Source organism: Bos taurus, chromosome 1 (assembly GCF_002263795.3).
Source record: "Bos taurus isolate L1 Dominette 01449 registration number 42190680 breed Hereford chromosome 1, ARS-UCD2.0, whole genome shotgun sequence".
Taxonomy (NCBI): domain Eukaryota; kingdom Metazoa; phylum Chordata; class Mammalia; order Artiodactyla; family Bovidae; genus Bos; species Bos taurus.
Window position 1 is genome coordinate 83,632,839 of NC_037328.1, and position 471,192 is coordinate 84,104,030.

The following is a 471,192-nucleotide window of genomic DNA, read 5'->3' on the forward strand; positions in this document are numbered from 1 at the left end:
AATTCTTAAAGAGATGGGAATACCAGACTACCCAACCTGTCTCCTGAGAAATCTGTATGCAGGTCAGGAAGCAACAGTTAGAACTGGGCATGGAACAATAGACTGGTTCCAAATCGGGAAAGGAGTACGTCAAGGCTGTATATTGTCACCCTGCTTATTTAACTTATATGCAGAGTACATCATGAGAAATGCTGGGCTGGATGAAGCACAAGCTGGAATCAAAATTTCCAGGAGAAACATCAATAACCTCAGATATGCAGATGACACCACCCTTATGGCAGAAAGTGAAGAGGAACTAAAAAGCTTCTTGATGAAAGTGAAAGAGGAGAGTGAAAAAGTTGGCTTAAAGCTCAACATTCAGAAAACTAAGATCATGGCATCTGGCCCCATCACTTCATGGCAAATAGATGGGGAAATAATGGAAACAGTGACAGACTATTTTTTGGGGCTCCAAAATCACTGCAGATGGTGACTGCAGCCATGAAATTAAAAGATGCTTGCTCCTTGGAAGAAAAGCTATGACCAACCTAGATCAGATCAGCTCACTCAGTCGTGTCCGACTCTTTGAGACCCCATGAATCGCAGCACGCCAGGCCTCCCTGTCCAACACCAACTCCCGGTGTTCACTGAGACTCATGTCCATCGAGTCAGTGATGCCATCCAGCCCTTTCATCCTCTGTCGTCCCCTTCTCCTCCTGCCCCAAATCCCTCCCAGCATCAGAGTCTTTTCTAATGAGTCAACTCTTCACATGAAGTGGCCAAAGTACTGGAGTTTCAGCTTTAGCATCATTCCTTCCAAAGAAATCCCAGGGCTGATCTTCAGAATGGACTGGTTGGATCTCCTTGCAGTCCAAGAGACTCTCAAGAGTCTTCTCCAACACCACACTTCAAAAGCATCAGTTCTTCAGCGCTCAGCCTTCTTCACAGTCCAACTCTCACATCCATACATGACCACTGGAAAAACCATAGCCTTGACTAGACGAACCTTTGTTGGCAAAGTAATGTCTCTGCTTTTGAATATGCTATCTAGGTTGGTCATAACTTTCCCTCTGAGGAGTAAGCGTCTTTTAATTTCATGGCTGCAGTCACCATCTGCAGTGATTTTGGAGCCCAGAAAAATAAAGTCTGACACTGTTTCCACTGTTTCCCCATCTATTTCCAACATTACTTTGCCAATAAAGGTCCGTGTAGTCAAGGCTGTGGCTTTTCCAGTGGTCATGTATGGATGTGAAAGTTGGACTACGAAGAAAACTGAGTGCCAAAGAATTGATGCTTTTGAACTGCGGTGTTGGAGAAGACTCTTGAGAGTCCTTTGACTGCAAGGAGATCTAACCAGTCCATCCTAAAGGAAATCAGTCCTGAATATTCATTGGAAGGACTGATGCTGATGCTGAAACTCCAATGCTTTGGGCACCTGATGGGAAGAACTGACTTATTTGAAAAGACCCTAATGCTGGGAAATATTAAAGGCGGGAGGAGAAGGGGACGACAGAGGATGAGATGGTTGGATCATATCACTGACTCGATGGACATGAGCTTGAGTAAGCTTCGGGAGTTGGTGATGGACAGGGAAGGCTGGTGTGCTGCAGTCCATGGGATCGCAAAGATTTGGACATGACTGAGACTGAACTGAACTGAACTGAACTGAACTTAGCCCCTATCCAGCTAATCTCTGTGTGCTCCTTAACCCGCAGATGAGATGATGACACCCTGACACAGTTGATTTCATTCTTAATGTGGAAACTTTACATTTAAAAGCAACTTATTTTTTGTTTGTTTGTCTTTGTCATAAACAAGTGGGTTAAAACAATGTAGGTCATAGACAAGTGGGTTTGAAATCGTGTCAAATCAACATAAAACACATGAGAGGAGGAGGCTTTTGCTTTGGGTTGGGAAAGGCTGCCTGGTGACTATATTCACCTTAGAAGAGTTGGGTGTTCTTTTGTCATGAAAGAGAAGCTGAGTACTATAAAAGTTTACCTTTCCTAGATCTTCCCTTCATTACATTAACACTGTCAATGGCATTGTTATGGTTTATGCAAACAGTGGCCAAACAATTGAAGTTGCTGTAGATGGGAAGGTTTGGTTTAGAACTGCAACTACATTGAACTGAGGAGAATGACCAACTGTTCTGATTTGCCCAGAACTGTTGCATTAGCACTGAAAGTCCTGCATCTCTGGAAACCAGTACACAAATAGTCCCAGTTTTAGGCAATAAATGCTGAAGGTTGGGGGGGAAATATAAATCCTTGTGGCAGCTGCCCAAATAGCTGAAAGTTACACTATTTTTAGCATCAAATAGATATGGCATAGATGATCTGTCTTCCAGAGTTGGGGTTGCTTTCCTGCCGTTGTTGTTCTTGTATGCTGATGTTGACAGTCATGATTTGCAGTTTGCAATAATCAGTTATCTACTTGTGTATTATTCTAAGTGATGCACCCGAAGTGTACAACTTAAGTGTATTTTGAGTGTCAGTGTTAGTGGTTGTCTTTCACTTGGACTGTAGATTGACTGTTGTGCTTTGTGTTGAGATAGTACTAGTTTAATTTCAACACTATGACTATTTTGACAGTATTTGCCAAGAGTTCAGATAATGATCATGAGAACGACGACCATACCAAAGCTGGCATGATGTGAACACCACTTTAAAAGAAGGCTAGAGGATTGTGTTACTTTAAATGACAGATGGAAGGACAATTACAATTGGATTAGGAAATTTAATAACCAAAACAGACCATTCTCCACAATAGATGGAAAAGGATTTGGGATTGGGCTTTGCTATGATTTGAATGTTTGTATCTTCCCCAAATTCGTATGTTGAAGTCCTATACCAAATGTGATGGTATAGGACTAAGGACTACTAAGGACTACTAAGGACTACTAAGCTGGGGCCTTTGGGAGGTGATTAGTCCTGAGGGTGGAACCCTCATGAATGGGATTAGTGCCCTTATAGAAGGGGCCCAAGAGAGCTCTCTTTCCCCTTCTACTATGTGAGGATACAATGAGAAGTCTTCGACCAGGAATGGGGTCCTCACTTGACCATACTGGCACCCTGATCTCAGACTTCCAGCCTCCAGAACTGTGATCAATACATTTGTTTTTTTTTTTTTTTCAATATGTCTGTAGTGTTTTGTTATAGGAGTCCCAACAGATTAAGGCAGGCATATGAAGAATCAGATGTGAAATCATTTATGGATACTGGAAAAAAAACATCTGATTTCTTGAAAGTGCCTAGAAGTGAAGTATTGTGAGTAGAATTTTGACAGTAGAGGTGAAAAAGTTTCCCTTAAAAGATCCCAGAATAGACCTACATAAATATAGTCAATTATATTGATCCAATCTTTGACAAAGGTGCAAAGGAAATGCAATGGAGAAAAGACAGTCTTTTCTAAAAATGGTGCTGAAACAATTTTATATCACATGGAAAGAAATAAACCTAGACCTTATATTTTCAGAAAAATTAACTAAAAATGGATTTACAGAACTAAATATTAAACATAAAACTATAAAACACCTAGAAAATAACACAGGAAAAAATTTTGCTGACTTTGGGTTTGGTGATAACTTTTAGATACAAAACCAAAGGTAGGAAAGCTATTGACTTTGGACTTTATCCCAGGTAGAAAGGAAAGCTACTTACTAATTTAAATATTTATGAGCTCACCCTAGAGGCCAAGCAGTACGTGGATTGGATAAAGTTAAGACCGAGGGCAGGGAGACAAACTTGGAAACCATTACCAAATGATCTCCAAATTTGTTGTGCTGTGCTTAGTCACTCAGTCATGTCTTACCCTTTGTGACCTCAAGGACTGTAGCCCACCAGGCTCCTCTGTCCATGGGGATTCTCCAGGCAAGAATATTAGAGTAGGTTGCCATGCCGGCCTCCAGGGGATCTTCCCAACCTAGGGATTGAAACCAGGTCTCCCGCATTTCAGGCAGATTCTTTACTGTCTGAGCCACCAGGGAAGCCCAGATAAGAGAAGGAGGTACAAGGTAACGAGGTAAACATTACTGGAACAAGATGGTTAAGTTTGCTTTTGAACATATTGAAGTGCCAGAGTCCTCAGACTGATATCCAGGGAGAGGTCAGTCTAATACTCGGAGGAGCACACAGGAAGAATGACAAGAGGATAGCAGAGGGCCACATAAGTAGGAGGAAGTAAGTGAGAGGCAGAAGTGTCAAGAGGAAGCTATTGAATTCACAAAACTAATCAAACATGTCTTTAGCTGGAGATGATGGTTGCCTTTGATCCTGAATAAAATCCAGGATTAAATAGGGCTCTGCAGGTCTTTTGGTAAAGTCAATAATTATATCAACACAGGGCTTCCCAGGTGGCTCAGTGGTAAAGAATCTGCCTGCCAATGCAGGAGCCTTGGGTTTGGCCCCTGCATCAGGAAGATCCCCTGGAAAAAGAAATGGCAGCCCACTTCAGTATTCTTGCCTGGAGAATCCCATGGACAGAGGAGCCTGGGGAGGCTACAGTCTATGGAGGCACAAAAGAGGAGGACACAACTTAGTAACTAAACAACAACAACAAATAGCAACTCCAGGTTGTTGTTATGGGAAAAGAAATCTATTGATTAATTAGTTTATTAACAAAAACCTTGTTGTTGAGCAGTTACATGATGTGTACCAGGAAATGTCTGCCACACCAGAGGAGGGAGGAATCTTACATTTTTGCTTCTTTCTTCTTGAAGAAACAGATAATGTTTAGTAGACGGTACTGGTGAAATCTGCAATTGATCAATCTTCATCCTCCTGCCAAGCAGCAGCTAACTTGGAACTATTAAACCCTTTTATGAAAAGCCATGTTCATTGTATCCTTCGTGTATAATTTTATAACTAGAATAAAATATTACTATAGACTGCTGTTTTATCTTTTTCCTTTGAAAATATGGATTATGGCAAGAAGTACAAATCTTTAAAAAATAAGGACCAAACAACTTTAGAGAAAAAATACTTCACTGTAATTTATTGAACATTCAATAAACATTCAACTAACTGCTAATAAAATGCCTTACTGGAAAAAATGATACCAAACAAAATAAATTTAAGTATTTTCTTAAAAAATCATTTTAAAGTTAGCTCTATTCAGTTAGTGACTAATACAATAAAGGCAGACAAACTTTATAAATAGCTGCTTTTATATCTTTCAGGCCATATTATTAAATGATGGCAAATGCTCAATACAACCATGTGTAGAGAACTAGGAAATAAGAAGATAAAGCCAATGACTACCCTCACATGAAATCATGTCTGAAGTTGCTTTGTTATCAAAATCTGTATTTTTAATCTGTTGTGAGCACTGAGACAAGTTTCACATATTATCCCCAAAAGAAACACAATGCACAATGTGATTGCCTGTTCAGCAATAGCAAGCACTACATTCATAACCATTTCATTCCAGGGATTAAATTAGGTCAGCCACAGTCTTTGGCATTTCCTCCACCGTAATGTGGTAGAAAGTCTCAGTGTCATAAAGATTCTTCTTGTCTTCTTCAATGTTTATGGCCACAGCTTTCCTCCCAAATTGACTCCCGCTTCCAATTCTGAACAAAAGAAAAATTATTCACCAGAATATCAGTTATCAAGTATTACATGAAGTACAAATGATATGAATTACTTGTTAACCACCAGTGGCTCTTTCTTTGCCAAGATTATACTTGGAGGGCTTCTAATCAGAGCACTAGATGCTAATCACAAAATCTAGAGAAAAAGAAAATATTACTTTTGTGGTTGTTCAAAAAGATTCATCTGGCTGCGAGACCAGATTCTATCAGGCAGCCTGAGTGTTATTACTTATAGAGCAGACTACAGAATTGTGCTTGGGGTAGTGAAATTAAAGCCTGTGCCAAAGTGGGCCAAGAGCAGGTGTTAGCCTGGGACAGATGTAAATACCAGACAAAAGAAAAGGAACAGGTGTGCGATCCATTTGACACATTTTTGGAACTACAAATTGAAAATATAAATTCTGGAATGTTAACTATTGCTTAGGACTATTCTGTCCAAGGCAATAACCACTAGCTACATGTGGTTATTTAAATTAAAACTAAATAAAATAGAAAATGTAACCCCCAGTTGCATTAACCGTATTTCAGTAGATTCTTGTGGCCTGTCACCACTGTGTTGGGCAGCATGGATATGGAACATTTCCCTCACTACAGAAAGTTCTACTGGACAGACTTGGTTTAGGACTTAAAATTTTTCTGTGTTTGGGGAACCTCTAGAAAATGTGTATGGTAACCCATATTTATCACTGATTTCTGCTCAGGTCACCTCATACACTGTAACACTATTGACTGTACCACTGTATCACTATTACCGCCACAGCCCTCTACTAAAACAGATGATAGGCCCAGTCAAAAATGTCTTGGCTGGAACAACTTAAAATATCAAATAACCAGGACAAGAGGAAAACAAATAGGAAAACACCGACTTGCTCTTTATCCAAACAACATGCTGGTGCACTTAAGAGTCTATGTTCTAAATCGGGTCAATACCATTTCTGAGCATCACCTCATCATCTATTCTTACCAACTACTACTATATTTTTTGACAAAGTTATTTTTATATAAGTAGCATGACATAATTCAACTTATTTAAGTGATAAAGCTACTATAACTAAGCCTGGGTCAACATAAATTGCTACCAGAAAATGCCAAGAAAAATCTCAATTATTCAGGAAATCATCAAGAATGCACAAGATATGAGAAACATGACCAAAAAAAAAAGACTTGTGTGTAAGTTAAGAAAGACAACCAGATCTAACAGCATTAGTGATGTTCCCTTTGAATATAAACTATCAGTTCAGTTCAGTTCAGTCGCTCAGTCGTGCCTGACTCTTTGCAACACCTTGAATAGAAACTATATAAAGTCCAAAATCTGAACTACATTTCACATTGTTTTCCCACTGTGTTCTGATTAACCACAAATCTTTCTAAGGACAATTTAAATACCACTTTTCATCAACACATTTCCTGATTCATTTATCTGATTTTCAAAGTTGTCTGGCTGACAACATCATACTTGAAAAAACAATACATGATTTATTTTTCCAGAATAAAAGCAAATAATTCAGTGAAGATGACAAATACTCAACTGAGAATACAGCTTTCACAAGAAGTGGGCAGATCATAGTTCAAAACCATCAACATTAGTTGTACATAAAAATATGAGCCTGAGATATGATAATATATTCAAATTCTAATTCAAAAGCAACTTCTATACAATCTTTCAGGACACAAAATTGCAATGAACTTCCTATAAATCACACCGCTGTCTGTGGAGTAATCTTTATTTCCCTATATTGCTTGAGCTGACAAAGACAATGAAAAATCTTCCCCTCACAATCAACTTTTAGTAGATAAATAACATAATGAAATTAAATACCAGTAAGTCAGTATCAAAATGTAGTTTGTACCTTATCAAGGAGTTCCCTCTTGGTAATGCCTCTTTCTTTCTGTCAGCACCTGCAAAATATTAATAAGCCTTAACTCTCAGGAGTCATTTGTTGAGTCAGGGTTTAAACTGGTAAATGTGTATGAAACCATGCATCCCTGGGTGCTACAGTGGCATGGCAGACAGGACTTGAAAGGAAGCAGTCTTATTTTGAGCAGGGGGCAAAGACAATGCAGCACTTCTCAGCTACGTTGTAATTGGATCCTGCTTCAGTTTATTAAGGAAATAATGAGATATTAACAGTGTCTTAAGGAGCAATACCAGGGAAGAAAAGCTCCTGCCACATAAGAGACTGAAATCCTGACATGCGTTTTCTCAGATCCAGTCTACCCTTTGTCTTGAGTCCTTTAAAAGAACAGCCTGTGTACTGGCTGGTCCCTCATATGTCATAGACAGCATACAATTCCTTCCTTACAGTATTTCAGAGAGGAAAATGTTAATTCAGATCAGTGTCAGAATAAAAAGCCATTTGACTTCTCACTTCTAGCCCTACCATTGGAAGGAACCCATTAGAAATTCATTCTTTTAATTCTGCCAAAATACTGATATTACTGTACCAAATTTTAGAACAAAATACTCTGGAGTTAGTTACCTGTAGTTTTTCTACTATCTGGTATGGTTGTTTTTCTTCTTGTGTTTACTTTGTTAGCTTTATTACAAGCACTAAGACACTGCAGATACTAGTTACTACAATTTTAGCACAGAGCTTAAATAAGGAGGTAAAAAAAAATCCTGGCTATAATTTTTATGTACATTAATTAGAAAAACATTACTCTATTTCAAAATTATAAGATACAATAATATATACCTTTCAATGATCAGTTCTTTCTTGACTAGAATTTGAAATGGATCTCTCAGGAACTTTTTGAGGACTTCAGCATGTTGATTGGCATTAAGGCAGAAAGGGACACAACCTTAAAAAAGAGACAATGACTAATTATGATGACATATCAACTATAACAGTTTTCATAATAACACTTAGAGGAATAATGTTTGAGACCAAGCGTCCCTGTCTTACTACAGAACTGAGCTAGACAGAGATTGTAGGAAACAATTGCTTTTGGCAGGGGAAAGGGCAATATAGCACTTCACAGCTATATTGCAACAGTTATTCCAACCTGCCCTCTGCAAAAAATCACATGCACAGCTGAGTCCTTATATTTGATTTCTGGTAAAACTTGTGGATTTGACCTTTAATCCTTTGGCTCAATATTTTTTATCAGCTTCATCCAAAATAAGCATCTTGGTCCATTTGGGAAAGTGAAAAAAGTTTTACTTAAAGAGTGAGTTGTGCATAGAGACTTCCTTCCAGAGACCACAGTACAGAGGAGCGGGGAGGGAAGAAGAAGTTTACATGAAGAAATCTGACAAACTCTCTCAGCCACATGATCAAGGTCAACATCAATAGTAAAAACACTTGACAGAATGAAATGAAAATGGTATTTTACCTCTGTGGTCTTCCTCCTCAAGATCCCTAACTACAGTCTAATCTTGAGGAAAACGTCAGACAAATTCCAATACAAGTGCATCCTACTAACTATCTGACCAATGCTTCTCAAAATGGTGAAGGTCATTAAAAAAAAAATGGTGGGGAGGGAGAGGAATTTGAATAACTGTTACAGGCAAGAAGAGCTTAAGGAGACATAATTAAATGTCATGTGGTATCCTGAACAGGATCCTGGAACAGAATAAGAACACTAGGTGAAAACTAAGGAAGCCTGAATAGATTCTGGACTTTAATTAATAATGTGTCAATGTTGGTTCATTAATTTTAACAAATGTGCCAAACTAATATAAGTTGTTAACAATATAGGAACCTGGGAACGCTCATCCCAATTTCCTGTAAACTTAAAACTGTTCTAAAAAATAAAGCCTATTAAAGAAAAGTCTTAGTATCATCTCTAGATACTCATGCTTGGCAATGGCTTAAACAATTAGGATAATTATTTTCCTTCCCATAACCTAAATATCACTGGTTTAAAAATGCCCTAGGAAAAATATGCCAACACTTACAAAGATATCTTCTACATCAAATGTTCTCCCTGGAGTACCAGGGATGTTGTGTGCTGCCTCTTCCATCAGCTTACAGTTTTTGCATTTTATTTTGAACACTTGTTCCATACAATGCAGGCATGACAAGTTGCTCCCAGGTAGTATCCAAGTGCTAGAAGTATCTTTTGGATCTAAAAGTCAAAAGCTTAAATTATTATGTTCTGCAAATAAAGCCTCCATCACGTGACTTTCAAAGCACATGGCTAAATGTTAAACTGTTTATATTTAGTTTAAAATTCTGGTCTGCTAACAGTTTTTATGCAGCACAATGTAGAATCACTTCCAAGCTTACAAGGCAGACAAATCAAACTGCTTCAAGATAAAATCTTTTTAAGCATCTCATTTTTAATTTTAGATTTTTGTGTCCTTTCAAAATTGGGATCCTCAGTTTTCTACACATACCAGCTAAATAATTCAAGAACCCAAACAAACATTTTCTACATTATTCTGTTATGTATAAGACACATAAGTAGGGAAATAAGCTCTATATTTATAGAGCCACGGCAAATTGTTCTGATATGTATTCACTGATTATCATTCACTTCAAAAATAAGTATCTTTCCAATAGGAAACTTATACAGCCTTGAGTTTTTTTCCCATTGTGTTTTAATTGGCAGACTTGACGTTAATAAAGCCTATAGCTTTGTTAAGAAAAGCTTTATTTTAGAGCTAACATAGCAATAAGCTTTGAAAATAGATAGCAAGCAACACATGTATCACGAGTGACAAAGATTCCTAACTAATTACAGAGACCGCAGTTTTCATGTTGCAAAACTGCATTTAAACTTAACAACAATAACAAAAAGGGCATAGATTCTGTCTGCTATAAAAGAAAGAAAGCTTTAATTTCTTGGTCTGTTGAAAGCCCAGGTGAAGTGGACTACCATGAATTTATTTTATTACAAGTCTATCCAGTGTGCAATTTCTGTAGCCCTTTGAGGAGGCTTGCGGCAGGCACAAAGAATACAAATAGTTGGATTCACCCCTGGTTGAAGTTTTCTCTGGTGGGCAACAGCTAGTAATAATTGGTAGCATTTATAAACCTTGGGGATGGTAGTACAGGTTTTTGGTAGTTATGATTTTAGAGATAAACCAAGGTTCAGAAATGTTAAATGACTTGTTTACTATTACTTAGGTAACAGTCAATAGTTGCTAAGATTAGACCTTTAATTTTCATAATTCTACATTCTCTTCAAGGTGGTGGAAAGGTTTTTCTGGAGAAAAACTGGGAAAAGTTCCCAAGAGGCATTTTAGAGAATAGTTTGTAAGTGAACTATGTTAACACTGTAAACACTAAGGAAATAAAAAGAAACATAAAACTCCTACAAAGCTTGACATTTGGTTTTTAAAACATACTAAGTCTACCTCACCATAAACAGCCACTGACCATAAACCTATTTTTTGGCTTTATTTCTCACCCTATAGTCATTTTCTTTCCCTTGGAGAGTGCTAATGTTTCTTGCTGTTTATAACACAATGAATATTAAAGCATGTAAGATTATACATGGGGAACAATTTCTGAGACTAAAATATAAATTTTTATTATATTAGCCTGGCTTACAGATTTGTGATTTGATAAAGTTGGTATATTATGGTCTCATATATCTGCTTTAACTATTATTGAATAGTACGTTTCTTTGCAATGAAACTCATAATATTCATAATATTCTTAATTACTTGGCTTTTTTCAACTTAAAACTAAAATACTTATTATCTAATAATTTATGCCAAAAATTCACATTTACTAAAAGTTAAAGTGTAATGGTTAATCATAGATAAAATTAATAAATTTCAATGCCCCAGGCACTTGATAAGAATTTAATACAACAATCCTATGAAGTGGATACAATTATTATCATTTCTACTTTAAAGAAGAGGAGATGGAGGCCCAGAAAGATTAGGTAACTTGCCTACTGCCATCAAAGTGTGAAACTAAGTTTTGAACCCAGGTGTGTCTCATTCCAGAATACCCTTCACTGCCTTAATCATTACCTATGCAATGATGTATGGATCTCTTGCATGAATATAACCTTATCCACTGATATCAAAGTCAAATGATAGGCCATTGTGATTTAATACATATATAATATACTTTCATCATCACACACTAAGTCAATATTCCTTGACAATTTAATACAGTTTCTTCCCTTAAATATAAGGTAAATGCCACAGCAAAGAACCTAAATATAAAACAACTTTCCAGGCCCCCTGAAAGATAAATTTGCTTTTGTTAGGTTCATTCTAACAATTAAGAGAGCTCCCGGGGAATCTTTCTTTGAAATGCACACCTGAGAAGGACAGAACTGAAATGGCTTTTAAAGTGTCCTGGCCCCATTACTTCCTAGTTGCATAATCTTGGGCTTCATTAGAACACGGATTGTAATACTCCCTATATAGGCAGTGCTATGAAAGGACGCTGTAAATGGTTAGGAGGTTTTATAAATGGTATTCTTGCTTAGGATTGCCAAATAAAAAACAGGACGCCCAGTTAAGCTTCAGACAAATAACTAATACTGTTTTATATTTTTAATTTGATTTGATATCGCAGACATTATAATAAAAATTGTGTTGTTTATCTGAAATTTAAATTTTAACCAGCATCCTGTATTTTTATCGCTAAATCTGTCAACCCTATTCTTGGCCCCATAGGTAGGAGGTGCCTGGAGGATGGTAGGCCCAGTTCCATTCCCCCCACTCCCACCGCTAACGGGAGAAACTAAGGCAAAGGGCAGGTTGAAGAGTGAATCTCGAGCAGGGGAAGAAAGGGGAGGGCTGGGTGGAGGAGGACTTCTCACGGTGGGGCTGAAAGCAGAATCCGCTGACAAGCAGATTCTACCGAGCCTCCCGAACCCCCGCAACTCGCACCGCTCAGGCGGGCCAACACCCCAAGCCCCCATCCCTGGGCAGGAACACAGCCGCCTTTCCACCCACCGTTGCCTGGGCGGCAGCAGCAGCAGCAGGCTCTGGACTCGCTGCCACCGGTTCCTCTCAGTCGCCATCAGCAGCACCGACATCACAGAGGCCGCCGCCATGTCCCTGGAGCCTGGACGCTTGTTGATGTGCAACTCCTTCTCAGATGTGACCCAAATCGTCCCTCCAGACCGTATGGAACTCTCTTGTCCTCCTCTGGCCACCGTCCAGTCTGATCCAAGAAGTAGGCCAATCCGAGCGAGGCATTCAGAGGGGGCGTCACCGCTAAAACCAATCAAAGAAGAGAGCAGAGCTGCAGTGCAGGAGATGGCTGCGTGCCCGTGGGGGTCCCGGCTTTGTTCGTAGGGTAGGGCCTGCTGTTGTCAGACCTTTTAGGCTACCTGAGTGCCCCATGGATATTTCTTTCTGTGGTTTATGGGGTTCTTTTTCTCTCATGGGCTTCAGGGCGAAGAGCCCTTATATGACCCTTAATCTTACAGAATTTTCTGAGGGGAAGAAGAAAGGGGGAATGTCCTGATATAAAAGGGTGTGGGGTATGAAAAATACAACATTTTATAATGTTTCCAAAAATGTGAAAAACATGTATTTAAAACAAATCCTCCTCTTAACTGTCTCAAAATTGAAATTACAGAATTTTAAAATAAACTTGTTTATTCTGTATTATGTTTAAAAAATTGAGATATAATCGACACATAGCATTGTATAAGTTTAAGCTGTGCAACCTATTGGTTTGATACCTTTATGTATTGCAATATGATTGCCACCATAGGATTAGCCAACACCTCTTTCATGTCACATAATTATGATTTCTTTTTTGATGGGACATTTAAGATCTACTCTTCTAGCAACTTTGAAGTACATGATACAGTATTGTTGACTACAATCACTAATGCAGTGCATTAGATCTCTAGAACTTACTAGTCTTCTAGTTGCAAGTTTGTAGACTATTTTTACAGCAATAATGAGCATAAGATAGAGCTTAACTCTTCCCCCACTTAAAAAAATCAGGTTATTCTTACTATTGAGATTTAAGAGTTCTTGTATTTTAACAGTCTTTTTTTTTTTTTTAAGTTCTTTGTATGGTTTAGATAATAGTCCTTTTTTTTTAACAGAGAATTATATTTTTCATACATATTTTCTATCAACCCATAACTTCTCCTTTTATTCTTTTAATAGTATCTTTCACACAGCAGAAAAGCTTCATTTTAATGAAGTCTATCTTATCAAGTTTTTTTCATGGTACATACCTTTGGTATTGTACCTAGGAAGTCTTCACTGAATCCTAGGTTATCTAGATTTTCTCCTATGTTATGTTGTTGTTTGTTGTTGTTCATTTGCTAAGTCATGTCCGACTCTTTGCAACCCCATGGACTGCAGTACACCAGGCTTCCCTGTCCTTCACCATCTCCTGGAGTTAGCTCAAACTCATGTCCATTGAGTCGGTGATGCTATCCAACCGTCTCATCCTCTGCTGCCCGCTTCTCCTCCTGCACTCAGTCTTTCCCAGTATCAGGTCTTTTCCAAGGAGTCGGGTCTTTGAATCAGGTGGCCAAAGTATTGGAGCTCCAGTTTCAGCATCAACCTTTTCAATGAATATTCAGGGTTGAATTCCTTTCAGATTTACTAGTTTGATTTCCTTGCTGTCCGAGGGACTCTCAAGCATCTTCTCCAGCACCACAATTTGAAAGCATCAATTCTTTGGTGCTCAGCCTTCTTTATGGTCCAACTCTCATATTGGTATATGACTACTGGTATGACTACCATACATACATGTGACTATATGGACCTTAGTTGGCAAAGTGATGTCTCTGCTTTTTAATACACTGTCTAGGTTTGTCATAGCTTTCCTTCCAAGGGGCAAGCATCTTTGAATTTCATGGCTGCTGTCACCATCCACAGTAATTTGGGAACCCAAGAAAATAAAATCTGCCACTGTTTCCACTTTTCCCCCTTCTATTTGTCATGAAGTAATGGGAAGGGATGCCATGATCTTAATTTTTTGAATGTTGAGTTTTAAGCCAGCTTTCTCACTGTCCTCTTTCACCTTCATCAAGAGGCTTTTTATTTCCTCTTCAATTTCTGCCATTAGAGTGGTATCATCTGCATATCTGAGGTTGTTGATACTTCTCCTAGCAATCTTTATTCCAGCTTGTCATTCTTCCAACCTGGCATTTTGTATGATATACTCTGCATAGAAGTTAAATGAGCAGGGTGATAATATACAGCCTTGATGTACTCCTTTCCCAATTTTGAACCAGGCTGTTGTTGTTCCATGTCCAGTTCTAACTGTTGCTTCTTGACCTGCATACAGGTTTCTCAGGAAACAAGTAAGGTGGTCTGGTATTCACATCTCTTTAAGAATTTTCCACAGTTTGTTGTGATCCACATAGTCAATGAAGCAGAAGTAGATGTTTTTCTGGAATTCCCTTGCTTTCTCTATGGCCCAATGAATGTTGCCAATTTGATTTCTGGTTCCTCTGTCTTTTCTAAATCCAGCTTGTACATCTTGATTCATGTACTGTTGAAGGCTAGCTTGAAGGATTTTGAGCATTACCTTGCTAGCATGTGCAATGAGTGCAAATACACGGTAGTTTGAACATTCTTTTTCATTGCCCTTCTATGGGATCGGAATGAAAACTGTTATGGGAATTTTATTGTTTTGTGTTTTACATTTAGGTCAGTGATTCATTTTGAGTTAATTTTCTGAAGGGAAAAAATGGTTCCATACAACAATTGTTTTCATTTTGTTTTAATTATGTATATTTATGTCTGCTGTGTCATGAGGTAAAATTTATATCATGCTATGGTTTGCAGTCTAAGAAGTTTGAATAGCTTTGCTGTAGTCAGTGGTGCTCACTGTGTGGTCCCAGGACCAGCAGCATCAGTAATCCTGGGTACTTGTTAGAAATGCACATTCTCAGATCTCATCCCACACTACTGAATCAGAATCCCTGAAGGCAAGGACTAGGAGTTTGTATTTTTTAAAAATTCATCTATATTTCCAGGTGATTCTGCTAGTTTGAGAACCACTGATTTAGACTAAACCAGGTGGCCCAATGGTACCTCACCTCATTTGTGGCACCCAGGGTGGATCCTTTGTCTTTCTCTTCATTGTCAGAGGCATTGCTGACAATCCACCAAAAGAGGGGTAGAATCTACTTTGGTAGTGCTTGTAGGATGATTTGTCTTTCCAAGCTCAGGCAAATCCTTACCTGAAGGCAGAAAATGGTCTAGAGTCATATGTTTAGTGATACACACTTTGGTTCTTATACCCACAGCATCTACAAAATGAGACTAAAGCCATACAAGGTTACTGTGGTGATTAAATGATATTTGTGAAATGCCTGCCATCATACCAGGTGGTACAGAGCAGTCACTTACTATATGGTGGTGATCAGATCAGATCAGATCAGATCAGTTGCTCAGTCGTGTCCAACTCTTTGTGACCCAATGAATCGCAGCACGCCAGGCCTCCCTGTCCATCACCAACTCCTGGAGTTCACTCAGACTCACGTCGATCGAGTCAGTGATGCCATCCAGCCATCTCATTCTCTGTCATCCCCTTCTCCTCTTGCCCCCAATCTCTCCCAGCATCAGAGTCTTTTCCAATGAGTCAACTCTTCGCATGAGGTGGCCAAAGTACTGGAGTTTCAGCTTTAGCATCATTCCTTCCAAAGAAATCCCAGGGCTGATCTCCTTCAGAATGGACTGGTTGGATCTCCTTGCAGTCCAAGGGACTCTCAAGAGTCTTCTCCAACACCACAGTTCAAAAGCATCAATTCTTCGGCACTCAGCCTTCTTCACAGTCCAACTCTCACATCCATACATGACCACAGGAAAAACCATAGCCTTGACTAGACGAACCTTTGTTGGCAAAGTAATGTCTCTGTTTTTGAATATGCTATCTAGGTTAGTCATAACTTTCCTTCCAAGGAGTAAGCGTCTTTTAGTTTCATGGCTGTGGTCACCATCTGCAGTGATTTTGGAGCCCAAAAAATAAAGTCTGACACTGCTTCCATTGTTTCCTCATCTATTTCCCATGAAGTGATGGGACTGGATGCCATGATCTTCGTTTTCTGAACGTTGAGCTTTAAGCCAACTTTTTCACTCTCCACTTTCACTTTCATCAAGAGGCTTTTGAGTTCCTCTTCACTTTCTGCCATAAGGGTGGTGTCATCTGCATATCTGAGGTTATTGATATTTCTCCCAGCAATCTTGATTCCAGCTTGTGTTTCTTCCAGTCCAGCGTTTCTCATGATGTACTCTGCATATAAGTTAAATAAACAGGGTGACAATATACAGCCTTGACGTACTCCTTTTCCTATTTGGAACCAGTCTGTTGTTCCATGTCCAGTTCTAACTGTTGCTTCCTGACCTGCATACAGGTTTCTCAAGAGGCAGGTCAGGTGGTCTGGTATTCCCATCTCTTTCAGAATTTCCCACAGTCTATTGTGATCCACACAGTCAAAGGCTTTGGCATAGTCAATAAAGCAGAAATAGATGCTTTTCCGGAACTCTCTTGCTTTTTCCATGGTCCAGCGGCTGTTGGCAATTTGATCTCTGGTTCCTCTGCCTTTTCTAAAACCAGCTTGAACATCAGGAAGTTCACGGTTCACATATTGCTGAAGCCTGGCTTGGAGAATTTTGAGCATTACTTTACTAGCGTGTGAGATGAGTGCAATTTTGCAGTAGTTTGAGCATTCTTTGGCATTGCTTTTCTTTGGGATTGGAATGACAACTGACCTTTTCCAGTCCTGTGGCCACTGCTGAGTCTTCCAAATTTGCTGGCATATTGAGTGCAGCACTTTCACAGCATCATCTTTCAGGATTTGGAATAGCTCAACTGGAATTCTATCACCTCCACTAGCTTTGTTCATAGTGATGCTTCCTAAGGCCCACTTGACTTCACATTCCAGGATGTCTGGCTCTAGGTGAGTGATCATACCATCATGATTATCTGGGTCGTGAAGATCTTTTTTGTACAGTTCTTCTGTGTATTCTTGCCACCTCTTCTTAATATCTTCTGCTTCTGTTAGGTCCATACCATTTCTGTCCTTTATCGAGCCCATCTTTGCATGAAATGTTCCTTTGGTATCTCTGATTTTCTTGAAGAGATCTCTAGTTTTTCCCATTCTGTTGTTTTCCTCTATTTCTTTGCATTGATCGCTGAAGAAGGCTTTCTTATCTCTTCTTGCTATTCTTTGGAACTCTGCATTCAGATGTTTATATCTTTCCTTTTCTCCTTTGCTTTTCACCTCTCTTCTTTTCACAGCTGTTTGCAAGGCCTCCCCAGACAGCCATTTTGCTTTTTTGCATTTCTTTTCCATGGGGATGGTCTTGATCCCTGTCTCCTGTACAATATCACGAACCTCATTCCATAGTTCATCAGGCACTCTGTCTATCAGATCTAGGCCCTTAAATCTATTTCTCACTTCCACTGTATAATCATAAGGGACTTGATTTAGGTCATACCTGAATGATCTAGTGGTTTTCCCTACTTTCTTCAATTTAAGTCTGAATTTGGCAATAAGGAGTTCATGGTCTGAGCCACAGTCAGCTCCTGGTCTTGTTTTTGCTGACTGTATAGAGCTTCTCCATCTATGGCTGCAAAGAATATAATCAATCTGATTTCGGTGTTGACCATCCGGTGATATCCATGTATAGAGTCTTCTCTTGTGTTGTTGGAAGAGGGTGTTTGTTATGACCAGTGATATGGTGGTGATAGCTGCTGTAATTGACACGGCCTATCACAACTGGTAAAGAATCCGCTTGCAATGCAGGAGAGCCCAGTTCAATCCCTGGCTTGGGAATATCCCCCAGAGAAGGGATAGGCTACCTACTCCAGTATTCATGGGCTTCCCTGGTGGCTCAGATGGTAAAGATTCCGCCTGCAACGCTGGAGACCTGGGCTCGATCCCTGGGTTGGGAAGATCCCCTGGAGGAGGGCATGGCAACCCACTCCACTGTTGTTGCCTGGAGTATGCCTATGGATAGAGGAGCCTGGCGGGCTACAGTTCATGGGATTGCAAATAGTCAGATACTACTGAGCAACTAAGCACGTCGCAACCTTTGGCATATAATTGATATTCAATAGATGTGACTGATTATTAATTTGTTCAGTAGAGAGGAAGGCAGGCTATTCTGACTTGTTCCTTGATTTTGCCATACATCAGAGCAATGTAATTTGTCAGAGACAAGAGATAAATCATAATTAGGATAGATAAAAAGAGGCACAGAAGGGAGGAGGGCGGTGGAGGAGAGAAGACAGGAAGCCTGTCCATGTTCACAAGAAAAATGGAGATAATGACTGTTTTCTTGAAGGAACAAGGAGGTATGGGCTATTGAAAGCTATGCTCATTTCTGCTTAGTTATACGATTTCAGAACTGCAAAAGGGACCTTGGGGATCACAGACCTACTCCCTCATGGCCCAGGTAGAGTTGCTGAGGCCCCAGAGAGTGTGTGTGAAAGATGAGGGGACAGAACTGGTTTCTGAAGACAGACACTGCCTGTTACATCTTGCCATAAGTCAGCCAATTCATCTCCATGGAAACCCCTGAAGATTGTGAAGGTACAGATGTGGGAAGGAGAGCTGCCTTCTGAGTGTGATTTATTTCTTTCCTTTTTCTCTCATTCCTATTCATAAGCTTCTCCTTACTCTTCCCTTCTCCCTTCCCTTCCATCTGTGATTCTCACCCATAAGAACCTGACTTAATCCAAGAAGCTGAGTTCACTGAATCTGCAAATTCCAGAAAGTCCCACATTATCAGTCTCCTCAGCAATATGTTGCTTTCTAGAGACCAGTTCACAGTTGGCTCTGACTGGGCACTGGATACTACTACTACCAACAGGAAAGCCTTCATTTAGTTCCTCAAAAATACTTGTCATCCTTGAAGAGCCAGAAACTACTGTGGAAACACAACCCTAAGCTATATTACTCCTTTGGGTCTTTAAACCCTCTCTGAATTTCTTGCAAGGGGTTGCTATGAAAATGGTTGCTCTACTTGTGCAGGCAAAGTGCAAAGAGCCTAGTCATAGGAGGGAAGAACCTCTGCACAAATTTCACTTTGCAGGTGGCTTAACACCACCTCTTAACCACAGCCCACAACTGTTAGCAGAAAGCATTAAAGAACATCTCCAAACGCCTGGGTTGAGGAGCTATTACTAGAAATTTCATTCAAGGTGTTTGGGGTTTGGCTTTTTACATGAAAAAGAGGAAACCTGAGCTTTCCAGAATTGGCTCAGAACCTGTGGGTGATCCTGGCAGTCTTGCGACCAGGTCTCTCCTTTTAAGAATGGATTGGGGGGGACAACCTGGCCAGATTTGCATTTGTTCAGGCTTTTCACGTGGGCTTCTGAATTCGGTTACTCCGCCTGTCAGGTAGTATCTGGAGCCACCTAATGAAGCCCTGCGACGGCATCTACCACTGGATAGTTGCGGAGCAGACGCTCCTGCGTCTGACAGGGAGGATTCTCAAGGACGCTGTGCCAGAGCCTTTCCTGGAGGGAGCGCTGGCGCGCCTGTTGGCTGGCGCAGCGCTGGCGAGCTGTACAAAGGAAAAGGCCCACACGGTGGAGTCACTCGTACTTCGTACCCGCCTGCTGAGCCCGGCTGCTGCACAGCCCGCGCTCCCGGCTCCAAATGCGAGTGTGTCCAGTGGACTCCGATAACTGAACGAGACAACCCCTAACAGGGGGAAACAAATTCTAGCCACCCGTGGTTCCCCGGAGTCAAGAGATGGGACGGTGAATTGTACCTCATACAGCCCTTCTTCCAGAGCACCGCGGGCGGCCGCAGAACTTCCTGCCAGTCCCTTTCTTGCCTGGGCTTCTCCACAGATACCAGGCGAGGGGGCGGGGTGTAGGGTGTAGGGTGGGGGTAGGGTGGGATACCAAACTGAAGTCGCTGTCTTCTCTCCCCGACAGCTGGAGGACAGATCTTGAATCGCCCCCAGTCTTAAGGGACGATTCAAGATAGGTTCCTAGTGGCTCAGAGAGTAAGGAATCTGCCTGTAATGCAAGAGACCTGAGTTCCATCCTCCGATCAGGAAGATCCCCTGGAGAAGGAAATGGCAACCCACTCCAGTATTCTTTCCTGGAGAATGCTATGGACAGAAGAGCCTTGTGGCTTACAGTCCTTGGGGTTGCAGAGTCGGACACCAATGAGCAACTAACACTTTACGGGAGTGGGCACATCATTCCTGAATAAGGACACGCGCGTGCGCACCTCTCCGGGCGCCTCGGGCACCGCCCCCGGGCGGGGAAAGGTGCGCGCGGAGGCTGGAAGCGCTGCGACGCGCTGTGAGACGGCGTAGGCGGCGCCGAGCAAGCCTCCAGGTTGCTCAGCACCTCAGCTCCTCAGTCCTCCGCAGCCGCCGAGTCCGCGCGCCTTTTGTGGGCTGACAGAGTATACTTCATCCCGACCCTCCCAGGAGGCAGAGCCAAAGATCGGACCTCCGATCCAGAAACCTATTCACCCGCCTCGACCCAGGAAGCCAGAAGCAGGGTTACGGCGAAATTGGGGCGACGTGCTCTTCCCACCTTCGGAACTGCTACTTTCCTGTCTCCCAAAGGCTGTCGTCGCGTTGGGAAAGCTGCTCGACATAGTCTTTAAATTTACCCCCTGCGGGGCGTGGCTGGCGTCCTCTACCGTGCGGCCGTGGAGAGTTGGCCTTGACTGGGAGTGACTCTCGTTTTGTGCCTTAGGAGAGCGAGAAAGAGTGTGAGGGCCGAACATCCTTTGGAGGAGATGCCTTTAAATAGTCATCCATAGCAGCGATAAAAACAGATTTGTGTTGCTTTGTTTTGTTTATACCGAGTGGTTTTTCTGTGAAATGCTGTTTTGGTTAAAAGAAGAAATGGCCCCTCAGGAGTTCACACGGCGACTGGCCACAGTGATCACTCATGTCGGTAAATGACGCTTTTTTAAATCTTGCGTTTTATTAATGGAGGGTGGGGGCGTTGTCTGGGACCTAGTCTCCCCCACCCCTCACAGCAGCCCTGGGATGGCCTTGGGTGTGGACCTCGCTGCCTTGGGTGGTGCTCTGTAACGGGCATCCCTGGAGCGCAGCGCTCGCAGCCCTCGGGTCCGCCGCGTCTGGCGGGGCCGGGGTAGGCTGTGAGGCAGGTGTCTTCACCAGGCAATTGCCAAGTCTCTTGAACCCTACACCGAGGGCTCCCTGGAGGTTAGGATCTGTTACCCGCTGCTGACCGCGGGCAAGGGTGGCGAGTTGTGTGGTAATTGACGCGACTAGAAAGGAGAGGGAATAGGAAGAAGGGAGGCCGGTGCTTTCCAGCAGAAACTGCTGCCAAGGCACTGGGAGACGGGGTGCCGAGGTGCGGGCCACAGTGGAGGTCCTCTGCGCAGTCCTGCTCCCTGGCCTGTCCCGTGCAAGTGCTGCCTGGAGGTGTCGCCCCATCCCTGGTGAAACCCACTGAGAAACCTCTGCAAGCCCTGGGAGACTGAGCAGTTTTAATCCTCTTCCATGAGTTAAAAAAGGGGAGCAAAACATGCGTGCCTTCTTCCTGAAATAAGGGTTATGGTGGAAAGACAGGACATTGAGACAGTGGCAAGGTTAATTCTTTTTATCATTCCCCCACCCCTGCGCCTTCCCTGGACCTCCTTAAATAAAAAACACATTCAGGTTCAGATCTTTTGAATGTAGCTGACTAGAATTATCCTGATCATTTTCTCTGTTGCTCACTTCACTTTGAGGTTCTTCTGTGAATGTAAATCAGTTTTCATTGATAAAGTCAGTAGGTTTTCAATCTCATTGTTCCACCCATTTGTTAAAACTGCCTTCTTGGTATTTATATGATAAATATTGCTTCAATTAGCCATCAGTGCTCTTTGAGCACCCTAGGTCAATGTGTTTAGTACAATAATGATACATACATTATTCATACTTATGGAATGATACACATGTGGGGATAGACTTTGGAAAATGATTTATGGACACATAGGGAGGCTCAGTTTTGATGATTCAGTTTTAAAACATGTTTCTGGTGCCCAGTGTGGCCACTGAACTGGTTTTTAAGACAAAAGGTTAGTAGAATTCTACCAGGAAAGACTGAATGTGAAATACTGCTGAAGCCAGGATAAAATAAAACAGAATTTCGGGTCTGAAATATACTGAATGCTGAGATGATTGTGCTAATACCAACAGGGAAAGAACAGTGAACTGGGGGTATGACTGTCTGAATTTGAATCCTGCCCTAGAAAAGTCATGCAACTTCAGACTGGAAAATGGGAATTTTAATAATCCTTCCCACCCAGCTCAAAGTCTGCTTGTAAGATAATGTGGGTGAAAACACCATCTAACCTGTGACTGTGTTATTGGTCCTATTCTTGTATCCTCTGCCACTAAAGATATTGGGCAGATCACTGAGCCTCTTTCAGGGTGAAGCTTCCCATCAGTTAAATGAGGAGGTAGATGTGGACAATTATTCTCACCTGTTTCTCTGGATGTAGGATCGTCTTGAAGATATGGTAGGCAGTATATTCCTTGGCTGACACCAGGCTGCCGGTGGGGCCCAGACTATGGTATTTTCTTCTCCACCTTGCTCCCTCCCTCGTTCCTTAGTCAGCTCCATGTAGGATACAAACATGAATTTGTTGTAGTTTATGCCCTCAAAGAACTTCTAATGACCCCTGGCATTTGTGTGCTTTGTAGCATTCTGTCTCTTCCTGTGTAATCCCACAAACCTGTGAAGTAGGTGGGGTATACATTATCACTCCTATCTAACAGTAAAGAAATTGAGACTTAGGAGGTTCATCATTTAAGGCTTCAAGAGGTTAACCAGTGGCAGGCTTAGGACTAGAAAGTACTTTTCAGATGCTCTGTTTGAGGATCTTACTGAGGGGTTCTCTAACCCTGAAGCTGCCCTTGCCTTTATGGAGAACTGAACTGGGTAGCTAGTAAAGCTTCTCATAGACTGGATTGGCTCTGGGTTTTTTTTTTTTTCTTCTTCCATTTTTATTGATATATAATTAACATACAGCAGGCACTGTATAAGTTTGGGATGTATAATGATTTGACTTAAACACATATGAAACTATTACCACAATAAGTTTAGAAAATATCCGTCATCTCATTGAGATACAACATTGTGTGCTAAATTGCTTCAGTCATGTCTGACTCTCCAAGGCTGCAGACTGTAGCCCACCAGGCTCCTCTGTCCTTGGGATTCTCCAGGCAAGAGTACTGGAGTGGGTTGCCATGGCCTCCTTCAGAGATGCAACATTAAAGAAACAGAAAAAAAAAAAAAAGAAATAGAAAAAACTTTTTATTACTTGTCATGAGAACTCTTAGAATTTATTCTCTTAACAGCTTTCATATATAACATACCTTAATTATATTTATCATGTTATACATTATATCCCTAGTACTTATGTATCTTATAACTGGAAGTTTATACTTTTTGACTCCCTTCATCCAATTCCTGTTTCCCCCTACCCTCTTCCTCTGGTAACCACAGATCTGATCTCTTTTTCTACAAGTTTGTGTTTTGAAGTATCGGATTTGACTTCGGGCATTTCCTTGATGAGCAGCCTTTGAGGGAGTTTGATCATGAGTTGGGGAAGGATTGAGAAGTGCTTGGAGCAAGATGTAGAACATTCTCCTGGTCCTGTCCTACCCACTCAACTGGGCAATAGTGCTGTGCTTTCATACTAATTCGACCACTTCTGCCTCTCAGTCAGTTCCCCCTCCAGCTGGGGTTTCCGCTCTTTCCATAGTCCTTTAGATTTGACAGTTCAGGTCTGGGGCCTGATGATTCAGTTTCTGAAATATCTCATGAGTCTCTTTCCTCTGTCCATTCCCACTGCTACCTGCCTGTGACCTGCTTCAGAATGTCATTTCCTCCTGACTAACCCTTGTGCAAGCCTCCTGCCTTTCTTGTGTTTGCCTTTAATCTATGCCAGGAGTAAAAACAACAGCAAAGCCACACACACAGAGCACTGTGTATTCTAGAACCTTTGATGATATCCATACATAGTCATTGTCTGTAGCCTGGAGTACAAGCTCTGTACTATTTGGCACACTTCCTGTCTTATTCCCCAATACCTGATATTTCTACACCTATGGTTGCTTAACTCAGGCTCTTCTGTTCTTCAGCTTTGTTCCTCTATATTTTTCTACCCTGTTCCCACTTCTAAAATTTTGCTTCTGCTTTTCCCCCACCTTGAGTGACCCCCCTAAAATGTTTCTTCTCACACGAATGGTATACACCTTTCAGTCCTGAATCAACATTGCCTTCTCTGATCCTGATATCAGGACGTAGTGATTCCTGCTTTTGAATTTGAAGTAGGTTTTGTTCTACCCCCATGACACATACTCTCCCTTGTATTATGGTTAGTTGGTTATTCATGTGCATATCTCTGCTCCTAGACTCTTCATTACTTATCCATGTGGCCTAGACACTCACCTAACACAGGACTTCCCTCTAAGGAGGCACAGAATAAATGTTTACTGAATAAATGAGTGGCTTGTTGTGCCTTGAACTGAACTTTGAGTACTTAGTAATGCCAGGCAATTTTTACACTTTTAAGAACAGCTTGGAAGCATTTGTAAATAACTCTTTCAAACCCGATTTTTCAGGTAGACATGAAGTCCTTCAAATGTTCTTCATATGATATGGTTCTCTGTGGGATCTCTTTCTTTGGATTTTGTTAGTTTGTCAGGGAGCCTAATAAAAATATGCACTTCACATGTGAGCAGTGTCCAAGTGTGTTTTTACCTACATAGGGCACAAAAGAGGACCATCCTCTCACCTTTACTCTGGACTGTACAGTCACATTGGTTCAGTTACAGAATTTCAGAATCAGAAGTGTTGCATGATTTTCTCCATCCCATCCCTTTCAAGTCTTTAATCTCCTCTGCAACTTTTACTGTACTGCTATTTATATGCAAAGGTGCTGCCTAAGAAATCATGAACTTTCTCTTAATGCATCTCACATTGCTCTCGAACTTTGATAGACAGGGCACATATGGTTAACATAGAGCTTTTATTCAGTGGAAACCCTTAGTCATCCAGCTGATCAGTGTTGGTAATGCCTCATGCAGGTTTCACATTTCTAGTTCAGGTCATTCTCCACCTTGTCATCTCATATTAGAAGTAATTATTTTTACCTTACTTTATCATTGTTCTAAAATAATTTTATGTTTGTCCATGCCCAATTAAACTGTGAAGCAGAAGGGACTACCCTTTGAGATATCCTTATATACTTGGAGATTGGATTGGTGGCTGTTTTAGTGATAAAAGCTGTAGGATTTTGATTTGTAACCCAGGTTGCTACATTTAGGACATTACTGGCATTAGCAATAGGCAACCAGAAGAATACTAAACTAAGAAATTCAGCTCACAATTCTTTATTCTATACAATGGAATAGTGGCTGAAATGCCTCAGATTAGGTCTCAGCTAAAGTTGGTGCTGAAGGAAGAGCCTAATGAGCAGAGTATCTGCTGTTCAGATGGGATTACCTGCTGTGAGGACAACTAGACATGCTGGAGTAGTGACTTCACCTACACTAAAAGTGAATTAACTGGATCTGAGCCATTTTTCTGTTAAGCTCTCTAGACACTGTGCCTAGGGCTTATGGACTAAAACTGTTTTCCTCCTAAAAAGATAATTGACAGCTGAATTGCAAAATAAAATTTAAGAAATGTTTCAATGCTCACAAATAATATTTTCTTACATTAAAAGAAGTGCATATTTGGAATTCCACTGCTGGAATGCCAGTGTGGAGAACCCCATGGATCCATTCCCCAGTGATACATCTGTAACATCTGGTGAAAACTGTAAAATAAATAACCTTTTAAAGTCTCTGAAAGTTGTACTAAGGGCATAGAGAATATGAAAAAAAAAAAAAATAAAGGCAAGGAAATCTACTAAATCTTGGTAAAAACAGTGAGTATGTGGTACTTGAGCTGCGATCTGCTCCCTCTCAGCTCAGTGTAAAGGAAGCTCCACTCTTGATTGGGTCATGGCCAAGAAGACAGGGCTTCCTCTCCCCTCAGCTCTCAGTTAAGAGATATAGTATCTCACCAGGAGGGGCAACGTGTCAGCATTTCTTATATTCTCCAACTGTAGGTTGCAGAGGCTCAGTTCTTGGTGAGTGTTCCACCCAGTCCTCACTCATAAGATGAAATCTCTAACCCACATGTGCCTTTGATCTGCTTCATTTTGTACTCCAAGAAATGGTATGGACCTAACAGAAGCAGAAGATATTAAGAAGAGGTGGCAAGAATACACAGAAGAACTATACAAAAAAGATCTTCATGACCCAGATAACCACGATGGTGTATTCACTCACCTAGAGCCAGCCATCCTGGAATGTGACGTCAAGTGGGCCTTAGGAAGCATCACTATGAACAAAGCTAGTGGAGGTGATAGAATTCCAGTTTAGCTATTTCAAATCCTAAAAGATGATACTGTGAAAGTGCTGCACTCAGTATGCCAACAAATCTGGAAAACTCAGCAGTGGTCACAGGACTGGAAAAGGTCAGTTTTCATTCCAACCCCAAAGAAAGGGAATGCCAAAGAATGTTCAAACTACCACACAATTGCATTCATCTCACACGCTAGCAAAGTAATGCTCAAAATTCTCCCAAACCAGGCTTTAACAATACGTGAACTGGGAACTTTCAGATGTTCAAGCTGGATTTAGAAAAGGCAGAAGAACCAGAGATGAAGTTGCCAACATCTGCTGGATCATTGAAAAAGCAAGAGAGTTCCAGAAAAACATCTACTTTTGTTTTATTGACTATGCCAAAGCCTTTGACTGTGTGGATCACAACAAACTGTGGAAAATTCTTAAAGATGGGAATTCCAGACCACCTGACCTGCCTCCTGAGAAATCTGTATACAGGTCAAGAAGCAATCGTTAGAACCGTTAGAACTGGAACAGCAGTCTGGTTCCAAATTGGGAAAGGAGTACATGAAGGCTGTATATTGTCACCCTGCTATTTAACTTATATGAAGAGTACATCATACAAATGCTAGGCTGGAAGAAGCACAAGCTGGAATCAAGATTGCTGGGTGAAATATCAATAACCTCAGATATGTAGATGACACCACCCTTATGGCAGAATGTGAAGAAGAACTAAAGAGCCTCTTGATGAAAGTGAAAGAGGAGAGTGAAAAGTTGGCTTAAAGCTCAACATTCACAAAACTAAGGTCTTGGCATCCAGTCCCATCACTTCATGGCAAATAGATGGGGAAATAATGGAAATAGTAAGAGACTTTATTTTTGGGGGGTCCAAAATCATTGCAGATGGTGACTGCAGCCATGAAATTAAAAGATGCTTGCTCCTTGGAAGAAAAGCTATGACCAACCTAGACAGCATATTAAAAAGCAAAGACATTACTTTGCCAAGAAAGGTCCATCTAGTCAAAGCTATGGCTTTTCCAGTATTCATGTATGAATATGAGAGTTGGACTATAAAGAAAGCTGAGTGCCGAAGAATTGATGCTTTTGAACTGTGGTGTTGGAGAAGACTCTTGAGAGTCCCTTGGACTGCAAGGAGATCCAACCTGTCAATCCTAAAGGAAATCAGTCCTGAATATTCATTGGAAGGACTGATGCTGAAGCTGAAACTCCAATGCTTTGGCCACCTGATGAGAAGAACCGACTCATTGGAAAAGACCCTGATGCTGGGAAAGACTGAAGGTGGAAGAATAAGGGGATAACAGAGGATGATGGTTGGATGGCATGAACGTGAGTTTGAGTAAGTTCTGGGAGTTGGTGATGGACAGGGAGTCCTGGCGTGCTGAAGTCCATGGGGTTGCAAAGAGTCTGACACAACTGAGCAACTGAACTGAACTGAACTGAACACGTGTGTCAGAGTCAAAGAACACCAAACCCTGATTGATCTTGCCCTAGCTCCCTTATAGGGTGGAGTTTTGACATGAGAAGGCATACTAAGACCAGAAGCTTATGCCCTTGGCTCAGAAATTTTGCTCAAGGGAGAGACATTCCCTGAGAATAGTTGAGTACAAAGCCTTCCCCAAAGGAACTGACTTGAAACAGAGTGTGGGGGAAGCTGAAACTTAAAGACACTCTTGAAAACAATGGAGATTTTGGTAGTAGCAATTAAGAGGAGGCTAATAGCTCTTATGAGAGCAACAAGCTAAGCCATAGGCCAGCTGATTTACCAAGAGAAGCAGGGAAAGAGATATTAAGATGTGACTTCCTGAGGTCAGAACAAGCATCAAAGCCTCAAAAACTACCTCTGCCTATATTTGATTGGGTCAGATTGTGGAGCATTTGACAAACCAGTGCATTGTTGTAAACAATAGAGCAATCAGTGGGTGTCTAGTCCATTTGGGCTGCTAATAACAAAATATCACAGACTGGGTGTGGGGACCGGCCCGATAATGAACTGACCTGAGGGAGCAAGTGGTGCTGCAGAAGGATAAGGAAAAATAAGACTCAGAAATAAAGTGGGGATCAGGGGGCTGATGCCATTCGCAGGCAAAAGCCCAGATCCGAATCCTTGCATGCCTTTTATTGTTAACTTCTACTTCCTTATTCGCACTCTAGAGGTATCTGTTCTTTACAATCTCAGGTCATGGATAAAGATATACAATGCACAGTCCTCAATGTCAAACCTTCAGGCCTTTCATGACTTTGTTTAGCCTTTTGGCTAGCGAGGCCCTTTCTCAACAACTCCCTCAAGGCTCTGGTTATGGGAACAGCCACTAATGGTTTTCCATCAGTCACATCAGTACTTCAACATCTTGTTTTCAAGATGTCTTTCCACGATGTACTTTTTACTGCTTCCAGCCCTTTGCCTGGGGTTGATGAGAAAGTCATTCTTATTTTTCAAAGAAGCCCTGTTAATTATAATACAGGCCTGTGCATAGCATATTCCTTATATATCCCCCTTTTTTTTTATCTTTTGAAGCTTATTTTTGGTGATTATTGGTGATCATAGAAGCCAAAGTCATAGTCGCTAACTGCTGTTGTTGTCTGTGGACTTTCTTGGTGATTCACCACCAGACTATGTAGAAACAGAAAAAAAGACATATAAAAATTAACATAAAACCAGCCATTGATCCTCTGATAGTTTTCAAGTGAGGGATGGGATTTAACTGAGAAATCCCATTTGCTGCTGCATGCAGCAGATTAGATCCTTGCAAAAGGTGTAGTTTCTGAGAGAAAGTTTCCATAATCTCTTGTTGTAAATTATTTATATCCAAAGATAGATTACCTTGATTTAAGAGGTGTTATTTAACTTTGTCCCAATGAAATGATGATTCATTATATTTGTGAGGAGTGACACAAAAAGAAGTAATATTCCAATCACACTTAAGATGAATCTATTTTTGCAGACTATTTACTTGATCACTTAGTATTATAACAACCTGTTGTAAACCAGCCATTTGTGCAGCTAATTTTCCATCTATTTGTCTTTGGGTAGACCAAAGAACATCAGAATCTTTATGCCATTCTTGTACAAAGTGCACAGTCTGTACACTCTGATGTAATGGCACTCCTGCTATAGCTGGTGTAGTAGCTATAGCAATAATTCGTAAAATGGCAGCAATTAACAGTCCAATAAACCATTTAGTGTGTTTTAACACTTTCTTAAGGATTTCTTCTACAATATACACTATCTGCCATGGTCTATTCATTTTTACAGGAAGCCGTACTCCAGATCTGGTTTTTAGAATATATAGAGAATAGCCATCCTGAAATTGAAGAGAAGAATTAATACAAGTGTAAAAGGAACAATTTTGACAAGTAGCCCAGAAGAGGCATTATAAAAAGTAGGTCCTATAAACAATATGAAAGGTAAACAAACACACGCTTTAATCAAATGTGTTGAATTTTTATCGAAATGAAAGATCAGATACTGTTGAATTAAATTGCCCCTTCCATGCTGTTAAGGGTTGGAAGGCAGCTGATATTTTCCACAGTTCTGAGTGTAAAGGCATATAAGGTAATTGAGGTAAGGAAGGAGAGAGACTCCCTCCATGCCAATATATAGAGCTGTTAACAATGTTATTCATAAAGTCTAAAGTATTATTTAACAATATAGGCAAATCCAAATTATTATTTTTATCCAAAGGATCTCCTTTGGGACTCCAATCAATAATTTCTCCGTCAGAATATTGGCCATAATACGTCCAGTATTAGCTTTACATAATTTCCATTGTAGCCAATGTTCTAGTCCAGATTTTATAGAAATAATACAGTTAAGTAGATGGGGCAGAAACATAGTAGTATTTTCTCCTGTGATATTAAAGGAAAATGCTTCTAATAAGAAAAAATGAATTTTGTTCACCTGAGGTTCTTTAACTATAGATAGCCAACTTTGTAATCCTCTTTTAAGACAATGAGTTTCTGCCCCCATGCATATAGGGGTAAGATCTGTTCCCACAGTATAATTAACACTAACATTTAGAAGTTGTAGGCCTTCTGTTTTTAAAGGAAGGCTTGGGTCAAAAGGTCCAGGTAACCAAGAAGAGTTGTTTATGTGGAACAGAAGAATCCTCCACGTAATTGGTCTTAACAGGGGAGGATTGGGCACATATGCCCAAAAAGTATGACTGGCACTTACTGTGGTAGTTACCACAGATAACATAGCCAAGAACAAGGCAGCTGAGGTCAAAGGCTATCCTTGTTCTTTGACCAATTTTTCCCCTTCAATGGTCAATTTCTTCAATTGACCCCGAGTGGGTGGTTTGGCTTTGTTGGTCCTTGGAGCTGGTTCAGAGCGGTTGTTGACCATCAGTCTTGTTTTCCCCATCACTGGCAGCTCTCCGGGAGGATTGATGTTGAACCATGTCCTCTTCTTTCCTTTCTTTGACATGCTTTCCTGGCACCCAGTGGTGTTGTCCATCATCTGAAATGACAAGAGCATAACCTCGTCCTTTCCTAAGTCTAAGGCCCTTACACCAATTGTTCATAGCATTTTCCCACTGTACAGGAGTATTATCTGCAATCATTTGACCAAGAGTATAATTTTCACTAAGAATAGTGTTCTGAAAATGCAATGTTGCTGCTGGCTTTGTATGATCCAGTCTTAAATCCAAAAAATTTAAAATAAATAAAACTTGGGCTAATTTCTCTTTTGGTGTCATTGATATGCCATACTTTTCTCACCCTTTCTGTTTAAATAACATATTTTTTAGAGTATGATAAGTGTGTTCAACAATAGCCTGATCTTGAGAATTATGTGGAATACCTGTAGAATATGAAATATTCCAATCAGATAAAAATTTCACAAAACCATGACTCATATATGCAAGGCCATTATCAGTTTTAATATGTTTTGGTAGGCCCATGTAAGAAAAAGCTTGCAAAAAATGTGAGATAACATGAGTAGTTGTTTCTCCAGAATAAGCAGAAACATAAATCATGCCCTAATAAGTATCCACAGAAACAAGAACAACTCCCAAACATCCAAAAGAAGGGACATGAGTAACATCAGTCTGCCATATATCACTGGGATAAAGGCCTCTGGGATTAACCCCTGTAGTTGTAGGAACTTGGTGAGTAAAAGTACATGTGGGACAGGCAGGGATAATATTTCGGGCTTCTTGTCTGGATGATTGAAATTTATTCATCAAGCCACGTGTATTTATATGTGCGAATTTATAAAATTTATAAGAAGTAAGAAAAGCAATTAACAAAGAGTTGATGGAATCATTGCCCTTTGCCAATGGTCCGGGCAATTTAGAATGGGATCTGATATGTGTAGTGTAAAAAGGGGCAGAACGAAGCCTTACTATATTTGTAATTGAGATAATATTGTAATAATAGATGATTTAGAAGAAGCCTTTGGTAGAGATATGGTTTCAATAATTTGTGTTATCTGTACAGCATATTAAGAAACTGATATAATATTTAATGCTGTAGAAACATCCTGTAATAAGGTACCTGCTGCTGCTGCTGCTAAGTCGCTTCAGTCATGTCCAACTCTGTGCGACCCTATAGATGGCAGCCCACCAGGCTCCCCCATCCCTGGGATTCTCCAGGCAAGAACACTGGAGTGGGTTGCCATTTCCTTCTCCAATGCAGGAAAGTGAAAAGTGAAAGTGAAGTCGCTCAGTCATGTCTGACTCTTAACGACCCCATGGACTGCAGCCTACCAGGCTCCTTCGCCCATGGGATTTTCCAGGCAAGAGTACTGGAGTGGGGTGCCATTGCCTTCTCCCAATAAGGTAGCAATAGCCTCTAATTTGGCTTGTTGAACAGAGGTTAGGATAGATTGCTACACCTTTGTTGTGGGTCCAGTATAACTGGCTTTGAGAGTTTTATTTGCATCAGTAAAATAAACAGGGGCATTAATAACAAGAATTGTTTTAGTAATAATAGGAATTATCCATTTGTGTTTAGCAGCAGAAGCAGCTGCTACTGCTGCTGCTAAGTCACTTCAGTCGTGTCTGACTCTGTGCGACCCCAGGGACAGCAGCCCACCAGGCTCCTCTGTCCACGGGATTCTCCAGGCAAGAATACTGGAGTGGGTTGCCATTTCCTTCTCCAGTGTTTAGCAGCAGTAGTAATCAAAGGTGACTTTGGAAAATGGTTATGAACCTCACCTATGAAATCAGCAATGGCAATTTGCCCATCCATACTGGTAACAAATAATCTATGGATTTGATCATTAGTGAAAGGAAGAACAATTTCATACGGATCATAACCAGAAAGTTGTATACATCTGGATCTCATTTTTGAAACAAGAAAGGAAATAAGCATTGTGTAAGTAGTCATTATTTTCTTAGGAGTGTGGGACAAAAATCCCTGTTCAAGGATATCTTACGGTTGCCATAATATTCCTGTAGGGGAATCTAAAGTAGGAGGAATAAGTAAAGAAAGTGGCACAGTCAGATCTACTTGTTTAGGTTGTCTTTGCTGAATACCTTGATTCACAAGATCTAATTCCTATTTAGCTTGTTCTGTTAGTACCTGGGGGCTATTTAAATCAGAGTCTCCTTGTAGGATTTGAAATAGGTGTGTCAAGGAATGATTAGGAATTGCTAAAGATGGTCATAACCAATTTATATCTCCTAATAATTTTTGAAAATCATTTAAAGTTTTCAAGGAATCAGTTTGAATTTGTATTTTTTGTGGTTTAATAATATTTCTTTGCAATATATATCCTAAATAGGTATATGGTTCCTGCTCTTGTAATTTATCAACAGCAATATGTAATGCATATTCTTTTAATTTAATCTCTGTATTTCAGAAAATACACTGAAGTTCTTTAGCAGGAGAAGCTAAAAGAATATCATCCATATAATGGATAATATAAGCATGAGGGAATTGTTTTTAAGTGGTTGGGAGATGTATAATTGACATAATGTAGGACTATTAAGCATTCCTTGTGGCAATACCTTCCAGTAATATCGAGACACTGGTTTTTTATTATTAATGGACGGTACAGTAAAAGCAAAATCATCAGATTCTTGTAGAGGAATAGTGTAGAAACAATCTTTAAGATCAATGATTTTTATTTTCCAATTTTGTGGTATCATAGAGGGTGACAATGTCTGGTTGTAAAGCACCTGTAAGTTCAATTATAGCATTAATTTTTCTTAAATCAGTTAACATTCTCCATTTTCCAGATTTCTTTTTAATAACAAAGACAGGAGAATTCCAAGGACTAGTAGTTGAGGCAATATGATTAAAAGATAATTATTCCTCTACTAGCTGTTCAAGAGCCTGTAACTTTTCATGTGATAGGGGCCAAGCTCTGTCCGAATAGGCTCATCAGATTTCCATTTCAATTTAAGTGCTGCTTTTTGTTGTTCGGCAGTCGGCCCCCCCCACCAAAAAAAAAGCCTGTGTATTTTGAACAGGATTATATCCCATATTTGCCATAATTTGTTTAGCTTGAGAAGATATAGTAGGAATTGTTACATAAACTCTGCATTTCCTCAATAGATCTTGTCCCCATAAATTAATAGGAGTATCTGCAACTAAAGGTTGTAAAGTTGCAGATTGTTGTTCGGGACCTGAATAGGTCAAAATATTAGTACCTTTTAAAATATTCCAGTTAACATAATAGGAACATCTGTTAAAGGCCAAGAAGTTGGCCAGTGCTTTTTAGATATTATAGAAACATCAGCTCCAGTATCTACAAGTCCTGAAAATTGCTTATTATTAACATATACAGATAATGTGGGTCTAGAATCAGATACAAAAGTTTGCCAATATACTTATTTTCCTGTACTTCCAAATCCTCCAGTTCTTTTAATATGAGATTTACTAGTAGTGATATAAGGTAATAATAACAATTGAGCTATATGATCTCCTTTTATTATTTGATAAGGATACTCTGTTTTCATCATAATAGAAATTTCACCCTCATAATCTTCATCTATAATCACCATTAGGACTTGAACTCCCTTACTTGCTAAACTACTGTGTCCTAATAATAATCCCACACTTCCTTTAGGTATTGTACCTTTAATTCCAGTAGGGATTTTATAAATTCCCATAGCTGGCATAAGAAGTAAATTATCAGTGGCAAGGATATCTGATGCTGCGCTCCTGGATATTGCAGAAACAAGGTCAGCAACCCAGGTGTATGGCTTGGAAGGCCTGGATGAGGTTGCTGTTTGCTGGCTTGGTACACAAAAGGAACAGCATTCCAGGTTTTTTGAGAGCTCATATTGTTTGATGGGCCCTGAGCAGGGCCCTTCTTCCAGTTTCCCGACAAAGGGGATCCATTTTTATGAAATTTAAATCTATACTGATTAGCCCAATGATTGCCTTTATTACAGTGAGGGCATAATCCAGGTGTCTTTTCATTTGTGGGAGTAGGCTTATTAGGTGTATTTTTATTAGTCTTGCAATTTTTCTGCACATGTCTTCTCTTACCACTACTAAAACATTTAACCTGCTGATTTGCTTGCTGTTTCAAGCCCGTAATGGCTTGAACCAACAATGGCATCTTATAGGGTTCTGATCCAATATCATGACAAGCCTTAATATAATCCTCTAGAGGCTTTCCTTGTGCTTTAAGAGGCTGTAAAACCTTTTGACATTCTGAATTTGCATTATCATAGGCAAATATTGGTAATAACATATCCCTTAATTCAATTTGAGCAAGAATTCTCACCAGATTTTGTTTTAATCGGGTGATAAAATCAGTATAAGGTTCTCCATTAGATTGTTTTACATTAACAAAAGAAGGATGAGACTGTTCTGGGGGCTAACCTTTTCCCATGCTCTAAGACAAATCAATCAAATTTGATCATAGAATTGTAGTTGTCTTTGAATCCCTTGATAATGCCCCTGACCCCATTAATTGTTCCACAGTAAATTAAGAAGAGGATTAGCAGCTGTATTTCTTTGGGCCTGTTGAAAGGCTTAATCTTGCCACCATATTTGGAACTGTAAAAATTCTGAAGTGGATAAGCAAGTTCTAGCAATCATTTCTGAATCATATGGAATGAGTGGTTCAGACTGAGCCAAACCCTGAATAAGACCTGTGATGCAAGGAGATGTAGTTCCATGTAGTGCATGCCTGTTTAATCTCCTTAATAGTTTTAAAAGACAGAGGAATATGTTCAAATTGTACCCTCCCTTGTGGAAGTTGAGCATTAGGGGGCACCTCAGTCATGATAACAGGCAAAACCAAAGCATCAAGGTCACCTTCTTGCCTCACTGCTCATACAGCTTGTTGAAAAGATGAGAGAGCAGGTGCAGATGTCTTTGGTATTATGACTGCAGCTCTAAATACCCCATCATCCCATGTTGTATCGGGATCTAGTGGAGGGGGTTCCTGAACTACAGGGGGCTCCGGCCAAGGAGTCCGAAGGCTATGAGACTGGTGATAAAGGGAAAGCTTCAGGATGTTGCTCAGTACCATAGTTAACATGGGATTTAGGACTCAAAAACTGAGTCCCTCTCTCCCCTTCCAAAGGATTATATTTCCCTTTATCTAGATTTTCATAAATATGAGGTGGCCAGACAGGTGACTCCTGAGATGCAGGAGGAGCAGGAGTATCAGATTCTGAATCAGAAGAGTCAAACTGTTCAGATTGTAAAGGATCCAAAGTAGTATAAATAAGGTTACTGAGAGACCACACACTTATAGGAATGGGTTCCCCAGACTGATAGGCTCTACGCAAACAATGCATCACTTCTTTCCACTCATTAAGATGCAAAGTCCCTTTTTCTGGGTCCAACCAGTGAGAGTGGTTATGAATTGCCTGAAATAATTCCTGGGAAATTCTCTTCTTTCACTTTCACTCCAGAGCTATGTAGTAAGGTTTTCAGAAGCACAATATAGTCAGAATACTTAGAAGGAGATTGCCCTATTGTGTCCCTGACTGACAGATCCACAGGAATGTACTTATTAAGTACTTTGACTGTCCTCCGATCTTTTGGCTGGAATTCCCCGCATCTTCTGGCATTCTCAAAAAAGAGCCTCAAAAGCTACTTGCACTCTCAGGTCCCTGTTTGGGCACCAAATGTCGGGACCAGCCCAACAATGAACCGACCTGAGGGAGCAGTGCTGCAGAAGAATAAGGAAAAATTAGACTCAGAAATAAAGTGGGGATCAGGGGGCTGATGCCATTTGCATGCAGAAGCTCAGATCCTAATCCTTGCATGCCTTTTATTGTTAACTTCTACTTCCTTATTCATGCTCTAGAGATATCTGTGCTTTACAGTCTCAGATCAGGGATAAAGCTATACAATGCATAGTCCTCAATGTCAAACCTTCAGGCCTTTCATGACTTTGTTTAGCCTTTTGGCTAGCGAGGCCCTTTCTCAACAACTCCCTCAAGGCTCTGGTTACAGGAACAGTCACTAATGTTTTCTATCAGTCACATCAGTACTTCAACATCTTGTTTTCAAGATGTCTTTCCACGATGTACTTTTTACTGCTTCCAGCCCTTTGCCTGGGGTTGATGAGAAAGTCATTCTTATTTTTCAAAGAAGCCTCATTAATTATAGTATAGGCCTGTACATAGCATATTCCCTATACTGGTATAAACAAAAGTAATTTGTTTATATCCCCATGGTTCTGTAGCCTGGAAGTCTGGGATCAGGGTGCCAGCATGATGAGGGCTCTCTTCTGGGTCACAGATTCTGGATTATATCCTAACACAACAGAAGGGGCTAGAGATCTCTCTGGAGCCTCTTTTGTAAGGCACTAATCCCATTTATGAGGGTTCTGTCCTTATGACTTATGCACTTCCCCCAAAGCCTCCACCTACTATACTATTACATTGACCTTTAGTGGTTAGGATTTCAACATATGAATTTTGGGGGGACAGTTCAGTTCAGTTCAGTCGCTCAGTCATGTGAAACTCTTTGCGACCCCATGAATTGCAGCATGCCAGGCCTCCCTGTCTATCACCATCTCCTGAGTTCACTCAGACTCACGTCCATCGAGTCAGCGATGCCATCCAGCCATCTCATCCTCTGTCGTCCCCTTCTCCTCCTGCCCCCAATCCCTCCCAGCATCAGAGCCCTTTCGAATGAGTCAGCTCTTCACATGAGGTGGCCAAAGTACTGGAGTTTCAGCTTTAGCATCATTTCTTCCAAAAAAATCCCAGGGCAGGTCTCCTTCAGAATGGACTGGTTGCATCTCCTTGCAGTCCAAGGAACTCACGGGAGTCTTCTCCAACACCACAGTTCAAAAGATCAATTCTTCAGCATTCAGCCTTCTTCACAGTCCAACTCTCACATCCATACATGACCACAGGAAAAACTATCCACTATAGATTTGTTCTTGCCTGGAGAATCCCAGGGACGGGGGAGCCTGGTGGGCTGCCGTCTATGGGGTCGCACAGAGTCGGACATGACTGAAGCAACTTAGCAGCAGCAGCATCGATATGTTCAAAGAATGAAAGGAGACCATGATTAAAGAAGTATAATGACAATTTCTCACCAGAGACTATAAATAAATAGAAGTATTTAAAAAGTATCAAAAGGTAATTCTGGAGTTGAGAACTACAACTGAAATGAAAATTTCACTAGAGGGGCTGAATAGTGGATTTGAACTGAGAGAGGAAAGACCCAAGGAACATGAAGATAGATCGACAGATAATGAAATCTGAAGAATAGAGGGAAAAAATAATGAAGAAAAGTGAACAGAGCCTCAGAGAAATGTGGGGACACTATTAAGTATACCAAAATGCATGAAATTGAAATACCAGAAATAAGAGAGAGAAAATGGAGCAGAGATAATATTGAAAGAAATAATGACTTTTAAAAAGTCCAAAATTGATGAAAAGCATTTGTTAACACATCCAAGAAGTTCAGTTAAGTCCAAATAGAATAAAGGCAAAGAGAACCACACCTGGTCACATCATAGTAAAAATGAAAACTTTTAGAGAAAAAATGACTCACTATGTATATGGGAGCCTTAGTAAGGTTAACAGCTGATTCTCATCAGAAACAATGGGCACCAGAAAGCAGTGGGATGACATATTCAAAGTGCTAAGAGGAAAAAATTATCCATCAAGAATCTTATATACAACAAAACTATCTTTTAAAAAATAGAGATGAATTAAAGACATCCCTGGATAAGCAAAAATAGAGAATTTGTTGCTAACAGAGTCATCTTCAAGAAATACTAAAGGAAGTTCTTCAGGCTAAAAACAAGTGACCCTAGATGAACATTCAAATCCACGTGAAAAACAAATGGTACCAATAAAGGTAATTAAATGACTATAAAAGTATTATTCAGAGATAACGTGGTGCTCTAAAGACTGAATGGATGTTACTGTGTTTATTACATGAATGCCAGCTTTTGGTGAAGGATGCCAAACAGACATTGGCTTCCCAGGTGGCTCCACTAAAAATTCCTCTTGCCAGTGCAGGAGACGTGGGTTCAATCCCTGGGCTGGGAATATCTCCTGGAGGAGGAAATGGCAACCTACTCTAATATTCTTGCCAGAATAATCCCATGGACATAGGAGCCTGATGGGCTATAGTCCATGGGGTTGCAAAGAGTCAGAGATGACTGAACTACTGAGCATGCATGCCCTGACCCCTCAGCAGATATTAACTGAAATATTGTTGTGGTGATAATAATTATGTGCGTTGTAAAGAGCAGTCATTTATGAAATCAGGATTCCTTAGAATCAGTGTCTAAATAATATTGATTTAGAGGTGATCATTTTCTCTGATATGGAGAATATCAGTGGCAATTCCTACCTTTTCAGATGTGAAGCAGGCTGCACCCAGGCTTTGCCAGTAAACAGCTATGTAGCTGTTTAGCATGTCATTTTGCCTCTGAGTCTTGGTTCTCTTATATGTAAGATGAAGATAATACCCACTCCACAGGACCAGTAGAAGATGAATGTCTAAATAGTACCTTGTAAGTGCTTGGTGCTTGTTGGAGGGGAGAAGCAGAGATAGTGAGAATGGCTTTAGATGCAAGGACAGCATCCTCCCCCACTTTGTCCTTTATCCTGGTCCATTGTAGGCACCATCAGTGCTACTTCTCTTCCTCTTGCTCCTCCCCAGCTTCTGCCTGTCTACATCTGTTCTGGCAGGGTTGCAGGCCTGAATTTTCTATTTTAGAGCAGAGTGTACATTCTTGCTCCTGGGGCCACCCCTCTGCTTTTTCCATTATGGTGACCAAACAAAAACTGAGAAGTAGAACCCAACCACCTTAGTGTTGCTGACTCTCAGCATTGTGGACACCTTCAAGGCTTTCTTGGTGTGAGGGACAGTTTAGAAAAGCACAGGAAAGGGGAGTATTGCCTCCAACAAGTATTATCCTCCTGGTCTCAGAGAGGACATCCCACTGAAGTTTTCAAAGGTTTCACATTTCTAGTGTATATGCAGGTCATGGCTGAACCTATTTGCCCAGGGGCTTTGATTTGCTTTCAAGGAATCCATCCCTAAAGCTTCAGTCCTCCAGTTCACTATGCTGGTGTCCACACTAGGGTCCTACATTATCTGCCCTTGAAAAATACCTGTGGGGTTAGCAACGCAACATAACAGATTACAAGCAGAAGTTCCAAGAAGGAGCTCAAATATTAGAAATATAGCCATCAAAAAATATTGGTGGGGAGAGATCTCTGATAACTCTCTCCATTTGTTCTAAAATAGGTCTTTTCTGGGATGACATTATACATATAAACTAATATACTGACAAATGCTTAAAAGTAATGTGAAATTAGACCTTAAGCTAAGGAAGGGGAGGGTAAAGGAAGATGTAATGAGAGCAACTTCTCTATTCTATTTTTATTATTATTATTACTACCCATTTGAAAAAGAAAACTCACATTTATTGAGTGCAGTGCCCTTTCACATATGCCTTTGTATCTTTGTAGCTTGGGAAAGTAAGTGTTACTACTTTCATTTTGATAAATGGGAAAACTAAGAATAAAAGAACTAAGTTAAGTAAATTGCTTACAGCTACAGTGCTCATAAGAGGTGGAGTCAAAATTGAAACTGAAGTCTAATGTCAAAGCCTATGTTCTTTCTATTGTATCAGAGCAGACATTTTTCTTGCTACTTGAAAATAATTTTGAGGGTGGATATTATGTCAGTTTGGTACTGGGGAAAGATTTCTGCCTTACTTCCTGTGTGCTCCCTGAGGGCAGAAATGATGTCTACTTCATCTTATGCTTAGGTCTAGCTCAGTACCTGGCATTATTCATGAAAAAGCTTTTTTGTTTGTTCTATTTGAATGGTTTGGAAAAGGGCCCTGGTCTCAGTCTCTTAGCCTCCCTGGGTTCTCCCTCTGTCTCAGTCCCACTTATGGTTCTTCTCACCAGGAATGCTCTGCCTGCCTGTCTGAATCTTCCAGGGTCTGTCTCAAGCCTTCCCTCCCTCAGAAGCCTTGCACAGTTTGGGCCAGGTTGGGCCCAGCCTCTTTCCCCTTTCTGAGCACCTATAATAGTTGGTGTCCATTTCATTTGTATTTTTCTGCAGTTGCTTGCATTCTATCTTGGATTTTTCTCTTGTTCCAAATATTGGCACTTGCTTCATTTGTTGGTTGGACATGTGCTAGAGTCTTTTCTAATATAACATGACCATGCCTTACAGAAAACTAAGATCATGGCATCTGGTCCCATCATTTCATGGCAAATAGATGGGGAAACAGTGGAAACAGTGGCAGACTTTATTTTTTGGGGCTCCAAAATCACTGCAGATGGTGATTGCAGCCATGAAATTAAAAGACACTTACTCCTTGGAAGGAAAGTTATGACCAACCTAGATAGCATATTCAAAAGCAGAGACATTACTTTGCCAACAAAGGTCCATCTAGTCAAGGTTATGGTTTTTCCAGTAGTCATGTATGGATGTGAGAGTTGGACTATGAAGAAAGCTGAGCGCCAAAGAATTGATGGCTTTTGAACTGTGGTGTTGGAGAAGACTCTTGAGAGTTCCTTGGACTGCAAGGAGATCCAACCAGTCCATTCTAAAGGAGACCAGTCCTGGGTGTTCATTGGAAGGATTGATGCTGAGGTTGAAACTCCAGTACTTTGGCCACCTCATGCAAAGAGTTGACTCATTGGAAAAGACTCTGATGCTGGGAGGGATTGGGGGCAGGAAGAGAAGGGGACGACAGAGGATGAGATGGTTGGATGGCATCACTGACTTGATGGACGTGAGTTTGAGTGAACTCTGGGAGTTGGTGATGGACAGGGAGGCCTGGTGTGCTGTGATTTATGGGGTCGCAAAGAGTCGGACATGACTGAGAGACCAAACTGAACTGAACTGAACTGATGCCTTACTTCAGGACAGAAATACCAACTAATATTGCTCCATGGCCTGGTAGAATAAATTAGCCATGTAGTAGGAGATCAAGAATCACATGTTTAAATAAATGGAATTTCCTCATCTCTAAAGTAGGATAATAATTATGCTGGTCCTTCTGCTTATTTTAGAAGTGGAACCATACTGTATGCTTTAAAATGGTTAAAAATAAATAAATCCTTTGAAAGTGAAGTGAAACAGTCACTTCAGTCATGTCTGACTCTTTGCGACCCCATGGACTGTAGCCTGCCAGGCTCTCTGTCCCTGGGATTCTCCAGGCAAGAATACTGAAGTAGGTTGCCATTCCCTTCTCCAGGGGATCTTCCCGACCCAGGGATCAAAGCCAGGTTTCCTGCATTGCAGGCAGATTCTTTACTATATGAGCCATCAGGGAAGCCCTAGTGAGGACTATAGCAAAAGGGACTCTGAATATAAAATGATCCCAATTGTTGCTTTATGGACTAGCAGAAGAAGCATGGAAGGAGTGTTTTATTGTCCCTCAAATCTACTGGCATCGTAAGTTTCTTGTACTAAGTGGAAGCCACAACTTGAGCAATGTGAGAGTGCCGTGTGGGGCACAGGCTGAAAACAAGAGGCTTCAGTGCTTTCAGAAGATGGCAGAGGGGCCGACATAGGCAGAGGAAGTGAGGCAAGGGTGGCAGAGGATATGAGGACGCTGCAGAACCCCACACCTCAGCCCTGGCAGCAGCGGAAATTGTGAGTGGCTGCCTTGAGGGCCTGGGCAATAATCTCTTCTATGCTGAGAATCAACTGCTCTCCTTCCTTCTTTCTTTGCAACTATCCTCAGCAGTCCTGGGTATTGGAGAGAGAGTAATTCAAGGCCACCTCAAAACATGCCTCTAACACAGGGCTTTTGGAGATGGTGAAGCCATCTGTGCGAAGGGACTACTGTCCATAGGGAGAAATGTGCTTTACTGGGCACCTCCCCTCCTCCAGGTCGACCCTCTATGGAAGCTCTCTCTGGTCTTCCACCTAGTCCCCAGTCCAAGGAGAAGAGCTGCAGGTGGCTGTGAATGCCCCTTGCATCTTGGTTCAATCTTTCACAATTCACTGAAAACTTTTAGGTGATTTCTTCATGTTTACTTGTATGGGGTTTAAGATGGGTTATAGTTTTATAGTTTATTTGGCTTTTCTTGTTATTAGGATGAAAATGAGCCTCTTTTTAACATTCTGGGTTCCGGGGGGAAGCAGAAATGGCCTTTTACCTTGTGTATATGTATATTTCACAGAGAAAATGTGCTTCGTCCATACAGGCGTCCTTCATCACAGTGTTGTTTCAGGCAGGCTGCTGTGTTTTTTGTACTAGGACCTTTGCAAACTATTCTAGTAAGCTGGGTCTCAAGCATTTTTTCTGTGCTTTGCCAGGTATCGGGGACATTGAATATTAAATAACTGAAACTCTTAAATAATCATTTTTAAGAGAGCTAAAAAAAATGCTTCCTCCCATCTGTTACCCAGCAACCAACTAATCATAGGGATCTCTCATGTCAGGGAACCAGGGGTGCTGGGCACAGTCATTGGATGCCTGGCACCCCACCAGGGCTTCCTTTGGTCTACTATGGCCAAGGACCTATATTTGTGCTACAAAGGCTCATCTGCATTCCCTGTATTTAAAAAATGTTTTAAGTAGCCTGAAAATTCTGCTGAATTACACTTATATAGATAATTTAAAAATCTCTGCCAGAGTAGTTGAAATCCTTGAGGATCAAAATGAAAATGGTCTTGCTCATCTTGGCATTTTTCCTGAATTATGGCACAGCCAGAGAACCTCTGAGCCTAGTCTAGTACCATGGACTAACTCCTCCCAAACAAGTATAGGTTCTTTTCCTGCTTACTGTAAGAAGAGATGGGAATTGGTTGATTTGAACGAGTCTATAGAGGAAGATGATGTCATCACAGACTTACTGAATTCAAGCACTTATTTCTTACTAGCAGGCAATATTGATTATAAGCTTAAGAGATTTTGGAATTTAACACACTAATGTTATTAAAGATGTATGTAATTCACATTAGCAAAGGACAAAATAATTTGTTTTGTAGCACTCTACTAGTAGTGGCAGGGTCAGGATTTGAACCTAGTCAGATTTGGCTCCAGAGGCTGCATTTCTGATCGCTACCATCAGTATTTCTAGTCCATACTCTTGGGGTTGTGGGGTGTCTCACACACTGTCAGAGGAGGAGGCTCTACTGGGCCTCATCAGCAGAGTGCGCCGTCAGGAACAGAGGTGGCTGTTCTTGCCCTCTGTCAACTAGTCTGTGGTCTCTGCTTCCCTCTGGTGTCTGGACCACTCCATCTGCTTGTCTTTGCAGATTAACTCTGTTCATGTATCAGTGGGTATGAACCCCATGTGGCCATCCCCAGCACTGTCCCCCTCCAGATCCAGAGACTGGGTCTCTCTGTGCAACTTCACTTGCTGGAGAATCTGATCCACCCAGCTCAAAGGAAGCTTAGGCATTTCTAATCATATCAGCTGTGGGCTCAAAAATTGGCTTGGCCTTGGACTGAGGGAGGAAATCTTCAAAGAACAGGGCTTTCGGCTGCGTAGACAACTCAAAACAAATGTAGTAACTTGGAAGGCATTGGCCTTATGCATCCAACCTTTAGAATTAGTAAGGGTATGAAATACTTGGGCCGTTTTAAGGGTTTGCTCTGTGCAAAACAGAAGCTTGCCTTGTTTCCAGTGTACTTCTTCCTTCTCTGGGGTCTATTCCAAAGCCCACTATCTTTCTGTGGCCACCTATGTGCATAGATACCACAACTACATCATGATACCAACTGGTCAATAACAGATTGAAAGTGCCTCCATGAACAAAACACTGTGCCAGGCCTACAGCCCACGAGCTGTTGTGGGGAGAGTGTTGGACAGGGAACTTGCGGCCTGAGTCTAACACCAGCTAGGTAATCCACCAGCCCCTGTGGCACCCAGCTAACAGAGGACCTGAGGGATTTGGGGAGGAGGCCTGTAAGCCTCTGGACTGGAAGAGACTAGGAGGAGCAATCTGATAGTTATATCAAGAGAGTGCAAAAAAGTCCCAAGTTGGCCCCTGATTGGTTGCTAATCCAGTTAGTGCTGTGAGTTTGCAGGCTGAAGTTGTGACCCTCAATGATCCAAGAAAGCTTCACACTAGTGTGTGACTTGAGCTGGATCCTAACGGAAGGAGAGGAATCAGTGGAGAGAGGTGGGTGAGGAATGGCCACCTTGGTAACTGCATTGGTTTTCCCATGCTGATTGTCTCATTTATTCCACTCTTTGCTCAGACCTCTCTGGTCAGTGATCCTATCCCCTGGACAATTGAGAAACTTTGCCTTGAAAGAAAAAATGATCTCAAGCTGGAAGGCAGATCTGTGTCTTACCATTTTTCTTTCTTCATAGACATAGATCCTTTTCTGGGGGAAAGAAGCTGGAGAGGCTAGAGGACATGGAAGTAATATTAAAAGTTATGTTTTCATAGCTATCATTTATTTTCTGCCTCTTTAGTGTCACATGTTGTGCTGTATATATAGTGTTGATTTAATTAAATTTAATCAGCAGTATAGTCCATTTTTATGGATAGAAATTTGAGGATTAAGCAGGTTAGGAAACTTGCCCAAGGTCATACTGAATGAAAAGGTCAGGGGTCAGGGTTGGCTGTTTTCAAGGCCTATGTGTTGTCATACAGAATTCCATTGCAGAATGGAATATAAACCAGTACATGATAGACCTGTTATTAGTGAATTTTAAAAATCTTTCGAAAAACCTGATGGGAGGGAAAAGCATTAGTTCCCTGAGTGTTTAACCAGCCACTTGAAATGTTCGTTAGTAAGTAATAATTTTCTTCCAAAGGAAAGCCATCATTTAAAATGTGAGGATTTACTTCCCTTGTAGCTCAGTTGGTAAAGAGTCTGCCTTTACTAACTGAGGAGACCAATGGAGGAGACCCAGGTTCGTTTCCTCAGTCGGGAAGATCCCCTGGAGAAGGAAATGGTAACCCACTCCAGTATTCCTGCCTGGAGAATCCCATAGACAGAGGAACCTGGCAGGCTACAATCTATGGGGTCGCAGGAGTTGGACATGACTGAGTGACTAAGCACATACACCTTAAATATGCAATGTGTAACACTTAGACAAGAATAAAACTTTGTTAAGACATTTTGGGGAGTGCTGCCTATTTGGCACTTTCTTTGTGAAGCACTAGAGTGCTTTTAGTGGGAAAAAATATAATAAAGTTATAACTCCCAGTTATCACAGCAAGGTGACATCACCAATGTGCTCTTTTACTTAGTATAGAAGAATCCCTATATTTAGAGGACTTTACTATGAAGAAGATTCAAGCACAACATATATACAGGTTGAGAAACTTCAGGTGCCCAAAATGTTTGCGCACATTGGTCTTCGCTGGCTTAGAAGAGTTAATTCTGGACTACTTTGTCCAGTTATCTTATCCCAGGTCCTATCCTACCAGGCTTTAGTTTATTTATCAGTGTTTTGGTTTTTTTTTTTCCCTTAAATCTGTTATCAGATCAGTTTAAATTCGTTTTAGCCCTTTTCTTTTTGTGTATCTAAGGAAGCTAGAATTAATTCAGTCACAAAGGGGAAAGAGATCTGCCTGCCTGTTTCTCCTTATCTAACCTCCTATTTAAGGCTAACCTCATTTACTGAGGACCTCCAGAGCTGGGCACTGGGCCAGGTACTGGGGTCGGCATGTGAAGGAGAAGCCATGACCTCTGCTGGTGGCCATAGGCCCTGTGAAGGCCTACAGTCTGACAGGGAGGCAGATGGTAAGCGGTGAGCTCCAGGAGAAAATTTTAGGCAGTTAGCCATCACTCCCCAGTTCCTCCCTCATCTCATAGGCTTCTCTCCTTGTGGTCTCCCAGCCTCTCTGATTCTCTGTCCATCTGCTGCCTTGCTTATGCACCTAGGGATTCAGTTGTGAAACTCAACTCTTTCCTTAATATCTCAAAACTCATGCACATAGAAGGTTAGAAGTTTAGAGGGTTCAGGAGAGTTTTCTGAGGATGGGAGAGGAGGTGTTTATGGTCTGGAAAGACAAACACTTTGAAATGGAGCTGGAGGCATCACTGTGTTTACAATGTCCTGTGGCCACTCCAGCTCCTGGGGGGTTTTGTAGGCCCTTCCCTTCTCCATTTCACTGGCTTCTTCCCTCCCTCATGGCTTCCTTCTGTATTTTTTATTTTTCCAGTAAAAATTGTATTTATTTATTTATTTTTAAAAATTATTTATTTCTGGCTGGATGGGTCTTCATTGCTGTGCAGGCTTTTCTCTAGTTGTGGTGAGCAGGGGCTACTCTCTAGTTGCAGCGTGCAGGCTTCTCATTGCAGTGGCTTTTCCTGTTGCCGAGCATGGGCTCTAGGCACACGGGCTTCAGTGGTTGCAGTGCATAGGCTCAATAGTTGTGGCCCCTGGGCTTTAGAGCACAGCCTCAATACTTGTGTCGCAGGGGCTTAATTGCTCCATGGCATGTGGGATCTTCCCAGACCAGGGATCGAATCCCTGTCTCCTGTATTGGCAGGCGGATTCTTTACCACTGAGCCACGAGGGAGGCCCCTATTTGTTTATTTCTGACAAGTAAAAATTGTATATATGTAAGGTGTGCAATGTGATGTATGTAACATTGTGAAATGATTATAGCAAAGTAGCTAACATAACCATCACCTTCCATAGTTATTATTTTACTTGTTTAACTTTTTTTTTTTTTTGATATACAGTACTGTATTAGTTCCATTCTTTCTTTTCTTTTCTCCCCCACTATTGAGGAAGGTCTGATGCAGGACCTGGATTAGATGGATGGGCTTTATGAACACCCTCATCCACATCCCTCTGATTTTCATTTCATGTGTTTCCAACACATTTTTTCCCCCCTACAGCAACCAAAAGCAGCTTTGCTTACAAAGCAGGAAAATTTTCTCAGGCTCTGAAATGGGATTTAGACCTTGACATATGGTGCAGAGATGAGGAGGAAAATTCCACTACCTGGTTTGCCCTTCATGTGTGGTGTGAGCATATTCTCTCTCAGTATGCCTTGGGAAAACTAAACCAGGTTTTAAAGAGAAAGATCATGTTCATCATTTTATATGGCTTTGTGGTATAATCTAAAAAAGAAACAGAAGAAATGAGAGGGGAATGAACACTATGTGTTATTTCATAAAGCCTTTAATTACTCTGTTTATTAAAATAATACATGCCTGTGTTTACGGTTTGGAAAAGTCAATGTTAAAATATCAGTTGTCCCCAAATTGATCTATAAATTAAACAAAATTCCAATCATAAGTCTATCAAATATTTTGGGGTAGAAATCAGCTTATTTTAAAATTTATAATCAGCTAAAAAGTACTGTAATAGGCAAAAAAAATTTCTACAAAGCAAAGTAATCAAGACAGTGTGATGTTGGCAAAAGGATAGACATACAGATCATTGGAAGAGAAGAGAGAATCCAGAAATAGTTCCACACAATTATGGCCAATTCATTTTTGACAAAGGTGTTAAGGCAGTTCAGTGGAGAAAAGTGTAAAGGCAATCTCAACAAAAGTTGCTGGGACAATTGGGCCTCTATATTCAGAGTGAACCTTGATGTATACCTTACCCTACATATAAAAATTAACTCAAAGTGGAACATGGACCTAAATGGACTTAACCTTGATGGCACAGAGTTCTTTGGGTCCTTTTTTTTGATGAACCTGGCTAAAAACTTAACAATTTTGTCTGTCTTTTCAAAAAACCAGCTCTTGGTTTCACTGATCTTTTCTCTTTTGATCTCTATTTTATTTCTTTCCTCTCTGATTCTTAGTGTTTCCTTCCTTCTGCTGACTTTGGGCTTTATTTGTTCTTTTTTTAGAATTCCTTTAAATGATAGGTTAGGTGTGTTTTTTTGAGATTTTTCTTGTTTTTTGAGGTAGGCCTCTTTGCTACAAACTTCCCTCTTAGAACTTCTTTTGCTGTGTCCCATAGGTTTTGGAAACCTGTGTTTTTATTTTCATTTGTCTTGAGGTATTTTCTGATTTCCTCTTTGATTTCTTCATTGACTTGTTGGTTTTATAGTTGGATGTTGTTTAGTCTCCATGTATTTGTGTTTTTCCCATTTTTCTTCTTTTAATTGATTTCTAGTTTTATACCATTGTGTCAGAAAAAAATGTTTGATATAATTTCTATTTGTTGAGACTTATTTTGTGGACTAGCACGTATTCTATCTTGGAGAATATTCAATATGTACTTGAAAAGAATGTATATTCTGCTTTTAGATGGAATTTCCTATAGACATCTATGAAGTCCAAAGAGTCAGTATTGTATCCTTATTGATTTTCTGTGTGGATATGTCCATTAATGTGACTGGGGTGTTAAAATCCCCTACCATTACAGCACTATTGTTAATTTCTCCTTTTATGTATCTTAGTACTTGTTTTATGTATTTAGGTGTTCCTATATTATGTACATAAAAGTTAATAAGTGTCACATTCTCTGCTTGTATGGATCCCTTTATCATTATATAATGCACTTCTTGTCCTTTGTTAAAGACTTTGTTTTTAAAGTCTATTTTGTCTAATATGAGTATTAATACCCCAGTTTTCTTGTTTCCAGTTGTATGAAATATATTTTAAAATCCTCTCACTTTCTGTCTGTGAGTGTGTTTAGTTCTAAAGTAAGTCTCTTGGGAGCAACAGAAGCTATCTTGTTTTTCTACCCAATCAGCCACCCTACCTGTGTCTTTTGGTTGGAGCATTTAGTCCATTGACATTTAAAGTGACTATTGATAGGTATTGGAGAAGGCAATGGTACCCCACTCCAGTACTCTTGCCTGGAAAATCCTATGGGCGGAGGAGCCTGGTGGGCTGCAGTCCATGGGGTCGCTAGGAGTAGGACACGACTGAGCGACTTCACTTTCACTTTTCGCTTTCATGCACTGGAGAAGGAAATGGTAACCCACTCCAGTGTTCTTGCCTGGAGAATCCCAGGGACGGGGGAGCCTGGTGGGCTGCCGTCTATGGGGTTGCACAGAGTCGGACACGACTGAAGTGACTTAGTATAGTATAGCATTGATAGGTATGTACTTATTGCTGTTTTGCTACTTTTTTTGTTTGTTGTTGTAGTTCTTTTTTGTTCTTTTCTCCTCCTTTTAGTTTTTTTCTTTGTGGTTTGATAATTTTATTTAGTGGTTTGCATGCATTCCTCTCTCTTTAGTTTTTGTGTAACTGTTGTAGAATTTTGATTTGTGGTCACCATGGAGTTTATATATGTTGACTTATAATATTTTTATTCCTTTCCCTCATGTTTTGTGTTTTTGATGTCATATTTTGTATGTTCATGTTTACCCCTTTACCATATATTGTAGTTATATTTTTATAATTTTTTTTGTTCTAATATTTTGAACAACTTATTTAAGTTGTTGGTCTTCCCTGGTGGCTCAGTGGTAAAGAACCTGCCTGCCAGTGCAAGAGATCTGGGTTCAGTGATCACTGGGAAGGTCCCCTGGAGAAGGAAATGGCAACCCCCTCCAGTATTCTTGCCTGGGAAGTCCCACGGACAGGAACCTGGAGGGCTGCAGCCCATGGGATTGTGAAAGGGTCGGATATAACTTAGGTACTAAAACAACATTTAAGTGGCTGGTCCAAATATATATAGCCATCATTATTTATTTGTTTCACTAGTAGGAGTTTTCCTTTTCTAGAGATTCATACTTCTTGTAGCCTTTTTTCCACTTAGAGAAAATCTTTTAGCATTTCTATTAGGATTAGTTTAGTATTGATGAACTCTTAGTTTTTGCTTATCTGAGAAATTCTTTACCTCTCCTTCAATTATGAACGATAATCTTGCTGGGTAGGGTATTCTAGACTGTAGGTTTTTCCCTTTCAGCATTTAAAATATATCATATTTCCTTTTCTGCAGAAGCTTCTACAAAGCTTCTGCAGAAAAAATCTGCTGGTAGTCTTATGGGGGTTCTCTCATATGTGACTTTGTTTTTCTCCTGCTGCCTTTAGCATTCTCTCTTTAACTTTTGCTATTTTAAGTATGATCTGTCTTAATCTAGGTCTCCAATGGGTTCATCTTGTTTGAGATTCTCTGCTTCTTATACCTGGATATCTATTTTCTTCCTCAGATTTGGGAAGTTTTCAGCCATGATTTCATCAAATACATTTTTGACTCCTTTTTCTCTCTGTTCTCCTTCTGGGACCCCTAATGCAAATGTTATGCTTGATGTTATTCCTCTGGAGGTCCCTTAATTTTTCTCCTTTTTAAAATTTGTTTTAATTTTTGCCATTCTGATGGGAGTGATTTCTATTATTATATCTTCCTGATCACATATATGTTCTTCTGTATCACCTGTGTGTGTGTGTTAGCTGCTCAGTCATGTCTGACTCTTTGTGACCCCATGGACTGCAGCCCACCAGGCTCCTCTGTTCTTGGGATTCTCCAGGCAAGAATACTGAAGTGGGTTGCCATTCCCTTCTCCAGGGGATTTTCCTGATGTAGGGATTGAACCTGGGTCTCCTGCACTGGAAGGCAGATTCTTTACCATCAGAGAAGGCCTCTGTATCACCTGCTAATTGCTAAGTCACTTCAGTCGTGTCCGATTCTGTGCGACCCCATAGACGGCAGCCCACCAGGCTCCCCCATCCCTGGGATTCTCCAGGCAAGAACACTAGAGTGGGTTGCCACTTCTTTCTCCAATGCATTAAAGTGAAAAGTGAAAGTGAAGTCGCTCAGTCGTATCCGACCCTCAGCGACCCCATGGACTGCAGCCTTCCAGGCTCCTCCGTCCATGGGACTTTCCAGGCAAGAGTACTGGAGTGGGATGCCATTGCCTTCTAGTCTGCTGTTAACTCCTTCTAGTGTTTCAATTCAGTTATTGGATTCTTCAGTTCTTACTGATTCTTTTTAAATTTATAGCTCCTTTTTAATATTCCCACTGTGTCCATCTGTTCTTTTCCCTAGTTCAGATAGCATTCTTATCACTAATGCTTCGAAGTATTTATCTGATAAATTATTTATCTGTTTCATCAACTGTTTTTTCAGTTTTTTTTTTTTGTAGTTGTTGTTCTTTCATTTGAAACAAATTCTCTGTTTTCTTATTCTGCTTAACTTTTTCTGTCTTTATGAAATTAAGTGAACTAGTTCTCTATCCTGGTCTTGAAGGGGTGTCCTTGTATGGGAGCATCCATAGATAGTCTGCATGTACCCAGTGGTTTTGGTGGGAGAGCCAGATCTGACATGAGCACAGGTCATATCTTTCCTTAGGGTGTGCTGGCAGCTATCATCTTGGTAGGTGGTGGGACTGGAGACGAAGAGCCTAAAGCCAGAGCCAGATATGAGACAGGACTTCTTTGCTCAGTGGCCCTCACGACCCTATTGAGTGTGGAATTGCTGGAACAAAAGCCCTGGGGGTTGAGTCTGAGCTGGTTCTATTCTGAGTGTGTGTTCCTTCCCCCGAGCACTGTTAACTTTGCCCCCAGAGAGGAGCAGTACTAGAGCCAGAGGGACCAGAGTGTGCATCTGATGTGGGCCAGGGTATGTGCTTGGGTGGTACGAGCACATCAGTTCAGACTACTCTGGATCTGCCTCCTCCATGAGCACCAGTAATGGCTGCCCTCACCCAGTTTGGATGCTGTTTTGGGTTGGAGCCAGCGCCACTTCCCAGTCTACTCTCCCATCAGCTGTGCCAGCTCTTGCCCTAGTATGTAGCTGCATCACAGAGCAAGAATGGCCAAGAAGGCACTTAGCTTGGGCTGGAGCAGTCTCTGGGGCAGCGAAGGAAACCAGCCAGAATCCTGGGCAATTTCAATCTGCTTCGTCTACCTTGTTCCCCAGCTAGGGGACTTGTCTTCCCTGTGTTGGATCCCTGGGCTGGGGTGCCCATTATGTAGTTCAAACCACTCACTCCCCACATCAGATCTCCAAACCCACATAATCCCCTTCCTAGGGTGCAGGGGGCTTCTGCACCTGACATGATCTGATGGCTTCTGTTCCCTTCCTACCTTGCTCCATGTGGGTCTTTTGTACAGCTGTGGTTGTTATGAGAGTCTTTGTCAGTCTCCGGTCTCTTTTTAGTGAGTATTACTCCACATGTGGATGTATGTTTGATGTGTTCATGGAGGGATGTGAACTCCATGTCCTCCTACTCTGCCGCCTAGAAGTGCTAAGAAAAGCTTTTTTTTTTTTTTTTTTTAAATACCTGTAATGGTAGTTTCTTGGGGAGAAGATAGGGGAAACATTCATCTGTCATTGCCATTACTACTGAGATAATCAGCTCTTTTCTAAAGAGAGTTACCTAGTACAGTACCCAGTTATCTCAAGGTCTGATGTTAGACATAAAGAAAATACAGTCCTTTATTACTTGATCTTAGTCAAATGATAAAGGCCAGTGCACAGAATGTAGGAATTGTAAGGGCTGTGCAGTTTGTTCATATAATAGATCCAACTGTATAAAGTTTCTAAGATTATAGCCTGTTTCTCCCTAGAGTTCTGTAAGCTGCAAAAAGATATACAGACATACCTCATTTTATTGTACTTAGCTTTATTGCACTTCACAGATATTTGTATTTTTACACAAAATAAAGGTTTGTGACAACCCTGTGTTGAGCAAGTCTGTTGGCACCATTTTTTCCAACAACATTTGCTCACTTTGTGTCTCTGTGTCCCATTTTTATAATTCTCACAATATTTCAAACTTTTTATTTATATTATATTTGTTATGCTGATCTGTGATCAGTGATCTTTAATTGTTACTTTTGAGAAAGATTATGACTCACTGAAGGCTCAGATGATGGTTAATTAACATTTTTAGCAATAATAGATTTTTAAAATTAATGCATGTACATTTTTTGGACAAAATATTATTGCACACTTAATAAGCTATAATATAGTATAAAGATAACATTTATATGCACTAGAAAACTAAAAATTTCATGTGACTAGTTTTTTTGCAGCATTCATTTATTGCAGTGACCTGGACCTGAACCCTTAGTTTCTCTGAGGTATACCTATAATTAGGGTCATGGCTGAGTGTGTGCATTCCATACACACTGCCATTGTGGGTTTATGTGGTTGGCAAAGATAGCTCTGATGTTCCTAGGTGCTGTGATTCCAGCTAAACATTTGTGGTTGTTCGTTTCTGAGTGAAAGGCTGAAGAAGTTAATGCTTTGTAAGAAAAAGAACCTGCAAATGGCGAATCATTTCTATAATGCTGATGGGAATCCAAACTGGTACAACAATTTGGGGGAAACTTTGGCTGTATGTAATAATCTGTTGCTTGAAAGCTGCTGTATTTGCTGCCCTGTGTTAGATGTTCAGACTTTTCATTTGGTTGGAGTCAACATACAGTACCTAATGGTAGGAAAGAAAGAGCTTTTTTAAAGTTTTAGTGTCCCAATTTAAATTTATTTTCCTTAATTTAGGTATTTTCTTAAAGTACTTCACATACAATTAGCACTAGTAAAGAACCAGCTGTGAGGATGACTAAACAGAGCAGCCAGTAATCTTAAAATCTCCTGATAAAACCAATTTGGAAAAGGTTTAACCTTTACAAGTTAGATATACACCTCTCTTTTGACTTAGCAATCCCACTCCTAGGTTTTCATCCAAGAGAAATGCAAATATGTGTCCACACAAAGACCTTTACATGAATATTTATAGTAACTTTGTTCTTAATAGCCCAAGTTGAAAATAAACCCTGAATGCCTATCATCAGGAGAATGGAAAAACTGTGACTGTCCATAGGATGGGATACAACTCAGCAATAAAAATCAATGAACTGCTGATGCACACAACATGGATAAATCTCAGAAGCATTATCTTGAGGGAAAGAAGCTAGACACAGAAGAACACATTCTGTATGATTGCATTACATGAGGTTTCTGAACAGACAAAACTAGTCTCTATTGAAAAATCATAACAGTGGTTACCTGGGGGTTAGGAACAAAGATTGGCTAGGAAGGGACATTAATATACTTTCTATAGATGGAAATGTTCTATATCTTGAAAAGGATAAGGGTTACATGTTACATGGATGTATCCATTTGCCAGAATTCATTAAAATGTATACCTCAGATCTGAGTATTTTAATATGTGTAAACTTTGTTGTTGTTCAGTTGCCAAGTCATGTCCGATTGTTTGCAGGCCCATGGACTGAGCCCGCCAGGTTCCCCTGTCCTTCACTATCTCCTGGAGTTTGCTCAAACTCATGTTCATTGAGTTGGTGATGCCATCCAACCATCTCATCCTCTGTTGCCCTCTTCTCCTTCTACATGCAATCTTTTGCAGCATCAAGGTCTTTCCCAGTGAGTTGGCTCTTCTCATCAGATGGCCAAAATATTGGAGCATTTACTATGTCTCTAAAAGTAAACAGTATTTTTTTTTTTTTTTTGGTAAAAAATGTTTTCCTGTTTTCTCCTTGGCCAACTGTAAGTCTTACTTTGAAATATTAGTTTGAATCATACATATAAAAAGTAGAAGTTTGTGTATAGGACTTATTTATTACTTACTTATTGGATGGTTCACATTATGCCCTTTCTTTAAACCTTGGAGCTTAACAAAAATCAATAAACAAAAACATTAAGCATGAAGAACCAAAATAAAATGCATTATGAAAAAGAACCTCTTACTGAGTATAGCACTTTGAGTGGCATAGTTCTGAAAGGTGAACTCATATGTCCCCAGGTGGTAGTTAAGTGGGATCTCAGTCAGATTGCAACAGGCAAAGAACATCCCTTATTTAGAATCATGATATTGTACTTGTACCTGATTGTTAGCAGTAGTTCAACAGATACTCTACATCTGCTGCTGCTAAGTCACTTCAGTCGTGCCTGACTCTGTGTGACCCCATAGACGGCAGCCCACCAGGCTCCCCTGTCCCTGGGATTCTCCAGGCAAGAACACTGGAGTGGGTTGCCATTTCCTTCTCCAATGAATGAAAGTGAAAAGTGAAAGTGAATTCGCTCAGTTGTGTCTGACCCTCAGCGACCCCATGGACTGCAGCCCACCAGGCTCCTCCGTCCATGGGATTTTCCAGGCAAGAGTACTGGAGTGGGGTGCCATTGCCGTCTTGTCCCCAAACTCTGGGATCTAATGCCTGATGATCTGAGGTAGAGTTGAAGTAATAATAATAGAAATAAAGTATGCAAAATAAATGTAATATGCTTGAATCATCCTGAACCATCCCCCAACCCTGGCCTATAGAAAAATTATCTTCCATGAAACTGGTCCCTGGTGCCAAAAAGGTTGGGGACATCCAATTCAGTATTACCATTTAACTCTGCCAATGTATGTTGGCATACTTAGGTAATTGACTTCTATTGGTTGAAGTGTTAATTCTGTAGATTTTATTCCTTGGCAACCTGGAGAAAGGATGAGAATTGTGGCCTGGATACATTTTCTTAAGAGCATCCTTTAAAAATTTTATATTTGTCTATTATTTGTATTTATTTACTTTTTTGGCCATGCCAGGCAGCATACAGGATCTTAGTTCTCTGGACAGGGATCAAACTCGTATCCCCTGCAGTGGAAGCTTGGAGTCATAACTATTGGACCACCAGGAAAGTACCTATATTATTTTAAAATGTCCAGTGGTCTGATGTATATCTTATGAAGTGATTCCTCTAAAAAACGAAAAAACATTCTAATTCTCACTGACATTAGGATTTCCCTCTCTATCTGGCTTCCTCATCCCCCTAGTTTCCCGAGGAAGAGATTTGGTCATCTGTTGGGCCTATAATCCTGTGAACACTCTCCAATCCAAAGGATAAACTGTCAGCAATGAAATGCCCTTGAGTGAACTTCAGAGAGATTAGCCAGGAGAAAGGATAAAACATGTTTATGTAAGTGCAGTGCCGAGAGAGGAGCGAGGAGAGAGCACTGGCAGCACTTCCAGAATACAATGGCCTCTTGGTGTACGAGTTGTGGGCAGCAAGACCCTAGATACTTACCTTGCACCTCCGTGGGGATCACAGAGGCAGAGATGAGGGCTTACTACCATTTCCTTGGAAGTTGCATCAGGCTAGAACATATGGCAAAAAAAGGTACTGTGAGACCAATGATGCCTTTGTCTTATGTTTTGTTATTCATCCTTGTTCTCAACAGGATTGATAGTTTAACTAACCAACTTTATATTAAAAATTACTCTGCAATACTGTCTCAAGTTTGGTAAGGAGTTTAAAAGGGACTTTTTAAATTTAAAATATTAATCAGCTATTAACAATGTTGTGGGTGGTCATTTGGGGTTTCCCTGATGGCTCAGTGGTAAAGAATCCACCTGCCAATGCAGGAGATGTGAGATGTGGGTTTGATCCCTAGGTCAGGAAAATCCCCTGGAGAAAAGAATGGCAACCCACTTTAGTATTCTTGCTTGGGAAATCCCAAGGACAGAGGAACCTGGGGGGCTACAATCCATGGGGTCACAAAAGACCCACAACTTAACAACTGAACAACAACAAAACAACAGTGATCATTTTCTGAGAAATTCATATTAAAAAGAGATAGCCAAATATTTTTTAAAAATCAGATTATAGGATGGAATGTGTAAGTATGAACCCATTTTAAAAGCATGTATGTATATACATATATACATACTATTATATACCCATAAAATAACTAATCTGGGGTGAAGGAATGGTAAGGAATTTTGCTTTTTAGTTTTTGCTTAGTTGAAATTTTTATTCTTTGAAAAATAGCTAACACAATTGCTTTTGTAAAATTAAAATGAGAATTCAGATTATGAAATCCGTGTTCCTAAAGAAAAATATTAAGTTTGAAGAAAAGTGTTAAATCTGAAATGCTAAGACTTCATGTTAGACACATGAGCTGATAACAAACTGGTGGTTTAAGAGTTAAAAAAGAAAAACACTTCTCTCCGTGGGCTGGGTGAGAAGGAACAGATTTCTAAGCATGCCTTACATGGCTTTGGAAGCCAGTAAGACAGATGCTGTAAGAGCTGAAGCAGCTGCTTGTTTGTAAGACCATTTCTTTCATGGATGAGCTTATTCGTATATTCCTCCTCACCCCTCACCCTGGCCTTTTTCTTTTTTTTCCTTGAAATGTTTATAATACCAATACATTTATCCCCATTAGATCATAGACTAGGAAAGGTGATTAAAGCAAATGTCTTTGTTCTCATTACTCTTTATTTGTGCATAGAACCTGTTTCTTCACGGGAGGGGAATTATTGAATGGAGAAGTATGCTTTTAAAGCAGATTCTCCATTGTTGCTGTATACTTTCTAGTTGAGACATGGTTCATGGGAGGGCTACTATATATTTGCTATTTAAGAAAAGAACAACTTGTTAATCAGATTTTGCTATCCATTCTTAAAACACATAGGTGCTCACCTGAGCATGCACACAAATCCTTGTAAGGACTTGAATTCAGGTGTAAATTATTGCCCTAATTTTACTAGAGTTGAATCCTAAGAGCTTTACAGTCTTGTTGATCATGAGAGAGGAAGTAATATGAAAGATGAATATGAAGATTTCTGAATCCTAAACTTGCAGCATTACGTATACTACTGTTGCTTTTCTTTCTTTCCCCATTATAAAAGGTTGTGAAATATTTGCCTACATACTTCGGCTGTCAGTTGTTTCATCCTGTGACTCAAGACAACAGAAGTTTGAGTCTCTTAATGCAAGTTTTATGAGTATCTAAACAGCCTTTTTGACAGTAATGCAATCTTATATTCGTGGGATGCTGTCAATAGACTCCTTGGTATAATACTGATCCCTTGGGGCTAAGGAATGAAACTCAAGAGATGACACACTGATTAAAATACATGCTTATCAAGACCCATATTTTATTTAATTGTTGTGGACCAGGAAGAGCCAAAAAATTAGGGGTTTGCTTTTTTTTTTAATTAAGTCTTTATTGAATTTGTTACAATATTGCTTATGTTGTTTATGTCCTGGTTTCTTGGCCGTAGGGCATATGGGATCTTAGCTCCCCGACCAGGGAATCGAACCTGCATTGGAAGGCGAAGTGTTAACCACTGGACCAGCAGGGAAGTCCCAGGGGTTTGCTTTTTCACTGACTATTCCCCCCTCCCCTTTTTTTCTTTTTAGAAGAAAATGTACTTAAAGTGTTAGAAAATGAATGCATACCTCTAGGTTTGGTAACACCAACTGCTATTGTTGTTCTTTAGCCGCTAAGTGGTGTCTGACTCTTGCGACTCCATGGACTGTAGCCCACCAGGCTCCTCTGTCTATGGGATTCTCCTGGCAAGAATACTGGAGTGGGTTGACATTTCTTCCTCCAGGGGATCTTCCCAGACCAGGTATCAAACCCACATTCTGCATCTCCTACATTGGTAGGCGGATTCTTTACCACTGAGCCACCAGGGAAGTCACCAACTGCTATAACAGCTTCTAAATTGCATTGGATTAATACACTCCACTACAGTGTCCCTTGGAGAGGGAAATGGCAACCCACTCCAGTGCTCTTGCCCAGAAAACTCAATCGATGGAGGAGCCTGGTGAGCTACAGTCCATGGGATTGCAGAGTCGCACACGACTGAGCAACTTCACAGTGTCCCTGGCCGAGTGGCTCTTTTCCCTCAGAGTGTTTTGGGGACCCTGCCTACTTCTGTCTTGTGGTTCTGTTAGCTGCTAGCTCCGAGTTGTCACCTTGTAGCCTGCAGATAGGGAAAGAGACAGTGGTGAAGACACACCCATTTCTGAAATGCCCCAGCTCTTCATTTTTGCTCATCTCCCACTGGCATTCTCTGGCTACTTGGCAGGAACTGCAGGTGGTGGGGTGGTGAGTGGGAGATGTAGTTTCTGGCCAGACAGCTGCCTTCCAATGATAATGCCACTGTATGCAGGAGGAACTGTGAATGTTGAGTGGGGAGCTATCCATCTTTGCCTCAGTATCTCATAGCAAAAACATTCAAATATACAAGTCCCTCTATACATATATATGTAAACAACATAAGTGATTACATTTTGTACTGTATGTTGCTTTATTTTTTTTTGAAATAATATGGTTTGAACTTTTTTTCTGATTAGTACGTATAGACCTATCTGTATTTATTGGCTCTCTAGTACTCCAGTACTCTTGCCTGGAAAATCCCATGGACGGAGGAGCCTGGAAGGCTGCAGTCCATGTGGTCGCTGAGGGTCGGACACGACTGAGCGACTTCACTTTCACTTTTCGCTTTCACGCATTGGAGAAGGAAATGGCAACCCACTCCAGTGTTCTTGCCTGGAGAATCCCAGGGACAGGGGAGCCTGGTGGGCTGCTGTCTATGGGGTGGCACAGAGTTCGGACAATTGTACTGAAGCTGACTTAGCAGTATTCTGGTGCGGAGAAGGCAATGCACCCATCTCCGTACTCTGGCCTGGAAATCCCATGGACGGAGGAGCCTGGTAGGCTGCAGTCCATGGGGTCACTAAGAGTTGGACAACAACTGAGTGACTTCACTTTCACTTTGCACTGTACATGCCTTGGAGAAGGAAATGGGCAACCCACTCCAGTGTTCTTCCATGGAGAATCCCAGGGACGGGGAGCTGGTGGGCTGCCGTCTATGGGGTCGCCATAGAGTCAGACATTACTGAAGCAACTTAGCAGCAGCAGGCAGCAGCAGTAGTATTCTGTTGTCTGGCTGTTTCACCTTTTATTTAACCAGTCCCTTATTAATGGACATTTGCCCTAGAAGAATAATACCATAATAAACATCTTAGTACTTGCACTTGTGATAAGATTTCCTTAGATTAAATTCCTAGACATGGAAATTCTTTGCCAGAAGACCACATATTAAACACTTTGGCAGATATTTCTAAACTGATAAACATTTTTTTTAAAGTACCAATTATTTATGGGCTTCCCTGGTGATCCAGTGGTTAAGAATCTGTCTTGCAATGTAGTGGACCCTAGTTCAATTCCTGGTCCAGGAAGTTCCCACGTTCTGAGGGGCAAGTAAGCCCTTGAGCCACAACTATTGAGCCTGTTCTCTGGAACCCATGAGCCTCAACAGCTGAGCCCACATGCAGCAACTACTGAAGCCCATGCTTTAGAGCCTGTGCTTCGTAGCAAGAGAAGTCACTGCTATAAGAAGTCTGTGCACTGCTAATAGAGAGTAGTCGCCACTCTCCACAATTAGAGAAAGCCCACACGCAGCAACAAAGACCCAGCACAGCCCCCCAAAATTACTTATTTATACTTTCACCTATAAAGAATCTGCCTACAGTGTTACCAACTCTGTATGTTATTTATCTTTAAAAAATTGTCAATCCATCAGGCAGAAAAGACCTCATTCTGCTTTAATTTACATTTGTTAGTAGGGTTAAACATTATATATACATACATATTCATTGGTTGTATTTCTTCTGTGAGTTGTCTGTTCTCAGTCTATGCCTGAGGTATGTTTCCTGTGGTCGTTGTTACAAATCACCACAAACCTGATGGCTTAAAACAACAAAAATTTATTTTCTCATAGTTCTAGAGGCCAGAAGTCCAGAATCAAGGTACTCGCCCCATCCGACCCTCCACTCCTCTAGGGGCTCTAGAGGAAGTTCAGTTTCTGGTTTCTTCCAGTCTCTGATGGCTCCAGGGGTTTCTGTTGGTTTGTGGCTGCATCATTCCAATCTCTGTCTCCATGGTCTTCTCCTGTTCTCCCCTCTCTTATATGATTGCATTCTGGGCATGGGACAATTCACAAGAGGCTCTTCCTCTCAAGAGTGTTAATCACATCCTCAAAGACCCTTTTTCCAAACAAGGTAATGTTCACAGGTATTGAGGTTTAGGAATGGCTATATCTTTTTTCTTTTTGAAGGGAGGAGACCATCCAACCCACTCTACCTATTTCTTGTTAATTTTATTAATGTAAGAGCTCCTTATATTCTAGGGAAATAAGCCTTTTATTAGCCACATGTGCTGTAAAGTTTTCCAGTTTGTTACGTTCCTTTTGAGCTTGTTAAAGGTGTGTTTGGCTTGCCAACATTGTTTACAAATTAGCTAACACAGTCTTTTCTTTTTTTTTTTAACTCAGTCTTTTATTGAAATTTGTCACACTTTGAAAGACTGTTCCAATTCCAGGATTATAAAAATGTTCTCCCATATTTTATTTTTGTCGTTTCATTATTTAATGAATCAATAATGGTTGGAGTTTATTTTGATGCAAGAAGTGAAATTTGAATACAATTAAAAATTTTTGACAATAATAAAATAGCTTTATATAGCACCTACCATATATTAAGAATTTTTCTTTAGTTTTCTAACATTAACTCAGTTCTTACAACAACCACACTAGGTGGATGTATTATAATTTCCCCCATTTTCAGATCAGGAAATCTAAGGCACAGAGAAGTTCATTGACTTGCTTGTGATTATTCTGCTATATGTGGCAGAGCCAGGGTTTGAACACAGGCATTGTGTACTGAGGTAATTGCCTCTTTGCTTTATACCCTTTTGGCTTACAAAAGGTTTCCTAGGACTTTCAGATAGTGAGGGAATGTTTAATCTCCCTTTTGCCCCATGGGAAATGCCAATTTTTTTTCTTTTTCCATTTTTTTTTGCCACACCAGGAAGCTTGTAGGATCTTAGTTTCCTGACAAGGGATTCGAACCTGTGCCCCCTGCAGTCAGAGCTCAGAATCTTAACCACAGGACAACCAGGGAAGTCCTGGGAAATGCCACTTTTATCATATACTACATCCCTATTTATATTTCAATCTAATTCTAATTTCCTTTCTGCTCCTGAGTTCTTCCAAGTGCAAAACCAGTTCTGTCAAACTTAGTTCACAGTGAAAGAGAAAAAGGTGACATGATATCAGTGGGGAATTTACAAGCAGTATTTCAAACCAAATCACCAATGGGTGGCAGTAATGTGGATGTTCGAGAAAAATGTGTGGTGGCATCATTAAGATCATGGCTCAAAGAACTGAATCATAAACTTAATTGGCTTCTGTTTAATCTGGTATACACAAATTGATTTCACATGCTATTTTAATTAAATTAGATAATGTATGTAAAGCATCATCAATGAAAAAAATTAATAGTCAATCTAAGGAAGAAATGGAAATTTTTATTCAAGCTAACCTGGGATCTGTAACCAGGAGACAGTCTCTCAGAGAGCTTTGAGAACTGTTCTGAAGAGATAAGAGGGGATAAGGCTAGTGTATATACGATTTTGATGAAGGGGTACATGCACTCAAGCCTTCATCTTGGTAGAAGGTTACTGCTATTTGCGAGGAACAGATATCTCAGTTAATGGTTTTAGTGCTTTTCTAAGTATGAGAAAGATGAAAGAACCAGATGCATAAAATTTTCTCCTGGAAATATTTAACTATCTGAGGGCCAGTTCTTTCAGTTTTCCTAAAGCACAAAGAAGGTCCTCATCTTTGCCTTGAATTCCTTTCAGGGTGTATTGTAGGTCAGTGGCTAATGACTTGATTCTTGTAGGATTGGATGGTGGACAATATTCTTTATTTTACAATCCCTTTCCTTTCAGTCTTAATTTCAACCAAGGCTTGGAAGGCATTTCATGACCAATTTGTCCCATGACACTAAGAATGCTCATTCTTAGGTCAGGCATGGATTTTGTTGATAGGCCACTCAACGTACTATTACTGGACTAGGCACTCGTAACAACAGCTAAAATCCTCTGTACCCGCTGTCTTACTAGTCTGTTATGGTTCCCTCTTATTGCTTTATCCCATATCTAGAGTTACACTAGTACAATCATTGATCTTATAGAACTATATACTTGGTCAATGGTTTCTTTCTTTTTTTTAAAATTTTATTTTATTTAACTTTACAATATTGTATTGGTTTTGCCATATATCAAAATGAATCTGCCACAGGTGTACATGTGTTCAATGGTTTCAAGTTGCCTAATCACACATTTGGTAATACAAGAAAAGATAATCTTGTAAAATAGGCACAATAAAAGTAATATAACTAGTAACATTGAAAAAGCAAGAGAGTTCCAGAAAAACATCTATTTCTGCTTTATTGACTACACCAAAGCCTTTGACTGTGTGGATCACAACAAACTGTGGAAAATTCTTAAAGAGATGGGAATACCAGACCACCTGACCTGTCTCCAGAGAAATCTGTATGCAGGTAAAGAAGCAACAGTTAGAACTGGACATGGAACAACAGACTGGTTCCAGATAGGGAAAGGAGTACATCAAGGCTGTATATTGTGACCCTGCTTATTTAATTTATATTCAGAGTACATCATGAGAAACGCTGAGCTGGAGGAAGCAGAGGCTGGAGTCAAGATTGCTGGGAGAAATATCAATAACCTCAGATATGCAGATGACACTACCCTTATCGCAGAAAGTGAAGAAGAACTAAAGAGCCTGTTGATGAAAGTGAAAGAGGAGAGTGGAAAAAGTTGGCTTAAAGCTCAGCATTCAGAAAACTAAGATCGTGGCATCTAGTCCCATCAGTCAGTCAGTCAGTCAGTTCAGTAGCTCAGTCGTCTCCGACTCTTTGCGACCCCATGAATCGCAGCATGCCAGGCCTCCCTGTCCATCACCAACTCCCGGAGTTCACCCAAATTCATGTGCATTGAGTCAGTGATGCCATCCAGCCATCTCATCCTCTGTCGTCCCCTTCTCCTCCTGCCCCCAATCCCTCGCAGCATCAGGGTCTTTTCCAATGAGTCAACTCTTTGCATGAGGTGGCTAAAGTATTGGAGTTTCAGCCTCAGCATCAGACCTTCCAATAAACACCCAGGACTGGTCTCCTTTAGAATGGACTGGTTGGATCTCCTTGCAGTCCAAGGAACTCTCAAGAGTCTTCTCCAACACCACAGTTCAAAGCATCAATTCTTTGGCGCTCAGTCCAACTCTTGCATCTATACATGACCACTGGAAAAACCAGAGCCTTGACTAGATGGACCTTTGTTGGCAAAGTAATATCTCTGCTTTTTAATATGCTATCTAGGTTGGTCATAACTTTCCTTCCAAGGAGTGTCTTTTAATTTCATGGCTGCAATCACCATCTGCAGTGATTTTGGAGCCCCAGAAAATAAAGTCTGACAATGTTTCCACTGTTTCTCCATCTATTTCCCATGAAGTGATGGGACTGGATGCCATGATCTTAGTTTTCTGAATGTTGAGCTTTAAGCCAACTTTTTCACTCTCCTCTTTCACTTTCATCAAGAGGCTTTTGAGTTCCTCTTCACTTTCTGCCATAAGGGTGGTGTCATCTGCATATCTGAGGTTATTGATATTTCTCCTGGCAATCTTGATTCCAGCTTGTTCTTCATCCAGCCCGGCATTTTGCATGACATACTCTGCATTAAGTTAAATAAGCAGGGTGACAATATATAGCCTTGACGTACTCCTTTTCCTATTTGGAACCAGTCTGTTGTTCCATGTCCAGTTCTAACTGTTGCTTCTTTACCTGCATACAGATTTCTCTGGAGACAGGTCAGGTGGTCTGGTATTCCCATCTCTTTTAGAATTTTCCACAGTTTGTTGTGATCCACACAGTCAAAGGCTTTGGCATAGTCAACAAAGCAGAAATAGATGTTTTTCTGGAACTCTCTTGCTTTTTCAATGATCCAGCAGATGTTGGCAATTTGATATCTGTTTCCTCTGCCTTTTCTAAAACCAGCTTGAGCATCTGGAAGTTCACGGTTCACCTATTGCTGAAGCCTGGCTTGGAGAATTTTGAGCATTACTTTACTAGTGTGTGATGCTGTAAAGAGCAATATTGCATAGGAACCTGGAATGTTAGGTCCATGAATCAAGGCAAATTGGAAGTGGTCAAACAGGAGATGGCAAGACTGAATGTTGACATTCTAGGAGTCAGAGAACTAAAATGGACTGGAATGGGTGAATTTAACTCAGATGATCATTATATCTACTACTGTGGGCAGGAATCCCCTAGAAGAAATGGAGTAGCCATTATGGTCAACAAAAGAGTCTGAAATGCAGTACTTGGATGCAATCTCAAAAACGACAGAATGATCTCTGTTTGTTTCCAAGGCAAACCATTCAAATCGTCATCACGGTGATCCAAGTCTATGCCCCAACCAGTAACGCTGAAGAAGCTGAAGTTGAACGGTTCTATGAAGACCTACAAGACCTTCTAGAACTAACACCCAAAACAGATGTCCTTTTCATTATAGGGGACTGGAAGGCAAAAATAGGAAGTCAAGAAACTCCTGGAGTAACAGGCAAATTTGGCCTTGGAATACGGAATGAAGCAGGGCAAAAGCTAATAGAGTTTTGCCAAGAGAACCCACTGGTCATAGCAAACACCCTCTTCCAACAACGCAAGAGAAGCCTCTACACATGGACATAACCAGATGGTCAACACCGAAATCAGATTGATTATATTCTTTGCAGCCAAAGATGGAGAAGCTCTATACAGTCAGCAAAAATAAGACTGGGAGCTGACTGTGGCTCAGATCATGAACTCCTTATTGCCAAATTTAGACTTAAATAGAAGAAAATAGGGAAAACCACTAGACCATTCAGGCATGACCTAAATCAGATCCCTTATGATTATACAGTGGAAGTGAGAAATAGATTTAAGGGACTAGATCTGATAGACAGAGTACCTGATGAACTATGGATGGAGGTTCGCAGGTTCATGACATTGTAAAGGAAACAGGGATCAAGACCATCCCCATGGAAAAGAAATGCAAAAAAGCAAAATGGCTGTCTGAGGAAGCCTTACAAATAACTGTGAAAAGAAGAGAAGTGAAAAGCAAAGAAGAAAAGAAAAGATATTTCCGTTTGAATGCAGAGTTCCAAAGAATAACAAGGAGAGATAAGAAAAAGCCTTCCTCAGTGATCAATGCAAGGAAATAGAGGGAAACAACAGAATGAAGAAGACTAGAGATCTCTTCCAAAAAGTTAGAGATACCAAGGGAACATTTCATGCAAAGATGGGCTTGATAAAGGACAGAAATGGTATGGACCTAACAGAAGCAGAATATATTAAGAAGAGGTGGCAAGAATACACAGAAGAACTGTACAAAAAATCTTTATGACCCAGATAATCACGATGGTGTGATCACTCACCTAGAGCCAGACATCCTGGAATGTGAGGTCAAGTGGGCCTTAGGAAGCATCACTATGAACAAAGCTAGTGGAGGTGATGGAATTCCAGTTGAGCTATTTCAAATCCTGAAAGATAATGCTGTGAAAGTGCTGCATTCAGTATGCAAGCAAATTTGGAAAACTCAGCAGTGGCCACAGGACTGGAAAAGGTCAGTTTTCATTCCAGTCCCAAAGAAAGGCAATGCCAAAGAATGCTCAAACTACCTCACAGTTGCATTCATCTCACATGCTAGTAAAGTAATGCTCAAAATTCTCCAAGCCAGGCTTCAGCTATACTTGAACTGTGAACTTCCAGATGTTCAAGCTGGTTTTAGAAAAGGCAGAGGAACCAGTCCTATCACTTCATGGCAAATGGATGGGGAAACAATGGAAACAGTGACAGATTCTATTTTTTTGCTCCAAAGTCACCACAGATGGTGACTACAGCCATGAAATTAAAAGATGCTTGCTCCTTGGAAGAAAAGTGATCACCAATATGGTAGACAGCATATTAAAAAGCAGAGACATTGCTTTGCCAACAAAGGTCCGTCTAGTCAAAGCTATTTTTTTTTCCCAGTAGTCATGTATGGATGTGAGAGTTAGACTGTAAAGAAAACTGAGCGCCAAAGAATTGATGCTTTTGAACTGTAGTGTTGAGAAACTCTTCAGAGTCCCTTGGACTGCAAGGAGATCCAACCAGTCCATCCTAAAGGAAATCAGTCCTGAATATTCATTGGAAGGACTGATGTTGAAACTGAAACTCCAATACTTTGGCCACCTGATGCGAAGAACTGACTCATTGGAAAAAACCTTGATGCTGGGAAAGACTGAAGGCAGGAGGAGAAGGGGAAGACAGAGGATGAGATGGTTGGATGACATCACTGACTCGATGGACATGAGTTTGAGCAAACTTCAGGAGTTGGTGATGGACGGGGAGGCCTGGCATGCTGTGGTTCATGGGGTCACAAAGAGTCTGACATGACTGAGTGACTGAACTGAGAACTGAACTGAACATTAATAAGGTCATAAGTAAGTATTTAAGCTAAGAACTCCCATTAGTTGCATGCAGCCCACTATCTGCTCAGGTGACTAATCTGTTCTGCACCAGTTGCTGTCTTTAAAGGAAATGATATATTGACATTGAATACAGAGTTCACCAAAGATGTCTGCACAGACAAGGTTACAGGATTGAGAAAGGAATGTTATTGTCTGCTGCTGCTGCTGCTAAGTCGCTTCAGTCGTGTCCGATTCTGTGCGACCCCATAGATGGCAGCCCACCAGGCTCCCCCATCCCTGGGATTCTCCAGGCAAGAACAGTGGAGTGGGTTGCCATTTCCTTCTCCAATGCATGAAAATTGAAGAAGTGAAAAGTGAAAGTGAAGTCGCTCAGTCGTGTCTGACCCTCAGCGACCCCATGGACTGCAGCCTTCCAAGCTCCTCCATCCATGGGATTTTCTAGGCAAGAGTACTGGAGTGGGGTGCCATTGCCTTCTCCGATGTTATTGTCTAGGGAGTTGTATATCTGGTTCCATAAAAGAAAAGTTAATCTTTATGGCTGAGCAAGTTTTTCTGCTATTGGGGAGGTCTGGTTAAGGCATAAGGAATACCAGAAGGGAAAGAGGAGGCCAAAGAGCAGGGAAAAACTTTTACATTTAAATTTTTCATAAATTTTCAAAAATATGAATTTTTATTTTATCAGCATGTAGCACAGTGCTCAGTAGGTAGAAAGTACTCAATAAATGGTAATAATACTCCCAACAGCCTTCTAGAAGGAGATATTATTATTATTCATTCCCATCTTACGGAGGGAGAACCTGGAGATTGAGGAGCCGGCTAGTGACAGAGCTGGGATGCAAGTCCAGTTTTTTTCATTCTACTTTCATAGTACCTGAATGAATAAATACACTGAGAGAGGAGGGAAGGAATGTTTAGCCAGAGCCTCCAGGGCTTTTTCTTAAGCAAAAATAAAATTATTTATCCATGTATTGCTCAAATGTGTAAGGTCATACTATTTTGATTCCTTTGTGTTAAGATATTTTTCCCTCTTAAGAGCTTTAGAAAGATGTGAAACTTTGGAAGAATGTATGGAAGAATGCCATGTTGAATGAGCATTAGTCATATTTTTAGTTTTCTCATCTCATCACATTAGATCATATTTTATTATTGTGATCATATTTTATTATTGTACCCAAGACACTGCTTTTCTCTTGAATCCCAGGCTGGGAGTGGTCCTAGAATGAGGATGGTAGGTAAGCAGTAAGAGGCCCACACTGAGCAGTAGGGTGGGACTTGGTGCTTGAAGGAGACGTAAAAAAAGTGCTCATGGCAGGGTTGGCTTGTTTCCTAGGGTGCTGATCTTAAAATCAACACAGAAGGAAGTGTACGTTTATACCATGTCAATCTCAGTTTCAAAAATACTTTGAATACATATAGATGATCATTTTTATTGAATGACAGGAGAAGCACTAGTGGAAAACTCAAATTAAAAGTTGCTTTTTTTGTTTGTTTCTGAGCTGCATCTTTGTAAGCAACTGGGAAGAAACATGGATAGTCTAAAGTCAGATTTCAACATGTGCTTGCTTGTCTGTTAAAGTAGCAGCATCAAGAGAGTTTGTTAGAAATGCAGAATCCCTGGGCCCACTCCAGGCCTACTAAATCAGAATCTGCATTTTAAAATGCATGTGATTTATATATCATTGTAATTTGAGAGCATTGCTCTGGAGCAGTATTGATTAAAATACAGGTCATGTCACTTTGAAACCTAATGCTAAAACTTGACAGTCTTAAAGTAGGGAGGGATCAAGTATTTTCACAGATTTTCTTTATTTCCTGCAGGGCTTTGATTGCTTTTTATTCAATATACCACAGGCGCAGAGCTAGTTTGCCTCTCCTGGAGTTATGAAGGACTACAGAAAGAAAGTGAAAGTGAAAGTCGCTCAGTCATGTCCAACTCTATAGTCTATGTGACCCATAGACTATACAGTCCATGGAATTCTCCAGGCCAGAATACTGGAGTGGGTAGCCTTTCCTTTCTCCAGGGGATCTTCTGAACCCAGGGTTTGAATCCAGGCCTCCTGCATTGTGGCTGGGTTCTTTACCAGCTGAGCCACAAGGGAAGCCCAAGAATACTGGAGTGGGTAGCCTATCCCTCTCCAGCAGATCTTCCTGACCCAGGAATTGAACCGGGGTTTCCTGCATTGCAGGCAGATTCTTTACCAGCTGAGCTATCAGGGAAGCCCTGAGGGGAACATCATCTCCATCTGTTGTTGCTAAGGAAACTCTTTGCATAAAAACTTCCACCTTGGTGCAGTGCTTGTCTCATGCAAGGGCACAGTGTGGGATGTGTACAGTAATCAAGAATCTTAAACCTTTTTTTTTTTTTGGTAATGAAAAAAAATAAAAGAAAAGAGATTTGGATAAGCATTCAAAAACAGAAATCCTTATACCTAATAATATCTCATCACTTCTCAAAGCAATTTTAAACCACCATCTGCAGAGCCTGGGGCAAGAGCATACAAATAGAGGCCCACAAGCCACAGTTAAATAAAATGTACTGTTTTATCTTTTTCCTTGACAAACATACCCCATAAGAACAAGATTTAAAATATGCAAAGAGGTATGGATTTTATATGAGTAAAAATCTGAAAATAGCAAAGGTGAATAAATTGAATTATTGCATACATCTGAGTGTTGTGTTGATGGGCCAGTGAAATTTGGATGAATCATAAAGAGATCTCTAATCCATAAGTCATTATTTTTTCTCATCATGTCAGCAAACACACTATTGTTATAACTGAGATTTTCACATAAGTTGAGCTCCATTGAGAGCAGAGATCTAAACTAAATGTGATCTAAGTAAAATGTAATTGTGTTCAAGGAGTTTGAATTCTGAATATATTTGCATCATTAATTGGAAGGAAAAATGTGAGAATGTTGATGGTTGGTAGTGCTTGTTTCATTATGTAAGAATCTCCAGCATTCATGCCATGTTGAGAGGAAGACTTTGACAAGTTAATTAATTTGTTTTTTCTCTTACCTAAGCACTTCCGCTGCTCCAGTCCTCCCAGCACTCTGAAGCAGTGTCTGTTCCTGACATCAGCAGTGGCACAGCCCACAAGCCATCATAGCATTTGGATACAGTTCGCCTTTTCTTTTGAGGCTATAGACCAAGACATGTGGCGGTGTCTTCCCCTGGGGCCCCAGTGGTGTTGAGAGTGGCTCTTCAGGGTACAGTGTGCCCTACCAGTACTGAGCTCTGGATCATGAGGACAGAGGTACCTGTGTGACCTTTAACACATAGGTCTGTGGAGGGAGGGCTACAGGGCTTGGGACAGGGGACAAGGAAACTTCCTAGGGGGATGGAAATGTTTCTCATCTTGATCTTTTCTGTAGTTGCGTTGATGTACGTGTCAAAATTCATCAAACTGTACACTTAAGATTTGCTCATTGTACTGCATATAAATTGTGCTTCAATAAAGTCCTATTAGGCATAAAAAAGGTTACAGAGTATACTTTTCTCCATGTAAACTGAAGGGGGTAACCATAGGACCTCACACAACTCTTTTATGTATTCCTTTCTCAGATGCCTGTATCCATGTGCGCACACACATATCACATGCTTTCTTCTTTCTTTTTGAAACTGGCTTCAATCTTACCATACATATGATTTTTTTGTTCTTGAAATTATATCTTAAGTCTTTTTCTATGAACATGATATTCATAACTGCATCATGATTCTTCCATTTTTTTACTTTTATAAATAATATTCTAGTCTACATTTTTATGTGCAGAGTTTTTATTTTGTTGTTTCTCATTCTATATATTTCCAGATATAGAATGAATAGGTAAAAGATTATGAAGATTTTGATGACTGTGTATTGAGGCTCTGTATTGTAATGGTTAAGATGTTGGGCTTTGGAGTTTAGAATGAACTGGGTTCAAATTCTTATTCTCCTTGAACTTGGACCAGCAAATCTAGTTCCATATTGCTTGCTGTTAGAGTTGTTTTGAGGATTAAATAAATTTATATATATAAATAAGGGGTTTGGTATGTAATCTCTGCAATAATCACTGGGTAAAATATTGTGAAACTAGTTTCCAAAAGGACCCTACCAGCTTCACTCCTAAGGCTATGCAGAAGTACTTGTTTTCCAGCACAATTCCAGCGCTGTATGTTGCTTTAAGGTGAAATGAGATATTCTATTGCTCTTTTAATTACATTATTTGACTATTAGAAGTTGGACATTTTTTAGTGTTTTTGGTTTTTAAAATCTTCTAAATTTCTCCTTAAAAAATTCTTTCATCTGCTTTTCAAGTGCCTCTTCTTCAATGTTAACTAATGGACAAGACTTCAATACTAATTCATCTGGTTCAGGTTAAGTATTGCTATAGCACAGGACTCAATAAAAGAAGGAAAATGAGTCTGTGTTCTTTCTAACCTAGCCAGTAAGGGAAGTGAGGGACTTCCCTGGTGGTCCAGAGGTTAAGAATCCATCTTCCAGTGCGGAGGATGTGGGTTTGATCCCTGGTCAGGGCACTAAGATCCCACGTGCCACCTGCATGCTACAGCTAATGAGGACCCAGTGCAGTCAAAAAGAAAAAGAGAGAGAGACAAGTGAAACAGCATGATGTCATGGTGGCTTTTTGTAGCAACCTAGCAACTGATTCCTCAGAGCCTCTGGTCTGTAAGTATTTTCTCAGCAGTCAAGTCTGTTCTAGTTGCAGGGCTAGGAGGATGGAATGGCAAGAGGAGTTTCATTTTTGTGCTAGGTGCATTCCTCTTCTGTCATTAGTAACTAAAAAATGAGTTATCTGTAAAGTGTCTTGTGAGGGCTGGCTCAGAGCTAGTGCTCTCTTTAGTGTCATGAAGAGTGGCTGAATAGAGATCCTGGTTCCATTCCTAGTTCAGCTAACAGCGAATCCTTCCATCTTTTCTGTCTACCAGATTCTCTGGGCAAAGTAGATATGTAGCACAGTCTGTCAAACTAGGGTCTGCCTTCCTTCTTGGGTCAGATCATACTGCTGCTGCTGCTGCTAAGTCGTTTCAGTTGTGTCCGACTCTGTGCGACCCCATAGACGGCAGCCCACCAAGCTCCCCCGTCCCTGAGATTCTCCAGGCAAGAACACTGGAGTGGCTTGCCATTTCCTTCTCTGCAGATCATACATTTCCCCCTTATTAATTTTGTCGTTCAGTCACTAAGTCATGTCTGACTCTTTGCAGCTCCATGAACTGCAGCGTGCCAGGCTTCCCTGTCTTCTCTGTCTCCTGGAATTTGCTCAAACTCATGTCCATTGAGTTAGTGATGCCGTCCAGCCATCTCATCCTCTATTAACCACTTCTCCTCCTGCCCTCAGTCTTTCCCAGCATCAGCGTCTTTTCCAGTGAGTCAGTTCTTTGCATCAGGTGGCCAAAATAATGGAGTTTCAGCTTCAGCATCAGTCCTTCCAATGAATATTCAGGACTGATTTCCTTTAGGATTGACTGGTTGGATTTCCTTGCTGTCCAAGGGATTTTCAAGAATCTTCAGCAGCACCACAGTTTGAAAGCATCAATTTTTTGGTGCTCAACCTTCTTTATAGTCCAAAAAGGCTTGGGCTCACATATAGTCACATACAGTCTCACATCTGTACATGACTATTGGAAAAGACCATAGTTTTGACTATAAGGACCTTTGTTGGCAAAGTGATGTCTCTGACTTTTAATACACTCTCTAGATTTGTCATGGCTTTCCTTCCAAGGAGCAAGCATCTTTTAATTTCATGACTAGTTTATTTATTTATGTTTTGGTTCCTTTTTCCTCAGACCATACTTGAGTCTTTTAAATCCCATTGTGACCCAAGTCTCAGAACAGCAAGAACATAGGCTAAGTGTTTCATTGCCCTTTATTTCTTGCTAGTTGCAACAGTTAAACTGCATCAGGTGTTATCAGCCTGTCTCCTGCCCTCTACTCTGAGGAGGAGGTTGCAGTCAGTAGTAAGGGTCCTGCCCCAAAGTCTGTATTGCTCTCAGACAGGGGTTGGGGGTGGCTGGGGGATGGTGGACAACAAAGATGTGTTGCTTGCTGCCTATGGCTGGATTCCTATGGGATATGCTGGGGTACACTCCATCACTTCAAAGGCCTTTGTGGATACTTCCTGCATTTTTGGAACTGGGGCTCCAGGGTAGCATATAATCACACATTTGTATATATATCAGAGACTGAAATGGGATAAGTTTTTTTCCAGGCCTGTTTGTAACTTTGCGTAGGATAGAAATTGTGTCAAAATTCACTTACCACTTCCCTTTGCCTTGTGTGGGATACAAAGAGAGAAACTTTAATCTACATGTATCCAAAATAGCAAGCAGGAAACCTCCTCACAGGACCAAGGGACTTGCAGGGTTGCAGCAGGTCCACCACGTCAGTGGGTTGTCACTGGCTGTGCCTAGCTATTCCTGGAGAAGGAAAAGCCATTTTATACATGTGGACCCTGAGGTTCAGCATGTTTTTGCCATGGTTGCCCAGCAAGAAACTGGCGGAAACAGCCCTTAGTATGCAGGGCTGTGTGGATCTGAGGCAGCTTCCTTCTCACTGCAGGGGGAGGTGTTCATTTAGACCAAATAGTTCCTGCACTCCCTTCCCTGCCCCATCTCCACAGGAGTGTGTAGCAGGGCCTGCAGCAGCAAGGGCTGGTCTTACGTGCCTGTCCTGGTACAGAGCATGAGTGAGGCTGAACTGAGCACGGCCAGAAGGAGTCAGGCGTTACTAAAGCCAGTGTCTGAGGTCACTCCTTCCATGTGCTCAGTCAGCACTGAGTTTGAGAAACCTTCATGCTCTGTTGCAGCAGGCAAGGTTAGGTTATGAAGTCCCTTCACTGAGACCTGGGAAGTCTTCAAGGATAACTATGCCATTCTCAGCAAAACTGGGGCCAAAGGCAAATCAGCTCATTTCTATTCTTGGAAAAACAAATTGTCAATTTTAGTATTGTTCCTTTTGTAACCATAGGAGGCAGGTGAGAACATCTTTTTGGAGTACTGGGCAATTTCCAAGATGAGAGACACCAGTTGACATCTCAGGAGTGGCAGAAGTCAGTGCTCCTCAAGGGTGAAGGGTCTAGAAACTCTATCATGCTTGCCCTCTTAGAGTCATATAATCCAGGGCTAACTCAGGCTCCACACTGAAATTGTTGTGTGACCACAAGCAAGGTCAGAATCTCTCCATTTCTTCACTTAAAAAATGAGATGGGACAGGGGGATGGTTAGCTTAACTCACTTGTCTCTTTCAGATCTTACCTCTTTAATTTAAAATGTTTACACTAGGTGGACTTCCCTGGTGGCCCAGCGGCTAAGACTGCATGTTCCCAATGCAGGGGGCCTGGCTTTGAGCCCTGGTCAGGGAGCTAGATCCCATGTGCCACAATTAAGAGTTCACATGCCACAACTAAAAGATTCCATGTGCCACAACTAAGACCTTGGGGCAGCCAAATAAATAAACAAATGTTAAAAATCCAAATGTTTACTTTAAAGCACACCTCAAATATTGAGGTAAAATAACAATAAATTGCATCTTATGATCTTGGTTTTTCTCTGGGGTCACTTTCCCTTAAATAGACTGCCTCAGGTATGGAAAAATAACCCAGATCACTGGGAGATTGTCTGAAAAACTCTTCAATTGTATAACTCCTATTTATGCTTAAACTTTCTATGCTGTTGTCCATTTGTAATTTAAATTTTATTACGGAAACAGAAATATATGCAAAAGAATTGTATAATGAACTGCCAAGGACCCATCAACCAGCTTCAACAATTATCCACATTTTGTCAATCGGTTTCATCTCCCCTCAAACCCCACCTGCCATCTCCCACTCCTTGTAGTTTTTGGCAGAAGGGAATTCTGGAATATTTTCAAGCAGATCTCAGACTTCATATCTTTTTACTGTTAGAAGCTTTACTTTGTAAATCTAACAGAGAAGGCCCTTCCTGTTTTGTAAAATAGTGACTTTAGTGTTGTTACTGCATGCAGACTGATTGTAGGAGGCAACACCTGTGACAGTGATACAGGAGTCTTTGAATTTTTAGTGAATTTAGAGTGGAAAGTGTATTGGGTTTACCCTCCTCCCTCCAGAAAAAGTGGTAGAATTCACTGAAAAGCATCTTGGGGTTTGAATAGCACCCCCCTTATAAGACTTCCAGAAAGCAAATATAGGAAAGGCCTTTCCAGAGTGATGGACAGAGCTAGTGTTTATGTAGCACCATCACTGACTTGAAGGACGTGAGTCTGAGTGAACTCCGGGAGTTGGTGATGGACAGGGAGGCCTGGCGTGCTGCGATTCATGGGGTTGCAAAGAGTCAGACACGACTGAGCGACTGAACTGACTGACTGTCTAGGTACATCTCCATATGCCTCATCTATAACCTACACACCAAAGCTGAGAATTGAAAACCAAGGCTTTGGGAGGAGCTTCCCAAATATTACCTTCGGATTGATCAGTATTAGAAAATCACCTTACCCTGTCTCCATGCCAAAACACTTGAGATAACCTATTAGCTTCAACATATAAAGTTATTTGGTTTGTGCCTTAATCTAACTTGATGTTTACTGCTGTAAAAAAATAACTGGTTCATTTCTTGAGGTTCCTTTGGAAATAGTTAAATGAGGATAATAATGTCATAGGCAGAGAAAGCATGAAAATGAACCTCCAATTAAAATAAATAAATTTATATTAAAAAAATAAAAAAATAAAGTTCAGTATGAAATAAATCTGTAGCTAAGTCATGCTGGAATTAAAGAAATCATACATTATTTTAATGGAATCTGATCAAGCTACTTAGATGGGCTTAAGTGAATGGCTGAGGTCTATTAATGGGTATGACATTTTTTTTTTTTTCACACTACGCTAGGTGGTTTATTTGATTTGTTTAAGGACTCATCTTGCAAGCATTAAAGCAAGCATGGGCTTTGATTCTGGGAGCCCAGATTCACAGACTTAGGAAGACAAAAGCGAACTGTGCTCCACATACATGGACGCAAACTAAAGGCTCGTGGTTAATCACACCAGTTTTCAGTTCCTACAGCCTTGCAGCCGGAAGTCACAGGTCCTCCAGGTCCTTCTGGATGCCCCAGAGGGTATCTGCACTTTTCTTGAGTTGGGCAACCTCTTCATCCTTCAGCTTCTGGTTGATAATACTGGTTAACCCTCGAGCATTCAGGATACACGGAACGCTCAGGAAGACTTCATTCTCAATGCCATACATGCCCTTCACCATTGTTGACACTGGGTGAATCCTGGATAGATTTTTCAGCATGGATTCAATAAGATCAGCCACACTTAATCCAATAGCCCAGTTTGTATATCCTTTTAGCTTGATGACTTCATAGGCACTGTCAACCACCATCTTATGCACTTCCTTCCAATTTTCACTATCATTGTCTGTTCCCATTTCTGGATTCAGTTCCTGGAGAGAAACGCCTGCCACATTCACTCCACTCCACACAGCCACGCTTGAGTCGCCATGTTCCCCCAAAATCCATCCATGGCAGCTGCTGGGATAAATGCCAAGTTTTTCAGCCATAAGGTAGCGAAACCTAGCAGAATCCAGGTTACATCCACTCCCAATCACACGGTGCTTGGGTAATCCACTTAGTTTCCAGGTAACATATGTGAGAATATCCACTGGATTGGAAACCACAATGATGATGCAGTCAGGACTGTACTTGACGATCTGAGGAATGATGAACTTGAAGATGTTAACGTTCCTTTGCACCAAAATCAGGCGACTCTCCCCTTCTTGCTGGCGAACTCCTGCAGTTACCACCATGATCTTGGAATTGGCAGTGACAGAGTAATCTTTGTCTGCCACAATTTTTGATGTCTGAAGGAATAAGCTCCCGTGCTGCAGGTCCATCCTTTCTCCTTTGAGTTTATCTTCCAAAACATCCACAAGAGCAAGCTCATCAGTCAGAGACTTTCCCAGAATGCTGATGGCACATGCCATACCAACTTGTCCAACACCCACTACAGTGATCTTATTGTTTGGGATCGTTTTCTCTTCTTCTGCAACTGGTGCAATCAGTTTTTCCTTAAGAGTTGCCATTGTGCCCAGGGGAGAGATAGTTCTCCAGAGAGTGATAAGGGCTGCACGAAGACAAAGTCAGCAGCGTGCGTCTCCCGGGTATGACATTATTATGTGAAAGCCATTTCAATAATGGATTAGTGTTTTTTTTAAAAAAAAAAAGAAAGCATGAAAATGTCTTCCTCTGCCCAGGCCAGATTAAGAGATGCCACTCAGTCTTCCCTTCTCACTAGTCCCCTTTCCCTAAATGGGTAAAAGCAGTCTTAGTGATTATAAATCACTCTTTGGGGTTAGAGGACATTTGTAAGTTTGTGCTTGAAAGATTTGAATTTTTGCTTTGGAAACCTGTAACATTTGGTTCATGAGGTTCATGAGGATCATCTTTATTTAAGATCCTTAAACATGTTTGCCAGTTGGAAGAGACTCCGTGAAGTATTCTGGAAGGGAGGAAAAAAAGGAATGGAGTTGACTAAGGAGAGAGGCAGAAAGGAAGGAAGTGAGGAAAAGAATAAAAATCAAAGAGCCTTTTTAAGTCCCAGATTGGTTTCATGACCCAGTTTGAGATGAACTTTGGTTACTTTCATTGTTTGTATTTAAAATGTCCTACAGACCCAAAGGAGTGAGCAGACCCTAAGCACCTGCCTTGGTAATGAAACCATCCTAGCAGGTTTACTGTGAAGCTACTGAAGCTTGAACTCCAGGGTTTCTTCCTTGTATTGATCCCTCCCTAAACCTTGGGAGAGGCACTAGAAATTATTCCTGTGCTCATGTGTTTAAGCATCAAACCAGATCCATCCCTGCCTGTCAGGAATTGAGTTCTCAAGAGAATAATGTGCCCGTAACCATATCTCGATAACCACATCCCAAACTTCCCTAGTGGTGGAACTTCCCTTTCTTCCTTTACATTCTCTTTATAATTTGCAGGAATTTAACCTAATTTGTATTTCACTTGTACAGATGAAATTATGCAGCAGGAAATCAGGCCCTTGGTGGCAGTGGATATAATTGAACAACTTCACAGACAATTTGCCATTCTTTCAGGTAAGGTGCAAATTCACTTGCATGTCTAGATTTCGTTGGGGTTGGTGGGGTGAGTCTCACTGGGAGGGCCCAGCCTCTTGAACGTGATTAGAATTATATTAAAGTCTCAGTCATCCCCTGGCTTCCCTGGTGGTAAAGTGTCTGCCTGCAATGCAGGAGACCTGGGTTTGATCCCCAAATGGGGAAGATCCCCTAGAGAAGGAAATGGCAACCCACTCCGGTCCTCTTCCCTGGAAAATTCCATGGACCGAGGAGCCTGCTAGGCTATACAGTTCATGGGATCGCAAAGAGTCACACACGACTGAGCCACTTCACTTCTCAGTCATCTCCAAAGCCTCACCCAGGACTAGAATGAGCTGAGGATTGTCCAGCAGGAGGAGGGTGGGATCTCATAGATATTACTCCTTTTGCTGTTGGGTGAGGTTTGATCTTTCCCAAGGAATACATTTCTTTGAGGTTGTAGAGAATAGAGCTGAAAAGTTTTTGAGGAAAGAAAAAGAAATAAGTACTGACAGTAGCTGCCACCATGATGTTCTTCCAATATTCTCATTGAATGTTCTACCAAGATCCAACCTTAAGACAATCTTGGTTTTAAGAGTTCATGAATGTTGCTGAGGTAATTTGTTCTCTAAGAGATTTATCTTTTATTCTTATCTCTAATGTATCGAATTTAAATACATCAATTTTCATTAAGTATTTGATTAGGAATAAAGAAAGACTAACATTAATCAACAAAGGCAATGGCAACCCACTCCAGTACTCTTGCCTGGGAAATCCCATGGATGGAGGAGCCTGGTAGGCTGCAGTCTATGGGGTCATGAAAAGTCGGACATGACTGAGTGACTTCACTTTCACTTTTCACTTTCGTGCACTGGAGAAGGAAATGGCAACCCACTCCAGTATTCTTACCTGGATAATCCCAGGGATGGGAGCCTGGTGGGCTGCTGTCTATGGGGTCACACAGACTCAGACACAACTGACGTGACTTAGCAGTAGCAGCAACATTAATCAAAGGCTAGAAATTTCAAGAGAAGCCACCACAATTAGAAGCCCATTTATTGCAATGAAGAACCTGCTTACCACAAATAGTGAAAGCCTGTATTCAACAACAAAGACCCAAAACAACCAAAAATTAAAAAAAAATTTTTTTTAATGCTAGAAATGTTCTGAGCATAGGTATAACCCTGAAATTTTGCCATTCAGTTCAGTTCAGTTGCTCAGTCGTGTCCGACTCTTTGCGACCCCATGAATCGCAGCATGCCAGGCCTCCCTGTCCATCACCCACTCCCGGAGTTCACTCAGACTCACGTCCATCGAGTCAGTGATGCTATCCAGCCATCTCATCCTCTGTCATCCCCTTCTCCTCCTGCCCCCAATCCCTCCCAGCATTAGAGTCTTTTCCAATGAGTCAACTCTTCGCATGAGGTGGCCAAAGTACTGGAGTTTCAGCTTTAGCGTCATTCCTTCCAAAGAAATCCCAGGGCTGATCTCCTTCAGAATGGACTGGTTGGATCTCCTTGCAGTCCAAGGGACTCTCAAGAGTCTTCTCCAACAACACAGTTAAAAAGCATCAATTCTTTGGCACTCAGCCTTCTTCACAGTCCAACTCTCACATCCATGCATGACCATAGGAAAAACCATAGCCTTGACTAGACGAACCTTTGTTGGCAAAGTAATGTCTCTGCTTTTGAATATGCTATCTACGTTGGTCATAACTTTCCTTCCAAGGAGTAAGCGCCTTTTAATTTCATGGCTGCAGTCACCATCTGTAGTGATTTTGGAGCCCCCCAAAATAAAGTCTGCCACTGTTTCCACTGTTTCCCCATCTATTTCCCATGAAGTGGTGGGACCGGATGCCATGATCTTCGTTTTCTGAATGTTGAGCTTTAAGCCAAATTTTTCACTCTCCACTTTCACTTTCATCAAGAGGCTTTTGAGTTCCTCTTCACTTTCTGCCATAAGGGTGGTGTCATCTGCATATCTGAGGTTATTGATATTTCTCCTAGCAATCTTGATTCCAGTTTGTGTTTCTTCCAGTCCAGCATTTCTCATGATGTACTCTGCATATAAGTTAAATAAACAGGGTGACAATATAGCCTTGACGTACTCCTTTTCCTATTTGGAACCAGTCTGTTGTTCCATGTCCAGTTCTAACTGTTGCTTCCTGACCTGCATACAAATTTCTCAAGAGGCAGATCAGGTGGTCTGGTATTCCCATCTCTTTCAGAATACAGACCAAATCCTGAATTATATTTAAATCTTTCTTAGAAGCATGGATTAATGAGATTAGATGTCCTCAGCACATATTACAGAGAAATAAGGTGGCAAGTCACTCTCCCTTTATATCTGTTCTGAAAAAAAAAAAAAAAAGGCAACAAAATCATCGCAGAGAGAATGTGTAGTTGGCATGAATTTTATTCTACAAAATACAATGCAAAAACCATCACATTTTTCCCCTTTCTCTAAATCTTTTTTAGTTTATCCCAAACTCCTCACCGGCTTCCCAAGTGGCTCAGTGGTAAACAATCTGCTTGCCAATGCAGATCCGGGTTCGATCCCTGGGTTGGGAAGATCCTCTGGAGAAGGAAATGGCAACCTACTCCAGTATTCTTGCCTGGGAAATCCAATAGACAGAGGAGCCTGGCAGGCTACCTTCCATAGGGTTGCAAAGAATCAGACACAGTTTAGTGGCTAAACAACAACAAACTCCTATTCTCTCCTACTGAATTTGAGAGAAATTCAATTTCCAATATTAGGATATCACTCCACATTTCACAGTTGGTGTCCTAGCTGGGAGCATCTTACACAATGCAGAACATTCTAGGGAATTCTTTGCTCTTCCCCCCACATTGGTCATTGTTTAGATAGTCACTGAAAACTCCATAAATACAGGGTTCTCATTTTTAAATGAGGTAATGCGAAGAGCTGACTCATTGGAAAAGACCTTGATGCTGGGGAAGATTGAGGACCAGAGGAAAAGAAGGCAACAGAGGATGAGATGGTTGGATGGCATCACCAACTCAGTGGACATGAATTTGAGCAAGCTCCAGGAGATGGTGAAGGAGAGAGAAGCCTGGCATGCTGCAGTCCATGGGGTCGCAAAGAGTTGGACATTACTGAGCAACCAAACAACCACATTTAAAAAATTTCTTCCTGTATTGCTAATGCTTAGAACAGAGGCTAGAAAACAATATCTGTTAAGGTTGAAATGACCTAAGTCCTCCTGGTCTGTCCTGTGAGGCTGGTGGACTCCCTTCTCCCCACATCCCTAGTCTAGGTACCACTGTCTTGACTCTGGTAGCAGTGCCTGGCCAGCCTCCTGCAGGTGCAGTGTCATAACTTCCTGCAGTGAGCCTAGGATGGTGCACAACAGAAGGCAGCATGGGGACTGGCTCTGGATTTTTGGCAACTGCTGCTATGGCCCCGTGTCACAGAAGGCCCAAGGCCAACATGCATCAAGGTCTGGAATGGACGATGGGGTGGGCAGGGTAATTCCTATAGTCTTACACCAAAACTGTAATGCTTCAACTCAGTTCATAATTCTAGCATATAAAATTGCACAATGATTCATCTGGGAAAGGAATCCAGTGGCTGATTGATACACTTAAATATCCAAAGTTATTGCTTTCGAGTAACATTGAGGCATTTTTTTCTATGCTTATTTCTTAGAGGCAGTTTAGGGAAAATTGTAAACTGGTACCAGACAGCCCTAGATATGGTTAGATTCTGCTACTGACTGGCTGTATCATGTTGGGTAATTTACTTGTCTAAGCTTCACTTTCCTCACTTTGTGTAATGAATAGGGTCATCATAATTTTGAGGATTAAAGCATAATGTATGAAAAATGCTTAATATTGCAACTGCCAATTAAATGTTTGCTCTTTTCTCCTGATATGTTTTAGTCCCTCAAAAGTGTTTATTTTTATATTACCAAACATGTTTTCAGTATGACAGTGTTTTTATAAGGGACCAAAACCATACAGTGATAGAGTATATAATAGCACAATTAAGTCAGAAGTAGAGATAACTGTCACTCTTTAATGTAGAACATAGAACTGAAAACTCACACTGGCCCAAGAGGATACCTCTGCTTTAGGAGAGGCACTTTGACTGGACAATCCTTTCATTTCTGAGCTTGTCAGCTTGTTGCCTCAAGGTTGCCCTTCCTTTGAGAGAGAAGCATGGATTAGCTGTGATAGAATTTGCCACACTACAAATCAAGAAAAATATCAGCAGCCATGGAGTTCTCTGAGTCAGCAGGTTTTTTTGGAATTAGCAGGCCTGCTTTTCATCTTAACTTCCCTCTTTACCTGACAGAGGCAGCAAATGTCAGCAACGGGGCTGTTGTGGGTGCGTGGGTAGTTGTGGTTGTAAAACAGGAATCTCATCGGTTAGGTTTTTTCCATGGCAGCCCAGCCCTGGCCTCTGCTCTGAGTCACAGCACTTTTCCTGATTCAGACAAGCAGGGTGAAGATGTTCCAGCTGTGGACTTATCTATAGATTCCACTGAGATCTAGAGAGAGCCAGAGCCCCCATCAACCAAGGATGCTGTGAAAGAGAGGATGGAGCCTTTTTCTCAGTGAGGCCACAGGTGCCTGGCCTGCTGTGCTGTGTGAGTGTGCTTCTCTGGCTGGTTGAAGAGCAGGGCTCATTGCATGATGCCTCACCCAGATATGTGGCCAGATGGTTTGAAGCGTCTGGATGGTGATACCAACAGGGCCATCAGCAGGAATTGGATAGTGGACAGGGCTAGGGTATCTGGTGAATCTGACCATGGAAGACAACTTGCATGTTCCCCAGTGAACTTGGGATATTCTAAGTTCAGGCACTTAGCTAGGAATCAAGAAAATATAAACAGGTTAGTGTGATGAAGACACTAGCCTTTGAACTCAGACAATCTAGGTTCATATTCCAACACAATTAGTAGGTTGCTGTGAGCAGAGTTTCTCATCTGTTGTTTTAAGGATAGTGCTTAGCATAGTATTTGGCTACAAGAAAACGTAGACTATAGGATATGTTTGTTTTTAAACTATTGGGTTGACCAGATAGAAAAATCCAAATGAACTTTTTGGCCAACTCAATGCATAATAGGAGGTCTGGAGGTAAGTCTTAATCCTAAGATGGCTGCTACAGCTCCAGACATCAAGTCTGTATCCAAAGCAGGAAGAAGGAAAAGAAGCAATGCTGCCTTCTGTTCCTTTTGCTAAGAGAGCAATAACTTTCCTAGAGCTCTTGGTAGCCTTCTGCTTTTGTTTCATTCCAGAACTGTGTCATGTAGCCATTTACAATAAGAATTTTAATCCCTTTAAAAATAATAGCAGGAAGCTTCTGGTTCAAGAGTAGAAGGATGTGTACTCATCTCCTCCTGGGAGAGCACCAAAACTGCAATTAGCTATTGAACAACCATCAACAGGAGGACGGTGGAACAACAACAAAAAAGATGCCCCGCATCTAAAGACAAAGAAGCTGCACCGAGATGGTAGGAGGGGTGCAATCACAATAAAATCAAACCCCATACCCACCAGGTGCTGCTGCTGCTGCTAAGTCGCTTCAGTCATGTCCGACTCTGTGCGACCCCAGAGACGGCAGCCCACCTGGCTTCCCGTCCCTGGGATTCTCCAGGCAAGAACACTGGAGTGGCTTGCCATTTCCTTCTCCAATGCATGAAAGTGAAAAGTGAAAGTGAAGTCGCTCAGTCGTGTCCAACTCCAGCGACCCCATGGACTGCAGCCTACCAGGCTCCTCTGTCCATGGGATTTTCCAGGCAAGAGTACTGGAGTGGGTTGCCACTGACTTCTCCGACCCACCAGGTGAGTGACCCACAATCAGGAGAACAATAATACCAGAGAAATTCTCCCACTTTTGTGAAAGTTCTGGGCCTCATTCATGTCAGGCTTCACAGTCTATAGATCCAGCAAAGGTACTGGGAATCCCCAAGGAATATGACTTTGAAGGCCAGTGGGATTTAATTATAGAACTTCCACAGGACTAGGGGGATCAGAGACTCCAGTCTTGGAGGGCACAAACAAAATCTTCACACCAAGACCCAGGGGAAAGGAGCAGTGATCATACAGGAGACTGAACCCAAACTACCTGCTAGTGTTGGAGGGTCTTCTGTGGACGTGTGGGTCGGCAGTGGCTCGTTGTGGGGATGGGCGTTGGCAGCAGCAGTCCTGAAAGGGGTCACTTGGCATAAGACCTCTTGGAGATCACCATTAAGCCCATAGACCCCAGAACTGGGTCACCTCAGGCAGAACAACTAATAGAGAGGGAGCACAATCCCAGCCATCAGCAGGTCATTGGATTAAAGTTTTACTGAGCATGGCCCTGCCCACCAGAGTAAGACCCAGTTTTTCTCACCATCAGTCCCTCCCATCAGGAAGCTTAGACAAGCCTCTTAGCCTCATCCACCAGAGGCAGACAGAAGAAGCAAGAAGAACCACAGTCTCACAGCATGCGTGAGCGCTAAGTTGCTTCAGTCATGTCCACCTCTGCAACCCTATGGATTGTAGACTGCCAGGCTCCTCTGTCCATGAAATTCTCCAGGCAAGAATACTGGAGTGGGTTGCCATGCTGTCCTCCAGGAGATCTTCCTGACCCAGGGCTCAAAACCATGTCTCCTGCATTCAAGGCAGTCTCTTGCATTGCAGGCAGATTCTTTACCACTGAGCCATCCAGGAAGCCTCAATAGCAGCTAGAACCTAAACCACATCATGGAAAATTAACCAAGATGAGAAAGCAGAGGGTTTTGTCCCAGATAAAGGGACAAAATAAAACCCCAGAAAAATAACCATGTGGAGTGGAGATAGGCAACCTTCCAGAAAAAGAATTCAGAATAATGATAGTGAAGATGATCCAGGATCTCAGGAAAACAATGGAGAAGATGCAAGAAATATTTACCAAAGACCTGGAAGCCCTAAAGAATAAACAAACCGATGAACAAAATACTATAAGGAATAGGTAGCAGAGTAACTTAGGCAGAAGAACAGATAAATGACCTGGAAGACAGAATGGTGGAAATCACCACCACAGAACAGAATATAGAAAAAAGAATGAATAAAAGTAAGACAGCCTAAGAGATCTCTGGGACAACATTAAATGCACCAACAGGAGGCCCAGAAGGAGTAGAGAGAGAGAAAGGACCCAAGAAAATATTTGAAGAAATAATAGGGAAAACTTTCCTAACATGGGAAAGGAAATAGTCAACCAAGTCCAGGAAGCACAGAGAGTCCCATGCAGGATAAACCCAATGAGGAACACACCAAGACATATAGTAATCAAAATGATGAAAATTAAAGACAAAGATAAAATATTAAAAGCAACAAGGGAAAAATGACAACATACAAGGAAACTCCTATAAGGTTATCAGCTGATTTCTCAACAGAAACTCTACAAGCCAGAAGGGAATGGCGTGATACATTTAAAGTGATGAAAGGGAAGAACCTACAACCAAGAATACTCTACCTAGCAAGACTTTCATTCAGATTTGAGGGAGAAATAAAAAACTTTCTAGACAAGCAAAAGTTAAGAGAATTCAGTACCACAAAATCAGCTTTACAACAAATGCTAAAGGAACTTCTCTAGGGAGGAAATACAGGAGAAGGAAAAAACATACACAAAATAAACTGCAAACAATTACAAAAATGACAATAGGATCATATGTGTGTGCATTGGTGTGAGTTGCTTCAGTTGTGTCCAACTCTTTGTGACCCTATGAACTGAACCCTGCCAGGCTCCTCTGTCCATGGGGTTCTCCAGGCAAGAATACTGGAATGGGTTGCCATATCCTCCTCCAGGCGATCTTCCCAAACCAGGGATCGAACTCGGGTCTGTTATGTCTACCTGCATTGGCAAAGCAGGTTCTTTACCACTAGTGCCACCTGGGAAGCCCAGTAGGATCATGTGTGTGCTTAGTTGCTCAGTCATGTCTGACTCTTTGTGACCCCATGGACTGTGGTCCACCATGCTTCTCTATCAATGGGATTCTCCAGGCAAGAATACTGGAAGGGATTGCCATGCCCTCCTCCAGGGTATCTTCCCAACCCAGGGATAGAACCCAGGTCTCCTGCATTGCAGGTGAATTCTTTACCATCTGAGCCACTAGGGAAGCCCAGCAGGATCATATTCATCTATAATTACCTTAAATGTAAATGGATTAAATGCACCAACCAAAAGACATAGACTGGCTGGGCAGATGAGAACATGTGTGTGTATGCATTTCCACTTACCACATCACTCTAATTAACCCCTGAAATTGTATGTATTTATTTTATATTATTAGGTTAATCATGTTTCCATTATGGCCTGCGATTGTAATTATCTTTTATTTTTTGTCTGGTTATTGATTGTGAAAATTGATAAACATCTTTTACTATTGTGAAAAAAAATAATAGCAGGAGGAAACACTATTTGAAGGGCTTATACAAATAATGTGTTTCTTAGGTTAGGCCAATGTGAGTTAGAATAGATCCCCAGTCCCCTGATTCATGATTTATTTACTTATCAGTTTTTTGGGGGTGAGGGGAAGAGAAAGGGAGAATAGATACTGAGAGGCAAATAGCAGTAACCATCTCACTGTCTCTCCCACTGTTGCTCTTCACCATCTTCCTATGGGATTTCTCAATGTTCCAAATTCTCCTCTAAACCCAGACCCTGAAGGGAATGGTCTTATGTAGGCCAAGTATTGCTAGTATTTTCTGCAATAAAATTAGTCCTCTTAATGTACAGAAATGATACCAGAGGACTAAAGTTTATTTTATTAAGTCACCATCATACTTAGTTCCTAGGAGTCTGGTTTTATTTACCTTCCTTAAATGGGCTTCTTTGCTGCATTATTTCTTCCTTCTGCATTTCCACGCTTCCTCACAAGATGGCGCTGACTGCCTTGTAGCGGATGGAGGCCCAGTTTTGTTTCCTTGGTGCTTCTGCCTCTAAGACTAACAGACTAAAGGTTAATAGCATGTGGTGTCCCCAGTTAACCCCCTGACTTTCTGGTGTTTGTTCTCAGTGTTAACCATGATATGAGAAAACTCTACCCATATTTCTCTATTTAGGCATGAATACCTTTAATTTTAGTTAATGAAAAGATTAAATCATGAAAAGGTATATCCTTATGAATATTTTACAGTGTTTTGGTTCCTTGAAATGTTTTAGCCATTTTCTTGGCAGATATTGTTTATGCAATTAGTATAGTGTTATAATGCATTCTAAATTTAGCCTTACTCAATGTGTAACTTCTCTTAATTCACATTTCTCGCAAACCCCTGTGATTGTGAAACTAGAAAGAAGAATATATTTTAGTTGAAAGCTAATGGCATCCTGATCTAGCTTGTTTTCAGTCAATGTAACAAGGTAGCTCAATCTCCTTGTCAAACACCTAATCTGCAGGTTTTTTTTTTTTTTTTAATTTAAGTGTACAGGATTAATCAAGAGGCATTTCCTGGAGATGACTGGTCGTTGAGACAAATATCACAGAGTGATTGGTCTCTGAGAGCCCAAGACTCACATTAACAATACACACAAGAGACTTGTGTAGAAAAACCACAATGCTGACTTACTCTTTCCATGATAGAAACACTCACGTTTGCTAGGTAGCACGTTCTCTCCCATGAAACAAATGTACATGGGATATCAGAGTATAATCGGAAGATACCAGGTGTGGATTGAGAGCAGCAGAGTGGGTTGGATGATCTTAATGGCAGCGCCATTAGATAGACTGGCGACATCACCTGGATTCTCCACAGAGCAGGCCAGGAGTCTCTCTCCTTAGGAGAGGTGCCTGCCTTTGCTTCTCTCAGTCTCCCTTTCCTGTAATTTCTTCATTGATTCCACACCCTCAGTAATTATGCAGTCCTTGTTAAACCACACCATGCACTGATGACTCTTGTGTTAGATATACGAAATAGGTGCAGTCATTTGTAGTTGGCTTCAGTTGGGAGCTGCATTCCACTGGAAAGTAGCCTCCCTCCACGGGCACAGCATGGAAGGTGCTCCCAGCATTTCGGCTTATGTCCCTCTGCCTGGGGCACAAGTGCTCCAAGTTCCTTAGTCCTTAGTGCCTTAGCAGCTCAGTCAGTTTTTCACAGTCCTTTGTGGCCAAAAGCAATACCTGACAGGTTAAACAACTTAAGTCTATATGTCCTGACAAGTTAGTAGCTGTTTTAGAAAAATAGATACACAGTTGAAAGAAAAAGTCAGATTTAACTTTCAGTTTTAGAGAACCACAGTGATCTCAAACCTTGGAATCAATCTGGATATCACCACTTGAATTTCCTATTTCACACTGATTTTCATATTACACTTGCTTTTAACACCAGCAGCCACCAAATCCTCAGTTCTCCAAAGATGTAATGCCATTCAAAAAAATACTGCACAATTTATTGTTGAAATTTCAAACTACCGCAAGCTAGTAGCAAGCATGGCATCTGACAGATGCCAACTTATGCTGTTTTCCCCCTAAATTTCAAATACTCATAGCACTTTTGTGAGTTCACTGTGCATCCCTGTTTGGGAACCATGGGGCTGGAACATAGTCTTGTGGGTACATCTAGCTGCAAAGAGATTGGGAAATAGAATCTATTTAATCTAGTGGCATCTGCTTTAATGAATAAAATATTTAAATACTTATTTATGCTTTTGTTCTCACAGGGATGTCTTATATCTGTTTATGAGTTATTCAAGAGCAGCTGCCTTGCAAGAATGTGCTTAACAATGGGTGCTTAGTCACTCAGTCCTGTCCAACTCTTTGTGACCTCATGGACTGTAGCCTACCAGGCTCCTCTGTCCATGGGGATTTTCCAGGCAAGAATACTGGAGTGGGTTGCCATTCCCTTCTTCAGTGGATCTTCCCAACCCAGGCATTGAACCCTGGTCTCCTGAATTGCTGGCAGATTTTTTACCATCTGAGCCACCAGGGAAGCCTTGCCTTGCAAGAATATAACCATAATAAAGGTTACCATTTATGGAGCACTTATATATAATAAATAGTCTGCTAAAGTGCTTTTCATATATGTTCTCACTTAATCCTTACAATACCTTTTGAGGAAGGTATAGGTAATATTCCTATTACATAGATACATATTTGCATATAAAAGGAAACTTCTGTTTAAGTATCTTGCATAAAATCACATAGAAATTAAGTGGTAAAGCAGAACTTGAATAGTTGTCTGATTTTAAAGCCAACTTTCTCTTTCTTTCTCTTTTTTGATCACACTGCACAACATATAGGATCTTAGTTCCCTGAACAGGGATCAAACCTGTGCCCCCCTGCAGTAGAAGCATGAAATCCTAACCATTGGACTGCCAGGGAAGTCTCTAGAGCCAACTCTTTTAACCACCATACACTTTTACATTTGATATTTGCTGAAGGAAAGTTATGGCCAATGTAGACAGCATATTAAAAAGGTCAACAAAGGTCCGACTAGTCAAGGCTATGGTTTTTCCAGTAGTCATGTATGGATGTGAGAGTTGGACTATAAAAGCTGAGCACCGAAGAATTGATGCTTTTGAACTGTGGTATTGGAGAAGACTTTGAGAGTCCCTTGGACTGCAAGGAGATCCAACCAGTCCATCCTAAAGAAGATCAGTCCTGGGTGTTCATTGGAAGGACTGATGTTGAAGCTGAAACTCCAATACTTTGGCCACCTCGTGTGAAGAGTTGACTCATTTGAAAAGACCCTGATGCTGGGAAAGATTGAAGGTGGGAGGGGAAGGGGACAACAGAGGATGAGATGATTGGATGGCATCAGCGACTCAATGGACATGAGTTTGGGTAAATTGTGGGAGTTGGTGATGGACAGGGAAGCCTGGTGTGTTGCGGTTCATGGAGTCGCAAAGAGTTGGACACAACTGAGCGACTGAACTGAACTGAACTACATAAATGAAGAGCAATATTATGTATTTGTATTGGCATTATTTACTATTCCACCTATACTAAAATAAATCAGTGTTGTCTTTTGTATAGTAACTATCTTCAAAGGATTAAAAAAATTGAATTCTCACAACACCCCTGAACAAGCTTGAAGAAGAGAGGCTTGTTCGAAATAATTCAGTGTCAACTTTCCCGCCTCCTGCTCTAAAATAATACGACAAAAAAGGGGGAGACCGATGCACATCTCAAGTTGATATTAGCCTGAGTCCTTTACCTGCAGAGGTGTGACGTGAAAACATTTTGTTAACATCTTGGCTACCCATTTTTGTTGCAGGAGGCCGAGGGAAAGATGGTGCCCCCATCATCACTTTTCCAGAGTTTGTGGGGTTCAAGCACATCCCAGATGAAGACTTCCTGAATGTCATGACCTACCTAACTAGTGTCCCCAGGTGAGCTGAACACAGTACACTGCTGCCTTCCTTGTCACTGTGTTTATCCTGAATTTCCCATGTGGTAGTACTGGATTGGGATGGGATCTTCCATGAGCCCAGCTCACACTGCTGTGTTATGTCCAATTTCACTTATCCATCAGTCAAAACAAAGGATGTGGAAAGAGACTAGAAAACAAAGTTACATGAGCATCAGTTTTATTATGGTGTGCACATATGAAGTACTTAATAAACATTGGTAAGTGAATGAAAAATTGATTGACTAGCTAATGTTGATTTTGTTCCTTCAGGTTCATTGCTGTAGATTAAGGTGATCCTGGTTTCCTGGGGCCTGTTGTCTAAGACACCTGGGTGCTGCTCAGGAGGCTCAAGCCAAGTTAGGAGTCACTTCATTTATTTCCCCTAAATAAGGAATTTAAGGGTAGATGTTATAACTATCATTGTCAGATGGAGAAAGTAAGTCACAGAGCAAGGAAACTGAAAGTCCAGAAATTAAAACTATGCCTATAGCTGAGATCGAAACAGAGATATTTTGGGGCATCTGCTACTTCAACACTCTTGGGCCCAGGTCTCACATATTTATGCCACTAAGTCAATAAATAGCCAGGTCTTCTAGGGATGGAATGTGGGACAGAGTTCATATTTGTGACAAATATTTCACAGACAGAGGTGGAGCTGACTGTGGAGTCCAAACTCCCTGGGGCGCAGACTTAGCCCATAAAGGCCCGACCCTCCATGGGTGTGTGTCGCTTATGGTACTGTCTGTTACTTAAATGCTTTGTGGTTAGGAGTTTACACAACATCCAGGGGTGTGCTGTTTTGCTTGCTTTCCATCTGCCTCATATGATTTAGAGGTAAACTCTGTGATTGAAAGTCCACCTGGAGCCTGATCCCACCTGCAGAGATGAGGAAGTTAATTAGTTTGCTTTAACCAAACCCACTCTAAGATACTTTTTGTTTTGGTTTTTTTACCCTTCTTTCTTCTTCAGAGAAAGCTATGGATTTATTTTTAGTGCATTTCTTCAAAGGTCAGTGCTTAAATTATATTTTACCTTATTCTTTATCTCTGATGCAAGAGTATTGTAGACATTATATAGACAGGAGAGGATTTGGACTTTGTTGGTTTGAGAGAAGGATGCTGTACATCTCTGGGCTTTGCTTACATGGTTCTCTCTGCAGGAACACTTATGCCACCCTTCTGGGCCTGGCTGACTCTTGCAAAATCATCAGCCCTCAGTCTGAGCTCATTTCTTCAAGGAAACTTGCCTTGACCCCAATTCTGCTCTCACAGACTCTTTATTTCCACAGACTCTATTTCCACAGTACCCCTTGCATAACACATGGTATATGGAAATTATTTCTGCTTCTCCTATTAGACTGTGAACTACTCAAGAATAGGGGCCAATGCTTCTTTTCTTTTTTTTCCTTCTAGCCCAGCACATGGTAGGTTCTCAAGAAGTAATGTTGGTGAAATTTCCTGTTCTGATCTGGTTCATTTCAATCAAAGGGTGTTTGTTATATGGGGAGAAGCAGAACACTGAGAGAGAGAGGGGAACCCCACTTCTCACTCCTGCCTTTTCCTCCCAAAGTTATAGGGAGTTGAACTTGGTCTCCCTCTTTGGCTCAGTTGCCTTCCAGAACATTGACCTATCAGTTTAGCAACTTCTGTGAGGAGCAGCATGCGAGAGGGTGAGCAGGGAGGTGGGTAACAGATAGAAGTGCCTCTTCCCCATTATCATTATATTGCTTTAAACTTACAATCTAATTGTACCGACTCAGTGGATGGAGTCATATGCTAAATTAAATGGGTCATTTTCATATTGTATTTGCAGCCTTTCCTGAGCCGCCACTCTGAGGACCAGACATTGAGTGCCACATGACCCAGTGTGGAGGGAAAGCATTAAGGGGTAGAAACCCTATCTCACAGGCAAAAAAAAGAAAAGAAAAGAAAAGAAAAATCAAGAGGCTACTGTTTAGGCCTAATTTACCTTTTCTGCTCTGTGCTCTTGTATAATTTCTTGTAAACTTGGTATTTTCCTTTCCTAGAATGCAGTTTGTCTCTTGAGAAAGAGTAGCTGACCAGTTATTCCCCTTTTCTTCTTCCTGGCATTTGGTCATACTAGCTACCGCCCCACCCCATGTTCCTTTCGACATAAAACAGAGACAATGAGTAAGGAGGCCTGAAAGGAGAATTTGACCTGAACTTTGTTTCCCAGTTGCCATTTCAGGTTCCAAAGAATGAAACCACTCTTGTTCCTTTTTATGATTCCTGTTATCACAGTTTGCATCTTCCTAAATGTTACAATGGTTACCAGACACTAGAACTTTTCCCAGGTTGCACAATGGTTTATAGGCAGGTGGCCTGACATACAACAAGGAGTGTATGCACAGTTGATGCACTAGAAGAGGAGAAAGACAGGATGCTCAGGGCAGGAAAAGGAGAGCTCTGTGCCTGAAATTCATAAGGATCTCTCATTGTGGTCAGGTTGGGTGAGTGCTGAAAGGCTTCCCACAGCTCATTTTTTATCAGATCTTTGCTGAGTGCCATCAGTGTGTAGAGAAGTATGTTAGGTACCATAAAGGACCACAAGACCATACAACAATATCTTGAATCTCACATGACTCTGTTATGGTATTTTGTGAAATATGTGAAGAAAATGCTATAAGAGCTCAGAAAAGAAAAGAAGCACTTCAGACAGGAAAAAACAAGGAAAGCTTCAGGAGTGAAGTCACCTTGAAGGATGGATGAGATTTCCACATATAAATCAGAGGGACATTTCAGAGAGAGAGAACAAGATGGTGTTTAAGAACTTTGGACACAGCTCAAACCTGGATTGAAATCCAGATTCTATGATCGCTAGCTGTGTGATCTGGGGCAAGTGACTTGGCTTCTATTTTCAACCCCCCTGGATTTTGAAGTTTTAAATAGAGCTTGTTTAGGGAATTACAGACTATCGAGGTTATCCATAACAGGGTGAGGATCCTTTTCAGATAGTAGTGAGAAATGAGATCTGGATAGACAGTTAGGAACAGACTGGGCAAGGTGTTTTCCACCAAGTTAAGAAGTTTAGGCACAGTGAGCAAGACGGGGCCATTGGACATTCTGAGCAAGAAAAAATGGCAACCAGATGAACGTGGTGGTGGTGTGCAGGATGGGCCAGGAATGGAGGGAGGGAGGAAGGGAGACCAGTTAGGGGATTCTGCCCTGTTGTTGTTCATGTCTGATTCTTTGTGACCCCATGGACTGCAGCACGCTGGGCTTCTCTGTCCTTCACTGTCTCCTGGAGTTTGCTCAAACTCATGGTTATTGAGTTGGTAATGCCATCCAACCATCTCATCCTCTGTCACCCCCTTTTCCTCCTGCCTTCAATCTTTCCCAGCATCAGGGGCTTTTCTAATGAGTTGGCTGTTTGCATCAGGTGACCAAAGTATTGGAGCTTCAGCTTCACCATTAGTCCTTCCAATGAATATTCAGGGTTGATTTCCTTTAGGACTGTCTGGTTTGACCATTTTGCTGTTCGAGGGACTCTCAAGAATCTTCTCTAGCACCACAGCTCAAAAGCATCAATTCTTTGGCACTCAGCCTTCTTTGTGGTCTAGCTCTCACACCCATACATGACTACTGGACTAGGTGTAAAATGAAGAGGGGGTGAGCTGCCTGAGGGCAAGAGGACTAGACAGAAGGGGATGGATGGAAGGAACAGGCACTGGGGACTGGTGGAGGGGGGAAGGAGAGTGAGGAACCAGCCGTGATCTTAGCTTTAGGAATTCTAGTTCACAATCAGATCCTTATGCTTTTACATGTCTAGGCACATGGAATTGAGGTCTCATTTTAAACATGCCTTTAGTGGCTACAGATTGTAGCTAAGTGGTTTGAAAAGGCATTAGTAAAATATTCTGAGGCACAGAAATGGCCAACTTTTTAAAAATTCCAAGTGTTTTTCTAAAAATCATATTTGTATAACTAAGCATACATTTTTATTACCCTGTTCCTCTATTTGGTTTTTCTGCTTTACTCAGTTATGTGCTCATTACTTGAGAGGGATTGGAGAAGTTACTTTTATTAGATAGAAACAAGAGCCATATTTCATAACTGTGAATTTTATGATTATTTACTATTTCTAAAGGTCTTTTTCTATAATGAATCTGTTGAGAAGCCTATTTAAGTTTGAAAAATTCTTCCATGTCCATTTTCCTCCCATAGAGTCTGATTAATAGTCTTTGAGAAGACTCATATCCTCTTTTATGATATGCTGTCTCATAGAATGCTATCTGACATTTCTACTTTGGGAGGAGGGGAGGAGGACAGCATTATTATTTGGCCTGTGAATTCTAAAGAGACTTGCTCCTTTGTATCGAAAGACTGAACGGGATTATAACAATCTCTCAGCTTTAAAAACCAGCCTTATCAGAAAAGTGAGTTTGATCTGGGCTTCTTACTATTATGAAGGCAGTGGAAAAAGCCCCTGATTTTAAGTAGTTTTAAATACTATAACTAGGAAAAGTGCTGCTTTGATTGAGTAGCTAAGGCAAGACGTGTTGTTTCCTGGTCTGGCTGTGGAATTGCTCCCCCAAATCAGGAAAATGGAATCATTCATTTGACTTCTAGGATAGAGCTTCAGAGTGGGGAGTCTTATTGGGTTGTTGTCTTGTACAAGATGGATGAATTTGCTTCAGAACCCTCTGGAAGGATACCTTGAGAGGCCAGACCTTAAGCACACAAGTGAGGCTCAAAATTAGAGCACATCCCATAGACTTATTATGAATAAATGTTTGCTATTGACAAGTAAGTCTTATATGCTAGGAGTATTTGAATGCATTATATTAGAGGATAGGAAAAAAATTTAATATGCCAGATTCCTGTTCTTCTCTATGTAAGAACCAGGGAGTCCGACATTTCTCCCTAGTAGAATGACTTAGTGTGTATAAGACATTTGTTCTTTTGTTTAAGTGATTGTTTTAGAATACTGTGGTATGTTCTGCCTTTTGGTCATCCTGTGAGATAGGGGCTCAATTTCTCTTTCCTGATATTCAGGTTTTTTTAGACATTCAAAACACAGCCTCTTTCTTGAATTTATAGGTTCTAATGGAGAAGGAAATGGCAACCCACTCCAGTACTCTTGCCTAGAAAATTCCATGGATGGAGGAGCCTGGTGGGCTACAGTCCATGGGGTTGCAAAGAGTTGGACACGACTGAGCAACTTCACTTCACTTCACTTCACTTCAATGATTGTAAATATCTGGAGTCTTTTCTTACTCAGTGGTATTATCGATTATAAAAAAGATAATTGCTCTAGCTCTGTGAAAAACGGCCTTGGTATTTTGATAGGGATTGTATTGAATCTGTAGATTGCCTTGGGTAGTTTGGTCACTGTCATGATACTAATTCTTTTAATCCATTAACTTGGTATATCTTTCCATTTGTTTGTATCGTCTTCAACTTCTTTCATCAGGGTCTTGTACCTGTTGATTTCACTACTGTGCATTTACATCTTTCTTTACTCTCAGCCTTTAAGTTCTTCTACCTATATTCTACTTTTCATTACTAGAATTATAATGTATTTTACATATTACTATCAATGTTTTTCTTTGATTAAAGGTTGATCCTAAATAACAGAAATCAGTGGAATGCATTTATATATGTAATATGATTGGATCTCTGGAGTGAGAGATGTAATCCTAAGTCGTTAAACCTGTGTCACTCAAAGGAGAATGCTACAAATGTTATGGTAAAATAGGTTCTCTTTTCTCATACTCCATGGGTTGCTCAAAATCATGCCACAGTTTAATTTATTTCAGACTTGGACAATGACTTTTTATGTACCTTTTCCTCTAGCATTTTTAATTGCCTTTCTTTTTTTTTCTTGTTTATAGCATGGCATGTATCTTTATTATATTATTAACATCTTATAGATTCTTTATCATAGAATTTGTCTAGTGCATACATTTTCTTCTTGGAGATATTCTTTTGAGCCTCTCTGAGCTATTCATAATATAGGCTAGTTGCTGTGTAAACCTGCTATAAGTTGTCAACCTGGGATTGTTTTTTTATCTCGGGAAGGTCATTCTTCATTTTGGGATTTCATGTTCATTTAAAAACTTTCAAGTTATTTCCTTTTTTAGTAAGTGTGTATGGTAAGTGAGTTTTATATCTTGAATGTCAGAAAATGGCTCATTTTGATCTCACAGCTGATTGGCAATCTATCTGAGCATGCAGTTTTTTTCTTTTTTTTTGTAAAATAACATTGATCCATTGATTTTTAGTATTCAGTATTACTGATAACAAAGTTGATCCTTGTCACAGGATCTGACTGTCACCCCTTCATAAGTCAGCTGCTTGTCTCTCTGCATAAGAAGCTTTGGGGCTTTTTTCTTTATGTTTTGCAGGTTTGAAATTTCAAAGATTTTCTTTCATACTGCTGTGTCTTTGAATGGAATTTTCAAGTCTCTCTTAGGCTTAGAATTTTTTTCCTGTTATCTCTGCTTATTTCTTTCCTACAGCTCTGCTTCTGAAACTCAAATTAGAGGGACAATGCATCTTCTGAGTTTCTCTTCTGTGTCTTTAATTTTTCTCTTGTATTTTTCATCTCTTTATCACTTTACATTTTAATATATGTATATATTCTATATATATATATAAGTATGTGAAAAGTAAAAGTCGCTCAGTTGTGTCCGACTCTTTGCGACTCCATGGACTGTAACCCACCAGGCTCCTCTGTCCATGGAATTCTCCAGGCAGGAATACTGGAATAGGTTACCATTTCCTTCTCCAGGGGCTCTTTCCAACCCAGGATTCAAACCCACCTCTCCTGCATTGGCAGGCAGATTTTTTACCACTGAGCCGACCTGGAAGCCCTAAGAAGTGTTAAGTATGTTTAATATTTGCTAGGATTAATTCCCCCTGCCTTACTGGGTCCTTAAGCTTTATTTACTTTTTTCATGTTTTTCTACTGTTCTTTCTTGTTTTCTATCTATTTGTATACCTCCATTTTTAGAAAAAGAAAAAAGAAAGGAAACTCTTTGGCCTTTTCCTTGAGACTATTAACTTTATAAATTTACTCAGGAACAAGTCACATATTTATGGTGTTAAAATCATCCTATCAAGAAGAAGAAAAGTCTTTCTTTTTGTTAAAGTCCACTTTTGTGTCTTTTGGCAGTGTTTGAAATTTTCCTGACATAGTTTTTATATTATTAAGTTTATTCCTAATTATTTTATGTTTGTTGCTAGTAGCTCTACTATTAACTGGTCATTTTATTTTGCTATTGAATTAGGTATAGGTATCAATGTCATATTTGCTTCATAAATGGCATTTTGAAGTTCTCTTTCAGTTTTTAGGCTCAGAAACTATTCTTGTGGGATTAGGACTTTATAGCCATTGACGATTTGAATTCCCCTGTGAAATTCCCCTGTGAATTTGGGCCTTGATAACTGTCTCTGTTTCCTCTATGGACTTGAGTTTGTTTAAACTTTATATTTTTAATGAGGTCAATTTTGGTAAACTGTATTTTCCCAGGAAATAACCTATTTTTGTCTTGGTTTTCAAGTTTATCTAAATAGAGGTATGCAAAGTAATTTCTAAAACAAATTTTCTTGGGTTTCAGTGCTTATTTTTCTGTTTGCTATTTCTTAGTGTGTATACCTGTGCTTTGTCCATTTCCCCCCTCCTTGATTAAGTAAGCTAGTGTCTTAGTTTGTTAATTAAAAAAAATGGGATTCTGATTTTTTAATCAGATCTGTTGGCTTTTCTGTCTTCTACTTTATTCATTCTGCTTTATCTTTAATATTTTCTTCCTTGTGATTTCTTCTGGCTTGCTTTATTTTTTTTCATTTGAATTGAAAACAACCCCCAGAGTTCATAGTTTATATTAGGATTCAGTCTTGGTTTTATACATACTTAGGATTTGGACAAATACATGATGACCTATTGAAAAAGGAAATGGCAACCCATTCCAGTACTCTTGCCTGGAGAATCCCATGGACAGAGGAGTCTGGTGGGCTACAGTCCATGGGGTCACAAAGAGTCGGACACGACTGAGCAACTAACACACACACACACACACACACACACACACAATGACCTATATCCACCATTATCGCGTCATACAGATTGGTTTCACTGATCTAAAAGCCCTCTGTGCTACACCTATTATTCATCTGTCCTATACTCCCACCCCTCAACCCCTAGCAACTATTTAATTTTACCATCTCCATAGTTTTGCATTGTGCAGAATGTTATATAGTTGTAATCATACAATATGTAACCTTTTCAGATTGGCTTTTTTCCTTTAGTAATATGCATTTGTTTCCTTCATGTCTTCCCATGACTTGATAGCTCATTTATTTTGAATAATAGTTTACTGTCTGGATATACTACAATTTATCCATTCACCTTCTGAAGGATATCTTGTTTCCTTCCAAGTTTGGACAATTATGAATAAAGCTTCTATTAATGGGCTTCCCTGGTGGCTCAGATGGTAGGACTATGGACTGAGGAAATGGACAAAGCACAGGTATACAAACTAAGAAATAGAAAACAGAAAAATAAGCACTGAAACCCAAGAAAATTTAAGTTTTAGAAATTACTTTGCATACCTCTATTTAGATAAACTTGAAAACCAAGATAAAAATAGGTTATTTCCTGGGAAAATACAGTTTACCAAAATTGACCTCATTAAAAATATAAAGTTTAAACAGACTAAAGTCCATAGAGGAAACAGAAACAGAGACTAGCTTACTGCCTGCAATGTGGGAGACCTGGGTTCGATCCCTGGATTGGGAAGATCCCTGGAGATGGAAATGGCAACCCACTCCAGTACTCTTGCCTGGAAAATTCCATGGACAGAGGAGCCTGGTAGGCTATAGCCCATGGGGTCACAAAGAGTCAGACACAACTGATTGACCTCACTTTCTTTCTTTTCTATTAATGTAAACATCCATGTATGAGTTATTATGTGGACATAGTGTTCAACTCACTTAGGTAAATACCATGTAGTTACACGTGCTGAATCACATGATATGAGTATGCTTAGTTTTGTAAGAAACTGCCAGACTGTATTTCAAAGTGGCTGTACCATTTTGAATACCCACCAGAAATGAGTAAGAGTTCACAATGTGAGGATGTGAGTATTCCTCCACATCCTTGCCAAAATTTAGTATTGTCAGTGTTTAGGATTTTGGCCGTTATAATGGATGTATAGTGGAATGTTATTGTTTTAATTTGCAGTTTCCTAATGAAACTCTCCAAACATCTTTTCATATGCTCATTTTCCATCTGCATATATTCTTTTGTTCAATATCTGTTTTGGTTTTTTGCCCAGTTTTTAATTGGGTTGTTTGTTTTCTTATTGTATAATGGTTCTTTATCAGATATATCTTTTGTAAATATTTTCTTCCAGTTTGTGGCCTGTCTTCTTATTCTCTTAAAGCTAAAAAGTTTTGATTCATATTTTCCCCCCTTTATATTAGCTTTTTATATAGGAATGTTGCTTGCATCTTTGCAATTAATAAACAAGTTTGGTGGTTTAGGGTAGTTTATAAGATTCCTAGTTAAGAACACCATGTTATATATAGTTTCTAAATATAGTTTCTTTTATTAATAAACTTAAAACACTTTTTTTGTTAAGGAAAAGTGTGTGTATCCTAAATTTATTTTTTTGTCATGTAGGATGCTAAATTTTACCTCTTGCTTCTTTTTGCCTTTATCACAGTCACCACCTCTCTTTTCATTTCTTTTTCTCTCCCAGAGCTTTGTCTTTCCAACCCTGTTTCTTTGAGTCCTTCTCTAGTCCGGGCCCTGGACTCTAGTCCTGTACCAGGACTCTGTTTTCAGTATTTTTGCACTTAGGGTGTACTTTTCTGGAAAAATTTTTTATTTCAATTACCTCTTCTCTTGACTCTCCGTATGTGTTAATCAGAGTTCCTCAAAGAAATAGAACAAAGGATATCTGCATACATATTATGGTTAATTTAGTGTGTTAACTTGACTGGGCTAAGGGATGCCCATTCAGCTGGCAAAAAATTATTTTCAGATGTGTCTATGAGGATATTTCTATAAGAGATTAACATTTGAATTTATAACATGAGTAGAGTAGATTGCCCTCCCCAGTGTGAGTGGGCATCACCCAGTCCATTCAGTGCCTGAACAGAACAAAAAGGCAAAGTAAGGATGAATTCTCTCTCTACTTGAGCTTGGACATCATCTTCTCTTGTCCCTGGACATCAGTGCTCCTGGATTTTGTGCTTTCAGACTCAGATCAGGCTTTAAATCATCAGCTCCTCCATTCCATGGCCTTGGACTTGGATTGAGTTATACCACCAGTGTTTCTGGTTCTTTAGCTTGCAGATGACAGATCAAGGAACTTTTTGGTCACTATAACTACCTGAGCCAATTCTGTAATAAATCTCTTTATAAATATATATGTGTGTGTGTATATATATACTATATATATATTATTGGTTACATTTCTCTAGGAACCCTGATATGTAGATGTAGGTATTTATTATAAGGCACTGGCTTATACAATTATGGAGGCTCAGAAGGAGACCCAAGAAGGCCAGTGGTATAGTTTGAAGGCCTAAAAATCAGAGAGCCAGTTTTGTAGATTCTAGTCTGAGCTTGAAGGCCTGAGAGTCAGAATCACCGAAGGCAGAAGATCAGTGTCCCAGCTCAACAGTCAGATTGAGAGAGAGCATGAATCCTATCGTCCTTCAAATTTTTGTTCTATTCAGGTCCTCAGTGGGTTGAATGATGCCCACCCATGTTGGGGAGGGTATTTTGGACAAACCAGGATGGTTGATTACTCTACATTTGACTCAGTCTTATGGCAATGTAGTAAATTTCAGTTAGCTAAATATTTTCTATACCTAGGGATAGTGGAGGAGAGAAGAGCCTGGGGTGTTTTCTGCTTCAGTCCATGAAGTCGCAAAGAGCTGGACACAACTTAGCAAATGAATAATAAATACCAAGCTTAATGAAAAAGGCAATAGAAAATAAATTAATATTAGAGCTTAATTAGGAAACTATGTGCTATATCAACCACAAAACTGATCTGGTATTTTGGGGTCAGAATGCATTTACCTCAGTCTCTTACACTCATGTATTGGGTTGGCCAAAGAGTTCTTTTGGGCTTCTGTAAGATGTTAGGGAAACACCCAAATGAACTTTTTGGTCAACCCAATATTATACTTAATCATATGCACAATTTTGACACATCAAAAATTCAATTATATTTTTTACAGAAATTACTAAGACTAGAAATGAAGGAATATAGTATCAAAATATTTTCTATACCAAGAAAATATTTTGTGACTTGAGTGTTGCTCTTGAATTCAGAAAATTTGAATCTTAACTCTGCATATAATGTATGACTTTGGATAAGTTATTATAATTTTAACCATCTTGAGGATTAGTTTCCTCGTTTATAAAGTGGAAATATTATCATCAACCTGACTGTGAGGGTGGTTGTGAGGATTATATTAAATAGTATTTATGCAGCTAACTAAGATCATAGGATCTTAGTGTTAACAAGAACAATAGGGATTAAAACAGCCAAGTGTTACCTAAAGAAATACATGGTCTAGAAACCCCATTTCTTGTGCATTTGGTTTAGTTGAGGTTTTGATTCTTTTGTTGAACCAGATGGAGTAGAAAAATAATCCCTTCAGTAGCTGATACAATTTTCATGTTGTTTAGAATGTATTCTTTATGCGAAGGAGTATATTCAAAACTATTGTCATGATTCATTAACTCTTATTTCTGAACTATGGCCTGTACACAATTGTGTCAGAAGATACTGTTCTTTATCTTCCCAGCAGATCCCACCCTCTTTACACAAGATGCTCTGGTCTTGGGCTTTGGTGTGCAGGGAACTGAGGAGCATTTACCCTCAACCGGCTGGGGAAGCCACGGGGAGGGTAGGCGGGGAGCTGTTTATTTTATAGATCAAAGAACGTCCTGTGTTTATGCCCACCCATGTATTTACTGAGCCTCTCCCAGTTCCACCTCCCTTAAAGAAGTGGTTGAAGCTCCACTTCAACCCTTGGAGCATTAAATTGAATAATTTTTTATTTTAAAGGAAAAAGAAAAGACATAGGAAACACTAGTAACAGCAAAATATACAAAATAAAACTGCCAGAAGATATAAGCAGATTTGTTATAAGAAAAAACTGAAGGGGCGCCATGGGATGGGGTTAAGAGCATAAGCACTGCTCTCAGAGAGCTCTGACTTTGAAATCCAGTTTTGCTGGTGTGATGTCAGGCAAGTTATTTTATTTCTATCAGCCTTTGTTTCCTCATCTGTAAAATGGAGATAATAATATCTATTTCATAAGATGAAGTGAGATAAAACATAAAGATGCCTGACAACTGATAGGAATTCAAGATACACGTAGCTGTTATTGTTTAAGATTATTGTTGTTATTAATGTTATTAATTTGTTAATAACAAATTATTGTTATTTGTTTTTGCTGTACTACAGAATGGTTTTAGTCATTGTTGTATGCCCTTTGATCAGTGCCTGATACCTATTGTGCACTTGCTACGTTTGGTCTTTTTTTAAAAGTTATATAATATTTTTCCTTTTTCACAACTTGAATTTATTTAATTCCTTGGGTTTTTAAGCTAAGTTATAATTTGTATAAAGTATACATATGTCAACTGTATAGCTTGATGAATACATACCTGTCTATATACTATGTAACAACTGGGAAGGTTTCCTCCTGAAAAGAAGGTTTCTTTTCTATCAATATCTGCATTCCTACCCCTTTCTCTTCCCCAAGTTGACTAGGAAATTTAAAAAATATTTGGAAGCCAAGAAACCACCTCTAAACAATCCATAAACTAAAGAAGAAATCATAAAGGAAACTAGAAAGCATTTTTAACTGAACAATAATGAAAAGAGTATATCAACATTTATGTGATGTAGCTAAAGCAGTGTTTCAGTTCAGTTCAGTCGCTCAGTTGTGTCCGACTCTTTGCGATCCCATGGACTGCATCATGCCAGGCTTCCCTGTCTATTACCAATTCCGGGAGCTTACTCAAACTCATGTCCATTGAGTCGGTGATGCCATCCAACCATCTCATCCTCTGTCGTCCCATTTTCCTCCATCCTTCAGTCTTTCCGGATCTTTCAGCATCAGGATCTTTCCCAATGAGTCAGTTCTTCTCATCAGGTGGCCAAAGTATTGGAGCTTCAGCTTCAACATCAGTTCTTCCAATAAATATTCAAGACTGCTTTCCTTTAGGATTGACTGGTTTCATCTCCTTGCAGTCCAAGGGACTTTCAAGAGTCTTCTCCAACACCACAGTTCAAAAGCATCAATTCTTCTGTGCTCAGCTTTCTTTATGGTCCAACTCTCACAAAGCAGTGTTTAAGTGGGAGTTATAGCTTTAAATGGCTACCTGGTGTCTCCGTGGTAAAGAATTCACCTACCAATGCAGGAGATATGGGTTAAATCCCTGGGTCAGGAAGATTCCCCGCGGAAGGAAATGGCAACCCACTCCAGTATTCTTACCTGGAAAATCCCATGAACAGAGGAGCCTGGCTGGCCATAGCCCAGGGAGTCACAAGGAGTCAGACATGAGTGAGCTACTGAACGCACACACGTAGCTTTAAGTACTTATAATAATCGAGAAGAAATGTTTAAAATCAGTGATATAATTTTCTACCTTAAGAAGTTAAAATACACTGGCAATTAAATCCAAAGAAAAGAAAAGGAAGGAGATTGGAAAGAAAGAAAGAAAAAGAAAGGAAGGAAGGAAGGAAGAGGGAGGGAGTTGAAAATAAAACAAAATAATAGAGTTCCAATGTAATTCCATAGTGATCAGAAGTACAACCTGTATGACTGAAATTCTTTAAAATTTGTTGAATTTTTCTTTGTGGCCTGGGATAATGGATAATGGACTATTTGATGAATGTCCTATGTACATTTGAAAAGAACAGATGCTGAATTCTTCAAAGTCAAATCTATATCCCTGGTGATTTTTTGGCTATTTGTATGATCTTAAAGTGTCTCTCCAAAGATTCTCACTTTCTGAGTTGAAAATTTTACATATACACACACATACATACACACAAATATATAAATTCATGTTTCAAATTTCAGCATTCTGGTTTCAAAATTTATGCTCGTAACTACTTCATGATTGGTAGTGTTCAGGCTTCCCTGGTGGCTCAGCTGGTAAAAAATCTGCCTGCAATACAGGAGACCTGAGTTTGATCCCTGGGTTGCGAAGATCCCCTGGAGAAGGGAAAGGCTGCCCACTCTAGTATTCTGGCCTGGAGAATTCCATGCACTGTATAGTTCATGGGGTTGCAGAGCTGGACACGACTGAGTGACTTTCACTTTCACTTTCTCATCTTACAGACAAGGGAATAGGGTTAGAGAGGTTAGGTGATTGCCCCAAGTCTCAGTGCTAGTCAAGTGGCAGCACTAGGATTTGAACCAGGTTCCAAAGCTCCTGCTCTTTCCTCCCAGTTTCCTCCCAAAGAGAGAGAAGAAAAATGTTTTCCTTTTTAGGACTTCAGTCTTTAAAAATTTTGTGAGAATTTTGTCGTGACTTCAGAGGGGACCAAACAGCTTTTTTTGTTCTTAATGAAGTTGATATCTCCTTGTACTTATGGTTTTGTGGCCATTTATGACCAGGTGCTGGAAAGGAGCTGTTTTTTCCATTGACGTGTGTTATTTCCGAACATCTGTGGGACTGACTTCTAAGGAAGCATGTTAATAGCTCCATGAGCATCAGTCTTAGGAGTGGAAAGATAGCAGAACTCGACCTCAAGGTCCTCTGTCTACACTGGGACATGTGGTGCTCAACTTACATGGATCCTTCTGCTTGTTGAGGGTTTCATACATTTGCCAGCCAGAAATAGAGCCCTTGAGAGGATTTGAGACATGAAATATTTCTGCTTTGTGAAGGCTGCCAGGTGAGATGAGAGGAAGCCGGTTCCTTTCTTGGGGAAGTCAGACCTGGTCATCCCCTCATGCTCTGCACAGCAAGCCTGGAGTGACACGCAGGCAGTGGAATCACTCTGCTGAGGGAGCCCAACAGAATCTACGTGTTTCACTGTCTCTGATACTGACCACCCTTTTTTGCAGCATGGAGGCTGCCAGCATCGGGTTCGTCATTGTTATCGACAGACGAAGGGACAAGTGGAGCTCCATAAAAGCATCCTTGACACGAATAGCTGTAAATATTTATTTTTATATTTTATTATAAAGATAATTTAAACTATCTATTCAACTATTTTACATCAAAGTCACCAGGAAGTAGCAGTTATTTTATGCCAAGTTTGGGAAAGTCTTTGTAGCAGAGGCTGTTGTGTCACGTTCATATCCTCTATGCTGCCTGAAGGTCACTTGCAGACTATTCCTGAGCATGAGTCTCTCTACCTGATTGACCTTTCTGGTCACTGGAGAGGAGCAGGTAGAGAGAGCTGGGAAGCTAATGCTCCAGGAGTGACTTGTAACTACTGCGCTATGGGCATTAGTGGACAAACACCCCAGCATTTGCACCCCTCAGTGGGGCAGTTCTGAGGTATATTCCACACAGAATTTCAGAAGACCCAGCCCTTCTTACCCATAGCAGTTCCCCTCATTGATACACTGGCTCTCTAGCCATCCTGTCTCACCATCGCCCCATACTCCTAACTGTGTTTACTGGGGTCACCTCTTTAGTAAACTCTTGAGACCCAAACCCTCATTTTAAGGTTTGCTTTGGGGATCACTTAATTTTATGACAGTCTTCATTTTAGTATTCAAATTATTTTTTCACAAATTCAAAAGACACTAGCAAAATCAGACAGTATGTGACATGAGCTTGCTTTTAGCATTAAATTGCACAACCTTGGATTGTTTTCCTTTTCCATCTTATTAGTCTGATTTTTACCCCTATTTATTCCCTTCCGGCAAGTGTATGTATCCTTTCCCTGTAGGGACCTCAGACCAAGGACTCAGCCACGTGAACTCAGCCACAGACAGTTGACAGTGCCCATGACTCTTCAAAAGGTCTGGCCTCTAGAGAGTTCTGGTTTCCCAGGGTTCATAGATAATACTCGAATCATCTAATACTTGAGTCTAATTTGTCCAAGAATTACACTGATCACCTTTATGTGTAAAAGATACCGTAGTGCTGGGATCAAAAATATGACTACCAGTCAGAATCTCTTCATGTGCTTGTTAAAGATACAGATATCTGGACTTTATCCCAGTCCTAATGAGTCAGAATATTCCAGGGTAAAAACCAGGTTATTGTTCAATAAATACTTCAGGAGGTTGTTCTTGAGAACTCCTGAAAGAATGGAAAACCATGAGCAATGGGAAACTTGGATTCCCAGTTTTGCCACTGAGTTGTTAAATGAACCTGTTTTCTCATTACTCAGGCCCTTACCTCAAGATGAGGGCAATGCTTCTTGAGAGCAACTTAGCAATAAGATGCCTTGCTGCTGCTGCTGCTAAGTCGCTTCAGTCGTGTCCGACTCTGTGCGACCCCACAGATGGCAGCCCACCAGGCTCCCCCATCCCTGGGATTCTCCAGGCAAGAATACTGGAGTGGGTTGCCATTTCCTTCTCCAATGCATGAAAGTGAAAAGTGAAAGTGAAGTCGCTCAGTCGTGTCCAACTCTTAGTGACCCCATGGACTGCAGCCTACCAGGCTCCTCCATCCATGGGATTTTCCAGGCAAGAGTACTGGTGTGGGGTGCCATTGCCTTCTCCAAATAAGATGCTTTAAGAACCCTTAAAATACTAAATCTTTGACTCAGTAATTCTTCTAGGAAGCTAGAAGAATGTTCCAAAATGTGTAAAGATTTCATTTTACTGTTATTTATGATAGTAAAAGTATGGAGTCTGAATCATTAACAATAAGGGATTGTTTAAATAAATTGCACACCCATAAAAACATTCCAAGGGATTTTTAATATCAGGAATAAAAGCTCATGGTATGATACTAAGTTAAAAGGCATATTGCAAAATATTTCTACAGTTTGAGTTTATGATAAAGATATTTAAGCCAAGAAAATGACCTAGAAGTAAAGGACAGGGAAACTTGGTGTGCTACAGTTCATGGGGTCACAAAGAGTCAGATATAATGTAGTAACTAGACAACAAAAAAATTAGATTGACATATTAAGAGTGGCTATGAAATCATGGGTGGCTTTCTTATTCTAATGTATACTTTATTATAAATTTCTGAATTTTTCTATAAAGAGTGTAAATTATTTTTTTAATCAGAAAAAAATTGTTGTTTGGTTAATTTGGTTTTTAAGGAGAGGTTTGGATTATATGAGCAGTAAGATCTCTTTCAGCTGTGAAATATATTCTAATTCTTAGGCATCCAGGGTGTCCACTTTAACTTTGTCATCTATAATCTTGGGCAAGAGGAGACTGATTGATGTGACATTTGCACTGACACTTTTTATGATCCTTCCAGGTAGCATTTCCAGGAAACTTGCAGCTCATACTCATTCTTCGTCCATCTCGATTTATCCAGAGAACATTCACTGACATTGGCATTAAGTACTATAGAGATGAATTTAAAATGAAAGTGCCGGTAAGCATGACCTTTTTGTCTTGTCTGCATTTATTTAGGGCATGGGGAGAAGATAGAACATGAGCTTATTTCTAAGGAAGGTAGAGAAAGAGGAGGGCATTCTAGGCAGAGGGAAGTGCATGTGTAAGGACATGGAAGCAGGAAGTACACACTTTATGTGAGGTCCCTGGGGAAGCCCCATTCTTGTTGGAATTACGTATAGGATAATCTTTTGGAAGAAAAGGTAAGGCACATGGAATATGTCTTAAGTGTAAGGACAGAAGGTCTAGATTTAATTCAGTAAGCAATGGGGATCCAGTGAAGGTTTTTGAGTTGGGTAGTGACTTGGGTAAAGGAGTACTGGAATTATATAAATCCAGAGGTATTATGTAAAAGATGGTATCCAAGACTGTACAAAGAGATTGAAAAAGGAAGAGAAATTGTAATAGTATAAATAAAGGAAAATAAGGATCTAAAATATGGGGGTGAAAAATATAGGTAACTGTGAGTAAAAATTAAAACCAACCTTGTGATATGCATACAAGTGAAAGTGAAAGTCACTCAGTCATGTCCGACTCTTTGTGATCCCATGGACTATACAGTCCATGGAATTCTCAAGGCCAGAATACTGGAGTGGATAGCCTTCCCCTTCTCCAGGGGATCTTCCCAACCCAGAGATCAAACCCAGGTCTCCCACATTGCAGCTGGATTCTTTACCAGCTGAGCCACAAGGGAAGCATAAGAATACTGGGGTGGATAGCCTATCCCTTCTCCAGGGGATCTTCCCAACCCAGGAATTGAACCGGGGTCTCCTGCATTGCAGACAGATTCTTTACCAACTGAGCTATCAGGGAAGCCCATGCAAAAAAGGAAAACTAATTAAAATGACAAGATTAAAAATTTTACCTCTAATTTTGGTAGAGATATGGGGCAAACCGTCATTTCAGACTTTGTTGATTGGATTGAAGTTGGTAGTGACTAATATGAAAGACTAATTGACAGTATTTATCAAAAATTAAAATGTATACACTCTCTGACCTACCTGTGAGTTATTCTGCAGATACATCACACAGGTACATAAAACTGTATATATAATGATACTCATTACCAAATTGTGATGGTAAATGGTTGGAAAAAACATAACGCACAACAACAAGGGGCTGGTTAAATAAATTATGGTCTACCCAAGCAATTAAATACTTTACAGCCATCAAAAGTGGTAAGGTGTGGTACAACCATGGTAGAAACAGTTGGCAGTTTCCTGTAAAGTTAAACATACACCTGCCCCATGATCCACCCAAGAGAAATGAAAACATATGCCCAATAATAGATGAATAGATAAAGAAATTGTGGCAAATTAATATAAAAGAAAAACATTATGCAACAGGAATGAAGTACTAAGCATGTAATAATGTGGTTTTATCTCAGAAATATTCTCTTAAAAGAAAGAAGCTAGATATTGTATACCCTGTGGTTCTTTTTCCATAAATTTCAAGAAGTAAAACTAAGCTATGATGATAGAAAATTAAAACAGTGGCTTCTGTTAGTGGTGGAGATAGTGGACACCTGAAGGAGGCCTAAGGGAACTTTTGAGGTAAGTGGTTGGGATGTAGAGCTGGAGGTCTATGGGAAGGGGTGAGAAGAAGACTATTTTTCTATTACTGTAGAGTCTTTCCTATTTGAATTTGTTACCACCTACATGTATTGTCTGTTTAAAATAAACCCCAAAACACCCCGACTTTAATTTAAATTGCTCTGAGAAAATATGTAGCTCTTCTTAGTGAAAACTTAGTGATCACCTCAAACAAGGAATTTTTCTCTTTTCCATTCTTATTTTCCCTCTGTTAATAGGTCCATTTTGTATTAATAACCAAACTTCTTAAAATACTGTCTCCCTATACTTTGATATTAACCAGAATCAAAATGAATTTTCCATTCTATTGTAAATACTTATTTTAAAATATTTGAGTGTTTAAGGGAAATGTGAGCCATGGATTTTTTTATTCTGCTTTCCTGAATTGAGTGACAATTAATATTAGAGAAGGGATGAGTCCTTACAAGAAGTTAATAAACTTGCCATGAGCCTCATAAGCTTTCTTCCCCTTCAGAGATGACAACTAGACAATTGCTTCTTGTAACTCAAAAGGTTTGGACTTTGAACTGAACATTTGACAAACATCATGCATCTTGCCCTGGTGTGTATAAAACACACCTCTGCAAGTGATAATATATTGACAGACACGTTTGTGGCTTATGCCTTGCTTTTCATGTGGTACATTGACACTAAGGAGAGAATGAATGTCTGCTTTGTCTCAATACTGTCTTTAACTGCTTCTATTTGTGATGGTGTATACTGACTCCCTACCAATATGCTGTTCAGTCACCCAGTCGTGTCCAACTCTTTGCGACCCCATGAACTGCAGTACACCAAGTCTCCCTGTCCCTCACCATCTTCTGAAGTTTGCCCAAGTTCATGTCCATCGCATTTGTGATATAATCCAGCCATCTCATCCTCGGATGCCCTCTTCTCCTTCTGCCCTCAACCTTTCCCAGAATCAGGGACTTCTCCAATGAGTCAGTTATTTGTATCAGATGACCAAAATATTGGAGCTTCAGTTTCAGCACAGTCCTTCCAATGACTATTCAGGGTTGATTTCCCTTAAGATTGACTGGTTTGATCTCCTTGTTGTCCAAGGGACTTTCAGGAGTCTTCTCCACATCAAATACTTTTAATTTTACACTAAAATGAACTTTTAAAAAAGCTCTTAGTCACCAAAATATGGACTCATATAGTAGGAATGTATTTCAATGCGAAATGTTTACCTCATAGAGTAGCATTGCACCTTCCATAGGAGACTGAGCTCTTCTCACACTCTGTTGCACTACAGAATTCAGAGTCCTAGCTACCAAGCTCGATGTATTCAAACTTCAGCATATATTTTGCCTTTTCATTTGTTTGTTTCTTCCAGTTTTATTGCGATACAGCTGACATACAGCACTGCATAAGTTTAAAGTGTACAGCATAATGATTTGATTTACATACACCATGAAGTGATTTTTCACAATAAGTTTAGTGAACATCCATCATCTCATATAGATTAAAAAAATTTTTAATAGATTTTTTCTCATGATACGAACTCAGTATTTACTCTCTTAACAATTTTCATATATAACAAATAGCAGTATTAATTATCTTCATCATGTTATATATTACATTACTAGTACTTGTTTCGGAGAAGGCAATAGCACCCCACTCTTAGTACTCTTGCCTAGAAAATCCCATGGATGGAGGAGCCTGGTAGGCTGCTGTCCATGGGGTTGCTAGGAGTCGGACACGACTGAGCGACTTCACTTTCACTTTTCACTTTCATGCATTGGAGAAGGAAATGGCAACCCACTCCAGTGTTCTTGCCCAGAGAATCCCAGGGACGGGGGAGACTGATGGGCTGCTGTCTATGGGGTCGCACAGAGTCGGACACGACTGAAGCGACTTAGCAGCAGCAGCAGCAGCAGCAGCAGCAGTATTTGTTTTACCTTATAACAGGAAATTTGCACCTTTTGACCACCTTCAACTAATTCCCCCTCCCCTCACCCCTGTTTCTGGTAACCACAATTTTGTCTTTTTCTATGGATTTGCTTATTTGTTTTTGAAGTGTAATTGATCTACAACACTGCTAGTTCCTGTTACATAACAGAGTGATTTCATATTTCTATGCATTTCAAACTGATCATCATGATGATAAGTCTAGTTAGGTCACCATACAAAGATATTACATAGTATTTGATTGTATTCCCCACACTGTACATTTCATATCCATAACTCATTTATTTTGCAACTGGAAGTTTGTATCGCTTAACCTCCCTCACCTATTTCTTTCTTCTCCCACCTGCCTCCCCTCTGGCAACCACCTGTTTGTTCTCTGTTTCTATGACTGTTTCTGTGTTGTTAATGTTTGCACATTTGTTTAGATTCCACATGTAAGTGAAATCATACAATATATTCCATTCCTGTTTTACTTAGCATAATACCTCCTAGGTCCATCTGTGTTGTCACAAGTGGCAAGATTTTATTCTTTCTATGGCTGAGTAATATTCTATTGTATGAATATGCTACATATTCTTTATCTATTCATCTATTGATAGATATTTCAGTTGCATACATATTTTGGCTATTGTAAATAATGCCACAGTGAATATAGGGGTACATATATCTTTTCTGATTAGTGTTTTGGTTTTCTTCAAATAAATATCCAGGAGTGAAATTGCTAGACCTATTTTGCCTTTTAAATGACAGTTTAAGCTGCTTTGTTATTGGTTTGTCTTCTTTACTTTGTTTTTAAAATATGGTTGCAATATTAGTACTTTACCTTACAGCTCTCTGGCCCATCTTACTGTGGCATCTCCCTGCTTATTTCTAGTTAGGTAATAGTTATATTTTCACAGGTTGAAGGAAAAAGGAGTTCATTTTGCATGACTCAAAAAAATCAAGTGGACCAGAGTTGTAATTACAATTAAGTCACTGAGCCTTGCTGTACCTTTACTTGAGGAGAGGGGTGCTTTGATATGGCAAGTGGTTTCTAAGTGCCTGTTGCTGGCACTTGTCTATCTTGGAACAGCTGTATTCATGGCTGCCTCACAAAATTATGTGAAGTGGCCCAGGCAGTCTTGCAAAAATCCCTAAAGAGGCTATGGACATGCAAATTTGTTTCTTAAAATGAACTTTGCAACAGAGTACAGGAAATTCTCCTTTCAAAATTAAATATCATAGTTCTCTTTGAAAGCAACTTAAACAACAGTTTAAGAAACTATAGATAAGAACATAAACGTATACTGAAATTGAAAAAATATGACATTCTTCATGTAAAACAGCTGTTCTAAGAATGTACATGTTGGAAATGGTATGTCAGTACCAGCCACAGGAGGAAATGAGAAGGAGGCTTTGAAGGAAGAAGTTTCTTAAACTCAAAGGTCCCAAAGGTGGTTGGAGAGTCATCAGATGCCTTTCAGGGCCACAGAGAAGCACCAAGTTTTGACCAGGGTGCAGAGCAGAGGGGAAGGGAAAGTGTAGACCAGAGCCTTTACTGGGGTTTCCATGGGAAAGGCAAGGCAGGGCAGGGTAACCAGTTTAGGATTGACTGGTTGAAATAGTTCCAGCAGGCTTTGGGGCAAGTGAATCTCTAGTTGCCTGTTACTTGGCCCTGGGATGATATTTTTTTTACTTTTTCATTTCATTTTATTATTATCACAATTGTCTGCACTGGGTCATCATTGTTACACATGGGCTTTCTCTAGTTGTGGTGAGCAAGGGCTGTTCTCTAGCTGTGATGTGCAGGCTTCCTATTGTGTTGGCTTCTCTTGTTGCACAGCACAGGCTCTAGGGTGCATGAACGTCAGTAGTTGTAGCGCACGGCTTAGTAGTTGTAGCTCAAGAGCTGTAGAGCATGAGCTCAGTGGTTGAGGTGCACAGGTTTAGTTGCTCTGCAGCATGTGGAATCTTCCCGGATCAGGGATTGAACCCATGTCCCCTGCGTTAGCAGGTGATTTCTTTACCACTGGACCAGCAGGGAAGTCCCCTAGGATGATTTAGGGCAGCAGAAAGGTTGACTTGCTGTATAAGAGTTATTTAAGAAAGTAGTTGGGGGACACTGGCTTGGAATTGGTTTTCATATGATAGATGTGCTCCCTCCAGTCCTTTTTTTTAATCTCTAAAAATTAATTAGCCTCTCCCCAGTCAGTGAGACCATAAATGCCAGAACATCAAGAATACAGAAAATAAGTTAATTTAGTTAATATAATTGACCCTGTGAAGAAAGGATGCCAAATAGACAAATTCAGAATCTAAGAAAACACAGAATAACTATTTTAAGGCCAAGTTTACATACTCAGTGTGTTCTATGAGTTTGATGAGTGAAATTATTCTGCTTCCCCTCTTTTGTAGAATTTAAAATGTTTTTCCTTCTTAACCCATTAAAGATTCAAAGAGAAAAAAAGTTTCATAGTGAAACTGTTTCTCCATTTTTTTTATTTGCATGCAGTAAAATTTACTCTTTTTGATGTTGAGTTGAATGTTGTTGTTCAGTTGTGTCTGACTCTTTGTGACCCCATGGACTGCAGCATGCCAGGCTTCCCTGTCCATCACCAACTCCCAGAGTTTGCTCAAACTCATGTCCATTGAGTCAGTGATGCCATCCAATTATCTTAGCCTCTGTCACCCCCTTCTCCTCTTGCCCTCCATCTTTCCCAGCATCAGTTGTATGAGTTTTGACAAACGCATGGTGTTATTTAACCAAAACCACAGTAAAGAAACACACTGGTTTCATCACCCTCCAAAATCTCCTGATGTTGTCCCTTTGTACTCAGCTCTAACCCCAGCAGCCACTGATCTGTTCTCCATCCCTAGAATTTTGCCTTTCCCTGAGGGTGCCTTTTGAGTCTGACTTCTTTCACTTAGCATGAAACATTTGGGCTTTCACTTAGCATAAAACAGTCTGACTTTTTTCACTTAGCATAAAACAACATCCATGTTGTTTCATTCTAAAGTAGATTTATCACTTGACTAATACTATATAATATTAGGGAAAAAAGCATATATTCTCATGTCCTCTGACCAAGAATCTGTTCTAAGAATGTATATGTTGGATATGACATGGTAAAGTTAGTACTGCCACCAGAGGAAAAGAGGGCAAGGCTTTGAAGGAAGAAGTTTATTATACTCACAGGTCAAGACAATCAATGACTGAAGAAATATAAGTCATTAGTTAAAGGCTACAGTAGGGTGTTCCAGAGATGGGAGTCAGTAGTGGGTGTGATATGGTCCTTGGGACAGAGCTGGGACCATGCCCTTTGCAGAAACACTGCAGAGGAGGAAAAAGGGACAGTTTGGAGTGTGTCATCCTTCTGTAGATGTCTGGGCATTCATTCAGCAGGAGGCTCACTAATTTATGAAAACCCACTCCCTATCACCTCCAAACTTCCTCCACACAAGATTAGTTGGGGGCATATCACCATTCTTCATAGAAGGGGTATCAGTGTAGTGAATCTTCTCAATCTATACTCTTCAATGGGTCCTGTTGTTATAATTTTATCTTCATATTTACCAGTCCACCCTTTATTGGAATATTCATTGCAGATTTTTAGGTCTCAGTACAGCATTTGCTTTTGGTGGCTGAAGGGTGTATCTTAACCTGGAAACTTTTAACAAAAATTTAGCTAAACAAGACCTGACTTATAGGTAGCTTAGAACTGAGCTCATCATTTTGTTGTAGGCTGTTCAACACTCCTATTCCTCCCTCAAAGTGGGGAAATGGAAAGAGATTTTCAGATGTTTCTCTACTGGATATAAATGCCTAATCAGGCCAAGTTGAAGTACTATTTAGTAGAATCTTGATGAGCTACTTAATTATCTCTGAGGACTGTATTAAGTTTTTTTCTGTTATAGATTGTCATGTTAAACTCCGTTTCTGACCTTCATGACTACATTGACAAAAGCCAATTGACAGCAGACTTAGGGGGAACTTTGGAATATCGCCACAGTCAGTGGATAAATCATCGAACCGTGAGTACCAACTTACATGCCCTTCTCAGTGTCCCTCCTGGTGTTTTAGAGACAGGGACTTAAAGATCAACTGTTGGACAGTCATTGCCCATGACTACCTAACATCGAGAAGGTTGGGTTTTCTAAGTGACAGGCTGAGGGAGAGAAAGGGTGGAAGGATAAAAGCTAGGGCCTCTCCTGCTGATTACTTTGATCTTGCCTCATTTTCTGATATAGTGGTCTCAGGGGACTTGATTTAGAGTATACCCAGGGAGTTTGCAAAATACCAATACTCTGCTATACCTCAAGGAATTTAATATACTTGATCTGGGATGACTGTCAGGCATTAGTGGGCTACAAGCTCCCCAGATAATTCTAGTGTACAGACGGATTCAAACCTGCCAAGTCAGAAGAAGCAGCATCTAAGTGTAGACACCGCTGCGTATTGTCTGAGCTCAGGTGAGGTACTAAACCTCTCTAAGTTTGTTTGCTCCTCTGTTAAAATGGGACTAACACAATGGGTTCTCAGCTGAAGGCGATGCTGCCTGCAGAGGACATTTGTCAATGTTTTTAGGCAGACATTTTTTATAATCATAACTTGGGGAGAAGGATGTTAACTGGCATATCCTGGGTAGAGGCCAAGGATGCTGCAAAACATCATATAATGCCCTAGACAGGTCCTCACAATAAAGAATTATTTCACAGATAAAGGAACAGATCTTCAGAGTGAAGAGGTAATTTATCTAAGGTCATAGGGTCAAGTTGTGGCAGAGCCAAGACTAAGATCAAACTTCTTTGAGTCACCCTATGAGGGTCAGTTCCTTTGCACCTTTTCCACTTAGTGATTATTCACTAATCAGATGCATGGAATCAAGTTATTTTGTTAATAGAACTCACCACAGGAAACCTCTGGCTTTTCCCTATTTCTAGGATGACATTTCCAGGCCTTACACCTGATTGTTTTAGTTCTTACTGTTACATTTGTAAGTTACTCATCTGTGCCCAAGATCCTTTCAAATTTGCCATTCCTTTTGATCAAAAAAAAAAAAAAAAACCAAAAACTCCTGAAAAGTAAAAAGACAAAAAACAGATTGACTGGATCCTGCCTTCTTTCCTTCCTTACTGCCCTAGTAATATGATCTTGGCCAGTTGATTTGACCTGTTAGAACTTTAGTTCTCTCTTCTATAAAATGGAGATAAAATGCCTGCCACTCTAGATTACTGAGGTGCTAGACAAATGTAGAGCACAAAGTTCAATGCATGGCCTACTGTGTATACTCAGGAAATACCTCTGTCCTGTTAAGGCAGTATATTGGTGAAAACATTCACATTATTATGATTGTCTGACCTTCCAGGCCATTGAAAACTTTGCTCTAGCATTGAAGACCACTGCCCAGATGCTTCAGACTTTTGGGGCCTGCCTGGCTACAACAGAGCTGCCCAGAAGCATCCCTTCCACTGAAGACCTTCTCATGTCCCACATGAGGCAGTGGAACAAGTTGCAGGTGAGTGGTCAGTGATCTCTCAGAGGCCAGCCTCTGTGCTGGCAGATGGTCAGCTTCTTGGAGAGTTCTGGGAGCAAAATTAAAAGTTAAGCCCTCTTCTCCAGTAACTTGGCAGCCACTAACCATCTTTAATCTTCTAGATAGGCAATATATGAAGAGAAAAATCTTTGAATGACTGGTAGTACATGTAAAAGGATTGAAGGTAAGACCTGTGAAAAGCAGCCCCTCCAAAGGGAACCCATTCCGGTGTGGTGCTGGTGAGACAAGGTGTGTGAGCATCCATTCAAGGTGCACACTCCTATGATCTGCTCAGGACAGAACAGGATATAATGGACTGAAATTGCAGGGAAGGAGGGAGGGATGGGAGTTGGCTCTTGAAGCATAAGTTTTCCTGAGGTTGTTGTGAAGTTTTGGGGCAGAATAATAAACTGACTTATTGCTTCACTTCTCTCAGGGATGTGTCTTTTTTCAGTGGGGAACCAATTTGAGAAATAGGACTATGAAAGTGCTCTGAATTGGATTTAAGGAGAGGCACCTATTAAAGGATTCATAAAAGCATGTCAGAACCTGCTGAGAAGGCAGCTTGGCAGATTCTTTTAGGCCATGCAGTAAAGAGAAATCCTCTCAGGTCTTACTGGATGGGTGCCAGCCCCTTTCTGCCACCAGAAGCACAAACAGACCAAAGCTATTATTTGGCAAGAGAGGGCTTCCCCAGTGGCTCAGTGAGTAAAGAATCTGCCTGCAATACAGACAACACAGGAGATGGAGGTTCAATCCCTGGGTTGGGAAGATTCCCTGGAGAAGGAGATGGCAACCCACTCCAGTATTCTTGCCTGAAAAATTCCATGGACAGAGGAGCCTGGCCAGCTACAGTCCATGGGATTGCAAAGAGTCAGACACCACTGAGAGACTAAGCACACAAGCACTCCAGAACTCACCAAGGCAGCAAATCAAGGATAGAAGGTTGATACATCATAGCATTACATGTATCCTTGCTGTGTTGAGCATAAGAAGAGCTGAACTCTCTTATCTGTGACCCAGAATATGCAAACATTTTGCTTTGCTAGGTGGTTGAGTTTTTATTTATTCAGCATGTATTTATGACCTACCATCACATTCCAAGGAAACAAACAAAATGTAAACTCAAAGAACACATAGTTTATTTAGGGAAGTCAGAGTCAGGTAGTTGAGGCAAATTAATTCTTCTGTGTGTCAGGGAAAACTGTTTAATTCTGTCTTTAAGGTCTTGGTTACCAAAAAGAGTTCAAAATATATTCTCAGAATTACTCTGAGTAATCAAAAGGTCTGGTTTGAAACTGTAGAAACTGCAAATTCCCTGGAAATGTCTTTTAGAAGCTTGACCTATTTCATTCCAAACATATTAGCCAAGTTCACCTCCCACGGTTCTTGGAAGATGGCATGGGGTGTGGAAGGCTGGGTCTAGGGCACCTCTCTGAAGTCTGCTACAAAAGGGCTGGTGATCCATGCACACAGGTCACAGACCATAGGAGACTGCAGAGCATCAGTTAATATATGGGTGTGATGCTAAACATCAGAGCCTGTAGGAAGGCATTGTGAACAGGGCTCCAGCCTAGGCTCATGAGCAAGTATGTTCTGTATGTCGTTCCAAGAAGAGTTGGGAGAGGTTGCAGAGCAGAAGCATCAAGATGACCAGGTGGCCAATCAGGGAGGCCTCTGGGGAAAAGATAAACAGAAATTGGATTTTAGATGAGGACACATATCTGAGGGCTGAAACCAGCTGTAGGTGCAGTGAGGGTTCATAGGGAAGGTAGATAAGTAAGTATTCTGTCATCTCTACACAGGTAGAATTCCACGGAGGTAAAGGGAGGGAAAGAACCAGCCTCCGAGATGGAGTAATGTCATTTTTTTTTAGTTCACAGTAGCCAGCAGTTCTTGGAATTAAAACAGGATGTGTCCAAGTCAAATTATTGTGCTGTACACCCTGAAACTTACACAGTGCTATATGTCAATTATATCTCAGTAGAACTGGAAGAAAAAAGAGTATTAAGTGAATTTGGGTTAAATTTAAATTATTCTGTCTTTATTTGACCAAGTAATATTAATATTCTTTTAAAGACAATACATAGTGTTTCTTCTGTGATTACTAATTGTTGACCTGGTACAACTTTGATTTCTTTGCTTCATATCTTATAAATTAGAAGCAAAAATTCCAAAATCATTAAACTAGATTTAGATTTTTCCTCTTTCTGATCCAAAAATGATTTAGAGAGAAAGGGTTTATATTACAAAAAAAAGGAACACTGTTTAAACTTTTACTAATAACTCAGTTTTATGATCACTTATATATAATTTTATTTTATTTTGATTAGAGTATTTTATCTACTTTTTAAACCAAAGTTTCTATGACTAATTGAATATTTTTTCCATTTAGAAAGCATCTTTTTCCAAATGAAAAAATAGTGTAAGACTGATTCTCAGAACAGTGAACTTTTAAGTCTATTTAAATATCTATACGAGTTACAGTGTGTGATTTATGGCTTCCTCCTATCCTGGAGAGTTTTTGACTGAACAACACAGTATTAAGAGACTTGGTTTCTTGATTTCCTCTCCCCAGGGGATCTTTGAGAGCCCTTATTTTAGATTCATATAAGTACATAGTTACCTCTACAATCAGCCAATGAAAGTAGGAGAGTTGTTGAACTTGAGAACTTTTACAGCCTGTGCACTGATTCTGTGTGTAGTTGTTACCACATTCTTCAGAATTATCAACCAAAAGAATCTCTTCTGTCTTGACCACACTCCTATGTCAAACCAATCTGGTTACAAAGAAAAAAAGTCTCAGAACATACATAGCAGAAGAAACAAATCAAACATTCAAGCAAACTTACCACTTTAAAGGAGCTCTTCTCTAGAAGAAACATAAATTCTTTCCTTAAGGCAGAGCCACACGTTGGCTTTTAATTCATATTTATGATCAAAAAGGCTCCCAATAGCAATATGTGCTATTTTCTGTCCAATAAGATTGTGGGCACTTGGGCTTCATATTAAGACTTGAAACTTTATTTTCTCTGTGATTTTGCTATACCATGGGCTTCCCTTGTGGCTCAGCTGGTAAAGAATTCTGCAATGCAGGAGACCTGGGTTCGATCCCTGTGATGGGAAGCTCCCCTGGAGAAGGGAAAGGCTACCCACTCCAGTATTCTGGCCTGGAGAATTTCATGGACTGTATAGCCATGGAGTTACAAAGAGTCGGACACGACTGAGCAACTTTCACTTCACTTCACTTCGCTATACCATCTGAGGAAGAGAAAGGAAGAGAGAGTCCTGTACACACATTCAGCATTGGTCTTCTTTTGGGGGAGACTAAGGTCCTCATAAATCAAGACAAGCACACATAACTCAGCACACTTATCCCGTCCCTGCAGGTACTTCTTGCACATGGATGAACAGTTGGAGCATACCTTTAGAGCATGTACACACAGGGACCCCAAACTCCTCTGATAATTGGATCCTTCTCCAAGGAGAGCTCTCATTTTCTGAGGAAAGGCAGCCTTGACAGAATACAGGCCATCTCTCAGTGTACAAGCAGTATGTCCACACTCACCTGCTGCCACTAGGATCCTATCTGCACAAGAGAAAACTCACTGAAACTCCCCAAAACATATATAGATGTTCCCAGAAGCAAGTCCCTGAGCTCCTCCTCCAGCCTGAATGCCAGCAGTAAAAAAAAAAAAAAAGACCAAGGATATTTTCTTTCCATGGGAACAAAACTAAAGATCCTTGGGCTGTAGGACAACTGGGAACCAAGTTCCCATCTACACGAAGCAAGGGAAATTGAGGCTTGCCTCACATCGTATATGAAGATTCTCTTAAAATTGATCAAAGAACTAAATGTAAAGTCTAAAACTATAAAACACTTGGAGGAAAATACAGATGTAAATCTTCATGACTTTAGATTAAGCAATGGTTTTGTAGATATGACACCAATTCTGGTCAACTTAACCATAAAACGACAAATGCTGCTGCTGCTAAGTCGCTTCAGTCGTGTCCGACTCTGTGTGACCCCACAGACAGCAGCGCACCAGGCTCTGCCATCCCTGGGATTCTCCAGGCAAGAATACTGAAGTGGGTTGCCATTTCCTTCTCCAATGTGTGAAAGTGAAAGTGAAGTCGCTCAGTCGTGTCCAACTCTTAGCAACCCCATGGACTGCAGCCTACCAGGCTCCTCCATCCATGGGATTTTCCAGGCAAGAGTACTGGAGTGGGGTGCCATTGCCTTTTCCAACTCAATTTTAAAACAAGCAAAGGTAGTTAGGACTCCTTGCTGTCACTGCTGAGGGCCTGGCTTCAATCCCTGATCTGGGAACTAAGATCCCACAAGCCACAGCAATGCCAAACAAAATATAAGTAAAAATTAAAAAATAAAAATGGGCAAAGGATTTGAATAGACATGGGTTGCAAAGAGTCAAACACAACTAAAGTTATTTAACACACACACACATATCCAAAGAAGGAATATAAATGACATTAATTCCCAGGTGGCTCAGTGGTTAAGAATCTGCCCGCTGGTGCAGGAGATGCAGGAGACACAGATTCAATCCCTGGATAGGGAAGATGCCCTGGAGAAGGAAGTGGCAACCCACTCCAGTATTCTTGCCTGGGAAATCCTGCAGACTAAGGAGCCTGGTGGACCACAGTCCATGGAATCACAATAAGTCAGACACAACTGAGCGACTGAGTACAAAGCACGTGAAGACATCTGCAATATCATTAGTCAGTAGAGAAATGAAAATTATAATTGCAATGCTATACCTACTAGGATCGCTATGCAGTCTGACTGCTGTATTCATGATTCTTAATCCAAGGATTCAAACTACTGTGGTTTGAAAATACTTTAAAAAATTCCAGAAAATTTCTAAAAGCAAAAAATGGCAATTGCCTTGTACCTGGAAATGACTTACGTAGCATTTACATTGTATTAGGTAAGTAATCTAGAGATGACTTAAAATATGCAGGAAGATGTCTGTATATTATATGCAAATACTATATCATTTTATATAAGGGACTTGAGCATCTGCAGATTTTGGTATCTGAGGTGGGTCCTGGAACCAATCCCCTGTGGATAACAAGGGAAAACTGTGCTGGCATTGTAAATTTGACTCTATTTTCTTTGTAGGAAATCCCAATAATAATATTAATTTTATTTGGAATTTAAAATACCTATATAATCTGATGGTTTTTGAAAACATGTTTCCTGGCTTTGTTCACTCAAAAGGACCTGGAAGCAAAGACACCCTAGTAACAATGCATATGCTAGCTAGCACTCAGATCTTGATTTATAAATATCACTTTCTATCAAGAGAAAGCAAGACTCCTTGGAGAAGTAGGAAAATATAAAAGACAAGAAAGGAAAATACAAGAAGGACCTGGAATATTTTGTTTTGCCAAAAACCTAGAAAGGTCCCAAAGATTAATCAAGGCTCAATCAAAAAGGGAGAACCAGCTCAAAGAGGGGCTCACAATGGCCAAAGTTGGACACTTTAACCATCAAAAACAATAATGACTACAACTGACTAACATACCAAAAATATTAAAAAATTTGAGTATGTAATAATAACCCCCAAAATAATAGAAAACTTATCTAGTGGCCTATACTCTTTTAAAATGTGAGTGATTAAAAGAATTAAAGGCCAAAGAACTGGTCCTAATTAAAGACTAAAGAGATATGACAATTAAATACAGTGTTCAAGTCTAGATTGGACCCTGGATTATAGAAAAAGGAATTTTATAAGGGATGTTACTGGGACAACAGGAGAAATCTGAATATGAAATTTGCATATTAGATATTGTATCAGTGTTAAACATTTATATTTTTTTACTATTGTGGGTATTTAAGAGTCATGCTCTTAGGGCAAAAGGTGCACGATATCGGTGAATGACTTTAGATGGTTCAGAAACAATTTATGGGGCAAGGAGAAAAGAAGGAATAGAGGGAAGGAGAGAGAAAGCAAATGTGACAAAACATGAACAGTTGGTGAATAGGGATGAAAAAGTATATGGGAGTTCTTTGTAAGTCTGTTTTCATTTCAAAATTTTAAAGTTTGAAACATGAAAAGTCTCTCTCTCTTTTTTTTTCCAGGAAACAGCTAATAAATGTAAACAAATAACAGAGTTAGAAAATCCTAATGAAATAAATGACTAGGGCAACAATCATCAATCATCAGGTTGTATGTGACTTCTGTGCTGATTTGTCAGTGGTCTGCTCCATATAGGTATTAAATATTTTGAGTTGTCACCACTGTGAACAAGGACAAACTGCATTTTGGGGTTGGGCAACTTACCTTTATGCTGTCCAAGAACCATGGTTCCTCAGTCTTTCCCTCCATGTTTATGGCAGATTTGGGTAACCCTATTGAAGCTTTTGTATAGCGAGAAGGAGAAGGGAAAAGCTAAGAGCATTTACTAATGACTGCTTTTTTCTCCCCTCATCATATCTTGTTTTTAATCCATCTGCAACCTTATTTCTTTAGACTATTTTTAATTCATCCAACCTATAAATATTTAATGAGCACTGATGAGATAAGAAATGAGGGCTGATACCTGAGAGTGGAAAAGAAGGGTTATGACCAGTTCCCAGGCAGGAATACCAGCCAGGTGGCAGACTTGGGGCATTACCTGGAGAGGACAGAGCCACAGGGTCTGTCCAGAGAATTTTGATCAGAGGAGTCAAATCTGTCATCAGCCCAGATCTTAGGACAAGTTTGAGGCTGGGTGTAGGTAGTGGAGGCCTTCCCAAGGATGAATCCTGAGGTGAGATGGGGGACAAGGAGCAAAGGTATAAGGTTGAGAGGGCCTGAATTTCTGTGTGACTGGAGTGGAGAGTATAAAACCCTTCCACGGGGAATGAATGTGCTCTGCATCAGTGAGGTTGGTGGTGGCTAGCCTGCAGGAAGAGATTTTGTGTTTGTGTGCATCAAGGAGATTGCTTGGTAATTATGGGCCTGTTCTTACCTTTAGGGCATACCAAACCAGCATCTTGAGTGATCCAGGAATGAAACCCCAAACTCACAGCTGCAAAATTCTAGGCCAGACTCCATCCTTTTTGGCCTACCTTATATGTAATGATCATGGCATTGAGAGATTGCGTGCACTATGCAAGTAGAGGACTAGAGCCACTGGATTTGGAAGGAGATAACCTGACATCTTCCCCAGTTGCAATGCCCTAAGTCCCCATGTAAAAAGAGAGAATAGAATTGCCTTGGAAATATGAATCTTCCCATGTCAAACTGAAATTGCTGCTCATCTCCTCTGTACTTTGATAGTTGAACAAGGCCACACTTTGGGGTAGGGGCAGGACTGGCAGGTGTTTATTGATGAGACCATGGTAACCTGTATGGCATCTTCCATCACTTAACATTCGATATCTGCCATTTTCTTATTTCTGGCCACTATTTTGGATTAAAAAACAGATTTTATTAACTAATTATTTTAAATTTATAGTAACCTGAGATATGCACAAAATTTAAGAGTTGTTGCTTTTGGAGTGGGAATGTGGATGGGCTGTGGACATAACACTTGGTTTTTCAATATGTGCATGTGTGCATGCTGTCACTTTAGTCACATCTGACTCTTGTGACGCCATGGACTGTAGCCCACCAGGCTCCTCTGTCCATGGGATTCTCCAGGCATGAATACTGGAGTAGGTTGTCATGCCCTCCTCCAGGGGATCTTCCCGACCCAGGGATCGAACATGCATCTTATGTCTCCTGCATTGGCAGGCAGGTTCTCTACCATTAGCACCACCTCGTAAGCCCCTTTTCAATATGTACTGTTTTGTATATTTTGAATTTTGTATCATGTGTTTGTATTATCTATTAGGATGAAGTTAATCTATTTAAAAAGCTATAGGTTGACTTTTACTTAGCACTTAATTTGCTAAATATAATAATATAATAAAAATATACTTACCATTGTACTCAGATTTCCCAGGTGGTGCTAGTGGTAAAGAACCCAACTGCCAATGCAGGAGACATAAGCGACTCAGGTTCGATCCCTGGATTGGGAAGATCCCTTGGAGGAGGCAATGGCACCCCACTCCATTATTTTGCCTGGAGAATCCCAGGGACAGAGGATCCTGGTGGGCTATAGTTCATAGAGTCACAAAGAGTCAGACTGTGGCAACTTAGCATGCACACATGCACCACTGCACTCATCTGAAGTCTACCTAAAATTTGCTTTTAATTTCTTCTAAGACAGACTGTATTTTCCTTTCTCTAGGATGAGCTGAAATTACTTGGAAAGCAAGGGGCCACATTGCTGTCATGCATGCAAGAACCGGCAACCAAAAGTCCCACCAGCAAACTCAGTCTCCATGAAGTTGAGAATGTAGCTACCATGGAAAGGTGAGTGAGAAGGGTGGTATCTGATTTTTCTGGAGAGAATACATAGAACCAGATGATGTGAAACAACCAAGAACAGATTGGAACAGCTGCCGATGGGTCTTGGTGGGATCAAGGAAGAAGAATATTTGAGACAACAAAGGAAAAACCATAGTGTCCTTCTGGCATCCATCTACAGAGATCTTTTTATGAGAAAGCCATTCCCTCCTCCTATGATCTACTTTCATCCCAGGATGTCAAGGAATATGGTAGTATTTACTGAGCCTTCATTGCCAAAAAACTGTTTGGTTAGGTGCTGTGTTTGCACACCTGTCTTCTTAGGTGGAAAGAAATAGGCAGAAAGGTAAGGCTACCTGGGGCACATTTTAAAGCATGGCAGCTGCATCTGAGGTTTCTGCCTAGTACTGAGGGTATCCTGATTGAAAAATGGGGAACCAGCTGAACCATGAGAAAGTCATAAGTGACACAGACTTCAAAGTAAGGAGATCATCACAAGTAGTAACCCTGACTCAAAACATGGGTGTTATCTGCATGAGCCTGTGGAAATGCACACTAATCACATGTCCTTTCTTGTTCTTTCTTGACAGGTTATTAGTTCAGTTGGATGAAACACAAAAAGCCTTTATTCAGTTCTGGTCTGAGCATCACCTGAAGCTTAATCAATACCTACAACTACAGCACTTTGAACACAGTTTTTGTGAGGTGTTATTTTCTTCTTTAATAAAACTTCCTTTTATGGTTCTGTTAGGGGAGTGCACAGTTCAGTGATTTCTGGTTCTCTCTTCCCCCTTGAACTCTGGGTATCAGGCTCTGCATCTTCTCCTAATCCAGTCCCTTCTATATATTTTTAATTCCTCTCTCACCTTTTTAGGTGGGGGTAGCAATGTACCAGAATCCTATTTTCCCACATGGTATTTCAGTGATGGTTTACCTTCCTTTTTGATTCAGTGTAGCTTCAATATTCCATCTACACATTGTCTCAGCACCCCGAGGTGTTTTTTTTTTTTTTTACATAATTCATTTACTTTAATTGGGGATTAGATGATATGCTTTTAACATTATTATTTGCATTTTGAGTTTATTCTTCAGTCATTCATCACATTTATGAGGTTTTTATTAAGGCATTTCAGTACCTCCAGTTTAATCTGAAAGCTGATAAGCTGTTTAAAAAAAAGTCTATATAGATATACACATATCCTGAATCGTTTTTGGATTTTCAAGTTGTCTAGAGTATGACAAGCCTATACCTGCAGATGAGATGTCCATTGGCTTATTTCTGGGCTTTCTAATATGTCTTGTAGGTTAAGCTAGCCCTGGATAACTTGTTGGCGGAGCAAGCAGAGTTTTCTGACATCGGAGACAGTGTGATGCATGTGGAACAACTTCTTAAGGAACACAAAAAACTGGAAGGAGAAGGCCAGGTTTGTTTGTTTGTTCCATTTTTGTGGACTGGGAAGAAGGTCCCTGTGGATAGTGACAGATCATGGCCACTCATTAATTGTGAGAAGGTTGCCAAAAGACACAGGATTGCCCAAATACTTTTTAGTGACTCCACGCCCACCCTCAGGTCCCCAGGGAATTATGCACATTAACAACTATGAGGAATAATGCAGGCAGTACAAGTTCTGTTAAGGCTGCCAGAGCACCCAGTTTAGGGTGGAGGCTTAGGTGGGGTGAGAGTTCCAGGTGGCCCTGCCCATGTATTCAGTGACAAGGCTAGGGAGGAATAGCAGGAAGTAAGGTCACATTGGGTGTGTTACCCACTGGGCCGGATGTGGACGTGGGCTTGGTGGTAAGGAGGGGAAACTTTAAAAGGAGAAATCAGAAACAAAACTAGTTTTATAAATAAGCAAGGTGGTGAAAAAGGGGAAATTGGTCCACATCAGTTCTGTTGCTACAGAGTTGGTAAAGCTTTCTCATTTCTCATGCTCAAAGAGTTGTAAATATCAGGCTTGTAAAGGAATATATGCCTAAAGTTCTCATAACCAAGTTAAACAGTTTCCCACGATCTGTACACAGATCAACACTTAGGAGTAGGTCTATCTTCAATCTTTACAGATTTGGCTTGTTACAAATTAAGAAAGACCAGTCAGTTCTTACCAGAGAAGTTCCTCTCTGCTTTTCTTTAATTAGGGCCCCTTTTTTGTCTCTTGGAAACTAAGTCTTCTATAGTTGCCATTTCCATTCTGAGCTAATCTGGAGGCGTCCTTCCTCTAGATTATGGTAGATGGTAATTTCATGGTACTAGAGGTTTGCTTCTCAAAGTGTGATCCTCTGGCCAGCAGCATAGATATAACCTCAGTGAGAACTTATTAGAAATATGGGGAAATCTCAGGCCCCGCCTCAGAATCAACATCTGCATTTTAATAAGATCTCCAGGTGTTTGACATGCACATTAAAGTTAAGTGTTTGACATTCGCATTATTGTTAGAGACATTTTTTGTTGTTGTTTGGTTGCTAAGTCGTTTCCGACTCTTTGTGACCCCATGGACTGTAGCCCGCCAGGCTCCTCTGTCCATGGAATTTTCCAGGCAAGAATACTGGAGTAGGTGCCATTTCCTCCTCCAGGGGATCTTCCTGACCCAGGGATTGAACCTGTGTCTCATACGTTGGTGGGCAGATTCTTTACCGCTGAGCCAGTGAGGAAATTCCCTAAAAAAAATGGTAACAAATGTAAGCCAAGGCCAGTCTGGCTTTAAGAGCTATCAGTTGTGAGTTCTGAGCTGAAAGTACTTTTGCAGTGCATGAGCACGCAGGCCCACCTGTGCACGCAGACTCTCACTCAGCAGTCCCCCCTTTCCCTTGTGAGCACCCTGTTATCCATGATCGTTGACAGCTAATTGCTTTAATGCTGAAGGCATGAGTTATGAGAAATGTTTATTAAACAGTGAAAAAAAGCTGAATTTTGTGTATGTGATATCTGTGTCTCAGAGTCTCCGAGATACTCAGTCTCAGAGTCTCAATTTTATGTAACTTTAGTTTTTTTCAAGTGAACTCCTTATTAAATGTGGATACTATGTATTTTCATTTATGTACATTCATATTTTAGGGAAAATATGCCTCATCAATCCCAGTACCTTCATTTTTGGTTTGAAAAATATTGTTTTATATATAAATACATACACAAAGGTAGCTGCTGACCTGATAGGAAGGTATTCATTCATCACCAGGTATTCCTTGTCTTAGATTCTGTGGCTATAAGTGGTGAACCAGACAGTTCAGTTCAATTTCAGTTCAGTCGCTCAGTTGTGTCTGACTCTTCGTGACCCTATGAACCATAGCACGCCAGGCCTCCCTGTCCATCACCAACTGCTGGAGTCTACCCAAACCCATGTTCATTGAGTTGATGATGCCATTCAACCATCTCATCCTCTGTCATCCCCTTCTCCTCCTGCCCTCAATCTTTCCCAGCATCAGGGTCTTTTCAAATGAGTCAGCTCTTTGCACCAGGTTGCCAAAGTGTTGGAGTTTCAGTTTAAACATCAGTCCTTCCAATGGAACACCCAGGACTGATCAGTCAAGACCCTATTTTCACACAAGTTGCGTTCTACTGGGGAGAGACAGACAAGTGACAGTAATCAGATAAATTAACATCAGATAGTGACAAATGAGATGGAGAAAATTACAGGACATAAGAGAAAGTGAGTGGGGGATACTACTTTAGTAGTTAGGAAAGGCCTCTCAGACCTTTGAGATCTGGATAGCCATTGCAAAGATTTAGGGAATAGCAGTCAAGGCAGAGAAGCTGCAAGGACAAAGGTCTTGAGGTGGAAACGAGGTTCAGAGTCCCAGTAGTGTGGCTGGACTGTAGTGAGCTAGGAAAGAACAGATGGGAGCACTGGTGGTGAGGATTAGATTTTATTCTCGGTGGGATAGAAAGCTGTTGGACAGTGCTCTGGGTTGTGTTTTAAGTACTGAGGGTGGATCTGCATGACTGCATTCACATTCTCTCTTCTGCCCACCTCCTTAGACTTGTGATCTTTGGTACATACTTTAAAAATCGCTGACTGTGGGTAGGGGTCAAACCTGTGGTCACAGGACAGCTTTTTTGGGCAATGTTCCTGAACCAGCTGGACTCACCCACTGCAGATGACCCACAGAGTCCACATTGGTTTTACCCATTCTGTGCCTTGTTTACCCTGGTTTTTCACTTGTTTTCTAAAGGATGCAGTAGACCTTTCCATTTGCCTTTGAGTGATCCAAACAAAGCCATCTAATAATCAGGACTTTTTAAACATACCTTCACTCAGATTTCTAAGTGGATTGTTTCTTCAAGTGATATGGGCTTGGCTAATCTCTTTGTCCTGTAAATTGTTAAAGGAAAGAGGTGATGTTTGGATAGAATCTACTAAAATATGCTTGAGGTTTGTCTTTTCTCAGCACGTTCTTAGCTTCTTTTGCAGCATAACCACACACTGATTTCTGGGTTGTTGCCAGGTTCCTTATTCTGTGTAGTAGTATCATCCTCACAGGTTACCTCTGAGTCAACTCTAACCAGATCCTCTTGCATACTAATTGAACCTGCTCTTTTACCCTGTTCTGGTTTGAGGGTTTAATTGTCTTTTGGGTGCTCAGCTCTCATTCTTAGAAGAGATGGTTTCAGTCCCCCCTCACTTCTTTAAAAGCAGAATTTCCTATAGTGTTTTGGCTGTGAGGCATGCTCAGGCCATTGGTAATGGGCCAGCAAGGAATGGATCCAGACAAAACAGTGAGACCCAACACTTTTTCAGCCTTGACATCTCCCTCCAGGGCTAGGGCCCAGAAGTTACCCTACTATGTCCAAGAAGGCATGGAACCCAGATCATTAACCTAGAGATATAATGTAGCTGGAAGGGCTACATGACTTTTTTTTGTAGTGGAAATTTTCAAGTACACAAAAAAGTACGTTGACTAGTACAAGGGACTCCCATGTGTCTACAACTCAGTTCCAACAACCATTAACTTTCTGCCTTTCTTGTTTCACCTGGCTCATTTCCCCATGCATGCACTCCACTCCTCTGCTGTTACTATCTGTGGGTCTGTTCTGGGTTCCCTGATATGGCAGCATCACCCCTTCTTCACCATTTTCTTCTACAGTAGATATGCCCATCTTCCACTATAGCAGTAGAGTCTTTGGCGGGTGGGGGGTATGATAACTTGTTATTACAATAAAGGCTTTGAATTACAAGCTGCAACTTGACTATCCAGCCTTCTGAATTTTCAGCATCTGAAAGATGCCAGGTAGACTTATGATCAGAGCACTGATTTCAACTATTTCTTTCTTATTATTTCTTTTTGTGCTTTGGAGGTTTTGTTCCCTGATTACCTTGAGCAGAAGCTGTATAGACTGAAAAACAAGCTGCAATTTGGAGGTTTTTCAGTAAAGCTCTTTGCAGGCAACTAAAGGATTTGATAGTCATAGCTGTACAGCCATTATTCTAGCACGTGTGGGGAGACCATGTGGACTGGAAGGTGGTAAGACACAGGCTTTGGAGTCAGATGGAACTGGATTCAAATCTTGGCTCTAACAACTACCAACTGTGTGACACTAGTCAAGTCTCTTAGCCTTTCTGAATGTATCCTCTCATCTATAAAATAGATAATAATGATTCCTACAAGAGTCCCTGGGACGATGAATGAACCTGATGTATAGTAAGGACTTAGTGAGTGCCTGGAACATAGTAGGTGGTCAGAGCTTAGAAGCTATTAATATCCATTCATTTCAGTAATTTTCCAGCCATCTGGTATTGACTTATGTGTTGTATTTATGGATCTCTTCCCCAAATCTATTTGGACTTATTACTCACATCTTTCCTCCAACATTGCAAGCATTTTAAGAACAGTTCTGAAGGTGTGATGCAGCACGCCAAATCCGGGGCAGCTGTGACCACCACAGGATGCTCGGGGAGCATCCATTGGTAAAGTTCCCTGGGCCCAGAAAACTTGCACTATTCTTAATAAATTAGGTGCTGGACTTAGAAAAAAGTCAACAGAGATTTCCTGACCAAGTTTTCCTGTTTCTATATTTGGCTAAAGTCAGACAGGTTCAGTCAACCAAATGAGGTCTCTGAGCTCGGGCAGGACAAGCACAGCCATTTTTCTCAGTATGTGTTGGCCGCAGCTAGATTCTGGAGCCAGATTGCTTGAATTTGAAGCCTGGCTCTTCTCTTTCCTACCCGGGTCACCTTGGGCCATTGTGTCTCCACTCCTCTTTTGTAAAACACCCCTCTACATTAAAGGTTTATTGTGAAGAGTTAAAGGAATTGTTAATGTAAACATTCAGAACAGTACTTAGCATATGGTAAGCTCTCGGTGAATGTTTTTGTTGATATCACAGAGGTAGTGGGGTAAATTCTGGGCTGCAGAATGTTTCCTAGGTTCAATCTTCAGTGGCTGAGCAGTTCTACTTCTTATATTCATCCTGCAAATATTTATTGATTTCCTACCATGCCACACTGCTCTGAGTTCTGGACACAGGAGTGAACAAAACAGTCCAAGGAATTAGCATTGTAACCTTCTTTGAGTGATGGTGACCAATGCCTCTATCTGGGCCTTTCCTGTTTTGAATAAGTGCACTGGGTATTTGTCCCTAGTTCAGTTCAGTCACTTAGTCGTGTCCGACTCTTTGCGACCCCATGAATCGCAGCACGCCAGGCTTCCCTGTCCATCACCAACTCCCGGAGGTCACTCAGACTCATGTCCATCGAGTCAGTGATGCCATTCAGCCATCTCATCCTCTGTTGTCCCCTTCTCCTCCTGCCCCCAAACCCTCCCAGCATCAGAGTCTTTTCCAATGAGTCAACTCTTCTCAAGAGGTGGCCAAAGTACTGGAGTTTCAGCTTTAGCATTATTCCTTCCAAAGAAATCCCAGGGCTGATCTCCTTCAGAATGGACTGGTTAGATCTCCTTGCAGTCCAAGGGACTCTCAAGAGTCTTCTCCAACACCACAGTTCAAAAGCATCAATTCTTTGGTGCTCAGCCTTCTTCACAGTCCAACTCTCACATCCATACATGACTACTGGAAAAACCATAGCCTTGACTAGATGGACCTTTGTTGGCAAAGTAATGTCTCTGCTTTTGAATATGCTATCTAGGTTGGTCATAACTTTCCTTCCAAGGAGTAAGTGTCTTAATTTCATGGCTGCAGTCACCATCTGCAGTGATTTTGGAGCCCCAAACAATAAAGTCTGACACTGTTTCCACTATTTCCCCATCTATTTGCCATGAAGTGATGGGACCAGATGCCATGATCTTTGTTTTCTGAATGTTGAGCTTTAAGCCAACTTTTTCACTCTCCACTTTCACTTTCATCAAGAGGCTTTTTCGTTCCTCTTCACTTTCTGCCATAAGGGTGGTGTCATCTGCATATCTGAGGTTATTGATATTTCTCCCGGCAATCTTGATTCCAGCTTGTGCTTCTTCCAGTCCAGTGTTTCTCATGATGTACTCTGCATAGAAGTTAAATAAGCAGGGTGACAATATACAGCCTTGACGTACTCCTTTTCCTATTTGGAACCAGTCTGTTGTTCCGTGTCCAGTTCTAACTGTTGCTTCCTGACCTGCATACAGGTTTCTCAAGAGGCAGGTCAGGTGGTCTGGTATTCCCATCTCTTTCAGAATTTTCCACAGTTTATTGTGATCCACACAGTCAAAGGCTTTGGCATAGTCAATAAAGTAGAAATAGATGCTTTTCTGGAACTCTCTTGCTTTTTCCATGATCCAGCAGATGTTGGCAATTTGATCTCTGGTTCCTCTGCCTTTTCTAAAACCAGTTTGAACATCAGGAAGTTCACAGTTCACATATTGCTGAAGCCTGGCTTGGAGAATTTTGAGCATTACTTTACTAGCGTGTGAGATGAGTGCAATTGTGTGGTACTTTGAGCATTCTTTGGCATTGCCTTTCTTTGGGATTGGAATGAAAACTGACCTTTTCCAGTCCTGTGGCCACTGCTGAGTTTTCCAAATTTGCTGGCATATTGAGTGCAGCACTTTCACAGCATCATCTTTCAGGATTTGAAAGAGCTCTACTGGAATTCCATCACCTCCACTAGCTTTGTTCGTAGTGATGTTTTCTAAGGCCCACTTGACTTCACATTCCAGGATATCTGGCTCTAGGTCAGTGATCACACAATCGTGATTATCTGGGTCATGAAGATCTTTTTTGTACAGTTCTTCTGTGTATTCTTGCCATCTCTTCTTAATATCTTCTGCTTCTGTTAGGTCCATACCATTTCTGTCCTTTATCGAGCCCATCTTTGCATGAAACGTTCCCTTGGTATCTCTAATTTTATTGAAGAGATCTCTAGTCTTTCCCATTCTGTTGTTTTCCTCTATTTCTTTGCATTGATCACTGAGGAAGGCTTTCTTATCTCTTCTTGCTATTTATAACCCTGCTTGATTTATATCATTTTATTCCCATATCATTATCCCAAAACAACATTCATTTGTTCTTAAGTACCTAATATGTGCTGTGTACTCTTAAAGAGCAGCTGAAAAAGAGCTGGTGCATGCCAACAAGTGTCTGTGGGATAATGCGGGCAGTAGATAGCTGATCACAACACAGTTAAATTCATGTTTTGGTTGAAAAAGGCATAGAGTGTTATGGGAGCTCAGAGGAGGGGCATCAAAATAAAATGGTGGAGTCAGAGAAAGTTTCCTGAAGTAGATGAACTCTGAAGGGTGGTTTGGAGTTAGTTCCAGAGAAGTGTGGGTACATGGGGAGGGGTGGAGGGGTGAGGAGGTAAGGGAAGGGTGGATGAGGGAAGGATGGGGCTTTCTAGGCAGAGAGCATGAGTAGAGAAAGTATGGATGCTCAAAGTCATCTGACTGTTTGGAGAGCTACAAAGGAGTCATTAGTCCAGTTACAGGAGAGGACAGGGTGACAGAGTGAATGAGGAGGAGGCACAGATGTGAGCCAGGTAGTGAAAGACCTTTTGTGCGTTTCTCAGGAGTTTGAACTTCCTCCTGAAGACGGCAGGGGGTCAAGAAAGGATCTGAGGCTCTGAAGTGATATAGACATGAGTAGACATCATGATGGAATTGCTGCTTCATCAGCAGTGTGGAGGATGACTTGAAGGACAGTTTAAAGGAAATCAAGGAGACCAGCGGTCCCAGTCAGAAAGCACCAAGGTCTGAACACACAGTGACAAGGAGGTGGTAGGGAAGGGCTCAGAGTTCCAGAGGTATTAAGAAGGAGGTATGTTCTGTGGGACTTGGTGAATGATTGACTGGGTGGGAAGCAGGGGCTTTAAACTTGTTGAAATCATAAACCACTGTAAATTAAGAGAGTGTCACGTTGTCATCATCTGGGGTCATCATGATTCCTTGTGTTACTATGAAAAGCTAAACCAGGGCAAATGTGCTAGCTTGGATGCTCAACATGGTCGGTGAGGGTGTGAGTGGGCCTTCTGTCCTGAGGCCTTTGAGGACATGGCAGTCCTCTGTCTTGACTCAGGTCAGTGTCGTTAACACAATTCCAGCCAAGCAGATCACTGCATCCCCTAGTTCATTGGTTCATTTGTTCTTTTATCTTATTGATCAAGTATTTATGAAATGCCTGCTAAGCGATCTCATGGAGCTTATGTAATGGTGGGCAAGAGTGGAAGAAGAAGGAATCATATATTAAAGTAAAAAAAGAAAATACTTTCAGATAGAGGTAAGTGGTTTTAAAAAATGAAAACAGAGTGAGGGAGAGGGCCTGGGAGGTTGGCTAAGAGCTTCGCCCTGGGAGGAACATCCCAGGGAAGAGTGCCGAGATAGCAGCTAGTTTGGTTGCTCACCTGGATTACTGCAGTCACTCCGTAACTGGTCTCCTTGCTTTCCCTATTCTCTGCCATTTTTGACACCACAGCTGAAGCAATCCTTTCAAAAATATGAATGAGATCCTCTCCTCAAAACCCTTCTGCACACCCCATGTCATAATGAGTAAAAGACAAAGCACCCACAGTGGCAGCAAGGCCCTCCCTGGTCAGACCCTCTTCTTTCCTCTCTGATCATGTCTCCTCCTTTCCTCCCTGCTTTCTCTGCTACAGCCCCAGTGGCTTCCTCCTGCTGCCTGAACATGTCAAACATGCTCCCATTTTTCTGCCAAGTGCTGCATGGTTGTCCCTCACTTTAGGTTTTGGCTCTTGTGTCATGTTGGTGGCCTCGGCCCGGCATAAACCAGAATTCCAGACTCTCAAAAGAAAGCAGGTCTTCAACATAAAGCATACTCTTTGCGCAAACTGTTTAGGTATCATGAGTCATTCTTTTTAAAAAAAAATTTTGGGGGGGTTGCTCTGGGTCTTCATTGCAGTGCACAGGCTTCTCATAGAAGTGGCTTCTCTCGTGGAGCACAGGCTCCAGGCATGCGGGCTCAGTAGTTGTGTCTCCTGGGCTTGGTTGCTCCATGGCATATGGAATCTTCTCAGACCAGGGATTGAACCCATAACCCCTGCACTGGCAGGCAGATTCTTATCCACTATACCACCAGGGAAGTCCCTTGAGTCGTTCTAATTAAGGATGATAGGAACCCTCCTGACTTTCCCAGGTGCCAGCCAAGGACCAGCCTTGCAAACAGACCTTTCTAAGGACAACAGTCTCAGGCTGCTGTGCTAACTTTTCTGCACAGCACGGCTAGCACCTTCCCAGTGAGCCCTTCTCTCACCACCCTCTTTAAAATAGCAACTCCTCTACCAGCACTCCTTGCTCTCCTCTCCCTGTTTACTTTTTCTCCATAGCACTCATCACTCACTAAGATACTATATCATCTACATATTTGTTTATTGCCTGCATCTCCTACTAAAATGTAAGCTTCGTGAGGGGAGGGATTTTTGCCTGGTTTGTTTACCACCAAACCCCCAGCATCTGGACAGTGCTTGGTACATGGCAGGTACCCAATAATATATGATAAATGAATTAAAAACAGGAAAACATGGAACATGTGGTTAGAACAAAATAAGCTGTGCAGAAAGAGGTAGGAGATGGGGTTGCTGAGTTGATGAGTTGAGAGCAGACAGGGACCTTGTGGGCTGCAGGAAACAGCTTAGACAAACATATTTCTTAAGTCTCATGATCTCTCCATAGGATTGCCCAAACCAGATCTTTACCATTTTCTCAACCTCAACTCACTCTCCTCTTTCCACATGTCTATCTCTTTTTTCAGTCTCCAATTCTGTCCAGTGTAACACTTCATGCTCTTCTGCCCTAGAATTTATCACAGTTGTAATAAGTTAATTATTTGTATAATTCATTTAGTATCTGAGTTCTCCATTGAACTGAAAAATCCTATCTTGTTAATGCTTTATCCTCAGTGCCTAACCCAGAACTCAACAAATATCTGAATGAATGACTTGCTTTTCTTCAGAGTGCAGATGACCTTGGACTAGGCTAAGCCTCCTGGGGACCTTGAACCACCCCAGCGCTTTCCCATGCTCTCAGCCTAAAACCTTATCACCATTTCTCTAGCCTCCCACCAGATTTGAAGCATTCAGTGCCAGGAAAATCCTGGCCACGCCATGACTCAGTTTCTGATGCTTGGCTGTGGATGTTCACTTTTCAGGAGTCCTTGGAAAAGGCCCAGCTGCTTGCAGTAATTGGGGACCAGCTTATCCAAAGCCACCATTATGCAGTGGACTCCATCAGACCCAGGTGTGCGGAGCTCAGGCACCTTTGTGATGACTTCATCAATGAAAACAAAAAGAAACATGACATTTTAGAAAAGTCCTTGGAGTTGCACAGAAGGTTGGACAAGGTGAGCAAAACTAAGCCATGACCATAATGTGTGCAAAATGTCCTGTGAAGAAGTCTTAGTCATATTTGCCCTCCCTACCCTTCATTATTGTTGAGAGGATGAAGTGCTTCATGTGGAACAGCACTCAAGAGGCATTAAAAACTGTACCAATCTGAAGTTTTAGGAGTATTGAAGGTGAAAAATATCCTAGCCATCCACCACATCTCATTTGAATGAAAAAAAGTCCACATCTTCTGTGTGGACTCAGACTTAAAGTGTGTTTTGACCTGACCCAGCCCTTCTTGATGCCCCATCAAGTGTACAGAGAACCAAGCACTATAGTTGCAAAGTGCTTCTCCTCATTAAAGGCATCAGATTGTGAATCCTTTTGAAGAAGCCTAAGTAATAATGACCATTATACATTCCTACCATATATTGAACACCTACTGTGTTTCTACCAGGAGCATAGTTGCATCATCTATTTAATCCTTAATATAACCTGTGAGGAAGACAATAATGGCCTCATTTAAGAGATAGAAATTGATATTCAACATAGTTGAATGGGTCGATGAGTCACAGCATTTAGTACATAAGGTGAGCGTTCTATAATTGCAGATTTCCTGATGGACCACTCTGAAGACTCTGATTCAGTAAGTCTGGGATGATGCCCAGAAATCAGTATTTTCATCAAGTGTCCAGGTGATTTGGTGCAGGTGGTACCTAGACAACACTGAGGAACCTTGGAATAAAAGGTTGCCCAAGACCACACATGGGATAAATAGGGGATTGCAGATTTCGGGTCAGGATGGCCAAATTCCAAGACCCAGACTCCTTAGACTAGACTGCAACTCTATGCAGAGTGCTCACGGGGAGGGGTTGCCTCCCCCCACACCCCACTGCCCTTCAGCGGTGATCTCTGAGGCAGGTGGCCAGTCAGCAGGGGCCTTGACTTCTGGAGCCTTCCCTATCAGCTGTTCCAGCCAACACAGGGCTCATACCATGAGTCAGCATGCTCCGTTCCCACAGTTGTTCCTCTCTGATCGCTGGGAGCACCCGCCCAGGCTGTTTACACCATCCCATTGCCACAGGGATTTTAGTGTCAAGGAAATACAGCTGCTCCAGAAGCATGTGGCTCAGAAGGGCCTGGAGCACAGCCTGCTCTGTGTGCTGTGCTGTTAGCAAGATTAGCTAGCCGCTGTTTCCCTCACTCCATTTCTGCTACAGACATAATAGCCTAATGCGATCTGTGGAGTGTGTGTGTGTGTGTGTTTTAGGGAACAAGTAGCTGCTGTGACTCTGCAGAAGACCCAATCCTAGTGTTTTCTGCAGATATAGGCATGATTTTAAAGAGAAAGTTTTCACAGTATGTATCAAAGCATAATTTCATATTATTTTGAAAATCCAAAAATATCAGAAGGAGGAGGAAAACAATGGGATGCTACTTATATTCCATTCCCCTCTTCATCCCCACACAATGGGAATCATCCATTTTAATATATCTTTATATGATTTCTTTTTAAGTCTAAAAGTAGTACACATTCAGTGTAGGTAATTTAGGGGAAAAGTCAAGACAAACTTAAGTTGCCTATAATTTTCCCACATAGAGATAACTACTTCGGAGCTCTCTTTGGATCTTTTTTTCTCTGTACAGTTATTTTACATAGCTCTTTAGGTCACGCAATAAATGGTAATGCACATGTACTTGCAAGGGTAGCTTCTTTTCATATAAATATTCAGACAGCACAAGGGCCCTTGTCTTTCTGTTTAAGTTTTTTAGAAATCAAATTGTTAGAATTCTTTACCTATGTGATTTCATCCCAACATTCTGGAAAGTTTAAGTACTGCTGTTCTGAGTCAAGAGTTTTGCATCCTTAGATTCTTCCCTTGGAAAGACAAATAGAAATGTGGACAGAGGAAAATGGTATTCTTGTTAAAGGAGACATTCCCTGTATCAGGAGGGCATGGAGGGCCCAGGTCTGAAGCCTCATTTTTCACTCTGTGCTCTTGTAACCAATTAAGATGCAAGAAAAACGACCTAGAGGTTAGACCCAAAAAGCCATTTGTTGTATTTTCCAATGGTTAAACCAAACATAGAAACAACTCAACTCTCTCCTCTTAGAGATTTGGCAATTATTGTCAGTGGAGAAGAATGTTTATGTGATTTATTTTTTGATTAAGTGACTTTCCTAAAAAGTATGCAGATATAAAATTGATTTGGGCTTGTCCACCTCATGGTTATATTTTTGAATGTCTAAACTTGATCCTGGATGACATGACATCCCATAATAATTGCCTGTTGTCTCAAAATCCTTGTGGACCCCATATGAGCTTGGACCTCCTGAGGATGGTGGTGGCTGAGCTGTGGGCAGGCTAACTGCCCAGGGCACTGTGTTTCTTTCCAAAAGGTCAGCCAGTGGTGTGAAGCAGGAGTCTACCTCTTGGCTTCCCAAGCTGTAGACAAGTACCAGTCCCGAGAGGGCATTGACATTGCCTTGAATGACATTGAGACATTCCTGGGCACAGCAAAGGAGTACCAGTTGCCCAGCTCCAAGGACTTTTACAACCAGTATGAGTTGATGCTCACTCTTGATATAAAGGTAATATTTCTGAGTTATTTTGATCCATGGTTGGGAAAGGGATGGGGGGACATTGCATGTTGCCCAAGAAAATTTATGTTGGATGTACTGAGCAGATTAACCAGTTCTTGAGCTCTCAAGTGGCTTCTTAGACTCCTGGTCTGTGCTTCCTGGAAAACTGACCCTTCATGGCTTGATTCAAATAACTTTCATTCTCTGACATTCATTTCTCTACAAATACTTATGAGCATCTCTGACATATCATGCTCTGTGCTGAAGGCCAAGGACACAGTTATGAGCAGAAATAGATGTGTTTACATCCTTCACTGAACTTACAGTTTATGTATGGGAGAGGCTGACATTAATAAATATCAAATACAAAACACAAAAATGTATTGCAAACTAAGATAAGTGCTTAAGAGGATGTATTCAGGGTTCTATTGGGTATAAAACAGAGGAACTTGACCTGGACTGAGGGTCAGGGAAGTTCCCTGGGAAGATTCACTTGAGCCAAGGCCTGGAAAATGAATAGAGAAGATGGGAGAGGCTTTCTAGATTGAAGGATCAGCATGTGCAAGGTTTCAGGGCTGAAGGGAGCCTGGCACAAGTTCAGAACCCCAAATTCAGAACGGCTAGAGTATAGAACACAAAGAATGTTTGGGGTGAGATTAGAGAGGGGTAGATGAGTTGGGGCCTTGTGGGGCATATGAAGGAGTTTGGTCTTTATTCTGAGAACCACTGAAGGATTTAAGAAGGAGAATAAGGATCAGATTTGCATTTTGAAGGGAGCACTTGTTCTGTGAAGCCAACAGAGTTATAGATAGTACACTTTCCTCTTACAGCCATATTACCTTGTATGTACTTCTAATGAAGGGGCTTTTTTTAACCTCTTTTGAGTCATGGACCCTTTTGAGAATCTGATACACCTATTTTTAGGGTTCTGTACTCAGAATGATTGAATGGAACTTGATGTAGGTACTGTTTACAAAGATATGGGCAGAATTTAGGAAACCCAATATGGATGGTGAAGCACCCTGGACTAGCAAGAAACAGGGAACAGTTACCACCACTAAGCCTGAAAGACAAATGGGAACTCAAGCAGCTCTATAGCTGTGGCTGTAAGAGAGATAGTCTGTAAGAGCTGTGGCCTTGGGCAGAGGCCACAGCTGGTGGGGAAATATATAGCCCTACTTTTCTCTCCCTCTCAGATTTCCTAGTGGTTCATCTCACTGGCCAAATCCAACTAAAAGCCCATGGACCTCTTGTGAGCCCATCTGATGGCTACTGTAGAGGTCAGCTTCCTGGGACACAGAGCAGTATAGAGAAGATGTAATGGGGGAGCAAACAGGGAATGCCCAGTATGTATAGCTTTTATGATTAATTTTAAGGGAACACCTTGAAGGATATCCATGGATCCAGGCTAAGTTCCTTTGCTCCAAAATGATACATAGCAAACTGCATTCTAGTTATTTACTTTTGTCTGTCTTGTTTATTATACTGGAAGCTGCAGTGAGGCAAGAGCCTCACCCACCTCTGTGTTCCTGTGCCTAGCCTGTGCCTAGTATCTTACAGTCCATGTTTGTTGAACAAATGGACAGGCAGGTGGCAAGTGGGCTAAGTACAGTGAGGGCAGCTTGGTGTGGGATTGTGCCTCAGTGTCAGTCTTTCCCTGACTCTTCCTGGTGGGTTTTGGTGTTAAGATATGATCTTAAAGTGGTGTTGGGGGTAGTTAGGCTGGTCCCCTTTCCCTAACACAGGGACCCTTCTACTTCCCTACAGAGAGGACAAAGAGAAGGTGCGTCTAGTGTCTGTGCTATATTGTAGACCCAGGATTTGGTAGCCTCAGATCGTATTCCCAAAGCAGAACAGTCTCGTTTAGCTCCACATCCATTAGCTGCACAAACAAGTTTATCAGGTCAATCAGGGAGCCTTGTGGCCACAGATACCATTTTGGCCAACATCAGCAAATGTTATAACCACATCTCCCACCAGATAAGGAGTAAAACTTAATAAACCACTTCCAGGAAATAGGCAGAAACAAGGAGGAGGGAGGAGACCAGAAGAGAAATTTATTTTTAAAACCCAAAATGGACCCTCCAAGTCCCCCAAACCTTTTCTTCTTTTGGTTTGGAGTAAAATTCTAGATGTTAATGTTCAGATATTCTATTCTGTCAGAGAGTTTTATCCACTGAGGAGTAATGACTTGGTTGTCAAAATGGGTATTCTATAGACATAGAAATAATCCTCATTATATGCATATACACACATTGGTACAGATACATGTATCTCCTTAGTTGGACAGTTGGTTCCAGGCATAGAAACAAGACCCCTAGTATCAATGAGCACACCCACCTCTGAGATCTTAGTTTCTAATACCATTCTCCAGTAGAAGAGAACTGGGCTCCTTGGAGAAATGGCCATATCTAGGACTGGGACAGGAAATGTACAAAATGATCCTAGAGAGGGTTATCAAGATGGCAGAGTAGGGGGATGCGAAGTTCACCTCTCCCAAAAAAACACTTCAAGATTACATCTACACGTGGAACAATTCTCACTGAAAACAAATGAGACTGGTAGAAAGACACTTATACAACCAAAGCTGTAAGAAAGATCCATATGGAATTAGGTCAGGACCACACCCCTGGGAGAGGACACAAAAAAGGAGGGGGATTACATAGGCCTTTTAGGGAGTGAGCAATTTGAACTACATATGGGCACCCCAGCCCTGGGATCTGACACAGGGAAGATGAGTCCCTTTAGTTGGTTTGAAAACTCCTGGAAACAAGGTGGATGAAGCACATTGAAATTTCCCAGGATTCTGGCTAGTTTCCTGTGACTGCACCAATGACTGACTCTGCCCAAGCTAAGTGCTCACTTGGCTGTTCTTGCTCTGTGGTGGTGCAGCTTGACACTAGGGCAAGAGCTGCCACAGCTTCTGGAAGAGTGCAGTTGTGGGGGTTGGGGCGTGGAGCTGGCTCAGACCTGGCACAGCACCCAAACTGGGGCGAGGGCAGCCGTTACTGGTGCTCATGGAGGAGGCAGATCCAGAGTAGTCTGAATTCTGACTTATCTGCTGGGGCCACTCCAGCACACACCCCAGTCCACACCAGGTGCCTATTCTGAGCCCTCCTGTTCCAGCACTGCTGCCCTTTGGGGCAATTCTGGGGAAAGGGGGAGAGCACACAGAATAGAACCACCTCAGACCCACTCTCAGGGCCTCTGTTCCCGCAATCTGAGATCAGACCCCTCACCCAGTAGGGCAGTGATGGCCACTGAGCTGGGGGGAAGTCTGAGTCACACCCGGCTCTGGCTTCAGCCCCTCCATCTCCAGCCCATAACCTACCAAGGTGCTAGCTGCCAGCACACCCTGAGGAAAGATATGACTTGTGCTCATGTCAGATCCAGCTCTCCCACCAAAGCCACTGGGCACATGCAGACTATCTAGGGATGCTCCCACACAAGGACACCCCTTCAAGACCAGGATAGAGAACTGTTTCACCTAATTTCATAAAGACAGAAAAAGTTAAGCAGAATAAAAAGACAGTAAAAGTTGTTTCAATTGAAAGAACAAGAAAAAAAACCCTGATAAAACAACTAGTGAAACATAGATAAATAATTTATCAGATGAATAGTTCAAAGTATTGATAATAAGAATGTTAACTGAACTAGGGAAAAGAATAGGTGAACACAGTGGAAATATTAACAAGGAACTAAAAAGTATAAAAAAGAACCATCCAGAACTTAAGAATACAATAACTGAAATGAAAAAACACACTAGAAGGAATTAACAGCAGACCAGGTGAAACAGAAGAATACACAAGTGGTCTGGAAGACAGAATAATGGAAACTACCCAATCAGAATAGCAGAAAGAAAACAAATTTTAAAAAATGAGAATAGATTAAGGGACGCCTGCAAAGAGTCGGACACGACTGAACGACTGAACTGAACTGAACTGAACTGGAACAATATTAAGCATACTAGCATTTGCATTATAGAGGCCCCAGAAGGAAAAGAGAGAGAGAGAGAGGAGTCAAAAATGTATTTGATGAAATTATAGCTGAAAACCTCCCAAACCTGAGGAAGGAAACAGATAACCAGGTACAAGAAGCACAGAGCAGCCCACACCAGATGAACCCAAAGAGACCCACACTAGGTGTAATTAAAATGACAAAAGTTGAAGATAAAGAGAATTCTAAAGGCAACAAGAGGGGGAGAAAAAAAAGTTATATACAAGGGAACCCCCATAAGGCTATCAGCTGATTTTTCTGCAGAAACTTGGCAGTCCAGAGTGAGTGGCCATGATATATTTAAAATGCTGAAAGAAAAAAAACCTACAATGTATGATACTCTACACAGTAAGATTATCTTTTAGAATTGAATGAGAAATAACTTATTAGATGAACAAAAACTAAAAGAGTTCATCAATACTAAATAAATGTTAAAAGAGATGATCCAAAGTGGAAAGAAAATGCTATAAGAAGTAAGAATTTATAGGAAAGGAAAAATTCCAATAGTAAAAGCAAATATGTAGTGAAGGCTGTGGATGAACCACTTAACTAAGCTGGTAGGAAGATTAAAAGATAAAAAATCATAAAATTAAACATAACTACGGTGAACAGTGAAGAGATACGCATGAAGATGTAAAATACACATCAAAAACACAAAACATGAGGGAGGGGCAGTAAAAGAGTGTAGCTGTTTTAGAATGTGTTTTAATTTAAATGAGCACCAGTTTGAAAAAAATAAATACAGTTACAGATAAACATATATGAACCCCATAATAACCACAAATCAAAACCCACAACAGATATACAAAAATCAGAGAGAGAGGAACACAAGCATTCCACTAAAGAAAATCATGAAACCACAAGTTAAGAAACTAAAAGAAGGAAAGGACAGAGAACAATTAATTACAAAAACCAGAAAACAAGTAACAAAATGGCAGTAAGTACAAAACTATCAATAATTACTTTATATGTCAGTGGAATAAATTCTCCAGTCAAAAGACATAGAATGGCTGATTGGATTAAAAAAGAATACCTCTCTATATGTGACTTACAAGAGACTCACTTCAGAGCTAAAGACACACAGACTGAAAGTGAGAGGTTGGAAAAAGATATTTTGTACAAATGGAAACAGCAATAAAGAGAAGGCAGTAATATCAGACAAAATGGACTTTAAAACAAAGTCTATAACAAAGGACAAAGAAGGGTATTATTTAATGATAAAGGGATCAATACAAGAATATAAAAGGGGTATAACTTATTAACATATATGCACCTAGTACAGGAAAACCTAAATCTATAAAGCAAATATTAACAGATTTAATGGGAAGCTTCCCAGTGGCTCAGTGGTAAATAATTTGCCTGCAATGCAGGAGATGCAGGAGATGTGGATTTAATCCCTGGGTCAGAAAGATCCCCTGGAGGAGGAAATGACAATCTTTCCCAGCATCAGGGTCTTTTCAAATGAGTCAGTTCTTCACATCAGGAGGCGAAGTACTGGAGTTTCAGCTTCAGCATCAGTCCTTCCAATGGAATATTCAAGGTTGATTTCCTTTAGGATTGACTGGTTTGATCTTCTTGCCCTCCAAGGGACTGTCAAAAGTCTTCTCCAACACCACAGTTTGAAAGCATCAATTCTTCAGCACTCAGCCTTCATTATGGTCCAACTCTCATGACTACAAACCATACAAACCGTAGCTTTGACTATATAGACTTTTGTTGGCAAAGTGATATCTCTGCTTTTTAATATGCTGTCTAGATTTGTCATAGCTTTCCTTCCAAGGAGCAATCGTCTTTTAATTTCATGGCTGCAGTCACTGTCCGCAGTGACTTTGGAGCCCAAGAAAATAAAATCAGTCAGTGCTTCCACTATTTCTCCTTATATTTTCCATGAAGTAACTTATACTTAGAACTGGACATGGAACAATGTTCCATGAACATGAAGATCATTCAAAATTGGGAAAGGAGTACATCTGTTTGTCACCTCCACTGTATAATCATAAGGGATTGCTACCTATTTTTATAAATCAAGTTTTATCAGAACACAGTTGCTCACTTTCATTTATGTATTATCTATCATCTATGACTGCTTTTCTGCTAAAATAACCAAGTTTGGCAGATTCATCAGCGACTAGACGATCTGCAAAGCCTGAAATATTTACTGTTTCGTCCTTTTCAAAAAAAATTGCCAATCTGTGGTCTAGATCAAAACTTTTCAACAGAAATATAATGTAAACCGTATATGTAATTCAAGATTTTCTGGTAGTTGCATTTTAAAAAATAAAAAGAAACAAATTAAATCAATTTTAATAATGTTTTTTTCCACCTTTGTGCAAAATATTTCAACATAAAATCACTGTTGTATAATTAATTATATTTTAATGAGATATTTTATGTTCTTTTTTCAAGTAAATGTTCAAAATCCAGTGTGTATTTAAACAATGCAGCTCAATTCAGACTAGCTGTATTCCAGGTGCTCACTAACCACATGTGGCCAGTGGGTACCAGATGGACAGTTCAGGTCTGCCTTCAGATCCTCCGATAAGTGAGACCTGACTCAGATTTTAGTGCAGAGGTCAGCCTTGACAGGGCCTTAGGCTATAGGGAAAGAGTTGTTCCATAGCTAACATTCCAGTCCTCAGGGATCTTTGCTCTTTCCTCAGAAGATGGTTCAGCATAGAAAAGACAAATTTACTTTTTCCAGTTGCAAAATGTGGCAACCCCCCTGGATGTGTGCTGAGCCTGTACTTTTGGAATTTGGCATCCTCAGGCCACCCTGCATGGATTATGGTGTTTCAGCTCTTCTGAGTCCCTTCTTTGGTGGTTAAAATCATCCAAAAGATGGATGTCAGAGTTAGCATGACAAAGAGAAAGCTACCCACTTCCTTGACCCACCAGAGCTGAAGGGACATCATGCTGAAAGAAATGTATTTCAGCTGGATTCAGGCCTTGGGGAAACCCAGGTGAAACAGTTCTGGTTTTTTGTTCTTCTGAACCTTTGCCTTAGGGCACATAGTCCCTTGTGAGAACATGTTTGAGATCCATCTTTCCCTGGTACTTGATCAGTTTATTTCTTTCCTACTTATATAGAGAGAAGAGGTCTTGCAGAATAAAATTTAAATGTGTATCCTTTTCATCACACATCCTTGTGCTTCCCTTGATCCTGCCTCAAAATTTAGCTACTCTTTCCCCTACAATACTTACAGTCTTTTTTCCACCAGGGCCTTTATTCAGGTTACATTTCTCATTTTGAATCATTCTTTTGTAAGTTGGCCTGTGACATCCTTTTCTACCATGAATGGATTTGCCTTAGTGAGCATTTAACCACTCAGCATATATTAACTCATAGTCAGCAAAAGAGTCTGAAGTACTTGCAGTAATTGGATGCAATCTCAAAAATGACAGAATGATCTCTGCTTGTTTCCAAGGCAAACCATTCAAAATTACAGTAATCTAAGTCTATGCCCCGACCAGTAATGCTGAAGTTGCATGGTTCTATGAAGACCTACAAGACCTTCTAAAACTAACACCCCAAAAAGATGTCCTTTTCATGATAGGGGACTGGAATGCAAAAGTAGGAAGTCAAGAAATACCTGGAGTAATAGACAAATTTGGCCTTGGAGTACAGAATGAAGCAGGGCAAAGGCTAGTAGAGTTTTGCCAAGCAAACACACTGGTCATAGCAAACATCCTCTTCCAACAACACAAGAGAAGACTCTACACGTGGACATCACCAGATGGTCAACACCGAAATCAGATTGATTATATTCTTCACAGCCAAAGATGGAGAAGCTCTATACAGTCAGCAAAAATAAGACCGGGAGCTGGCTGTGGCTCAGATCATGAACTCCTTATTGCCAAATTTAGACTTAAATAGAAGAAAATAGGGAAAACCACCAGACCATTCAGGTATGACATAAATCAAATCCCTTATGATTATACAGTGGAAGTGAGAAATAGATTCAAGGGATTATATCTGATAGACAGAGTACCTGAAGAACTATGGACGGAGGTTTGTGACATTGTACAGGAGGTAGGGATTAAGACCATCCCCAAGAAAAAGAAATGCAAAAAGGCCAGATGGTTGTCTGAGGAGGGCTTACAAATAGCTGTGAAAAGAAGAGAAGCAAAAGGCAAAGGAGAAAAGGAAAGATACACTCATTTGAATATCCAAAGAATAGCAAGGAGAAATAAGAAAGCCTTCCTCAGTGATCAGTGCAAAGAAATAGAGGAAAACAACAGAATGGGAAAGACTAGAGATCTCTTCAAGAAAATTTGAGATACAAGGGAATGTTTCATGCAAAGATGAGCACAATAAAGGACAGAAATGGTATGGACCTCACAGAAGCAGAAGATATTAAGAATAGGTAGCAAGAATACACAGAAGAACTATACAAAAAAGATCTTCATGCCCAGTTAATCACGATTGTCTGATCACTCACCTAGAGCCAGACATCCAGGAATGTGAAGTCAAGTGGGCCTTAGGAAGCATCACTACAAATAAAGCTAGTGGAGGCGATGGAATTCCAGTTGAGCTATTTCAAATCCTAAAAGATGATGCTGTGAAAGTGCTGCACTTAATATGCCAGCAAATTTGGAAAACTCAGCAGTGGCCACAGGACTGGAAAAGGTCAGTTTTCATTCCAGTCCCTAAGAAAGGCAATGCCAAAGAATGATCAACTACCTCACAATTGCACTCGTCTCACACGCTAGTAAAGTAATGCTCAAAATTCTCCAAGCCAGGCTTCAACAGTACATGAACCATGAACTTCCAGATGTTCAAGGTGGATTTAGAAAAAGCAGAGGAACCAGAGATCAAATTGCCAACATCTGTTGGATCATCAAAAAAGCGGGAGAATTTCAGAAAAGCATCTACTTCGGCTTTATTGACTATGCCAAAGCCTTTGACTGTGTGGATCACAACAAACTGTGGAAAATTCTTTGAGAGATGGGAATACCAGACCACCTATCCTGCCTCCTGAGAAATCTGTATGCAGGTGAGGAAGCAACAGTTAGAACTGGACATGGAACAACAGACTGATTCCAAATTGGGAAAGGAGTACGTCAAGTCTTTATATTGTCACCCTGCTTATTTAACTTATAGCAGAGTACATCATGAGAAATGCCAGACTGGATGAAGCACAAGCCGGAATTAAGATTGCTGGGAGAGATATTAATAACCTCAGATACGCAGATGATACCACTCTTATGGCAGAAAGCGAAGAACTAAAGAGCCTCTTGATGAAAGTGAAAGACGAGAGTGAAAAAGTTGGCTTAAAACTCAACATTCAGAAAACTGAGATCATGGCATCTGGTCCCATCACTTCATGGAAAATAGATGGGGAAACAGTGGAAATAGTGGCTGACTTTATTTGGGGGGGCTCCAAAATCACTGCAGATGGTGACTGCAGCCATGAAATTAAAAGATGCTTGCTCCTTGGAAGAAAAGTTATGGCCAATCTAGACAGCATATTAAAAAGCAGAGACATTACTTTGCCAACCAAGGTCCATCTAGTCAAAGCTTTGTTTTTTCCAGTAGTCCTGTATGGATGTGAAAGTTGGACTATAAAGAAAGCTGAGTGCCAAAGAATTGATGTTTTTGAACTGTGGTATTGGAGAAGACTCTTGAGAGTCCCTTGGACTGCAAGGAGATCCAGCCAGTCCATCCTAAAGGAAATCAGTCCTGAATATTCATTGGAAGGACTGGTTTTGAAGCTGAAACTACAATTCTTCGGCCACCTGATGCAAAGAACTGACTCATTTGAAAAGACCCTGATGCTGGGAAAGATTGAAGGTGGGAGAAGGGGACGACAGAGGATGAGATGGTTGGATGGCATCACCGACTCAATGGACATGAGTTTGAGTAAGCTCTGGGAGTTGGTGATATCGACAGGGAAGTCTGGCCTGCTGCAGTCCATTGGGTGGCAAAGAGTCGGATATGACTGAGTGACTGAACTGAGGTGAACTGAACTGAATCCCTCGGTGCCTGGCAGTGTTCCAGGTGCTGGAGATACAGTGGTGAAAAGAATACAACCACTGACAATCAAGTGGGAGATACATGCTCTTAGAATCACAATTCTGTACAAGGCAAGATATGCAATGACCTCCATATGGATGCTCAGAGAAGAGGGGAAGATGAGAGAAAGGGAATGCCTCCTGTTCTCAGATTAAGTACAGAGCCACCAGCTCATGATCTACTTTTTTTCCCCATAGACTAAAGCCCAGAAAGTCCTGCAGAAGCTGAGCGATGTGCAGGAAATATTTCACAAGAGACAAATGAGTCTGATGAAACTGGCAGCCAGACAGACTCGCCCAGTGCAACCCGTGGCCCCCCATCCTGAGTCCTCCCCAAAATGGGCATCACCAAAAATCAGCCAGCCCTCCACTTTGGGTGAGTTACTTGGGGAAGGAAGTTTTGTGGTTTTATGTTTCATCCATGCTCATGAGGATTTAGATTATGCTTATTTAAGATGCATAATGGTCACTGTTTCAACAGATATTATTTAAGATATGGAATAGTACAGGCATTGAAGACTTATAAATTTAGGTAAAACTGAATGCCTGGATGCCAGGAGAAGTTCACAGTCTAGTAGAAGAACAATATAAATGCATGAATAGGATTAGCATAAAAAAAGCTTCATTAAAAACCTTTAAAAGGCCAACAAGATTCTGTTAGCAAAAGAATGGTAAAATTGGTTCTTTGAAAAAAATAAAAAGATGAGTCCTTACATCAGTCCTCCATGGTCTTGATTACTATAGCCTACTAATAAGACTTGAGATTAGGTAATATAAGTCTTCCAACTTTGTTATTTTTCAAGATTGTTTTGGCTATTTTAGGTCCTTTTCATTTCCATATAAATTGTAAAATCACTTTTCAGTTTCTCCTGGGATGAATATGTAGATCACTGAATGAATATATAGTTCAGTTTGGGGAGAACTTTTATCTCACCAATGTTCAATCTTTCAACTTATAAATGTTATAATGTTCCATTTATTTAGGTCTTCTTTAATTTTCCTCAACAATTTAGTAGTTTTGAGTGTAAAGATCTTAAATATGTCATGCTTGTAAAAAGCTGTATGATAAATGGAATTTACCATATATAACTATTATCAATAGGAATATATTTCTGTATAGAAATGTAATCCTATCATCTGTAAATAAGGACAGTTTTACTTCTGTTTCAGTCTTCACGCTTTTTTCCCCCTTGCCCCATGATAACGGCTGGAACTTTTAGTAGAACATTGAATAGAAGTGTTAAGATCAGACATACATGATTCTTCCCAGTTTGTAGGGAAAGAACTTATTGTTCACCTTGAAGTATATGTTAGCAGTAAGTTTTTCACAGATGTACTTTATGAGATTGAGAAAGTTCCCTTCTATTCCAGTTTGTTAAGAGTTTTATCATGAATGATTGTTGAATTTTTCAAATGCTCTCTTTGGTGCATATAGTTAGTTACTAGTAGTTGCTCAGTAGTGTCCGACTCTTTGCAACCACATGGACTATGGCCCTCCAGGCTCCTCTATCCATGGAATTCTCCAGGCAAGAATACTGGAGTGATTTGCCATTTCCTTCTCCAGGAGATCTTCCCAACCAAGGGATCAAAATTGCCTCACTTATGCCTCCTGCATTGGCAGGCAGTTTCTTTACCACTAGTGCCACCTGGGAAGCGCTATGTATGATTTTTCTCCTTTATTGGTTTATATGGTGGATTACAGTGATTTATTTTTATATGTTAAAACAATCATGCATTCTGGGTAAACATGCTTGGATATTATATATATATATATATATATATAAAATTTGTTGCCACATGTATTTTGAAACTTATTAAGCATGCACAGATTCATAATTATTTTATCTTGCAGATATATTGGACCTTTTATAATAATGAAATATCATTCTTTCCCTTCTTATCTTTAGTAATAGGCCCTATATTGAAGTCTACTTTGTCAGATATTAATATTGCCATTCCAGCTTTTTATGCTTAATGTTTACATGATACACTTTTTCATTCTTCTATTTCTGACTTTATTTTTAAAGTATATTTCTTATAGACAGCTTTACTTGGGTCTTCCCTTTTAAAAACATTATGTTAACTTCTATCTTCTAATTAGAGTGTTTAATTGATTTCACATAATATGTAATTATTGATATAGTTGGATTTAGAGCTACTATTTCATTATTTGTTCTCTATTTGTCTCATACTTTTTTTATTCCTCTTATCTCCTTTCCTGACTTTTTTGAGGTTAGCCATTTTTTAGTATTCTCTTTTAATTCCTCTACTGACTTTTACATACATACACACATACCTTTTTGCATTGTTTTTCCCCCAGTGTTTCTTCTAGGTATTACCATGTGTATCCCTAATTTCTCACAATCTACTTTGAGTTAATATTGTAGCACATTGTGTAAATACAGGAAATTTGCAACAGTATAGTTGCATATGCCGTTTAATCATCTTCTGTGCTATTCTTATCCTAAATATTACGTCAACATATGTTACATACCCCAATATTGTGTTATAATTTTTGCTGTAAACAGGCATATATCTTTCAACAAAATTTGGAGAAAGGACGAAAAAAGGAACAAATATATAGATAATTTTATATTTACTTCCTATTCACCATTTCTGATGTTCTTTATTCCTTATTGTATTTTGTCTCTTCCGGCTGAAAACCTTCCTTTGGTATTTCTTGTTTTGCAGGTCTGTTTGCAACAAATTCTTTCAGTTTTTATTTATCTGAAAATTATGGGGTCTTTTGATAACTCTCCATTTAATACAATTTACAGTCCCTGTCTCCTACCACATATTAAGCTTTTTAGAATTAAAAAGTTGATAACAGTTTAGTGTTATAACTTTAGTGTTTAGTTCACTAAATTCACAGTTTTGTGAATTTCTTTCCAGAATTTTTCCACATACACACACACACACATACACATGTACACTCAGACACACTTATGCATGCACACCACAGATACACACAGACATGCACACATAGAGACATCCTTGGATGGTTGGAAACAGGGCTTGGTTCTCTTGACCTCTTATATAGGGCACTTTCCCAATGCTAATTATACTCCTTTATATGACTTTGCTTCCCTCATTATTATTATTATTATTATTTGGATTTCCCTCATTATTTTAAAGGACATATATTTGTTACAAATAAACAAAGTACAACGATAAATTGTTTCTCAGCTTTTCAAACACAAGACTTCACAGTAATTAATGATCCTAGGATCCACAGATCTTTGACATGTCCGAACAGGTACTGTGGACTTTGATCAGGCGACTTGCTTATTTTGTATAATGCTCCTATGCTTTTGTTTTGGAGATTAACCACTGAGTGTGGATTCTAGCTGGTTGACAACAGGATTGTTGAACACATTCATCTGACTCCTTAGTAACTGAGTCCATGCCAAGATAAAGTATTATATTTCACAGTGTAAGGAACATTGTCAGGGCCACTTAGAGGTGGGAGCTGGAATCTCAGCTCTGACTCTTGGTAGCCAAGTGTCTTGGGTACTCTGAACCTCTCTGAAGTACACAAGGAACGTGAAAACATTCTTCTGTGGCTATGTGTGCCCATTTGTGTCTGACTCTTTGCAACCCCGTGGGCTGCAGCCTGTCAGACTCCTCTGTCCATGGTGTTTAATAGGCAGGAATACTGGAGTGGCTTGCCATTTCCAATCCAGGGGATCTTGCCAACCCAGGGATTGAACTTGCATCTTCTGTGTCTCTTGCATTGGCAGACAGATTCTTTACCACTGTGCCACCTGGGAAGCCCCCTTCTGTGGCTATGCTGCTGCTGTTGCTAAGTCACTTCAGTCGTGTCTGACTCTGTGCAACCCCATAGATGGCAGCCTACCAGGCTCCCCCGTCCCTGGGATTTTCCAGGCAAGAACACTGGAGTGGGTTGCCATATCCTTCTCCAAAGCACGAAAGCGAAAAGTTAAAGTGAAGTCACTCAGTAGTGTCCGACTCTTCGTAACCCCATGGATTACAGCCTACCAGGCTCCTCCGTCCATGGGATTTTCCAGGCAAGAGTACTGCAGTGGGGTGCCATTGCCTTTTCCGTCTGTGGATATAATAGTAGCTAAAATATACTGAGTGCTTACCAAGACCTAAACACTTTGTGCATATTAATTCACTAAGGCCTCATACACACATACATACTCTTCAGTTTAGTTTAGTCGCTCAGTCATGTCTGACTCTTTGCGACCCCAGGAATTGCAGCACGCCAGGCCTCCCTGTCTATCACCAACTCCCAGAGTCCACCCAAACTCATGTCCATTGAGTCGGTGATGCCATCCAGCCATCTCATCCTCTGTTGTCCCCTTCTCCTCCTGCTCCCAATCCCTCCCAGCATCAGGGTCTTTTCCAATGAGTCAATTCTTCTCATGAGGTGGCCAAAGTATTGGAGTTTCAGCTTCAACATCAGTCCTTCCAATGAACACCCAGGAACTGATCTCCTTTAGGATGGACTGGTTGGATCTCCTTGCAGTCCAAGGGACTCTCAAGAGTCTTCTCCAACACCACAGTTCAAAAGCATCAATTCTACAGCACTCAGCTTTCTTCACAGTCCAACTCTCACATTCATACATGACCACTGGAAAAACCATAGCCTTGACTAGATGGACCTTTGTTGGCAAAGTAATGTCTCTGCTTTTGAATATGCTATCTAGATTGATCATAACTTTCCTTCCAAGAAGTAAGTGTCTTTTAATTTCATGGCTACAGTCACCATCTGCAGTGATTTTGGAGCCCAGAAAAATAAAGTCTGACACTGTTTCCACTGTTTCCCCATCTATTTGCCATGAAGTGATGGGACCAGATGCCATGATCTTTGTTTTCTGAATGTTGAGCTTTAAGCCAACTTTTTCACTCTCCACTTTCACTTTCATCAAGAGGCTTTTTCGTTCCTCTTCACTTTCTGCCATAAGGGTGGTGTCATCTGCATATCTGAGGTTATTGATATTTCTCCCAGCAATCTTGATTCCAGCTTGTGCTTCTTCCAGCCCAGCGTTTCTCATGATGTACTCTGCATAGAAGTTAAATAGGCAGGGTGACAATATACAGCCTTGATGTACTCCTTTTCCTATTTGGAACCAGTCTGTTGTTCCATGTCCAGTTCTAACTGTTGCTTCCTGACCAGCATATCGGTTTCTCAAGAGGTTGGTCAGGTGGTCTGGTATTCCCATCTCTTTCAGAATTTTCCACAGTTTATTGTGATCCACACAGTCAAAGGCTTTGGCATAGTCAATAAAGTAGCTTGAACATCTGGAAGTTCACGGTTCACATATTGCTGAAGCCTGGCTTGGAGAATTTTGAGCATTACTTTACTAGCGTGTGAGATGAGTGCAATTGTGCGGTACTTTGAGCATTCTTCGGCATTGCCTTTCTTTGGGATTGGAATGAAAACTGACCTTTTCCAGTTCTGTGGCCACTGCTGAGTTTTCCAAATTTGCTGGCATATTGAATGCAGCACTTTCACAGCATCATCTTTCAGGATTTGGAATAGCTCAACTGGAATTCCATCACCTCCACTAGCTTTGTTCATAGTGATGCTTCCCAAGGCCCATTTGACTTCACATTCCAGGATGTCTGGGTCTAGGTGAGTGATCAAACCATCATGATTATCTGGGTCATAAAGATCTTTTTTGTACAGTTCTTCTGTGTATTCTTGCTACCTTTTCTTAATATCTTCTGCTTCTGTTAGGTCCATACCATTTCTGTCCTTTATCAAGCCCATCTTTGCATATGTTTCCTTGGTATCTCCAATTTTCTTGAAGACAAAGTACCGCACAATTGCACTCATCTCACATGCTAGTAAAGTAATGCTCAAAATTCTCCAAGCCAGGCTCAGCAATACGTGAACTGTGAACTTCCAGATGTTCAAGCTGGATTTAGAAAAGGCAGAGGAACCAGAGATCAAATTGCCAACATCTGTTGGATCATCAAAAAAGTGAGAATTTCAGAAAACCATCTACTTCGCTTTATCAACTACACCACAGCCTTTGACTGTGTGGATCACAACAAACTATGGAAAACTTACAGAGATGGGAATACCAGACCACCTGACCTGCCTCCTGAGAAATCTGTATGCAGGTGAGGAAGCAACAGTTAGAACTGGACATGGAACAACAGACTGGTTCCAAATCAGGAAAGGAGTACATTAAGGCTGGCTTAAAACTCAACATTTGGGAAATGAAGATCATGGCATCTGGTCCCATCACTTCATGGCAAATAGATGGGGAAACAGTGGAAACAGTAAGATACTTTATTTGGGGGGGCTCCAAAATCACTGCAATTGGTGACTGCTGACACAAAATTAAAAGACACTTTCTCCTTGGAAGAAAAGTTATGACCAACCTAGATAGCATATTAAAAAGCAGAGACATTATTTTGCCAACCAAGGTCTGTCTAGTCAAAGCTATGGTTTTTCCAGTAGTCATGTATGGATGTGAAAGTTGGACTATAAAGAAAGCTGAGTGCTGAAGAATTGATGGTTTTGAACTGTGTTGTTAGAGAAGACTTTTGAGAATCCTTTGGACAGCAGGAGATCCAACCAGTCCAGCCTAAAGGAAATCAATCCTGAATATTTATTGGAAGGACTGATGCTGAAGCTGAAACTGTAATACTTTGGCCACCTGATGTAAAGAACTGACTCATGTGAAAACACCCTGATGCTGCAAAAGATTGAGAGCGGGAGGAGAAGGGATGACAGAGGATGAGATAATTGGATGGCATCACCACCTCAATGTACATGAGTTCGAGTAAACTCTGGGCGTTGGTAATGGACAGGAAGGCCTGGCATGCTGCAGTCCATGGGGTCACAAAGATTGGACATGACTGAGGACTGAACTGAAGTGAACTGAAGCTAAGGCTCTTTAATATTGTATGCTTCATATGTGGAAGAGCAAAACTTGAGTTCTGGCCACATTGCTCCCACGTCCTTGCCTTTAACTTCACTGCTGTACTTAACAGAGTTAAGGAGAAGTGGTTCTCAGTCATGGGTATTGCCAATCAGTATATGCATTTTTAGCTTCCTGTTACTATACCTAGAATCATTCAGGTTACAGAGATCCTGCAGAGAACGAGGAGCCCAGTGGGTTGTTCATTGTTATAAAATAGATTCAGCAGTCATACAACCTGGGTCAGCTATCTGTGCACTTCACTACAGATTTCAATGTAACATGTTTAGAAAACCCACAGAAAGATCAAGGGGCTTCCAGTTGGCTCACAGAGGCTTGGGAGGGCCTCTGGAGGCAAGACAGTCAACCTCCATCAAGTCTGCCACACATAAGCATCTGGGTGGTATTGGTGACATTAGGTGGATGACATTTTGGCCACCAGACCTAGAAATGTTCATATCCTGTCCTGGGTTAATCACATGTATCCTGTGAGTTTCCCAAAGGGACTGTATATACAAGGGTGGTGATGGTGACCAGTAAGAATGTAAAGTACCACTTACTTACTAGTCTTGTAGTCATTACCCCCAGGGCAGCCTTCTGGTAAAACTGTTAGAAAGCTACAAATCTAACCAGGGCTTCTCCTCCCCAAATCCCAATCTTACTGCCAAATGACCGTGGAGGTTAAAGACGGCTATTTCCCAGGCATCTTAGTGCCTGGTGGGAAGGAGAGGAGGGAGAGAGAATGATTGAGACATAAGAGTAAGAGCAAGCCTGCCCAATTTCCTCCAGACTCAGCAGATTCTTCACACAGTCATCCTGTCCACTAATAAATGCAATTGCATCAATTCTGGAATGCAACTGTTAGATCATTAGGTTAGCAACAATTTCTATCCTCTTACATAATCATAGTGTGTTTAAATGGTAAGATTTTAGTATTTTTCAAATTTTATATTAATAATCACTAATTAATTACCTGTATAATGGAAAGAATATACTCAGTAAAATGTGGTACCTAGAATTCAATCTTCCAATCCAAGAACAACATCAAGTGCAATGTTATACATTGCAAATGAAAATGCTAAAGCATCAGTGTATAAACAGAACCCATGAAGCTTAGAATAGTTAAGGAAGACTTCATGAAGAAAACAACTTTTTAACTGGGCCTTAAAAATGGGAATGATGGAAACTATCATTTTTACCATGTTACCTTGATTGACTGGTTGCAGTTTGATGTTTTCCCTTGGTGTTGGGTATGACTTTTTTCTCTTTGGATCAAGTGCCTGGGATCAAGGACTCTTTCTTTTCTGCATCTCCTCTTCACCTCCAATTTCATCTACTATTTTGAAAATATGTAGCAGCTCAATTAAGCTTTGTTAATCAACTACATCAGCATGATCCAAGTCAGGCTAAGTGCTCTGAGTTATTAGCCAACTAGCCAAATTAATGGCAGGTTTCCTTTATCTCTCTAGTTCCTCATCAGAAAACATCTGAGGAACCTTATACAGAGACAGATTTAAACTCAGAGGAAAAGGAAGATGATGAGACTAAATCTGAAGTCAAGGTAAGATCACCTTTCCTTTACTGATAGAAATTTCTGACATATTTAAGAGTGCTGCCATCAGTCAGTCAGTTCAGTCGCTCAGTCGTGTCCGACTCTTTGCGACCCCATGAATTGCAGCATGCCAGGCCTCCCTGTCCATCACCAGCTCCCAGAGTTTGCTCAAACTCACGTCCATCGAGTCGGTGATGCCATCCAGCCATCTCATCCTCTGTTGTCCCCTTTTCCTGCTGCCATAATTATCAATAAACCAATAAATTGTTTCCCTATTTTGTATCTATCATCACCCCCAGAAGATGTGCCCATAAAGGCACATAGCACAGTCTAGCGCTCCTAAGAGATGAGCTTTTAGAATTGCTTCCTTTTCTTAATTGCAACTAAAAATGAAAAGCTGTTTGGTCATACATAACTGGCGCTTCCCAGGTGGTGCTAGTAGTAAAGAACCACTAGTGCAGGAAACAGAAGAGACATGGGTTTGATCCCTGGGTCAGGAAGATCCCCTGGAGGAGGGCATAACAACCCACTCCAGCATTCTTGCCTAGAGAATCCCATGGATAGAGAAGCCTGGCAGGCTACAGTCCATAAGGTTGCAAAGAGTCAGTCACGACTAAAGCAACTTAGCATAGCACATACAGCATAATGTACATGATTGTTGGTAGATAATGTTTTATTGAAGAAAAAATCATTTTATTCATTCCTATAATCTGACTTGATATTTAAAATTGGTAGAACAGTGTATGCTTTATATAAGAACATGACAAAATTGCATACAGCTACACACACACACACACACACACACACATAGCTGATGAACTCTGAATAAGCACTGTGGATTGTGCCAAAGTCATTTTCTTGCTTTTAATACTATACTCTAGTTGTGTGAGATGTTAACATTTGAGGAGGTTGGGGGAAGAATTCATGGGACTTACCTGTACATTTATTTGTAAACTCATGTGAATCTACAATTATTGCAAAATAAAAATTTTTTTTTTCAAAAAAGCATAAGCTTTGGAATCTGGCAGACCTAGATGTAAGCAATATAACCTCTCTACACCTCAGTTTCTCATCTGTAAAACTGGTAATAACAACAGCTACCTCCTGAAACTGTTTTAAACATCAATAGAAAATTTTGAAAACAGCCAAGCACTGTATAATTGTACAGTAATGCTATATTCAAAAACCCAAGCAAAATGAATTATGAATATGTATCGCTGTTTAGCAACCCCAGAACAGATCCCCTTTCCTCTGCCTCACTGAAAAATTAAATATCTGGCTGACTGAATGGTTCTGAAACACAAGCTAGTAGGCTGTGGGCTCAAATGTACTTCACCAATGGTTCATATTCATCATTCCTAATGTGTCCAAATCTAGGTCCCCCCAACAGAGAATCCACTGACCATTAAGGAGTCAGGCAGAAAGCAAGTCACAGGCTCTTCTTCCTGGAGGCAGATACAATGTGGGAACTAGTTCCCAGCAGACTTTCCTTAGAAAGTTGCATTCTTCTGTGTTTGTTCAGCCATCCTTCTGTATTCCGGGCAGACGAGGGCACTGTTACTGCTGTTTTAGCATCCCTAATAGTTGTAGGTATTACATCACCCTGTCTTCTAGAGTTAGGAAACAGTTTGCAACTTCATACAGTCTTATAAAAAAAATTTTTTTTGTCAATGTCTTTGTCTGGTTTTGGTATCAGGGTAATGGTGGCTTCATAGAATAACTTTGGGAGTGTTTCCTCCTCTTCAGCCTTTTGGAAAAGTTTGAGAATGATCAATGTAAGTTCTTATTTGTATGTGTGGTTAGAATTCCCCAGTGAAGCCCTCTGGTCCTGGACTTTTGTTTGCAATGAGTTTTGATCATTATTATTATTATGGATTCTATCTCACTTTCAGTGATCAATCTTCTCAGATTATCTATTTCTTCTTGATTCAGTTTTAGTGGGCTGTATGTTTCTAAAAGCTTGTCAATTTCCTCTAGGTTGTCCAATTTGTTGGCATATAATTATTCATAGTATCATACAGTCTTGGTCAAACAACTTTTGAATGGGCAAATGTAAATAAACTTCACCTGACTTGACATTCAGGAAGTCTGTGAAATCATTAAGTTATATAAAAAGGGTTTAACTATGATCACCTTCAAAACTGAGCATCAATCTACCCTTTTCTGTACCCTGGTCTCCAGAGAATGTCATCTCTGAAGGTGAGGTCTGTGTCAAGTGCACCAGAGCCCAGATTGGGTACCTGAACTCACATGTCATTGCATTGACTCACAATGTGATTTCAACTCATTTCATATCTCTGTGACCTACTTTGCCTATCTTTAGACAGCATATTTATGACCTGCACACTTTTTTGTTATTTATTTTTAATTGAAGGATAATTGCTTTACAGTATCGTGTTGGTTTCTACCAAACATAAACATGAATCAGCCATAGGTTTACAATACTTTATAAAGATGCCACGGGAGTTGTCAGTATGTAAAGGTTCTCATATATAAGAATTCAAATTAGAGTAAATTATTTCAATAATTATAAACAATATGAGTGCTATTGTTTTATTTGTTGTAAAAGAAAAAAAAAAGGAAATATTGTCAGTAAAATAAAGCACATTTCCTCAGGGAAAACCTCAAAGTATTTAAGGCCAAAGGTTTCCATAAGCTATATTTATCATTTACTCTGATATTGCTACTGCTACTGCTAAGTCGCTTCAGTCGTGTCCGACTCTGTGCGACCCCATAGACGGAAGCCCACCAGGCTCCCCCGTCCCTGGGATTCTCCAGGCAAGAACACTGGAGTGGGTTGCCATTTCCTTCTCCAATGCATGAAAGTGAAAAGGGAAAGTGAAGTCGCTCAGTCGTGTCTGACTCTTCGCAACCCCATGGACTGCAGCCTACCAGGCTCCTCCGTCCATGGGATTTTCCAGGCAAGAGTACTGGAGTGGGGTGCCATTGCCTTCTCCGACTCTGATATTACATACTGGTAAAAATAAACAGTGCAGGAACAGGGGTGGCTATAGACAGAGGCCAACACGGTTGGAAAATGTTGAGTAGGATTCAGAAAACTCTGACCACCAAACCTCTGGTTTCTTCCTTCTGCTGTGCTGTTTGTTTAACTCAGGCTCCAAGCCCATCCTGCTAAGATGCTTGTTCCCACTGGGTTTAGGCAGATCACCAACAGCAGAGGTCCTCCTGAGCAGACACAGGTACAGGCTATTGCCATCCTTCTGTGCTTGTGTTGCTTTTTCCCTTGCTGTTGCCTTGTTTAGGCATTTAATGAAGGGCTTTTCTCACAAGAACTTATATGTTAACAGTCAAGGTAGAAAAGCAAGCAGAGTAGGAACAGAGGCTGCCAAACTTCCTCATTTTGGAGAATAGTGGCACGTCAGACTTTTGCTTCTAAAGCCCACAGCTATGAGAAGAGTAAGCAGAATCCACAGTCATGAACAATATAAGTAGGAAGATAGGAGATTTGTGCACTAAAGCCCCAAATCCTGGACCTAGAAATCAATTTAGAATCAGTAAAGGCAATTAGTGTTTCCCAAGGTGGGTGGTATAACCAGGAAAATCATCATTCTAAAATATGTAAGAAAACTAGTAAGAAAAAAGGTAAATTAGAAAAGAAGGTTTAGATACATGCCCTGTTCAAAGCAGGGACAAGGAAGTTGAATGACACCAAGAACAATCACTGATGCTTGTGTTTTATCACTGTCGAAAGCAGATGACCAGGATAGGAGAACACGCATCTGCCTCCAGGTAACAATTCCGACATCTTTTAAGCCTTAGGCCAGGAATTCAAAGATGAAATGAAGCCACAGCCAGTCTAGGAGAGTGAATCATAAGGTTGTGATAAACGTTCCTCCTTGCCCTCAAGAGGAAATGCTCATGGGCGGAAAAAAAAGCTTTAAACCCAAATCATTCATGATTTCTGCTGGAATCACTGATACCACCTGCAGGTAAGATCATGATACAATTTTATCATCATCAGAGAATTCATTCCCCAAAAAGGTGTCCCCTGTTCTGTGGCAGGAGGATCTCTGGTGTGCCAGTTCATAAGAACTTGACAAGCTCAATTTGAGGAGGCAACTGAGACTCATGGGGCAGTCTGGCAGCTGTGAAGGCATGTGCTTGGCCCCCTGACACTGTCTCTGGGAAAGCCACAGTGGAGTCATTTGCTGTGGTTGCTGGCAGTAGTGAAATGGCTACTTTCTGTCATTCATGTCACCAGTTGGAAGTTGAAAGCATGACTCACCGAGGCTGCTTTCCCTGGGCTGTGCATATCACTGCCTCTTTGAAGCTGTAAGGAAGCCAAAGGCTGATGAGAGTTTTTTTCTTGAACACCAACCCTCAGGAAAAAGGAAGTGCTGTTGGCCGTGAGCACCATGAACAGTGTTTCTGGGCACCTATTAAAATAGCAAGGCCTTTTCAGGCTTCTGAGCAAACAGGCTCCTTCATAAAATTTTTTTAAAAGCATAAAAAGCCAAGGTAGAAAGAAAACTGAGGTGAGGGAATGGTTGCTACACTGACTGAGGGCCAGACATTATGCTGGGTCCTATGTATACCTGACTTCATCACTAGTCCTCAATTTGTGAGGAAGGTGACCCCTCCTTTCTTTTGTCTGTGATGCTGCTGAGATTTGGAGAAACTAAGTGAGTTTCCCCAGGGCTCACACATCCAGTAAATGATTGAATTGGAATCTGAAATTAGCAGTTTACTTAATCTTGCATTTACTTTTCTATCTAATTTAACCTATCTACATTATAACTTACTTAATCTACCTAACTAGCAATTTACTTAACCTTTCATCCTCTAACTTTCCTCTTCTGCAAAATGCAGATAAAAAGTGACCTCCTCCAAGTGGCTGATTATATGAGTAATATATAGAAAGCACCTAGCATGATGCCTGGCATACAGAAGATTCTTAGTAATGTTAGTTTCCTATTTAATCCTATATTTATTTATAAACATAATAAACATAGAATAATCTGTATAAGAGATGAAAAGAAGCTGAAAGAAGGTCAGATTTAGGTCTTAAATAGCTTCTCCTAATCTTGAATATGTATCTTTTTGCCAAATGATAACAGATCATGGCCAAATTCAGTTCATTGCTTTCTCACCCTTCTGAATCCCAGAATCTTTCATTTACCAGTTTCTCACCAAGAGAACTACGTGTACTATAAGCACATTTCACTGTTCACTTTCTGTGATGTTTTGAAGTCTGATCATTCTTAGAGATAATAAGAAATTCAAAGAATCCACCAAATCTTGAGCTCCCCAGCCAAGCTCTCTGATCAGTTTCTAGAATGAAGATTCTTAAGGTTTCCTATGTACTACAACCCTGAGAAGCTTATTCACAAAACAGATTCTCAGGCTCCAGCCACAGAGATGCTAATTCAGGAGGTCTGGGGTAGGGCCCAGGAATCTGAATTTTTAACTTGTGCATATGGTGACGAGAATGCAGGTGGTATAAGGACTGCACTTTTGGTCACATGGGACTAGAGGCTATATGTGTAGGCCATTCAGATAAAGAAGAAATTATTAAGGTATATATGGGTTTCATAAGCTAATACAGGGTCCAGAAGGTAGGAGAGTGAGGATGTGACTATATTCATCTTATGAGAATATATTTTTCACTGAAGGAACTACATGAAAAAAAAAAAGAATAATAGTCAGACCACTATTGGCTTTGCTCTTTGACCAATACAAAATTGACCTGACTAAAATATTTGATGTGTCCCATTTGGGTGGCTTATTCAGCTCAATTTAATAAATATCAAAGCTATTGCTATGGGTCACATATGGGAAACAATTCTAACATGGGACCTAAATTCAAGAAACTTATAAGTTTCAGGGGAGAAACAACCTATTTCTAATAATTTATAATACGAAGCAGAATGACATACCTCTGGTAAAATGAATATTATGTATTAGAAGGCAGAAGTTTGAGTAAGCTCATGGACATGAGTTTGAGTAAGCTCCGGGAGTTGGTGATGGACAGAGAAGCCTGGCATGCTGCAGTCCATGGGGTCGCAAAGAGTCTGACACGACTGAGCAACTGAACTGAACTGAGAAGGCAGAAGAGGGGACAGTTCGTAGCAAGTATGTCAGGAACATTTATTCAAAGAAGGTGACATTTGAACTTTAAAGAATAAGTACAGAGTACCAGTCTGGATTCCTACTGTTATATAGAGGTTTCCCACTAACTAGCTATTTTATACCTGGTAGTGTATATAGGTCAGTGCTACTCTCTCAGTTTGTCCATATTCTCCCTCTGGTGCTCTGTAACAACCTAGAGGGGTGGGATGGGGGTATCAAGAGGGAGGGGATAGATACTTATGGCTGATTTCCATTATCAGACACATATAGATGCTTATAGCTGATTTTTATTGTTATACAGCTGAAACCAACACAACACTGTAAACCAAGTATCCTTCAACTGAAAATTTTAAAGAAAGAATAAATGCAACTTTGAACACAATGCAGTTGAAGCCACCAAGGTGAAAAGGCTACAAGCTGTGCAATTCCAACTCTAGGACGTTCTTGAAAAGGCAGAACCCATGGAGACAGCAAAAGATCAGTGGTCGCCAGGGGTTAGTGGGGAGGAGGGATAAATACGCAGAGCACAGAGGAATTTTAGGGCAGAAAAGTACTTTATGACCTGTCAGTGCAGGTTCTTGTTTGCAGCAAATATACCCTCTGGGGATGTGACGGTGGGGGCTGGGGACAAGGGATCTCTGCCTTCCATTCACTTTTGCATGCAACCTAAAACTGCTCTGAAAAATAAAACCTATTTAAAAAATTAAAAGAATAAATGCAACTTTGAAAGGTAGATAAGACAGAGAAGGCCAGTCCAGGATGGGGAAGGAGTAAAGCCTCAGAAATCTGAAGGGAGCATAGGCTATTCTGGGAATAGTCTAAGAAAACTGGGAAGGTAGACCAAAGACAGATTGCTTAAGGCTTTGGTTGAGGGTTTTTGCCAACAAGGGCACCTGTGTACTGGCACGACATGGATACAGCAATGGAGAGTAAATTAGATGAAGACAGGCAGGCTGACCACCTGCCAGCAGTTGTCACAGTCTAGCTGAGATTTCGATGTTGAGAGCCTACTAATGGCAGTGGCAAAAAAAGAAGATGCGCAGAGCTCATACCCATTAGTCCAGATGTTCCGCTGCACCCCCCTACCCCACCAGGAATACTCTAGACTGTTAAAGTTTGATGAATGAAGGAATAGATCAAGGCAGAGAAATAAGAGGATAGATTTAATGGGGAAGGAAAGGAAGATACTGAAGAGCCCTTCAAGTTTTTCATCTTGGATCCCTTAGGAGATGAATTTGTTAGCTAACATAGAGCACTCAGTTCAGTTCAGTTCAGTTGCTCAGTCGTGTCTGACTCTTTGCCACCCCATGAACCGCAGCACGCCTGGCCTCCCTGTCCATCACCAATTCCTGGAGTTCACCCAAACTCATGTCCATTGAGTCAGTGATGCCATCCAAACATCTCATCCTCTGTTGTCCCCTTCTCTTCCTGCCCTCAATCGTTCCCAGCATCAGGGTCTTTTCAGATAAGTCAGCTCTTTGCATCAGGTGGCCAAAGTATTGGAGTTTCAGCTTCAACATCAGTCCTTCCAATGAACACTCAGGACTGATCTCCTTTATGATGGACTGGTTGGATCTCCTTGTAGTCCAAGGGACTCTCAAGAGTCTTCTCCAACACCATAGTTCAAAAGCATCAATTCTTCAGTGCTCAGCTTTCTTCACAGTCCAACTTTCACATCCATACATGACCACTGGAAAAACCATAGCTTAACTAGACAGACCTTTGTGGACAAAGTAATGTCTCTGCTTGTTAATATGCTGTCTAGATTGGTCATAACTTTCCTTCCAAGGAGTAAGTGTCTTTTAATTTCATGGCTGCAGTCACCATCTGCAGTGATTGTGGAGCCCAGAAAAATAAAGTCTGACAATGTTTCCATGTTTCCCCATCTATTTCCCATGAAGTGATGGGACCAGATGCCATATCTTCGTTTTCTTAATGTTGAGCTTTAAGCCAACTTTTTCACTCTCCTCTTTCACTTTCATCAAGAGGCTCTTTAGTTCATCTTTACTTTCTGCCATAAGGGTGGTGTCATCTGCATATCTGAGGTTATTGATATTTCTCCTGGAAATCTTGATTCTAGCTTGTGATTCATCCAGACCAGCGTTTCTCATGAAGTACTCTGCATATAAGTTAAATAAGCAGGGTGACAATATACAGCCTTGACGTACTCCTTGTCCTATTTGGAGCCAGTCTGTTGTTCCATGTCCAGTTCTAACTGTTGCTTCCTGACCTGCATATTGGTTTCTCAAGAGGTTGGTCAGGTGGTCTGAGATTCCCATCTCTTTCAGAATTTTCCACAGTTTATTGTGATTTACAGACATGTAAAAATTGTTACACTAACATTTATGCATTAAAGTTAAAATCACATGAAATAAAACAACCTCAGAAAATTTAGGATGTATGGGCAACTTCCTTTCAGTGTCCTAGGCTTACTTATTTCCTTCACATTTTCTTGGTTGGGGAATGGCAGAACAGTATCCTGTGACATATTCCTTACTTTCTGATATTTTTAACAGAACTACAGACCTGCATATCATTGGTAAAACAATGTTTGTAGTTTTTTGAGAAGACATTTCCTTCCATAAACAAATATTATAAGTAATGTTTAGATATTAGTCCAACCTATAATAGCCAATTTAACCAGTAAGAACAGTGAACTAATTATTAACAATTCTAGCTGGGAAATTCAAGACCTTAGATACAAGAGACCCTAGAAAATTTTGTAAAGTTTGCATCTGGGACCCATTTCCTTATCTTCTCTAGTTGTTTCCTCTTTCCACAAAGCTTCTGGACCACTAATGCGTGTCTCCTCAAGCTTGCTCTTCCCTCCAAAGGATTTCAGTCTATAAAATGTTCTAAAGCCTGCCTCTTCTGCCTCCTCTCTTCTCCCCTACCTCTCGGAAGCTTCCTCCCAATACAGCTGATCTGGACCAGAGGTGAGAGAAATCTGAATGAGCTAGTTCACAGCAATGCATGGCTGAGTGACTGGCAGTCCCTTAACCCCTCTGCAAATACTTGCCATCTTTTAAAAGGGACTGACAGCCCCTTTTATCCAAAGGAATCTTTAGACTGTGGCTTCTTCAGTGAAGTGTAGGAAAAAGTGTGCTGGAAAAAGGTCTGGGAGAGGGAGCAAATAGGATGGAACAGCTGGCTAGGGATTCCCTTGAAGGATAGGTTCTCTAATTGGTTCCTGTTCAAAAGTCCTTCCTATTCTCCACATTAGGACCCACTGAACCTCAAAAATCAGCGGGGTGGGGTTTCCCTTTCCTGGTAGTTCCAGCAATGAAGAGGGCAGACTATTTCCTCTCAAGCTGATATTTTTCACTCTGAGAAATACAATGTCTTCAAGGTCACCCTAGACTGAGGCTGGAGGTTTCCTTTCCTTTCCTTCCTGCTCTCCTCCTCTAAGCCATGCCAATCTATTTTATTCAGAGGTTCTTACTTTCCATACCTCTTTTGCTTTCTTGGGTTTTCATTATTAATTTACAGTGCCAGAAGAGGCTTAACCTTAAAGACTTCCTGTAATGATCACTCTTCATACTTTAAATAATAGGGTAGGACTTCCCGGCTGGTTCAGTGGCTAAGACTCTATGCTCCCAATATAGGGGGCCCAATTTCAATCCCCAGTCAGGGAACTAGACCCTGCATGCTGCAACTAAGACCCAGTGCAGCTAAGTAAATAGATAAATAAATATTTTTGATAAAAATAAATAAATAATGAAGAGGTGGTTTAGCTCCTTATCTGCCTTCCATTTTCTCTCTCAGAATTCAGTCTAGCAGCTTTTCTTTTTAAGAAATGTGATAATATAATAAACCATACCTTTAAATTACCAGATACCATCTCTTTAAAAGAGTTGGAGATGAAGTTGCTCTCTGAGCATTCCTAAAATCATAAAGAGAAATCACTTAATTTCAGGGAAAAACTAATTTGATTCTGTTTCAGATGTTGCTGTCTCTTTTGGGGGGAAAATGTTAATAATCAATTGAAAATTAGCTCTTGATAATATTTACAATGTAAGTTTTAAAAAGATAGATTCTTCAGAGAAATTGAGATTAAAAAAAATTTTTTTTTACAAAATTCCTTTAGGTTTGGCACTTAGCCTATTTTTTTCAAGTTTTGAAAATATGTCTTTCTTCAAAATATAGGGGAGACAAACAATCAGATTCTATGTTGAGTAGATATAGGAAGTCATGATTAAAGGTGATTCAGGAAAAACTGCATGTAGGTTGGTGTCACTTTGAAACCAGGGAGAGGCTAAGGTACTGGGAGTGATGCAGAGCCTGGAGCAGCTACCAGCCTGCCTGCCTTAATGAACACAGTAGGAGGGAGTTCCCCACCTGGTTGGCCTCCCAAAGGAGTAGTTTATGCATTGGTTCCCTTTTACAGCACCAGTTGACTGAGAAAATCCCTTCTTTGGGATGCCCTGGGGTATTTCCTAGTCAGGGTGACTGAAGGAAAACAGGATATGATTTCACAAGAAACTTGTTCTGCTTTCAAATCACCTCATTTTATAATTCATTTAGTGAGGTTTGTAAGGAAACCCTAACAGAGAAATAAAGCAGCAATTGGTGGGTTGGTCTGTGGTCAGTTTTCTTGGCTCATTATTTGAATCAAAGGACCAATATTTGAAAACAAGCATTTATTTGTATATGTTCTCCTCATAGAGCTTTCAGGAAGCTTAATTCAAAAGTTTCCCAAAAGCACTCTAGCTGTAGGTTAGCTTTCATCTCAAAATTGGAAGCAATAACACCTATGTTGGTATTTTATATTATCAACAGAGGAACATTTAATTGCCAAATTACTCACCTCCCTCATTTTACACAGAAGAAAATGGATACCCAGGGAGATTAAGTGACATGGCCAACATCTCCTAGCTAGCGATTAATGTGGGGGCTCTTATACATAAGCAGGTAGCAACTGCCCCACAATTACTGAAGATCAGCATGCTGAGTGCATTACATAATTGCCTATTGTAATCTCCACCTAGTAGATATTAAAGAACCAACCATAAATACCATTTATTAAGCTTTTCCTTTGTGCTAAGTATTTTAATGTTTGCCAACAAAGGTCCATATAGTCAAAACTATGGTTTTTCCAGTAGTCATATATGGATGTGAGAGTTGGATCATGAAGAAGGCTGAGCACCAAAGAACTGATGCTTTTGAATTGTGCTGGAGAAAACTCTTGAGAATCCCTTGGACAGCAAGGAGATCAAATCAGTCAATCCTAAAGGAAATCAACCCTGAATATTCATTGGAAAGACTGATGCTAAAGCTGAAGCTGCAATACTTTGGCTATAAAGAGCTAAGTCATTGGAAAAGACCCTAATGCTGGGAAAGACTGAAGGCAGGAGGAGAAGGAGGTGACAGAGGATGAGATGGTTGGATGGTATCACCGACTTGATGGACATGGGTTTGGGCAAACTCCAGGAGATAGTGAAGGACAGGGAAGCCTGGCCTGCTGCCGTCCATAGGGTCATAGAGTTACACCCGACTGAGCAACTGAATAACAACAATCACAGTAACCTTCTGATATAGATATTTTTACACCTATTTTACTCATAGAGAAGTAAGGTGCTACCCAAGGCCACTTTGAAAAAAAAAAACAAGCTGGGGATTTCCACCCAGATTTACCTCTCATGCCTCAGTTTGTATGTTTTTCACTCAGTTTTCACTCTTTAAGAGATTTTCAAATTATAGGTCACAGTGGTAACAGTGAACTCAGGTGGGTTTACTAGCATTTATAAATAAATAAATAAGTAAAAGAATAGAGTGCAATGGGATAGAATTTAAAATAGAATGTATCCAATCACAAAATCACACAAACATTTTTCAGTTACATGTACATCTGTTGTATGTTTTTTCCAACACCACCAAACAATTAACTCAGTTCTACACAGTCTACTTGGAGATAGCATCAGATTCCAAACAATGAGGACTCAGCCTTATTAAGACTGCTCCCAAGCCCCTTCAGAGGCCAAAGGCAAACACAAGTTGTCACCTGTGCTTCTGAGAAACTGGCTAGGTGCTTCCTAAAAGTTACCTCATTAACATAAACCCAAGTGTGGTTGAAAGGGATTTGTTATAAATATCAAGACACTCTTAACACAGCAAATTTTAGGAGCTCTGTGCCAGATGAAAATCAAATATCGATTTCTCAACTATAAATCACAATATATATGTGTAAGTGTTATTATGTAAACATTTTTCCTGTGGACTGTGGTCAGATTTTGAAAGCCACTGCACCAAACTAATCCATCTAAACCTTAGCAAAACACTGGTATATAGTGCAGGTAACTGCAGGCTCTCATTAAAAGAGTCCCCAGATCTGCTGTGGGTCCTTCCATATATCCTCAAAAACATGGGTGTTGTATTCCATCAACCTTGATTGACAGAGGACTCTCCTTCCACCCTAACACCAACTGTCTGACATGTGGCCATAAGAACATAGGTTGACACAACCAAGTCCATACCCAGGCATTTCAGCAAGCCTGTGAAGTCCTCTCAAACATGACAGTCTGTATTAGAGGGGCATCATCATTCTGTATAAAAGATGACAAATTTCAGACCTGTACCTTGAGTCACTGTTATTTTTCCATCACTATAAAAGGTTGTCATGAAATAAGAGACTCTACAATCCACCATAGTAACAATAGATCACTAGAGTTAGAAAGAGCACAGTTCATTTCACAAGTGTAAGTGACTTTTACAGTGAGAGGGGGTTTTGTTAATAATGATAGCTACTCTTTCTGAAGGTATTGCATGTTGTGGATTCAAAGGTGAATAAGGCTGGAGCTCAAAGTCTAGTGGGTATTTTTGTCGTTGTAACGTCACAGAGGAGGAACTAGAAAGGGATGCAGTGTAACATTAACTGCCATAGTAATTAGCTCAACATTACATAGAAAATGTGAAGAAAGAGCTTTGATAGTGTGGTGAAAATACCTAGATTGGTTTGAATCCAAGGACTGGTATTTACTTCTGTGTATGATTGAAGTGAAAAATAAATTCTAGTCTCTGGTCTAGAGAGTCTAAGACTAAAATATATTTAAGAGGGAACTAAAATATATTTAAGAGGGAACTAAAAATTTAGATTCTCATTGAAATGATAGCCTATATTAAAAGAAAAAATATGAACCTGAATGGAAGATTGTTCTTATATTTTAGAGCTAAATTAGCAAAGCTAGTATCTCAAATCCTTTTATTAGCCTGCTTTCTGGATATGATACCAGGTTTGGGAAGATATCTATAAAAGGATATAAATATCCTTTATATATATATAAAAGGATAGAAAATCCTTGGTTTTCTTTCATACACTGAACTTTTTAAAATTGCTGTTTCTGTGGTCTGCATTGTAGATAATAAAACAAGCTTAACTTGACTGCTCTCTGCTAATCCAGATAGAGGATTCTCTTGCATTGTCTACATCTATCTGAGCAGCCTGTCACTCTGACCTGTTCTGCAAGTTAGTTCATCTGAGACTGGGCAAAGCTCATCCTTCAACTTTTAGTTCAAATTACAAGGAATCTTTGTGTTTATTCATTAAGTTTCCCTTAATGATACTTTTGCAAGAGGGCCCCTTCTAAATCTCTACTCTCTTTTGTGACAGTGTAAAATAACTCATTTAAACAGAACCTAGCAGGCAGGAAGAACTCAAATGCTGGCTAATTATTTACTTGCTCATTATTGGTTAATACCTTTATTATAATACTACGGTCGCTATCAGTATGATACACAAATTCACGTTCTTGTTAAAATTATATTTTCTTGAAAGTAAATTCAGTAGGGGTCTTGTTTCTTCTTGAGAATTAAATGCCCAGTGTTATTCTGAAAAAGATCTGCAACCCTATGTGGCAGATAGTGCTGTTACCAGAAGGGGGACCCCCTCCCCCCCACTTACAGGGCCCAAGAGTGGGCTCTAATACTCGGAAATGAATTGTCTGAGGAGACACACGTACTGACAGAGCAAGAGAGCTTTTTGGGAAGGCGCCTGAGTGGAGAGTAGCAGGGGAAGCAAAGGCAGGTTTGGCAGCTATGGCAGGGAAACCTGCCACATGGCTCTCAGGTTTTATGGTAATGGGGTTACCTTTCTGGGTTGTCTCTGGCCAGTCATCTTGCTTAGCCCATATTTGGTCTGACTCAAGGTCCTTCCTGGTGACACAAACATTTCTCAGCTAAGATGTATCCCAGCATAAGGGTTTCTGGGAGGTTGGCAGGACATATTATGGATTGGCACCTCCTCCTTCCTTTTGGCCCCTCTCAAATTCTCTCAGAAGCAGCATTTTGTTCCTTATCAGGACCTTCTGTTGTGAGATAGTTCATGCAAGTGGTTATTATTGTGCCTGGCCAAGGCAGGCAGTTGCATGGGTTCCATGTTCTAGGGGAGGAAATCAAGAGATTCAGTGAATTTGCCCAAGGTCTTAGAGGTGGCTCATAGTGGAGCAGGACTTCCAACTATCAGCTGGCTTTACCAGCTGCATGGGTGACCACTCTGCACTGCCCAAGGAGGCAGTGTGATGGAACGGACTTGTGATTACCAGCCTGTGAAAACTGGACCCCAGACTTATCTCATCTCTGCCTTTAGCTCTCTTTCTAAGCTTGAGCAGGTCACAACTTCTCCAAACCTTGATTTCTTACCAAAGAAATAGAAGACATTTGGGAATAGAAAAATATAGGTAAGAGCCCTCCTCCCCAAACAAATAGATGATCTTACCAAAATTTCTTTCACTTTAGAATGAAGAAATACTTGAAAGCAGTCATGATGCAGACAACCCTGAGCCAGAGCAGCCTGATGGTTCCAAAAATCTTTCTCACAGCAGGTAAGATTTCACATCCCTTTGTAGAAGTCATTTTAACCTTTTAAGGGGTGAGTGTGGTAGGGGGAGGAAGGTGGGATATATTCACTTTTAAATCTCATAACTAATCTTTCCTAGGTAAATTAACATATTTATTCTGTATACTAACTAACCTTCATTATTTACCCATGAACAAAATTCATGAATTTCATAAAAGCAACAAGCAGGAGCTGAAAAATGGCACCTACAAAGGCTTTTTAAAAACACTGGATTATCAAGAAAATTGTAAATGAAAAGCTATTGCTAATATGAATTATTGATTTTAAAGCATTTAAAGGATATAGGTTCCCCAGAGACACAATTTATACAAGTGTAATGCTATCTGGGGGGCTTCCCTGGTGGCTCAGTGGCAAAGAATCTGCCTCACAGTGCAGGAGATGCGGGTTTTATCCCTGGGTCAGGAAGATCCCCTGGAGAAGGAAATGGCTATCCACTCTAGTATTCTTTCCTGGAAAATGTCATGGACAGAGGAGCCTGGCAGAGTACAGTCTAGGGGTATTGATTTTATTGACACAAAAGAGTCGACACAATTGAATGACTAGACAGCAGCACAGATGCTATTTTTGGCCTACAGAAAGGTATCTGCGTGCATATGAATGCTCTCTTGATCAGAAAGCCTAAATTATGGCAGTTAAGACCAAAAGGATGAGATGGTTGGATGGCATCACCGACTCTATGCACATGAGTTTGAGTAAGCTCCAGGAGTTGGTGATTGACAGGGAAGTCTGGCTTGCTGCAGACCATGGGGTTGCAAAGAGTTGGACATGTCTGAGCAACTGAACTGAACTGAAGACCAAAAGCATGAAAGGAAACTCACTTTTTAAAAAATCTTTACACTCAGAATTCTCATCATTACCTCTAATCTAGCATTTGTCATGTTTTTTTACCGACACCATTTGACTTACAAATTCCTTTATGAGCTGCTTTTATCGCCCAGTCTATCACGTTTAGCTCTTAGCAGGCCTCCATAAACATGCTTGTAATGAAATGAACAAATATCTTTCAGAACTCGCCTCTTGATTAAAGCTAATATTAATTAGACTACTTGCTATTCTTTCCCTTTAAAGTGTATTCAAGGAAACATGTGGGCTATTACTGGTTGAAATATACCTTTGAGTTATAGTAAAAGGAGCAATTCAGCATATCTGAATTAGGTTGGGTTGTGTCTGAGATGAACCACTTGACAATGTGTTCTGTTGTTTTCCTTGACAGTATATCATTGGGGACTTCTCTATTACTACAACCACACTTACTTTTATAATTGTAGTTTGTCTTATAGTGAATGCTTTAAGTTAATTGGTGAATTATTATATTAATTTATAGTAGTGGTTTAGTCACTAAGTCATGTCCAACTCTTTGCCACCCCATGGACTGACTGTAGCCCCCTAGGCTCCTCTGTCCATGGGATTCTCCAGGCAAGAATACTGGAGTGGGTTGCCATTTCCTTCTTTAGGGGATCTTTCCAACCTAGGGATTGAACCCAGGTTTCCTGCATTTCAGGCAGATTCTTTACCGACTGTGCCACAAAGCAATGATTAAATCATACTTCTAATGAGAAAAACAAATAGGAAAAGTTACAGCATTTAATGAAACAAAAATATATAAGATTCTTACAAAAGAACTTTGAGAAAAAGCCAAATTAGCTAGTGGATTGAGCAGGAGATAGGAGAAACTGTAAGATTACTCATTTTGTTCTCCCAGAAGCTTTGAATAACTACTATAAGGTCATACCTTTGCTGTAACAATTTAATCTGTATTTCCTTTTTTACTTTTGATTTTACAGTTTTGAGTTTTTAATGTATAACTAATATAAATTTGTTGGGCTACAGTTGGATAGGTATAATATGCTTGGCATATAGTAAGCATTCAGATTTTGTTGAATAAATTATAAACTTTTAAGTAGTACAGGTAAAATGTTATAACAATGTCCATTAAGGGTTCTGAATAATTAATCTCTTTTCACATTTGGATGGCTTGCCAGAATAACATTACTTTATTATATTTGGAAAAAGTAATGATTTTAAGCATTATGTGATAATACTGGGCATAGTCCCTACCTTCAGAACTTATATTTTAGCTAGGGAAAAAAACGCATGAAATGATTCCTAGGTAGCACAATAATGTATGTGATTCAGTATGTATTTTAGAGGGAGGGGAGGAGATGCTTAATGGAAGAGCAGAATTGGGGTTGTAGATATAAGATTTCAACAACTTCAGGAGAAAGTGTTTCTAAAAAGGGAAACCAGTTTATGCAAGGTAAGGTTGGTCATGAACAAAATTTGTGGTGGGTAATGGTGGCTACAAGGAGTGAAGGAGGAGGAGAAGATTAGATAAAACCTTGAAAACCAGGCAGAAGAGATTGGACTTGATGCTGGAGGCAGTAAGGAGCCTTTGAGTTCTGGAGCAGAGTAACATCATATAATGAAAGCTTGAGGCTAGTCCCACTGCAGGACAAACATAGTTACGGAGACATCTAACATTTCTCTCATTATTACAGAAGAACGAATAACCCTGTATATCAGTAGTTCTCTGTTCTGATTCTCATTGTAGCTGTGGTATTCAATTAAAGTCCCAAATACAGGTCAACTCAACTCTTCTGTGTAATTATCATTTAAGTCCCAACTACAAACACCCCAGCCATGCCTCACAAGTAAAAAGTTCTACTGCAACCAAATAATTCAGGTGCTTCTGAGTTTTAAAAATATATATTGAATCACATCATCTAGTATGATAAAGAATCAAGAAAGAATCAGGTGAAAAGCAGATGATCACATACTATGTACAAATCTACTGAAATACCAAACACTGCAGAGCAGGCCTAAGAACATTCCTAATGTTAAGAGACTAGGGCTAAATTTGAATCAATGTTTGGCTAGTTAATGATACCAAATAAAAGGAAAATGGTGTCTTAAGGCACTATGGCTATAGTTCTTATTTCATCTTTTCCTAACAGTCTATTAGGAGAGAAGACTTCCCCCACTTAGACATTCCAGAAGAAACCTTTCAACAAACAAAAGAAGCACTTTAGATGGCTCCACAATGCAGACAACACAGCAATCCTCTATCCTGGGCATAGCAGCAAGTCTGAACAGGAAATAGGATTAAGATCACGTATTACAGGCCTCTCTGACATTAAACAGAACCAGTTGATGACATAAACAAATAGTGTTCACCCAGGAGTTTAAAAGCCTTTGTGAAAATACACATCTGTTGACAATTTTCAAGTTGTTTATTGGAAATCACAGATTTATTTTTAAAAACCCTCTAATTATTTTGCCATATAAGAGCAAAATTCAAATAATATAAATAACATTTTGGTATAAAATTAATAATATGGAAAACAGATGTAAGCCAACCAAGAGGTAAAAAGTTTTTAGCAATAATACTGTATATAACCATCAATTGACCATCCAGGCTGAAAGTTTATTTTCCCTTTATTGATGACTTTTAAAAGATAGCCTTGCACTGAAGCACCAAAAAGTTTTTTTCCTTCCTTTTTAAAAGGTTGGAATCCTTTATTTACAATTATTCTTCTCAGTACTTTAAGTCTGATGAAGGAAGTATCTAGCAATTTCCTTATTAAAAAAAGGAAGTGCCTTCATATTTCCTCTAAATTTAATGTTTCATTCTGTGTTAAGGAAAAATAAAAGATGAACACAATTGAAGGGAGCTCTTTCACAAATAAATAACTGTTTCACAAAAGTATTGATGTAAACAAGATCATTTTGATGGGCAGAGACAAGGATGTTCTCAACCAATAGCACATTTAAACAGTTACAAGTATAGATACACAGGGCATATATATGACCAAAGGACAAATGGTATTAAAGGATCAACTAATAAAAATTAATTACAAACCTGCTTTGTCAAAAATGCACTTTTGTTCTCTACAGTTTTTAAAATTGGTCAGAAATTTTAAATTGTAATGATCTAAAAACCCTGAACCTACTCTGAAAGTAACTACAAACTAGAATGTTTGACACCGTAGTTTTGACATGAGTTAAAAATGCTAAATTATCTCAACAATCAATGTAAACAAGCTTTGATTTTCAAAATAGAAAAAATTAACAAAAAGTTTCTGTAAACAATGAAAAGCTACCTGCAACAAATTATATATATATATATATGTGTGTGTGTGTGTGTGTGTATATTTATATATCATCATCATCCAGTTATGTATACTGAGAATTCTTTTTTAGTTTTTTTGGGTGTTTCAGACATCATTTCAAGTGATACATCTTAGTTTTCCCTAACACACACCTTTGCAGACAAAGTGTTTATAATCAGTTTAACTGCTTTTGCTGAAGTCATTAGTTTGCCTTTCATATAATCCCCCTAACAACAGACCTCACCTAGTTCTTTCTGTAGTGAGGGGAGGTTGTTTGTATCATAGCCACATTGTCATCCTGCCATGTAAAATAAATCTAACTTCTGCTATTGGATCTCAGCCACATCTCTTTTATTACAAGGAACATACAGCTTTACAAATGTTTTAAACTTCATTCAGGTGACTTTTCTATCACTTTCATTCTGAAATATTTAGAAGCTGAATATCACCTCTGATAAGTCATTTTCCTGAAAGAATACATTTTTTTAGCTACTACAGTTTTGACGTTTAAAACTCTCAGTTTTAAAAGCTAAACTCAAAACCAACTGGTTTATGAGACCCTGTTGGAGAAGGGTGGGCTGATTTTAGTAATTAATACAATTTAGACATTAAAACATTTATTTTATAAATTATGGAGAAAAGAATCTCATAATGTTCTATCTTTCATTTTGAATTCTTCTCCATTATTATATTCCTTTATGTAAACTACATTCAAATAGCTGCCTTAAAAACAGACCGATACTGAATATTTTAAAACCAGTTGAAATTTCATTAAATTATTGATAAAATCAACCTATTTGAATTAGCAATGATTTATCTCTAGCAAAGGACCCTCTGAGTAAGACACTGTCCATGTTTTGTGTCATTGTCTAATAATAATAATAATAAAACATAATAAAGTACTAGTTAGGATAGAGCTAATGACTTCTCAAATTTCACATTAAACTTTGAAAAAATATATAAATATATTTAAAATGACTCCAATACTGTCCAGGTAAAATAGCTACATGAATGTGACAGTAAATGATTTGGCGGTTTATAAAGAAATTGTGTATCTTCTCCTAAGTCTCCCCTGAAGAACAGGAAACTTTCTTTGACCAGGTTCATGTACTTTCATCCATGCCAGTCCTCCCTTGCCCCCACCAACTCCCTCAAGTGCTCTTTAACAAGTACCTGGTCCAACAACATATCCATTTCTTTGAAATGTTGTGCTATACATTTACTTGGTATTTTCCAAAAGCAGTTTTCCTAACACCTAGGCACCTTAATAACTTTTCTACTCCTCCAATATACACATGGTACTGAGAACTTAAAATTCCCTTTAGTTTTGTTTTCATATGCTGCTGCTGCTGCTGCTGCTAAGTCGAGTCAGTCGTGTCTGACTCTGTGCGACCGCATAGACGGCAGCCCACCAGGCTCCTCTGTCCCTGGGATTCTCCAGGCAAGAATACTGGAGTGGGTTGCCATTTCCTTCTCCAATGCATGAAAGTGAAAAGTGAAAGTGAAGTTGCTCAGTCATGTCAGACTCTTAGCAACCCCATGGACTGCAGCCTACCAGGCTCCTCCATCCATGGGGTTTTCATATGAACCTTGTCTAAATCTAAATTCCTTGAAATGAATTTAGGCAATGAAGTAGGTAAGTTATATTGAAGGGCTTCTAGAATCAAAGAAACATTCTGATAGACTAGGCTTTCAAAATATTCCTTTGTTCTTCATATTCATTTCTCTTATGGTATAGACAAACATTTAAAAGTTTCTTTATCCAGGTTTGGCTCAGTGACAGTGATAAAATACAACATTCAAGTACTATTAGGCAAAGGCAGCCCTACAGGGATATGTATCCACATAGGTCAGTTTGCAAAGGAGGACTATCTTAATTATTCTGCAGTACATCTGACCAAAGAAACCTTTTGAAATTGTTTTTACTTTTGGGTCTGTGGCATCCGTCCAGAGGTCCTGAAGGTCTTCTACATGCCCATGAGATGTCATCATTTTTTCATAGATGCAAGGATGGTAAGGGGTTTTACCTTCCCCGGAAAAAAACACATGGTATTGTGGTACTATCCCTATTTTATTGGCACAGAGGCCCATGAACACATCATCTATGTAAAGGCTAGAGTTAAGTGTCTGTGATGCCTCATAGACTTTGGCAGCCACATCACCAGAGATCACGTAGGCGGCTCCAGCGGTATAGTCAGGGTAAGCTGGCCACTGGTACATTTCATAAGAAACATAGTATTTGCTGCGTTTGTCTCTAACGGGAGGGGCACCACGGTGAACACGACCAACCCAAAAGTCTTGAACACCAATTCGTTCTAAACTTTGAAGGTATTCAATAAGATTTGGCATGTGAATAAATATGTCATCATCAGCAGTCATGAGGAATTTGGCATGTGGACAAAAGCGATTTGCCCAACTGAACTGGAGAAGAAATTTAAGAGTAAGATTATAGAAAGAATCAGCAAAGTCTTGCTGAATTATATCATTGTACATTTTATCTTCCCAAACCAGCCTTTTCTGAAGTCTTTCTCTTATCAGTGGGTCAGAAGGTGTTCCTAAGACAAACAGAGTTTTGATGTTGGCGTTAAGTTGAGAGCAAACATACTTCTCGTTGCCCCACGTTTTCCTAATGGCAGAACGGCGATTGTAATTTTCAGGCGCAGTCTTTACAAACAGTAAGAGCAGGACATCTTGCATTTGACACTTATCCTCATGGTTAATCAAGTACTGGTAACGAGGAACCCCGTCCTCGCTGCGCTTAAGAGACAGGCTGTCATTCACAAAATTGTAGCTATTTATGAGGTATCTGTAAGAGTAGGACTTCATATGGCTCACGATGTGATTATCGATCGGTATCCAGAAGAACATCAGGCTTAGTACAAAACAAGTGGCAAATAACTGAATAAACTGCCATTTTTTTACTCTCCTGCCACTAACAAACATTCTGACGTCCATCCAGTTCTGTTTTTATTTAGGGTCAGTTTTAAATGAGTGCTTGCTTCTTCAAAACCATAGGACTGTGTATTCTGTAGAACAGATGTCCGTGTTGGTCATTAAAAATGTAAAAGGAGCTCCTTATTTCATAAAATATTTTCTTTTAATACCATTTTTTTCGGAGACCACAAAAGAACGGAACACGCTGCAGAGTGACGCTGGCACATCAGAATGCTCCCACTCTGACATCCTTCATTAAGTTCAAGGATTGGCCTTACGCAGCTATTCTGTGTAGTCCTTTTTGTGAAAGTTAAGTGCAACCTATTAGAGTCAGGAAGAGAAAAAAATTACAAGTGAATGGATTACTGAGTTACCAGAAAGAAACATACTCTTAATTCCTTAAAAACAATATGTAACCTGACTGATCTGGATAAAATGTGATGGGGCAGCTGGTGTTGAGTAGACGCATACAGCTGTTTATTTTTTCAGGGGAATCCGAGGAAAGGGAAAGAACCACCCTCTACCTTCTTCTCATTCAGAATACAAAGACCCTTTTCTCTTCTCAAGCCTAGGAAGAAAACCTCCAAAATGTCTGTCATCTTACATACCTAAAGTTCAAGTTTCTTAAATGGGTATGTCCATGAATATATTGACTTGGAATACAGTCACAATGAAAGCAGGTATATAGTTCAAGGAACAATACTCAATGAAACGAAAGTTCATAATAGTAAAAATACATTAAAGCTTGCCCCAGACAAGGCAGAAATAGGAATAATATATATTTTTTCAAACCAAGATTCATAATCAAGAAGTTGAGATATGCTTCTCAAAAGCATAGTCCCAACTCTCTAACCAAAGTGGCTTTTCTGTACAGTCATCTTGTTTCTGTTTTCTTCCATTTGGAAACTCCATAGGCACCTTGAATTTAACATTTTCAAAACCAACTGCACACACTGAGAGCACCAGGCAGTACCGGCCTAACCTGGGTGGTGGGGCCTTTCACATCCAGCTGTATTTCTCGTTGCCCAAGGTAACTCCACACGAGGGTGATAACTGCACAAGCGAGGCATGCAAAAAGCCCAAGGAGGACAGGAGATCAGAACCAAGCCTTGGTGATAATTCAGAGATCAGCACAGGTAAACTTTTATCCCTAAGGGTATAGATTTTTAAATTGCTAGCACTTCACTTTCACTTTCCACTTTCATTGGAGAAGGAAATGGCAACCCACTCCAGTGTTCTTGCCTGGAGAATCCCATGGACGGAGAAACCTCGTAGGCTGCAGTCCATGGGGTAGCACAGAGTCGGGCACGACTGCAGCGACTTAGCAGCAGCAGCAGCACCACTTAGGAAGCCTCAAAAGCTTTAAAACAAAGAAAGAAAGAAAGAAAAAGGAAAAGCATAAAAGAGAATGGCAGAGTGCATTGAAAGTAGTTAGGTATCATTTTGTGAAATTTTAAGTTTTGTGTGTAAATACCTTCAGGGTTGTAAAGTAAAATGCATTTCTGTTGTAAAGTAAAATGCAAAAAAGTGAGGAATACTGCTGTAAGGGCTAGATCAATATTGGTAATTTGCCCCTTGGTTTGGGTGGTCATGGCAGACTGAATGAATACTCTAGGGTAGGATGAAAGAAGACTCTTGAGCGTCCCTTGGACTGAAAGGAGATCAAAACAGTCAATCCTAAAGGAAATCAACCCTGAATATTCATTGGAAGGACTGATGCTGAAGCTGAAGCTCCAATACCGATACTGAAGGACTGAAGCTGAAACTCCAAAAATCCCCCTGATGTGAAAAGCCGACTCATTGGAAAAGATTGATGCTAGGAAAGATTGAAGGTAGGAGCAGAAGGGGACGACAGAGGACAAGATGGTTGAATGGCATCACCAATTCAATGGACATGAGTTTGAGCAAACTCTGGGAGATAGTGAAGGAAAAGGGAAGCCTAGCGGGCTGCAGTCCATGGGGTTGCAAAGTCAGACAAGATTGAGTGACTGAACAATAACAAGGGTGAGAGACAGCAAGAAACATCCGTTTCTGATGGTGGCATCTGCTTACACTTTGCAAAATTGCTTTCATTGGGGAGGTGGAGTGGGGGAGGGGCACTTCCTCTCAGTCTTAACTGTGCTCACTTAGGTAAGGCCCAGCTCTGAAGGCCCAGCCTTCTGCCTCTTCCACAATACACAAAGAAGGAACTGGAAGCTTCATGCAAAGTAACAGAGAATCTCTAACGGCAGATTTTAAGACAGCTTAAGTGTTTAAGAATTCTAAGAAAAATCTCAATTGAAACTAATTTGCTGTTTCTATTCCAAGAGATCCCGGGAAGGAAACAAAAAGAAGAGTAACCTTTGGAACCACAGGCAAAACTAGCTTCCCATTTCTGAGCAGCTGCACTCACTATGTTCCAAGGGCAGCTTTGCTTTGCACCTATTCATGGTTGTCTACAAGACGGAGCTTCTTGCTAGACAATCAGCCCACCTGCCCAACTCTGCCAGCACCCACTTGCACCCTGGACTCATAGAGGCCCTACTCTCTCTCCCATGAATGTGTGCTAATCTGGATGAGCAACAACTATAGCAGCAACACTCTATCACTATCTGTCACCAAACAGCCAGCCCATAACACTTGTTTTGTCCCCTTCCACCCTACCACGTGTATATTTCCTTCATTTTCCTATACTCCTTCAACTGTTCCCACTTGGCCTCTAAGAGTCACAACTGCTTTCTGAAAAATTACAAAGAACTAGTCATGAAGCCAACAACCCACACTACTTCTTTAGGCTCAGAACAGTGTGTGAAGTTCTAAGACACAGTTTCTCCACCCACAGCTGCTTGAACTGTTGGAGCCACTGTTTACATCAGTCACAACCAAATCTCCCTGATGTGATGATGTGAGTGTTGATGTGATGAGGGGAAGATCTGGGAATTCATAGAACCCGGCTTCTCTAATAACAAAAGAACACCCCCACTCCTCCAAAGTGAACTTAGTTATTAGGATGGCTTTTTCCAACCAAAAGCAAAAGTACCTCCATGATCTAAATTCATCTGTTAAAACTAAACAACATTGTCCCAACCCTGGTGTTGCTGATGGAGACCATTCACAGGCAATCAAGGCTCACCCTTCTGGTTCACACTGTCATAAAGCTTCTCTAAGGCACATCTTCTAGCTTCTGTATTCACAGTGCTAGGCTGGGGGCTACAGTGAAGCCCACAGGCCTGCCTGACCTAGAGAAAGAACACGCTGGACCTAACAGGAAACAAAGCGATCCCAATACTGAATGTGAGCTCAGCAACCATCTACAACAGAATGCTGTGGGTGCAGCTTCCTTTGTGCCCACAGTGCAGCTGGGTGACCAATCAACTGTCGAAACCAGGGCTGCCCGGTTTGGGGCCAGGTTTATTGTATAACCTTAGGCACCCCTCACTGCACTCTGCTGCAGTGACTCAATCTGTAAACTGGGGGCAAAGATCAAAGTATTGTTACTGAGCGAATACAAAAATTACAGATGACTTCAGAGCCTGCTGAAAATAGGAAACAGGGAAGGCTCTACGAGAGAACAGGACAAAGAGCTCCTTAGGGGAAAATATGCAAATATCTGGAATATAACTTGGGTTTGCTTCTGTCTGGATTGAGAGGAAGGTATAGATATCCTCAGTTTTCTCTTTCCTAAAGAAGTAGTCAGAAGAATAAGAAGTTTGAGTGGATAAGAAGTTGAGTAGGAATATCAAAAGAATGTGGCAGACCTCACCCCAAATACACACTGGGAGCTGTGCCCCTCAACCACTCAAGAATATTTCTTCACAAGAGAGCTCTTCAAACTTCTCTGATTAAAAACAGAAAACAAAACAATTAATGCATCTAGAGGCTACAGGTTTCCCAAAATGAACCCTGACTTTTCTCTGCTTCATTCCTGCTGTCAACTCATTTCTTTGTTGAGTTTACTTTTGTAATCCTAAAGTATTATGCAGAACCTGCTACAAATTTTGAAGTTTTAGTTAAGATGATGAGGTTGGCATTTTAATTTCAAGTTAAACAACCTCAATGTTGTTTCAGTTAATTTCAGTGTCCAATGTTTCAGTTAATCCTACAAGTGTGTGTGTGTGTTTGCTATAGAAATACACCGGGCATGGCGGCAGTCATGAGGTAGTATTTTCTGGTCTCTGCTCTGAAAGCACCAACAATCTAGTTGAGACAAGACTCACAGCATGCATGTGGAAACACAGTTCCCCTGGACAACAACAGGCATGTCACAGTAAGGTTCACTCTGTATGTCAGCACCAATCTGGGTCATACCTGCTCTAGGCACAATAGGAGTGTCCCTGGGAGGAGAAATCAGTGACAGCTAGATCACAAGGGCCTAAGATGATCAGGATTTAGGTGGTTGCAGAAGGACAAGGAAGCAGTTTCAGGCAACAAAGGAAAGAAATACAATATGGCAAATATTTGAGAAACAGGCCTGTATTAATATTTGAAAGCAGGGAGGTTGGGGTGTACTTATGGAGAACCTTGAAAATAAGGCAGAGAAGACAGTGAGTGCCCAGGGCAGCAAGTCCTTTTTGTTTTTAGTGATAACTCCCTTGTCAATATTTATTAAGCTTTATGCAGAAATCTGGCAGTGGTACGAAGGATGCAGGATTCCTAGAGGTCAGACTCTGGGTAATATCAGGACCTTGTACTGAAGCAGGCAGGCTTCTCTGGTGGCTCAGCCTGTAAAGAATCCACCTGAAAAGCAGGAGACTGGGGTTTGGTCCCTGGGTTGGGAAGATCCCCTGGAGAAGAGAATGGCTACCCAGTCCAGTATTCTTGCCTGGAGAATCCCACGGACAGAGGAGCCTGGTGGGCTACAGTCCACGGGGTCAGAGAGAGTCAGACATGACTGAGAAGCAGAGCACACACATACTAAAGCAAGATGAGGTAAAAAGGGTCTAGTCCAAGATGGTGGAGGTAGGGAGGGAAGGAAGGGATAAAGATGACCTTCTTGACTCTGTGGGAGAAGGAGAGAGTGGGATGATCTGAGAGAATAGCACTGAAACATGTATATTATCATATGTGAAACAGATTACCAGTCCAGGTTCGATGTATGAGACAGGGTGCTCAGGGCTGGTGCACTGGGATGATCCAGAGGGATGGGATGGGGAGGGAGGTGCGAGGGGGGTTCAGGATGGGGAACACATGTACACCCATGGCTGATTCATGTCAATGTATGGCAAAACCCACTACAATATGGTAAAGTAATTAGCCTCCAATTAAAATAAATAATTTTTTCTAAAAAAGCCTCAGTGGCATGTGATGAGTGACCTGGGACAGGGAGTAAAGGAGAGGAGAAAAATCTAGGTTCAAGCATTACTGACAAAGGAGGGAAAACTGGTTTCCTGAGTCAGGAATGAGGTGGCAACACATTTGCTTTTAAGCTGTGTTGATGGAGATGTTAAGAGAGACAGCAAGTAGGTAAGTCCAGCAGGTAATCTGAGCCTGGAAGCAGACAGCACTGAAATCCAGCGGGTGCCCTGAGTTATAAAGACAATGGCGGCCATGAACATGGGTGAACTCTCAAGGAAGAAGAGCTGAGCAAAGGCCCAGAGGAATAGTCAACTCAGGGGAAGGAGACAATGGAGGAGTCAAAGAAAAGAGAAACTATTTTAAAGGGCTGGTTCATCAGAAAGTTTAGATGGGGTAATAAAGGTCAAGGGAAACAGTCAGAAGGCAGGGCAGACAAGGCCTGTCATGGAGCTCAAGTGGGAAGACAGACCTGGAGCAAACAGTGAGCACTGTGCTGGGAGCCCGGGGGCTCTCAAGGCTGGGCGTAGGTGGGGCTGGGGAAGGCATCTTCCGGGAAAAGCAGCAGCACTAAATTCAGACCAGAGTAATGGTAACTAGAGAAAGCCAGTGGGTTTGAATTAAAAAACATCTATTTGTTTTTTGTTTCTAATTAAGAAACACCTATTTGTTTCTTAACCACTATTTTAGACCACCATTGTAATACATTAACAACATCCAATCTTAGAGAAACCATATTTCTACATCTTACCTAGAGGACATGTGACACTCAGAAGTCCAAGGAGCCCTTGTTTTATGGTGTAGGTGTTTGTTCACACTCGCTTCCCACACACTGAAGACAACTTACCAGCAGGAAAGTTGTGTGGCTTACCAGCAGTCATTTATGTGGCTTTACTTAGAACTGCATTATTCTGAAATTTCAAAGTCCAGTCTACTCCCTCTTCAACCACAACCTCTAAGCATTCATCTGGAATCCTCTGCCCACCCGCTTCCTGCCCCCTAACACCCCTGGTCCATCCAGCTATCTCCTAACTTTTCTTCTACCCACTTCCCTGTCTCAGATGCAGGGTCACCTGGCACCTTTGCCCTCTTATCCCTGGTTCCTGTCCTTCCACCCCAGCAACCCCAGACCTTGGGTCATTCCCATATTCCCTATAATACCTGCCAGGCTCCTGGAGAAACATAACACAGCAGGCAGATAGCACCACCACACAGGGCGATATCCAGCTGTGGGCAGAGTGCTCAGTGCTGTCTGACTGTCCTCCATTTGTTAAGGAGCTTCTCCCTCTCCCAGGCTCTTCACCAGCCATGTTGAATCTTCCCCTCTCTTCCTAGGACGATAGGAAGTGTCATGCTCACTCTTAGCTGACAACTTCCTTTCCTACTTCATAGAGAAAGTAAAAGATGTCACACACTTGTCACCATCTCATCCCATGTGTGCTTCCTCTTCAGGAATTCCCCGGGCTGGGCAGCACGCTCCGTTCCCTCTATAAAGCACACTGACCACTGTCAGGGGCCAGGCTAGGGAGAGGCAAGGGAAGCACTCATTTGGGGCACAAAGTTTAAAAGTGATAAAAATATGACTATAAACTAATGTTGCTCCTCCAGCAAGTCTCAGATTTTTTTTTTTTTTTAAGCCTCACTACTTGATACTTTTAAGCTTAAGTTTTCATGACTTAAAGTCCCATGTGAGACACAACTTTTGGTTCCTTTCCAGACATAACTCAAAGAAAAGAAAGATAACATTTTCTTTCTCATCTTTATGTTACATTTTGTTTTACATTCCAAGTATTTTTTTTTTCCTGGCTTGCTCTGATCATTTATTCCCTATTAAACATAGGTAGGATAAATCCTCAGGAACCAAACTGTCATGTTAAAGAAATCAGGTATAAAAAGCCCTGAATTTACCAGAAAGGCCATGATTTGATCTTCATAGATTTTTTTCTTAGTAAAATAGTATTTGGTCCTAAGAAACACAACTGGTTACTGTTTAGCACTAATTCTCTTTCTATTTGCTCAATAAGGTGGCAACCTGAAATGTGAATGTACAACTCACATTTTAAGTGGGAAAAATGAGATATTCTCTCAATTATATTTTATTCTTTAATCAAATTTAAGTGTATTCAATATAAAGCTATAAAAAAAGGGCACATTCCATGCAACAGCTATCTTTAAGTGTTTATGTGACTGTGACTAGCTATGAAACTTAAGCTCAAGCTCTGGGCAAAGATTAAAAGTCATGTGGAATTGTTATTCCTCCACAAAGAATACACTTTAGAATTAATTCTTGATCCACTGTTAGTCTGAAGGCTTTAAATTCCAGCTCTGCAAGCATGGATCTGAGACAATGGGAAAAGTTGGTTATGAAATGTATAGTGTGAATCTAGTAAACTGCTCTCCACTTACATAAACTATGCTATATATTTCTTTATAAGCTAAACATGGTTGTCGATTTCTGTTTGCTGGTTGTGGGAATACTAAACCAGGAAAATACAAAATGAACAAACAAGTAAAGACAGGCTCCAAGTAAAGATAAGCACTAAGGAAACTGACAGAGAGATTGTAGAGTATTATCATATTTCAGAGGAATTATATTAAAGGTTGCTAACATTTCCCAGTAAGCAGTTTGATTATACAGAATTTGACACAAACAAAAGAGCTGAAATATAAAGAGAGTCTTGGAGAGGTCACGCACTTGCTTTTCTAAGCCTGGCCTTCTGTGTTCATTCTTGAGGCATATTTGTTGGGTTGACAGGGTTGCCAGTTCTTATAAATATGATTTTTGTCAGTTTTGTTCTTGCCTACTTAAGGAACAAACTTCTCCTTATGCCTAGTGTAGCAACAGTTGCTAACATGGTATGTTTAGTGCGCACCAGGATCTGTTCAGAAAGCTTTACATAGACAGTAACTGTCTCTCACAACAACCTATGAGGGAGAAGTTATCTCCCCTTTTTTCAGAAGAAGAAACGGAGGCACCAGAACATGGTGTTAACCCTGTAACCTCCATGAATTCCAGACCCTGTGGCAGCTCAAAAGCAGATGGTCCTTTACAGCCCTGTCCTGAATTCCTGACCTGCTCTTCCTAGTGTGATGGAAAGACAGAGAAGCTGGTGGGGCAGAACTAAGAGAACCAACCCTAGAAGGGAAAAGATTTGCTTCCCTGTCTGAAGTTTGGAGTCATTTATGTTTTGCTACCACCTGCATTTCACCAGAACTTGTTTTCATTTCCTTTGTAGCACACCCTATTCCCAACCTTCTATCCCGTTTCCCTCCTTCCTTTCCTTGATCCCAGTAGCACCAGACAATGGGCAAAAGTGACAGTTTGAGTCACTTTGGGTACAAAAAGTCTTTCTTGCACATGGAAGATTGGAGTATTTAAGGGAGGAGATTCAAAGTGGTACATGTGTGCTAATAAGTTGCTTCAGTGCTGTCTGACTTTGTACGACCCTGTGGACCACAGCCTGCTAGGCTCCTCTGCCCATAGGATTCTCCAGGCAAGAATACTGGAGTGGGTTGCCGTGCCCTCTTCCAGGGGATCTTACCAACCCAGGGATCAAACCCACATCTCTTACATCTCCTGCATTGGCAGGTGGGTTCTTTACCACTAGGGCCACCTGGAAAGCCCTCAAAGTGGTAGAAGGAAGTAAAGAAAAAGTAAGTAGGGAAGGAGAAGAGAGTAAAATGTACTCAGAGAGGATGTTTTAAGCAAGTATTCAATGAATAAGTATTGGATGAGATGAAAGCAGAGGAGTCATACACAGCTGACGTTAAATTATAATATGAAAAATAGTGATTTCAAAATATGGTGACAATATAACCTGATATAAACCTGCTATATAAGCTATACACTTTGGCCTATTATCCAGTGGCAAAATGTGTCCTGTTCTGAATGCAATAACAAAAAATAAATAATGGTGTAAAACCTAAGATACACACACACATATATATTACATTTCCATCTCAGTTGATCAACATTTATTATAATAAGTAAATTGCCATTTAAACACCTGCCCTGTCCTAGATAATATGCTGTACAGCCCTGAAAGTAGGTAATACCTACATTTAAGTCATTCAACAAGTATTAATTTATCACATACTCTGTGGTAGGCGACAGGCAGGATGCTGAGAGGGCTTCAGAGATGTTTCCAGTGTAGATCCACTAACAGAGTAAAAAATTGTTCCAGTGCAACCTGGAATCTGGCGGTGGGGGGCGGTTGGGTGGGGGGGCAGGCGGGCAAGAGAATAGGAAAATCAAGTGTGAAGGTGAACAAAAATAATTTATATCCTAGTGCTCCCATTTACTAGTCACATGAGCTTGACTTGTCTTTAAACCTTGTACCAACAGTGTTTTCTGAGGATCATTTTAGATATCTACTGACAAAATGTGGTCCAGATCAAGTGTTTGATATATGTTAATTTCCTTTCTCTAAAAATTGTTCATACATCTTTACCATGATGGCTTAGTTCATAGATGGCTGATATTCTTTAGGGGTTATTTTCCTTTCAAAATGATGAGCTGTACTCTTAATATTCTTCTCAAAAACTTTTATTAGATATGAGTTTTTCAAAGTTCTGATCTGATTGCTAATGGCCATTAAGACACCTCAAACACTATTGTGACTGAAAACAAAGGTATCATTCCTAATTGAACATGGTCTTCCATTATCCTTGACAGGAAAGAACAATATGGTTCCCACAAGTACTTAAGAATACACTTCAAATACCACAGCCAAAAGATTGTAAGGTCGTGTAAAATATAGAGAAGGGAACCTGAGTCAACTTTTTAACTTACTTTTCTTAGACCACAATCAAAAAGTTGTTGAAAGAGTTGTAGAAAAGGAATAAGAGATAAAATATGAAATTTCAGGGAATTTTAAGCTGTGTAATAGTACCCTGAACTTAGAATTTAGGGAGCTTATTGCCTGCAGACTTAGAGGAACACTCCTTTCTGTTTAAAAAAAAAAAAAAAACTGGCTTCTAGTGTTATAAGCTTCACTATGGAAGATAAATCTTAAAAATAAGTTACTGGTCAAAGCCAGTCTCTGAATTTCTAGCATTTAAATGTAAAGAAATCACTTTTGCTTTTTCAGAGTTTACATCTCACCTGATTGAGTTGCTTATCTTTAAATATGAATTCTTCTATCTCTTTTATATATGCAAACTGTAAAAAAAAATTCTAGATTTACACTGTTCGGGCTAAATCTTTGCTGGCAGAAATTCTATATCTAATGGCAGAGCTCTTATAATAATTTGCTGTTCCCCAATTTCTGGAACATAGATTCAATGTATATTTCTCTTCACAAGATTATTCAACAATGGAATAAAATAATGGCTATGGAAGTATTCCCCCCAAAAAGTATCAGATCAGATCAGATCAGATCAGTGGCTCAGTCCAATTGGACTCTTTGCGACCCCATGAATGGCCCATAAAATGCAAAGCTAAAATGTATTCAGTTGAGTATATACAATGTTCCAAATATACAAGGATACATTTTGTTACTTTAAGAGAACATTTCCTTCTGAATTGCTCCTAGTTTCTTTTTACTGCATCCTATGTTCTGATATGTAGATTATAGTGCAATTGGTTCTCAGAAAGAACTCTACCCTAACAATTTGAAAGTCACTGAGAGCAATGATTCTAGCCAAAGTGACCCATTTAAAAGGATGACCCATTTCAAAACCCAAGCTGTTCTATATTTTAGAATTAGAAAGTTATTTCCTTTTCTTACAGGCTGATTTGAATCAGTCTTTTATAAAAGGGAAATTCTATCTCTATTTTAATTAAATATATAAGTTGACATTTTCCCTTGCTAAAGCCTGCACTTTATTTTGAAAATTCTTCTCCACCTTCTGATGATTTGTGTTTGTGTATGTGTATGGTCATGCCTCCTAATCATCCCTCATTTCTCATTCCTCAGAAACAGCCTCTTTGAGCTACAGCTTGAACTCTCCCTGTCATAACACTCATTCCCATCTTCAGGTGTCACAGTGAGCCCCTGGCGACTGAGGTTAGTCAAACTGAGTCACCCTCATCCTCAAAGGGGCTCAGTAAACACTCATGGAGAGTCCCTGTGGGAGAGGAGATGGGAGAGAGAGAGAAAGCGGAAGAGGGGAGAATCATTTATGTATTTAATGGAAACATTTCAGATATTGAATTTATTGTTTTTAAAAGAAAAAGTTGACTCCCAAAAGCAGCCCCACCCCTGCACAGTGACAAAATGTAAAATCTACTGTAAGTTTCTTATGAGAAAGTTAAAACCTCCTGTGCTTATAACCAGTCCCCCTTTCAGAAAGTTCAGGACAGGATCTTTTCAGCAGCACCACTTAATGCAACTACCTTCAATCTTCCTTTTCTGGGTCAGTTTCAGCTTCTCACATCCTTCTCCCTGCCCGCATAGGGACCAGGCAAAGTTTCCCAAAATAAAGGCACAGAGGAACAAATCCAGTTCTAATGTATGTGCTTTCATTAGAGAATTACCCTAAATTCGACCTCCAAGCCACCACCAGCCACCGAGTGGTACAACGTTGGTGTCCCTTTAACATGACCCATAACCTATGAAAATCGACCCTGGGAAAGAAAAATATAGGGTGTGTAGTCAGAATCGGATGAAAAGTTCCTACGCTGGGCCTACGTAAGGGGCATCTGAGTAAACAAATGACTCTGTCACTTCAGGAAGCAAAATTAAATTTGGCAAAGTCAAAGGAAAGCGTGGCCAGGACCTCCCCGCTTAGAAAGAGGTCTCGTTTCCCAGTTATCCCGCCTGCTACTTCCTTGTCTGTATTGCCCCAGCCAGTAACTCACCGAAAGCTTCCCCTGTCTGGCGGTTTCCCAACTTCTAACACGACGCAGGATCTCTATCCGAATTCACCCCTGCAGCCTAGGTGTGGGCGCAAGGTTGGGGGCCGCTCAGCCGGAAACCGAGGCCCGCAGGGCGCGGCGTTCCGCTCCCGGCTCCCGAGCTCCGGCGGGTTTCGGCATCGCGGCGCGGCGGCCGCCTAGTTGGAGCTCCTAGGAATGGGGACCGGCTCCGGGGAACTTCACCCTCCCCACCGCCCAGGGGCTCCGGGCCCCCCAGCCTACCTGCTGCATCTGGATGGAGGCTCGGCCCGGGGTCGCGGTCGCCAAACGCCCGCCCGCAGGCCCGAATGAACAAAGGCGCCCCGGGGAAGGAACGTGCCTCTTTCCCCGCCGCACTCTCGGGCGGCGGGCAGCCCCTGCACCGCTGCGGATAGGGCGGCCCCAGCTTCCCGACGCCCGGCCGCGCTCGCTCCGGACCAGGGCCGCGAGCCGGCGCCAAGCCCGGTGTCAGCTACAGCCTCGCCTCTCCGGCCCCAGAGCTCATTCCAACCTGAAGTCCTGGAGTCGCCGTGCGAGCGACTCTCCTCCCCTCTCGGCCCTGGCGATCTCGCCTGGTCCAGAGGAAGCAGAACAGACTCCTTTCCCGCAGCCCGGGAGCCGCTCCGGCTGGGAGGCGCGGCGAGGCGGCCGGGCCGGGCAGGGGCGGGGCGGAGGCCAGGCCGGCCAGGAGCCCTTGCTGCGGACCGAGGGAATCCGTCTCCCCTCACAAAGAACAAACCAGATGAGGAGTTGCGAATTATCCCCGCCGAGCGGGCTGGAACTTTCCCCATTTAGTGATCCGGAAGAGAAGCCTACATTTCCAACCTACAGGGGGCCTGGGCCCCAGTTAGGATGCGGTGGGATGCGGAGCAGTTTAAAAAGAGTACGATTGATCACACATATTAATTCCATATGAAACAACTGATCCTCCATATACTTTTCATTAGGAGGCAGAATTTGTTGGACAAGTGATCATTCGTTCAGAACACGCAACGGTTTACTCATCTACTGGAGATAAGTTTTGACTGATTGAGTTGCAGTTCTCTGAGCACCTTATTTTCCTTTTCAGAGCGAGAGTTCTAAGGGCAAGCTAGACTTTAAAAGATCTCTAGTCACACCACTTACCACACCCGCCTCCCCGCCCCCCGCCCGGAGCTTCAGGGAGCCTCAGTGACAAAAGAAGGAAACTCAATTTTACTGCATACAGTTTTTCGACAGCGGTTCGTTTCAGGAATGCAATGGGCCGGTGGGAGAGACTCACTCCGCCCCCCAATGAGTTTACTTTCAAGCCCAGCTTAATTTCAAAGAAAACTTAAAGCAAAACTCACCAGGACCAGTTCCTTAAACTCCCAAATCGCAGGTCGGCACTCCGCCGGCAAGGGAACTAAAGTCATTGGTCTCCGGAACAAAACTTACTCGTTTTAAATTTTAGGCAGGGGCTGGGGAGTTGGCTTTTGGCTGGGCTCGCTACCACAGCGGGAAGCGGGCTGGAGCCGGCTGAAAGCTGGGGGACCCAATCAGGGGCTCCCGGCGGAGGGCAGGGGCGCGGCCAGTGTGCAGCGTGCTGTGTTTCCTGCACTTCTTGGCGTCACTCCGAAGCCCAGCCTGGCCTGCCCGGTAGCCACCACCCCAGCGTGTAAGTGAGGGTGATGCGTCCCGCCTGTCTATTCCTGTCGGTGCAAGGCAGCTCCAGGAAGTGCTTCTCCACACCTCTTTAGTTAATTGAGATTATTTACTCAGATATCGGACTCGCCTGGTGGCTGATGGTAAAGCGTCTGCCTACAATGCGGGAGACCAGAGTTCAATCCCTGGGTTGGGAAGATCTCCTGGAGAAGGAAATGGCAACCCACTCCAGTATTCTTGCCTGGAAAATCCCATGGACGGAGGAGACTGTAGGCTACAGTCCATGGGGTCGCAGAGTCGGAAACGACTGAGCGACTTCACTACTCAGATCATCAACTATGAGCCAGGATCTGCTTTGAGGTGTTTTCCCCACTCAGAATACTTAATACACATAACAAACAAAATCAGAATATAAATTTCCACAGAAGGGAGGAAAGTATAAACAAATCGTTTTTTGGGGTTTGGTTTCTTATTCCCCAGATGTTGTTCTAGCATCCTCCTTATAGAACAAATATTGCCATTTAACAGTGGTGATATTTTGAACGACTTTGTAATTGTACAATATACATTTAAGAATATGACAGAAAAAAATTAACCCTTTACTTCAGTAAAGTAAAAGCTTTGGATTTGTTATTGTAAAAGGAATGGCAGGTAATGACTTGAAAGCAGATTATGGAATCAATTTGAAACTGTAGACACAACATTGTACTTGTTATTTCTAGCTAGATTTTTAAAGAGGTTTTGTAATTGGTTTCTTTAGCTCCTTAGCATATGGAGCCATGCAATTATTTTCTTTTATATATTACCTATAGAGAGTGTGGCTTAGTATTGCTATTATCTACTCAGACCCAGTATTCCTATTATCTACTCATACCTCATTGCATGTTCTATCACAGACAGAAATATTTAGGTTTTTGACTTGTAAGGGAGTCACTGACAGTGACACATAAATAAGCTAATTTATTGTTAGTACAGTGCAAATCACCCCCTTTTACCTATGCAAAACAAAATCCTGATGATAAACCCACAGATATTCCCCCTAGGTATCATCTGTATATGTCAGATTTATGTACAAATTTTCAGTTGCCATTATATGCCCATCAGGTCATTTGGAACTAGGCCCACATAGGTGCAGGTATCACACATGTGTGTTCCACATGCTTGCACACATAGGACTGTGTCCTATACAAACTGACTGAAACATTGATAAATATATGTGAAAATTATGTATTCACATCGACCTATATGAAGATAGACAACCCAGACAGAGAGAGAAATGATTCACAAGTGAGTCAAGAGATTGGTGAAAGGATGTGGAGCTTCAGGTGAGAGGAGGGGAGAGGGTGTGGATAAGAGATGGGGATGAGCAAAGTGGTCCAGAATGCCTGCCAGCTGCCCACACATGCACAGGGAAGGCAGCTTTGTACATCTGGGAGGATTTCTTACAGCAAGCTGGTGCCCTGTCCCACCCCAGGAGGAGAAGAAGAGGATGATAGACTTCATGGTATAGAAAAAGTACTCTGTTTTTTCCAGAGGGAGTGCATAAAATTTTTGAAATTAGTTAGAGATAAAATTAACTGATAGTAGCAAAGCCGACTTGACCATCACAAAGAATGAGGACAGTGTCACCTTGTCCTCGGTGTCCACAGTAGCTGCTTGTGAACCGAGTCAACTAAAATTAGATTTATAAATGACTTTTAATCTCACCATCAGGAATTTGCTTCACAAAGCACTAGAAAATTTAGGGAAGTGCTGGAAAAGAGAGACCTGTAGCATCAAGATGGTAAACTTGAAAGATGAGAGAAATTACAATTTGCATGTCAGATTTAGAAAGGAGAAGATAAGGCTAATAAAGAGCAGAAGGAGAAGAAAATGTAGGAGAGAGAACCAGAGAGTAAGGTATGTATTATTAGCTGTGGTGAAAGAAAACTGAAACGAGTACAAGAGAGATCCTGGGAGATGGTGGGAGCAAAAGAAACCCAAGAGAGAAGTGTTATTGAAATAAAGAAAGGAGAACTGATTGCTTAATGCCTAACACAGTTGAAGCATACCAACACAGTGCCAGGCTTGACTTGTTCCGTTGCCCTTTCTGTAGGGAGATTTTCTCACAGACCCTGTACAGGCACTGCCCCATGAATTCAGACACACCACAAGCTGTGTGTTCTGAAGCCAGAAAGAGTTCATGCAAGGCTTGGGCTGCTAGAGAGGTGGGGGTGGAATCCTGACTTAGTTCCTGCTGGCTACGAGATCTGGGCAAGCGACCTAACTTCTCTGTGCCCCATGGTAATTCCTGCCTGGAAGGGTGCAGTGAAGACTGATCACAGAGCAGTAACATGCACGAAATGCTGAGCATGGCACCTCATGGCCTGGGTGGACAGGTGTCATTCTCATGTTCATTACGGGCTACAGAAAGCTCTTCTGGCGTGGTGAGCTGGTCTTCCTGCTCTATCTCATCAGCTTCATTGCCATGAAAAGACCTGCTATGTTTCACATCTCTAGAGATACATTTTCTGTTAATAGAGCATCAGCAGTTAATGCAACATCTCCTTCACTACCTCCTCCTCCTTTGCTGCCTACCACCTCCTCCTACCCACACATATATCCTTCTGGGCATTCTTTTCTCACCATGTTTGCTCCTTGGTGATCTCATCCATTGCCTTTAATGCTTGATTTATATATCTAATCTAGATTCTGAGCTCCAAACTGGAAAGTCTTCACTTAAGTGTGTCACATCAGTCTTAAGCTTAACAGGTCTAAAATGAGATATTCAGATACCTGTTTGTGAAATGATGAATGGATGGGTATTGGATGACCCCAAGAGCCAGAATCCTTCTCACCAGTGGACCCAACCCAGGGTGTTTGTTACATGTCAATAACAGTCAGTGGCATTTTATCACTGTATCAATATCTATGGATCTGTTTTCCCTACTCTTTGAATGACCTACACCTCTTAAAGGTGAAGATTACATCCTGCTCATCTCCAGTTCCCTTAAAAAACCCTTCTGCAATACCTTGCAAAGAGTGAATATGTATTAACCACTGGTTGAATTCAATTTTTGCTGAATGCTGCCCACATTCATCAAAAGTTCAACCTTTTGGTCTAAGAAGCTTCATCCACAGAACAATGGCCCCAGTATACTTCGCCTTCCATGTCAACAAGGCCCAAATGCTGACACTGGAGGCACACTACCCCCTTTCCTACAGTTCTTGCTGTAGCTCTTGTGGTTTGGCACCATTCAACAGCCTGCCTCAGTTCTGGGATCTTGGCAGTTGTATGAAATCATACTAGGTACATCCAAAGCTGAAAGATGAAGGGAATTGACAGCACAAAGAGATACTCACCCACAGGCCATTCTAAGAACCCATTTTATGTTTTTCTCTTCTGCATGAGGGGGGGACCTCCTTAATATACCATCTCCTTCCACCAGTACATAAGGGCATCTTTCGTATGTGCATGCCTAGTTGCTCAGTCACATCTGACTCTTTGTGACCCTGTGGACCACAGCCTGCCAGGGTCCTCTGTCCCTGGGATTTTTCTGGCAAGAACACCAGACTGAGTTGCCATTCCTCCTCCAGGGGATCTCCCCAACCCAGGGATCATCTCTCATACCCTAAAACCCTCAGCAGAGGTCCAACAGGGACAGGGACAGTCTTGGAGACGCAGGTCCTACTTGCTGTGACCCTCCTTGGTGCAGTAGCACTGTGCTACGGATTGAGTGGGCCTCACTTGGGGAAGGTAGTGGGGGCAAAGGATTGACATGTGGGAGTGAGGCTGGGACAGGTTTTCTTTCCATGTTGCAAAAGCTCAAACAGCACTTGTGACAATGACCTGGTACCAACTCCCTGCCAGTGATCCTCAGCATTTCTTCTCCCCTCTCCACCTAAAGATCAGACATTCACTTCACACTCCCAGAGCCATGCAGCATTCTATACAGATTCCAGGGGCTGCCTCTAACTCCATCTTTTTCTCTCCAAGCCAGGAGGGACACTTGATACTTGTGTAGGGACACTCTTGAATGCTACCTGATTAACACTTACATCTTAAAAGACAATTGGCACTAGCCTTCCCACAGTTATCTAAACTGAGGAAAAGCTATTTGGGTCCTGTGGTGAGATGGTACAGAGGAAAAGAAGAAAATCACAGTCCACGGAGATGTTCAGAAAATAGGTATTGACTATGATATGGGGGCTGCGTGCTTGACTCAGATGCAATCATTTGTGATAGAAATTTTGCACTTAAATTTGGTTGTACTAATATTTAAGGGACAACCAAAATATAATTCTCTATTGCCCTTTTCTTAATAGTTAATAATTATTAAGCTCTCATTGCCTGCTTTATGGAGCATACATGGTTCAAATCCTATTCAAATTAATTCTAAAATGCAGTTATAAGCTTGCTTCAGATTTGTATTGAGTATTATTTAAAATATAGATCATTAGTTAGGAATTTAAAATGGCTATAGAGAGATTTTTCTTATAACAGCACTTCTCAAAAGCCAGTTCTAAAGTTCTTGATAAATCATGTTCTCTGAAAAAAATATACCTTAAAAAATGGATTATGGGCTGAGCCACCCCTTTTTCTCTAACCTGCTTACCTGTGTCCTTATTGTGTGAGCCCTGTCCCTTATGGAGACATGCTGCCGAGTCCGAATATTGGGTACTATTTCAGTGGACTGACATTCGCCCTTGACACACTAGTCTTTAGTTCTAGAGCTAGACATCCTGGACACGACCTCTTTCTGGCAGCACCAAGCCAGTAGTTTGACCTCAGTCAAGTCACTTAATGCTCTGAGTCCCAATTTCCTCTTCTGTGAAATGATAATAACAGTTAATACCTGCTCCTGCTTACAGAATTTGTGTCTGCTCCTTAAATCTACCATTCATCCATTCAGTAAATACTTATTGAGAATTTGCCTACTTGTAAGGTATGGGGACAAGGGATGGATGATAGGATATCTGTCCTGGAGGAGCTTTTTGTCAGGTGTTGAATGCATCAAGGAAGATGATATGCATATTTAAAAAATATGCATATTTAAAAAATAACTGTATGAGGTTAGCTATCATTTTTAAAATGGAAAATAAGGACTTCCCTGGTGGTCCAGTGGTTAAGAATCTGTCTACAATGCAGGGGACACAGGTTCAATCCCTGGTCTGGGAAGATCCCATGTGCTGTGGAGCAACTAAGCCTGGGCCACAACTAGAGAGTCAGTGCACCGCAAGAAAGATCCCACATGATGCAATGAAGGTCCTGTTGCATCTGGACCTGACACAGCCATGTAAATAAATGTTTAAAAAAAAAAAAAAAAGGAAAATAATGAGTGTTGATGAGGATGTGGAGACATTGGAACCCTGGTGCCTTGCTGGTGGGAATGTAAAACACTACAGTATGGTGGTTCCTCAAATGTTAAAAATGGAATTTAGCAATTTTACTTCTGGGTGTATACCCAAAGGAAGTGAAATCAATGACTCAACGGAGATTCACAAACTAATGTTCACGTTATTCCCAATAGCCAAAAGGCGGAAACAACCCAAGTGGCCATCAACAAGCGAGTGGATAAGCGAAATATGGTCTATGCAAACAATAGAAGATGTAAAGCCTTCAACAGGAATGAAATCTGATACTGCTAAATCATGAATGAACTTTGAAAACATTGTGTTAAGTGAAATAAGCCAGATAAAAAATAATAAATGGTGTATGGTTCCACTTACCTAGGCAAAATGATAGAAACAGAAAATGGAGTGTGGAATGGAGGTTGCCAGGGCCTGGGAGTAGGAAGGACGTTGTTAGTCTTTGATGGGGACAGAGTTTCAGTTTGGGTTGATGAAAAAGTTCTGCTGGTTGTGCACAACATTGTGAATATATTTTAATTCCACTGAATCATACACTTAAAAATCATTTAAATGGCAAATTTCAGGACTTCCCTGGTGGTCCAGTAGTTAAGACTCCACACTTCCAATGCAGGGGGCTGTGGGTTCTATCCCTGGTTGGGAACTAGAATCCGACAGGCCATGTGGCATGGGCAAAAAATTAAAAAATTAATGGAAAATGTTATGTAATATATATTTTACTGCAATTCTTAAAAATGGGAGGAATTCCCTGGCAGTCCAATGGTTAGGACTCCATCCTTTCACTGCCAAGAACCCTGGTTCATTCCCTGGTTGGGGAACTAAGATCCCACAAGCCGTGTGATACAGCCAAAAAGAAAAACAATTATAATTCCCAAAATACTACATGAATACAGGATTGTTAACTTGAATTAGGATAAATGGGATTGTGTTTGTAATCAATCCCTCTTTCAAAAAGTACAGTATGCATGAAATTACTTTGTCATTATTTATTATGTGATATTGAAAAGTGAGCACCCATCCAGATAAACTTTAATAGTTATTTGTGCCCCATCCTGCTCTAAAAAGAATTTAAGGTAGTTTACCCTAAACACATCAGAGTAATAAGATCAAATCCAGCTAACATCAGACCAAATATAGAAACTGAGATATAAAACAGGAGAAGGAGCTGATGGCACATCAGTAACTGAGCAAGACTTTCAACTGATGGCACATTAGTAGCTGTTAGCCTTCCAGAAGGTAGAGAACTATTTATATTCATCAGACCTTTTATTAATGCTTAAAGAATCACTAATTTCAACATGGTCATCTTATGGATCCATAGTGTTTCATATTGTTACCATTTATAGTTCTGGGAATTTATTAAACAGTTATGGAACACCTAATCAAACAGAAGAAGGATGTGGAACTAAGAGCATGTTTTTGTACGTCTGAAGCCTCAGGACCTATTCTGTGCTGAACAAAACAGGCTCCTGACATTCCCTGCCCTGTTGGCCAACTCAGTCTCCTGCACCTTTCCCTGGGTCCCACCACCACCTGGCACAATGACCATCTCCTGCATTCGTGCTCCCCCTGCCTCCCACGCTCCCCACCCAGACCCTGCCCCAGCAGCCTGGTTCTCACAGGGCCCTGCATGTAGCCAGGACTCCTAGCCCCTACTCCTGTTTCCTCCTTCCTGGGTCACCCTCCTGTCTTGCTGCAAGTCCTCACTTCTTACCCAGAGGACAGTTCAGATCTCACCTCCAGGATCTCTCCAGCCCACGCCGATTCCTTCTCCTTGCCATCCTACTGTGCATGCAGTCACACATTAACTGAAAAGCTTATGACCTTTGCTTTTTTTCTTGTGAGAAATGAGAAGCAAGGTGTGATTAAACCAAAGATCATTTCATATATCTTATTCAAGATGATAATATATACAAATTCAGGAAGTGGCATTGAAACATATTCATTACCATATAGAAAATTAGATAGCCAGTGACAATTTGCTGTATGACTCAGGGAGCTCAACTCTGTGCTCTGTGGCAACCTACACGGGTAGGATGGGCCGGAAGGTGGGAGGGTGGTTCAGGAAGTAGGGGACATATGTATACCTGTGGGCAATTTATGTTGATGTATGGCAGAAGCCAACACAACATTGTAAAACAATTATTCTCCAATTAAAAATAAATTTTTAGAAAAGATGATAAGATATTTAGCAAATGACCTATGAGAGCCAGTAGGGATACTCGAGCTGATCTAATCCATGATGAAATGGAGACCCCAAGAAAGAAAATGGCTTGTTCAAAGCTACCCTGCATATTAGAAGCAGAGATAGACCTGGAAACCTATTTTTCTGAAACTCAGTATTGTTATATCATCATGCTAGTTTCATTTCAATTTGTGTTTTATTTCATAATCAGCAAACAGAATTTTAAATGTGTCCCCAAACGTAGGTCAAGAGGGGCAACATAATGTGTTAGCAAAAACATTGACTTTGCCAAAGCCAAAGACATTGGGCAAGTCCATGCATGGCTCTGGGCCCTTCTTTTTCCACTTGTAAAATAAGGATTAACTGATGGCTTTTTTTGTTTTCTTTGACCATATTGCTCCTCATCCTGAATCTTGTTGTTGTTCAGTCACTCAGTTGTGTCTGACTCATTGCCGCCCCATGGACTGCAGCTTGCCAGGCTTCCCTGTCCTTTACTATCTCCCGGAGTTTGCTCAAACTCATGTCCATTGAGTCAATGATGCCACCCAACCATCAACAATCTCATCTTCTGTCTCCCTCTTCTCCTCCTGTCTTCAATCTTTCGCAGCATCTGAATCATTCTGAATCTTTCGATCTGTATTTACCTTTTGAGCAAGCACCCTAAGAAAATTCTTTTCACATGAATGGAGAGTCTTGAAATCCTGGGAGGAACATTGACAGTTGTGGGCAATTGAAAGCTATTTTAAGGTTTTTAAGACAGAGAATGATGGCATAATGGACTTGGAGCTTTAGGAAGGGCATAAACTGGTGGTCTGTGTAATAGATTGATGGGAATGAGATCTCAGGGGCACAAGTGAGTTGCTAGGATTGTGCCAAAGTATTCAAGATAAGAAGACAGGGGAGTTTGCTCTGTATTGGAGGTACTGGAAATGGAGAATAAGTGGTAATTCCAAGAGGTGTATTCAGAGATGAAAAGACAAGACTTGGTGACAGATTGAATGTAAGCAATAATGGTAGGGAAGAATTTGCAATAACAACTGTGTTTTCAGTTCAGTTCAATTCAGTCGTTCAGTCATGTCCGACTCTTTGCGACCCCATGAATTGCAGCACGCCAGGCCTCCCTGTCCATCACCAACCCCCGGAGTTCACACAAACTCATGTCCATCGAGATGGTGATGCCATCCAGCCATCTCATCCTCTGTTGTCCCCTTCTCCTCCTGCCGCCAATCCCTCCCAGCATCACAGTCTTTTCCAGTGAGTCAACTCTTTGCAGGAGGTGGCCAAAGTATTGGAGTTTCAGCTTCAACATCAGTCCTTCCAAAGAACACCCAGAACTGATCTCCTTTAAAATGGACTGGTTGGATCTCCTTGCAGTCCAAGGGACTTTCAAGAGTCTTCTCCAACACCTCAGTTCAAAAGCATCAATTCTTTGGTGCTCAGCTTTCTTCACAGTCCAACTCTCACATCCATACATGACCACTGGAAAAACCATAGCCTTGACTAGATGGACCTTTGTTGCCAAAGTAATGTCTCGGCTTTTGAATATGCTATCTAGGTTGGTCATAACTTTCCTTCCAAGGAGTAAGTGTCTTTTAACTTCATGGCTGCAATCACCATCTGCAGTGATTTTGGAGCCCCAGAAAATAGAGTCTGACACTGTTTCCACTGTTTCCCCATCTATTTCCCATGAAGTGATGGGACTAGATGCCATGATCTTCGTTTTCTGAATGTTGAGCTTTAAGCCAACTTTTTCACTCTCCTCTTTCACTTTCATCAAGAGGCTTTTTAGTTCCTCTTCACTTTCTGCCATAAGGGTGGTGTCATCTGCATATCTGAGGTTATTGATATTCCTCCCGGCAATCTTGATTCCAGCTTGTGCTTCTTCCAGCCCAGCGTTTCTCATAATGTACTCTGCATATAAGTTAAATAAACAGGGTGATTTTTAGGAACCTTAGAATACGACTTTTCCACCAATATGCATAGGGCTTCCCAGGTGGTTCAGTTGTAAAGAGTCCACCTACCAATGTAGGAGACGCAAGAGATATGGGTTTGGTCTCTGGGTTGGGAAGATCCCTTGAAGGAGAAAATGGCAACCCACTCCAGTATTCTTGCCTAGAAAATTCTATGGACAGAGGAGCTTGATGGGCTACAGTCCATGGGGTCACAAAGAGTCAGACACGACTGAGTGATGGAGCATGTAAGTACCAATACGTATGCTATTTCTGTCTGATGAATTCTGCTTCAACCCGAGGTGTTGAGGTGTCTGTGAGGCATCCAGGTGAAGACATTTGGGCTTGAGCATGACCAAAGATTTGGCAGGAAGATAAAGATGTGGGAGAGTCAACAGCACGAGGGAAGAGGAGAGAAGGAAGTCTAGAAACTTGAGTTCAGATCTTGAGGGAGCAGCAATATTAGACATAAGGAGAAAGACGAAACAAGAAAGGAATAGAGAAGAAACAGGCTGGTAAATGAAACATGAATAATAAAGAGAAACCAAAGGAAAAGAAAGGTTTAAGAAGATGAATATCCATTACATCAGAAGCTTTGGGGTTTGAAAAGGATAAAAACAGATGTTTCATTTTTGCAAAGAGAGTATGAGATGAAAACTAGCTTTTTTTAAGTGAATATCTATAATAGTTTTGATGTGTGTGATATGATAGACTATGAGGAGTAAATGAAATCCTTTGATGGCAAATTGTATTGACAGTTAATGAGCAAAAATATACTTCTAACAGACTGGTTTTCAAAAGAACATTCTTCTATTGGAGAGCTGGGAAATTGAGGAGGGGATGGGGGCAAGGGTTAAAAGAGGGAACAGATTAAGGTGTGTGGGCAAAGAAGAAACTTACTAGGAAATCCTAACATGTACATACTGCATTAATAATCTTGTGTACAAAATAGGGCTGCATTCATCTTTTTAAAAGCTTTCCTTTCCTGTCTCTTGGTTATGGTGTCATCTGAAGCAAAGAGGAGGTGTTATATAGGATGGAATTAGCCATACAAAGTTATGTTTTTATGCTACCTTGAAATGTAGCTTCAGAAAAAAAATAGTCCCTTACCATTTCCTCCTTAATGACCTAGGGATGTGGGTGAAGGGAGATCCATTTTTATGTGTAAATCAAAGCCAGAGAGTACATTTAGTGTAGAATACATTCGTGCAGGCTGATCTGGCATCATCAACCCCATCGTAATTACAGTGTTCCACCCCTGGGTAGATATCCACCAGGACATAAATTGCTCTACATGTTTAAAGTTTTAAAATTACTTGAGTACTCCCAATGTTTTCACCTGCATAATATACACTTGATGACTTTAGATATTAAATCCTTGAGTTTTTTCCTGTGAACAAAGTGATTTGGAATAATAAAGTAGGCAATCATCAGCTAGAATCATTAATTTTCTCCAGTATTATAAAGTTATTTGAAAGGAAAACAAAGGAGAAGAAAAGAAAAAGAATGACTAACAATGGTATGAGAATTTTTTTTTTAACCTGAACTGAAATGAAGCCCACCAGTGTTCAGGGGACTTCCTGTTGTTGGGAGTTTTATCCATTGCACTCAAAAAAGTACTAAAATGAAGCAGTTGAAGTTGGAACATGACCTGACCAGGGATTTTTTTTGCTTCTGAGTTGTGAATATTTTCTTGTGTCAGATGTTAAAGACTCCTAGGGGTCTCTAAGTTCTTATATAAATGTTGAATGATAAGACTTACTTCTGCCCACCACTTAGTTATTTCTGCCTTGTGACTTCATTTAATTGTCAATACATCCTTAAACAGCCTTGCCAAGTTACTTAAGCCCAGTGCTTCACAGGGGCATAAGAGGCTGGCTGCACTCTGGTTTTCTATGAATGTTTAACTGTTGCTGTGGTCCTACTTAATGTCATGGCTCTTAGAAACAGATTGGTATTGAGGCCTGTATTTCTTTCTGACATAGCAATTATCATAATTTCAGGATGATTTACAAAAATCAAAGGAACATTTTACTTAGAGACTGATTCACTTCAGTTCAGTTCAGTCGCTCAGTCGTGTCCGACTCTTTGCGACCCCATGAATCGCAGCACGCCAGGCCTCCCTGTCTATCACCAACTCCCGGAGTTTACTCAAACTCATGTCCATCGAGATGGTGATGCCATCCAGCCATCTCATCCTCTGTCGTCCCCTTCTCCTCCTGTCTCCAATCCCTCCCAGCATCACAGTCTTTTCCAGTGAGTCAACTCTTTGCAGGAGGTGGCCAAAGTATTGGAGTTTCAGCTTCAGCATCAGTCCTTCCAATGAACACCCAGGACTGATCTCCTTTAGAATGGACTGGTTGGATCTCCTTGCAGTCCAAGGAACTCTCAAGAGTCTTCTCCAGCACCACGGTTCAAAAGCATCAATTCTTTGGCACTCAGCTTTCTTCACAGTCCAACTCTCACATCCATACATGACCACTGGAAAAACCATAGCCTTAACTAGACGGACCTTTGTTGGCAAAGTAATGTCTCTGCTTTTTAATATGCTGTCTAGGTTGGTCATAACTTTCCTTCCAAGGAGTAAGTGTCTTTTAATTTCATGGCTGCAGTCACCATCAGCAGTGATTTTGGAGCCCAAAAAAATAAAGTCTGACACTATTTCCACTGTTTCCCCATCTATTTCCCATGAAGTGATGGGACAAGAGACTCATTAGCTACTAATAAATATGATCTTGAAGTAACTTTTTTGGTAGAATTATACTCCTTGAAATTGTATCCTTGGTCAATGGCTGTCCTTTATCAGTTTTGTCTTATAACAAGCATTTATAAATAGATATAAATTTTTCATTTTAAGAAAAAATAATCATTGAGTTACAGTATAGGGTAAACTGTAGGATATCTTTCAAATAGGGTGTATATGTCATTACTGTCAGTAACATTCATTTTAAAGTGTCATGTAAACCATTTTTTAACATTATAAACGCAGTAAGTATTTAAATTTTTATTTTTGCTACACGGGGTCTTCATTGCAGCACTCATCCTTTTCCTAGTTGCAACATGGGGAATGGGGCTTCTCTGTTATATCTGTGGGATTCTCTTACTGCAGAGCATGAACTCTGGAGTGTGCAGGCTCATTCATTGTCATTGGTTGGCTTAGTTCCCCTGTGGCATGTGGGATCTTAGTTCCCCAACCAGGGATCAAACTGGTGTCCTCTGCATTGGAAGGTGGATTCTCAACCACTGGACCACCAACAAGTCCTTACATTTTTTTTCAAATCAAAGATTGAAGAAGGGTGAAGAGTAAAATGTAAAAAATTTTCCTCTATTTTCTTGTCTTCATTATCACTCTAAAGGGAATCACTGTTAAAAATGTTTTAAGCTTCTTGGCATGAATTTTCTAAGCATAGATAATTTTACATATATGTATGTACACACACTCATTTTACACAAATAGTGTGAATTTTATACAACTAGTCATATTCTACACATTGTTGTACATTTGGTTGTTGTTTTTTAATTCACTTAAAACTCTTGGACTGTGTCGTATCAGCATGATTCAGTCAGCTTCATTCTTTTTAAAAACTGCATGGCATTTCATTGCGTGTATGTACCATAATTTAAGTAATTTCCATTTTGTGTCTTGTTGTTGTTGAGGTTCTGTTGTTTTAATTACAAACAATGAACATGTTTAGAAGTGAAAATGCTGAGTTAAGTCACACACACCAGTCAGTGTGTGTTTTAAATCACGATGAGTTATTTTCAAGATATCTTGCACAAATTTATACTTTTGCTAGTATTATCCGAGCATGTTTTCATATCTTCATCTGCCAGTCTTCCTTTGAGGTTTGCAATGTCTGACATACTATAGAAGCTGAAAATTGTTACCTCTTTATACCATGCTTTTGTTGGATTCATATGTACTGAGCATTTTTTTATAAGACTAATAGTCATTTGTATATTTGTGTGAATTTCCTATATCGCATCCTTTGATTATTTGTCCCTATTTGTCATATCTATTCTTATGAAAGGAAAATAAACTATTTTCTAGGGTAGGCTACTGTTTAATAGATAACTCATGAGCAGCTCATAGGAAACCACAAATGTATATATTCTACATGTGAACACTTGTACAAACACTGATTCACTTGGAGGCCCGAAAGAAAGCCCTAAAAAGGAAAGTGTGGCCACACAACCTGAGGAGAGAAAGAAAACAGTCTGGAGATAGACGTGGGGACTGGCCTCACTTTTTCTTTTGTTTTTCTATTGCTGCATTGAAAACCAGCCACAAGCTTAACAGTTCAGCCCACTGTTGCCTCAGGAGCCTGAGCATAGCAAGACTGGCTTTTTGCTGAAGTCACATAGATAAAATCAAGGTGTTGGCCAGTTGCACTTCTTACAAGTTATCTTCTAAGTTTATGCGGTTGTGGCTGAATTCAGTTTCTTGCAACCATAGGACTGAAGTTCTGTTTCCTTGCTGGCTGTTAGCTGGGGGCCATTCAGCTTCCCTGGTGGCTCAGAGGTTAAAGCATCTGCCTGGAATGCGGGAGACCCGGGTTAGATCCCTGGGTCAGGAAGATCCCCTGGAGAAGGAAATGGCAACCCACTCCAGTACTCTTGCCTGGAGAATTTCATGGAGGGAAGAGCCTGGTAGGCTATAGTCCATGAGGTCGCAAAGAGTCGGACATGACTGAGTGACTTCACTTTCACTCAGCTTCTAGAGGCTGCCTGTGATCCTTGGTGCATACCCCACCTCCATCTCCAAATCCAGCAAAGAAGAATGTCCTTTGTGCTATATCCTTCTTGTGCTTCCAGTCTCACTGACTTTTAGATCCAGATCTAGAGTCCACGTGAGTAGGACATGCCCAACCTGATAATCTACCTATCTTAAGGTCAACTGATTTGGAACAAAACAGAATGGCAAAATATCTTCACTTATGTTAGTGTTTGATTGACTAACTGGGAGGAGGTGTATGTACACTAGGGGCCAGGAATCTTGCAGGCCATGTTAGAATTCTGCATACCACACCTCCCACCTGCCTTTCCAATAGAAACAGAAAAAGCTCATGTCTTCTGGCTGTAGGACATCAATCACACAGAAACATGGAATGCCAGAGGAAGGGGGAAGGACAGGCATCCAACCCCATGCACAAAAAAAAGGCATCCCTATAGGTCAAAGATCATGATGTGAGCAATGAAATAGCAGAAGGCTGGAGATAAAATCTAGGAAACCACATGTGCAATGTAGGAATCAGGCAGACCTTCCTGACCAAGAAACCAAACCTGATATTTTCTACTCCAGTGTCTGCCCTCTTGCCCCCCACACTATGGCCCACAAATAGGTCATTCTCTGGCTGCATACATGGATTCTGAGTCCTTTAACTTTGCCGTTTCTTCTCATGCCAGAGTGATCAGAGTGTGGTTTTGTGAGATGTTGGCCTTGGGTGTTCAGCAGAACAGAATGAACTGACTACAACCTAAGTAGGTGAGCCACTGAGGGGAACTGTATTGATGACTGTTATTGTAAAAGAATTCTAAAACACTGCTTCCCCCCACCCCACTCTCTCTCTCTTTCATCTTCCCACCTGCTGCTGATTCAGGCATATTATACGTGACTTGGTTGAGACTGAAGTGACTTACATAAAAGAGATTAAGAACATAATTGATGTAAGTAGATTTGGGGCAAGGGGGATGTTAATCATGTATTCAAACTGTAAAAATTTTGTTGCAGAAAGAAATTCAGGATAGTTGCCTTATGTCTCTAGAATTCCCACCAAAGTTTCAGGTCTTATAATAGCACAACTGGTATGTTGTTTGTTTTTTTTGTTTTTGTTTTGTTTTTTTTTTCAGGAGGAATAAGAGCATTCTATGATTGTTGATTCATGTAACAAAATAACTTCCAAAGGATTGTAGCAACTCATATGATTCTAGTAATGCCCCACTTAGGTTCATCATATGCTTGCCAACAACAGATGTGATAATTTAAACATTTTGATAAATAGAATTGTTTCTCATTGTATTAAGTAGTATTCTTTTTACTTAAGAGTAAAATTTATATTTTCTCTATTTTCCTAAGGTAGTAATCTTGAGAAATAAACTATATGTAAAACTTATAATGGAAAGTTTTTACAATAAAACATCAGAATAAAACCAAATATCCAATAAAAACGGGAATGGTTGATGCTAAATGCAGTATTAGTCAACTGTTACAAAATAATTATTTTTAATAATAAACATCAACATTGAAATAAATGCTTGTAAGATTAAATTAAAAATAGTACTTTTAAAAATTTACAACCAGAGTCTAAAAATACATATAGAAAAACAGACTACAAATTATATATGTACTGTGATTATAACCATACATAATAAGCTTTTAAAAAGCCATAAAAGAAATAAGACAATAGTAATTGCATCAGGTCATAAAATAAGGGGTAAGTTTTTTTTCCTTTTCCATTTGACTTTTGTGGCAAATTTAAAAAATGGATTTGTTCTTCCTGTAAAAATGCCATCATATTATCATTGCCATTAAGCCATCTTATTCTGAAGATAGACCAATGAGGACTATAACATCGAAAGAAAGTATCTGAAGGAATGGCTTGCAGTAAACATGTGTGCCATACTCCCCAATTATTAAAGTTTTGGCCTCTACACTGTCTAATTCAGATCATATCTTATGTGTTCCTGTTTGTAAAACCTACTCTCTTTCCACCTCTGCAGGGATATATCATTCCAATGGATTTTATCTGGCTGAAGCATCTAATTCCAGATGTTCTGCGGAATAACAAGGAGTTTCTCTTTGGGAACATTAGAGAACTTTACGAATTTCACAGCAGGTATATAATGATTCAAATTATCAGAGAAAACGGAAAATAAGAGAAGAATGGAAATCAGTTCAGTTCAGTTCAGTCTCTCAGTCATGTCTGACTTTTTGTGACCCCATGGACTGTAGCACACCAGGCTTCCCTGTCCCTCACCAGCTCCTGGAGCTTGCTCAAACTCATGTCCATTGAGTTGGTGATGCCATCCAACCACCTTATCCTCTGTTGTCCCCTTTTCTTCCTGCCTTCAACTTTCCCAGCATCAGGGTCTTTTCCAATGAGTCAGTTCTTTGCATCAAGTGGCCAAAGTATTGGAGTTCCAGCTTTTCATATTAAAAAGCAGAGACATCACTTTGCTGCCAAAGGTCCATCTAGTCAAAGCTATGATTTTTCCAATAGTCATGTATGTATGAGTGCTGAAGAATTGATGCTTTTGAACTGTGGTGTTGGAGAAGACTCTTGAGAGTCCCTTGGACTGCAAGGAGATCAAACGAGTCAGTCCTAAAGGAAATCAGTCCTGAATACTCATTGGTGCTAAAGCTGAAACTCAGCTTCAGTGGATTGGATTGGGGTGGGATGAGATGAGAAGGTCCCCAAGGAAGAAGGGAAAAGACATTAATGGAGCATGTACTAGAGTCAGGCATCGATGTTGTATTCATTTGTGAGTTCTTTTCCTTATTCATCTATTCACACATCAGCATTTGTTGAGCACCTGTTCTGTGTCAGGCACTGTGTTCCGCATTAGGAGTACAAAGTTGACTAAGACACAAATCCACTTACCTATTATCATAGGGGGGTGCTGGGAACCAGGGTGTTAGAAAATGCTAACCAGTCAAACAACTGTCCTTTTAGCCCATAGCTCCTGTCCTTTTAGCCCAATTGTCCTTTTAGCCCAAGGTGTTGGGTTCTAAAAAATGAGAAAAGGAGGGGACTTTGGAAATCACGTTCCAACTCTTTCATTTTACAGATGACAAAACCACATCTTGTGCTTACTACTTTACCCATTCTAATGGCTCCAGGCTCTCACATCTACTTGACAGGAAGGAAGAGACTGCTTGGTGAATGGAATCACAGTTGTTTCTTAACCCATCTCTTTGTCTATTGGTCAGACACAAAGCTGAAATAAAAATACTATTTCTGTTTCTTTTGCTGGAGAAGTTATACAGCTTCTTTGAACCTCAGGTTTCACACTTATGAAACCCTGTTTTGCAAGGTTTGGTGGAGGATTAAATCAGATACTATTTGCAAAGCACTTAGCTTATGCCTGACTTATAGTCAGCTTTCAATGATAGTAGTAGTAGTAACAGCAGCAACAGTGGTTCTTGTTAATGTCACTATCATGCAGCAGAGATCATCAGTGTATCCAATCTGTCTGGTGCTTAGAATTACCCGAACAGGTATGAGTGGTTTCACAGAATCCTATTAATGGCACAGAATATATATTTTTTTCTTCCAAATCAGCATGTTGAAGATGAGTCAAAAGCGGTAAAGCCTGGAAAACAATATTTTTCTATGCATTTCTTAAGGCATTATGTGATTTTACTTCAAAAAAAAGTTTTGTTAATCCCATATATATAAAAATCAAAACAATATTATACTTTTCTTTCCCTAGGACTTTTCTAAAAGAATTGGAAAAATGCACCGAAAACCCTGAACTTCTGGCACGTTGCTTTCTCAAGAGAGTAAGTCTATGCCCCTAATAAGTCAAAATAACCTTGTGATTAAATAGTGTATTTTCTATATAAATGACAAGGGCAAATGGAAACACAAATGGTCTAAAAACTTGTATGTGCCCTTTGAATGCAAACTGGGAGATCTTTGCAGGACTTCACCCAGCGTGAACTGAGTTCACCCTGCTGGGTGGGAAGGACTGCAAGCCTGGTTTCCTGCAAAGCCTCCTGAAATGGAAGACTGGCCCCCCTGATCCCTGAGGTAGATAATCCTCCTCTGAATGACTAAGCTAACTGTTGTCAACTAAAAAAGAGATACACAAAGTGCGAGTGTGAGTTAAGTTCTATTTGGGGCAAAATGAGGACTGCAGTCCAGGAGGCAGTTCTGAGAAACTGCTCCAAAGTGGTAGCTGGGGAAGGTCAATATAGAAGATTTTGGTGAAACGAGAGTTCAGTGCCATCATGCACTTATTTTACAAAAAGTTTTCTGCTAGTCATGAGGAGCTGATGTCACTGTGAAGGGATTTAGAAGATGCAAGGATTGGGAATTATAAGATAGGTTCCTGAAAATATCTAACTATCTAAAGACGTGTTCCACCAGCTTCCCTGGAGCACAGAGTGCTTCACTCTTCACAACAGCTGCAGTAGCACAGGATTCAGTCTCCATAGAGGGAGGTGACAAATGACCTTGGCAAGTGCCAATTTGTGGTTGACATTGTCTTAGGACAAGAGTCAAACAGCAGGCTTAAATTCTTCGCTAAAGTTGTATTAACACTCTCAAAAGAACTGCGAAACTGAAACTCTCAGAAAATATTTCTTCCACTTTATTTTCTACGGTATCAAGTACAGTGCAGTGCTCAGTTGTGTCTGACTCTTTGCAACCCATGGACTGCCAGGCTCCTCTATCCATGGAATTTTTCAAGAAAGAATACTGGGGCGGGTTGCCATTTCTTTCTCCAGGGAATCTTCCCCACCCAGGGACTGACCCCAGATCTCCTGTGTCTTTCTGCATTGCAGGCAGATTCTTTACTGCTGAGCCACTGGGAAACCTGATCCAGATGCCCTCTACTTTCTAAGTCTTTCGCATTTCTTCTCTCTCTCCCAATCAACGCTTCTTTTCATTCTCTTGCTCTTTTTTTTTTAATGAGCCTGAGACAATAAATTAAACAACTTAAACATTTTTCAGCAGCTCAAAGTAGGACTGATAAGTCTAACAGCAGTATTTGTGATAAACTGAAAGCAAGGAAATGAAGATTCCCCAGGTTTCAAGCTATTAGACACAGTGGAGAAATAGTCTTCAACCCTCAGAGCTTTAACCAACCTAGAAGATCCCTTCCATAGCCCTACCTGGGTTTTCCATCACAGCCTTATCATAGGTTTTTCATCCTGAACCAGAATTAAAGATACATAAAAACTATTTTGGAGGAGATGATGAGATGGCAGCGCAGTAGGTGGCCACAGAGTATATCTCTCTCTGAGCTTGCATCAGGAATACATCTTCAGATGCAGAGGATCTCACAGAGCACCAGCTGAGAGCTGTCTGGAGTCCCTGACCACCAGAAGGGAATACATAGATTGACACAAAACTTGGTAGAATGAAGGAAGGAAGGGAAAAAACAGAAAGAGAGTGAGTAGGACTGGACCTGAACCCATGGGGTGGAGGGACTGAAGCAGGGGTGAAACCCCCGCATTGGAGGAATAGTTTGGGACAAAGGGAAGGCATTTGAGGCTGTTGGAGGATGAAGCAGCTGATCTGTGAAGGTCTGAATGGAGTGAGAACCACACAAACAATCTGTACTGCAGCCCTATGTACCCCAGACAGGGACACAGGTCTTCCAGAATGCACAGTGGCTGGGTAGGGACTGGAGAGCAATCCCAGGACAAGGATTGCTATTGACTGTGGGAGACATCCTGAGGGGATGTGAGGGAGGAGATAGAAGAATGTCCTTGGAGGAAAGCTGGGCAGCTCTGGAGGCAGGGTGATACTGCTGAGTCAAGTGCAGGGAGTAGGACCATCACTGTAGCCTCTCTCTCCCCCCACATACTGATGCTAGCAGCTGATGGAGAAAGACCCCAGAGATAGTGGCCCTTTGAGTGCCTGACACACTGAGCAATAGAGAGGGACCCCAGCCAGGAGGGCCCTTTGAGTGCTTGCTGCACCAAGCACCATAGAAGGACCAGCCAAGGAAGCCCTTTGACCACCAGCTGCCAGAGGCTAGAAAAAGGCTCTAATAGCCTTTTTATATCCTTATATCCTGCACCTGTGGCTGCTGGCTTCCCTATACATCTGGCGCATCCAGGTTTCTTGGGATCCAAGCATCTGTGCCACCTCCACACCTAGTCCTCACTAGGGTAGAGCTGCCAGAGGCTAGGAAAAAAAAAAAACAAACCCTAATACTGTGAAAATCTCATGTACCCATGGCCACCGGCTCCCTTGCACACCTGGCACTGCCAGGTTCCCCACAATGCAGCCAGCTGAGCCACCTCCATACCTGGTCCTCACTGGGGCGGAGTTGCCAGAAGCTAGAAAAAGTCCTAATAGAGCCATATCTCCTGCACCAGCTCCCCCGCATACCTGGTGTTTCCAGGGTCTCTGATCCAAGCAATCACGCCACCTCCATACCCAGTCTTCACTGGGGCAGACCCAAGTCCTCCAGGGCAGCCTCAGGAGCAAACTCCAGTGGATGACCCATATGCAGAGGTGAAGATAAAACCACAGTTGAGCTCCAGGGGCAGAGTGGCTAAGGAAGACCATTGAAAACCTTTCCACCAGCTGTACAAGTTGCGGACTAAATCCACACGATCAACTAGGTAAACTCTGAGTCTTGTTGTTTAGTTGATAAGTCATGTCCAATTCTTTGTGACCCCATGGACTATAGCCCACCAGACTCCTCTGTCCATGGAATTTCCCAGGCAGGAATACTGAGTGGGTAGCCATTTCCTCCTCCATGGGATATTGTTGACCCAGGGATCGAACCCACGTCTCCTGCATTGGCAGGCAGATTCCTTACCACTGAGCCACCAGGGAAGTCCTATGGAATATATAAAAGGACAATGAGTGTTCACACAAAAGAAGAAGCCCTAGCTCTGGCCACTGTGGACTTTGGAGGAAAGCACACACAGGTATAGGGCTAGATTAGAGTCTGTACTGTCCCCACAACAGATCCAGAGAACAGCTGAGTTTTGGAAGAACTCCTAGGGAGGTGGAGGTGGAATTGCCACTCTATATACATTTTCCTCCTTTCCTTTTCACCCTTTCACCTTTCAGCCTTTTTTCTTTTCTTTTTCATATTATTTCATGTTCTTTTTTAAAATTATCCCTTAAATTTTTATTTTTCATAACCTACTTTTTCCATTTTTAAAATGTTTTAATTTTAAATAAATTTATTTTTACCCCAGTCTTGATTGCATTCTTCTTCTTTTATTCCTTTTTTATCCTTTTTTTCTATGTTTTCTCTCTTCTTTTCCCTTTGTAAGTGTGTGAGTTTCTTTGGGTGTTCTTGGCTATTGAGAGTTGGTTTCACCTTGGCTATTGAGTTGGGGTTTTATCTTCTGTGTTATGAGGCCTGTGAAATCTTGGTGCCACAGTAAGGGATCAGGCCTGAACTCCTGAAGTGGGAGACCTGAGTACAGGACTTTGGACCACCAAAGAGAACTCCCAATCCCATAGGACATTAATTGACAAGAGCTCTCCCAAAGGCCTCCATCTCAACACTAAGACCAAGCCTCACCCAAAGGCCAGAAAGCTCCAGTGCCAGACACCTCATGCCAAATCACTAGCAAAAAGAAACACAGCCCTGCCCATTAGCAGAAAGGCTGCCCAAAGCTATTCCAAGCCCATAGACACCCCAAAACACACTGCTGGACTCAGCAGTACCCCTCAGAGAGACAAGATCCAGTTCCATCCACCAGAACACAGGCATAAGTCCTCCCAAAAAGGAAACCTTTACAAAACACTGGTCCAACCTCATTCACAGGAGGCAGACTCCACAGTTAAGAGGAACTACAATCCTCCAGCCTGCAGAAAGGAGAACCCAAACACAGTGAATTAAACAAAATGAAAATACAGAGAAAAATGCAGCAGATGAAGGAATATGGTAAAAAAACAAAACCCGTAAGACCAAACAAATGAAGAGTAAATAAGCAGTCTACTTGAAAAAGAATTCAGAGTAATGATAGTAAAGACAATCCAAAATCTTGGAAACAAAATGGAGGCACAGATAAATAGACTGGAGGCATGGATAGAGAAGATATGAGAAATACTTAATCAAGACCTAGAAGAATTAAAGAATAGACAATCGTCAATAAACAACACAATAATTGAGATTAAAAATACACTAGAAGGAACCAATAGCAAACTATCTGAGGCAGAAAAACAGACAGGTGAGCTGGGAGATAGAATAGTGGAAATAACTGAAGCAGAGCAGAATAAAGAAAAAAGAATAAAAAGAAATAAGGACAGTCTCAGCAACCACTGTGACAACATTAAGTGTACCAACATTAGAATTATAGGGGCCCTAGAAGAAGACAGCAAAAAGAAATGGTATGAGAAAATATTTGAGGAGATTATAGGTTTAGGGCAGGAGGAGAAGGGGGCAACAGAAGATGAGATGGTTGGATGGCATCACCGACTCAATAGATATGAGTCTGGGAAAACTCCAGGATATAGTGAAGAATAGGGAAGCCTGGCATGCTGCAAACCCATGGGGTTGCAAAGAGCAGGACACGACTTAGCAACTGAAAAACAACAATAGTCAAGGACTTCCCTAACATGGGAAAGGAAATAGCTACCCAAATCCAGGAATCTCAGAGAGTCCTATATAGGATGAGATGGTTGGATGGCATCACTGACTTGATGGACATGAGTCTGGGTGAACTCTGGGAGTTGGTGATGGACAGGGAGGCCTGGCGTGCTGCGATTCATGGTGTCACAAAGAGTTGGACACGACTGAGCGACTGAACTGAACTGAAAGAGACAAAAGACCTGTATGCATAAAACTGTAAGACACTGATGAAAGAAATCAAAGACAACACAAACAGATGGATAGATATATCATGTTCCTGAACTGGAAGAATCAATATTGTGAAAATGACTATACTGCCCAAAGCAATCTTTTGGGTAGTATAAAATTGGGTCATGCAAAAAATTGAACTAGATTCAGTGCAATCCCTATCAAATTACCAATGGTATTTTTCACAGAACTAGAACAAACAATTTCACAATTTGTATGGAAACACAAAAGACCCTGAATAGCCAAGGCAATCTTGAGAAAGAAGAATGGAACTGGAGGGATCAACCTGCCTGACTTTAGACTACACTACAAAGCTACAGTCATCAAGGCAGTATGGTACTGGCACAAAAACAGAAATATAGACCAATGGAACATAATAGAAAGCCCAGATATAAATCCATGCACCTACGGGCACTTTATTTTTTTACAAAGGAGGCAAGAATATACAATGAAGAAAAGACAGTCTCATCAGTAAGTGGTTCTGGGGAAACTGGACAGCTTTGTGTTAAAGAATGAAATCAGAATGCTCCCTAACACCATACACAAAAATAAACTCAAAATGGATTAAAGACCTAGGTATAAGACCAGAATAAAAGGTTTAGAGCTAAACATGTTTAGAGGTAAACATAGGCAGAACATTCTGACATAAATCACAGTAAGATCCTCTGTGTCCCACCTCCTAGAGTAATGGAAATAAAAACAAAAATTAACAAATGGAATCTGTTTAAACTTAAAAGATTTTGCACAGCAAAGGAAACTATAAACCAAGTGAAAAAGATAATCCTCAGAATGGGAGAAAATAACAGCAACTGAAACAACTGACATGCAGAAAAACAAACAACACAATCAAAAGTGGGCAGAAGACCTGAACAAATATTTTTCCAAAGAAGACATACCAATGGCTAATAAACACATAAAAAGATGCTCAACCTTGCTCATTAGAGAAATGCAAATCAAAACTACAATGAGTATCACCTCACACTTGTCAGAATTGCCCATCATCAAAAAATCTACAAACACTAAATGCTAGAGAGGGTGTGGGGGAAAAGGGAACCTTCTTGCACTCTTGGTGGGAATACAAATTGATCCAGCCACTTTGAGAACAGTGTGGAGATTCCTTAAAAAACTAGTAATGAAACCTCCATATGACCCAACAATCCCACTACTGGACATATACCCTGAGGAAACCATAATTAAAAAGGACACATGTTCCCCAATGTTCACTGCAGCACTATTTACGACAGCTAAGATATGGAAGAAAACTAGATGTCCATTGACAGATGAATGGATAAAGAAATTTTGGTACATATACACAATGGAATATTACTCACACATAAAAAGGAATGCATTTGACACAGTTCTAATAAGGTAGATGAACCTAGAGCCTGTTATACAGAGTGAAGTAAGTCAGAAAGAGAAAGACAAATATCATATGTTAATGCATATATATGGACTCTAGAAAGATGGTACTGATGAACGTATCTGCAGGGAAGCATGGAGACATAGACATAGAGGACAGACTTGTGGATTCAGGTGGGAAAGGAGAGGTTGGGATGAACTAAGAGGGTAGCATTGAAACATATACATCATCATATGTAAAATCAGATAGCCACTGCAAATTTGCTGTATGTCTCAGGGAGCTCAAATCTGGTGCTCTGTGACAACCTAGACGGGTGGGATGGGGTGAGATGTGGGAAGGAGGTTCAAGAGGCAGGGGTCATAAGTATATCTATGCCTGCTTCATGTTGCTGTATGGCAGAAACCAATATGATATTATAAAGCAATTACCCTCCAATTAAAAATAAATAAAATTTAAAAACTATTTTGTATTCAATCTGATTAATTTCCTTTTTGAATTACTTTTATAGCATTGCTATAGTGTTTTATACCATTTTACAACTTTACACTAATCAAACCACTAATGTGAAATCTAGTTTCAGAATTTAGTAATATTTCATAATTGCTTATATCATTATTGCAAAGATTTATTGAAATTATTGAATGAGAAAAGGACCAAATTCCTGTGGGAAACAAATGGATATTATCAAATAAAAATTGTCCAAATTTTAGGAAATGGTTGGGAAATTGTTAACTGGACATCTTTTCTTAGAAGAATTTCTCTCCTAAAGTTTTACAAAGCTTTTCATACCCAGACCACAAACCTGCATATAATTCTATATGATTTATGATATTGGAGACAAAATACCAGTAGTAAATTCTTATCAAGTACAAAGCTATTACTCTGGGACAAATGAAGTAATTAAAAACTACACCACCCTTATGGCAGAAAGTGAAGAGGAACTCAAAAGCCTCTTGATGAAAGTGAAAGTGGAGAGTGAAAAAGTTGGCTTAAAGCTCAACATTCAGAAAACAAAGATCATGGCATCTGGTCCCACCACTTCATGGGAAATAGATAGGGAAACAGTGGAAACAGTGTCAGACTTTATTTTTTTGGGCTCCAAAATCACTACAGATGGTGACTGCAGCCATGAAATTAAAAGACGCTTACTCCTTGGAAGGAAAGTTATGACCAACTTAGATAGCATATTCAAAAGCAGAGACATTACTTTGCCAACAAAGGTTCGTCTAGTCAAGGCTATGGTTTTTCCTGTGGTCATGTATGGATGTGAGAGTTGGACTGTGAAGAAGGCTGAGTGCCGAAGAATTGATGCTTTTGAACTGTGGTGTTGGAGAAGACTCTTGAGATTCCCTTGGACTACAAGGAGATCCAACCAGTCCATTCTAAAGGAGATCAGTCCTGGGTGTTCTTTGGAGGGAATGATGCTAGAGCTGAAACTCCAGTACTTTGGTCACCTCATGCGAAGAGTTGACTCATTGGAAAAGACTCTGATGCTGGGAGGGATTGGGGGCAGGAGGAGAAGGGGACAACAGAGGATGAGATGGCTGGATGGCATCACCGACTCGATGGACATGAGTTTGAGTGAACTCCGGGAGATGGTGATGGACAAGGAGGCCTGGCGTGCTGTGATTCATGGGGTCGCAAAGAGTCAGACACGACTGAGCGACTGAACTGAACTGAACAGATGAGAAACTGAAGTGAAGGAAGGTTAAGTAACTGACCTCAGACCAAATAAGCAAATAGCTTTGTTTGTAACTAACAAAGCTGAGAACTGAACCTGAGCAACGGTCTTCCCAATTCCTAAGCAATTACATCTCCCTGTATGAATATGAGTTTTGGGGTAGCAATTTTTTAGCCTCCTGATTTATTCTATAAGGAAGTAAGGGAATCAGGCACTTTTGTATGCTGCTGGTTAGTTCCCATGTTTTTGCTAAAGAATTTTGAACTGAAGAGCAAATTTAGGTCAGTAGTGTATTTCAGTGCTGCAAGGCATGTAATGTTCTGTGATACTCAAAGTACAGACACAGAAGCAAAAAGTGAAGGCTTTAGGAGCACAGGTATCAGCTCAGCATCCACCAAGAGAACACAGAAATCCACAAGGAAGTGGCCACATGGTCATCTCTGCCGGAGCAGTCCAGGCTCTGTGGCAAGCACAGCTGCCATGGACTGGGTTCTCCTGATGGAGAGGATGACGCTGGTAAACTGACTCTACAGGCTTGGGTATGCTTTATACCTTGGATATTGGCAAATGTGTGCCCACCTCTCATGGCCTTTGATACAATAAGAATATAGTTCACACAGCACTTGGAATCCCTCTTGATCTCTAGCTATGAGATAGCGGTGTAGCTTTTCATGTCTTGGAAGACCTGTGCTGCAGGTTGAAGGTGATGTCCGAGGCAGGGATTGCCCAGACCACTTAGTTTGTGTTCAAACTTCCACTGCCATATTTTCCTTCTGGGATGTTTCTATCTTTTGGTTATTTCTTAGATTTATTTGCAGGGTTGGCATCATGATGACTGTAAAGTTGGTGCTGGTGGTAAAGAACGCGCTTGCCAATGCAGAAGACATAAAAGACATGGGTTCAATCCCTGGGTCAGGAAGATCCCCTGGAGTAGGGCATGGCAACCTACTCCAGCATTCTTGCCTGGAGAATAACATGGGGGACAGAGGAGCCTGGTGGGCTACAGTCCATAGGATTGCAAAGAGTTGGACATGACAGAAGTGACTTAGCATGCACACATGGGAAGAAAGGAGGGGCCATCAGCCACCAGCACATTTTTGTCCATTTTATTACTCACTGCAAAACCATTTGGGGGAGATATTTATCTGGGTTCCCAGATAAAGAGAAGAGGAGAAAGGATAAAGAGAAAATCCAACTCCTGTTCATGAATTTAGTTATTTATTGGCCAGAGTCCTAGAGCTTCTCTCACAGTACTCCATTCATATCTGTGTTGTTTATAGCCCTCTGTTTACCTCCTTGTCACACACTCACTCCAGCATAAGGTTATTTGTTGTGCCTCCCTAGTTCCTTACACATTGAAAATACCCAGGCCTATTGAGTGAATGAATAAACCATGTCATTATACCTTTTATGGAAAAATGCTAACTGGTTAACTTGTTCTAACTTTTTCTCACCTAGAAAGAAGATCTTCAAATATATTTTAAATACCATAAGAACCTGCCCCGAGCCAGGGCAATCTGGCAAGAATGTCAAGACTGCACCTACTTTGGGGTAACACTGCATTTCTAAGGTCTCCCACAAACTCTTTTCCTGGGACACTGTTCATAGGCACCCAATTTTTAAAGAAATCTAAAAGTATGAACTAGGAAGAGGAATTTGGCATTGGGATTTATGTTTATTAAAGTCTTTCCTATTTTGAAATTACACACTGAAAGTTTCAATGCTGCCCTGGGTCTCTATGGGACAACCTGTAAGGAACAGCTGTAGCCTGGTGAGAAAATGGAGTGCTCTTCTAGGATAGTTTTTTTGTTGTTGTTGTTTGTCTGTTTTAGGATAGGTTTTAAAAATGGAATTAAGTCACACTTGGGGGAATCACTGCGATGATATCAATAAGCCTATCATGTACCCTTAAATAGATTCCCACACCCCCAAGCCCCAACCTGAAGACAGGCTGCCTCCTTTTCAGAAGGCTGCCCCATTGTCTCCCTCCTTATGGACTTACTTTCTAAAAGAAATGAATAGGCATATATGTATACATATAACTGATTGACTTCATTGTACAGCAGAAACTAACACAACATTGTGAAGCAATTATACTCCAATAAAAAGTTATAAAACAAGAAAACAAAATAAAGTGAGTTCTTGAGAGAACAAAACAACGTAAAAGAACAAGCAACACAAAAAGAAATAAACAGCCTGGCATCCCTACTTGCCTTTAAAAATACTAGCCGAGCCTGTCCCCTTTCCTCTGTCTCTCATTTTACAGTCTGTAGCTAAGTGAGTGAACAGCCAAAACAGTACAGAACTGGTCGACCCCGCTGCCCTGTCCTGTCCGTGAAGAAGCCACTTCCCTTGTATTTAAATGCTGCTGCTTCTGTTCTCTCTGTGTTGTTTTGTTTCATGTTGTTTCTGTTTGGCTTTTCAAGGTATGCCAGCGTCAACTGGGTCACAGTCTCCCTCTTTTTAAGTGTCTGAGAGAGCCAAGTCAGAGACTTATAAAGTACCAGATGCTGTTGAAGGTAAGTTGATGAGACAGTACTTCCTATGCTGGGAGAAGAGATATAGGTATGATGGTGCACTTTACCTTACACACATAGAATTGTAACTTCAACTTCCAAGGGTGAAGCTAGGACTATATTTCAGGCTTTTTCTGTCCCCAGGTCTAAATCAGCTTCTTCAATGAGGAGTAAGACCAAGGAATCATAGGGACATGGAAGCCTAGCTAGTCCAATGTGTAGCCAGCACAGGGATCTCTAAGGAGAGCCCAACTCATTGTAGCAGGGGTCCTGGGGAGGAAAGCGGGGGAGGACAAGGCCACTACATGCTTGCAGCTTAGAGAATGGGGAGGCAGACAGGCCACTACTCTTGGTAAGATGTTTACAGGTAAGATACCATCTGCTCCATTTTACAGCTGGGGCAAGGAGCTTCAGGAAAGAGTTGTGATATTCCCTGAAGTCACTGTTAATATGTTACATACATTTAAACAGAGGGGAGAAGGCAACACTGGATTCTTCTCTTCTTCCGCAGCATCTACCTCTGCTTTTAGACGGAGGCTTTTTCTCAAGAGCAGCATAACAGGAGGAATTTGTTCTGTGGAACCCCCTAGTGGTTCTTTCTCGCTCTGAGACCAGCACACCTGCAGGAGAACACTCCTAGGAGCCTCCCCACCGCCCCCCCCCCCCCCCCACCGCCACACACACAGGTCAGGAGCTCTGTCAAGGCTGCTTTCCCACATATAAGCTAGGGGAAAGGTCTGGGCCACTCTTCTGGGCCACTTTTAATTAACCTTTATAAGTAGGTCTTGCCCAGTGGCTACTCTCTGTTAATTTGAAAGCAAGCTGTTTACTGAGTACCTTCCCACATGTATTTCTTAATCCCCACAGTCATATGCCCAGAGGCTCTGGATTGTGAAGAAACGGAGGCTCAGGGCAGTTAAGCTACTACCAGTGTTCTGCCCTCAGGACAAGTTCCCCCTCTCAGCTTGGCATCAGTAGGCCTAGCTTCGGCTACACCGGCTCTGCTGCTGCCAGTGTAGGGGGGCCTCTCAGGCCTCGGTTTCCTTGTCTCTAAAGTGAGGACACTCACCCTCCCGCATAGGTTCAGTGGGTGGCATAGTCGGTCAAGAGCTGGCTCAGGGCTGACCCCCAGGAAGCTTCCATCACATAACCTGCAGCTGTTGTTTCATACCCGGAGTCATCACACCAGCCTGGGAGTGAGGAAGGTGACCCTCTGATTCCCTCCATGAGTGGCATCTATAAGCATGTTTGATAAAGCATTCACTTAGGGCCTTGTGCTTCTCTGACAGCCCCATCTTCACTGTCATCCTAACTTTAAAAGTCCTATCTACTGCTGGGCTCAATGAGGAGGAAGCAGAACCTATGTAGGGGTCTTCACCTCCTGGGCCTGGTGCACCCAGTACTGAAGAGCTCAAGCTTTCCCATAGAAGCAATGTTGATGCAATAGCTAAGTCTGTACCTTCCGTGGAGGTCTGTAGGACATAGTGATTAGAAACACTGACTCAGGAATTAGACATCCTGGGTGTGGTCTGGCTCAGATGATTCCAGGCTACGGTGAAACCAGGCAATTGCTTAACTTCTCTGTACCTCAGGTCCCTCACCTAAAGAATGAAGGTAGTAATTGTACTTTCCTGGTATGCTTTTTGGGAACATTAAGTGAGGTAATGCATGTTAAAAATACTTCGAAGGTTTGTATTTCACTGAGGAAACAAGAGACAAGATCACTATAAAATATTCCTTGGGGGTCTGTGCAAAAACCTTGGGAGGCTACTCAAGATAGACCAGGTATCCCATAGCTAAGCTTCTTCCTGCCTGGAAGAACAAGGTTAAACCATTGGCATGCCCGTGAAGAGAGGAAGAACTTTGGAGTGTTCTCTACTCTGAGGGACAGTGCCTGCGTGCTACGTCACTTCAGTCGTGTCTGACTCTTTGAGGGTAGCCCGCCAGGCTCCTCTGTGCATGGAATTCTTAAGAATATTGGAGTGGGTTGCCATGCCCTCCTCCAGGGTATCTTCCCAGCCCAGGGATCGAACCCACATCAGGAGTGTTCTTTACCACTTCACCTGGGAAGCCCCGCTGCAGTGCTTACCATCAGCTTATTTGGGAGAGCATGGATATTGGACCAACTGCCTCATGCCTTAGGAAGGATCATGGGATCCTGGTGTGCGAAAGCTTTCTAAGTATAAACAAAAAGGAAAAGGAATGATAGGTTATACCATTAAAAACAGACGCATGAAAAAATGGGGAAAATATTGTATTAGCAAGATATGTGACAAATGGTCAGCGTGTTTAATAATAAGCCTATAGAAATTAACAATAAAAAACAAAAAACAAGTATCTATGAAATGCTTAATACTTTCTTCTGAGATGTTATGATATTAAAAGTCATGACAGAGTACATAATGTATGTAATGTCTATGTCATAGCAAGTTGATTAGATAATACTAATACATTATTTGTTAGCACACATTAGGCGTGTGTGCTCAGTCATGTCTGACTCTGCAAACACATGGACTGTAGCCAGCCAGGCTCCTCTGTCCATGGAATTTCCCTAACAAGGATACTGAAGTGGGTTGCCATTTCCTTCTCCAGGGAATCTTCCTGACCCAGGAGTCAAACCCACATCTCTTGTGCCTCCTGCATTGGCAGGCAGATTCTTTACCAGCTGAGTCACCAGGGAAGCCCAACATACATTAAAGATAAATGCATTAAGGAACAATAGAACTCACTTTCATTGAGCTCATGATTTTTTTGTTTGTTTTTGCTATTACTTAATTTTTTTAATTGAAGTATAATCATTTTACAATGTTGTGTTCATTTCTGCTGTACGATGAAGTGAATCCACTCTATCTACACATATGTCCCCTCCCTCTTGGACTTTCCTCCACCCATCCCACCCATCCCACCCATCTAGGTCATCACAGAGCCCTGAGCTGAGCCTCTGATGCCTTATGGCAGGTTCCCACTAGCTATCTATTTTACATATGGTAGTGTATATATGTCAAGGAACAAAACTGGGTCATTTATAGAGATGTGGATGGACCTAGAGTCTCTACAGAGTGAAGAAAGTCAGAAAGAAAAAAACAAATATTGTATATTAACACATATATGAGAAATCTAGAAGATTAGTAGAGATGGGCTCATTATTTCTGTCAAACAGGCTAAGTGATATATGGAAACTATCAAATTTAATGTAGAGAATTTTCCTTGCTTGGATTTTGTTTTAATAAAATATGGTTTGCAAAATGGTACATAATTTGTTTACAGTAAGTTTAGCTTATTGCAAGAAAGATGATCTAGAATAAGTGGTCATGATGGTTTCCTATGTAATCCAACTCATGTCATAAATAGACCACTATGTAAAAAAAAGAATAGGTGAAGGGTATAAACTTTTACTTAGGAGATGAATATGGAATTAAGAAAGTAGCACTGACATACATACACTATCCTGTGTGAAACAGATAGCTAGTGGGAAGCTGCTATATATTAATAACACAGGGAGCCCAGACTGGCACTCTGTGACCACCTGGAGGGGTGGGATGGGAGGGAGGGGAAGGAGGGGATGGAAGGCTATTATAATATACCATAATATATGATCACAGAGCACCAGTCTGAGCTACCTGTGTTTTTAATATATAGCAGCTTCCCACTAGCTATCTGTTTTACACAGGATAATGTCAATGCTACTTTCTCAGTTCCTTATTCATCTCCTAAATAAAAGTTTGTACCCTTTACTAATTATATATATATATATATATGTGTGTGTGTGTGTATATACACACATGTATATATAATGATATTATATTATTGTATTTCATTAATTATATAGTTAAATACATATAATTATGGCTGATTCACATTGTAAAGCAGAAACTAACACAGTTTTCCTCCAATTAAAAAATAAATAAAAGGATGAATAAGGTCTGAAATTCTAATGTAAAATGTAGTGACTATAGTTGGTAAGACTGTATTGCATAATTGAAATGTGACAAGAGTGTAGGATTTAAATGTTCATACTGAAAAAAGAAATGAAATGATAGATGTGTCATTTAACCAGGTGGGGGAATCTTTTCACAGTATATACATGTGTCAGATCACTAAAAGACACGCTGTACCCTGGAGAAGGAAATGGCAATCCACTTCAGTATTCTTGCCTGGGGAATCCCATGGACAGAGGAGCCTGGCGGGCTACAGTCCATAGCATCACAAAGAGTCGGACACAACTAAAGCAACTTAGGACATAAATTCCTGGCTAAGGATGTTTTCAGCTTCCTTAATTTTAGTCATTCAAAGCATCTTGCCACCTTAGCTTCTCTGTTGGCTATAAGTTGCTTCCTCCCTCTGACTGTCACAAAGCACTAGCCTGAAGTGTTTTTTTTTTTTTCCTTCCTTTTCAGAGTTTGTTATTTCTATCTCCTTCATGTCGTAAAAAGTCTCGGTCTTATTCATGGTTGAGTGATGGACATTGTTATTCTCAAAATTTTCATTAAAACTGTATAAATCTCTTTTAAAAAAGACACACTGTAGATACCTAACAATTTTATATGTCAATTATACCTCAGTAAACCTGAAATTAAAAACAAAATAAATAATAGAAAAATGAACAAAGGAACTAGGCAGCTTACAAAAGAATAAAAGCTAATAACAAACATTTTTTTGAGAGTTCTACTTCACTAGTTATTTGAGAAATTCAAATTCAAAACAGCAGTGAGGTGGGATTGCTCTGTTGATTTGGCTGGCAAAACTTTTTGATTAAATAGTAATACTCCAAGTAGGCTAGGGGATGGTGAAAAATTTTTTCGTATATGGCTGATGGGGACATAGTCCTTCTCTAAAGAAGTTGGAAACATGTATCACAACTCTTAACATTAACAATTCAACTTCTAGGTATTTATCCTTAAGAAAAGTGTATAAAGACTGTTATTGTAGTAACAAATTATTTAACATAAATATTTAACAGTAGAGGGGAATTAATCAATTATGATTTAGCTACAGCATGCAATCCTTTCTGCTTGTGCTCAGTCGCTCAGTGGTGTCTGACTCTGTGACTCCAAGAACTGTAGCCTACCAGGCTCCTCTGTCCATGAAAATGCCAGGCAAGATTATCAAAACAGGTTGCCATTTCCTACTCCAGGGGATCTTCCCAACCAGGGGTCAAACCTAAGTCTCTTGTATCTCTTGCATTGGCAGGTGTGTTTTTACCACTAGCGCCACCTGAGAAGCCCATAGTATGCAATACTCTGCCACAATTTAAAAACATGTATAAAAAAAAGTATATTGGTGTGGGAAAATGTTCATAATAAGTTGCTGAAAAAAAGCAGGCTACAAAATAGTGTGTCCAATGTGATTCTATGTTTGTGGAAGGAACTTTGTGCTGAATATTCCATTTACTTTTTCCCTCTTACTTGTGACAAACAGACAAATTTATATGCATCCTCAGTTTAGCATTGGCTGGAGATTGTTTGCACAATAGATTAAGTTAGCATTTGACTTTTTGATTTTCAATAAGGCTTTTGGGTTAATACAGGGGCTGCTGGATTTTGAGTCTCCTGAGGATTTGGAGATGGACCCAAGTGATCTAGAAGGAGGTTCGGCTAAGGTACTGGAAATTAAATATTATTTTATTTACTAACTGCTAATGAAGTGAATGTTAGTCGCTCAGTCGTGTCTGTTCGCGACCGCCATGGACTATCGCCTTCCAGGCTCCTCTGTCCATAGAATTCTCCAGGCAAGAATACTGGAGTGGGTTGCATTCCTTCCTCCAGGGCATCTTCCTGAACTGGGAATCAAACCCTGGTCTCCCACAATGTAGGCATATTCTTTATGGTCTGAGCTACCAGGGAAGCTAATGGTGTTTGTCTATACATGGAAGGACTTATGGTGATTTTGTTTTCTTAGTGTATGATCTTTATTGTGTAAATTTTCTAAAATAATATTCATCCCATAATTCATAGTCAGGAAAAAACAAAAAAACTAAAGACAATTTAAAAGTGGGGATTTGGGTTTTTTTGGGGGGGGATTTGTAATAGCAAGAGTGGTAATATACTTTCTTCCTTCCACATAAAAATGTTTCACAGGAATACAAAAGTAAGTGAAAGTGTGAAATGCATACGTAAAAGCCTGGAAGTAAATATAAAATTCCATGTACTGGGTATTGTAAATAGTGCTGTAATGAACACTGGGGTGCATATGTCCTTTTCAATTATGGTTTTTTTAATGGTATATGCCCAGTAGTGGGATTGTTGGGTCATATGGTAGTTTTATTCCTAATTTTTTAAGAAATCTCCATACTGTTCTCCATCGTGGATGTATCAATTTGGATTCCTGCCAAAAGAGGTGGGATGGGGTGTGAGGGAGGTTCAACAGGGAGGGAACATATGTATACCTATGGCTGATTCATGCTGATGTATGGCAGAAACCATCACAATACTGTAAATTAATTATCCTCCAATTAAAAAATAAATAAATAAATAAAATAAAATCCTACAGTTGTTTTCCTGAATGGTAGGATTATGAATGATTTATATTTACCTCTTTGTACTCCTTAGTAAATCTATATACATTATGCCCAATTCCCTTCCAAATGTGTGTGTGTATGTGTGTGTGTGTGTCTGTGAATTCTAAGACAACCAAGTTTCTCTTGGAAGAAGTGATGGTCACACAGTATGGGAAGAAACTTGTGGTTTGCAAGTGTTTTTTTTTGTTTGTTTGGTTTTCCCCTAGTATGAAATTCTGATATAAAAAGAAAAACATGAGGCCTGTGTCTCAAGGAGTGGTCGTTTCCATGCCCTCCCTGGTCAAAAGGTGTTGTGGGGATGGCTTAAGATTAAAAGAAGCCCAAGTGATAGGTAATACTTTTATAGCCTGGAGCAAGTAGAGCTAGCCTGGGTTACAGTAAAGCATCTGCCCACAATGCAGGAGACCGGGATTCAATCCCTGGGTTGGGAAGATCCCCTGGAGAAGGAAATGGCAACCCACTCCAGTACTCTTGCCTAGAAAATTCTATGGATGGAGGAGCCTGGTGGGCTACAGTCCATGGGGTCGCAAAGAGTTGGACAGACTGAACAACTTCACTTTCACTTTCAATAATGTCAGTAAGAACTTAAAGAGGATTAATAACATTTGTAAGAGTCCTTTATTGACTATGCCAAAGCCTTTGACTGTGTGGATCACAATAAACTGTGGAAAATTCTTCAAGAGATGGGAATACCAGACCACCTGACCTACCTCTTGAGAAACCTATATACAGGTCAGGAAGCAACAGTTAGAACTGGACATGGAACAACAGACTGGTTCCAAATAGGAAAAGTAGTACGTCAAGGCTGTATATTGTCACCCTGCTTATTTAACTTATATGCAGAGTACATCATGAGAAATGCTAGGCTGGAAGAAGCACAAGCTGGAGTCAAGATTGCCAGGAGAAATATCAATAACCTCAGATATGCAGATGACACCATCCTTATGGCAGAGTGAAGAGGGACTGAAAAGCCTCTTGATGAAAGTGAAAGTGGAGAGTGAAAAAGTTGGCTTAAAGCTCAACATTCAGAAAACAAAGATCATGGCATCTGGTCCCATCACTTCATGGCAAATAGATGGAGAAACAGTGGAAACAGTGTCAGACTTTATTTTTCTGGGCTCCAAAATCACTGCAGATGGTGACTGCAGCCATGAAATTAAAAGACACATAATCCTTGGAAGGAAAGTTATGACCAACCTAGATAGCATATTCAAAAGCAGAGACATTACTTTGCCAACAAAGGTCCGTCTAGTCAAGGCTATGCTTTTTCCAGTGGTCATGTATGGATGTGAGAGTTGGACTGTGAAGAAAGCTGAGTGCTGTAGAATTGATGCTTTTGAACTGTGGTGTTGGAGAAGACTCTTGAGATTCCCTTGGACTGCAAGGAGATCCAACCAGTCCATTCTGAAGGAGATCAGTCCTGGGTGTTCATTGGAAGGAATGATGCTAAAGCTGAAACTTCAATACTTTGGCCACCTCATGCGAAGGGTTGACTCACTGGAGAAGACTCTGATGCTGGGAGGGATTGGGGGCAGGAGGAGAAGGGGACGACAGAGGATGAGATGGCTGGCTGGCATCATCGACTTGATGGACATGAGTTTGAGTAAACTCCAGGAATTGGTGATGGACAGGGAGGCCTGGCGTGCTGCGATTCACGGGGTCACAAAGAGTTGGACACGACTGAGCGACTGAACTGGAACTGGAAGAGTCCTACATCACACAAAACTAGCCCCCCATCTTGCTTGTGGGAGAAGGGTTAGTGGGAAGGAGAGAGACTAGGAGCCATTGAGTCTCTGAAAGTAATTTGAGTTTCAAGTATTTAGTAAAGAGGGAGATGCCTGGTGTAAGCACTTTTAATCCTTTGTTAATGACATAAACTCAGGTGAGAGTCTGTTGTTTTTCACCAGGACCTGGAGTGTATTTACCATGAGTAAGAAAATAAGAATCTATGACATGTTGTTCAGTGGAGGCAGCATGCTCCACTCCATTCATCAGCCCTGTCATTCATATCTCTGATTCAAAGATGCTAATCTTCAGTGTTTAAGCAGAGATTTAAAAAACACACAAACCTTTGCTTATGTCTTACAGGAGAGGACAAGAAGAAGCGGGCTGTATGTGGGGAGCAGCAAAGAGCTCTCTAATCTTTCTTGTGGAAATTGTTGTGTTTTTTTAAAAATGCAAAAAAACAAAGTCTTTCTGTTTGTGTTTACCAGAAAACAGATAAATATGCTGTCTAGGTGGCAGGGGAATAAAATATAGAAATCCTAAGCGAAAGACTTTCAAACTGAAACAACCATCCCTAACATGTCCTAAGTGTCACAATAGTAATCATTGGAACGTTCGTTGGTCTCTTAAATTAGCTTTTTCTCCTTAATTCTGGGTCTTCATCCTGTTTGGAAGATACAGATCACATTGGCTTACCTCTTTGGCATCTTTAATAGTGACAGAAAATGGGGAGATTCAGTGTGGCAAATGCTGCCATTGTGGTGTTTACACGTAAATCATTAGTAAACCTCCACATGGCAGCCTATTCTTTGCCTCTTCTAGTTTACAAATATCCTCCTCTGGAATGGTTTTAAGCATGATTTTATCCGTAGGTAAAGACTATCACATTAAATACAGGAATATGATACTCAAGCTGTACTATTCAATAGGCCCTGAGGGATAGGGGAGTAAAAGGGAGAGCAGCCTTTTTGAAGGGCTGCAGTTTTCATGCTTTACAAAAACTCAGGATATCTCTTAAATATCCAGAATATGATGTCCATGATTTTATGAACTTCATTCTTCATTAGTATAGTGTGCAGAAAATGTAGTCAGTGATTTTGCTTGTGTGTGTGTGTGTGTGTGAGATATAGTTAAACCAGCAAATATCCTTAGCCACCTTTGGGAGCAAGGAAATAGGTTGATATAGCTACCTTCTCAGTCACTCCTGCTGGCTAGATCCACAACTCCTTATCTCTGTCCTGTTTTATTTCTTTACTTGGTAGATGGTTTACCTTTTGATTTCCAACAAGGCATTTGGTTTCCACAGAATGGGCCAAAGAGGACCAAGGATTCAACCTTCTTAGCTGACCTACAACAGGCTTTGGCCATGATGGAGGATTTGATCAAGTCCTGTGAGTTGGCCATGGACCTGGCAGCAGTCACTGGATGTCCGGTATGTTCTGTAGCAAGTGTTGGGACATTTTAACCAAAGGCAGACACAATCCTACAAGGGTAGGAAGGTACTGTGGCAAAGTTAGAGAACTGATCTGTGGGGAAGGAATTTGACTCTGGGCAAAGTGACCTAAATTGGTCAGCACACGTGTGCTATGGGATTCCAAGCAGCACCTCTGCATTTTTAGGAATCTTGGGTTGTGATTCTTGGGGTCCCAAATGTTGAAACTGATCCACACTCTGGAAAAAGCAAGAACTCAGGGAGCAGAGCATATTGGGCAGGAGAAAGTGCTAAAGGAGTTATTTATTTTCTCACTCATGGCACCATTAAAATATCAAGAGATTTTCCTTCTTTAGCTTTATTTTCTCTGTGAAAATTATTTTGAAAATGGATCCTGAGTGAACGTCTAACCTCATTTTACATCACAGATCCAAGAAGAGGTCCAACGAGCATATATTGTATATTCCTTAATCCATGTGCTTAAAGAAAAATACCAAAAGAGGGAGTGCTGGGGACTGGGTCATCTCAACTCTGGCATTAGAGTTAATCCCAAGCAGGCCAGACCCAGGCATTCCAGGCAAACTGTCCTCTAAGACTGTGTGATCTCACTGGGACTGGGACATAATTAATATACAGCTTGTTTTTGCTGTGAAGTACTCTAGATTTTGACTCAGATGTATTTGCTGTCATTGTTATAACAAATTATCACAAGCTTGGCAGCTTAGAATAGCACAAATTTATTATCTTATAGTTCTATAGGTCAGAAGTAGAACATAGTCTCACCAGGCTAAAATCAAGGTGTCTGCCTTTCTTTCTGGAGGCCTTTGGAGAGAATATTTCACTGCCTTTTCCAGTTTACAAGGGCCACCCACATTCTTCCACTCATGGTATCTTTCTCCATCTTAAATACCAGCAACAGTGGGTTGAGTTCTTCTCACTTCACATCACTCAGACCATCTCTTCTATTTCTCTTCCCTATTGGAGTATAATTGTTTCACAATGTGTGTTAGTTTCTGCTGTATAGCAAAGTGAAATTAGCTATACGTATACATGTCGTTGTTTAGTTGCTAAGTTGTGTCTTACCCTTTTGCAACCTCATGGACTGTAGCCCATCAGGCTCCTCTGTTAATGGGATTTCCCAGGTAAGAATACTGGAGTGGGTTGCCATTTCCTTTTCCAGGGGATCTTCTTGACCCAGGGATCAAACCGGTGTCTCCTGCTTGGCAGGATTCTTTACCACTGAACCACCTAGGAAGCCCACACATATACATATATCCCCTTTGTGGTGTTTCCTTCCTTTTTAGGTTACCACAGAGCATTGAGTAGAGTTCCCTGAGGTGTTCCGTAGGTTCTCATTAGTTATCTGTTTTATACATAGTATCAACAGTGTATATGTGTCATTCACAATCTCCCAATTCCTCCCCCCCTTTCCCCTTGCTGTCCATACATTTATTCTCTATGTCTGTGTCTCTATCTGCTTTGCAAATAAGATCATCTATACTTCTTCCACTTTTAAGGACTCTTGTGATTACATTGGGCCTAACTGGTTAATCTATGATAATCTCCATATCTCAAATTCAGCCAATTAACAATCTTAATTAACTTGCCATGTAATTTAACGTATTCTCAGTCTCCAGGGATTAGGACACAGGCATCTTTGGGAGGCTATTATTCTGCTTCTCACATGGGGATCAAGTATTCAAAGAATTATATTTCAGATACTTTCCTTCTCTTTTCTCCCCTTTCATTTTTACCTGGATTTAAAATTCTATTTATTGAGGTCTGGATAGATGAAATGACCCTTTTATTTCTTTCCTTGTCAGAAATCAAACCAAGCAAATTAATTAGGACCAAAAAAATTCCTATAATTTTGTATTTCCCTCCCTCCTGGATTTTCTCTGGCCAGCATCTCAGAAATGGCTACACTGGGTTTGCTGAGATCTGGGTAACAATGCTGTTACTGTCCCCTGGGACTCCAAAACACTCTCTGCTTACTACTGATGCATGATTTAAGAGGGTATTCATGAACCATGCGGTGTGGGGCAGAGGGGATTGTTTTCTTGATAACTGTTTCCTTCTTTGGCTAAGGAAAGTCAAGAAAGCAACTTGTTTAATCATTTGGAACATCTTTCTGTTCTTCTTTTTATCTTTGAACACATGTCAGCTAACCATATTACATCCATTTTCCTGAATCAAAAGAATATCCTGAAACCTGTACTCAGGGCAGGAAACTCCCAGCTATTATTCTGAGTGTAAGTAACATACAAAGAGGAAGTTATGAGAAAAGAATGATTAAAATGTGAGTAAATAGCAATCTACTCTGATTTCACTCCAAACTGGTTACCAAATAAGATGAATGAGTTTATAGAATTTTAGAGATTTTTTAACACCAGTGCAAAGTACTTTTCTTCCCCATGTGTCCTCAGAACATACACTCTACGGTTTCTTTCTCACTAAGACTTTAACTTCCTTTACATCTAGTATATTAAGTAATGTATCCTGACAGTTTTATATAATCCTATTGAGTTATGGAAGAGCAGACATTGGATTTTTCAGCTTTCTGATTCAGGAACAGGTCCATGAAAAGAAGAGTTAACTCACCCCAATCATGTGGTTATCAGCTAGGACTATTTCTTTGATCTCTTCGCTCCCTATCCCGGGTGCCAACCTCTCAACATATTCTTTATCTGATTCTGTTTAGAGTTTACTAACAACTCAAGTACTATTAACTCAGATCTAGTGATTTTGAGATTCTTTGCATCAGCTTCATAGAACTTTATTACAAGATACTTACAGCCACGTGTTGTAGGGAGAGATAAATTCAGACCTTAACTTCTTAGTTTCCCTACTTGACATCCAATATTAATTTGATTGTGAAGGAAAGAAATGGAAGTTGGTGGGTGAGTTCATAATTAAAACAACTTAAAAAATATCCTTCTGATATTTACATTTTTTCCCTTTTGTGTACACTCAGTTTTTGGTTTAATTTAATCACAGAAGCTTTAAAAAGTTTTAAAGAAAGTTTGTTTTGTGGAACACTGAGATGTCATTTACTTCTCTCTCCTTGCAAAAAAAGATAAAAAAAAAATTCCCCCTGTTTAATCCAATGCATAAAATATAGATGTATTTTGAGTTCTTTTAAATTCTGACTTGCCAGGAACAAGTTCCAAAGTTGAATAGTAATGGTTGAATGAAATATTTTTATTTTCTGGAACAAATTTATGTTATTCAACAAAGGAATTATTTTTATTACAAATTCACTGTGGGCCAGGGCCAGGTATTTTATTTTCTATTTTAGCTCCTGCTTTCTTTGCCATAGTGTTGGCTGCAGAAATAAGGGTGAGTAAATATTCTTGATGACTCAGCAGAATTGCCTTGGGCTTCTCACAACACCTATGTTAAAGGGTGATTGTGAGGAATAAATGAGAATTAATTAATGTCAGATGGTCTCCTCCATATGAAAAACAATGGCCTAAAAAATCTAGTAAATGCTGCCATTTTCATATGTGGGCATTTTGTAAGTCAGACCTCTGATGTAAGAATTTCAAATGTGACTACATTAAATCATAAGGCACCCAGCACCATGCCTGGGTGGTGGTAGATGCTGAATATAGAACCCAGTGCTGACTTATTTGGGTCTTTAATCAGGCTGGAAAGGAAGGAACCCCTTTGCTTCTGGCAATTGTAATCGCAGGCCCCTGTGTCCCACAGCTTCTGCTTTTCATTGCTGGATCAAGCTTTGTGCTAATTCATTTATCCAGATGTTTCCTGCCTCTTTGCGCAAAAATACATAGCTCTGTCCCTTTAGCTGTTGTTGCCAGGAGTGAAAACCTGACCACTGAAAAGAGGGCTCTTCCCTACATTCACACTCTCAGCCAAATTCTGCATTTGGTTGATATGCCCTGTGCTTTGCTGTGACAAATCGCTTCAGTCATGTCCAACTCTTTGCAACCCCATGGACTGTATGTAGCCCATCAGGCTCCTTTGTCCATGGGATTCTCCAGGCAAGAATACTGGAATGGATTGCCATGTCCTCCTCCAGGGGATCTTCCTGACCCAGAAATCAAACCTATGTCTCTTATATCGCCTGTATTGGCAGGCAACTTCTTCACCCCTAGCACCACCTGGGAAGCCCCTTGGTTGATATAGGCATATTTTAAATTCTTACATCAGAGCTCTTACCTACAAAATGTCCACATGTGAAAATGGTTCAGTTCAGTTCAGTTGCTCAGTTGTGTCTGACTCTTTGCGATCCCATGGACTGCAGCATGCCAGATTTCCCTGTCCATCACCAACTGCCGAAGCTTGCTCAAACTCATGTCTATTGAGTCGGTGATGCCATCCAACCATCTCATCCTCTGTCGTCCCCTTCCCCTCCTGCCCTCAATCTTTCCCAGCATCAGGGTCTTTTCAAATGAGTCAGCTCTTCACATCAGGTGGCCAAAGTATTGGAGTTTCAGCTTCAACATCAGTCCTTCCAATGAACACTCAAGACTGATCTCCTTTAGGATGGACTGATTGGATCTCCTTGCAGACCAAGGGACTCTCAAGAGTCTTCTCCAACACCACAGTTCAAAAGCATCAATTCTTCATCTCTCAGCTTTCTTTATAGTCCAACTCTCACATCCATACATGACTACTGGAAGAACCATAGCTTTGACTAGATGGACCTTTACCAGCAAAGTAATGCCTCTGCTTTTTAATATGCCATCTAGGTTTGTCATAGTTTTCTTCCAAGGAGCAAGTATCTTTTAATTTCATGGCTGCAGTCACCATCTGCAGTGATTTTGGAGCTCCCCAAAATAAAGTTTCTCACTGTTTCCATTGTTTCCCCATCTACTTGCCATGAAGTGATGAGACCAGATATCATGATCTTAGTTTCCTGAGTGTTGAGTTTTAAGCCAATTTTTTCACTTTCCTCTTCACTTTCATCAAGAGGCTCTTTAGTTCTTCTTCACTTTCTGCCATAAAGGTGGTATCATCTACGTATCTGAAGTTATTGATATTTCTCCCAGCAATCTTGATTCCATTTTGTTCTTTATCTAGCCTGGCATTTTGCATGATATACTCTGCATATAAGAAAATGGTAGCATTTACTAGATTATTTTGCCATAATTTTCCATATGGAGGAGACATCTGACATTTCATTAGCTTATTTGTTTTGGGGAGCCCCTGTGTTGTATCTCTGAGCTCACACCCATCAGATTCATCAACACACCAAAGTGAGGGTCACACCATTACATCACTAGTAGAAAAATGGGTTGGGGCTATATTTATTTCCTAAAACTGTCATAGCAAACCACCACAAATTGGGTGGCTGAAAAAACACAAAAATTTTTTCTCTCACAGTTCTGCAGGCAAGAATGCCAAAATCAAGGTGTTGGTAGGCCCATGCTCCCTCTGGAGATTCTAGAAAGAATTGTTTCTTGCTGGTCTTCTGACTTTGTTAACTTAGAGCTGCATCACTCCAGTTTCTGCCTGTCGTCCTGTCTTCTCTTGTGTGTGTCTCTGTTTTCTTTTCTTATAAGGACATCAGTCACTGGATTAGGGCCCACCCTTATCCAGTATGACCTCATTTTAACTAACAACATCTGCAAAGAGCATATTTCCAAATAAAGTCACATTCTGAGATCCTGGGTGGACATGAGTTTTGGGGGAAATACTGTTCAAGGCAGTTTAAGGTCATCACTGAATTGGCTTCCTCACAGTGCTGAGCATTTAGTTTCATGTCCCTCCAGGCCCTCACTAACTGTCAATAAATGATTCAATACTTTTGGGCACAAATATCTACAAGAAGTTGTGCATGTGGTCTCTGATCTTGGGACCAACTCTTGTCTGATTGGAAAGAAAGGATACAAATGGTTGAAAAGATGGCAATAAGTCATCCTTGGTCCTGTTGAGAGCAATCCCCCTACCCTCTTCCCTTTGGAAGTGGGGGGCCTCCACACAGGCATGTGTCCATGATGGTAATATATGGACACCTGTCCTTCATCAGTGCTATACAGAGCATATGCCCTCAGCCACCACAGGATGGGCCTCAAGCATTGAGATGTCTGATCCCATCGCTAGTGTGGTCCTGAGAAAGTTGATGCAAGATTACCTGAGTGATATGCAGCCCATCTCTTCCAAGTCATTCCCCAAAACACAGCAGTTTCCTCTATTAACTCCAGGCTGACAGGCTAACTAGAAAAGGCAACCATATGGCCTCAAGAAGAGTCAGAACAATGACAGGAAAGGGGTCATGGATGTGGGAACTCGACAATTCTAGGACACATAGCAACTCTAGAGGTTTGGCCTGGGAAATCAGCTGGGGTTCTCACCGGTGTGCTCTACCTATACATGCCAGGTATGTCCTCTCTTCTCACTGCTCACTGACTGGTTTCCCCTCATCAGTCTCTTTTCCTCTTCCTCATAGTTTCTGGTGACTTACTTTTTCCATACCTCTTTTTCCTTATTGTTTATTCCAGCTCCAGCCCTCTCATAACACATCTCACAGTTACAATTCCTGCTGCTTACTGCTTCCCCCTCAGATCTCCTCAGTTCTCACAGGGATCAGACTGGCCATCTAGCACATCTTTTTTACACCAGGCCTCTGTGGTCAGGGACTGGCCCATCTCTGGATTCACATCCTTTGCTCAATCACAACCATGGCTGTGGGAGGGATGAGAAGTGTAGAGGTTGTAAAGGACAAAAACACTGCTGCCAAAGGTGGCCTCTTCAACCTCTACAGCCCATGCCTTGGCAGATACCTTAGTTAACATCACCCACCCTCTGCAGGTCATCAGAGAGTATAACTGGGTTTGTTTCCTGCTTCCCCATTCTTCTGGCCTCTTTTAGAATTGCTTTTAAAAGCTGTGATGGTAAAAGGAATCCAGATTGGAAAAGAAGTAAAACTCTCATTGTTTGTAGATGATGTGATCCTCTACATAGAAAACCCTAAAGATACCACCAGAAAATCACTAGAGCTAATCAATAAATATAGTAAAGTTGCAGGATATAAAACTGGTACACAGAAATCCCTTGCATTCCTATATACTAACAATGGAAAAACAGAAAGAGATATTAAGGAAACAATCCCATTCCCCATTGCAACAAAAAGAATAAAATACTTAGGAATAAATTTACTTAAAGAAACAAAAGATTTATATATAGAAAACTATAAAATGCTGATGAAAGAAATCAAAGAGGACACAAATAGATGGAGAAATATACCATGTTCATGGATTAGAAGACTCAATATAGTGAAAATGAGTATACTACCCAAAGGAATCTATAGATTCAGTGCAATCCCTATCAAGCTACCAATGGTATTTTTCATAGAACTAGAACAAACAGTCTCATGATTTGTATGGAAATACAAAAAAACCTTGAATAGCCAAAGCAATGTTGAGAAAGTATAATGGAACTAGAGGAATCAACCTGTCTGACTTCAGACTATACTACATAGCTACAGTCATCAAGACAGTATGGTACTGGCACAGAGACAGAAATATAGATCAATGGAACAAAATAGAAAGTCCAGAGTTAAATCCATGCACCTGTGGACACCTTATGTTTGACAACGATGGTAAAAATATACAATGGAGAAAAGACAGTCTCTTTAACAAATGGTGCTGGAAAAACTGGTCAACCATATGTGAAAAAATGAAACTAGAACACTTTCTAACACCATACACAAAAACAAACTAAAAACGGATTAAAGATCTAAATGTAAGACCAGAAACTATAAAACTCTTAGAGGAAAACATAGGCAGAACACTCTCTGACATTAATCACAGCAAGATCCCTTATGACCCACCTCCCAGGGTAATGGAAATAAAAACAAAAATAAACAAATGGTACATAATTAAACTTAAAATCTTTTGCACAACAAAGGAAACTATAAGCAAGGTGAAAAAACAGCCTTCAGAATGGGAGAAAATAATAGCAAATGAAACAATTGACAAAGAATTACACTTCAAAATATACAAGCAGTTCATGCAACTCAATACAGAAAAATGAACAACCCAGTCAAAAAGTGGGCAAAAGAACTAAACAGACATTTCTCCAAAGAAGACATAAAAATGGCTAATAAGCACATAAAAAGATGCTCAACATCATTCATTATTAGAGAAATGCAAATCAAAACCACAATGACGGATCATCTCACACCGGTCAGAATGGTTGTCATCAAAAAGTCTACAAACAATAAATGCCTGAGAGGGTGTGGAGAAGTGGGAACCCTCTTACACTATTGGTGGGAATGCAAACTGGTGCAGCCACTATGAAGAACAGTGTGGAATTCCTTAAAAAAAAAAAAACTGGGACTAGAACTGCAATACAACCCAGCAATCCCACTGCTGGGCAAACACCCCTAGGAAACCAGAATTGAAAGAGACACATGTACCCCAGTGTTCATTGCGGCACTGTTTACAATAGCTAGGACATGGAAGCAACCTAGATGTCCATCAGCAGACGAATGGATAAGGAAGTTGTGGTACATATACACAATGGAATATTACTCAGCTATAAAAAGAAACTCATTTGAGTCAGTTCTAATGAGCAGGATGAAACTGGAGCCTATTATACAGAGTGAAGTAAGTCAGAAAGAAAAACACAAAGCTGTATATTAATGCATATAAATGGAATTTAGGGCTTCCTGGTGGTGCTAGTGGTAAAGAACCTGCCTGCCAATATAGGAGACACAGAAGATGTGGGTTCAATTCCTGGGTTGGGAAAATCCCCTGGAAAAGGGCATGGCAACCCACTCCAGAATTCTTTCCTGGAAAATCTCATGGACAGAGGAGACTGGATGGCTATAGTCCATAGGGTTGGAAAGAGTTGAATATGACTGAAGCGACTTAGCACTCATGCATTAACTCCACTGAGTGCTTAACTTCGGCAGTGGGATTGTCACTCAGAGAAGCATATCACTATCCCCTATGGAATTTAGAAAGATGGTAATGATGATCCAATGGTGGAAAGTTCTGACAAAACGTGGTCCACTTGAGAAGGGAATGGCAAACCACTTCAGGAATTATTGCCTTGAGAACCCCATGGACAGTATGAAAGGCTAAAAGATAGGACACTGATAGATGAACTTCCCAGGTTGGTAGGTGCCCAGTATGCTACTGGAGATCAGTGGAGAAATAACTCCAGAAAGAATAAAGAGACAGAGCCAAAGAAAAACAACACCCAGTTTTGGATGTGACTGGTGATGGAAGTCAAGTCCGATGCTATAAAGAGCAATAATGCATAGGAACCTGGAACGTTAGGTCCATGAATCAAGGCAAATTCAGTTCAGTTCAGTTCAGTCACTCAGTCGTGTCCAACTCTTTGTGACCCCATGAACTGCAGCACGCCAGGCCTCCCTGTCTATCCCAACTCCCAGAGTCCACCCAAACCCATGTCCATTGAGTCGGTGATGCCATCCAACCAGTTCATCCTCTGTCATCCCCTTCTCCTCCTGCCCTCAATCTTTCCCAGCATTAGGGTCTTTTCAAATGAGTCAGCTCTTTGCATCAGGTGGGCAAAGTATTGGAGTTTCAGCTTCAACATCAGTCCTACCAATGAATACCCAGGACTGATCTGCTTTAGGATGGACTGATTGGATCTCCTTGCAGTCCAAGGGACTCTCAAGAGTCTTCTCCAACACCACAGTTCAAAAGCATCAAGTCTTCGGCTCTCAGCTTTCTTTGTAGTCCAACTCTCAGATCCATACGTGACTACTGGAAAAACCATAGCCTTGACTAGACGGACCTTTGTTGGCAAAGTAATGCCTCTGCTTTATAATATGCTATCTAGATTGGTCATAACTTTCCTTCCAAGGAGTAAGCGTCTTTTAATTTCAAGGCAAATTGGAAGTGGTCAAACAGGAGATGGCAAGAGTGAACATTGACATTTTAGGAATCAGCAAACTAAAATGGACTAGAATGGGTGAATTGAACTCAGATGACCATTGTATCTACTACTGTGGGCAAGAATCCCTTAGAAGAAATGGAGTAGCCATCATAGTCAACAAAAGAGTCTGAAATGCAGTACTTGGATGCAATCCCGAAAATGACAGAATGATCTCTGTTCATTTCCAAGGCAAACCACTCAATATCACAGTAATCCAAGTCTATGCCCCAAAGAGTAATGCTGAAGAAGCTGAAGTATGAAGTATGAAGTATGAAGACCTATAAGACCATCTAGAACTAACACCCAAAAAATATGTCCTTTTCATTATAGGGGACTGGAATGCAAAAGTAGGAAGTCAAGAAATACCAGGGCAAATTTGGCCTTGGAATACAGAATGAAGCAGGGTAAAGGCTAATAACAAAGTTTTGCCAAGAGAACACACTGGTCACAGCAAGCACCCTCTTCCAACAACACAAGTAAAGACCTTACACATGGACATCACCAGATGGTCAATACTGAAATCAGATTGATTATATTATTTGCAGCCAAAGATGGAGAAGCTCTATACAGTCAGCAAAAAAAAAAAAAAAAAGACTGGGAGCTGACTGTGGCTCAGCTCATGAACTCCTTATTGCCAAATTCAGACTTACATTGAAGAAAGTAGGAAAAACCACTAGACCATTTAGGTATGACCTAAATAAAATCTCTTATGGCTATACAGTGGTAGTGAGAAATAGATTCAAGGGATTAGATCTGATAGACAGAGTGCCTGAAGAACTATGGACAGAGGTTCATTGTATAAGAGGCCGTAATCAAGACCATACTGAGGAAAAGAAATGCAAAAAGGCCAAATGGTTGTCTGAGGAGGCCTTACAAATAGCTATGAAAAGAAGAGAAGTGAAAGGCAAAAGAGAAAAGGAAAGATATACCCATTTGAATGCAGAGTTCCAAAGAATAGCAAGGAGAGATAAGAAAGCCTTCCTCAGTGATCAATACAAAGAAATAGAGGAAAACAATAAAATGGGAAAGACTAGAGATCTCTTCAAGAAAATTAGAGATACCAAGGGAATGTTTCATGCCAAGATGGACACAATAAAGGACAGAAATGGTATGGACCTCACAGAAGCAGAAGATATTAAGAAGAGGTGGCAAGAATACACAGAAGAACTATACAAAAAAGATCTTCATGACCCAGATAATAACGATGGTGTGATCACTCATCTAGAGCCAGACATCCAGGAATGTGAAGTCAAGTGAGCCTTAGGAAGCATCACTACAAACAAAGCTAGTGGAGGTTATAGAATTCCAGTTGAGCTATTTCAAATCCTGAAAGATGATGCTGTGAAAGTGCTGCACCCAATATGCCAGTAAATTCGGAAAACTCACAGTGGCCACAGGACTGGAAAAGGTCAGTTCTCATTCCAATCCCAATGAAAGGCAATGCCAAAGAATGTTCAAACTTCTGCACAATTCCACTCATCTCACACACTAGCAAAGTAATGCTCAAAATTCTCCCAAGCCAGGCTTCAACAGTATGTGAACTCTGAGCTTCCAGATGTTCAAGCAGGGTTTAGAAAAGGCAGAGGAACCAGAAATCAAATTGCCAACATCCATAGGATCATCAAAAAAGCAAGAGAATTTCAGAGAACCATCTATTTCTGCTTTATTGACTATGCCAAAACCTTTGACTGTGTGGATCACAACAAACTGGGAAATTCTTCAAGAGATGGGAATACCAGACCACCTGACCTGCCTCCTGAGAAATCTGTATGCAGGTCAAGAAGCAAGAGTTAGAACTGGACATGGAACAATAGACTGGTTCCAAATTGGGAAAGGAGTATGTCAAGGCTGTGTATTGTCAAACTGCTTATTTAGCTTATATGCAAAGTACATCATGAGAAATGCTGTACTGGGTGAAGCACAAGCTGGAATCAAGATTGCCAGGAGAAATATCAATAATCTCAGATACTCAGGTGATACCACCCTTATGGCAGAAAGCGAAGAGGAACTGAAGAGTCTCTTGATGAAAGTGAAAGAGGAGAGTGAAAAAGCTGGCTTAAAACTCAACATTCAAAAAACGAAGATCATGGCATCTGGTCCCATTACTTCATGGCAAATAGATGGAGAAACAATGGAAACAGTGACAGACTTTATTTTTCTGGGCTCCAAAATCACTGCAGATGCTGGCTGCAGCCATGAAATTAAAAGATGCTTGCTCCTTAAAAGAAAAGCTATGGCAAACCTAGAGAGCATATTAAAAAGCAGAGACATTACTTTGTTGAAAAATGTCCATCTAGTCAAAGCTGTGGTTTTATATGGATATGAGAGTTAGACTGTAAAAAAGCTGAAGAAAGAAAGTACTGAAGAACTGATGCTTTTGAACTGTGGTGTTGGAGAGGACTTTTGAGATTCCCTTGAACTGCACAGAGATCAAACCATTCAATCCTAAAGGAAATCAGTCCTGACTATTCATTGGAAGGACTGCTGCTGAAGCTGAAACTTCAATACTTTGGCGACTAGATGCAAAGAACTGACTCATTTGAAAAGACCCTGATGCTGGGAAAGATTGAAGGGGGAGGAGAAAGGGACGACAGAGGATGAGATGGTTGGATGGCATCAGCAACTCAATGGACATGAGTTTGAGGAAACTCTGGGAGTTGGCAATGGACAGGGAGGCCTGGTGTGCTGCAGTCCATGGGGTTGCAAAGCATCAGACACACTGAGCGTCTGTACTGAACTGAACAACAATCCTTATGCAAGGCAGCAAAAAAGACACGATGTAAAACACAGACTTGAACTTTGTGGGGGAAGGTGAGGGCGGGATAATTTGAGAGAATAGCATTGAAACATGTGTATTACCATATGTAAAACAGATGACCAGTGCAAGTTTGAAGCATAAAGCAGGGCACCCATAGGTACTCCGGGGCAACCCAGAGGAATGGGGTGGAGAAGTAGGTGGGACTGGGTTTTAAGATGGGGGAACACATATTTACCCATAGCTGATTCATGTTGATGTATGACAAGTGCCATCACAATATTGTAAAGTAATTAGCCTCCCATTAAAATAAATTAATTTTAAAACAAAAAGCTGTGCCGGGACTTCCCTGGTGGTCCAGTGGGTAGGGCTCTGCACTCCCAGTGCAGGAAGTCCAGGTTCAGTGCAGTGGGCTCAGCATTTGATGCAGTGATCCTTTATGAAGACCCATGGGAGAAATTTCTTTCATATCTTATTAACAAGTTGATATGCTTTTCCTGCGGAGAAGGCGATGGCACCCCACTCCAGTACTCTTGTCTGGAAAATCCCATGGATGGAGGAGCCTGGTAGGCTGCAGTCCATGGTGTCGCGAAGAGTCAGACACGACTGAGCGACTTCACTTTCACTTTTCACTTTCATGCATTGGAGAAGGAAATGGCAACCCACTCCAGTGTTCTTACCTGGAGAATCCCAGGGATGGCGGAGCCTAGTGGGCTGCCGTCTATGGGGTCTCACAGAGTCGGACACGACTGAAGCGACTTAGAAGTGCTTTTCAGCAGCAGCAGCAGTGCTTTTCCTGAACAACTGGTTTGGGTAAGTCTTCAGACATAATGAACTGTATAGCTCTCCATATTTCCTTGTGTACTGCCTGGTAGATCAGAGCCTAGTCTGCAGCAGGTTCACATGGCTTTATTGTATGTGTTTTATGTACATCTTCTTTATCTTATTGTTTTAAGCTCTATTTTTTTCTTCACCCTAATCTCCTTGGTTATTTTCTGTCTGCCTTATTTTACACAGACAGAAAATATATATTTTATAAGAACTGGACATGGAACAACAGACTGGTTCCAAATGGGAAAGGAGTACGTGAAGGCCGCTTATTTAGCTTACATGCAGAGTACATCATGAGAAACACTGGGCTGGATAAAGCACAAGCTGGAATCAAGATTGCTGGGAGAAATATCAGTAACCTCAGATGTGCAGATGATACCACCCTTATGGCAGAAAGTGAACAACTTAAGAGCCTGTTGATAACAGTGAAAGAGGAGAGTGAAAAAGTTGACTTAAAACTCAAATTTCAGCAAACTAAGATCATGGCATCTGGTCCCATCACTTCATGGCAAATAGATGGGGAAACAATGGAAACAGTGACAGACTTTATTTTTCTGGGCTCCAAAATCACTGCAGATGGTGACTGCAGCCATGAAATTAAAAGATGCTTTTTCCTTGGCAGCAAAGTTGTGACCAACCTAGACAGCATATTAAAAAGAAGAGACATTACTTTGCTAACAAACATCCATCTAGTCAAAACTATGGTTTTTCCAATAGTCATGTATGAATGTGAGAGTTGGACTATAAACAAAACTGAGTGCCGAAGAATTGATGCTTTTGAACTGTGGTGTTGGAGAAAACTCTTGAGAGTCCCTTGGACTGCAAGGAGATCAAACTGTCCATCCTAAAGGAAATCAGTCCTGAATATTCATTGCAAGGACTGATGCTGAAGCTGAAACTCCAATACTTTGGCCACCTGATGCGAAGAACTGACTCATTGGAAAAAATCCTGATGCTGGGAAAGATTTAAAGCAGGAGGAGAAGGGGACGACAGAAGATGAGATGGTTGGATGGCATCACTGACTCATGACATGGACATGAGTTTGAGTAAACTCCGGGAATTGGTGATGGACAGGGAGGCCTGGCATGCTGCAGTCCATGGGATTGCAGAGAGTCGGACACAACTGAGCAACTGAACTAATCTAATTTTTGAAATGAAATGGAGTATAAATCAGTTTTTAAATAGAAACTACTGAATACAGTTGTTCCTGTGGCAGATATTAAACACCTTCTTTTGCAAGCCTTGACTAAATATATTTCCTGCACTTTATATGTCTGAGGAAGGAAAGTTATGACCAACCTAGATAGCATATTCAGAAGCAGAGACATTACTTTGCCAACAAAGGTTTGTCTAGTCAAGGCTATGGTTTTTCCTGTGGTCATGTATGGATGTGAGAGTTGGACTGTGAAGAAAGCTGAATGCCGAAGAATTGATGCTTTTGAACTGTGGTGTTGGAGAAGACTCTTGAGAGTCCCTTGGACTGCAAGGAGATCCAACCAGTCCATTCTGAAGGAGATCAGCCCTGGGATTTCTTTGGAAGGAATGATGCTAGAGCTGAAACTCCAGTACTTTGGCCACCTCATGTGAAGAGTTGACTCATTGCAAAAGACTGTGATGCTGGGAGGGATTGAGGGCAGGAGGAGAAGGGGATGACAGAGGATGAGATGGCTGGATGGCATCACTGACTCGATGGACGTGAGTCTCAGTGAACTCCGGGAGTTGGTGATGGATAGGGAGGCCTGGCGTGCTGCGATTCATGGGGTCGCAAAGAGTCGGACACGACTGAGCGACTGATCTGATCTGATCTGATATGTCTGAGTAATATAAATTAAATGGTTATAAAAGAAGACAGCAATCACTGAGGGCTGGAGTGGTTACATTTAAGTGGGTGTAGGAAGTATGTGTATAGAGTGAGTAACTTCTCACAGATCCGTATGAACCCATTACCCACCTGTCTTAGTTCGTGGTCAAGCTGAGTTTGTGCAACCTGCAACAGGAACATCATGCTTTTAGGAGAGAAGGCCTTGTAACTGGGGTTTTTACTCCTCAGTGAGGACTTCACTCACCACATTTACCGCATGTAAATTTTATAAAAGAAAAAGAGGAAAACAGTACTGAAATTATGACACACACACCATGAAACTGATTAGAATTTATTGCCTTGAGGTTTTTATTTAGACTTTCAGATATACAGTCATTTTAAAAAAAAACATAAATACAGTATACTAATGCATATATATGGAATTTAGAAAGATGGTAACAATAACCCGGTGTACGAGACAGCAAAAGAGACACTGATGTATAGAACAGTCTTATGGACTCTGTGGGAGAGGGAGAGGGTGGGAAGATTTGGGAGAATGGCAATGAAACGTAAAATATCATGTAGGAAACGAGTTGCCAGTCCAGGTTCGATGCACGATGCTGGATGCTTGGGGCTGGTACACTGGGATGGCCCAGATGGATGGTATGGGGAGGGAGGAGGGAGGAGGGTTCGGGATGGGGAACACATGTATACCTGTGGTGGATTCATTTTGATATTTGGCAAAACTAATACAATTATGTAAAGTTTAAAAATAAAATAAAATTAGAAAAAAAAAAGGTATTTACAGTTCAATATACATAATATTCTTTTAATGCCTATTTAATGGTACATGATGTTGTTGTTGTTCAGTCACTAAGTCAGACATGACCTCTTTATGACCTCATGGACTGCGGCACACCAGCGTTCCCTGTCCTTCACTATCTCCCCAAATTTGCTCAAACTCTTATCCATTGACTCAGTGATGCCATCCAAGCATTTCATCCTCTGTCATCCCCTTCTCCTCTTGCCCTCAATCTTTCCCAGCATCAGGGTCTTTTCCAGTGATTCAGCTCTTTGCATCAAGTGGCCAGCCAAAGTATTGGAGCTTCAGCTTTAGCACCAGTCCTTTCAATGAAAATTTGTAGTTGATTTCCTTTAGGATTGACTGGTTTTATCCCCTTGCTGTCCAAGGAATTCTCAAGAGTCTTTTCCAACACCACAGTTCAAAGGCATCAATTCTTCAGCACTCAGCCTTCTTTATGGTCCAACTCTCACATCCATCCATGACTACTGGAGAAACCATAGCTTTGACTATGATGTGTCTGCTTTTTAATACACTGTCTAGGTTTGTCATAGCTATTCTTCCAACAAGCAAGCATCTTTGAATTTCATGGCTGCAATCACTGTCTGCATTGATTTTGGAGCCCAAGAAAATGAAATCTGACACTGTTTCCACATTTTCCCCATCTATTTGTGATGAAATGATAGGACCAGATGTCATGATCTTCGTTTTTTGAATGTTGAATTTTAAGCCAGCTTTTTCACTCTCCTCTTTCACCTTCATTAAGAGGCTCTTTAGTTCCTCTTCATTTTCTGCTGTTAAAGTGACATATCTGAGGTTATTGATATTTCTCCTGGCAATCTTGATTCCAGCTTGTGATTCATCCAGCCCAGCATTTCACATGATGTACTCTGCATTTAAGAGTACTATGGGGTCGCACAGAGTCGGACACGACTGAAGCGACTTAGTAGTAGTAGTAGTAATGTACATTATATCTAATAATGACTTTTAAATTGTGAGGATTTATCTTAGCTAGATATAACACAGGGAAATATCTCTGTCTTGGTCTGATTCAAATAATTTTTTCCTTTGGTGTTTTGATTCTGGAAAATAAATTCTTGATTATGTACTTTAGTGATACAGTTTTTTATAAATACCACATTTCTAGCTCACCACACTCCGCTACTTTTAGAGAGAGCTCAGAGAAGGCAGAATCACCTCATTTGGACTTTCAGCCAGACATTTGAGGGTGGAGGGAGAGGCATCATAGTGAGTGTGTGCCTTAGAACCAAAAAGGTTAGACCAAAAACAAACAAAAAAAATTGTCATTTGGGATTAAGTTTACACTGTTCACTCACTCTGAAAAATGCAGTTGTTGTTTAGTCAATAAGTTGTGTCCAACTCTTTTGCGACCCCACAGATTGTAGCCTGCCAGGCTCCTCTGCCCATGGAATTCTCCAGGCCAGAATACTGGACTGGGTTGCCATTTCCTACTCCAGGAGGTCTTCCCAACCCAAGGATCGAACTTGCATCTCCTGCATTGGCAGGCAGATTCTTTACCACTGAGCCACTAGGGAAGCCCAAAATGCAGAGTTGAATGTAATTACCATTTCCTTTACAATGTTATAAAGATTAGGTCATCCTAAGCTTTCTCTTTCAGAACAAATGTCATGTTCTTATGTTCTCATGTTGCTGAGGCAGACGTTAAAATACATCTGAATTAGGATGGAACCCACAGATTACCAAAGATCTATACTGCAGCAAAGATACTGGCTTTCTCAAACATAATTAAAACATTAATATCTTGCCCTTATTAAGTAGTGTCATATCAAAAACAAAGAAAAGGAAATGGAATTCTGCTAGCTAAAATTAATTGTAAGATAAAAATATCAGAGTACCAAAAAAAAAAAAAAGATATCAGAGTACCAATACCTTTAGTTCAAAGTATTTCTAACATGCTTTATGTTAATTACCTTATACTGCTGCACTATTCCTTATTAACTGAATGACACCATGCTGATTGAAACTCATAAAATTGTTGTTTTGGTAAGTGACAGATTAGCCTGAATGACAATTGTAAGATTGTAAACGTCAAATAAGGGTGCTCTGCAATTTGACAGCTTCTGTTTTATCAAGTAATTTAATAGCTCCTTTTTGTGTGTATCTATGTTTCCCAAAGGATGATATTGGAAAATTCGGCAAGTTGTTGATGCATGGTTCTTTCAACGTTTGGACAGTTCACAAAGATCGTTATAAGATGAAGGATTTAATTCGATTCAAGCCCAGCCAGAGGCAAATCTATCTATTTGAACGGGAAATAATGTTCTGTAAGATACAGTTGGAGCCCAGTGACCAGGGCCTGTCCCCTCACTACAGCTTTAAGAAGTCTATGAAGGTAAAGGTGTCCTATTGCACTTGGGAGTCAGCACAACCCTGTGGGGAGAAATACTGTTATCTTTACTTTATAGATAAAGAAACTGAAGCTTAGAGAGGTGAGGTTAACTTGTCAGATGCTACAAACAGAGCGAGAATCCACCCAGGTCTGATTCTAGAGTCAGCGCTTGTAATCAGTCACTAAACAGGCCCAGGGCTGGCTCAGGTTGCCTTTGTACTGGGTAGAGAAAAGGGACCCTATGGCAGCCTATCTGGACAAACTAATTAAAAAGTACCCTCTTTTGTCCAGGCAGAGGATTGACAGTCTTGGAGATTAGAGCACGGGCTGAATTTCATCTTCTCAACCAGGCATCTTTTCATACAAATGTAGGCAACACCTGATCCTGGGGGTCCAGGAACCCATGTCCACACCAACCATTGCCTCTTGCTTGTATGAGAAATATTTCATAGCTAGCGATCACATATACACATACATGCTCTTGTAATTAAAGTTGTTAATTTATTCATAGTGCTTTTTATTTATGTTTCATAGTGGACACTAATTCAGTTACTATTATGTAGAGATTTGTGACATACTCAGGTATTAAAGGAGAGATCACCATTTTGCTTACCGTTGAAGGCTACAGCTGTGCCTGTGGAATGATATCATCTGTGTTGTCCTCTGAAACAGACAAGATAAATGACACAAGCTGTGTTTTATGTTCCTTGGGGTTGTTAACAGAGAACAGTAAAACACTTAGAAGAAAGATGGAAGAAAAGAGATCAAGGGTAGAAAGAATTGGAGTGACAGGGATAATTCTTAAATCGGAAGAGATGGCATAGAGAATTTTCTTCTTTGTTTACAATAGTTGATGACACTTTCAATTCGCCAACTTGGAAGGGGGAGCAACAGAAAGTTTGAAATTGCCAACCAAAATGGACTTGAAAAATACATCCTACAGGTAAAATTCATGCCTTTCCCATAGGTGTCTCTCCTCTTTCCCTATCATGTTCCCATAACTCAGCAACTGTTTTTTATCTCATTCTAAAAGTCATCCAGAGAATAAAAGTCCTGTCCAATTAATGTACGAGGTGATAATAGTCAGTATTTTCTTATCTGTAATTGCAGGCAGCTTCAAAAGAAATCAGAGATTGTTGGTTTTCAGAAATAAGTAAATTATTGATGAAACAACAAAACAATATTAAAGGTAAGTTTACCCTTGCTGACTTCAGTTTGGGGAGTATACTGGTTCCACCTTTGTGTGGAATCCGTGTGGAGGTGTGGAGATTGGGGATATTGTTAAAGAAAATGATTTGCCTAGAAAATAACTGTGGGCACATTTTCATAGTACCTGGAAGCACCTGTGCTTGCTTTAGATGGTATAGGGGTTTTGTAATTGTGTGTATGTCCCTTTTAGACATGATCTCACCTACCCAATTGCCCAGACCCAATTTTCTCAATCAGAAGTCAATAATATGCAGCCCAGAGGAGGGTCCTCAACAGAACTCAGCCAGGCTGGTGCCCTTATCTCAGACTTCCAGCCTCCAGAACTGTAAGAAAGAAACTTCAGTCATTTATAAGCCATCCAGGATATGGTATTTTGTTATAGCAGCCTGAATTAAGACAGAGACTTGATGAAAATCAGTTGACCATAGATATAGACTTCTTGGTTGACAGTCTTTTACTTAAAGCACTTTTGTCATCCCACTATTTTGTAGCCTCCATAGTTTATAATAAGAGTTAAGCTATTAACTTACTAAAAAATATTTGCATGATACAGGTTGCTTTTCTCTTGCTACTTTCTAGATTCTCTCTTTCTCTCTTTTTTTTAATTAAAGGGTCATTGACCTTCAAAGTATGTTTGTTCCAGGTGCACAGCTTAGTAGTTCAGTATTTCTATACACAAAATATTGCCACAATATATGTCAAAAGGTATACTGTCTGGGAATTCACTGGCAATGCAGTGGTTAAGACTCCACACTTCCACTGCAGGGGGCACAGGTCCAATCCCTGTTCATGGGACTAAGATCCTGCATGCCACACAGCATGGGCAAAAAAATAAAAGTATATTGCCTATGTCTTCCTTCAGGAGTTCTATGGCTTCAGGTCTTACATTTAAGTCTTTCGTTTATTTTGAGTTTATTTTTGTACATGGTGTGAGAAAGTAGTTAATTCTGATTCCCTTGCATGTAGCAGTCCAGTTTTCCAACACCATTTGTTGGAAAGGCTGTCTTTTCCCCAGTGTATATTATTGCCTCCTTTGTCATAGATTAATTGTCTACATAAGTGTGGGTTTATTTCTGGGCTCTCTATATTGTTCCATTGATCTGTGTGTCTGTTTTTGTACCACTACTACATATTTTGATTACTGTATCTTTGTAGTATAGTTTGAAATCATAGCTCATGATACCATCAGCTTTGTTCTTTCTCAAGATTGTTTTGGCTATTCAGGTCTTTTGTTACTATACAAATTTAGAATTATTTTGTTTACTTCTGTGAAAAAAATGCCATTGGTATTTTGAGAGGGATTGCATTGAATCTGTAGATTCCCCTGGGAAGCATAGTCATTCTTAACAGTATTGACTTCCAGTCTGTGAGCATGGTATAACTTTCTATTTGCTTGTGTTGTCCTAAATTTCTTTCATCAATGTCTTATAGTTTTCTCTCCTTGGTTAGATTTATTCCTAGGTATTTTATTCTTCTTGATGCAATTGCAAATTAGATTTTTTCTTGATTTCTCTTTCTGATAGGTCATTGTTAGTGTATAGAAATGCAACAGATTTGTGTATATTACCTTTGTATCTTGCAACTTTATGTAACTAGTTGGCTTCCCCTTGATGCTTTTAATTTTGCCGTTTTAATTACAACCTATCTTAGTGTGGATATCTTTGGGTTCATCTTGTTTGGGACTCTCTGTGCTTCTGAACCTGAATGTCTGTTTCCTTCCCCAAGCTAGGGAAGTTTTAAGCTATTATGTCTCCAACTTCTCTCTCTCTTTTTCTAGAACCCCTAGAGTGCAAATATTAATATACTTGATGTTGTCCCAGAGGTCTCTTAAACTATCCCCATTTTTTACAGTTCTTTTTCTTTTCTCTGGCCAGCTTGGGTAATTTCCAGTATTCTGTCTTCCAGTTTGCTGATCCACTCCTCTGTATCATCTAATCTACTGTTGATTCCTTCTAAAGTATATTTAATTTTAGTTTATTGTCTAGCTCTGCTCAGTTCTTTATATTTTCAAACTCTTTAAAAGTTGCTCTCTATGTTCATCTATTTTTTAGCTCATTCAGCAGAGGGCATGGCAACCCACTACAGTATTCTTGTCGGGAGAATCCCCATGGACAGAGGAGCCTGATGGGCTATGGTCCATGGAGTCACAAAGAGTCAGACACAACTGAGCAAACTAAGCACAGCACAGCACAGCATTTTATTAGCGTCACCTTGAGCTCTTTATTGGGTAAATAAGTAATAATTATTGCTTAATAGTTCTTCTAGGGTTTTATTCTTGTTCTTTCATTTGGAACATTTTCCTCTGTCACCTCATTTTGCCTAACTTTCTGTTTTTATTTCTATATATTCTATCAGTTATGTTTCCCAATGTCAGAGATGTGGCCTTATGTAGGAGATGTTCTATGGCGCCCAACTTCTCTTTGATCACCAGAGTGATGTGTTCTAGAACTGCCTCCTCTGTGAGCTGTATGGACTTTTCTGTTGTGATGAGGCTGACTACTATAAGCATACTTATAGCCAGGGCTGGCCCCCATCCCACTTGGCTGCCAGGCTCTGGCTCTTTGAGGATGCTCCTTGCCTGCTGGCAAGGAGTACTAGGTCCTGGTGAAGTTGGCTTTGTGACTCAGGGTTCCCAGGACTAGCACTGGCCCACTAGTGAGTGGGTCTGTGTCCTGGGCCCTCTGGTGGATGAGGCTGGGTCCCTGAATGACTTGGAGATTCATGGGGTCTTAGGGCATCAGGCCTGCTGCTGAGTGGGGCTGTTTCCCAGAACCAATCATCTAGAGGGAAGATGGCACTTGCCAGCACCAGTATCCTCATGGTAGAATGAGTTCCTAAATATGGCTGCTGCCAGCACCTGTATTCCCACGGAGTTCCTAGTTTCTTCCTACCTCTCTGGGAAGTTCTACAAGATTAGCAAGTGGTCTAACCCAGGATTCTTTGAAACTATTTCTTCTGCCCTGGGTCTTAGAGCATGTGAGATTTTGTACATGCTCTTTAAGAGTAGAGTCTCTATTTTCTAGTGCCCTCTAACTCTCCCAAAAGTAATCCCCGCTGGCCTTCAAAGCGTTTGACTCTGGGGGCTCATCTTCCTGGTGCAGGACGGCTGAGCTAGGGAGCTCAATGTGGGGCTTGTATCCCTTGCTCCTTGGGGAGAACTTCTGCAAGTGTGATTATCCTCTTGTTTGTGGGTTGTCTACCGAGTGGGTATGGGTTTTAACTCTACTGCTTTTCTGCCCCTCCTATTTATCTCATTTTAGTTCCTTCTTCATATCTTTAGTTGTAGATAACCTTTTCTGCTAATCTTCAGGTGTTTCTTATCAGTAGTTGCTCTATGCTGCTGCTGCTGCTAAGTTGCTTCAGTCGTGTCCGACTCTGTGCGACCCCATAGATGGCAGCCCACCAGGCTCCCCCGTCCCTGGGATTCTCCAGGCAAGAACACTGGAGTGGGTTGCCATTTCCTTCTCCAATGCATGAAAGTGAAAAGTGAAAGTGAAGTCGCTCAGTCGTGTCCTACTCCTAGTGACCCCATGGACTTCAGCCCTCCAGGCCCCTCCGTCCATGGGATTTTCCAGGCAAGAGTACTGGAGTGGGGTGCCATTGTTGTAATTTTGATGTAGTCATGAAAGGAGGTGATCTTGTGGTCTTCCTAATCTGCCATCTTGGCTATCTCTACTTTCTTTGTCTTTTGACAGTTTGATCATATTATGTATAGGTGGGTGTTCTCTGAGTTTTTATTTCTGGAGTTTTTAGATCACCTTGGACGTGTAGATTAGCATTTTACTTTGAATTTTGGAAGTCTTTAGCCATTACTTCTTCAAGTATTAATTTTTTCAGTCCCTTTTTATGTCCTCTGGGACTCCTGTTAGGTATATGTTGATATGCTTGTTGGTGTCCTACAAGCTTTTAAAGCTCTGTTTATTTTTTTCATTCTTTTCTTTCTATTCTTCAAATTGGGTAGTTTCAATTGACTCATAAGTTCTCTGATTCTTTGCCTGCTCAAATTGGCTATTGAACCATTGAAGTGAATTTTTCACTCCAGTTATTATACTTTTCAATCCAAAATATCTATTTGGTCCTTTTAAAGTATAATTTCTCTCTCTTTATATTCTCTATTTGATGAGAGTTTGTTTTCATACTTTAGTTCTTTATATATGGCTTCCTTTCATTCTAAACATTTTTTTTTTAAGTTGATTTAAAGTCTTGGTCTGGAAAGTGCAATATCTTGGCTTCCTCAGGGACAGTTTCTATTGACTCCTTTTTTTTTTTTTTTTCCCTGTGTATGGGTTATGTTTTCTTATTTCTCTGTATGCATCATAATTTTTCTTTGGAAACTAGACATTTAAAATGCCATAATGTGGCAACTCTGGAAATCAGATTCTCCTCTATCTCCAGTGTTTGCTATTGTTGCAGTCTGTGGTTTATTTAGTGACTTTTATGAAATAATTCTATAAAACCCATATTCATTGTCCTGTGTGGTCACTGAAGTCTGCTTGCTTCATGGTTGGGCAGAAGTTTTCTTAAACACCTGAAATCAATAAACATTCGGTCTTTGCCAAGGAATTCTGTGTGGACTTTTGAGCACAACTTTAATACTCAGTCAGACAGGTGACAATTTCCTTAGCCTTCACTTATTTTTGTACAGAGTCTCAAAATTAGCTGAGGTGAGAGCATAAGGTCTTCTAAGGTTTTTCCTGAGTGTGTGCACAACCCTTGGCATGTGCACAATGGCCTTCTAGAATCTCCAGAATATTTGGAGGTTTTCAAAACCACTATGGATTCTTATGTTTTTCCTTTTACTTTTTGATTATCTTAGTTTTTCCCCAGCTGTTATCCAGTGCCTCAAGCAGCCAAGAAATTAAATAATCACCTCTATATATTTTCTCTATATAAAGAGCCCTGGGGAAAAGGCTTTTCACACTGAGCAAGCTCTTGGTCGGTTAATAAAGACAGCCTTGCAAGTAGGATATTCCAAGGAACCCCCAGACAATCAAATAATGACAGTTTTCTGGGAATGAGACTTTGAAGGGGGTCCCCATTCTGCCCCCTCCTAGAGCTGCCAGCTTGCTAATTTTCACCATGATTACAGGCTGTTGGTTTCCAAGGCTGCCACTAAGAAAAAGGAGTAGAATGGGACTAGGGTAACTAAAACACCACAAACTCACCGGTCATACTGAGATTCATCCAGTCTTCTTGAACTAAGGCTCTCCTGAAGCCTTTGTTTAATTTCCAGTGTTCTGAAAATACTGTGGCTATTTCTGCAAATTTTTTCCATGCTTTCATTGAGGAGCGAATTTTTGGAGGTTTTTTTTTATCCCTACACCATTTTCACAGATGTTATTCACTGTATTCCCTTTAATCGCTAAAAATCATCTTTGAGTAGGCTTTATCCTTCACATGTGTCTTCTCAAGTGATATTGGATAGGAAAATCCAAAACAAGCTTCATCCACTGAGTTGCAATCTTTCTTTCAGGTAATGTTGCCAGGGTTAAGGAATGCTAGTTTCATGGGAAAAACCTATCTCCTATCATTTATACTGGCAACAGTTTTTGTTGTTTAATGAGGAAAATTATATACACGTGGAAAGATAACTTTGTCCTCAGAGACTTAGCAGTAATGAAACCATTTTACACTCTTTCTGTGTCTCCTCTGATCATGAGCTTGTCAGGAGGATGTGTGGGTGGATGTGCATCATAAGATATGGAAAAAATGTAAACTAAGAAGTGTGATTGGAAAACTAGCGCATCAGTTTTCAGTCATGACCAAGAGACCTAAGTTCTTGATTTAAATTGTAAGCCTCTGCCAGGAAATGTAACAAGATCATGAAGTTAATTTTAATTTATATGAAATTAAAAGACACTTACTCCTTGGGAGGAAAGTTATGACCAACCTAGATAGCATATTAAAAAGCAGAAACATTACTTTGCCAACAAAGGTCTGTCTAGTCAAGGCTATGGTTTTTCCAGTGGTCATGTATGAATGTTAGAGTTGGACTGTGAAGAAAGCTGAGCACTGAAGAATTGATGCTTTTGAACTGTGGTGTTGGAGAAGACTCTTGAGAGTCCCTTGGACTGCAAGGAGATCCAACCAGTCCATCCTAAAGGAGATCAGTCCTGGGTGTTCATTGGAAGGACTGATGCTGAAGCTGAAACTCCAGTACTTTGGCCACCTCATGCGAAGAGTTGACTCATTGGAAAAGACTCTGATGCTGGGAGGGATTGGGGACAGGAGGAGAAGGGGACGACAGAGGATGAGATGGCTGGATGGCATCACCGTCTCAATGGACATGAGTTTGAGTGAACTCCGGGAGTTGGTGATGGACACGGGGGCCTGGCATGCTGTGATTCATGGGGTCGCAAAGAGTAGGACATGACTGAGCGACTGAACTGAACTGAACTGAAGATGGGGGGAAAGATATGATTTAATTTTGCCTTTGAACTATTTATAATATGCTAAATACATGTTATGCTAATGGAATATGAGTGCTCTGGAGGCATAATACAGAAAGATATAACAACCCTAGTAGGAAAAGTTACTTATTTTCCCCAGAAACAAACATTCTAATTACAATATTGTTCTAGAAATCCTTACTCTCTAGATCAGTGTTTCACGAAGTGTGGTTTAGGGAAAACTTGCACTAGAATTGCTTGAAGAGCTTGGGTCAAATGCAGGTTTCTGGGTCCTAGCCTAGAACTGTAAAATTAGGATTGCTAGGGTTTATGCTTGGAAATATGCATTGTAGTTTATTAAAGTTTCCGGGAAGAAGCCTTAAACAATTTTTAAAAGAGCTTTATTGAAAAAAATACAGCTTTATTGAGGTATAATTGACATAATAAATTGCACATATTTAAAGTATACAATTTGGTAAATGTTGACACATGTCCACACCTGTAAAAGCATCACCACAATCAAGATAATGAACACCTCTTTCATCCCCCAAATTTTCCTCATGTTTCTTTTTATGACCTTTCTCTTGTACCTCTTTTATCCCTTTACAGCTCTCCAAGTGATCACTGATCTTCTATCACAATAGATTATTTTGAATTTTCTAGAATTCCATAAGGAAACATATAGCATGTACTTTTTCTGGTCTAGTTTCTCCCACTTAGCATAATTACTTTGAGATACATTCGTGTTTCTTTGTGTAGCAGTAGTATATTCCTTTTAATTCCTGTGTAGAGTTCCATTGTTTGGATGTACCCCAGCTTACATACGGAGAAGGCAATGGCAACCCACTCCAGTACTCTTGCCTGGAAAATCCCATGGACGGAGGAGCCTGGTAGGCTGCAGTCCATGGGGTCACTAAGAGTCGGACACTACTGAGCGACTTCACTTTCACTTTTCACTTTCATGCATTGGAGAAGGAAATGGCAACCCGCTCCAGTGTTCTTGCCTGGAGAATCCCAGGGACAGGGGAGCCTGGTGGGCTTCTGTCTATGGGGTCGCACAGAATTGGACATGACTGAATAGACTTAGCAGCAGTAGCAGCAGCAGCAGCTTACATATCCTTTTACCTCTTAATGTATATTTGGCTTCTTTCCACTTTTGAGGTGCTAATGCTGCTTTGAAGATTTGGGTACAAATCGTTTTGCAGACATATGCTTTCATTGCTCTTGGGTAAATAAGAGTGTGATGGTTAGGTCATATGGCAGGTGCGTGTTTAACTTTTTAAAGAAATTGCTAAGCTCTTTTCTAATATGGTTATACCATCTTATACTCCCATAGCAGTATATGAAAGTTCCACTTGCTCCACATCTCACCAACACTTGGTATTGTCAGCCTTTTTTCATTTTAAGCCTTCTAATAGGTGTGTAGTAGCATGTTACTGAGGTTTTAAGTTGCTGTGATTAATGGCTGAGCATCTTTTTGTGTGCTTCCTTGCCATCCATATATCTTCTTTAGTGAAGTCTCTGTTCAAATCTTTTGTTCATTGTTTTCTTACTATTTAGTTTTGAGAGTTTTTAAAAAATATATTCTGGATACAAGTCATTTATTGGATATGTAATTTGCAAATATTTTCCTTCAGCATGTAGCTTAGTTTTTCATTCTCTTAAGAGTATCTATTTAGGAGAAGAGGATTTTAATTTTTATGAAATCCAATATTTTTTAACTTACAGATCATACTGTGGGTGTTATGTGTAATAAATATTTGTTTAAAGATAACAAAGATTCTCTCCTATGTTTTCTCCTAGATGTTTTATAGTTTAAGTTTTACACTTAGGTCTCTGATCCATTCTGAGGAATTTTTATGGTATTTGCTATGAGGTGTCAATCAAAGTTTAGTTTTGTGCACATCAATGATTGTTCTACTACCATTGTTGAAAAGACTCTTTTTCCACCAATTGACTATTTATATATGTGCATCTATTGTTGGATGCTCTATTCTGTTTAATTGCCTTAGTTTTCTATCTTGACATCAATACTGTACTATCCTAGATTTCTGTAGTTTTATAATGTCTAAAATCAGATTGTTTGAGTCTTTCAACATTGTTTTTCCTTTTTAAAGTTGTTTTGGCTATTCTATATCTTTTACATTTCTGTATATATTTTCGAATCAGTTGTCAATTTCTACAAGAAACCTTGCTGGGATTCTGATTGGGATTGTGTAAAATCTATAGATCAATTTGGTGATAACTGATATCTTAACAGTAGTGAGCTTAATCTACAATCTAAATTTTAATTAGATCACCCAATTGTTCTTTGCCCCACAGAAAAACATGTTTGTTGTAAAATCTTGGTATTCATTCAGTTAATACCTCAGAAACAAATTTCTCAAGTCTTCCTCAAGCCCTAGCACTCTATGCTCTAGGTTGTGACAGAAATGTAAAATATAGATAAGAAGCAGAAACAGACACTAGCAAGTAGTTTAGAGTGAAAAAAGCAATCAAACTGAACTGAAACATCAGCCCAGAGGCGTGGTTCCGGCCCCTTTGGTCTTCAGACAGGCAAATAGAGGGTCAATTTCACAAAACTTTCCAGCAGCAGAACCAAGTCCCCTGAGCCTGGCTCACCAAGAAGATCTGATGAAATGTCACTTCAAGTGATGCCAACAGCAAGGGCTCTAGGAATTCAGAGAGGCCTCTGCACCCTGTGACTGAGTAAGCAGAAGTGGGGCCTTGGGCTGGTTCTTGCGAGGAGATGAGACTCTGGGTGGAACATAGACGCAGGGACATCAGGCAATAGGGGAGGGAGGTTCCTCAGGCAGGTGGTCAGATCAGGAAGGTCAGGACCTCAGCCCCATCACTTTATATAGCTCTACACCCTGCTTTATCCCTACACTGTCACATCCCACTCTCTTAACTAAAGGGAAGAGTGTGACCCTTGCGTGGGACCCAGCAGCACAGGTCAAGGAGGGCAGCGGGCACCGTGGTTTGGGACAACTTCTACGTATACTTCCGTTGTGGCCTGACCACCTGTGACTGGGAGGCCTGGGGACACCAGAAGAAGTTCAGGCTCACTGGGGAGGGGCTCTGGCTGCAGGCGGCTTTGCAGGGGAACATGGTGCCTGGTATAAGGTCTCTCCCTGTCCTGGCAGGGACCTGAGCCTAAGGCAGGAAATCCAAGCTGCAGGCCCATCGTAGCACCTGGACAACTGCCCATCACATGGGTAACGAAAGTGGACCCAGGAACCTTTGAAAATTACTGAGCTGCCTCCAAGGGAGCACGTTCATTGATGACCTGGAGCCAGGCTTGAGAGGTTCCTGGATAGAGTGGAAGGAAATGAGGTTGAGAGAGAGGGAGGTAAACCTCCAGTATCAGACTGAGGCGTTAGGCTTTAACACAAGTGTAGGTGGTGAGGGCCACTGGAGGTTGAGACCTGGTGCTGTTCTCACAGGCTGGAACAACACCCAAATGAAGAATGTGATTCTTATCACTGTCCCAGAAACTCATGCTGTTTCCCTCACCAAGTCAGGTAATTTGGGCTCAGGTGGAAAAAATGAGCACTTAATGTGCACATTGTTTATTCCTTTATTCAGCACTAATGGAACTCACTGTAGAAACCTGGATGGACCAAGAGTCAAGGCACACAGGGAATGGCAGGATGGCCAGAGAATGGGAGGGATGCCAGGCCCAGGTAAGCCAGGATTGCAGAAAGGTTTTCCAAATGGCTAAGAAAATAAGACCAAAGCCTACACACTTTAATAAATTTTTATAGTATTCTGTGTGTCTGCTGCTGCTGCTGCTGCTGCTAAGTCGCTTCAGTCATGTCCGACTCTGTGGGACCCCATACACGGCAGCCCACCAGGCTCCCCCATCCCTGGGGCTCTCCAGGCAAGAACACTGGAGTGGGTTGCCATTTCCTGCTCCAATGCACAAAAGTGAAAAGTGAAAGTGAAGTCGTTCAGTCGTGTCCGACTCTTAGCGACCCCATGGACTGCAACCCACCAGGCTCATCCGTCCATGGGATTCTATGTGTCTACATGTGTATAAAATCAACGTGTAAAATCTATTCAAATTGGCTTATGTTTGAGAGTTAAAAAGTGAAAGTGTTAGTAGCTCAGTCACATCTGACTCTTTGCGACCCCATGGACTGTAGCCCACCAGGCTCCTCTGTCCATGAAATGCTCCAGGCAAGAATATTGGCGTGGGTTGCCATTTCCTACTCCAGGGATCTTCCCAACCCAGTAATGGAACCGGTGTCTCCTGCTTTGCAGGTGGATTCTTTACCAGCTGAGCTACTGGGGAAGCTATGTTTGAGAGTGCTGTTTTTTGTTTTTTTTTTAATTTCATACCAAGGAAATCTACGGTTTGAAGCAAGCACTAGGTGTGTACTCATTTTTAAGAGGTGTCCAGTGTTGCAGATAGTTTCTATTGATTCTAAATAATTGTGTGTGTTCAGTCGCTAAGTCATGTCTGACTCTGCAACCCCAGAACTGCAGCATACCAGGCTTCCCTGTCCTTCATTCTCTCTCAGTTTGCTCAAACTCATATCCATTGAGTCAGTGAAGCCATCCAACCATCTCATCCTCTGCCACCCCCTGCAACTACATAATTGCTTTCATTGATTTTGTTCATCACTTAGCTTATTACAAGGGATTTCCAATTAAGTTTTAATTTAGTTTAACTTTTGTAATTAAAAACTATTAGCTCCCTGGCCCCACTGCTAGCCTCGGGCATCTCTCCCAATGCTAGGTTGCTGAGTTGCAGTTGAGTCATACCTGCCATTTTGAAACCTACTGTAAGTGCTTTTGCCTCTGGCTGTCTTCTGTAACTTTTCTATGACCTCCAATTCTACTCCTATTGTCACGTGGCTGCCCTGCCTCCTACTTCGCTGACTAGGCAAGTGTACCCTCTGATGTTAAGTCATTCAGCTTCTCTCTTTCTACCCGGAACTCTCCTGATCATCGTCCTTCCTCTCTGCATTCCTCCTTGTCTGGAGGAGGATACACTCATACTTCTTTCAGGGTTCAGTTCCTTCTGGTGCTCCTTACCCATCTATTCCTGCCCACTTAGAAACTCTCCATCTCTAATTCCTCTCCCTGTTCCAAAGCACTCGGGAGGTACCCAATAAACACTTGCTGAATAAACCCGTAGCCTGGGATTCAGTTCATGTACAGCTTGCTTAGTAGAGGCTCCCCTAAAATAAAGAGAGATGATAGTGATGGGAAGGGGCGAGGGCTCTGGTGGACAGCCGAGTCTCTTTCCCTCCTCTCTGTACTCACTCCCTTAAGGAGTACCCCTATCACAGTATTGAATGTGCTGTATTATAATTTTATGACGTGTTTAGCTTTTTCTCCCCACTAGACCATGAATTTTCTCTAGGGCACAGAGGTTGCCTTATTAGTTTTAGTTTCCCTCAGGCTTCATATTACAGAAGAACCTGGCACTCAGGTAGATGCTCAGTAAATGTTTAGTGAATAAATGAAAGAACTGATTGAATAACTGATCACATCAGGCTAGCAAACTACTCTGTAAGACAAGCTAGGAGGTGATAAGCTTTAACTCATCTCCTCACCTCTCCCATTTCAACATTTGCGGCCAGTTAGGTGTTAAATACGTAATCTGTCAGGTGGAATCCCTTTAACATTCCTTTGTTAAATGTCATCCAGAAATCTGGGGCAAGTCTTAGACCACAGGTGGAGGAGGAATAGGAAGCAGGTCCATAAAGCTTTAGCTGGGGAAAATCTGGTGTGAGGCAATACCACTCCTGCCATAGAGAACCAGTGTAGGGAGCTCATGTGTATTTCTCTAAAGCAAAGGCAATGAAGTGGAATTTGTACCCTGGATTGAAAATATGGAAAGAGCTACCGGTAGCAAGGAAGACTCAGTCACCAACACATGTAGGAGTCAAGGTAAGCTCCAGTGGTAGAGTGGGGCATGAAATCAATAGGGGTGATGCCAGCTGCTTAGAAGCTGAGGAAGATAGTACCCGAATCTCAGCCCTTCCTTAATCATGTGAGTAAGAAGAAAGGTATAAAATCAACTTCCTGCTATTCATTTGCATAGATCCAGTTAGGCCAGAATGAAAATGAGGGCAAATATTTCACATTGAGAAGTAATTTCCTCACTGGAAGAGCTGTCCTCTTAAGGAAATGGTTGTAGGTTAAGAGCATTGCCAGCATGCCACTGCTTTGGAAGAAAGACACCGAATGGGGGCACAGTACATTTTGCTCTATCCAGGATTTATGGATTTCACCTCCTCCCAAAGCTTTCCCTGAAAAGGTTAGGAACACTTGATCAGTCAGTTTTCTGGTAGGCAGAATCGGGCATGGGGTCAAAAAGAAACAAATGTGGAGGCATTTTTATATTTTGTATTTTAATGGCATGATAGATTATGTGTTTATGGGGCTTGAATGTGCTATTTTTGTTGTCATTTTTTCTTTCCTTGACTATTTAAAGATAATCTTTCCCAAAACACCTTCTTTATGCTTTTTCTACTGCCTGTAATCGAAGTATTAGGAATTTAGTATTTGAGACTTTGGTTTTAGATTATCATGTGATGAGTTTGGTGGGACATGAAGGATGTCTTCAGGCATATACTTTATTTGGAAAAGGCCTCTAAAAGGAGTTTTAGTTCAAAATACATTTATTGAGCACCTATAAATTACAAAAAGCCATTAACAAAACATGTACAGCCCACTCCTACTCCAGAACAAGGCTAACTAGTGTATGTTTCTTATTCAGACTTCTAGAGCCTTGGATGCTAATAAGCATGAAATGGCAAATTAACAGGAAGATAGCCACAAATTTAGGAATTGAATATTCCATTTTGGTTAACAAATATTAATGGCAATGGCATTTAATTAGGCAGTCCTTCTCAACTAGGGTGTATATGTGTGTTATAAAATTTTATATTTGAAAAATGAAAAATGACGTATTTCCTTCTTAGTACAGACCAGAAAAAGTAAGCCTTGAGAAAAATTATGGCTGAAGAGAGTTCATAGAATATAATCCGTAAGTTTTCTTTGTAAGATAAAGCCTGTCCCTCCATGTAGCAGAATATCCAGAAGGTATGAAATTTTCGTTTTTCTTTACTGTGGAGACTTTGCATTAACTTATGGGGAAAAAAGCATTTTTAAGAAAAGATAAAACCAGATTTTCATCTCCTAAATAATTGGCTTTATCCTCCAATACTATCTCTGATCAAGTCATATCTTGGCTGCCCACTTAACCGGTGTTCCAGTTTATCAAGTACTGTTAGAAAATTGAGTTTATCCATTTTGTCTAGTCATAAAGTATGTTTTGTTCCTGAGGTGTTTCATGTTCAAGAATCTCTTGAAGAAAACAAAAGATCCTTTGTTTAAGGACAGACAAGTCAACATTGGTACAATCTACAAATGAGCAGATATGAGCCTGTTAATAAAGTTATAACTCCTCCTTTATCCAAAGCATAAAGATGCAAATTGTCCAGCTGCCTTTCTTTGCTTCCTTCTGTCTCTGTCCAGGTAGTTGAGGTCATCAGACCCAAAGACATGAGGTAAGCAGAAGAACAGCTGACATTTAGTTAAGGGTGTTCCAGTCCAGGCTTGGTTGTAGACTGTGCCCATATATATTTATGTATATCTGTGTGTGTGCACACATGCATGCACACACCTTAAATGCCAGGAAGCAGGCTGGTTTCAGGAGGCAGAAAGATATAATGGTAATAACTCTTAGGATGACATGAGCTTTGGTGACTTTTTTACTAGCTAAGTTCACAAAAACCTGTTAGCTCTTCAAACGATTGGCTGTTGCAGCAAAAAACTGAGAGTTACATAGTAAATGTAGTATAGGACACTAATGTGGGGAGGATGTGGAGCAATAGGAACTGTCACTTGTTGCTGATGAGAATACAAAACAGTACAAAGAGCTGGGCAGATTTTCACACAGTTAAAATAATCTTACCATGTGGTCCAGTGATCATACTCCTTGGTACTTATCTAAATATTTACCAAACTATGGTACACCCATACAATGGGATATTATTCAGCAGCAAAAGGAAATGAGCTGTCAAGCCTTAAAATGATCTGGAGGAAACAAATGCATATTGCTAGGTGAAAGAAGCCACTCTGAGAAGGTTATATATACTGTATGATTCCAACTATATGACATTCTGGGAAAGAGAAAATGAGAGACAATGAAAAGATCAGCAGTCACCAGGGGTTCAGTGTAGGGGGTAGGAAATGAGTAGGTGGAATGCAGGAGATTTTTAGGGTACTGAAACTTCTATATGATATAATGGTGGCTGCATGGTGTTACGCATCTGTCAAGACCCACGGAAGGTACAACACAAAGAGTAAACCCTAATGTAAGCTATGGACTTTAGTTAGTAATAGTGTATCAATACTTGTTTATCAATTGTAATGAACGCACTGCACTAACACAGGATGTAAATACTAGGAGAAACTGTGGGGAGAGAATGTGAAGGGTCATATGCAAACATCTGTACTTTCTGTTCAGTTTCTCCATAAGCTTACACCTGCTCTAAAAACAAAACCTACTAGTTTTTAAATTAAAAAAACCTACACACAGTAGTATAATAGAGGCTGTTGAGTCCTCATCCTGATCCTTTTTGTTAGTCAGTTGCAATCTTCAACTGACCAGAGCCATCCATCCAAGAAATATGTGAGAGCTTATGGCCTCTCTCTAGGGCAGCTTTTCTGGCTGATTCAGGGCACAAAAGCTAGCCCTTCTCCCTCCAGATAGGACACTTGTGGTGCCTTCCATGCCCCAGAACTTCTAGGTGATCAGGCTGATGCTAGATCTTGGCTGAACCCTCATCTGCGCTGGGTTCTTCCTTCCTCTATCTTCAGCCCTCAGTGCCTTACACATTTCACCTGAATGCCCTTTCTCCTCAACTCATTTGCACAATCTGCTTCTGGGAAATCTGACCTAAGACAGTACCAGGAGAGGTCCTAGAAAGGATGGGACTCTGGTGTTGGGTCACTGCTGGGAAGATGGCAATGAGGCATCACTGCAGTAGGTGGGATGTTGGGAATCTTGGACCCTAGCCTGTGTAGCTGTTCAATTGCTAAGACCTTCCCTGGTGGTGAACTGGGATCAGACACAGGCAGACAGGGATGCATCAGCAGGTGCAGTGTCTCTCACATTTGAGAGGTTTGGGAAAGATATTAACTATCAGGAATGTGGAACTGGGAGGGTACTGCTAAGCACCAATGGTGCATTAAAGAGAGTGAAGACAGTGGCAGACTCAGAGTAATTGCCAATTTAAAGCACAGTGTGTGAATCAGAAGGCCTCCTTTCTAGTGTTCAGCCCCTCATCACCTACAGCAGAGGGCATACTTGAGAGAAGGATGAATTCTCAGCCTAGGCAAGTCTGGTGCCTGATTATTTGGGGTCCCTAGTGCCAACAGATGAAGCAGGCAAGTTGGGCCCTGATAAGGAAGATGTGCAACCGAAAAACTGGAGAATATCTGGGTGCATGCCCTTGTTCCCCTGGACTGGCAGAAGTGTGCCATTCCCCCTTGATGGAAGATCAGCCGTTCTCCTCCCTGCGAGATTATGCAGAAGTCTCAGATAAGACATAGAGTAAGTCCCCTGATACGAACAGGTTCCATTCTAAGAGTGTGTTATATCCAATTTGTTCATAAGTCCAACAAAGTCAGCCTAGATACCAAACTAACTCAATCAGCTATATAATACTGTACTATAATAGGTTTATAATACTTTATACACAAATAATACATAAGAAACAAACACACAAAAAATAAACCTTATTTATTTGTACCTTGAAAAGTACAGTACAACAGTTGGCATAGAGGGGCTGGCTTTGAGTCAATAAGAGTCACTATGAAGAAGAGTCACTGACTGGAAAAGGGAGAGGAGGTAGGAGATGGTAGAGCTGAAGGATCATCAGCAACAGGAGATGGAAGGCAGACTGCAATTTCACTCATGCCTGACTGATGGCACAGGTTCTGGTTCCTTGCTGGATTCAATTCGATCTACCCTCTTCAAAAAACAATCCAGTGATATCTGGGTACTAGCTTTTTTTCTTCATCGTAGATGACAGAGTAACACTAGATTGCATTCTGAATGGCTGCAATCTTCATGTACCATTCTAGGTTTGGATCCTGTGTCTTAAAAATTAACAGTGCCACCTCAAATAAAGAAAATCCCCTTGGCATTTCCTGCAGTGTGACTCTCTTTGGTTCTTCAGTTACTTCTTCTTTCTCTTGTCTCTCTACTCTTGCAATTACTTTCACTTTTTTTTCATCATTATCACTTGGAGCTTCTTAGCAGTACCAGCTACATGACCCTGCTTTTACACTTGCTTCCAGACATCCTGGGCTTGAAATAAAGCTACTGTCCTACGGTACTCTACACAGCACTGTACAGTAAAGTACACAAAGGTACAACTACTTTCAGAGGCTTTACACATGCAACAATGTACGCCAGATGCATGAACTAACTTACATGATTGGACATGTGAATGCACGTTCACATCTTTGAAAGTTCTCAACTTGAAGGTTCATATGTAGGGGACTTACTGTGCAAGACAATGCTTGCCCTCCTCAGGATACATCCTCATAACCCTTCCCCAACCCCTTCTTGAATGATAACTAGCATCAGATTACATGATCTGACTGGGGAAGAGGCACATAAACATATGGATGTGAGCTCAAAATGTGAGGATCTTTGTGCTGTGCTTTAACAACTCCAGAGAATATCCATTGCAGAGAAGTTACCAAAGAACCAAGCTGACTGGATGACCTAGCCAGGAGGTATCAGCCGGCTTCTTCCTTGGCACCCCAGTACCTGCACAATGGGCTCACGAATGGAGAAGTCTTGGCAGTAGAACAGAAGGCTGTGCATGGTCCCAGCAGCATGGGCTCCCTGTCATCAAGACCAGTCTAGCTGCTGCCAGTGTTGACTGCCAGCAGAGACCCATGCTGAGCCCTTGAGGAGAACAGGTGATTTCCTCAGGCCCTCCAAGCTTGAGAGTACAGTGATTCACCGTGAGTGGGGTTGACACCTGTGCCTGTCCTACTCTCTGTGCGTCAGTTTGCAACATCGAGAATAGAACACTGCTTTGTCTGAGAGACTCATTCTGGCGAAAGAGGAACAGCCATGGGCATGTGACCACAGGACCAGCCTACTGAGCCTTCCACAGGTTCAGACGCTGCTGATCTGATAGAGCCTCTTGAAGGCACCTGTGAGCAGCAGTTTGAACATGAGACTGAGGGGTTGGTATGCTAACCTCAGGATGCAGTACATACCTTAAACCAATAGCCACTTTATGGCACCAGGACCCCAGGAGGCAGAATATATGGATATGGGAGCCAAGAGGTTGAGTGACTTGTGACCTTATTCATTGTCACACCCAAAGTGACCCACATGGGGAATTGTCCTCCCATTCCTTCTACTTCAGCCTCAGTGGGTCTGAAGGTCTTGATTTCCATGGGGGACATTTCCACCCGTGGACATAGTAAGAGTCCTAGTTAAATCTATGTCTGCTGCCTGCTGCTGAAGTTGTCCTTAGGTTGTACTCTTAAGTCATTATCCCCCTCCCACTCATTCTACATCCCTTTCCCTCTCACCTGGCACTTCGCTGGTGGCATACATAGTGGGTGTTCCAGACTCTCGTCTGGCTTTTGCCCTTTTACTTGCCCATTTACAGTGCCAGTGGGGCAGGGAAGTACTGGGACACGTCCCTGTGGATGACGGGAGCACCAGATGTGTTCCTCTCTGCCTGTTAGGTAGCAGGCTGCCCGCCTCCTGATGATCAGGATCAAGGACTTCCTGGAGCATGACAACTGTTTCCTTTGTCTGGTGGGCTTTATATTTTATTCTTATGGGAAAACTCTCACTAAATCTCTGATTAAATGGGCAAGGCTTCAGCTAAGCCCAACTAGACACCTCAGAGGGCAGCTGGTTGCTGAGCTACCTGAGAGTTTCCCAATTATGAAGTTGCTTTGACCCCAGGTCCTAGCAGCCCTGAAAGTCTAAGGCAGCAGGATCAGGCTGCTCTAGAAACTGGCAGGGATTCTGACAACAAAATTTGTTGTTAATCAGTCACTCAGTCGTGTCCAACTCTTTGCAACTACATGGACTGCAGCATGCTAGGCTTCCCTGTCCTTCACTGTCTCCTGGAGTTTGCTCAAACTCATGTCCACAGCAATATATGCACTAAAAAATACATAAATAAATAAAGAGTACTGTGAGAATATGTGGAAACTGAAAGCAACTGAATGCTTCTGAGTGATTCCCTTCCTCTTGGCCAGAGTTCAGTTAGTTCAGTCACTCAGTCCTGTCTGACTGAGACCCCATGGACTGCAGCACACCAGTCTTCCCTGTCCATTACCAACTCCCAGAGCCTACTCAAACTCATGTCCATTGAGTCTGTGATGCCATCCAACCATCTCAGCCTCTGTCATCCCCTTCTCCTCTTGCCTTCAGTCTTTCTCAGTACCAGGGTCCTTTCCAGTGAGTCAGTTCTTTGCATCAGATGGCCAAAGTATTGCAGCTTCAGCTTCAGCATCAGTCTTTTCAATGAATATTCAGGACTGATTTCCTTCAGGATTGACTGGTTGGATCTCCTTGTAGTCCAAGGGAATCTCAAGAGTCTTCTCCAACAGCACATTTCAAAAGCATCAATTCTTCAGTGCTCAAATTTCTTTACAGTCCAACTCTCACATCCATACATGACCACTGGAAAAACCATAGCTTTGACTTGATGGACCTTTGTTGACAAATATTTCTGCTTTTTAATATGTTGTCTAGGTTTTCATAACTTTCCTTCCAAGGAGTAAGCGTCTTTTAATTTCATGCCTGCAGTCACCATCTGCAGTGATTTTGGAGCCCAAGGAAATTAAGTCTGTCACTGTTTCATTGTTTCCCTATCTATTTGCCATGAAGTGATGGGACCGGATGCCATGGTCTTAATTTTTTGAATCTTGAGTTTTAACCCAGCTTTTTCACTCTTCTCTTTCACTTTCATCAAGAGACTCTTCAGTTCCTCTACACTTTCTGCCATAAGGTTGGTGTCATCTGCATATCTGATGTTATTGATATTTCTCCCAGCAATCTTGATTCCAGCTTGTGCTTCCTCTAGTGTGGCATTTCACATTGATGTACTCTGCATATAAATTAAATAAGCAAGGTGACAATATACAACCTTGACATACTCCTTTCCCAGTTTGGAACCAGTTCATTGTTCCATGTCCAGTTCTAACTGTTGCTTCTTGACCTGCATACAGATTTCCCAGGAGGTAGGTAAGGTGGTCTGGTATTCCCATCTCTTTAAGAATTTTCCACTGTTTGTTGTGATCCACACAGTCAAAGACTTTGGTATAGTCAATAAAGCAGAAGTAGATGTTTTTCTGGAATTCTCTTGCTTTTTCTATGATTCAACAGATGTTGACAATTTGATCTCTGGTTCCTCTGCCTTTTCTAAATCTACCTTGAACATCTGGAAAGTTCTCAATTCACATACTGTTGAAGTCTTGCATGGAGAATTTTGAACATTACTTTGCTAGTGTGTGAGATGAGTGCAGTTTTGCAGTAGTTTGAACATTCTTTGGCATTGCCTTTCTTTGGGATTAGAATGAAAACCTGGCCAGAGACAGGTATGAAAAGGACATGGACACTTCAGATAGAGACCACATTGTAGATGTCCAAGCTTATACTCTGGGGCACCAAGCAAAAGATCTTAATCCAACCTAGTACTGGTGCAAGCACCCTGGAGATCTCACCTGTCATGAGCTCTGGAGAGCTATTGGGATGAACTAGGCAGAACAAGACCCCACTGGCTGACTCCTAGAAGGCAGAGAAAGAGCACATTATCAACACTGCACACAGTTAGGGGTCCCAGCACTGAGGACTCACAGACTTCAGCTCCTTCTCTTTGTGTGAATTATTTAACTTATTTGTGCTTGCATTGTTCTCATCAATTATTTTACAAAATGGAAGTGATACTGTATGGTCTTCTGAGAATTAGATGAAGTTCTTAGGCTGGTGCCTAGATTGTATTAGCATATTGAATAGCAATTAGTTACCTACGTTTGTTCCTTCAGGGAAGGGAAGGAAAGCTCGGGAGCTTACGTATTGCTTTAAGGTAGCTCGATTCCAGTACTCTTGCCTGGAAAATCCCATGGATGGAGGAGCCTGGAAGGCTGCGGTCCATGGGGTCCCTGAGGGTCGGACACGACTGAGCGACTTCACTTTCACTTTTCACTTTCATGCATTGGAGAAGGAAATGGCAACCCATTCCAGTATTCTTGCCTGGAGAATCCCAAGGACGGGGGAGCCTGGTGGGCTGCCGTCTATGGGGTCGCACAGAGTCGGACACGACTGAAGTGACTTAGCAGCAGCAGCAGCTCTCTACTCCCCAACCCCCAAGTGAAAATGATATACTTTAACTTATATGATAGAGATAGTTATTTTAAAGGAATAGAGGAATAAAGGAAACTCCAGTTTAAAAAAAAAAGAAACAGTTTACCCCTTTGGAGTCCCTGGAGTAAGAGCCACCCCTGAACTAGCAGGATCTACAGTTGTCCCTTTATGCCACCTAGTGGACAGCAAGGGAAAGCCCTAATTTTATTTTCAAAGTCTGCTAAGTTGCTTCAGTTGTGTCCAACTCTGTGCGACCTCATAGACGGAAGCCCACCAGGCTCCCCTGTCCTGGGGATTCTCCAGGCAAGAACACTGGAGTGGGTTGCCATTTCCTTCTCCAATGCATGAAAGTGAAAAGTGAAAGGGAAGTCACTCAGTCCTGTCTGACTCTTAGCGACCCCATGGACTGCAGCCTACTAGGCTCCTCTATCCATGGAATTTTCCAGGCAAGAATACTGGAGTGGGGTGCCATTGCCTTCTCCGTTTCAAAGTCTACAGTTAACCAAAAACATGTATTCTTTTTTTTAACTTTTTATTTTGTATTGGGGTGAAATTAATGGCTTCCCAGGTGGCACTAGTGGTAAAGAACCTGCCAGCCAATGCGGGAGACAAAAGAGACGCGGGTTTGATCTCTGGTTGGGAAGATCCCCTGGAGGAGGGTGTAACAACCCACTCCAGTATTCTTGCCTGGAGAATCCATCCCATGGACAGAGGAGCCTGGAGGACTATAGTCCATAGGGTCGCAAAGAGGTGGACATGACTGAACTGACTTAGGATGCATGCATAGCCGATTAACAATGTTGTGATAGTTCCAGATGAACAGTGAAGGGACTCAGCCATACATATACATGTATCTGAAGAGGACAGTTTAAACTCACTAATGGGCTCACTTGTTAGTAAATTTCATTTTTTGTGCAAAATAAAAGATCAAGATTTTAAAAACTAGGTGTTAAAACTAAACTCCCTAAATATTTTAGGATTTATGTGGCGTGTGCTATAAAGATCATTCACTGAAGGAAAAGAAAGTACACCTGTCCTTATCAGCATGAATTTTCATGACCCACCTTTTCTATTCTTCCTGTCCTTCTCCAATAACACTCCTTATGCTCATACTGTACGTGGACTGGGAGTGTCCCAGACTCAGGGTAAACCTTCCCAACACACTGCTGGACCTGGGCTGGTACCAGGGTCATTCTGTTCATTTTCCAAGAATACAGCTATCACTTGAAATTTTGCTGTACTCAAACTAAATATTTGTCAAGGGTCTGTGTGTTTGGTTTGGTTTTTCGTGTGTATGTGTGTGTGTGTGTGTGTGCTCCTGCACACATGCACAATCTGCTTCCTGTTAAACCCTTTTTTAACCTTTATAATGTTTCCTCTCTCAGATGTTTATGAAGATGAAGACAATGGCAGACAAATATCCCTAAAACGTGAGTAATAATAGCACACTGGAGTGCCCAGAGCAGTTCTGAGACATTCTCTTTAGTATTACTGTAATTACTATTAACAGTAATCATAAGTGTTATTTATTAAATTCCACATTACTTTATAAACATTTTTGCTAATTCTTACATCAACACTGCAAAATAAATATTATTATTTTAGAAACAAGGAAACTGACGCTCAGAGAGGTTAAGTGGCTTACCCAAGATCACACAGCCAGTGAATGAGGGGCAAAATCAAAACTACACCCAGGTCTGACTGCCTCCAAAGCCCTTGCTCCCACCCCAGGCGATGGGCTCTCATTCATTCGCTGAGGTGCCTGTGACCCGCCAGACCGATTTGGGGTCCCCTCAGTGCTGCCACCTGAGTACTAAGACTTAGTACCCAAGACTCTAAGTACCACAGAGTCCACGGCCAGTGAATCCAGGAGAAAGGGATTAAGTATGGAAATGACAAAGATATAGTAAAAGACTGCCCATGAGCTGCACCTTCCTCCCCTGCACAACTAGGGACTTTGACTGAGGGATGTTCTCCAAGGCTTCTGGGTTCTAAGAATTCTGGGTTCCTTCCAGGAGCCACAGGGGAGGCTGGGTGAATAGGGTGTGGTTCCTACTGTCGGAGCCCAGGGCCCATGAGGAAGAAATGTGAGGGCTCACCCAGGGCAGATGCAGTTTGCCTCAGAAGAAATTCTCCCACCAAGGGTATTGTGAGGAGAATGTGGGTGACAGAAGCCCCCTGCCCGCACCCATCCTGCAGGGCCAGCAGCAGAGAGGGGCCCAGCACCAGATCATCACGTCAGCCCAGGAGCTGCTTACCCTGAGGAATGTCTGGAACTTGTCCTCATGGCTTTTAGTTCCTATATTTCCTTCCAGCCCACTGTCACCCCAGGCTGGCTGCCCATGTTCTATGGCTGATGAGGCTTCAGGGCCCAGCCCCATCCCCAGCAGGTACCTCTGGGGTCCCTCTAGGGTCCCTGGCACCTGGCACTGTCTGGGTCACTCAGACCTCAGCCCCTGGAGACACAGCTCTTCGGATCACACAGGGGTGGTCAAGAATACGGCTGCTCCGCTCCTCCCTAATAACCTTCCAGCAAGACCACCATCCTGTCCTCACTGTCTGCCCCTGTAAGGCACCCAGGCTGGATGATCACCCTAAAGAGGTATCTCTGGGGGTTCCTGTGGATGCCCCAAAGTCACATCAGAAGGAGGGCAGTGGGAGGCACCTTGCAGAGCCAGGTTCTCCTCTGCTCACCCCACCACCTCCCAGGAGCCAGAATTAAACCAGGCTGTGCCCTTGCATCGGGCCAGGTTTCTGGAGGCTTCCCCGCTGCTCCACGTGTTGCTAGCACAGCCCCCACTGCCCTGCTCTGGGAAGGACCTGGGGCCCCAGAACACAGTTAGGGGGGCCTCCAGACAGTAGGTTGGGAGCTCCCACTTTCTGGCTGCCTGCTCCCAGAGGTGCTGTGCTCCACCCCACCCCATCCCAACTGCAGGCTCCTTCCACTCCCTCTCCTCTGCCAGTCCTCTGCCCAGAAGGCCCTCCTCCATGGGCCTCGCCCCAATGCCCTCCCCCTGAATTCTCACTTGAACTAAAAACTCTCTCCTGCACTCAGATTCCTGAGGGATCTGGAACTCAGCTGATGCTCAACCTGGGGCTCCCTCAGGTGGGCTCATTCTGCAGATGCTCACCTCCCTAAGCTGACTTGGCAGCACTGTGGGGACAGGGATCGTGTCTTTTAGAGCATAGGGTAAAGAATAGGAATGTGTAAGGAATTCCCTGGCAGTCCAGTGGTTGGGACTCCAAGCTCTCACTGCCCAGGGCCTGGGTTCAGTCCCTGTTTGGGGGCCTAAGATTTCACAAGCCAAGCTGTGTAATTTAAAAATAAAAAATAAAAAATGTGTAGATTCCAGCTGCATTGTTTACCTGATATCTCAACTGGTAAAGAATCCACCTGCAATGCAGGAGACTGGGGTTCGATCCCCGGGTTGGGAAGATCCCCTGGAGAAAGGAAAGGCTACTCACTTCAGTATTCTGGCCTGGAGAATTCTATGGACTGTATAGTCCGTGGGGTGGTAAAGAATTGGACGTGACTTTCACTCACTTTCATGCAGTGTTTACAGGCCAAGGGAATTTACTCAACCTGGTGATTAATCTCTCTCATCTCAGTTTCTCATCTGTAAAATGGGGCTAAAGTCCATACAGTTGTGTGAGGCTTCACTTCTGATAAATGCCTGACATCCCAGCAGACACAGCAGGCTCAGTATTTGGTGGGAGTGGCTGTTCCCCACAGTGTCTTTAACAGGCCTGGCAGGACAGGTGCACAGTGGTGCTGCTAACTAGTAAATGAATTTCATTGGAGAGAGAGGCAGGATGTACTTACTGTCCCTCTCATTTTCCCTCGGATAGAGCAGTGACATTTGGCAGAGGCTGCCAAGGAGATGGGAAACAAGCAGTTATCAGGGGAGAGAAGGAGGTAAGGATGAGAGGAGGGTGGGAAGGAGCAAAGTCAAGAAGGTCCTCAAGACAAAAAGACAATGACTTCTTGGCGGACAGGGAGGTAGGGCTATGAGTACCATGTGGACACGCCTTCTCAGTCACAGTTAGGGAATTTTGAGCTGGAACAGGTACCCTTCCTCCTGGTCCAGGGGAAGCAGTCCTGTCCTGGGAGAGGAGAGGGAGATGGGGAGAATGGGTTTCCCCGCCATGGTGGGTTGTGGGGGAATGTCCTCCCATGCCCTCCCCCACAGCAGGCCAAATTCTTCACTTTCCCTCCCTAAGGTTGCTCAAGCAGGGAGTTTATCTCCATGGAAACCTCTGTCAATTGTGAAGGTGCAGAAGATTTGGAAAAGGAGAACAGTGTCCTGAGTGTAATTTATTTCCTTCTTACTTCCTTCGTATTCTCCCTCACTGTTCATCAGCTTCTACTGCCCGTTCTTCCTCTCCCCTTTCCCTTTCGTCCTCCTTTATCACGATTCTCACCCATAAGGAACCAGCTTAATCAAGGAAGCTGAGGTCACTGGATCTGCAAAGTGGCTCCCACACCACTCCCCACCCCCTACCTCCCACCCCCAGCCCAGCATGCGCTGCATCACCGGCTCCTTAGCGATGCTCTGGTTTCGGGCCAGAATTAGGGGCTCTTGCTGTGGGACCTGAGTGGCCCCGTGGGAGAGTTGGGGTGGCCCCGCCCTGCCAGCGGGAATCGCCCTGTGGATCTGATCCACCTCCCCAGCACTGCATCACTGTCCCTTCCCTTCCAGCTCTCGGGACTTTTCCGGTTGGACGACAGTTACGAGACCTCCACGTCTGGTCAGGAGAAGGGAGAAAGCATTCGGGGAGAGAAAAAGGGCTGTCAAAAGAAGGACACGTGAGTGGAACGCGGAAAGAAAAGTAAGCCAATTTGTTAGCAGTTGCTCCTCTGACTTTCTTCTTGGAATTTCAGGGCCACGAACAAAACTGAGGAGAGCCTTGAGACGTCTACTGGCTTGCTCGCCCCTGCGGGGAAGGCCAGTTTCCCCCGAGCAGAGGCAGTGCGGGCAGAGGCAGTGCGGGCGCAAGAAGGAAGCCTGAGGCCGCCCTCTGCAGAGAACTGACACTCGTTCCAGACCACTGAGCATCCCCGGCCGATTGTATTCCGGGGAGCCGCTTCTGTGGGCGCGGAGCAGAAGCAGCAAAGGGATCTCACAGCCCACACACAGATCCGCTGTCCTGCCGGGGGCGACTGGACCATCTTCCCGGAGCCTGAGGAGCGGTCCACGTCTGCGCGGGGAGCCTCGGGCTGTTCTACGCGCCGCCTCGCGAGCGCAGGGACTCGGAGCAGACCCCTTGGAGAACCTGCAGATGCCGCCACGCGCCCGCGCTGGGACAGGGCGCAGAGTCCGTGGAAAACCTTGCGCCCTTCTAGACGCGCCTAGAGTGTGGACTCCGCGGAGAACCTCTAACTGCTCCACATGTGCGCCTACAGAGGTTAGGGATCCAGTCCTGGAGAGCTGAGTCCAGGGTTTCTGAATGTTGGCACTTTTGACTTTAGTATAACTGCTGTGGAGGCTCTCGGGCATTGTAGAATGTTTAGGGGCATCTCTGCCCTCTATCCCCTAGATGCCAGAGGCACCTCCCACCCACTCACCGAAATTAAGACAATCAAAAAATGCCTTCAGACGTTGCCAAATTTCTGCTGGGGCGGGAGTGGAGAGCTCGGTTGAGAACCTCTGATCGGAGCCGCTCAAACTCCACAGGGCAGCCCTGCGCTCTTCTCCCTGAATCCCCACAAGAATGTTAACTGTGATATTTGTGTTACTTTGTTCCAGGGTTGTTTCCTCTTAGTGAGGGCTGGCTACAAGTTAACTTCTGAGATATTTACGTTTAGATTTATTAGTTTTTAAGTTAGCTTCATTTATTTTCAGTAATTTATTTTTAGTTAAATTAGTTAATATTCATTTTTGTTTTTAGTTTTATCTTTATTTAATTTCATAGCTTTAAAGCTACCTGTTTATAGCTATTTGGTCTTACTTAGTTCCTTAGTTTTTGAGTTATTTTGTTACTCATTTACGGTTACTTTGTTTTGAGTTATGTATTTCCAAATTAGTTACCTTTAGAATTATTTATTTTAAATTATCTATCTTTGCAATTGTTAATATCTGAGTTATTTTCATGTTTTTATTTTTAATTGTTGGCAATTTGGGGATTATTTATTTTTACAGCTACTTATTTGAATAGTAAATATTCACTTGAAGTTTTTTAATTGCTTTATTTTCAGAATAAAATACCTGTAGTTATTTTAGGGCTTTTCCCCTAGATATTTAGTTTTAGAGTTACCTATATTCACAGTAATTTATTTTCATTTATTTTAGAGTCTGGGTTATTTTTACACTCATTTGGGGGTTTTTAGTTATTAATATGTGGTTTTAAATTATTTTCAGTTGTTGCATCTTGAGCATTATATTTTGAGCTTCTTACTTTCAGAACTTTTGAGATACTTAGTTTTTGAGTTATTTTCAGAGTTACTTATTCTCAGTCGTTTCTTTTCAGTCATGTCTTTGTCATTCAAGTTTTTTTCTATTTTGTATTTTTCATTATTTTGTTTTCAGTTTTATTTACAGAATTATTAGTATTTCTTTAGAATTATTTAATCCATCAGTCAGGATCCATTCAAGAGAAACACTATAGTATACTAGTTATTTTAACAGAAAGAATTTATTTTAACAGAAAGAATTTAATATAAGGAAGTACTATCCAGGTACTGAAAATTTCAATGGGGGAAAAACAGTGATAATCAGATATCATGAAGATTTTAACTTCTCTGCTGGCATCAGGAAAGACCAAGGAGTTATGAAGATGAGTGAGAGGTTCCTGGGTCCAGTTGGGGGAGTCAGATGTGGAAATAGGTGATCACAACACAGTGTGTGACACACAACTCTGCCGCTATGTGATGAGGCCGTGTTTGGAAGATGGTAAACTGCTGCTACTGCAAGGGAAATGCAATTTTGAAATTTTTAGACTTCTTAAAAACCAGAAAAATAATAGAGGCTGAATCTTCTGTGAATGAGATTTGTGTCATCTTTCTATTTGGGTAAATGAAAAGAACTAAAACCTTCAGGTAAATCCTTCAGCCTCCTTTTATGAATACTAGTTGCTCAATACCCATTCCAGTGTTCTTGCCTGGAGAATCCCAAGGATGGGGGAGCCTGGTGGGCTGCCATCTATGGGGTCGCACAAAGTCAGAAACCACTGAAGCAACTTAGCAGCAGCAGCAGTTGCTCAATTAATCATGTCCCCTGTTGCCCACTAGAGGTCTTCATTTCAGCAGGTTGCTTAGGAATGGGAATTCTGTAGCCCCAGTCAAAGTGCTCTGGTATAGGAACTGTAAAATCTGGCCAGAGTCTGTGTCCACAGTAAAGAACAACCAGGCATTATGAAATTATTAGAAAAGTTAGAGATATTCTAAACCAGCATTTCCCAGAGTGTATTTTGCAGAATAGGCAGAAGAATGTTAGAGTTCAATGAGTTAATCCCACAATGAAAAAGAATTATGTAAAAATAAATATACTTTACAAGTAGTACATATTACTGTCTTGGTTGATCCCAACTGGTAAATTAAAGGAGCTGAGAACTCTTTCAGGACCAAAGTCTGTATATTTTTGTTAAACTCATGATTTCCCAAACTTATTTGACCACAGAACCCTTTTCTTTGTGAAATATAACATCCAATATGTATTAGTAAAAGGAAAGACTTTGCTATAACAAAGAGATCCAACAATATATTGACTAAAGAATATTTCCGTCTGTGAAACAGCCTGAGTTGAGCTTGCAGTCTACTCTGCTTCACATGGTCATTTATTGTCCCAGGTTCCTCCTTTCTGGTTTTCTACCATCCCCTAGAGCATTGTCTTTGTCTACACAGTCAAAAGCAAATTTCAAGAATGTCCAGCTTCCATCCTGCAGGAAGGAAAAAGAACTTGGGAGATATGTATAAGCAATGTTTTAAGGCCCAGCCTGCAAGTAGCACACAAAACATTTTCTTATATTCCCGTAGTGAAAGCTATGTTGAATGGCCACACCAAGCTCCAAAAGGGGTTGAGAAGCCACTGCCCAATTACAACTTTACTAATATGTGTCTGTGTAACCCAGCCATCCTGCAGCAGAGGAGAAACTAGAATCCAGGTCTTCCAATTCTCAGGCAAGGATTCTAAGTTACCACACTAGCATTTGCTTATCAGTCAAGTATGAGTTGACTCACTGGAAAAGACTCTGGTACCGGGAAAGATTGAAGGCAAAAGGAAAAGAGGTTGGCAGAGGATGAGATGGTTGAATAGCATCACCGACTCAATGGACATGAACTTGTCCAGGATATAGTGAGGGACGGGGAGGCCTGCATGCTGCAGTCCATGGGGTTGTGAAGAGTTGGACACAACTTACTGACCACAAAAACAGCAACAAGCATTAAGTGTCTCTTGAATTTCAAGTTGACTGTCAAATGAGAATAGAATGCATTTTAAAATATAGTTTCACCAATCCTCTATAAAATATTTGTCAATTGCATCTTTAATCTGGCAGCAGTTTTTACGGATAAGCTTTTCGAATATGGCTATTATTAATAGCAAGAATTGTAGGACCGTGATTGCAGAAATGTAATTAAAAGACATTTGATCCTTAGAAGGAATGATATGACAAATCCAGACAATGTATTAAAAAGCAGAGACATCAATTTGCTGACAAAGGCCTGTATAATCCAGTAGTCATGTGTGGATGTGAGAGTAGGTTCATAAAGAAGGCTGAGCACCAAATAATTGATGCTTTTGAACTGTGGTGCTGGAGAAGACTCTTAAGAGTCCCTTGGACTGCAAGGAGATCAAACCAGTCAATCTTAAAGTAAATCAACCCTGAATACTCATTGGAAGGACTGATACTGAAGCTGAAGCTCAAATACTTTGGCCACCTTATGCAAAGAGCTGACTCAACGGAAATGACCCTGATTCTGGGAAAGATTGAAGGCAAAAGGAGAAGGAGACAGTAGAGAATGAGACGGTTAGATAGCATCATGGACTCAATGGACATGAATTTGTGTAAACTCGGGGAGATAGTGGAGGACAAAGGAGCCTGGCATACTACAGTCCATAGGGTTGCAAAGAGTTGGATACAACTTTAAGACTCAACAACCATAAAATTTTAATTTGCCAAAGACCATATACTGTGGAAATTAACAAAAGGAACAGAGTAGGGAATCTTGAAATGGACCCAGATACATCTCAGAATTTACACTACAAAAAAAAAAAAAAGGACTTCAAATTAGTTCTGAACCAAAAAGATAAATTATGGGTAAAAGTGGTATTTCGACCTCTGGATAGCAATATGGAAAAAACAATAATAAGTTTATCTCAGCCCTTAAAATCATTCATATTGATACCAAAAACTCAACCTTTGTGCACCAATGCCAAATCAGATCTCTAAGACAAGAGTTTGGGGTGAAGTAGAAAAGGATAGCTTTACTGCATTGCCAGTCAAAGGGGGACACAGCAGGCTCATGCCTCTCAAAAACTGTGTGTCCCCAACCCAGAGGAACTTGGTAAGGAGTTTTTTAGCAATGGTTTAAGGACAGAGTTACTGATAAAGATTAGGGTGTGAGCAGGGTCTGCATTCCTTTAGTTTGGCCTCTGGGGGTCTTTTGAAGAGCTTCTCTGGCTCCTTTAATCTGGAATGAGGAATGCTAATATCTTCCGTTTGCTGATATTTTTAGTTCTATAAAGGCTTCCCTGGTGGCTCAGAGGGTAAAGCATCTGTCTGCAATGCAGGAGACCTGGGTTTGATCCCTGGGTTGGGAAGATCCCCTGGAGAAGGAAATGGCAACCCACTCCAGTATTCTTGCCTGGAGAATCCCATGGACAGAGGAGCCTGGTGGGCTACAGTCCACGGGGTCGCAAAGAGTCGGACACGACCGAGTGACTTCACTTTCACTTTCTTTAGTTTTATAAAGAGCTCAAAGCTATTGTTATGTGTATCACTTGAGGTAGAACCAAGACCCTGCCTCAAGGCTATGGTATTGTTTCTTGACTGCTCCTCTCTTGCCTCTGCATCCCCTTTTCCCTGAATAGCAACTGTTTGAAAAGCTTCCATGCCCAGGAGCCCCACAGGGTCTTTCTTGGTTTCACTGTTGTTCAAATGTGTGACTTAAAGAAATCATGAAAATCACAACATTGTAAAAAGAATCTTGAATAGGATAAAGTCTTTCCAGGCAAAAACTGAAGCCAGAAGCTACAAAGGAAAATTTTGACAAACTAAGCTATGCAAGAGGCAAAAACTTATATGTAGAAAAAAGGAAAAATTGAAACTAAAAAGCTAAATGCATTTTCAAAACATGTGGCACAAGACTAAATTCTTTGGTGTATTATATAAAGAGCTTTTACAAATCAATAACAATGGAAAAAGAAATAGGCAAAGGATGTGAATAGGAAAAAAATTTCAAAATCCAGTAAATAAGAGATCAAACAGTGATATATCATTTTTCATCATCAGAGTGCCCAACATTTAAAACTTTGATAATACCCAGTGATGGAGAAGATATAGGAAAACCAGCACCCTCATGCATTGTTGGTAGGAGTATAAATCAGTGCTAGCATTTTAGAAGGCAATTTGTAACAGTTTTAAAAATTTAAAACAAGTATATTATTTGATCCAGCAATTCCTCTTCTAGAAATTTATTTTAATGATTTACTCATACAAATGAACAAAGAATTATATGTGCAGGGTTCATTTTAGGTTTACTTTTAAGAGGAAAACAAGTGGTGAGAAATGGGAAACAACCTAAATATCTGTGGTAGTGTTACATTTTATCTCCAAATTTGAAACAGGAAGGGGGCATAACCTCCAAAAGAATGACATAGCCTGAGGACATGATATAAACTGATCAGAACCAACCAGATCCAAGATGGCAGGTGAGTCGACTTCCTTTTGACTTGAGCCTCAGTGTACGCTCATTGTAACATCAGTACTCTAAATGACGTATCGCAGGTGCCATGATGGCTCCAAGGATGACCTTAAAGGTCAAAAAATTGGCACTTGCCCAATTCCTGGAAATCCCCCTTCCCCCAAATAGCTGGAATACTCATCCCGCTCAGCCTATGAAATAATTCGCTGACAACCCTGTACCCCGGTGCCTCCTCCTCTCTTGCTTTCTGAGATGGTCTATACTCTGTATATGGGGTGTGTTTCCTCCCTGAACAAACCTTCTTTCGGTTTACTGTGGTTTGCTCTTGAATTTTTTCCTGCACTAAGCCAAGAATCCACACTTGGTGACTATCCCAGGGATTCAGACGTAACCTGGGATGTGACCACTTTCCTGCACCTCGCTCTTTTTCTTGCAACAAGTTGAGACTCCTCCCTTCAAAGAGTGCAGAAAATTACCCTCCCTTTAAGTGTGGCTGTACTAGTGACTGTAATAAACAGAATGTGGTGTAAGTGATGTTCGTTGCCTTTCAAGACTGCGTTATAAAAGCCATTTTGCTTTCTTCCTCGTTCTCCCTGTTGGATTCCTTACTGTAGAAGAAGCTAGCTGCCATATGGAGAGGACACAGAAACAGCTCAAAGGAGAGATTTGAGTGGTAGGAACTGAAGCCTCCTGCCAGCAGCCGTGTGTGAGCTACCTGGGAGGTTAGATTCTCCAGCCCTAGTCGAGTCTCTGATGGCTTCAGCTCCAGCTGACGTCTTGGCTGAAACTTCATAAGAGACCCAGACCCAGAAGAACCCACGAAAACCACCCTTAAATTTATTACCAGAGGGCCATGAGATAACAAGTGTTTGCTGTTTTAAGCTCCTAAGTTTCCTTAACAATAAATTAAAAATATATTAAATAATTTAAAAACTGGTTGGTAAAGTATTATACTGACATACAATGGAATTCTATGCAGCTATTAACAATAATACTATGGAGAAAGCTAGAAACAGCACTGTCACCACACTTGCAAGATCAAAAAATCTGGAAAATATATAAATTCACAACTTTTATGAAGAAAGAGCTGAGTTCACAGGGCAGCCATATAACCTGAAGTCCAAGGAAAACAGGCACCTGCACAAAGAGAGAGAACTCCAGCTCTTGCCTACTTGGAGCAGGCAGTGCTACATGTCGGCAAGCAGAGTTCAGCTAAATTTGTTAGTGGCCTAGTGTAAGTTTGCAAGAGAAAATTTAAACCTGCAGATGTAATGAAAATTTGCATTCAGTAGCAGACTTTTCTCCAGTGGTGTCACTGGGCACTCTAACACACACACACACACACACACACACACACACACACTATTAGTGAAAGTCCTGAGAAAGTATCCTTCAGTGCATAGCCCAGGGGAGAGGAATGCTAGCTGCTGCAGGAAATACAGGAAACAATGCTCGGATCCTATTTCTAACAGAACAAAAGCAGATCCAACTGCTCAAGAACAGGTGTGATAAACACAGACTTACAGGCTGGTAAGCCCAACTGCAGCTGGGGAAAGAGAACGGAATGAAAACCGTACCTCTGATCCTGAGAAAGAGGTGGGCATATATGCTGGGGGAAGGATAGAAACAATTCGAAGGTCACACTCCCTCAAAACCCAGGGACAGAGTGCCTGCCTGACTGAGACTTAATCAGAACAGAGCATCTCCTGGCTTAGTGCCCAGCACTAGACTAACAAGCAGTGACTATCAGTAATGGTGGAATCTGCCAGGAGAGCTAAAAAGTGTGGAGAGAGAGAGACTCTGACACATACCAGGAAAGACCTAAAGCTGAGGTGGAGCGCACACTGAGAAAGCATTTGAGCAAAGAAGGCCATACCTTAAACACAGGTAACACTTCAGTAATTTCATGATGTATGTAGTGTACTTAGGGTAACTGTGGCAACCACTGACCCAAGGATCTACACAAAGGAGTGAAGACTGCAAGAAATGGTAATCACATGAGTAAGTTTTTTTTTTAATTTAAAGAATTCTTTTTTAATATTTTATTTATTTTCTAATCTGTCTGAATTGAGTCTTTAATATTTTATTTATTTTTAAATCTATTTGTTTGCAGCGTGCAGATCTTTCGTTGCAGTGCAGGGACTTTCTGGTGGCACTCGGGCTCCAGAGCATACAAGCTTAGCTGTTCTGCAGCTTGTGGGACTTTAGTTTCCCCAATCCAGGATCAAACTCACATCCCCTGAATTGCAAGACAGATTCTCATCTATTGGACTGCCAGGGAACTCCCAGTGAGTAAATATGAAAGCCTTTTATCCCCCCTTATCATTTACCTCTCCTTAAAAGATAATTGATTATTTAAATAAAAATAGAGTAACAATATGTTGTGGGATTCATTACATCTACCAAATTAAAACATATGACAAGACAACAGAAGTGAAGAGGGAAGAAATGGAAGTAAACTGTTGTAAGAGTCTTCTGTGTGAAGTGGTATAAAATCATTTGAAGGTACACTGTGATACCTTAAAGATATATACCCTAAACTCTAAAGCAAACACGAGAGTTTTTGCTTTATGAGATAATATTAGTTACGACATGAGAGTTACAACTGGTAAGTCAACAGATGAGATAACATGGAATTTTAAAAAGTAACTAACCAAGAGTTAATAGAGAAAGAGGAGATATGAAACCAAGAATGGGCAGTAAAAAATAGAAAACAGTCGCCAAGATGATAGATATAAAGGTAATTATATCAGTAATCATATTGTTTGAACACCCCAGTTAAAAGGAGGTTATTGTCAAACTGAATATTTTAAAAAGAAAAGAAAAAGAAAAAAGACCACCCTTGTGACCTACAAGAAACCCACTTTAGCAAACCAAAGCCTATGCCTGAAATGTCTGAAGTTTAAGAAACTGAAACCTAGAGACAACCAATCACACACAGCCAGCTAGACTTTCTCAAAGAACACAACCACTTAAGCTACAGCCAATCAAATAATTTCCTTGCTTTGCTTCTGCCTCTTCTCTAGAAAAGTCTTTCCCCTAGCTTCTATCAGTGGAGCTCTCCCAACTACTTCTGGTTTGACCCTGCCCAATTTGAACTGAGTTTTGCTCAAATAAACTTAAAAAAATTTTTAGTATGCCTCATTTTATCTAACAGTATAAAGACACAAGGGCTTCCCTGGTGGCTCAGATGGTAAAGAATCTGCCTGCAATGCAGGAAACCAGAGTTTGGTCTCTGCATCAGGAATATGCCCTAGAGAACAGAATTGCAACCCACTCCAGTATTCTTGACTGGAGAGTTCCATGGACAGAGGAGCCTGGCAGGCTATAGTCCATAGGGTTGCAAAGAGTCGGACATGACTGAGTGACTAACACACGCACACATAAAGACAGAAATAGATTAGAAGTAAAAGGATGGAAAAAGATATCCCATACTGACACTAATCAAAAGGAAGAGTAACTATTTAATATAAAAACAAATTGAGTCTCGGAACAAAGAATATGACCGAAAATAAAAATCACTTAAAAATAATAAAGTGGTAAATCTGTGGAGAGGACATACCAAGCCTAAGTGTTTACACATCAATGACAGAGCTTCAGAATACACAAAGCAAAAACAGAACTGCAAAGAGGAAATAAACAAATCCACAATCATAATCCAGTATTTTGACTCGAGAAATAGAATATTTCCTGCTGTATCAGTAAAGAAGGAAGTCAGAGTCATCAGCGATTTTAGCCCTCCAGGGCACTGTGGAAGGGGAAAAATACCTGTGATCCCACAGCCATCAGGCTACAGCCACTCCGTGCCAGGAGCTCAAGGGAGTTGTGCGTGCATGTGTGTTCAGTCATTCAGTCTCAATCATGTCTGACTGCAACCCCATGGACTGTAGCTCACCAGGCTCCTCTGTCCATGGGATTTCCCAGGGAAGAATACTGGAGTGGGTTGCCATTCCCTTCTCCAGGGGATCTTCCCAACCCAGGGATCGAACCTGCAACTCGAGTCTCCAGGATTGAGAGGCGGATTCTTTACCACTGAGCCACCAGGGAAGCCCCAAATGACCACCTATAATATTGTTAATGGCTGATTAATGCTTTAAATTTTAAAAGTACTAATTTTTAAACTTTTAAAACTCCTTAGCAAACTTGGGACAGTATTGCAAGGTAATTTTTTAATGTCAAGTTGGTTAGTTAAGCCATCATTCCTCTGATCTACTGCTTGTATGCGTATTCCTCCTGACTGGGATTCACAGCTCTGAGAGACCATCATTGCTTCATCTAATTAATACAGGAAGGAGATAAGAGATGAAAAGGTCATCTTTCCAAGACATTGAATATTATTCATGTTCCAGAAAAACCAACTGGGAGTAGGCATTATCATCCCTATTATACAACAGAAGAAACCTAGGCTCTGAGAGGTTACCTAAGGTTGTACACCTGCTGAGTTGGCAGGGTCAGATTCAAACCCCAGATCTCCCCAGCTCTTTAGACCACACTCTTCCCACTCCCCGCAAGGTGAGGGTGCCAGATAAGGCTACCTTGAGCAGCGAGCAGGGCTGTCTCCGACTTCTTGTGAACACACAGAGACAGACAGCGCTCTACTACTGAGTTTTGACTCCTACTCATTCCTCATGAGTGAGGGATTGGTTTTCTCTCAGCTGAGAAGAGTCTCTGGGTTTATACAGAAGTAGATTCAAGATCTTAGAGAAAAATGGAGACCCAGCTTATGACAGAAGGAAGCAGATACTGACACAGATCCACCTCCTCTTGTGGAAAATAATCTTAGATGCTCTTAATCGGGCTGGGGGACATGCCCCACCCCCACCCCATTTCTTACAAACACTTAAGGCAGAACCGAAAGTGCCTGCTTTCACCGGAGGGCCACTTGTGGTTTCCCGCCCTCAGCTCACTGCTTGGGAGGGCCTCTCAGCTGCTTCTCATAACATAAGTGACTTTGGTTTCTCGGCCACAACTGAGTGAAGGGCAGAAGGAACCTGCCCTGGCAACAGCCTCCCACCATTCAGAAGACCCAGCCGTGCTGAGCGCTGAGCCTAGCAGCTGCTTGGGAAGGCACTGGTGCTCCCTGGCTCCCCAGTCATGTCCTGGCAGATCCCTGCAGTGGTGATGTCCTTCATGGCTCTGGTTGGTGAGTGACACACATGACCTTCCATGGTGACCCCACCACATCTGGTCCTATTAAATGTAAATTCGTTCTAGTTCCAGTGACCAAGGTGGGACAGAGCAGACTGGAAATAGCTGTAGTGACTTTAGTTACTGTGGGTATTTGACTTGGGACTGTCTTTTTATTACTCTACATGTGGAGCACACTTCATTGTTTCCCAAAGGCTTCCATGGTTTGGATTGTTTTCCATGAGTCAGGCAGAGTAGGTGTCAACCCAGGAAGATAGAGACACTGCTTGTGGTTCCCAAATGGGTTCTAGGCATCTGATTAGGGAGAGTTTGTAGAAATCACTCCCATTTAAGAGGTGAAGAACTGAGCCAGGACTTAAAAATGGGGCTTTTGCCACACACTCTGGGGAAAGTATGTCACGCTTTGTTTTTTCTGCCTTTCTCAAATGAAGTGCTACATTTATATTATGTAACAATAAGTTGTGAAGATGAATGAGATGTGGTTGACAAACTGCCCCATCTCAGAAGGATGTAAGCCAGGGCATCAGAGATTTATTTTTCAATTGCAAGGATTTCAGATCAGAGAGACTGTCTAGGAAGCTAAGCTTTTAATGATCCTTTTATGTCCCTATCCCCTGCTTTCACCAGGAGTGTTTTCTCCCTGGGACACAGGGTCCTCTTATGTACTTCATAAAGCTTGCTTGTTGATTCACAATTCCTTATACTACCACTGACTTGAACGTGTAAGGGAACTAGCTCTGTCCACACGGCCCCACTAATGTGCTCAAATGGGGACACACCTGCACTGGAGTGTAACCCAAGTCATCGTGAAAGTTGGGTGAAGAGTCAGGCCAGCTGCCCTAATCCAGGCTGTTTTCCTTTCAGAATTAGAGTTTCACATTCTTTGGGAGGCAAAAATGGAAAGTCATTATTATGATTAACAGAACAAACTAATAAAAAACCATAAGTTCTCTGTGTAGTAGGAGCCCTTAGTGAGCAATGTGTGGGCAAAATTTCAATGGCTGGCAGGTGACTGGGGGATTCAAGAATGCAATGAGTGTGTGATAAATGCCCAGGCAGGTGGAGGGGAAATGCCCACATTGCCCTTTCCTCTCTGAGCTGCACATTCTTAGAGGTGAACACAGGCACTCAGCTAACAAATCGGGGTCCCTGTTCTACACTTATGCACTACGCTCCTACATGCATATATTCAAGAAATACTTGCTTAATTGGGTATGAGCAAAAAGCATTAGACATTTTGCTTGGAGAGACATAGCTTTTAAGTAAGCTTACTGTGTAATCTTTTTCCAGTCACTTTGCTTCCCTGATCTCAAATTCTTCCCCTGTAAAATAAGGGGATTTAAGTTGGTATCAATCAAATTTAGGTTCAGTTGCACACAAGAGACCAGCTCCAAATAGTGAATTAAACAAGATGAATGTTTGTTTCCCTTTTAAGTGAAAATGAGTCAAGAGGAAGTCAGAGCAGGTGTGTGGGGACTCATTCTCATGGACCCACCACCCTATGTATGACCTCCACCTTCAAGACCTCCTCACAGCTCTCATCTGCAGAGCTCTAGCCATCACATACAACTTGCAGGCTGATAGAAGGAGGAAACAGGAAGGCAACAGAGAGGCCCCAGGAATGACTGAGCTCCCTTCGAGCAGCTTTCCCAGAAGGTCCACATGACCCTACCTCTTCTACTGCTTTGGCCTGAACTCAGTCACACATTTCTATCTTTCCCATCTGGAAAAGAGGCTTGGAGATGAATTCCAAGCAGTAAGCACTGAACTTCAACTCATGGTTCTATTTACAAAGGAAAAAGGAGAGACTGAATTTTGAGAGAGTCAGCCAGCAGTCTCCCAACACAGGGCCGGAGTCCCTTGTGTTCAAAGGTTCTCTTTGAGTCTCAAGTCCCCCAGAAAGTTAACAGAGATAGGATTTGCATCTTTTTGCTAAATGCTCTAAGACTAAACGTGAAACTGTGAGCAGAATCTTGCCAAGGGCTGACCCCTACTGCCCCACACATCCAGAAACAGTCTTCCATGCCTCATATTGCTTCTGCTGCCCAGGGAAGTGCCAGAGAAAGTGCTTGGGCATTATACCCAGTTCCCTGCCCCTAGATGTGGCCCCTGGGGCTCCATTTACTCTCCAGCTGTGTTCCTTACAGCTGTGCAAAGTGTAGCTTCCAAAACCCACCAGGCCCACTCCCTGCTGGCCTTCCACCTATCCCTCCTCCCCACACTCTCCCTTGTTCCCTTCATGTTGACCCCCTTGCTGTTCTGCAGACATGCCAGGCTCTGAGGCCCCTGTGCCTTTGCACAAACTCTTCCTCTTGCCTGTAGGATGCCATCTGCTCTCTTGTCTGGCTGAAGAACTTCTTCTATTAGATTCCCCACCTCACCCCATAGCACTCGGAGGGCCTGCTTCAATAATAACCCCTGTCACACTGAGGTGTGTAGTCCATTTTTGTATCTGCCTCACAGGTTTGGAGCCGCTAAGAATAAAGACCTGCCTCCAGTACCTGGCCAGAAGCTTGGCTCAGTGTAATCTCCCATACAGCCGTTGAATTGGGTGTGGCAGGGAAACCAAACTAAGGCTCTCTAGGAAGGCCCAACTGACTGGGAAATACCTAGAGAAGTAGTACTTGTGTGGCCACTGGCTTTCCCAGGGCCCGGTTGACGGGTTATCTCTCAGATCCTCCTGTGAGCTGTAGGGAAATCCAAATCTTCTCACACCACTTGCTACAGCTCACCATCTAGAGGGGTGAAGACTCTAGGGTACTCATTTTCTGAGTCTCTTGAATCCTGGAGAGGAGATGCTCAGGTTCTGGGAGTGAGAGCCTGGCAAATCAATGTGCAGATTTCAGGTTGTGTTCTTTTGAGCAGGAGGAAGGCTCAGAGATTCTGAGTTATGCCCTGCCCTTGCTTCTGCCTACTTCCCTCTTTGTGGGTCTCAGAGAACTTAACTAAACCTCTAGGGGTCAAAGAACCCATTTAAAAACTATGACCCAATTTTGACAAAGATTGGGCATATATGTGTGGTCATAAACATAGATATTGTAAAAACAGAGTATTTTTGCCGAGTGTTATTTCCTTGAGTACCTAACAAACTTATGAAGTTTCTTGGACATATTTCAATGCACAGCAGAGCTACCCCTGTCATATTTCCGTCTTATCATCGGCCCATCTTATATACCTCACACTCCTATGAGGAAAGGAGGAGAGGGGCTAGATTGGAGAAGGCGAATATAAGAACAGTATCTCCCAGAGTTGTTTAGTTGTAACACACTGTCACTTTTTGTCCTGTCACCTACCAGCCCCAGGCATCTGTTCACCACAAAGGCATGTATCATACGGAGACGCCATCACTTCCGGGCACCTCACAGAGATTTCCTGTACACCAAGCACACTTGGCAGGGTGCCATGAGTGTTCTTCTCCTGTTTGGGGTGCTGTGCATTCATGAATAGCCAATGTGTTTTTTCCCTTTATTTGAGCTCATTCATCACTACTGAGAGAGGAGTTCTAATTGTATTATCAGGAAGGTTCCCCCTTTGAAAGTGTGTGCTACTCAGTTAAGGAAATTCTACTCAATTGAAAAGATTTACTTTAGCTCATAAGCATAAGGTAAACACAGTGGGATTTTATCAAGGACCTAATCATCCAGGAGAGCAAAAGGCAGGTGGTTCTCAATCTCCCAGAGTTCTCTGGAGCAATCTTTGCTTTTTACTACAGACATTCCTAGACACCATGTCTGGGAGTGAATTCTATTTCTCCATCATAATACTATGATCCTAATGGGATTCCTATTGGGTTCTTGACCCAGGAAACAGCAACTCAGATTTAGCCCAAATGAATTGTGAAGATAAATCTTCAACAACTGTCAACCTTCATAATAATCTTGAATGGAGAAACCTTGCCCCAGGTTCTACAATATGGGCAGAAAGGCTCCACAGGGAGTGATTTTACAAAGATTTGCAAAGCAAATCTACAACCCAGAAAATCAGTTGATATAACTCTCAAATATTATACATTTCAGTTGTCTAAGTAAAGCTTTTGGAAACAGAAAAGACTCAAGAGACTCTTTAGTAATAGTCTCAAGTAACTTAATGTCATTAATAATGTCTTTTACAAACCAGCTGTGCAGAAATAATTGATAAGTGTTACTACTGGACTTACAGTTAGCCTTTTCTTCTGGAAAATGATCACTGTTTTAGCATGTGGGTCTTTGAAAGCCTCACTAAGGACCACCATGATGCAGGTTTGGTGAACTGGGGTCACTGAAGGGGCACCCTACTCTTCTTCTCTCCTTTGCTTTTGTCTCTTCTCTCACTGTTCTTCCCAGGGATACACACTACCTCCACCCATCCACAGATCCAAGGGCAGGCTTTGCTTCAGACAGGGGCTTGGGTCTAAAGCTCCAAAATTTACTAGTTGGACAATTATGGTCAAGTTAATAGAAATTTCTAAAATTGAGTTTCCTCATCTGAAAAACAGAAAGATTAGTACCTGTCAAAGGGTTTTTGAGAAGAGTTGATGAAAGATAACCCTTGATCTGAGGTCTGCCATGTAGTAAGTGGCTTGTAGATTTATTGCTATTATTATGGGGAAAGTACCAACTTAGAAATATATTGGATGAAAAAGAGAGAGAGTAAAGGAGTTTGTGGATGATTTTTATTAGATATGAAATTCGGGACTCTATAAACACCAGCATAGAACAATCTTTCCATTTTCCCTGTGTTTTTCCAAGTCACTGCCTGACACTGGGCAGCTCCCACTCCAGTGAGTGAAAATACAAAGGGTAAACACCTTGAAACCATAGCACTGAAGAGACAGCACCATCTCTCAGTGCACCTGATCGTAAGCTCTCCTGAGACATCATCACACTCGTCCACTTTCGGGTTTGTTCTGTGCCTGAAGGAGACAAGGACAGAACTTTTCTGGTTGAAAAAGAGCCAGAGGCCTTTGGCCCTGAAGGGTGACCTGGGAGAGAACCTATGACAATAAAGCACATTCTAGGTCTGCTTAATAGTTCAGAAAGGCTTTTACTCAAATCACCTTGTTTGAGCCTTCTAATAATCGTAGGAGGAGGGTGGTCCAGCGGTTAAGAGTCCACTTTGCAATACAGGGGACGTGATTTTGATCCCTGATTGGGAAACCAAGATGGGGTGCCACAACCAAGACCCGAAGAAGCCAAATAAACATATGAATAATGCTAGGAGCTCTACAGTGTTATAACCGCCACTGACACATTCTGTTATTTATTCATTCATTCTGTAACCACTGAATACCTTCAGTGCACAAGCCCTGGTGGTAGGAAAAAAAAAACAACCCACAGCTCCCACCTTGAGGTTGCCTTTAATCTAGTGGGAGAGATGCACAATCTATAAACATATAATCAGGGCCAAGCTTATGGCTAAATATTTGAATGCCATCCCCTTATATCATTACAAGTTGTGATTAGTGCAGTGAGGGCAATGAAAATAACACTATGATGGAGAATTTGGGAACGGGGAGCTGTTCTATGTGGGGAGGGCAGGGAAGACTCTTTAAGGAGCCAACATTTAAGCCAAACTGTGAAGGACACGCACACCAGATATATCAGAGCCTTTATGGGTTAATTTAATTTCTTAGCTGGAAAAGACTGGACCACTCTAAAGGGTTAAGTAAGGGAATGATAGAAATTGGGCTACAATTAGAAAACTGATGGCAAGATAAAAATGGAAGGGAACTGAATCTCTAGTCATTGGAGGCAGTTATGCATAGATTGGCTGAACACATGACAAAATATCCAACAGCAAAATTCACACATTAGATTAGGGTTTGTATTAGATAATCTTTAAGGCCCCTCTCAAGCCTGGGATTATATGATTCTATGAAAACTGTACAAGTCTGAGCAGATCTTTATTCCTGTTATTCAAGCTGCCCCAGCTCTGTCAGATCATCCCAGCAATATCCTACCCAGGAACACACTCTGCCCAGGAACTGTCCAGATTCATGTCTGAAGATGGAAAATGAAGTGACATTGACACTCAGATATCTAGCTAAGCATGCTCTCTGGGGTGTTAGTACCACACCCCGTACAGACAAAAGGAAAGAATATCTCCAGTACGATCATGGATGACAGCCTTGAGTAACTCAGTGAAGCTGTGAGCCATGCCATACAGGACCACCCAAGATGGACGGGTCATGGTGGAGAGTTCTGACAAAACGCGATCCGCTGGAGAAGGGAATGGCAAACCACTTCGATATCCTTGCTTTAAAAACCCCAGTATGATCACAATCCTGTGAAAACATGGGTGCAATCAAAATGTTAAAATTGTGACCTTGTGGAAGAATTTTGAGTGATATTCACTTCACCATTCTATCCTTGTAAATTTTCCCCAGATCTAAAAAATGCATGTTAATTTTAATGAAACATTAAAGTGGGAGTGGGGAGGGACTAACAAATGTGAGTTGTTAGTTGGTATATTAACATTTTTTTTCTAATTTGCAGCGATTTGGTATTATGACAGTCATTACAACAGTCACATGCAAGCAAAAGTGTTTCCAGAAATCACAGGTTATTCTTCACCTACAACAGGACAGGCCACAGTAAAACCTTCTCTCCTCCAACCAACTAACTACGTGCCTCACAAAACTGCAGCAGCAAGATCGACAGATGGTCACGTCACCTCTCAGACAGTTGCCAAAACATCCAGCTCTGAGACCCTAACCACAAACACAACCATAGACGTTCTAGCAACAACTTCCCCAGTAACTACAAAGAGCACCCTACCAACCACTCCAACAACCCACACCCTAGTCACAACCCTGGCCACACCCAACAAGTCACATGTGACTTTTCCAGTCACTGAGGCTAAAGTTGGCCTCAGTGTAGGTCCCAGTTCACCACCAGTCACCGTCAACCCAACAGCTCACACCACTGGAAACAGGCCATCGACTGCCAGCCACACAACTGGGAAAACCACCCAACTCAGTAACCAGACCACCCTTCCAGCAACTTTGTCCACCTCACCACACAACATCACAACCAGTCAGAAACCTACTCAACCCACCCACACCCCAGGCCCAACCACAGCCACATACAACACCACCCAAACGGCCTCGCCTGCCACCATAGCGCCCAGGCCCACCCTCGCACCACAGCCATTGTCACCCAAGACGGGAATTTATCAAGTTCACAATGGAAGCAAGCTGTGTATCAAAGCAGAGATGGGGATACAGCTGACGGTTCAAGACTCCGTGTCGGTAAGTCGGAGCCATAGGACCAAAACAACGGCTTCAAAAAGTTTGAGTGAGAGTGCCTCACTAAAAACGAACATTCCCCTGCATCCTGTATCTTGTAATGAAACAGATACTTGCAAGTTCCTTTCTCCAAGGTCCTCTATTAAGAGAACCTGTTTTAGAATACCTGTAAAAATAGACACTGATACAGTGACTGTATGAACAAAGGAAAGCACACACCGAAATTTTAAGTATGCACATTCCTCACTTTTAGCCAGCATGGGCAGAGTGTGGGGTATGTCCAGCATTGACCCCAGCCTGGCCCTGTCCCTCTGGGTGACATTCAAGCCTCAACAACTTTCCTGTGAAATGAGAGGTTTGCATTCAATGGTTGTTCCAACCACCTGTGACATTAATACGAAAAATCCAGATTAATGAGAAGATTGGTTGGAGGTATTGGGGGTGAGGGGTTAAGATTATTTGACTTACTGAAAGAATCACTATAAAAATTCTTCCTATTTTACACCATTTTTGTGATTGCAAGTAAAACTTCCACATTCAGGTTTTTATTTGAAACAAAAGTTCAGCAAAACATTTCCTGTAGTGTCCAGCATGTTTGACTGAACAAAAATTAAATTTCACATAGTTTATCAAGAATACAGCTGCCACAAATTATCTCTCAAGGAACTCCTCACTGTGAGAGCACTCTTTCATTTAAAAAAAAATCTTAACAGATTGGAAATGAGAGGTGTCTTCCAGGAACTTTGAAATTCCCCAGTGAAAACCCACTAGCCTCGAGTTTCAGATTCCTTTCTAACCTGTGTTTCTGGTCTCCCAACTAAAGCGTTCTCTTCATTGAGCCCATCTATTTTATTTGGTTTAGGTCTTTTCACCTCAGAAATACTTCAACATCGACCCCAATGCAACTCAAGCCTCTGGAAACTGTGGCTCCCGAAAATCCAACCTCCTTTTGAATTTCCAGGGTGGCTTTGTGAATCTCACATTTACCAAGGTGAGGCTGAGATCCTTACATGAACAGGCTCTAGCATTTCTTTCCCTGCCCACCCCCAGCCCTGTCTCTCCCCGCGAGGGCCAGTGGTGCAATCCCACGCTTCACTTTAAATTCCAGAGGAAATAGACATCAAAGCCTTTTGAGATGTTCTCTGATAAGAATGAGGGTCATGGAGATGGAGAGGAGGCAAGTGTCGACATCTTCTGTTTGCTCTCTCCCCTCTTCAGCCTCCTCTGTGCAGCCCAAGAAGGGCTTTGATGCCTCTCGGTGGGGTTGGGGGGGAACTTGGCCTCCGGGGGGGGAACTTGGCCTCAGGGAACCTGACCATAGTGCCCTATGCAAACCATCCAAAGGAGGAAGTTATACCAATGAACAGACCCACAGAAATTTCCAGTGGGCACAATATGCAGTATTACTCTAACACCAAAGTCAAATGTCATAGAAGGCAAAATTCAGGGACTAACCAGGAGCTGGGTTTTCTAGGCTGTATCCTGGAAGGGAGTAGACAACAGAGTACAGAGGAAGAGCATGGTCATGAGGTCAGAGTCTTGACTACCAGTTTGACTCTGTTACTGTTCTGCTTTTGACATCCGGCAGGCAACTTAATCTGTTTGAGTTTTTTGTTTTATTTTTTTATCATTTGAAAAATGGGAGAAAGGAATTAAAGATTACTCCTGTAAAGAGCTTGATCCAATACATAGAAAGTGGATGTGCACTAGCTGGTAGCTATGGTTACAGTGACTGAAATGGGCAAATGTCTTGGGGACACAGTGATGGTCATTCCCCCTCTCAAAGGAGAGACTCTTTCTGATTGCCCCCATGTGTCTTACAGGCCAAGAGGATCCTAGCAGCTGGGACTTGGTGCAGGTCTCTTTCTTACCTGTCTAACTGACCCCTGAAGTTAGAGGGTCTTGGTTAGCAGATCTTAGAGAGCAATGAGCACAGACTTTGGGATCGGACAAATCAAGATTGACTTTTAGTCATAAAACTTACTAGCTGCATGACCTTGGACTAGTTTGGGGCATATTTCCTTGTCTATAGAATGGAACTAGTTATAGCTACTTAGTGGGACCCTTGGAAGAATTAGAAATGGCGTTTGTAAACCAGCCTTAGCTATGCCCCCGGAGAAGGCAAAAAGTCTCAAAGAAAGTAAAAGTTCCACCACTCTTAGCCTTCCGGGGAATTTCTGCATTTGAAAAAAAGTTACTTGGCTGTGCTGAGTCTTAGTTGTGGTATGCGGGATCTTTGGTTCCCCCACCAGGGGTCGAACCAGGTCCCCACCATTGGGAGTGCAGGGTCTTTACCACTGGATTACCAGGGAAGTCCCAGTTTCTGCATTTTAAAAGAGAAGTTGTTTCAGCCAAAGTGGTGGCCACAAATCCCAAGATTACAGGGGCTAAACATAGACCTTGATGTATGTTTAGTCTTAGTTGTAAAGTAGTTGAAGTAGCGAAAAAGTAAAAATATCTTTTGTCTTGAAACAGACAATCTTTATTTTTTATTTTCCCACTTTTGGTGAAGACTTCATTTTCCATTAAATCTGTATGAGGAAAATGTTAGAGTATGTGTGAGGTGACAAGCAGCAGCCTCAATAGTGAGGGGACGAGGACAGGTCAGGAGCTCCGGTCCTCCCCAGAGGGGACAGCCAGGGCTGAGGAGGCTGGTGGCAGGGCTGGCATCTAGCCCTGGGGACTGTCACTGTCTTTTATGGTGAGCATTCATTCTGGATGGTGAGGTGTCCTGAATGGCCACCACTCTACTGTGCCAGTTAAATATTTTACATATCACCTCTATCAGGTGGTAATGACAGACCAGTGTTGCCAGTGTTCAAGAGAAGGCAGAAATCCAGATTTTTAATAAAAGCACATGACTTTTTAAGTTAGCAACACATTTTAAAAAAACTGAACACTGTTGACCCGACGAAACACAGTTGTAGGCCTGTGTTTTGGCCTCAGGACCCTGACACTGTGCCTTCTGCCCTAACAGGTGAACTATGTGAAATGCCTTTAGGCAGGAAAGTCTAGATTCTTCTGCAAGAGAAACACGCTCAACACTGCAGTCACTTTTCACTTGTTGCTACCCTCTACTCCAGTGCTTCTCAACAGCAGCAGTATTAACACTTGGGTTAATACAATGAGTCTTTGCAGTGGGGGCTGTCCTGTGCTTTGTGGGTTGTTGAGTAACATCCCTAGCCGACACCTACTAAATGCCAGTAGCAACACCCAACCCCAGCTATGACAATCCAAAATGTCTCCAGACATCACTAAATGTCCCCCAAGGGGCAAAATCTAGAGAAAAAGAGAGCCTTAAAAAAATAGGAATACATGTTAGTAATAACATTTTTGTTGTTCAGTTGCTCAGTCATGTCAGACTCTTTGCGACCCCATGGACTGTAGCATGCCAGGCTTCCCTCCCTGTCCTTCAGCATATCCTGGAGTTTGCTCAAACTCATGTCCGTTGAGTCAGTGATGCCATCTAACCATCTAGTCCTCTGTCATCCCCTTCTCTTCCTGCCTTCAATCTATCCCAGCATCAGGGTCTTTTCCAATGAGTCAGTTCTTCACATCAGGTGGCCACGGTATTGAGCTTCAGCTTCAGTCCTTCCAGTAAATATTCAGGGTTGATTTCTTTTAGAATGGACTGGTTGGATCTCCTTGCAATCCAAGGAACTCTCAAGAGTCTTCTCCAACACCACAGTTCAAAAGCATCAATGGTGAGCTGAGCTTTGGTGCTCAGCCTTCTTTACGGTTCAACTCTCACATCCATAAATAGATTTTATAAAAGAAAACCAAGTTGTAGGATGATAAATAGATGCTGATTAGCAAGACTGATTTTTCAGCCAGTTTATCAATAATAAGAGTTTACTGAGCACCTACTTTGTCCCCAACACTGAGCTAGACATAACGGGAGAAATAAAAGAAATATAGGTAATAGTTTGAGATTTCAGATCGCATACAATAACTCATAATTTTTAAAATTGAACACTGCCAGCTACAGAAACATAAAGAAAAACCCCTCCTAGGAGGGAAGTTGTTGTTGATGTTGTTCAGTCAAGACTACTTATCTGTATCATGTCTGTGTGACCATGGACAAATCAACAGCTGTCTCTCTGAACCTGTTTTCTCAAGATAGTGCTGCTATGAATTGGGCTGGTGTATGTGAAAGAGCTGAGCAGGATATCTGGCCCATTTAGGGTCAGGACAGGTGGTTTTCCTTTCTCATTTCTGTTTCATTTTTTAAAGAACTGAAACCCTTTCCATGTCAATGTCTCATTTGATTAAGATGACATGCTGAGAGTTGTTCAAACTCTTCAGCTGCAAGATAAATGTATCTCCTCTCACCCTCTACTACCCACAATTTCCTTCCTGCTCAGGATTGTTTGTTTTAAAAACAACACATCTTTCAGTAACTCTGTGTAGAGTTTATGTTTCTGTTCTCAGTACTATCCCTTTCTCACCCACCTGGTTTGAAGGGCAATATGAGCCTTCAGCACTGACTCTGGGACCTGGAAGAAACCAGGCACCCAGAGGGAGGAGCCCCAGGGCGACACAGTGTTAGCCATCGAGGCGTGGACAATGAAGAGTGCCCAACCACCTGGTGTTTCCCCTCAGCCTTTCGGGGCATTAGGAGCTGTCTTAGCTTACAGCTTCCTGAGAACTGTTATCAGCATTTATATGTTAACCCCCTCAGGGGGCACTGTTCAGAACGTCCCAAGTGGGTGGCCCACCATTCCTGTCATGCTTTCCCTTGTGGGATTCCCTCTGCCTGGAATGCCCCTCCCACCCCTAATTCATCCTTTGAGATGAAATATCAATTCATCTTCACCCTAGGAAGTCTCCGCACCTCAATCGCCACCTCCATCCCAGGTAAACTGGGACACTTCCCTCTCTTGGTTTCTGGACCCTCCATATATCCCCTGACCTCCACTAATGCACTTGCCACACATTTTGCCATCTTGAAGGCAAGATTTTTACTTATTCACACTCTTCAGTGCTCAGCCCTGACTTTACATATAGTGTGTGCTTATGCTTAGTCACTCAGTCCTGTCCAACTCTTTGCAACCCTTTGGACTGTAGCCTGCCAGGTTCCTCTGTCCATGGGATTTTTTAGGCAAGAATACTGGAGTGGATTGCACTTCCTCCTCCAGGGGATCTTCCTGACCCAGGGATCAAACCTGTGTCTCCTGCGTTGTGGGCAGATTCTTTATCCTCTGAGCCATCAAGGAGGTCCTTATACACAGTATATCTTTACCAAATGTTTGATGAAAGAATGAATCAATATGGAGTAAATCTAAACTTCACAGAGAACTTTGAGCCAAGGGGTCAAAAAATAAATTAGCACCTCTGTGTAAACAGCCTCTTTAGCTTTTGTGACATTCAGAGTAGAGATTTCTTTCTTTTTTTTTTTTTCCGTTTAATTTTTTATTTTATATTGGAGTATAGTTGACTAACAATGTTGTGTTAGTTTCAAGTGTACAGCAAAAACATTCAGTTGTACACATACATGTATCTATTCTTTTTCAAATTCTTGTCCCATTTAGGTTATTACATAATGAGCAGAATTCCCTCTGCTACACAGTAGATCCTTGTTGGTTATCTGTTTTAAATATAGTAGTGAGTACACGTCAATCCCAAACTTCCTAAATATCACCCCATCAAGGTATGGTAACCATACCTTGAGCAAAAGGGCCCTGATTGATGTTCACATCCTGAACATCTGTGATTGTGAAACTCCCATGATAGAATTTGCAGAAGTTGAGGAGAGGACCCTGGGCATCACAGTCATTGGTATGCTGCCTTCCTGGGCAGGCTTGACAGACTGGCTTTCTCTGGACCCTGTCCTTTGCTAAGGAGGATGTTTAACTTCCTTGAGCTAAAGTCTTTCTGATGAGATATTGCAGAATTCTCTTTTTGATGAGATATTGCAGTGACACTGACAGTGAGGAGACACATTGTCAGCAGCCATTGGTTGAGTAGTGAGATGGTTCTTTAGCAAGTGATTCATTCAAATGGACATGTTGTAGGTGCTATAGTACCATACTTGGCTCTTAGGAGTCCTTGGCCCTCTTTTGTCAATGCTGATAGGTACACACAGGCTTTTTACTTTGTCTTCAAGAATCTGTCATGGTAGATATTTGTCATTCTTTAGCCTCAACCCCAAATGAGAAACCATCTGGCAGAGACAAACCTGATGGGTGACAAAGGAGAAAGCAGACATTATAAATTGAATAATGTGTGGCATATAATTTCCCTTGGGCTTTGGGTTAACACCTGCTTGAAGCTCTCAACCTACCCTGCATCCCCACTGCTCTTCTCTGCATTCACCCCGTCCCCATCACTAAGAGCTGAAGTTTCAGCCAGGTTCTTTAATCCATAGGGCTAGCTAAGCTTAGCTCACCAGCTTGTTCTCTCTTTCTGTTGGTGGTGGATCTGAGCTCTAGAATATAGATAAAAATTATCCTTTGAGCTCAGTGAGAGAGGTTTACTGGGAAGGGAAAATCTTTTTGTTAACAATGCTAGTTAAAATTTGAATGGAGACTTTGTGATCAGTTTTTTACATGATTCCTTCATTTAGTCTTCACATCAACCTAAGATGTGAGGATTACTGTTGCCTATTACTATTGTCCCCATTCTTCTATTGAGTAAGTAAAAAATTAAATGTTTGGAATGTTCACAAAGATTCAACAACTCAAACTAGGTTACATGGGAACAAAGACATATTTTTAAAATAATATTTAAAAATTCTTAGCAACACTTTATTCTCCCAAATAGGAGATTCATCGCTCTAACATTTCATAGCCAACCAATGTATTCAGCAACCTTGTATTTTACTCATGGTATAGCCCAGGAGTCAACAAAGTATGCTTCCCCCCAACCAAATCCAGCCCACAACTGAAAAAATGTATGGTCCACAGGCTGAGAATGGATTTTACATTTTTTATGGTTGGGGGGAAAAATGAAAATTCTATGACACATGGAAATCATATAAAATTCAAATTTTCAGTGTCCATAAATGAAGTTTACTTTTGGAATATGGCCACACTTATTTGAGTATATGTCATCTACAGCTGCTTTTGTGCTAGAATGGTAGAGTTGAGTGGCTGCTACAGAGAACCACGAAGCCTAAAATATTTACCATATGGCTCTTTACAACGGAAAAAAAAAAAAAAAAAAACTTTCCAACCCCTCATATAGAATAAACTTCAGCCCTGTTACCATTCAAATTAGGCCACATTCTGAATTTTCAAAAGAAATGCTTTGCTCCAGTTTAAATGAAAGATAATTTTATTTTCTTTAACACCACTCCACAGAAAAAGTGGGTACCATGATCTAAATAAGACTCATTCAATATTGGCAGCATACATTATATAAAACTTGAAATCTCAAGGAAACTAAACATTCCTCTGATGTTTTGTTTATATAAATTTGCCAAACACATGTTATTCCTTCACCGTGAAGATAGACAGCAGCTTTGTCAACATTTGTCTAATTTTGACTCAGTCAAAACAGAAGGATATAGGCTTAGGGCTCTGTCCTGTTACATCATGAGATGAACTTGCAGTGAGTGTGGGCACTGCCATCTGCTCTGGAGGGCCTCACCATGGGCGCTAACCCCTTAAAGCCCAAGTTCTTCTGGAGCAGGAACAAACCTTCCCATCAGGGCATGCAGTTGGGAGGGCCCATGCTTACTTTAATGCTTCACCTCCCCTCTTGGAACTCTTAATGATTTTTCAAATGTTATTTATTCATTTACTAGCTGTGCTGCATTTTCGTTGCTGTACCAGGGCTTTCTCTAGTTTTGGCAAGCAGGGGCTACCCTATAGTTGCGTTGCTCGGGCTTCTCATTGTGGTGACCTTTCTTGTTGTGGAGCACAGGCTCTAGAGTGCTCGGGCTTCAGTAGTTGCGATGCCTGGGCTCAGTAATTGTGGCTCATGAGCTCAGTAGTCATGGCTCGAAGGCTCCAGCGTGTGGGCTCAGTAGTTGTGGTGCATGGGCTTAGTTGCCCTACAGTATGTGGGATCTTCACAGACCAGGAATTGAACCCACGCCCCCTGCATTGCAAGGTGGATTCTTAACTGCTGGACCACCAGGAAAGTCCCTTAATGATTTTTGATCTTGCATTTTTATTTTGAACTAGGCCCACAAATTATACGGGCTTCCCAAATAGCTCAGTGTTAAAGAATCTGCCTGCCAATGTAGGAGACACTGGAAATGCAAGTACGATTTCTGGGTCAGGAAGATCTCTTGGAAGAGGAAATGGCAACCTGCCCCAGTATTGCCTGGAAAATCCCATGAGCAGAGGAGCCTGGTGGGCTTTAATCCATGGGGTCACAAAGAGTCAGACACTGAGCAACTGAGCATGCACGCACAAATTATATAGCCAGTCTTGCTTCCTATAGATGATTATGTACAGGCAACTACATTTCAGGGAATGTGAAAGGAAGTTCTTACACAACAATTTTTTCTCTGTAATTCCATATCCCATAAAGGAAAACGTTGAGCAAGATCCCATAGACAAGATCTTCCTTTGTCTCACCTACAATGTGAATCAGAGGTAGATTCCTGCCTCCTCTGAGCCTCTTTATTCTCAGTTGTAAAATGGGATAAGAACATTAATGCTGCCTCGAGGGGTTGTTATAAGGATCCAAGAAGGTGAAAAATGCACTTAGGAAACTGTAAAACCTTTAAAGAAATACAAGCCCCCTTTCTTTACAAGGAGGATAGATCTAGGAGTTGCCACAGGAGAGAGAAACTCCAGGAGGTCTCTCATGGAGCTCAGCCTGACACCACCACTGTTCTGCTGCTCCTTAAATCAGTCTCTTGCTACAGCCCAGTTTCCAAAAACAAAGCCCTACATCACTGCCCTGCTTAAAACCCTTCAGTGGATTCTTTCTGTCCTTAGGTTGGGGCAGGGATCTTACAACAGTGACTGTGGCCCTGATGTAGTACAGATCTCTCTTTGGCTAAAAGAGACCCAAATAAAAGAATAATCTGGGACATCCCTAGTAATGCAGTGTTTAGGCCTCTGCTCTTTCACTGCTGAAGGCCTGGGTTCAATCTCTGGTCAGGGAACTAAGATCCCACAAGCCACACTGTGTGGCCAAGAGGTAGAAAAAAAAAATAACCCGAATAAACTGTATCTGAAAGCAACTCAAGAAAGGCCTGGATCACAGTTGTTTTTCTCTAAAACAAATGGATGATCCAAGCACATTGTCCAACTTGCCTTTGAGATCCAAGACTGAGCATCTTGAATGAATCATCTAGGTCTTATTCTTCTCCCAGGATCTAGAGCACTGCCCGGTCTGGGGTGGCTATCAGATCAGATCAGATCAGATCAGTCGCTCAGTCGTGTCTGACTCTTTGTGACCCCATGAATCGCAGCACGCCAGGCCTCCCTGTCCATCACCAACTCCCAGAGTTCACCCAGACTCACATCCATCGAGTCAGCGATGCCATCCAGCCATCTCATCCTTTGTCGTCCCCTTCTCCTCCTGCCCCCAATCCCTCCCAGCATCAGAGTCTTTTCCAATGAGTCAACTCTTCTCATGAGGTGGCCAAAGTACTGGAGTTTCAGCTTTAGCATCATTCCTTCCAAAGAAATCCCAGGGCTGATCTCCTTCAGAATGGACTGGTTGGATCTCCTTGCAGTCCAAGGGACTCTCAAGAGTCTTCTCCAACACCACAGTTCAAAAGCATCAATTCTTCGGCGTTCAGCTTTCTTCACAGTCCAACTCTCACATCCATACATGACCATAGGAAAAAGCATAGCCTTGACTAGACAAACCTTTGTTGGCAAAGTAATGTCTCTGCTTTTGAATATGCTATCTAGGTTGGTCATAACTTTCCTTCCAAGGAGTAAGCGTCTTTTAATTTCATGGCTGCAGTCACCATCTGTAGTGATTTTGGAGCCCAGAAAAATAAAGTCTGACACTGTTTCCACTGTTTCCCCATCTATTTCCCATGAAGTGATGGGACCAGATGCCATGATCTTCATTTTCTGAATGTTGAGCTTTAAGCCAACTTTTTCACTCTCCACTTTCACTTTCATCAAGAGGCTTTTGAGTTCCTCTTCACTTTCTGCCATAAGGGTGGTATCATCTGCATATCTGAGGTTATTGATATTTCTCCCGGCAATCTTGATTCCAGCTTGTGTTTATAAGAGAAGTTAAAGGCTAGCCAGGCAGCTTGGAGTCATATCTTCCCTGCCACCTATTATTAGAGTTGTGACCTTGGGCAAGTCACTGAGCCTTCATCTCTTCTCCTAGTCGTTGTGAGAATTCACTTCACTTCAAGGCAGAGGTGACTTCCACACGAGGTAAGAAGTGCTGGGCACGAGGTGAGAAGCCAGCGTGTGGAGGTGCTTCAGTGAACCATAGGATCCAGAGTTCAGTACATTAATAACAGTGACCTTACTGGAACAATTTGTACTCTGGAACCCTTACTGTGTAAGGAATCATCATTTTCATCCACAAATAATATGTAAATGAACTAGATGTGGTCAAGATTATTATTGTCAAATTCCTTTGATGACTACTAAAAGTAATTCTGTGTCAGATTCTCATTTTGGTTGCTTTACCATTTTTGGCAACTCTTACTTGCAGATGGTTTTCTAACAAATGCTTAAAAGTGGCAACACCATAAATCACCTACTTTAAAAAATAAAAACTCCTTTTCCAATGTACCCTTTCATATCTTAGTTCAATTCCTTTTAACATTTCATACTCTGAGTCTCTCAGGAAGTTATAGGGCTATTCTGTAGGGAGTTTTTTGGTTTGTTTTGTTTTTCCAAAAAGACAATCTCTGGATAAAATGCTTTCTAATTTTGAACCACAGCCTGAGGTCCTCTTCTAGGGACCAGTCAGTAATCTCAGGGTTAACCATTTCTTTCCAGAATCCTTCATGGTTCCATCTAACTGCTTGGAGATATGAACCCATTAATCTGTTTAAAGTAATTGGTAACCTATCCAGGAAAATCCACACACATACACTATTTTGCATACACTATTTTTCCCAGGGGGTTTATGAGTGAAGTCGTTCAGTCATGTCTGACTTTTGCAACCCCATGGACTGCAGCCCACCAGGCTCCTCCATCCATGGGATTCTCCAGGCAGGAATACTGGAGTGGGTTGCCATTTCCTTCTCCAGGGGATCTTCCCGACCCAGGGATCGAACCCAGGTCTCCCACATTGCAGGCAGACGCTTTAACCTCTGAGCCACCAGGGAAGCCCATCAAATCCATAGTCTCGGTTTAAATCCCTACCCTAAGATACTAATTACTAATAACAGCTTAATGTTTGCCCCCCACCCCACAACCCACTCACCTTCCAGATATATTTGCATTTTATCTGGGAAAAACATGGCCTAGCTGAAGGGACTCAGATTTTACCAGGGGAATTTGAATTTCAGGTTCTGGCAACAAGCATGATGTAGAGAAATTTTCAGCCAGGGGCAAGCCATTACTTATTATTTATTTACTGTGTGATGTATTTACTTTTTTGGAAGTTTTCAAGCACAATTATGGTTCCATTACAACATACCCCCAAACTCCCATATCAATGATTTAATAGCTAGAATCCTGCCTAAACAGTCTGTAAACTAGGATCATAAACATAAAAATAGAGATTACCCAAAGATTTACACACTACTGTTTTACAGGGTGAGAAGTCATATTATATCAGTGAGGTGGAAGCCTATTTGACTGTCTCAAATCCAGGTAAGTAGTTGGAGAGGCCTGTTCCACCAGCGATGATGCTGTTTCTGGTTAGTTCATTTTTCATCTCACTGATCTGTGATGCTGCATTTGAGACACAGGCAGGAGATATAATAGCACAGTGTGTGAAGATGACAAGCTCTAGAATTGGACAGCTTGAGTCCAAATACCATTTATTAGCTGTGTGGTTTTGGGCAAATGTTTTCAACTCTATTTCCTCATCTGTAAATGGTGACAGATGAGATATGTCACCTGTCATGACATACCTCATGACATGGCATGTCATGTATGTCAATAGGCAAGTTAGTATGGGAAAGTTAGCATGGGAATTAAACAGGAAAATGCACATCAAGTACTTGCACAGTGCCGGACCCAGTGAGCTGACCCTCAGTGGGTGATGTGATCTCAGACACAGGTGAATGCAGCTGCAGTGGCAGGAGGGGAGGGAACTTCCAGGCTGCCTCACTGACAGCCTGTGGGTGAATCCGCTGAGGGTCACAGTCTGGTCCTTGGCCCCAGAAGCCCTTAGCACACCCTTAGGTAGCAGCTGTCTCTTCAAGGAACCTGGTGTTAAACCAAGGTTGTAAACTGATGTATAAAATCAGAATGCTAATCTGTTCATTTATCATGCTACTGTTTCTTACTGTAACTGCAAGGGGACCAGAGAGTTAGGTCCTCTTGGTCAATGAATTTTCTCCCATTTGGGAAACCAAGTATATTCAGAAAGGTACCTGGTGGAAGTGTAATTAGAACATGTGGAGTTATTATGTGATTTAAATGTTTAACTCCATGTGCCTTAAGCATTCACCTCCTTGAAAAGGGTGTGACCTGCATGAGACAGTGCCAGTCTTTGAGTAGGTCCCTCTCTCCATCAGCACTCAGATGGTTGGAGATGAGCCTCTTCCTTTTCATGCTTCCCTGAATGATGCAACAACCCCTCCCAATGATGGGCCTAGTCCTTCCTTTTGCTCTATTAATGCATTTAGTGTGATGATATGCAAATACTCAACTCGGTAACTTTGCATGTCTCTGCTCTGATTAATTATTAGTAAAGAGTTCATGTGATTTTGACTCAGAGAACAATCTTACTTCTTTGATTTCTGAAGTTTTTGTGGGCACTTTGTGTGTGTGTGTGTGCCCAAACATTGACAATTGTCTGCATCAGCTCTGCCCCCAAATGATTTAAAATAACTGAAGAAAAGATTACCAAAAGTTTTGATTTCAGCATTATCATAATTCAGTGTAAGTGAGATGACTCTCAAATACTGCAAACAGCAGGAAAAAGTCACCAGAGAGCACCTGGGTGAGGTTTCATGAGGCGAAGGTGGCAGAACTCCAGAAAGCCACATTTAAGAAAGGCCATTTAACGCTTCATGGGCCACCAAGCAACAACTGGGGCTCAACAGCTATTTGCCAGGATGCTTACATGTCTCTATTTCACCTTTGTGTTTTCAGCGAAAGTTTACCAAGGACTGAAACATGCAATGATGATGTTTGAGACTGTGGTTGGGCATTCCTTCAAGTGTGTGAGTGAACAGAGCATCCAGCTCTCAACCTACCTTCAGCTGAAAACAATGAATGTCCAGCTTCAAGCCTTTGATTTTGAAGATGACCACTTTGGAAATGGTGAGTTATGTCACAAACATACACTTCTGAGAAAGTGTACCAGGGGTAGTTTTAAGTTATTTTTGTTTGAAGCTTTCAAAGGAACAAGAATCACATGAATATCCTAGCACAGTATGATTCCACCACCAAGCTCTCAGGGTCAAGTTTCTCTGGCCAGCCCTCCCACCATTGTGTAAGTCAATACCAACCTCAAAATCTAGCTAAATCTATTTTTGATAGTTGAGAGGTACTCCTAATGTCATTGAGTTATTATGAGAGAGATGTTTTAGAAACTAAAATTCAATTCTTGCCCATAGGTAGAAATCCTTGTAACACTGTTTTCCTGGTGGGGAGAAAAGGAATTCCTACATGTCTTAACCCACTCATGTCCACTGCCCTCCTGTTGTAGGTTACATTCTCCTTGTCTGACCAAAATACACATTCTGACTCATTTATACACACATGCACATAATCAATCAAAAAGTCAGAAAATGCCATCGGTAACCTCCCTGAGCAAGCTGCTGGGTACTGATAAACTCAAGTGTCTTTGGAGAACAGTTTAAACATCCTGAATATGAGTGATGGCTAAAATTCAAGATTTCGGAATAGATTCTTTCCCACTTACAGAGGGAAAAGAAAAAGATGTGATAATTCTAGAAAGAAATACACTCAGCTGGACCTCCTCTTCTCAAATCCAAGCTGTGCCGCCGAACTAGCGCTTCCTCAAAGTTAGTTTTCATGCAACTTCTGCTTTGGGTTTTTACCACAACAGAGGGAAGCAGGTTGTAGCAAGAAGACCAGGGACAACCCAGGGTGACTTTCCAAAAAAGCCCTTTTCTCCCCACTGAGAAAACAGTGTTACAAGGATTTCTATATATGGGCAGGAATTGACCTTTAGCTTCTAAAACATCTCTTTCATAATATGTCAATGACATATGAGCACCTCTCAACTATCAAAAATTGATTTGGCTAGATAATTAGCTATAAATTAAATTTCTATAAAGTGAGTCTGATTTCTCTGTAAAGTTGAAGATGTGAGGGCAGAAAACTCCTGATATATTAACACTTGGCAAAAGCATTTAGCAAAGGCAGTAGTAAAGTGTTCTTTGCTGTGGATCCCCTGATTTCTGTAGGTTTCATCTGAGTCCTACAATGTCTATCTTCATTCTGGACCTTTAGCACAGTGCAGATTAAAATCTAAGATTAAATATTAAAATTTGCTAGTAGGTATTGCCCCTACATTGTCATCTTGCCTCAAAATACTCAGTTTGAAAAATTCTTTTAAAAATTCGTTACGAAGTCGTGAAACACTTCTGTATTTAATCGTGTGGTCTTAAAAATAATACACACATTTGCTCTCCCTCCCCCTCAGAACATGTGTATAGAAGGAAGTTGAGCAGGTCTGGGAAATCGCTTAGCGGCAGAGGTGAGAAATGAAAACCTTTCAGCAGCACACCTGGCCTGCTATTAGCAGTGCTCACGAGGAGATGTAGAAAGCTATCTTATCATTTTTTCCTCTCCCTCCCTTGCCCTCTCATATAAATTGTCACAAAACCCTGTCCGTTCTACCGCCAGAATATTTCTCTTGTTCATTCCACCATCCCTACTTCAGCTCAGCTCCTTATTCCCAGTCCTTGTGCTCAGATTTCACTAAAGATACTCAAGTGTGAAGTCGTATGTCATCCTGTAAACAATATTTTCTACCAAAGTGTAAGAGAAGATGGGGAAAGGAATCAGTTAAAAAATAAAAGTTACCATACAGTATGGTGTTATGAAAGGCATAAGTACAAAGAGCTGTGGGAGTCAGAGGACAGTGTGACGCGCGTAGCATTGTGGGGAGGAGGTCAGAGAAGCCCTGACCGATGTCTGGCCCTTCACCAGGGGCTGGGAGAAATGGAGAGGAATCCTGCAAGTGTAAACGCTCAGCCTTGTCAAAGAGAATGGTCATCTCAAACAGTAGGCTCCTGCCCCTACTTCTCAAGCTCTTCTCTCTAAACTCTGGGAGGCTGCAAAAGCTCTCTCTGGTGTCAGGAGCCCGGGCTGTCTGGCAGCCCCTTTCAAGAGGCACAGAGTTTAAATAGAATACTTTGGCCACATGAATTGGTGCAGATTTTGACCAAGCAACAAGGCTCCTTGGCTTACCCTGGGTCTAGAGTCAAGACACAATTCTGATCCTGACCTCTAGCCTTAACCAGTATTTCTCAAAGTTGAATCTGCCTCCCAGTCATGTCAGAATCACCTGGGCCCCAGTCTGACCCACAGAATCAGAATCGCTTGGGTGTGGGGCCGGGGGACCTGTGGTGTAATATGCCCCTTAAGTGGCCAGAGGCACTGCAAGTTCCAGGGCTGCAGTGGCCCCTCCCCTTTTCATCTTCACCCATCTGTGCCTCTGAGGCAGCAGGGACAAGCCCAGTACCTCCATCTCTTTCTTCTCTGTGAAGCCGAGGCAGGTGGGGGCAGTATCACTTCCCAGCGTCGTGGCCAGCCTGTAACATCTGTTACTCTGACTTCAATTGCAGCGGATGAATGCATCAGTGACAGAAACAGGAGAGAAATCCCTGTGGCCGTGGGCCTGAGTATCGCAGTACTGCTTGCCGTTTTGCTAACAGCATGCCTGGTGACCAGAAAGAGGCCCAGTAGAGGATATGAACGCATGTAAAGCCCCACCTTCTTCAAAATGTGCAAGGTTAAGGCCTTGGAAATGCTGGCTGCATGTTTAGCCTGAAGTGATGGGATCACATTTTCTAGTTGCCAGCCCAACCCTCCCAATCCGACTGGGACACCAGCTTTCCAACAAAGGCTGTCAAAGCTAGCTACGGGTAGCCCCCACCCCACTTCTTCCCGGGCCATATGGGCTTGAGTTCCATCCACCTGATAATACAGACCTGGCTGGGAGAATTAGGGACAAGAGGCATGGATGTGAGCAGGGTCCTGTGAGAAGGAGAAAGCAAAACACCAAAGGAAAAACTGTGGGAAAGGCATTTTCAAACTGCGCTGATTTTTCTTATAGGCTTCAAAGAGTCTCAAGTGCTAGGCTTTTGTTTTGCTTTATTTTTAAAAAACCAATTCAGTTCAAAGTAAATTCTAAAGTGATTTTAAACTCCTGAATTTTGCCCACCTCCTGATTTACTTAAATTACCAATGGTCTTAATAGACCATCATTTTTAAAAGGACATATTCTACACTGTTAAAATGTATTATTAATAAAAAGAAAAAAAACAATAAAAAAATCCCAACATTTCATTTTTTCAATGTAAAGGATATACCAAAGATCTTGGCAAACAAGAGCCTTAATAAATGTTAGTTCTCCAATTCCTTCACCTTCATTTGTTGTCTACCGCATAACATCTTCTTTCTGCTTTGTCTCTACTTTTCTTTGATTTTAGTCTCTCCTTGTAGATTTACTTGTTAACTTGGGCCATTGTAGGGGGTGGAAGTAGGCAAAGCATCTAAACAACCAGAAATGGCAAGAAGAGGGAGATCTACCCATTGTTGCAGGAAGGGGGACCCCTTCCAGGGCCCGAGAATGGGCTCTTGTCTAACACTCAGAAGTGAATTGTTCAAGGAGACACATGTGCTGACAAAGCAAGAGACTTTGTTCGGAAGAGGCACTTCGTGGAGGGCAGGAGGGTAAAGGAACCTCGGCGAACTAGTCTGCCGTGTGGCTCCTAGTCCTGGGTTTTATGGTGATAGGATTAGTTTCTGGGTTTTCTCTGGCTAATCATTCTGCCTCAGGGTCCTTCCTGGTGGTGCACGTGTTACTCAGCCGAAAGGGATTCCAGTGAGAAGGATTCTGGGAGGTTGGTAGGACATGTGGTGTCTCCTTTGACCTTTCCTGAGTTCTTCCAGTTGGTGGTAGATTGCTAGTTCCTCCATGTCCTTACCATGTCCTCCTGTTGTAAAGTAACTCAAGCAAATGCTTGTTACGGTGCCAGGATGGCAGTTCCAATCAGTATTTCCCCTAAATATATTATTACCCACTTTTCTTTTTTAGCAAACATTTACTGAAAAAAAAAAAAATTGTAAACCAGAAAATTCCTGATTGGGAGTGATTGGCGTCTAGAGGGAAAGTTCTATCAAAATGTGGCTTGGAATGTTATTCGTAGTTTTCTATTATGTTGACTATTTAAATAGCAGAACTGGGGTTGCTATTTCAGAGAAAGGGGAGAATAATGGACTTCTGGATATTTTTAACTGTTTTTACTAACAGAAACTGTTGCTGTGTTTCTACATTTTCCAGAGGTGTCATTCATTAGTTTTAACAGAAAGTTTATGAAAGTTGGCAACCACTCTATAAGCACCACTTATCTGGGACGTGCACAGCTTTCCTTTGAGGTGTTTTAGCTCTCTCCACTTTTCCCAGAAATGATGGGGGTAGGGAGGGTACACTGCAGCTTCAAGAGCTCTCCAAGAGAAGGTCAGGAGTTCCTGTCTCCTCACAATAATAGGAGGTATTGATGCAAACCTGGGACATGAGGACCCAGTGTTCCCCAAAGTGACTTGGGCTGAACAGCAAGGGCTTGGCCTTGGAGAGATGCCATCCGTCTCAATCTCCTCCTTCCAGCAGGCAGCAGCCCGTACCTGTGCAAGACTCCCGTTTCCAGTTCGACCTCAAGTGTACTTGTTAGGTTCTGTACTGCAGAGCACGGGTTGTTTATTCAACATGCCGCTAACCGCCCTGTAGAATGACTGAAGGAAGGTTCTAGCATAGAAATGTCTCCTACAGCAGATGGAAGACAAAGTCCAATTAAAATAAAAAAGAGAGAGGTAAAGCAATTCACTTGAGTTTAATTTCCCTTTCTACCACCTTCAATGAATTATTCAGAGTAATGGCTGCTGCTTAGACTCCTGTGACCTATGATCTTTAAAACTGCTTTGAATTAACATTCTAGTAACACAGAACACAAGTTTTATTTGAATAATTAGTAAATAAATGCCTGGCTGCCTGATGGTCTGACAGTTCTGCCCACTGTTGCAGTGATGTCCCAGGAGGGTCTTCGAGGGGAAGGTACTGCGATTGAGACTGGTAAACAGGGCATCTGGAAATGGCCTCCTCCTCCATCCTCTGGGGCTGCCCCGCCTCCACTTCTTGCTGCCTCCATTGTCTCCTAGAGCTGACAGGTTACTGCTGAGGCTGCTTGTCCTCTTCTGAGCGCAGGAGGCTGCTGTGACTGTGATGGACTCTGGAAGCCTCACAGGGGGCCTCTGATCCTCCCTAGCTGCACTGGTCCCTTGCCTTAGGCTCTCCTGCTTCCTGCTCATCCAGCTGGTTCCAACTCGGTTTCTCCCTTCAGCTGATGGAGAATTGAATTTACCCCCTCTCTCTGCAACCTACCTAGAGATAGTAGAAACCTTCACTAACATGCACCTGGAGATAACCTATCCATTGTTAATTTTGATGTACGCTTGACCCTTGAAGGATGCCAGGGGTTAGGGTTGCCCAACTTCCCACAACTGAAAATCTGTGTGTAAAACAGAGTTGGCCCACCGTTTAGGTGGTTTCCTCCGTACTTGCATCCTCCAACAATCCCCAGAAGAGCAGTACTGTAGTATTTAATATTGAAAATAATCTGCCTATAAGTAGACCTGTGCAGTTCAAACTGGTATCCTTCAAGGGTCAACTGTATTTCCTTCTCAAAAATACTGTTTTACAAACTGGAAGCACGCAGTGGACATGGTTTGGTATCCCTTTTACCTGGTTCCATAAGCATTTCCCTGTGCTGCTAAAGGTGCAACGTGTCATTACTGTGGCTGTTATCCTGAATATTCTATCAATGTTATATGATAACTTACATAACTATTCTGTTATTACTGGGGATTTTTATTGTTTCCAGGTCTTCACAATGATAATGTGAATAAAGAATTATGTATGAATTACATACGAAACAAACATTGATTAACAAATGTGTATCAAGGTGTGCCTGAATTTTGGTTGCTCTTGTGTCTCCTGCATTGGCTGATGGATTCTTTACCACTAGCGACACCTGGGAAGTGCCAGGGCTTGTAAAGGAGAAGTTATAATGAAAGAGTGAGGTGAATAGGACACTGCACGCCTAAGAAAACAAATTGAGCATCGAAGTAACACACTTACATACTAAATGGAAACAGGCAAAAGGCAGAATAGGTAGAGCTGAAAACTGAATTATCTTCATAGAGAAAAAGATGGAGATAATCAGTTAATGCAGATAAAAATTAAGCTTCATTATAGGAAAGATGCTAGGCATTTAGATCATCTAAAGTAAGGATAACTGCTGTCTCTGAGGTACAGAGTTCAAAAATAAAAAGATGATATCTTTTAAAATGTAATATGTTTTCTTAAAAGAAATAATTGAAGTTGGAGATTGAAAGTGCATAATGTATCCCAGGGGGGAGGAAAAAAAGCCTGGTACAGAAAGATTAATGTTATATCCAAAGTGAGCCATAGAACTTTAAAGCTAAAGAATTCTTTAGACATACAAACTCCCCTTTCCCCTGAAAAAATCAAATAACCTATTGGGGGGAAATTTGAAACTGGCCTTAGATTTCTTTGCAATAACATTTAAAGCCAGCAAACAATAGACCAATGTGTACAAGATCCTAAGGAAAAGTGTGGCCCCAAGATATTATTTGAGTAAAAAGTTAATAGGCAGATTTCCTCAAACATGAAGTAATTCAAGGGAAACAGCACCAATGAGCTCTCCTTAAAGATATAGCTTGACAATGAAATGTGGTCAGAGAGAAACCACATTACAAACAAGGATATCAGCAAACATCTCTCGGGAATAGAGAAAGCACAGTTTTGTTTTTTTTTAATATGTTTTATCAATTTGAAGAGTTAAGTTTAAAAAGCATTAAACAGTTATGGATCTGAGATTTTAATTTTTTTCTTCTCTGAAATGCAAGTAACATTACAATGAACAATTTTGCTTAAAACAGATTTTACATGATCCCATTTTATTTTTATTTATTTTTAAATTTATTGTATTTATTTCTATTTATTTTTCTACCCATCTATTATAGTTGTAAAGAAATATGCCTGCAATACTGTTGTCCATGTTTTAGCAATGATAATTTCTGGGTAGTTGGTTTTTGGGAAATTGTTCTTTTTCTCTGCTTTCTAAATCATTTTAATTATTTTTAATGAGCATATATCATTTTTAAAAACTACAGTACTTTTTCTTTAAGCATACACATGAGCACACACAGGCATACACATATATGTGCAGAGGAAACAAATGCCTCAAAGATTTATAGTGATTAATTCAAGTGGAAGAAACACGGTGATTAGCAACTATTTTCTTTGTTAACTTTTCCGTATTTTGAAGATATCTAAACAATGTCCTATTAAACAGTATAAAACTATATGGAAAGTAGATATGAGATGATACCACTCTAATGACAGAAAGTGAAGAGGAACTGAAGAGCCTCTTGATGAGGGTGAGAGAGGAGAGTGAAAAAGCTGACTTGAAGCTCAGCATCTGACAATTTTGTATTTTTTTTCCAAATTATTTTAACTTCTTACATTACATTATTTCTTATATAAGAAATCTATAGATATTTATGTGTACAATATTATATATAACAAAATTATATATAATTTTAACAAGTATGTAACTAACAAAATTATCATATACCCAAAAGGATTCATGGAAAACATTTTCTTGTCCCTCCTCTATTAACAGTTTCTTATGGTAACTATCACCATAATTCTCTAAAAAAATAATTAAAAGCTTATCTTATTTCTTAATTTATCAGCTTTAAACCTCTTGCTATGGAAGATAAGGATTTCATACTCTGAAGCCATCCTTTTTATGATTATATTACTGTTTTTTGTTAAATCAATAAGGTATGCATCATTATAGAGTAAATATTTTTCACTGTCAAATCAAATAGCATACTACAAGCACAGTTCCCATCTTGTATGGATTTCGCTTTTTTCCCCGGAGTCTCTAATTACCATTCCCTTTTCCCTGTCCCTCCTGATTCTTTTTTCTTGGACCTCAGGTGAGAACTGCATTAATGGTGATTATTGGTGCAGAACATAATTTTAGTATTGGCTCATGGAAGGCCTCAAGGGTATATCCTCTCATCTATCCTTGAATAAGATATAGAGCTTTTCATTTTTTTGTATTCAATTCAGTTCCCTTTTTTTCCCAGGACGTTCCATCTTTCTCCAGTCAAGACTGATAACATTTTAAATGAACTGAATAAATGCTCTCTAATGTAATAAAGAAAAAAAAGGGTTTTGACAAATTTGCCAACTTTCACTTTTAAGCTCTCATAAGTAGGTCTATTTTTCAATGTTTTTGCTCACTAAAAACAATGAAAGAGAACTGTAAGTGTGACAAACATGTTTAATAAAGTGGAGAAACATCACATGTTTTCCACAGATCATGTTTATGGTGACACAGTCTATTTTAAGTAAGCACACCCACTTTGCAGAGGACAATATCTGGAAGAAAACAGGACTAAGAATTATTAAATATTTATTAATTGCTGAGAATAGAAGGTTATCTTATTTCATCTCTCAACAACTTTATATATTATTTGCTTCCTTTATAAATGGGTAAATTGCAAGTTTAAATAACCTGCCCAGGAAGTAAAAGTCAAACATAGGTCTGACTCTAAAGCTCATATTCTCCTCACTCCATCGCCTGCTTTCTGGTCTATCCTCACTAAACCTTACTGGCTGTATTGTGTTTGTTTTTCCCCTTAGTGGATGAATGTTCATCTGACTACACAATTGTGCTTCCTGTTATTGCGGCCATCGTGATTGGTCTCCTCGCTGTGGGTTTGATTGTCTATGCAATCCGTTTAAGGCGTGAATATTCTGGATACCAGAGAATCTAATTTGTGCCCAGGAGTAAAGAAAAGCATGGAGTTCAGAGAACCCTTTCATTGTTTCCAGGATGTTGTGGACTTCCCTTGGAGTGTGGATCCTCCCAACCATGTAAACCATCATCTTTCACGCACACACACAAAAATCATTTCTGGTGTAATTTCAAGCAGCATACCAATTTAAAAATATTTTTGTTTGCCTTATGAAAGATCTGGTGAGTTATTTAAGAATATTTCTAGTTTCATTGAAAATATTTTAACCAAAGTCAATTATTGATTGAACCAATAAGTTAAATCATCTTCCTAGAAATAATTTATTTTGTTCTATTCTCTATTGCCACATTATTACTAGGTAAGAAAAGCTACTTGAGAGAAACTGAACACTTGAGATACATTAAATTAATAATGTATGTAAGGTGGTAAATGCTCCATATTATAAACCAAAGAATCAATTGTAATTAATGTTACCTGTGTTCACATGGGAAATTTATTTTATCCTTGATCTTTTCCACTTTCAAAGCTGCTTCTGCTTTGTGTAAAAAATATATTTTCAGTACTTTTACTATGTTTTGTATGATATACATGTGTCTGGCAATTGACTTACTTCCTTTTCCACTTTAAATGTTTTCTAAAAATCCTCAAAAAGAGCGACATATCATAGGTGGTCTAGACATTTGATGTGACACCAAGAGGAATAGATCAGCTTATATTTTCGTCTTGACTCCTGCTCCAGAATCACTAAAGACTAAGAATTAGGTGGCTACAGACAACAGAATTAAATAAGAAGCAAGAAACATTAATAATGGCCCTTTGCTATTGAACACATATATGCCAAACACTAGGCTAAGCAGTTTATATACATCTTATTTAATTTCACAACTTAAATATGAGTAAACTCAGACTTGAGGAATTTCCCAGCTAACAGGTGGCAAAGCCACATAAGTGTCACCTAGCTAACAAGTCAGTCAGTCAGTTCAGTCGCTCAGTCGTGTCTGACTCTTTGCGACCCCATGAATTGCAGCATGCCAGGCCTCCCTGTCCATCACCAACTCCCGGAGTTCACTCAGACTCATGTCCATCGAGTCGGTGATGCCATCTAGCCATCTCATCCTCTGTCGTCCTCTTCTCCTCCTGCCCCCAAACCTTCCCAGCATCAGAGTCTTTTCCAATGAGTCAACTCTTCGCATGAGGTGGCCAAAGTACTGGAGTTTCAGCTTTAGCTTCATTCCTTCCAGAGAACACCCAGGACTGACAAGTAGGAGAGCTTGAACTTGACTTCCTGCTGGTCTGGTACCAAGGTCTCAGTCTTTTCACTACACCAAATTGCCTACAAGAATGATGACACTAAGTGCTGCCTGAAGACTCACATAGGCATGTGCTCCCTTTTATAGAGGAAATGATTTTATCCAGAATGACAAGCAATTAGAATACATGAAAAGAGGACTTAATAGAAAGTGAAATGAGCCTATCTTCAATGCAGTTCTCTACTCCCTCAAAGAAAATTTAGAGGCTCTGTAAAACATTTGTTTTTCATTTTTATGGGACTGTTAAGCTGTGAGTCTAAAGATGAAGAAATGGGGTAAGCTTTTCAAGATATTTTTCTTTGAATGAGAAATCTTAACAGCTAACCAACTTTTCTTTCTTGAACGTAGATCCCCCTCTTGTGGTAACTTGCTTCTTCTGCAGTTTTATGGCCACATTTTCTACTCTAGTTCATTTTATTCTGTAGAGCAGCCAAGAATTTTATTCCTCTTTGTTCTTACTTGGAGAAGGAAATGGCAACCCACTCCAGTACTCTTGCCTGGAAAACCCCATGGATGGAGGAGCCTGGAAGGCTGCAGTCCATGGGGTCTCAAAGAGTCAGACACAACTGAGCGACTTCACTTTCTTTCACTTTTGTTCTTACTACCAAAGAAAGGAACTAAGTCAGAATACTAACAGAAAAGACCACACACCCCTAGCATTCATTAGTAAAGGAATAATTCAAGTCGCCCTGGAGGACACAGTCACTTTCCTGATGTGCTCTCTTATGTCTCAATACTGTTGGCAAAGTCCTAACTTTAGTCTTAATAGAATATTGAAATGTATTAAAAGTTTTGGTAATAAAAACTTATTTTTGAGATTAACTTATGTCATTCATTTCTTATAATTCAGTTTTTGTGCTATTAAAAATTTTGCTTACAACCTTAGTGGAGGTTGTTGCTTCAATCAATAAGTTAAATCATCTTCCTAGCAATAATTTATTTTGTTCTAGTCTCCATTGCCACATTATTACTAGACATGAAAACCTATTTGAGAGAAACTGAATTTCTGAGAAGATAAACCATATTGAAGATACAAATTAAATTTCTCAACTCTCAGTCCAGACTACCTGACTGATTTACTGATTTATTTACCATTTCATTCATTCGTCCAACCAACATTGATTAAGGACTTCCTAAATGCCAGACAGTCTGGAAGGGGCTGTGATAAATAAGAAGAGGTCTTGTATTAGTTATCTACAGCTATGTAACAAATTGCCCTGAAACTTAGCAGATTAAAACAGCAAACTTTTACTATCTCACACAGTCTCTGAGGGTCAGAAGTCTTGGAGCAGCTTAGGTGGGTGGTTCTGGCTCAGTGTCTGTCCACGTGGTAGTACACCTGTTGGCCAGAGCTGCAGTCATCTGAAAGTTCAAATGGAGCTGAAGTTCACTTCAAAGTTCACACCATGTAGCATATCCATAGGCATGCTCACAACATAGCAGCTGGCTTTCCCCAGAGCAATGACGCAAGAGAGAGAGACTGACCACCTAGTCACAGAAGTGACATGCCATCACTTCTGCCATATTCTGTTGTCACACCAACTATCCCTAATATTAATACAATGTAGGAGTGAAGACCAGGAGAGGTAGAAATCAAGGGAGCTTTTCTTGGATGCTGTCTACCCCATGCCCACTGTCAAGGCAGAATTACTGGTTTACTTTGGGGAAGAAAACTCAGGTATAGAAATTCCCATACATACACCAAGAAAAGTTGTAACAGCAAAGAGTAACAGTAGCAGGGCTGTTTCCAGTCTGCTTCCAACTCTGCCCCAGATGGAGTACAGCCCCAGAAGAACAACCTCTCAAGCCCTGGAGCTGGTAGTCTGAACCAGCCGCTGCTCAGGTTGATTTGCCTTTCTACAAAGGTAGGTTGTTGGTCCATGCTCTGCTGCTGCTGCTAAGTCGCTTCAGTCATGTCCGACTCTGTGCGACCTTTTAGACGGCAGCTCACCAGGCTCCGCCGCCCCTGGGATTCTCCATGCAAGAACACTGGAGTGGGTTGCCATTTCCTTCTCCAATACATGAAAGTGAAAAGTGAAAGTGAAGTCTCTCAGTCGTGTCCGACTCTTAGGGACCCCATGGACCACAGCCTACCAGGCTCCTTGGTCCATGGGAGTTTCCAGGCAAGAGTACTGGAATGGGTTGCCATTGCCTTCTCTGTGGTCCATGCTCTATAAAATTCATTTATAGCTTTGCTTCAGGAATTTGTCAACTCCCCTGTGCTCTATTATAATGTAATCCAAAGCAATCTGGACAACACAGATATGCCACGGAATATCACACTGAACCCTACATTGATGATGTCATGCTAATTAGACAGGACAAGCTCAAAGCAATTATTATGCTGGAGGCCTTGGTTAAACACATGTGTTCCAGGAAGTATGAAGATTCAGGGACTGACTACTTCACTGAACAATTTAAAGACCCAGAGGATCAAGGACATACCAGAATGTCCCCTCCAAGATAAAATATAGATATTTTTCATCTTGCACCCTTTCCACAAAGAAGGAAGCACAGAGCCAGCTAGGCCTCTTTAGGTTCTGGTGGCAACATTCCACAGCTAGGAAAACTCCTCCGGTCCATTTACCAAGTGACACAGAAAATGATCGGTTTTGAGTGGGGCCAGGGTAGGAACAGGCATGACAACAACTCCAGGCCACAATGAAATCAGCTCTGCTGCTTGAGCCTTACAATTAGAAAGACCTCATGGTGCCGGAGGTTTCTGCAGTGGGCAAGGGTACAATACGAAATTTTTGGCAAACTCGAGCGGGAGAATCATGACATGGTCCCCAGGCAACTGAAACAAGGCCAAGATCGTGCCATCTGCAACAGAAAAATACATCCCCTTGAAAAGCAGCTCTTGGCATGTTACTGAGTCCTGGTAAGCTTGACCTTGGGACACCAAGCAATCATATATCCAGACCTGATCATTTTTTAGCTGGATTCTGGCAAATTCACTGAGCAATAAGCTGGATGGGCCTAGTAGTAATCAACTGTGGGATAGAAATGGACATCCAGGATCAAGCCCAAGTCGGTTTAGAGAGCAGGGTAAGTAAGAGAATCTCTTTGTTTTAGAGAATACACATTAAAGTAATTAGGAGTAAAAAAAAGAGCATCGTGTCTGCAACTTGCAGATGGGTTTTTAAAATGTGAGTATATGAGTGTGTGTGTGTGTGTGTTTAGGTACATGGAGAGAAAAAGATACAGCAAACATTATAAAACATGAACACGGGATATAGAGGAGAAGGGTGCTATTCTTGCAGCTTTTCTGTAAGTTTGAAGTTACATCAAAACAAAATGTTTAAAACATTATGTGCTTAGGTACCAAATTCAGAATACGCAAAAGGGTACATAGTAAAAAGGTGTCGCTATCTTATTGCTGTCCTGGAGTGAATAACTTTTCCTTCCCAGAGGCTATTGCCACATTCTGGCTTCCCAGGTGGCTCAGTGGTAAAGAATCCACCTGCCAATGCAGGGGATGCAGGTTTGATCCCTGGGTCAGGAAGATCCCCTAGAGAAGAAAATGGCAACTCACTCCGGTGTTCTTGCCTGGGAAATCCCACAGACAGAGGAGCCTGGTGGGCTTCAGTCCACGGGGTCACAAGAGTCAGACACGACATAGCAACTAAAACAACAACAAAAACAACAAATTGCTGCATACAGAGCACCTATTTTTTCTCCTAGTTTTACACAAGTGATAGAATAATAACCACAATTCTTCACATTGTTTTTTTCACTCATCAATCAATCTTAATATATGAGTATATATGGGCTGTTTCATTCTTTTTTAGTGGTTGCATAATAATCCATTAAATGTACATCTATACATTTATTTAACCAGTCTCTTTTAAGCAGTTCATTATTTCCAACAAAGAAACAGTAAGTTTCCTTAATCAGACATTATTTCAAATGTCAATATCTCAGGTGATTTCTAAGAAATAGCTTTGCTAGGTTTGTGAATTTGCAGTTTTGATAACTATTACCAAAGTACTCTGTATAATGGTTGTGTCAATTTTCATTCAATAACGATAACATTCTCATGCCCCTCACTAATTACAATGTGTAATTAAACTTTTTGATATTTGCTGATGTGATATGTATATCATTATAGTTTTAATTTGTATTTCTTTGATTTGGAATAAAGTCAAATGTGTTTTATATTTATTTACATACTTATATTTCCTATTCTGTGTATGGATTTCCCCAGTGACTCAGATGGTAAGGAATCTGTCTGCAATGCAGGAGACCTAGGTTCAATCCCTGGGTTGAGAAGATCCCCATGGGGAAGGGAATGACAACCCACTCCAGTATTCTTGCCTGGAGAATCCTAAGGACAGAGGAGCCTGGCGGGCTACAGTCCATGCGGTCATAAAGAGTAGGACGTGACTGAGTGACTAACCCATGCACATTCTATGAACTCCTCACATTCTTCTCTTTTTCCCTTTATACTTGTAGGTACCCCCCTTAGCTTTACTGAAGTAGAACTGACAAATAAAATTGTGTATATTTAACATGTACAATGAGATGATTTGGTATATGTATACACTGTGAAATTATCACCACATTCAGGTGATAAGCATACTTAAGATCTACTCTCTCAATAAATTTCAAATATACAATATTTTATGATTATAGTCACCAAGCTGTACATTAGATCCACAGAGTTTATTCATCTTTTCTTTTCACTGTTCATCTTTTAACTGAAACTTTGTGCCCTTTGACCAGCATCTCCCCTTTTTTCCCTGTCCCTCAGCTTCTGGTAACCACCATTCTACTCTCTGTTTCTATGTTTGACTTTTTTTTTTTTAATTCCAAATGTAAGTGAGATCATGCAGTATTTATCTGGTTCATATCACTTAACACAATGTCCTCTAGGTTCATCCATGCTGTTGCAAATGACAGAATTTCTTTCTCGTGGTTGAGTTATATTTTATTGCCATGTGTGAGTATGTGTTTGAGTGTATAATCTTTATTCATTCGTCTAGTTGATAAAATAATTAGGTTCCATCTCTGGGCCATGGTGAATGATGCTGCAATAAAGGTGGTAGTGCAAATATATCCTCAAGATACTGATTTTGTTTCCTTCATATATATTTCCAGAAGTGAGATTGCTGAATAATATGGTGGTTCTATTTTTAAATTTCTGGGGAATCTGAGTACAGTTTCCATAATGACTGTCCAATTTACTTTCCCATCAACAGTGTACAAATGTTCCTTTTCTCCACATCTTCACCAACACTTGTTATCTTTTGTCTCTTTGATAATAGCCATCCTAATCGGTGATAACTCATTGTGGTTCTAATTTGTATTTCACTCATGATTCGTGATGCTGCGCACCATTTCATGTAGGTGTTAGGTATTTGTACGTCTTCTTTGGGGAAAATATCTGTTTGGGTCCTTTCACAATTTTTAATTGGATTATTTGTTTTTTGCTATTGAGTTGTATAAGTTCTTTATATATTTTAGATATTAACCCCTGTCAGACGTATGCAAATATTTTTTCCTGTTCAGCAGGATGCCTCTTTATTTGTTGATTGTTTCTTTTGCTGATGAAGCTTTTAGCTTGATGTTTTCCCAGCTTCATTTTTGCCTTTGTTGCCATTGATTTTGGTTTCATATCTAAAAAATCATTGCCAACACTGTCAAGAAGCATTTTCCCTGTGTTTTCTTCTAGTGGTGTAAGGCGGGTCCAGTTTCATTCTTTTGTATATACACATCCAGGTTTCCCAACAGTGTTTACTGAAGGGACTATCCTTTCCCCACTGGATGTAGTTGGTACCCTTGTCAAAGCTTAGTTGATCATATATTCTGGGCTCTCTGTTCTGTCCCCTTGGTCTCTTTGAAAAACTTCTTTGAAGTTTTTCTCTTGCATTATATATCTTTTTTCCTTATTGATTTGTAGGAGTTATTTGCATACTAAGGAAAGTATACCTCCATCTGTGATAAGTTATATAATTATTCCCAGTTTATTTTTTTTTGGTATGTATGCTTTGCTGTGCAGGTTTTCAAAAAGATTATGTATTAAATAGTTGAATTTATCAATTCTTTCTCTGTTATAGTTTCTGAGTATTGTATTACACTTAGAAAAAAAAAAACCTTCCTTAAGATATCCTTTGATATCTTCTAACACTTTTATCCTTTGTGTTAAACCTTTTATCCATTTGGAACTTATTTTGGTGTTAGATGTGAGGAGTGAGTAGAGGGTTTGCCACTTGTCCCAATACCACTCTTGAATTATTGAGTCTTAAAATCTACAATGAACATTGCATTTTAAATGAGTCAGCGCCAAAGTATTGGAGTTTGAGCTTCAACATCAGTCCTTCCAACGAACACCCAGGACTGATGTCCTTTAGGATGGACTGGCTGGATCTCCTTGCAGTCCAAGGGACTCTCAAGAGTCTTTTCCAATACTACAGTCCAAAAGCATCAATTCTTTCAGGCTCAGCTTTCTTTATAGTCTAACTCTCACATCCATACATGACTACTGGAAAAACCACAGCCTTGACCAGATGGACCTTTGTTGACAAAGTAATGTCTCTGCTTTTTAGTATGCTGTCTAGGTTGGTCATAACTTTCCTTCCAAGGAGTAAGCGTCTTAAATTTCATGGCTGCAGTCACCATCTGCAGTGATTTCAGAGCCCTGAAAAATAAAGTCTGCCACTGTTTCCCCATCTATGCCATGAAGTGATGGGACCAGATGCCATGATCTTAGTTTTCTGAATGTTGAGCTTTAAGCCAATTTTTTCACTCTCCTCTTTCACTTTCATCAAGAGGTTCTTTAGTTTTTCTTCACTTTCTGCCATGAGTGGTGTCATCTTCATATCTGAGGTTATTGATATTTCTCCCAGCAATCTTGATTCCAACTTGTGCTTCCTCCAGCCCAGCATTTCTCATAATGTACTCTGCATGTAAGTTAAATAAGCAAGGTGACAATACACAGCCTTGACATACTCCTTTTCCTATTTGGAACCAGTCTGTTGTTTCATGTCCAGTTCTAAGTGTTGCTTTCTGACCTGCATACAGGCTTGGATAGTAGTTTTAAAAATTCATTTATTTCTTTCTTTTAATCTTTACTAATGACTTAATTTTGCTCTGTATTTTTTTCTAACCCTTGAATAGGATGGCTTGCTTTCATTATAATCTTCCTATAATCGTGGATTTTAGCTATCTCAAATAAGCATCTATATGTAGTCTTTTCAGTACTTTTATTTTCTAGATATTCTTCATTTCGGTTCTGACTTCCTCTTTTCAACGATTAAAACACTTTTCTAAAAGTTCGGGTTGTTTTAAATTTTAGCTAATTATCTTATTTTAACCGTTCTCGAGACCACTAGAGAATTTTATCTTGCTCCCACTCCATTTGACTTTTTTCCCTGACTCTGCCTCGCCAGCTTCCGTGCGGTTTTAATAATAAAGGTCAGGAGGAGGGTTCCAGAACCAAGGAACGCCGAGGTCCAAGGGAAGGGACAGCAAGCCGGATTCCAGAGAAACTGAGGACGCAGCTAATCCCTCCACGAACTGGTGCAAAGGGCGGAGAAGCGGGGACCACACCCCCGCGGCGCGAGACCCGACTGGCCAATCGCCGCCCCCAAGCCCTGCTCTGTTCTTTGATTGGTTTTGGTGGAGACGCCCCCACCACGCCTCGGTCTGCCTACTGCTTGGCTTTGACTTGTACGGTGGCCGGCGGAGGACAAGAGGGCTGCGCAGCTGCGACAAGTTTATGTAGGGAGGGGGTCGCAGCTCGTAGCTTAAGGCGTCAGAGAGCTACGCGGCTGAGGGACATGTCGGCGGCCTCTTTGGTGTCGGTGCTGCTCGTGGCGGCGGAGAGGCACCGGTGGCAGCGAGTCCCGCGCTTGCTGCTGCCGCCGAGGTAACGGCGGGTGGAGGGGCGGTGGATCTTTGTCGCGCCCGGAAGTGAATGGACTCGTGCGCGCTGTGAGAGGCGCAGAGGAACCAAGGGTCGAGGGAGAGGAAGGACAGAAGAAAAATTCTAGCCCATCCCGGGAGGATTCCCTTCTTTTTCCCTTCCACACATCCACCCTTCAGCCTTCTGCCCATTTTGGAGGGGGTGGAGCTGGGCCTGCCATCTCCATGCTCCCCTCGCCACAGGGGCAAGAAAAACGCTTGTGCGGCTGCTAACCATTCACACTGGGCTTTCACTGCTTGCAGTCTGCGGCGAGCTTTGTTATAATCCCTCTTCTGGTGAAGTCCGAAGGAGCCAACGATTTGCCCTAGATTGCACTGCAGCTGTGTGTGTTGGTTGCTCAGTCGTGTCCGACTCTCAGTAAGAAATGGCGCCAAGATGCTAAGGGCTCTTGGAGTTCTTCCCCTTCCCTGAGATAAATCAAGTTAACAACAGCAAATTTATCGTCCAGAGGGCTGATAGGTTTTGTCAACAGCTTGGTACATATCAGATATGACTCACTCTAGCTAACCTGACTGCTGATGAGTTTCAGGTTTTAAGCTTTGGCGCTTATGGTAAAGAACCCACCTGCCAATGCATGATCCCTGGTGGGGAATATCCCCTGGAGGAGGGCACTGGCAACCCACTCCAGTATTCTTGCTTGGAGAATCCCATGGACAGAGGAGCCTGGCAGGCTACAGGCCATCGGGTCTCAGAGTTGGACGCGACTGAAGCGACTTAGCACGCACCCACGACAATAACTCTGGCAGTGAAGATACCCCCAGGTTTCCAGACAGCAGGCTTCTTTAACTTCCTTTGCCTTCTCTTCGCACCTCCTCTGCTTCCTCCTCGTTTATCATTCTGGAAAGATAGTATAGTTTAAGGGCACAGACTCGATGCAGTCAGAGTTCTGGGGATTCAGTTTGCTCTTCACTGGGTGTGTGAGTAATCTTGGGCAAGTTACCTACTTCAGTGCATCAGTTTCTTTAGGAGGAGATGATGATACTATCCCTAGAAGAGACAACACTAGTATCTTGGACTATGTTTATTAAATGAATTAACATTAATGTGAAGAGGCTTAAATAGAATAAATAGAATTAGAACTATTTATTCTTAAATATAATCTGATGCATATGAATCAATCCATAGAAGTAGCCTTTGCAGACTCAATGATTTAAGTCTCAAGTTTTTTTGTTTTCTTTTATTGTCCCAAAGTTATTGTATATATGTAGGTTTTCAGTTATTTAATTGTGTAGGACTAGCCCCAGAGTAAAATATGATAGTGAAAGCAATATTAGTGCTCTTCTCTTTCTCCTGATTTTTTCTTAAGTTTCCAGGGCTCTTCAGGATACTATACAGACTCATTTTCTCTTACTTCTCTCTACCTCTCAAATTTTTAGGTATTAGGTATCTATTCTCAAATAGTTGTCACCCTGGAAAATGTTAGAGTTGTTAATGGCATGCAGAACTAAAATCTTATCAGTATATAGGGTGTTTACATGTCTTTTTTTTTTTTAAGAATTGGGATTTCATTCTAAGTGACAGAGGGAAACAACTGGAGGAGGAATTGAGCAGGGAGTGCCATGATCTGATTTATTATTTGTTATTTGTAAAGATTTTATTTCAGTTTTTAAAAAATATTTATTTGGCTGGGCCAGGTCTTCGTTGCATCATGCAGAATCTTTTAGTTGGAGCATGCGGAATCTAGTTCCCTGACCAGGGATCAAACCCAGGCCTATATTGAGAGCGCCAAGGCTTAGCCACTGAACCACCAAGGAAGTCCTTCTTTACATATCTTTTTTTTTTTTTTTTCAGTTGGAGGCTAATTTACAATACTGTGGTGGTTTTTGCCATACATTCACATGAATAAGCCATGGCTATACATTTACATATCTTTTTATGTTATGATTTTGTAGTAACTCAGAAAAGAAATCTAGTCTAGTGTAGAATTTTTTAAATGCGGATAAACTAGTGTAGAAATTCTTGAATCAGGGTACAATAATCTCATGAAGGCAACTTCTTAATGTTTTTTAAAGCATTTTAAATTGTAAATGGTCAAAAATGGAGTAGACCAGTCAGAATGTTGTCGGGATAGAAGATTATAGTTAAAGTGATGTGTGTGAGGTCTACACTGGAAAATGGCAGAAGAAGACTTTAGTTCAGCAATGTCCTTAAAACAGAATCAGAGTCTTAGCTGGATTTATCAAAAAATTGCAATTTTATAGACACTTGTCCCGGAGAAGGCAATGGCACCCCACTCCAGTACTCTTGCCTGGAAAATCCCATGGACAGAAGAGCCTGGTAGGCTGCAGTCCATGGGGTCGCTAGGGTCAGACACGACTAAACAACTTCCCTTTCACTTTTCGCTTTCCTGCATTGAAGAAGGAAATGGCAACCCACTCCAGTGTTCTTGCCTGGAGAATCCCAGGGACGGGGGAGCCTGGTGGGCTGCCGTCTATGGGGTCGCACAGAGTCGGACTCGACTGTAATGACTTAGCAGCAGACACTTGTCCAGGACAGGCCTTGAATCTTATCAGTAAACCTATCTGAAGACTGTGATAGGAAGAGACTTGGATCCTGTCCTCACCACTGAAGCTCAAGAAAGCTGTCAGGTGATTGGAAAGATGTGGGAAGGCAGTAACCTCCTGAGAAATGGTCTTGTGGAACTCAAGTGCCGAAGCTATGGATCTTCCCAGGAGCCCTTTGTGGATGTCAGCTTTTGACTGAGTGTGCATCAGAGGGCAATGAGTGTCTGGTCCTCCACTCTAACAATCTAGCCTCCTGCATCTCTGCTCCAGTGAAAGGCTAGTCCTGTTCAATTACATTTCTATATATACTATTGATACATGTATATGTTACACATGTGAGTTATGCAGTATCTATAATCAGTTCAGTTCAGTTACTCAGTCGTGTCTGACTCTTTGTGACCCCATGGACTGCAGCACGCCAGGCTTCCTTGTCCATCACCAACTCCCAGAGCCTACTCAAACTCATGTCCATCGAGTCGGTGATGCCATCCAGCCATCTCATCCTCTGTCGTCTCCTCCTCCTCCTGCGCCCAATCCCTCCCACCATCAGGGTCTTTTCCAGTGAGTCAACTCTTCGCATGAGGTGGCCAAGGTATTGGAGTTTCAGCTTCAGCATCAGTCCTTCCAGTGAACACCCAGGACTGATTTCCTTTAGGATGGACTCGTTGGATTTCCTTGCAGTCCAAGGGTATTCTTTTTAACCGACAGCTAATAGGCATTGTATGAATCTGGCCTGCTTTCTATCAGTTCTTGGTTGGTTTCAATGTTAAGTTACTGTATCAATAGGTATGGTAGAACTTAAAGTTGTTAGACATTACAACTGGTTAAGATACAAATTATTAGGCTCCCTGCTTCTCCATTTCTTATATATGTAAAAATTGTTTCTTGAGAGAGTGAAAAAATCTTAGATGTTAATTACCATTGTTGGTGGCTCTGCAAAGCTCAACCCCTCCTACAAAATCTTTTTCCTTAGTATTTTTTTTTTTAGTGGGGAGTAATGAAAAAAAGATTGAGAAACACTGATGTAAGTGACTTGCTTGGTGTCACCAGCACTCTTTCTACTGCCTTTGCTCAGCTCGTTCCCTTTATTTCTCTGGGCTTAGCTGTGCAAACCTGTCTTACCAGAGGAGTGAATTAGATCAGTATTTTTCCAACTGTAGTTTGATCAATGTTTTATTTAATAAAATGGAATAGAACAGGAACTACTGAAACATAGGGAAATTTTTCTTTCTTGAAACTTCTGTGTTTGTATTGGATTGTAAAGTTGAACATAGTTTTTACTTTGAGTTCTAGTGAAAAGAGTTCGGGAAAAAAGCTGAACTGGATGATCTTGAAGTACCTTAGCTTTCTAATTGTCTCTAACTCCAGGCTCTCTTGCCAGACTCAGGAGTGAGCAGAGCAGGTTAGGTGGTCTGGTCAAGGACATGGAGTGCCAGGGAAATCAGTCAGAACTGTAATTTTTAATTTCTATATTTGTTTTCTTCCTACAAAGAAAATCTTATTAAATCATGCTGTAGGCTTTAAATTTAACTAAGGTCTTATCTGGACTTGATTTCAAGTTTTAAAAAATTGAGATTCTTCTGAAAAAGCAATGACAGATCTTATATATCCTGTTTAATTGTAATTCCATTTGGATTCATTTTATAGGGGATGGGCTTGGAAGCAAAGAACAAGGAAGTATGCAACAACCACAGGTACTGACAGTGTCTTCTGTTTGGCTTTGTTTCAGATTGTGAAGAAAAGGAAAGGTTTAATTATTTAATGTGTGCATAATAGATTTTTTTATATACTTAACTCACACTGCTGTGTACAGAGGGATAGAGGCAATGGAGCAGAGTGACGAAGAGCTTCACTCATTGTGGAGTGAAGCTAACCTGGGTTCAAATCCTGGAGCTACCATTTCTTTTAGCTGAATTGTTAGCCCAAGTTTGTGTGCCCCACAGACAGTGAGGCCAAATAAACCAAAACATTGAAGTCTGGAGCAGAGAAAGGTTTTCAGCACAACATCTTTAGAAGTCAGGTGAGGGAGATGGGTCTCAGGATATGTGATGAGCTTGTGCACAAGTCTCTGATTGGCTGATGGTGAGGAAACAGGGTGATGTCACAGGGTGATGTCACATTATCAGTCCTTAGGCTCTAGGAGGCCTGGGGTTATGTACTCATGGTCACCAAGTAGTTAACCAGTCCCCCACCTATACTGAGGGACAACTATATTTTGCATTCTCATTCCTTAATTCCCCAGTAATATTTGTATATGGTTTTCATGGTATTTTAAACAGGACAAAACATTTCCAAGGTCCTCATTGCAAACAGAGGAGAAATTGCCTGCAGGGTGATACGGACAGCCAAAAAAATGGGTGTACAGTCTGTGGCTGTTTATAGTGAGGCCGACAGGAATTCCATGCATGTTGACATGGTACGTTTTTAAAAACCAGAAGTCAAATTTTGTAAGTGACTGTTACTTGTTTATTGTGTCAGTATTTTACTTCTTGGTTGACAGTTTATATTTGCTAGTGTTAACAGTGTCTAAGTAGGTAAGTTCAATCTGCTCAGTGATAATTTTTCTTGGTAACCAAACATAACACCAGTGGGACTAAACCATGTGCTTAGTGGTGCAGTTGACTGGTAGGCAAGGTCCTGTTTCATCAAGGGTTGGTTCAGAGAGTGCAGCTGACCCACAGATCCCACTGTCAGTGGCGCACGTCCAGATCCTCGATTTCCCAGAAGGACTGAGGTCAGCCTTCGCAACTGCCACTTACTGGCCAAGGGATCTTGGGCAACTCAATGTTTCTGAGCCTTGACTTAACTGTAAATTATAACTGAAAGGACCTTACTCCCCTGAGGTTTGTGATTGTTATTAGTTACTAACACCAGACAGAACCCAACCATGGATGAACTTAGGTACTGGCCTTCTTTCTGGCTGCAGCAAGACTTCAAAGACTGACAGAAATTCCTGGTGACCTGCTTTACCTGGGTTTTCACACTGCACAGCAGGCCCATGCAGCTCTCTGGCCACTTTCCTCTCAGATTCTATCTAGAACCCATTTTGCTCCATTTCGGCCTCTGAGTCTCCACCTACCATGTGTTCTCACCTGATCCCAATTCACAGAGGACGTAGGACTGAGCTTCCTGCCGCAGAACCCACTCATTGCATCTGGATCTGTCCTCTTCCCATTCAAGGCCAGTTGTCTTCCTGTGCTCTGGAATCCTTCTGTCTCCTACCAAGAATCTTCCAATTTCTCCTTTTCTCACTGTGCACTCTTACTCTAGATTGTATCATCAACTTCTTTGGTAAAAACTTTCAAAAGTGAGTTTCTAGCCCACCCTACCTTTTGAATGTGATTCATGTCTGTCCAGCTCCCCCTGGATGGGCACCAAACCAGTGTGTCTGAAATTGAACTCATCACCTTTCATCTTTTCTGAAGCTGCTTTTCTTACAGACTTCCTTAACCCAGTAGATCGCAGTACCATTGCTTATAAGAATAATAATGCCAGAGATTTGGGGGTTATTTGAATATCTCCCATCCTCATCCCCAGTCTACATCATTCTCCCTCTCCCATCCAGACAATCCCCAGTTGTTGTTAATTCTGCTTCTCAAACATTTCTTTCCACTTCTGTGTGCCCTCTACCACCTGTGCCTTAAGTCAGAACCACTGTCATCTTCACCTGGTCAGATGCTGTACCCTCCTTGTACGTGGTTTGCCTACTTCTACTCTTGACCCCCTCCCACAATATTTTCTACACTCCAGCCAGATTGATAGCTTGAAAAGCAGATTTCCATGTTACTCCTATGCAAGATGGATACTATTCAGTGCTGGTTAACGTGGTTAGAAATTAATTTGCTGATAGAAATATATATTAATGACACCATTTCAAAGGGTGATTAACCAGGAGTGATTAAAATGTCATGTCTTTCACCCAACCCTGCAAACACTCCTCTAGATCTCCGCCCAGAGATACACTCATACATGTGCCCCCGGAGTCATGTACAAGATGTTGCTGGCACCCATTTGCCATTATGGCTTGAATGTCTGTTAAGAGGTACCTGATTAAATGAACTAAGTTACCTCCCTACTGTGGAACTTTATGCAATTGTTTCAAAAAAATGAGGTAGACATGTGTACTAGCAAGGAAAGATGTACTGTTAATGAAAAAAGGAATTGCAGACAGTGACTCTAGAGTTTAACCCTATTTGTGTAAAAGCAAAAACTAAAACTGTTGTATGGTTATATAAATATGTTCAAATAAATAGGAATGTGGAAATGGAAAGATATGTCCCAAACTGATCACAGAGGTAACTTCTGGTCTGCTTCAAGAGATGCTATGATTATGTGACAGTTTTAAGGGACAGTATAAAATAGTTCACAAATGTATAGAAGGAGTATTATCATACTGTAATAATGATAAAACTTCAGGAAACTTTGTAATTTTATTTCTTGCTGTATATATCTGTTGTATATTTTGTCTGTTTTCAAACTGCGTTTTTGGCATTAACTACATTTAAGGTTACTCTTGTTGCTAATAATAATGCTGTGACTAATGCCTCTTCCTTCCTAACCCAGAGCACTTTAATTTCACTCTGTGTGTTTTATTCATAAAAAGTCAAGTTTTGGGTATCTCATGCAAAAGATTCCAAACTGGCTAATTTTGGTAACATAGACATGAGCTGCTGCTGCTTTCTCAGTTCTTGCGTTGTCCTTAGGCAGCCAGCAGTTCTGTACAGTGTACGCATGGCTCCTAGCTGTGTGGTCTGTTAAGCCTGTAATATTCCTTCCACAGGCAGATGAAGCCTATCTCATCGGCCCCGCTCCCTCTCAGCAGAGCTACCTTTCTATGGAAAAAATCATTCAAGTGGCCAAGATCTCTGCCGCACAGGTAATAGAGTCATGAAGAAATCTTCATTGCAAGAGGAATAAGTTTTGTACAGTTTACACAAAGTTATTTATTATTTATAGAACTTGTTCTCTCTTTTTAACTATTCCTCAGGTTTTTACATTTGATTATGGGTTGTTCACTTCATGGGAAATAGATGGGAAAACAGTGGAAACAGTGTCAGACTTTATTTTTGGGGGCTCCAAAATCACTGCAGATGGTGATTGCAGCCATGAAATTAAAAGGCTCTTACTCCTTGGAAGGAAGGTTATGACCAACCTAGATAGCATATTCAAAAGCAGAGACATTACTTTGCCAACAAAGGTCCATCTAGTCAAGGCTATGGTTTTTCCAGTGGTCACGTATGGATGTGAGAGTTGGACTGTGAAGAAAGCTGAGTGCTGAAGAATTGATGCTTTTGAACTGTGGTGTTGGAGAAGACTCTTGAGAGTCCCTTGGACTGCAAGGAGATCCAACCAGTCCATTCTAAAGGAGATAAGTCCTGGGTGTTCATTGGAAGGGCTGATACTGAAGCTGAAACTCCAAAACTTTGGCCATCTCATGCGAAGAGTTGACTCATTGGAAAAGACCCTGATGCTGGGAGGGATTGGGGGCCCGAGAGGAAGGGGATGACAGAGGATGAGATGGCTGGATGGCGTCACTGACTCGATAGACATGAGTTTGAGTGAACTCCGGGAGATGGTGATGGACACGGAGGCCTGGCATGCTGCAATTCATGGGGTTGCAAAGAGTCGGACATGACTGAGCGACTGAACTGAAATGAATGGGGTTGTTATTGTAAACAAGACGTGTCCCTTCTCACTCATCAGCCACTCTACCTTCTTACTGAATCCTGTGCTCTAGATCTTTAGATGTAAAAGCTTTAGATCTTCGGGGAAACAGGTAAAGGGAGGTTTCAATTACATATTTAAGAGGGAGATCCTCTGTCTTCCAAGAAATCCTCTATCTTCTGAGACAGGTCCTAGGAACATCAGATTCTTAGGGAGATTTCTCCCTAAGAAAGAATTAGATGTTGGTCTAAATTATAAGGAAAAGTAGAATCAAAAAAGGAATCTTTTTCCCCTCTTGACTTCCCAGTCTCATTCCAGGGCCCCGCTCCCTGGTTTTTCAACATCTCAGGCTCAAAACTTCACTGCTATTACATCTCTCATCCTTCAAAATAAAACAGGAGCCAACTCGTATTGAATCTTTCTATGAATTGTCTCCAGAAGTTCTTTTTAATCACACAGCCAGTCCTTACAATCTCTTATCTGGATTTTCTGATTCTCATCTGATTTCCTTGCTTCTAAATCCCCTGCCCATCCAATGAGTTGTGCTAGGCAGATTACTGCTAGCACTTGCTTTTACTGTAAGACAGGTGTTTCCTAAACACTTGTTTCATCAATACTGCCTACTCTTTATTTTTTTCTCAATAACTTGCCCCCTGTCTCATCCTATTCCCCAGTGAGTAAATCTCCAGTGCTTACAAGGTCAAGTTCAAACTCTTCAGCCTAGCATTTGAGTGTTTCCAGTATTTATCAAAACTTACCTCTCATCACCAGTTCTTTATTATGGCTACAGTGAACTTTTCTCCATCTTTACACATCATGCTTATTTCCCTGAGCATTTGCTTATATTGTTCTATGTGCCTAAAGTACTCTTTTATTTGCTCAGCAAGCATTATTTGGTCTTCTGCTTTGTGCCAGCTTCTAAGTATGAATGCAGCAATGACTAAGAGTTTATACCCTGTGTCTAAAGCTACACTCTGGTAGTTGAGGCAGAAAATAATGAAACCAGTTCATTTCAGTTCAGCCGTTCAGTCATGTCTGACTCTTTGCGACCCCATGGACCGCAAAATGCCATGCCTCCCTGTCCATCACCAACTCCCAGAGTTTACTCAAGCTCATGACCATCAAGTCAGTGATGCCATCCAACCATATCATCCTCTGTCATCCCCTTCTCCTCCCACCTTCAATCTTTCCTAGCATCAGGGTCTTTTCCAATGAGTCAGTTCTTCGCATCAGGTGGCCAAAGTATTGGAGTTTCAGTTTCAGCATCAGTCATTTCAATGAATATTCAGGACTGATTTCCTTTAGGATGGACTGGTTGGATCTCTTTGCAGTTTAAGGGACTCTCAAGAGTCTTCTCCAACATCACAGTTCAAAGCATCAATTCTTCAGCGCTCAGCTTTCTTTATGGTCCAACTCTCACATCCATACATGACAAAAACTATAGCTTTGACTAGATGGACCTTTGGTGGCAACATAATGTCTCTGCTTTTTAATATGCTGTCTAAGTTGGTCATAACTTTTCTTCTAATAAGCAGGCATCTTTTAATTTCATGGCTGCAGTCACCATCTGCAGTAATTTTGGAGCCCATGAAAATAAAATCTGTCACTGTTTCCATTGTTTCCCCATCTATTTGTCATGAAGTGATGGGACCAGATGCCATGATCTTCGTTTTCTGAATGTTGAGCTTTAAGCCAACTTTTTCACTCTCCTCTTTCACTTTCATCAAGAGGCTTTTTAGTTGCTCTTCACTTTCTGCCATAAGGGTGGTGTCGTTTGCACATCTGAGGTTATTGACATTTCTCCCAGAAATCTTGATTCCAGCTTGTGCTTCATCCAGCCCAGTGTTTCTCATGATGTACTCTGCATATAAGTTAAATAAGCAGGGTGACAATATATTCCTTTTCCTATTTGGAACCAGTCTGTTGATCCATGTCCAGTTCTAACTGTTGCTTCCTGACCTGCGTATAGGTTTCTCAAGAGGTAGGTCAGGTGGTCTGGCATTCCCATCTTTTTTAGAATTTTCCACAGTTTATTGTGATCCACACAGTCAAAGGCTTTGGCATAGTTAATAAAGCACAACTAAATGTTTTTCTGGAACTCTCTTGCTTTTTTGATAATCCAGCAGATGTTGGCAATTTGATCTCTGGTTCCTCTGCCTTTTCTAAATCCAGCTTGAATATCTGGAAGTTCACAGTTCACATACTGTTGAAGCCTGGCTTGGAGAATTTTGAGCATTACTTTACTAGTGTGTAAGATCAGTGCAATTGTGCAGTTTGAGCATTCTTTGGCATTGCCTTTCTTTGGGATTAGAATGAAAACTGACCTTTTCCAGTCCTGTGGCCACTGCTGAGTTTTCCAAATTTGCTGGCATATCAAGTGCAGCACTTTCACAGCATCATCTTTCAGGATTTGAAATAGCTCAACTGAATTCCATCTCCTCCACTAGCTTTGTTCATAGTGATGCCTCCTGAGGCCCACTTGACTTCGCATTCCAGGATGTCTGGCTCTAGGTGAGTGATCACACCTTCATGATTATCTGGGTCATGAAGATCTTTTTTGTATAGTTCTTCTGTGTATTCTTGCCACCTCTTCTTAATATCTTCTGCTTCTGTTAGGTCCATACCATTTCTGTCCTTTATTGTGCCCATCTTTGCATGAAATGTTCCCTTCAGTTCAGTCAATTCAGTCGTTCAGTCATGTCTGACTCTTTGCGACCCCATGAATCGCAGCACACCAGGCCTTCCTGTCCATCACCAACTCCCAGAGTTCACTCAAACTCACGTCCATTGAGTCGGTGATGTCATCCAGCCATCTCATCCTCTGGCGTCCCCTTCTCCTCCTGCCCCCAATCCCTCCCACCATCAGAGTCTTTGCCAATGAGTCAACTCTTCGCATGAGGTGGCCAAAAGACTGGAGTGTCAGCTTCAGCATCATTCTTTCCAATGAACACCCAGGACTGATCTCCTTCAGAATGGACTGGTTGGATCTCCTTGCAGTCCAAGGGACTCTCAAGAGTCTTCTCCAACACCACAGTTCAAAAGCATCAATTCTTCGGCGCTCAGCTTTCTTCACAGTCCAACTCTCACATCCATACATGACCACTGGAAAAACCATAGCCTTGACTAGATGGACCTTTGTTGGCAAAGTAATGTCTCTGCTTTTGAATATGCTATCTAGGTTGGTCATAACTTTCGTATCTCTAATTTTCTTGACACGATCTCTAGTCTTTCCCGTTCTGTTGCCTTCCTCTATTTCTTTGCATTGATCACTGAGGAAGGCTTTCTTATCTCTCCTTGCTATTTTTTGGAACTCTGCATTCAAATGGAATGCATTCAAATGCATTTAGTATCTTTCTTTTTCTCCATTGCTTTTCACTTCTTTTCTTTTCACAGCTATTTGTAAGGCCTTCTCAGACAACCATTTGGTCTTTTTGCGTTTCTTTTTCTTGAGGATGGTCTTGATCCCTGCCTCCTTTACAATGTCACGAACCTCCATCCATAGTTCTTCAGGCACTCTGTCTATCAAATCTAATCCCTTGAGTCTATATCTCACTTCCACACTGTATAATTGTAAGGGATTTGATTTAGATCATACCTGAATGGTCTGTGGTCATACCTGAATGGTTTTCCATACTTTCTGAATTTAAGTCTGAATTTGGCATTAAGGTGTTTATAATCTGAGCCACAGTCAGCTTCTAGTCTTGTTTTTGCTGACTGTATAGAGCTTCTCCATCTTTGGCTGCAAAGAATATAATCAGTCTGATTTCAGTGTTGACCATCTGATGATGTCCATGTGTAGAGTTTTCTCTTGTGTTGTTGGAAGAGGGTGGTTGCTATGATCAGTGCGTTCTCTTGGCAAAAGTCTATTAGTCTTTGGTCTGTTTCATTCTGTACCGTAAGGCCAAATTTGCCTGTTACTGCAGGTGTTTCTTGACTTCCTACTTTTGCGTTCCAGTCCCCTATAATGAAAAGGACTTCTTTTTTGAGTGTTAGTTCTAGAAGGTCTTGTAGGTCTTCATAGAACCATTCAACTTCAGCTTCTTCAGCATTACTGGTCAGGCCATAGACTAGGATTACTGTGATATTGAATGGTTCGCCTTGGAAATGAACAGAGATCATTCTGTCGCTTTTGAGATTGCACCCAAGTACTGCATTTCATACTCTTTTGTTGACTATGATGGCTACTCCATTTCTTCTAAGGGATTCCTGCCCACAGTACTAGATATAATGGTCATCTGAGTTAAATTCACCCTTTCCAGTGAATGAAACAAGTAAAGAACTAATATAAATAAGAATGTTATAAGTGGTAGAAAGAAAATAAAGCTGGATAAGGGGTTACAGACTCGTTAGGAAATGCTTTTAAATATTCATATAAAAGTGCGATCAGCGCCTCTCTGAAGAGGTGCCAGTTGAACAGAGACCTGCCTGAAGAGAAGGAACCAGTCATAAAAGTTCAATCAAATGGGACTGCCAGGACACTGAGATGAGTATAAGGTTGATGTTCAAGGGACAAAAATATTCAATATGGATGGAGGGAAGGCAACTTCCCTGGTGGCTCAGACAGTAAAGCGTCTGCCCACAATGCGGGAGACCCAGGTTCGATCCCTGGGTTGGGAAGACCCCTGGAGAAGGAAATGGCAACCCACTGCAGTATCCTTGCCTGGAGAATCCCATGGACAGAGGAGCCTGGTAGGCTACAGTCTACAGGGGTCGCAGAGAGTCGGACAGTTGAACAGAGACCTGCCTGAAGAGAAGGAACCAACCATAAAAGTTCAGTCAAATGGTACTGCCAGGACACTGAGATGTGAATAAGGTTTATATTCAAGGGACAAAAATATTCGGTGTGGATGGAGGGAAGGCAGTGAAGAGCTGTGTCATTCAGGATCCAGTTAGTAAAATTCCACTAGATATTTCAACAGAGGGGAATTAAGTTAGGGATTAGTTCCACCAGTTGTCTAGAAGGACTAGAAGAGAAAAAAAGTATGATGAAATTACCTAGTGATAAAAACTTACCTCTTTGACTGGGGAAGAGGTTGGAGGAAGGACCTTCTACCTTCTGCAGCTCTTCCTCAGTTCTCTGTGGAGGGGCCCTACCTAGGAGCATGAGGCTAATTCTGAAAATTCCAGGGGAGACTCATCTCGGGAACTGCTGGTGAGGGCTATGGAGGAACAGAGAGCTTCCCTGGCTGCCAGTTGCCCTACAGTGACCCCTGCTGGTAGAACCTGATAGGGAACCAGCTGTCCAGAATGGTAATTGGCAGAGCCTGGTCGCCAAACTCAGTGGAAGGTTGGGTTTGGAGCTGGAAAACCAACAAGACACAAGAGGAAAAGTGGTAGATGATGAAGCTGAGAAGGGTAGAGGCAGCATCTTTTAGACTACTATAGGCCTTATACAGAGCATTAGTAAGGAGTTTACATTTCATTCTAAATAGCTATTAGAGGATTTTAAGCAGAGGAGTGAGGTGATCTGATTTATATTTTAATAAGATCTTTGTGGCTGCTGGTGGGGAATCAGCCAGTGGAAGAGAGCAAAGGTGGAATGAGAACAAAGGCTGCAGTCAGGATAATTAGGAGTCAATTGCTCCAGACTTGCTCTTCACTAGCACCTGAATTCCTGCCTCTAACAAGTCACATTGATGTCTGCCTTTTCCTTTAGCATTTGCTTTCCAGTTCCAGTCATCTTTAGATTTAATTAGCTATTTTCTTGTTTAACAATTTTAATGCACATCACGACTTCTTGACTCCATTGTGCTCCGCTTAAAACAAGAACCCACATTTGAGACTTTTTTCTCTACCTCCCAACATTCCTGTTACCTGGCACAGGGAGTCATTAATTTGAATTAATGAATATATGCAGTTGTTTTGTATTTATGTGTTTCTGCATCAGTGTTCTCTTCTTTAGAATCAGAGTTTCTAGACTGAACAATGTAGGCATTAATTTATAAACACAGATATTTAAAATTTGCTTGTTTCTAAAAGTTTTTAATTATCAGTTGGAGTAAAAGGCCCTTAGGAATCCAGGCACTGTAACGTAATTGTCACTTTGTATCTATTACGTGTTTGAGCTTCCACGATACAGTATTATTACCACCATTTTACAAACGTAAAATCTAATGCGCAAGATACATGATACCCAAAATCATCTAGTCTCACTACTCAAAGTGTGGTCCATGGCATCATTTGGTTGAAATATAGGCTCTTAGGCCTCACTCCTAGCCAGGTATAATTTACATTTTTATGCATAATTTGCATTTTTCCCCCAAGGTCCCCAGGTGCTTTGAAAGCAAAACTTGTCTCATCAATGAAAGAGAAAGAATTAAACAAAAGTTTCCTGACTCTCAGCTCCTATTTAATAGACCTTGTCTGGCATTTTAGGAAAGAGGAAGGTGTTGTTTAATCAGAAGTTTCAAAAATAACTTCTTGTAAGCCAGTCAGCTTCCTTATTTTATCTTTGCTTTCTAATCAAAGAGGTGAAAATCCTTTTCCTTTTTAATGGCAGTTCACTGAGACCATTTTTCAGTGTAAGTAATGACTCTATAGCAAATGTATCATATGTTAATTCTGGGGAGTTTGTCAACGTGGTATCTATCTGGATTAGTATTACGTTAGATGCTGTGAGAACACAAATAGTGTTCAGTTCAGTTCAGTCGCTCAGTCGTGTCTGGCTCTTTGCGACCCCATGAATTGCAGCACACCAGGCCTCCCTGTCCATCACCAACTCCCAGAGTTCACTCAAACTTACGTCCATCGAGTCAGTGATGCCATCCAGCCATCTCATCCTTTGTCGTCCCCTTCTCCTCCTGCCCCCAATCCCTCCCAGCATCAGAGTCTTTTCCAATGTGTCAACTCTTCGCATGAGGTGGCCAGAGTACCGGAGTTTCAGCTTTATCATCATTCCTTCCAAAGAACACCCAGGGGTGATCTCCTTTAGGATGGACTGGTTGGATCTCCTTGCAGTCCAAGGGACTCTCAAGAGTCTTCTCCAACACCACAGTTCAGAAGCATCAATTCTTCAGTGCTCAGCTTTCTTCACAGTCCAACTCTCACATCCATACATGACCACTGGAAAAACCATAGCCTTGACTAGATGGACCTTTGTTGGCAAAGTAATGTCTCTGCTTTTCAATATGCAAATAGTGTTACAGTAACACAAATAATCTTCATACATTTTGCCTGGATATTTAAGATTTGAGGTGAATTGTAAGCATTACAGATAGTGGTTAAGAGTAAAAGCAAGAAATAAGTAATATGGGACTATTACTGGGGCATAGTGATTGGAATTAAGTCAGAAAACTTAGGCCAGAGAAAGCTGCCTGATCAAAAAGGAAGTTTGGTAGGTTACAATTTACAGGGCTCTTTGCTTGCTTGCATTCATGCTAAGTCACATCTAACTCTTTGTGACCCTATGGACTGTAGCTTGCCAGGCTTCTCTGTCCATGGGTTTCTCCAGGCAAGAATACTGGAGTGGGTTGCCATGTCCTCCTCCAGGGGATGTTCCTGACCCTGGGAGCAAACCTGTGTCTCTTACATCTCCTGCATTGGCAGGCAGGTACTTTTCCCCTAGGGCCACCTGGGAAGCCCACAGGGTTCTTCACTAAAAGGCTATTTGCCAATTAGGGGAGCAAACCTTGCCCTCACTTTGGCAAGAATCATATTGATTGTTTTAATAAAAGACATTGAATAACGTGTGCGTAGCGACTGAGCGACTTCACTTTCACTTTTCACTTTCATGCACTGGAGAACGAAATGGCAACCTGCTCCAGTATTCTTGCCTGGAGAATCCCAGGGACAGAGGAGCCTGGTGGGCTGCCGTCTATGGGGTCACACAGAGTCGGACACGACTGAAGCGACTTAGCAGTGATATTGAAAGAAGTTTGCAAAAGATGTAGAATTCTTTTTTTAATTTTTATACAGTTTTTAAAGGATACATTTCACTTGCAGTTATTACAAAGTATTGGCTATATTCCCCGTGTTGTAGAATATATTCTTGTAGCTTACTTTATACGAAATGGTTTATACCGCTTAGTCTCCTCCCCCTATTTTGCCCCTCCGTTTTGCCCTCTGCACTGGTAGTTCTATGTATCTGTGAGTCTGCTTTTTTTTTTCCTGGTCACGCAGCGTAGCTCGCAGCATCTTAGTTTCCTGGCCAGAGATTGAACCTGCGACCCTGGCAGTGAGAGTACTGAGTCCTAACCACTGGAGTGCCCGGGAATTCCCTGTTTCTTTTTTGTTGTCTTCACTAGTTTGTTGTATTTTTTAGATTCCTCATATAAGTGACATCTTATTTGTCTTTCTCTGTCAGATTTATTTTACTTAACATAATGCCTTCCAAGTCCATTCATGTTGCTACAAATGGCAAAATTTCATTCTTTTTTATGGCTGGGTAGTATTCCATTGTGTACATATACCAGATCTTCTTTATCCATTCGTCTATTGATGGGCATTTGGGTTGCTTGCAGATCCTAGCAATTGTAAATAATGCTTCTGTGAACCCAGTAGAATTGCTGGGTTTATGGTAGTTCTCTTTTCAGATTTTTGAGAAGCCTCCATAGTGGCTGCACCAATTTACATTCCCACCAACAGTGCAGAAGTATCCCGTTTTGTCCATATCCTTACCAGCATTTATTATTTCTGTTCTTTTTGATGGTAGCCCTCTGACAGTTGTGAGATGATATCTCATTGTAGTTTTGATTTGCATTTCCCTGTTAATTAGTGATGTTGAGCATCTTTTCATGTGCCTGTTGGCCATCTGCACTTCCTTTTTGGAGAAATGTCCATTGGGTTCTTCTGCCCATTTTTTAATCAGGTTGTTTGTTTTTTTGATGTTGAATTGTATGAATTGTTTATATGTTGCATATTAATCCCTTATCAGTCATATCATTTGCAAACATTTTCTCCCATTCAGTAGATTGTGTTTTAGTTTTGGCAATGGTTTCCTTTGCTGACCAAAAGCTTTTAAGTTTAATGTGGTTCCTTTTGTTTATTTTTGCTTTTATTTCCTATTCTTTAGGAGACTGATCAAAAAAATATATATTGTTGCAATTTATGTCAAAGTGTGTTCTGCCTGTGTTTTCCTCTAGGAGTTTTATAATATCTGGTCTTACATTTAGGTCTTTAATCCATTTTGAGTTTATCTTTGTATATAATGTTAGAGAATGTTCTAATTTTATTCTTTTACATGTGGCTGTATATGTACCACTTATTGAGAGTGGTCTTTTAATAATAAAGAGACTGTCTTTTCTCCATTGTATATTTTTGCCTTCTTTGTTGTAGATTGAACATAGGTATGTGGATTTTTTTTTTCTGGGCTCTATCCTGTTCCATTGATGTATGTCTGTTTTTATACCAGTACCATACTGCTTTGACTACTATAGCTTTGTAGTATAGTCTGAAGTCAGAGAGTGTGGTTCCTCTAGCTCTGTTCTTAAAATTGTTTTGGCTATTTGAAGTCTTTTGTGTTTCCATGTAGAATTCTAAATGTGGCCATTTTGACATAGGCATTTTTATAGACACTATAAAATTTACTGATGAGCTAAATTTCTGGTAATTTGTTCTGTGACATGGCTGTATTGAGAGAATCTAGAAGATATAATGGTAAGCATGCTCATTAGACTGGTCCTCTTGATTGTCAGTTGTCTCAGGTCTCCTGTGGCTGGGAAAGTGGTAGTAGTAGTAAGCTCTGGCTGAAGATTAGAACCACTGAGGAGCCTTTTAAAGAAAATGTTGATGGTAGTACCTTGGGCGGGACCTAAAATTACCTGGAAGAGAGCTTTCTGCCCTCTGATGGAATGTTGATGATTATTTTTTTCTTGAACTGAGTGTTTATGAGAACTATGTTTAAAAAAGCTATATACTTACAATGTGCATTTTTTTGTAAAGGGGCTTCCCTTGTGGCTCAGCTGGTAAAGAATCCGCCTGCAATGTAGGAGACCTAGGTTTGATCCCTGGGTTGGGAAGATCCCCTGGAGAAGGGACCAGCTACCCCCTGTAGTATTCTGGCCTGGAGAATTCCATGGACTGTATAGTCCATGGGGTTTCAAAGAGTCAGACACAACTGAGCGACTTACTTACTTTTTTGTAAGTGTATTATTATTTAGTGAAAAGCTTTTGCCAGGCCTCACCCATCCCCTTGGTTACCTGGATTAGCTCCTAAACACGAATGTTTTGTGAAAGTGCTCCAGTTTCTTTTAATGTGCCACCAGAAATAAATAACTTTATTAGAGACATTTCAAAATCATACACACACAAAAAAAGAATTTGAGGATTATGAATTGTCTGCTCCACCGTGGAAAGCAGACACATCTCAATTTTGCTGAAGACAGAGCCAATAATAACAACAACAACTTTGTATCTATGCATATGCTTGAACAAGCACAGCGCAGAATAGACACTAACTGTAAACATGGAAGGAATTATTTTGGCAGAGATTTAAGGGTAGGAGATGATACTAGTTTTCTGTCTTTTGTGTTAAAGGTGTCTTATTACCAAAGGATGAACAGTCTAAAAAGACTTGCAATCCTGTGTCGCACCAGGGTGAATCGGCAGCTAAACGCTTGCCTGATGGCCAGGAAATTAGCCCACTGGTAGTGGTAGCATTGTTAGATTTCCTTTTTAATCCATTCAAATGCTCGAGGATACTGTGGTTTGTATGTCTTAGTGTTCACCCTAAATGAAATTAGTTAAATTCCTTGAGGCCATTCCCATAATGTGTTTGAACATTATTGTTTGCAAAGAGACAGCTGCTTTTCTTCTTAGTTACAAAGAGAGAGTATTTATCTAGTTAATCAGGGTTCTGTTGAATTAGGTAGGTAGTTCCAAAAGAAGGGAAGCTAGCAGCAAACACAGAAAATGAAATTAAGGAAGCAGTTGTATTTGCAATAACATCAATGAAAATCAAATACTTAGTAAAAAAGTTTAAGACCTATCTACTGAAAACTATGAAACATTTCTGAGAAAAATTAAGACCTATACATACATGTTTATAATAGTATTAATCATAACAGCCAAAAACTGAGAAAAATCCAAATTAATAAAAAACAAAATGTGTGGGCTTCCCTGGTAGCTCAGTGGTAAAGAATCTGCCTGCCAATATAGGAGACACAGGTTCAATCCCTGGTCAAGAAGATCCCACATGCTGGGAAGCAGCTACGCCTGTGTTCCAGAGCCTGGCAGCCGAAACTACTGAGCACGTGGCCACGACTACTGAAGCCCATGTGCCTAGAGCCTGTGCTCAGCAACAAGAGAAACCACTGCAGTGAGAAGTCTGTGCACCGCAACTAGAGAGTAGCCCCTGCTCACCACAAGAGACAAGCCCAGGCAGCAGCGAAGACTCAGTGCAGCCAAAAATTAAATAAAAATAAATAAAATTATTTTTTAATGTGATATAGCCATATAGTCTGTAAACAAAAGTGGTATATATATCCATGTTGTGGTACGCACCAGTACTCTCTATTTTTCTTTTTGCTGGTGAACCACAGAAAATTATAATAAGTTTAAGCCAGACATATAAAATTGTAGACTATATGGTTCCATTATATGAGTCTTCTAAAAGAGGTAAAATTATATAGAAAGAAAGCAAGTCAGTGGTTGCCTGGTTCTATGAGCAAGGATTCATCATTTATGCAAATGGGCATATGGGAATTCTGGTAGAAGTGTCCTGAAGCTGGGGTATAGTCACAGTCCAGTGACAGCACAGTTACATAAATGTGCTTGATTCATCAGACTGTCAATGGGTGAATGTTTCATATTGTAAATTCTACCTTTAAAAAAGCTGTTAAAAAATCAGATAGGACTGGCATGTAGACCTGTTTTACTTTGCCTAACATAAATAATATTTGACATTTCATATAAAATGACTAAAATTGAACTTTGGTTTAAAAGGAACAAAACTCTGAGCTGACATCAAAATGTGATTATTTGTATTCAGTATCTAGCATATTGCTATGTGCTGTTACTAAGATGTGGGTTTTTCTAGTCACAGGAGTTTCCCAGACGTCTAAAGCTTACCCCTTTTATTTTGAAAGGTTCTTTGGACTGTTTTGAAATAGGGTTGGATAAGCTTTTTTTTTTCACATTCTCTTGGTTATAATTATATGTACTTAATTATTATTTTAAAAGGACAGAAATGCCCTCAGGACTATTGAAGTTGGAGAGTTGCCTTACTCCTTGCTAAACCACATAAGCCTGTTCCACTTTTTACTCTCCTCTCTTTTGTCCCTTTTCACTGTCAGCATGTTTCTCTTAGAAATCTTGCTGTCATTCAGTTACTGATTTTCCTCTTCTGTGGGATAAGACAGTCAAGTACATTTCTTAAAACTCTGAGTAAGTTGCAAGTGATTAGGTTAAAATCTAAGAGGGTCCTTTTTCACTGAAGTATATACAGACTTTAATACTGTTTGACTATATGACTTTTTGTTTGATTCTTAGCTTTTTTTCTGGAAAGGCAGCATCAGCAGATAGTGACCTGAAGCTAAATGAGTTAGTATTGTGTAAGGGTGCTCTTTGCAACTTTTGGGCACACGGTTTCGGTTCTAGGTCAGCTTTGTAGAGAGAGCAAACCGCCCCTCACCTGCCTTACCACCCTGAAGTTCTTTACTCCTAACTGCAAATATTCCGTGACATTTCGTATATACCTGAAAGAATTTAAAGCAGGATACTTGTATACTAACGTTCATAGCAGCATTATTCACAGAAACCAAAAGGTGAAAGCAGTCCTCATGTCTATCAACAGATGCGTGGATGAATAAAATGTAGACTATAACTGCAGTGGGCCATTATGCAGCCATAGAAAGGAATGATATTCTAATACTTGAAAATAGGATGCTAAATAAAATAAGCCAGAGACAGACAGACAAATATTGTTTGATTCCCTTTTATCAGGTACAGGAAAGATGGAAAATAAAATAGAGGTTATCAGGGAATGGGAAATTATTATTTAATAGGTATAGAATTTGGGGGTTGATGGATGATGGTGATGGTTGCACAACATTGTGAGTGTACTTAATGCCACTGACTATATACTGAAAGTGGTTAAAATGGTAAATTTGATATATTACCACAATAAAAAGAAATATTGGTTTTTCTGTTTCAGGTAAGGCTTCAGAACTTTAGTATGAAAATTCAATTGTAAGTCAAATATGCTTCAATTAAAAAATATATTAGAAAAATAAAGTTCAGACGTCTCTTTGGAAACATATTCTGATAGAGACCATATGTACCTATCAACAGCATAGGGAGAGGCCTCCCCAGAGGGAGATGCCATCACCCGTATCACGGTCTGCCAGGGGAGCACTAAAAGCTTATCTATTCATTTCTCCCTTCTAGGCTATCCATCCAGGATATGGCTTTCTCTCAGAAAACATGGAATTTGCCGAACTGTGTAAGCAAGAAGGAATTATTTTTGTAGGTCCTCCTTCATCAGCAATTAGAGACATGGGTATAAAGAGGTATGAGTTTATATCTTTTAAATACGGCCATAAGAAGGTTAATTGAAATGGTTTATTTTACCTACAATAGACCTAGGTAATAGGTTAATATATCTTTACGTCATCATAGGCATAACTTATGTGTATGCCACTACAATGCATTACAGAAAATATTCAAGTATCAAGTATAATAATTTTTGTTGGTAATCAATATGTTGATCAGTTTTTGGGGATTAAAAAACAGGATGGAATGAACTACCATATGAAAACTGGATTGAGAAAACTAGTAGATATTTTAACAATTGTATTAATATTAGTTGTCTCAGACTATAGTCCTTTCTTTCCTATGAAGTGTTTTCTTTTTAAAGTTCCATTGTATTTTATAGACTCAGCGGTATTTGTGTTTTTCTTGTATGAAATAATTCATAGCTTTGGAGCATATTGATTTTTTTATTCTAAAGCACATCCAAATCCATCATGGCTGCTGCTGGAGTGCCTGTGGTGGAGGGTTATCACGGGGAGGACCAGTCAGACCAATGCCTGAAAGAGCACGCTAGGACAATCGGTTACCCCGTCATGATTAAAGCCGTCCGTGGCGGAGGAGGAAAAGTAAGGTTGTGCGTGCTTGTATTTTCTGTTTTGGACTAGTCTAAGTTGTTTTACTTATGCTGTAGACATAACTATCTTTCCATCTTAGGGTATGAGGATCGTTAGATCTGAAAAAGAATTTCAAGAGCAGTTAGAATCAGCACGGAGAGAAGCTAAGAAGTCTTTCAATGATGATGCCATGCTGATTGAGAAGTTTGTGGACACACCAAGGTAGCTTCAGCTCTTTTATTCTGACTCAAATTTTAAAATTAAGTTAGAAATGCAAGCACATTATGTAAAATAGAAAGTTCCAAGAGTACGTGAGTACATTAAGTTCCTCAGTCCCACTCGACCTATATTAAGGTATGCATTCCTCCAGGCATTTTCTACAGGAATAGAAACATTTATACATAGACACACAGAATACAAGATACATACAGAAGAACAGTAAATAGAACCTTAGTAATATATGCTAGTATTATATGGTAGACATCTTTCTCTGTCAGTAAATGTAGATATACCTCATTATTTTTATTGGATGTTTATTGGTTCCATGATAAAGATGTAGCATTAATTCATTCATTGCATTTCTTGTTGATGGAATTTAGTCTTTTCAAAGTAAAATTCTTGTAAGAAGTTAAGCTTTATATTACAGAACTCTGTAAGCATGATCTGAGATGTTCAGAAAATGGAAATAGTTACCCAACTTGAATTGTAATTATAAGTGATATGTTAACAAATAATCCTAATAGCTTGCCCTTATTTTGCACTTAACCATGTGCCAGAGTTCAAGTATTTTACATATACTAAGTAGTAATCTTAGTATATTTCTAAGACTCTTTGCAACCCTGTGGATGTCCATGGGGATTCTCCAGGCAAGAATACTGGAGTGGGTTGCCATTCCCTTTTCCAGAGGATCTTCCCAAGCCAGGGTTCGAACCTGGGTCTCCTGCATTGCAGGCGGATCCTTTACCACTGAGCCACCATGGAAACAAGTAGTAATCTTGCTGTCCTTCCATTTGTAATCTAATTCCTGCAACAGTCCCATTAGATAGGCCCTGTTCTCTTTTTTTCAGGTGAATATACTGAGCAGCAGAGTGGTCAGCTGAATTGCCTGAGGTCTCCCAGTTAGGAATTGGTGAAGCTGAGATTTGAACCCAGGCAATTTGACTCTGGAATTCACACTCCCAGTGACCACACTAAACTGCTTCTCTGGCACCACTATAGCAAATACCATGTGCATTTCTAATTTATTTTATTAGAAATTTTATTTTCATATGTATTGCTTAAAATAAGATACTGATTGTAAAAGCTTCTTATTTCATAGATTTTGTGTTAAATATACAGACACACACATATACAAACCTGTAAGTCAAAAGTGACTTTATCAAGAATAAGTCATTTTGTAACAATAACCAGAGAGAGATTTACCTTGAAGATGATGAGCTAAAGCTTCAGTCCCGTCTCTTGTATGGGCATCTTTGAAGATTCTATACCTATTTTTTGTACTTTTCTTAAAGTGGGCTCCCAAATTGTTTTTGTTTCAAGCCTTACAAAGTTTAGAATTGTCCCTGAACATGGCACAGTAAATTAAATTCATTTAGAATGTGGCAGTTTAAAAAAAGTCAGTCTCAAAATATTTTCTTCATGATAGGCATCAGGAAAAGTAATATGAATACATTACAAACTTGAAAAATACAAGAGATGGAAAACAAAATCATTGTAAGTATTAGCATTTCTACATATTTGTCTTCTGTATTTTCTAGTAATAACATTTCAATATCATGATAATCACACTATTTTGTATTCTGCTAAATAATTATCTGTTGAATTAAGGGAGGGCCAGAAGAATGTAGTGCCAATAACTGAGAAAAGTAGAAATCAAAATGTATTATATATCTGATTAGAACTATTGAGCTTTTATTTGAAAGGTTGGGATACATAACAGTCTTCAAAGTGTACTATTTTATCTAAAAACAAAATCAGACTCCTTTCTCACTTTATATTCAGTATATATTCTAGATGGATTAGAAGTATAAATAGGAAAATAAAAACTTTAGAACTCTTAGAAAATATCAAGGCATTCCTACTAGAAACCAGCTACATCGTGTATCTAGCCAGACCCCGGCAATGCCTGAATTGGAGTGACTGGGATTTAATGCACTTCCTGGTTCTCAGACACGGTGTTCCAGAATCTCTGTGTTAGATAAAACAACACAGAAAACGATCATCAGAAAAAGGGAAGTAACAAGAGTGATTTGACAACTGTAGGAATCCTAACAGAACACAGATCCTCAGAGGGAAGAGCCAAGGGAAAATGTTTCCAATTTCTGAAAAGTCAGAAAAGAGCTGTTCTGTGCTCTTGGTGTGGCCTCAAGCGTTCCTTTCGGAACTTGGAGTTCCTGCTCTAGTGTCTCCTTTCCTGGAACAGCTAAAGGATAAGGGGGAGTCAGTGGATGTGGTAAAGTCAGGGACTTGGATCTCTATAATGAAAGGAAGAATACTAGGGGGAAAATAAAATCTCTTGGGCTTTTGATTCTTAATTAATCTCACAGATGAGTTTATTCAAAATAAGGATAGCAAGAATGAGTTTGGTGTTGGTAGCTTACGAGTAAATAAAAACAGGAAAGATCAAGGAGGCAAATCCAAAAGGAAGAAATCAGCTCCTATTATTTTGTCAAGAGAATATGTTGGACAAATTGGGACATTTTTAAATAGAACATTCAGTAGAAGTGATACATCAAGGAAAAAAATATCTTCCAAGTTGTTTAATGAAGTGTTTCATGAAGTGAACAAAAAGGAACAGAAATGAGCCATTGTGCTGCAATAGGACATCGTAAGACTTTCTGGATTTTTAAAAAATTTCTTGTATGTTTGATACATATTCTAAAAGTTCAACCGAGGGCTTCCGTGGTGGCTCAGTGGTAAAGAATTCAATTGCCAGTACAGGAGACGCAGGTTTGATCCTTGAATCAGGAAGATCCCCTGGAATAGGAAATGCGTACCCACTCCAGTATTCTTGCCTGGGAAATCTCATGGACAGAAGAGCTTGGCAGGCTGGAAGAGAGTGAGACACAATTTAGCAACTAAATAATGAAAATTCAACTGAAAAATAATTTCTGTATTACAGTGGTGAATGTGTGAGATGAACTACAGTGTGAATGTATCAAAATCAATCTCCTGGGAAGGATGCTTTCATGTTCACCAAATGGTCTGGGTTACCCTTCTTTTTTTTTAAATGTTAGGTGCATTTACTCTTAATATGATTTCTGATAATTATACTATGTTACACTCAACATTCAGAGAAGGCGATGGCACCCCACTCCAGTACTCTTGCCTGGAAAATCCCATGGACGGAGGGGCCTGGTAGGCTGCAGTCCATGGGGTCGCTGAGAGTCGGATACGACTGAGCGACTTCACGTTCACTTTTCACTTTCATGCATTGGAGAAGGAAATGGCAACCCACTCCAGTGTTCTTGCCTGGAGAATCCCAGGGACGGGGGAGCCTGGTGGGCTGCCGTCTACGGGGTCGTGCAGAGTTGGACACGGCTGAAGCGACTTAGCAGCAGCAGCAACACTCAACATTAAAGTGCCTTTTTTGTTTTTTGATTTAATATTAATATGTTCCAAAAAACTAATGATCCATGTAAATTTATTCCCTAACTATGAATAAGCCTTTGTAATTTTCAGTCTGCTTTAGTTTAAAATCTGACTATAAGAGTTGCTTTTTAAAAATCCTCCAATCATTAAGAAAAATGTTGTCACTGACTTTTTGAGAATACATGACATGTGGCTATAATTTGTAATTTTGATATAGTCAGATTTATCAGTCTTTCCCTTGTCAGCTTGCATTTGCTACTTGCTCCTACTGTGAGGTCATAGATATGGTCTCCAGTGTTTTCTGAGTTTTCTTATTTCTCACTCATTCCATGTATATAATTTTTTTTCTTGAATGTTTAACCTACAAATGGAGACTTTTCATTGGGTTTTTAAATAGGCATGTAGAAGTGCAGGTGTTTGGTGACCACCATGGCAATGCCGTGTACTTGTTTGAAAGAGACTGTAGTGTACAGAGAAGACATCAGAAGATCATTGAAGAGGCCCCAGGGGTAAGGATCTTGTAAAGAAATTTGTCAGCTTTTCTATATTGTAAACCCCAGACTTTCATGTCAGAAATCTGTGAAGCTTGTGTCTCCCCCAAAGTGCTGCTGAACAGCCACTTTCCAGTAGTAGTAATCCGATTTCACTGTGGTGCTGGGGGTGAGGTGCAGGTTGGTGTTCAGAGGGCACACTAGGACTTGGATCCTTCTGGATAGTGTCTAGAAAAGCTGCTCTGATCCACTTTGGACCTGACTTACAGTGAACAGCTACTGTTTCCATGCAGATTTTAAATTGTAATTAACTAGCATATTTGACAGAGAAGTCAATGGCACCCCACTCCAGTATTCTTGCCTGGAAAATCCCATGGATGGAGGAGCCTGGTAGGCTGCAGTCCATGAGGTCGCTAAGAGTTGGACACGACTGAGCGACTTCCCTTTGACTTTTCACTTTCACGCATTGGAGAAGGAAATGGCAACCCACTCCAGTGTTCTTGCCTGGAGAATCCCAGGGATGGGGGAGCCTGGTGGGCTGTCATCTGTGGGGCGCACAGAGTCAGACACAACTGAAGCGACTTAGCAGCAGCAGCAGCAGCATGTTTGAGGAATGGAACGGTCTTGTTAATTGAATGTATTCTTTCTGAAGAAGACTCCTTAACTGCTACTTCAGATGTTCCTAAATACACTAATGGTATTCCCAACTTAAAGGTTTTATTGTATAGGAGAGCTGTTTGCTCTTATTTGGCAACTTTGCCCCTTTAGAATTGTTTTCATCTCTTTGAGACCACCTCTTGATTGGCTCAGCTTGTTTTCTGGATCATGGCCTACTCCTAGAATTACCTATTTTGGGATTTACATTTCTTTGCAACCTACTACTGCTATAGGCCTCTTTTGTGTCCAAAGTTATATATGAGTTTTTTAAAATATGTATTTCTAAAAGATCATGGATCTAAAGTTTCTGGCTAATCAGTTTGTTATTCTCATACTATATTCAGACTTTAATTTCTGTTGCAGAATATATTGTACTGTTTCAAGTTGTTCAGTCACTAAGTCATGTCTGACTCTTTGAGACCCTATGAACTGCTGCACACCAGGCTTCCCTGTCCTTTACTATCTTCCAGAGTTTGCTCAAACTCATGTCTTTTTGAGTCGGTGATGCCATCTAACCACTTCATCCTCTGTCATCTCCTTTAATCTTTCCCATCATCAGGGTCTTTTCCAGTGAGTCCACTCTTTGTATCAGGTGGCTGAAGTATTGGAGCTTCAGCTTCAGCATCAGTCCTTCCAATGAATATTCAGGGTTGGTTTCCTTTAGGATTGACTGGTTTGATCTTGCAGTCCAAGGGACTCTCAAGAGTCTTCTCCAGCATCACAATTTGAAAGCATCAATTCTTTGGCACTTAGCCTTCTTTATGGTCCAAATTTCACATCCTTACATGACTACTAGAAAAACCATAGTTTTGGCTATATGGACCTTTGTCAGCCAAGTAACATCTCTGCTTTTTAATATGCTAAGTTTGTCCTTTCCTTCCAAGGAGCAAGCATCTTTTAATTTCATGGCTGCAGTCACCGTCTGCAGTGATTTTAGAGCCCCCCAAAATAAGATCTGTCACGGCTTCCACTTTTCCCCTTTTATTTGCCATGAAGTGATGGGACTTGATGCCATGATCTTAGTTTTTTGAATGTTGAGTTTTAAGTCAGCTTTTTCACTTTCTTCTTTCACCCTTATCAAAAAGCTCTTTAGTTCTTCATTTTCTGCTGTTAGAGTGATATCATCTGGAAGTCTGAGATTGTTAATATTTCTCCTGATAATCTTGATTCCAGTTTGTGATTCATCCAGCCTGGCATTTCACACAATGTAGTCTGCATATAAATTAAGTAAACAGGGTGACAATATACAGCCTTGATGTACTCCTTTCCCAATTTGGAACCAGTCTGTTGTTCCATGTCTGGTTCTAACTGTTGCTTCTTTACCTTCATACACATTGCTCAGGAGGCAGGTAAGGTGGTCTGGTATTCCCATCTATTGAAGAATTTTCCACAGTTTGTTGTGATCCATACAGTCAAAGGCTTTAGAGTAATCAATGAAGCAGAAGTAGATGTTTTTCTGGAATTCTCTTGCTTTTTCTATTACTCAGTGAATGTTGGCAATTTGATCTCTGGTTCCTCTACCTATTCTAAATCCAACTTGTACATCTGGAAGTTCTCAGTTCACGTACTGCTGAAGCCTAGCTGAAGGATTTTGAGCATAACCTTATTAGCATATGAAATGAGCACTACTGTCTGAAGTAAATGTCAACAATTTCAATAATGCTTATTTTCAAGCAGTGATTGCATAAATAAAAATCTGTTGAGCACCACTGAACAATGTTAAAAAGTTTTGCCTACTTTTGATATACATTTCTTTTTATGAACCTTTTTTTTTTTTTGGCTGTGCCATGCAGGATCTCAGTTCCCCAACCAGGGATTGAACCCATACCTCCTGAAGTGGAAGTGCAGAGTCTTAACCACAGACTACCAGGGAAGTCCTTGAACATTTCTTATTAACTTGCAATCTCAAGGTTTACCTGTATTCCAAAGTAATTTTGGGGCATATGACCCATATTGTTTTATTTATCTTGAAACAAAAAGAGATTGTTCAAAGTTTTAGTATTGATACAAGTAATTTTAAGTGAACACATGGTCATGAAGGTTATTTTGGTGAATTCCCTGGTGGTCTAGTAGTTAGGACTTTGCACTTTCACTTCCATGGGCCCAGGTTCTATCTCTGATCAGAGAGCTAAGATCGCACAAGTCAAAAAGCACAGCCAAAAAGAAAAGATGGTTATTTTGTAGGTACTAAGTAATATCTGCAATTCATAGAAATTACTAATAGAATACTTTGGTATACAGACAGTTGAACTGTGGTATAAGACAGTATTTCATGATGAAATAGATATTTATCCTTATTTTCTCTTTAATGTAGTATTAAATAATACATTAATACTTTAATGTAACATTAATCTTAATGGAAACCTCTAGTAGAACGAAGTACTAATGGAAATTTATTTCAAATATTTTTTCATAGCCTGGTATTAAACCTGAAGTAAGAAAAAAGCTTGGAGAAGCTGCAGTCAGAGCTGCTAAAGCTGTAAATTATGTTGGTGCAGGTATGTTAAGATTTGCTTCTAATAGAGGGAGAGGAAAAATTATTTGTGTTTTGAAAGGCAAATGAAATATATAGTTTTTAAATCACTGACTTTCAAACTTTCGACTATATCCACATTAAGAAATACATTTTACATTTGGATCCAGTATGTGAATGTAAATGTTGGTTTATATACATGTATATTTGGGGGAAAAATCATTTAAACAGTACTTAGCCTAATTATATGTAATGCTATTTGATATTTTCTACCCTATTTTAAAATAAAATCATTAAAATGAAATTATTGCATTTTTTAAAATTAGTAAACTTTAGTTTTTTTAGAGCAGTTTTAGGTTCAGAGAAAAATTGAGCAGCAAGTTCAGAGAGTTCCCATGCCCCCTGTCCCCCTACACACACAGCCTCCTCCTCTAGCAATATCCTGCACCAGAACAGTGCTTTTGTTACAACTAATGAACCTGCGTATACACATCTTTATCACCCAGGGCCCATAGTTTACAGTTTGGGTTCACTCTTGATGTACATTCTGTGACTTTGGAGAAATAGATAATGACTTGCATCCCACATTTATCCACCATTGTAGCGTCTTACAGAATAGTTTCAGTGCCCTAAATAGACTCTTCAGTCTTCTCTGTCTCCAGTCCCTGACAATCACTGATTGTTTTATTGCCTCCATAGTTTTGTCTTTTCCAGAATGAATCATACAGTACATAGCCTTTCCACATTGTTCAGATTGGCTTCTTTCACTTAGTGATATGTATTTAAGTTTCCTCCATATGTTTTCATGGCTTGATAGCTCATTTCTGAATTATAAATAAAGCTACTATAAACAGTTATGTACAGGGTTTTGTGTGAACATAGTTTCAGTTCATCTGGGCAAATACTAAGAAGTATGATTGCTAGATCACAGGGTAAGAATATGTTTGATTTTGTAAGAAACTACCAAACTGTTCAAAAGTGGCTGTGCCATGTTGCATTTACACCAGCTTGTGTGAGAGTGTCTGTTGCCCTGCATCCTTACCAGCATTTGGTGGTGTCAGTGTTCCAGGCTATGGCCATTCTGATAGGTGTGTATCTCAGTGTTTTAATTTGCATTTCCCTGATACTGTATGTGACAAGTTGGGAAGAACTGACGTTTTGATAATGTTGAGTCTTCCTACCCATGAACATTTCTCCATTCATTTAGTTCTTCTCAATAAATGTTTTAAATGTTTAAAATAATAAAACAAAGGAAAATTTCTATAAAAAAAAAAAAGAAGACATTAACATAATGTTTATTTACTGAGTAATCTCCCAGTGGGTCACTAGAAGGAGGACTTTTTTAAAGACACTTCCAAAGCCCACAGTGAAGAAAAAAAAAATGTTATGTTTTTCTCCACGAAGTTAGAGTGAGATGGGATGTCAGAGTGTGAGGTTTCTAGGGACTTGGTACACAGGAGCAGTAATGGTCCAGTCATGTTCTCACTGCTATGACAGCTGAGACTGATTCATAACTTGGGCTTGCCATTTGCTCAAAACCCCAAATATACTTTTCTATTGTTAAATTTCATGTGGCTCCCTAGTTTTGAGAATCATTTGCTGCTGGAAAGTGTGAGATGTTTTCTTCATGAAAAGCAAACTGTTTACCATTCAATGAAGGTAGCCATAAAATTTGATATGATCTTTTGTGAAAGATTTTGATTCCTATTGACTAAATGCTGTTGAAATGTGAGCACTGTATTTTATATTTTAGGAACCGTGGAGTTTATCATGGACTCAAAGCACAATTTCTACTTTATGGAGATGAATACAAGGCTGCAAGTGGAACATCCTGTCACCGAGATGATCACAGGAACTGACTTGGTGGAATGGCAACTTAGGGTGGGAGTATTTTTTCTGTTAAAGATCAGTGTTGAGAATGTGTTCCCTTCTGGACTCTTAAAAGAAGGTGTCACTTTGGATAAGGGTTCAATTCTTTGTGGTTGTCATAAGTATAGGAAAATGGGAAGATAATGGTGATGTTACATTTGATGCACTTTATGGACTCATATTTCTAATGTCACTTACATCCTTCCCCCTTAGACCTGGGGCAGCCAACAGGTAAGCTGCTGTCACTGAGGCTTGCTTGTGACCACATTGTCTCAACACAAAGCCTTGTCTTCTACCTGAAGCCACATTATTCAGGACCAGGCTGTTATTAGAGTTTAGAGGCAGGATAGATGCTTGCCAAGGTGAAATAAGCTAAGGAAGAGTTGAGAATGAAGAGCTAAAGGAACAGTTCAGATTTATAGAGTGGTCTCTGTGCAAGTTCTGACACACTATTGATGGCCCATAAAAGGATGAGTGTGGCCATTTAGAATAAATGTCTAAAAAATGTCAAAGCACTTTGACATTGCTATGACACATCTACTGTATTCTACGGAACTATTACATCTATGGCTTCTCCTCACAGGCCTAAATCAGAGTTTTACAAAGCTTATTGCTTCAAATATTAATGATAATAACTTAGACTGTTTGTTCTCTTTATTAAAAACAGTAGATTTTTACAGTCTATTTTTTAATATAATAATGTTTTTAAGTAGTATGAATGTTCTTAATCTCTGTAGAGTTATTTGTTCTCTATATATCCTGAATCTAGATTATTTTTTCAGTGTTGTGATGCTAAAGTTTTGATTATTTTGATAATTTTATCTTTGCAAAATTTCTGTGGACAATAATATAACATTCCTTTTGCTGGTTATTTGGGGATGATTGGTGGTTTTAATTGAGCCATAAGATTCTTCTGGCCTCTGTAGCCTTAGGAGCTACACATCAGGCTAGTAAGTGTTAGGACGTGCCAGGAAAACTGTGTTGGGTTTAGAAACTTTTGGAAAGAGTGCTTATGTTTTCAGAATTCAAGGAAAATAATTTTTCTTGAGTAGTAACCAGGAGAGTTCAGGATTTTTAAATCATGAAGGAGTAAGTGTTTCTAAGAATGAAGGAAAAGAAAGCTTTTGGATATGAGGGGGAACCAGCAGGCATTTATTTCTGCAAGTCGAGAAACTGTAAGAGCTCTAGAAAGAGAAATAGGCTTTCATTATCTGGGGAAGGTTTCTAGAGCTTAGGGATGCCACTGGACCTTATTTATGCTGTTCAAGACACTTGGGAACCTGGCTTCCAAGCAGAGGTAAAACAGTGGGTCTCACCATGTGGTGAATCAAGAGTTCAAGCTCCAGGACCTCTCTCTCGAGTCACTAGCTTCCTGGAGTGCGTGTGCAGTGATGTGAGCACCCTGGCTGCAGGCTCAGATGGTCAGCAGTGTTAGGAGAGGCTGGTGAAATGTCCAAGGTCCAAGGGATTCCAAAGAGTCAATGTCTAAGCCTGAGTGAACTCAGATGGTATAGATTTCCAAGTATTCAGAAACATGGTTGGGCCAGTCTCTTCTGGGTCCAGATAGAAGCCAACTTCAGAGGGAAACAGATAAAGATAAGTCAGGTTGAAATTGAACTATATAGTCAGAAATAAAATCACATCTTAGAATATGAACATATAGTCGTTCTTTTCCTTTTTTATGCTAAAACAAATAGAATTCCGTACCAAAATATTACAGAGAATTTTATTATAAAGGATAGGAATGAAAAAATAAAAGCTAACACTTACCGAGTATTTACTGTATGCCAGGCATTGTTCTCTGATGCATTAAGAGGTTACAGAAACTTACCCAGAATTGAGTATGCCTGAAACAGAAAAAGTATAGAGACAGAATTTGAACCCAGGCAGTAGGGCTGCAAAGTCTCTGATTCCAAACACTGTGCCTTAAAGGCATGCAGTTTAGTCCATTTTCCTTTCATTTTCACTGTTGTAGTTCCTGATTTTTCTTATTTACAAATTTTGAGAGATGAAACCTTTGCTTGTTTTATACTTACCTATCTAATGCAGTGTGCTGCTGAGTTACTAGAGTTTTTCCCAATATCTTTAGCCATTTCAGTTTGTCATTTTCTCATCTTGGAGGAAAATACAAGGGTAGAGTGAAGAGTGACAGTGTGCCCTCCAGTAGCCTTTTCCAAATTATTCTAGTTGAAGAGAGAGATTTGGTGTATCGGTATATAAGAGCCAAAATAATAATAATTAGAGTAATGATTAACAATGCTGATTATCCTGTTTATAATCTGGTGTCCTGCAATATATGTAAATAACAAAATTTAAAAACATCGTGTTCCCCTGCCTGTTTTGCTTGATCACTTGGTGGTGAAGATGACAAAGATGACAAATGCCATACTTTAGCCATAGCTGTGAATATAGTCCTGAACACCAACTAACAATTTACTATAAGAAAAGATTGACATGGTAACTGAGTGCTAAGATTTTAAGTGAAAACTGAGACTATCTTGCCAGTAAGAAATTTTAGTTTCCATTATATTGATAAAGCACTGATACTGATATTTATAACTTAGTCATCAGTTTGCCTGTTTTCTCTATTTTAAAATTGTAGAGATTTATTGTAATTAATGCAATATTTCCAGGCTGCATCTGTTTTTTAATCTATTTTTGCTTTTGCCTAATACCCAAGTGGGTGGACAAAATGAGAGTTTTTAATTGGCTTCATTATAAAGTCCAAATGTACATTTTACGTAGAAAAAGGCAAGACCATTTATACAGTCTCATGGCTGCTATCAGGTGGATTTTCATAATAAGCACATACTCTTCTTTTACCAGATTGCAGCAGGAGAGAAGATTCCTTTGAGCCAGGAAGAAATAACTCTGCGGGGCCATGCCTTTGAAGCTAGAATATATGCAGAAGATCCTAACAATAACTTCATGCCGGGGGCCGGACCACTAGTGCATCTCTCCACCCCTCGAGCAGACCTTACCACTAGGATTGAAACTGGAGTACGGCAAGGTAAAGTGAAATTAAAGGACAAAGTCTCGGTGGTTAAATTTTTTGGTACATTGTTGGTTTTGGATAGGGTCTTTTTTCCTGTGTCTTGTGGATGTATCTAGGTTTTCAAAATAAAGGATTTCTTTGATTTCTCAGTAATCTTTTCCTTTGGAATAGTCACTTTTAAAGAATAACTAGTATTGGGGCTTCCCTGGTGGTCCAGTGGCTAAGACTTTAAGCTCCCAATGCAGGGGGCTGGGGTTCGATCCCTGGTTGGGGAACTAAATCCTGCATACCGCAACTAAGACCCGTTGCAGCCGATTATGAAGAATAAAATTAAAAATAAAACAGATGGCTAAACATTTATTTTTTTAAAAAAAGAAGAACTAGTATTTTTAAGCAGTACTGCAGTCTTTTTTGAAATGCAGCAGCACTTAGTCAAACCTCAGCAACAAATATTTTCTGGTTTTGTTTATATTTTTATTTTGCCTAGTTCCAAATACAATTTAAGGGGACTGATATCTGCCCAGCCCAAGGCACTCTGCCTTCAAGGTACTAAAAGTCAAACTGAAAAATTAATAAACTTAGTGCAAGCTAAGCAGTAATTTTAAAAAGTTAAAAAATAACAATGCAAGAGCTAGTATAGTTCACATATGATTAATAACCACGGTCATAACAGTTATTTAGCACTTACTATGTACAGGTACTGTTCTAGGGGTTTTTCCTCCAGGGGCTCCTTTACTACCCTATGATCACCTCCATTTTCCAGATGGGGAAACAAGGGCACAGAGAAGTGACTTCTCCAAGGTCACCATTGGAGCCAAGATGTAGACGCGGGCATTCTGGCTCCAGGTCTATGATCTGAGCCACCACCATCTATTGCCACCTTAACTTTAGTTGCCAGAGAAGTTATACAGATGGTGAGTGATAAAATATAGAAATTCTCAGGAATAGCAGGTTATGTTAGGCTGGTGTAATCGGGACATGTTTCTAAGAGGAAGTCTGGAGTGAATTTGAATAGACAGATTTAAAAGCACACAGAAAAGTGAAGAGAAGAGGATTTAACAAAAGGTGTATTTGAAGAACTGAGAGAATATGTGGCTGGAGAAAAGGATTCAGGGTGGTGAGTAATTGGAGATGTGGCTGGAGATATGGAATAAGAGCAAATCGTATAGGGTCTAGAAAGCTAAAACGAGGAATTAGGACTTCTAAACAATAAATTGCAGGTGATACCACTCTAATGGCAGAAAGTGTAGAGGAACTAAAGAGCCTCTTGATGAGGATGAAAACAGAGAATGAAAAAAATGGCTTAAAACTCAACATTCAAAAAACAATCAAAAAACATTCAAACATTCAAAAAACAACAACTCAAAAACTCAACATTCAAAAAACAAAGATCATGGCATCTGGTCCCATCACTTTATGGCAAATAGATGGGGGAAAAAATGGAAACAGTGGCAGATTTTGTTTTGGGGGGCTCCAAAATCACTGTAGATGGTGACTGTAGCCATGAAATTAAAAGATGCTTGCTCTTTGGAAGAAAAGCTATGACAAATCTAGACAGCATATTAAAAAGCAGAGACATCACTTTTCTGACAAAAGTCCATATTAGTCAAAGCTGTGGTTTTTCCAGTATTCATGTATGGATGTCAGATTTGGACCGTAAAGAAGGCTGAATACCGAAGAATTGATGCTTTCAAATTGTGGTGGAGAAGACCCTCGAGAGTCCTTTGGACAGCGAGGAGATCAAACCAATCAATCCTAAAGGAAATCAACCCTTAATATTCATTGGAAGGACTGATGCTGAAGCTGTAATACTTTGGGTACCTAATGTGAGGAGCCAACTCATTGGAAAAGACCGTGATACTGGGAAAGATTGAGGGCAGGAGGAGAAAGGGGTGTCAAATGATGAGATTGTTGGATGACATCACCAACTCAGTGGACATGAGTGTGAGCAAACTCCAGGAGATAGTGAAGGACAGGGAAGCCTGGCATGCTGCAGTCCATGCGGTTGCAGAGTCAGATATGACTTAGTGACTGAACAATAACTACAACAATAAACTGGCAGCATTTTGAGAGCTCTGGATAACCTACAGCAAGTTTGGTAGTCAGTAAATTTTTTAGCGTATCAGTGAAACTTCATAGAGAGAAGAGGGGACTTGCAATAGGAAAGAAAAGGAATTTAAGGCAAGCAAAGCTTGCAGTATAGTTTAATAAAAGTGCTCAAAGGATAACAGATATAATTCTCAGACAGACTCCCTGATTTATCCTGGCCCTGGGAAGGATAATTAGTACAGGAAGCTTTCCCCAACCCTCTTTTGTGTCCCCTTGTGTATTCCTTGGGATTCCCCGTTTATATCATCTCTTGATGATCTTTTGCCCCTTGTCTAATTTCTCCATTAGACTAGGAGTCGTACAAGAGGGACTAGGTCTTCTACGTTATATTTGCAGGACTTTGCTCAAGCTGAGGCCTAGAAGGTGTTCGGTATGTGTTGGTGGATGGATGGATGGGTGGATAAGGGAGTGTAATCTAACCTCTTAATTGTATAGATGAAGACTCTGAGGTTCAGAGGGGTCAAGTGATCTGCCAAAATCACAAAAACATCTTTGAACAATATTCTTTGTAATATACCTCATCTTTTTTACTTGAACCATTTCTAACCAGTGAGATGTGCATAGTTCAGTTTCTTGGTCGCTGAGACTCTGACACAGCTGCTGTTTATTAGCTCTGCCAGGTATGGCAATTTGGCACTTGATTGTCATTCCTCCCAGCAACCATATAGGATAGAGGAATTATTTTCTTTATTTTTCTGATGAGGAAACTGAGGGGGTGGAGGCAAGGAAACAAGGACAGAAGTGATTGTGATATGAGGGTTTTCACTGACTTCCAAAACAAGAAGGAAAAAGAAGATTCAGAAGAAGTTAGGATGGGGCAAGCCAGCCTGTGTGTCGTTGGATGACTCTTTTGGGGCATGGTGCTCTTGATAGCCATACCCTCCTTCAACTTCTGTTTTTAAATCCCTTTGAGCCTCAGTTCCTCGTGAATAAAGTGGTGGTACTGATATCTGTCGTGAGAATAAAGTGTGAAATGTACAGAAAGCCCCAGGAGAATGTCTTGCTTGTCATATTTTCTCTCTTTTAAGTTATAACTTTAGTTTCTGTGGTTTTTCAACTTCAGGAGATGAAGTTTCAATGCATTATGACCCCATGATTGCAAAGCTGGTTGTGTGGGCTGCTGATCGCCAGGCAGCCTTGACGAAACTTAAGTACAGCCTTCGACAGTACAATGTGAGTGAGCTGGAGCCGTGTTAGTGACCGTGATGATCTCTGGATCTCTACAGCCAAGCGTGTCCATTACGACTGGTTGACCTTTGTCCTTGTCAACTTATTTCTACCAATTTCCCATATGTCACAACAAAATTATTTCACATGGGAGTATTTCCCATGGGTCAGAATAGAGTTTGAAGACTTCCTGATTTCAGCTAGAAAGGAAAGATTGCAGGACTAAAACTATTAGCATCAGCGTTAACCTCAGTGGGATCCGATGTGAAATTTCTATTCAACCTGTGGATGAGGCCAGCAACACAAGTGTGGCCAATCCTCTGATGTTATTTTCTGCCAAGGAAAATAATTATGTTCAGTTTTATCCATTTGAAAGAGTTTGTTGCTTTTCTGTAGCTATAAATTTCCTTGCTGCAGTAAGCCCCATACCATGCTGATTTAGTGTCATAGAAGGATTTCTTATTAACCCATGATATTCAGGTGACTATATTTCATGAATTTGATCAAACCTCCGATTTCTGTGGCTCCACCCACACCGGCCTCCTTGTGACTCCTTTGACACACCCAGCATGGAGCCACATGTTCCCTTTCTCCCTCCAGAATTTTCTTGCCCCATGTGATTCCCTCCTCACTGCCCTCTGCCTGGCTCACCATGATCCTTAGAGTCCTTCCCAGGCCTCCCCACAGGACCTTTTGCTGCTGTCTGTTCCTTTAGCCAGCCTTATTTTTTTTTCATATCATCTGACATTATAGTAGATATTTATAGACATTGTTATTTGTCCCTTGATGTAAGCTTTGTGATGGCAAGGACTTTGTTTTGTTCCTCACTGTGTCCCAGTACTGGGGTCAGAGCCTGGCACCTAAAAGGCTCTCAGTAAGTGGCTATTAAATAAATGGATGAATGAGAAAATGAATGAATGAACCTGAGAGCTCAGACAGCCGGTTTTGTCCTAGATCCCATTTATTGGGTGGATTTGGGTTAATTCTATACCTTTTCTTATTTTTATATCAGTGTGTACAAGTTGAATTTTAATGTTCAGAGGAAGCTCTTTTCAGGTCATATAATCCCACCCCCCCGCTGTGTAGCAGTCCTATTCTGTCTGCAGTTTTCCTCGTTCGTGGGAGTGTTCTGAGAAGCAAGTCTTCAGTATCTTGCACATAAATCTCATTTCAGTTTCTTAATGTTTACTTGCTTTCCTAACTTGAGTCAATTAAACATCTCCACACCACCTTCCCAACACCATTTCCTACATCCTGTTTATCATAGTAAATTAATATAGTGTGAAGTGCAAATGCATAATAATGGTGAAATGAATTTGTTTTGTTTTCCCTGAGAGTTAGTCATGGTCGAAAATACTTAGTAGAAAGAAAGAGCTGATGCCATAGAAATGTTTTCCTGAGTATGTTGTTTTCCCCACTCACTGGGGACATGGACATTTTTTCCTCCCTAGATTGTTGGACTGCACACCAACATTGACTTCCTCCTTAGCCTGTCTGGCCACCCGGAATTTGAAGCTGGGAACGTGCACACTGATTTCATCGCTCAACACCGCAAAGAACTGTTGCCCGACCGGAAGACCACAGCCAAGGAGTTTTTATGTCACGCAGCTCTGGCCCTCATCCTCAAGGAGAAAGCTGTGTCTGATGTCTTCAAAATTCAGACACAAGGTATGGAATATTTTTCTATTTCTTCTGCTTTGCAAAATTTTATGAATATCATTGAACATGCTTTTTTTTTTTGGCCATGCTGCATAGCTAATGGGATCTCAATTCTCCAGCCAGGGATTGAACCCAGGCCACAGCAGTGAAGGTCCAGAACCCTAACCACTAGGCAACCAGAAACTCCCAGTTTTCTTTCTTTTATTGCCACTCCTGCCTCCCTTTTCTTCCTTCAGTAACTGACACCATCCTCTGCTAAAGTGTTTCTTAGTATCAAGTAAAGAGCTTTACGTAATATTCATGCACCCAACAGCATGCTTTAACCCATTCAGTGTAACTTAACCCATCACTTAAACAACATAGAGATGGACTTATTTTCAAGAAAACACCAATTCTCCCCACATCTCATGCTGATATGCCTTACAACTTCTTTTTGTTTTGTTTTTTCTAATTCACTTTTTATTTCCTTCCAACTTCTTTTATTCACCACTCCCTGCTTTGTTGTATCCTGCATACCGGCAGCAGCTTTCTTGGTCCTAGAGACAAGACAGTGCTGGAGATGCTCAGATTCCCTTAAGTTACCCATAATTTATTGTTGAGTTATTCTTCTGCTCTCTCTTTTTAAAAAATATTTATTTATTTATTTGGCTGAGTCAGGTTTTCATTGTGGCACATGGGCTCTTTTCTTGTGGTGCATGGACTCTCTAGTTGTGGCACACAGGCTCCAGAGCGTGTGGGCTCAGCAGTTGCTGCAACTGGGCCTAGTTGCTCTGCGACGTGTGGGATCTTTGTTCCCTGACTAGGGATCAAACTTGAGTATCTTGCATTGCAAGGCAGATTCTGAACCACTAGACCACCAGGGAAGTCCCCTTCCTCTCTTTTTCTATTCTGAGATCAAATTTCTGACTAGCTAGATACCTAGGTATTTCATCATATCATAGAATCTGAGTATGCCATAGAATCTGAGACTATGACAGAGATTCATCCTGGCTGCCATATGTATGCATCCCTGCCTCAGCATTCCCACTGAGTTGTTGCCCAGCATCTTCCTAACACCTCAGGAAGCTGGAAATTCATGATGAAAATTCATTAGTCAATTACAGTTTCAGTCAATTCTCCATTAAGAAGTTCTTCCCACTTGGTTGAACAAAATCTGAGCTCTCCCACATTTGCTCCATAATATTTCCTCAGGCTACCTCTGATCTTTGAAGCAAACAGGAAAAAAAACCCCTGAATCCATTTATCCCTTCATTATTATTAGGATTATTATATTATTATAGGATCCTATTATTGGGATCTTTTTCTAGATTCATTCAAGAAAGTGATATTAAGGGCTCCCCCCAGGCGCTTCCCTGGTGTCTCAGGCGGTAAAGCATCTGTCTACAATGTGGGAGACCTGGGTTCGTACCCTGGGTCAGGAAGATCCCCTGGAGAAGGAAATGGCAATCCACTCCAGTACTATTGCCTGGAAAATCCCATGGACAGAGGAGCCTGGTAGGCTACAGTCCATGGGGTTGCAAAGAGTCGGACACGACTGAGCAACTTCACTTTCACTTTGGTGGCTGAGCGGTAAAGAACCTGCCTGCCAATTCAGGAGACGCAGGTTCAATCCTTGGTCCAAGAAGATCCCACATGCTGTGAAACAGCTAAGCCTGTGCACCACAGCTATTGAGCCTGTGCTCTGGAGTCTGGGAGCCGCAGCTACTGAGCCCATGTGTTGCCACTACTGAAGCCCCTGCAGCCTAGAGCCCTGTGCTCCACAAGAGGAGCCACTGCGGTGAGAAGCCCACCCACCGCAACTAGACAAGAACAGCCCACACAGCAGTAAAGACCCAGCGCAGCCATACATGAATTAATAAGTAACATTTTAAGTTATATTGAAAGCTTAAAACATATAGCTACATTTGGAGATTTGTGCTCTGTCCTCATTTTGTCCTTTTACATTAAATAAACGCATCTACCTGTACCCCATCTGGTATTCCTCAGCCTGGACTTAGCTTTTTTGGAATGGAGTGTCCTCTTACTCTCACTTTCCTTTTTAAATTAAAATTTATAAGCAGCCCAGAGAGGAGTTTCAGAATAAATTGCTTCAATTTAGCTACTCCATAGCTCCTGGAAATTGTCTAACAGAGGGTGAACACACAAGTCTCTAGAGGAAGACCAGTAACAGAGAAGAGCGGAAGAGGCCAGGTGAAAGAAAACTAGTGAGTAGTGAGGATCCGGGCGACCTGGAATGCATTTGCCCTGTCAGAATTGTGACCACTGTGCAGTTTATGCTGCCAGAGGTGGAAAGTTGAGGTTGTAAATATTCTGATTTTTCAAGAAAAACTGGGATTTTTTTCATGTAAAATTTCCTGAGATGTGAATAAAGTGTCTAAATTTAAAGCATTGCATAGAATAAAGAAAACATATTTGAGCTGTCAGTATAGGACCTCTGTTTTATGTTTTCTTTTGTTAGTAGGCTTGATGTTCATAAATTTGTTGTTGAATTTTAAATTTTTTCTAGATCAATACTCTCCTTTTGCATCCAGCAGTGGAAGAAGACTGAATATCTGTTACTCTAGAAACATGACTCTTAGGGATGGTAAAAACAGTAAGTAATGTTTTATTAAAAAAGAAATGTGCTTCATAGAAATAGATCACATTTACTGAAAAAAAAAAAGAATTCAGCCTGGCCATGATCAATTACATTTTTTAAGATCCTTAGCCTAAACATTAGAAGGAAGCATGCCAAAATAATAGAATTGGCTCTGGGTGGTAGAGTTAATGATATTTATTTTTCTTTTTCACACTTGTTTTATATTTGGTAAATATTTTAAAAATAGGTCCTAAAACATACATAGGAAAATGAAATATATACAAAACATTAGTGAGATTAGCATTGGATGCTAGGATTTGAGGCACTTTTTTCCCTCCTCTTCTTTGTACTTTCATGGCTCTGCCATTTTTTTCTGTGAGTCTGTATGACTTCTAAAGAAGAAAATAACCAAACTTCTCCAGGGGAGGAGGATTGCCCACCCCACTGCTCACCAGGCAGCATTAACGAGGGGGAGTTACTGTTAGACCCGCTTATTGCTGATGAAACTGAGATAGGGGAGGAGCAGTTACTCAAGGCTATTAAGTAGCAGAACCAAGACTGACACCCAGTCTTTCTGGCCTTGCCCCCTGTGCTGTTTCCACCACTTTTCCAGTAGAAAATTGATTTTTGATTGCCAACTAATTGATGGGCCCGGTATGGGGCCTGATTTATTGTAACTGACGTCTGAAAGAGATGACACTTAAGCCAGAAGATGGTTTGTAAACTTATGGCTTGAACAGTGTTCCAGAGGAACCAGAATCCTATGACAACAACTGGCTGTATTTCTTTTGTTGAAGGACAGTTTACCTGGGAAGTCAGAGGGGTGCAGAGCCAGAGCTGGGAGGGATGGATAACCTTGAATGTGAGGTTCATTGAACTGTGGGAGCTCCATTGTCAGAATGTGCCTACCAACTATAACAGAGATCATCACAGCACCCTCCTCCCTGGACAGAGTAGGATTTTCTTTACCTCAACTCTGGGTAGATACCAGTCACTCATTAATAAGTAGCTCTTTAGGCATTTTTTCATTCTGAACCTAGATGGTCATTGCCCTATTTGCATTGAGTACATGGAAAGAACATTTGCAAAGATCCCTTATAAAGTAGCCTTCTGGGAGTGGTTAACCTATCCATTTTATGCTGTTGTAGTTATTTCATCCTAAAAAACAGCGAAATCTGGGAGTATCTTGCCCTAGACTCCTCTGTGCTGAACACAAGTATCAGCAGCAAAGTTTCAGTGGCCTCTTCAACCTGAATTAAACAGAAAAATCACATGTATGATTATAATTCATAGGAGCCAATGGTATTACTTGGTGTAAATTTTTACTAAGCAGTATTTTGAATTATGTTGCATTTCAATTTTAAAATAAATATATAATTGAGAAATCAATATAAATGATGTTCACTACATCCTTTTTGTAGTATTTTTCAATGATAATCCAGGTCTGAATATAACGGCTTTCAGAAATATTATATTGAGTCTCTCATATATGCTAATCAGTAGTGACCATGGTTGAATAAGAGAGTGCTCCAAACAGGAAGTCTAAGGGCCCAAAATCATTTGTGAATCTAAAGGAGAACCAACTCCTAATGATCTCAGTAAAAACAACCCAGCATTTTATATATTTAAAGCTTGAAAAATAATCTTCCTTTGTTATAGCCATGTTTCACAGAACCCTGCCCTACCCTCAATAACAGTAGCTAAGATTTATTGAGTGTTTGATATATATCAGGCCCTTTGTTAAGCACTTTCCATGGATTATTTCATTTGCATTTTCAGAATAGGCCATTGAGGTCAGTGTTATTATTAGCGTCAACTTTATAAATTGGGAACCAAAGCTTAGAGAGATTAATAGTTTTCTTGAAGTCATACTAAAAGTAATTGGTAGAGCCAGAATTTGAACCCACTGTCTAGGGTACATGTGCTTATCTAACACTGCACCATGCTAAATGTATATACCTTATATAAACATATAAGAGGATATTAAACACATATCAAATTTACAAGAGGATATTTAAGGTTCTCTTGTGGGGGTTAAGTATCTAGAGGAGAGAGGAACAAATTCAGTTACTCTATAATGTATAAAATAGTTTTCCCGGCAGTGTCTTTACTATGATTCTTTTGGCATTCCTGTCAGTTAAACACTTTTCGTATCTTATAAATTAAAAGTAAACTGATCTGGTGTAATTGAATATATTTTCTCTTAAGAAAGTGTAAAGATATTGATAAGATATAGGGAGGAAAAGTTTCATTCATTCATACACTCAGTACAAAGTTTTTGAAAACAAAATATTCTGAGTAATGTGAAGAAGTAAAAAAAGATGTTAAGACATTTACCATTTGGCAAAGGAGAAGTTATATATGTTGACAATATGGATGGTGTAGGGCTTAATAATGCAGGCCCAGGAGTCAGATTCTATGGGTTGAATTCTGCTCCCCTCTTGTCTATGACCCTTGGAAAGTCACACTCTCTAAGCATCTCGTGTCCTCAGCTATAAGTGGAGATACTCATGGCAGTTGCTTCCTTGGGTTGTTGTGTATATTAAATGAAACAATACATATAAAGCATTTTAGCTTGTTGACTGACCTAGAGCAAGCAGTCAACAGTAGCTATCATCATCAAAATCATTATTATTAAATTATCTCCTCGTTACTATGGAAAGAGCAAAGTAGACATGTATGTCACATGTTAATTTTTAAAAACTGGTTGCTGAACAATGTGTATAGCAATATGTTATTTTTATAAAAGAAAAATATAAGTTTATGCATTCAAAAAGGTCTAAAAGGATTCACACATTAAAGTGTTTAATAATACATCTGGGCAATAAAGGGGACTTTCACTTTTTATATACCTCAGTATTTAACTTTTGTGAATATTTTTTGCAATTATTAAAAACAACTGATAAAGAGAAAAATCACTGTCATTTAAAATTGGATGAGGGGAGAATCATAATGGCACTTTATATGCAGAAGTCTAAATGTTCACAGGAGAGAGGATTTGTTCCACCTAAACAGACTCTTCCCAAGGACAGTGAGTGAGTATGATGTGAATGATGGATGGAGTCTCAGGTGGTGTGGCTGGGGATCAGCAAAGTGGGAAGGAGGCGCATTAGCAAAGAGACACAATTGTGGAGAAGGCCAGAGGCACGTATGGAGAATATGAATGGTGCAGTTTCCCATTTGTTTGTAACACAGGGCTATATAGAAGGATGGTGGGCAACAGGACTGGGAGTTTGGTGCCTTCCATACCAAGCCAAGTACTTTGAGTTTGGGGGGGCCATGCTGGGCCGCATCAGCTGGAATGGTTGAGACAGGAAGCAGGAAATTTAGGGAGGCCCTCTTAAGTCAGCCAGGCCAGAAGCCATGGGCCTGAACCAGAGTAGAGTGATGGGAATGGACAGGAAGAAATGTAGAGCACAGGTCTTCAGGGGCAAGAACTTGGCAGCTTTGTGGTGGCTATTGGAGGTGAAAAGCAAAGGATGGAGGATAAGGCAAGAATGACAAGTTATAAACCTGGATGATGAGAAAAACAGTGTCAGTCATGGAGTTGACAGGTCAGGAGGGAAGGCAGGTGAAAGGGGAGATGATTTGTTGGCCCCATTAGGTTTATTTTAAGATGTCAGTGGAGGATCCTGCTGGGAATGACTAACCAGAGTTTTGGAGCAGGAAGGTCAGGCTGGAAACAGACTTGAGCTGGGAGCCTCAGAGTGCTGGTTAATGTTTCAGGTGTAGGTGAAATGACTTTGGTCTGCATGCTCTACCCCACAAAATTTCCAGCTCCTAGGGTAGTCTTTAGGGTGCAGTCGATGGGGTCGCTAGGAGTTGGACACGACTAAGCGACTTCACTTTCACTTTTCACTGTCATGCATTGGAGAAGGAAAGGGCAACCCACTCCAGTGTTCTTGCCTGGAGAATCCCAGGGACGGGGGAACCTGGTGGGCTGCCGTCTATGGGGTCGCACAGAGTCGGACACGACTGAAGCGATGCAGCAGCAGCAGCAGCAGCAGCAGCAGCAGCAGCAGCAGCATAGTCTTTAACCTATTCTCTAGTCATATAATGATATAAGTATATTTTGCATTATATTTGTATAGTCTGATACAGTTTATAAAGTGCTTTCACATTCATTTAATCATTTACATTTTCATACCCAGTGAATGGGTCAGAATGGATCAGAAAAGCAGGATTTTATTTTATTTTTTATTTTTTTAAATTTATTTATTTAAATTGGAGGCTAACTACTTTATAGTATTATAGTGATTTATACATTGACATGAATCAGCCATGGGTGTACATGTGTTCCCCATCCTGAACCCCCCTCCCACCTCCATCCCCATCCCATCCCTCAGGGTCATCCCAGTGCACCAGCCCTGAGCACCCTGTCTCATGCATTGAACCTGGACTGGCGATCTGTTTCACAATATGATAATATACATGTTTCAATGCTGTTCTCTCAGATCATCCCACTGTCGCCTTCTCCCATAGAGTCCAAAAGACTGTTCAATACATCTGTGTCTCTTTTTCTGTCTTGCATATAGGGTTATCTTTACCATCTCTCTAAATTCCATATATATGCGTTAGTATACTGTATTGGTGTTTTTCTTTCTGGCTTACTTCACTCTCTATAATAGGCTCCAGTTTCATCCACCTCATTAGAACTGATTCAAATGTATTCTTTTTAATGGCTGAGTAATATTCCATTCTGTATAGGTACCACAGGTTTCTTATCTGTTTGTCTGCTGATGGACATCTAGGTTGCTTTCATGTCTTGGCTATTATAAACAATGCTGGGATGAACATTGGGGTACACGTGTCTCTTTCAGTTCTGGTTTCCTTGGTGTGTATGCCCAGCAATGGGATTGCTGGATCATATGGCAGTTCTATTTCCAGTTTTTTAAGGAATTTCCACACTGTTCTCCATAGTGGCTGTACTAGTTTGCATTCCCACCAACAGTGTGAGAGGGTTCCCTTTTCTCCACACCCTCTCCAGCATTTATTGTTTGTAGACTTTTGGATAGCAGCCATTCCAACTGGTGTGAGATGGTACCTCATTGTGGTTTTGATTTGCATTTCTCTGATAATGAGTGATGGTGAGCATCTTTTCATGTGTTTGTTAGCCATCTGTATATCTTCTTTGGAGAAATGTCTGTTTAGTTCTTTGGCCCATTTTTTGATTGAGTCGTTTATTTTTCTGGAATTGAGCTTCCGGAGTTACTTATATATTTTTGAGATTAATTCTTTGTCAGTTGTTTTGTTTGCTATTATTTTCTCCCATTCTGAAGGCTGTCTTTTCACTTTGCTTATGGTTTCCTTTGTTGTGCAAAAGCTTTTAAGTTTAATTAGATCTCATTTATTTTTGCTTTTATTTCTATTACTCTGAGAGGTGGGTTATAGAGGATCCTGCTGTGATTCATGTCAGAGTGTGTTTTGCCTATGTTTTCCTCTAGGAGTTTTATAATTTCTGGTCTTACGTTTAGATCTTTAATCCCTTTTGAGTTTATTTTTGTGTATGGTGTTAGAAAGTGTTCTAGTTTCATTTTTTTACAAGTGGCTGACCAGTTTTCCTAGCACCACTTGTTAAAGAGATTGTCTTTTCTCCATTGTATATTCTTGCCTCCTTTGTCAAAGGTAAGGTGTCCATAGGTGCATGGATTTATCTCTGGGCTTTCTATTTTGTTCTATTGATCTATATTTCTGTCTTTGTACCAGTACCATACTGTCTTGATGACTGTAGCTTTGTAGTAGAGCCTGAAGTCAGGCAGGTTGATTCCTCCAGTTCCATTCTTCTTTCTCAAGATTGCTTTGGCAATTTGAGGTTCTTTGTATTTTCATACAAATTGTGAAATTATTTGTTCTAGTTCTGTGAAAAATACCGTTGGTAGCTTGAGAGGGATTGCATTGAATCTATAGATTGCTTTAGGTAGTATACTTATTTTCCAATCCATGAACATGGTTTATTTCTCCATCTATTTGTGTCCTCTTTGATTTCTTTCATCAGTGTTTTATAGTTTTCTATATATAGGTCTTTTGTTTCTTTAGGTAGATATATTCCTAAGTATTTTATTCTTTTCATTGCAATGGTGAATGGAATTGTTTCCTTAATTTCTCCTTCTGTTTTCTCAGTGTTAGTGTATAGGAGTGCAAGGGATTTCTCTGTGTTAATTTTATATCCTGCAACTTTACTATATTTATTGATTAGCTCTAGTAATTTTCTGGTGGTATCTTTAGGGTTTTCTATGTAGAGGATCATGTCATCTGCAAACAGTGAGAGTTTTACTTCTTCTTTTCCAATCTGGATTCCTTTTATTTCTTTTTCTGCTCTGATTGCTGTGGCCAAAACTATGTTGAATAGTTAGTGGTGAGAGTGGGTACCCTTGCCTTGTTCCTGACTTTAGGGGAAATGTTTTCAATTTTTCACCATTGAGGATAATGTTTGCTGTGGGTTTATCATATATAGCTTTTAAGAAAAGCAGGATTTTAAATGTCTTAGGATCACAGAGATGATCGTACCATGGATGGCAGATTTGGGCCTTAAGCCAGAACTTCTCTTTCCCAATTAATTACGTTTTCTACTATGACACTACAGCCTTTCTTTTTGAGGGGGAAATATCTGAAATATCCTATAACTGTAAAAGAGTTAGAACTTCAGTTTTAAAAAAGAAAAGTCTGAAATTCACCTTTATTGAAACCTGTCTGATTTTTTCATTTTTTAAAATTTTATTGTCAGGGAGTTAAAAGATGTTGATATCCCTAAAAACTAGTTTTCCTTAGGTTGAAAGTGAGGTTCTCAGAACCTCAGTTACTGAATAAATGTATGTCTTCTAACTGTTCTTCAATTTCCCCACTTTTTCCATAAAGATGTAGCCATAGCTGTAACATATAACCGTGATGGATCATATAGCATGCAGGTAAGCCTCCTTGGTTTTGTTCTACAGCTCAGAGCTGAATCTGATTTCTCTCATACTGAGTAGAGCATGTTTTCACTCTGTACTTTATTTGAAGCTGTTGATTATCATGACTATAGTTAGGAGAATGTCATGAGCTTTTATTTCAGACCAATTTGGAAAAATTATTCCCTATATAGTTTCTGATTATTTACTCAGTTTGGCTGTAATTTCCTTAAGAATAAAAACTTGGTTAAAAAAATAATGATAATAATATTTGATATAAGACATCTAAAAAGCCCCTAAATTATGTGAATGTATTTATATCTAAAGCAGCAGTTCTCAAATGTTTGGTTTCAAGACCTCTGTACACTCTTAAAAGTTATTGAGATTCCCCAAAGAGTTTTTGTTTGTATTAGTTACATCTATTAATATTTACCATTTAGAAAATTACATCGAGAAAAAAATGTGTTATTGTTTTAATGTATGTTTTTAAAATGTACATAATATGTGATTTGTCATTTTAACCATTTTTAAGCATACAATTTCATGGCATTAAATCATTCACATTGTTGTGCAACCATCACCACCATCCATCTGCAGAACTGTTCTCCTGCAGAACTGAAATTCTGTCCCAATTAAAAGGGTCCACTCCCCCTCCTCCACCCACCCTTCCTGGGCCCTGGCAATCACCATTCTACTTTGTCTCTGCAAATTGAACTGCTCTAGGTACCTCGTATAAGTGGAATCATTCAGCACTTACTCCTTTTGTAACTAGCTAATTTCACTTAGCATGTCTTTGAGGCCCTTCCATTGTTGTAGTATCCATCCAAATTCCCTTCCTTTTTAAGGCTGAATAATATTCCATTGCATGTATGTACTACACTTTATTTATCCAATCTAAATACATAGATGAGTAGTGGACACTTGGGTTGCCTCCATCTTTTGCCTATTATAAATAATGCTTCTGTGAACATCTGTATACAAGTATCTCTTCGAGACCCTGTTTTCAATTCTTTTAGGCATGTACCCAAATAAGTAGAATTCCTGTATCATATGGTAATTCTCTTTTTAATTTTGGGGGGAACTACCATACTCTTCCATAGTGTCCATACCATTCTACATTCCCATCGGCAGTGCACAAAAAAATCCAATTTCTCTACATCCCTCCTTGCCAACACTTATATTCTAGCTACTTTGTTTTGTTGTTGTTGTTGTTTTTATTAAAAACAAAAAACCCCTAAGGTATGGAAGTAGTATCTTACTATGGTTTTGATTTGTATTTCCATAATGACTAATGATATTAAGCATCTTTTCATTGCTAATTGCCTACTTATCTTCTTTAGAGAAATATCTATTCAAGTTATTTGCCTTTCTGAAAAAAATCTGGCTGGGTTCTTGTTGTTGAGTTGCAGGATAAACTGAGAAAAGATTATCACCAAGCACACATTCCATTAGCCATCAGAGTAATATCATTATCATGTGTCCTAGAATCTCTAGAAAATTCCACTATATACTTGTAAGAGAATGAGAGTAGAAAAAAGACAATATTATGTTATTAAGAAATTGTTTGACTTTGTGGAACTCCTTAAGGGGCTTGGGGGACCCCAAGGGATCCACAGGTCATACTTTGAGGCTCTTTAGTCAAAATTTTTGTGATAGACCTCAGTTTTAAAAAATCCATTACATTGGCAAAATAAAATGCCAAAGGATTAAAAAACAATGTGAGAACTCAACCAAATTCCTATAGTGAGTATAAAATTCAGAAAATAGAATAAATCATTTTTCCTATGAGCTAAGAGATTTCAAATCCAACAAAATGAATTTATCAATGATGCTCTTTAGATTCCCCAACACTTTGAGACACATTGATTTCCTTTCTCTGTGATTCAGACAAATGATGGGAAATCAACTTAAGTATATGGGTTGCAATTAATATTGGTAACCTCTGGTTTAGGGACCCCTTCTTATCCCTTGGTAAATGGTAAAGTAAATTGCAGATTTGTTCTGGTCTGCTCATGGAACTACCTTCACAAATTTAGAATGAGCTTCTATACGTCTTTAAACAAAACTGTTCCCAATCTAACCTTTATATCCTGAGAATTCCACAGACGTTCAAATGGCTGTCTTAGTAGGTTACAAAGCAGAGTGAAATGTCATATTTAACTTAGGATAGATGAGAACCATGTATAAATACTGCAGTGTGACCTATTTCACTTTAACCTATATAATATATTTGAAAAGAATAGCCACAGGACTCTGACTCTTAACAGGGGAATTGAAAAATAAAGATTTAAATGAATTTTATGTGTATAGGGGAAATTTTTTCTTGTGTATATAAATGAGAAAACATCCTTTAGAACAGCATGATTTCATGTCCTTTTGTCAGCTACTTTGAAAAGATTAAGTGTGAAATCTGTTCTTTGGTACTCTGTCTCTCAGAGTAAGAAAACTGTGCTCAATCTCCAGCTAACTTATCTTCTTAAATCATAACTTAAAACCCATAAATTCAATCTCCGTGTTGGTGAGATAAAAGAAATCAATCTAATTATGAGATTCTGGCGTTATTCATCACTAACTTTTGCACAGTAAAACTCAATTTACTTTGGATACTCAGAAATGAGTATTAACATATAATATACTCAACTGAATTTTAATAATTTTTCTTACTTTGATTTGTATTTCTATCTCACTTTCTTATTATTATTCTTAAAGGAACTTTTATCCGTAGCATTATGGTGCTACTGTAGATATGTTACATAACTATTTTTTTTTTCTTTTAATTATCTTACTGCTGTTTCTTTCTAGACTATTTTGTTTATGAATCTTAGGAAATTTCCTGCATGATTTAAAAAAATGTTTTTACCTGTTTCCTTTTGAAACTATTAACAGTAAAGAATTGATTTTGATTTTAATTCTGTAAGGTTGTTCATTTACTTTAAGGATCTTAATTTTTTGTTTTTTCAGATTGAAGATAAAACTTTCCATGTCCTTGGTGATCTTTGCAGTGAGGGAGACTGCACTTATCTGAAATCTTCTGTTAATGGAGTTGCTAGTAAAATTAAGCTAATTATCCTGAAAAACACTATTTACCTATTTTCCATGGTAATGTCTTTTTAGTGTTTTATAATAACACTATTGGAGTTTGGGAGACAATTGCTTGACCAGAAGTATTCCACTGAGAAATTAGAAAGATCCTGTTTTGGAACTTCCCTGGCAGTCCAGTGGTTAAGACTCTGTGCTTCCAATGCAGGGGGCATGGTTTTAATCTCTAGTCAGAGATCCTGCATGCCACACAGTGCCCTCAGAGGGATGAGGGCGAGCAGCACACCCTGTTTCCTTCTCTCACTGCTGTGACTTTGTGTCTATCCCCCTTTCAGTCTGAATCTTTGTCACGTTTCTACCTCTCTATTTCTCCATTCACCACATCTGTTCTCACAGATTCTCACTGACAGACACATATCCATTTCTTCCTTTAATTCTCAAATACTCTAAACACTTCCCCCAACCACTGTCCTCCTGGCACTGGGAATTGTGGAGACTTGGGAGGAGGTGACCATTGTGGGAGGAGTCTGTGGACCAGATATTCCTTACAGGGGAGGTGCGTGTGGGTTAGTGGTGGTCTCTTGGCAGTTGAAGGATGGTTGAGGTAGGCTTGGCATGGATATGATTAGGAGCTTGTTAGGAGACCTTAGCGTTCTGTGTGGGCGAAGAAAGGAAGTGGATTATCAAATTTCCTGTGACCTCTTCAGAGCCTTCTCACACTTGAGAACCATCTTCCAGACCAGAGTACTTTGTGATGAGATGCCTTCAGTATTCCAGTAATTAAACTGTATATTTGGAGTCAAGGATGATCTCCTTTTGCCAGGCATTGCTTCCATAGTCTGTGTGCTATAACAGTATAATGGCAGAGGCAGTAGAATGGATTGGTGAAGAGCATGAGTTCTGGTTCGTGACATTGTACAGGAGGCAGTGATCAAGAATATCCCCAAGAAAAAGAAATGCAAAAAGGCAAAATGGTTGTCTGAGGAGGACTTACAAATAGCTATGAAAAGAAGAGAAGCAAAAAGCAAAGGAGAAAAGGAAAGATATACCCATTTGAATGCAGAGTTCCAAAGAATAGCAAGGAGAGATAAGAAAGCCTTCATCAGTGATCAATGCAAAGAAATAGAGGAAAACGATAGAATGGGAAGGACTAGAGATCTCTTCAAGAACATTAGAGATACCAAGGGAACATTTCATGCAAAGATGGGCACAATAAAGGACAGAAATGGTCTGGGCCTCACAGAAGCAGAAAATATTAAGAGGAGGTGGCAAGAATACACAGAAGAACTATACAAAAAGATCTTCACAACTCAGATAATCATGATGGTGTGATCACTCACCTAGAGCCAGACATCCAGGAATGTGAAGTCAAATGGGCCTTAGGAAGCATCACTACGAACAAAGCTAGTGGAGGTGATGGAATTCCAGTTGAGCTGTTTCAAATCCTAAAAGATGATGCTGTGAAAGTGCCACACTCAATATGTCAGCAAATTTGGGAAAACTCAGCAGTGGCCACAGGACTGGAAAAGGTCAGTTTTCATTCCAATCCCAAACAGAGGTAATGCCAAAGAATGCTCAAACTACCACACAATTGCACTCATCTCACACGCTAGCAAAGTGATGCTCAAAATTCTCCAAGCCAGGCTTCAACAGTACGTGATCTCTGAACTTCCAGATGTTCAAGCTGGATTTGGAAAAGGCAGAGGAATCAGAGATCAAATTGCCAACATCCGCTGGATCATCAAAAAAGCAAGAGAGTTCAAAAAAAACATCTACTTCTGCTTTATTGACTACGCCAAAGCCTTTGACTGTGTGTATCACAACAAACTGTGGAAATTTTTAAAGAGATGGGAATACCAGATCACCTGACCTGCCTCCTGAGAAACCTGTATACAAGTCAGGAAGCAACAGTTAGAACTGGACATGGAACAACAGACTGGTTCCAAATAGGAAAAGGAGTACATCAAGGCTGTGTATTGTCACCCTGCTTATTTAACTTCTATGCAGAGTACATCATGAGAAATGCCAGGCTGGATGAAGCACAAGCTGGAATCAAGATTGCCAAGAGAAATATCAATAACCTCAGATAGGCAAATGACACCACCCTTATGGCAGAAAGCAAAGAAGAACTAAAGAGCCTCTTGATGAAAGTGAAAGAGGAGAGTGAAAAAGTTGGCTTAAAATTTAACATTCAGAAAACTAAGATCATGGCATCTGGTCCCATCACTTCAAGGCAAATAGATGGGGAAACAGTGGAAACAGTGACAGACTTTATTTTTTGAGCTCCAAAATCACTGCAGATGGTGTCTGTAGCCATGAAATTAAAAGATGCTTGCTCCTTGGAAGAAAAGTTATGACCAACCTAGACAGTATATAAAAAGCAGAGACATTACTTTGCCAACAAATATCCGTCTAGTCAAAGGTATGATTTTTCCAGTAGTCTTGTATGGATGTGAGAGTTGGGACTGTAAAGAAAGCTGAGTGCTGAAGAATTGATGCTTTTGAACTGTGGTGTTGGAGAAGACTCTTGAGAGTCCCCTGGGCTGCAAGGAGATCCAACCAGTCCATCCTAAAGGAAATCAGTCCTGAATATTCATAGGAAGGACTGATGCTGAAGCTGAAGCTGCAATACTTTGGCCACCTGATGCGAAGCGGTGACTCATTTGAATAAGAGCCTGATGCTGGTAAAGATTGAAGGCAGAGAAGAAGGGGACAACAGAGGATGAGATGGTTGGATGGAATCACTGACTCATTGGACATCAGTTTGAGTAAACTCCTGAAGTTGGTGATGGACAGGGAGGCCTGGCATGCTGCAGTCCATGGGGTTGCAAAGAGTCGGACACGACTGAGTGACTGAACTGAACTGAACTGATGAGTTCTGATGTGTGAAGCTGTTTGCTTTCAAATCCTGGCCCTACCAGCATCTGCTTGACCTTGAGCAAGTTAAACTCTCTAGGTTTTAGTTCTCCTATTTATAAACAGGAATAAGTAACAATACCCACCTCATAACGTTATTGAGACCATCAAGGACATTTTATATATTTCTTAAGAAGAGTTCCTGGCTTAGACTAAGGAACTGAGAGTGGAGATGCTACTAAAATGGCTTGTAGACAGTGGCTGTCTTTTACCAACAGTTAGGTACTTAATTCTTTTAATCCCCTCTGTGGTATGTATGCCATTACTTCTTTATAGTAGAAATCAAGACTGAAAGGGGTTTAGTAATTTGCTCAGACGCTCAGTTGGTAAAGAATCCACCTGCAATGCAGGAGATCCTGGTTTGATTCATGGGTCAGGAAGATATGCTGGAGAAGGGATAGGCTACCTGCTCCAGTATTCTTGGGCTTCCCTTGTGGCTCAGCTGGTAAAGAATCCGCCTGCAATGTGGGAGACCTAGGTTTGATCCCTGGCTTGGGAAGATCCCCTGGAGAAGGGAAAGGGTACCCACTCCAGTTTCTGGCCTGGAGAATTCCTTGGAGGGTCGCAAAGAGTTGGACATGACTGACCGACTTTCACAAAGCTAGTTAGAATCCTGGTATTAAATAAGACTCATATTTAACAAATAGCTTGAAAATAATCATCACCTCAGGCCTATTCATAAAACTACAGTGATAATATCTTAATTTCATTTCTAATTTATGTTATAAATATACATCCTATATATATATATCCTATAAATATCATTTCTACTTATAGGATGGAAGTATTCAGATTGGCATTCCGGTTCCCCGATACTTGTCTTCAGCAAGCTCAGGAGAAACCCAAGGGGGTGCTGTAGCTCCTATGACTGGAACTGTTGAAAAGGTATTGACGTGAATGTATGTAGAATGATGTCCAGTAAGTCCCCATAAATGTCTTTGTTGAACTTTGTTTCATATATCCTTCTCCCCCTCTCTAAATCTTGTTCATTGGAAAGTATCCATTTCCAGAAAACAAGAAGATCTATCAAAGATTCAAGTTCTATATTACAGTCTTCAGTGAATCATAAATTTACCTAATTTATGATAAGGACTTTTCTTTGAAGTGAGAATTCCATCAAAGTAGTTGACTAAAATGGAACATTCACCAAGCATTATCCCAAATTTGAAAGGTATTGGTGAAGAACAACGTGTCTGGTGTTGAATGCAGTATATATTCAGATATGAGATCCATACTGGTGATGACTTCCAGTGGTGGTAGACCAGTGGTCTCCTTTTATTTACTTGCGTACAATAGAGTGCCCTCAACTGCATTTAAGTCATGAAAATCCTTGGTACCAACAAATAGAAGAAGAAAACAACTACTTAAATAGTGTGAATGATTTCACCTACCACTCGTGTGTGGAAATGTTTGCCCCAGAAGGGCAGTGGGCTGGGGAACTTGCACTTGCCTTTCACTCATTCAGTCTCAGTTCCCAACAGGCCCCTCGTCATATGGGCATCCCTGCACAGGTTTACGATTAAAGATGCACTTTTCCCCTCATAACTGGCCTAAACCCAGATTGTTGATTTCATCGAATGCCACTAAACTATCACTCAACATTGGGTGATCGAGGGGCTTTGAGACGTGTTTCTCATTTTTCACAATTTGGCCTGAACGCATTGACTTCAGAATCTAATTCTACTGTGTGATGTTTCTAAAAACTACTTAAAACCATGTTAACCGAGAAGATAGTAAAACCATACGGCATATATGATTTAATTTATACTTGAAAAAAGGAAAATAGAGATTTTTTTCTGGGTTGCCAACCAGTTTAATTCTTTTAACAACCTAAAAACTAGAAAGCCAGGCAAGACCCTGCACTCTGCCTGTCGTGAAGACATTTAAGTGTAGTACAGGCATACCGTAGAGATACTACAGTATCTCTACTTGTGAGGTTCTCTACCACCAAGTACAGTACAGCAAGTCACATGAATTTCTTGGTTTCCCGGTGCATATAAAAGTTATGATTACACTGTAGTCTGTCAAGTGTGCAATAGCATCATGTCTAGAAAAAAAACAACATACATACCATAATTAAAAAATACTTAGATGTATGCGTAGCTGAATCACTTTGCTATACACCTGAAACTAACACAACGTTGTAAATCAACTATATGCCAATATAAAATAAAATTCTTAAAAAATCTTTATTGCTGAGAAATGCTAACCATCATCACTGCTCTCAGTGAGTTATAATCTTTTTACTGGTGGAGGAATACTGAAATATTGCAAGAATTACCAAAATGTGGCACTGAGGCACAAAGTGAGCAAATGCTGTTGGGAAAATGGCACCCAGAGACGTGCTTGATGAAGTTGCCACAAACCTTTAATCTCTTAAAAAAAGGAAAAAAAAAAAAAGGCATTATGTGCAAAGCACAATAAAGCGACGTGGGCCTATAGTCCTTCCCTGTTGGTGATATGTCTTGTCTGTCTGTTCATGAGAAAACAAAAAGACTTGAAATATGTAGAATGTATTCACTGATTCAAGGAAAACTAGATGGGGCGGGGGTGGTGAAGGTGGGGAACTAAGGAGTGACCCCACTATGACAGTGCCTGCAATGCCAGGCGGACCTGTGGGTCTCTGACTGGGGCCAGTGTGTTTGTCTTTGGCAGACAAGACAAGCACATAGACACATACTTCTCTGTACGTTTGTACCAACTCTGCGCACCACAGATCAGGTGTATAACTTGCCCAGTTGTCAGATCGCATGTAGACCATCACAAGGGACCTCTCTTTTTAGATATTAACCTGTCGCTCTGAATCTCTAGGTGTTTGTGAAAGCTGGAGACAGAGTAAAAGCTGGAGACTCTCTGATGGTTATGATTGCCATGAAAATGGAAGTAAGTGAAATCATGGGTTCACTTGCCAAGTAAATTTTGGGAGCTGTCGGTCCCAATTTTTCTTTTGTCTTATTTTGTAAGTTAAGACCATTTTAAATATCAGGGGGAAAAAAATCCTTCCCTAGTCCAGTTGAATTGGGGTTTCCTGTAGGGGAGCCCAAGGATCAGTAGTTTTTAAAAGCTTCCCAGCTGAGAGTCTACTGTGAAGCTTGGGCTGAGAATTACTAGCTAATCCAGAGCTTCCCAATTATTGACCTTGAATGGTTTACAGGTGTATCAAGGTAATGACGCCTCTCAACCCCCAAGTGCACCATAAACATGTTTTGATTTTCTCAGTGTGCTGCGATGTGAGAAAGGTCAGGAAGCACTGATACATGACAAAACATCAAAGCAGCTGACTTCATTTCTCACTCTTCCTGTGTCTTGACTTGGTGTGTGCTCAACCCTCGTTAGTATCACAGCCATTGTCTGCCATGCCTTGTGTCTCTACAGCATACCATAAAGGCGCCAAAGGATGGCACAATCAAGAAGGTATTCTACAAAGAAGGTTCTCAGGCCAACAGACACGCTCCTTTAGTCGAGTTTGAGGAGGAAGACTCTGACGAAAGGGAAGCAGATTAAACTCCATCAAATAAACAGCCAGTTAAGCAACATGTTCAATACAGTATCCACACCAAAAAGAGAAAGTGCCTTCCTGCTTTTCTCGGGATCTGACGACTAGCACTTTTACTAAATGATTGTATGATTCTGCTTAAAACCCTTTCATGTTTAAAAATCATGTACTTGGGTCACAAATACAATAAATTCTCTCAAAATATTTCATACTAATTAAAGTATACTTTTTAAATTGGGAGACAGTATGGTTTCTTTCTGCCTCAAATATTATACCATGCATTGTTTTTAGGCAGGTGGGCAGCAACTTGATCAAAAGAGAACTGAGAGAGAAAAGGTCACTTAACTAAATGAGTTATCTCCCAGGCACAGTCATGACAAAAATGAACATTAACATATTTCAGAGACAGATGCCATAGCACTAAACTCAACCTAAGAGTTTTTGCCAAAGAGTAACTTCTTAGGCAGTTTAAAGGCTTGGATGTTATTTGTTTCTTGTTTTTGTGATTGGAAAGTTTCTATCCAGACCGCCTTTGTCTTTATTGTACTTGCTAAGCTTGTACAAATGTATATCCACACACTTAAGCTTTTGTGTATATGTATTTTATGCACGTATATATAATATCTAAATTGTACACTAGAATATAATTTTTCTAGAAACACACTTTCAAGCCTCTTCATTTTCAGGTATCTACTGAAGTGTTAAATATTTGTTGAATTGAGTTCTAGCTGCACACATGAGACTGCATTCAATGTTGTAGAGACTGCAATGAGATTTTAAAATATGGTCTTTGTACTCTAAGATGCTGATGACTTAATTGGGAAAATAAGACATAATCATGTGAAACGTTATGTGGAAAACAATCAAATCCAAAATTAAGTAATTCCATTGTCAAGAGAGTGGTGAGAAATGTACTAGATACTGACTTTGGAAATGCTGAGTTCCCAAGGACATCTGATCACACAGCAGTTAGAACATCCATTTTTCCAACAAGGCAGCAAGAAACTCAACACACTAAGATGTGGGTCTGGGTGAAGGCTGATGGCTTATGATGTGCAGAATACAGGTCTTCAGGAGTTGGGGGAAGAGACTTCAGTGGGCAGGTGTGCACAGGGTAGGTTTCTTTAAGGAAGGAGAACCCAAGGGCAGTAGCAGGAGTGCATGGAAATTATACACTAGAAAGGAAGGAGCAGAGCCTACACTGTTGAAAATGAGCAAGTTGGGTTCTATATTCGGGAGCAAATCTGCCCAACTGGAGAGGGAAGTGCTTGGATGGGTGAGTAGGGACAATAAGAGAGAAAGTATGAAATTTAGTTTGGGACCAGAAGGTAACTGGCATGGAATGGCAGGTTTAGATTTTATCTTGCAAGTTGTAGTTACACTGAATTATTTTTCAGCAGGGAAAATTTTATCTGGCTTATTAGAGTCTGTTTAAAAAAAAAACTTTGATATTATTTCATAAGGGTGAACATTTGTATACCTTATGACCTAACATCCCAGTTCAGAAATGTACAAACACACTTGTGCACCAAGAATGTTGATAGCCACGTTACCCGTAATAGCAAAGCTTTGGAAAGGATCCGAGTTGGTTGGCAGGAGAAGGAATAAATCACTGTGGTATGGCACACAGTGGAATACTATGTAACAGCAAAATAAACAAGAGCATCAGCATGGATGAAATTCGAATTCATAATAGTGAAATAGCATGTACCAGGAGATAGACACATGGTACTATCTTTACAGACTTGCAAAATCAACTAGATTCGTGTATATATATATATATATATATATATATAATAAAGCTTTTTTTATTAAGGTATGGCTGGTTGATAATGTGTTAGTTTCAGGTATACAGCAAAGTGGTTCAGTTTGATATCTATTATTTTCAGATTCTTTTCCGTTATAGGTTATTACAGATTATTGAATATAGTTCCCTGTACTATACAGTAAGTCCTTGTTGCTTATCTATTTTATGTATAGTAGTTTATATCTGTTAATCCCATGCTCCTAGTTTACCTCTCCCCCACCATTTCCCCTTTAATAAAACATTCTTTAAAAAGTAGAATTAAAAATTAAAGACAGTGATCAGCTCCAGGTAATTAAGCAAGGGGTTGACATGTATGAAGTATGTTCAGGTAGACGCAGGTTACGGTTTAGTGTTCTCGTTGTACAGCTGGATGTTTGGTGATCAATACATATACATTACATATTCAAATAATATTTTAGAAAATTTATTCTGGCAGTAATTTGCAAGTTGGATGGAAGAGGAAAGGACTAGAGGCTGGAAAACCAGTTAGGAAGAGGTGCTTACAGATAGATAGTCATGAGGAAGTAAAGGAAGAGACCATCAAAACCAGGGCTTTTTTTGGTGATGGCACAGAGCTCTCAGCAATGAAAGCGTCGAGTCCTAATCATTGGAGCACCAGGGACTATCCTAAACCAGTGCTTTTAACTATACTTTTAGCAACACAGCCTTTTCCCTTGTGTAAACAAAACTTCCTCTTTTGACCGGAGGGAAGAGCGAAGGTGCTTTGGTAGCAATTTGGGGTTGCTGTATGACCCTCTTCATACCTTCAGGAGCACAAGATAAAGTTATTCTCTATTTCATGGTGGAGGAGCTCTGTGGATCACAAGTAATGATGTGTAGAGAAGGAATTGGAAGCCAGCTACCCCAGTTATCCATATATTGGGGACTTTCTTTGAGATCATCGCTGTGGTGCTGTGTGAGCGGTTCCTTTGCACATAACTACATCTATTTCTTCTAAAACACTTAGGGCATTTGCTGTATACCTGGGCCTCTGAAAGCAAAGATGGTAAGAAATGGTTTTTGCCCTTGCCTCAATTAACGGGAAACAAGATCCAGCTGTATCCAGTAATGTACTGTAATTGATGGTGAGTGGTATAATATGCTTGGGCACCAGGTGCCCTCAGCGGGGAGGGTCAAGCGACTGGAGTAATAAATTCTGCTTTGGGTCAGGACGCTGAGGGAGCAGCAGTGACATTTGAACCAGCCTTTGGAGGAAAGCCATTTGCCAGACGCAGAAAGAAGGTAAGCCCAGGCCATTGCAGGCAAAGGAACTAGCAGGGCTAATAATAACAGCGAGGTGTGAAAGTGCGCACTGCTTGGGGCTCAGAGAGATCTAGCGGGGGCTGGGCCGTGGGGGGCGTGGCCGAGCGGGGCTGCCCGTCCGGGATGGGCTTTATTCTGAACGCAGTTGGGAGCCCTGGAGATTTTCAAACAGACAGGTTTTTCAGAGTTATTTCTGGCCACAGTCTGGAATATAGATTGGAAAGTGGAAAGAGGCTGGAGACAGTGAGTCCGAAAGAGGCACCAAATATGGAAGCCTGGCCAGGGGGTCCATGTTCATGTCTCCTTGACTTCAAAGCAGTTCTTTTTTGGATAAGATCCATTTATAGGCATGGATCAAAACCTGAGCCATATTGTTAGTTGGAAGAAAGCTTGTTTGCTACCTTATCTTTGACGATAACATTCTGGATGCAGTGTGTTTTAGGACTATAATAACCAAGAAAACAAAATTTCAGAGCCCTGATGGTTGCCTTTTAACCATTGAGGAAGACACATAGTGTTGTAGACAAAACAGCTTTGGAGTTACAGTTCCTGCATTCAGGTCCTAGCCTGACCACTTACTGTAGTGTCTTGGGCATGTCCTTCACCTTCTCGGAGCTCTGCCTGTGAATGAGGGTAGTAGCACTACCTCCCAGAGTTGTGAAGATTAAATGAGAAAATATAGAGGCTGACTATAGCACTGTGCTTGAAACATCATTTATACTCACCTGGCAGTTATTAGTAATTTCTAACTTCAGTTACTGCGTAAGAGCAATTAAGAAACTGCACTAAATTAAGCCCAGCTGATTATTCTTGCCAGCAAAATTCCCAGGACCTGTGGTGGGGGAAAAAATCCTGCCTGGTCATGCATCACTCTATCCCCTCTCTCCACTCCCTCAGCCCTAGCCTGCTCCAGGGTCAGCCAGGCACCTGTCGACCTCAGGCAGACTGGTGCTGTCAGGGGAAGCCTCCATCAGCCCCTCCCTCTACAACAGTCAGCTGCCAGGCTGGCATGTCCCAGAGCCTGTCTGCCTGCTAACGGGACTACAGTGCTTCCAGAAGCAGCTTGCCTCTTGCGCAAAGGCTGGGCCTGGACCTGCTCCACCATCCACATCAGTTGTCACTCATGTTTGTGGCTGGTACTTGGAGGGGAAATCTTGGTATCTGGATAAAGCCTGTTTGAGTGGGCATTACCATTCCACTGGTCAGCATTGTAGAGAGGGCTCTTACTTAATTCAACTCTTTTTCCCCCACTATCACTGGCTTCTCTTCTCTTGCACAAGTACCATTTTTGACTCCCCAATGGTTCCCTTAGGAATATTGGGTGTTGGAATGTGCAACTATGTTCTGCCTACACATAGAACTTCTGCTGTTGCCGTTAAAATATTTACCGTGTTGATAGTAATACTTTACATTTCTGTTGCACCTTTCATCAGAGGATCTCAAAAAGCACTCCTAGATATTCACACTAAGCTTCAAAATACCCAGGAAAAGGAAAATGTGATTTAAACTGCATGGTGAGACTGGAGGAGATGGCTGTCCCCAAGTGCTTTGCTCCAAGCCCAGAGTAGGGAGTCTTGGGTCATTAGTCCCTTTCTGCTAATGACACCCTGCTCCCTGAGGGCTGGCCCCAGGGAGCTGCAGCCTTGGGGTTAGTAGTCTAACTACTAATTCAGAGTCTGGGTAGACTCAGAGTCTGAGTCTCAGAGTATAAGTTAGACTGTACTCAGTATAGGGCATCCCAGGAGGCCCTGCTCACAACTCTCAAAGTCTCTGGCTGGGTGGGAGCTGTCTTGCCTATCCACCCCCACACCCTGTGAGTAACCCTGGAGACACTATTTCTTCTGCGAGTGCCTTGACCGTTAGCAGATATCATAGCCCTGATACCGATGATTACCCTGTCAGCCTGACATTTGTCTCCCCATCTGCTGGATCCCAGGAAGCAGAATGCCTTGGTGCCTCTGATTCGGACTCAGTCTCCTGCACTGCGTTGCCTTCCCTGAAGCCTCCAACCACAGCCTGTATGTAACTTCCTCCCTCCCAAGATGGCTAACATTCTCTGTTCTTACCACTGCTGGTTAGCATTTTCCTAAACCCTTTGATTACATTTGAAATAACTCTCATTCCACATACACCACTCCCACCACCAGAAAATAATTTTCAAAATCACTAACAACAATAAAGGTAACCTGGGATGTCTCTGTCTTCCCAGTTGTTTTTATTCCTTTTTCATTACCTCCTATATCATAAAAGCCATATGGTTTTCTCCATTACTGAAAGCAGCCTTCGTGTTAATTTTCAGGCAGACTGGCACCTGCCTGTTTGTTCCTGTTACATATTTGGCCACACACAGAGCTTCCTTTTTTGATGTCTCCATCTAAACAGACTTCTCATCCACAGTTGCCCTCGACCTTCCCTGCTCCTCTCGCAGAACTGACCCTTGCTGAGGTCATTCCATGCTATCGTATATTTAAGATAAGCCACACATGTTTAGTTCCTCAGCCATGTAAATATTATTAGTCTGTTCTCAAATAAATATTTAATTTTGGAATGTCTACTTTTGCTTTATTGACTACGACAAAGCCTTTGACTGTGTGGATCACAACAAACTGTGGAAAAATCTATATGCGGGTCAAGAAGCAACAGTTAGAACTGGACATGGAACAACAGACTGGTTCCAAATCGGGAAAGGAGTACATCAAGGCTGTGTATTGTCACCCTGCCTATTTAACTTATATGCAGAGTACATCATGAGAAATGCCAGGCTGGATGAAGCACAAGCTGGAATCAAGACTGCCAGGAGAAATATCAATAACCTCAGATAGGCAGATGACACCACCCTTATGGCAGAAAGCAAAGAAGAACTAAAGAGCCTCTTGATGAAAGTGAAAGAGGAGAGTGAAAAAGTTGGCTTAAAATTCAACATTCAGAAAACGAAGATCATGGCATCTGGTCCAAATAGATGGGGAGACAATGGAAACAGTGACGGACTTTATTTAGGGGGCTTCAAAATCACTGCAGATGGTGACCTCAGCCATGAAATTAAAAGACGCTTGCTTCTTGGAAGAAAAGTTATGACCAACCTAGACAGCATAGAAAAAGCAGAGACATTACTTTGCCAACAAAGGTCTGTCTAGTCAAAGCTATGGCTTTTCCAGTAGTCATGTATGGATGTGCGAGTTGGACTATAAAGAAAGCTGAGTGCCAAAGAATTGATGCTTTTGAACTGTGGTGTTGGAGAAGACTCTTGAGAGTTCCTTGGACTGCAAGGAGATCCAACCAGTCCATCCTAAAGGAAATCAGTCCAGAATATTCATGGGAAGGACTGATACTGAAGCTGAAACTCCAATACTTTGACCACTTGATGTGAAGAACTGACTCATTTGAAAAGACCCTGATGCTGGGAAAGATTGGAAGTGGGAGAAGGGGACAACAGAGGATGAGATGGTTGGACGGCATCACTGACTTGATGGACATAAGTTTGAGTAGGCTTCAGGAGTCAGTGATGGACAGGGAGGCCTGGTGTGCTGCAGTCTATGGGATTGCAAAGAGTCGGACATGACTGAGCGACTGAACTGAACTGGATATATTCCCATGCTTCAAAATCCAAAAATATATATAAAAATATATACAGTGAAAATCTCCTTCCCTACCACACAGCCGCATCACCTCTGGCAGTAGTAACCACTACTTTTTTCTTTTTTGGCTGCACTACTCGCCTTGTGGGGTCAAACCCATGCCCTGGGTAGTGAAAGAGTAGATCCTAACCAGTAGACCACCAGGAAATTCCCTAGTTAACCACTATTGTTTGTTGTGTATCCTTTATTACCTGAAAACTGAGTTCACCTCCAAAGATACAACCAAGCCAAACACTGGGAGGAGGAAGGACTTATTACTTTCAGCAAGTAAGGAGAACACAGGGATCTCTCCCAAAGCAGTGTCCCAAACAACAAAATTGGGGAAAATTGTTTTTTTTTTTTTGGATGTGGACCATTTTTAAAGTCTTTGCTGAATTTGTTACAATATCACTTCAGTTTTATGTTTTGGTTTTTTTGGCTGTGAGCCATGTGGGATCTTAGTTCCCTGACCAGGGCTGGAACCTGCAACCCCTGCATTAGAAGGTAAAGTGTTAACCACTGGATCTCCAGGGAAGTCCCTGGGGAATTTTTAAGCTAACAGTGTTCTACATAGGCATGAAGGGGCTTTTGTGGTATATGCATATTCACGAAGGGGCTGGAGCGGGGGGAATTCAGCGTAGAACTGGAGCAAAGATTGACAGGCCAAGCTTTAGTTAATTGAAGTCATGAGGGTCAGAAAAGGTCAATATCATCATTCCCTAGATTCCAACTAGTCTGGGATCACCTGGGTGGGGACCAGAGTTCCTGCAAACAACTCAAAGATATGTATCAGATTGTTAGGTACACTCCCTTGAGGAGCACTCTACTGACTACTGTTTCTTGACTGCTTTCCCTTTGTTCCTCTCTTCTACAGTAAAAGTCAAGTTCTGCACTTAGCTTTTTTATTTAGTAATGTGTGTTAGAGAGCCTTCCTTAACAAAATATAGGGAGTTTCCTTATTTTGTTTTACAGCTGCATGGCATTCCATTTGTTCCACCCAATGGATATAATTTATTCAGCTAGACACTTATTGGTGGGCATCTAGGTTGTTTTCAGCATTTTAGTATTATTAAGAAATGCTGCAGTGAATAATGTGACAATATCTTTTTTTCCCATACTCAATTATATCTGTTAGGATAAATTCCCTGAAGTGAATTGCTGGGTCAAAGACTAATAATGAAGTATTGAAAAATTAAGTTAAAAACACCAAATAGTTGAAGGTATTTTTACTGTGCCCACAGTAACAACTCACATTTATGAAGCCCATTTTGGGATGTACTGACATTTCATCACCAAGAGGTATCACCACGATTTTGTTGTTGTTCAGTCACTCAGTCATGTCCAACTCTTTGCAACCCCATGGACTGCAGCATGCCAGGCTTCCCTATCCTTCACCATCTCCTGGAGCTTGCTCAAACTCATGTTCGATGAGTTGGTGATACCAACCAACCATCTCATCCTCTGTCATCCCCTTCTTCTCCTGCCTTCAATCTTTCCCAGCATCAGGGTCTTTTCTGATGAGTTGACTCTTTGATCAGGTGGCCAAAGCATTGGAGTTTCGGCTTCAGCATCAGTCCTTCCAATGAATATTCAGGGTTGGTTTCCTTTAGAATTGACTGGTTTTATCTCCTTGCAACCCAAGGGACTCTCAAAAGTCTTCTCCAACACCACAGTTCAAAAGCATCAATTTTTTGGTGCTCAATCTTCTTTATGGTCCAACTCTCACATCACCATTATTATCCTCATAAAAATTTGAAGGGACTGAGATAATGAGAAACTTCGACACAATCATATTTTCAATAGTTGTTGGGACCAAAACTGAAACCAAGACTTTTCATTCCAAAATTCTGTGCTAACTATATAATGCTATCTCCTGGGGGAGTGGGGTGGGGTAACAGTTTTATTCATCAAGAATTTACATTCCTCTTATTACCACACCAAACTGGGATCTGCTCACCAATTTGCAGTAAAGTTAATCTACTGACACTGGGTTGCAGTGAAGGAAAGCTCAGCATTTATTGTAAAGGTGCCAATATAAAGCTCCCTAAAGGGTTTCCTCCTCCTGAGAAATCTATATGAAGGTCAAGAAGCAACAGTTAGAACTGGACATGGAACAACAGACTAGTTCCAAATCGGAAAAGGAGTACATCAAGGCTGTGTATTGTCACCCTGCCTATTTAACTTATATGCAGAGTACATCATGAGAAATGCCAGGCTGGATGAAGCACAAGCTGGAATCAAGATTGCCAGGAGAAATATCAATAACCTCAGATAGGCAGATGACACCACCCTTATGGCAGAAAGCAAAGAAGAACTATAGAGCCTCTTGATGAAAGTGAAAGAGGAGAGTGAAAAAGTTGGCTTAAAATTCAACATTCAGAAAACTAAGATCATGGCATCTGGTCCCTTCACTTCAAGGCAAATAGCTGGGGAGACAATGGAAACAGTGACAGACTGTTATTTTGGGGGCTCCAAAATCACTGCAGATGGTGACTATAACCATGAAATTAAAAGACGCTTGCTTCTTGGAAGAAAAGTTATGACCAACCTAGACAGCATAGAAAAAGCAGAGACATTACTTTGCCAACAAAGGTCTGTCTAGTCAAAGCTATGGCTTTTCCAGTAGTCATGTATGGATGTGAGAGTTGGACTATAAAGAAAGCTGAGTGCCAAAGAATTGATGCTTTTGAACTGTGGTGTTGGAGAAGACTCTTGAGAGTCCCTTGGACTGCAAGGAGATCCAACCAGTCCATCCTAAAGGAAATCAGTCCAGAATATTCATGGGAAGGACTGATACTGAAGCTGAAACTCCAATACTTTGGCCACCTGATGTGAAGAACTGACTCGTTGGAAAAGCCCCTGATGCTGGGAAAGGTTGAAGGGGGAGGAGAACGGGACGACAGAGGATGAGATGGTTGGATGGCATCACCAACCCGATGGACATGAGTTTGAGTAAATTCTGGGAGTTGGTGATGGACAAGGAGTCCTGGCCTGCTGCAGTCCATGGGGTCACAAAGAGTCAGACATGACTGAGCAACTGAACTGACTTTCACATCTGTAAAATAACTCAGGAAATGTGCCTCATACACTATTATCTAGGTACTCCAGAGAGGAGCTAAAGCAGAGAATATGGGAGGGGGTCTTTCCCCCAAAGTACCCATAGGGTCTTGCTCAGTTACACTCTTACCTATTTTCTGAAAACCTTTCCTCCTTGGCTGAATATCTTTTCATGCTTTCAGATCTCCACCCAGAGAACTTAATGGTACCAGGGCCCTCATGTTTGCTTGACCAGAGGATCCCAGTCATACAACTGGCGAGATGCCTTTAAAAACTCAGTGTAACTTAAGGTGGAATTGGAACTTTGGAAATAAAAACTGTTCTATTCAGAATGGGGGTTAACATTAAAATATCCTCCAAACAAACCGATCCTCTGATGGCCTCATTTCTAGAATAAGATTATCCACTTGAAGCCTTAATAGAAATACCATGTTTCAACATTGACAAAGAATTTGTTAATTTCCCAGTTGAAAACTGTGGGATTGGACAGTAGATGGAGGCAATGAGTTCCTCAATTCTCAGAGATTTATAATACTTGAAAGGACTTGGAAACATCTGATATTTGGGAAAAAAATGTAGGTAGATTCAGTAACAGATTAGGTCTTCTAAGCAGAAGGGTAGGTTTTCACCCTCTTCCTGGAGAATGTGAAAACAGATTAAGGGAAAACATAGGACTCACCAAGGCCAGCATTTCACTTATAAAACTGAAAGAATTAAAATTTAAGACAATTTCTTTAACTCTTAACTTTTAAAAATGTTTATTTCTTGTATATTTTTGCCTAATTTTATTATTTGCTAATGTAATTCTCAATCCCTGGGTCAGGAAGATTCTCTGGAGGGGAAAACGTCAACCCATGCCAGTATCCTCACCTGAAAGATCCCATGGACAGAGGAGCCTGGTGGGCCACGGTCCATGGGGTTGCAAAGAATCAGATACGACTGAACACAAACACCTACCTATGGGCAAAAATATTTGTCCCTTCCTCCAACAGCATAACATACACATGAGCCCAGAAATTTGATTTTGTTATTAAAACAAAAGTGGTTTGATCTCTTAGAGACACTAAGAGAACCCGCAGAAAAATATATCAATACCTTAATTATTTTTTGATTCACAGTGAGAAATGTATCTGTCACAAATCAGAATACATGTATTGATTTGAGTGGTGTGTTTCTCCTGGTGCGAAAAACACTTGTAAGCCAAATTATAATGTTGAGGCTTCTTGTTGAGCAAGAACCCAGAAGAAAGGAGTTTGTTGCATGGTAAAGGACCTGACAATGTGATGCATCTCTCTCCACAAAAGCAATGCATACTGTTGGCTCCAAAGCCCCAAAAAGTTGAAGACAAGCTACCAATCTTCTCCCCTGGGATTTCCCACTTTAAAATTTTTCATTTGCTCATTCCTATTTTTTTTTAAATATATTCTTGCTTTGGATTTGTTAATACCACCATTAGCCTATTTTCCCTAAACTTTCCTGATAAGAATCACTTGGAGCACTTGACAAGAATAGATTTCTGAATAAATTTCTAAGGGGAAGGACTGGCCTTCTGCATAGTTAACAAAGGCCCCAGGAAGGTTTGGGAGTGACAAGTTAGTCCAGCGCATCTGTGTAATGTTCCCACAAGCCACTGCAGATCCTGATCCCACTGGGCTAGACAGGGCCCGAGATTCTCCATTCTTAACAGACTCCCAGGCACCTAGCCAGGGAATTGCATTTTGAATAGCATGCCTCAGTGGTTCTCAGAAAGCATGCCAGGCCAGCAGAGTGGACAACAGCTGAGGACCTCTTAGAAATACAAAGTCTCAGCCCCATCCTACACCTACAGAATCAGAAACTCTGAGAAGGGGACCCAGCCATGTGTTTTAACAAGGTCTCCAGGTAAGAGTTTGATACACCTTAAAATTCAGTAAGCACAGATCTAAAGATATGTTTAGCTGCTTTTTACTGTTTCTGATCAGGAAACTATTTCATTTGAGATGAACCTTTGTGTGTTTCTCAGTTTCTTCATCTGTGTACATTTAGATAGTTTAACTCCATTTGAGGTGGTGACTTGCTAGCACCATTGTAAAGGGTTCAGGAAATATTGGCAAGAAAGTCATCATGGAGTATTTGAGGGGAGTTTGTTCCTTCTTATTTTTACATTTAATTTTTTAAGGATCACTGAAGAAAGCATTTTGTATTAATACAAGGTAATGGGTTGTGCATGCATGCTTACTCAGTTGTGTCTGACTCATTGTGACCCCAGGGACTGTAGCCCACCAGGCTCCTCTGTCCATGGGATTCTCCAGGCAAGAACACTGGAGTGGTTGCCATTTCATTCTCCAGTGGATCTTCCTGATCCAGGAATCAAACCAGCATCTTCTGCATTAGCAGGTGGATTCTGTTACAACTGAGCCACCTTAGATTGTCAATACAAATGCATAAAGGGACCAAATACTCAGACAACACCTGTAAGTGAAGTAATGAGTTCAGGGAGGAGGTCATCAGGCCTCAGAAAGTAGTTGTTCTGCAGCTGTACCCAGTTGGTGCCAGGTCAGGTGGGAATGTGGGCCCAGAAGTGGGCACATCTTTGAACTGCTTACCAGAAGTCAGAAAGCCGACTTTTTACATGATATCTCTTTATTTTTTCAAAATGTTAGCAAACTATTCACGTTTATGATAAATATTCTGTGTGCCTAACAAGAGAGGTGTCTGTTAGCAGCTCTACCTCAGAGAGACTAGTTCTGGAGGTAATAGGCTGGCCTTGTCCTCCCTGTGCATCACTGAGATGTACTGAGTATGTCTCAGAAAGAAGAGAGAGCCAAGTGAGATCTATTCCCAGCTCTGAGGGGGCCACAGCTGTGAAACGCCAACCCACACCGCGTACCATGCTCCTGTGAAAGGCCAGTCAATTCTCTTCTCTAAGTAACTCTCGGAGTAGCCAAGGGGTAGTGCTCACAGAACTATCCGGCACATTCTAAATGGGGAAACGGCACAGTTTTACACTGTGTAACCTGTCTGGAAGCTAACAATACCTAATAGTCAGGATAGTGGTCTACGGGCAGATTCAGATTTTGTGGGTCCTGAAGCTTATATTACTTTGCCAACAAAGGTCCGTTTAGTCAAGGCTATGGTTTTTCCAGTGGTCATGTATAGATGCGAGAGTTGGACTGTGAAGAAAGCTGAGTGCCAAAGAATTGATGCTTTTGAACTGTGGTATTGGAGAAGACCCTTGGACAGCAAGGAGATCCAACCAAAGGAGATCAGCCCTGGGTATTCTTTGGAAGGAATGATGCCAAAGCTGAAACTCCAGTATTTTGGCTACCTCATGTGAAGAGTTGACTCATTGGAAAAGACTCTGATGCTGGGAGGGATTGGGGGCAGGGGGAAAAGGGGACGACAGAGGATGAGATGGCTGGATGGCATCACCGACTCGATGGACGTGAGTTTGAGTGAACTCCAGGAGATGGTGATGCACACGGAGGCCTGGCGTGCTGCGATTCATGGGGTCGCAAAGAGTTGGATACAACTGAGAGACTGAACTGAACTGAAGCTTATACAATTTGTGGGGACTCTAAGGAAAAAAAGGTGAAACGAGGAATACAAAATTAGCTATGAAAGTACACAGAGGTCTTAACCAAAGGTGGGAAAATGTTTACTTTTGCAAACTTTACCAAAAAACCAAATGCCCAGGGCATTGGAAGCGGAGGCCCTGCAGTTTCCCAAGTGTCCTTACACATCTGCCTCTGTCCTGGTGGCCACTGGCTGCAAGCAGGGGTTGGGGTCAGGGATGCAGGTGTGGGTGTTCTAGGGTGCTGGTAATGTTGGTTCTTAACCTGGCTTGGGGGTTCATTTCACAACAGTTTGTTAAGCAGTGCACTTATGTTTTTGTATTCTTATGCATATTTCATAATTTAAAAAATCATTTGAACCTTTTCTAAGTCAGCAAAAATATTCATTGGGTGAAGCAGGTCATCACAAATATTTGTTGAATGAATGCACAAATGAATTCATTTTCGAATCTATTCAGCCAATATATACGTCAAACACCTAATGTGTAAGGATCCCTGCTAGGTATTATGTTATTAAATACTTTATAGTATTTAATACTTAAGTAAAAGAAGTAAAACTTAAAAAAGAAATTATATTTTATTTCACCATGTTTAAAAGTTAACCTGATTCTTTTATTATATTTTATATACAAATAAAAATATAAAAATATAAATATTGTTTTATGTATTTATAAGTACTCTTGCCTGGAAAATCCCATGGGCAGAGGAGCCTGGTAGGCTGCCGTCTATGGGGTCGCTAAGAGTAGGACATGACTGAGCGACTTCACTTTCACTTTTCACTTCATGCATTGGAGAAGGAAATGGCAACCCACTCCAGTGTTCTTGCCTGGAGAATCCCAGGGATGGGGGAGCCTGGTGGGCTGCTGTCTATGGGGTTGCACAGAGTCGGACACGACTGAAGCGACTTAGCAGCAGCAAGCTGGATACATACTTTAAAAAGAAGAAAACAGGGACTTCCCTGGTGGTTCAGTGGCTAAGACTCTGTTCTCCTAATACAGAGGGTTTGAGCCTCATCAGGGAACTAGATATCACATGCTGCAATTAAAAACCCTGGATGCTGGATCTAAAACCTGGTGCAGCCAAATAAAGAAATAAGAAGAAAATGTATTTAAATTTAATACTCTTTTTAGTTTTAAAAAAATAAAAGAAAATTATTTATTTAGCATATTCTAAAGGCCAGGAATATATTTTTTAAATCATGCATAATTCCCCCACACTAGCATAGTCACTATTATTATTTTACTGTATTTCCTTTCAGCCTTCTATTTACAGGTACACTGTTTACATAATCAAAATCATTATGTTCATAAAATTTCAACACTGATTGTTTTTACTTACACATCATAAGCATCTTCCATGTTGTTACATGGTCTTCATAATTCTAACTTTAAAAACTTGTTAATTATTCCTTAGTTATCCTGGTAATCAAATAGGATATAATTTATATAACCATTTTCCTCATCTTAGACATTCAGCTTATTTAAAATTTTTGCTATTATAAAATGAAGTAGAACTTACTTTGATGTACAAAACTTTCTTTTTTCCTATTAGGATCATATGCTTAAGGATATACATCTCTCACTTATTTTTTCCTATAAATTCATATATTTGTCCACACTAAAAAAGAACTAGAACTAATGTGGAAGTGAAAAGGAAACAGGTGGACAGATGGTACAAAAGGGAAAATCCCTTGTGCATAGGTTTTCAAAACTCTTTATCTTGAGTTAATCCAAGACAAACCTTCCATTTTTGTATTAAAATTCATAGGATCTTTCTCCTATCAAGGATGTTCTCTTACTTTTATTTGGTGACCATGAATAGCATGCCAAAACTGACAGATTCTCTCTAGAGAATTAATTTCTCAGGTTGTCAGAAACTGTGATAACTATCAAGAGAGAATTTTAGTAGCCAGGTGTTTCAGATTTGCATTTGCTCATGTCATATATAACATTTTCATTTCAATTTAATTCAAGAGATTGAGGATCTATATTGTCTCAATTTCCCGTACCAAAAATCTGGACAGGTGTTGTGATGACTTTTTTCTGATTTGAATATAGTTACATGGAAAGTCATAAAAAGCTCTCATTACACGTTTAATTAATTATCTTTACTGTGAAATCTGGGCGTAAGTATTGGCAAAGCACTCAGAAGCAGGCATAAACAAAACACAGTCCCTCTGCTCAAGGAGTCTGTAAATTATTAGGAAATCAAGAACATAAACCTGAGTTAATTAACTTTCTAAGTAAAGTTTATGTTCTTAAAAAATTGTGTAGACACTCCAGGGAAATGTAAAGACAACACATTTACTTGATGATATTAAGGAATTATTGTTGCTTTTTTAGATGAGTTACTGGTATTGTGTTTCCCCCCCCCTAAAGACCGCTTCTTTTAGAGATACTAAAATACAAATGAAATAATAATATCTGAGATTTGCATCAAAATGATGCAGGCCATGGTATAAGTAGGGTTGGATGATGCAAGGCTGGACTTGAGATGATAATTGTAGAATTTGGGTGATGCGTGCATATACCATTTGGTGTACTTTGTATATATTTGAAAACTTTTACAGTAAAAAATTATACCTTATTTAGTCTTTCTTTGAGTGGGATATCAAAACACTATTTTTAATATATGTTTTGATATATATGTGACTGGAACCTCAATAACCCAACATACCATTTGACACCCTCTCCACCTTCATACCCCAGGCCAGCCTGCCTGCCTTTTCCCCCTGGGCCTCGACCAGACGCCTGTGATCAGGTCTCAGTATCTGCCCTGCGTTACTTAGAGACAGCTACCTGGGAGGGAGATTGAAAAGGTAGTTTGGTTAGTGAGAAACCTGACTCCTGCCTGAAGTTTAAAATCTATATTTATTTTGGAATAAACCAGAAATGATTCATCTTATGAGTTTCCTCAAGGCCAGTGGAATCCTAAATTCTCTTGGGTGAGTCTGTTCATTCTGAGCTCTAATTGAAACCACAACGTGGAAACTGGTTGACTTTTCTTTTATATACAGTATCTGTTAGAAGCAGTAACATCTGCCACCATCTCAATTCTTGTCTTCCTTGACATTGGGATTGATTTAATCAATAGAGTATATAACTAAACAAACAACAAAAACTAAACTAAACAACAACAAAAATCTAAATCAAAAAGCTTCCTGTAAAACAAATGGAAAATTACAAAATAAAAATCTTAATTTTCTGCAGTTTTACAAGCAAGGTGAAAGTGATTTGCTTTTCTTTTGAATTGTTTTGAACTGGAATTGAAATTTGAGTATAAACTTGGTACACTCTCAGAAACTGTTTCTTTTCTTGTATTTCCTCTTTGTTGAAGTTGTTCCCCTTAATTCATTGAATTATATGAATGTGATCATTTAAGTCACTGTTACTAAACAGAAAATCAGATGCCACTATTATTTGATTTTAGATTCATATTATACATGAAGATCCCATCAATGAGAAGGAAGTATATTTTTAACATTTTGAAAGGTCAATTTCTAATATCTATTCTAATATCTATTGCTATCTAGTTTAATGGTTCCCAAGTTCTTTACTCTTTCATTTTTTAATTTAATTTTTTTTGTTCAACTTTTTGGCCACAAAGTGCAGCTTGCAGGATCTTAGCTTCCCCAAACCCAGGTCAAGGCAGTGAAAGCCCAGAATTCTAACCAATAGGCCACCAGAGAACTCCCCACAAATATACAATGAACTCTTTTTTTCAGTTGTACCAGGCAGCATATGAGATCTTAGTTCCCTGACCAGGGACCCTACCCTTTTACAATCTCCTTATCATGGCAAATAGATGGGGAAACAGTGGAAACACTGTCAGACTTTATTTTTTGGGGCTCCAAAATCACTGCAGATTGTGACTGCAGCCATGAAATTAAAAGACGCTTACTCCTTGGAAGGAAAGTTATGACCAACCTAGATAGCATATTTAAAAGCAGAGACATTACTTTGCCAACAAAGGTTCATCTAGTCAAGGCTATGGTTTTTCCTGTGGTCATGTATGGATGTGAGAGTTGGACTGTGAAGAAGGCTGAGCACTGAAGATTTGATGCTTTTGAACTGTGGTGTTGGAGAAGACTCTTGAGAGTCCCTTGTACTGCAAGGAGATCCAACCAGTCCATTCTGAAGGAGATCAGCCCTGGGATTTCTTTGGAGGGAATGATGTTGAAGCTGAAACTCCAGTACTTTGGCCACCTCATGCGAAGAGTTGACTCATTGGAAAAGACTCTGATGCTGGGAGGGATTGAGGGCAGGAGGAGAAGGGGACGACAGAGGATGAGATGGCTGGATGGCATCACTGACTCGATGGATGTGAGTCTGAGTGAATTCTGGGAGTTGGTGATGAACAGGGAGGCCTGGCGTGCTGCAATTCATGGGGTCGCAAAGACTCGGACACGACTGAGTGACTGAACTGAACTGAACTGAATTATTTCTATCAACAAAGACTTTTGGTATTAAACCATTTTTTCCCCTATCAACATGCATTTTTAAAGAAGTCATAAAGTAATTTCTCCACTTTTTTTTAAGCAATGAAAGAACATAGGCAGTTCATAATGAGCTTGGAGTAACATGTATTACTACTTTGAACTAAAACAGTTCCAGCTAAAATGAAAGAATTTCAATCATTTTAGCAGTAGAAAGCTTTTCTTTAGCTAAACCATTTCTGTTAGACTTTTTTACATGTTGAAAATGGTCTGTGTTGTGATCTGTATTGCTATCTTTCCAAACATTAGTTGGGGTAATAGCTCTAATTCTAGAACTATATCATTCAAGACTCCTATAAAAGTAAATTGGTAGCAAAAACCAAATAATGTATGATTCTTTCAGATGATTTTTCTCCTCATTGCTAAGCATTATTACACATAACATTGTGGGAATTAGTAAATAATTTTCTACTTGCATGTGTACGTGCTGAATTGCTTCAGCTGTGTCCAACTCTGCAAACCTATGGATGGTAGCTTACCAGGCTCCTCTGTCCATGAGAGTTTCTAGGTAAGAATACTGGAGTGGGCTACCATGTCTTTCTCCAGGGGATGTTCCCAGACCAGGGTTCGAACCTACATCTCTTATGTCTTGTGCACTAGCAAGTGGGTTCTTTACCACTGGCACCGCCTGAGAAGCCCTTTTATTTGTATACTTGCTCCCATTCTTTCTTTTCTGTGTTTTCTTGCTGTAAGACCAATCCCTGGCTGTTGCCAGAGATCAGAGGCATCCCGAGGCTGACAAGTAGACATGTGCCCACCAGGCAGGCAGGTGGTGAAACAAGTGGCTTATATGGAAGCCCTTCCTATCCCTGCCAGGTATAGTTGATTTATAATATTATATTAGTTTCAGGTGGACAACATGGTGAATCAAAGTTATTTATAGATTATACTCCATTTAAATTTATTACAAAATATTGACTATATTCCTTCGCTAATATATATATAATACATACAATATTATATGTATGCATATAATATATAATTAATATATTTAATATGTATAAATATATATGTATAAATAATATATCCTTGTATCTTATTTATATTATACATAGTAGTTTGTACTTCTTAATCCCCTACTCCTATCTTGCCCCTCCCCACTTCCCTTTCCCCACTGGTAACCATTAGTTTGTTCTCAATATCTGTAAGTCTGTTTCTTTTTTTGTTAGATGCACATTCATCTGTTTTATTTTCTAGATTCCACATGTAAGTGATATAGTATTTGTCTTTCTCTGTCTGGCTTACTTCACTAAGCATAATACCTTCCAGATGTCCCTCCATGTTGTTGCAAATGGCAAAACTTCTCTTTTTATAGCTGAGTGGTATTCCAGTGTATGTATATGTGTGTACTCTCACATCTTCTTTATCCATTCATCTGTTGATGCACACTTAGGTTGCTTCCATATATTGGCTATTGTAGATACTGCTGCTGTGAAAACTGGGGTGCATGTATCTTTTGGAATTAGTATTTTTGTCCTCTTTGGATATGTACCCAGCAGTGTAATTGCTGGATCATGTGGCAGTTCTGTTTTCTGTTTCTGAGGAACCTCCATACGGCTTTCCTTAGTGGTTGCCCCAATTTATAGTCCCATCAACAGCGTAGAAGTGTCCCTTTCTCCACATCCTCACCAACATTTGTTATTTGTGGTCTTTTTCTCACTGATTTTTCACACAATACTCTGAGGTAGATATTTTAGAGATGAGGGAATTGGATCTTGTATTAAGGAAAATGCTGACATTGCCTTCATAATAAGTGATAGAGTCTGGTTCAAGCTCAAATCCAGGTAACTCAAAGCCCACACTCTCTGCTTCACACAGCCTCCCTTTACCCATAATCCTGTTGGGTTACCTGGATGCAGTGCTTGTAAACCTGCCCAAAGACTCTTTCTTCAAGTCTCATAGTTTCCACATTGCCTGATCCTAGGTTCCTGGGGTGGATGGGCAATGATGCTGGAACTGTTTAGTTCTTTCTTTATAGTACTTCATACTGTGGCTGACATGTAGGTGTTCAATGAATGCTGAGAACAATTACATATCCTGAAATTTTGAACAAAGCTCAGATTTGAAGTTGAGAGGAAAGCAAGAATTGATCTAATCCAAACTTGCCAGTCAGAGGAACTGAGGGCCAAAGGAGACAGGTATGATTTGCTCAGTCATATGCAGACAGACTAGAACACCATTGTCTTAGTCTGTGACTTTTTCATGTCATCCCATAGGTCTATTTCAAATATTTCAAAGCTGATGCCACTCCTCAATTTGTATGTTAAATAGAGAGAACTACAGGGACTCTCTTAATGGTCCAGTGGCTAAGACTCCATGCTTCCTGAGTAGGGGACCCAGATTTGATCCCTGGTCAGGGAACTAGATCCCACATGCACAGCTGAGAGTCTGCATGCCACAACTTAAAGATCCTGCACGCTGCAATGAAGATCAAAGATCACATGTGCCCCAACTAAGATCCAGTACAGCCAAGTAAATACATAAAAATAAATACTTAAAAAAAGAAATACAAATGTAAAGAGGAAAAAAAAATGGATTAGAACTTCATATAAATAAAATATTCCAATTGCAGGTCACTTAATAACTATTATTCATGATTTCTTTTGAGAAATCATCCATCTCAAAGACTGGAATCAAATCTTTGGCACTTCTCAGCCACAAGATCAACCAAACAAATGAAACACCTGACTCAGAGGGTAGAGGACTGAGAACCTGGGCTCTGGGCCATCCACTTCACCCAAGGTATGTGGCCCTGTCACATGCACCCAGTCCAAGCTAGGCGTTCTCTTTCACATTTCACAGCTTGCTGTTACTCTGTACGGCTGTATCCTATCGATCAGGAATGAAAATAATCCCTTCCTGTCTCCTAACCCCTCCCTGGTGATTCTTTCCAGCCAGACCTGATCTGCCAAGTGTGCTGTCACCAGCCAACGCCTTCTGAGAGCTCACCAGTCAGGCCGGACCCTGGACCTCTGTGCTTGCTTCCCCTCCATTCAACCCTCACCCTTGCACCCTTCTTCCCCATCAGACTATCAACCAAATCAGGGGACCTCTTCAAATTCTCTAAAATTCATTACTCAGTTGATCTGCAGCCACATTTTCCTGTCTTTTGCTTGTGGTCAATTAAGGGTGGCCAGGTCACATTTCATTTCTAAAGAACTTTGCCCTGTCATCTCCTGTCCCAAATGTCCTAAAGGGTGTTTCCAGGTTTCCCCCAACAGATTAACCTATTTGGGTTTCATCTTTAGATTCCTTCATTGACGTCCTCTTTCTGTATATTTATTTTCAAAATGATAATTTCATAATATTAACAGTTTTTGTTTTTTTTTTTCTTTTTCACAGTGCTATAGGGCTAACCTGACCTTGATATTAACTTTTTAAAAGTTTTACAACATTTGCACAGAAACTTTCTCTTTCACCAAACTCTTCTCTCATCACCCATCCCAAATAATTTCTTTGAAAAGAATGACATATCTTGAAGGGAGCAGAGAAAATGGCATTTACTTACTGTGTAGCCCTGAGAAAAACACCTCAAAATTCTAAAGTGCTTGTGAAAGGCATTTCAGTATTTAATATGTCTTCTTTTGATTGAAAAATACAGAAATTACATTTAATAGGATGACATGTTTAAGGATCAGGCATATTATTGTTGCTTGGTAGACATTTATAAATGTGTAGAGGTGATTTTCCTATTTTGCTATGCACACTGAAAAACATTTATCCCAGATATAGGTGCATATTTAAAGAATAAGTCTTGGAACTTCTTGGCCAACCAGTGGTTAAGATTCTGAGCTTCCGATTCAGGGAGTGTGGGTTTGATCCCTGGGTGGGGAACTAAGATCCCACATGCCTATGGCATGAAATAAAAACAAACAAACAAACAAACAAAACAAAGGAAGAATTCTTATCACCCACCTTGCCAATGTTTTTCTAAAATATTTATTAATTTATGGCTGCACTGGGTCTTCACTGCTGCACATGGGCTTTGTCTAGTTGCAGAAAGCAGGGACTACACACTAGTTGGGGTCCATGGGCTTTCCATTGCTGTGGCTTCTCTTGTTGTCTCTTGCCATTTTTTTTCCCCCTCCAATTGAATTATGTTAGCTTCCCAAATGCTACATATTGTTGTGCTCATGTGTGCTCAGTCACTCAATTGTGTCTGACTCCTTGTGACCCTATGGACTGTAGCCTTGTAGGCTCCTCTCTCCATGGGATCTTTCAGGCAAGAATATTGGTGTGGGTTGCCATGCCTTCCTCCAAGGGATCTTCCTACCCAGGGCTTGAATCTGAGTCTCATCTCCTGCATTGTAGGCATATTCTTTAATGCTGAGCCATGAGGGAACCCATTTTTGTACTATTGTTGATTATATATTGATATTCCAGGTTTACTTTGGTTTTCATCTATTTCCTGGAAGTAAGGTCACTGATTACTCCTATTTGTTGGGCATCTTCTCCAGGCCAGCCACTGTCTAGGCCAGTGCTGACTGATACAGTAGCCATTCAGCATATGTCCAAAGCCATTCAGCTTTGGACCAGAGCACTTCAAATGTGACTGGTCCAAACTAAGATGACTTTAAGTGTAACATACACATCAGATGTTAAAGACTTACCATGGAAAAAAGTAAAATATTTCAATATTTGGAGTACATGTTGAAATGCTGATACCTTAGATATCTTGGGTTAAATATTGAACAATGAAACAGCTAAAAATCTGTTTCTTTTCACTTTAAAAGTTTTTCAATACTAGGAAAACTTAAATGTCATATGTATCTCACATTTGTGGCTTGCATTATATTTGTCAGACACTGCAGTGCTCGCATAAGTGCTTCATACATGTCACAATGCATGCATGAGTGAATGAATGAGACAAGCTCTACTTTCCTGACCTTTCAGGACAGTTCACAATAGACCACCAGAAAGGAAGCAAACAAACTTAGGGGTTGATAGAATCTCATAATTCAACCCAGTCTTTTCATTTTGAGAATAACAAGTCCCAAAGAAATTTGCATGACATGCACTATTCACTGAATAAAGACAGAAAAGCAAGGTTTTGATTCAATACCAGCTTTTCCTCTGTCATTATCAGCAGAGAATGCCTTGGTGAGGATACCAAAAGTACCCAGGAATAAATGCCTGGGATTCTAGGGGATCATCTAGCCTACTACCTGCAGAACTGTTTCAGTCATTAAGATCTCAACGAATTTACTCTTTGCAACTGATCAGAGTTGTTCCAGACAGACACCTGGTCTGAGCCATAGTCTCATGAAGGAGGGACCAAGCTGAGCCAGGCAGGGAGGTCCAGGACGGACATCTTGGGACAGTAGGGCATTGTGACCTCATCAGTGATGGTCTCAGACGCTTTCCCATTGCTGGCCCTCCAGTCTCAGCTGTTACTGCAAGTCCATTCCTCTACCATGAGTGTGGAGCAGCTAAAATCAACAGATCCACATGTTCCTTGAGGTGACAGACTGGCTCTGGTGAATATTCCCATTTTCCTATTTAGAGGGTGACCCACTGGAATACTGCTTTTGTTAGTTCTCTTCTGTGAGGAGGACAATGGTACCCAGTTTCCTAGGGACACTCCTTGAGGTTTATTCCCTTGTCCTAATTAAGGATTCCTCTTCAAATGGTTCAGAATGTGGGGGAGAGGCTCAGGCAGTCATTTCTTTGACATCCCTGGTAACATTTGTCAGTGACAAGAGAACCCCAAACCTTTCAGCTCTTCCCCTACTCTGGTGAGTTTGGTGTGAATTTGGGACCATGGTTCTCACACTAGACAGCCCTGCCCCGAGGCCTAGTCCTATCTGCTTTACCCTTTAAAAAATTATAATTCTGGACTGATAAAATCTAAATGTTATGTTTTACTTAAACTAAAATAGATTGCCTTGGTCAGTCTCATTTACTCTTAACATATTTATAAATAGGCAAGCTTGAATTCAATAAGCACATTTATGTAAATGTTGGGCAAAACTGAGTCCACTTAAGTGTGGGAGGGTGCTGGCTGTGCGTCCCAGACTAGTGCCTTTGAACTGTAACTGTGTCTACATAGTTACCCTGCAAGCTTAATTTTAGCTAGATGAACTACCAGAAATGTTAGCAATCTGTCTTTTCAGATTACTTATGCTCTTTCTTTTTGCTGAAAGATAGATTTTGAAAGTATGAAATCCTTGGTTTTACATGTTTCTTTAAACAGACTTGCAACAATTTTACCAGAAAATATAATGTCTTAACATGAATTTTAAACTTAAAGGCAACGATTATTTTAAAATAGTTGCATGTTTTACCTTGAAAATTGTATTATATACAAATACTGAATATTACTTTGTCTATATAGCTATAGGTATACAGTGACTATATGTGTGTATGCACTCTATACATACACAGAGGTGTGTGACATAAATATATGTGTATCTGTATATCAACATCTTTTTTTATATCTATGTGTAAATACAGATTTCTAGTGGGGGAGAGGCAGGATGATAGTGAATTCCACCTTATTTCCTGCTATATTGAGATTGTCACTGCACAAAATAATCTTTACAAATGCTGTACTTAAAAAACATCAACTTCTTAGCTTAAATACTTGAAACCTCATGACAAAAGAGTGATATGAACATGTTAATTAACATTCTTTAGTTAATTAAATCATGTAATTTATGCTTTATCTTTAGGAATTTTCCATTTAAAAATAATCAGGACAATTTTAACAAGTATGTTTCTCTCACTCAACCACAATGACTGAGTAATAATTCTCCGTTTCACATTCAGTACTGTAACTTGGAAGTGCAGTAATGGGTACAGTTGCTACTACATTTACCATCTGACCATATGGTATAACATACATCTGCCAAGGAGTAAAGACATCCCATTACAATAACAAACAATATAGGCACAGTCTTAAGGCAGATCAAAACATCAGTCAGGTATCATCCTTCTTTTAATTTATCCAGTGTTACCCTGGAGTATGTATATATGTGTGTATGTGTGTATATATATATATTCTATATTCAAGGCACTCATTTTGACACTGAAAACTCAGAGATCTATGCTGCTGGGTCTCTGGCCTAGAGCAGTGCACAGTCTGGCAGGGGAGGTCATGGAGGCAAACATTATCATATATGATGTCATAAGCATAATAGAAGTGTATATAAACTGTCACAGAAGTACAGAAGGAGAAACATACCTACCTGGTGGAATGCAAGGAATGAGGTCAGGAGCTTATCACAGAGAAGATGGTCTCTGAGTTGAGCATGGAGGTTTTAGGTAGGAAATAGCAGTGAAATAGTTAAGAGAATAGAGTCTGTTGCCAGACTGCACACATGCTAAGTCGCTTCAGTTTTGTCTGACTATATGCAACCCTATGAACTGCAGCTGCCAGGCTCCTCTGTCCATGAGATTCTCCAGACAAGAATATTGGATTGGGTTGCCATGCCCTCCTCCAGGGGATCTTCCCAATCCAGGGATTGAACCCATATCTCCTATGTCTCCCATATTAGTAGGCAGGTTCTTTAACCACCAGTGCCACCTGTCTGGGTTTAAATCTCAGCTTTACTACTTATTGGCTGAAGAACATTTGGCATGTTACTCAACCTCTCTGTGAGTGGGTATAATCTTTGGGCACAGTTTATAGGGTTGAAGGAAATGGCAACCCACTCCAGTATTTTTGCCTAGAGAATCCTGTGGACAGAGGAGCCTGGTGGGCTACTGTCCATGGGGTTGCACAGAGTCAGACATGATTGAAGTGACTTAGCATGCATGCATGCATAGGGTTGAAGTGAGGATTATGTGACTTAGGCTGTGTATGGGTTTAACACAGTGCCTTGAATATGGAAAGCCCTCAGTCAGTGTTAGCCTGCTACCCAGGGATAGCAGAATGAGAGATGGCAGGCTTGGGTTGTTAAAACAAATATGAGGTGCATTTGTGTGGAAGGGGGTGGAAAATTGCAAGGTTAGTGGACAAATTATGGGGAGAGAGCCTTGGATGCCACACCAAAGGGGCTCACATTTATGGAGCCCAATGAGAATGTTAAGGATGAAATTCAGATTTGTGTTATAGCAAGAGAAGTCTGGAATGGTAGGGGAAGAGTAGAAGCCAGAACTTGAGTTAAGAGGCTACTGATGAGAAGAGATACAATAGAGGCTTGGGTATAGGAGGATAGAAGATAGAGTGCAGATTCAAAATTATTTAGGAAGTGAAACTGATGAAGTCTGGTGAGCAATTAGATTAGTGGGATGAAGTAGGAGGAGTCCTGAATGACTTAAATTTCTGACTTGGCTGATCTGAGAAAAAGACAGGAGGAAAAGCAGATTTGTGGATAAGGTTTTAGATCTGTCAAGATTGACAGGCTGGTGAAGTAATCAAAATTAGTGTGCAGGCCTGCTGCTCAGGACCTAGAAGTTAAGATTTACGACTCCTGAAGATATAGATAATAGTTGACATTGTGGAACTGTGAGTGAGAGCATGACACAGCTCATACACAGGAAGAGATTCAGGGATAGTTCTGAAAAGCCTACCATTTAAGATCCAAAGAGAGCTGAGCCAGCAAAGGAGAGTGGCACAGAGGAAGGAGGAAACATAGTAAAAAGTGGAATCATGGAACATAATGGAGAGGAAATCTAAGGCAAAAGTGTTCAAATGCAGTAGAGAGGTCAGAAGAACCGTTTGTTGGAGGTGCTCTTGTTTAATTGACAAGTCATATCTGACTCTTTTGCGACCCCATGGGCTGTAGCCTTCCAGGCTCCTCCATCCATAGGATTTTTCTGGCAAGAATATCAGACTGGGTTGCCATTTCCTTCTCCAGGGGATATTCCTGACCCAGGGACTGAACCTGCGTCTCCTGCATTGGCAGGTGGATTCTTTACTGCTGAACCACCAGGGAAGCCCTTGCTGGAGTTGGCAGTCAGGAAAAAGAGCTTAAGAAAACCCATGAGCTGTTACCTTAGTGAAGTATAAGTTTGTGGAAAGAGAGACAGTGAATCCTCATTAAGACCCTGCTGCTGCTGCTGCTGCTAAGTCGCTTAAGTCGTGTCCGACTCTGTGCGACCCCATAGACGGCAGCCCACCAGGCTCCCCCGTCCCTGGGATTCTCCAGGCAAGAACACTGGAGTGGGTTGTCATTTCCTTCTCCACATTAAGACCCTAGATGTTACTTGATATCTCAGGTCAAATGCTAGGTGAATTCCTGGAAGGAGAACATCTATGGCTGTGGTCCAGCTTCAGGCTTGTTGCATTAAGTAGATCTGGTCTGTCTTTACTGAATATTTTCCCAGGGTTTAGCAAGGAGTCTGGGACATTAATATGTGCACACTGAAGGCTGGTGAAAACAACGGATATGTGCTTATTGGTAGCCAGGGATGGGTCTTAGTCCTGGGAGCTTCTGATACATGGCTGCTCCAGGAAGTGTCAGGAGGCCCCCGCCCCGGAACAGCCAAAGAAGTTTTGATAAGAATTTCAAAGCCCTGAAGTCACTGGGTTGATCTGGCAGCCTAAGCTAGTATTAGAGGGGAAAAGGATGTTGTTGAGTACAGTGATAACAGGTGAGATTGATAACACTTCCACTCAGGTTGGTTCTGTCCTGCAATACAGATTTTTTGGCTTCAGTCTTAGATGTGATTTTTTGATGTTTGCTTTATTACCTGTTTTCTTATTTCCTTCCTTTGTGAAAGCGTCTCATCTCTTTAACTGGATAGTCAATTTTTTAAGGTCAGGGACCACTCCAAAGAATCTTTTGTACTCCCTGTGACATTTGATCCCCGGCAGAAAATCCAGGTACCCTCAGACTCATGAGACTTAAAACCAAGATCGTATCAACCCTTGTTAAAAAAAAAAAAAAAGTTCTTTATTTTCCAAACTTATCCTAGGAAGGTTGAACTAAGCGCATATTTAGAGCAAGGCACTCTATCCGACACCAGAATGGCATGAATGAGGCCCTGAAACCTCAGTCCTCCTCGCCTGGAATCCTAGGGCCATCCCACTGGTCTTCCTGTGGACACAGGTCAGGGAAGAGTCTGGGCCATTCTAAAGGGCATTCTGGCTCCCACATGGGAGACCATGGTTTCCTCCGGTATGTCCACGTGGGGGACCCGAAGCAGTCCAGATACTGGTCTGGGAGAAGAAAACACTTGGGGGTGGAGGTGTTTTTACTATTTTCTCCACCCCTACACCTTCACCCCCACCCCCCGCCTTTTGGTATTGATGGGAAGGGGTGGTTTGGGTCGGATCTAGCGCGTCAGTCCTAGCCCTTCCAAGTGGTCCCCAGCTGCTCAAGTCTTCGGCCACCGCTCTTCCCCTCCTCCAGTCGGTGGAGACCCGGCCCGGCAGTCGGACGGCGTAAGGAGCGCGTAGGCAGCGTAGGTGGTGTCCCCCGGCCCCCCACACGCCGGGGGCCGCCGGACGCGGCGGGAGGATGTCTGCGCGCGCGGTGCGTGCGTCGCCCCCTGCCCCGCCCGCGCCCCCCCCCCCCACCCAGGGGGACCCCCGCACCCGGGGGAAGCCCCGCGCGGGGCGCCCGCCGCCCGCCCCAGTCCCTCCGCCTCCCGGAGGCCCGGGGCTGCCTCCTCGGGCCGCGCCGGGGCCGCCCCGCACTGCGCATGAGCGGGAGCCGGGCGAGCCCGTGAGAGGAGCCGCTGCCGCCGCCGCCGTCCATTCGCTGCGGAGCCGGAGGAGGAGGGGAGAGGCCTGGAGGACACCAACATGGTGAGGCACTGCGGCCGCCCGCCCCGCCGGCTGGGGGCCGGCGCAGCCGCGCACCCCCGCCCCAGCGCCCTCCGCCCCGCGGCGACCCCGCCGCCCCGAGCTTCGGCCTGCGGCCTCCGTCCCGCTCCCCGGCGGGGCTCTCTTCCCTGCCTCTCCCTTCCTCCTTCGCCCCTTCCCGCCCGGGCGCCGCCGCTACGCGAGAGCCGAGGAGGCGGAGCGGAGCCGGGCCTAGTCGGGAGCCCCGGGGAGTTTGGGACGTGGGGAGCGGCCCCCGGTGCCCCTCACTGGGCCCGACGCGGCGGGAGCAGGCGTTGGGGCGGGGGGAGGGGATGGGGCAACGGCCAGGTCCCTGCCCGGCCCCCACGCCGGCTCCATTGTGTCTGGCCGGGGACCGGGGTCAGGGGTTCCGGGTAGGAGGCTCCCCCCGCCCGGAGCCGGGGCTTCCCCCTCCGCCTCGCCGGGGAGAAGGAAAGACTTTGTCGGCGCTCCTCTCCCTCCTCCGCTCCGGCTCCAGCACCCCTCAAGTCTCCAGGCAGTTTTGCTTGGGGCGGGGTAACAGCCCTCTTCTTTCTCCATCACCTCTCGCTGTGTCCCGTGCTCTTGGAAAATGGGAGTTTCACTGGCCAGTTGGTGGAGGTTATATTTACCTCTTCTGAGAACATGGGAGACCGCTGAGCTGGGGGGACGTGGGGGGAGGGGGAAGTACGGAAGTGTAACCTGTTCTCATTTCATAAAATTAGGAGAAACAGACTTGCTACCTTTTGAGCACATGTTTTGTTTCCTTGAGGTGGGAGGAGTAATTGCTTTATTATGCCAGTTAAAGACTATTTGTGATTTTTAAAAAACAGTTTGTCAAGTTAGTCCCCTCTGCTTTTTTGTTTGGAAAATGTCCTACAAGCTTCAAGACGTGGTGTTCAAGTTATGTGTTTACAGTTTGGTAATAATGTACCTGACTCTTGGACTTTTTGTTTTTCAGAAGCGATGTTTGGCATTGTAGTCTGAGCATGAGTTGAATTCCACGCAGGTTACTGTATGAATAGACAGTAAAAGTGATATTATTGTCCTTTTGCTCATGGGGAACATAAAGGCCTCTTTGAGAAGGGTGTATGTGTGTCTGCTCCAGTGTCTTTGTTTTTGGTTGGTCTTATTTCTGCTGAATGACACTTGGCTCGTCTCAGCCTCCAACTTAGAATTTTGGTGTCGTGTATGAATATGTGGTTTCGTTTACCATGTACTCAAGATCTAGGTTCTGCGGTAAGTTCCATGAAAGCTGACCATTTGTATTTGTAAGAAAACTTGCCATAAAGTACTGGTTAACGTTTAGATTGACGTTACATTGTTCAAAGATCCAGCAGGGGTAAACTAAACAGTTTCCAATTTCTTAAGTATTTTGACGGTCATAGATGTTACTCCTAAAGTTTCCAGACGCTTGGCTTACAGGAGTAAGCTTGAAGTAATGAAATGTAATTCCCTGGTAAACACCCAGTGAGCCCATCGAAATGCGTTCTGTTCATAATAGCCTCCAATTACCATTATCCTCTGGAATCCAAGGTGTTGATAATGCTCATTACCTGTTCATGAATTCAGGATTCACCTGATTCAAATGAGAGTTCAACTTGTATTGGGACTTGTAAGCATTTGTCCTTTTATTGCCATTGAAGTAGCTAGTTTTGGAACTTAGCCATAACTCATTTAATTACACTAGTAATGGGAAGATATTACTAATTTAAAACTTTTTTGTGGCTGAACTCAGATCATGTCACCAGGATTGTCTTGGTATGCTTTTGTTAGTTTGGAAGCTAAATCACCACAGGCCCAAAAAGAATTTAGGCCATAAGAATTTTCTAGTTTTTCATTGTAAGTTTATTATACTTACAATTATTTCTTGATACAATTTTGGGGCTAATGTTTCTTAGTGTGTGTAACGCAGTCCATCTCTAGAGCACATGTTATATTGTCACTTCTGGGATTCGGGGTCAGACTTAAATGATGGAATATCTGAATTTTTTTTTAATATCTATTTTGTGTAAGAAAAAAATTTGTTCATTTAACCTACCTGACACCCACATAGAGGCCAAAAATAGCTCCAAAACTAGACAATATTTTGTTACTCCTGAAAATCTTTTAAAAAAGTGTTTGACTTCTGGCTTGTTTTCTTATTCGTAAGAGGACAGGATTTGATAAAGGTACATTCAGCTAAAATGTTTGATTTTAATGATTTTTCTTAGATGTGTGAGAAGTTGTAGACTGTGTAATCTACTAGATTTTTATAGACTCACAGCATCATGAAATTTTTACACCTGAAATATATCTTCAGAGATCATCTAATTGACTCCTCTTCCCTTTTACAGAAGAAGAAATTGAGGATCAAAGAGGTTTTGAGGTTCAAGTTTGCAAAATTATTAATTGCAGAACTGAAACTAATTTTTCCTGGTTTTACTATGTTCCCCAGTACTTGTGGTACATATAGTCTTAGCTCACATGAAATCTAATGAAGTGGTTGAAAATTGATTTGAAGTTAATTTATTCATTTAAACAGAGGGAAACCCAAGTGTTATTAATGAAAATGTTAAATAACAAAATTCAGATGAGTGGTTAGTGCTGTTAATTTACTATGTCTTTAATGTTTTTTTTATGTGTGGACTTTGAGATTTAAGATTATATTTTCAACAAATGTCAGAGTTTGTAAGTCTAGATTAATGTAGGCCTGTTCAAGGTTGTCTTCCTATTTCACATTGTTTTGCATATACATAAGTAGATTAAGGGAGGGCCTTAATTAATTTTAATAATTATTTCTTAAATGCCTACTGTATGCCAGGCACTGTTCTGGGCACTGGGGATGTGGATACACACGCATAGACACACAAACACATATGTATATATATGTATAGACACACACACACATATATATATATATATATTTTTTTTTTTTTTTCCCTTGAGATAAAAATCCCTGCCCTGATGAGGGTTGCATTTTTACTAGGGAGAGACAAATAATAAGCATAGTATATATATTTTTTCTTCCTTACTGTGTTAGAAAGTGTAAAGTGCTTTGGGAGAAAAGCAGTGTTGGATGGGGGGAATTGGGCGTGTTGGGGCACAGTAGAACTGGGGGTGCAAAACAATGTTTGCACCACTGATGAAGTTGATTTTGAGCTGACTGGGAGATGAAGGAGTAAGCCACCCAGAAATGTGGTCAGTGAGTTTGAGGAGCAGTGAGTCCAGTGTGGCTGGAGCATTGTGGTTGGGGGAGAGGGGCATGTTGGGCATTGGAGCAGATGAGTTGTGAGTGGTAAGGAGTGGAGACGGGCATGGGTGGACATTGGAAGGATGTTGTGTTTTTACTCCAAGAGAAATAGGAAGCCAGTGAAGGATTCTGAATGGTATGATAGACCTTGTTTCTACTGTCTCATAGTGTCCTGTTACAGATAATTACGTCCCAAGCAGTTTTTAAAGACAAGAAGAAATGCAGCTTCTGTGTGTCGTTTTGAATTCTGAGTAAGGTGACTGCCCAATATTTAATAAATAGTAGTTGAACATCAAGTTTACCTAGCCATGCTAGTTAATAAAAACAGCAGAGTACAATCTCTTTTGTAGATTGTTTTTGAGTATGTAGTAGTTGGCATGTCATGTAATGACTATGCAAAAAAACTGGGCCTTTGGGGAGAAGGAAGGACATTAGTGTTTATTGAGAACATACCCTCTCCTAGTCAAACAATTCACAGCTGTTTTTTATCTCCATTCCAATTTGTGAGATAGATATTGCTACCTCCTTGTATCATGTCTGAAAAAGGACGTTCAGCGTTTCTAAAGAGATGACCAAGGTAAAGAGTTAGTATGTGAGAGAGCAAGGGATTAGAATCCTGGTCTCTGGTTACACACTTCGTCTACCCCTCCTCTTTTTTTTTTTTTTTTAAAACCCTGCAAGCAGCCTTTCCGTATGAGTGTGGAATTTTTGATTGATTTCACTCTGGTTTCTTCCTTATATTGAATAGTGACCTAGTTGTTTCCGTATCAAATCAGATGATCTGATGTAAACATTTAAGTAACTGAAAAATTAGAACTCTTTTGGTACATATGGTAAAAAAGTTGAAAGTAAAATTAACTCGTGGTGGTGGGACTTTTTTTTTTAAGTTTTAAAAGAGCTGAGCTTATTTGAGTCAAGTGGCTCTTTTGATTATGACTTCATAGGTTGAATAAAGCATAATGAAAATCTGTGAGAAAGCCCCCTTTTAAATTTGAGTGTATGTTGCTCAAGTTGTGATAGTATTAGCCATGACATTTGATGAAGAGAGATAGTTCCAAATAGGATTCAATTGCTTTGTGGACACAAACAAGCTCTTGAATAACCTGCTGACTATCTAGTTTACCTAGTCACTTTAGATGTATATCCCCACCTAAGAAAAAGCCAAAACAAAAGGGGAAAATGCCACTGAAGTGTCTTTCATCATTTTGTTGAATCCATTTTATATAATTCAGTTCAGTTCAGATAATTAGTACCCAGTAAAAGTGATTAGACTGCTTATTTGCATTGTAAAATTTTAAGAGAGATTTTACTTTAAACAGTTTTTTGCTAAAGAATTCTGTTTCAATCCACTTTTGAATCCCTTAACACTGAATAGCGTTCAGCAACAGAGTTTAAGTTGAAGTACATGGCCGATTCCTTTGTAATACTAAGATATTTGTATTTCAGCAAACAGAGCACTTATTTACTATTCAAGGATTTTAATATTTCTAGGTTTAGAAATTGAGTAGACACCAAATTTTAGAATTAGGAGATTTCATTTTTCAAGGATCATTTATTCTCTTTGTGAAACAAATATCCATGATGGTTGAATGCTAGTCATTATTATGACTTCTTTAACTGTGAGACTTTAAAAATCTCATTTAATTCTTTGTTGTTTTGTTTTCACCTTACTAATTTCTTTGTTAATATGAGATTTCATTAGAAAAGATGTTTGTGGAGAGAAAGATCAAATTTAAATTAGCTGCCTTGCCTGCTTGTTAGATGTTCAGGCTTTAAGTTTGAGATATGAGTTGAAATATGACTAACGGAGGTACTTTAAGGAGGTTATTTCTGTCCTATTATCAAAGGTAATCAGGAATAACTTTTTAATAGTCAGAGCAGTCTTCTCTAAACCAGAATCAAAACATTTATTAATTTACAGTGGTAAGCATCTTTTGAAAAATAATTCTGAGGATGCGAAGGAGAAAAATAAACTTTGACCAGTGGAACATTTTTTTAAAACCTTTGAGGAAAATCCTTTAAAAACTACAAAATCAGTCTGGATCTTACAAGTATACTTCTGAAATATTTTTTCAGGTGAATTACCATTATATAAAACATCATTAGGTACAGTGATTACATAGTATAGTACGTTATTCCACTTTTGACTTAGAGCTAGTGCAGCATCTCTCTAAGAGTTCATTTTAACTGTCATCCAAGTGCAGGAAGTATACAGATGAATGATGAGAGCCACAGGCCTTAAGTAACTGTTCTAAACTGCAGATTATAATTTATGTGAATACTGAGGCTTTGGGGTTTTGTTTTGCTTAATATTTGAAATTGTACACATTTGATTGTATTTTCTGGCTATAATCTGTACATGTTTTGTTTCTTCTCTGAGTTTCGAACTTTCTATTGGAAAAGGAAACCCTGACTTTCCCTAATTTTCGCCTTTCTATAGTTAAAGCTATAGATTGTGGCCACGTTTTTAAAAATAGACTATGACAGGACAGTAAACACATTTTTCTTAGAAATAGTCTATCCACCTCTTCTCCCCTATCCCTCTTCCCCAAAAAACCTAAAAGGAAGTTCTCCCCTTAAATTAGTCTTTTGGTTAGTAAGGGAATGCTTAATGTGCAATTTTTGGTCAGAATGAAAATTTTATACATTTGAAACGAAAAAGGCCAGTTGATTAGTTATTTAACTTTCCATAAAAATAGGTGAAGAAATATTGCTCACAATCCCCTCTCCCCGCAGCGCACACAGTAATTGCTCAGTGGTTGCACTTTTGCCCTTTTTGTTTTCTCTCTCACTTGACGACAGTGTAAAATAAATGGAAAAACTGCATGTCTTGAAGCTAGGCACCAGGGTTTCGTTTCTGGTTCTGCTACGTTTTGGGTAAGTCTTTCTTTAGATAAAAGGAGCTCTGAGGTTTGATCTCCACATTGGTTAGAAAAAAAAAGAATCAATGATAGGCAGCTTGGACAATTGATTATTTAACAATTAAATATCTAGCACAGAGCTGGCACACAGTAGGAGCTCAAATGTTAGCTTTCAGTTTTCTGATTATGGTAGTTGTTATTCTTTATTACTATCTTACTTACACAAACTTATTTTTTTCTCTGGAGTGTATTCTTTGTGGACTTGTAAGGAGTCCTTACTATGTTCTGGTTACAGTTCTAAGAGTTTAACTCTAATCAGTTCAGATAACCTTCACACCCTGTTTACAAATGAAGAAACTGAAGCACATAGAGATTAAGTAATGATCCTAAAGTCACACAGCAATTAAGAGGCACAGGTGGGATTAAAATCCTGCCAGTCTGATTTGACAGTCTGCGTTCTTTACCTCTCTGTTGCAGGTAGAAGGGAAGAGAATTTCTAGTGACTCCTACCTAGATTCTTAGCCTGGCTTTCTGATAGAACTTTGCCCCTAGGTGAAAGTCTTCTCTGGGAATAGAAAGTAGCCTGGTTAGTTGAATTGATTTTTCTTGAACTTTTGATTTCAGACCTACAACCTGTGAGAAGGCCTTTTTATAGATGAGTGGTTTGGGATGTTGGTAACATTTGGCTATATCTGCTGGATACTATGTATCATATATAGAAAGTATGACTTTCTGGACTTAAACCAGCACTTCTAAATTTCAGATGAAGTTAAATTGTTAATTATATGGTAAACACATGAGAACCACATCCAGAGCTTTTAATGAAAATTATGGATGATCATTACAGTGTTTGAATTTTTAAAACATTGTCTTTTGTGAGGTAAGACTCATCAAATCCTGAAATAACTAGAATTGAGTTAGAAAATTAATTCTTTTAAAAATATAAAGGCCTTGGTATCTGTTTTTCTGGAGTTTAGACTGAATTTGAAACTTAAAGGGTACGAGATTGAAATTTAAGGGTGAGATTCTATTCAGAATAATAGGAATAATAAAATCTTAATTTTTTGTTTTAAAAATGCCACCCGTTAAAATTATTTTTATTTTGAAATTGTTACCTAGAAAATAATTTTCCATGTTCAGTGTTTTTCTTGATGGAAGTACTTTTGTAACTTTATTATCATTTTTTGTTTTAAAGCTTTTTTTGAGTCCCTATTCTTCTATTGCAATAGACTGTCAAGTTCATTCACTTGGCTGTATACTTGGCTATGTCCAAAGTATTTGTCTTGATTTTTTCCCCCCCAGATAAACTGTTATTTTAAATGTAAATTCCAAAGTTCTTGAGTGGAAAAAAAATTGGAAACATCTGCTAAATTTAAGTATTAAACTATATACTGATAACCACATTTTTTTAAATTTTGGAAAGATGAGAAAGTAGATGCTTTTTACTGTTCAGATTATAGTATTTCTAACTTTAGTAATCTTTGATATAATTGTTATTAGCTTTCTATTACAAGACACAGTGTTTCTCTGTTTTTCTCCCTACCTCTCTTCCTTCCTGTCTCTTTCCCCTTTGTTTTGCTAGAATTAGAAATAATTAGGGTCAGTTCAGTTCAGTCGCTCAGTCGTGTCCAACTCTTTGCAACCCCATGGACTGTAGCACGCCAGGCTTCCCTGTCTGTCACCAACTCCCGGAGCCTACTCAAACTCATGTCCATCACGTTGGTGATGCTATACAACCATCTCATCCTCTGTTGTCCCCTTCTCCTCCTCTCTTCGATCTTTCCCAGCATCAGGGTCTTTTCCAGTGAGTTGGTTCTTTGCATCAGGTGGTCAAAGTATTGGAGTTTCAGCTTCAGCATCAGTCCGTCCAGTGAATATTCTGGACTGATTTCCTTTAGGATGGACTGGTTGGATCTCCTTGCAGTCCAAGGGACTCTCAAAAGTCTTCTCCAACACCACAGTTCAAAAGCATCAATTCTTTGGTGCTAAGTTTTCTTTATAGTCCAACTCTCACATCCATACATGACTACTGGAAAAACCATAGCTTTGACTAGACGGATATTAGACGGATATTAGTTGGTGAAGTAATGTCTCTGCTTTTTATATGCTGCCTAGGTTGGTCATAGCTTTTCTTCCAAGGAGCGTCTTTTAATTTCATGGCTGCAGTCACCCATCTGCAGTGATTTTGGAGCCCCAAAAATAAAGTCTGTCACTGTTTCCGTTGTTTCCCCATCTTTTTGCCATGAAGTGATGGGACCGGATGCCATAATAATTAGGGTATATTCTGTACTTTATACATTTTACGTACTTTGCCAGTATTGAATTTCCTTGAAAATTTGATAATCTCTAGATAGTTTTCACACTTGAGTCCTAAAGATTGTATTGCTTAATCTTGTTAAATGACCACCCTAGTTTGTTCCTTTTAAGTAAGTCTTAAATAGCATGTACTACATTTGAGTGCTGAATCATTGCAGTTGTCATATGTTTTTGCTCTTAGGAAGATACCCACTGGGTTTATAGTAGAAATAGAGACTCTCCATCTGTTTTTTCTTCCACCTCAGTTTTCTGTCCACTTTCTCATCCCTTATAAAATACTTCTTTGCTGTCTAAATACCCTTTTCCTCTTTCTCAAGTTGATAGAAATTTAAATCTTTGGTCTGTACCCTCAAAATCAGAACTGCTTGCCTGGTGCCCCCTTGTGGCCTGGGCAAAGGGGATGGGTGTGCTGTAGCTCTCCTAAATAGGCCTGGGGAAAGGGCGGATGTGTGTAGCCCACTCCAGCTTCCTCGAGGCAGCCTTTCCCTAGTAAGAGAGCAGGTGGTAAGATTTATTCTAGGCACAGAGAGCTGACAGAGGAAAGGTCAGAGTGCATTAAAAGTACAAAAAAAGGGAGGGTGCTCGTCAGACTTTGCACAATGGAATTGCTCATTACGACTTGGCCTAGCAGAAATTTGTACTGTCGGTTCTCAGTGAGGTATCACTCATTAGCCTCTGTGGTGTTGCAAATGGGTAGCTGCAGCCCTTTTTCTTAAAATATATTGCCCCATATACTGGAAATGTAAACCCATTAAAATAATTTCTGTTTGCATATACATGGACATTATTTATACTTTTATTTCAAGTAAGATATGAGATGGAGTTAATTCACTTATATAATTGTTATTAGTTTTTATGGATATGACTGTTTTTTATCTTTGTCCCCTCAATTTTCTAATATCTTGCTTTCTGACAGGAAGTCATTAGTACAGTGAACAACTTTTTGACTGGCAGAAGTGACTTAAGCTGTGTTTTTCCTTCCTCTCTTCAAAACTCATTCAAGCCTCAGGAAATACCATGGGATTTAATACTGTATGATACACCCCTGCCGCCCCCCAATAATGTTGATTGCTTTGCTGCCTCTTAACTTCTAGGAAAATGGAAATGTTTAATTAAAAAGTTATTTCCAGATTGTGGCCTGTAGTTGTTATCCTTCTAGGTTAATCTCCAGCACTTTGTGCAACATTATACAGTGGTCAGTGATGATCATAATGACCCTCAGGTACTTCCCTGTTCTTCAGAGGATTAAAACGTATGTCGTATACTACATCTCTTAGATACTGTATCACTTACATGTATTATATCTCTTAGAAAGGGTATATTCATGTTAAAAATAGCTTTCAGTAGCAAAAGTTGAAATCAGAGTGGTTTCCTTTCAGTTCAACAGTATATTAAGACAGGTATCTTCCTTGTCATTTAATTTCATTGTGGGTTTTTTGCAGTTGAATAACATCTTTAGATAGTTTTCAAGTTGGGACTCCTAGACATTTGAGAGATGTGTCAAATAAATGGGATATGAGTTATCTGGTGTCCAGAAGTGGTAGATTTATTTATGAAATAACAGGAGGCTAGTAAATTTATAGTTTCTCAATTTTAATGGAGAATGGAGGTTGAGATTTTAATGTGTAATCCTAAGCAATAACACATTTACAGAGAGAGAAGAATATGGCTGACAGATTAGACTCCAGGGTATTAAAGATGGGGTTGGTTTTCATATTTGATTTTTGCACAGCCTTATTTTTACTCTGTGAAAGGTGGAAATATTTATATCTTCATTAGTCTTTTTCCTGAAAACCTCAAAAGGTTTATAAATATGTACAGCAAGCAGTGTGGTTTATAGAAAGATTAGTAAAACTCAGATTCATGAGATCTTTCTGTTCTTGACCCATTTCTACTAATAACCTGGGTGATTTTCTTTTAACAAATTCCTTAACATTTGGGGTCTGTTCTCTCATCTGTACAATCGGGATTGAGGTTTGTGATCTGTCTGTCTGGGCCAGATCAAAAATGCTTGGGTTCTCAGATGTGTTGCTTAAACCACAGGACACTGTATCTATTAATGTGTGTCCTACTCCATGCTTTTTTCTCTTCATTGGCAATAATAGCTCAGGAAGAACCCAAGTATTTTGCTGAGAGATGGTATTAGGACTTGCGAGAGGGAAGAGTAATAGCGGGGAGGCTGAAATTACAGAGGAGACAGCTTGCATGAGGAGACAAAGAATGTGGCCCTTGAAACTGGGAGAGAGTGGAGGGCCTAACTGCCCTACTTTATTTTGCTTAGGACTCAGGGCAGGTGAGAAATGAGTATGTGTCAACACAAGGCCAGTGAGAAGGTTATTACAGTAGAGTCTGGCTAGAGAGAATGTCTGCTAGGCTCAGGCCATGGGAAAGGTAATTTCTTTCATGGTGAAAGGAGGAGAATTCTATTAAAGATTACCTTGGTTGGGAGGATGCACGGTACTTGTTCATATTTCACTGCTTCTGGTTTGATTGAAAATATGAAGAAATTCTGTTGATAATTATCTTGGTTCCTGACCCTTGTAAGGAGAAATGTAGAGTACCTCATATTTTGTTGCTTGTCACATTTGGTAAAAATAGCAAGAAAACCGGGGTTGGGGGGTGAATAGGGTGGTTGGGGAGAATTGTACCCCATATCCTTTATAATGTGTTTTAGGACTGCAACAAATATTTGTTAATCTCATTGTTCCTCAGGGTCACTTGAATGTTCTGACTGGCTTAAGTAATATCATCTTCCCCACCACTCCTTAAGCATCCTTTGGAGCTTTGTGCTTGGTTAAGGTTTTGAGAGTTAGCTCTGCTTCCCTCCTAGAGCCTTTGTACATGCTCACAGGACCCACTTTTAGGAGAAATGCAGGGTGGGTGAATTTCTTTTGCCTCTGTCCTAGTTTCTTTTCCAAAATGACAGCGATTTTGTGTTTTAGATTTTTTTAAAATTTGCCTTATTAATAGATCAAAACATTAAGCTAAATGTTTTATTATTTTATGAGGCATGTGTATTGCTAAAAATGATTTAGTCAGCAGTATAGAAATACTTAGTCTTTTGTGATGTTACAGAGTTTCAGTTTATTTTCTGGTTTCAATAGAACAAGTTGAAATCATCGCAGAAGGATAAAGTTCGTCAGTTTATGATCTTCACACAATCTAGTGAAAAAACAGCAGTAAGTTGTCTGTCTCAAAATGACTGGAAGTTAGATGTTGCAACAGACAATTTTTTTCAAAATCCTGAACTTTATATACGAGAGAGTGTAAAAGGATCATTGGACAGGAAGAAGTTAGAACAACTATACAGTAGATACAAAGGTGAGTGTTTGTGACTTTAAATATTTTTGAACCAGGTTTTCCAGAGTTACATGCTTCTTGAGAGAAATCAAATAATACAGAGGACATTAATCGGGTAGATGTGTCTAACAGAGCTCTTTAGATCTTAGAATTAATTTAAGAAATCTGAAAAATTATTTCCCTCTTTTCACTAAAATTTCTTCTTAGTGTCTTTATTTCCTTCCCTTTTATTTGCCTCCTTTTTTCCTCCTCTGTTACCCAGTTTGAGAATGGGGACTGGGGGGACTAGGTTTTTTCCCTCATTTTCATAAAACTCAGCTAAGCCAATTTTAAGGAAACCTGCCTAATAATTTTAATAACTTTTAAATAATTATAAAGTAATATATACTTTTAAAAAGTTAAACAATACATAATAGATTTAATAAAGAAAAAGTCAATAGTTTCTATGTCTTTTACTTATTTATTCTCCTGAGAGAACCAATATTTAATAGCCTGGTGTTCAACTTTCTGTGTCTTTTATACAGAAATATATATATATATATAGAATTATTTCAAAGTTTTTCCAAAGGTGGGATTATATTAATATTTTATACATAGCTCTTGCCCCAAAGTCAAAAGATGTGCACGTTTTTTTTGACAAAGTTTATGAGTACTTCTTTCTCCTTGTATTTGTGTCTAAATTTTTGCTGTCTGACAAGTAAATTTTGATAGTTGGGGATTTTCTTTAATTTGAATAGCAGATGTTTGTCTTGTGATTAGAATTGAATCACACAGTTTGGTTTTTCTGGTGTTATCTAAGAAGTGATTTCTATAGTGAAATTAAACTTTAAGGAGAAAAGAATTTCTGTATAGAATACTGTTTAGAGTTCCTTTGTAAAATGTGGATATGTTCAGTAAAAATCCTTTTTCCCCTGTATAGGAATGTCAGATTTTCTGGTTCTGTGTAAGTATGGGACTTTTTTCATATGAATAAATGAGACTTTTAAAAAACCAGGTCCTATCTAGTGCCTATCCTGCTGTTTAAGAATGCTGTTTCAGGGGTAAAGTGGCTTTAAATATTACAGGGGAAAATAACAGTTAAAACTATTTCTTCATATTTTTGGTCTGTTGTGATCATTTTAAAATATGGAACAGAAAGCATTCCGTTTCTCAGTTTTAGGAATAGCATAGAAAGTATGGCACTAATTTCATATTGTACTGGTGTTTTTAAAGATCCTCAAGATGAAAATAAAATTGGAATAGATGGTATACAGCAGTTCTGTGATGACCTGGCCCTCGATCCAGCCAGCATCAGTGTGTTGATCATCGCGTGGAAGTTCAGAGCAGCAACACAGTGCGAGTTCTCCAAACAGGAGTTCATGGATGGCATGACAGAATTAGGGTGCGTGTATAATCTTCATATGAAATTAGGTGCAGTGCTGTAAGAGTTACTGTGGAACTGATATCTCTGCCTCAGACATTGCTGTAAATAGAAATGGGCTAATATGCTAGTTCCTTCCCATGTCAAGTTATCTGTGTAGTTAGTACAACCTGTTCTGTTCTGTTTGCTTTATGCTTTTATCATTTGTTTCTAAGGGAGGTTCACTAGTATTAAAATTACTGTGCTTTAATATTTTATGTGGGTAAGTGAAGTGAGCAAGTTTTAAGTTATTTCCTAATGTGAGGTGGTGAACTCTGAATTTGTAAACAAGCTCCTAGAATTTAAAAATCTTGGAAGTTACTAATTACTTTTTGTTCTACACAAACCTTGACAACTGGTTAGCTAAATGTCTTGTTAATAAATAGATTGAAAAGTCATAGGTAGAGGTTTTACCTGTGGCCACTAGTTGTCTACATTTAATGAGGCTCTGAAAGTATTCAGTCTGTGATCAGTGACAGGCTGTCCTTAATGTTTTTAGTGAGTGCTTTTGAATAATAAAAGCTGAACGTTTGTTGAACATTCATTTCAGGAACTATGCTAAGTAAGTACTTCACCTACCACTTCACACCAGTTTTGTGATTGTAGTAGTGGTTATACCCGCATTTAAGAAATGAGGAAATAGAAGTAGAGAGAAACTAGAGAGTTAGGTAGTATTAAAGTATCAGAATGAAAAAAAAAAAAAAAAAGTATCAGAATGAATTCAGTCATTCTGATTCTTGAGAGCCTGAAGGACATTGTAATCAGTCAGGGTCCAGACCGGACACACAAACCATACCAGTGATTTGAACAGGGTAAATTTTAGAAATTGTTATATTGTGTAAATGGGGTAAAAGAAAATTCTAAGTATAACAAAGGTGGTAACTGTAAGAAGCTGTCACCACCCCTGGAGCTGAGGGAAGGAAACAAGGAACGAACTTGGAAGCTTAAGAGGATCCCCACAAGGCTAAGATTCTGACTCCAGAAGACGGTGCCTGGCTACTTCTGGAGCATGCTGCCTGCTTCTCGGAGAAGAAGCTAGCTCTAAGGGTCACTTGCTGAGAACCGTGCAAGTTGCACTGCTAGGACCTCCCAGTACACTGAAACCCTCGCTCTCTGCAGAAAAGACTGGGCTAAGAAAAATTCCTTCCTCCGCTTCCAGCCTTTCATCGCCCTCTATTGGTAGAACCTAGTGGTGAGCCAGCTGACAAGAAAAAAAATGAAGTCTCACAATTTGTAGTCCACTGCAAACAGTCACAAAGTAGGGCAAAGAAGGGTGAATTTAAAGCTAAGAAACAGTAAATTAATATCTGGTCTCGACACGGTTTTATAGCCAAAGCCAGCCTTATCCTGAACTTGCTGGAATTTTCTATACTAGGACCGGTTTGGAGTTTTCTATACTAGGACCGGTTTCACTGGAACTCTTTTTTTCCCTCATTCAAAAGTGAGTTCATGTAAAATGTAATGAACTTCCAAAGCAGAATTTTAATTTACAAACTAATAATCTGGGAGGTGTTACAAAGACCATGAAAGGAAAACAAAAGCAAAAATGATTTGAAGGAAAAAAAGTATAGTGATTGGTTTGTGGAATCTATAACAGATAGAAGATTTCTACCTTAAGGAAAGTAGGACTTGGTACTTGAATCCATTTAAGCTCCTTGGAAATTGAATGGTTTCAGATACAGAAAAAAGCTTAATACTGATTTGAGATAACTTCAGTTGGAGATGGTACTTTGAATATAATGAGAAGTTTTCAAGAGGAATGCCTGTTTCCTCACCTAGCCAAGAGACCGTACTTTCAATTTGTTTGGAAGCTAGACCTGTGGATTGTTTCCATGTAAGGAATACTGCTACAGTTTAAACTGATGATTGCAGAGCTGATTGCTATACATTCTCATCTGTTCATTACAGCTGACTTCTACCATTTGGGTGTATTGATTGTCCCATGAATACATAATTAAAAGTCATAGCCCATTTCTCTTAAAAATAGTGATTATTGCTAACCTTTAATCGCTCTAGAACTTTTCTTCTTCCAGCTAATCCCATACTTGTTTATATAATTTAAAAAGATATTTTAATGGATTTTTAAAAAGAGTTCTATGAAATAAACTGTTAGAGGAATAAATAAGTTTTTGATTTATAAAGAAAAAGCTTATCTTTTATAAACTTAATTTTGTATAGATGTGACAGCATAGAAAAACTAAAGGCCCAGATACCCAAGATGGAGCAAGAATTGAAAGAACCGGGACGATTTAAGGATTTCTACCAGTTTACTTTTAATTTTGCGAAGAATCCAGGACAAAAAGGTTTAGGTAAGAATTTTTAAAAATTATATTTGGTGTTTCAAATACATTCATCTACATTGACCATGTCACTTTTGTTTTGTAATTGAAAGTTCTGTTTTGAGCATAAAGTTATTATCAGCTACTGAAAAACAATGAGAAACAATGAACTTCTAGTTAATCAGAAAATACCCTGCCTATTCAATAATAGGGTTACTCTAGGTACTATATATGAACCACTGATTTTTTTTTAAGAACTACAATACAGGAAATATTAAAATTCCACTGACATAGGTATGTATGTTTGCTTGTTTATTTTTCAGAAGATACTGTAGGATCTTAGGATCATAAGTTTTTCACTGTGTATCTGTTGAAATAGCATTTTAAAATTTCTGAGTCTTAGAATGTGACTCTATTCTTTTTTGTAAATTTATTCTTTTTGATTTGAAGTATTTGGAAACTGTAAGAAAGAATAAAAAGGTGATTTTTATTTATCATCTTGTCCCAAAATAGCCACTGTTAACAGTTTAGATCAGTCAGTTTATACTGTAGAAATAACCACACATTTGCTCTGGGGATGATGGCTAAGGAAGTGGAAGTAAAAGCTTCAGTGCAGATCATTCAGAGAAGGTAGACAGTAGCACATAATACAAAATAGGGTTTTAGATAAAAGGAGAAATGAGTAAAAGCAGGAATGGCTGGGAAGTGCTTCCTGGGCAAGAGGGAATGTGAACTCAAGGATTTGATATTTGGCTGGGTAAGTGAAGATGAAAGATGTTCCAGGGAGAGGGTAGTTATAAATGAAGGTCTCAGACTTTAGAAATAAGCTTGGCTTCTTTGTAGAAGAGAGAAAATGATTTGATTTTAGTGCAAATGCTTGTTTGGAGCATAAATTGGTGAGACACAATAAGACTCATTTAATAAGACTTCTTTTAAAAACAGGACAGAAGGGCTTAAATTGGAATCTGTGGGCTGTGGGGATGCACTGAAGATCATGATGGTGGCGCAGTGTGCTAAGTACTTTACATACACTGCCTCATTTCATGTTTAACAACTTTATGAGTTACTCATTCTTTCATTCAGTAATTCACCAGCTACCATGTGCCACTCATAGAGTGCTAGAGACTTATCCTTTTTTGGCAGATGAAGAAATGGAGGCACAGCACGTTAAATGATGGAAGTGAGTTTGTTTGTTGATTTTGAAGACAAGGTAATTGAAGATAAGGTAATAGGAGAGGCTAATAGGGGCCTCTTGTACTAATCATTCTTTATATTTTAGATTAGCGAGAAAAAATGAGAAAAGGATTATGGAATTAGACCGAGGAAGTGACTGAAAGCTTTCCAGGTAGCGCTAGTGGTGAAGAACCCGCGTGCCAATATAGGAGAGGTGCAAGTTTGATCCCTGGGTTGGGAAGATTTCCTGCAGGAGGGTACTACAACCCACTCCAGTATTCTTGTCTGGAGAATCCCATGGATAGGGGAGCCAGGCTGGCTACGGTCCATAGAGTCACAAAGACTCGCACATGACCGAAGCGACCTAGCATGCACACACAGGACGTGACTGAAAGCTAGCGGAAGGGATGAATGTACAATATTTGTACTGGAGAATTGACCCAAAGAGGGACTAAATGTGAATGAATACAAAATATCTATTAAGCAAAATTTGGAATGATGAAGTCGTCTTTTCAGTTAATTTCGGTTGGATTTTATTCTTCCAGGAAAAGTCCTCATTTTGCAGACAAAATAAGCTGGGATACCCAGTGTTAATTTCTCTGTCTTGTATCTGTGGCCACCTGTTAACTGGATTGTTTTTTCTAGTCTCCTTTTCTCTTCCCACAAATAAAAATCGATTGAAGCATTTGCATTTACATGTATGTACTGAAATAATTATTTCTGTTGTGTTTAAAAATGTAGCACAATATTTTGATACGAATAGAGAAAATATTGTGACTATCAGATGTTGATTTAAATGGGGCTGACATATTGCTTAGTTATATCTCTGCCTCTCACTAGAGCACAGTATAAATGATATTTTTGGGTGACTATGTAGTTTTGATATTGAATCTTAGTTTTTATTGTATTTGGCAAAGATAAAATTGACATTTTATAGCTGTTTTATAGCATATTAATTTTATATTAATATGGTATATTGGAATTTTAGATTACAGGAAAAGTTGAGAAAAGTATACTGAAGAATTAGATTTTAAAATTGTTTTATTCTGTAGTAAGTATTGAGCTTAAGAAAAAAGTAACATTGTTTAATGGGTGTAGAGTTTGTTTTCTAAGGTGAAGAGTTCTGGAGATTCATTGCACAATAGTGGGAATGTAACTCACATTACTGAACTATACACTGAAAAATGCTTAAGATTATAAATTTTATGTGTATCTAGCCCCACTCCAGTACTCTTGCCTGGAAAATCCCATGGATGGAGGAACCTGATAGGCTGCAGTCCATGGGGTCACTAAGAGTTGGACACTACTGAGTGACTTCACTTTCACTTTTCATTTTCACGCATTGGAGAAGGAAACGGCAACCCACTCCAGTGTTCTTGCCTGGAGAATCCCAGGGACGGGGGAGCCTGGTGGGCTGCCGTCTCTGGGGTTGCACAGAGTCAGACATGACTGAAGCAACTTAGCAGCAGCCACAATTTAAAAGTTGTTTTAAAAAAGCTCCAAATTGTAGAATGTACAGCACAAAGTGAGCCCTAATGTAAACTGATACACTTTTGCTAATAATATTGGCTCATCATTTGTAAGAAATATACTAAAGACTTCCCTGGTATCTCAGCTGGTAAAGAATCTGCCTGCAGTGCAGGAGACCCTGGTTCAATTCCTGGGTCTGGAAGGTCCTGTAGAGACGAGATAGGCAACCTACTCCAGTATTCTTGGACTTCTTTGGTGGCTCATATGTTAAAGAATCGGCCTGCAATGAAGGCGACCTTCCTTCCATCCCTGGGTTGGGAAGATCCCCTGGAGGAGGGCATGGCGACCCATTCCAGTATTCTTGCCTGGAGAATCCCTATGGACAGAGGAACCTGGAGGGCTATGGTCCATAGGGTTGCAAAGAGTTGGACATGACTGAAGGACTAAGCACAGCACAAAGCAATATCTTAAAAATGGGGGAAGGTAGTAGCATGGCACTAGTGATAAAGAACCCTGTTGACAGGAGACAAGAGACTTATGTTCAGTTCCTGGATTGGAAGATTCCCTGGAGGAGGAAGTGGCAGCCCTCTCCAGTATTTTTGCCTAGAGAATCCCATGGACAGAGGAGCCTGACTGGCTACAGTCCATAGGGTCCCAAAGGGTTGGACATGACTGAAATGACATAGTGTACATGCGTGGGATAAAGATATATGGGAATTCTGTACTTTTTGCTCAATTCCATAAACCTAAAACTAAAAAGTCTTAATTAAAAAAAAATAATAAAAGACAAATCATAATTTCTCTTTTTGTTTTTGCACTGATGTTGGGTGTCAGGAAATGTAATGACTTGCTTAGTTGAAGTTAATTAAAAAGAAAGTTTTCTTGACAGCGTTTCTAAGGGTTTACAGGGCTCTTAAATTATAATATTTGGCAGAAAGGAATTAGGAGATGGTAGGAGAAGAGTTGAGGCCCAAAACAAATTGGCAGAGAGCGACAGTGACAGCATTGTGGTTTATTTATAAATAGCTGGGCTAGCTATAATGAGAGCTGGTGTTTCCCATATTTTCTCATTTTCTGTAACCTTATTTCTTATGACACCAGGATAGGATACTTCCTTTGTCACCTTCTGCTTCAGTCACCTGCCATTTCTGGTAGTCTTCTGAATCTTAAATTTGAAAGGGATTTCATAAGTTCTGTGTTAAATCTAACCTATGCAATGTAGCATCTGTACCTGATGCTCATTTAGCTTTTATGTTTGAACATACAGGGTGGGAATTGAACACATGTCATTTTAGAAAGTGGTTCATTCTTATCACAGAATACTCTTGTTGTTTTTCCTTATGACATCTTTGTCCTTACAACTTTTACAACTGTTTTTATTTGTCCTCTGCAGCAGCACAAAGGAAGGCTAACCCTTTCAAGATTTTTCTCATTTATCCTTTCTCATTTTTTTCAAGTCAGCATTCCAAACTATTCTTCATTTGAGAAGACCTTTGTTATTCCTGTTGCTGTCACCCCTAGATAACATTTCCAGTTTCTTGGTTTCTCTCAAAATAGAATTCTTAAAGCAGAATATAACACTCCAGAAGGTGGCTATTTAATGTAGAACACCATGGGTCTGTTATTTTTTGGAAGACTGTTCATTCTATTAATTTGTCGAAAAATTGTTTTTGTGTTTATCATCCTGAACTTATTAAACTTATTAAACCTGAACTTTATTTTCTTATAAACTGTTGCCAGTTCACCTAGAATTTAGAAATTTTTAACATTTATTAAACATTTAATATTTGGAAATAATTTTATAGAGTTTTTTAATGTGTATTTTTATTTACACAATCCCATTTGGTTCTTATAACAACACTTTGAGCTAAGTAAAACCAACCTCTTTGTCATTAAGATAAGGAAACTCCTGGTCAGAGAGGCTGACTTTTAAGGTCACATAACTTTAGAGTTGTTAGAATTGGGACTGAACCTCACATCTTCTGACTCCACATTTTATGTTCTTTTTATTGTATTATGTTGTGAACTGAACTTAGATATTTCTAGGTAAATTAAGACTTTGTGAAAAGGATTTTAAATCACCATTCATCCTCCCTAGTGAGTTGGCAACATTTTGTTTCCCTTTAGGGGATTCAGTCTCAATTCATGTCCATTTTTGTCTGGCACTCAGCTGATCATCTTTTATGAAACAGCACATAGCCCTTGTTGATTCTCTGTGAAAGAGTGTCACTGGGATTACCTCTGTTTGCATTTTTTATTTTATTATAAGGGCTTAAGGCTTCATTCTGCAAGTATCTGTTTTAGGTAATACTATTACTAGGACTTTCTTGTATCTCTTTCCCTCTGTGTTACCCTTCTGTTTATTCTAATTGCTGTTGTTGCTTCTTGTTACATTATTGAGTTTCTTTTCTTTCCCATACTGCTTCAGAATATATAATAATAGTTTTAAAAATAACTCAAACAATAGTAATAGAACATATTATTTACCAGATTGTTCTAATACTTTATGTGTATTCTCTCATTTAATTCTTACAACAATCTCATGAGGGTAGATACTATTATCTTTATTTTAAACTGAATTACAGAGAAATGAGCTTAGTTGCCCAGGGCTGCTTAATTAGGGGAAGAGTTGAGATTTAAGATGCTAAACTACTACATTAAACCACTTTTGTCTAGCTGAACTGTTCTCTCTGTCATTCAGACATTTCTGACTAAAGGGCAGCTTTTCTTTTTTTTTAATGTCTGCGCTGTGCAGCTTATGGGATTTTAGTTTCCTAATCAGGGACTGAACCCAGGGCCCAGACAGACAGAGTGCTGGGTCCTAGCCAGAGGGCCACCAGGGAAGTCCCTGAAGGGCAGGCAGTTTTTCACAGGCTTGTGGCAATTGACATTTTATTCCTGTAAAATTTAATCTTCTGTGTTTCAGCTCCTAATAAAAATGTATTAATATTTGAGTATTCCTGTTTCATCCAAAAACATTTATTGACTGCTTACTCTGAGAGCATGGAGTTAGGAGCATCTTTGTCTGTCTGGGTGAGTTTGCAAAGTCTTCACAAAGATTATAATATTTGATCCTTGAAGAATGAATATATTATTTCAAAACCAAAAGAAAAAGAAGCTATCTTGAATGTGGAAAGATTAGCAAGTTCAATTTCTTGGAGGTGAGAGACAGAGCACCTTTGAGAAACTGCAAGTGAGTCCATTTGACTAGAATTGTAGATTTTATCTGAAGGCAGTGGGAAACATTGCAGATTTTTTAGAAGTTAATAGATTTTATTTCTTGAATTGCTTTAGATTTACAGCAAAATTGAGCAGAAGATACAGAGATTTCCCAGTTATCCTATTCTCCCACACATACATACCTTTTCCCATTATCAAATCCCCACCAGAGAGGTACGTTTGTTACAGTTGTACCTACATTGACACATCATTATCATCCAAACTTTAATTTTACAGTAGGGTTCACTCTTTTTCTTTCTAAAAATTTTATTGAAATATAGTTGATTTACATGTTGTGTTTCAGGTGTACAGCGAAGTGATTCAGATATATATGTGTGTGTGTTTATACACATACACCTTTTTTCATTATAGATTATTATAAGATATTGAATATATTTCCCTGTGCTATACACTAGGTCCTCATTGGTTCTCTACTCCATGTATAATAGTGTGTATATTTTAATCCCGAACTCCTAATTTATTCCTACCCTAGGGTTCACTCTTGGTATTGTATGTTCTATGAATTTGGACAAATGTATAAGGACATGTATCTACCATTATAACATCATACAGAAAAGTTTCATTCTTCCTGAAATAATTCTGTGCTCTTCCATTCATCCTTTCCTCCCGCCTAACTGCTGGCAACCACCGATCTTTTTTCTATCTCCAAAGTTTTGCCTTTTTTAGTTGGAATCATACAGTGTGTAGCCTTTGCACATTGCCTTCTTTCACTTAATAGCATTATTATGAATTTGTTTTCTTCCATATCTTTTTGTGGTTTGATAGCACATTTCATTTTAGCACCAAACAATTTTCCTTCATCTGGATGTACCACAGTTTGTATGTGTGCCTACTAAAGGATATGTTGGTTGCCTCCAAGTTTTGGCAGTTATGAATAAGCTTATGTAAACATTCATGTACAGGGTTTTGTGTGGATACAAGTTTTCAGTTCATTTGGGAAAATACCAGGAATGTGATTGCTGGATCATATGGTAAGCGTATGTTTTGTAAGAAACTGTCAAACTATTCCAAAGTGGCTGTACTATTTTGCATTCTCACCAGCAGTGACTGAGAGTTCCTTTTGCTTCATATCCTCGCCAGCATTTGATATCATCAGTGTTTTGGATTTTGAGCATTCCAAAACGTGTGTAGTGGTGTCTCGTTGTTTTAATCATTGAAGACTTTTAACATGGAAGTGAAACCAAATTTGTGTGCCTGCAAGGTCCATCTGAAAGCAGTGTGGTCCTTTAAAAGGAATAGAGGCAGAACTATAGGAAGAGAAATTGCTTATGAAGCTAGAAACAAAAAGGACCCTGGCATAGGCCCTGAAAGTGGGAATGGAGAAGAGAGAGAGATTTAAAAGGTACTTAGAAGCCAAAATGAGAAAGCTTTGTTTGAAATTGTGATGAGGAAGTTAGTATTAACCCCCATTTGGGGGTGTTTGGAGATGTGCAAGTGGTATTTTTGGTATTGTTATAATGACAGGGTTTCTTTCAGAATTAGGGGGCTGCTCAAGGACCTGCAGTGCATAGGACTGTTCCTTACAGTGAAAAATGGCGTTTCACTGAGAAACACTGTAGAGTGATAACATTCATTGAAAGAGAAGGAAATGGTAGATCTGTAGAAAGAGTTGAGTTTGAGTCCTATTGAATTTGAGTTGTTTGTGGATATCCAGTTGAAGATACCCTTAGGCAGTTAGATGTAAGAATCAAGAATATATAGAGAGAAGTTTCAGATTTTAGGACTTGATAGAGATGGTTGAGCATACAACTTGAAAGAAGGTAAAGGTTTGAAAAATATGAGAGAAGTAGAAGTGGTTATTACTGACATTCAGTGCTACAGAATATCAACATTTAATGGATGAAGGAAGGAAGAGGAGAAGTAAAAGAAAATAAAGCCAGAAAGGACAGAGGAAAATCAGTAGAGTAATACTGTTAAAGCTAAAAGAAGCGACAGTTCCATCCCAGAGATGTGCTCAATTTTGTCAAATATGGCAGAGAGCCCAGTAAATTAAGGACATTAAGGTTTATTTGGCAACCAGAAGGGCTTGGTGACCCTTTAGAGATTACTTTCAGTGGGGTGAGTGACGAAGGTGGACACTAGTTTATAGAATTAAAGTGTCTGAGGGGTAAAGAAATTGGACAATGAATGTAGATTACAGAAAGTTCTCTTCTTTTACAACCTGAGGCATTTATAATTGTCTCAGGGTTTACAATTACTTGAATATTTCATTGTTTCTCATTATTATTTTCTAAAAAGGAAAAACGCTAACACAGTAATAAGCTTAGTTTTCATAAATTTAATGCATTTGAAGTGAAGAAGGATATCATTAAGCATGCTAATAACAGCAAATCCTACTAGACAGGCTAATAGCAGCAATTTTACTGCACGTTATCTCTCTGCTTTGATTGGTATGCTGTATGTTTGATTGGTAAGGAAAATAATAAAAGTAAAGAACCTGGAAGGAGTATTTGGTGTAGAGCATTAAAGATTGCAAAGATTAAAAAGGATTTGTGATTAGGGACTGATGTCCTGTTTCTAGTTCTCATAAAACATGGGGATCTGAACTTGACTTTCAGACATGTTTTCGTGAGCACATTAAAAATAAAAGTAGAAGACTCCATGCACTGTTTCAAGATAATTTGTGAAGGGAAGGAGAAAGAGGGTAGCTAGTAAGGGGATGGAGAAATAGAAGAAAGAAAGTTTTTTTTAAAGATAGTTGATAACTTGAGTATGTTCCTTTGTGGAGGGGGAAGCCAGAAGACAGGGCAAAGTTGAGGATACAAGGAGAGAAGAAAACTAATCTGTAAACTAAAAGGCAGGATGGCATATTGGATCCAGAGTAATGGTGTTAGGGGCTTAACCTTGGATAGGAGAAAAGAAGAGGCACCTTTTCCATTGAGTTTGAGGGAAGACATAACGATGGATTTGGAGGTGAGTGCATATTTGTAACTAGAACCGTAGGAAGCTTGTTCATTCCCCAGTTTCCGAATGCCTGCTGTGTATTTCAGTGCTAGTTTGGGGATATGTAGTCCCTGTCCTTGAAGAGCGTAGGATCTAGTGAAGATGGGAGATTTTTTGCCTTATGTCCTATTATGTTTTTCTTTCAGGTAGGATGTGAGCCTGTTTTTGGAGTCTTAGTCTCTCATGATTCTTCAGATTCTTCAGAGTAGTTTGGAGATCATATCAAAAAGAACTTTTAAGTTACTTGGAATGGAATTTTTCCTGACCTGGAAATGTAAATTTACTCATAAAAGCTTGATATAACTACTTTAGTTCTTCTTTTAAGACAGATACATATTTTGTCATGCAGTAATACTGCTTCTTTACTCTTCTCTGCTCCAGTTAAATAGTCATTTATATCCTCTTCATCAAACTTTTAAAAAGACAGACTTAGTTTATTATTAATTTAAAATTTTTAATCAGTATTCTTAATGGTCTCCTTGAGGTCAGGATCAGTGAGCCAACAACTTGGAATGTAAGATTAATTAGGATTATGGATAGCAACTCATTGCGTTACAGCTTATACATGTACATTGGTGATTTTCATCTTGGGGCAGTTTTGCATCCCAGGGGATCTTTGGCAATATGTGGAGATGTTTTTGGTTGTCACCACTGGGGATAGGAAACTGCTCCTGGCATCTAGTGGGTAGAGGCCAGGGATGCTGCTAATGCTGTAATGCATAAGACAGCCTCCCGCAACAAAAATGATCTGGTCCAAAATGTCAAAAGGGCTGAGGTCTGGTATACATTAACATTTCAATACTTATGACATAATCAAACATGCTTACCTACATTATCTCATTTAAACTTCAGAAACCCCTAATGAGGTAAGTGATACCCTTCTTGCCCTGAATGAACCATGCATTGGTGGTGGAAGCAGGATATAAAGCTTGGACTTAAATCTATAGGAAATTTTTATTATGTAAGTATTTAGGACACAAGGCTTTTTTTTTTTTTTTTAATTAAGGCTATCTTTATCTTACTTGGTGTTTTTTTTCAGGGACAAATATTCCTGGCATTTGAAGTACATAATTTATTTTTAATATTACAGATCTAGAAATGGCCATTGCCTACTGGAATTTAGTGCTTAATGGAAGATTTAAATTCTTAGACTTATGGAATAAATTTTTGTTGGTAAGTTCATGTTTTCTGCGGTTTGGTGTTTTCTAAATTTTTGCTTTGTTTGAAGATAAATTAACATTTTAAAGGATGCCTAACTCATTTCAGAGCATGTAATGGACGTAGAATGAGAAATTTGATTTCCAGAATTTTATTACATAGGTTATTTTGAATTCTTGTATTCAGCATCTTCTGGACTGTTTTTTTTGAAACCCTTTTTAGTGAATTGGATGCTTCTTGTTATTTTTTTTTTTTTCCTTAATAGGAACATCATAAACGATCAATACCAAAAGATACTTGGAATCTTCTTTTAGACTTCAGTACAATGATTGCAGATGACATGTCTAATTATGATGAAGAAGGTAATGAATATTTTGCTCTACCAATTCTTTAAAAATATCTTTAATCATACACCCTGGAACTTCTTGTCTACTTCTGTTTTTCTTAGGTTTCTCTTTTCTGAGCTTTTATTTGTGCTCTTCTGAATGTAGAAAATGCCTTCATCCTCTTTTACCAATCTGTATTATTTCCTTAAATACCAACTCTGTATTCATGTTTTCCAGAAAGGCATGAGTGATTTTCATTCATGTTTTAGATTTTCAGTCTACTTTAGGAACTTACTCTTTTCTTAATGTACTTTTATAGTGCCTATATATATATATATTTTTATTGTCTGTTTTGTCTGTGAGCTTGATTGTAAACTCCTTGAGTTTTGTGACTTAGGCCACATGGAAATGGACTTTATTTTCCTACTGTAGCACTATTGGCATTCAGTAATATTCACTGATTGAATACTTTTCTGATGTTTCTTCATGTATTTAGAAAGGTAACTCTACCATCCACTACCAGGATATTTTTGTTTTCTGGAACTGGTAGTAGTTTACATTGATCTCTTCACACGTACTTACCTGCTTCCCCTTGAGAATTAGCAAGATGTATTTTGATATTTTTGAATAGACAGTATTTTTTGAAAAATCTTTAGTAACGTTGGTCTCCTTAAAAGTGTCCTGAACTATTTAACCTAACCACAGATAATGTTATTTCCTTATCTTTGTTTTCATTGTCATGTATTGTTTTCTTTAAGAATTGAGAAATGACTAATTATTGATGATTGTGCTTTCTGTTACGCCTTATCAAAAGTGGAGAACTTGCTGATTTGGAAGTTGCCATAGAAGCATGTATAGAGCATGCATATATATAATTTAAAATCCTTTAGTAATTTATTATCATGAAATAGGTTAGTGTCTGATCCTTGCTTTTAATTTCCTTTGTAAGATTGCCCTAAAATGCAGAAAAAGGTTAACTCCAACTTAATATGCTTTCAGCAGTGGCAGTGTGTCATCATATCAAGGCTGGATTTGACCAGATTACTTCAGTGGCCTTCAGAAAACCATATATTACTGATTACCAAGAGTGTTATTTTTTATCATTCAGAGAATGATCAAGTGTTGGAGTAATAGAAAAGAGAAAATGCAAGGAATATTCTAGGTTGAAACTTTAAAGAACTAGAAATTTGGAGGTCTTATCAGTGTGGATATTTATAATGATATGCTTTAACAATTGTAGGGAAGATATTTAAGAAAAAATAAGGATTCTGCTAAATACTAGCCTTATTTCTGCTTTTGTTTCTTTCCTTTCTCACATATCCCCCCCACAGGAGCATGGCCTGTTCTTATTGATGACTTTGTGGAATTTGCACGCCCTCAAATTGCTGGGACAAAAAGTACAACAGTGTAGCACTGAAGGAACCTTCTAGAATGTACATAGTCTGTACAATAAATACAACGGAAAATTGCACAGTCAATTTCTGCTGGCTGGACTGAACTGAAGATCAATCCTCACAATTCAGACTGAGGGTTGAGACAAAACTTTAAGGATACATCTTGGACCATATCGTATTTCATTCTTCTAATGGTGGTTTGGGCTTGTCTTCTAGTCTGGGCCGCTCTAAACATTTATTATTCCAACATTGTGGATTTCATCTTATATCTGTGGACCATCCTAGTTTATTCTCCCATAAGTCTTAGAAGCTTTATGGTGATTATTTTGAAGTTTCCATTCTTGCATAAAGCACAATGCTGTCTTCATCAGAAAACAAGTTTGGCATAAGAATTAAACATATGAACGTCACAGTTTATAAAAACTTCTTAAATATATGCTTTGGGCTAGTTGCAAAGACTATGCTGATAGCACTTCCAGTGAGAGTGATATATTTAAGTGTACCGGATCTGGAATGGTGTTTTGGTATGGGGGGATTTTTTTTTTTTTTTTTTCTGGCAAATTACATGTATTGTTAATGTGAGTAGAGTATCTGATGAAAAAAAGTCAAAATAACCAACGTGAAAAAATTTTAGGATAATTTGGTGTGCCTACCCAAAATTTTATTGTGTTTTAGACCCTCGATTTCAAAAGGTTCCACAGAACTAGTCTGCACTTATTTTACCCATGTTTATATATAGTTGTCTTACAGGGGCTTTTATTTAGAAAAACATCTGCATAATGTTAGATTCTACTCCCGTCTACATTATGCACCTCATAATTGGATTTCATTATGATTTTGAAATGCTTATATGCCTGTTAAGTAAGTTAAACTATTTAATTTGTTTGAATGTTTTAGATTGCTACATAATACAATATTCTAAATTTAGGCATGAGGGTTTATTTTTGTTTCTTTTTGTTTTGTCAGCACACTATGGAACACAAATGAAATTCTCTTAATTTATAAGAAGAAGTAGGAATTAAATTTTGAAAATGGTTGTAATGAGCCATGAAGTTCAATTCTTATAGGTACTGCTCTTTCAGACAAATAGTCCATTTTTGATGACTTCTTATTTTGTTGAAATTGTTTTAACTGCTAATCACTGTGGTTGCCAAATACTTGAGGAGCAAGGATTTTCAAGCAAGCATGCACTTGATGCAAAATACAAATCTGGCTTCTATTTTCATAAATTATTTAGTTTCTACTATGTTTTATTTCACTCAGATTAGCTCAGTTTTCACATCAAAGCAGAACTGTATCTTGTATCTATTTTTTTTTTATTACAAGACCTGTGAACTGCTTTCATGCTGAAAATGCTCATTTCTCTGTTCACTTCTTGACATGTGAAGAAGGGTTTATTGCTTTTTTAAACATTTCTTTAAGGCTGGTTTAAAAAATGTAAAACTTCAGAGACTGGATGACTGGTTTTTAGCAGGAGTAGATTTTGCTTGGTGTATCCAGGCACTCTGTAAGGTCTAATGTTGAAATTATCAAAGGAATGTACTTCAGAAAAGCAGTACATTATAATGTAGATGCGGAAATGATTTTAAGAAATGGATATATTAAAACTACTTTTTATTTACATGATTTTGAAATTGACTAGAAAGCTCTTCCCATAGATATTAATATTCTAATCATAACTTTAATTCAAAAATATGATTCTATCAAAAGAAAATTTTGACAGTTTTATTCAGGTTACTAGAATTGGTTATTTAAAAAAAAAAGAAAAAAGAAGAATCCTGCTGCTTTCAGTATTTCCTGATTTCATATTTGTAAATATTAAGAGGAACTTCAATTATGAAATATTTTAAAAAGATATATATATATATATATATGTACTATTTTGTTTCCTGTCTTAAAGATTTTGAGTTACGGTATTGTTTTTGAATTGATTAATTAATTCCAGTATGCTGTGTTTTGAAATGAGATCCGATTAGCTTTTTTTCCCCAATAGAACTTGTTTTTCATATAAGTCTGATATTGGTTCGTGGCCTAGTGCCTTGGGTTTTACAGACTTTTCCTTTTAAATGCAAGACCTTTTCAACAAAATAGTGTTTGTCATCAGTTTGGTACTAAACATTTATAATTACTGTGTAATTATAAACAAAACAATACATAAAGCTTTGAATATAATTATGTAGCATAAAAGTTAAGGTTGTTAACTCTATGATGGCATCTTAGAATTAAACAATACTATTACTAGGGCCTGAAAGAGAAGACTGATTTAATGTGGTGTGATTTTTCTGAGGATAAATGTCTGGTTACGTAGGGAATATTTTGTACTAAGAATGCTTACACATAATGGCCATGTGTGTGTGAGTGTGTGTGAAAGAGTGAGATTGACAGGTTGAAAGGGACACACATGCTCACACACACACAACTTGAATTGCTTTAATTAATTAGTGTTTCAGCCTTCATTTTGGTTAACTCCCCATGCTGATTCTTTTGTTTTAAACTGAACCACAGGTACAGTTTCCTTTTTGCCAAATGTCAAAACAGGTACACATTTTAAAATGTAATGCTTTTTAAATAGTAAAGTGTATAAAATTAGAAGTGCCCACATATAAAAATACTTGAGATCAAGGTTATCTTTAGTGACTATCATCTGCATATCTCTGTAAGTTCAATTGTGTTTCTTACATCCCTGTCATATTACCAACAGAGGCAATAAAAGCTTCAGTGAAATTGCCATGACTAAATCTTTTCACATATTATTTCAGTGTAATACTTTTAAAGACTAAAATATACCGGAAAACTTTTCTAGAAAGGATAATTATTAATGGAAAGAGCATTGTAATGGCAAGTTTTTGGGAGAAAAGACATGCCAAGTCTTGTTTACTATATTTGAAATGTTTACAACTATACTGGGCTGCTTTATTTAACAGTACTGTAGTTGTGTAATATGGCTTTGTAAGTATATGTTCTTCATTAGACTTTTAAAAAGTTTTAATGAGTGAAAGAGAGTTAATAAAATAACATGGGAAATCTTTTATATAATACCCTTACTGGGAAATTCTTATTTAAGCAAGGTATACTATTTTTTTTTCCTCAGAAAGATTTAAGTGAATGAAGTGTTCATCTGTTTTTTATTTGATGATAATCAAGAGGTTTGAGTAGTTGTAGACAGTTTAACGTGCACTTTGCTTAGATTTTTTTAAAACATGTTACTATGAAGACTACGTATTGTAAACCTTCTGTAACTTTTACATATGAATGACAGAAGAAAGTTAAACCTAATGAAAGAATTTTGGAATAAAGGAAAGTGGTGCTGGGGAAATTTATTATAGTTCACAAAGTATGCCTTTGTAAACCTGAATCAACTTTCAGCAAGAATTAATTTATGGAGTTCTAAATGTTAAATTGTATATATTTAATAGAAAATACTTATTTGACACCTCAGCAGTTTTCTTTAAATGTTACTTTATACTTTTAACAACATGATTTATATTGCATACATAGATGTTTTGATAAGATTTTATCAAATTTGATAATGTAATGATAAAATGTTTTTAAAATGTGAACTATTTAACATTTATCTTAATAACTGAGCACACAATACCCGATTGTGATTTCTACATAATGTGATAATTAGGGTTCAAATTATGGTTCATCATTTAATTGATTATAAACAAGTATATTTCTGAACTCTACTTGCCTCCATTTTTACAATCATATAGCAATAATTTCTATTTTTATTTTATAGAAATGTGGTGAAGTTATGATACCTTTACCTTTGATTTCACAAGGGGAAGTGGTTTATATTTTATAGTTTTACATTTGAAAATTCCTAATAGTACAAATCCCCTTTTCCAGGTTTACCCTTACTCTTTGTCGCCATTTTGGTTGAATATTTGTTTGATTTGTATTTGATTCTGGAGGCGGATAGTTCTGTTTTTTTTTTTTAAACTCAATACAGTTATATAAATGGTTTTACCAGAGCATTCTTGCTATCTATTTTCTTTACTGCCTGTTGGGTAATTGGCATTTCTTGCTGACAAATTCATTTATTTGACAACTTTCCACTAGGCTCAGTGTTTTGTGTTAATGTGGCTTTTGACTTCTCTTTCATCTTTTTTTAATCTGCCATAAATAAGGAAATTATGACTTTAAAAAAGTGCACAGCTGTTGTAGTAGATGGAATTCCTAAAAAGTAATGTCTTTATGGGAGTTTTAAAGACAGATACTTGGTGAATCATTTTATGTTTTAAAAATTGAGTTTCTAAAACATTTTTTTAATCTAAGTATATCCAAGTTTTTCTTAAAAGTATTGCTTATTTATATTCACCTTATCTTTTCTGTTTGTGCTATACAGAAATCAGTATAGCTTATAACTTTTAAAGCATTGTTTTTCAAGAAACGCCTTGAGGCTGCTGTATTTCATGAGGTCGGAAGCTTTCTACTTTATCTCTTGTATCTTATTGGCATTGCATATGAGATTTGGTCTGGGGAAAAATGTTTGGTTAAAAAGGTGTTTTTCTGTTTTTAATAACTGGCTTAGAGGGAACATTTTACAGTGGAATAGGAAGAGATAGAGTCAGATTGAAATTAAAGCAGGCTTGATTATGGAAAGTAGCACTGCTTTGAAGAGAAGAATCCATCAAATAAGTTTAAAGTGAAGAATAGTTTAGAACCAAAAATAGTAAAAACAAAGCTTGATTTAAAACAAAAAGTTTGGAAACAGAGGCAACATGTGAATGGCTTAATGAGCAAAGCAAAGAAAAACAAACGGATAATATTCATTTTATATTTAGTATATATATTTAGGCACACATTTACTATAACTATTAATTTTATTTCAGGTTATGAAATAAAACTTTGGATCTAATGGAAAACTTGGGCAATGCCAAATGAGATTTTTGCAAAAAGGAGTACTGTAGGGCATAAGCTAGGGGCTAAGGAGAAATGCTAAGGTAAGCTCTAGACAGCGCTCTTGTTACGTAGTTACATGACACAGAGGTAAAAGAGCAATATTTGACCAGTAAGATTTAGAGATGTGTGTACATGAAATCTTTTGAAAATACTTGTGTTTTCAGTATTCTTAATCCTGAGAGTGTGTTGGAATTCACTGTACTGAAATTACATGTAATGAAAGCCAGAGCTTTAAAATAGTCATTCATAAGACTGTTGTAATGGTACTCAATAGCAACAGCTTTATTGAGGTATAATTTATACACCATGAAATCCAACCATTGTAAGTGTACAATTCAGTAAATTTTAGTAAATTCATTAAAAATTTTAGTAAATTCATAGTGTTCTGAAACCATCACAATCCAGTTTTAGAAAATTTCCATCAGCCTTAATAGAAGTTCCTCTCATGCTCCTTTGCGCAAGACCTAGGCAGTCACACTGATCTGTTCTATAAATTTCCCCTGTCCAGAAATTACAGGTGACTAGAATCATACAATCTGAAGTCTTTTGTTTCTGGCTTCTTTCCTTTGGCATAATGTTTTTGAGCTTCATCCATGTTAGGGTATATACCTGTACTTAATTCTTTTGGTTGCTATGTAGTATTCCATTATGTAGATATACTACATTTTGTTTATTCATTCGCCAATTGCTGGACGTTTGGATTGTTTACGTTTTTGTTATTATGAATAATCTGTGAATATTCCCCATAATGACATTCCCCATGTCATTATGTGGACATATATTTTAATTTCTTTCAGGTAGATTCCTAGGAGTGTAATTGTTGGATTGTTTCAAAATTTTACGTTTGACTTTCTAAACTGCCCAACTTTTCCGAAGTGGCTGTACCATTTAAACATATTCCTAACACAATATGTAGGGTTACAGTTTTTCTAAATCCTTGTGAATATATTTATTTTTATTATTGTCATCCTGGTAGATCTGTATTTTAAGTGTACAAGTTATATATATCTAGCTATCCTAATTTGTTTGTCTTTTGGATGTGCAATTTAGTTGAGTATAAGGTGGCCTGAGGGATTATAAAATTACTCGCTGTGTACATATATTTGGTTGAAGGCAGTATTTTCTGCAAATCAGTGAGGGTAGTTACTGTACTCTTCAGTGGGGGTTCCAGTCCCTTAGTGAACTCCAGTGAGGAAATGAACTGTGTAGGTTAAGAGTGATGCTGATGGCTGTTGCATTGTGCTATTTTGTGTACAGTGCTTGATGTAAGTTCCCAGTTAGCCTGTGACTGGTGGTAATACTTAAAATGTTGTATAAATAATTGCACAGACATGTCAGTCTCATTATTAATTTTCCCAGAGCTCTTTTGTTCTGGGAATGAATTTTTTCAGTTTGTAAAACTTTAGATGATATTGTTTAGTTGCTTCCAGCCACTTTTGCTCTTAGACACAGTAGACATTGGAGTAGTGTTTATTTGTAATAGAAAACTTCAGGATATACAACAGTAGATTAGTATAATGAACCTACTTCAACACAATCAATTCATGTGGCTAATCTTGATTTATTTATATGGTACCCATCTTCCCAACCCTGATTTATTCTGAAGCAAGTCCCAGGTAGCAAATAATTTCATTTGTAAATATTTCAGTATGTATGTCTGATACATAAAGCTCCTAAAGATAACCAAAACACTATTATCATGCTTAAATGTTAACCATTTCTTAGTAATTATCTAGTCAGCATTTTAAATTGTCTCATAATTTATTTTTCCAGTTCAAGTCTGGTTTCAAAATAAGGTCCATATATTCTGTATATCTATAAATTTCTTTTAACTGATGGGTCCCCATACCTGCCTCTCTTCAGCTTGAAATTCATTTGTTTGAAAATGTATTGGTTGCTTTATATTTTAAAATTTCTATGAAATTTATGTTTAAGGTAACCTTTGATGTACTTCATCAAAAAATATTATAACTTGAAAATATTTTGGAAATTAATGAAGTGTGGTATAGAAAGCTATAATAATTATATCAATAGACATTCCCTTAACTTTAAAAATATAATGGGACTTGTATTCAGAATATATAAAGAACTATAGTTAACAATAAAGATAACCCAATTTACAAATGAACAAATAATTTGAATAGGTCTTTCTCCAGAACATATATACAGATGAAAAAATATTCAACATCATTAGTCATTAGGGAAATGCAAACCAAAACCACAGTGAGTTATCACTTCACACCCTCAAGAATTACTTTAGTGAAAAGGACAAGTGTTGAAGAGCATGCGGATGAATTGAAACCTTTGTACATGGGTGGGAATGTTAACACGGTGCAGCAGCTGTGGAACACAGTTTGGCTGCTCCTCAGAAAGTTAAACATAGAGTTAGCATATGACTCAGCAGTTCTACTCCTAGAAATAGAATTGAAAACATTTTCACATTCCATCCCCTGGTAACCACTATTTTACTTAGTGTGTCTTATGAATTTGATCGTTTTAGGTACTTCATAGGGCTTCCCTGGTGGCTCATCTGGTAAGGAATTCACCTGCAATGCAGGAGACCTGGGTTCGATCCCTGGGTTGGGAAGATCCCCTGGAGAAGGGAACGGCTACCCACTCCAGTATTCTGGCCTGGAGAATTCCATGGACTGTATAGTCCATGGGGTCTCAAAGAGTCGGACATGACAGAGCGACTTTCACTTCACTTCAGGTACTTCATATAAATGGAGTCTTTATCACAGTATTTATCTTTTTGTGGTTGGCTTATTTCACTTAGCATAATATCCTCAAGCATCATCCTCACTGCAGCATGTGACAGGAATTCATTCCATTGTAAGTATATATCACATTTTACTTTGTTTCTCCATTTATCTGTCAGTGGACATTTGGCTATTAATTGTGCTGCTGTGAACGTAAGTGTGCAAATATCTGAGACCCTCCTTTCACTTCTTTTGGATAAATACCCAGAAGTGCTATAACTGGATCCTGTGCCATTTCTTGTTTACATTTTTTGAGAAACGTCTAGGCTGTTTTCCACAGCAGTTGCACCGTTTTAGTCTTACCAGCAGTGCACAAGGGCTCCAGATTCTTCACATCTTCATTAACACTTCCTGCCTCCTTCCTTCCCTCCCGCCTTCCTTTCTTTCCCCCTTTCTTGTATTTGTCATCCTAATGAATTGAGGTAATACCTCATTGTGGTTTTTAATTACATTTCTCTGGTTAGTGATATTGAGCATCTTTTCACATGCTTGTTGGCCATTTATATATCATCTTTGGAAAAATGACTAAGTCCTTTGCCCATTTTTGAATTGATTATTTATTTTTTTGTTGTTGTCAGAGTTCTTTTGATATTCTAGGTGTTAAACATTTGCTCAAATGTTATTAAGTGTCTCTATTGGTTTTCTGTCTGGATGATCTATCCATTGATGACAATGGAATATGGAAGTCGCCTACTTTTATTATGCTCTTGTCTATTTCTCCCTTTGAATTTCTTCTTTTGTTTTGCTTTATATTAAAACAATATGTGTGTGTATGGAATTTTGGATTTTCAACATGAAGGATAATATCTGCAAATATAATTTTGGTTCTTTCCAATTTAGATGCTTTTCATTTCATTCTCTGTCTTAATTGCTGTGGCTAGGACTTTAGATACCTTGTAGAAGTGACAGGAGTGGGCATCCTTATCTTGTTCCTGATCTTAGAGGAAAAGCTTTGCATCTTTCACCATTGAAGTATAATGTAGCAGTGGAGTTTTCATATATGATCTTTAAATCTTTTATTATGCTGAGGTAGTTTCCTTCTATTCCGAGTTTGTTGATTTTTTTTTTTGTCGGTGGTGGTGGGGTAATAGGAAAGGTTATTCAGTTCAGTCGCTCAGTTGTGTCCGACTCTTTGCAACCCCATGAACCACAGCACACCAGGCCTCCCTGTCCATCACCAACTCCCGGAGTCCACCCAAACCCAGGTCCATCGAGTTGGTGATGCCATCCAACCATCTCATCCTCTGTTGTCTCCTCCTCCTCCTGCCCTCAATCTTTCCCAGCATCAGGTGGCCAAAGTATTGGAGTTTCAGCTTCAACATCTGTCCTTCCAATGAACACCCAGGACTGATCTCCTTTAGGATGGACTGGTTGGATCTCCTTGCAGTCCAAGGGACTCTCAAGAGTCTTCTCCAGCACCACAGTTCAAAAGCATCAATTCTTCTGTGCTCAGCTTTCTTTATAGTCCAACTCTTACATCCATACATGACCACTGGAAAAATCATAGCCTTGACTAGATGGACCTTTGTTGGCAAAGTAATGTCTCTGCTTTTGAATATGCTGTCTAGGTTGGGCATAACTTTCCTTCCAAGGAGTAAAGCGTCTTTTAATTTCATGGCTGCAGTCACCATCTGCAGTGATTTTGGAGCCCAGAAAAATAAAGTCAGCCACTGTTTCCCCATCTATTTGAAAGGGTATTGAGTCTTATCAAATGCTTTTCTGCATCAGTTAGTATGATCATGTGGTTTTTGTCCTTCACTCTGTTACTGTGGCGTATCAGAATGATTGATTTTCATATATTGAACCATCTTTGCATTCCAGGAACAACTCCCACTTTGTCATGTTGTACAGTACCTACTGGAACTCTCCACAGAATGTAATCAGAGAACGTTACACCTCTTCTCTTTAAGGCTCTTTGTTGTTGGGTGTCTGGTGCAGCAGTATGGCCTTACCTAATACTACATGCACTAAATGTGAAGGTTTTCCAAGGGAAATAAGAAAAAGTAATGAATTGGATTCTCAGATACTTTTTATTTCCAGATTCATTAATAACCAAATCTGTAACTTGCTTAGAGACGTGAGAAGAAAGTTTAGCTCACTGGATCACAACCTTTATCTAAGTTTTTTAGTTTATTTATTTTTAAGGTAACTACCTAGTCCTACTTCTGGGGATTCTGCAGAGCTGGAGCTCCAAAACAAAAGGAGCCACCCATGTGATCGAGATTAGCAGAGAACAACAGTAGTTGAAAGTCCCTGAAGCATGAATGAACTTGGCAAGTTTGAGGAATGGAAGGTAAGGCAGTGAGGTGGCCGAGGAGTAGAGACAGGGCCATGAGATGAGAGGCAGGCAGGAGCCACATTGCGTATGATTTTGTGAGCTAGCACAAGGAGTGCAATGAGATACCTTTGGAGATTTTAAAACAGGAAAGAAAAAACCTTGCTTTTTAAAGGTGACTGGCTGCTGTTTTGAGAATGATTCCCAGTGAGTTAGGAGGTTGGTGTCTGGACAAGGTGTGATGCTGGTTTGAACTAGTGTGACAATGGTAGGAGAAAGGTGGGCAAACTAAGGATATATGTTAAAGGTGGGGTCAGATAATTTAATGATGGGTTGTATTTTGGGAGGGAAGGAAAAACTGTCTAATTGAAATGGTTGTATAGATGATGCTGTCATGTAGCATAATGGGAGACCATTGGATTAGAAATCTGGGAAAATCAAGTATTCTGTTAGACATGAATGTTTCTTACTCTCTCAAACAAGTAAAAATAAGTAATGTTCCAAAGGATAGCCAGATACTTGAACATTTTGGGGCAGGATAATCCTGCATTGGATCTTGGAGCTGTACATTTTACCCCAGGAAATGAAAAACTGCCTCTCTAGTTTGACAGTCTAAACTGCACACATATTTTTAAATGCTGGGTAGGGTAGTTCTGGGGGCTTCCCCGGTGGCTCAGCAGTAAAGAATCCGTCTGCAATACAGGAGACACAGAAGATACTGGTTCCATCCCTGGGTTAGGAAGATCCCCTGGAGAAGGTCATAGCAATCTACTCCAGTATTCTTGCTCGGAGAATCCCATGGACAGAGGAACCTGGCAGGCTACAGCCCAAAGAGTGACAGGGCTGAAGTGACTCAGCACACGCGCATGGTTCTGCTTCAGGTTGTACCTCTAGTATACCGTTGCAAGTGTAAGGGGTCTTTACATCCTTATGTGTGTTTTCTCAGGCAGTGGACACGAAAAAGTACAACTTATGCCATCAGTTTAGTTCAGTTGCTCAGTTGTGTCCAACTCTTTGCAACTCGATGGACTGCAGCACGCCAGGCCTCCCTGTCCATCACCAACTCCTGGAGCTTGCTTAATCTGTCCAGCGAGTCATTGATGGCATCCAACCATCTCATCCTCTGTCGTCCCCTTCTCTTCCTGCCTTCAATCTTTCCCAGCATCAGGGTCTTTTCCAGTGAGTCAGTTCTTCACATCAGGAGGCCAAAGTATTGGAGTTTCAGTTTCAGCATCAGTCCTTAGAATGAATATTCAGGACTGATTTCCTTCAGGATTGAAAGTATTATAAAAATAAAATACTTTTATATTTAAAAAATATAAAAATACTTTTTATAGTACTTTCAATCCTAAAGGAAATCAGTCCTGAATATTCATTGGAATTGGAAAGCATTATAAAATACTTTTACAAAACTTAATTTCTTTAACATAATTGTTTAAAGCAAAACGTGTTTAGTTGGGTTTATAAATGTAAATAAACTACATGACAGTAGTACAAAGGATTGAAGAGTCAATGGACTTTTATTGTAAGATTCTTATAAATGAGATGAGAGAATATTCACTGCAAGGATGCTAATTAAGTTGTGTCCAATTCTTTGTGACCCCTATGAACTGTAGCCTGCCAGGCTTCTCTGTCCCATGGGATTTTCCAGGCTTGAATACCGGAGTGGGTTGCCATCTCCTCCTCCAGGGGATCTTCCCAATCCAGTGTTTGAACCCAAATCTCCTGTGGCTCTTGCATTGCAGGCAGATTCTTTACCACTGAGCAATGTAAGGATGTTTAGTAAATCCTAGGAATTGCCACTGAAAACAGGTATAACCATAAACCTAAAAAGAGACGGAATGCTAAAAAATAACCAGAATGAAGGCAGGAAAGAAAGAAGCACGAGACAATAGAAAACAGCAAGATGTAAAGTTTAAATACAAATATATTAATGATTATATTAATTAGAAGAGACTTGGAATAGACAAAAAGCAAGACCCAAGTAGATGCTTTATACAAGTCATGCATTAAATATAAAGATAGAAGGACTAAAAGTAAAATGATATATCATGTAAACAAGCATAAAAAAGGTAGTGTGGCTATGTTAATACAAAGTATAAAAGGACATTTCACTTTGATAAAAGATCAGTTCATCAGAATAGAATCCTAAATGTGTACGCACCTAATAACAGACCTTCAAAATGTATGAAGCAAAAAAATGACAGAAATGGGCAAATTCACAATTAATTACAGTTGGAGATTTTACTACTCATTCAGTAATTGATAAAACTGTCTAAAAGCCACACACACACAGATACTGATTTGAAAATCACAGTTGATGTTTATGGAACATGCAGTAACTGTAGAATACAAATTCTATAGCTCATACACATTCTATAGTGCAGTTGGTAGAATCTCAACTGGCAATACGTTGGATGTGTAGATCAGTTTAGGAAGAACTGAAATCTTGACAATACTCAGTTTTAAGAGTTTAGGTTCTTAGTTTTATTTTTGGCAGTGCTGGGGTCTTCATTGCTGCATTCGGGCTTTATCTAGTTGTGCTGTGCAGGCTTCTCATTGTGGTGGCTTCTCTAGTTGCAGAGCACGGGCTCTAGGGCTCATGGACTCAGTAGTTATGGCACATGGGCTTAGCTGCCCCTTGGCATGTGTTCTTCCTGGACTAGGGATTAAACCTGTGTCCCCTGCATTGACAAGTGTACTCAACTGAACCACCAGGGAAGTCCTGTTTCCATAAGCTTGGCTATTGTGAATGATGCTGTGATTAACAAGGAAGTGCATTTATCATGTTAAAATCCTGTTTTTATTTCCTTTGGGTATATATGTCCAGAGGTAGAACTGCTGGATCATATGTTAGATCTATTTTTAAATTTTTTGAGGAACCTCCATACTGTTTTCCATAGTGGTTAAACCAGTTTACATCTTCACCAACAGTGAATGAGGGTTTCCTTTTTATCACAGGCTCACTGGCATCTCTCTTGTATTCTTGATGATAGTTATTCTAAGAGGTGTGAGGTGTTATCTCACTGTGGTTTTGATTTACACTTCCCCGATGATTAGTGGGATGTTATCTTCATGTGCTTGTTGACTGTTTTGAGTCCTTTTTGGGAAAATGTGTATTAATTCTGCCCATTTAATTACATTTTGTTGTTGTATGAATTCAGTATGTTTTGGATATTAATCCCTTAACTGATGCACGGTTTGCAATTTTTGTCTCCCATTCTGTAAGTTGTCTTTTCATTTTGTTCTTTTTGCTGTGCAGAAGCTTTTGGGTTAGATGTACTCGCACGTATTGATTTTTGCTTTTATGGATTGTACTTCTGGTGTCATGTCCAAAAAATTGCTGCCAAGACTAATATCGATGAACATTTTCCCTGTGTTTTCTTCTAGGAGTTTTATGGTATCAGGTCTGATGTTTAAGTCTTTGATCTATTTTCAATTGTTGTCATTGTTCTTTTGGCCACACAACAGGCAGGACGTTAGTTCTCCAACCAGGGATCAAACCTGTGCCCCCTGCAGTGGAAGTGAAATCTTAACCCTGGCATCTCAGGAAAGTCTCTCTAGTTTGTTTTTTTTTTTTTTTTTTGAGTGATGTGAGATATGGGACCAATTTCATTGCTCTGAATGTGTTTCTCCAATTTTCCCAGCACGATTTGTGAAGAGTATCCTTTCCACATTTGGTGTGCTTAGTTCCCTTGTGTATGCTAGGATTTAATTCTGGGCACTCTATTCTGTTCTGCTCTAGCTAGTACAGTAGAAGTGGTGAGAATGGGCATCCTTGTCTTTTTCCTGATCTTAGGGTAGACACTTGTAATTTTTCTTCACTGGGTATAATGTTAGCTGTGGGTTTATCATACGTAGCCTTAATTAAGTTTCTTTGATACCCAATCTGTTAAAGTTTCCTCCCACCACTGCCTCCCCTAGCCCCGGCATCAGGATTACTGATCTTTTCTTTCATTATCCATATCTGGTTTTACTATCAAGGTACTCTGGCTTTATAGAGTAAGTTTGAAAGTGTTCCCCATTCCTTGATATTTTGAAATTTTGAGGACGATGGGTGTTAAAATCTTCACATGTCTGGTAAAAATCTCTAAAGCCATCTGGTCCTGGAGTTTTCTGTGTTGGGAGATTCTGATTACTGATCCAATTTACTTACTTTTGGTCTATTCAGATTTTCTGTTTCTTCCTGCTTGAGTCTTCGTAGGTTTTATGTTTCTAGAAATATATCTTATCTAGGTTATGTAATTTTTGGCATATAATTGTTCAAGTAGTCTTAAGATCCTATGTATTTCTCTAGTATCAGATGTCACATCTCCTTTTTCATTTCTAACTTTAGTGAAGTCTTTTTCTAAGTGTAGCTAAAGACTTGTTAATTTTCTTTATATCTTTTCAGAAAAGCAGCCTGTAGTTTGGTTGGTTCTTTTCTGTTGTTTTTCTGGTCTCTATTTCATTTACTTTCAATCTAATCTTTGTACTATTTTCTTCTGCTTAATTTGGGCTTGATTTGTTCTTTTTCTGGTTATCTTTAGGTTATTTGAGATATTTTTGATTTCTTAATATGTACTTAATGCTTGATATGTTGTATTTCCATTTTCATTGTTTTGAGATAATTTTATTTGGCTTTTGGATATTAGTTTCCCAACCAGGGATTAAACCTACACACTCATCTGTGAAAGCAGAGAGTCCTAACCACTGGGCCACCAGGAAATTCCTAAAGATAATTTTAAATTTCCCTTTTGATTTCTTCTTTGACCCATTGTGCTGTTTAGTGTCCACATATTTGTAGATCTTTTTGTTGATTTCTAGTTTCATATCATTTTGGTCAGAAAAGATAGCTGGTATGATTTCAGTTTTCTTAAATTTGGTAAAATTTGTGTTCTATTTTATCATCTATCCTGGAGTGTTCCATGTGTACCTGAAAACAATGTGTATTCTGCTGCTGTTGCATAGAGTGTTATGCACATGACTGTTAAGTCCATTTATCCTAATTCCAACATTTTCTTATTGTTTTTCTGTCTGGACAATTTATTCATTGCTGATGGTAGGATACTGATCTTCCCTACTATTATTCTACTGTTGTCTACTCCCTTCAGGTGTTAGTATTTGCTTAATACGTTTGGTTACTTGGGTGTTGGGAGCATATATATTACTGATTGCTCTAACTTCTTGATGTATGGGCTCTTTTTATCATTATAGAATAACCTTTGACTTTCATTACCACTTTTGGCTTGAAGTCTCTTTTGTTTGATACAAGTATGGCTTCACCATCTTTTGGTTTCCATTTGCTTGGAATATCATTTTCCATTCTTTTACCTTGAGCGTATGTGTGTCTTTAGAGCTGAAATAAGTCTCCTGTAAGCAGCATATAGTTCTCTTTTTTTTTAAACCCATCCAGTCTGTTCCTCTTGATTGATAAGTTCCACCCATTTACATTTAGGGAGATTATTGATATGTAAAGATTTACCACTGCCATTTTTTTTTTTTTTTTTGCCTTCTGGTTATTTTCTCGTTTTCTTTTTCACTTTTGTAAGTTGGTGATTTTCCATGGTGATTTGTTTACTCTCTTTTATGTTGTGTGTCTGCTGTAGCTTTTTGTAGTTATCATGAGATTTACATAAAATATTTCATAGAAACAGTAGTCCTTTTTTTTTGCTGATAGCAATTTATTTCCATTTGTCTGTTTCATCCTTTACTCTTCCCCTTTTGTATTTTTGATTTCTCAGATTATCTTTTTTTATGCTGTGACTTTAAGTTTTAGTAGCTATAGTAATTTTTAATGTCCTCCTTTAACTTTTGTAATTGTTTCATGTACTATTCTAAAAATTTTAGTTTTTCAATTCTATCACCTTAATCACTTTTGTGTACTTCTTTGCCTTTTAATTTCATCTTGAAGAGCTCTGATCAACATTTCTTTTAAGGCAGGTATAGTGGTGGTAAACTCCTTGAGGTTTTGTTTGTCTGGGAAAGCTATTATTTCTCCTTCCTACCTGAAGGTTAACTTTGCTGGATAGGGTATTTTCTTTTTATTAACTGGAGTATAGTTGATTTGCAGTGTTGTCAGGTTCTGCTCTACAGCAGAGGGAATCAGTTATACATATATCTGACCTTTTTTTTTAAAAAAATATTAGACTGCGTTGGGTCTTGTTGCATCATGTGGGATCTTTTGTTATGGTGCATGGATGCTAGTTATGGTGTGGGCTTCAGAATTCAAGAGCTCAGTGGTTGTGCACGGGCTTACTTGCTCTGCGGTCTGTGAGATCTTCCCATACCAGGGACTGAACCCAAAGCCCCTGCATGCCAGATTCTTAACCACTAGACTGCCACAGAAGTCTCATATCCACTCTCTTTTAGATGATTTTCCCAAATAAGTCATTACAGAGAAATGAGTAGAGTTCCCTGTGCTATACATTAGGTCTTTATGATCTATGTATAGTAGTGCATGTATGTCATTCTGCATTGGGTGGTATTGACTGAATTTTTATCTTTCAATACTTTGAATATGTCATCTCACTCTCTCCTGGTGTGTAGAATTTCTGTTGATAAATCTGCTGATTGCATTATAGGGGTTCCTTTGTAGGTTATGGATTTCGTTTTTTTCCAATGGCTGCTTTTAAAATTCTTTATAATTGATGTTTGAGTCTTAATGTATCTTGGAGGTCTTTTTTTTCCATAGAAATAAGATGTTCTATTAGCTTCATGGACCAGTATATCCAGTTCCCCAGGTTTAGGAAGTGCTCAGCTATATTTTGTTGAACATGTGCTCAGCTCTTTTCTCTCTTCTCCTTATGGTATACCCACTAATGCTATGTTGGCTCTTCTAATGGAGTCTGTAAATTCTCATGGGGTTTCATTTCAAAAAAGTATTCTCTCTTCTTTTCCACCTGAAACACTTCTATATTGTTGTTATTGAGCTCATTCTTCCATCTGACCTGCCCTATATCCAATGCATTCTTCATCTCTTTTAAGTTCTTGAGCCCTGGAATTTTTTTTTTTTAGAATTTCAATCCCTTTGGTATAGTACTCCTTCTACTCATTGACTTTATTCCTGAGATCATTGTATTACCTTTCTCAGTTTTCTTATAGCTTGTTGAATTTCTTCATAACTATTTTGAATTCTTTATCTTTTAGATCACAATATTCTGTGTCTTGGGTTCAGTTCCTGTAAAAACTTTGTGAAATTGTAATACCATGATTCTTTTCAATAGTATTTGATGAAAAGTGCCTTTGCTGCTGCATTTGAAGTAGAGAACACCTTTCTTATTTAGGTAAGACTTTGATTCAACAGGTTGGCAATTAGGAACCTTCATTTTTTTCAGAATGTTGCACTCTAGCACAAGTTTTTGATTTGTCTTCTCAAAGCGTGCTCACCACTAAGGGGTTGGGAGTGTGCACGTAAAGAAAGAATAAGTTGGCAGTGAGAAATATAGGGGAGAAAAGGGCAGTGGCAGAGTTGGGTGAGGCATATCATTGGCACTTGGGGCTGCCTAAAGCCTGGTATAGGGATCCTTGAATATATTTGTGGGTGGTCCTCTTGCCAGAATCCTGGGGTAGACAGCAGAAAATACATCCTTTCAGTTCTCTGCTTTCTTATTTTAATATTATTAGTAGTTGATTTACAATGTTGTATTTCAGCAGTGATTCAGTTATACCTAAAATATACGCTCATTCTTTTTCAGATTTTTCACATTGGTTATCACAGAATATTGAGTAGAATCCCCTGTGCCATACATGGTAGGTCCATGTTGATCATTTACAGTAGTGTGTGTTATGTTCATCTAAGCTCCTGATTTATCCACTTCAACATTTCTGTGGTAACCACAGGATTGTTTTTGATCTCTTTAAGTCTGCTAGTCTGCTTCTGTTTTGTAAATATGTTCATTTGTATCATTTTACAAAATTAGAGTCCACTTGTAATATCATATTTGTCTTTGTCTGACTTCAGTTAGTACAATAGTCTGTAGGTCCATCCATTGCTGCAAATGGCATGATTTCATTGTTTTCTAAATGGCTAAATAATATTCCATTGTATATATGTACCACATCTTCTTTATTCCTCTGTCAACGGACATTTAGGTTTTTACCGTCTTTTCCCTTTCCCTCTCCTCAGTCACTGTAACCTCTACTCAGAGCAGTGGGTCCCTCCAGCATGTGTGACCACGGAGACCCCCACTATCTTTGCCCTCCATCTCCATTGCCAGAATGGCATGCTAGCCCACCATTGCCACTAATGTCCTGGGGCTTCTGCCTCCTCTGAGGTCCCAATCCACCCCCTTTTGGATGTAAGGTAGATGGATCTCTCTCGGGTCACCTGGTGTACTGTGCAGATACTTTTTCTGGGTTATGGATGTCCAATTAGTTGTAAATCAAAGGGGAGAGGAAATGCTATGAGTCTGAAGCACCCCTCCTGATTTGCTAAAAGTTTGATTTTACATCTATGCTTATGAGAGATACTGTGGTTTAGTTGCCAAGTTGTGTCTGACTCTTCATGACCCCATGGGCTGTAGCCCACCAGGCTCCTCTGTTCATGGGGTTTTTCCATGCAAGAATATTGGAATAGGTTGCCATTTCCTTGTCCAGGGGATCTTCTCCACCCATGAGAGATATTTGGTCTACAGGTTTTTTCGATGATGTCTATATTGTCTTTATCTGATATCAGTATTAGGGGTAATGCTGGGCTCAAAGAATGAGTGTAAAATGTATTTCCTCTCCTGTCTTCTAAGAGAATTGGTATAATTACTTCCTTAAATGTTTGGTAGAATTCACCAGTGAGTGCATCTGGCCTTGTTGCTGTTTTGCAAGGTTATTAACAATAAATCCACTTTCTTTAGGAGATATAGGCCTTTTCAGATGGTTTCTCTCTCCTTGTTTGAGCATTGGACAATTGTGTTTTTAAAGGAATTGGTCAGTTTATTCTAGGTGGTCACAGAGTTGTTCATAATATTCCTTTATTATCCTTTTAATGATCCTTGGGATCTGTAGTGATGTCCTCTTTCATTTCTGGTATTAGTTATTTGTGTCCTCTTTTTTCCCTAAGTTATCCTGGCTAGAGATTTATCAATTTTATTGCTCTTTTCAAAGAACCATAGTTTGGTTTCATTCATTTTCTCTATTGCTATCTGTTTTCAACTTCAGTAATTTCTGCGCTAGTTCTCTTTTCTTCTGCTGACTTTGGTTTTAACTTGTTCTTCTCTTTCTGGTTTCCTAAGATGGAAGTTATTCTAGATTTTTGTGTTTTCCCTAATGTATACACTTAAATGTTATAAATTTCCTTCTAAGCACTACTTCTGCTGCATCCCACCAATTTTGCTAAGTTGTGTTTTCATTTAGTTCAAAATACTCAGTTGAAATTTCTCTTGATTTCTTCTTTGACCCCTGTGTTACTTAGAAGTGTTGCTTAATCTCCATGTGTTTTAGGATTTTCCAGTCATCTTGTAACTTATTTCTAGTTTAATTCTGTTAAGTTCTGAGAGCAGATATTGCATAATTTGTTCTTTTAAAGGGATCTTTTAAAGGGGTGTGTTTTTTGTCCCAGATGTGGTCTATCTTGGTGAATATTTATGAGCTTGAGAAGACTTTGTATTCTGTTGTTGGATAAAACAGTCTACAGATGTCCATTTTATTCAGTTGATTGACTTTTAATTCAGCTATATCCTTAACTGATTTTTGCCTGCTGGATCTGTCCACTTCTGATCAAGGTTGTTGAAATTTCTAACTCTGACAGTGAATTTATCTATTTCCATTAGTTTTTGCCTCATATAGTTTGATGCTGTTTTTGGGCACATACACATTAACCCCTTCTTGATGAACTAACCCCTTTATCATTATTTAATGCCCTTATTACTGATGTTTCTTTCTTTGAAGTCTGCTCTTCTTGAAAATTATTTTTAGCATTAATTTGATTAGCATTAGTGTGGTATATTTTCTTTCTATCCTTTGAATATATATCTCTTTATATTTAAAATGGGTTTCTGGTAGATAACATACTGTTTGTCAGAGTGGATCTAAAACCAAGACCAATCTATTTTTAAACTGGTACATTCCAATGACATTCAAAGTGATTACTGATACAGTGGTTAATATTAATACCTCTCATATTCATTACTATTTTCTAATTGTTGCCCTTGGTTCTCTCTTTTTCTGCGTTTTGTAGTTTTAATAGCATATTCTAAGATTAGCATATTAGTTATACTTTTTTCCCCCACCTTTTTTAGTGGATGCCATAGAATTTGTATATACTTTTATAGCTAATCCAAGTCAACTATGAAATAACACATCACAGTTAGTATACATTATAGTAACAAAATAATCCTAAGTCCTCCTTTGTACAACTGCTGTTATTCACTTCATTTATATATAAGCATATACATTAGCACACATAATCAAATACATTGTTGGTGTTTGGAAGAAACCGTTTTCCTGTTAAAGTTTTAATTTTACCATCACTTATTCCTTCTTCACTGCTCTTCCTTTATACAGACTGAGTTTTTGACCTATATTACACTCATTCTCTAAATGTTTCATGCATGGTGAATGAATTCCATCAGTTTTTGTTTCAGAAAATCTTTATTTTCTTCTTAAACTCTGGCTTTCTTCAGATTAGATTGGTGATCTCTGAATTTCCTGGATCTGTGGTTTGGTCTCTGCCATTAATTTGGGGTAAAATCTGTCGTTTCAAATTCTCTCTTTTCCTTTCTGTTTCTTCTACTGATATTACTGTGTGTACATATGTTATACCTTTTGTAATTGTCCCAAGTGTATTGGTTTTTTTTTTTTTTTTCAGTCTTTGCTTACCTCTCCAATATTGGGGTAGCAGTTTGCCCTCTATTCTCCAGTCTCTCATGAATCCAAGAAGAGTTACTGATTTTTCAATCTGTTCAACTTTTGCTGTCAGGATGGAGTGGCGACTTTCTTTAAATGTAGAACCAGAAACAAAGTCTTGGATGCGCACATGGAACTTTCGCCAAGATATATCCCATGCTAGCTTTTACTACAGTCCCAAGGTTTGAAATCATAGAGTATGTTCTTTGACTATAACAGAATTATAAATTAAAAATAATATATACCCCAAGTACTTGGAAATTAAAAATTTCTTATAAATTTAATCACTAAAAGACATAGAAAGCTTAGATTACATAAGTCACTTATAAAGCTAGCATACAGGTTAAAGACTAAAGTAGTAAAAAAAAAAAAAAGTGATATACAATATAAAAAGTTAAATGTGATATCAAAAACTGAAATGTAACTGGGGGAAAGTAAAAATGTAATTTTAGAATGTGTTCAAACTTAAGTTGTTAGCAATGACAAAGACTTGTTATACGTAAACTTCATGGTAACCACACAGGAAAACATATAATAGATATACAAAGGATAAATAAATCTAAGCACACCACAAAAGAAAACCATCAAATCACACAGGAAGAGAAAGGAACAGAAGAACTGCAATACAGCCTGAAAACAATGCACAAATGGCCAATGAGTATATACCTACCAGTATGCAGAGCAGCTGAATGGATAAAAACCAATCCAAGACCAAGCTATATGCTGCCTACAAGTAATGCACTTAAGATAATCAGACACACACTGACTGGAAGTGAAAGTGAAAGGACTGAAAAGATTCCTTGTAAATAGAAATCAAATGAAAGTTGTTTTGGCTATATTTACATGAGACAAACAGGCTATAATAAATGACAAGGACATTACATAAAGGGGTTAATCCAACAAAAGGATATAATATTTGTAAGCATTTATAAACCCAACATAGAAGCACTTAAATATATAAAGCAAATATTAAGACTTAACAGAAATAGATAGCAATACAGTAATAGTAGGATACTTCAGTGTCCCATTTTCATCAATAAATACATCATTCAGAGAAAAATCAATTAAAAAACCCCACCATTGTCTTTAAATGACATGTTAAACCAGATGAACTTAGACGTATACAGACTATTTCATCTAAAAGAAACAAAATATACATTGTTCTCAAGTGCACAGGAACATTCTCCAAGACAGATTTTAGGCCACAAATCAAGTCTTAATAAATTTGAGAAGAATGAAATCATATCAAGGTTGTTTTTTTTTTGAGTACATGGCATGAAACTAAAAATCAATTACATAACAAACCTGGAAAATTTGCAAATATGTAGATTAAACAACATGCTACTGGACAATCAAAGGATCAAAGAAGAAATCAAGAGAAATAAAGGATAAAAAAAGGATACTTTAAAGCAAACAAAAATGCAAATATAACACCAAAACTTAATGGAATACAGTTATTAGAAGGAAGTTCATAGTGAGAAGTGCCTAGAAAGGAACTAGAAAAAGATGAATAAAGAACACTCTTAATTAGTAGATGGAAGGAAATGGATTTAAAAGACAACAGAGAAGATCAAGAGCTGGATCTCTGAAAAGTAAACAAAATTGACAAACCTTTATCTAAACTCATCAAGAAAAAGGAAGGACTCAAAATGAGATGTTAGAGATGTTACAAGTGATACCACAAAAATACAAAGGATCATGAGATTATGAATGCTGCTGCCGCTGCTAAGTCGCTTCAGTCGTGTCTGACTCCGTGTGACCCCATAGACAGCAGCCCACCAGGTTCCCCTGTTCCTGGGATTCTCCAGGCAAGAACGCTGAAGTGGGTTGCCATTTCCTTCTCCAATGCATGAAAGTGAAAGGGAAGTTGCTCAGTCTTGTCCGACTCTTAGAGACCCCATGGACTGCAGCCTATCAGGCTCCTCTGTCCATGGGATTTTCCAGGCACGAGTACTGGAGTGGGTTTCATTACCTTCTCCAGAATGAATGACTGTATGCCAACAAACTGACTAGCCTAGAAGAAATGGATAAATTCCTAGAAACATATAGAAAACCTGAGTAGATTAATTACTAGTTAGAGGAGATTAAATCAGCAATCCAAAACCTCCCAACAAAAACTCTAGGACCAGATGACTTCACTAGTGAATTATACCAAAATTAATACCAAAGAATTAATACCAAATCTTACTCATCCAAAAAAATAGGAAAAGAGGAAGTGCTTCCAATTTTACAAGGTTTGCATCACCCTGGTACCAAAACCAGAAAAGGACACTGCAAGAAGAAAAATTACAGGCCAATATCCCTCATGAACATAGATACAAAATCCCTCAACAAAATACCAGCAAACAACTCAAGAATACATTAAAAGGATCAGAAACCATGATCAAGTAGGATTTATTAAAAGGATCCAAGGATGGTTCAATATCTGCAAATCAATGAATGTAATATACTATATTGACAAAATGGGGGATAAAAATCATACAACAATCTTGATAGAAGAAAAAGCTGTTGACAAAATTTATTCATTTATGGTAAAATTCTCAACAAAGCAGGTACAGAGAAAATTCACCTCAGCATAAAAAAGGCCATTTGTCATGTCCACAGATAACATGCTCAACACTGAAAAGCTAAAAGCTTTTCCTCTAAGATCAGGAATAAGACAAGAATGTCCCCTCTTGCCACTTTTATTCAACATAGTATTGAAAGTCCTAAGCAGAGCAATTATTTAAGCAAGAAAAAGAAATAAAAGGCATCCAAATCAGAAATAAGTATACCTTTGCAGATGACATATATACAGAAAACCCTAAAAATGCCACCAAAGACCATTAAAAAAAAAAAAATCCCAAGAAAACTGAACTCATAGATTAGAGAAGACTGGTTACAGGTGGGGGCTTAAGAGTTGGGTGAAATGAATGAAGGGGGTCAAAACGGGGTACAAACTTTCAGTTAACAAGTAAGTCATGAGGATGTAATGACAGTATGGTGACTAAATACTGTATTGCAAGTTTTAAAGTGCTAAGAGATCTTAACAGTTCTCATCACAAGAAAACATTTGGTAACTATCTTTGGTGAGGGATGTTAACTATGCTGATTAACCACTTCACAATGTATACAAATATAAAATGATGCTGTACACCTGAAACTAATGTTGTCGTCAATTATACCTCAATTAAAAAAAAAAAAGAAACCAAAGAATGTATGGAAAATAACCCAGGAAGGAGAAATTATTTCAGACATATGGAGGTAAAGTCTCATGAACTAAATTGAAATATTTAAAATGGATCAACTCCTAGAATTATATAAAATGTATAGGAATAATTCTCACTAGCTGTAAAAAGTGTATTAGAAACAGTAGTCAAAAGACCTGTCCTCTCAAAAAACCTCAGGTCTAAATGTTTTTATTCTATCAAATTCTACCAAACTTTCAATAGCTGTTTTATGTAAGTTGTTGCAGAACCCAGAAAATGGGGAAGTGGGGAAGCTCCCCATCTAATAAAAAATCCACACCAAGAGAATAAAAATTATAAGCCCATTTTGTTTATGTACACAGATGCAAAATCCTAAATAAAGCAATAGTTAAATGAATCCAACATAGCACTAAAAATAACAGATCATGAGCAAGCAGAATTTGTGCTAATAATGCAAGGATTACTTAATATCAGAAAAATTCATCAATATACTTCTCTACATGAGTAAAACATTTCATGATAATTTTAACTGAACCAGAACAATCACTTCATGAAGTTCAACACCTGTGTATAATTGTTATGGGTTAACCTTAGATGCATTCCCTTTAAGGTAAGAAACAAGATTAAGCTATCCTTATTACCACAAATGTTTTAACACAGAACTGGAAATCCTAACACTATTAAGAAAAAGTGTAGCGAATGGAAGGAAAAAAAAAAGTATATCCTCCAAATATTTAAAAATCAAAACACTTCTAAATAATCCAGGGGTCTAAAAAGAAATCGTAAAGGAAATAAAATATTGATTTTGAATAACAACAAAAATAAAATCTGTGGGATGCATCTAAAGCAGTAGAGGGAAATGTATAGTTTTAATGTCTTAATTATTAAAATAATTATCTAAGCTTCCAAAATTTAGCCAAAACAGAAGAGCAAATTAAAACCAAAATAGAAAGGAATAAAAACGAGAGCATGAAGCAATAGAAATAAATGGATAAAATTTAAAAAGCCAATGGTTGTTGAAATAATAAACTTGATTAAATCGCTAGAATGATTTGTCAGGTAAAAAAAAAAAATCAGGAAAGAAGCTACCAATATAAAAAAGAAAAGCAGAAACATAATACAGATCCCACAGTCATTAAAAAGATATTAAAAATATTCTGAATTATGTCAGAAATATTGGAAATTACATAAAATGGACAAATTCCTTAAAAGATACATCATCAAAATTTTCACAAAGAAACAGAATAATCCTGTATCTGTCATGATCCACAATATCCTCACTGAAATGCCCCCAAACCCCTCTTACTCTTGGTCCAGATGACTTCAGTGGTAAATTCTTCAAAATATTAAGAGTTAAAAATAACATCAACCTTATAAACTCTTCCAACAAAGGGGAGGAAGGGACACTTCCCAAACTTTTTTGAGGCCAGTGTAATAACCCTAATACCAAAACATGACAGGGATGTTTTAAGAAAATGAAATTACAGATCCATATCCTTCCATAAGCACAGATACAAAAGCCCTTAACACATTACTATATCAAACAGCAATATATAAAAGGGTAATACATCATAACCAAGTGAAATTTATCTCAGAGATACAAAGTTGGTTTAACATTGAAAATCAACGAGGATAGTTCACCATATTACCAAACTAAAACATAAAGAATCACATAATCATCTTGAAAAATGGAGGAAAAAAATGGAAAAATTTTGAAATTCAACACCTCGGAGAAGGCGATGGCACCCCACTCCAGTACTCTTGCCTGGAAAATCCCATGGACGGAGGAGCCTGGTAGGCTGCAGTCCATGGGGTTGCTAAGAGTTGGACATGACTGAGCGACTTCACTTTCACTTTTCACTTTTCTGCATTGGAGAAGGAAATGGCAACCCACTCCAGTGTTCTTGCCTGAAGAATCCCAGGGACAGGGGAGCCTGGTGGGCTGCCGTCTATCGGGTCGCACAGAGATGGATATGGGGTCACACAGAGATGGACACGACTGAAGCGACTTAGCAGCAGCAGCAGCATTCATGGTTCTCAGCATATCTATTAAACATTGTACAGGAAATTCTAGCCAGTGCAACAAGAGATAAAAAGACATGAAAATTGAAACAATTCTTAGATGACATATTGTGTATCAAAATCAAAAAGGTTCTACACAAAAGAAAAGTTGAATTTAGCAAGGTTGTTAAGTTACAAAGTCAAAGGCACAAAATTAACTGCATTTATGTAGAACAGTAATGAGTAACTGGAAGATTAATTAAATAATTCTACTTACCGCAGCACCAGAAACCTTAAAAATTTTAGGAGTTTAACAAAAGTTTGCCAGATTTCTACACTGAAGACTACAAAACCTTCCTAAAAGACCTAAGACAAATGGAGAGATAACATGCTCATGAAATACAAGAGTCAATATTAAGATGTCAGTGCTTTCAAAAATGATCTATAAATTCAGAGCAATCAAAACCATATCAGGATTTTTAATTCATTAGCTGGTTCCAAAATTTATATAGAAATGCAAAGAACCTAGATAGGATAGCCAAACTTACCACCAGATCTCAAAGTTAGGCAGAAAGCTATGGCAATCAAGAGTGTGCTACTGGTATGAGGATAAATGAATACAGTCCAGAAGTAGACCTATATTTATACAATTTTATATATTTTTCAGTTTTTTGGCCACACTGTGCAGCTTGTGGGATTTTAGTTCTTAGGCCAGGGATTGAACCCATGCCTCCTGCAGTGGAGGCATGGAGCTCTAACCACTGGACTGCCAGAGAATTCCCCAGTCAGTTAATTTTAAAGAGGCACCAAATGAATTCAATGGAGATTGAGAACATTTTCAACCAATTCAGCTAAACCAAACATATTTTTACGGAGTTAGGAGGAAGGAAGATCTTCAATCCTTACATAAATGAATTTAAGATGGATTGTGAATTTAAATGTTAGACTGCTTTCAGAAGGGAACATAATTACCTTTATGAACTTGGGGTTGATAATATTTTGGATAAGACACAAAAAACACATAATCAAAAAGGAAAAAAAAAGAACTTCATAAAAATAAAACACTCCTGGCTCCTCAAATCACCAGTAAGAAAATATACAGGCAGAGCAGTGTAGAGAAAAATGCAAGTAATACATCTGACAAAGAACTGACATCCTTATGGAAAGGATTCCAACCATTCCGTAATGAGACCAGCAGCCTATTGAAAAAAATGGCCAAAGACATCGAGAGATATTTCAGAAAAATATAAATTGCTAGTAAACATATAAAAAGGAGTTAAATGTCATGTTATGCAAATTAAAATCATAGGCTATAATAAAACTGAAACTCACATTATTGCACACAAGTGCACATAAAATGGCACCCACAATCACTTGGGAAAAATTTCTGACAGTGTCTCATAAAATTAAACATTGACCTACCTGCTGCTAAGTCGCTTCAGTCGTGTCCGACTCTGTGCGACCCCAGAGACAGCAGCCCACCAGGCTCCCCCGTCCCTTGGATTCTCCAGGCAAGAACACTGGAGTGGGATGCCATTTCCTTCTCCAGTGCATGAAAGTGAAAAGTGAAGTGAAGTCGCTCAGTCGTGTCCAACTCCTAGCGACCCCATGGACTGCAGCCTACCAGGCTCCTCCGTCCATGGGATTTTCCAGGCAAGAGTACTGGAGTGGGGTGCCATTGCCTTCTCCAATAGACCTACCTATGACCCAGCAATTCTACTTGTTATTTAATAGGAATAAAAACATGTCCATGAAGAATGTTTATAATAACTTTATTTATGATCACCCCGAACTAGAAATAACTCAAATGTCCATAAATCAGAGAAAGGATAAATTGTGAGATGTTCACAAAAAGGAACACTGCTGAGTAGCAAAAAAATACTCCAAACTATGGATATATGCAACAAGATGTATGAATATCACTGACATGCTAAACAAAGTAACATACAAAAGTGAAAATGTACAATTCCATTTATATGAAATTCAAGAACAGGTACAGTTAGTCTATGTGAACAGAAAACAACGAAAAAAATGGTTGCCAAGGGCAGAAAGGGAGAGAAGTTTCCTGCACACTTGAGATGATGGAAGGGTTCTCTATCTGGGTTAGGATTACAGAGATACACACATTTGTCAAAAGTGATAAAATGTAATCCTAAAATCAATGCACTTCACCGTCCACAGATTTTACTTGAATACAGACCATTTTACCTTAAAATCTGCTACTTCCAAAAACAGGTGTTCACAGATACGTGAACTCACTTCAATTTACTGAGTTGGCCAAAAAGTTTCTTCAGTTTTCTATGTAAAAATAAGACACATTTTTCATCTTCACCAAGAACTTTATTGAACAACATATTCACCATTCCGTTCTACTACCTTCTGTCACCTTCCAAGCAACTTCAAAATTCCATCTTCCCGAAACTTATCTTTTTGAGGAAAGAACTGTTCCAGGTAACTTTTACAGTCTTCCAGAGAGTTAAAAATTTTTCCATTAAGAGAATTTTGTAAAGATGGAAATAAATGGACATCATAGTTAGAATATCTGGTGAATACAGCAGATGAATCAGAACTTCCCAGCTGAGCAGTAACAGCTTTTGTCCAGTCATCGAAGTCAGTCAGTCTTGTGTCATCCTGATGGAAGATCATACATTTTCTGTTGACTGATTCTGAATCCTTTTTGTTGAGGGCTCCTTTCAGTTGGTCTAATTGGGAGCAGTGGGTGTTGGAATTGTTTAGCTTTCTGGAAAAAGCTCACAACAGAGGACTTCGTTCCAATCCCACCATGAGCATTCCAATCCCACCATCACTGTCTATGGATGAAGACTGGCCTTTGGTGTGGTCGGTGGTGGTTCATTGTGCTTGCCCCATGGTCTCTTCTGTTCCGCATTATTGTACAGTATCCACTTTTCACTGCCCATCATAATTTGTTTTAAAAATGAAACGTTTTTGTTATGTCTCAGTAGAGAATTACATGCAGAAATATGGTCAAGAAGGTTTTTATTTTTCACTTGACTTATGTGGAACCCAAACACCAAAGCAATGAACATAACCAAGCTGGTGCAAATGATTTGCAACTCTTGATTTGGATATTTTTAGTATGTTGGCTATCTTCTGCATGGTATATAACGCTGATCACAGTACCTTCTTCATATACCACACTTATCTTTTTTTTTTTGCATTTCAGATGCATTTTTGTCTTTCTTAAAATAATAAAGCATAATAAATAAAAAGCTGAAAATATTGTTTTATTCCATCTTCAATATTAAAATGGTTACACAAAAATCCATGAATTGATTTTTTAAAATGCACATTTATATGACAACTGTCACAGTACAATCTAACAAAATTGTTTCAAATGAAGTTAAAGACAA

General features: G+C 40.2%; 5 protein-coding genes, 3 non-coding genes and 1 pseudogene across 23 annotated transcripts; 4 read left to right on the forward strand and 5 right to left on the reverse strand.

Moving 5' to 3' along the window:
• Nucleotides 1-7,538: 7,538 nt before the first annotated feature.
• Nucleotides 7,539-7,670, reverse strand: LOC112448305 (small nucleolar RNA SNORA63). Its single transcript, XR_003036673.1, has one exon. It is a non-coding gene; the product is annotated as a small nucleolar RNA SNORA63 (small nucleolar RNA).
• A 336-nt stretch (nucleotides 7,671-8,006) lies between these two features.
• LOC112448334 (small nucleolar RNA SNORA81) lies at nucleotides 8,007-8,181 on the reverse strand. Its single transcript, XR_003036704.1, has one exon. It is a non-coding gene; the product is annotated as a small nucleolar RNA SNORA81 (small nucleolar RNA).
• Nucleotides 8,182-8,449: 268 nt separating this feature from the next.
• LOC112448306 (small nucleolar RNA SNORA63) lies at nucleotides 8,450-8,580 on the reverse strand. The gene has a single exon (XR_003036674.1). It is a non-coding gene; the product is annotated as a small nucleolar RNA SNORA63 (small nucleolar RNA).
• An 11,192-nt stretch (nucleotides 8,581-19,772) lies between these two features.
• MCF2L2 (MCF.2 cell line derived transforming sequence-like 2) lies at nucleotides 19,773-279,518 on the forward strand. Of its 4 annotated transcripts, XM_005201629.5 has the most exons (29): nucleotides 19,773-21,351; nucleotides 79,133-79,216; nucleotides 91,420-91,534; nucleotides 106,632-106,722; nucleotides 108,964-109,083; nucleotides 116,501-116,617; nucleotides 117,952-118,101; nucleotides 126,361-126,485; nucleotides 127,070-127,184; nucleotides 127,784-127,903; nucleotides 138,001-138,192; nucleotides 140,577-140,768; nucleotides 150,966-151,143; nucleotides 159,139-159,230; nucleotides 174,042-174,127; nucleotides 210,021-210,087; nucleotides 211,141-211,256; nucleotides 212,854-212,923; nucleotides 222,423-222,515; nucleotides 223,391-223,483; nucleotides 229,008-229,079; nucleotides 233,029-233,154; nucleotides 251,382-251,597; nucleotides 252,445-252,537; nucleotides 252,705-252,783; nucleotides 274,961-275,005; nucleotides 277,797-277,885; nucleotides 278,276-278,382; nucleotides 278,458-279,518. In XM_005201629.5, exons 1-29 carry the CDS (start codon nucleotides 21,276-21,278, stop codon nucleotides 278,606-278,608), a joined length of 3,270 nt encoding a protein of 1,089 aa, XP_005201686.2. In that variant the 5' UTR covers nucleotides 19,773-21,275; the 3' UTR covers nucleotides 278,609-279,518. The 4 variants fall into 4 exon arrangements, with proteins under 4 accessions (XP_005201686.2, XP_005201688.2, XP_005201687.2 ...); XM_005201631.5 differs by lacking the exon at nucleotides 277,797-277,885 and having other exon boundaries at nucleotides 19,774-21,351; nucleotides 278,458-278,571; XM_005201630.5 differs by lacking the exon at nucleotides 277,797-277,885 and having other exon boundaries at nucleotides 19,774-21,351; nucleotides 278,276-278,547.
• Nucleotides 76,977-78,255, reverse strand: LOC613595 (lactate dehydrogenase B pseudogene; annotated as a pseudogene).
• On the reverse strand, nucleotides 119,241-194,833 carry B3GNT5 (UDP-GlcNAc:betaGal beta-1,3-N-acetylglucosaminyltransferase 5). Of its 2 annotated transcripts, NM_001076979.1 has the most exon segments (3): nucleotides 119,241-119,796; nucleotides 120,746-120,899; nucleotides 180,198-181,664. In NM_001076979.1, coding segments are annotated over 2 exon segments (1,044 nt in total). In that variant the 5' UTR covers nucleotides 181,227-181,664; the 3' UTR covers nucleotides 119,241-119,796; nucleotides 120,746-120,884.
• Nucleotides 279,519-289,401: 9,883 nt separating the features above from the next.
• Nucleotides 289,402-321,059, forward strand: LAMP3 (lysosomal associated membrane protein 3). 2 transcript variants are annotated; one of them, XM_005201596.5, is made up of 6 exons: nucleotides 289,402-289,579; nucleotides 296,058-296,812; nucleotides 297,672-297,800; nucleotides 308,457-308,514; nucleotides 309,967-310,137; nucleotides 318,812-321,059. In XM_005201596.5, exons 1-6 carry the CDS (start codon nucleotides 289,531-289,533, stop codon nucleotides 318,943-318,945), a joined length of 1,296 nt encoding a protein of 431 aa, XP_005201653.1. In that variant the 5' UTR covers nucleotides 289,402-289,530; the 3' UTR covers nucleotides 318,946-321,059.
• A 6,849-nt stretch (nucleotides 321,060-327,908) lies between these two features.
• MCCC1 (methylcrotonyl-CoA carboxylase subunit 1) lies at nucleotides 327,909-386,519 on the forward strand. 4 transcript variants are annotated; one of them, NM_001205758.1, is made up of 19 exons: nucleotides 327,924-328,107; nucleotides 332,316-332,362; nucleotides 332,948-333,084; nucleotides 335,449-335,544; nucleotides 349,656-349,777; nucleotides 350,218-350,365; nucleotides 350,454-350,575; nucleotides 354,342-354,453; nucleotides 357,509-357,590; nucleotides 359,319-359,446; nucleotides 362,261-362,444; nucleotides 365,602-365,711; nucleotides 367,157-367,373; nucleotides 369,871-369,957; nucleotides 376,798-376,847; nucleotides 379,791-379,928; nucleotides 383,562-383,669; nucleotides 385,596-385,667; nucleotides 386,160-386,519. In NM_001205758.1, the coding sequence occupies exons 1-19, from the start codon at nucleotides 328,019-328,021 to the stop codon at nucleotides 386,286-386,288; spliced, it is 2,178 nt and encodes a 725-aa protein (NP_001192687.1). In that variant the 5' UTR covers nucleotides 327,924-328,018; the 3' UTR covers nucleotides 386,289-386,519. The 4 variants fall into 4 exon arrangements, with proteins under 4 accessions (XP_015327670.1, XP_010799599.1, NP_001192687.1 ...); XM_010801297.4 differs by lacking the exon at nucleotides 332,948-333,084 and having other exon boundaries at nucleotides 327,916-328,107; nucleotides 386,160-386,484; XM_015472184.3 differs by lacking the exons at nucleotides 332,316-332,362; nucleotides 332,948-333,084 and having other exon boundaries at nucleotides 327,909-328,107; nucleotides 386,160-386,484.
• A 22,904-nt stretch (nucleotides 386,520-409,423) lies between these two features.
• Nucleotides 409,424-444,610, forward strand: DCUN1D1 (defective in cullin neddylation 1 domain containing 1). Of its 8 annotated transcripts, none has more exons than XM_059885973.1 (8): nucleotides 414,740-415,318; nucleotides 425,903-426,066; nucleotides 426,295-426,511; nucleotides 427,703-427,871; nucleotides 430,068-430,198; nucleotides 440,085-440,167; nucleotides 440,418-440,514; nucleotides 441,810-444,610. In XM_059885973.1, exons 3-8 carry the CDS (start codon nucleotides 426,337-426,339, stop codon nucleotides 441,887-441,889), a joined length of 735 nt encoding a protein of 244 aa, XP_059741956.1. In that variant the 5' UTR covers nucleotides 414,740-415,318; nucleotides 425,903-426,066; nucleotides 426,295-426,336; the 3' UTR covers nucleotides 441,890-444,610.
• Nucleotides 444,611-471,192: the final 26,582 nt, after the last annotated feature.

Coding starts and splice junctions, on each gene's coding strand:
- LAMP3 (XM_005201596.5), top strand. CDS start 289,531: ATGTCCTGGCAGATCCCTGCAGTGGTGATGTCCTTCATGGCTCTGGTT. Junction 289,580..296,057: donor GTCCTTCATGGCTCTGGTTG/GTGAGTGACACA, acceptor TCTAATTTGCAG/CGATTTGGTATTATGACAGT. Junction 310,138..318,811: donor AGATGACCACTTTGGAAATG/GTGAGTTATGTC, acceptor TTTTCCCCTTAG/TGGATGAATGTTCATCTGAC.
- MCCC1 (NM_001205758.1), top strand. CDS start 328,019: ATGTCGGCGGCCTCTTTGGTGTCGGTGCTGCTCGTGGCGGCGGAGAGG. Junction 332,363..332,947: donor GAAGTATGCAACAACCACAG/GTACTGACAGTG, acceptor TATTTTAAACAG/GACAAAACATTTCCAAGGTC. Junction 335,545..349,655: donor CCAAGATCTCTGCCGCACAG/GTAATAGAGTCA, acceptor TCTCCCTTCTAG/GCTATCCATCCAGGATATGG.
- DCUN1D1 (XM_024991205.2), top strand. Junction 427,872..430,067: donor GATGGCATGACAGAATTAGG/GTGCGTGTATAA, acceptor AATTTTGTATAG/ATGTGACAGCATAGAAAAAC. Junction 440,168..440,417: donor TATGGAATAAATTTTTGTTG/GTAAGTTCATGT, acceptor TTTCCTTAATAG/GAACATCATAAACGATCAAT.
- B3GNT5 (XM_005201621.5), bottom strand. CDS start 181,226: ATGGACGTCAGAATGTTTGTTAGTGGCAGGAGAGTAAAAAAATGGCAG.
- MCF2L2 (XM_005201629.5), top strand. CDS start 21,276: ATGCTGTTTTGGTTAAAAGAAGAAATGGCCCCTCAGGAGTTCACACGG. Junction 106,723..108,963: donor CATCCTTGACACGAATAGCT/GTAAATATTTAT, acceptor TGATCCTTCCAG/GTAGCATTTCCAGGAAACTT. Junction 118,102..126,360: donor GGCAGTGGAACAAGTTGCAG/GTGAGTGGTCAG, acceptor TCCTTTCTCTAG/GATGAGCTGAAATTACTTGG.